Source organism: Mobula birostris, chromosome 16 (assembly GCF_030028105.1).
Source record: "Mobula birostris isolate sMobBir1 chromosome 16, sMobBir1.hap1, whole genome shotgun sequence".
NCBI lineage: Eukaryota > Metazoa > Chordata > Chondrichthyes > Myliobatiformes > Myliobatidae > Mobula > Mobula birostris.
The window spans coordinates 24,925,767-25,399,539 of NC_092385.1; the positions used below are offsets into that span (position 1 = coordinate 24,925,767).

Here is a 473,773-nt window from a genome sequence, read left to right on the forward strand (position 1 = left end):
GCTATATGCCTGTAACACTGCTGCAATAAGTTTTAATTGCACCTGCACATAGATATACTTGAATATATAGTAATGGCAACGAACTTGATTTTGGTGTACGGGTCCTACGATCTATAGAGGTGACAGCAGAAAAGCCAGATGGTGAAGGCAGCTTCATTAGCCAAAGGCAGAGAAATTTTAGCACAATTATATAAACCATTGGTTAAGCCACAAATGGAATACTGTGTGTAGCTCTGGTGACAACAGGAAGGCTGCAATTATATTGTAGAGGATACAGAGAATCAACACAATATTACCTGAAATGGAGCATTGCAAAGTCAAATTTAAGGCCATATGCAGCAAGTACATGAATATACCCATGCAATTAAAAGAACTTGCAGCTGCACCACAGGCACTAAAAATAATATAGCATTATTTACAAGAGAAAACAATTTGAAGGGGAATAAAAGCCCATTTTATTGCAAAATGACCATGGTATTGCATTACTGTAGTGATTGGTGTTGCTCTAGTTGATTCAACGGCTAACTACTTGAAGTAGCTGTTCTTGAACCTGGTGCTGTGGGACTTTTCTTCTATACCTCCTGTCCGATGGTAACTCAGAAGATGGCATGGTGCAGAGGACAGAGAACTTCCATGGATGTTACCTTGGGGCAGTGTCTCCTGTAGATACTAGCAATACTGGGGAGTGAAGTACCCATCATTTATTGGGCAGAATCTATTACTCTCTAGCTTATGTTCCTACACATTCAAATTGCCATACCAGAATACAACACACCCAGATAGGATACTTTAAACTGCAATTCATATTAAATTTGTTAAGTCAGTGACAAGCCAAATCTCTGTAACTTCCTATGATGGTGGTGCACCTTCACTGTAGTTGCATCTATGTGCTGGGCCCAGGACAGGTCAACTGATGTGACATCCAGAAATTTAAAGCTGCTCTCTCCACCATCCATCAGTTATGAGCAGACTGGATTGTTTTCCTGGGCATCTTATGAGAACTATAAATAAGGAATAGGGAACATTCCCCCTCTCCCACAGCACAAGTGTCCAATACTGGAGAACAAAGCAGATGATGTTCAGAAAGGATTGGTGGACCAACATTTTCACCCAAAGCTCATTGGAATCTGGAACATACTGCTTATCAGGATGGCGAAGGGAGACTTTCTCCAGATGAATATTTGAATACCAAGAGATTACATAACTGCTATAAATGGATTTATATAGATGGGTACATGATGGTGGACATAGTAGGCCAGAGCCTTTTGCTATGCTGCATAACCAATCTTCTACTGATTTCATTGCCCCTCTATTTTGGATTTGGGTTCCTTGCAACAGGAAATATTCTCCCCCCCCCCCCCCCCATGACTGCCTTCATAATCTAAGGTTACCACTCTAGAAATTTGTCCTGAGCAAGACACTGTTTGCTCACCTTTTATTCCTTTTAGTTCATGCTTGTAAATCCGTTACTTTCACCCTTGTTGCAATATCTTAAGATTTGCCAATTAGAATTGTGTATTGTAAGCCAAGAACAAAGTGCCATAAGGTTTAAGAATCTCTATACCAACTCAATATTTCAAATTGAATCACAATGTTTTGTTCACATTACCAAGTTAGCAATTTACATCACTAGGATTTGTAAATGTGTACTGTGACAACTTTGCTCCTCCACCTAATTTAGTCTAATCACCAAATGCCAAGTTTTTAAAAGAAGCATTCAAGTATCTTAGAACTAGACTTTCTATTGTGATCTTTGCTTACCCACAACGGGTTGGGTTCTGGTCCCACAGAAGTTGTACCACTCGCTTGCTAATTTTGAGCCTTGATCAAGAGGGTAAAGGATATAACCCACAAATGGCAAAGCCCAAATTCAGATGAAAATTTATGGACAGCAAATAGCAAGGATTTAATAAAATAATTAACTTCAGAAAGCACTTTAAAATGTTTTATTTTCCATATTTGTTACTATAATGACAGGTTTAGGATCTTGGTCTCTCCTTCTTGCCTTTGTACAGAGCCAACAAAGATACATTGGCTACTTTAACCACCTTGAAGCGGACACCAGGAATATCACCAACTGCGTGCCCCTTACGACCAAAACCAGCAACCAGAACTTCATCGTTTTCCTAAAGGAGAGAATTCCAACAATTAAATAGTTCAAAACATTCACTAATTAGAAAATATTCAAGGAAGAGGCTATTACAATAGTTCTTCACATTTATACCATGTTGCTTTTATCACCCAAAGCACAAGAGTCGCCATCTCCAGTTTCCATCTTACCCTTAAATTCACTGGGTCCATTTCTGGCACTTCCCTCCCCTTTCTTGATTTTTGTCTCCATCTCTGAAGACAACTGTCTGACATGTTTTATAAACCTACAAATTCCTACAAATATCTTGACAATACTTCTTCCCACCCTATCTCCTGTAAATATACCACCTCCCCATGGAATGCGTGGGTTTTCCCGGCTGCTCTGGTTTTCTTCCACAGTCCAAAGATGTACAGGGTAGGTTAACTGGACATTGTAAATTGTCCCACGATTAGATTGAGAGTTAATTGGGGATGTTGGGATGGTGTGCTCAAAGGGCCAGAAGGGCGTGCTCCGCGCTAAATAAATACTATTCCCTTTTGTCAGTAACACACACAAAATGCTGGAGCAACTCGGGCCAGGTGCCATCTACAGAAAAGAGTAAACAGTCAACGTGTTGGGCCGAGACACTTCTACAGGACTGGAAAGGAAGGGGAAGATGGGTGGGTGGGGGCAGCAGAATTTCTCCAGAGGCCAACCATTTTAAATTCCTATCCCCACTCCCTCAACATGCCAGTCTTTGGTCTCCTCTTCTGCCATGATGATGACACTCATGATGGAAGAGGAACACCAACACCACAGATTTCATCTGGTTAGCCTCCAACCTGATGGCATGAACATCAATTTCTCCTTCCAGTAATTTTTTCCCTTCCCCCTCTTCTATTCCTATCTCTGAACTTCTCCTCACCACCTACCACCTCCCCTGGTACCCCCCCCCACCCTTCCCCTTCTCCCATAGTCCACACTCCTTTCCTAGTCCTTCCAGCTAGTCCTCTGTGCCCTCCCTCCACCTTTTTATTCCGGTGTCTTCCACCTTCTTATCCAATCCTGAAAAAGGATCTCGGCCCAAAATGCTGATTGTCTATTTATTTCTATGGATGCTGCCTGATCCCAGTTTCCCCAGATATTTAAATTGTGCTCAGTAGAATGACTGTTAAGAGTGCAATTTTTTTTTGTAATACAAGCTTCTTGAATTTATTCGATGTGCATACTATGGAAAAAGCAAGATTTAATGCTCAACCTAATTGCCTTAAGCAGATGGTGATGAAACTTCCCTGAACCACTGCAGGTAATCTAGTTAAGTTACTCCCTCAAGGCTGTTGGAAAGTATTTCAACAAGCAAAGATAAATTAAAATTAAACTTCTTCCACGTTAAAGTGATTTGCAGATTGGATGTGAATCTAAATGCTCTTCTTGTCCTCCCTGTGGGCAAAGCCAAATGATTTTGACACATGACATAAGGCACACAATTTTATATGAGCAAGAGGTATATGAATGGATGTTATTCAAAGGGAATAGGGAATGGGAAGCTGGTATAAGGCAGCCACAGCTTTACAATCTGAACAGAAAACATGAGACAGGTGGCACAGTACAGTGGTGAGCACAATTGCTTTACAGTGCCAGTAATCACAGCTTTCTGCCAGTCTGTAAGGAGTTTGTACATTCTCCCCATGACCAAATGGACATCCTATGAGTGCTCCTCCCATATTCCAATGATGTACGGTAAGTTGTGGGCATGTTATGTTGGCACGAGAAGTGTGGTGGCACTTGCAGACTGCCCCCAGCACATCACATACCATGATGCAAACATTTTTCATTGTTTTAATGTACGTGACAAATAAAGCTCATCTTTAAAAACTTGCTCTAAAGAGCACATAGCCAATTTGTTGCAAACTTTATACACATACACTAGCTCCAAGTAATATCACGTCTGAACCTATTATTTTAGACTTCAGCATTTAACAGAAATCCATTACACCCCATGCAGTACAAGCTTGTGGAATCACGAATGGCTGTGGCTCGGAAGGCAATTCGTCAATTGGGTACACACTTCTACCAAGAAACCCTTCCCCATCCTTTCTCCATACTTGCAATTTTTTCTTCACCCTGCATTTATACACATGAAAAGATTCTGTAATTCTCTTCATTTCTCTATTTTATACCTTTGTCCTCTAATCCTCAACCCCTCCAAAGACAAACAACTCTCACAAAATGTTGGAGGAACTCAGCAGGCCAGGCAGCATCAATGGAAAAAAGTACAGTTGACGTTTTGGGCTGAAACCCTTCAGCAGGACCCCCAAAAGCAAGTTTCCTACCAGCAATTCTGTTCAAACCCCTAACCATTTCATATTTCTACCATTTCCCTCAACCTTACATTTAAAAACAGAAATCCTAGCTTGTCATCTGCCCTAGCAACCCAAGACCCTCATCCCAGGAACCATTCTCATAATTTTTTTTCTGAATCCTCTAAGGGCAGCATAACTTGCCCACACATACAGGCTCTAGCTGAATAAGGCCTTTAAAGGTTGAGCACAATTTTATCTTTCCTTCATAGGTAAAGCTCAGAATCTGAATGGCCATTAATCCCTTTCTCAATGAGTATTATAGTACTCATAATTATTGGTTAATTTTTCTTAATTACTTACATTAGATTTTGTTTTAAACATGTCAGTTAAAATACTGCAGGAAACTAATCATATCAACAGACTAGATGAGGAACAGAGGTAACAACTCCATGTTGGGGAGGGAAATTAGAAGAAAACTATGATCAGCACGTCGCTGTCATTGCCACAATGCACATGGAGATATGTTGCATGTCCAACACTCCATGAGATTACAATAGTTTAGCAGTAAAGTAGAAAATAAAGAAAACAGTCAATGTAAAGATTACATAAAAATATTGAACATTCTAATTTAAAAACAAGCCCAATTATTTCTTATAATTAATTGACCAAGCTCACTGGCAAGTGAGGGATATTATAGAGATTGAAGTGATATGTCCGTCACAGTTCAAGGATACAATTTGAATTTGTGGAAGTATTCCATTCAATTAGATAATTTTGCTATCAGCCACTTTGCAAGCAGGCCACCAATAAGGCAAAAATGCATAGTGTATAGAGCTAAGAAAGTTTTGTGCTGAAGACAAAGGCTCAACTAGTGGTGCTACTGCCTCAAAGCAGAATACCTAGGTTCAGTCCCAACCTCAAGTGCTGTTCACGTGGAGCTACCCTGTTCTCCCTGGCGGGTTTCCTCCAATATCTATATAGGTCAACTGGCTGTCAAAAATCGTCTTTAGTTTGTAAATGGGTGGTAGAATTTGGTAAGAGTTTGAAGAGAATGTGGGAGGGGAAAAGGATTAAGGTAGCAGATTAAAGAATTAGTGGCTGATGGTCAGTGAGGATTTAATAGGCTGAAGGCCTGTTCCTATGCTGTATCTGTATCTGACTGTGATATGTCAGTTATAAAAGGCATCATGCTGTAAGCACTTCAACATGCAGGTTACAGTATTGGTAATTAACCCAATCAACTATAATCTCATTACCTTGAAACTGATGGTTACAAGGGAATAATATTATTTATGCCAGTCAACACGTTGATTTAAAAGGCAATAACTATACAGGATACAAATTGCAAGCTCCCTGCCATTAGTTCAGTAGGTGTCACCATAAATGTAATTAATTCATTTGTAACTACCTAATAGCAATGCAATGGGTAATGAACCAAGCATAAAGCCACTTTAAAGCCACTTTTCTTCCCATTACATCTGAGCGCCATATATGACATTCCACAAACTATAGCCTGTTTCCACAAAAGCAATTATATACTTTGACAATATTTTCTGCAGTGCTATCTGCAGATTTCAAATGAAAAATCTGCCAAGTGAGAAGTGTTTTCTTTTTAAAGGCCCCTTGAAGCAAATATCTTTTTTCACATTCTGTTGGCTTTAAATTCAACGCCAAATCTCATGGTATTATCTTTTATTAAGTGTTCAATGTGGTCATCACCTTTCTAAAGGCTAACATTCAAAAAGCCGTAAATAAAGCTCCAGGATTTTGACCCAGTGATGATAAAGAACCAATTGACAGAATGGTAACAATGGATGGTGAAATTTCAAACCATTTTAAGGTATCATCTATTAATCTTGCAGGTTTTGCAGTTCTTGAATGCTTAGTTGAAAAATATAAATTAGAATGAAAGCCACAAGATAAAAATTACGGGATACAGAAAAACTGGAAAAGGCAAAATAGAACTCACATCATTGTTTTAAAATTTAAAAAAAGAAATCAAGTTTTTCACTCTATCTTTCTCATTTTTATTGTGCCGGGGGGGGGGGCCTGTTATGTTTTTGTACATTTTTTGTGTTGAAGGGGGGACTTGGGTGTTGATGTGCCTGATTCGATTTTTTGCGCAGCAGGGGGGATTTTGGCACTGATGTGCCTGTTCTGTTTTTGTTTGTTTTTTGGTGGTTTGGGGGTTGATGATTGTGCTGCCTTTCTTTTCTTTCTTGGCTACACAGGAAAGAATAATTTCATACTTGCGTACTTTGATAATAAAACCAACCTTTTGAAGTTTCACAGAAACTGCTTCATTTTCCACTTATAAAATTAATTCAGTTCTGAATTAATAAGAACAATAAACATGAATAGCTACCTCTATGAAATTCAAGCAACCATCATTTGGAACAAAAGCTGTAATTTTCTTGCCATTCTTAATAAGTTGTACTCGGACACACTTTCTGATAGCAGAATTGGGCTGCTTGGCCTCAACGCCACTGTAAGAGAACAGAATGAGTTATTTTCTACATTTCCACACTAAGCTCACTTATTTCATTGTCCCCTCCAAGAACGGCAAAATCTCTTGGTACATTTTACTTAAAAATAAAACACAAACTGGCATGTAGTTTTCACTGTACATGGTGGCCCTTACAAACAACTGAGTAAACTACTAGACCTAGTTGAGTTGTACCGAAGTATTTTATACTTTCATTTATAAGTCCCAGTCAAAAGAGTACTCCAAGCACTTAGCAAGAGATTAATCATCTAACAATTCATTTTAAGATGTTAAGAAAAATATGTAGTACACAGCTGCCTCAAAAGGGTGCTACCTTTAGCTATAATAGTTCCTCCATCTAAAAATACTTACACTTTTTCCAAGACTATTCCTTTAGCATGGGATGCACCTCCAAATGGGTTGGCCTTTAAAGCTGTGCCCAAGTGGGCTTTCTTGTACTGCTTGTCATGCCATTTCTGATCACGACGAAGGTTACGCAACTTTCTAGCTGTACGTAGACCACGGCACTTACCTAAAATCAAAGGTATACAATCAGATGTGAACCACAATAAATGACAGGACTCAAGGGAAAAAACCAATTGGGAAGGATTGAAATCCAACCCAGCTATTCATTTCTATACTGCCATATAACCAAAGTTTTAATTTCAGATATTCTGTAATTTCACATTTTTGTTACCTCCATATTTTATTTTGCAATTCCAACCCAGCTCTTCATTTCTATACTGGCATATGACCAAAGTTTTAATTTCAGATATTCTGTAATTTCACATTTTCGGTAACCAGATATTATTTTGCATTTTTTAAAATTATACAATGTTCAATATTTGAAATTGTTCATTTGCTTAAAATAAGAATCATGGCCGTATTACTGAGTATCACAAGTACAAGGCTAGCATTCATAAAACTATCTGGTGAACTACAGAATTGTAACATGAAAGGAACCCCAATTTCACTTAATTCTTCTAACTTCCAGTAACAACTTACCTCTACTGCCCCCTTGTTTTCCCTTTATCTCATCACCCATTCCCCTTCCTCTCCACCACCATCCTATTCTGCCCATCATCCACTCTCCCCTCTAATTCCTCTCACCCCCTTCCCTTTATTCCATATCTACAGTACTCTATCAGATTCCATCTTGTTCAGCCCCTTGTCACTCTCAGCTTCCCACATCATTCCCACTTGCAATCTCCTGCCCATCTCTCTCCCCACCAACCTGGATTCACCCTCATCACCCACCTGCAAAAGCTCCGCTCTTACTTTTTTATACTGGCTTCTCCCCTTCCTTTCTACTCCATTCCTCCACCCAAATGTCAACCACCCACAATCAATGCTGCCCACCCTGCCAAGTTTCTCCAGCATTGTGTTTATACAGGTTTGCAGTCTTGTGCCCCCATCAATTCAGTAGCATCTTTATGCAAACCAATTCAGCTCATCAGTCTCCTCTCATAGCTCCACAATTTCTTTCAGATCCTAAACAAGTTCTCCTCTATCAATCTGCCTCTAATACTACTGACAGTGGATTCCACAAATCATTCACTGCATTTTTCCCCCATTTATTCTGTTTTTGTCAGTTACTTGCATTTTATGTCAAATCCACTCCACCAATATGATTTAAAATACTCCTTTCTAAGAGCAACTGCAGCATCGCAGTAACCAACCAACCTGAAGCTCCTCATCCCGGGAAACAATTTCTTCTCTTTACTACTCCTTTCAAATCTACAAAGTATGCACCCAAAACTGAAAATATTAAGTTGCAACTCAACTAGTGTGTTACAATGCATATCACGAATTTCTTGCTGTTATTCCCCACAACCAAGGATATTTTCATGTTTCAACAATTTCAACTTTTTCTACTTTAAATGAACTATACATACACCCGCATATCCCTTGTACGCTTTTTACATTAGCTTCTCATTTTTCCTGTCGTATCCAGCTAATTACTTATATTTGAAACAAACCCAAAAAATCTTAATACTTCCTTTAAAAACCGTAGTGCAAGTAAATTGTCATACAAAATGGCGGAAGGGCCTGCATGCATTATTTCTGCTCAAATAAAAATTTATTAAGAATATCAGTGGAATTGAATAGAAAAGCTCGGTGCTGAAATTAATCCACTCAAACGAGAGCCGAACGCGAAAGTTAGAGTAGCCCTCATATGACGAAGGCGGACAGTGAGAGGACACATCTCCAAACTAGTCTACTCAACAGATTGTAAACCCCAACAATTGCTCGGATGACACCAGAAATTATCCCACATAATGTTTCTATATCTGAAATTGGAAGCTGTACTTCACGGGACGGCTTTTCCCAACATTTCACGCCCAGGGCGGGCCTCGGGCCCTGGGCCGGGATCCCGCAGCCTGACTGCGGGCGCCTCGTGTAAAACAGCTCGATGCGGCTTTGGTGACAGGATAATACTACTGCCTTGGGCTCGCTGCATTTCGCGACCGACTGTGAGCGACGACAATGTGCCGACGCGGCCGAGGCCAGTCCGGCGAGCGGACTGGGGGCACTCGGGCCGCTCACCACACTCACCCATGCTGCAGGCTCCGCCGCTCGTCCAAAAGAAAGGGCCGGCACCGCGACGCGTCTCTTACCAGCAGCAAGGACCCCGCCGGCAGCCCGCTTCCGCCTGCCGCAAAACACAAACAAAACTACCTCTTACTCAATGCTGGGCAAAACGCACACAGAAAATACGTTCATAGTTCGAATAAAAATGTTACAATCTGCAAAGTAATAGTCTTTTTGACTTTAAAAGCTGTAGAACTCTAGTCCCGCCTTTTACTGAACATAATTGGCTGATTGTGTTGATACCCATCGCTGATTGGGAACCATCGCCGTCAATCAGAGGGAATACACTCTCTTCGCTGGCAGAGTGCTTTGAATCCCATTCAGAACTCCGGGCAGTGCACCCAGCAGCGGAGCTATTTATAAATGGAAGTCTATCGCATTCAGTGCTTAATATTTTCGCTTCTCATAAAGTTTTCAATGATGAATGAAGAAACAGTGCCCGTTATAATGTGGTCAACAGCAGAGTAAGTGTATACTTTCAAGATGCAAGCTATGTAACTTGTACAAGTGATTTCCAAGTATTTTACCAACATATCTCCATAGATTTCTGACGTGTTGAGTGTAATTATTGCGGTTTACAAAGAAAACAAAATCAGTGTCATATTTTATTCTAAATGGACAGGGAATAGTAAAGTGAACATTTTATTCCACTTACGGTTTGCTGTCCAAGTGACCATATGCTGACCGGATTAACCTTTAAGAGTTTCATAAAAAGCGAGATTAATACTGTAAACGCAAAGAAACTATTTAGGTTATCAATTATTGTAATAAAGACTTTGAAAATGAATATAGATTTAATATGAAGTTCGAATCACTTATTATTTTATTATTATCTATTTTTGGAATGTTCGTTTAATTCCGTGTTTTAATCCCCTAACTAGTCCTTCTGCCTTGTCGATTCCAGGAATAGCAGTTAAATAAAACAGCAAATCCTTTAAATGCACCGGTGACAGGATCCACATCAGAACTGGTAATCCCTTGTGGGAACCATTGGGTACAGCTGGTGATTTCTAATATTTGTTCTTTTTATTTTCTGATTTTAACTCGACTTTGAATGGAAAATGGGGGCGGGGGGTGTATAGAGTATCTGCTTGCTTCTATTTTGAACGGAACTATGCAGACCTATGTACTATATTTTCTAATTACGAGTTTAATCTGGAGGCCCAGCGGGGCTGTACAGATGGGACTTGGCCGATCAGGCAGGTCATTGTGGACATGTGAGTTCTTTAATCTTGTATTAGGCATTCGGAGATGTCAGTTGTGGTTGTGAGGCAGTGGCCCGACACTCTTAGACAGAGTTGCATCTTCCAGTTCCCGATTTGACTGCGTGGCTAGCTCCTATGCTCAATACAGGAGATACAAAACGCATATTTGGTAACCCGGTAAACATATTTTTTTTTAAATTATACACCCATATCTACAGTTTAGTGGTAAGTTACCTTTCTATAATTGTCCTCGCACCAGAATATACAATGTACGCCCGTTCTATCAATTTTATTTTTATCATAATTGCTGAATAAAGTGTTTTGGCTCCTGTCGGACTATGCAATTTGTTCATAGATGGGTTTAATTCGTGGATAAATAAACACGGTAAATATTCGAACCAAAAATAATCAGGGAGTAAGACAAAAGCTGTTTCATTTATGCTTGCCCGACTACCATTTATTTCAATCACTAATCTCAATTGACCATTTCCCACATAATCCCGATAACATCCAGGATACAGAGTTTTGGTTTTAACTGAATAAAATATATTTCTGCAGCAGGACCTGAATATATCATTGTTAAAAAATAAGTTCAACCTTAATATAAATAACCGGTATATAAATGACCTGGATGAAAATGGTCAGGTCGGTAAATTTGCAGATAAGACTGTTGGTGTTGTGGATGGTGTAGAAGACTGGCAACGAACACAGAGGGATGTAGATCAATTGTAGATATGGATGGAGAAATGGCAGATGGAGTTTAACCCGATCAAATGTGAAGTATTGCACAGCTTGGTGGATCAAATGTAAAGAGACTGTACAGTGTAACGGGCAAGACGCTTAACAGTGTTAGTGAGCATGTGGATCTCCGGGTAAGGTTCATAACTCCCGGAGAATGGCTGTGAAGGTTGATAGGGTGGTTGAGAAGGCATGTGGCCTTGAGTTCAAAAGTCAGGAAGTTCTGATGTAGCGTTATAAATCTCTAGTTATATTGAGCATTGCGTACAGTCTGGTTGCCTCCTTATAGGAAGGATGTCGAGGCTTTGGAGAAGGTGCAGAAGAGGTTTACCAGGATAGTCATACTTTACTGATCCCGGGGGAAATTGGTTTTCGTTACAGTCGCACCATAAATAATAAATAGTAATAGAACCAAAAATAGTTAAACAGTAATATGTAAATTATGACAGTAAATTATGAAATAAATCCAGGACCAGCCTATTGGCTCAGGGTGTCTTTGTTCCACATCCTATTGTCAGCTCCCTTCTCGCAATTTTTCTTACATGCTTTCTAATCAGAATGGGAGCGAGTACATTTGATAATGAAGTTACTGAATTAATAACACCAAGAAGAGCTGGAATGTTATTATTGAGTATAAGAACTGGAATGTTATGATGAGGTTGTATAAGGCATTGGTGAGGCTGAATCTGGAGTATTGTGTTCAGTTTTGGTCACCAAATTACAGGAAGGATATAAATAAGATTGAAAGAGTACAGAGAAGTTTTACAAGGATGTTGCCAGGACTTGAGAAACTCAGTTACAGAGAAAGGTTGAATAGGTTAGGACTTTATTCCCTGGAGCATAGAAGAATGAGGGGAGATTTGATAGAGGTATGTAAAATTATGATGGGTATAGATAGAGCGAATGCAAGCAGGCTTTTTCCACTGAGGCAAGGGGAGAAAAAAAACCAGAGGACATGGGTTAAGGGTGAGGGGGGAAAAGTTTAAAGGGAACATTGGGGGGGGGGCTTCTTCACACAGAGAGTGGTGAGAGTATGGAATGAGCTGTCAGACGAGGTGGTAAATGCGGGTTCTTCTTTTAACATTTAAGAATAAATTGGACAGATACATGGATGGGAGGTGTATGGAGAGATATGGTCCGTGTGCAGGTCGGTGGGACTAGGCAGAAAATGGTTCGGCACAGCCAAGAAGGGCCAAAAGGCCTGTTTCTGTGCTGTAATTTCTATGGTAAACTGGAATTCGAGACATTGTGGCCGGGAGTTAACAATCTGGTTTTGACGAGCATTATTTCTGCAAGATGCACAATTAAGAATCAAAAAATCTCTATGTGACTGTTCAATCTGGGAAAGGGACAAAATATTTCGCTGTGATGTAATATCAGGAACACTGGCACTGAAACAATGTTCAAAAACAAACGAAAAAAATAAACGCACTTCTTTGGGCTGAATATTTAGCAGCTCCTTAACTGAATTTATCTTTCAGATCTAATTTGACCGTGTAAATACATAAATTGTTATTCTGTGGTAAATTAATTGACTGGCAAGCATCCTGCCACTAGATGTCGCACTGATGTCCTGGTTGAAATGCTATTTGATGACTTCAGTTAACCGGCAATTTTTCCCACCCGACTTCCCAATGCGGGACTGTAACTGTTCTATTTCCGGGTTTGATAAGAATGTGTGGTTTCCTTCAATTTTACATAGAGCCTTGTGGAAAACTGTGGAGAATGGACACAGAGAGCACAATAAAGAGGTATCAGAACTATCCTGGTATCTCAATCCTGTATTCAACAGAAGTCAGAAGAAAGTGATACTGTTCTGGCTGGACACGGTAAATGATACAAAAATTGTTAAACTGTTTTAAAGCTAGTTTAAATAAAGGAAATAAGTATCATGCTGCAATACTTTAAAGGCGCAAGAAGGTACGTGCTTATAGCCAGTCCGACTCCCAGAGCCAGAATCTTGAGGATTATATGCTGCAATATCTACCCACACCTTCTGATGCAGTTAGACCTATAGAACACTTGGCAGTCAGTTCCACAACAAACATTACGGTAGCCTTTGGGGTATATCATTAAAATATAAATGCACGAGTTTAAAAACTGAAACAAAAAAGATATCAGGTCAGGCAGTATCTGTGGAATAAGACCTGAAATATCAAACGTCTTCACCGTTTTCTGCTTTCCCTTTTCAAATAGTACTGAAATATCTCTCTGAAATCCATCTTCAAATTTCAAAACCATAAATCAAGATACTGTACTTTTTTAAAAAAAGAGATACAGCGCAGAATAGGCTCTTTGAACTGCTCCGCCAGCATCCAACACATTTAACTCTAACCTAATCAGGGGACAATTTACAATGACCAATTCACCTACCAACCGGTGGGTCTTCGTACTGTGGGAGAAAGCCCCTGCATGCCACGGGGAAGACGTCCTTACGGAGGACGCCGGCATTGAACTCCAACGCCCCAGCTGTAACGGCGTCGCGCTAAAACCTCTACACTACAGCGGCGCCCGTATTTACCTACATAATTCAGCAAATGTGTTCGAGGTGATACACCATCTTCCCAAGGCCAAATGTTCCCAGCCTTCAGAGTCTTTCTTCTCACCTCAAGCAGCAAAGTCAGGTTACTCTTTTATAATAGCGCTCAGATGTGTACATTGTGCTTCAGATGGGCTAAGACTTTAGTTACATCTGTAATTATTTAATGTGATAGTTTTTCTGCTCCCCAAGATACAATATACTTCCAAATTCTTGATTTCAGTAAAAATCGGAAACAATACCAATGAATGTAGACACACATATTGAATTTATAACGGCTTCAATATAATTCAATATGTTTAAAAAAACAAAGATGTCACAATGGGGCGTTGGGAACGGACCCAAATGCAAGACACAGACACTGAAGTGCAAGGAACAGGACTTGACCAGAGTAGGGAAGTGACGGGATTCAGACCGGGAGCAGGGACAAGAACGCAGAGTTGGGCTAGGGAAGGCAGGACCAGGACTAGGAACCATGGACTAGGAGACAAGGCTTGGACTCTGAGCCCAAGACTGGACAAGGACCCAGAACCTGGGTCTTGCCTCTGGCTCAGACCCCAGAACCAGGCAAGGACATAACATGGCTTCAGGACAGGATGTGGCTGGGGTCTAGAGGCCTGAGCTTGGAGACAGGCTGGGGTCTTTGCTCTTGAGGCTTGAGGCTGGGGACTTCAGGCTTGTGTTCTTGGAGCTTGGCTTGGGATCCTGGAGGCTAGTGTTCTTGGAGCTTAGAGACAGACTGGGAACCAAACATCAATGTAGGGCTGGGACTTATCCTTCAACAAGCCAGGACTCATCTTTAACATGACACTAACATGAGACAGGACACAACATAGACATAGAGCCAGGACTTATCCTAAGACAAGCCAGGACTCAACTTCATCTCCACACCAAGGTGGGACAGGTTCCTCCATCAGGTAACAGCAGAACAGCCAGACTTACTCAACAGAGGCAAGGACAAGACAGATCGCCCCACAGGGCAACAGCAAAACAGCCTGGCTTACCCCACAGAAGCAAGGACAAGAAGAGACAAACACCAGAGAACAACAGAGTTCCATCTCTGCTCCAGGGAAGCTCTGAGTCTCAGTTCAGCCAGAAACCTCAGCTGGCTACAGAAGCAGCCGGATCCCTACCTAGCTCAGAGTAGCTGGCAACCACTCAGATGGCCCAGGAAACAGCCAAATCCATACCACAAAGACAGTTCCAACTACCAACAGCAAGGCTCCATGAAGCAATGGTTCTCCAACATGGCCTGAAGGTGACAAGTGGCCACACTAGCCTTCCACCAGTAGGTTACTCCCAGGGGAACTGATGAGACAGACCAGCAGCTCACACTCAACCCCAAGGCTACTTGTATTCCAAGCCCCAAGATGGGAATCAGGTGCCTATGCTTAACTCAACCAAACGAGGGACAGCTGGAAGACCCAGAGTACTGAGTCCACAGGCCGGACCGTGAACCAGAATGCGGACTTCACGGACTGGATCATGACAAAAGATTATACACTTAGCCTCATTAGTACAAACTTAAACATTGAAGAACACGCTATTTTAATCACAAACAAGAAAAAAATCTACAGATGCTGGAAAGCCGGCATTTTGTGTGTGTACAATATTTTAATGTTGATTTTAATAATTTGATCAATATTACGCTGTAATGAAATAATAAATGTAATATAAAATATTTCTACAAAATTCCAACAATTATAATTTTGAACTAGGAATGGGATGTGTTCCACTAATTCCCACCTTATGCTTCCCTGTGACAATGCAGATGCGTTTTGAAATTAGAAAACAAAAACAGAGAACACATCTAATTCCCAGTGCTACGTACAAACACGAGCTGTCAGTAGGTAAACCAACAGTTAATTTCATGAAAGACTGGGCACAAAGGAATAAGCATATTTCTTACTTGAAAATACCTTTACAACAGTCAACCTTTTTGAAATATGAAATCATATAATCCTGTGAAAAGGTGTTAGAAACATAGAAACATAGAAAATAGGTGCAGGAGTAGGCCATTCAGCCCTTCGAGCCTGCACCGCCATACAGTATGATCATGGCTGATCATCCAACTCAGAACCCTGTACCTGCCTTCCCCCAATACCCCCTGATCCCTTTAGCCACAAGGGCCATATCTAACTCCCTCTTAAATATAGCCAATGAACTGGCCTCAACTGTTTCCTGTGGCAGAGGATTCCACAGATTCACCACTCTCGTGTTGGGTGCCTAAGACTTTTGCACAGTGCTGTCTTTGTCAATATCGAGCAGAGAGCAAGTTTGTAAATCTGGCAGGAGCAAAGGATGTTGGGAATGGCGGAGGGGTATGGGACAGGTGGCAGAGAAGCCGTGCCAGGGCAGGGAGTGAAGTGGAGGAAGACACACCCCGCCCTGAGACCCCAGTTCATAAGGCCATAAGACAAAGGAACAGAATTAGGCCATTCAGCCCATCGAGTCCACTCTGCCATTTCATCACCGCTGATCCCAGAACCCATTCAACCCCATACACCTGCCCTCTCACCATATCCCTTGATGCCCCGATCAATCTGTAATCTATTATGATCACTTGCTCCTTGGGGTTCTTTTACTTTAAGCTTTCTAATCAATTCTGGTTCATTGTACAACACCCACAGTCAATGTCTTTTGATTCCAAATGATTGGTTATTTGATCATTACAGAATGTCTCTCTGATGCTTCCTGCCCCCGCCCTCTTCCCCTCACCTTTTTCCCAACCATGATTCCCCCCTTCTCACTCTCTGTCCACAATAGAGACCCATAGAGAATCGGGTTTATCATCACTCACATATGTCATGAAATTTGTCTTTTTTATATATACATCTAAGAATTTTGCACAAAACTTCGTATCTAACTTTCTAATTCAAAGGTGCTTTTTGGTGTTGTCAGTTGTGGACTTGTGTGTTAAAACATGTATGTCATTCTACACCTGGTATCCAAAGTAATCAAGTTATATTGTAATAACTGATTTAATATTTATCAACTAAATGATTCATTCAAAGTGCACATTTTGCACCAAATTATGAACACCGAGTTAATTGCTTATGTTCAAAAAGAAATGAAAATCTATGTTCTATTTCAACATTTCAACCTTGTATTTTCAGCTGAACACCAACGATATTATGAATTCTGATGCCAGTTTGGCCCACACATTTTCTAACATTCAGGTATGATAGATCCTATTTCATGATCATATTATCAAATTTACTTGGTTTATTTATTACAACAAAGCATGAAGTGATCAAGATTTTTTTTAGGTAATATGTTTTCATCTCTGGACCTGAAAGGAAAGATTAAATTGTGAATAATATTCAGAGCTTAACGAATAACTCAGAAATTAATTTTATTACTGCTTTTATAAGGACCAATTTATTGGGAAATGTGGAATTTATTTTTTAGTACTGATTAAATGCACAATGAGTAATATACTGGCCATAATTCATAAGCTTTGAATTCACAATATTGAATGTCTTCCACTGTAGCTAAGCAGAGAATAATTAACTAGAATGTAATGCTTATTTCCTTTCCACTTCCCCAAACTTCTCATTGAATTTTTTTTGGTTAAATTTATTCTTGAGGTATGCCCCTTGCATGGTGGTGGTGAATCACTCCTAAAAGTACTAAACTGCTCCCAATAAAGGCCCTTCTACAATGGGAGTGTTGCAGGACTAAGACCTGATGATGAAGTAACTACGTCAATGACATTATATATCTGAATCAGGATGGTGGTCCATCTGCAGCCCTTTAGCCTTCTCTGCTGTAGGTCACAGGTCTGGAAGGTGCTGTCGGATCAGCCCAGATGAATAACTAGACATCTTTGTAGAGCACAGCCCCAATGGCGCATTGCTGATGAAGGAATGAATAATTAGTGTGGTTTATGAGAAACCAATTATTGCACCAGTTGGTCCTGTAAACTGTTGAAAGTACTTGAGTGTTATTGGATTTTCATTCATTCAGGCACGTGGAAAGTGTTCTACCATGCTCCTTCCTGTGTCTGTGATATCGTTGTTCCCCTCCGCGCCTTGTGGCGCATCAGGTGGCAAGTTTGCCGTTTCTTTAGCATTTTGTCTTTTTTTACGAGGCCGAGTTGGTAGCTTGAAGAGTAACCCAGCACAGATGGAAAGTGTGCAAGGATCCGGCCAGATTCAAACCCAGGACTCGTCTCGAAGTCTGGTGCTGATGCCACTACACCCCCAGCTGGCTTCCTGTATCTTATAAATAATGAAAATGGGGAGATGACTGATTTTGCGCAGCCTCTGATTTGCTCTGGCTGACTAAGTTACTGCTTATTGTAGACTCCCAGGATGTTGATAGTGGGAATCGAAGCAATGGTTTGCCCATCGAAGTCCAACTGCGGATGGTAATTGCCTAGATATTTTATGGCATGATTGTCACTTGTCTCTTACCAATCTGTACCTGACTGCCATGTGCTAAGTTTTCTGAGGAGTTGCGAATGTAATAGGACGGTGAACAACATGCCATTTCTGATCTTAAGGATGAAAGAATGGGCGAAAGGAAGGTCTGTAAAGATGGTTGCCCCTTGGACACTGCACCAAAGTACTCCTGCAGTTATGTCTGGACAAGATTGTGGTCAAATAGTTACATACAGGCTATACCCAGGTTACAAACACCTTGCTCACAGAAGCCTGCACATATAAATGAGCTCTATTCAAATGATCAAATGCAGAGTTCCAACATATATACATATATTCATTTCTATGAACCGCAGAACTAGCTTCCCCTCTCTCTCCACTTTTAATAATTATTCTTTCTTAACAATCGTATGTGTTTTTGGTGCCATTCATTAAAATACAGTTGAGGTATGGTTATATTGGGTGATTTCTACATATTTTCTGACTATTTCTGCTGAGAGTGCCAGGAGAAGTTTTCACAGTTTGCCTTGCGTACTCAATTTTGAGTGACAATTCCTAGTTTTCCTAAGTTATTACGTGGTCTCTGTGGCATCTGTCATTTGAAAAGTATGAGGAAATTCTTCAGCCAGTTAGATAGAAGTATCTGCACTGAAACTTGCACAGTGCAATATTTTTCAACAGGAATTATAAATTATATCTAAATTATTATACATATCTTTTAACCAACATATACGATTAAGGATGATAGATAGATAAATAAATAAATAATGAAGTGTTAAAAAAACTTAACTTTTACAGTTTAAAAGATCTCCCAATGTTAATTTTCCAGAGTCCTGAATAAGGGTCTCGACCCAAAACATCAACTGTTTATTCCCCTCCGCAGACGCTGCCTGACCTGCTGAGTTCCCCTGGCACTCTGTGTCTGTTGCTCAAGATTTCCAGCATCTGTAGAATCTCTTGTTTGGGTATGAGGATTGTTAGCCAAAGACTCTAGGTTACAAGATCAATGGTAATATATTCAAGAAGTATCTACAATTACATACAAAAGTAATTAAAAAATGATTGTCAATAAAGAAACGATATAACTTTATAAATTCAAGCTCATTTTTTTGTTTGTAGAATATTCTGGATTCTGCTCCATCTTCGATTGTCCTACCAGCCGTAAGCCAGCGTTGGACGTATCGGCTCCCTGAATACATGCACGAGAAGCTTGGAGGATATTCAGTATATGTAAATCAATTACCATTTTGGAATCCAGAAATGAACGGCACTAAACCGTTATTACTAATAGTGAAATTACCGTTAACGTACAGGTAATGTAAATTTCTAAATGCACAATGGGCATGAGTTGGGTTAGAACTAAATGAAATGAGTTTACAGTATTTTGATTCTTCCTGTGCTGCAACAATTTTCTTCCCTCTGGTCTTGAAGATGACAACTGAAGCTTCAGCACTATTTCACATCTACTTATAGCAAGTGAACCAACTGCAATGATTTTGCATCCTGTCGTACACTGGTAGCTCTGGATTTTGACAGGGGTTTATCTTTAACCCTCTTCTATTTCTCATAAATGTGCAGCATTATCCAAGGACGTGACATGTACACTGTTGGTGCTGAGAACTACCTCTCTGTAATTCCTGATTTACCATGTTGCTTGTCTGGAATCCATTCCTTGATTGCCAGAAGTTTCCTCACAACGGGCAAAGCATCCACTGTCCCGAGTCACGGCTGAGTGCCGGGGTGACCACACAGGCAATGCTGCCCCTTCCCCCCCCAACCCTGTCTTCCACCCCCACCCCATCTCCCCAGTCCAGTGACAATGAGCTGATTAGTGACAGTGGCTGACAAGTTCAGGAGATTGGCATCAGATTCGTTGGCAATCTTTGTTCAATGTCTAGACGACACCCCATTCCCCCACCTCCCCCAGAGAGAAAATGTATTTTGAATCTTCTGAAACAGTAATTTGAAACTTTTATCTGGTAGAATGCTAAGCGATGTTAACATTGGGGAAAATTAAAGCTGTTTTACCCATTGTTTTCCTCCCTCTGATCATTTCCAGCCGGATACTGAACCATATTGCTTGCGGTTTGATATCCAATTTGATTCTGAAGTCAGCTTCCTCTCTATCACCAGGGCCCCCGACTCCCACCTCCATAACTTCACCTCTCATATACGATCAGAATCACAATTATTTTCACTGGCATTAGCTCATGAAAGTTGTTTTGGGCTAGCAGTACAGAGCAGACATATTGAATTACTGTAAGTTATAGTAATAGATTGCTAGATAGATAGTTAGTGCAAAACAGGAATAGTGAGGTAGTATTTAGGGGATCATGGACCATTCAGAACTCGAATGGCTGAGGGGAAGAAGCTGATCCTAAAACACTGAGTGTGGGTCTGCAGGCTCACAGATGATATGTCCTGGGTGGTGAAGGTCCTTAATGATGGATGCTGCCTCTTGAGGCACTGCCTTCTAAAGATAGCCTTGTTGGAGGGGAGGCTTGTGCTTGTGTTAGAGGTGGCTGAGTCTATAACATCTGAAGTCTTATGATCCTGTGCATTGGCATCTCTGTGCCAAACGGTGATGCAACCAGTTAGAATGCTCTCCACAGTACATCTGTAGGAATTTACTAGAGTCTTTAGGGACATCCCAAATCTCCTCAAACTCCCAGTTCAGTATAGCCACCTCTTCAGCATGGTTGTATCCTCTAAGATGTTGATGCCCAGGTACTGTACTTGAAGTTATTCGCCCTTTCTATGGCTGAACCCTCAATGAGTGTGTGTTCTCTCTATGTCCCCTTCCTGAAGTCCACAATCAGTTGCTGACGTTGAGTGCAAAGTTGTTGATATGACGCCACTGGACTAGCCTGTCGGCATTATCAGTCTTTAAAGTCAGCACAGTTGAGATTGCAGACAACCCAGCGAGGGAATGTAGCAGAAGTCTCCATTGTCCGGCGAAGCTGAGAAACCGAGTTTGCCAAAGTGGGTTGCCAGTAAAACCGAAACAGGGGGCACTGAGACCCTCTCTCCCTACCATCCTCTTGACTATTGTACAATCCCTGGAAAGTAAAATTGAAGACCTCAGAGAAAGATCAGGGACATCAGGGATTGCTGTGTACTCTGCTTCACTGAGACACAGTTCATTCCGGACACAGTATTCTAGCCCAAGGGTTTCACATTTCACTACATAGACCGGAGGGCAGAAGTTACAGCTTCTGTCTCAATCCAATCGTAGAGACAGTGTACTGGAAACTTCTGTTACAAGATTAATGAGCACACAAACTGGTGATTCCAGATATAGATTTTTATCACTCTTTGTCGATAGAGCATGTTCTTACATTGTTTATTTTGAAGTAATTAATTTTCTTGTCTCTAATTATCAAATTTGGGATAATAGGTGTTAAATTTATATAATTGTTTATACTGATTAAACACAATATTCTTCTTCCAGATCTGCAGTGACAGCAGATATCAAAGTCCTAGCCGATGATGGTAAGCTTTCTAATGAAAGGTGAACAACCCAAAATATTCACATTGCTTTCTCACTTTAGCCTGTAGCAGAGCAGCTCATAATTTCACAGTGTTTAGCATTTACTTCAGGTGTCCAGTCTATTGCTTTTGTAAGCTTTTATTTGTTTGATAATTTAATGCTATTAAAATTGTAGACAGAAAAATTATCCAATAATTTTTGGCAACCAGATAGCCAAATAGCAGGGTGCATTATTGGTGTACAACGATTGAAAATGTCCAAAACGTTAATAATTGCCTTTCTTTTAGCATACTTGCTTTATGTTTGTTTTATATAGAATCAGCTGAATTCTATAGATAAAGCAAACACTTTCCACCTCTTTTCAGAAATAGAAACTTTTTAGATTAAGATGGCCAGAGAACTGATATTTTAAAATATTCAGAAATTTACTAAAAAAGAAGCCATGGTTCGAATTTTTCCCTTTAATTTTTCCACATATAATCTTTTCTCTCTTTCCTGAAGGCATCAAATGCTCGCTGAGACACAATGTTAATGGGCTGGCTTTGGTGGTATGACAGTAGGTGCTGCTGAATCACTTCCCCAAGGTGTAGACATCAGGGCACAACCTACTCCTGTCTGGTTTGGAATTCAAAGTTTTGGCTGTGGCTTGGTGGGAGTTGTAATTGACCTGGAGTGCTCAGTCCTCGTTTGGTAATGTTGTCAGTTATTGGAGGTCTGATCAGTTATACAGCAGAGTATAGAAATAGACCAGATACAACTTTATAACACATTTGGAATTAGATCATCCTCTTCATATAAAAATGGACTGGGTTGTGCACATTATTACCCATAAATGCATTCATCTCCTGCTCCCCCTCACCCCACCTCACTGCATGACCCCCACTATTCATTAACCTTTCTCAGTTCTCCTCATTGTGGCTATTCCATGAAGCGGAGTGGTCTGCAAGTAGCCAATGGGACTTAGACAACACATCCTGATGCCCTACTCTACACTGCCTTGGTAGCCTTCACTGCTCACTGCTCTTAAAGGGCTTTTCAAATGTTTCTAATGATAATCAGAAACATTTAAAAAAGAGTTGAAATATACTTAAATAATTAAAATGTCTTTAAAAACAAACAAAAGCAAAAATATTAATAAATGATTATTTCAAAGTTAATTTATTATCAAAGTGTATGTCACCATATACAACCCTGATTCATTTTCATGCCTGCATACTCAGTAAGTCCAATAGTCATAATAGAATCAGTGAAAGACCATAGCAGACAACTAGAATGCAAAAGATAACAAAATGTGCAAATGCAAAAAGAAAGAAAAGAAGGAAATATTAATAATAAATAAATAAACAATAAATATCAAGAACATGAGATGAGTAGTCCTTGAAAGTGAGTCCATAGCTTGTGGGAATAGTTCAGTGATGGGGTAAGTGAAGTTGAGTGAAGTTATCCATTTTGGTTCAAGAGCCTGATGGTTAAGGGTAATAACTGTTCCTGAACCTGGTGGTGTGAGTCCAGAGACTCCTGCAGCTTCTCCCTGATGGCAACAGTGAGAAGAGAGCATGCCCTGGGTGGTGGATGCGGGTTTCTTGCGACAATGCTCAGTGTAGATGTGCTGAATAGTGGGGAGGGCTTTACCCGTGATGGACTGGGCCATATCCACTACTTTTGGCAGGATTTTTTGTTCAGGGGTATTAGTATTTCCGTACCAGTCTGTGATGCAGCCAGTTTAATATCCCAAAAAAATTTGACTGATGCAAATTAAATAAGAACATTAATACAAATTAGTAAAAATATAAACAATAATCATTGATCTTCAGTTATCTTTTCTATCTTTGTTATCCTCTGTGGCCCTGTTACATGCAACAGCCATGACTGACACAAAGCTCAGGGTCTCTCAATTGATTCTCTCAATTTAACTTATGCTTTTTGTGTTCAGTCCTGGACTCAGTGCTGAAACCTGGAGTTTCAATCTGCAGGTGTGGAGGTCAGGAATGCGCTGGCCCAGGCAATGGTGTTCTCCTATGGAGCTACCGTTTGGTGATCTGGGAGAATAGTCATATGATTATTAACGTAATTTTAAAAATGCAATTAATCATTTGCGTCCCTCCTTAACAGCGAGGCAGGAATTGAAGCAGAATAACACAGCAGTTAAGGACAAGGACATTGGAGAGGAACTCATCTTTACCCTTTTCCCTTAGCTATTGTATCTCAAACTGCTCTAAAGAGGTAGAATGAATTACATATAAAAATTATGAATATGATCACTAAAGATATGTAGTCTAATTGTGGTAATGTGGTAGGTCATATCAGAAAAAAGCATATTCTGTTTTTAGTCATATAATTTAAAATTTGCTTTATTTTTAAACAGACGTTATTAAACTGGTCGTCAATACTTTCAAAACAAATGAGGTCCCTTATACAGCTATTTTCATGGCTGGCTGGAGTTCCAAGGTATAAAATATTTAACCCACTACCCCTTTCTTCTTTTCCAAATGTTTGTTTATAATTATGTGTTCTTAAAATTTCTGATGTTCATTATAGTCTGCATGTCTGTTTATGCCTGTGGTTCACATGCTGTTACAAATAGCTGAGCTCAGAACTCCTCATCTACCCGTCCAGTAGGAGAATGGGGAGAGGAAAGATACCTAATTCTCTAGTCTGCTTCTTCGTGCCTCCTTATAGTTAGTCTTTGAGCCCACTGGCCCAAAACAGGACCAGAATCAGGTTTATTATCACCGCCTTATATGATATGAAATTTGTTTTTTCAGCAGCAGTACTGTGCAAAGACATTTTTTTTTATAAATTACAAACTATATAAAGAATGTAACTAAAGTAATAATGAGGTAGTGTTCATGGACCGTTCAGAATTAGAGGGGAAGAAGCTGTTTCTGAATTATTGAGTGAGGGTCTTCAGGCTCATGTAACTCCTCCCTGATGGTAGTAACAAGAAGAGGACTTATCCCACTTGGTGAATAAACTGTTACTCAACTCAATCACCAAGAAACTATGGAAGCGAAGGCAAGGGTGGTGGGGTGGGGGGGCTGCGGGTGGTGTTGGTGGGGTGGCCGGTGAAGAGAGAGTTAGCAAATCTGTCACTGAACAATTTGCAAGTGTTAAAAGTTGTGTGCTTACAAAGCACAAACCCACATTTTAGAACAGATGAGGATGATCACCAGGTTGCAGATTAGAACAGTTGCAATATCATAGGAAAAATCCAAAGACGAGGCATTTCTGTTGCCCATTTTAGAAGCCTGAGAATGTTGTATCTTCTAGTGATTTGCAACAATCTTTTAAAACTACAGATATTAGAAGTAAAACCACTATCCAACTATTTGGAAGTCCTAATAGCTCGGCATCTAGCTCACTAATAATGTTTGCCATACTCCCTTTGCTCTTATCAGGGGCTGATTCCCACACTCACTTTCAGGGCCCTGGTTGTTAACTTCCTCTAACACACCATTTCTTGTGTTCCAGGTGGCACATTGGAGTCCCAGTTCCTACCCTCCCTTTCCACTTGCCAGAGCCTTGGTTCTTCCAATCCCTTTTACACAATGGGACCATGGTTCCTCTCTTCCCTTTCTATCCCCCATGCAACAGTTCCCCGCCCCCCAACACACTCAAGCCCACATTTCCTGCTCCTTCCTTCCACCCCACAGAACAGGGCCTCAGTTCACACATATCTGTGCAAACAACAGGGTCTCTGCTTCCATACTCCCTTTCAACTCATCTTGTTCACTGGAAAATCCATTGTCCTACTGTGTATAATATTTTTAAAAAGTGAATTAGAAGTCTTGAAGTATTAATAAAAGTAACATCCAGAAAATCTGCCAATCTGGCATCGCCGAAATCACCAAATGTGCCGGATTATCAGCTTTATACCAGCGTAGAGTGTCAATCTGATCTTTGAAGGTCTTGCCCCTGCTTAAATTGATAGCAAAATGTTAGTATTCTTAACCTCACATAATGAAATTAATTTGCTTCTCTGAGACATAAATCATTACAGTGCTTAGTCTCCTGGACAACATTTTTTCGATGAAGACATTAACAAATATTTATCTGCTGACTGCCATCTAGTTGTATGCAGCATGTGCTTCCTTTGATTTAACATGACAGAGAAATATTGGTAATTTCAATATTGTGTTGAAATGTCCACCTAATTCTATGCAATGTGTAATGTATGTCGTCAGTAGTGGATAAGGTGCATTGAAATTTTGAGAATCTAATACCTCTGTTATGAAACCTCAAACAGTATTTACTTTGGCGGTGAAAAGGCCACAGTAGAGTTTCTCTCAGACAGTTTGTCCAACATCCACGGGACTTGTATCCATATCAATATTTGTGCAGTCTTTACCATATATTTAATAAATTATCTCTAGCAGTTTTAAACCTTGAACTCTTTTGTTGAAACAATGAACAAGTTTAATTCAATAGTGATTTTAATATCTATTGCTGGAAATTAAGTTCAGAAATCACTATTTTATAGGTGGCTGGACATTCTTTCAGTGATGTCATGAGCTTTGGTAGGAAGCTTCTGCAAATCCCAAATTGGAACCAGTACTCACCAATAAATGTTACAGATGGTGAAAAAACATGCATTCTCTTCACTGCCAAAAAGATAACAATTAGATTTGGAGACCAGCCAGAGATCGATTTGACTAACAAAACATTTGGGAACACTGCTAAAGTTAATACAAGGAATTCAACATGTTCTGCAGATCATGCCACGTAAGATGTGATAAGTTACACTTTACCTTTGGCAACTTGCACTGAATTAAGAATGTTTTCCTAGACATTAAACCTTTTTAAACATATGGTTATAGAGACACTTAACACCTTATTATGATATCTGATCACAGAGGTTTTAATAATATGAATGAAGAAAGATAATTTTATTTTTATTGACATAATGGTTTAAATAGTCATGGTAGTTCTTGGTACAGGCATGAAATTGCCTATTGCTCAGTTTTTGAGTATATAATTGTAATTGCCTGAAAAATCATTTTACCTCTTTATCTTAGAATGTTATAAATTATTAATTTTCAGATTTCCATACTGATTTGATTATAAGGGTTTTCTGAAGCAATATATTTTCTTTTATGAATTTCTTATTTACATCTAAATTTTATTCTATAGATCTTGGCAAGTTGTGAAATTTGTCAAACTTTCAGGCTGTGAGATATTGCAAATGTAAATCAATTTGCAATATCTCACAGTCTGAAAGTTTGACAACAGAATACTTAGATTTGAAATGGAAAATAAACATGATCGCTAGCGAGATCTAGTTTTGGCATTGTATGCAATCCAGGAGATTTGGATAACGATTAGTTTTATTTTAAAAGCTAGTGAGCTTTTAAAAGTAGTTTAAAAGAATGAGAATTATTACGTCCAACTTATGATAGAAAACTTTTTGTTCTGAGGCAGCAGTACAGGACAAAAACACAAAAATCTATAAATTACAAAAATAAATAGTGCAAAGAAGATTAATGAGGGAACACTCATGGACCTTTAAGAACTCTGATAGCAGAAGGAAAGAAGCTGTTCCTAAATTGTTGAGTGTGGGTCTTCAGGATCGTGTACCTTCTCCTTGATGGTGCTAATGGGAAGAGGGCATGTCCTGAGTGCTGAGGGCCCTTAGGGATGGATGCTGCCTTCCCGAGGCACCACCTCTTGAAGATATTCTCAACAGTGGGGAGGATTGTGACTATGATGGAGCTGGCCAAGACCATAAACCCTCTGCAGCTTCTTGTGATCTTGTGCATTGGAGCCTCCATACAGGCCGTGATGCAGCTCTCCACCGTACATCTAAGAGGTTTTGGTGACATACCAAATCTCCTCAAATTCCAAACAAATTCGAGCCACCATTGCACCTTCTTCGTGATTGCATCATGTGTTGGGCCCAGGAACTTACAACTGACCCCTCAGCGAAGAGTGGTGTGTGTTTTCCCAAATTCTCCTTCCCGAAGTCCTTAATCAATTCTTTGTTCTTGCTGATGTTGAGCACAAGATTGTTGCTGTGACACCACTCAACCAGATGTTCTATCTCCCTCCTGTAGTCATTGCCATCTAAGATTCCACCAACAGTGGTATCTTCGGTGAATTTGCAGATAGCACTTGAACTATGAATAATTTGAAAGCACGCACAGCTGTAACAAATCAAGCTGATTCATTCTATTTGAATAAAGATTGGAAAATTGGATGCAAAGACTGATGGGAGAGCTAAGTAGTGAAAGGAATACCTGGTGTTTTATTGCTTGATATTGATAACAAATGCAAATCATGGAAAATGTCACATTATTTACCTAAATTAATTAACTTAATAATTATTTACAACATCTAATCAGTATTCCAAAGCTATCAGTAAATATCATGTTGTTCAATTTTATGCACCCAGGCTTTTACTGAATTATGGTGATGTTGGAAAACTGAAGCGACTTGTTATCAGGTATGTATATTACTTGAAGCATAATACTCTTAGATTTGTTTCAGAATCAAATGAATTTAGGCTGAAATTAACATATTATATTATTCAGTGTACTATCATTTTGTTTCAATTAACATGTCATAAAACTAATTTTAAGGTAGCATGCATATGTGTAAAATAAACAGAGTTGTGGAAAGATGCCTTTTTGCTCAATCCATGTTACTGATAATGAATTTAGAAGGATCTATTGCAATAATGTTCTGTAAATTACCTTAGTCCAAATTACATTTCAAGGATTTTTTTTAGCACTTTGGACACCCAGCGACTCATCAGGATATGATAAATGGGAATGGAAGAATTAGATAAGAGGACATATAAACATACATATTTAAACAAATTAGTAATAATTGCATTTATAGAGTTTTTCTCTTGGTCATTGTAAAGTGGATCTATGTTTATTTTGTCATAATGTTTACTCTATCAGTATGAATGGTGCCGGGGTACAAGGAAAGTACATTTGACTCTTAGATGTATATTCACTTCTGACACAAGAAAGTACTTCTGCATTTGCTGGAAATGAATGGATTTCCCTATAGTGCAAACACGAGGAAATCTGCAGACGCTGGAAATTCAAGCAACACACATCAAAGTGTCTGGGTAGCCTCCAACCTGATGGCATGAACATTGACTTCTCTAACTTCCGCTAATGCCCCACCTCCCCCTCGTACCCCATCTGTTATTCATTTATATACACACATTCTTTTTCTCTCTCTTTTTTCTCCCTCTGTCCCTCTCACTATACCCCTTGCCCATCCTCTGGGTTTTCCCCCCTCCCCCTTTTCTTTCTCCCTAGGCCTCCTGACCCATGATCCTCTCATATCCCTTTTGCCAATCAACTGTCCAGCTCTTGGCTCCATCCCTCCCCCTCCTGTCTTCTCCTATCATTTTGGATCTACCCCTCCCCTCCCACTTTCAAATCTCTTACTAGCTCTTCTTTCAGTTAGTCCTGATGAAGGGTCTCGGCCCAAAATGTCGACTGTACCTCTTCCAAGAGATGCTGCCTGGCCTGCTGCGTTCACCAGCAACTTTGATGTGTGTTGCTTCCCTATAGTGCATGTGAATTTGATTTTGAAATGACTCACATCTTACCTGATGTTTTTTGGAAAGTGAGTGATTAAAGCCATATTATAAATGCCATGACATATTTCAGTTATCCATATCTAATTACATATAGTATACTATAAATAATCACACAATGACCCTTATCATGCTCAACAATTTCTTCCTCTTCCTTCTTTTAAAGTTAGCTCTGTTGAGTTCTACAAATGTAGATCATGGTCCACATTCTCACATAAGTTGCCATTGTTCATAGATATGCTTGATAGTGAATATTGGTGATAACTTAAGGAAATACTGTTGATGCTTTCGTGTATCTGCTACATAGCCTGCTGGAGAAAAAACATTACCACTTTTCCCTTTATAACTTCAAAGGACTGGATTCAATTGCTGAGATCATCTAAATTAGCTCCTAAAACTAACAATCAACCCTAGGACATTCCAAATCCACATGGGTCAGTTACTGGCTAGAATTTACTGGTGGAATTGGTGGGGTGGATGTACGCCACCACCATAGGGGAAAAAATTCGATATAACATTGCATTAGGTTAGTGTATTTGACTTATCCTGACTGAATCTGTTTAGATGAAATAAATAAAACTGACTTGAATATGTAAATGTTACCATTTTTCTTTCTTTTTCTTTTTCAATATTTTTATTGATTTTGATTTCTATACATAGAAGAATACAGAGTTCAAGAGAATACATGTTATAAAACAAAAAACAAAATATAATAATACCAGATACAGTATATTGAATCACATTAACGAACTCCTTACTCTATATTCATATGGATTAAATTAGTTCGTATATTAGAATACCGTATAAACAATTTTATTAAGAAAAATAAAAGATCTACACCCACTACCAAAGCTGAAGCTGTTTGGAAAAAAAAAGAAAAAAGAAACTTATCAGATAATAAAATATACTATTAACCAACTTCTGTACTTTAACAAAGAGTCAAAGATTGTAAAAATAATTAAAAACGGCCTCCACAAATTTTGAAAATCTTGGTTAGATTCAGAAATTGAACAACGAATCTTTTCCAAATTTAGGCATGCCATAACATCCTGTAACCACTGAGCACGATTAGGCGGAACAGCATCCTTCCATTTAAACAAAAGCGCCTTCCTAGCCATAAGAGAGATAAAAGCCAGAATGTGCAAATCAGATGTCTTTAAAATGATATCTTTCCTTCCAACAATACCAAATAGGGCAGTCAAAGGATTAGGCTTAAAATTTACTTTAAAGAGTACAGAAAAACACATTGTATATTAAAGAGAAGTGGGAGAAAGAAGCGGGGTTGGTACTTTCAGAGGAGGCTTGGGGGAAAATATGCAGCTTTCAATGGTCCTCGACTAATTCTTTGACTTGGAGAGAACATTGTTGGAAAAATATTATAAGATACTTCAAGACCCCATATCAGGAAAAATATAAAGATACAAACGTGACGTGTTGGAGAAGGTGCGGCTCCAAGGAGGCAAATCATTTTCATATTTTCTGGGATTGCCCTAAATTAAGTATATATTGGGAAGGTATTCATAGAACATTAGTTAAGGTACTTAGGTCCCAGATACCTCTGAACTTTGAGACGCTCTATTTGGGGTATGTATTGTTTCTTGAACAGAAGGAAGATATAAAGTTGCTGCAGGTCCTCTTAGCGGCAAGTAAGAAATCAATCACTAGAAAGTGGCTAAATCCAATACCACCCACATTAGAAGATTGGCACGAAATTATCTTGGAAATATTTAAAATGGAAAAGTTGACTTACTCCCTGAGAATTCAAAAAGAAAAATTTTATCAAATCTGGAATAAATGGATTGAATATATAACCCCAATGCGAGCAGACTTTAGATGACTCTCCTAATGATTTATACTGCTCTTCTCATCAACACAGTAATATTGCTAACGTAAGCACCCCTAGTCTAAATGTTTACTGTTTTTGTTTTCTTCTGGAAAATACAGAATTAATACAAGTAAAGGAAAAGATTTGGGAAAGGGATAAAAAATGATAAAATTAAGTAAATAAGTACATAGGGAGTGGATAATTATGTCTGGGGGCAGGAGTAAGCATGAACAAGTTAGGATATAAACACCTACAAAGGTTGTTACATAGGCTTACATACAACATTTTGGACCAGTAGAAATGGTCCAGAAGAGATATATGGAAACTATTATTACTATTTTTCTTAACAACTAATACCATTACTTAGCCTAATAGATTAGTATTACCACTGTACATAATTACTATTTGTGTCTAATTTCCTTTTATATCATCTCAATGTGTACTTAAGAATGTATAAATAATTATAGTTTTATACATATAAAAGAAGGAAAAGGTTATATGTGTGAAAAAAGTACATGATACTTGTGAATTCCTTATCCAAATAAAAATAAAATTAAAAAAAAAAGAGTACAGAAAAAGTTTGAATTATTTCCTTCCAATATTTTCCAAGACTTGGGCAAGTCCAAAACATATGAATAAATGAAGCTTCTCCATTGTTACACCTATCACAATAGAGAGATGTATCTCTATAAAAACGAGATAATTTATCCTTGGTCATATAAGCCCCATGAACCACTTTAAATTGTAGGAGAGAATGACAAGCACATAGCGATGAGGTATTAACCAATTTAAAAATCTCATTCCAAGTTTCTTCAGAATTTGAGGTCTGTAAATCTTGTTCCCAAAGATTTTTATTCTTGTCTAAAGAATCATTTCTCATTCCCAACAACATATCATAAATATTGGATATTGAACCGTTATAGAATGGTTTCATATTAAGAATTTCATCTAATACATTCTTATCAGGTCTATTAGGAAATGCATATAATTGAGATCGCAGAAAATCTCTAATTTGTAAGTACCAAAAAAAATGGGTTTTTGGTAAACTATATTTAGTTGACAATTGTTCAAATGAAGAAAGACTTCCTCCTACAAACAGATCCCGGAAACATCTAATGACCAATCCTTCCCAATGCTTAAAGACTACATCAGTCATAGAAAGCTTAAAAAAATAATTTAAAAAAATGGGACCAGAAAGGGAGAATCTCAATAAACAAAGTGTTTTCTAAATTGTATCCAAATCCTTAAAAGTATGTTTGACAACCACATTTTCAGTTATCTTACTTAAGGATAAAGGAAATGAAGATCCCAGTAGGGAGATAATAGAAAATTTATGGAGTTAGCTTCTAAAGAAACCCACCCAGACAGTCCTTGTGGTTAATATAGTATAACCAAAACGTGAGATTCCATATATTAGCTGCCCAGTAATAAAACCTAAAATTTGGTAAGGCTAAACCTCCATTTTTTTTTAACTTTCTGGAGATGGACTTTATTCAGTCGAGGACGTTTATTTTTCCATATGTAGGAGAAAAAAAGGATTTAGGAATAAGAATGGATAATGCCTGAAAGAGGTATATAAATTTAGTTAAAACATTCATTTTAATAGAATTAATTCAGCCAATCAATGATAACGACCAATTTGATAATGTTCTTTTTATATAATTTAATAAAGTAAGAAAATTTTCTTTAAATAAGCATTTATAATTCTTAGTAATTTTTACACCCAAATAAGTGAATTGGTTTCTTACGATTTTAAAAGGAAGGTTAATATCAGTTAATGGCAAATTATTCAAAGGAAAAAGTTCACTCTGTGTAGGTTCAGGTTGTATCCAGAAATTTGACTAAAACAAGATAGTAAAGAAAGCACAGAAGGTAATGAAGTTTCGACATTAGAAATGTAAAGCAATAAATCATCCGCATAAAGTGAAACTTACCAGTGATATCGTTAGATTTTTGAAAAGCAATAGCTAAAGGTTCTAAAGCCAGGTCAAAGAGCAAAGGACTCAAAGGGCAACCTTGTCTGGTTCCACGTTGACGTTTGAATGGTTTAGAATTCTGAGAATTAGTAAGAACCCGAGCAAAATGGGATAAATACAGTAGTTTAATCCATTGAATAAAGTTGGACCAAAAATTAAATTTTTCTAAAATTTTAAATAAATAATGCCATTCAACCCGATCAAAAGCCTTCTCAGTGTCTAAGGATATCACACACTCCAATAATTCCTTAGAAGGAGAATAAATAACATTTAATAATCGACAAATATTAAAATGAGAATATCGATTTTTAATAAAGCCAGTCCGATTGTCAGAACTGACAGATGGTAAGATATTTTCCATCCTACGGGCCAGAACTTTAGATAAAATTTTAGCATCAACATTAAGTAAAGAAATTGGTCTATATGAAAAACATTTAGTTGGACTCTTAATCTTTTTAAGGATAAGCGAAATAGAAGCTTCATAAAAGGATTGCGGTAACCTACTTAACTTAAAAGAATTTGAAAAAACTGAACATAAATGGGGTATGAGCAAAGAAGAAAAAGGCTTATAAAATTCTCCAGAAAATCCATCAGGACCTGGACCTTTCCCTGAATGCAACAAACGTACAGCTTCGGCTATTTCTTCGTGAGAAATACATTGATCCAACTGTTTTCGGTCATCAACAGAAAGCGTAGGGATATTTATTTGGTCTAAAAAGTTATCCATTACAGTATTATCTTTAAGAAGATCAGAGCTATAAAGTTTTGAATAATATTGTCTAAAAGTATCATTTATTTCTAAATGATCAGTTGTCCTAATACTGTTAGCTTTATAAATTTCTTTAACCTGTCATTTAGCACTAGAAGGTTTGATTTGGTTAGCCAATAATTTACCTGTTTTATCCCCATGGATATAAAATTGGCTTTTATCCTTTAAAAGTTGAGTTTCAATAGGGTATGTTAATAAAAATCATATTTAGCTTTAATTTCAGCCCATCTTTTATATACAGCAGGATCTGAATGTTACCATTTTTAAGGTATAATTCTTCAATTTTGATGTAACAGTTTGCATCAAAGAAACAATGGTATTTTCCATAACTAACATGACTATTAATTGCACCAGTTACACTGATTACTCAATCCTATTAATGCTGCGGATATTAATTAAATTAATATTCCAAATTATGTCATCTTGTCCTAAACTCTGGTCTTTCTGTTACCTACTCACAGGTTTATAATGAAAAGTACTTATCATAGGATCTCTCTTCAGAACTGGTTTAGCCTGGATTTTGTGCAGATCTTCTACGACAATGCATTACAAGCATCTTTTAATGCAAGTGAAATCTACGCTCCAGTTACTAATTCATACCACTGTCACTATATCAGTAGTCTGCAGAAATATGAAGCATTGCTGGTACCCAGAACCAGGGACAATGCCACAGGGTCTTGGCATATCACCTTCGTGCAGCTTCAGGTAATAGTTAATCAGCAAAGTCCTTCAGTAATGGAAATCCATGACAGACTTTCTTCAAAAACTCTCAAGATGTCTGGACATATTGGCTCCGTCCACCACAACAGACAGGATCTCCCGGTTGCCACCCACTTCAACTCTGCTTCCCACTCCCATTCAGATATGTCCATACATGGCCTCCTCTACTGCCATGATGAGGCTAAACTCAGGTTGGAGGAGCAACACCTCATATACCGTCTAGGTAGTCTCCAGCCCCTTGGTATGAACATAGAATTCTCCAACTTCTGGTAATTCCCTCCTCCTCCCTTCCCCTATCCCTATGTCACTCTGCCCCTCCCCCAGCTGCCTATCACCTCCCCTATGGTTCCGCCTCCTTCTACTACCCATTGTGTTTTCCCCTATTCCACCTTCACCTTTCCTACCTATCACCTCCCTGCCTCCCCTCCCCCACTCCTTTATCTTTCCCCTTACTGGTTTTTCACCTGGTACCTACCAGCCTTCTCCTTCCCACCCTCCCCCACCTTCTTTATAGGGCCCCTACCCCTTCCCTCTTCAGTCCTGACGAAGGGTTCCGGCCTGAAACGTCAACTCATAATTTCCATGGATGCTGCTCAACCCGCTGAGTTCCTCCAGCGTGTTGTGAGTGTTCCTCAAAGATACTGTTTTCTATGTAGCCGTATCATTTATCCTTGTCCTCTCCAACTTTTGAAACTCAGTGCCGCCATTATCTCCAGAATGCTCTACTCTCTTTCTTGGCCTTTTCTTTCTTTATTATCCATAATTTTCATTACATCTCCAGTAATTTCATCAGCAAAAATTGATTTCCCCATAAATCTCTTACCTCCCGATCTATAGTAGTTTCTTCTCATGAAGGCTTTCAATTCAAAATTCATATCATCATGTATAAATTATCCATTTGTCTTGTATACAGGCATTTTATTTACTGCTCTTTAGAGCTGAATATTAAAAAAACCTTCTTAAATGCTAACATGTTCAGTATTTCTAAATGAATTCAGTACTTATGAATGTGCTGGCTGATTATCTACTTTCTGAACTTTACATGGAGAACAAATGGTAGAGCTGGAGTTTGCTGTGATTCCCTGCCCTCTAACATACAAGCCCATCTTTTAAAGGGGTATTTTAAAGCTTTTGAGTAAGAAGAAATGCAAGAATTTGTTAATTTGTTACTTTAAAATATCTTGTGTTTTTAGTAATTTTTTAAAAGTAAGAGTGAAATAAGTTTAAAATAACAAAAAAAAAAGAAATACTAAATTTTTAACTGTCAGAAAATCTTGACAACTTTGACGGCTGACTTTACACCCACGAAAGAACAGGCAAATGCTCTGGGCGGAGCTACAGTCTAACATAGAAATTTTGTAGATAATTTCAGTTTCAAAGGTACATTTAATGTCAGAGAAATGTATACAATATACATACTGAAATGCTTTTTCTTCGCAACCATCCACAAAAACAGAGGAGTGCCCCCAAAGGATAAATGAGTTAAATGTTAGAACCCCAAAGTACGTTGTTCCACATATGAAAAAATTTATTGATGGTAACATATAAAAGTTTAGTGTAGAATCAATAATTTATAGTAAGTGTAACAGCATAAAAATAATTCTCTTTTCTTTCTGTTATCTCTGCAGATTCAAGGATTTAATATTAACGCAGGACAGTTTGCCTCTGCCCGAGACTGTGTCTCCTTCTTCACCCCTGCTGTCCTGATGGGGCTTGTAACTTCTCTCATACTCGTGCTGGTCCTTGCTTATACAGGGTATATGTTGGTCCACTTAAAACGAATGGGAGAGTACAATGAATCTAAAAACACCGTATACAACCCTACACCGGAAGAAGCTGATTTTGAAGAATAATTACCAGTGCAATTACTGCATAGAATGTTAAGTATCTTGCGTTAACATTAGATAAAACAAAATTGAGCAATTTTTCAACAACAAGAGGAGTTCAAGCTCCCCACCAAATATTTTAGCTTTCTATCTTGACATCTTTGCAGTGGGCCGGACCAGTCATGAAGGAAATGTTCACCTTAAATTGGGAGACGTTTTAACATTTGTCTGCATGCTGGTTAATCCTTCATTGTATTTCTAATTGTCCTGACACCTATAAGGAACTTTCATTGACGAGGGTAGTGAAAAGTCATGAAAAATTCAAAATAAAGTTTTGTAAGTGTATTTTAGCCATTTCTTCTCCAATAAGCCTTCAGTTAATTGATTTTATATTTATTCTCACCCCACCAATGAATTTCCAAAAACAGTTACTCTGAAGAAAATTAAGCTCTGTGGAGGGACCCTAGGTACATCAGAAAATAACACACACAAAAGTTGCTGGTGAACGCAGCAGGCCAGGCAGCATCTATAGGAAGAGGTACAGTCGACGTTTCGGGCCGAGACCCTTCGTCAGGACCAGCAACATTGTTCACCAGCAACTTTTATGGGTGTTGCTTGAAATTCCAGCATCTGCAGATTTCCTCGTGTTTACACCAGAAAATGTCATTTTTTGAAAGCAAGTCTCCAGATGGAAATTAAAGCCAAATAACCCTGTCTATTTGTTTACTCTGTAGTCTGAACAAATAATGCTCAATAGTAAACAGCACAGCCTGGGAATCAGGCATCAAAGTTTTATGACTTATTACCATTTTAGATGCAGCATTGCTATTGATTACTTTGAGTACAGTCCCACTTTCTCAAGAAGCAGACTGAAATAATAGCTTTCAATGGAAACGTAGATGCTTTGATGGGTACGTACTTGAAAAGATATTCATATGAGAAGCAAATGACGATGTTAGACAATCAGAAGACTGCTACAACAGAAAGCTTGTTCCTATCGATGTATTGTTTCTCTTTAGAAAAACTTTTTTTTTGGCTGTACAGCTTTAAACTCTTAATTTATCCCGTAACTAGTCTGTTTATTTTTTTAATTTGCTGTATTTATTTTATTTAGTGGTACAATGTGGATGGAGTAGGCCCTGCCTGCCCTTTGATCCACGTAACCCCAGCAACCCTTGACAAACTTGATTAACCTTAACTCCTAATCACGGGACAATTTACAATGACTAATTAATCTACCCAGGATGTCTTTAGGTTGTGAGAGTAAACAACAAGACCCAAAGAAGGGTGGTTTCCCTTAACTTTTGATTGGCCTGTTTGTTTAATTTTATGTATTTTATTAATTTATTTTCTTCCTCTTTATTCAGCCCAGTAGTTTGGAAAGGATTAGTTTGTAGCCTAGGCTGCAAAGGGGAGGGGGGGGGTTGATATTGAAGGAGGGGGTGGGAGACTGTGGAATACTCCAGAAGTAAGGGTAGCCAAAAAAGGGGTGCATCAAATGAAAGACCCGATGTAATGGGGGACAACAAATTGAGGAAAATGGGTGACTTGGAGGAATTTATAGTTCTGTATAAAATTAAAGGTCAGAAGGAAGGGGAAGGAGGATTTTTAGAGCCCTTAATCCCTTGAATGTGGCAGCAGCATTAGAGAACCAAATAGGTAAAGGATTCCAGGCCAAGATTTTGTCTAATGGATTGCTGAAAATTTGTTGCAAAGATGTTGACCAATATAGCAGTGCTAAAACGTTGGGAAAATTGGTTGTGAAAGTGGAGTGTATCACTTCGAAAGAAAGGAAGGGTGTTAGTGGGGTAGTGTATGGTATTTGGTCTGGCATGACTGAAAAGGAAATTTTGGACAATATTAAAGGTGGTCAAGTGATTGAAGCCAAATCATTAAAATTGAGAGAAGGAGGTGATTAGGATTCTCCTGTCCTACTGGTTTCTGCAGGTGATGTTCTTCCAACTAGAGTCTATCTTGGGAGCATGTCTTATCAAGTTAGAGAATATATTAGACCTCCCTTGCGCTGTTATAATTGCCAGAGATTTGGACATGTTGCTGGTTCATGTCTTGGTAAAAGAAGATGTGTGAAATGTGGAGAGGATCATAATAGTAAAGCATGTAAGGCAGTGGCGCCCAAAAGCAGTAACTGTGGAGGGGACTATGTAGCGGCGTTCAGAGGATGTGAGTATTTTATCAAGGCAAAGCAGATTCAGGTTGTTAGTAACCAACAAAAAAGTATCATATGCTGACGCAGTAAAGAAAGTTGATAGAGAGCAAAGGATAAGTAAAGAAAAGATTGGAACGAGGGGGAGTCAGCACGTTCCGTGTTCTCCAACTATGGTTCCTTCAGACATGTTGCTGATGACTAAAGTCTTTTTTTGCGTTTGTTGTTGATGTACTGGTCGGGGCTAAAACTACAACCAAGAGGTCAGATATGATAAAAGTAGTTATTGGAGCTGCAGAGAGATTCCTTGATATGAAACAGGTTTTACTGGAAAAATTACATGAGTATATGACAGACAAAAAATCACTGAATACTTCCCAGTTGTCAGGGTCAGAGAGTATGGAGAAGCTTTATGTGGATGAAGAGGCCAATAATTAGTATTTGGATGTTTTTAATATTACAATGGAATGCAAGAAGTTTAATTGCAAATGGTCAAGAATTAAAATGATTTGTTGGAACTTTTAAAGATAAGCCTGATTTGATCTGTATACAGGAGGTATGGTTAAAGCCTCATTTAGATTTTGTGATCCCTGGATATGATAGTTTGAGAGCTGACAGAATGGGTAAATCTGGTGGAGGGTGTGCAACTTTCATAAAAACAGGACTTCAGTTTAGAAGATTTGATTTTAAATCTAATCTTGAATTTGTGGCTGTGGAGGTTTGGAGTTCACCGGTCAAATAACTTTGATTAACTTTTATAATCCATGTAATATGATGATGTTATCAGATTTTGATGAAATTATGAATAAGGTAAGATCCCCAGTAATCTGGGTTGGAGACTTCAATGCCCATAATCCTATATGGGGTAGTGAAAGTAAAGATAGTAATGGAGCGGTAATAGAGGAGTTTCAAGATAAATACAACATGGTACTGCTAAATGACTGAAGGCCTACAAGATTTAATATTGTAAAGAATACTTGTAGTCACTTAGCCTTCTCAATCACTTCCTCAAACTTAGCCAGGGTCGGGGAATGGGATGTTATGGACAGATACACACTAGGAAGTGATTACTATCCTATATTATGTAGATTTAGTAGAAATTTGATAGTAGAAGTCGAGGAGAGGTCTGCTAGGTATAATTTTTCTTTCGCCCATTGGGATGAGTACCAGGAAAAAGCTGTGGATATAATAGAAGAGATTGATAGCGAGGGCTCCATAGATGATTGGAATGAATCCCTCTGTTCTATAATTCATAAAGTTGCTCAGTTGACTATTCCACTACGGAATGTTTCTAAGGCTTGAGCATTAGTTCCGTGGTGGAATAAAAATTGTGACATAGCAGTAAGAAACAGAAATAGAGCTTATAAGAAATTAAGAAAGTTAGATAATGTTATGAAGTATAAAAAGGAAAGAGCAGTAGCAAGGAGAGTAATTAAAAATGCAAAGAGGGATAGTTGGAGAAGATTTTGTGGAACCCTGGGCCCTGAGACACCTATAAAGCAGCTATGGATGATGATTCACAAAATATCAGGGATGTATAGAAAACCATCTATCCCAGCTTTGCTGCAAGGAGATATTGAAGCTGTAACCAATAAGGAAAAGGCTGATATGTTTGTAGAGGTGTTCCAAGTGTTACATGGTTCTGGAGAGCCAGGTGATTTGAGAAAGGAAATTATGTTAAAGGAAAGTTGGAAATTGGATAGGCATTTGGATGATAATAGCTCCATATATTTGTTTTTCTCCCTTCAGGAATTGCAGGAAGCTGTCCAATCAGGTTCAAACACTTCTCCTGGTAGGGATGGACTGTGTTATGAATTGCTTAAGCATTTATATGACTCTGTATTAATAGGAATGTTAGCTTTGTTTAATTCAGTATGGAAAGAAGGAAAATTACCAGTAGAATGGAAGCATGTGGTGGTAGTTCCAGTTTTAAAATCAGGTAAAGCTGCATTTAGTCCTAGTTCGTATTGGCCTATAGCTTTAACATCAGTGCTTTGTAAAACTATGGGACAAATGGTCACCAACAAACCTGTTTAATTTTTAGAAAATAAGGGACATTTTTCTGCCTATCAAAATGGTTTTAGAACTGGAAGATCAACAATGGAATCCGTTGCCCTTTTAGATCATGATATTTAAAAAGCATTTCAAAATAGAGAAATAATGGTAAGTGTATTTCTAGATATTAAAAGAGCATATGACTCACTATGGAAGGATGGTTTATTAATTAAACTCTATGATGCGGGAATTAGAGGTAGAATCTTTAACTGGATCAAGGATTTTCTTAAGGAAAGGACAATTCAAGTAAGAACAGGCGGAACAAGCTCCAAGTCAGTTAAAATAGGTAATGGTACCCCTCAAGGAAGTGTCATTAGTCCAGTTCTTTTTAATGTCATGATAAACGATATCTTTGATCAGGTAGGGCCAGGATTTGGCAAATCGTTGCTTGCAGACGATGGTGCAATCTGGAAGAGAGGAAGAAACATCAAGAATATATTAAAGCGGGTACAAAAGGCTTTAAGATCAGTTGAAAACTGGGCTAATAAATGTGGTTTCAGGATTTCTGCTTCTAAGTCCAAATATATGATTTTTGGCTTTGGAAGAAAGATTCCTGATTGTGAATTGTGTCTATATGATTCTGTATTAGAAAAAGTCAAGGTATTCAAGTTTTTAGGTGTCTAGTTTGATGGACTTACTTGGAGGGTTCATTTAGATAGAACAATTGGAAAGTGTGAGAAAGTTTTAAATGTTATGATAAGTATTGCTGGATGTGATTGGGGAGTAGGGCGGGAACTATGTACTTAATATATCTAGCTATGATTAGATGAGTTATTGATTATGGTTGTATTGCTTATGGTTCCGCTGCTACGGCAGAGCTTGAAAAATTAGATTTCGTGCAGTTGGACTCTGTTGTGGAGCTTTTAGAACAACATCAGTCCCTGCATTATGTGTGGAGATGGGAGAAGTGCCTCTACATTTAAGATGAGTTCAGTTGGGCCTGCAGTATTGGCCAAAACTAAATGGCTTCAATCACAGCTGTCCATCAAAATGTCTTTTGCAGGGGAAGTCGGAGCGCCAAAGTAAAATTAAAAGATACCCATCTTTAGATTTGGTTAATAACTGGGCTGTGAAATTGAAACTGACTGAGGAAGACATAGCTGACCAAATTTGCTTGCCACCTGTCCCTTTTTGGCTCTTTCCAGAACCAGAAGTAGACCTATTCCTCCTTTTTCAGCTTCAAGGAAGCAGAGCAATTTCAACAGCGTCGATCATAAATGAATATTTAAATAATAAATGGAGATCTTATCTGAAGATTTTTACTGATGGCTCAGTGGACCCAGAGAGCAGTAAGGCAGGATTTGGGATGTACATGTGTCAACTTGGAGTTAAGATTGGTCACCGGGTTTCAGATGGTGTTTCTGTCTTTGCAACAGAATTATTCGCAATCCTCTGGGCCTTATAGTAGACAGAAGACTCTTGACCATGCAGGGTTATCATCTATTTGGATTCTGCTGCTGCCTTAGAGGCTATAAAAGGGAGTAAATCAAAAGCTCGCCCTGACATAGTTATTGAGATTCTCTTAGTGTTGTTTAGAGTAGAGAAGATGGGCTGTGCAGTTAGATTTTCATGGATACCTGGGCATGCTGGGGTGGAGGGAAATGAAATTGTGGATGGCATTGCAAAGTCTTCCTTACAGAGCAGGCAAGTAGAAATTAGAGTTCCCCTAGGCAGAGCAGAATTGAGAAGTAGGATTAAAAAAGGTATAGAGAAGAAGTGGCAGGACGATTGGAAAAATGAATTAAGGGAAGGCATTTCTTTTCTAGTCACCCACTAGTTAAAAAGGTCTCAGACTGTTACTTTTTAAATCGTAGAGATATGGTGAAATTAACAAGACTTAGGTTGGGGCATTGCAGGCTGAACTATTATTTAAATAGGAAAACATCCCACTGGATTATGTGACTGTGGTAGTCCACAGACAGTTCAGCATGTTTTGCTGAGTTGTAATCGATATAAAATTGAAAGAAGCATATTGTTCAAGAGGCTGTCTGACTTAAATGTATTTTGTTTTTCTACTAAATCCTTGTTTGGCCACCATCTGATTGAAGAGTTTATTATTCAGTTTATACGTGCCACTAGCTTATATTTGAGAATTTGAGTTTCTTGAAATTCTATAATTAATTATACATCCTGCGGAGGGCAGTACAGTAATATGCCTAGATACATTAAACTGCCAGAAGAAGACCACCCAAAGAAAACCCATGCATTCCACTGGGAGGACGTACAGAGCTTATTTTTACCAGCATCAGAATTGAACTCCAAACTCCAGAACGGTCGAGCTGTAACAACATCACGTTAACTGCTATGCTTCCATGGTGTTTAGTAATATCATACGCAGTTCCTCATATTTAATAATAGAAAACAAAAATATTTTCTGAACTGTGATTTGCCTATATTGTTGTAAGTGACTTTAAACTGATTCTATTTCTGAAGGGTTCAGTAACTCAATCTTTGTAGATTTATTTTGGTATTTTAAAGTGTAATTTGTCTCCATTATTTTAACTTTCCACAAGCGGTTTTATGTTCTTCAGTATAACAACTTCGTTTCTATAACTCAGGATGCATGTAACCCTGATAAATGTAAATGCAGATTGGATGAACTGAAAATAAAACAATGAAATTCTAACATTTCACACATCGCAAATGAATTTGCAGGTCACATATATTTATGGAGATATAGCAAGTACATTTGTTTTATACTTTATTGAAGCATTAATTTATTGCCAAAATTGCAAAAACATGTAATAGTGTGTATACACCATGAATTCTACAAATTTGAATTTAGTTTACATTAATATAACATACTCTTTTGGATAACTGTTGCTTCCTTCAGTAATAGAATAAGGTAAGCACTTTGAGGACAATATTTAGGCAGGGAATCACACCATACCTTAAGAATTCTAGATAGGGAAGGAGTACTTCACTCACTTGCAGCTTTATTTCTTTAGCCTATTGAGAATCTTGGTCCTCCGAGGCAGGAGTGTAGTGCCATGGATGGCTCAGCGGCACAGAAAGGAAGTGTGAGAGAAGAAGGGGTATCAACTGTTCCTTTAACCACAGAGATGACCTCAGGTTGGTATATTGCCCCCTGGGTGCCAGGATTTAGGATACAACTGCAAAGTATTCTGAAAGGAGAGTGAAGAAGCAGATGATGTGCTCCACAGTTGCAAATGAAGGGATGAAGTCCTGAAAGAAGATTTAGTGAGCAAAGGAAGATTTTAAAAAGTAGAACTACAAAGGTGGCATTCCCAGAATGACTCCCAGTGCCATGTTAACAACCCAGAGACAGGAGATAAAGAGCATCTCCTATCTGGAATGATTAGTTCTGGAGCTGCTCCGGCCTATGGTTAGGCCACACTTAGATCCCCTACCAGCCCCGACTAGGAGTTGAGGATGCCATCGTCTACCTGCTGAACTGTGTCTACGCCCACCTGGACAAGCCAGCGAGCACTGTGAGGGTCATGTTTTTTGACTTCTCCAGTGCGTTCAACACCATCCGCCCTGCTCTGCTGGGGGAGAAGCTGACAGCGATGCAGGTGGATGCTTTCCTGGTGTCATGGATTCTTGATTACCTGACTGGCAGACCACAGTACATGTGCTTCCAACACTGTGTGTCCCACAGAGTGATCAGCAGCACTGGGGCTCCACAGGGGACTGTCTTGTCTCCCTTTCTCTTCACCATTTACACCTAGGACTTCAACTACTGCACAGAGTCTTGTCATCTTCAGAAGTTTTCTGATGACTCTGCCATAGTTGGATGCATCAACAAGGGAGATGAGGCTGAGTACAGGGCTACGGTAGGAAACTTTGTCACATGGTGTGAGCAGAATTATCTGCAGCTTAATATGAAAAAGACTAAGGAGCTGGTGGTAGACCTGAGGAGAGCTAAGGTACCGGTGACCCCTGTTTCCATCCAGGGGATCAGTATGGACATGGTGGAGGATTACAAATACCTGGGGATACGAATTGACAATAAACTGGACTGGTCAAAGAACGCTGAGGCTGTCTACAAGAAGGGTCAGAGCCGTCTCTATTTCCTGAGGAGACTGAGGTCCTTTAACATCTGTCGGACGATGCTGAGGATGTACTACGAGTCTGTGGTGGTCAGTGCGATCATGTTTGCTGTTGTGTGCTGGGGCAGCAGGCTGAGGGTAGCAGACACCAACAGAATCAACAAACTCATTCATAAGGCCAGTGATGCTGTGGGGATGGAACTGGACTCTCTGACGGTGGTGTCTGAGAAGAGGATGCTATCCAAGTTGCATGCCAGCTTGGACAATGTCTCCCATCCACTACATAATGTACTGGTTGGGCACAGGAGTACATTCAGCCAGAGACTCATTCCACCAAGATGCAACACAGAGCGTCATAGGAAGTTATTCCTGCCTGTGGCCATCATACTTTACAACTCCTCCCTTGGAGGGTCAGACACCCCAAGCCAATAGGCTGGTCCTGGACTTATTTCCTGGCATAATTTACATATTACAATTCAACTATTTATGGTTTTATTACTATTTAATTATTTATGGTGCAACTGTAACAAAAATCAGTTTCCCCCGGATCAATAAAGTATGACTATGACTATGAGTATGTGACTACAGAGACAGTACAGGAAGGGGCACTTCAGAGTTTTGAGATGTCGGGACTGTGTGGCTGGTGGATCCTATATACGTTAGACAGGTATCCTTGTAGGGGCTTAGTTACTCTTTTTGGGAGAGTTTAAACTAGCTTAGTAGGCATTGAGAACTGAGTTGGTTCAGAGGAGAAAGAAACAAAACTGGAAGTGTAAGTTACAAGAGTAATGAGCAAAATAAATATGTGGTAGAAAGAAAACTAACTTGCAGTGATGGTAGGTGTATGGAAATTGTTAACAGGCTAAATTTAATGGCAGTTTATTCAAAAGCACATTGCTTCTGCAACAAAATTGATGAATTAGTGACAGAGAGCTGTAATTGGGTGTGATCTAATTGTCATTACAGAAACATGGCTTCAGAGTGAATATGAAAATAATTTTTTACTAATCCACAGGGAGTTCTTCCATGAGTGGATAAATGGGAGCCAATGGACTTTTGGTAGCAGGAGCATCAAGCAAGTTGGAAGGCAGAGAATGCCTCACCATAATTTCATATAGAAATTATGTTGGAATGACAGTAAGATTTTAAGTACAATTTTTGTCAATAGTAGATTCCAGTTAACTGGAACACTTCGGGACCAGTACATTTTGGCCCAATTAGGCATCTGCCCCAATTAGCCAAAATTTTATGGAAATAAAAAAGACAAACTATCATTTAACTGAGTAACAAATTATGTATTTAAATGAAATAGTTTTCGAGCGAGGAATTCATCCAGTGTAGGCTGCTGTGTATGAGGTATCCAGGGAGGCGTAGCATCTCTGGTGAAGGGGCCTGTAGCATCCATTCACCCACCTTTGGTCCCCACTGGACACTCAGCTCTCACCTGTGGCTGCGGTGAACTGGGTGGATGAGATCCAAAGGTCAAGAAGGCACTTCTGTAACGCTTCATGGAGAGCGAAGGACATGGTAAGACACAGAAAAAGTCATGGTTATCCACTGCAAACAAGGAAAGCCCCAGTTCGTGACAACAACTCGTACCACTGGACCCAGACTTCCAAGGTCGAGAGTGTTGAACTATCCCAGTACAAGGACTTTTCCACTTTTAAAACTCTCCTACGTGTCTCACTGTCATCGCTTATTTCTCACCAGCTAGCAGTGACAAAAATCAGTTTTAAACACAAACACATGCAAGTGATGCTATTTTAAAAAAAGCTGTTCGCTTTGAGCACAGTGTAGGAGATCGCTGCTGTTTTCTCGAATAGTTTTTGCTGTTTAAGAGTTGTCCCAAATAAATGGCTGCCCCAACTAACCGATGGATCAATTAACCAGAATCCACTGTATTTGCAAAGAGGGGGTGCGCAGTGAAACTCCACCGGTTCCTGAGATGGGAGATTTGTCATATGAGGGGGGATTCATCAGGCCAGGCCTCTCCTCCCTGGAGTTGAAAAAGAATGAGAGGTGGCACACTGTACTATGGATCAGCAAGCAGATCTACTCGCAGTCCAACTCATGATCTTTCAAAACTTTATCTATCTTCACCTTAAATACTTCTAATGATATAGCTTGCCTAACACCAAAGGGTACAGAATTCAGGAGATTATCAGAATCAGAATCGGGTTTAATATCACCGGCATAGGTCATGAAATTTGTTAACCCTGTAGCAGCAGTACAATGCAATACGTGATAATACAGAGAAAAAAACTGAATTATCATGAAGTATATATAGAGTTACATTAAATAGTACAAAAATAGAAATAAAATATAGTGAGGTAGTGTTCATGGGTTCAATGTCCATTCAGAAATCGGATGGCAGAGGGGAATCATTGAGTGTATCTTGTTTTAAATAACTGGTCCCTTATTTATGCCCCTTCGTCCAGACCCTCTCACTAATGGAAACATGTTAACATCTACTCAGACATGCCCCTCATTCTTCTGAATTCCAAAGGACACAGACCCAAACTTTACTGTTTGGACACTTGGCATAGTGGAGAGGGGCTCGGGAGTCGGCAGCGTCGCCCAGCTCCGGCAGTGCCGCCCCTTCGCAGCAGAGATGCGCGTCGCCAGCTGCCGCTTCCATTGAACCGCGCAGTTTATCTGCCATCGGGCCCGAGCCGGCGCCGACTTTCTCTCCGCAGCCTGGGAGAAGAGCGGGGCCGGCTCATTCATGCCCGCTCTGCTGGGCAGCGTCCTCCACCTACTGCAGCATTCGTGCTCGGCGGGGCTCCGTGCGGCGGCCTCCTGGGCGCCGGGTGCAGCGATGCAGACGGCCGTGGTCCGCTGCGTCCCGGGCGAGGCTAAAATGACCATCTCGTTCGAGCTGAACGGCGGGCACCGACGGCTGGCGCGGGAGCAGAGCGAGTGCCTGCGGGCCGCGCTCGCTCGCATCGCGCACAACGTGCTGAAGGCACAAAGCAAGCCCAGGAAAGGGCGGAAGGCGGCGGAGCAGGCCCAGGCCCCGGCCCAGGCCCCAGATGTAAGTCTGTACCTGGATGAGCAGGCCGTGCCCGACGACACGAGGAACGCCGAGGCCTGGCAGGACGGTGCGGAGCTGCGTGTGGGGGAAGCGCGGTACCGGGTGCAGCGAAACCCGCCGACACTAACTCGCCTCGAGTTACCCGCTTCGATCCTGGCCGGCTTCCCGGTCTGCCCGCAGGTTCAGATCGAATTCGGCCAGCCGGCCGAGTCGCGCTTCGAGTGGCTGAGGGAGGTTGCGGGGTCGGGGTCCGGCACCGGCAGCTGGGAGTCGGCGGCGAGCGGCAGGGTCTTCATCCCCGACAACGGCCTCGTCGGCTCGAAGCTGAAGCTGCGCTGCCGCCCGGGCGACGGCAGCAGGTTCGGGCCGGCGGCCGAGCTGCAGAGCGCGGGCGCCGTGGAGGCCGGCCCGGGAGTCTGCACCTTCGACAGCCGCCACTCGTTCACTCGCGAAGCGGTGTCCGGAGCGCAGCACCGGGTGGTTTCCTACAACATCCTGGCGGATGTGTACGCGAAGACCGAGCTGTCCAAAACCACCCTGTACCCCTACTGCGCGCCGTACGCTCTCCACGCCGACTACAGGCAGAACTTGATCAAGAAGGAGCTCAGCGGCTACCACGCCGACATCCTCTGTCTGCAGGAGGTGGACAAGCACGTCTTCTACGACAGCCTGTCGCCGGCCCTGGACGCTTTCGGTTTTCACGGATTGTTTCGGATCAAGGAGAAGCAGCACGAAGGTCTCGCCACCTTCTTCAGAGCCTCCAAGTACCGACTGCTAAGTCAACATGATGTGACTTTTAGTGAGGCTCTGGCTTCGGATCCCTTGCACACCGATCTTCTACAAAAGATTTCTGCAAACCCCACCATCAAGGAGAAGGTGCTGCAAAGATCAACCGCCTTACAGGTACTAAAATGTTTTTTTTTACCACAGTATTTCAACCCTGTCTACATCAGCTACTATAGCAAAATGCTGGAAAACCCCCTCAGGTCCAACATCTCTGGAATAAATAGCTGATGTTTCATTTTTAAACCATGACGGACGGCGGGTTTTCGACCCATTTCACGGATGATACCTGACCGCCGAGTATTTCCAGTATTTTCTTTGTCTGTTTAAGATTTCCTACATCACAATCTTTTTTTCTCAAAAAGTACAGTTGTGGAAACTAAATCATTGATGATTAAGGGGGTAAAGTTGAGGATTTGAGAATTGAGGGCTCTGGAGAATTAGGAGACCAGAAATGCCCAGATCATTATGAGAGGTGCTGAGGGGTCAAGTAGAGCTCCTATTTTCTTCAGACCTGCCACTCTGGCAGGAGCTATTTCATTGTGCCAGTTTATCCATCTCTGTCGTATTTTCTGTTGATGAGTTTTTTTTTACAGCAGTGATTTGAGATGTCCTTTTCTTTAACCATAATTGACTGGTGGGATCGCAAACACTTCTACTTTTACCAATCTTCTTCCAGCAGAACAAAGAAAAAAGTTCTCCAAATACGCTTCTTCTTCCCAGCTGGTATACGGAATATTCTTGATCATTTCCTTCATCTTCAATAAAATTCCACCAGCAAAAGCCACATCTTCCCTTCCCTTTTTGAAATAAGATGTCCTCTCTGACTGTCTAGTTAGATTTTAGCCGCACTGATCACTCCCTCTCTCAGTCTCTGAAGTGCCTACAGGGGATGCAGCACCTGCCCTTTTATCTTGTCCCTTCCTGCCACCACGTCATTCCATGTGAAGTAGCAATTCATTTGCACTTCTTCCAAATTAATGCATTTTATTTTATGTCACCCAATCTGCATTTGATTACTTCAACGTGGTGTCCTCTGCATTGGAGAAAATGCAGGCTGGGTGATGGCTTTGCGAAACAGCTCCTTTCATTCCCAAGGGGGACCTTAAGCATCCAGGTCTCTGTCACTTTAATTATTTTCCCACACCCATTCTGGCCTCAGGTTTCACCCTCTTCTACTGTTCCAATGAATGCAAACTCAAGGAACAGCACCTCATCTTCAGTCAAAACACATTGTAGTTCTTGTGTGTGAATTCAATCATTTCAGGTAACCAGCCTTTCCTGTTTGTGAAAATAGACCTATGGTCATCCACCTGTTACATTATCTCTTTTGACTATCGATGCTACCTGACTTGCTGAATATTTCCTTTTTTATTTTGATCTCCAATAACTGCTATATTCTGTATTTATTACCTTTTCTCTATCCCATTCTCTGCAACTTAAAACACCCTAGTTTCGCACTTTCCCAGTCTAATGAAGGAAAATTGATTCAAAATGTTATGTTTTTCTCTCCATAGATAAGGTCTGATCTAATAAGACCATAAGGCATAGGAGCAGAATTAGGCCATTCAGCCCGTCGATTCTGCTCTGCTATTTCATCATGGCTGATTTTTATTACTCTCAACCACATTCACCCACATACTCCCTGTAACTTTGATGCCCTAACTAATAAGACCATAAGACACAGGAGCAGAATTAGGCCTTTGGCCCATCGAGTTTGCTCTGCTTGCAAAGTATCTCTCATATCTTTTGTTTTTATTTCAGCTCAGCTCTGTTGCTTTAGAGAGCCCAGTTTTGAATACATTCCAGTAACAATTTCTTTGGGAATAAATATCAGAATATTCTACTTGAGGTGATATTTGAAAGGAGATATTTGTTAACTTAAATAATGCTAATTTGACAAAATGGGAAGTTGGTGGCTAAACAGAATAATTGATGGAATAATTAAGTGACAGCTTAGTACAAGATCTGATCAATGTTTATTTGAGAACCTTAGAAGACTACTATTGTTTTGAAAAACTTTATGATAGCTGAAAAGTCGTCATATATTTTGCTATGTTTGCATATTGGATAGTTCAGAATGTACATTATTTTTACTCAGGTTTCTGTACTTCAGTATCTTGAAGATTCATCAAGGAAAGTGTGTATTGCTAATACTCATCTTTACTGGCACCCAAAAGGTAAATTTTATATTTGTAGTGATATATTCTTAGTACTTTTACACCCTCCGCTTATTCTATATGTCACACTTCTCCATTAAGGAATATTCAACTTACTTAATTTTGAGGGTGATTTACAGCTGCATGTTCAACAAATTTTACAAATCTCCTATTTGTAGTTGCTACTTTTTATCTTCAATTTTTAATAGAACTTAAATGATACCAGACTAATCACACAAACCAACATAGGTCTTGTTTGGAACAGGGGCAGAAAATACTTAAATCAGTATGTTGAACTGTTTCTGTAAGGAAAGGAAAGTACATGTAAAACTCTGATCATCTGCCATCTGACTATTGGCTTTGTCATCTGTCACATCAGGAGACATTTACCATGTTCTGTGAACACTCATCGAAGCTGCTGTTTCCACACTGCCCATTTGTAGATCATGAAAAGTGCATGTGAGAAATTGAAAGCAGCAGCCACATTAAGAATACTTATATTTTATGTGAACCCAAATGAAAAACAATCACAATTTAATCTTGCCATCATATGGTTAATTAAAATTTATCATTATCCCTACCTCTGAGTTGGGGGTTATATAAAATACCCCCAAACCCTCAAAACCACGGAGATTCACAATCTATATCTTGTGATTTGGTTTGGGGCTAAATGTGAGATTTCCAAATTTGAAGATGATGTGAAGTTAGTTATGACATGAAAATAAAATTAAAAGTGATTAAGTTTACGTCCTGGTATAGCAGGCATTTATGGAGGTAAATGGTATTTTGATTCTTATTAGGTACAATTCCAGTCATCTTAGCTGTAAAACCAGTATGTTTCTGTAGCGCCCTGGTGAAGATTTTTTTCTGCTATGTTGTAGGTATTTCATTATAGCAGTTCTGCAAGAGCAGTCTGTTCTGCTTTCAGTATGTTTGGGTTTGATTTAAAGGGGCTATGTTGTTCAATTTAGGAATGAGGATGGTGGAACTGGGAGAGGGTTCTAGAGAATGCTGGGTGGAGAGGTATTTGTGTCAAGCACTGGTGTGGGTCGAGGTCTTTTTGGCAGGAGCTGGGAGAAGACAGGAGGAAGATGGCTGAGGATGCTGTCCCTGTTGCACAGGGTGCTTTGTGCTTCAGGGAGGAAGGACCAATATTCCCGTGGGGGAGCCCCTTTGTTTGAGATGGATTTCAAGTTACAGTCAGAAGGTAGAGTGTGCTTTCACGCAGACCGTGGGTCCAGCGCTTGAGTTAAAGGCAACATCAAGATAAGCTCCAATTTATGTGGGCATTTGGACAGAGTTAACTGTTATGGGCCCTTTTAATTTTTTTCTCTTCTTTTTCCTACTAACTGTTCGATAAAGCAGTCATTTGTAAATATACTTTGTTTATTATTGTATGCAGTGTCTGATCTGTTATTTCTTGCCAACGGCTAATTGCATGAGGGCAGTATTTACACAATATTCAAACAGATCGAGGTTCGGGTGGTCGAGACATCCCAACTTCCCAGCTTCCCAAGTCATACTGACCCTAGATATATGGAGTTTGAGAAATGTGGTTTTCTGACTGCTGAGTTCAGTGGCTATTAATGAGGGGCTAACGAGCCGCATCTCTAGAGATGCCCGGTAAAGAAGGACTTCATTTCTTTCAGAAGGCATGCAGTGAAGGTTCACCATTCTGGTTTCTGTAATGTAAGCAATAATTTTTAGACCATGTTTCTATTTTTAGAGGGTTCAATAGGTGTTTCTCTGGCAAAGACATGCATAATTTGGAGGTCAAACTCTTAAAATGTACATTGGATCACTTAGACTGAAATGAAGAGAAATTTTCTTAGAGAGTGGTGAATCCTAGGCATTCTCTGTCATGAAGGGTTATGGAAGTTTTGTCAATGATAGATTCAAAGCCAATTATATATTAAGCAATGCATATAGGGATAGTGCAATAAAATGGTGTTAACATTGAAGATCAGCCATAATCTTATTGAATGGAAGAGCAGGCTGAGGAACATCTATGCAGGCATTCCTGGTTGAGGTTTTATTTCCTGCCTGATGTTTGCAACTGGAAATTGATAATGAATATCAACCAGGGCTTAATAAAAGAAAATTGAACTCAGCTTTGTTAATCTTTGTAAGAGCACTTGTTAGTGTATTTGAATTTACACGGGTGGGTATGGTGCTGGACTGTTGTGACAGACCTTAAATTACAGTTTATTAAAACTAAGATGGGTTACTTTAATTACTGACCTTAAAACTTCAGTAGAACTTTTGGTTCTCCAAGAATTTATAATACTGGCATGATGACTAGAGTGGTTGCTGTACAAAAATATTAATGTGGTTGTTTGATATTCACATAATTCTTCAAAATTTCCTGAATGTTAAAGCAGTTGTTCAGTTATTCAGTTAGAGGACAAAAAGGGAAAGGTTGCTCATATATCTGTAATTTGCAGATAAGAATCTATTTTAATTAACATTTTAACAATTTTTTTAGTCCGAGCTATGAGAATTGATCTAAGGTTTCTTGCACTATTTTTCAGGAGGGCACATTCGTCTTATTCAGATAGCAATCGCGTTTCGTCATCTGCATCAAATTACTTCAGAGATGTATCCTAATGCACCAATAATCTTTTGTGGTGACTTTAATAGTATCCCGAATTCAGGATTGTATGAATTTGTTACCAAGGGAAGCATTTCTGCAGATCACCAAGACTGGTCTTCAAATGGTGAAGAGGAACAATGCCAGATGTCTCTTACTCACTCCTTTGAACTTAGAAGTGCCTGTGGAGAACCTGCTTACACAAATTATGTAGGTGGCTTTCAAGGCTGTTTGGACTATATTTTTATGGATGGAAACACGTTTGAAGTTGCTCAGGTGATTCCTTTTCCAACTCATGAGGAAATCACCTGCCATTTGGCCCTGCCAAGTGTTTCACATCCATCAGATCACATTGCACTTGTCTGTGATCTTCAGTGGAAATGAACAGTGCCCTCTTGTCAGTTAGTTTACTAATGGTAAATAACACTGTGTGAATTTACAAAGGGTATAACTTGACAAAATAAACAAGTGTATAAGCATCTTTGGAGATGGTGAATGAATATGAGATTTTGTTTAACAAGACACTGCAATAAATGGAGATCAGAATAATCCAAAATAATAATGTAAAAAATAGAATCAAGCATGGTAACCAGTTGTCTGGCAGGATTTGTAATGTCTGCAAAGGCTCATGTTTTATGGAAAAGAAAGTGTTATATGCATTAAGTTAGGGACAGAAGCTATTTGTAGGTAACAAATTAAGCAAATCAAAATCCCAAGATATTTTTAACAACCAAGCTATCCAGCTGTATTATCTGGCTTTATTTTCTAGAAAATGTATGGAATTTCCATCTAAATAAATACCAAACTGCAAAATCACTCCACTATCTGGCTGCAGTTTGCACTGTGATACAACACAAGCTTAGTTATAAATGCAGATAATGTATACACATGTGCGAACTACCAAATTAAGATTCAAAATGTCAAAGTGAAAATACACCTTAATTAACATGCATTTCCAAGTTCATAGTGCTTTAAAAATAGTGTAACACACAAAAAATGCTGGAGGAAATCAGCTGGTCAGGAAGCATTTATGGAATGGAATAAACGTGTGGTTTGCAAAGACCATCTCAATTTTTGGACATTCACTATTTAACAAGGTTTATGTTCCCAGTTTGTGTTTAGATATTAGAATATCAAAGAAACAACAATGGGTGGCTATCAATGAAAGTAACATGGCTGACTTATTCTAAGTAAATGTGTTATTTGAGCACATGTAAAACAAAAGTTCTTTTTTTCAAATTTGTAATGATTGTTAATCAAGTGAGAAAAGTACATATACTGATTATCACTAGAGAGAATACATTTGATATGTGATAGCTGCAAATCATTTTGGGTGAGATACAGAAAATGAGCAAACACTTTGCCAATTTAGTTGGGGACAAACAGAATGACAGCTTTTTCATCAACTGGTTTTGATAGAATATTTTTCCATTGCTTTTGTGTTGTACTTTCCTTATAATCCATTTTTCCCACCCAGGCTCCTGCCACCCTCATAAACAGGGTGTATTTCCTCTTCACTTATCCAAATGTTTGTCTAGCTCCCCTTTGAATGCATTTGTCCAATTCACTTAAATAACAAGTTGTATATTTTGAGTTCTATTATTTCTTATTTACTAGTTGACAGTATATCAGTGCCATTGCAACCACATTAAGAAATGGAAGTTCACCCAAGGAACATGGTAGATTATAATAAACAAATCTAATTATATAGTGACTCTTAATTATTTATTTGGATTGGGGTTTTGGTATAACATGTTAGTGCAAGTTTCCTAATGCAAGCACAGCAATTTTATGTTACCGATTGTAAAACTTGGAGGGGGGAAAGGCATGGGGCTGTGGGGCAACAGCTACATCTTGGCTGTTAGCATACTAGTCCAGTCCAGCTTACTTATTTTGATGTGAATTAATTTTCATTTTATTACATTAGATATTTAATTTTTTCTACTCCAAGCACCTCCCATTCTCATTGAACTTTTATCAGTGTGTTTAGGTCATGTGAAGAGAAAATATTTTTAATCTTTTTATTCTGGCATCACCGTTTCATTCCAGTCCTGAAGAGTCTCAGTCTGAAACATCAACTATTTATTCATTTCCATAGATGTTGCCTGACCTGAATTTCTCCAGCATTTTGTGTGGCTATGGATTTCTAACATCTGTGAGATTTTTAATGCTCCACACGGAAGTCTCTTCAAGGGGTGCCTACCCTAAAGTTTAAATCTTTTCTTTGATGGGAGTTCAGTGAGACCCCTCTGATTTCTGCAGCCCTATGACTCTTCAACCACTTACTCATCCAGACTCAGGCGGAAAAAAATTCCCCCTTCATCTCTTTTCCCCACTGTCTTCTTACCTCTTCTAAACAGCAATTGGATAGAATACATTTAAAAAATTATGTAACTTGTGATGCTACATGCAAATTAAAACAAGTAGTTTTCAAAAGTAGGAAATAGTAGGAGACATTAGGAGAGAAACATAGCCCTGAATTAACAGTAGTCATTTTTATTTTAATATTTTTTCGCCAGCAGTCTGACCAGTTATATTTCAAACTACCACTCAAATTATCTCTTGCTGTTTGTCTGGAAACAAAACAAACATTTTTATAAATGCCTTGAAAACAACTTGAGCAATCAGTGCCCACCCTCAAGTTTAAATTGCACAAAATAAATATCTGAATCAATTACCAATGTTGTATAAACCTTTATTTTATGAGATTTAAAATCAATACATTACATAGACAACTTTCATTATCTGAAAGTTGATTTTCCAGTTTTAGGAAGACTTGCCCATCCAAGGTCAACCATACCAACATTAACTATATTACACTGAATAACACCACACACTAGTAACAGTAACACGCAACATTTTAAAAGTTACAACTTTCAATACAATTGAACTTCAGTGTATAGAAATGCCAACACGAAAGAAAGAATGCTTAAGAACTTGATTTTTGTTGTTTAATAATGTTTACACCACAGTTGAATACACAGCTTGCTTATTAAAGAAACTGAATCTGTACCATTAAATAGGAAGAACTGAGGACAGATGTGAAACTGGTTATATTGCCAAAAACAAGTATCTACAAGACTATTTAAACCCATAATCTTGTATTAAACTAGCCAGTATCACAAATATTATAATACAAAGACCTTTGGAGTTGTTTCAACAGAACATAAGTGGGTTGTTCTGGCCATAATATTAGAATCAACGAGAGTATAAAGTCAAAGCAATGTCTGTGCAATCAGTGAATTAGGTAAATATTATTTTCCAGATTCCAAAATTTGTATCCATCTCTTTACTCAAATCTATTCAGGAAGCACATCCAATATTATTAAAATGGTAAGTAACTGGTGACCATTTTCACAATACAACTACAATTTTTTCAGCAGATTGTTTTAGAATGACCTGATGTATTACAGAACTTCATAAAAAGGTAAAGTAAAAAAGTTCATTAGGTAAGTGGACTTAATGTTAATTTCTTAAAGATAGTACAGAAGTTATGGTCAAGTTCATTTCAACTAGGAAATAAATTGGAAGAAATGTATTTTCCCCACAGTGAGTTAACTATAAACTATCTGTTTAAACTTCCATTTTATGAAACCTACCACAAATGCTGGCAACAATGAAGAGTTCAAAATCAAGCTGTGTTGCCCAAAAAAGCTCCAGAAACCACAATACTTGAGTTGAAAACTCGATGACAACTCAAGGTAAAGTAACCAAACATTTTCTGTTAACTAAAACATACAATTGTCAAACTAAGTTGTAGCAGCAGGCCTAGGATTTTGAAAGTTCATTTGTCAACCAGTCAAGCCCTTCAAACAAGCCGGCTCCATCTGTGGCGCAAGTAGCTTGAACGTACCACTATTCCAAACAGAAAAATATAGTATTAGACAAAGTAATAAACAAGCAACACTTTCAACTATGTTTGTAAAATAGAATCAAGCTAAAATACCTTTTACATAAAAGGTATTTTATATTTTCAGTTTTAAGCACAAGACTCACTGGAAGATAACTTCATCCACTGAGGAATGGGGGATCATTAAACTTGCAGCACTCAGGGCAAAATATTTTACAGATTATATATTCTTAATGTGCCATACTTCTGGCCCCAAAACACTAAAGCCAATATATCCAATAACACCTTCACAATTACTCTCAACACCAGACTTCCACAAGGCTTTGTCCTTAGCCCCATACCTTCATGTCTGTGGCTAAATTCCACTCCAACCCATATACAAATTTGGTGATTACACTACTAGAGTGGGTCAGATCTAAAACTATGCCAAGATGGAGTACAGGAAAAAGACAAGCCAGCCCAGTAGCATGGTGTCAAGACAGAAACCTTTCCCTCTGTGTCAGAAAAGGAGTTGTCACTGACTTCAGAAAGAAGGGTGGAGTACATACACCCTCTCTATATCAATGGTGCAGAAGTGGAGATGGTTCAGAGCTTCAAGTTCCCAGCTGCAAATATAATCAACGTTTTTTTTCTGGTCAAACCATGTAGACACTATGACTAAGAAAGTACACCAATGTCTCTGCTTCCCTCCAAGGCTAAGGAAATTTGACACATCTTTATAAATGCGCTTTGAAAGCATCCAGTTTGGATGCATCACAGCTTAGTATGGTAAATGTTTTACTCGATTCTGCAAGAAACTGTGGAGCTGTGAATGCAGTCATGTAAGCCAACCTCCACTACACTATCTACTGCTTTGCAAAAACAGCTAACATAATCAAAGATCCTTGCTGTTCCAGTAATTTTGTCTTCTTCCTCTTTGAGCAGAAGATACAAATTTTTGACAGTACGTACCATGAGACCCAAGGACAGCTTCTATTCCACTGTTATCAAACTCCTGAATGGACATCTCATACAATAAAAAATAAACTTAATCTCCCAATCTATCTTAATGTGGCCCTTGCACTTTGTCATCTTGTACTCTATAACTGCAATACTGTACTATATTCTCCATTGCTTTCCTTTTACTACCTTGATTTAACTATGTGTGGCATGTTCTGTCTGGATGGCACACAAAACAAAGCTTTTCACTGTATCTCGGTACATGTAATAAATCGATACTAGGTAAAGTCCTTTAGAACCTTCAGAAATAGACTATACTACTTCATATTTCCAGTGTTTACATCTTTAAAGAAATTGTGGCCCTTGTGAATTTTCTTCCAACTTTTCCTAAGGATGTTAATAAGATAGGCCGTGCGAGATTTGTGGCCCCTTAAACCCAAAGATAAAGTTTCTTTGCCATTAACATTAATGCAAAGGTTAATGTACAAAATGTACATGAGACATCTGGATCAGAAAACCTCTAGGTAACAACGTTATATTGAAAATTTTCATCTAGTGATTTATCACTATTGTCATAGTGAGGGATTAAAGACATTTCAGTGCTGTAGAGCCCAAATTCTCTATTTATAAATTCATTCATTGGGCAAGTATCAATTAAGGAAACAAAGACCTTAAGTTCAATAACACCTACAGCACATATATTGTAAATACTAAAAAACATTGTAAATACTAAAAAAACTAAGTTAATGACACTACTAATGTTAACAATGCTACAACTCTATATAGATTTCTTACAACTCTGTTACGAAAGGTCTGTAGTCCTAATTTTTCTGTAACTTCATTGACGGACAAGGCATTTGGCAAGTCTTGTTTATTGGCAAATACCAATAAAACTGCATCTCTTAATTCATCTTCTTGAAGCTGGAATAAAACACATTAGTTAATTTGATACACAAGTAAAAGATATACAGCATGATCAATATAACTGAGTTTACTTTTGATAGTTGGCCAGGTGCCGATTTAAACTCAGCATCAACAGTTCCAGTTCAAGGCCAACCCAAGTATTTGACTACTATTTTTGAAGATGCTCAAGGAATGTTAAAAATACAAAATGAATATATTTGTGTAAGATTCAGTATCATTTAATAATCTAATTTTTATCAACCACACCAAACGACAAAATGATAAAGAACTAGACAGAGTCTTGGGATTGAGCTGCACAATGCATGTAGGATTGCCACAAGTGGTGACACCAGCTTTGAACTTAAATTACTATTCAACTGCAACAAATGTTTTGGAAGTTAATTCACCGTAGATCTGTAACTGAGTCACCTGTAGTACACAGATCACTTTCTGAATGGCTTTAAAATTAATACAAGTTTGAGAACCATATATCCCTTTCGGACAGCTTCATAATTTGCTCAACTCCACTTCCCTGCCCAATCCCCATAATCCTGAATTTCTCATGCAGTCTAAAAAAAAATTTCCTCAACTTAATTAGATGTAAAGACCCCACATCTTGGAAGATCACTAGGCAGAGAATGCAAAAGTTCACAAGCTTCCACCACATGAATTTCCTGTTCATCTCAGACCTTAACCTGAGACTATGTTCCTAGCCACCTCTAGCAGAGGAAACATTTCACAGCACCTTCTCTGTCAAGCATGCTTAGAATTTTGTATGTTTCTGCAAGATCACTGCTCTCTTCGAAACTGAGCACAGCCCCATTCTTACCCATATATCAATACCCCCAACCCAGCAGTTAACACTGTCTCATAGTCAAAAGTTATTTAGGTATCTAATTGTGTTATGCTTTTCTATCACTTCCTTAAAAATAGATTCAAACAATTTCCTAACATCCGCTGTTAGATTTACTGGTTTGAGGAACAGTTTTTTCTTCATCCTTTCTTGAATGATACTGATACATTTGCTGTTTCCTAATGAATTCTTAATCTGCATGGCCTCAAAATGCTCACAACTCAATTGTCTATATAAATATCTATATATAAATCAATAGGGATATAACAATCTATCTGCAAGAAAGGAGCATTTACTCAAAATATTGACAATGTATCAAATACAAAGTAATAGATACATACCATTTTTCGGAGTTCATCTGTTGCTTCTGGCATTCTCTCCCTATCATTGCTATCTACCACAAAAATAAGACCCTGTCATAAGAAATAAAGTTTTGTATTTGAGATTTACTTTAAAAGGCAGAGAATAAGAATTCAAAGAAATTATATTCACAGAAATCATTGTAGTTATGAATTAAAACTTGTTTTTCTTTATAGAAAAACTGTTAAATTAACTTTTTAATAAATACAAAACTACAATTGAATTTACATGCATGTTGTTTGTCATTATTTATATGCCAGAGTAGGTCCCTAATCTAATGCATATTTATCAACTCTTGTGCTGCAAAGGAATTGAGAAATCCCAATGCAAATAAGCATCAAATATTGACTTAAAGAAAAAGTAACATTAAGAGCATCACAGATTACTTCACATGAACAATTCTAAAAGTTCTCCTCTATAGTTAAGCTTTTATTTGTTATGAACTGGAGTCACTTCATGTACGCAATTATCAGATTTTCTACAACTGTTTTCTAGTCTTTTGAATACCTCAGAAATAAAATTAACACTAAATGAGCCCTCCTAGTCTATAATGGAATTATTGAATACCCAAGTGTTTTATGCTATGAACTTAAAAATGTAATACATAAAGGGCACCAGTAGACATTATTGTTGATTGCCTTAATTGCAGCAGTGTCTTTAGTGTCATTAGAAGCATAATTGTTACAAGAGTTGAGATCCGAGGAAAGGTTTGGTTTCTCAACAGTACATAGGTAAGAGCAATCAGTAATAGTTATGACTGGTTAAAAATCAGACTGCAAATTATAAGCACCTATAGAGCATAAAAATATGGTTTCTGAACAGCAAGACTCTAAACAAATATAACATGCTAGATTTAGCTGAACTGCTCCTAGTCTAAAACCAGCCTGCATCTTCCTAGAGATGCTCTAGGAGATGCTGCCTGGCCTGCTGCGTTCACCAGCAACTTTGATGTGTGTTACTTGAATTTCCAGCATCTGCAGAATTCCTCGTGTCTGCATTAACCAAAACAGGTTTCCATCACACACTTTGAAAGAGGTTGTACATCAGCAGCATATTTGTCAGTGCACTGAGGAAACACTGCTTCCAAAATGGCCCTAAAAACTTTAGTCAGGCACTAACCCCTCAGCCCCAACCTTGTCACCAGTGAAAATTGCAAAATTACACCACAAGGTAAAAGATCAGCCAAAATCTCATTGCATAGCAGAGCAGATTAGAAGCTTACATTCTTATGCTCTTGTGAGTCAGTTCATCAAAAATAAAAGCTTTTTTTTGGTGGTATAAAGAACGAGTTTAAACAGATCTGTATAGCTATCCGTCATAAATATTTTGTGGTATGTGACGTGTTAAGGTGTTGAGTTCTATTAGGTGATGAACTACCTGTGTGTTCTGGAAATAGTGCCTCCATAATGGTCTAATTTTGTCTTGGCCACCAACATCCCACACAGTGAAATTTGTCTTGTTATATTCAACAGTTTCCACATTAAATCCTAAAAAAAAGGAAACAATTAGAGTTTTACAAAATACAAGAATATTAACTTTAAAAACTTTAATTTTTAATTAACTAGCTTGCAATAACTGCACTAAAAATCTTAATTTACTTACAATCAATTAGTTATGACCTTGCACTTGCATTGAATATCTGTTTCTTTGGTAATTGAAAATATTAGTCAAGAAAATAAACTCCTGAACAAAATATTCTTCCTTTCAGAAATTGCATTAACCCTGCTACTTAGCTTATTAAAAGGCATCACTTTAAATTTTGTACTCATATTGTTTCTGCCAATTAAATTTTCTCCAATTTAAGTTGCTTTCAGCTTGATAACTTTCTTAGATAATTTTAGTAAGATCTTTGATTTACACATGGTGGTGCAATCTACGAATGGTCAAAATAACTAGAGCTGGAAACATACACCTGTATGCTAAAAGTAGATGTCATTTAAGAACTAAACTGCTATGTTGCAGGCAATTTGTAAATTATCTTTCATATTAAATTATTGTCCATTGATCCACTGTATGCTGTTGACATGAAATATATGAAAGAGCCAGCTAATGGCCTCTGGAGGTCAGAAAATAACAAATATTTGACATTTTACTTCACTAATGTACACAATACTGAGTGCAGGGGCAGAGCCAAGTTATATTGAGCTGATGCACTTCATCTCCATTTTACTCAGTGTTCATCATTTTAAATATTTAAACATGTTAGGTGTCTTTTTAATTAAAAGAAAATACTTAATCTTTTCTCTCAACTATTAAATGCCTCTGATAATAAAAGGTATTTTAAAAAAGTGAAAAAAGCTCTTTGACAGTAGGGTGTTGTCAAAGGGCCACTTGAATGTTACAGAGCCAGTGGAACATCAGGATTCACTTCTCAAGCATAGTTACTATTCACAGACAATTCGACTTGGTGGACTAGGCACAATTAAGCACAGTTTTGAACAGTAGCCAATCGCTGTTGAGAAGATGCAGCTCATTCAGGTTGCCAATTAGGTACATAAAGCATCGATTTGCAGCAGCTTGGTGTTTGAACAGCAGCCAATCAGCATTGACTGGCAAGAACAAATAAAACTAAGGCAAGTGCGAGTGCTGGAGTTGACAGTGTTATTTGAAGATTTAGCTCTTTGAGGCTTCAGCAAGGAGAGGCTTGAGTGAGAGAAGGTGAAAAAGATGTAGGTAGATATTCCCCCCCCACCCCCAGTTTATTTATTGTTGCCTTCTTTATATTTGCAGTTAGAACAGTAGGACTGGACAGGATAGCTGTATTGCCCCTTGTGTGGGATATGGGAAGGCAGGGAGAACTCCAGTGTCCCTGATGACTTCACCTGCGAGGAGTGCATCCAGTTGCATCTTCGAACACTATGTTAAGGAACTGGATGAACTCTGAATCATTCAGGATGCTGAGAGGGTGTTGGATAGGATATATAGAGAAGTAGTTACACCCAAGGTGCAGGACACAGGAAACAGTGACAGTCAGGAAGGGGAAAGGGATTAAACAGCCAGTGCAGAGTATCCCTGTGACTAACCCCCTCAACAACAGGTAGGGGGGTAGGGGGGTAGGAAGACCTAGCAGAGGAAAGTCACAGTGGTGTGTCTGGCTCTGTGACTCAAAAGTGAAAGGGGGAGAAGAGACAAGCTGTGGAGATAGGGGATTTGTTAGTTAGGGTAACAGAAAGATGGTTCTGTGGACAAGAATGAGATTTGTGGATGGTACAATGCCTAAACAAAGTATTCACCCCCCTCGTAAGTTTTTATGTTTTATTGTTTTGCAACTTTCAATTACAGTGGAGTCGATTTGGCTTTTTTGACACCGAACAACAGAAAAAGACTTCCATTTCAAAGTGAAAACAGATATCTACCAAGTAATCTAAATTAATTACAAATATAAAACAAAAATAATTGATTGCATAAGTATTCACCCCCTTCAGGTCAGCATTTAGTAGATGCACCTTTGGCAGCAATCAGTGCATAGGTGTGCTCAAGCAGCTTGATAACTGTTCAAGCTCTGTCAGGTTGCATGGGGATTGTGAGTGAACAGTCCTTTTCCAAGGCCAGCCACAAATTCTCAATTGGATTGAGGTCTGGACTCTGACTTGGTCACTCTAGGACATTAACTTTGTTGTTTTTAAGCCATTCCTGTGCAGCTTTGGCTTTATGCTTGGGGTCATTGTTCTGCAAGAAAACAAATCTTCTCCCAAGTCACAGTTCCCTTGCAGACAGCATCAGGTTTTCCTCCAGGATTTCTCTGTATTTTCTCCATTCATTTTACCCTCTACCTTCACAAGCCTTTCAGGGCCTGCTGCAGTGAAGCATCCCCACAGCATAAGGCAGCCACTGCCATGCTTCATGGCAAGTACGGTGTGTTTCTCATGAGGTGTTTGGCTTATGCCAAACATAATGTTTAGTCTGATGGCTTAAAAGCTCAATTTTGGTTTAATCAGACCAGCTTACTTCAGAGTCTCCCACATGCTTCTGGTAAGCTCTAGCCAAGATATCATATGAGCTTTTTTTTTTGCCAACAGTGGCTTTCTCTTTGCCACTCGCCCATAAAGCTGCGACTGGTGAAGCACCCGAGCAACAGCTTTATGTGCAGTCTCTCCCATCTCAGCCACTGAAGCTTGTAACTCCTCCAGAGTTGTCATAGGTCTCTTGCAGGCCTTCCTTCTTGCACAGTCACTCAGGTTCTAAGGACAGCCTGCTTCAGGCAGACATACAGCTGAGCCATGTTCTATCCATTGCTTGATGACTGACCACTGTACTCCAAGGGATGTTCAGAGACTTGAAAATTCTCTCGTATCCATCTCCTTGTGCTTTTCAATAACCTTTTCCCAGATTTGCTTGGAGTGTTCTTTTGCCTTCATGGTGTAGTTTTAGTCAGGATACTGACTCATCAGTAGTTGGACCTTCTAGATGCAGGTGTACTTTTACTACAACCAGTTGAAACACCTCAACTGCACACAGGCCTCCAAAAGCAGATCCCATTTAACTAATTATGTGACTTCTGAAACCAATTGGGTGTACTTTTACTACAACCAATTGAAGCACCTTAACTGCACACAGGCCTCCAAAAGCAGATCTCATTTAACTAATTATGTGACTTCTGAAACTAATTGGGTGTACTTTTACTACAACCAATTGAAACACCTTAACTGCACACAGGCCTCCAAAAGCAGATTTTATTTAACTAATTATGTGACTTCTGAAACCAATTGGGTGCACCAGTGATGATTTGGTGCATCATAGTAAAGAGGGGTGAATACTTATACAATCAATCTTTTGTGTTTTATATTTGTAATTAATTTAGATCGCTTTTCACTTTGACACGAAAGAGTCCTTCTGTTGATCAATATTAAAAAAGCCAAACAGAATTCACTGTGACTCAATGTTGTAAAATAATAAAACATGAAAACTTCCAAGGGGGTGAATACTTTTTATAGGCACTGTTTGTTGCCTCACAGGTGCTAGGGTCTGGGACATCTTGGATCGAGTCCTCAGTATTCTTACGTAGGATGGTGAACAGTCATGGCCCATGTAGCTACCAAAGACAAAGGTAGGAAGAATGATGAGGTTCTGCAAAGTGAGTTCAGGGAGTCAAGTGCCAACTTAAAGGACAGGACCTCCAGGGTTGTGATCTCAGTATTGCTATCCATGCTACATACTAGTGAGGCCAGAAATACGAAGATCATACAGTTTAACATGTGTCTAAGGAATTGGTGTAGGAGTGCATAAGATTTTTGGATAATTGGGCTCTCTTCCAGGGAAGGTGAGACCTGTACAGGAAGGATGGTTTGACCCTGAACTGGAGAGGGACGAATATCCTAACAGAAAGGTTTGCTAGTGCTGTGGGGGTGGGGTTAAACTAAAGTCGCAGGGGGAATGGGAATCAGAGGGCCAGAAATGATAGTGAAGAGGTTGCAGAGACATTTTTTTGTTAAGACCTCAAAGTCAGAAATCAAAAGGTTGAGCAAGGTGCGACTAATGTTCCGAGCTGTGTATACTTCAATGATAGTAGTTTTGTAGGAAAGGCAGATGAGCTCAGGGCATTGATCATCACAAGGAATTATAATATTATAGCCATTAGTGAGATGGTTGCAGGAGGGGCAGGACTGGCAGCTCAATATTCTGGAGTTGCATTGTTTTAGACACAACAGAACAAGAGGGATTGAAGGTGGCATTAATAGTCAGTGAAAATGTCACTGCAGTGCTTAGTCAGGACAGACTGGAGAACTTATCTAGTCAAGCTTTACAGGAACTGATAAAAAAACGTATGACCATGTTACCGACCATATGACCCGAAACGTCGACTGTACCTGTTCCTAGAGATGCTGCCTGGCCTGCTGTGTTCACCAGCAACTTTTATGTGTATGACCGTGTTAACGGGGCTATATTATAGACCATCCAGTCTGCGGGACTTACAGAATGAAATTTGCAATGAGATCGCAGACTTGCAAGAAACATAAGCTTATTTTATTAGGTGATTTTAATTTTCCACATATTGACTGGGTCTCCCATACTGTAAAAGGTCTACATAGAACAGAGTTTGTCAAATGTGTTCAGGAAAGTTTCCTTAATAACTACATAGAAGTCCCAACAAGTGCGTGATACTTGATCTACTATTAGGGAATGAGACAGGGCAGGTGACAGAAGTTTGTCTAAGTGAAACACTTTGCATCTAGTGATCACATCAGTTTAAAAGTAAATATGCAAACACATAGGTCTGGTCTTCGGGCTGAGACTCTAAATGGAGGAAAGGCCAATTTTGATGGTATCAGAAAGGATCTGGCAAGTGTGGATTGGGACAGGCTGTTTTCTGGCAAAAGTGTACTTGGTTAATGGGAGGCCTTCAAAAATGACATTTTGAGTGTACAAAACTTGTATGTGTCTCTCAGAATAAAAAGGTAAAGATAATAGGTTTAGGGAACCCTGGGTTTCAAGAGATATTGAGGCCCTGGTTAAGAAAAGAAAAAAGGAGGTGAATAGCAAGTATAAGCAGATAGGAAAAAAAATAAAGAGCTTATGGAGTATAAGAAATGCAAGAGAACACTTAAAAAATTAGGAGGGCCAAAAGGCGGCGTGAGGTTGCTCTAGCAGACAAGGTGAAGGAGTATCTTAAGGGAGTCTATAGGTACGTTAAGAGCAAAAGGATTGCAAGGGACAAAATTGGTCCTCTGGAAGATCAGACCAGAATGGTAATCTATGTCTGCAGCCAAAAGAGATTTGAGGGGGGGGGGGAAGAGAGAGGGGAGGTTGATCTTAAATGGAATTTTTGCATCTGTATTTCCTCTGGAGACAGACAGAGTCTATAGAAGAGAGGCAAATCAAGAGCAATGTCAGAGACCTTACACAGATTACAGAGGTGTTTGCTGTCTCGAGGCAAATTAGGGTGGATAAATCCCCAGGGCATGATAAGGTGTTCCCTCAGACCCCGTGGGAGGCAAGTGCAGAAAAAGCAGGGGCCCTGTGAGAGAAAATTAAAACCACCCTTAGTGACAGGTGAGGTGCCAGAGGATAGCTAATGTGGCTCCACTGTTTTAAGAAAGGCTCTAAAAATAAACCAGAAAATTATATGGCCGGTGATCCAACATCAGTAGTGGGAAAGTTAACCGGATATGAGTATTTGGATAGACAGGCACCGATTAGGGATAGTCAGCATGGTTTTGTGCATAGTAGGTTGTGTCTAACCAATCTGACAGATGTTTTTTTGACTAAGTTACCAGGAAAGTCAATGAAGGCAAGATAGTGGATGTTGACTATGTGAATTTCAGCAAGGCATTCGATAAGGTCCTGCAAGGCAGGCATGTCAAGAAGGTTTAGTCACTTGGCATTCAAGATGAGGCAGTAGATTGGATCAGACATTAGATTTGTGGGAGAAGCCAGAAGGTGGTTGTAGATGGTTACCTCTCTGACTGGAGGCCTGGGACCAGTCGACTGCTGCAGGGATCAGGGTTGGGACCATTGTTATTTGTCATCTGTATCAATGATCTGGATGATAATGTGGTTAAATATATCAGCAAGTTTGCGGATGACACCAAGATTTGGGGTGCAATGAACAGTGAGGAAGACTATCAGAGCTTACAGTGGGATCTGAACCAGATGGAAAAATGGCAGGTGGAATTCAAGCAACACACATCAAAGTTGCTGGTGAACGCAGCAGGCCAGGCAGCATCTCTAGGAAGAGGTACAGTCGACGATTCAGGCCGAGACCCTTCATCAGGACTAACTGAAGGAAGAGTTAGTAAGAGATTTGAAAGTGGGAGGGGGAGGGGGAGGGGGAGGGGGAGATCCAAAATGATAGGAGGGGGAGGGATGGAGCCAAGAGCTGGACAGGTGATTGGCAAAAGGATCATGGGACAGGAGGCCCAGGGAGAAAGACAAGGGGGGGGAAACCCAGTGGATGGGCAAGGGGTATAGTCAGAGGGACAGAGGGAGAAGAAGGAGAGTGAGAGAAAGAATGTGTGTATAAAAATAAATAACGGATGGGGTACAAGGGGGAGGTGGGGTATTAGCAGAAGTCAGAGAAGTCAATGTTCATGCCATCAGGTTGGAGGCTACCCAGACGGAATATAAGGTGTTGTTCCTCCAACCTGAGTGAGGCTTCATCTTTACAGTAGAAGAGGCCGTGGATAGACATGTCAGAATGGGAATGGGATGTGGAATTAAAATGTGTGGCCACTGGGAGATCCTGCTTTCTCTGGCGGACAGAGCATAGGTGTTCAGCAAAGCGGTCTCCCAGTCTGCGTCAGGTCTCGCCAATATACAGAAGGCCACATCGGGAGCACCGGACGCAGTATATCACCCCAGCCGACTCACAGGTGAAGTGTCGCCTCACCTGGAAGGACTGTCTTGGGGCCCTGAATGGTGGTAAGGGAGGAAGTGTAAGGGCATGTGTAGCACTTGTTCCGCTTACAAGGATAAGTGCCAGGAGGGAGATCAGTGGGGAGGGATGGGGGGGACGAATGGACAAGGGAGTCACGTAGGGAGCGATCCCTGTGGAAAGCAGAGAGGCGGGGAGGGAAAGATGTGCTTAGTGGTGGGATCCCGTTGGAGGTGGCGGAAGTTACAGAGAATAATATGTTGGACCTGGAGGCTGGTGGGGTGGTAGGTGAGGACCAGGGGAACCCTATTCCTAGTGGGGTGGCGGGAGGATGGAGTGAGAGCAGATGTGCGTGAAATGGGGGAGATGCGTTTGAGAGCAGAATTGATGGTGGAGGAAGGGAAGCCCCTTTCTTTAAAAAAGGAGGACATCTCCCTTGTCCTGGAATGAAAAGCCTCATCCTGAGAGCAGATGCAGCGGAGACGGAGGAATTGCGAGAAGGGGATGGCATTTTTGCAAGAGACAGGGTGAGAAGAGGAATAGTCTAGATAGCTGTGAGAGTCAGTAGGCTTATAGTAGACATCAGTGGATAAGCTGTCTCCAGAGATAGAGACAGAAAGATCTAGAAAGGGGAGGGAGGTGTTGGAAATGGACCAGGTAAACTTGAGGGCAGGGTGAAAGTTGGAGGCAAAGTTAATAAGGTCAACGAGCTCAGCATTCGTGCAGGAAGCAGCGCCAATGCAGTCGTCAATGTAGCGAAGGAAAAGTGGGGGACAGATACCAGAATAGGTACAGAACATAGGTTGTTCACCAGAATTCAATGGAGACAAATGCAAGGTGCTGCACTTCAGTAGGATCAAAGGATCAAACAGGGTAGTTGAATGGTAGGGCACTGAGGAGTGTGGTAGAAAAGCAGGATCTGGGAATACAGGTCCATAATTCATTGAAAGTGGCAGCACAGGTGACAGGGTTGTAAAGAAAGCTTTTGGGACAAGGCCTTCATAAATCATAGTACTGAGAACAGGAGATGGGCTGTTATGTTGAAGTTGTATAAGATGCTGGTGAGGTCTAATTTGAAATATTGTGTGCAGTTTTGATCACCTATTCAAGTCAATTCAAGAAATAAAATCAATTCAATTCTATCTATAGGAAAGATGTAAGCAAGGTTGAAAGAGCACAGAGAAAATTTACAAGGATGTTACCGGAACATGAGGATCTGAGTTATAAGGAAAGATTGAATAGGTTAGAACTTTATTCCTTGGAACAAAATAGATTGAGGGGAGATTTGATAGAGGAAACAAAATTATGAAGGGTATAGATAGAGTAAATGCAAGCAGGCTTTTTCCACTGAGGTTGGGTGGGACTACAAATAGAGGTCATGGGTTAAGGGTGAAAGGTGAAAAGTCTAAGGGGAACATGAGGGGAAACATCTTTACTCAGAGGGTTGAGGGAGTGTTGAGTGAGCTGCCAGTGTAAGTGGTGCACGTAAGCTCGATTTCAACACTTAAAGGAAGTTTGGATAGGTACATGGAAGAAAGGTCTGTGGTCCGGGTGCAGGTTGATGCAAGTAGACAGTTGAAATGGTTTGGCAGGGACTAGATGGGCCAAAGGGTCTGTTTCTGTGCTGCACTTTTCTATGACGATGACAATAGCAAGGAAACAATTTAAACTGCAGAACTGCAAAAATGTGTGGCTGCGGGAGGAGCCAGAGGAGGATGCAGTGATATCAAGCAGTTCATGCACATCATTTCATTATTGATAGTCTGCTAAGTAATTTTTTGTTCACTGCCAAGTAGTATTGTAAAACAAAATTAAACACATCCAATATTACATAAAGCACTTGCCACGTCTCATATAAACAATGAACTGTGACAGAAATATTATTCCTGTCAATGGGCAAATCCCAACTATTCTCCAAACCTTCAGGACTGGACTCACATTTGCCACTTCTACCTACCAATACCAAATACGCTGTGGACATGATGTCAATCTCAAAGTACTTCAGATTAAAAACATCACAATCTCAGATTATTATCTACAGATTAATGTGTCAATACTGCTGAATTTTCAGACGTCTGACACATTCATCAAAAACCTAAATCTTGCAGAAATTTCCAAAAATGTATAATGGATCTCGATTGATAATGATAAAAGTTGTACAGAAGGAAACAGATGGCAAAGCATGGAGACTGCAAATGAAACTATCCATAATATTCAAAAGAAAATTTAATTGATTTTTTTTTTACAAATAGCTGAATGACAGTCTCAACCAACATTCCTGTATAATTCGCACTTACCAATAGTTGGAATTGTTGTTACAATTTCCCCTAGTTTCAGTCTGTACAAGATGGTTGTTTTGCCAGCAGCATCCAAACCAACTAGAACAAAAAAAAAACATTTTGACATTTCAAAAACAACACTGACCATGACAAATTTGGGTTTCTGCACAGACAAGAGAGAGAAAATAGGTTAAGTGAATGAGAGAAAACATGGTATACAAGATGGAAAAAAGTGAGGCAACATACTTTAAAAAAAACAATGGTGTGAGGTTGAAAGATATACATCGTATTTAAATTAAAAAATAAACACTGCCCAAATTTGGATGTAATTCAAGACCAGTCTTTATTAGGAATGACTCAATCCAACAACTTCATGTGACCATCAGTAAAGACAATACGAGTCCATTCTCAGGATAAAATCTGGCTTGCTGACAGACGCAGGTCTAGTATTCTTTCATTAACCTCACTCTTGAATAAGCTACAAAAAGTTTAAATTTACTAATTTGTTGCACAAGATGATTGTTAACAGTTTAATACAAATTAACTTACCACTATAAATTCAGACGGGAGCTCTAACTTATTGTGGCTGAAGACGCATGAGATTGTAAACAAATAGCACTTAGTTTTGATTCCATGTGGTTGACGTTGCTATCTGTGGTAGCACACTTATTTTACCAAATGTTCAATGAATATTCAGTTCAACCCTTCCCAAACAAGCATTATTAAGTTTTTAATTGCAGGGTTGTACATCAAATGCCGTCTACTCCCAAAATGCTCCGAGTGCATCATGGCTAAACTGGCCCAGCTCAATTAGAGTCAGTGAAAGGCAGTCATGTCAGGAAGTGCCTACAGCTTGAGCAAGAAGGGAGGGCAAATACAGGTGTCAATTTCAAAACTGACTCAGTATCAGAAGCTAAACCTGGATAGGAAACGTTGTCTAGAAATGAAGAGTTCTACGTCCAATGTCTAGTTTCAGTTTTCCTCAAGAGCGGGTTGCGATATCCAATAAGTTTCAGGGTATGTTTTGCAAATTTAAATTTAAAATTTGCTTCAACACTATGCATCCTAAGGGAAGTCTGCAAAGGAATTCAAGTGAAGTCATCAGTAAGAGAACAAAGGGCACACCTTGCTTTAGATGCTGAAGTACTTTCTCAGATGTCTGCTTTCCTTTTTGCCATAAGCAGGGAACATTCAGCAAATATCCCCCCAAATCAGGGAGCATTAACACTTTAATTTTACTTAATGGAGTGACAACGGGGTGAACAAGGGCACCCACCTAAATATGACTGGCTTTGTGGCATGGACTCGATAGGCCAAATGGCCTCTTGTTGAAATAGTGGTAGGGGTAATAGAAAAGTAACGTGGGCATTTAAGATTATTCCCTGTAGCAAGGCTAAATGGCAAATACGAGGAAATCTGCAGATGCTGGAATTTCAAGCAACACGCAAAGTTGCTAGTGAACACAGCAGGCCAGGTAGCATCTCTAGGAAGAGGTACAGTCGACGTTTCGGGCCGAGACCCTTCGTCAGGTCGAAAATGGTTTGATTTTCAATGCGTAGTTTGAAGAAATTAAGAGTTATTAAAGACACGTAGGATGGATACACAAAATAGAGGGGGAAGGGAGAGTTGGAGACTACAAAAAGACATGTATTATTTTACAGTGCAGTGACCCTCGGCCTGAGTTCTCTAGTGCTTACACAATGTAAGCGCTGAAAAATATCCACTACCAGCTGACATTAAACGCAGCAATCTCACGACTGCAGAATAATGCCTGTTTCTGGGCGCTTCTCTGAAAAACAATACTAATCATCATTGCAAAGTCCGTGCAATGAGCGCAGAAGCGACACCATCTCGAGTGTTTAAATGGGCTCCTCTGACACAGAAGTGTCGGCTTGGTTTACACCCTTCCAAAACAGGTTTCGCCCGACCCACGAAACTCTTTTGACAGCAGGTAAAGCCGGGAAATGAAAGGAGAGGTAACGGCATCTAACAAGAAGCGGGGTTTCAGCAATTCCCACTCCGTCTCTTACCAGGCGTTCCCGTGCCTTCGGGAACCGGCACTCGGTCAGGGGAAGCAGGAGGATCCCCCCGCCCCGAGCCCCGAGCCGCCTTCCTACCCCCTCTCGCCCAGAGGAGGAGGAGGTGGGTGGCGGGCAGACTGCCGAAACACCGGGCAGCAGCTGCGGAACAACCCCGAGGGGCCGTGCGCTGAACAATGGGAGCCGACACGGAACGGACGGACGGACAGGCGGCGCGAAGGCCGGTAGCTCACCCATTAGTATCCGGACTTGCCTCTTGCCGAAGAGGTCCTTCACCAGCTGGGACAGACTGAGACCCATGGCTGCATCCACCGGCCGCCGCTCGCGCTCTGCCACGTCACAGCCGCCGCCGCTCCGGCACGGGCTGCATGACGTCACGGCCGCCGCTCACTCCGCCATCCCGGAAGTTACCGGCTCTTTCACAAGGTGTAGCCGATGCTGTGGATAATTTAACGGCTAAATTTGACATTTTTTTATTTTGGGAGTGTTTTGTGCGTTTTAGTTCTATTCACATGGCCTTTCCTTTTTTTTTGCTTTACCGATTCATCTCCCCGTGATTGTTACGGTCACTTTTCTGCTTAGAAAGGTGAAAAAGGATTGAAATGATCTTACCTTAATACGGTAATACATTTACTTTGTGCCATTTGGTCAACTTTCTAACGTAATAGCCCGGCTAGCTCAGTCGGTAGAGCATGGGACTCTTAATCCCAGGGTCGTGGGTTCGAGCCCCACGTTGGGCGTTAATTTTCAGAGATTTTAGGTGTTGGGAAAATTCTGGAGTCAAGCATCTATAAAAAGAGGGATATGGTGAGACCCCAGGATAACACAAGCCCCTTGTCTCCTACGTTACAGATACGTTACCTTGGTGCCATAACATCAACTGCTATATTCTTTCTCTCAAGCCTTCACATTATTCCCAGTGGTTAGAAATAACAATAACACTCCAGTAGGGGCTTAACCAGTAATTTGTAGATATTTATAATTTCCTTGCTTTTGTATTGTGTGTATCTAAACTTCAAAGCCATAGATATAATCTGCCTTTGAGTTAGGTATATAAAGCTGGAGCATTTGAAATTGTACTGTTTGGACGTAATTTCTGCTTACCAAAATGCATCACTAACATTTCCACACACTAGATTTCTTCTGCCAGCTGACTGCCTTTTTTTTTATTGATTCATGGCTGGCAGGCAAGGTCAGCATTTTTTCACCACCCCTAATTTAATCTGAGCTACGTTCTTAGTCCAATTAATGAAGATCTCCTAAAGTATATTATGGAGTTCTAAAACATTGGATTAGAAAGGATAAAGGAACCGAGGCAAAATTGTAAATCATAATAGTGTGTGACAGGGAATGGAAATAATAGGAGCTGGCAGTGTATATTTGTGCAAAACCATCTTAACCCATTTTTAGCTCCTTGATATTTCTGTCCAACATGATTCTGAACCACTCTTTGTTCCAACAGTATATATCTTTTCCATCACCAATGTTTACCTTGAATATCCTCTAGAATTATTCACTGTGATGTATTTTCCTCTTAGTTTAATAAGAAGTACCGTGAGTTACTAGAGAGACCAGGATAGATGTTACCAGGATAGAGTGGGTGAGGTGACTAAAGGCTCGGGAGAAAATTCTAATCTGAGATGGATTTATAGAAGGAAAAGACCACTTGGATATTTTCATGGGGAGACTAGTGACAAGGGTGACTTATTACTGGGCTTCACTGGAGAGGAAGTCTAAGGAAATGGGGACCACAGGGGTAGAGATGTAGGGAGGGCTAGATGAGGATGGATTGATGGATTTTGAGGGTTAGAGCATGACAACAGAGGGATGTGAGAGTTAACCAGGATGGATTCATTAGGACACAGTACTTTCTAGTGCGTTAGATTCACATGAAATGATATTGACTGTAATAAGATTCACTGTGTGGGATGGTTCATCTTGCTGTGTGGGATGGGAGTAGGTTGTGGAGATTGGGATGGTGTTCTAGATTATCATGTGATGGATTAATTCAATATTGAGTTGTGCCAAGATAGCTTTTCAAGCTGCAATCTTGCTGGGCAGTTGAAAGGGATATTGTGTTGGATGGACTTAACAGTAGATACAGTATTGGGACCACTACTTTTCACATTGCTTGTCAGTGATTTAGATAATGTAATTGTTGGCTTTGTGGCAAAGTTTGTGGATGATACAAAGATAGGTGGAGGGGTAGATAGTGCTGATGTAGCAAGACTTAGACAAATTGGACGAATGGGCAAAAAGGTGGTAGAATGGAATACACGGCTGGGAAATGTACGATAATATATTTTGGTAAAAGGAATAGTGTGGACTATTATTTAGATGGGGAGAAGGTTCATTTCCAGGTTGAGTCTGTGGTAAAGAAGGCAAATGCAATGTTGTCATTTATTTAAAGGGGAATAGAATATAGAAGCAAGGAGATAATGCTAAGGCTTTATAACACACCAGTCAGGCCGCAGTTAGAGCATTGTCAACAGTTTTGGGCCCCATATCTCAGAAACGATATGTTGTTATTGGAGAGAGTCCAGAGGAGGTTCACAAGGATGATTCCAGGAATGAAAGGGTTAACATATGAGGAACGTTTAGCAGCCTTAGGCCTGTACCCACTGGAACTTAGAAGAATGTGGGGGTGGGATCTCATTGAAACCTACCGAATATTGAAAGGACTAGATAGTGCGGATGTGGGGGGAATGTTTCCTATGGTGGGGGTATCCAGAACTACAGGGCACAGCCTCAAAATTGAGGGGCGACCTTTCAGAACAGAGGTAAGGAGGAATTTTTTTAGCCAGAGCATAGCAAATCTGTGGAATGTTCTGCCACAGACTGCAGTGGAGGCCAAGTCCATGGGTACATTTAAAGCGGAAGTTGATGGTTTCCTGATTGGTCAGGGCATCAAAGGATATGGCAAGAAGGCAGGTGTATGGGGTTGAGTGGAATCTGAGATCAGCCATGATGGAATGGTGGAGCAGACTCAATGGGCTGAATGGCCTAACTCTGCTCCTGTGCTTATGGTCTTCTACAGTTAATTTAAGTGGAGACATAGGTAGGTACTTTACACTGAGATTAATTTGGTGAAGAGCTGTTCTGCAATTTATTTGCAGCAAGGGGGACTTAAAAATGCAAAAGAAAATTGCAAACTGGACATGAAATTTCAGCTGGACTCACACTAAACAAAAATATTAGTTAATGAAATGTGAGGCTAGGCAATGTTTTTCAAAGGACTAATAAAACAAAAACCAAAATTAAACGTGAAATAAATTGATAAAGCATATTAAAAGGCTTATAATGAACTAGTAACTTGTGAATAGGCTTACTGAATTTTAATTTATCTGTGAACTACCCATGTGCAACCTTTTGATAATAAATGTTAAAATTCTTGCCGAAGGGTTTTGGCCTGAAATGTTGACTGTGCTTTTTCCATAGAAGCTGCCTAGCCTGCTGAGCTCCTCCAGCATTTTGTGTGTTGCTTGGATTTCCAGAATCTGCAGATTTTCTCATTTCCAAAAGCTTAACGAGGTCTTGAAATTAATATTACATTATTTCATCTAAAATTGACTCAGCAACATGCTGTCAAAGCAATGCATTTCATTGTTAAGAATTATGTACATAGAATTCTGATGACGTCCTGAAACTCAACATAAAATGCTGCGGTAAGATTTGGGATCAATTATTCAACAGTAACTGCCAATTCATTGCATCCTGTTGTGGAACAATTGAAACCAAGATAAGGAATTTAGAGACTGGAAGACCATCTATTCTGGTACACAGTATTTCTCAATATTTGGGTTTTGAGTCACTTTGATGTTGAGGACAGGGGAAAAAAGGTACAGTTTTGCCCTCAAATAAAATATTGAGATGTTTATCTCATTCCATGTATGAAATAACTGCCTTAGTTTCTAGCGCATTGTAATAACTGCACTGGCAGTAAGTGTTTTAAATTCCTTGAGAAGTTGCAAAATAATAAGGCTTCTTTATTTAAAGACAAAGGTATAACTTGGTTCTTTCCATAATAGTAAAACAAAATCATAAAGGAAAAACACACATGCTACTAGGAATATGTTTGCACTCTTCCACTGAGTTATGTTTACACAAGTTGTGTTCTTCCAAAATAAATGACCAGGCGACTGAGTTATGGCATGTGCTTATTAAATAGCAAGCACTTTAATAGTTTTACACAAAAAGTATACAGTATATTAGATAGAAAACTTAACTGCAAGAGAGATGGGAAATCAAATGTAACCTCTCCAGCAGGAAATGCAAAATATGGAAGTCTATGATAAGATAAATTGAGCTGAAAGAATACACTTGGATGGTAATTGAGGTAGTTGGCAGCATTCACTTTTCTAGGTTATTGATCCATAATTTTGGATTTATAATATAATGCACACACACCCATATTTGTGGATGAATCCTTTGGATATATGCAAACCAAAGTCTTGGTTTCTAGATGTGAATATTGAAAAATATTCTGAAAGAACAGCAGATAATTTTGTGCTCATGATTCTTCCATAAAAACAGCTGCTATTCAAATATTGTGTTGTTGTTTCTACAATATTTGACGGTGCAGAATAATAGTATGTATTTGCTAATGCACTATTATGATACGCCATGAAGGTATTTATAAGATTCTCATACTTGGTATTTCAAGGGAGAGCAAATCCAGGTTTCGATTATTTATCAACAAAACAAGCAAAATGTATTAAAAATAGTGCAAAGTTTATTAGAAATTTCGTAGAGTTGACTTAATGCTTTGGTAAAAACAAAGCTTGGTCATTTTGATGTTGACCAAAGCATGCTTGTGAATATCCTGATTTCATTCTTAAAAGTTAAACCTCATTTAAATACAAATACTCATAATTCTACAAATTAGTAATTTCTTTTATATGAGAATAGACATTTATATAAAAGTGTAAGTAAATTAAAATATGTATTTGAGCAAATAACCAGTGCTGGCCTTTGCACAGATTTTATATGAATACATAGTCTGCATTACAAATATTAGTAGTAAAACTTCCCTCCATTATTATACACTGGGAGTACAATACAGACACCAAGCTTATTACTTGGCACCACATTGTGAAACATGATTGTTAAAATAATCAGAAGCATTTTAAACACATACACACTCAGTTTAAACAGTGATTTGTTAGTTTGTTCTACTTCATCGCTATCCCATGCATTACACCCATCCTGATGAATCTTATGAAGAAGCTATATTCTTCATTCCACTTGTTCTTTCCACTTCCCACAGTTATTTTTCTTCCCACGTTATCTTCAGTACTATCTGGAATGTGTATTTGTGCTTGTTCTAGTTAAATGCCTTTAAGAGGAAGCATACAAAGATCATGTTGTGCCATTTTTTAGCAGGATGCTTTGCAAGTCTTCCGGCAGTGATAAAATTATTGCTTCAGTGTGCATTTGCAATTTCTTCAATGTGTCTTGTTTCACAGGAAGGTGATGTTGCTTGGCTTGGAGCTTAATGGAGAGAATGTGTATTAAGAAAATCTCAGTATTCCATACTCATATAACATAACACATTTCAATAATGAAACATATAAGTACAAAATATTTCATGGGAGCAATTAATTTCCTGTTATATGGTGTTATCAATTATTCCATCTTAACAGTTCTTTCATAATTATTTTGTGTGTGATTTTAGTTCTTCCTGCTTTCATTTCCAAATATAGAGCTACATGTTTTGTAATCAAACTGAAAAACAGTGGCATAGAGGCTGGTTTGTGCAGCAACTGTTCCATGGTCAGAAACAAAAAAAAAGAAAAATCAGTCATTTATAAAATATTCATTGACAGGAATATAAGCATTAATTATGCTAGCACTTCTTTCCTAGGCCTAATTGCTTTTGAGAAGGTTGTGGTGACCAGTGTTTTGAACTGGTGAAGCTACTTGTACAATAGTATAGAGTGATGGTTTCAGAATTTAGAATCAATGATGACGGAGAAACAGCAACATATTCAAAACCAGCATGGTCTGACACTTTCAGAAGAACTTGCAGGAGGTGGTATTCCTGCACACTTGATTATAGTAGGGGAATAGTGGCTGCTGTTGGAGTAGCTCAGAGAATACCTGCAGTAAACATGTAACGGTATAACTGGCAGGAGAGCAAACCAGTGTTGGAGGGAATTAACTTTATAGGGTGGGTGGCCAATTAAGTGGTTTAATGGTGTTGTCGGAGATGCTCACATCTTGTCAATTGGAGGGTAATTTGTCACACTCCTATTTTATGGAACGTAGACACTGGAAAGGGTAGTCATTTGCCACAAGTCACTGACCTGAGTATTTATATCAGAGTATTTATATCAAAGTCACTGATCAGAGTATTTATATGACAGTTCCAATTAAGATTCTGATGGTGGGTATTCAGCAATGATGTCCTTGGAAGGATAGACAGTTAACTTGCTTATGTCGGAGATGGCCATTGTCTAGCATCTTTATGGTATGAGTTACTTGCTACACCAGCACAGCTTTAGATGCAAATCAAAAACTCTAGATGATGGAAATCTGAAATAACTTAGCCTGGAGAATTGAAAATCATCCCCACTTCTGGCCTGGTGATGGAAGGAAGTAACTGTATGTATCTAATCATATGCTGCTTTCAGTTCTAGGTTACTACCGCCTACTTTAGAAATCTAGTGAATATAAAGCCACTTCCATCAAAGCAAGACCCTCGTGTTCTTCAGGATAAAAGCCTTCAAGCTACAGCTCATTGCTATGCATTCACACAAGCCTCCAGAATTTACTGCAGTCTCTTTTTGACCTATGAATTTTGGCCAAAGCTATTACCTGAAAGCTCCTGATGACACATTTCGGTCATTACTTTTGCTCAGTTTGTTCCTGAATGAACACAATTGCTTGACCACACTATCTTTATCATTAAAGCATCATCAGGGATGCATCTCACCCTAACCATGGACTTTTTACTCTCCTCCCATCCGGTAGGTGCTACAGGAGCCTCCGCTCCCGCACCAGCAGGCACAAGGAAGAGCTTCTTCCCTGAGGCTGTGACACTGCTGAACCTCTCATCACAGCGCTAAACAGTATTGCATCTGTATTGTACTGTCTCAGTACTTTTATATTTGTGTGCTGTAGCACTTTATTTATTCGCAGTTATTTTGTAAATAACACTATTTGCATTTCTGGTCAGATGCTAAATGCATTTCATTGGCTTTGTATCTATACTCGGCACAATGACAATAAAGTTAAATCTAATCTAATCTTTGTTTGTCAGCTAATGGTGACAGGAAATTTAGAGGTCATGACTGACAAGGCTAGCTTCTTGCATTTAACACCACTTTATAATCCCCATTTGCAAGATGTTTGATTTGTGTTGTTCTGTATATATGGTCAGACCTGTTCTTTGTATTGATGAGTAACATTTTCATTTAAATTCCATTTTAAATGCAGAAATTTCACATGAAAGTTTGAGAAAAACTACACAAATACAGCAGTTGGTATAGATATTTTGGATTTGGTGAAGGCCTGATCGGTATATGCCAAGCTCAGGAATGCAATACACTTGCCACACACAATAAACTACAAAGTCTGACTGTAACATCGACGAAGATTTTTGAAATTAAAACAGAAAATGCTGGAAACACTGAGAGGGTCAGGCAGTATTTGTGGGAAGATAAACCGAGTTACAATTTCAGATCAAATATGCTCGTCACAACTGCGTTGCAGATTTCTTTCCCCCACTTTTATTGATTTGATATCTACTGTCGGATGCCTTACACAGATTACGTATCTTAATTTGCCACTGTAAATTGCCCTTAGTGTGAAGCCAAATGAAATTCTGGGAGGGGAGCTGATGGAATTGAGGAAAATTAATTGGGATTAGAGTCATGGGTAATCGATGAATGTTTGACAGTGAGCAAATGGTCTGTTTCCACACTGTATTTCTCTCTGACTATGACTCTAAAGCATTACCTGTCTCAAGTGGAACAATTAAATATGGAAATCAGTATTCTGTAAACAAATAAATGTCAAATTGACACGTTATGTAATTTTAATGAAGACTACACAATGCCACAGGCACGGAAAAAGATTGTGCTTGAGACTGAGTGTCACAGAGCAGTAGATGTGATTCTACAGCACATAAAAATAACTTGCACCTCCTAAAGTCAACATCTGCTCAGTGTGAAAGGAGCCCAACTATGATTAAAAAGTTGTTTTACCCAAGCCCCTATCAGTACACACCAATCATTACACTGCAAATTTAAAATATATTTTATCACAAACATTTACTTCACGTGAATAGGTTGCACCTGCATTTTTCATACCATTCTTAAAGTGGAGTATTTGCTTATTTTTTTCACCTGATACATTTATTTATCACTGTAAATACACAATGTTCTCTTATCAGTATGTTATGGATCGACATTACTTCTAAACTGAAATTCCGTAAAATTGGTCTTTAAATAAAAAATGGCATCAAAATTTACTTACTAATTTCTCTTTCAATTTTAGTACTAAATCCACTACCTCAACTTCAGTATGCTTCTGAATCCAGATCAGTAAATCCTAGGAAGGAACAGGTCATATTCAAATTAATCTGAAGACATGATTTAAGGCGCCTCATGAACCATCGGAATATCCAGTAACAAGGATAGATACTGGTTTTGCTTAGAAATCAGGGATCAGCAACGGACATAATCTACTCTCTTCAAGATCTGTGCTGGCACTTCCTGATCAACTGAACATTTTCAGATGGTTGGCCAGTCTGTCCCGAGCAACAGCCTGCCCTGGTCCAACTACCAGTGCCTCTACTTAAGACCACAAAATATACTCTAAGAGCAGAATTAGGCACTTGGCCCATCGAGTCTGCTCCACTGTTTAATCATGGCTCAAGGCTGCTTTATTCTCACTCTCAAGCCCATTCTCCTGTCTTCTCCCCATAACCTTTCACACCGTTCCTAATCAAGTATCCATCAACCTCCACAATCAATGAACTGGCCTCCACAGCCGTCTGTGCCAACGAATTCCACAGATTAACCACCCTCTGGCTAAAGAAATTCCTCATCTCTGTCCTAAAGAGCCGTCCTTCTATTCTGAGGCTGTGCCCTCTGGTCCTAGACTCTTCTACTTTTGGAAACGTCCTTAGGAGGCTGAAGAATTTTCACATGTCCCTCTGACCCTCATCAATTTTTATTGATGCGCCATTGAAAACATCCTATCCAGATGCATCACAACTTTGCAGGGCTAATACTCTGCCTGTGGCTGCAAGAAACTTCAGACAGTTGTGATCACAGCTCAACACATCACAAAAACCAGTCTTCCCTCCGTGGACTCTGTTTGCACTTCTCACTGCCTCAGTAAAGTAATCAGCATAGTCAAAGAATTCCCTTTCACCCCCCCCTCCACACACACACGAGCCAAATCAGACAGAAGATATGAAAGCCCAAAAAACCAGGCTCCAGGACACCTTCTATCCCACTGTTCCAAGATTATTGATCAGTTCCCCAGTATGCAAGATGGATTCTTGACCTCATAATCTTACCTCGTTATGACCTTGCACCTAATGACTACTTGCACTGCACTTGTTAATAAACTGATGTGTATGAATGGATTTGCATACTGACCCTCAGTAAACATGATCGTCATAAACCCATTTATCAATTCACACTCCTCTTTCCTAACATTAAAAAATGGCTGACTGGTCTATAATTTCAGTTTACCTCCCACTTTTCTTTAACAGATGAACAACCTACTGTACAACAGAACAAAGTATTGTTACAAAGCACAAAACATAGACTACATTTTATTCCCTTTACTTACTGCATCACATAAGGCCTCTAGGTGCAAAGCCTCCAGTTTCTGTGTCATTTCCTTCCACCTTGACCGGAACCAACCATCAAAATTTGGTGATTTCAGGAATTGCCTTAATTGAATAAGAAACAAATGTAAAGAGAACAATAGAGCACTGGATGAATATTGCTGTAGACAGTGGACATTTTTGAGTTTTATTTTGTCAATCATAAAGTTAACAGGAAAAGTAAACCCTTGATTCTGTTTGGGAAATGGCCTGTTAGGATGAGCACCTTGAGTGACGTCATTATTGACAAATAACAACACAAAATTTGTTTTTCGTGGCCCACGTTCCTTAATACCTAAATTTAAAATTATCATTTGGGCTGGCACCAACCATAATGATGAGAGTCCAAACTTCTAGTTGCTATAGGATGTACAAGAAGGCCAGAGTCGCCTCTACTTCCTGAAGAGACTGGGGTCCTTTGGAGTATGCAGGCCTCTCCTTCACATGTTCTACCAGTTTGTTGCCACCAGTACAGTCTTCTACGTGGTGGTGTGCTGGGGCAATGGCATCAACACGAGTGATGCCAACAGGCTCAGTAAACTGATTAGAAAGGCTGCCTCTGTTATAGGATTCAAACTGGACATACTGGGGGCTGTGGTAGAACAAAGGACCCTACAGAAAATCCTGGCAATTCTGGACAATGTTACTCACCCTCCGCATGCAACCTTGGCTGAATAGAGGACTACTTTTAGTAACAGACTAAGACAACTGCGCTGCTCCAAAAAGCACTATATTAGATCATTCTTACCCTTGGCCGTTAGGTCTTATAATGACTCAAACTATAACCGGGGAGGTGATGATCTCTCTCCTGTTAAGAATTCTCTTCTAATATTTATATCTGTGCACTTGTAAAGCTACGGTGACACTGTAATTTCCTTTGGGATCAATAAAGTATCTATCTATTATTTCTAACTTCATCCCTGACAAGCCTGGCTCTATCAACCCATAGAAATTATTCGGTTGACACATCAACCCACAGAAATAATTCCATTCTATCTGCCCTATCAGTATCCCCAATACTTCTAAAAACTTTGATTTATTCACCCTTCAATTTCCAACATATAATTCCAAGTTTATATAATCCCTCCTTATAATTTCATACTTGGTGTCCAGTATCATTCCAGGAAACCCCTGCCACATTTCCTTAAAACTACAGCAGCTAGCTTTCATTATCAAATTATATTTGTTATTTTCAAAACAAAGATATGTGCTGCCTTTGATTATTGATATTCTTTTTCACTTATATTCAATTTGATGAATCTATTAATATCTCCAAAGTGACTAAGTTTTAACAGATATGAACTACTGTTAACAAATCCCTGCTGGCACTTTCTGGTAAGCTGAATATTTCCAAGTGGCTAATTGTTACACCCTTATCTATAGACTTTCATTTCCTGACAACGATTGTTTGGCTAACTGGTTTATAATTCCTTGGTTTTTTTTTCAACTCAATTCAAAAATTACATGCATAGTTTCTCTAAAGTTAAGAATGGTTTCTGAATTGAAAGAATTTGGGAAGAGTATGGTCCTTTACTCCAACTTGCTTCCTGTAAAACCCCAGAAAGGAACCAGTGAGAATTTGTCACTATTAATTCCTTGGCACGTCCGGGATGCTATTCCTTTACTACAAACAGTGACACACAGTAATTACTGAACTTCTGAGGAAGGGTGTTTTCCCTGAAAATGAAACCAATTTCTCTTTCTACAAATGCCATCCGACTGGCTGTGTTCTTCCAGCAATTGTAGGCAGCCATCAATCCTGGGGGATCATGGGTTTGCGCCTCTGGTGGACTGTGTCCTCTCCAGGGCAGGAAGATTTGAAGAACCGCCTGTTTCCTATGCAGTGGGTTTCCCCTCTCCACGTGACTGATGTGGTCCAAGGGAAGGGCAAGCACCGATACAGCTGGGCACCAGTGTTGTCGCAGAGGTTGCCAGAGTGAAGTTGCAGAGGATTTCTTCCTCGGTGTTTACTCCTAAAGCCTTTCTCATGGGTGGGTATGGTTTAAAATCAGAGTTTTCCTTCTCTAGCAATACTACTTATTAAACAATTATCAATTTGACAGGCACTCAATTCTAATAGAATTGTAAAATAATTTGGGTATTATGGGTACTTGCAAGCATCTTCCTGAGGTCCTGCTACTCTGCTAATTGAGACTTTGGCACTGCCAGACTGTTAGGCTTTCTGGACTATTGGATGTTAAACTTCTAATATGTTGCACACTAATGTAAGTTTTTCAGTGACCCGGATGAGTCCAAAGGGAGAACAGTAACCAGGACCCCACTGACTGTAAGTGGAGTGCATGAAACAGCAGACGAGTCAGATGTTGATCACTTGGAATTTTGGAATAATCAGATTAAGGGTTATTGAAGTTTTGCCATACACATTTAGAATCTTATCTCTTCTTTAATGTTCCCGAATTTTCAGGATCTATACTGATCTGAGAATGAAATTCATTTAGCCAACAATGCATTTTTAACACCACAGGTAGCATGAACGTGCTCAGCGAATGGGATTTAAAAAATCATAACATTTTTCTTGAAACGTGATCTGTAAATTCAATGGGGGATGGGTGTTGTGGGAAGAAATGGACTGAAGGATTACTTTATGAAGATTTTATCTTTTGATTTGGAATCACCTCAACTATATACAAACATTTTACACATTAGAACACAATCAAATGCTCAAACACTGAAGTGTTGTATTCCCATTCAAATAAGAGTAAAATATTAAGCAATTAGAGCACCCACAGATAACAAATATTCAAAGTCACAAGCTACTAAATTTGGTAATGAGAAATACATAAATATTGATACAACTTGAAGGGTAGAGAGGAAAAGTGATTGGAGTGAAGTAGGCACAGAAGGAAACTGGTTGAAGATGTTGACCAAAGTCTCTGGCAGTATACTTGCAGGGATATCTTAATTTAAAAATATATTTTTAATTTTTAAAAATTATTTTACATGTTAATAATTATTCTAATTACATAATAACATTTACAAAAACCTTAATAAAATTCCACTTGATTTTGAATAAACGACAAATCATTTTTGTGAGGCATTGCAAGAACACAAGAGATAAAAGCAAAGTAGAATACTTAGTTCCGAGAGTCTGCTCCATCATCCAACATCGTGGATTTCGCCAGTGTGAAAAGAATCTGTGGATTTCAGCCTCGACTAGGCATCCACAGCTCTTCCGGAGAAAGAATATAAATTATATACAAAACTTTGCACAGAGGTTTCTGTTCATCACTGTCCTAAATAAACCATTCATCTTGAGATCATGTTTTCAAATTCTGGATTACAGTTTCATGGTATCTATCCTATCAATTCCTTCTCAAAACTTGATGCTTCAATGAGTTTCTTTTTCATTCTTCAAAACACTAGTGAGTACAGGCCAATTATAATTCCATCCTGCAGCGTCTCTACATATCACTGGATTGAATCTAAAATACTAAGGCACGCTTAACTTGCAGGTATGGAAGCCAAAATCTTACCCGGCACATTGAATGAAACCTTTGTGAATTCAGTCAAATTAATCCACAAGTTCCCCTTTATCTTCCCTACGTTATCTCTCAATATTCGTTAATGCCTGTTATCTACTGTATTTAACGTCCATTACAGCTTCTCATCATTATCTCAATAGGACACACGTTAGACATTGTACTCTTTTCTCCTTACTTGTTGCATAGAATATTACAATTATGTTTATGCTTTTTGCTAATTTCCTCTCAAGCCATTTTCTCTGAGAACTGTTTATTTTTTGCTGCTTCTCAAAACTTTTCCAAAACGCAGTTTTACCATGATTTTTTGCAACATCTTAAAAGCATTTTCTTTTAGTTAATTATCCCGAACTTCCTTATTGCTGATGAATAGATCATATTTCCAGTAAGGTTTTTATTTCTCAATTGAATATGTACTTCTTTAAATAATGTACTTCATTATTTCTCTACTCTTTTAATCAGTGATTCCCAGTACACCTTAGTCAATACAGCCTTCATACTTGCATATCTCACTTTATAAGAGTTCTAAAGTCTAGTTTCTGAATGATGTTTTTTTGAACTGCAAAAAGATGTTTTCTGTGAAGAAGTCCCTTATTTTAAAGTTATTATTTTCCCATCTCAGTTTACAGATAAAATTCAAGACTGCTTGTTGTAGAGGTCCACGGTCCAATCATTTATGAACAATGCATATTTTAAGTTTCAATCTGAAACCAAACTTCCCTGCTTTGGACTTTTTTTTTTTAAAACCATATCCATTCAATAGTTCATTGTGCATGGATCCTTTTGAGTGCCTTTCAAGGCTTTCCCTTGCAGCTCAGGGTTTGATCCCTCTAATGTAACGTGATTAATGAAGCAAAGATATAGTATTACATATTTTCCATCATATTTTAAAAGGTTTGTTGGATTTTCTCTTAAATATTTCATTCTCCATCATTTTTATGTTTCCCATTTGATTAGGACTTATATTAATTTTATCTGAATACTGATACTGAATTTATCTCTTACTAACTCTTCCTTCAGTTAGTCCTGACGAAGGGTCTCGGCCTGAAACGTCGACTGTACCTCTTCCTAGAGATGCTGCCTGGCCTGCTGCGTTCACCAGCAACTTTGATGTGTGTTGTTCATAGCCACATATTTGCTTTTGTTGAATACCTTATTATCTGTTTCATTAGTCAACTAATTCACGGGGTTGTTCTCTTATTTTACACTTTCAAACACTAATTTTAAAGGCATGGTTACAAAAACATCTTAAATTTTTTAGTGTGTACTGCAAGTTGATCAGTCACTACCTACCTGTAAAGACCTATCCAATCTCCCTTCAACTTGGAGGTGAGTTGAGGTCCTGCTTTTTCCAGTGTTTTCATGAACTCTTCTTCACTGAATGGCTTTAACTGTGGAGGACTCTGAATCAGGCATTAAATAAAAATGAAAATCACAAGTTATAAAGACATGAATAAAAATGAATGATTTTCTGAAGAAGTTTAAAAATCCTCACTTACTTTCCATGGTGAAATACTCTTTTGTAAAGGCATCAAACTGGCTACATATCGTTCCTGAAACAAAATTTGTATAATTCATAGTGAGAAAATACTTAACTAGTTCAAACAATTTCCTCAAAATTATTTTCTTCCTCATGCACTGTATTACATCCAAGTAGACTTAAACCAATTTCTCTAAAATGTGGATTATTTAACTTCAGAACAATGTGGAAATAATCTGGATTAATCACTTACAGAACCCACAGTGACCAACAAATTAAATTTTCTTTTCAAAACTACATTAAAAGGATTAAAATAAAACGGATTTCAAAACAAAAGTTTTTCTTTACCCCAACGTTTTGAATGAAATATTTGACACATGTCTGTGGTGACACTGAAGACTGCAGATGCTGGAATCTGGAGCGAAAAAAAACTAAAAGTGTAAGAGGAACTCAGTGGGTCAGGCAACATTTGTGAAGAGAAAAGGCCAGTCGATATTTCACATTGAGAATGCAAAATGCCAACTGGCTATTTCTTTCCAAAGATGCTGTCAGACTCCGAGTTCCTCCATCATTATGTTTCTTGTTGCATATCTGCGGTGGTCAGCCTTTTAAAATACAGTAACACCAAAATTATTTCCTTGTTTGTTCATCCAGGACTTTTAGTTATTTGATGAATAGATTAAATAGCTATAAAGTTCCAGCTCTGCGAGTGAGGAAAGGAGGTATATTAAATGCAATTTCAAACAATTTAAATTAGGCTTCAATGTTTTTAATGGTTCAAAAAATGTGAACATTTACTGTTCACGCTGACACACGGAGGAATGCTTGTTTTGCTAAGCCACTGTAAGAGCTATTGTCAATGCCACAAGAAGTGCAGAACAGAATACCAGTTAACTGGGGGAAAAAAGTGAAAATACGGACCAGTTGCAAACAAAAGAATTGCACAGCTAGGACAGCTGCTGCCTCACAGCACCAGAGACCCAGGTTCAATCCTGATCTTTTACACTGTCCGGCCGGAGTTTGTCTACTCTCCTTGTGACCATGTAGGAATCCTCTGTGTTCCTTCCTGCCTTAAAATGGTAATTGTAAATTGTTCCTAGTGTCTAGGAAAGTGGTAGAATCTTGAGGGAGTTTGTGAGTATGTGGAGAAAATAGAGTGGGATTAATGTGCTCATGGGTGACTGATGGTTAGTGTAAACTTGCAGGCAGTGAGGCCTGTTCCCTGCTGTATGACTGGCTCTAAAAGGACTCGGGTACTCTGACATTAACTTGATTAAAAGAGTACCAGTGAGAAAGATTATGCAGGTCAAATATTTTCAGTCAGATTTACTTATCACATGTATATCAAAGCATACAATGAAACATGTTTGCATTAACAACCAACACAGCTGAGGATGTGCTCGGGGCAACCTGGAAGTGTCACTGCACATTCCAGTGCTAACATAGCATGCCCACAATGCTCGGCAGAACAACATAGAACACAGAACACAACAAGCAACAAAACAAGCCCCTTTCCTCCCTCCCACCCACACAGTGATGGTCCTCCAATTCCAGAACAGGCCTCTAGGCTTCAGCCATTGGGCTATGACTTCCAATGGACCTATGGACTTCAGTCTTCAGTATCGAGCCCCGGACTAGCTGATAATGGGACCCTGCAGCTCGAACTCTGAGCACACTGACTGACTGGCCCTTGTGCCTCCTGCTCTCATGGACAAGCACCAATCTGGGACGACCGACAACAACGAAAGTCCTTCTTCCCAACGTCCACATTGCTGGCCTTGACTGCGGAGCAGAGGTCCCGATTCCAGATGTCTTTCGTCACCCATCCATATCGCTGGCCTTTGAACACGGACTGGAGGCCTGACCTCTAACTCCTCCACATCTATCTACCCAAATCACAGTCCCTAAACCCTAATCTGACCCCTAACTCTCCTCTATGTCCCCAAATCCATCCCTACAAACTAAAAAAAAAACTAAGTCTGTGTCACGATCTCGATAGAGACTGCAACTTGGTGTCATCTTTAAGTATGGTTTGTATGAAGTATATACACATAAACATATGAACATTATGAAAGTAGGTGCTGGCAGTCTTGAAAAGCATTGAGGTGGTGAAATCCCTGAGGCCTGACTGTGTGGGAAGCAAGGGAACAAAGGCTGGACCTTGGCAAAGATTTCATCAGCCACGGGTAAGGTACTGGAAGACTGGAGTGTGGCTAATGTTTAATTAAGCAGGACTGCAAAAACAAGCTAAGGGAGCCTGACATCCATAGTGGGTAAGTTATTGGGCAGATTCTGAGAAACAGGATCCATCTGCATTTAGGCAAGGACTCATTAGGGATAGTCAACATAGTTTTGTAAATGGAAAATTGTTTCTCAAATTTGATTGAGATCCTTGAAGAAGTGACCAAGAGGATTGCTGTGACCAGGGTGATAGACGTTGCCTATGTGGTCATTTGCAAGGCCTGGAGAGTGCTATGGAGCAGAGAGAGCCAGGGGGAGAAGTACATAGGTTCCTGCAAGTGGTGATGCACGTAGATAATGTGGTGAAGGTAGCAAATAGCTTGTCTGCCTTCACTGGTCTGTGCATTGAGTAAAAGACATCGGTGAGATTTGATTTGGAATGTTATGTGCACTTCTGGCTGCCATGTTGTAGCAAAAATGTGACCCAGTTAGAGAGGATGCAGAAAAGACTCACAAGGATGTTGCCAGGACTGGAAGATTTGAGTTACAAGGAGAAACTAGTTAGGCTGGGACTATTTTTCCTGGTGTGAAGGAGTTTGAGAGATGACCTTATAAGGTTTATAAAATCTTGAGTCACAGACTCCCTCCCACCCTCCACCTCCAGAAGGCAGGGAACTTTAAAACTAGATGGCAAAGATTTAAAGAGAGAAGGGAAAGTTCTAAAGGGGGCTATTAAGTTTATCAACACAGAGGATGGTGGTACATGGGATGAGCTGCTAAAGGTTAGTGGTAGAGGCAGGTACAATTACCACATTTCAAAGGCATTTGGATAAACACATGGATAGAACAGGTTCAAGGAAGGTGGCACAAACGCAGGCAAATGGCACTAGTTCAGACAGGCTCCTTGGTCTGCACGGATAAGTTGGGCCAAAGGGCCCGTATTTGTACGGTACAACTCCTGACATTTTGAAAGCCATTTTCAACTAAGTTAACTTACTAGTGGAATGATGAAGCTTTGAGTCAGTTCCAAGAAGTAACGTCTAAGAATTACACTTTGAGCTTCTGAAGGACGCTTTTGTTGTATCCCCTGTAGGGAGACAAATATATTGTGGTTTACAAGGATATGCAGATTTCCATTTCAAAACAGAATCGCAAATTTTGTCAACATAGTTTATTGATTTAAAAAGTGAATTACTTACACCTCCTGAGATAACAAAACAATTTTAAAGGCACATCCGAGACTATATAATTTAGGGAATATCTAGGTAAGAAATGTTTATGTGGATAATGCAAAAAATATCTTTTATTATTACTTGAGAGTACTTGTACCAGACTTTTAAAATCATATTTCATATACACTGTTTCTGAATATGGTCTTTCACATCTACGTTTTTAGGATGTGCACGATAACTAGAAATGTAAAGTGATAGCGAAGTGAGCTGGTACTTCAAAACTGGAATGGAATCCAGGTCATTTTATGTGGAAGAAATTTTCTTCCTAATATAAAAAAGATTGTGCATAATTGTACATCTAGGCAACCTCAATGAAATTCATAACATCAACTTCTTTAAAAATATGACATCAGGCTAATGTTTACACTGCAGCTGCAGGGACTGAAAAAGTCATTGACAGCAGTTACTGTGGACATTGTTCTGGAATGTAGGAGCATTTACTGAGGCATTGCAAAGGGAATTACTCATCCTCTGTGACTGTGCACCATACAACAGCTCATGAAAAGTTACTAAGAAAAGTGACTGATTATTCACCATTTAAAGCCTACCTTCTGCAGTTGTTTTATTATATCCTCATCTCTGCTCAGATATGTTTTATAGGAAGTGTACACACCTGCAGAAAAAATATACAATATTGATATCAGAACTGTTATCTTGTCTGTATAAGATGATAACATGACTAGTAACAGTCAGTAATCAATTAGCCAATGAAGAATTGTGTGAACAAATTGCAAGTGCGAGTGTTCTGAACTGGCATCTAGCAAATCTCACCTGATCTTTCCTTGTCACACCCAGTCCATGAGCACAGACTTCCAGGCATGAGTAACTCCAAATGTTCAGCAAACAGAGAATTTTAAACCTGTCTATTATCAAATTCTCACATCACTCACAGATTCTGGAATAAACTAGTGTGTTAGCAATGCTACTAATATTTCAGACATTTAAATAAAGTATTAAATCAATATTGAAATATTAAAATTTAAAAACAGCAGATTCTGAAAATGTGCAACAAAAAAATTGCTTTAAGTCATCAGGTCAGGCAGAAGCTGTAGAGTGAGAAAGAAAGTCAATGTTTCAATATTAACTGTTTCTCTTCACAATGTGCTACCTGATCTCTGAGTATTGCCAGCACTTCATTTTTATGATTAAATATATATCTACATTTGTAATAGCACCGCTTGCCTAACTTTCCTCATTCACACTCAATAGTTGGTGGAAAGGTAAATATGATTTGGCACATGAAAACACTCTAGCTTTTATTTTCCTCATTACCTCCCCTTTCCAGTATACCTGACAGGGTGGCTCACTATATTAACCAAGAGCAGGATGAAATTCAGCAGCTTAAATTGGCAAAACTCCTCAACAATATTGAAAGCCAAGTGAGAAATGAATGATTTCTGCCTGGTGTTTCTGGGACTAAATTTTCAAATTTGATCTCATTTGCACTTATGCTCAAGATACTGGAAAATACAAGTTCTTCAATGCAAATCCACAGGCAAAGACAATGTTATAGGAAGTGACGGCTCGTTATCTCCAATTTGCTGATAACTGTTCTCAAGAAATCACAATCGCATCTAAAATGGAACAGCATTTTGCCTGCACTTACTGTGTTCGGTCTTCTATTCAACATCAAGAATTGGTGAACCACATACACCAGAAAAGTCTTACCTAGAGGCCATCATCCCAGTGAGCTTCTAAACCTTCCAGTTAGAGGACAGAGGTCAACTACCCTAGCAGCAAACAGTCATTGGTAGCTCAAATTTGATGAGATAAATGCCAGACTTGGCAAAGCAACAGTATCCTTCAGCAGCTCACATGCAAGTGTATAATACTTTGAGTGACATTGGCAAGGTCTTTTATCACAGGTTTTAGAAATCAAGAACTAGAGGAAAAAGTTTTAAATAAAGTCATTAGGGAGGTAATAGATTTGACATTGTGGCCCCTGCCCATACCCCACATGAGTCATCTGTTGTCAGTCCCCAACCAACACATATTCCACTCTCCCCTCCTACCCCTCCTCACAGTCCCCCACCCTGCTCTCAGGACTATACCCCTTCCCCACACGAAACCACCACGGTGGGCTTCACAGCTGAACAGGGGAGAAGACAGCTGAAACGTCTCAACCCAAGCAAGGCTGCAGGACCGGATGGTGTCAGTACCAGGGTGCTCAAAGCCTGTGCCCCTCAGCTATGTGGAGTACTTCACCATGTCTTCAACCTGGGCCTGAGGCTCCTGAGGGTTCCTGTGCTGTGGAAGACGTCCTGCCTCGTCCCTGTGCCGAAGACGCCACGCCCCAGCGGTCTCAATGACTACGGAGCGGTGGCATTGTCCTCCCACATCATGAAGACCATGGAGAGACTTGTTCTGGAGCTGCTCCAGCCTATGGTCAGGCCACACTTAGATCCCCTCCAGTTCACCTACCAGCCCCGACTAGGAGTTGAGGATACCATCGTCTATCTGCTGAACCGTGTCTACGCCCACCTGGACAAGCCAGCGAGCACTGTGAGGGTCATGTTTTTTGACTTCTCCAGTGTGTTCAACACCATCCGCCCTGCTCTGCTGGGGGAGAAGCTGACAGCGATGCAGGTGGATGCTCCCCTGGTGTCATGGATTCTTGATTACCTGACTGGCAGACCACAGTACGTGTGCTTGCAACACTGTGTGTACGACAGAGTGATCAACAGCACTGGGGCTCCACAGGGGACTGCCTTGTCTCCCTTTCTCTTCACCATTTACACCTCGGACGTCAACTACTGCACAGAGTCTTGTCATCTTCAGAAGTTTTCTGATGACTCTGCCATAGTTAGATGCATCAGCAAGGGAGATGAGGCTGAGTACAGGGCTACGGTAGGAAACTTTGTCACATGGTGTGAGCAGAATTATCTGCAGCTTAATGTGAAAAAGACTAAGGAGCTGGTGGTAGACCTGAGGAGACCTAAGGTACCGGTGACCCCTGTTTCCATCCAGGGGGTCAGTGTGGACATGGTGGAGGATTACAGACACCTGGGGATACGAATTGACAATAAACTGGACTGGTCAAAGAACACTGAGGCTGTCTACAAGAAGGGTCAGGGCTGTCTCTCTTTCCTGAGGAGACTGAGGTCCTTTAACATCTGCTGGACGATGCTGAGGATGTTCTACGAGTCTGTAGTGGCCAGTGCGATCATGTTTGCTGTTGTGTGCTGGGGCAGCAGGTTGAGGGTAGCAGACACCAACAGAATCAACAAGCTCATTCGTAAGGCCAGTGATGTTGTGGGGATGGAACTGGACTCTCCGACGGTGGTGTCTGAAAAGAGGATGCTGTCCAAGTTGCATGCCATCTTGGACAATGTCTCCCATCCACTACATAATGTACTGGGTGGGCACAGGAGTACATTCAGCCAGAGACTCATTCCACCGAGATGCAACACAGAGCGTCATAGGAAGTCATTCCTGCCTGTGGCCATCAAACTTTACAACTCCTCCCTTGGAGGGTCAGACACCCTGAGCCAATAGGCTGGTCCTGGACTTATTTCCTGGCATAATTTACATATTACTATTTAACTATTTATGGTTTTATTACTATTATTTATGGTGCAACTGTAACGAAAACCATTTCCCCCCAGGATCAATAAAGCATGACTATGACTAATAGGAAGACGTGAGGCAACGTTTTTGCTCTGTGTTCAGTATATAGAATAAATATAGGTGGCACGGTGGTGTAGTGGTTAGCACAATGCTTTACCGTACAGCCGGTCCAGGATCAATTCTCACCTCCGCTTGTAAGGATTTTGTACATTCTCCCCGTGATCGCATGGGTTTCTCCCCACAGTCCAAAGGCATACTGGTTGGTAGGTTGAAGGGCTGGAAGGGCCTATTCCATGCAGTATCTCAATTAAAAAAAACTCCAGAGGAAGTGGTTGAGGCAAGTGCATTAACAGTAATTTACTGGCCCTAGGGCAAGTCCATGGACAGGAAAGGCTTTGAGGAAAATGGACTGGTTTAGATGGGAATCTTGGTCAGCATCAGCCAGTTGGGCTGAAGGGTCTGCTTCAATGCTGTACATAGAGTGATGAGTCATCAAACAAAACTGTTGAGTTGCTAGCCCTGAGAAATGCATTAACAATAATTATATTTATGACATTCAATTAATCCTATATCTTATGATTTTATATTTATGACATTATTATAAAAGACGAAATACTTTCTTGTTAGCAGCCTGAGATAAATGATAAGGGTACAATAACAAGAGAAGGCCCTGCGCAAAAGGGTCGTTCATGAACAGACATCTCAATCTCGCAGATAAAGTGGGAAAACCATGTGATCAGAATTACCAAAGAAAACCTTATATGGGGAAGTTGAGGGAGAGAGCAGGAGAACTTTCAAGTCATCCTTGAAGTGTTCCAACACTGATCAAGAATCTTGGGGAGACCTTGTTCATAATTTCTCCTTGTGTAACTTCATAAAATTGGATCCATAGACGACGAGCAAAGGACAACTTAAGCTGAAGCTGCAAACATACCCCAACTGCAGCATGTCCACTGTAAATTATGCAACCCAAAGTAGATTCCCTTGGTCAGAATGCAAGGACAGATGGCAGCACAAACTGGCCTGCTAGGTCACTCATGCTCACAAGCATTCTGAAACAGCATCTAATGATCCGTGGCAAGTGATCTCGCAATGCACCAGATCAAAGCTCTGCAATCCGGTACATCTATTTATGAATGGCTGTAAACAATTAAGCAGCATATGGAAGGAACAGACTTCAAAAATACCCCACCACAGAGTGCAACATGTCAATGGAAAGAGGCCAAAACCACATACACCCAGAAGAACCAAAAAGATGATTCACGTCAGCTTTCTCGTGAGATCCCCATCAATACAGGGATCTCCCAGCAGCTAATTCAGTTCACTCCACCTGATTTCAAAGAACAGGTAAAGGTACTTGATACAGAAAAGGCTGGGGGACCAGACAACATCCCAGGTTAAGACCCAAGACCTACTACTAAGCTTAAGCACTACTAAGACTTGCACCCTAAAACAAGCTGCATCTCCAGTCAACTGTTCCAGTGCAGTTACAACACTGGTAGCTACATCACAATGTGCAAAATTGCCAGATTATTTCCAATTCACAAGTGTGAGCTGCCTGCAAAACATTGACGTATATCACGAGCTTGATGACTTCACTCACAACTGTGAACTCATTCCACAACGTATAGCCTCCATTTCAAGGACCCTACAACCCAAGTTCTCAGAATTATTTTGTTTCTTTGCACAATTAGTCCTCTTTTTTGCACACCGTCTTTATGTATAGTTTTTCATAAACTCCACCGTATTTCTTTGTTTCCTGTAAATACCTGCAAGGAAATGAATCTAAAGGTAGTATATGGTAACATATATGTACTTTGATAATAAATCTATTTTGACTTTGACAAATAGGAAATTATTATTTGTGTAATTGTGGCCTAGTCTATGTTTAATTATTGACAAAGTGGTAGAAGACACGGTTGATGAAGCTATCAGCAGTATTTGCATCAAGGCAGTATTTAAGGGAGTGTGACATCAAGGAATTCTGGTAAAACATCTCAGTGGTTGGAGTCATGCATCACACGAAGGACAGTTGTGGTTGTCATAGTCAGGATATCACGGCAGAAGTGTCTCAGGGAAGCGCCTTCAGATCAATCAGCTGTTTCATTAATGAACTTTGTTCCACAATATCAATGGAGGCAGAGGGAATGTTCAGTGATGACTGTAATGTTCAACACCATTAGCAACCTCTCATTACATGAACATGCAGCAAGACCTAAACATGGGCTTACACATAGCAAGTGAGATTCATGACACAGAGTGCCGGGTAATATTTATTTCCCAGAAGAGAGAATCAAATCATCATAATCTGTGGCATTACAAAGATCCCAAAGATCACTATTGATCAGAAACTCATCTCAGCTAGCAACTGAAATACCATGGCGACAAAAGCAAGTCAGAGAAAGTAAAATACGTCAAGAGACTCAATTCCTGACAACGTAATGTATTTCCATTACCTTCAGACCACAAGAGTGTGATTAAGTATTCTTCACTTGCTTGGACAAGAGCAGTCCGAATACCTCAAAATGACTAAGTTTCCATTAACCCTGCTGACACTCACTCCAAGCACTTCTGCTACACAGTGGCTTGAAAGTGCACCACACACATAATGAAGTGCAATATTTCACACAGGGCTATGCAGGTAGTACTCTCCAGTCCCGCCAAAGTACCAAGCTCTGCAGGCACGTGAGTACAGCACCACCTGCAGGTTCCCTACTACTACTCATACTCATCACTGGGCCTTCATTGTCACTGGGTCTAAAACCTGGAATTTCATGCTTGAACTGTCAACTTGAAGCACTGTATTCCTACTGGTGAAAGTACTTTCACAATGCTCTTAATCACCACCCACAAGGGCAAGTAAGAATGGGCAATAAATGTCAGCACTGCAAGTAACTCCCAGATTCCATAAACCAGACTACAATGTCACTACCATTTTTAAACTTGGAGCACGAATGACCAAACAAGTAATTGAGTTAACAATTGGTAACTCTCTAAACAAGTCAATGATATATAGTACCTGGCTTGGAATCCAAAGTCTTAAGATTTTTCAATTTCTTCACTTTGACCTGTTTTGGAACATCACCTACAACAGAAAGAAGATCAGATTAGTTCTATCAAGGGAATGGAAAGGTAATAAAGGGATGGTGAAAAGAAAGGAAGGGAAAATAGATTTAAAATAACATAAGAACATCCATTTTGTTTTCATCAAATACATTAAACTTTGACGCAGCAGCTCATGCACTTATCTTTTAAAGTTTTAATTCCAATTAGAAAGTGGAACATATTTAAACTGATAATAAATCATCTTTATTGCATTCTGTAACTGTGCTAATTGATTTTTGTTGAGTGAAAACTGGAAAGCTGAGAAGAAAGCACACCTGCATTCTGAAATGGAGCCTTTTTAAAACAGAACTATCTGGCTCAGATATACAGAGTGAGAATACTTAGTTCTGAATACTGGATAACTTATGAGAAAAAAACAAGTGGAAAACAGACTATATAGGATGTATGTACACAAAATTATTGGTCTCACCAAAATCATAAAATATAAAAAGCTATACTATGGGTATTGATCAGAAAGTTTTGCAACTTGTGAGAAAGGTGCCTCAGGCTGGGAGGTAATAGGTGAAATGCTGAAGGTGATGGAATCCGATAGGAGAGAAAGGTAGAGTATGGAATAAAGGGAAAAATATCAAGAGGGGAACTAGTGGGAGGTTGATGGGCAGAAGGAGAGGGTGGGGAGGGGAAGAGATATGGTGAAGGGAGCCAGATGGATCTGCAAGAGGAAAAAAGGGGAAAGGGACAGAGGGGGAACAGGTACCAAAAACTGGAGAATCCAACATTCATTCCGTCAGGCTGGAGACTACCAAAGCAGAATATGAAATGCCATTCCTCTAATTTGGGTTTAGCCCCGACTTGCAGTAGAGGAAGCAGAAGGCAGACATATTGGTGTGGAAATGTAAAGGAGAATTAAAAGAAAATAATTCAAGATAAAGAAAATTCAAGATTGTTTAATGTTATTTCTTGTATTCAAGTGTAAAGGAGAACAAAATAATTGTTACCCCAGATCTGATGCAGCACAAGAATAATAAAAACACAATAAATGTAAGTGCATAAGGTAGCTTATATACACAGATTGTATGTCCGTATGTGATGCTAGACTGAGCATATGTGATTGACAGGAAATAATAGAGCAGTGATGGAGTTAGTGGGTGATCAGCTTTACTGCACGGGGAAAGTAACTGGTTTCGAGTCTAGTGATTCTGGTGTGGATATTACATCGTCTCCTCTCTGATGGGAGTGGGACAAACAGATCATGAACAGGGTGGCTGGGATCCTTCATACTGCTAATGGCACTTTTGGCAACCACTATGGCAAAATAGTTAGCAACTGAGAGATCCAAACAACCATGGCAGATGGAGCAAAGTTACTCAGTGAAACAATCACCCAATCTGTGTTCAATTTCATTGGTGTAGAGGATGTGTCAACTGAAGGCTAGTTATTTCTCTATTTGGCAGCAGCGAGGAAGAAAAAGAACAAAAAACCTTTGAATATGGAACAGGTGAAAAAGAAGTCTATTTCATATCAGGCATAGCTCACAATCTTCTGATGGATAATTTAGACATGTCAGACACATGAAACAATTTAATTAGCTACCTATCAAGTTGGATGTATAAAATTCAATCCACTGGCTATGTAAAAAGCTGGCAATGGTTCAGTTGTTAAAAATAACATATTGACCAGAAGAGTAAAAAAATGGTGTAAGGAAAAATTAAATTTTAAAAAATAAACTGCTTAAAATTTAAAGGTAATGTTATTGAGGTTATTAATGAAAATGACATCTTAATTGAGATTGGCAAAGTTAAAATATCCCACCAAGCTTACCTGCTGGCTTCATGTCACCTATTCGGATAATGTGAGGCCAGTGTTGCAAAGTTTTGGCAAAGAAAGGGTTAGTCACTCCAAGAATAACAGATGGTCTATGTAAAGAGAAGAGCAAACAATAGAACAGAATTTTAATTAATTAAAAGCATTGGTATGCAACTTATTGGCATTGAACATTCATGCATTCAAATATTTATGTGGAAACTGAATAATAAAATTCACTCACGGGGCCTGTGTTCGCGTAGTGTATTCTTTGAATTCACTGTCATGGATAGTAAAGTATGGCCTGAAATCGCTACAGTATTTCAATGGGGAAACACAGCTATGAATATCAAAAGAGGAGATCATTAAGTAATCTCTCAGAAGAAAACTATTAGCATTGTGCAGAAGACAATTGAGATCACAACACTGTTGATCATTGCTGGAGAACTCTCTTAACCAAAGCAACTTGAGGCAGATCTAAATTAAATGTTTCTGCAGTATTTAAAAATAAAAAAAAAACTCCATTTGTCACTAATCTGAAGCCTCCAACTTTCTTCATCTATTGGAACGTAAAGAGTAAATATGCTAATGTGTGTGTTACTTTTGCACACTAATGTTACACTTTTAGATTGGCTGTTGTGTTCTGAACATAATAAACAAAGTAAAATACATTTGCAATTAAAACTGAAATAACAGAAAATGCTGAAGACATTCATCAGATTAAGCCTATTTATACTTCTGCGTACGGGCTACGCCGTAGGCCTGGTTTATACTTCTGCATAGCTCTACGCCGTAGCGAGCATGCGTTGTTGTGTCTGCGTCGCTCTGCAATTCACCGCTAAAATGCTAATTGGCGGTGGGGTTTCTGTGCCACTGTGTTGAGTTTCTTGGTGAGAGACATGGACGAGGAAATTTTCAAATATTTTCAGATGTCGGCAGGTAGATTTGACAGTTTGGTCCATCGTCTCCAACCATTTATTTTGCATCAGTGTACAGACATGGCGGAGAAAAGCAACCGGAAATGTGTAGGAGGAAATGCGATGCTACCAAGCGGACCAATCACAGATGTTGCGGTCTGAGTCGCCGCGATGCGTGTGTTACTTTTTTGGGGAGGTGCACATCATGCTGCGGCGTAGGGTCCGGCATAGAGTACGCGGTACCTATGGCGTAGATTTGACGCAGAAGTATAAATCAGGCTTTAGGCAGCATTTGTAAAATGAAAAACACACTTAGTGTTTCAGGTCTGAGACCCTTTTTCAGAATCTGGAAAAGAGATAAAGGAAATTAACGGAAAAGCTGGGGGTGGGGGGGGGGCGGGAGAATAAAAGTGACAAGGGATGTTATGATAAATTCAAACGGGTTAACATGCCAGTTAGAGACAGATTATGCTTTTTGGCTTGTGTTATGCGTTGCTAACAACAGGACTGTGGGATATGCTTAGTAGGTTAGGTTGTACTAAAGGAAAGGAAAAACTGAGCTAAAGATCACAGAGGGATAATTGTCAGAAATGGCCAATTCTGCTACAGACAGAAAGAGCAAGTTGATAAAAAGTTGGAGAATTTGATATGGAGTATGGAAGGCTGTGATGTGTCCAGATGGAAGACAAGTGCCATTTTCAAAGCTTGCATAGCACCTTAACATACAAACTTTTTGTGCATGGGGCACTGACAGTTAGGAGTTGAAGGAAAAAGTAGAAAGGTGACAGGCAACTGTACTTACTGCCCGTTATGTCGCTGGCATTTAGGGCAGCAGTGGAGGTCCCTCATCTCTGTCTGTCCTCGGTTATCTTTTCTATTGTGCCCCAAGATCAGCGTTCAGAGCATCCTTTTATGTGCCAGTAGCTTCCTCCCAGTGTTCACTACTGTCAGTCATGCAAGGCCTGGGGCCTGGGTGGAGACTCAGGAATACCGTTGCACACAGATATAGAATTCTTCATTGTTGTTTCTGTAACAAATTTTTGACCAGTCAGGGTTGTGAGCCCTGAGCTGAACCTCTGAACACGGAGGACCAGTGGACCACTCTTGGTCCAGCCTCTACCCTTTGACCTATTTGGCATGGGTGACCCCACCAAGAGCCAAAGCACAAGGCTCTGACTCCAGCCAACATAGCCCTCCAGGTCATTGAGGCACATAAGCCTCCAAATCCTATGACAAGGTTGTGGTCCTCTTGGAGGACACACAACTGGAAGACCGCTGACTTGTTTTCTCTTTCCTAGTTCTGAATAAGAGTTTCCGATCTGAAATGTTAACCATTTCCTTTTCCACTGATGTTCCCTGATCTTCTGAGAGTTTCCAACATTTTTGATTTTTATTCTGTATCAATTATTCTTTGGAGGAGCAGATTTAAGTTATTTTAGAAGCTTCAATCTGTATTTTTGAATGAAATTAATAACCATTTTATGTCTAGAACTTGCAAAAAGAAGTTCTGAAAGTTTTTCCTAATTTTACAAAAACAGCTTCTTAAATATGCTCAATTGTGTTCAGCTTCAGAGGCATAAAAGGCATGCATTATTCCATTCGCCACCAACACCCTGCAAATACTCTCATACAATCCACAAATCCTAAGTTACCAATTTCCCAAGTTAAAATACATAACAGAAACTATTTTAGCTTTAATTTTCACTTTGCTGATGTATGCACATGAACTACGAAGAACTTCTTGTGAAAGAAGCAGATTTATAGTATTGTCACTGTAGCATAGTGACAATACTATAACATAGAAAAACCTACGGCACAATACAGGCCCTTCGGCCCACAAAATTGCGACTGGAACTATATGTTGTGATTTAAGATTAGAATCAAATTAAAATCTCACTTGCGAGGTTGGTTATGACTAGACTGAACTCCTGCCTCAGCAAGGACCTGGACCCATTGCAATTTGCCAATTGCCACAATAGATCAAAGGCAGATGCAATCTCAATGACTCTCCACACGGCTTTAGACCACCTAGACAACGCAAAACCTACGTCAGGATGCTGTTCATCGACTATAGCTCAGCATTTAATACCATCATTCCCACAGTCCTGATTGAGAAGTTGCAGAACCTGGGCCTTTGTACCTCCCTCTGCAATTGGATCCTTGACTTCCAAACTGGAAGACAACCGACCGTGCAAATTGGTGATAACATATCCTTCTGGCCAACGATCAACACTGGGGTGTATGCTTAGCCGACTGCTCTACTCTCTGTACACACATGACCGTGTGGCTAGGCATAGCTCAAATACCATCTATAAATTTGCTGACAATACAACCATTGTTGGTAGAATCTCAGGTGGTGACGAGAGGGCGTACAGGAGTGAGATATTTCAACTAGTGGAATGGTGTCACAGCAACAACCTGGCACTCAACGTCAGTAAGATGAAAGAGCTGATTGTGGACTTTAGGAAGGGTAAGACAAAGGAACACATACTAATCCTCATACAGGGATCAGAAGTGGAGAGAGTGAGCAGCTTCAAGTTCCTGGGTGTCAAGATCTCTGAGGATCTAACCTGGTCCCAACATATCGATGTAGTTATAAAGAAGGCGAGATAGCAGCTGTACTTTATTAGGAGTTTGAAGAGATTTGGCATGTCAACAAATACACTCGAAAACTTCTATAGTTGTACTGTGGAGAGCATTCTAACAGGCTGCATCACTGTCTGGTATGGAGGGGCTACTGCACAGGACCAAAAGAAGCTGCAGAAGGTTGTAAATTTAGTTCGCTCTATCTTGGGCACTAGCACACAAAGTGCCCAGGACATCTTTAGGGAGCGGTGTCTCAGAAAGGCAGTGTCCATTATTAAGGACCTCCAGCACCCAGGGCATGCCCTTTTCTCACTGTTACCACCAGGTAAGAGGTAAGAAGCCTGAAGGGACACACTCAGCGATTCAGGAACAGCTTCTTCCCCTCTGCCATCCGATTCCTAAATGGATATTGAAGCTTTGGACACTACCTCACTTTTTTAAAAAACATACAGTATTTCTGTTTTTGCACATTTTTAAAACATACAGTATTTCTGTTTTTGCACATTTTTAAAATTTATTCAATATATATAATTGATTTACTTGTTTATTTATTATGTTTTTTTCTCTCAGCTCGATTATGTTTTGCATTGATAGATAAATTGCTGCCGCTAAGTTAACACATTTCATGTCACATGCTGGTGATAATAAACCTGATTCTGATTCTTAATATTAAGCACATTGCTGCAGGTGGTTATTAATATTTATAATATCTTCATGTACTCCACACATTAACAAGTGCTAGGAATTAATAAATTTTGACTGAAGGCTCTTAAAATTGTTTTTTTTTTCCAAAACAGAGTGTTGCAATATTACATGTGTAATGCTCTGTCAGAAGTAATGCAAAATGTTTATTAGAATGATTGTGGCTGAAACGGAAAAACAGCATATTACAGTGAAAAACTGATCTTTAATCTCCAAGATTTATTTACAAAATTTGTTACTTTACCAAACCAAGGCCAGAACCGTTTCAGATGACTCAGCAGGTGATGGTGCCATGACAACAAGAGGCTCCCCAAGTAGCACAAGCTCCCAAAGCATCTGAATGTGGAAAAATATTGGACAAAAACACCTGCAAATGAAGAAGATATATAATAATGTTTGATATTAATCTTCTGATGAAACTTCCAGCTTGATCCAAAGGGGGAGGCATAGTAGTGTAGCAGGTGGTGTTGCTGCCTCACAGATCCAGGGACTTGGGCTGGATCCTGATCTTAGTTACTGTGTGTGGTTTGCACATTCTTCACATGACCACCTGGGCTTTCTCCCACATCCCAAAAGTGTGTTGTTGAGTTAATTGACTGATGTAAATGGCTCCTTGCTATGGGCAAATGGCAAGAGGATCAAAGAGGAGTTTATAGACATTTGAAAGAATGAATTAAAAGGCTACAGGGGAGTAGGAGGAAGCAGCTCATGAGCTTGTTTTGTTGGGAACCAACAAGACCCCAAAGAGAAAATGGCCCGTGTCTAAGCAAAAAAAGGGTAGGTGGGCCAAACAAGGGAAGTTGGAAGAAAGTGACAAGATATCTTGGTTGAATAAAAATAATGAAATTGGAGAGAAAGTTTCCCTGTTTCATTGACATATACTTCATGCAGTTATTGCAAGAGAACTGCTGTAAAATACAAGAAACAATTTAATCAAATATTGGGAACACAGGAAAAAGAATGATAGAAGGGAAAAAAATCACTCGTTTGTTTCTCCCAGAAACAGACATACTAACTGTAATTTGAAACATAATCCTAGCTGAAATCAGTTAAGTCAACAAATTTAAGGAAACAAACCTTCATTTACATTGCTCAATACCATACCAAATGTATTTTTCTTGGGAGTTTGCAATGGTTTTAGCCATCACTTTTCCTCCCCCACCACCTCATTCTTCAGTCTTTAGCTCCTACTGGGTTTAATGAAAGACTACTTCCAAACAATGAGATTTTGGGACATCAGGTTTGATAAAATCTTAAAACCAAATATTATTTCCCAAATTAAATGTTGACTGGAGACATAAGAGACTGTGGTTGCTTGAATCTGAAGAAACAAACTATCTGCTGGACGAACTCAGTAGGTCAAGCAGCATCCACGGGGGAAAGGAACTATCCACATTACGGGTTGAGACCCTGTATCAGGACTGAGAACAGAGAGGTGACATGGCGATTAGAAACAAGGGAAAGGGGAAGAGTATTGAGAAATGAGAAAGGGAACTGAAGTGATTAGTGGACTGAGGAGGGGTGGAGCTGGGTGACAGCTGCAGCTGAATAATAGATAAATGTAGACGACACAGAAGAGCACATGAGAGAGGAGAGCAGGACCTGGAGGAAGCTGTACGGTAGGTGGAACCAGAACCATACAGGGAGGCATTCGAGAGTTCGAGATTGGGGTGGGGAAGAAGCCCATGAATGAACTGTGTGGATGGAACCAGGAAGGAGAGGGGTTTGAAGGTAGAAGGAGAAGGAAGAAGGTAGTGGAACAGGGGCAAAGAACCCACCAGAGGGGAGGTTCACTTGAAGTTAAACTCAATTGTTCATGCCACTGGGTAACCACCCTCTCCACCTCCCCAACCCCCCCGCATTCCATCTCCAACCTGGATACGAATGGCATAATAATCAGTAGGATTATATTCTTTTTTTTTGCAGATATCAGTCTCAACTAATGACTAACAGGTGCAAAGCTATATATATGGGATACTCTTAATGAGCAGAGTTCTGAAGATAATTCATTTGTCATTTTGATTATAAAATATAAACAAAGAGTGCTTTTCATTGGGGTTGTTCTCAGTGATCAAACTCTGTACTATTTACATTACCTGAACAAATCTACTTCATGGATTGTGGGAAGTGCAAAAGAGACCTGTGATTCCGTCTGAAAGAATAAAAAAAGTACTGTCAGTATAATTCATTGCATACTGCAAATTTGTACAATTATGGTGAGCTAACCGGGTCTGAACATACTCAATAATTGATCACTGATTTATAAAAAAAAAGGACATACAGTTTCAGTGAAATGCTTAATTCTTCCAAAGAAAACTGATTTATTTGAACAACATTTTTCTTGGAGTAACATGTTCCACAAACAGTAAACTTCTCTATGTCTTTACAATTCTTTTTCAGAAGTCATTGTAGTTCGAATCTCATCCACCACAAACAGATTTATCAATGAAATTCATTGATGCAGACATTTACATCAACAGAGCTGTCACAGTGATTGTTATTTATCCGTCCTCATGTTTCTATAAAAATACTGATTTAGTTGCCTTGTTGCACTCTTGCTCCCCTGACCTGAAACATCTCATGATTAAGTACCAACCATTCTCCTCCATGTTCCTCACTGCAGTTTACATACTGCCAAAAGCCAACCTTAATGAGACACTTGAGATATTGAATGCTGCCATCGCCAAACGAGAAGCCCACCCCAATGAACTTCAAATCATAGTCAGTGACTCCAACCAAACTTGTTTGAAGAAATCTTGGCCTAATTATCATCAGCATATAACCTGCAGCACCAGAGGTCTCAACACACTTGCCACTGTTATACTACAATGAGGAATGACTACCATTTTATCCTGGACAGCACTTCAGGAAGTCTTGGCTGTTCTTTTCCTACCTGCATACAGGAAGAGGCTAAAGAGCAAGGCTCCAAAGATAAGAAAAACAAAGAGGGGTCATGGGACCCAGAGGAGTAGCTACAGGATTGCTTTGAGTCGGGGGACTCGGGTGTGTTCAAGGACTCATCAAAGGATTTAAATGAAATACCAAGGTTGTCATGGACTTTATAAAAACAGTCACAGATGAATGTGTCCCCACAAAATCATTCACAGTCTTCCCAAACCCGAAGCCCTGGATTAACTATAAGATTCACAATCTGCTGAGGGCTAGATCAATGGCACACAGATCTGGCGACCAAGTAAAATACAAAAGGTCCAGGTACCATCTCCGGAAAGCTATCTCACATGCGGTGACAATTCCAGACCATACCAGAATCACAGAAAGATGCTCAACAGCTGTGGCGGGGCTTGAATACTTTTCCCTTCTACAAAGTGAAACCAAGCAACATAGGTGACAAAAGGCTTCAAACCCAGATAAGCTCAATGCCTTCTATACTCACTTTGACTGTCAAACTCCCACAGCCCATTATGAGCCTTTGATTTCAGTGTCTGAGGCCAACAAGAGAGCATCCTTCAGGAGGGTGAACACACAGAAAGCATCTGGCCCAGATGGGGCACTTGGCTGAGTATTGAATATCTGTGCTGATCAACTGGCTGGAATGTTCACTAATATCTTTAACCTCTCAATTCAGCAGTCTGAGATACTCACCTGCTTCAATTGTACTGGTGCCCACAAAAAATGTGGTAACCTGCCTCAATGACTATTGTTCAGTAGCACTTACGTTCACAATGATGAAGTGCTTTGAGAGGTTGGTGATGAAACATATCTGCTGCCTGGGAAGCGACTTGGATCTGTTCCAATTTGCTGACCGTCTCAACAGGTCCACAGCAGACGCCATTCCATTGGCTCTTCACTCACCTCTGGAACATCTGGACAGCAAAGGTGCATACATCAAGATGCTCCTTATTGATCACAACTCAGCATTCAATACCATCATCCCCTCAAAGCTAATCAATAAGCTTCAAGACCTTGGCCTCAATACCTCCTTGTGCAGTAGGATCCTTGATTTCCTCACTTGCAGAGCCCTGTCAATTTGGATTGTCAAAAACATCTCCGCAATCTCCACCAGCACAGATGCACCACAAGGCTGTGTGCTTAGACTCCTGCTCTACTTGCTTTATACTTATGACTGTGCGGCTAAGCACAGCTCCAATGCCATACTTAAATTTGCTGCCAACGCCGCTGTTGTAGGTCGAATCAAAGGTGGTGACAAATCAGCATACAGGAAGAGTGGTGTCACAACAGTAACAACTTCTCACTGAAAGTCAGCAACACCAAGGAACTGATTATTGACTTAAAGGGGAGGAAACTGGAAGTCCATGAGCCAGTCCTCATCGCGGGATGAGAGGTGGAGAGGGCCAGCAACTTTGAATTCCTTGGTGTTATCATTCCAGAGGACCTGTCCTGAGCCCAGCATGTAAGAGCCATTATGAAGAAAGAATGCCAGCACCTCTACTTCCTCACAAATTTGCGAAGATTCGGCATAACGTCTAAAACTCTGACAAACTTCTATAGATGTGTCATGGAGAGTATATTGTCTATCATGGGTAAAGCTCTTCCAACTATTGAGCACACCTATACGGAGTGCTGTGGTAGGAAGACAGCATCTATCATCAAGGACTTCCCACAATTCAGGCCATGCTCAATGCTGCCATTAAGAGGAAGGTACAGGAGCCTCAGGACGCACACCAGCAGATTCAGTAAGTATTACCCCTCAACCATCAGACTCTTGAACCAGAAGGATTTACTTCCCTCACCCCAACACTGAACTGTTCCCACAACTTATGGGTTCACTTTCAAGAATTCTGCAATTCATTTTCTCAATATTTCTTCTTAATTTTTATTATTATTTTCTTTTGTATTTGCAGAGTTTGTTGCATTTTGCACATTGCTCTGTCCTGTTGGGTGTGCTCTTTTATCGATTCTAGTGTGTTTCTTAGATTTACTGTGTATCCCCGCAAGAAAATGAACCTCAAGGTTGTATGTGGTGACATATGTGTGCTTTGGTAATAAATTTACTATGTACTTTAGGATATGAACTTAGTTTAATCTAAAATCAATGAAAGATAAAAGTCCTGTCAGTCTGAACACATGCTATAATAGAATTAACCCTGCTGACATTCTGTGCCTTCTTAATTTGATGTAAATTTTATATGAGGGGTTACAATTACTGTGTACAAATAACAAAATGTAATACTTATTGGATTCAATTAATTTCCCAAAGCTGTTTGACTAATTCCAATTCCTGCCTATGTTTACTGAAGTACAGTATGTGAAATGGGGAAGTAGTTCAGATGCTACTACAAGTTGTGTCAGGGTGTAAGAGAAGTAAGAAAACTGATCAGGTTTTCTACTCTTTTACATGGTCCAATGGCTCCAAATGGAAATTTGTGGACATGGCAACCAAGACAACAACAGATGCATGGTTCTGATATCCCTCAAGTTTTGAATAGCTTGGTAACAAATGTACAAAATGCTGGGATACAACATGTGTGTAAAATTATACCTCAAAGTATCAAAGGGGTAGAAACTGGCAGAGTAGCCCAACCTACATAGATATTCATACTCGTTGTAAGTACACGAAACCACTCTCTATAAATACCAAAGATGTCAAGGCTGAAATGAAATGGGGAACCTAAAGATTTAACATCTGTTTAGGAACAGCTTGGTGAAATTTGTCATGGATGAGTGAGAATTCTTATACAATTTTTATTGTGACCATCATATCCAAGAAAACAAAGTGATGCAGAAAACAATTAACAAATGAATCACAAAGTGCACGTTTCAATTCTAATACAGCAAAAGAAAAGGCAGTAGGAAATGGTTTCAAATCTTATCGAGAAGTTCCAGGGTCACCAAAAGGTGCTAATGGCGTATTTAAATGTATGATCACTATACATTAAGAACTGAAAGTACTGCAGGCCTCTCCCACCAGTGACTTGCTCGCTGGCAGAGGAAATGAAGGAGTTGTGCATTGTGCTGCTGCCTGAGTCAAAGGCATGCAGTCTAATAGCGAGAGACCATCTTGGTGCTTGCTTTTCTTGTGATCGCAAGATCCTTTTGGACATTGTTAACGTGGTATGCCGCAAGTTTGATTCTCTGATTTGTTGGCGGTGAGAAGGGGCGGTTGGCGGAGGAGCTGTGTGGCCTTGGTTGCAGCAAGGCATAGGCCTCAAGCCACGGTGTTGCGTGCTTACAACCGCCAGGATAGAGGCGGAAGACAAGCTCTGTTGTGGTTGACTGCAGGTCTCGGCAGCATTCAGTGGACTCAGGGCCTCAAGCTGTGGTGTTTGCCTGTTTACAGCCACCAGGAGAGAAGTGTCAGAGCCGGTGCGCTCCACTGGGGGGCAGTGTGGCACAACATCCAGGCAGCAGTCGGTGTTGCCCTGCCAGTGTTTGCTCAGCAGAAGACAAGCTCTGTCATGGTCATCAGCAGATTTCTGCAGCATTAGATGGCTCTGGACTCTTTAATTGTGTGGCTGTACCTTTCTATCTTGCACATGCTATGTGTGCTTTGTGCTATGTGTGACTGATGGTACTGTGTTTTGCACCACGGCCCTGGAGTAACACTGTCTCGTATGGCTGTATTCATGAGTATTCATGTATGGTTGAATGACAATTAAGCTTGAATTGAATTAAGTTGAATTGAGAAAAATGAAAGGTGGCAAAAACTGGCCAGAGTTTAACCATCCAAAGTACATCAAAATACTGTAATTATGTGATGCTGCTTCAAGTGCAACTATTTATGCAACTGTAAATATTGCAGATAGCCTACTCATCTCTTTTAAAAAGAAGTCACATCAAGGAAAGTTCCCAGTTGCAAAGAATGGTCATTCTTTGTAAGTACTTATAATAAAAAAACTATAGCAATACTCAAAAATACATACTTTTCACAAATGACCCTTACCTCTTCTCCAGATTGTATAATTTGTGTTGCACCAGGTTTGTCTTGCTTAGTAGGGATCCTAACCTATTATACGTTGGACAAAAACAGAATTCCTTGGTGATTGGATTGTAAGACTACATAACTTAGTTTATAATGATCTGGATTTCCCTGCAGAACTAGCAACAATTCCCTTTAATTCTCATGAAACTTACAACGTGAGTGAACGTGGATGACCAGAACCTCCCAAGATGAGCTCATTAGTAACTTATTAATTAAATGAATACTTTGCAGCAAATTAAAGGATTTTATAGTTGGAGGATTTAGTGAAGGGGAAGGTCTCCATAATAATTAAGAAAAGGTATTAACGACTTTACAGGCTTAAGGGTGACTAATTTCCTGGCTGCTTTGGGAGGTAAGAGAAGAGATTGCTGGGACTTTTGTCCGAGATTTTTATATCTTTGCTGGCCACAAGCAAAATACCAGATGCTTGGAGGGTGGCAAATGTGGTCTAAAGGCAGCTTGGTAAAACATGCTATTACAGACTTGTGAGCCAAACATCAGTAATAAGGACAGGATAAATTATGGATGTAATGCTGAGGCTTTAAAAGACACTGGAAAAAACATGTTAAAAAACATCAGCCCACATTTGGAATGTTGTGAGCAGTTTGGGCGCCTTAGCTATGAAAGGATGTGCTGGTATTGAAGCGGGTCTAGAGGAGAATGAAAGAGTTAACACCTAAGAGAATGGTGGAACTCATTGTTGACAGCATTTAAGTATCCAGACAAGCACTTGAATTGCCAGGGCATAGAAGATTATGGGCCAAATGCTAGAAGTTTCGATAAATATGGTTGGGCACCCATTATTTGACGTGTATGGGGTATGCCAATTGGTCTAATTTCACATTATATGGCTCTATAACTATGAGAAATTTCTCTTTTCAGGATGTGGTAGCTCTTTGGGATTTTCAGCACTAGAGACAGGGGAGGTAGATTCATCAAATATATTTAAAGTAGCAGTTGATCAACATTTATACAATTAGTAAGTCAAAGAGTATGAGAAGAATTGAATTGAATTGACTTTATTAATTACATCCTTCATATACATGAGAAGTAAATATCTTTATGTTATGTCTCCGTCTAAATGTGCAATGTGCAACTTATAGTAATTTATAATAGGAAAGTGAATTTGCAGCCATGATCATACTGAATGGCAGAACAGATTCAAAAAGTCAAGTGACCTCTTATTTCCTATACTCCTTTCTAGGTAGCCATATCAATCACCACATCATAGGAACCAGACACAATAAGCTGATTGAGGCTTTAACAATATTCTAAATGACGACATCTTATTCAATATTAGAATACTTGAGAAATAACAGATAACTACAGTATTTTTTATTTATAGGCTTGCCATAGCTGTTGTGAAAATTCACAAAGGCAAAAAATAATCTTTCTCAAACTATAGTTGAGCACTATACATAAAAACATTAATCACTATATGTAAAAGCATTACATATGTAAAAACAATCCACATTTATATCAAAACATTTAGAAAATTTATAGGACCTGAGTGTGTCCCATTTATCAACATAAACTTATAGACCATACCATTAATAAGAGTAAGTTGTGAAAAACAATAGCCTTGGTAATGATCCCAATGAAGTGCTTTGAGAAGACAGTTATGGATTGCAGTAAATCCCATCTTGCTGCTGTATTGGACCCTTTCCAGTTCACTTATTGCTCAAATTGGTCCACTGATGCTGTAGCCTCTGCACTCCATTCCCTAACTATTCCACCTGGAAAACGGTGTGCCATACACCAGGAAGCTGTGGGGGAGCATCTCTCACCACAGTCTCCTCAGGAGGTGGAGACGCTGCTGTGCTTTCTTCGTGGTGTGGAGGGATCAAGTGAGATGTACGTACAATGAGGAGTGGTCAGCTTGCATCTTCTTAAAATCCACAAGCAGCTCTTTGGTTTTGTCAACGTTGAGACTCAAGCTGTGCTTGCACCATTCTACCAGCTGCTCTATCTGCTCTCTGTAAGTCAGCTTGTCATTATTGCTGACGAGGCCAACTAGTGCTGTGTCATCAATGAATTAGATGATTCCGTTTGAACTGAATCTAGTAATGCTGTCACGCGCCAGTAGCACGAACAGCAGCAGACTGAGCACACTGTACATACACAGCTCCTCCAAGGAGGGGGTTGTCAGCACCAGGTTTCTAGGAGTGCATGTAACCGGTGATCTCACCTGATCCCTCCACACCACCAAGAAAGCACAGTGCCAGTTTTCAGCGTGATGGAGCTGGAGACATTTCTGCCGATGTGGACTGATTGTGGCCTTCCTGTCAGGAAGCCCAGGATGGAGTTACAGAAAGAGGTGATGAGACCCAAACAACAGGAATTCTGCAGATGCTGGAAATTCAAGCAACACACATCAAAGTTGCTGGTGAACGCAGCAGACCAGGCAGCATCTGTAGGAAGAGGCGCAGTCGACGTTTCAGGCTGAGACCCTTCGTCAGGACTAACTGAAGGAAGAGTGAGTAAGGGATTTGAAAGTTGGAGGGGGAGGGGGAGATCCAAAATGATAGGAGAAGACAGGAGGAGGAGGGATGGAGCCAAGAGCTGGACAGGTGATTGGCAAAAGGGGATATGAGAGGATATGAGACCCAAAGATGATCTGTATTATCTAATCATGATACAATCATACCTGAGATTGTAATTTCCAATCATCATTTTGAATTAGCAGTACAGTAACCTACTCCGGTCCACAAGAACAATTTTTAACTAGAATGGGTCCTTCATACATGCAGGGAAGTAATTCGCTGAGTACATCCTTCATTCTCTTCAAGATTGTCAACAGTTGAAAACAAATCAGATTAGATTTGTTTTCGCTCCTCTTTTTATGTTCCTCCTTCTATCTATATATTGACTGAAGACAACATAATGGAATTTACCAAAAAAAGGGAAGTAGTTGACAACATCTATAGTTGAGGGGTTAATTACAGTATTTATCCATTGACATTAGCACTGTTCATACTCACAACAAAGTCAAAAATACTTACAGATGAGACTATTACGAATTTAAATACCCATCAGAAGCTGAACAATTTAATTGAATTGGAGCCCTTATGAAATTTCACTTAATATTTATGGAACTAATCCATGCTTAATGCTAAATAGTTTGCGAAAAAGTACCTTTATAACAATCCCCATTGTGGGAAGATTTAATGTTCTTCCTGGGATAGGCGCAGGCCAATGATCCAGATCATGGCAAGCTGGAAAAAAAGCGAAGTTATATTATTGGTTTATCATTGTAACAGAGGTTGCATCCACATTTCAATATTAATAGTACAAAACAAAATGATATATTACTGTATTAGACCAAATGCAGATATGTTTCCGTTTATTGTTAATTACCAGTTGCAAAAATAGATTGTTCTTGCCAAACCACTTGTCCAATACATGCCACTATCATAATTAACAAGTGTGTTGACAATGTGAATCCTTATGGGAGATATTCTGGATAGTTGGCATTTGGGGACAGTGAAAGCATAGAATAAAATTTCTTGAATTTAGATGCAGGATCAAAGGATGTAATTTATGGGAAATCAGGTATTTTCCATCAGGAGTGAAAGGAAGTTAAGCCATGAGCACCATTCTCCTGAATCTCCCGGAAACCATTGACAGAGAAATGAAAACATGAGGAAATCTGCAGATGGTGGAAATTCAAGCAACACACACAAAAAATGCTGGTGAACGCAGCAGGCCAGGCAGCATCTATAGGAAGAGGTACTGTCGATGTTTCGGGCTGAGACCTTTCGTCAGGACTCACGAACGAGTCCTGACGAAGGGTCTCAGCCCGAAACGTCGACTGTACCTCTTCCTATAGATGTTGCCTGGCCTGCTGCGTTCACCAGCATTTTTTGTGTGATGACAGAGAAATGACCAGTGTTTGGTACTGAATTGTGGAGAATGCAAAAAGAGAACGCGTTTTTCTTCCTTTTAAGCCAATTTACTCTTATAGTATTGTGTCCATTTACTCTTACAGTATTGTGTTTCTTATGCTCCAAGCAGATACTGATTAGACTAAGCCTAATACAACAATAATACATTTTATTAATTATCAGTGGAGCACTTGGCTGCTTTAGCTCTGGAAATTGCTCAGTTTGCTATACCAGCTGATTCACTGTCAAGATGTTCCTAAAACATCATGTTATTAAATTTTATTTGGCTCATTATCAATTTTTAATGGCACCTCAGTGAACTGCAGATATCCCACCCTGCAAAAACTCATTTCAGGGAGGTAGCACCATCAATCTGCAGGAGACTTCTGGGAGAGGTGGGATGTCTGCAATAGAGTAGCTCCTTAGCAGCTGGCCAGCTAGTTTAAATAACGTTAGCTATGCTAGTGAACGAATGACAACTGTTAAACTCACCTCAACATGTCTTTTACAGTCTTAACCCACCATGGGCAATAGAAAAGCCATTGTTGCAAACAGTGCTCTCATTATTTTGACCTCTATTATGCAGGGGTACACTTTAGTGTAGTCTGGGGTAACGTACGTTTTTTTTTGAACACTCTCATTATTTTGACCTCTATTATGCAGGGGTACACTTTAGTGTAGTCTGGGGTAACGTACGTTTTATTTTTTTTTGAACACTCTGCAATGGCGCGCTCTCGCTCGCGTTCTCTCTCTCTCGTGGTCACTCACGCGCTCTCAAGCGCTCTCGCTTGCTTTCTCTCTCGCTCGCCTTCGCTCTCGCTTGCTTTCCCTCTCGCACTCTCTCTTGCTTTTCTCTCGCTCACTCAAAAAAATTGATTTCCGTGATATTGTATATAATTTGCGGGCATCAGGGAGCCACTATTAATATGCGGGAGACTCCCAGAAGTTCCGGGAGAAGTGGGATGTCTGGAACTGCCTTTGGATATTTTACTGCGCTGACTACATGGTAATCAAAATAAACTTCCCTATTTTGTTGTAGTATTTTTTTCACCAGTTCTGCTCCTCTGTGAATTAACTAGTTTACAAGTCATTGCTACATACAGTAATAGGTAAAACTAACTGAGCAGCTCAGCAAGCTTATCCCCAGATATATTGCAATGTGTAAACAAATCACAATTCTCACCAGCTTCCAGAAAAGGCTCATTTTTGTCAAAATATTCTGGTGCAATGAACTTCAACAGGAAATGGAAAAAGTTAACATATGGAAGTTTACTGATCAGAACTAGTGACTGCAAGAGAGAGAGAGAAAAAAACATTGTTAGTGAAAATAGATCATTGTGTTTTCTCCAAAACTTTAAAATGTAGATAAAAGTATACATTAATTTTCAAATTAACATTCAAGTTAGTAAATACAAAAATGCACAGTATTCTTGGGTCAAGTGTCATCTGTGTTAATGCTCTGCACACCAACCAGCCTCCAGGAGGTATGCAAGAATCACTTTTAAATACAAGGCCCAAAAAGGAAGCAATCCATTTTCTTAAAATGCAATCTTCCTTAAACAAACAACAATAAAAATAATGTTTATTTAATTGCATTAGACATTTTTAAAAAATCATTAAAGTATTACTAAAAAACTACGCCTTGAGAAATGGAATGTAAAACCTGCTCTGTAACTCCCTAACTTGTCACAGCTTGCAGTGAGAAACCACCTACATTCAGAATCAGAATCAAAGTCAGGTTTAGTATCACTGGCATATGTCATGAAATTTGTTGTTTTGAGGCAACAGTGCATTGCAATACATAATTTAAAAAACTATAAATTACATTAATAAATAAATATATATGTATAAAATTGAGTAAAGAGTGACATAGTGTTCATGGGTTCATTGTCCATTCAGAAATCTGATGGCGAAGAGGAAGAAGCTGTTCCTGAAAGGCTGAGCATCTGTCTTCAGGGTCCTGTACCTCCTCGATGGTAGCAGGGAGACGAGGGCATGTCCTGGGTGATGGGGGATCCTTAATGATGGATGCCACCTTCTTGAGGCATCGCCTTTTGAAGGTGTCCTCCATGCTGGGGTGGCCAGTGCCCATGATGGAGTGGCTGTGGTTATAACTTTCTACAGCTTCTTACGATCAATAATAGAAAGAACATTTTCAATTAGCAGCATGGGCTAGGCATTGGTTGAAAAAGAAAACAAAGAATGGAACTAGTATGGATACAGAGGGATTGGATTTTGGGCCAATGCACATGGCTTTGAAAAAAATATTCAGCTCCCACAACTATTTTCCATTTTACCGACTCACTTTCTAAATTTTAAATATATTGAAGTAGGATTTTTGAGCTAATCTACAGAACATTGTGTGTCATGTCAAATCAAAAACTTACCAAAAATTTACTAAAAATTAAAAACCAAAATTGTGAGGCTGAAAAAAATTAATTCCCCTTATAATTACCATGCTAACTTTCTTCAGGTGCAATACTGTATATTACTTTACCAACTCAACCAACTTGTTGACATAGAAAATTGGAACATCATCCGAATAAACAAACCCTCTCTCTGTAAGACTCAACAGTATAGTAGATTTTCAACAGACCAAACTAAAATGAAGACAAAAGAGCATTCAAGCTAAGTCAGGGAAATGATAATAGAGAAGTGCAAATCTGGGGAAGTGTACAAAGCCATCTCAAAGACACTGACCGTACTTCAGAACTCAGTGCAGTCCATTGTGAAAAAGTGAAAAAAATATGAAACCACAGCCATACTGCCTAGGTCAAGTCGACCATCTAAACTTAGTCACCCGAATGGCACTTTTAAGAGAGGCTACTGTGACACCAGTCACTCTGACTGAGCTGCAGAAGTCAGTGGCTGCAAATAGAGATGCTGTTCATAACTCCACAATCTCGAAGGCCTTGCACATAAATGGTATTTACGTAAGAATGACAAGGAAGAAGCCCTGGCTAAAAACATATCCTTGTCTGTAAAGACTTTGCAAAGTGTCACTTAGAAGATATTATAAAGATGTGGAAGAAGGTCTTGTGGTCAGATGACACTAAAGTGGAACTTTTTGGCCTCAACGCTAACTAGTACATGAGGTGTAAATCTAACATTGCACATCAGGCGTGTAACACCATCCCTACTGTAAAGTATGGTGGAGGTAGCATTATGCTATGGGGATGCTTTCAGCAGCAGGGACTGTAAATCTGGTCAGGATTGATGGGAAGATGAATGCTGATAAATACAGAGAGAGCCTAGATAAAAACCTAATAGCCTCTGCCAGAAAGCTTAAACTGGGGAGAAAGTTTGTCTTTCAGCAGGACATCAACCCAAAACATACTGCCAGAGCAACTATGGAGTCACTTCAAATGAAAAATATAGATGTCTTTGAGTGACTCAGTCAGAGTCATGACCTTAACCTGATTGAACAGGAAAGGAACAACCCGTTCAGTCCACGTCTTTGCCGATCAGGTTAATCACACCTGCTTACCTATGATCCGTAACCTTCTATTGTTCATGCATGTTCGTGTGTCTCTTTCTGCCTCTTAAAAATTACTACTGTACTGGCATGCACCAGCTCCCTTGGCAGCATCACTTGAAAACGAAAATGCCTTGCAAATCTCCTCCCCCCATTTTAAAGCAAAAGCAGCTATCACTTGACGCTTGAATAAGAAAGGAAGATTTGTTTTATTCACATGTACATCAGAACAGACAGTGAAATGGTTTGTTTTGCGTCACCGACCATTCCGAGGATGTGCAAGTGTCACCACGCTTCCAGTGGCAACATAGCAGCAAACCCATAACTTACTAGCCCTAATCATATGTGCGAGGAAACCGACACAGTCATGGGGAGAACACAGAAGCTCCTTACAGACAGCAGCAGGAACTGGATCCCAATTGCTGATCACTGATGCTGTAGCAATTTCACTAACTGCTATGCTATCATGCTCTCCTCTCATAATTTTGTACACTTCTATCAGATATACTTCTACGGGTGGCAGGGTGGTGATACGTCTCTACCAAAGGAGGTGTAAGATGCTCCTTCCCTCTGCTAGCCTGTAGGTTGCCCTTGGGCAAGGTGCACCACCTGCTTAGCAACACCCCCCCCCCCCCCCCCCCCGATCGTGGTCAAGGAAGCAGGTAGTCGACGGTCGTATGATCAGCTGGTGCACAGCACAAGTCTTGAGTATGTGACCACTGATACCAGGCAGACAATCTCTGAAGAGCTTTGATAGTGGCTGGTGACACCCGTCTTGTAAAGACACTGCCCAGGAGAATGTAATGGCAATCCATTTCTGTTGAAAAATTTGCCAAGAACAATCATGGCCAAAGACCATAATTGCCCACGTCATATGACATGGCACATAGTGATGATGATGATGATGATGATTATCAGGTCAGCCTTCAACCTCTGATACTCCTGTGACGAGAGTACACATAGATTAAGATGTTAACTGTCCTGTGCTGGCACCAGTGGGATCAGCAGTTGGTCTGCCACCTGTCCTCAGGAGAAAGGGAGATAAGGAAAACAATGGAGCAGCATTTGGAGATGTTAATGAAGGGACGGGAGAGTTTAACGGAAGGAGAGCTGTCAAGATCGACTCCCCTTTGAACCCTGAGCTGTTTTGAAGTGATGGACAGGCGATACCCCAGCAGGGGGATAAAAAAGGGACAGGTTCGCTAAGGCAACACACACGACACCACGAGGTAACGAGACCCTGGAAGCGGTGCGTCTCCCACAAGTCGGTGGGAGTTTTTGGAGGGCTGGTCGCGGGACCAAGCCATAGATGCACAGGGTTGAAAGGTACAATCGACGGGAACCGGGTGTGTGTCCGCCCTTGCCTGGGTGCCAGGTTCACCGCAGAGAAACGATCGTATCTGGAAACGGAGGGGTCACAGTCGGTGACCTCAGAAGACATTACAAAGGGCTCGCCCGAAAGCTGACTGCGAAGAATATCGAAGGTCTGTGTGGAAGCCGTTTGAATATTCATTCCTTTTTGCTCTCTCTCTCCTTCCCCCCACTGTCCATCGCCACGGCAGTGATTACTGTGAACTGAACTGAACTCAGTTGAACTGAACTTTGCGTCACTTTGAAACTGGTCATTTACCCCTAGACGACGATAGAGTTTGATTGATCCTGTTATCCTAATTCTGTGTACATGTGTGTTTATCATTGCTGAACTGTTGCATTTATTATCCTTTTGATTAGAGTACTACGTTGCTTGTTTCTTTAATAAAACTTTCTTAGCTCCAGTAATCCAGACTCCAACTGAGTGATCCATTTCTGCTGGTTTGGCAACCCAGTTACGGGGTACGTAACACTCCACAGAAATTAGTCCAAGTTTGTGAAACTTTTCCCTTTAGCTAATACTTTCTGATCCAGATGATATCCTAGTGTATCTTTTCTGCACCTTTTCCAAAGACTCCACAGCCTTCCTATCATGTAGCAATTTGAACTGTACACAATACTCCAAATGTGGTCTAACCAAAGTTTTATACAACTGCCAGATTACTTGCCAAATGTTATATGTCGTGCCCTGAATGATAAGATAAACATGCCATATGCTTTCTTTACCACCCTATTTATTGTGTTGTCACTCTCAGGAAACTAGGAACTTGTACCCCAAGAGTTCTCTGTATATTATAACTTCTAATGGTCCTGCCATTTACTGTTTACTTTACTCTTGCATTTGTCCTCTCAAGATTCATCACTTCACATTTGTCTGGATTTAACACCATCTATTACTTCTCCACCCAAATCTCCAACTGACATATATCTGCTATGTCCTTTGACAGCCGCTCTTGACATCCATAACTCCACCAATTCTTGTACCTTCAGTAAACTTACTATTCAGTCCAGCTAAATTTTTGCCCAGATCATTCAAAAACAGCTGGTGTTTCAGTACTGATCCATGTGGAACACCACTGGTCACATACCTCCAGTCAGAACAGCGTCTCACCACCATTACCCTCGGTCTTTTATGACCAAGTCAATTCTGGATCCATTTTATCACTTTGTTGTTGAACCCATATGGCAATCTTCTGAACCAGCCTACTATGAAGGACCTTGTCAAATGTGTTACTGAAACACAAGAGAACATCTTCTGCCCTATCCTCAATCACTTTTGTTATTTCCTCAATAAGTCAATCAAATTTGTGAGACAGAACCTCCCCCACATAAACCCATCTTGACTATTCCTTGTGAGACCAGGCTTTTCCAACTGTAAATAAATCTTGCCCTTATGAATCTATCCAATAACTTCACTGCTAATGATTCAACAGCCTCTAAATTCCATGATTTGTCTCCATTGCTCTCATTAGAAAAAGGATAAACATTGGCTATTCACCAGTCTTCTGGGACCTCGCCTGTGGTTAAATACAGTAGAGATCTCTGACAAGGCCTTAGCAATCTTTCTCTTGGTTCCCCAAGTATAATGGTATAGATTCTATCAAGAACGTGGGATTTATCCACCTTTGTTATTTTTCAAGGCACCTTCCCCTCCTTAATATTGCCATGCTCTAGAATATCAACACACCCTTTCCTAGTCTCAACATCCAGGTAATGTTACAGCTCTATAAAACCACACTTAAAATATTGAGGTCTGTTCTGACCATCTCGTTATAAAAAGGATGTGGAACCTTTAGAGAAGGAGCAGATGAGATTTACTATGATGCTGCCTGGACAAAGATGGGTTGAGTGACATAAGGGCTCTTTAGAGTGAAGGAGGATGACAGGTGACTTGATGGAAGTGTACAAGATGATATGAGGCTCAGATAGAGTGGATAGTTAGAGTCATTTGCCCCAGGTGGAAATGGCTAATACCAGGGGGCATAATTTTAAGGTGATTAGAGGGAAGTATAGGCAGGATGTCAGAGGTAGTTTTTTTTTAAAACACAGAGTGGTGGGTGCATGAAATGCCCTGCCAGGGATGGTGGTTAAGGCAGATATATTATGGCCATTTAAGAAAAACTCTCAGATAGGCACTGGATGATAGAAAAAAAATGGAGGGTTATGTAGGAGGGAAGAGTTAGAGTGATCTTAGAGCAGGTTAAGAGGTCGACACAAGATTGTGAGCCGAAGAGTCTGCATTGTGCTATAATCCTCTAATTTCCATCACCCGCGGCCTCTGCTTGATGCAAGGACCTCATAATGAATTTCACTCACTTCTTCTGGATCCACACATAAATTGCTTCCTTTGTCCCTGAGTGCACCTACTCTTTGCCAAACAGCCTTCTTGCTCCTAATATACATACAAGATGCCTTAGAATTCTCCTTAATCCTACTTGCCAAGGATACGTCATGGCCCTTTCCATATTTTGTCTAAGTTCTTTTCTGCTTTCTTTATATTCTGCCAAGGGTTTTTGTCCGATTTCAGCTTCTATTCTTTGTGCCAAATGCAGAATATCTCTTGTCTTATGTGGTTTCCAAACCCTGTCAGGCTCATCTTTCATCCTCACAGGAATAAACTTGTTCTGAAATCTAATCAACTGGACTTTAAAAGAATCCCACATGTTAGAAGTCCATAACTACTTCCCCCATTTCTGCCAAATATGGTTGTAATTATCCTCCCCCAATTTAGCACTTTCACCTGAGGAACATTCCTTATTCATAACTCTCTTGAACCTTGTAGAATTATGTTCACTGTTCATAAAGATGCTCCCCCAATTGAAGCTCCAATCACCTGGCTAGGTTTATTCCCCAGTGTAGGGTACAGACCCATCCTTAGTTGGACTAGCTGCATACTGTTTCAAAAACCCTCCTGGATGGACCTTATAAATTCTGACTCACCAAAGCACCTGGTACTAAGAGTACTCCTGTCAAATGTTGGTTAGATTAAAATCACCCACTATAATAATCCTGCTTTTTAAAAAATATATACATCTTTCCATCATCTGCCTAGATATCTGTTCCTCCAGTTCTCATTAGTTATTGGAAAGCCTATGATATAACCTCATCACAGTGATTTTAGCTTTCTCATTCCTGTGGCTTTCTTACCAAAAAAAAAGTGAATATACATGCCATAGAGAGAGCATAACAAAGAGCTACCAAATTTGTTCCTGGCATGGCATGTTTTATATACAGGGAGAATCTGAGTAGGCTAGGATTGCATTTTTTTTTACTTAGAGGAGCAATAGGTGATCTCAGTGAAACATACAAAATTCTCAAAGCTTGACAAGGTGGATGAATTGGGGATTTTACGCTGACTGAGGTGTACAGAACCATGAGACACATACTGTATATCAAAAGAAAAAAAAATCAGGAAAACAAAAACTTTTAAGACTGAGGGGAAGAGAAATTTCTACATTCAGGAGGCAGTGAATCATAGGAATTCTCTACTATGAAGTACTGTGAAGGCAAGCTCAATAAAGATAAAGCTATCAGTGTTCACTCCAACCAGATGATCAGCACAGGTCTTCAGTACTTGGCCAGGTACCCTGTCTGGGTCAGATGCTTTCCGTCGGTTCACCCTCTTGAAGGATGCTCTCACTTCAACCTCAATAACTGAAATCACAGGGTCATTGAGGTCTGTGGCAGTTTGTGAGGGTGCTGCATGTTCTGTCAGTCAAACTGAGCAAAATGGCATACAGCTCATCTGGGAGCAAAATCTTGTTGTCACATATATTGCTTAGTTTTACTATGTAGGAGGTGATGCATTCAATCCTTGCCACAGCTATCAGGTATCCTTCCAGTATGGTCTGGAATTGCCATGTGCGATGGCTTTCCGGAGGACGTATTTTACTTGGTCGCCAGATCCAAACATTACTGATCTGGCCCTTAGCAGATTGCAGATCTTTTGATTCATCTATCCAGGGCTTCTGGTTGGGGAAGATTCTAAATGATTTTGTGGGGACACACTTGTCCACGACTGACTTTATAAAGTCTGTGATAACTATGGCATATTCGTCCATATCCTCTGAGTCCTTGAACATGGTCCAATCCACTAACTCGAATTGTAAACTCAACTCCACACATGGTAAATTTTCACCCTCTTGCTTAAGAAGCATCTATCCACCTATTTGTGAAAATATCATTTCTGCTTCTATTACCCTATATAAAGGCACTCAATTCTCATCAGAAAAACTTTTAGTTTTATACATTGACTCCTTCAATATATTCATCCACAAGAGGAAACATTTCCTCCAAAGTCACCTCCTCAGGATCTGCACTGGGAAATGAATGCCGACTCCGTGACCTTTTTGAAGAATACCTCTATTCAGGCCATCCAGGTGAGTCTGAGCTTCTGGTTGCCCACCTTTTTAATTCTTTATCATACTCCCACTGTCAGCATACTGATTTTGACCTTTTACACCGTTCCAACAAATATCACTGTGCACTCAAAAACAGCACATAATTTTCCAACCTAGCAGAGCTTTCTGGACTCAAAAATAATTTGCAATTTCAGAAAATTAACCATTAGTGTTTTGTTTCTCAGACAGAAAGCATAAGAGTCCACTAACCATTCCCACCAAACCCCTAACCCCAACTTCTCTTTTAGTATTCCAGATTTCATTCTTGTATGTATACTTCCACGTATTCCTTTCCTAACGTCCTTTTGCCAATACCACAGATTACTGGTGCCATCCAATTACTCCCAACCTCCATCCAATCACAGTCGTCCTTTCTCATTCCACCTGGCTCCCCACTCCAGTCCTTTTACCTGCAACCTAAAACTTGTCTCAGTTCTAACATTTCCCAGATCTGGTGAAAGTACAGTAACCTGAAATCTATCTGGCTTGTTAAGTATTTTCAACATTTTCTGTTCTGATTTCCGATTTCCAGCAACTGTGGTATTTTGATTTTGGTTTGTTTTTAATCTGATCCATATGGTGAAACAGCTTGTTGTAGTTTGAATGCCACCCTGACATTTTGAGAGGATATAAAAAATTATTTGAGCTTTACTTAATAGTGGCGATTTTTATCTGGACACGTGCATAGATAGAAAATATTTGAGTCAAACAAAGCAAAATGGGACTAGCTCAACGAGACAACTTAGTATGGACGAGTTGGGCTAAAGGGCCTGTTTCTGCACTGCTTAACTATGTGTTAAGAGTAACACCTCCTATAAGGCTTTTACTTTGGCTCCAGCAGGACACCTGGTTCCCCTGGCATTCAGGAAATCACTCTCATTGAATCTAATATTCTCTTCCTGCTTCTGGAAACTACCATCTCTTCCATTGTGGCCAGACTGTATATCGCGATTGTCTGGTTGCTATAGCAATGTTTCTTAAAAGGGCCAAGACCTTAATCAGATAGGTGCATAACATATAGCTAGGAACAGAGTTCAATTCAGTGTGGTCCCGTTGGAAAGTATTTAGGTCTGATTTCAGTGCACTTTTATGTTTGAGCAACCATAATGCTGTTTCAAATATCTTTTTTTTACCACTTTCACAATTGTCATGTAGCAGTGGGCCTAAATAGTTACTATAGCTAGATGCAGTCACAGTTTAGCTCACAAAAAAAAGAGGTGAAACCCTATATCTAGTCACATGTCTCTCATCTGTGTATCTTTAGTTTGGAGTATTTTCTTTTCTGGCATGAAATTAAGGTGACTCTAATACCAAGGCAATGCTGAATGGTAAATGGTTCAATGCAATATTTTGATAAGTTGATGTTCCAAAAAATTATCGAAACAAAATCTTTAGAATAACTGGGTTAAAGTTAGGGAGTGCCATTCTCCTAGAGCACTTACTATTAATACATTTATTATTACGAAGAATTATAATTAAGAACAGAACTGTACATTGCCAGACACCAATAATGCAACCTGCAAGCTAGACTTGCTCCCCAAATATATGAAGAGCAGATAAAAGTATCGCTCATACTATTCATTAAATATTGAACATCAGTTTGGCATATTAGTGGCACTCTAATATGAGTCGTCCAGCACCTGACATGTAGTTCAGGTTAATACCTAAGTACAAAGCTGACAAACATAGGTAAAACTTCAAATCAAATTCCAGCTTTCGATTTGAATATTAATCTTACCTCTGACAAATATTTCGGCAACTATTATTTTGTTGATTTGAATGAAAATTGCATTTACCTTTTGAAAGTAACCTCTTTTTAAGGATTTGTCACGAACTTGTCTAAAGTAAACATATCCATAGTAATGTGCAGAATCTTTCTGTTAAAATAAAGAAAGACAAGAATGAGGAAGTAGAACAGATGAAAACACTTCTCCAAACATAATTTATTTCAGTTAAATGAATAAGTAATAGCTGTTTATTTGTCTTCTTATGAATAGTCCTGCTGGGCCATTGACACTTCTGGAGAATTAAACAAAACAATTGTTCCAAGGCTTCCTTTCCCCACCCCCTTTTTCCATCATTCAGCAAATAAGTCAAAATACAACATTTTTGAGAACGATCATCAATTAAATGTTGTTCTGAATAAGTTCATTTTTTGCGATCATAGAAGCATCTTATCTTGATTTTGTTCCCCTTTGATTTAATTAAGTTATGCTTCTTATTGGGAATGGGCTCCGATTGGGTAGATTGGTAAATTACTGCTGATACCAATGATACCCTTGCAGAAGAACTCTGCAGTACTCTGCAAGCTAGAATACAATTTCCACCTTTTAAACATTTAACCAACTAGAAAGACAGCAAAGCAACATTGTAAAGCTGCAAGACAGACTTCCAAAATTAGTGCAATAGATGTTGCAGGGTAGAGAGGACTGGGAATTAAATATCGAAGGATATCAGATAATACGAAAGGAAAGGCAGAAAGGCAAGGGAGGTGGGGTTGCGCTCTTAATTAAAGATGAAATCAGGGTGATAGTGAGAGATGATATAAGATCTAAGGAGCAGAATGTTGAATCCATCCGGGTAGAGATTAGGAATAGTAACTGGAAAAAGATCACTGCATGGGAGTTGTCTATCAGCCACTGGATAATAATATTACAGTGGCACAAGCAATAAACAGAGAAATATCTGAGGCATGTAAGAATGGAACAGCAGTTATAATGGGGAACTTTAACTTGCACATAGATTGGGTGAATCAAGTTGGTCAAAGCAGTCTTGAGGAGGACTTCATAGAATGCATCCGTGATGGCTTTCTTGAACAGCATGTTACTGAACCTACAAGGGAACGTGCTATCTTAGATCTGGTCCTGTACAATGAGACAGATAAAATTAGTGATCTTGTAGTTAGGAATCTTCTTGGTAAAAGTGATCACAGTATGATTGAATTTCTCATACAAACGGACAAAGTCAGCATGGATTTGTGAAAGGAAAATCATGTCTGATGAACCTTACAGAATTTTTTGAGGATGTAACTAGTAGAGTGGATAGGGGAGAACCAGTAGATGTGGTACATTTGGATCTTCAAAAGGCTTTTGACAAGGTCCCACACAGGAGATTAGTGTGCAAACTTAAAGCACAGGGTATTGGGTGTATGGTATTGATGTGGATAGAGAATTGGTTGGCAGACAGGAAGCAAAGAGTGGGAATAAACGGGACCTTTTCAGAATGGCAGGCAGTGACTAGTGGGGTACCGCAAGGCTCAGTGCTGGAACCCCAGCTGTTTACAATATATATTTATGATTTAGATAAGGGAATTAATTGCAGCATCTCCAAGTTTGCGGATGACACGAAGCTGGGCGGCAGTGTTAGCTGTGAGGAGGATGCTAAGAGGATGCAGGGTGACTTGGATAGGTTAGGTGAGTGGGCAAATTCATGGCAGATGCAATTTAATGTGAGGTTATCCACTTTGGTGGCAAGAACAGGAAAACAGATTATCTGAATGGTGGCCGATTAGGAAAAGGGGAGGTGCAACGAGACCTGGGTGTCATTGTACACCAGTCATTGAAAGTGGGCATGCAGGTACAGCAGGTGGTGAAAAAGGCAAATGGTAGGCTGGCATTCATAGCAAGAGGACTTGAGTATAGGAACAGGGAGGTACTACTGCAGGTGTACAAGGCCTTGGTGAGACCACACCTGGAGTGTGCAGTTTTGGTCCCCTAATCTGATGAAAGACATTCTTGCCATAGAGGGAGTACAAAAAAGGTTCACCAGATTGATTCCTGGGATGGCAGGACTCTCATATGATGAAAGACTGGATCAACTAGGTTCATACTTTCTGGAATTTAGAAGTTTGGCGGGGGGGGGGATCTTATTGAAACACATACAATTCTAAGGGGATTGGACAGGCTAGATGCAGGAAGATTGTTCCCGATGCTGGGGAAATCCAGAACGAGGGGTCACAGTTTAAGGATAAAGGGGAAGCCTTTCAGGACCAAGATGAGGAAAAACTTCTTCACACAGAGAGTGGTGAATCTGCGGAATTCTCTGCCACAGGAAACAGTTGAGGCCAGTTCATTGGCTATATTTAAGAGGGAGTTAGATATGGCCCTTGTGGCTAAAGGGATCAGTGGGTATGGAGAGAAAGCAGGTACAGGGTTCTGAGTTGGATGATCAGCCATGGTCATACTGAATGGCGGTGCAGGCCCAAAGGGCCGAATGGCCTACTCCTGCACCTATTTTCTATGTTTTTAAATGGAGGGTGCAATCTAAAATCAGTGTATTATGCCCAAACAATGGAGACAACAATGGGATGGGGGAGGATTTGGCTAGTGTAAACTGGGAACACAGGCTATATGGTGGGACAGTTGAGGAACAGCGGAAGACTTTCAAAGAGATTTTTCACGGTGTTCAACAAAAGTATATTCCAGTTACAAGCAAGGACAGTAAGGGTGGGGAGTGCCAGCCTTTGATAACTAAGGAAATAAAATAAGGCATCAAACTAAAAGCTCATGCATACAAAGTCGCCAAGAGTAGTGGGAAACTGGAAAACTGGGAAAACTTTAAAAAGCAACAAAGTACCACTAAGCGAGCAATAAAGAAAGGGAAGCTAGATTATGAAAATAAACTAACACAACATATAAAAATGGAGAGTAAAAGTTTTTATAATTATAGAAAGTGGAAAAGGGTGGCGAAAGTGAATATAGGTGGAGGATGAGAAGGGCGAATTGTTATTGGGTAATGAGGAAATGGCCGAGACTTTGAATGACTATTTTGGGTTGGTCTTCACGATGGAGGACATATCTAACATGCCAAAGAGAGATGTTATAGATGCGATGGGAGGTAAGGACCTCAATACAACAGCTACCACTAAAGAGCTCGTGCTGAGCAAACTTGTAGGTGTGAAGACAGATAAGTCCCCAGCCCTGATGGAATGCAACCCAGGGTACTGAAAGAAATAGAAGAAGTTATAGTAGGCGCTTTGGTGATGATTTACCAAAATTCTCTAGACTCTGGGCAGGTCCTGGTGGATTAGAAGATGGCAGCATAGATTCAGCAAAGGCAGGTCCTGTTTGATAAACTTCACTAGAGTTCTTTGAGGATATAATGAGCGCAGTGGATAGAGGGGAACAGATGAACATTATTCACTTGGATTTCCAGAAGGCGTTCGATAAGGTGCCACATAAAAGATTTATCCATAAGATAAGGATGCATAGAGTTGAGGGTGATAGAGCATGGATAGAGGATTGGCTAACAAATAGAAAGCCGAGAGTTAGGATACATGAGTGTTACTCTAGTTGGCAATCAGTGGTGAGCGGTGTACTGCAGGGGTCGGTGCTGGGCCTGCAACTGTTCACAATATATATTAACAATCTGGAAGAGGGGACCGAGTGTTGTGTATCTAAGTTTGCTAATGAAACTACATTGAGTGGAAAAGCAAATTGTGCAGAAGATATGGAGTCTGCAGAGAGATATGGATAGGTTAAGTGAGTGGGCAAAGGTCCGGCAGATGGAGTACAATGTTAGTAAATGTGAGCACTTTGGAAGGGAAAATGAAAGAGCAGATTATTATTTAAATGGTAAGAAATTGCAGCATGCTGCTGTGCAGAGGAACTTGGGAGTGCTTGTGCATGAATCACAAAAGGTTGGTTTGCAGGTGCAGCAGGCTATCGAAGGAAAACGGAATATTGGCCTTCATTGCTAGAGGGATTGAATTTAAGAACTGGGAGGTTATGCTGCAACTGTACAGGGTACTGGTGAGGCTGCACCTGGAGTATTGTGTGCAGTTCTGGTCTCCTCACTTGAAGAAGGATATACTGGCTTTGGAAGCTGTGTAGAGGAGGTTCACTATGTTGATTCCAGAAATGAGGGGGTTAGACTATGAGGAGAGATTGGGTCGCCTGGGACTGTACTCACTGGAATAAGAGATCTTATAGAAACATATAAAATTATGAAAGGGGTAGATAAGATAAAGGTAGGAAAGTTGTTTCCACTGGTAGGTGAGACTGGAACTAGGGGGATATAGCCTCAAGATTCGGGGGAGTAGATTTAGGACAAAGATGAGAAGGAACTGGTTTTCCCAGACAGCGGTGAATCTGTGGAATTCTCTGCCCAATGAAGCAGTGGAGTCTACCACAGTAAATATAGTTAAGACAAGGCTGGATAGACTTTTGCACAGAAAGTGAATTAAGGGTTATGGGGAAAAGGAAGGTAGGTGGAGATGAGTCCATGGCCAGATCAGGCATGATCTTATTGAATGGCAGAGCAGCCTCAATGGGCCAGATCGTCTACTCTTGCTCCTATTTCTTATGATGTGTAATGTATTCATTTACGCTCTTTGCCTTCATTAATCCAGAATGGAATGGGGACAAACAGGTTGTGTCATTCACATAAACTCTGTTTTCAATTTCCCCATATGCTTTGCATCATCTTACTTCTCAAAAATTCCCATTTGAGTGATTAATAGGATGATGAAGAAATTATTCAACTTTCAACACCTTCACTCCAGTACCATGGTTGCTAAAACTGGCATTGAGCAACAGCATGCAGATAATACTCCTGCATGTTCAAATCAAGGACAGCCTTCAAATGATATTTCACTCTTTCCACAGAGAGTACAAAAAGATGGACCTTCTGCAGCAAATGCCTGGAAGACACAGATCTGCCTACGATGCTCAGTAGAGCACCTTAACAATTAAGATCCGGGAAGAGACCCTAGACAAAGTGGATTACTTCCCATTTCTCAGTGCCTTCAGCTGCCTGAGGAAAACAGCATTGATGGAAATGAGCATTTAATGAACATAACCTCAAAACCTCCACCCTCTTTTATAGTGTTTTGAGGTAGACATACGACACAGGAGCAGAATTAGGCTATTTGGCCTGTCGAATCTACACCATTCCATCATGGCTGACATATTATCCCTCTCAATCCCACTCTCCTGCCTTCTCCCTGTAACCTTTAATGTCTTTATAGATCAAGAACCAATTAACCTCTGCTTTAAATATACCCAATGAATTGGCCTCTGCAGGTGCCTTTTGCAATGAATTCCTCAGATTCACCACCCTCTAGCTAAAGGAATTCTTCCTCATCTCTGAATCCTTCTACTCTGAGTGTGTGGCCTCTGGTCCTAGACTCTCCCACAAAAGGAAACATCCTCTCCTCAGTACCTAGGTTATAACACAAGTACCTCAAAGCATGATGCAGTATTAATCTTGCTGTATCTAAAATTTTCCAAATCTAACAGCAGGATGGCAAACTAATGTCAGTGCGCCTTGCCAACTAATGTTCAAAGAATCACTGAGTACGGAGTGTCTTGCTTGAAAGATCAGAAGCAACACGTCAAAGGATTAGACTTAGTCTGAACTATAACTGTGGATATCAATTTACATATTACAAGGCTCCTCTGAGATTCAGTTTTGGTTCCAAAAACATATCTTGATTAAAATCAAATCAAATCATAAGGAATTATTTAACATATCATGTCAAAGCATGCTGTGCCACCACCACATGCTCTAAAGTAACTTTCTTTTCAGCCTTTTCCAATTTTTGACTTGTCAAGTTTATTAAATGACAAAACATCATTTTGGGGTTATCATTAATTGACATTAAAACTTATTTATGTGCAACAAATGAAATGTCACTCAACCAAATATTTCAACAATTAATTAAAATTGGACACCATAAACAAAATAGTACTTTATAGTGCAAGCAAAAATCCCCTGGAAAATTCCCGTATAATATATGAATAGGATATGTGAAGTGTCACGAGATAAAGAAGAAGCCTTCAGAATCACAGTTTTGGATAATGTAATATGATGAACAGAAGAAATCTTGTCGTCATTCCACAAATAATAATTGAGTGTTTTTATCCATATTTCAGTTTTCAAAGATTAGATACATAAAATTCAACATATTGAAAGCTAATAGTTTAGCTGGCCACATAAATGGCTTGCATAGATGCAACTCTAATTTTGACACTTAATAAAATTCACTTACAAATAAAAAAAAGTTAGCATCTGAATCTTAAACCCTGTCAATTTGAACATCTTGATCTTTTTCTTGCTATTGTTATGAACTTGGGCCAGTTAACAGATACAGGCAGATATCTAGAAGTTACCAAAAATCTGCTGTATCCTTTGAATTTCAAAGTTCAAAGTAAAATCTATTATCAGAGTACATACATGTCACCACATACAACCCTGAGATTCTTTTTCTGTGGGCAGACTTAGCAAATCTACAGAACAGTAACTGTAAACAAGATCAATAAACAATAAACTGTGCAAATGCAGATATAAATAAATAGCAATAAATGAGTGTAATTATCCCCTTTTGTTCAAATGCCTGATGGTTGAGGGATTAGTAATTGTTCTTGAACCTGGTGGTGCGAGCCCCGAGCCACTTGTACCTTCTACCTGATGGCAGCAGTGAGAAAAGAGCATGGCCTGGGTGGCGAGGGTCTTTGATGATGGATGCTGCTTTTCTACAGCAACGTTTCATGTAAAAGTGCTCAATGATTGGGAGGGTTTTACCCGTGAAAGGCACCATCTGGTGGAAACCTCTTTTCTAACAGCTTTTAAGTTATGTTTTGGGTTTTGGCTTCTTCTCATAACTCTAGAAGAAACCGTGTATCTGGGTACAGTCTGAGAATGTGTAATATGAAGTGAATGGTTTTAATGCAATTGCTGCTCACGGCCTACAAAATCAAGAACAAAGTTTCAACTTCCACTTACATACATATTAGCTATTGAACAATTGTCAAGATGACATTCTGCCTTTTAATTGTAGACTGTAGTAAAGTGTATTAGTCTGATAGTTGGGGCAGCACAGTATCGTAGCTGTTGCAATGTTATTACAGTGCTAGAGACCTGGGTTCAATTCCTGCTGCTGCCTTTAAGAGTTTGTATGTTCTCCCTGTGACCACGTGACTTCTCTCCAGCTGCTCCGCTTACCTCCCGCATTCCAAAGGTTCACAGATTGGCAGGTTCTTTGTCACGTGTGCGTAATTGGGATTAGGCTGAAATAGCTGGGCAGCGCAGATCGTTGGGCTAGAAGGGTCTATTACTGCTCTGTATCTCTAAATAAAACAAATTCAGAATGTTGCAATATCCAGATAAGGAAAATATGACGTATTCAGTGTAGGGAGAGGGTAAACAGCAAGTCAATGTTTTTTCTCCTAGCAGAACTGTCTCCTTATTCTCAGAAGAACTTCACCCTTGACAGACTAATATACTGTTGAAGTACAAACAGTTTTCAATAGGTTTCAATGGGTACATGTCAGGAAAATGTATACAGTATACATCCTGAGATTCTTTTTCTTCGCAAACATCCACGAAAACAGAGGAGTGCCCCAAAGAATGGATGACGGTTAAGCATTAGAACCCCAAAGCCCCCCCTGCTTCCCCTCCCACTCACAAGCACCAGCAACAAGGCAATGACCCACCCCCACCAGCAAAATGCCTTAAACCAAAATACCCTGCTGCTGTTTGAGGATTAACATCAAGTGAATCTTGAAGTTTCATCAACTACATTGTTTACTACTGTGAAACCTACCGGAAAAAATGTAAAATTTTTCTGTTTAAAAACATCGGTAGTGGTTGGGGGAATTGTGAGCTTCTAGCTCCCTAACTGTATGAAAGTTCAGGAATTCTGCACAAGTATGCATGAATGTGAAGTCTGAACTTCATCAGAATCATAAGTTAAAGCACAGAATGGGCCATTCAGCATTCCGAGGCTCTATTGGCAAATCCTGCAAATTCTTTCAAATACTTAGCATGCTTATGAACATTGCTCCAGGAATGATAAAGTACTCAGTTTGCATATCAGCCATGCTCTCTGAGATTTAGAGATTTTCGTTTTCTATTCTGATTCTCAGATCTCCACATACAACACTTTTCTTGTTCACATACCTTTAGGGTATTTGTGCATTCCCTTAAATTTGTTGCTACCCTTACCTCATACTTTCTCTTTGCCTCTCTATTTTCTGTTTTACTGCACCACCAATTTTCTGGAAATCACCTACATTAACAACTTGGCAATTGTCAGGGGCTTTTTTATGTTGCTCCATCTTACTTTTGATCATAGATGGAGATCTGGCATGAGTTTCCTTTCTTCCTGTGATATCACACTTCCACTGCAAGAGAAATACCTTCATTTAAAGTTTCTTTATTTTCAATTACAAGTTTCCCTGTTGAACCGTGTTTCCAATTTACCTGGTCAAGTGTGTTCTCATTTCACTGACACTAGATTTTCTCCAGTTGGATACTTCTACCTTTGAATCACCTTCTTCTATAGCAATTCCAAACTTTATGATATGATCATCTCAACATTAACTTTAGATTTTAATTTTAAGTTTCAGCAAAGATTGATTTGGCACAAAATCACCACTAGAATCATACTCAATGTGCCAACAATTAGAGCTTGCAAGTTTCACAGGCCGTGAAGCCACCATTAATACAACGGTGTGAGAATTACCATAAATGAACTTGGAGAGAGGAATGTATACTATGCTGTGAAAGTATATGAAGGTTATCAAAACAACGACAACATGAGAGGCTTTTCAAGTTAGGAAGGACAGTTACAACATAAAAGTACCTGAAGGGCTTTCTCTGAATGGAGGAAGCAAGATGATGCAAACGATATCCATGGACAGAAGAACAAAAGGAAGTACTCAGTTGCACACTGTAGCAGTAAGATGGGCAAGCCATAAGACCATAAGATATAAGAGCAGAAGTAGGCCATTCAGCCCATCGAGTCTGCTCTGCCATTCAATTGTGGGCTGATACAATTCTTCCAGTCATCCCCACTCCCCCGCCTTCTCCCCATATCCTTTGATGCCCTGGCTAATTAAGAACCTATCTACCTCTGCTTTAAATGCACCCAATGACTTGGCTTCCATAGCTGCTCGTGGCAACAAATTCTACAGATTTACCACCCTCTGACTATACTTTATACTTTATTGTTGCCAAACAATTGATACTAGAGCATACAATCATCACAGCGATATTTGATTCTGCGCTTCGCACTCCCTGGAGTACAAATCTATAGTAAATATTAAAAATTTAAATTATAAATCATAAATCGAAAATAGAAAAGGGAAAGTAAGGTAGTGCAAAAAAAACCGAAAGGCAGGTCCGGATATTTGGAGGGTACGGCCCAGATCCGGGTCAGGATCCGTTCAGCAGTCTTATCACAGTCAGAAAGAAGCTGTTCCCAAATCTGGCTGTACGAGTCTTCAAACTCCTGAGTCTTCTCCCAGAAGGAAGAGGGACGAAAAGTGTGTTGGCTGGATGGGTCGTATCCTTGATTATCCTGGCAGCACTGTTCCAACAACGTGTGGTGTAAAGTGAGTCCAAGGATGGAAGACTGGTTTGTGTGATGTGCTGGGCTGTGTTCATGATCTTCTGCAGCTTCTTCCGGTCTTGGACAGGACAACTTCCATACCAGGTTGTGATGCACGCTTGAAGAATGCTTTCTACAGTGCATCTATAAAAATTAGTGTGGGTTTTAGGGGGCAGGCCAAATTTCTTTAGCTTTCTCAGGAAGTAAAGGCACTGGTGGGCGTTCTCGGCAGTGGATTCTGCTTGGTTGGACCAAGTCAGGTCACTTGTGATATTGACCCCGAGGAACTTAAAAGCTTTTGACCTGTTCCACTTGCGCACCAGCGATGTAAATGGGGTCGTGTGGTCCGCTACTCCTTCTGAAGTCAACAGCCAATTCCTTCGTCTTACTGACATTGAGGGATAGGTTATTGTCTTCGCACCATGCCACCAGGCCAGGTTCTTAATTTCCTCTCTGTACTCATACTCATCATTACCCGAGATATGGCCTACAATTGTGGTGTCATCAGCAAACTTATATATTGAGTTTGATGGAAACTTGGCTACACAATCTTGGGTGTACAGTGAGTACAGCAGGGGGCTGAGTACACAGCCTTGTGGAGCACCGATGCTCAGAGTGATTGTAGAGGAGAGCTTGTCCCCTATTTTTACAGCCTGGGTCCTGTCTGTGAGGAAGTTGAAGATCCAGCTGCAGATCTGAGCGCTAAGGCCTAGGTTCCAGAGCTTAGGAATCAGTTTATTTGGAATGACGGTAATCCAAATTACTAAAGTAATTTCTCCGCATCTCTGTTCTAAATGGATGTCCTTCAATTCTGAAGTCATGCCCTCTTGTCCTAAAAAACTTGGAAAAACTTCCAAAAGCAGTAGGTGGAAGCTGATTTTTAGAGAAACGAGTAAGAAGGCAGAATTGGCATGAATGCTCAGTTTGGAATGAGTTAGTTTTTGAGGGGTACAGCTCAGGGAACTGTTACAGAAAAAAAAAAGTCCAGCCTAGAGGGATCAAAATAATAAGCAGCATATAAACACGTGATTGTGGAGATGTTGGAAGTAGCGTGTAGAACTTATGAAAAATTTGAGATTGTATAAGGATTTCGTATTATCGAATTCTCCCCAAATTGGGAAGCATTCAGTGTACATCAGACATTTCCCCAAAAGGAATGCATTGTGAGTGGAACCCAAGTGAACCCAGATTGTATTCTCCACAGAACAACACGGTTATCTATATACTACTAAAACTCTCATGTTCTGTCTGTTTGTGCCCTCCAATTAGCACAAACGGTGCATTACAGCGGCTCTTTTTTTGGCTGTCAAATTAAAATGCACTAAGTTACAGAATGCAGGCAAAGCTCACGGTTATATATTCGTATAAAATTGCTCATTCGCCAAAATCAACAGGCTCCCTTTTAACCCAAGAGCCGATCCGCCATCATGGAAATCGGGACATGACAGCCGCACGGCCAGCCTCAGCAGCGACACCTACCGGAGCAAAAGGTCTGCTAAGAAATAGCAGCTCTATTTCGAGGGGTCACATTCTGCTAATCACCGTCAGCATGTGCAGGATTGGGACAGATCTAACTGCCACCCATCAATACGAGATAATTAAATCTTATTGTAATGACGTACTTCAAGACACCACAAAACCCTTTGCTGCAGTTAAAGAACAGTGGTGACTATATCACGACCATTTAGGAGACCGCCAACCACATCATCAAGAATAATCAGCATCCTTTGGTGTTACTGCTTCGTATCTTCTATGCAGCATTAGGGTAAAAAAAAATCGTCAGCCTAATTATGCCACGTGGAAAGGGAAGGGGGACATTATGGTCAAAAGGTCACGCCAAATGTCGTCAGGAAGCGGCAAGGAGAGGGAGAGAACAAGAATTGGATGAGGCCAGGGCCGCACGACTCCAGGATCAGGGTCAAGACAAAAAAAGATGAGAGAAGAAGAGACAGAGGGAGAGGCATGCACGTCTCCAGGATCAGAGACAAACAACAAACAGCAGAAGAGATGAAGAGACAGGGGACAGGGGGTGTAAGGGCTGCATGTCTCCAGAATGACAAAAATAGGCACAGGAGGAGAGAGGAAGAGACAAAGGAGCTGAGAAATGCATGTCTCCAGGATCAGAGACAAAGAACAAACAGCAGAAGAGATGAAGAGACGGGGGGATGAAAGGACTGTACGTCTCCAGAATGACAACGAAGGGCACAAGGGTGGCAGATAAACCAGAAATGATACCATCAAAAGTGTCCTTCGTTAAACGAGGAGGAGCTATATTTGCTTTGCTATGCATCGTTCTCCTTTAATAAACTGAGGTTTTCTACTTCAGTTTCCAAAGCAAAGTGATACCAATAGCATTCAGGAAAATTTAATGTTCATTCTGGTCACATCAGACTGCACTACCCTTCTCTCAAAGGGTACCCCAACGGGTCACCTCATTGTCTAGTTACATTACAAAATGCAGAAAAAAACTTGGCAGGTCAGGCAGCTTCTTTGAAGGTAAATGGACAGTCAATGTTTCCTTCATTTGATCTTAACTCAAAATATCAACTGTCCATTTCCCTCCACAGATAAAGTCTGACCTGCTAAGCTCCATTAGTATTTCATGTGTTGCTCAAGATTCAAGTATCTGTAGTCTTGTAGCTCCAGCACAGTTATTACCTCCATCATAACATGCAACACAATTTGAGCCAGAGTGATTCCGCAAAGATTTGGCAGCTACCAATTATTGTAATGTGCTTTCCTTCATTTCATATTTAATTTTTGTTTAAAAAACATTGAACAATCAACAACCAAAATACAAACGTATATAAAGTACGGTAACTGGAAATATTTCTAACCTTCAAGTAAACTGGAGCATCTCTGTCATACAGGCAGTCAAGGGAGTTCCTTTTGTTAGTCGACTGACGAATTCTGAAACAAAATTGCGTATCTCCAAGGCAACCTATAAAAAATAAATGTAAACAGATTTATTGTTTTCCCTCTACAATGCTAGCAATTTCCAAAAAAAAACAGCATTCTGTAATAGAGGGATTTGAACAAAAAAATATTTTATAAGGTAGTGTTAGTGGCATTGAAATTTTCTGCTGAGTGAATATGAATCTAATTGTGATGAGAAACCTGATGTGTAAATAAGTACACCAATTTAACCAATAAGATCACGGTGGAATCTATTGAATTTTCTGCCACAGTAAGCATTTCTGATCATTAAATATATTCAGTGAATTAGATATAATTCTAATAGACGCCAATGAATATGGGAAGAAAACAGGACCAGGGAATTGAATTTGAATTTCAGCTATTATCATATTGAATGGTGCAGTTGGCTTGAAGAGACGAATAGTCGACACTTGCCCAATTTCTGTGTTTCCGTTATTGAGGGACATCTGGCTTACTCATGCAGGATCTCTTAGGGAATGAGGCAGGGCAAGTAACTGAAGTGGCTGTCAGGGAGCACTTTGGGTCTTATGACTATGATTCTATTATATTTAAGAAAGTGATGGAAAAGGATAAGATAGATCCACAGGTTCGGGTTCTAAACTGAAGCAGAACTAATTTCAGGGGAATTAGACAGGATCTGGCAGAGGTCAACTGAGTGAATCTGTTTGAAGGGAAAGGAACGAATGACAAAGTGGGAGGCTTTTCAGAGTATCCAGGAGCAGAATGTTCCTGTTATACTGAAGAGCAAATCCGGCAAGTTTAGGGAACTTTGGCTGGCGAGAGATACTGAGGCTCTAGTTAAGAAAAAATGACTATACATTGAATTTGGAAACCAGAATTGTGCAAATCATTTTTGACTATAAAAAGCTTAAGAATACTCTCAAGAGGGAAGTCAGGAGGCCAGAGAGAGGAGATGAGATGGATCTGGCAGATAAGGTTAACTAAAACCCTAGAAGTTCTATGTAAAAGTGTGGTTAGGAAGAGAATAGATCCTTGTGGAGATGGGTGGGATTTTTCAACAAATATTTCTCCATGATGTTTACTGAATTGAAAGTCGTGGTTACTCAAGAGATGAGCAAGACTACTGGAGAGGTGTCAGGATATTCACATTGGAAGGGAGGGCGCATTTGCAGGCATAAGTGCATTAATATGGATTAATTCCCAAGGCCTAACCAAGAGCATTGTCAGACTTTGTGGGAGGCTACTGGAAAAAATGCAGAGGCCCCTATGGAGATATTTGCTTCATTGTTAGCCATCAGTGAAGTTCCTGAAGACTGGAAGGTGGTCATGAAGGGTAGAAAAGAAAAGCCAGGCCAGTCGGCTGAACATTAGTAGTAGGGAAGTTATTGGATGGAATGCTAAGAAACCGGATCTGCCAGCATTTGGGTAGACAGGGTCCGATTAGGAGGAATTGGCATGGCTTTGTGCATGGGAAGTCATGCCTGAAGAACCTTTCAGAGTTTTTGAAGAAGCAACCTAAAAGGAAGATAAGGGTAAGGCAATGGATGTTATCTACTTGGATTACTTGGATGTTATCTACTTAGCAAGGCCTTCCAGGCCGGCCTGAAAGGTCAGGTCTCACAGAATTTAGGGCAGCTGGCTCGGTGGATTCAACATTGTTTCAGAGGTAGAAAGCAGAGAGCGGTGGTTGAAGGTTGCTTCTAGGATTGGAGGCTGCTGATTAGTGGTGTGCCACAAGGGTTGGTGTTGGGACTCTTGTTATTTGTTACTTATATAAATAAACTGGATGAGAATAATCAGCCAGTTTGTGGATAACATTAGATTAGAAGTTGATAGTGAATGTTATCATTACAAGAGGATCTTGATCAGTTCAAGAAATCGGCTGAGAAGTGGCAACTGGATTTCAAATCAGATAAACGCGCGGTGATATATTTTGGAAAGTCAAACCAGTGCAGGACTTGTACTATTAATAGCACAGCACTAGGGAGTACAACAGAAACAAAGTTCCAAGTAACTTTTATTATCAAAGTACATATATGTCACCATATACAACCCTGAGGTTCATTTTCTTGTGAGCATACTCAACAATTGTATAGAATAGTAACTGTAACAGAATCAATGAAATACTGCGCAACCAGGGTGTTCAACCAGAGTGCAGATGACAGCAAACTGTGCAAATGCAAAAAGAAACAATAATATAAATAAATAAGCAATAAATATTGAGAACATGAGATGAAGAGAATTGTGAGTAAAACTGCAAAGTTTATTTAAAGTGACATCACAGGTGGTGAAAAAGGCATGTAGCATGCTAGCCTCCATCAGTATAGGAGTTGAAACATTATACTGCAGTTGTACAAGTTGCTGGTGAGGTTGCAGTTGGAATACCAGGTACTGTTTTCACCTCCTTGCTATAGGAAAGATATGGTTAAACTGGAAAGAGTGCAGAAAGGACACGAGGATGCTGCCTAGAAAGGGTCTTAGGGGGAGGTTAGCCAAGCTAGATCTTTATCCATTGAGTGTAGAATGATGGGTGACCTTAGAGAAATGTTTAAAATTACAAGTGGCATAGATAAGATGGACAGCAGCAGCCTTTTCTCCCAGGGTAAGGGAGTCCAAAACCAGGGGAAATTAGCTTAGGGTGAGAGAGGATGGATTTTAAAGGAACCTGAGGGGCAACTTTTTCCATGCAAAGGGCGGTGGGTATATGGAACAAGTTGTTAGAAGTGGTTGAGGTGGGTACAATAGTATCATCTAAGAAGGAGCCACAGTGGTGTAGTGGTTTGGGGCAGAGTTCAGATTTCAATTCAAGTGTCCTCTGTAAGAAGTTTGTATCTTCTTCACATGAGTGCATGGGTTTCCTCCAGGTGCTGTGGTTTCCTCCCATAGTCCAAAGATATGCTGGTCAGTAGGTTAACTGGTCATTGTAAATTGTCCTGTGATTAGGCTAGGGTTAAATAGGTGGGTTGCTGGGTGGTGCAGCTTGTTGGGCTGGAAGAGCCTGTTCTGCACTCTATCTCTAAAATTTTTAAAAAGCACTCGGATAGATACTTGTAGGGACAGGCCTTAGAGAGATATGGGATTAAGGTAAGAAATTGGGACTAGCTGGGTGAGCCCCATGGGAAGCATGGACTTATTGGGCAGAAACAACTGAATCAGTTCAGCATTGCTCTAAGGCTCCCTGCTTCTAATTTTGATATTCTTCTGTTCTAATATTGATGATTTAGTAAATACTCCAAGTATACCAGAGCTCTTATCATTCTTCAATTCACAAATGTTCTAATTTCAAGTGTAGTTCCCCACAGTATTAACCAAATAACATGTTCAGTCATGACTGAAATGTTGCTCATTTAACTCAATAAAACAATTCCATTCAGACATTACAAAACTGTTTACATTTATTTATCCCATGCCAACTATTATAAGTTAATATCCTGTGATCAAGTATTTCAACATCTTGCACTCTGCAAGCTGTTGCAAGTCAGATTTAATGCAATGTTTGAGACAAATACACAAATTCTTACATAGCGAGTCATAAACCTGCCCAGACCCAAAGCAAAAATCACAAAACCATTTAAATTAAAATATTGTGTCTTCCCTTTCTTGTTGATCTCACATTCAAGAAAGGGGAATCTTGGCAAGTTTCTCCCCCATGTGTGGTTAAAATAACACTGAAAGATGTACTTGTACATTAGCCATATACAGCATATATAGAACTTTAGATCACAGAAATGGAGACCAACCATTTCTTGAACCCAACAATTTGCAGTTCTTCAACTATTCAGCCCCATAAATAGGGACCAATCTGCACACCACACTATACTCAACCCTAGTAGAGCCTCACAGATATATACTAGGTACCACACTGAACCTCATCACTTGATCAGCCACATAAATACCGTGGTGATACAAGAAACTGCAGATGCTGGGATCTGGATTAAAAAAAAACAAGTCACTGGAGGAACTCTGTGGGTCAGGCAGCATCTATGAGGGCAAAAGGACAGACAACGACTCAAAAATGTAAGGAAGAAACAGCCAGAATAAAGAGGCAAAAGCTCACAAGCAACTGGAGAATCCAGTTGAGGAGGGGGTTGATAGGCAGGTCGGGGAAGGAGGGGTGGGAGATGATGAATGGAGACAATATTATAGAATCAGATAAGAAAAGAAGGCAATGAGTCAAACCAGATAAGAAAGGGGTGGTGGCAAAATGGGAACAGTGGGAGCAGGGGAAGGGATTGGGACAAATTTGATAGTGTCTGTGGGTACCAGGCAGATGGAACCATGCAGGGGAGGGGAAGAAACTAGATAACAAAATGTCTGGAGGAGGTGAATAGCTTTGGAAAGAATTGGGTGTATTAGAGGACCTGAGTAGATCAGTAGGAGAGAGAAAGGAATAGAGGGGGTGCAGGTTATCTGAAATTGGAGAATTCAAATAGTTATACAGACTACCTAGATGTTGTTCCTCTAGTCTGTGTTTTGTCTCACCCTGGCAGCAGAGACAGCCAGGGACAGATAGGTCAGTATGGGAATGAGCAAAGGACAAGAAATGGCTTGCAACTGGTAGCTCAAGATGGCCAATGCAAGACTATTGTAGCTCACGAACAGTCTTAAGAGGCTGCTCACTTTCCAATATCGCAAGGACCTTCTGCTCAACAAGGCACATATTAGAATCCTCTACTTGCCAGGATGAGCACCTCACTAACAACTCTACTATCCACAACAAAACAAGTTGCTCCAATGGCATCTCATCAAACACTATAAACTTTCAATTCTTCCACCACCATTATATACAGTGGTTGCAACAGGCATCATCTATGAGATGCAATGGCAATATTCACTCAGCGAGCACCTCCAAAACCCTTAATTTAGTCAATTAAGACAAACAAGGACATTGGGTGCATGAGAACACCAATACTCACAAGTTCACACCCTAGTTGCCTACTATCCTAACATTGGAATCATTGCTACTCCTTCATCAATGGACCCAATACCTGTGCAGCAGCAGCGTGGGATTACTTCCACCAGTACCACCGCAGCACTTTAGGGCAGTACCTCACATTACCTTTTCAAGAACAAAAAAGGAATTAACAATAAAAATGGCCTTGCTGGCAATGCTCACATCCCAATAAACGAATATGCAAGAAAGAATGCAATAATATCAAAAAATATTCTAGGGAAGTTTCCTGATATAATGAACCATGTGTCCATTGTTGTTTAAAAAAGACAGATATACTGTTCAATATCAAACTTAAGTGATGCCAGGTAACAAACAACCTCACAAATCATTTGGACCACATGGACAACAGCAATACCGATGTAAGGCTGCTGTTTATTAATACAGCACAGTAATTAACACAAACATCTCTTCAGTACTTATCAAACAGCTTCAAAACCTGAGCCTTTGTACCTCCTTCTACATTGGATCCTTGACTTAGAACATAGAACAGTATAGCACAGTACAGGCCCCTTGGCCCATAATGTCGTGCTGACCCTTAAACCCTGCCTCCCATATAACCCTCCACCTTAAATTCCTCCATATACCTGTTTAGTAGTCTCCTTTTAAGTACAGTCAATGTGGATTGGTAATTACATCTCCTCTTCACTGACAATCAGAATCCGGTTTAATATCACTGGCATATATTGTGAAATTTGTTAACTTAGTGGCAATATACAGAAAAAATAAGTAATACATGTATATTAAATAGTTAAATTAAAAATTGTGCAAAAACAGAAATAATACATAAAAAAAGTGAGGTAGTGTTCATGGGTTCAATGTCCATTTAGTAATCAGATGACAGAGGATGTACCATGGTTCGAAGGAACACTGTTTCATTTGGTTGTATATGTACAGTCAGATGACAATAAACAATGCACAATGTTTTAGAAACAGCTTCTTCCCCTCCATCATCAGATTTCTGAACAGTCCATAAACCAGTGAACACTACCTCACTATTCTTCCTTTGCACAACTTATTTTATTCTAATTGTCACTTATAGTTTTGCTGCCACAAAAAAAATTTCATGACATATGTTAATGATTATAAACCTGATTCTGATTCTAAAGGATAAATACAAGTTCTGTTGCCACACAGCAAAATAAATCTGCATTATGACATTTTCACAATAATCTCTTAATTTATAATTAAAACAGTAAGCAGAAGATGCTGTAAATTAAAGTCTTATTATTATGGAGAACTGAAACTACGTTAACACGAATAGTATTGACTCTGGAATAAAAATGCTTTTTGTCAGCAACTCTACCTGGAGAGTGTTAAAGCTTTCATTCAGTTTTTTGCTGGCATCAAGATATGATCTTACGGGCCATTTTCAAACAACATTCATCTTGGTTTAAATAAATAATTTTCTGTGTCAGTTTCTCCTCTTTTTCAAGTCAGTGATTCCATGGGGATCTGTAAGCAGTTCACATCCATTTTTGTTGTGAATGCCTGGATTGTCCTGGCACATTGTTCATATTTACTGCAATGCTGAAATCTTCTGCCAATCCCCAGATAACGATCGGCAGTGAAAGCTTTTCAAGATATGCAATAAAACCAGAGGAAAATAAATAATGTTGGTCACGTATAATTGGAATAAGTATTAAGAGTATCCATAAGAAAAAGCAGGGATACTTACACATTACCCAATTGCATACAAATATTTAATATAAACACTGTATGAGAATATAATTGCCTAGTAGTTCATCCTTGGTTGGGTTCTCTTTATAGTGGCTCCAACATATTGCGTTCAGTCATTAATAAACGAGATATGAATTTCCTAGCAAGAAATTAGTATTTAATGATATTTAAAGTTGCTTCAGAAAAATAGAACGTAAAACAATTGGCTACTAATGTAGGGTGCTGAAGTGCACGAGGAGATTTCAGTATCTAACAGGATTCCAGGCTTTTCGGGCTGTCTGGAACACACCTCAATGATTAGCCATTTGATCCATGAGGCAAAGCAGAAAAAGGGTGACCTAACAGTTGTCTGGTTAGACCTCGCGAACGCCTACGGGTCTATTCTACATGACCTCATCCTAGAAGGACTCGACCACTACTACATCCCAGTGGCTATTCGGGACATGATCACCTGCTATCTGGGAGGATTCAAACACAGACTTACATCAGCCCATTTCACAACTAGTTGGCAGGACCTCCAGAAGGGGATTCCAACAGGGTGCACCATCTCCCCCATCCTATTTATTATGGGAATGAACCAGCAGCAGAAGATGTAACATGCGGCCCAACACTGGAGTCGGACATTGTTCAGCCGGCTCTACGAGGGTTCATGGACGACATCATTATAACAACTGTGTCACATGTCCAAGCAAGATGGGTATTGGAAACCCTGGGTAATGTAACCACTTGGGCGAGGATGTCCCTCAAGGCCAAGAAGTCCAGGTGCATGGTGATCAGAAAGGGCAAAGTTACTAGCAAGTTTAGCCTCCAGGTTCAAGGTGAGGTCATCGCTTCCATCGAAGATAACCCGATAAAATGCTTGGGGAAGTGGTTTAATGTGTCACTGACAGATGGGGCCAACATCACCAATGCTGTGAAGCAGACAGACGAATGGCTGAAGAAGATCGACAAATCCGGACTTCTGGGTAAATTCAAGACCTGGGTGTACCAATACGGCATTCTGCCCAGGCTTCTCTGGCTCTTCACACTTTATGAGTTCCCCATGACTGCTGTAGAGGGCATCGAGAGGAAAACCAACAAGCACCTGCGGAGATGGTTGGGAGTTCCCCCAAGCTTCTCTTCAGTGGGCCTCTAGATTCGTTCTGGGCAACTGCAGCTTCCTCTGTCATCTGTTGTGGACGAATTCAAGCTGGCAAAATGCAGAGCCTTATTAAGCTTGGCAGATTCCAATGATATCTTGGTAAAGCAAGCAGGCGGTCTAACCAAATCTGGGCGCAAGTGGGCAGCCAACACAGCTGAAGATACGAGATATCATCGGCAACCCCTGCATCGGGCGGCAAGGCCTCGGCTCAGTTCACTTCCAGAAGTGGGGAAACACAAGCAGAAGGAACAGGCGAGACATGATACAGGCAGAAGTACGGATCCGTGAGAAAGAGAAGCGGATTTCAAAAGCAGTGGAACAAGGGTCCCAGGGTGCCTGGACAAAATGGGATCTGCCTAAGCGCAAGATCTCATGGGCAAAGTTATGGAGACTGAAGCCCTTCCGTATTTCCTTCCTCTTGTGATCTGTGTATGACACCCTTCCTGTACTGTAAGCTCTGCGATCAAAAGGGGACACTGGCTCATATACAGTCCAGGTGTAAAACAGCTCTAACTCAAGGATGGTATAGGTGGCGCCACGATAAGGTGCTTCTGGCTCTTGCTGACACACTAGAGCGGTAGAGATGCAAGAAGAGGACGGCTGGCACAGATTTAAGGAAGGTCATCACCTTCATCAAAGAGGGAGTCAGGCCTTTCGTAACCAAACAACCGAAGTCCAATCTGCTGCTAACGGCCAGGTCCTGGGAGATGAGGGTCGATGTGGGAAGGAGGCTGCAGTTCCCGGATGTGGTGCACACAACCCTACGCCCAAACATTGTACTGTGGTCAACCGAAGACAAGAAAATAATTCTGGTTGAGCTGGCTGTGCCGTGGGAGGAGGGATGGGAAGAAGCCCACGAGAGAAAGGCCTTTAAGTACTAGCCCTACGTGCAGGAGTGTAAAGACAAGATACGGCAGGCATGGTTGTTCCCTGTGGAGGTCAGCTGCAGAGGTTTCCCAGCCAAATCAGCATGGCAGTTGTCAGATCTGGGCCTAGACAAAAGGAGCAAAAAACAAGCAGCTTGTAGGATGGGGGAAGAGGCAGAATGAGCCTCTTGTTGGATTTGGAGTAGGCGAGAGAAGGGAAGCTGGAAGCCAGGAGCAGATGGGAAGTGATTTGGCCACCACTGCCGGCCCAACAACTGGAGAGTGTTGTGCTTAAGGGTCGAAACACTCGGTGAAGGTTGGGAACCACCTGATGAGATCTACTCCTGGCTGAAGGCTGAATGCACCCTAACAGGTGTTTGTAACAAGTAAGCCCTACAAACTTCTACAGATGTTTTGTTAAAAGTATCGTATAAGCTCAGGTAAGAACTTACTAGACGTAATTTTTAATTTGACACCTTTTCATAATGGTTCAATATCTAATATTTATGGTATGTTACTGGAGACGAGGAATGATCCTTTAGACAAAGTTAAGAATCTCTGGGAACAAGATTTACAGACATTAATATCTGAGGAAACTTGGAATGAAATCTTTAAACTGGTTAATACTTCATCGCTATGTGCTCGCCATTCCCTCATACAATTTAAGGTGGTACAAAGTGTCCATATCACTAAAGATAACCTATCTCGTTTTTACTCGAATATATCTCCCTATTGTGACAGATGTAATAATGGAGGAGCTTCAGTAATTCATATGTTTTTGGACTTGTCCGTGTCTTGAAAAATATTGGAAGGAAGTTTTTCAAACTTTTTCTTTACTTTTCAAAGATAATTTTAAGCCTAATCCTCTGATGGCTCTATTCGGTATTGTTGCAGGACAAGATGTCAAGCCATCTCATTTACATATTTTGGCCTTTAGCTCTCTTACAGCTTGGAGGGCGCTTTTGTCTAAATGGAAAGATGTATTTCCTCCTACTTATGCTCAATGGTTATGCGACGTTATGTCATGCTTAGATTTAGAGAAGATTTGTTGTTCAATTTCTGAATCTCGTCAAGACTTTCAAACATTGTGGGGACCCTTTCTGAATTACTTTCAAAACTTTAAAAACTCTCAATTCGTTGTTGAAATTCAGATGTTGGCTATTATTAATTTTTTATTATACAAGAAGGTATTTTACCTTTTTTCTCCTTAATAAACAGCTTCGGTCTTGGTAGGGGTTAGACTCTTTCTGTAATAAATTAGTATATTTCAATATAACTATTGACCAACTTACATGAATACGGGGTAATGAGATTGTTATTATGAATAGATATAATGTAATTGGTAGTTTTTAAAAAATCTTTTTTTGACCTTTTACATACACTTTCTTGTACTCTGTATTCTTCTATGTAGAAACTAATAAAAATATTGAAAAGAAAAGTATCCTGACTGGTTGCATTATGGTCTGCTGTGGCAATCTGAATGTAAGAAGCTGCAGACAGTAGTGGATTTTGCCCAACGCATCATGGCCACATCTCTCCCCACCATTGATAGTATTTACAGGAGGCTTTGCCTCAAGGCAGTATCTATCATCAAAGATCCCCACCATTTGAGTCATGCCACCTTTTTGCCATCTGGCAGGAGGAACAAAAACCTGAAGATGGACTCCAATAGGTTCAAGAACAGCTAATTCCTTTCAAGCAACCCACACAAAATGTTACAGGACATCAGCATGTCAAGCAGCATCTATGGAAATGAATAAGCAGGCAACATTTTGGGCCAAGGCCCTTCATCACGACTGGCATGGAAGGGGGAAGATGCCAGAATAAGAAAATGAGGGGAGGATAAGGACGATAAGCTGGAAGGTGATAGGCGTAGCCAGGTGGGTGGAGAAGGGTGGGATGAAGTAAGAAGCTGGGAGGTAATAGGTGGAAAAGGCAAAGGGCTAGAGAAGAAGGAATCTGATAGGAGAGGATAGTGAAACATGGGAGAAAGGGAAGGAGGGGCATCAGAGGGAGGTCATAGGCAGGTGAAGAGAAGAGGCCAGACTGGGGATTTGGAGAAGAGGGAAGTTGGAGGGGGGGAAAAAAAAAGACCTGAAGTTGGAGAAACCAATGTTCATGCCATCAGGTTGGATGCTTACTAGACAGACTGAGGTGCTGCTCCATCAAACCTCATCATGGTAGAAGGGATGGCCATGGACTGACATGATGGAATGGGGATAGGGATAGGAATTGGAATTAAAATGGCTGGCCACCAGGAAAATCCCCTTTTTACAGATGAAACAGAGGTGCTCAACAAAGCGCTCCCCCAATCTACATCAGGTCTCACCAATGGGAGCACCAGATACAGCAGATAGCACCAACAGATTCACAGCTGAAGTATTGCCCCACCTGGGGTCCTGAATGGAGGTGAGGGAGGAGGTGAATGGGCAGGTGTAGCACTTTGGCCATTTGTAGGGATAAGTGCCAGGAGAGAGATTAGTGGGGAGGGACGAATGCACTAAAATACACAGTTTCTTTTGTTCTAATTGTGTTTACTTGTAAATATTGTGTATAATTCATGTTTGTCTTTCATGCGAATACTGCATTATATGATGCTATGTGTCTGTGACGCTGTTGTAGGTTTTTCATTGACTCTTTGCATACATGTGGAACATATTAAGAGTATAGCACCTGAACAGCCCCCTTAGCACACAATGTTGGAACACACAAATTAAATGAGTAATCAAATGCCTAACTAAACTAATCCCTTTTACCTACACAATATTAATATCCTGCCATTTCCTGCCTATCAAAGAAACTCTTGAACCTCCTTCCCATCATATTTGCCTCTAATACCACCTTGGGCAGCACATTCCAGGCATCCACTACTGTGGGAGAAAAACATGCCCCAAACATCTGCTTTGAAATTACCCTCTCTTCCCACATTAATTGCATTCCCTCTGGTATTAGATATGTCAACCTTGGGGGAAAAATACTGGCTGTCTACTCAAATCTACACCTCTCTTAATCTTATAAAATCCAATCAGATGTCCCCTCGGTCTTCACAGCACCAGAGAAGTCAGCCCAAGATTGTCCAACCTTTCCTTCCAGCACATGCCATCTATTCCAGGCAGTATCCCAGTTAAGCCTCTTCTGCATCCTCTCCAAAGGCCCAACATCCCTCTTGTCATTGGGTAAACAGAATTGAATGCAATACTCCAGATGTGGGCTAACTTAAGTTCCAGAAAGCTGCAAAAGAACTTCCTAACTCTTGTACTCAATTCCTCGACTAATAAAGGCAAATGCCTTCATATCACTGTCAATCTATGTCGGCATATTCAGGGAGCTAACCACATGGACCCCGAGTTCCTCTGTTCATCAACACTATTTAGGATCTTGTCATTAACAGTATACTGTCGATTTGCATTTGATTTCCCAAAATGCAGCACTTCACATTTGGCCAGGTTAATCTCTGGTAGTTGTGCATATGACAATAAATTCAGCTATGACTTTGAAGACAGCACAGCACAGGAAAAGACCCTGTAGCTGATGGTGCCCATCATTGCTGACCATGATGCCAATTGAATCTAATCCCATCTGCTTGTACATGAGCTATATCCCTCCAAATCCTGCCTTTTTATGCACTTGTCTAAAATGCCTTTTGCTATTACACCACTGTTTCCACCACTTCCCATGGTGACACATTCTTGGCACCTATCACTCACTATGTGAAGAAAAACTTCCCTCATAAGTCTCTTATACGTTTTTCCTCTCTCTCACCATAAAGCTATGCCCTCTAATATTTCCACCATGGAAGGAAGACTATTTATATCACCCATTTTTTTCCAAGTTGCAAAACCATGCATAGTTTTTAAAATAAAAATGTTCAGGTTTCTACCTTAAATGCACTTAAGTCCAATCTTTAGTTTCTGATAGAAACACAAAAAGTTGGTTAAATACTGTACTCTTTTTCTTGTTCACTGTTACTGAAAATTCTTCAAATGCTCAGCCAGATTACTAACACCAATTTCACTGTTTAGCAGGAATTTCACTGAGCTGATCCTGCTTTGTAATGTCAGAAAAGAGGAAGCCCACACAAATCCTATTCAACTCTTTGGTGGACTTTGAGTTCAGCAGCAAAGGCCATTTTCAGATGCTTATCACAAAATCCAAAGACGCTTCAATTGCCTTCTTATTGCCTGGCCCAAAATTGATATTTCACTTAAGCCTAAGTCCTATTAAGTTCAGATATAAACTCACCTTTACCTCAAGGGTTTTACTTTCTACAAGTCTTAGGCCAAAAATATCATTTTTGACTGTTTGTTTTTGTTTGTAAACTTATTAACCCAAAACATTTCCATCAATATGCAGTCAGCTTGTACCTCCACTTTCTTTTCAGTCCTAACTAAGCACAGTAACTTAATTTATTCACAGAAACTGACTGTTGTTTTTTTTAAAAAAATAACAAACTGCATTTCAAATCAAAATGTTTATCTTGTTGATATTCCTTTAAAATGTTGCCAAGTTTGCCACCCATCTTGGTAACTTCTGCACATTGCAACAACACTCCCTATGGGTTTATTATCCATTACACTGACATACACAGTAAACAGAAGTCATAACTAAACACTGTGGAATACCATTAGTCACAAGCTATCACTGGAAAGTATTCCCACAACTCATTATTTGTTTATGTCTCCAAACGGTCTTCCCTCAGCCACGTGGTGTCTTGTCAAAAGCCATCCTAAAAGTCCACTAAAATTTCTCTTATTTCGTCGCTCCTCAGAAAAAAATGTTCTGAGTCTTTTCTTCGTGAAGTTTATACTGGCTACAGTTAGCTATATTCTACTTAAATATGTAGCAAATTAATATTTTCCTGACTAACTAGCATTTAATCATCTCAATCACATATGCTTCTTGGTTTTCCATTTCCCCAACAGCAGTCTTTAACAAGTATACGGTAGTTAGCAAGTATTCATTCAATGTTTTGTCCCTTCTGAGGATGCTACCTAACTTAACATGGTATTTCTTTCTACTGATATATGTGCAAAATCCATACATACTTTTGAATTCTGTGGCTCTTCTTGTCCTCTTAGTTCCTATTAATTAATTTTAGATGTGACATAGCCACAACATCCAATAGGCAACTTCTCTTTTCAAGAAAAGGTTACATAACTATTTTTGAAATAAAAAACATTTTCCCATCACTTCAGTTCATTCATCATCAGCTCAGCTAGCTCCATTTTTAAAATCTGTCCTTATCCAATGTCCTAGTGTGTTAAACTATCTTCTATGTTCTTATCTAAATCTTAGACAAAACGTTTACATGCATTTAGATGACAAACCTGATATATTTTGTTAATCATAAAAGGATCTAGCTTCTGCCCTTGTAGGTCCACAAACAAGCTGCATCAACAAGGTATCTTTCACACAAATTCCATTCTGTTTCCCCCAATAACTACCCTACTGTTCCAATTAAAACAATCAAAACATCTGAATAATAATTATTTGTTTATCTTTTTTATTTTTACATTCCAATAAAAATAATTTTAAAAGGGTCACACCCATTATAGACAGTATTTTGACCTTGACATTTTAGGGAAGCATATATTAGTTTGCTGAATAAATAGATAGTGCAATTACCTGAATTAGAGTCTGGGAAGGATAAATAACAAATGCTTGTTTTCTGTAAAAGAAAGGAATACAATTTATAACATTACTATACTGATTCTAAAAAGGTAAAATCAGTTTGGAGTTATTTCTGCACTAACCTCTTTGTCTGATAATTTTGCATGAGGAGGATATATTACCTAGGAAGAAACATATAAATGATGTTAACATCTTTTACACAATATACTGAAGTTGCCACAATGCAACAAGTTCCAGTTATCTTATCCTACCCGAGGCAGGTAGTTTATGAAGGCAAAGACTCACTTTCAATAATTTAAAGGGAATATGTTCTAAGTTAATAATTAACTTCTTATGAAAAATTGAGGAATAACAAAAATTTTGAGTGCTTTCTCTAATACTTAACATCCAGAAGATGGGCAGCACAGCAGTCTACCAGTGTATCACATGATTGTTTACAGGTATGGCTAACGTTAATACGACTAATTTAGACAGGTATTTGAAGGATGTGCAAAACTGACAGATAGGCCTGGATTTTGTGATCAGGGACAAAAGTATATGACAGCAATTCGTATTTAAAATGCAATTTGCCATCACTTGAAACTTTGTGGCATCCTCTACAAAGTACAGGACTACATGACACATCAAAAATTTGCAACCGAATATACTGAAGAATCCTAACTGAATCACCCAGATCCTAAATGAGCTTATGAAGGGTAAAATATTTAATTGAACCAAAACAAAATAGAAGGAAAACTGGTAGTAAGAAATAAGGTAAAGAAAAATAAAAAGCCACTAGTCAGAATCATGCCGATTATCTCTGACATGTTGTTGTGCCAGTACTATTGTGCAAAGTATTACTATAAGTTAAAATAAATTAAAAAGTGAAAAAGAGGGATAGTAAGGTAGTATATTCACAAACACGAGAAAATCTGCAGAAGCTGGAAATCCAAGGCAACACACACAAAATGCTAGAGGAACTCAGCAAGCCAGGCAGTATCAATGGAAAGGAACAAACAGTCGATGTTTCGGGCCGAGACCCTTCATCTGGATAGTGTTAGTGTTCATGGACCATTCGGAAATATGACACTGACACACGGGATCTTGCAGCTGCTGAACGCTTTTCACTGCTGACCGTTCACTAAGGACTGGTGCGTAATCTCCCGACTTCCCCTTCTCAGAGTCTGCAATCAAATCCCTCATCTTGCAGGCTTTGAGTGCAAGGTTGTTGGTGCAACACCACTCAGCCAGCGGATTCATCTCACTCCTGTTCACTTGCTTGACATTTTCTGTGATTCTCCCAACAACAGCGAATTTATAGAAGGCATTTGGTCAGTGACAAGCCACACAGTCATGAATGTAGACAGAGTAGAGCAGTGAGCTAAGCTCACATCCTTGAGTTGTTGTTGATTATCAGTGAGGAGGCTATGTTATTAGCAATCTGCACTGATAGTGGTTTCCCGATGAGGAAGTTAAGGATCCAGTTGCAGAGAGAGGTACAGAAGCCCAGGTTCTGAGACTTGTTGATGAGCACTGAGGGGACAAAGCTTTTCAATGCTGAGCTGCAAATGATAAGCAGTAACCAGATGTACTGTACGTATTGCTGTTATCCAGATGCTCCAAAGCCGACCGGAGAGCCAGTAAGATTGCATCTGCTGTAGATCTGATGTTGTGGTAGGCAAATTGCAGTGTGTACAGGTCCCTGCTCAGACGAGAGTTATTTCTAGCCTTTTCCAGCCTCTCATGGCACTTTATCACAGTAGGTGAGGGTGCCACTGGGTGATAGTCACTGAAGCAGCCCACCCTGAACTTTTTGGGTACCAGTATGATTGATGTCTTTCAGAAGCAGGTGAGAATGTCTAACCACAGCAGTAAGAGGTTGGAGATGTCCTTGTGCATGCCAGCCAGTGACATTTACATTTTCATTTTACATCAAGAGGGTTCACACTCTTGAAGGATGTTCTGATGTCATAGAGACAGAGAACAGAAACAGGCCTTCAGCCCGTCTGTCCCATGCTGATCAAGATTGCCATCAAAGCGAGTTCCATTTGGCCAAGCTTCACACATAACCCTCTAAACCTTTCCTCTGTCCATGTGTATTTTAATTGTTGTTAATGTATCTGCCTCAACTATTTCTATTGGCAAGTCATTCCATATACTGACCACTCAGGAAAAAATTAATTGCCCCTTGGGTTTGCAAAGAAAGCACGGCAGTACCTCAACTTCCTCAGGAGTCTGCAGTGATTCGGCATGTCATCAAAAACCTTGGCAAACTTCAATAGATATGTGGTGGAAAGTGTGCTGACTGGCTGCATTACAGCCTGGTGTGGGAACACCAATGCCTTTGAACCGAAAATCCTACGAAAGGTAGTGGATTCGGCCCAGTATATCATGGTTAAAGCCATCCCAACCATCGAGCACATCTACATGAAATGTTGCCATAGAAACACAGCATGCACCTTCAAAGATCCTCACCACCCAGGCCATGCCCTTTTCTTGCTGCTGCCATCAGGTAGAAGGCACAAGAGCCTCAGGACTCGCACCACCAGGTTCAAGAACAGTTACCACCTCTCAACCATCAGGCTCGTGAACAAAAGGGGGAAGCTACACTTATTCTACTTCTGGTGTTCTCACAACCAATGGTCTCACTTTAAGGATTCTTTTACTTGTTACTTCATGCTCATAATTTATTGCTATTTATTTATATATTTGCATTTGCACAGTATATTTTTCATTGATCCATTTATAGTTACTGTTCTGTAGATTTGCTGAGTATGCCCGCAGGAAAAAGAACCTTAGGGTTGTATGTGGTGACATGTGTGCACCCTGATAATAAATTTTACTTTGAAATTTTGATTTATTTATTATTATTTCTTTATTTGCACAGTTTGTTATCTTTTGGACACTGGTTGAACACCCAAGTTGATGTGGTCTTTCATTGATCCTATTATGGTTATTATTCTATCATAGATTTATTATGTCCACAAGAAACTGAATCTCGGGGTTTGTATGAGGTGACATAAATGTACTTTGATATTAAACTTACTTTGAACATTGAATCGTCAGGAAACAGTCAGTTTAGGACCCACCTTTTGCCACTTGTTAGGTAGGAGGTGGAAGGGTATGCTACCAACCTAGGTTTCAAGTTGTATTTATTACATTTTATAACAGGGACAGTACAAATCAGAATTTGCACAATGAAATCATAACTGCAAAAAAATTTGACTTTAAGAGGGCTGGAATATTGACAATGATCAGATTCTTTCTGACTGTGACATGCCCCTACAAGTCGACTATCAGCAACTAATCTCAACTAAACTTTAAAATCTCAAACAGTAATTGAACTATTAGACTCCATGCTAACAAAGATTAATTTTTAATCCAGATCAGTAAGGTAGCAGGTAAATTACTAGACAGTTTGCTATTACATAAGGTAAAGATTGCACTGGTTAATTACATTAATGTTAAAAGTAGTACTGAGAAATCAATTATATCCATCAAAATGAACAGGCAGTAACCAAGTTTGATGTTATCAACTGAAAACCAGCACTCCCAACTGCTCAGCGTCATTTTTTAAGTATCTGAAGCAATGATCCTTAATATCCTTTCTCTGAGGCATCGATTATCCATTAAATTACCACCCAAGGAGTGGTAGAACAAACTATTTATGCAATTAACTGTCATAAGATCAAATGTCTAAAAAAAAAGGCTTTTAATTAGATAAGCTCAATGTTTTGTCCAAAACATTTTGACTTGATGTTATAAAAATAAAAGCCTGTTCATATTTTCCTTTCAAACGTTTATTTCTTAACAAACTAGTCGCTCAAATACGATTACAGATTCGTTCTTTTACACACAAACGGTTCCCTGAGCTGCACGTATTACATACTTAAAACTATATTCGTTAGAAGAAATTCAACTTGCTTACAAAATGCGCAATTCCCTTAATGCAGTTAAGAAGCAATACATAAAATCCAAACAGGGCAATCAGCACAAATCTCATGCTTTGGAAATTGGAGATTGCCAATAAGAGCAAACAAAAGCCCTTTGATAGTACGTAAAATACGAAACAACTATGTTTGGTTACATGTAAATGCTTTTTTGTTTTTAACTAAACTACTCCGATAAATAAATTCCCAAATTATTTGAGTTTTGAACCCATCACAAATGTACCTTTTTTCATAAATGCGAGTGGGCTCTTTAACAAACAAAAACATGGCCTTGTAACAAAGAATGAAGCGCCATCTGTTACACGTTCTCACGCAAGACTTGATATCAAAAGAGCCCGGTTTAGAAACACGAAACTCTCCACACGGATCGCCAAAAGTGGCGATGTACAGCGCCGAGTTCCTGCAAACAAACTATTTTTTCTGCGATTAACAGCAACTCACTTCAACAGCCTGCCCCAGCTCCAGGTCAAACCCTACGACACAGATGCAGTGAACCCAGGCACTGAACCTATCCCAGGGCAAAAACGGAGACCTGTCGGGATCACACAGGTAATCTTTGTCAAGGACACCACCGTCCAAGAGGTCCTCCAAGTCATCTCCATCACCTGTCAGACCCCGCAGAGCCATTTTCCTACACAATTGGGAAAATCCAGTCCGGTCCGAGGGGACCAGCGTCGCTCCGGCGCGATGACGCACTTACATGCGTCTTACGCGTGACGTCATTCAAGGCGTACGAATATTTTTGCTCTTGCTCTCAACTTTGATTTCCTGAGTGAGGATGGCACCTCACATTTAGAAACGCTTACATGCATTCCAATGACGTAATAATAATGCGCAACGCTCTGAATATCGGAATGACGGCGGCATTTCAGATCTCCTATTTCGATGCACTTGCACATCAGAACGCCCTCATCGAATACCTCTCGTGCATTGGTTCAATCAGACATACATCCCGCCTTCTCGTTCCTGATTGGCGTTACCCGCGTTAAAAAAAGATCACGTTTTTCTTCCCGTGGCTTTGATTGGTTGATTTTCCACGTCAATCGACGGGCCGGCTCTCATCGATTTCCCACCGAGCAGTGGCGTCAATCGAGACCCTCCTCATCGCCCTGATTCTGATTGGCCACCGCTTTGCCCGGTTCCAGGCCGCCATTGGCTGGACGAGATGCTCATCAGGGGGAGCCGGCGCTTCCGCCATCAAGTTGTTGCCTATGCGGTGAAGCTATGGAGGCTCGAGTGAGTTGGGGAGGACGTGTTACAGGCTCGGGCTCGGCGGAGAGCAAACATACATGCGAAGAATAGTTCCTGTTCCGTCTCACATCTGTAGCGGCCGCAGGTGTTGGGCGAGCGCGCCCGCCTCAGCGACGGCTTGTTTGCCGAAGGCGCGGTTTTCCCCTCCTCTGTGGATTGGTACTGGCTCGGCTCCCGGTGTGCGATCGAAAGGATTTGTTTTGATTTCGGGTCACAAGTTCACGACTTTGGACTCGGCGATCGGGATTGATTCGAGCCTGAGGCCTAGCCGTGGAGCCCGCTTCCTTCGCATTTTGCCGGGGAAGGTCTCACAAAGAGAGGTGCTTCCAGCCGTCTCTCCGCAGTGACCGTCGAGGGCTGCCTCCGTTTGCCCGCTGGAGGGCTGACGATGTGCGAGTTGCTGCTGTGAGACCAGCCTTTCCAACGTGTTCTCGGGGGAGTGACTCAAATGCAGCGGTAACCTTGTCCCGCTAACTGGAGCAAAAACACTATTTCTGACTGCACACCGACCGTTTTCACCGCAGTTTGCTGTGCTTATCATTCTCGTCTTTGGTTAATAAGTTTTTTATTTATTTATTTTTACCGTTTTAAAAGCTAAATGACGGTAAATAAACTCCGACCCGATGGAATAATCGTACGGATCTGCAAGCAAGGACAGGAGATGCGTCGAATTGCTGCTGATTTATTGAAATGGATGTATTAATTGATGAAAGATGAATCTCTCGTTTTGTACAGAAATCATTCGTGGATGTTGTGTGTAAATATTTGCACCTATATATATAAATCCGGGTTGTTTATCATTTCTAATCCTAAACGATATTGTCACTCTGGATCAGGAAGTGGCTCAAGGCGAGTTTCCTCTCTTCACATTAACTGAGGCTCGTCACCAGTCCCATATGCCTCCAGCACTAGCCATCTTCACCTGTCGGCCCAACTCTCACCCCTTTCAGGAACGCCATGTCTACCTGGACGAACCTGTCAAAATCGGTCGGTCGGTGGCACGCTGCAGACCAGCCCAGAATAACGCCACTTTCGACTGCAAAGTGCTTTCCCGAAACCATGCTCTTATCTGGTTCGACCGCAAAACGGGCAAGGTAAGGATTAAACACTTCTTCCGCGTTGAAGTGGAAAACGTGAATTACTTGCAAGTCGTTCGCTGATTTACTGAGGTTGGGTGGCATTTTTCACATTTCCTTGTGCTAAACGCTGCATTCAGTAAAAAAAAATGGTGCATTTAACGTGAGAGCTTGTGACTTAGCTGACTGATTTTGACTAAAATGTGATCAGTAAAATTTGACAAATGGGGAAGTTTCTGAAGATTATAACTATAACTAAAATATCAAGACTGCAAGTTTTTTGAGTATTTTTGACTGCTCGTTTTCCTGTCACACTGTAGATTACCACTAGGTTTAGAAATTAAGTTTAGATTTCCCCCTCTCTTGTGCAGACCACGAGTTTTTGATTGAGTGCCTCCAGCGTACCATTTTCCATTAGTTTCTAAAAGGATAGCTAAGAAAAAAAGTCAGTATTATAGATATTAGTAATTTCAAAGAAATCTAGAAAATGCTATGAATTCAAAGCGTGTCAGGCAGTGAACTGAGTTGTTGTTTTTGTCAATTATCTTTTCCACAGAAATAGTTCAGGTAAAAAAAATCATCGAAATAAAAGTTAACTCTGTTTCTAGTACTGCCAGAAAGAAAGATAAAGTCTGGCCTGTTGAGTGTTTCCAACATCTCCCTGTTTTTAACTTGCATGTCAGTGTATTGAAAGGGTCATTGTTTTTACTTTAAACACAATAACATCACAGTTATGACCACTACATTTGCATTTCTTTTCCTTAAAATTTTCTTTAATTTTATCAACAATTGTTACCCCTTACACCCTCCCCATCTGTAGAAAAAAACTATTTAAGTAATGGGTTGTGCTTCATTTACAAACTTTACAATATAGGTCAGTCAGCTTAAAAGTGACAGTTGAGACCCTTTTAGAAACAGTAAATTAGATGGAATTTACAGTGACTTGGGTAAGTATGGACTAATGATTGTCAGGATAGATTAATGGATGAATTATGATTAACTCGGTTATACTTCGTGACGTAACAACAGAAAGAATGACACCAAGGTTTTTTTCTACACTTGCAAAATTTTTTTTAACAAGTAACAAAAAAAACAGTAGTAGAAGACTTTGCTCCTTTTCTACCATTTTAGTTAGATCATGCCTGATCTTGAGCCACGGATCAACCTTCCTGCCCAAATGTTTCCCCCGAATTGTGACCAAAACTCTGATTCTGGTCTTGAATATACTCAAGTGACTAGATGCTCCCAGAAGGCTACTGTTAACTCATTGCACAGGCTCAATTTAAAAAAAAGCAATCTTGTCCCATACAGTTAGGATATCTTATCCTGAGCTTTGAGTACTTTACATGATCTACATTGCAATAGAACTTTTTTTACAATCAATGAAGTTTAATGTTTTTGCTACCCTTTCAGACAGGGACTAGCATCTCTTTGGTGGAAAGGGAGAGATGCAAGTCCCTATTTGACAGGGTAGGAAAAACAATTTTTTTTTTCCTATTTATATGCTCTAATGATTAGAGGGAACAAGTTGTTTCCTCCAATCATTAGAGCATAAAACATATGACATAGAAGTAGTGGTAGGCCATTTGGCAAGTTGGTTGGGTCTGCACCATCTTTCAATAAAGTTATGGCTGATCTACCTCTTGTCCATTTTCTTGCCATGTTCCCATGTTTAATTCCTTTAAACTCCAAAAATCTATTGATCTTCATTTTGCATTTTCTTCTTTGGGTAACGGGAACAGCACTCCAGGTGTGATCTCAATCAGGTCTTGTGTAATTGTAGTAAGATGTCTTTACCTGGGTGCATGAATCCTTTTGCAGTAAAGGCTGGTATGCTGTTTGCTTCCTCAATTTCCTACTGCACCAGCATGTTAACTCTCAGTGACTTGTGACTGAGGTTATTTGGGTACCTTTGCTCAGTGTTTCCCAACATGTCACCATTTTAAAAAAAAAACAGCATCTCTGTTTTTCTAACAAAAACTGCCTCGCCTTAATCCTTTATATCACTAAGAGCCACTATGCATCCTCATTACTGTCCCACTATGCTCGAGGTTTGAGACGTCAGCAAAATTCAAAATGTTCCATTCAGTTATAGATTTTGAAGATTTGTGGCCCAGCAACGGATTTCTGTGGTAACTCACTAGTTACAGTCTGTGAACCTGAAATGGAGCCATTTTTTTTTTCAATTCTTTGTTTATATCTGTTAACCCTAGTGTGTTATCCCTTGGTAGTTCACCAAATTTATCTGTGGGGTCCTATTAAAAATCTGCTGAAAATCCAAACACACCACATCCACTATTAGACTTTTTATATCTCAAATAGTAAGCTATGAGGAACATGGTAGAATTTTGAAATTGACAGACTTTTGGACATTCGATTAAACAGTGAGGAAAATGGTGTATCTACAAAGGATCGCACACAAAATGCTGGGGGAATTCAGCAGGCCAGGCAGCATTTGTGAAAGAGTAAACAGTTGATATTTTGGGCCGAGACCCATCTTCAGACTGGAAAGGAAGGGGAGAAGTCAGAATAACAGGGTGGAGGGAGGGGAGGAAGTAGTATAAAGTGGCAGGTGATAGGTGAAACTGGGAGCCCAAAACGTCAACTGTTTACTCTTTTCCACAGATGCTGCCTGCCCTGCTGAGTTCCTCCAGCATTTTGTGTGTGTTGCTTTGGATTACATCTGCAGATTTTCTTGTGTTTGTGTATTCTACAAAGGATATTGACCAGTGGAATGGGCAGAAATGTAATAGTTTAGAATTCAAATTCACTTGAAAAAACAGGTGTGATGCATTTTGTTAAGAATGAGAAAAGACCACCCATACTAAATTATGTATGAGAGTGGAGAGAACAGGAAAGTGAGGTTTATTAAAAAAAATCTCTGGAAGAGGCAGGACAAAATGGTCGATAAAATATGAAAGATCACTGACTTTAAACAATTGGAACATAATATTCATGTTAATAAGTTATGCTGGAACTAACTATGTATAACCCTAGTTCTGTAATGCTGGGGAAGTGTATCCAATTCTCCAGTACACTTTAGGAAGGATGAAGACTTTGGAGAAGATACAAAAAAGATTTACTGCAGGATGTTGGGGGCGGTGAGATTTAATATGAAAACTTGTTTACAGGAGAGAGATGTTAAAAAGAGTTTTGATAGATTTCTTTAACATTACGAATAGGGTAGTTAAAATAAATACAGAGTGACAGTTTCCAATTGCTGTATTTGATAATAGGAAGATTTAATAAGATTGAGTATACTGGAGCAATGGTTATGTTACCGGACTAGTAACCCAGATGCCTGGACGCACAGTCTAGAGCCCAGTTCACAGTTGCTCTTGACAGCTTTGGAATTTTTTAAAAACCTAAAGATGTCATTAGTAATGATGACCATAAAAATTATTGAATTATTGCAATAACCCATCTGGTTCACGAACCACCTTCAGGAGATAAGTTTTGCCATCTTTACCGAGTTTGACCTCAATGTGACTCCAGAATTATGGCAGTGTGGTCGATTCTTAAATGTGCTCTGAAATGCCCAAGGAAGAGATTTTGTCGTTACATAAAACCACTGTGCTAAAGCAGAAAAAAGAATGAAACCAGACAAACCACTCATCTCAAATTAAAACACCACTTTTTTACAGTCCCAACACAGATGACTTTGCATTTCCTCTTCTGAAACATCTATAAACCAGTATGTAAAAGATACCAAGCCATTGCCCTTGCAGGTTGTATTGTGCAACTAATGTGCCAGACAATCTGTGAATGTGTCTGTAACAACAGAGAGGAGGAAGAGGGGGCAGTTTGGGAGGAGTCAGAATTGATGACAAACCTCATGAGGTTTCATGGCATTAGTGTAAGTGTCCACAGAAATCCTGATTTAGTTTTGGAGGATACACTGGGAGGCGGGAAGAGGGGAACAAGGATTGAACATTCACATCGGCTGCATTAATGTGCACTATCACACATTGCTTGGTAACACCATATTGACTAAGATGGCTGAGTCTTGAAGGACACAAGTTCCAGAATGGGTCTGCAGCAGGTAGTGAGTGAGTCAATATAAAGGATAACCTAACTTGGGTTTGTCCTTGCCAATTTCCCTGTGGCAGGTGCATTTGTCTGTGATGTCTTTGATATCAACATAGAACTGTGAAGTGCAGTATAGGCCCTTTACCTCATAATTTTGTGCTAATCTTTTAACTTATTTCACGATCAATTGAAGCATTCCCTCCCACATGTCATCCATTTGCCTAAGAGACCCTAATATATCTGTCTTTATCAACACCCCAGCTGTGTGATCTGTGCACTTGCCACTCTTTGTAATTTAAAAAAAATAGGACCCAACTCTGACATCCTCCCCATACTTTCTTCCAGTCACCGTAAAAGTATGTCTTGCTAGCCATTGTCCCCTTGGGGTAAAAGGCATTGGCAACACACTGTCTATGCCTCTTATCATTTTATGCACTTCTATTAATTTGTTTCTCATCATTTGATTTTAACATAATCTCCTTGAGTGCTCTGGTGATGTATAGCACTATAATCATACATGGAAACTGACATGCAATAAATTTGGTATTTGAATACTAGTTTCCCTGAGATACTGTAGCCCTTCACTGGTAGTAGAACTGTACTCCCATCTGGAATGTCCTTTACCATCACAGTCAAGTTAGGATATCAACTCTGTTTAATGAGCAGCTCCATGCAAACCTAGGAATTGTATGGTAGCCTGTTGAAGCATAAGTACGTGTTTGATAACTGGCAATAAAGTGTAACAAAGTTGATTGTGAATATTGCATCCTAGCTATCTAGGTACACAAGTCTGGGCAGTACGATATGGAGAACAAGCTGTTGCTCATGTAGCAAGCTCCCCCTCTCCATGCATCTGATGGACTCAAAGGAATGACAGAGACTGATGCAGTTTGGTACCAGCAATGTCGCAGGAGTTGCAAGTTAGCATTGAACTTGGTGTTGAACTGCTTAAGGGACTCCAGCTCCAGAATTTTTCCTCGGGGTTTACTCCTGAAGTCTCCCCTTGAGTGGGTATAGTCGCAAGGCAGTGGAGGCTTGAGATCAGAGTTTTCCTTCTGGAGCTGCCAACCACGGCTGACAAGCTCCATCTGCCCAAAGCGACTTTTTTTTTTAGGTGCCAGTAACTGGTTTTAAGGCAAAGGATGCCATAAAGCTAATGGATCCCACAATCAATTGATCAGATACAAAACTTCGCATTTCTGCAGCTATTGTGAATAGTTGTGAATAACTAAACCAAGTTGGGGGCTCCAGAGTATTTCCATCTCCAATACATTAGTGCTAAGAGTAATGCTGAATCATAGCAGACACTTCTCCCATCCAGCAAACTGGCTCATTCAAAAGCTCCCTTCTGAAAAGTGCTGTAGGGCTATTGAAATAAAATCTTCACCCCATCTTAAAAGTTTCCTCCCTCGGGCAGTTAATCTGATCAACCATTCTAGTTAGCCCTCCATCCCCTCGATCTATTACCTTAGTCACTGCACTGTAGGTGCTTTAAACTACTTTTTAATAATATGCTGGTATATATGCACATTTTATTCCATGTGTAGTTTAATCTAAGTTCTTTAATATATCTTTATCTTTTATAATTATTGATTTTTTTTGTTGCATGTCACGTCAACGCACTGCAGCAAATTCCTAATACGTGTAAATTTATATAGTGAATAAAGTTGATCCTTGATCCTAAAGCACTTTCAGCAAAATTTAGCCAGAGGTGTGGAGTCCTTCTTAATCTTACTGAGATCCCCATAATTATTTTTCAGCCAATTCTTTTCATTCTGCAAGATGGTAGGAAATAGCTGACAGCATGGAATATAGTAAAGCATATGGGATCAAGCAGTGTCCTCAGTTCAGTGCTGAGGGCTTCCACTCTTAAGCCAGCCAAGCTGTTTCAGTGCAGTTTCAGTACTGAGGAATTAGCCAGGTATATACTGTACATATAAAGCTAGACATGCTTAGGTCGATTAACTACTATCCAACCAGTTCAGAGTTAATGGTAGCAGTTGTGGAAGTTCTTGTTTACAGTGCTGTCAAGTGACATCACTTACTAGTAGGCTGCTTGGACAGGATACTCTACTCCATCCCTCATGGCAGACTTGGTAGAAAAGCTGACCATAGGGCAGAATTCCAGGGAAGAGGTGAGAGGAACTACGCCTCCATCAGGGCAGCAATTGAATGATTATGGCAGCAAGATAAAGCTGAAGTCAATTACTTTCAAAGGGTTGATGGGAATGGCTGTTGGAGATTGATCATCTTAGCAGAAGATGTGACTGAAGAAGTTCCTCGGATCAGTGTCTCTGGCTTAACTTTCTTTGGCTGTTCACTCACTGACCTTCTAAAGAAGCAAACGTCCTCATATTCAGTTCTGTTGATAAGTACTTGGCAAATAAAGCATCTGCACTGGTGTGCAGCAGGACCAACACAATAGAGATTTGTGCTGATAAATGGCAATTAAGGTAAGTGCCAGGCGATGACCATCTCCAACAAGTGTAAGTCTAATATGCTTGTATTCAGTGGCAAAGCTATGGCTAAATCTCCCAGCATCAATATTCATAGTTCACAGTTGATCCAAAATTGACCAATATCAGTCACACATATATACTGTGGCTGCCAGAGCAGATCGGAGGCTGCATACCCCACAGAGAAGGATTGCAAATAAATTCAGCAATCCAACCATGTACAACTGAGATTGTGAATATGATGGAATCCTCTCTATTTGTTTGTATGGGTGTAACTTCAAGAACAAGCAAGATAAAGCTCCTTGCTTGATTTGCACTCGCACCATTTGTGTAAATGGTTTACAGTGATTACCATCAACAAAATATGCTGAAATTATATGCCTAGATTATAAACAATCTCAACAACCAACAAAGACAAGTACTTCAGCTGCATGGAATTATCACAAACTGCAGGATCTTCTCCATGTCATGGGAATATTTGCTCTTCTACATCTCAGCATGTTATAAATTCTGGAATACCTCTCCAAGAGAGTTGTGGGAATATTTTCACTCAAAGGAAATTTGTTTATCATTGTCATGTGACTAGATAGAGTACAATGCGATTTTATGCCTGCTGTCCAGACAGGTCATTTCCATACATAAATTCAAAAAGGAAAATCTGGATTAAGAGTATACTGTAACAGTTACAGAGAAAATGCAGTGTAGGTGGTTGAAGTACAAGGGCCATGGCAAGGTAGGTTGAGAGATGAGGAGTTCATCTTCACAGTACAACATGTCTGTTCAAAGTCTGCCTTGAGCTTGGTGATACATATTCTCAAACATGATACTAAAGGAGGAGCCGTAGTCAATAAATTGGAGTTGTTGTATGTATTTATTATCCAGGGTTCAAGAAAATGACTCACCATAATCTTTAAAGACATCTGCAGATAGGCAATTAATAACAAGTCAGTGTTAATCACTTTCTTTAGGTAACAAATTCAGAATGCACTTAGTGTAGTCAATGCAATTCACTAATTGCATTCATAAAAAGAGGTTAGAAAAAATGAATGAAAAATGTTGCAATGATGATGGGAGTGAAAATAAACTCACTTCCTAGCTCTCTTTTGTCCACCTTTTTATTTTCTCCTGGCCTTGTTCATTTGCTCTCATGCCTCTTCTTGTCACCCTTTTCTCACACTGCCCTGAATCTCATTGCCAACAGCCTCTTGCCATGTACTTGCTTTACTATGCTTCACATTATGAATGGTTGAGGAAAGGAGGTACAATTATTAAGTAAGAGTGGAAGACATATGACAGCAACTCATCCTAGAACTTAGGCCCCTGCTTTGTTGGGTTTTGCTATTGATAGCTCTCCATCAAAATAAAAACAGGCTAGTTATGTATTAATTGGTGTGTTGAAGCATGGTCTAAATATGAATCTTGCAGATAGTCTGATATGTGCAAGACTGAATGTTTAAATGTTCATGAGAAATCAGAAAATCGGATGATTCATCATTTTTATAAAAGCAATATAGAGCCATATAAAATACATTGTAAACTACTAGAATGCAGTGTTCCTTCCCCACTTTAAAGTGGTAAAATTTCCGCTATAATACTGAGTTTATACAGTTAAGTCATAACTTTGTCAAGTAATTTTACAGAGGGGTCTGTACATTGCAAATAGATGGCATATTTGCTATTATGACCCTTGAATGACTGGTATTGCAAGAAATCTGATAAATAATAAATAAAATACATCAGTGAAGCATATGTTGTATGTAATATTTTTAAAAAATCGTGGTTGTAAAACTTTTTTTCCCGAGGAAATCGATGTTGGCCACCTTATCCTGATATTGAATCTCAAAGGAATTTCATTCATAATTCCAAATAACAAACTGGCTGATACAGTATCATAGTGGTTAGCACAACGCTTCACAGTATAACCAATCCCCACTGCTGCCTGTAAGGAGTTTGTACGCTCCCCTTGTGTTTCCTCTGGGTGCTGCAGTTTCCTCCCACAGTCCAAAGACATACCAGTTGGTAGGTTAGTTGGTCATTGTAAATTGTCCTGTGATAAGGCTAGGATTAAATGGGGTTTCTGGGTGGTGTGGTTCAAAGGGCTAGAAGGGCCTATTCTGCATTGTTTCTCAATAAATAAAATAAAACTTAGTGGATCAGGATAAAGAAACTCCAACTGAACTGTTGCCTCCAGCGATTTGTTCTCGATCAGTTTGAAACTGAAAATGTTGATGTCCGAGAGGTTCTAAGTATAATGATTATTTTTCACACGTCTGAAGTTAAGAACAAAATAATTTCAGAAACAAATTGTACAATGTGTTTAACATATATTTCCAGTAATAGAATCAGAGCTACTTAAAACAAATATCATTTCAGGAAATCCATTTAATTCCCAAACTTTTATTATGCCATGGACCCCTACCATTAGCTGAGGGGACTGTGGACCCCGTTTGGGACCCCCTGATTTACTTTGATAATGAGAATGCTGTCAAGATAGTTTTTGTATCATAGGTGACCATGCTTAAACAAAGAGGAAATTAATAGTATTACACGGCAGCTCAGTGAGACCGTGTAAAATAAAAGCACTTTATTCACATTAATGAAAATTCCTCTTGCATATGAGAAAGGGTTATTTCATCATTATAATATTTTGCAATTAACACTGAAAATATTCAACATTGGATAAGGTGGACTATTATGAGTTAGTCAATGGTATGAATAATCAGGAATGGCCAAGTGAGAGTAGTGTAATGGTATTTAGTATATACAGGTGTCCCCCACTTTTCGGATGTTCGCTTTACGAAACCTCGCTGTTACAAAAGACCTACATTAGTTATCTGTTTTCGCTAACAGAAGGTGTTTTCACTGTTACGATAAAAGGCAGCGCGTGCCCCGAGCAGCCAAGCTCCTCCCCCAGAACTGCATTCTAGTCGGCATTGCTTAAACATGTGCCTGTAAGCAGCTGTAAGCAAGATGAGTTCTAAGGTATCGGAAAAGCCTGAAAGAGCTCATGAGGGTGTTACACTTAGCGTAAAACTAGACATAATTTAACGTTTCGAGATAGAAGAAGGTGACCTGCCTGCCCTGATGGAAACAGACGATGATGAGATGACACCCCAGTGTCCCACCATCCCAGTGGTCCCAACCCCCGGGCCGCAGACTGATACATTGCTGCGGCGAATGCAGCGGTAGCCGGGACGCACCCAGCACATCGTTAAGATAAAAGCCGAAATAAATAAGCTAATTAATTAGGTGCCACCTGGCTCGTAAATGTTGGTCCAGATCAGAGGCGATTGCCGATTGCGTCACCTCTGATGTGGGCCAACATTTACGTGCCGGGCGGCACCTAATTAAATAGCTTGTTTATTTTGGTTTTTTTCTTAACGATGTGCTGGGTGCGTCCCGGCCACCGCTGCCTTCTCCGCAGATCGGTATAGGTTTGCTGCCCGGAGGTTGGGGACCACTGCACCACCCCAACCTCCGACGACTCAACCTAACACACCATCATCAGTGTGCTCAGCGCTTCCTTCCCGATTCCCATTAGTGATACTACACTGTACATACATTATTTCTACTTTATGTAGGCTGTGTATTTTTATGTGTTATTTGGTATGATTTGGCAGCTTCATAGCTTAAAGGTTACTGGAGAGAGTGTTTCTGCCGAGAGCGCTTGTGCCGTGTTTCTGCCGAGAGCGCTTGCGTGAGATTTTCACTACTGTGGACAGTGCGGCAACGATTGTAGAGAAGTATTTCTACTTTATTTATCATATCATTCCTGCTTTTACTTTCTGTTACTGTTGTTTTTGGTTTTATGTGTTACTTGGTATGATTTGGTAGGTTATTTTTTTGGGTCTGCGAACGCTCACAAGTTTTTCCCCATATTAGTAAATGGTAATTGCTTCTTCACTTTACGACATTCCGGTTTACGGACCGTTTCATAGGAACACTCTACCTTCGGATGGCGGGGGAAACCTGTACCCTAGCAAGAAGTGTATATTATTAAGAAATGTAAACATTATCTACTGTTGAGTAAGAGTAGCTTGGCTTACTCTGACTGAAATTTCAACCACTTTGGCAGAAGTTTACTGCATCTGAGATTTGCATAAGTTGGACAAACAAAATATCGTGAATATTTGAAGTCTGAAATAAGAACAAAAAATGCTGGAAGTGTTTAGCTAAGCAGGCAGCATCTTTGGAGAGAGAACATAAATTAAATCGCTTCATTTCATGACAAATGGTGGTTCCAAATGAATCCACTGGCATTTATCCATTTCAATATCGGCAAATCTGGAATTTCTGTGCGTGGAACAGCCACATTTACTGAATGACAGATGGTGTCATTGTTGGTCATTGTTGAAATTCTGATGCATTTATGTGTCAAGTTCCTTCTCCAACCTGGCACATGATCTGAGTCCCATTGGATTTAGAGATCTCAGTGTTGAACTTATCTGCAGTTTGCTTTAAATAGTTTTTAATTCTAGGTGGCATTCAATTAGTGGATTAACTCAACCTCAAAACACTGAGCTCTTTCAGTTACAAATCAATTGGAATGAACAATGAAAAATAAGGGTTGCAAATGTATTATTCTCCAATGAGCTGTAATCGAATGAACAGTAGCCTTTTATAGGTATTGCTATTGTTGGCGGGTTATTAGTGTGGATGCAAATAGGTGGGATTAGTCTGGATGCAAGTAGGTAGAAGATCAGACTGACGTGAACTAGATGGGCTGAAGGGCTTATTTCTGTGCTGTAATGCCCTATGACACATATTTTGTTGCTAACAATGGGGGGGAATAGCCCACTGTGCAAACTAGGAAGTTTAATTTGCAATATTCCAGGCATAGTCTTGTACAGAAAGCTAAGCAAATTAAATGAATGAAAGAGGAAAGAAAGAAAGCAAGCATTTTTTTTTTCTCTAGCATAATTAAGGTATGAGCAAATATTATTCTAAACATGTAAAATTGAACATTCAAGGACTTGAAGCATATTTTGCAGCAATTAGGATTAGTCAAAGTTAGATTTATTATCAGAGTACACATTTGTCACTACTTGTAACCCTGAGATTCTTTTTCTGCAGGCATACTTGGCAAATCTATAGAACAGTAACTGTAAACAGGATCAATAGACAACAAACTGCGCAAATGCAGATGTAAATAAAGAGCAATAAATAATAAGCATGAAATAACAAGAGTCCTTAAAATGAGACCATTGGTTGTGGGAACACATGAAGCAGGACGAGTGTTGTTATCCCCTTTTGCTCAAGAGCTTGATGGTTGAGGGGTAGTAACTGTTCTTGAACATGGTGGCGTGAGTCCTGAGGCATCTCTACTTTCTATTTGATGGCAGCAACAAGAAAACAGCATGGCCTGGGTGGTGAGGATCTTTGATGATGGATGCTGCTTTTCTACGGCACCATTTCATATAGATGTGCTCAATGGTTGGGAGGTATTTACCTGTGATGTACTGGGCCGTTGGAACCAAACGGCGGCGGTAAAAAAAAATCCATAACACCAGAACTCCAGAGAAACTTAGAAGCAACAGAAATGTGGTTTCTCAGAAGAATGCTGAAAATATCATATAGAGATAGGGTAACTAATGAGACAGTCTTCCAACGTGCCCATACAAAAAGATCTTTAATGAGAGGAAACTTAAATTCCTGGGCCATGTCATCGGAAAGTGAGAAATAGAATGCCTTACATTACAAGGCTGTATGCCTGGGAAACGCGGAAGAGGAAGGCAAAGAAGAAAATATATGGACACTGTGAAAGAACTAACAGATCTAAGTGTGCGAGATATCATTGACGCTGCATGGGATCGTTCGATGTGGAAAGCCAAGATCGCCCAAGCGTGTAATGCGCAAGGCACACGAAGAAGTAGTAGTACTGGGTCGAATCCACTACCCTTTGTCGGATTTTCCACTCAAAGCATTGGTGTTCCCATACTAGGCTGTCAAGCAGCCAGTCAGCACACTATCCACCACACATCTATAGAACATGCCGAATCTTCACACACTCCTGAGGAAGTAGAGGTGCTGTCGTGCTTTCTTTGCAATTATATTTATATGGTATGTCTAGGACAGGACCTGTGAGATAGTGACACCCAGGGAATTAAAGTTACTGAGCCTCTCCACCTCTGATCCTCCGATGATTGCTGGCTTATGGATTCTGGTTTCCCTCTCCTGAAGTCTACAATCAGTTCTTTGGTCTTTTTGATATTGAGTGAGAGGTTGTTGTTATTACACCACTCAGCCAAATTTTCAATCTCCCTTCTGTATGCTGATTCATTGCCACCTTTGATATAGCCCACACAGTGGTGTCAACAGCAAGCTTGTACATGGTGTTATTTAGCCGCACATTCATAGGTGTAAAGCGAGTAGAGCAGGGGGCTAAGTGCATATCCCTATGGTGCACCTGTGCTGATGGAGATTGTAGAGATGTTTTTGCCAATCCTGATGACTAGGGTCTGCAACGGTCCAGGATTGAATTGCAAGAGGGGTATTGAGGCTCAAGTCTTAGAGTTTACTGATTAGTTTTGAAAGGATGATGGTATTAATTGCGGAGCTGTAATTGATAATGAACATTCTGATGTATGCATCTTTCCTGTCCAGATGCTCCAGGGTTGTGCGAAGAGCCAATGAGTGGGCATCTGTTGTAGACCATCTTATTTTCAAAAGGAATATCATTTGCATTCACTACTCCAGAGAAAGTAACCTGAATGTGTCCAACCTCTATAGCACATGCCTTCCAATTCAGGCAACATCCGAGTAAATCTCCTTTCCACATCCTTCTTGTAATAGAATGACCACAATTGGATGCAGTATTCCAGATACGGCTTAACCAGAGCTTTCCTGACTCTTGAACTCAGTGGCTTGACTAACTGAGTGTTCCATCTGCCTTCTTTACTCTAAACACTTTCAGAGTTATGGATTTGAATCCTGAGTTCACTGTACATCAATATTATGTGGGTAAAACATATGGCAAGACCCTTATCCACTCTTTTTGGAACTTTGAACAATAGTGTGGAATGAAAATGCTCAGGAGATCAATAAGCTCTTAATTCCTGTACAGGACTTTTACGTGGTCAATGAAATATTTTCAATTTTAATTAATTGTGCAAATTAAAGTTGAACAATTGCAATTCTATTTTAATGTTTTACTCTCTCAAGTGTAAAGAATTAGTGTGTCTTCTTTGTTATTTAAGAGTAGGCATTCAAGTTCCTAAAGGTAGAAACAATCTCACTGAAGGTACTCTGAACTGATTTTATATGCAAAAGCTTTATTGACAACAAAAGGATTTAAGCTATACAGTACAAATTTACTGGGGGTGGGGATCTTAAGTAGGTTTAATGCTGCTGTATATTGGCGAGACCCGACACAGACTGGGAGACCGCTTTGCTGAACATCTACGCTCTGTCCGCCAGAGAAAGCAGGATCTCCCAGTGGCCACACATTTTAATTCCACGTCCCATTCCCATTCTGACATGTCTATCCATGGCCTCCTCTACTGTAAAGATGAAGCCACACTCAGGTTGGAGGAACAACACCTTATATTCCGTCTGGGTAGCCTCCAACCTGATGGCATGAACATCGACTTCTCTAACTTCCGCTAAGGCCCCACCTCCCCCTCGTACCCCATCTGTTACTTATTTTTATGCACACATTCTTTCTCTCACTCTCCTTTTTCTCCCTCTGTCCCTCTGAATATACCTCTTGCCCATCCTCTGGGTCCCCCCCCCCCACTTGTTTTTTTTATTCCCGGACCTCCTGTCCCATGATCCTCTCGTATCCCCTTTTTGCCAATCACCTGTCCAGCTCTTGGCTCTGTCCCTCCCCCTCCTGTCTTCTCCTATCATTTTGGATCTCCCCCTCCCCCTCCCCCTCCTACTTTCAAATCCCTTACTCACTCTTCCTTCAGTTAGTCCTGATGAAGGGTCTCGGCCTGAAACATCGACTGCATCTCTTCCTACAGATGCTGCCTGGCCTGCTGCGTTCACCAGCAACTTTGATGTGTGTTGCTTAATGCTGCTGTGGGTTGATTTAAAGAAAATTTTGAATAATTAAGTAGATTAAATTATTAAGTTGCATTTGTTTGCAACACCAGTCAAGCAGTTTAGAATTTCTCAGGGGCTGAATTTCTTTTTGACGCTTTTGGATATGTGTTTGCTATTTATCACATTATCATTAGGTATATGAGTGAGACTTCTGATATGCAGAACATAAAATCAAGAATAAGCTAATGGTTTTATTTAATTTGGTTAAAAGTGCCTCTGTCAGTTATTTTCTTTAAGCCAATTTTAACATTTGTAGGCCATATTTATGTAGCAGTTGTTGAGGTAGCAAAAATAATTTGCATGTGCTTTTGAACTAATGTTCTTAATTTCCATCACATGTTCTCAGATAAAAATCTATATTAGAAACTAAGAAGGTGGTTTGGGAGGGGCCCAAGAGGTATTTATGGAAGGCCTGGAAAATGTGTACGGCTGGCTCTCCTTATCCGCGTGTTCTGCATGCACAAATTCAACCAACCGCGAATCGAGAAAACCCGGAAGTGTTCTTCCAGCACTTGCTGTTTGAGCATGTACAGACTTTTCTTTTCTTGTCATTATTCTCTAAACAATGCAGTATAACAACTATTTTACATAGTATTTACATTGTATTAGGTATTATAAGTAATCTAGAGTTGATTTAAAGTATACAGGAGGATGTGCATAGGATATCGTGGATCTGGATTGAAAAAAACCGGAAGTTCTCTTACTAAGTAAGCTGCAACAGGTACATCTGGTATTATTTAGCGTCAGTTAGTCAAACGTTTGTCTTAGTTTATAGGATATATTTTACCTTGCTATGCATATAAAACTTAAAGAAACGTATGTTTCAGTGCTGGGTGATTCAGTGACAGACCGCTCCCGAGCGTGCTCTCCATCCATGTGCGGTTGATGTGGAGGATCAAAAACCCAAAACCCAATAATTAAACCACTGTGTTGCTTAGTAATAATTGTAGCTTTCATCGGGGCAGGGCCTTTCTCACTTTACCCTTTAAAATTCCTATCATTGACCGACTGTAACCTAACGCTTTTCCAATGACCGATGGCGTTTCACCTCTTTCCGATTGATTTATTATTCCCACTTTATTTTCAATTGTGATTGTGATTATTTTCGTGAACAGAAACACAGTGGATTCAGAGCTCCACCACCGGGTCCTAATGTCTACCGCATTGAGACAGGTTAAATAAGGTCTGCGGTTCCGCTGGGTCCTAAGGTCCACATCATTGAGACAGGTTGAATAAGGAACTTGAGCATCTGCGTTTTTTGGTATCTGCGCGGGGTCCCAGAACCAATCCCTTGTGGATAAGGAGGGCGACTGTATAGGGAAGCAACAGAGTTTAAAAGGTTGAAGTTGAAGAACTTTGCAGTGGAATATTAAATGACTAGGTGCTGAAATTTGAAAGTATTAATTTCAAAATGGGACAGTAGATGTGAGTAAAACTGAGAGTTTTGACAAACTGTATAAAAAGGAATTTGAAATCCCATGGTTTTTGAATTTCTGCTGAAGTTTACCCTGGAGGTTCCTTGAGATTTCTTTCCTCCCCTTTCTATATACCCTAGAGCCCTAAAGCTTCCTGTTGTACTCTTTTATTGTAACTAAACTTGTCTCCTTCAGTATGTAATAGGAATCGAAGTTAATTGCTTCTAGAGAGTTTTAATCTTGTTACACTGTGCTTTTGCCTCTTCTAATTTTATGATCTACGTTTGGTTTTGACAATGGAAAAAGCAAATGCAGTTTGGGCAATCACTTTGCAGGACATATCCTTTCAATTCTCTAAAGTGATGATGAACCTCTCATTACTTGTCACTTTATTTCTGTTTTAGTCCCACTCTGAACTCTGTAGTTTTCCTCATATGCTGTTCTGATGAAGCTTACCATGGGCTCGAGTCGCTGCACCTCATCTTAAGTCTTAAGGACTTGACAATAAATTCAACAATTTCAGATAACCATCTTTTCCTGTTTTTGTCAGAACTGGTTATTTCTGATAAAAGGTCATAATTCTAAAATATCAACACTTTTTCACTCATCAGTTGAATATTTCCTGTATTCAGTTTTTTAAAAAATGCAGATTTCCAGTATTTTCAAATTTACCACTCTAGTATTCTGTGTCTCATAGGTCAAGATTGTTTTTTTCCTTTTTTCCCTACCTTCTGTTTACATCTCCAGGCAGATCATTTACACTATGACTAACAATCCTTTATAACCTGGTCTTAGCCACTCATACCTCTGTGCATTCAGTCCTTTTTCTCTTTGTTGCTGCCTTCCCGCAGTCCTTCCCATAGGTAACCCTGCCACTTCCTTTCCCCTGCAACTTGAAGCATGTTTGATTTCTAATTTTCCTCAGTTCTGGTGAAGGGTTCTTTCAAAACAGTCATACTTTCTCTTCCCACAAATACTGGTCAGTCTGCTGAGTGTTTTTCCAATTCTATCTTTAAAATGTATTCTTTGGTTCCTTTTCCAGATTTTGGATATCTCAGAGTAACTCAGCCTATAATGGCTTTTGAAATCAAAGTTTTCTTTTCTGAAAATATTGTTCTCATGTGAAAGTGCTGCCAACTGAGCCAAACTTCTTTTTGGGAGACAGCGGAATCTTGGATTTTAGCTCTTTAAATAGCACATCAGCTTTATGTGAATAAATTTGTGATTTGCTTACTTTTTGTCACTGTAGTAGAGTGGGCTTTTCTCAGTCGAGGATCAGAATCCGGTTTATTGTCAATGATGTGTCATGGAAGTTGTTATTTTGTGACAACGGTACATTGTAAGATAGAACATTACTATAACTTGTGGTTTGTAACTCCAAAACATTAAACTAATTGTAAGAAAAAGACAGGAGCCCAAGAGAATGGGTCTGTTTTAGTTTCACTTTAAGTGAGGTACATACATATACCATAACATACTTTTGCATATAACCTTCAGGGAATTATATAAACAACAAAAAATGCTTAATTGAACAACATATTTGTAATTACTCAAATATTACTGAAATATTAAATACAGAACATTCCTTCCTACTTAGCTATAAACTCTAACTCAATATAGAATGCATCTCAACGTGTGTGTGTGTGTGTCTGTCTGTCTGTCTTCTAATTGTGTCCTCCAAGAAACTGCCCATCTCTGTATTCAAAGATTCAAAAAACTTTATTGTCATTCTAACCATACATCAGCTCTGCAGGGCAGAATGAGACAGCGTTTCTCAGGGGCAGTGCAATCATAACATAACAAACGCAACACTAAATAATAAACATAACAATAAATAGTAAAACACAACAGCCACATGTCAGTTAAAATCAGTTATAAGTGTCCAGTGCAAGTTAAAAGTGTCCAAAGCAGAGTCAGGTGGAGCAGCTATTTAGCAGTCTGACTGCCTGTGGGAGGAAGCCGTTTAGTAGCCTTGTGGTTTTAGTTTTGATGCTCCTGTAACGTTTGCCTGATGACAGAAGAACAAACAGTTCATGGAGAGGGTGTGAGGGGTCTTTAATGATGTACCATGTCTTCTGGAGGCATCGACTCTGAAAGAGGTCTTGGACAGAAGGTAGGGAGACCCCAATAACCTTCTCTGCTCCCCTAACCACCCTCTGCAAGGCTTTTTTGTCGACAGCACTGCAGCTGGAGTACCAGGTTGTGATGCAAAAGGTCAGCACACTCTCAGCCACGCCTCTGTAGAATGTAGTTAAGATGTTAGTGGGGAGTGATGCTTGTTTAAGCTTCCTCAGAAAGTGCAATCTCTGCTGGGCCCGTTTCACAGTCCCAGTGGTGTTCCTGGACCAGGTGAGATTGTCCGAGATCTGCACCCCAAGGAACTTGATGTTTTCCACTCTCTCCACTGTGGAGCTGCTGATGCTAAGGGGTGTGTGCTCATGCTGCTGCTGTTAGTGTAGTACCTTCTGTAGATTGAAAATGGACACTAATGGTTAATGGTCAGCAACAAGGGTAAACTGTCTCCCATACAAGTACTGGGTGAAACATTTTACACCCCAAACCACACACAAGGCCTCTGTCAATCTGCATAATTTTTCTCTGCAGCAGTTAGTGAACGTGATGTAAAGACTGGGGCCATAGACTGTTCTTCCATTACTCATAACATATGACATAACTGCACCTATAAGGCGAGGCATCACAGGCAAGCTTCATTGGGTGATGTGGATCATAATGTGTGAGTACAGTGTCTGACATCACCATATCCTTCTCCTTTTTGAAAGCCACCTCACACTGCTTTGTCCATTACCATTTCCTCCCAGTCTGTAATAATGAGTTCAAGGGGTGGAGCACAGAAGCCAGGTTGGCAGGAAGCTGTTTTAATAATTGACAAATCCTAAAAAGGGCCACAACTGTGGCATGTCATTTGGTCTTAGGACATCCAACAGTGCATGAATTTTCTCAGCACACTTGTGTAAACTGTTTGTCAATAGTGTGACCACAGTAAGTGATGCTTGGTTTAGAGAATTCACACTTGTGTTGTGCACTGAGACCGATATTTTCTCATCTTTTTAACACTGTCTTGAGATTTTGGAGGTGTTTCTTGTCATCCTCACCGGTAACAATGATGTCATCCAGGTGACACTTAGTTCATGAGTGCAGTCTTGCAGCAACTGGTCCATAGCTTTCAGCCAGAGTGCAGAAGCAGATGCTAATCCCAACATAAACCTATTATAGTGATAAAGCCCTTTGTGAGTGTTTATGGTGAGAAACTCTTTGGACTCTTCTTCCATCTCCGTCTGCAGGTAGGCCTCAGCTAAAGTTCACTTTGCTGAGTGTTTCCCTCCAGAAAGGTTTGCAAAGATGTCCTATATCCTGGGCAGACAGTATTGATCACCACAGATCCTAAGAGATCTGTCCTCCTTGGCTACTGGGATGGACCGGTGGCGTCCATGGACTCCACTCAACCTTGGGAAAAATTCTTTCAGCCTCCATGTGATCTAGCTCACTGACTACCTCAACACTGATAGAATAAGGAAAGGGACAGGCTTTGTAAAACGCAAACAACAGGAATTCTGCAGATGCTGGAAATTCAAGCAATACACATGAAGGTTGCTGGTGAACGCAGCAGGCCAGGCAGCATCTCTAGGAGGAGGTGCAGTCGACGTTTCAGGCCGAGACCCTTCGTCAGGATTAACGAAGGGTCCTGTTAGTTAGTTAGTCCTGACGAAGGGTCTCGGCCTGAAACGTCGACTGCACCTCTTCCTAGAGATGCTGCCTGGCCTGCTGCGTTCACCAGCAACTTTTATGTGTGAGGCTTTGTAAAACTTGGCTATGACATTTTTATTTACTATTTTACCCTTGATATGTTTGAGTTTTCCAATCTCATCCTTGAACACTGCTGTGGCATCAACCAGTACCTTTCTTAATTCACTTTCATTTGACTCCATTGCAGTAGATGTGGCATGCAAATTGTGGATGAATCTCCAATCAAGTTGTTTTCTCAGCCAATCATGATCCCACCATGCTGTCCCTCCTATTTTTTTTTACCACATACAAGCCCAAAATGACTTGATGATTGTTGTATTTCACTGTTCTGAATGTCATTCCCACAGGATTGATCTTTTTCCCAGTATAAGATCTTAGTTGGATATCTGGAGTTCAGTATCTTTGAAATGCCATTCAAACTCATTTTGTGGAATGACTGAAACAGCCAAGCCGGTGTCCAATTCCATTTTAATTAATTTGCATTTCACTTGTATAAGCCTTATTGATTGTCTGTTGTTGGTTTTCAAATTTTAAATCTCAAGACTACTCAGTCCTGTGCCCTTATTGTCACTATTGGATTTTTCATCAACAGCATACAAATTAGTGCTCCATTTGAAACTGCAACTTGTTTATCTTTTTCTTTTCCCTGTGCAGTCCGTTTATTTTTGTCTGCTTGACATGCTCTTCGTATATGTCCTGCTTTGTTGCATCTCCTACAGGTTTTAGCTTTAAGCCTCCATTGGTCCTGTGTATATGAGCCCCTGCCATAATAGTAACAAAATTTGTTCGGCCAGGCAAGTTCCTGTTTAGTCATAGCAATTTTGTTCACGCTTACTTTTATCCCTGACTAACTCAATTGTATCTTTGCCTGCTGTTTCCATTGATACAACAACTTCAACTGCTCTTTCAAATGTGACTTGTGCTTTAGGTAGAACTGACAGTCCACAGACAATTTCTTCAATTCAGCTATGTATGCTGAAATGTACTCCCCTTCCTTATGATTCTGCTTTGAAAACTAAATGGTTCTGCAATCAACAATGGTTTAGGTTAAACTTCTAAGCAAACTGTATGCTTTTAAACCCAATGCACTCAGCAAAGCTGGTTCTAGTTTCTCATTAAGCCAATGAAATAGCCAGCAATACTGCTCAATTTGGTCAGTATACAAAATCCAGTTATCTCTTGTGCAATCCACCATGTCAAACTTTCCGATGTAGCAAGCAGTTTCTCCCTTTTTTTTTTATTCATGATTATCACCTGCTATTCACTGTTTAGGAATTTGTCCATTTTCTTTTTTTTAACTCTAACGTCTAGCTGTGCTTCAGCAAATTGGTAATAAATCTCAAGTTTGTTTAAAACTTCCTTGTTGTCACTGTTGTGTTCTGTAATGTTTTATTCCAGTTTAAGATGGCGCCAGTAAAGCACAGCGATGTGTTGCTGGCAGCAAACAAAACTACTCATTACTTTATTACTAACACTTTTTTGAAATGATCATTGCAATCAATAGCCTATTGGAATTAAGCTTTTGAACTGCCTGTACGACCTGGCATTTTTGTGGTGTGACTGAAGTGTAGAAAGGCAGGATGATTGCAGTGTGGCATGTACAGGTCAAATCAAGTTGGTGGGCCCCAGGCCCGAGAATGAGGTAACTATCTGCTCTTTGGCTGATTTGAGTGCCAGGCCACATTGGAAAGGTCAGGTACGGGCCAAATCACGGAGGGTCCTAGGCCCGAGACCATATCAGAGCAACAGGGCCTAGGACCGAGCGCAAGGAATGATCTGTTGTTTAGCTGATTGAAGTGTTGGGCCATATTGAAAAGGTCAAGGTGTCTGGGCCGGAAGCGAGGAACAGGCTGCGGTTCGGCTCACTGCGCAGTGAGGATTACTTATCTCTGTGCTGAGCTGAGGCAGTGGCCTGCAACTGTAATAAAAAATGAAATTGTGTTAAAAAGGAATAGTGAGGTAGCATTCATTGGTACAAGGACTGTTTAGAAAGGTGTTGGTGGAGGGAAAGAAGCTGTTCCTAAAACATCTTCAGGTTTCTGTACCCTCCCTGATGTTAGTAATGAGAGGAGAGCATGCCAGGGTGGTGAGGGCCATTAATGATGGAAGCTGTCCTTTTGAACATAGATGGATGGTAGGCTTGTGCCTGTAATGGAACTGACCAATTCTTTAACGCACCTTTCGATGTTGTTTTTCAGCCTTCATAGCAGGCAATGATGCAACCAGCCAGAATGTTCTTAGAGAAGCGTGGAAAACCTACAGCACAATACAGGCCCTTTGGCCTACAAAGGTGGGCTGAACATGTCCCTCCCTTAGAACTACCTAGGCTTTACCCATAGTCCTCTATTTTTTTAAGATCCATGTAGCCATCCAGGAGTCTCTTAAAAGACCCTATGATTTCCGCCTCCACCGCCACCGGCAGCCCATTCCACACACTCACCACTCTCTGCGTAAAAAAACTTATCCCTGACATTTCTTCTGTACCTACTTCCAAGCACCTTAAAACTGTGCCCTCTCGTGCTAACCATTTCAGCTCTGGGGAAAAGCCTCTGACTATCCACATGATCAATGCCTCTCATCATCTTATATACCTCCATCAGGTCACCCCTCATCCTCCGTTGCTCCAAGGAGAAAAGGCCAAGTTCACTCAACCTATTCTCATAAGACATGCTTCCCAATCCAGGCAACATCGTTGTAAATCATCTCTGCACCCTTTCTATGGTTTCCACGTCCTTCCTGCAGTGGGGTGACCAGAATTAAGCACATTACTTGAAGCAAGTGGGGTCTGACTAGAGTCCGAAATAGCTGCAACATTATCTCTTGGCTCTTAAACTCAATCCCACAATTGATGAAGGCCAATGATTAGATGATTAGATTGCACCGTATGCCTTCTTAACCACAGAGTCAACCTACGCAGCAGCTTTGAGTGTCCTATGGACTCGGACCCCAAGATCCCTCTGATCCTCCATACTGCCAAGAGTGTCACCATTAATGCTATATTCTGCTTAATATTTGACCTACCAAAATGAACCACCTCACACTTATCTGGGTTGAACTCCATCTGCCACTTCTCAGCCCAGTTTTGCATCCTATCAGTGTCCCGTTGTAACCTCTGACAGCCCTCCACACTATCCACAACACCTCCAACCTTTGTGTCATCAGCAAATTTACTAACCCATCCTTCCACTTCCTCATCCAGGTCATTTATAAAAATCACAAAGAGCAAGGGTCCCAGAACAGATCCCTGAGGCACACCACTGGTCACCGGCCTCCATGCAGAACATCTGTAGAAAATGCAAAATCTTCTCAAACTAATGAAGTATAGCCATTATCGTGCCTTCATGATTGCATCAATATGTTGGGCACAAGATAGATTCTCTGAGATGTGACCCCCTGCAACTTGAAGCTGCTCATCCTTTCCACTGCTGACCCCTCAATGAGGTCTGACATCCTGTTCCTTCGTCTTGCTAACATTGAATGCAAGGTTGTCGTTGAGACACTACTGAACCAGCTGATCTTTTTCCCTCCTGTGCGCTGCCTCATCACCATCTGAGACTTTACCAATACTGGAGGTATCATCAGCAAATTTATAAATGGTGCAACAACCTGGCAGTCATCGTCAGTAAGACGAAAGAGCTGATTGTGGATTTCAGAAAGGCTAATACGAAGGAAAACATACCAGTCCTCATAGAGGGATCAGAAGTGGAGAGAGTGAGCAGCTTCAAGTTCCTGGGTGTCAAGATCTCCGGGGATCTAACTTGGTTCCAACATATCGGTGTAGTTATAAAGAAGGCAAGGCAGCGACTATACTTCATTAGGAGTTTGAAGACATTTGGTATGTCAACAAAGACACTCAAAAACTTCTATAGTTGTACCATGGAGAGCATTCTGACAGGCTGCATCACTGTCTGTTATGGAGGGGCTACTGCACAGGAGCGAAAGAAGCTGCAGAAGGTTGTAAATCTAGTCAGCACCATCTTGGGTACTGGCCTACAAAGTACCCAGGACATCTTCAAGGAGTGGTGTCTTAAAAAGGCAGCGTCCATTATTAAGGACCTCCAGCACCAAGGGCTTGCCCTTTTCTCACTGTTACTATCAAGTAGGAGGTACAGAAGCCTGAAGGCACTCACTCAGCGATTCAGGAACAGCTTCTTCCCCTCTGTCATCCAATTCCTAAATGGACATTGAACCTTTGGATGCTACCTCACTTTTTTTTAATAGACAGTATTTCTGTTTTTGCATATTAAAACAAAATCTATTCAATATATGTAATTGATTTACTTATTATTATTTTTCCTTTTTTCTCTGTGCTAGATTATGTATTGTATTGAACTACTGCTGCTGCTAAGTTAACAAATTCCACGTCACTTGCCAGTGATAATAAACCTGATTCTGACTCTAACCAAGTGAAAATTTAAACTGATACTATTTTTTAGCCTATTAATGGCTCTACGATTTTCCCTCTGTTTGTTTTACATCAACCTTTAAGAAAGACGTTATTTTCAATTATTCTCTTCAATCTTGGAGCATGGACACGGAGCATTCTTATTCTTATTACTTGTGCGACTATGTATTAATATTGTTGACCTGTACAACTGAACTCAGTTTTGTGTTTACCTAATTCAACTTAGTGCATCAAACAGCACCGGTGGAGGCAACGGATCATCAGCATTTTGGGTCAAGACTCTGCACCATATTTTAAGAGTTTTTGGGATTTACTAGAATATTCTTTCTGACTAAGTATCTCCATAATGGGCCCAGAGACTGATTTCTTGGTGCCAACAAGGCTAATTTTCTCTCCCATTAATGTGTCACTTTACATGAATTAGGGATCTGGAAAAAAAGAAATTTTGATGTTGTTCAGTGTGTCCCATTGCCATACCACTGGCTACAAATACCAGTAAAGATCATCAACATTTCTGTACAAACTGCAGATTCTTAACTACTGAAAAACAATTTCTGTAGCCAAAAGCAATTTACTTTAATTGGATTGTGCTCCTCTAAAGGAAAATGATTTTTGAGAGCAACAAAAAGTCATTGTGAAAGGATCATTGTAGTAATCAAATTAAGTGAGCCACTGGGTGTCTACTAGTATAGGCTCTCTCCAAGTAACAAATGGCCAACACGGACATCAGATACTGAAGAATAAATGTGAGACCAGTAGAATGGATGGAGATGGAGTTGCCAGTTTCTGTGAGGCTGCAGACACCTTTTGCTGGACAGGAACGTAATTTTTTGTGCGTTCTCTTTTCCTAATATCACTCTCCAGCCAGCACCCTAACCTGCACATTTGGGTCCTAAGTCTACTGAGCAGAGCTGGGAATTGAGTAGACTTGCTTGGTGAGTTAGTGAGTTGGTGGCTGCTTTTCCTATGCCTCATCACTTTGCTGTCAAAACTGTTTTGTTAATCCCCCTCATCTGTTTTTTGTTCATTTTCTGCTTTATGAAAACAATCCTGTCATAACCTAGGGACTGCCTAGTCAAGGCTCAGCAGCAGGGCAGTTGCTTCAGTTAAATCTAAATGAAGAAATAGTGAGAGGGAAGAAAGTTGAGTGTTTTGTTGTTTTCTAAATGCCAGTTATTACGAAAGCAGTTTTACTGGTCACATCAGTAATAGAAGCTAGTTGTTTATCTTTTCCAGGACTTCTCTGAAAGTTATTTGGCTGCTGTGTTCTCACAAGCAGAAGTGATTATTTTCTACTCCTTCAAATGAGCTAATCTCAACCCCTTAAAGACAGGTCAAGAAAATGCAAACCGAATCCATTCAAATGACCCATAATTATAAACTGGTTGTGTTAGGATAAATCTCCTAGCAGAAAAGTGAAGATTACAAATGTAGCAAGGGCCAAAATCTGATATCTATTATGCTAGAAGTATGTGGGTGCCATTGAATCTAAATATACAGTGGATTATAGAGGGGCTTGATGCATAGAAATGTATTCACTGGTCACACCCAGTCAAACTAGAAAAACAGAAAAGGTGCATCTGTCACATTTTGTGCTGTGAGGCACTTGTTAACTTTGGTGTGTTGTGCGTTGTACAACATACAGGCAAACCCTGTTGGTTTCCATTCTTAAAAAAAAAATCAACGTTTGATCTTTACAGTTTTATTTTTTATCTTTTGAATTTACTGTGAATTCACTATTTTTTTGATAGAAAGTTGAGTAAGCAATCACCAATGCTGTAGCTTATAGAAAGGATGCAGGAAATGATTTTGATATAGATTATGAAAAGGAGTTTAGAAGACCTGGATCTGTAATATAAATAGTACAGGTAATGATTGATAGATTTAGGGCATTTATTTATATAAAAGGAACTACTATTTCTTTGATAATATTGCAGTCATTGTGAAGCTATCAAGTATACAGTTAATCAGATATTAATATGCATTTACTTCTATTCAAATAAATTTGTGAGGTTAATTAGACTTGCAGTCTTCTTAAATCTATTATGTGGGTTATGTGTGCACTCCCTGAGGTGTTTTTTTTAAGTCATGGATTTAGAATGGAAAATACCAATGAAAGCTTGACATTGCAGTTATACCCATTTCCCTTGACATATTTATTGTATTAATGTAAACAGTGTATGGTGGAAATATAAAATGTAGAAGATTAAATCAGAAAGGAAATTGTATGTCAACACATTTTCTGACCGGTTTTAAACAACATGATGAAATGGGGATTTTTTTTTTGGATTTGCATGGCTGACAGAATAACTATCTGCCACAAGAGATGGTTTACTAACCTCCTTTAACAACAGCAACATATGGCTAAGCATCCCACCACCATCATCATCATGAAAGGTAACTATTCAGTAGAAATTCCTTTTCCATGGCAATTACACAGATCAGGGATTGATGATTTTGTGAACTAGGTGTTAGATCTCATTCCACAGACATCTCAATACAATGATAGAATTTTCTGTTTGTTGAAGGGGAGCATATTAATAATATATGGATCAGTATCTTCTTGGTTAAAATGGTTTACTTAATTGGCGGATTGCCTACTTTTTGCAGTAATCTGTGTAGGCAGACAATGATGAAATTTATCACCACCTCCTTTGTGATAGCAGTCTTTTGATAACAGTTGAAAATAAAGAACTAAAACCTGGTATAAAGCAACAGTGATCTTTGCCGCTTTTTATGCTTCTGTAACATGGACTTCCTACAGGTACCTCAAAGCACTGGAGAAGTAATATCAGCACTTTATTTGCAACAACTTCTTAATCTGCTGAAGGGATAAGTGGCCCAATGTAGGCACTCTACGTAGGTGCTTAAAATGTGTCTTTCGATATGACCATTCAGCTCTGAACTCTGAGGAAGAAATTATCAGGAGGACAAAAGAAATGTTTGCAAAGCCTCTAGGAGGGGAAAAATAGCATTATGACCATCTTGTGGGAATTCTTGGTCTCTGAACACAGCCAAAAGAGAAGCAGTATTTGCGTTGGTGTTGAGAACCTTCAGTCTGTGGGGTCATGTGGAATGCAGGTGAAAAAGAGCAGGAGTGTTTCACTTCTCATGCTGCTGTCCCCCTGCCTCATCATGCACCATTTTCCTAACTTGGATCCCACAAGGGCCTTATTGGCTGCCTCAGAGTTCACAGCACTGCAGTGGAAATAAGTCATTCTTGACTCAGAAGGAGATGGAAGACGGGTGGAATCCAAATGGTCCAGAGAGTATTAATGCTTGCATATTTATCATAACCTTGTAATAACAATTGAATATTTAACTGATATAGTAATGAAAGGGGAGAATTGGAGGTACAGATGTCCAAGGAGGTATTTAACAAAAAAGAAGCAGAAATTGCTAGGAATACTCAGCAGGTCAAGCTACATCTGTGAAGGGGGAATTAGTAAGCATTTCAGCTTGATGACCTTACTTCAGAACTGCTGACCTCCTGAGTATTTTCAGCTGCTTCTGGCTTCATTTCAGATTTGTAGCATCTGCAGGTTTTTTTTGCTTTTTAATACCTAACAAGGTGGGGGAATTGAACGATAATATTAGATTGAAGCTTACCAGATTTCAGGATATGAACTGGGTTTGGTAGTTTTCTTAATGTTCTTTGAGATAGTTGCTTAGACTTGAATGAGGTTTGTATATGAAGGTATTTTTATGTCGTTACTTTTTAAAAGAGACATATCAATATTTAGCTTTAAGTAACCAAGTAATACAAGTCTTTGCTTTTTGGAGGTATTTGTGAATCTGTAACCATACCACGATAAAGTGTTTGCTCATCTGGTCCTTGATACAGTTATTTTCAGTATGTTGTATATCCTGTGTATGTTTGGATTCTTCATTTTGCTTGAGAGGATGTTTTTTGTTTAAATTAATTGTCAGTCTGAAATATTTTTACAAGGATTATTGAAGTTGAAATGCACTATAACCATGTTTCTTGGTTGCTAACAAACAAAATTTGGACTGCATGATGTTACTGTTAGTGAGTGACCTGTTAAATATTTACGCTACACAGTCAGTTACATTTCTTGGATTACTTCTGTCCTTAAAACAAATGAACTAAATTTCTGCTGGCCAAGAATAAACTTGCAACCTATTATCACCTGGAATGTACTTTGTTTATTAAATAATTTTAGTATATAATTTTGATTCAGTAATCATTTAAAATTATTGATGTGCTTATTTGCACATTATATTTGGAGAGACTATATTCCTAATAATCTTCCATTTTTTAAATCCATAAATGGTGTGCAATATGACATTTTTATTTCAAATTTATATTGAATATTTTGTAACATTGAATATTTAAGTCAACATTTTCATCACAATAATTTCAATTACCTAAATTTAGCATGATAACATCAATTATTATTATTTGCAGTGAGCCCTCTGGCATTCAGTTCAGGGAGTTTTAATACAGCATCCAGGCACTTTGTATAGAATAACTAGAATGCTTTAAACTGTAGTTGCTCCCTGTGGAGCCTTTTCTGTGGCTGCACCTAACTTTATCAAATCCCTTAGCACATAACCTTGCACTTTAGAGCATGCCATTTGACTGCACTCATTCATGGTAATGCTTTGCACTGAAAAACCACCAAATTTCAGGCAAACCAGAAGGCAACTTCAACTGACTTTTTTACTTGCAAGGATCGCAATCGTTAGTTGTGCGAGACCTCAGTTTAAGCCTGAGCCCCATGTTGTCTGTGGAATTTGCATGTTTTCCCTGTGTCCACGTGAAGTCCTACCATATATTGTACTATAGATACTTTGAGGGGTTAGTGGCTGTGGTGAGTCATGTCAAGGGCCTTTCTCATCAACTGTTCATTTGAAAGTTATTATGATGAGGTATTCTGCTTCAAGAACCATATGATGGTGCGAACCATCTGCTTTTCCTACAGGGATTTGAAGGAACTTCATGCAGACCACTGCTAAATTGATTTATTTGTGATCAAAAAATTTTCTGAGGGATAGGTGTGTGGCATGGTCTGCTCATCCTTTACAACACTGGGAACAGGTTCTGTCTTTCAGCTCCAGATAAGCTGTGAGGTCTTGAGTTGCTGTTACAGTGTAACTGCACAGTATGGGCCATACCTGCTCCATGAATAACAGCAGCAAGAACACCTAATGACCAATCTCTCTGTGATCAAAGTGCAAAGTTGTTGCCAGAATATTAATCCCTATCCCTATCCATGCACTCCACTATTCTTGTCATACGCAAGGTGCAAAGGATAAGTTAGACTGGCCAGTAAAGGATACGGCTTCATTTTTACTACAATTCACTCTAACCCCTGAGGCCAATTCACCTGGTTGCAGATGCACATCAATCTGTGGACTGTCTGAGCAGAAAATCTGTCATCCTTGTATAGGAAGCTCTGAGGGGCTCCCCTGCCTGGAGCCGTTGTCTTCTATTTTAGGCTCCCATTTTTCCGAATGAGCTTGGCAAGACAATGTAACACTTGAGATAGAAGAAGGATTTAGTTTAGCTCAACTCCAGATTTGATTGTGGAAACTTTTCGTTTTTCACTCTTTGATTGCATTACAGATATGTGTAGGGAGGTTGTATGCAAATGCAGTTTCCTTCATTTTGGAATGCAAAACCATCACATGAATAAGCAATATTTTGCCAAAGTCTTAATTCTGGTCCAAGTTGACCATACAAGTGTCCACTATCTTCTGTAATTGAAATCATCTGATTAGTGTAAGGCTGTCACAGTTCTTTTTGCTAGGTATAAAGTAAGTCTGATATAAGTGAATCACTCTGCTCAGAAGGGATGTGACTCAGTTGGTGATGATTTAAAGCGGCATCTTATAATCCATATTAAAGGTAGTGAGATGGGTTGCTGATTTATTACTTTCTCCCCCAACCCTGTTTATGGAAGATAATGGCAATTGCCACAAAGACTGGTAGGTGTTAGGTGGAATTAGATGAGGCAGAGATAAACTTACAGGATTATTTGCCTAAAAGGAATTGTTATCATTATTTGTTTGTATGAAGTTAATGATTTATTCAGCGTCTCCTAGTTGCTGTCATTTAAAGCCTCTGAAATAGAAAGCTTGTCATAGAAGGATTGAAGATCATCATTCTTACTCAGCATTTGCGGACAGAACTGAACCTTACTCTCCCTTGAGTGAATTATAATCTGGCTTGTGAACTGGTCATTATTCGCTAAGGCTGAATTGGTTTGTGAACATGGCTTGGCAGGAGTTTTGTGTGAGAAACCTACCTTTTACGATGATTGTTCAGATATTGTTCCTGCTGCATGTATAGGTTTCCCCTGCTATCCGGAAGTAGAACGTTCCTATGAAACCTTTCGTAAGCTGAAATGGCGTAAAGCGAAGAAGCAATTACCGTTAATTTATATGGGAAAAATTTTTGAGTGTTCCCAGACCCAAAAAAACCCTACCAAATCATACCAAATAACACATAAAACCTAAAATAACACTAACATAGTAAAAGCAGGAATGATATGATAAATACGCAGCTTATATAAAGTAGATATATATGTACGGTGTAGTTTCACTTACCTGAATCGGGAAGACAGCGAGCACACTGGAAGGTTCACGCATTTTTCTATCATACAGTTCTTTGTAAGCACTCAAAACATCCTGCAAACCTGTCCTAAACCTACGTGCCCTTTCTAAATTAAATTCATACTTTTCTGCAATCATTGCAGCACTGTCAATTGTAGCGAAGGTCTCACGCAGTTCAAAGCTGTGGTGTGCGTGCCGCCTCTATAACGGCTCACTGCAAAACAAAAGCTGAATGCTATTTTTGCTTTTCACCACTCTCGCTGCTCGGGGTGCGCGCTGCCTCTATAACGACTGGCTGCAGAACAAACGCTGAACGCTATTTTCGCTTTTCACTTTTTCTCAAAGTGAAAATCCTCTCGCATTTCTTTCGGTTAGTGAAAGCAGGTACTAATGTATGCCTTTCGTAAAAACGAAGTGGCGTAAAGCGAACTTTCAAAAAGCGGGGGATACCTGCATAGTTGCAAGAAAAAGTTTGTGAACCCTTTGCAATTACTTGGTTTTCTGCATTAATTACTCATGAAAAGTGGTCTGATCTTCATCTAAGTCACAATAATAGACTGAATCTGCCTAAACTAATAAAACACAAACAATTGTACTTTGCAATACTGAGTACACCATTTAAACAATCACTGTTTGGGTTTAAAAAAGTATGTGAACTTCTGGGGTAATGCCTTCTACAAAAGCTTTTTGAAGTCAGGTATTTCTATCAATGAGATGAGATTGGATTTGTGGCTGCAGCAGCCTCCTGCCCTCTATATTAAAAAAAAAATGTGCAAAGTCAGGTTACTGACAGAGCCTGCTCTTCTTAAGAAAGATCTGTTTATGTGTGCCATGCTTTGATCAAAACAACTTTCAGAGGACTTTAGAAGAAGAATCGTAGAGATGCATGAAGCTGGAAAAAGCATTTCTAAAAACCTGAGTGTTCATTAGTACACAGTAAGAGAAATTGTCTACAAATGGAGGAAATTCAGTATTGTTGTTACTTTGCCAAGGATTGGGCATCTTGCAAAGATCACACCAAAAGCAGTAAAGGAGGTGAAAAAGAACCCAACGGTAAGCACAAAAGACCTGCAGAAAACTCTAGAACTTGCTGAAGTTTCTGTTCATGTGTCCATTATATAAAAAAAATCACTGAACAAGAATGGTGTTCACGGAAGGACATCACTGCTCTCCAAAGAACAAAATTTCTGCACACCTCAAGTTTGCAAAAGACTACTTGGATGTTCCACAGCACTTCTGGGACAATGTTCTGTGGACAGATGAGACAAAAGTTGAACTTTATGGCAGAAATACACAGGAAAAAGGGCACTGCACAGCAACACCAAAGTCTCATCCCAAGTGTGAAGCATGGTGGAAGGAGCATCATGGTTTGGGCTGCTTTGCAGCCTCAGGGCCTGGAGAGCTTGCATTGATGAAGCAACAATGAATTCAAAATTGTATCAAGACATTTTACAAGAGAATGTCAGGGTAGTGGTCTGTTGCCTGAAGCTTAGTAGAAGTTAGATGACGCAACAAGACAATGATCTGAAACAGAAGATTAAATCAACAATAGAATGGTTTAAAAAGAAGAAAATTTGTGTTTTGGAATGGCCAAGTCTAGACCTTAACCCAATTGAGATGCTGTACCATGACCTGAAGAGGACAGTTCATGCAAGATACCCCAGAAATATGGATGAACTGAAACAGTTTTATATGGAGGAATGGTCTAAAATTCCTCCTCATCATTGTGGAAGTCTGACCAGCAGCTACAGGAAACTTGCTATAAAGTGGAGAGAGTTTAAAGTTCCTGGGTGTCAAGATTCTGAAGACCTAACCTGGTCCCAATATATCAATGCAGTTATAAAGGCGGCAAGGCAACAACTATACTTAATTAGGAGTTTGAAGAGATTTGATATGTCAACAAATACACTCAAAAACTTCCAGAGATGTACTGTGGACAGTTTGCATCATTGTCTGGTATGGGGACCTACTGCACAGGACCGAAAGAAGCTGCAGAGGGTTGTAAATTTAGTCAGCTCCATCTTGGTACTAGCCTACAAAATATCCAGCACATCTTGAAGGAGTGGTATCTCAGAAAGGCAGCGTCCATTATTAAGGTCCTCCAGCATCCAGGGCAAGTCCTTTTCTCATTGAGTGTGTGCCTTCAGGCTTCTATACCTCCTACCTGATGGTAACAGTGATTCAGGAACAGCTATTTCCCCTCTGTCATGCGATTCCTAAATGGACATTGAACACTACCTCACTTTTTGAATATATATTATTTCTGTTTTTTGCACAATTTTACATCTATTCAATATATGTATACTGTAATTGATTTACTTATTTATTATCATTTATTTTTTCCTTCTATTTCATGTATTGCATTGAACTGCTGCTGAGTTAACAAATTTCACAACATCTGGTGATAATAAACCTGATTATGTGTCTGAAATGTTTGTGGAGGTTATTGCTGCTAAAGGAGGTTCTACCAGTTATTAAATACAAGAGTTTACATACTTCGTTTCAGCCTAGACTATGCTGATTAAACAATGTGTTCAGTAAATACATGAAAATTGCAATTGCTTTTGTGTTATTAATGTAGGCAGATTGTTTGCCTATTATTGTGACATAGTAAGATCAGACCACATTTTATGAGTAATTAATGCAGACAACTAGGTAGTTGCAAAGGGTTCACAAACTTTTTCCAGCAACTATACATCTGTAGTAATTGATGATTTCCCAGTCCTTTTTCTGAGATAATAGGATTTATTTACCTTTGCTCTGTTAACAAATTGGAAAATAAAAGGATTGAATAATTCACTGTACATTTTACTAAAATTGTAAAGGTAAAAAGAAATAGAAACAGGATTAAGCTTTAAGGCATTCTCCACCATTCCTCCCTTGTCCACTTTTCTTATTGACATTGCATCTCCTCCAATCCCAGATTCATCTGTTTCTACAGCTGACCCTGTAAATCCCTGGACATAAAATTAATGAATAAATCTCTTATCATGTTTATGCTTTCAACATTATTTTCACACATTGGTTAAATGGCAAAGCAAGATCGCACAGACACATGCTGCCCAGAAAATTGCTTTGCTGAGTATAACTTCAAAATGATATAATTGACATATTGGAATTCATTAAAATTTGATCATCATCAAAATGGCTAATACATAGCAGAATCTGATACAATTCAGAAACAAAATTAATCAGATATCATATCCATGTTTCATTGCTGCATAGTTTAATTCTTCTAAAATAATGTTTTGTTTTGGCAGTCTGAGGTACCTGTCTGCTTCAAGCAGGCTTCAATTATACTGGTACCTAAGGAGAATATGGTAACTTGCCTCAACGGCTATCGTCCAGTAGCATTTACATCCACAGTGATGAAGTGTTTTGAGAGGTTGGTGTTGAAGCATACCGACTCCTGCCTGAGAAGCAACTTGGGTCTATTCTAGTTTGCCGACTGTCACAACAGGTCCAAAGCAGATGTCAGCTCACTGGCTCGCTATTTAACCCTGGAACATCTGGACGGCAAATGTGCATACATTAGGATGTTCTTTATCAACTACAGCTTAGTGTTCAATACCATCAACCTCTCCGAACTAAACAATAGCTCCAAGACCTTGTGTGCAATTGGATTCTTGCATTTCTCACTTGCAGACCTCAGTCAGTCTGGTTTGGCAACGTCTCCATCAACACAGGTGCACTGCAGGGCTGTGTACTCAGTCCCCTACTCTACTTGCTTACACTTACGACTGTGTGGCTGAGCACAGTTCCAATGCCATATTCAACTTTGCTGACGACACTGCTGTCGTTGACTGAATTCAAGGTGGTGATGAATCAGTATATAGAAGGGAGATTGAAAATCTGGTTGATTGGTGCTATAACAACAACCTCTTATTCAATGTTAGCAATAGCAGGGAGCTGATTATTGACTTCAGGAGGAGGAAATAGGAGCTCCATGATCCAGTCCACATTGGAGAATGAGAGGTGGAGGGTCAGCAACTTTAAATTTCGCTGTGTTATTATTTCAGAGGACCTGTCCTGGCTCTAGCATGCAATTACCTAGAAAGCACGGCAACAGCTCTACTTTCTTAGAAGTTTGCGAAGATACAGCATGATATCTAAAACTTTGGCATGCTTCTATAGATGTGTGGAGGAGAGTATATTGACTGGCTGCGTCACAGCCTGGTATGGAAACACTAATGTCCTTGAACAGAAAATTCTACAAAAAGTAGTGGATATTGTCCGTCCATCAGAGGTAAAGCCCTCCCTACCGTTTAACACATCTATGCAAAATGTTATCACAGGAAAGCAACATCCATCATCAGGGACTCCCACCACTCGGGATATGCTCTCGTCTCACTGCTGCTATCAGGGAGAAGGTATAGGAGCCTCAAGACTCGTACCACCAGGTTCAGGAATAGTTACAAACCCCTCAACCATTAGGGTCTTGAACTGAAGGAGATAATTTCACTCAACTCACTTGCCCCATCATTGAAATGTTTCCACAACCTATGGACTCACTTTCAAGGACTCTTCATTGTTCTCAATATTTGTTGCTTATTTACTTATTATTATTTCTTTCTTTTTGTATTTGCATAGTTTGTTGTCTTTTGGATACTGGTTGAACACCCAAGTTGTTGTGGTCTTTCATGGATTAGACCATAAGACAAAGGAGCAGAAGTCAGCCATTCGGCCCATCAAGTGTGCTCCGCCATTTTATCATGAGCTGATCCATTCCGCCATTTTATCATGAGCTGATCCATTCGCCCATTTAGTCCCACTCCCCCGCCTTCTCACCATAACCTTTGATGCCCTGGCTGCTCAGATACCTATCAATCTCTGCCTTAAATACACCCAATGACTTGGCCTCCACTGCCGCCCGTGGCAACAAATTCCATAGATTCACCACCCTCTGGCTAAAAAAATTTCTTCACATCTCTGTTCTGAATGGGTGCCCTTCAATCCTTAAGACATGCTGTCTCGTACTAGACCCCCCCATCATGGGAAACAACTTTGCCACATCCACTCTGTCCATGCCTTTCAACATTCTAAGTGTTTCTATGAGGTCCCCCCTCATTCTTCTAAACTCCAAGGAATACAGTCCAAGAGCGGACAAATGTTCCTCATACGTTAACCCTCTCATTCCTAGAATCATCCTAGTCAATCTTCTCTGTACTCTCTCCAACGTCAGCACATCCTTTCTTAAATAAGAACCCCAAAACTGCCCACAGTACTCCAAGTGAGGTCTTACCAGTGCCTTATAGAGCCGCAACATCATGTCTCTGCTCCTATACTCTATTCCTCTAGAAATGAATGCCAACATTGCATTTGCCTTCTTCACCACCGACTCAACCTGGAGGTTAACCTTAAGGGTATCCTGCATGAGGACTCTCAAGTCCCGTTGCATCTCAGAACTTTGAATTCTCTCCCCATTTAAATAATAATCTGCCCGTTTATTTCTTCTGCCAAAGTGCATAACCATACACTTTCCAATATTGTATTTCATTTGCCACTTCTTTGCCCATTCTTCCAATCTATCCAAGTCTCTCTGAAGATTCTCTGTTTCCTCAGCACTACTGGCCCCTCCACCTATCTTTGTATCATCAGCAAACTTAGCCACAAAGCCATCTATTCCATAATCCAAATCGTTGATGTACAACTTAAAAAGAAGCAGCCCCTACACAGACCCTTGTGGAACCCCACTGATAACCGGCAGCCAACCAGAATAGGATTCCTTTATTCCCACTCTCTGTTTCCTGCCAGTCAGCCAACACCCTATCCACGTATGTAACTTTCCCGTAATTCCATGGGCTCTTATCTTGTTAAGCAGCCTCATGTGTGGCACCTTGTCAAAGGCCTTCTGAAAATCCAAATGTACAACATCCACTGCATCTCCCTTGTCTAGCCCACTTGTAATTTCCTCAAAAAATTGTAATAGGTTTGTCAGGCAGGATTTTCCTTTAAGGAAACCATGCTGAGTTCTACCTATCTTGTCATATGCCTCCAGGTGCTCCGTAACTTCATCCTTGACAATTGACTGCAACAACTTCCCAACCACAGGTCTATAATTTCCTTTTTGCTTCCTTGCCCCCTTCTTAAATAGCGGAGTGACATTTGCAATCTTCCCAGTCCTCTGCAACCATGCCAGAATCTATCGACTTTTGAAAGATCATTGCTAATGCCTCCGCAATCTCCACAGCTACTTCCTTCAGAACACAAGCGTGCATTCCATCTGGTCTGGGAGATTTATCTACCCTTAGACTATTCAGCTTCCTGAGTACTTTCTCTGTCGTAATTGTGACTGCGCACACTTCTCTTCCCTGCCACCCTTGAGTGTCCGGTATACTCCTGATGTCTTCCTCAGTGAAGACTGATACAAAATATTCGTTCAGTTCCTCTGCAATCTCCTTATCTCCCATTACAATTTCTCCAGCATCATTTTCTATCGGTCCTATATCTACTCTCACCTGTCTTTTACTCTTTATATACTTGAAAAAGCTTTTAGTATCCCCTTTGATATTATTTACTAGCTTCCTTTCATAGTTCATCTTCTCCCTCTTAATGACCTTCTTAGTTTCCTTTTGTAAGCTTTTTAAAACTTCCCAATCCTCTGCCTTCCCTCTAATTTTTGCTTCCTTGTATGCCCTCTCCTTTGCTTTAACTTTGGCTTTGACTTCTCTTGTCAGCCACTGTTGCATCCTTTTTCCATTTGAAAATTTCTTCTTTTTTGGAATATATCTGTCTTGCACCTTCCTCACTTCTCACATAAACTCCAACCACTGCTGCTCGGCCGTCCTTCCTGCTAGTGTCCCTTTCCAGTCAGCTTTGGCCAGTTCCTCTCTCATGCCACTGTAATTTCCTTTACTCCATTGAAATACCGACACATCGGATTTCGGCTTCTCTTTGTCAGATTTCACAGTGAACTCAACCATGTTATGATCGCTGCCTCCTAAGGGTTCCTTCACCTCAATCTCTCTAATCACCTCAAGTTCATTACATGATACCCAATCCAGTACAGCCGATCCCCTAGTGGGCTCAACAACAAGCTGTTCTAAAAAGCCATCTCGCCAACATTCTACAAATTCTCTCTCTTGAGGTCCAGTGCCAACCTGATTTTCCCAATCCACTGGCATGTTAAAATCCCCCACAATTATCATAACACTGCCCTTCTGACAAGCCTTTTCTATTTCCTGTTGTAATTTGTAGTCCACATCACTGCAGCTGTTTGGAGACCTATAAATAACTGCCATCAGCGTGCTTTTACCCCTGTGATTTCTTAGCTCAACACCTTCCGATCCTATATCGCCTCTTTCTAATGATTTAATATCATTTCTTACCAATAAGGCCATGCCTCCCCCTCTGCCTACCTTCCAATCCTTCCGATACACCGTGTATCCTTGGACATTCAGCTCCCAGAGACATGCATCTTTTAGCCACATCTCAGTGATGGCCACAATGTCATACCTGCCATCTGTAGCTGTACGACAAGATCATCCACCGTATTCCTTATGCTGCGTGCATTTAAGTATAACACCTTAAGACCAGTATTTGGTACTTTTTGCTTTGATTTCACTGCAACTTTATTGCACTGCAACTCATCCCAATGGCTACAAATTTGCCCCATCACCTGCCTGTCTTTCCTGTCATCTTTACTGCTCACTGTCTTAGATTTATTTCTGTTTTCCCCTTCCTCCGCTCTGTCATTCCGGTTCCCATCCCCCTGCCAAATTAGTTTAAACCCTCCCTAACAGCTCTATTAAACTTTCCCACCAGAATATTGGTTCCCTTCGGGTTCAGGTGTAACCTGTCCTTTTTGAACAGGTGATATTTCCCCCCAGAAGAGATCCCAATTATCTAAGAATCTGAAGCCCTGCCCCCTGCACCAATCTCTCAGACACGCATTCATCTGCCTGATCCTACTATTCTTGCCCTCCCTAGCACGTGGCACAGGTAGCAATCCCGAGATTACTACCCTGGAGGTCCTGCTTCTCAGCTTCCTTCCTAACTCCCAGTAATCTCTCTTCAGGACCTCCTCCCTTCTCCTATCTGTCATTGGTACCAACATGTACCAAGACAACTGGCTGCTCGCCCTCTCCCTTCAGAATATTCTGGACCCGATTGGAGACATCCCGTACCCTGGCACCTGGGAGGCAACACACCATGTGGGTATCTCTATCAGGCTCACAGAATCTCCTGTCTGTTCCCCTGACTATGGAATCCCCTATGACTATCACATTCCTCTTCTCCCTCCTTCCCTCCTGCACAACAGCGCCAGGCTCAGTGCCAGAGACCCGGTCACTGTGGGCGTCCCCTGTCAGGTCATCTCCCTCAACAGCATCCAGAATAAGATACTTGTTGCAGAGGGGGACAGCCACAGGGGTGCTGTCCACTATCCGGGCATTTTCCTTCCCTCTCCTGACAGTCACCCAGTTTTTTGACCCTGTAGCCTTGGGATGACTACCTCCCTGTAGCTCCTGTCTATCACCTCTTCACTTTCCCTAATAAGCAGTACGTCATTAAGCTGCAGCTCCAGATCCCTAACACAGTCTCTGAGGAGCTGTATCTCTGTGCACCTGGCGCAGATGTGGAGGGAGGCTGGGGGTCTCCCAGGATTCCCACATCTGACACCCTGAACAAAGCACTAACCCTGCAGGCATGCTATCTAATTCAACAGGAATGAAACAGGAAAAATTAGTCTACTTACCCACTTACCTCACCAAACAGACGAACTTTTTAAACCGTTAGCTCGTACCGTTAGCTGTGTGAGCTCTGCTGTTCCTGCCTGTCCAGACCGATTCGCCAAGGGGGAAAGAAAGAGTTGGTGCCTAGCTTTCGCCTCTTCCCATTACTGCCGAAGTCCGTTGAAGCCAAAGCCCTACACTCTGCTACCAGTCACTCCGCTGCCCGCTGTACAGGGTGGTCTCCTTTTTAAACTCTCCGCGCTGTCCTGTCTACATCATGTGCCTGCACAGTCTCTTCCTCCTTGCACTCGAAGAAGTTTTTTTATTACGGATTATTGAAGATGGGACCCGCTGTCGGGGTTTCATGACCAGCTGCTTTTCGGTATGCCAAGGATATAACCTGGAAGACTAGCACGCCTTTAGGGTGCTGGATTTTTGTGGCTCTGGAGATGGGCGGACTTGGTTGGTGCCGCTGCCTGGTCTGTCATGGGAGACAGAAGATCGAAAGCTGTAGGCTGGCTGTGTGCCCAGGGGCACTTTCTTTTATTAGGGAGTGAGAGAGAGCCTGGTATGTCATATTACCGGGTGAATGAGTGGTCTTTGGGTACTGCAAGTCTCTGTCTTTATCTAATCTTTGCTGCACGCTTGAGTGCTTGGTAGGGGTGCCGATGCTTTTTTTTGCTGGTGGGGGAGGGGTCATTGCTCTGCTGCTTACGCGTAGGAGGGGGAGCTGGAGGGGCTTTGGAGTTCTCACATTTAACTGTCATTCTTTGGGGTACTGTTTTCGTGGATGTTTGCGAAGAAAAAGAATTTCAGGATGTACATTGTATACACTTCTCTAACATTAAATATACTTACTGAACTATTGAAACCTATTGAGTATGGCTACAAGAAAATGGATCACAGGGTTGTATATGGTGACGTATATATACTTTGATAATAAATTTACTTCGAACTTTGAACTTTCAAACTTCAGAATACAGCAGGGGTCCCCAACCCTTTTTGCACCGCGGACCGGCCGACTGGGGGTGGGGGGGGGGTGGAGGGTGTTCAAGTAGGGTTAAACTCACCTCAACATGTCTTTTACAGTTAGGGTTGCCAACTTTCTTACTCCCAAATAAGGGACAAAAGTAGCAGTCAAATACGGGACAGTGTTTACCCTGAGAAAGACTACCATGACCATGAAGCCTTGCGCGGGCACCTGTGTGCGCATATGTGACGTGCGCATGCGCATACGCATACGTGCCGATTTTTTTTTTCCCCCACGAATCGGTTTTGATTTGATCTTCCCAACTACACTGTACATACATTATTTCTACTTTATATAGGCTGTGTATTTATCATATCATTCTTGTTTTTACTATATGTTAGTGTTATTTTAGGTTTTATGTGTTATTTGGAATGATTTGGTAGGTTATTTTTTGGGTCTGGGAATGCTCAAAAATTTTCCCATATAAATTAATGGTAATTGCTTCTGCGCTTTACGTCATTTCGGCACGAAAGGTTTCATAGGAATGCTCTACCTTAGCGGGGGAAATTTGGGACAAGGGCGGTCCCGTATAGGACTAACCAATTTAGCCCAATATACGGGATGTCCCAGCAATACGGGACAGTTGGCAACCTTATTTTCAAGTTAACAGTGCATGACAGGGAATGAGGAAAGGTGCAGCTACCTCGCGGCCGGGTAGCACATGCTTTGTGGCCCGATGGTTGGGGACCGCTGGAATACAGCACATATTGAACTTACTGTTATTGCACAAATGCACCACTGGGGCAAACTGGAGAACAGTGTTCAAGAGTGCATATTGAAATAGATTCTGAATGTAGGTGATCTTCCTCTATAAACAGATTTTATCCTTTAAGCCTGCTAGATAATAAGTTGTCCTGATACAATAAAGAAATGACAATGAATGGAAAATTAATGATCGTGAGGATGCATTTTGTTTGCTGAGCTTCATATCATCATTTTAACTGAAAAGTTACAGTAATTTTGCTCTGTTCTTGAATTATTCAGTGTCATAAGTTGCAATCAAATTCCTGGCAAGTTTTAGAATATAATTTGATAGAAAATGCACATTTTTTTAAAATGTAGGTTCTAATGTGGCCACTTTATAACTTGGTGGATAGGTCATGCAATGACCATATTGTCAGCCTGCCTTACAATTAGAGGTTCATTTATTGCTCTTGACTGATGAATATGATGAAGAACACATTTGGATACATTGAGCTAGAAAGCTGCATTCCTGAGTTTTCTTTTCAATGATGTATTAAATTGTTCTTGCTTGGGTAGCTTTATGCCCATATCTAATTGTGACAAGATGGAAGTCATGGTTTGGAGCAATTATTTATCATGAAAATCATGTAATCAAATCTAAATTGGAAATCTCACCTGATACTCGTAATGGCCACACTAATCTCAGAATGAAATGATATCCTGTCACTTGGTGTGCACATCATTAATGGCAATGCCAGGCTATTGATGAAACCTATAGTCTTTTGGGGTATGTTTTGCATTGATCAATTACATAACACTTGTGAATTTGGCACTGGGGTAAATGCAAGGCCAATATTTCAAAGGCATTTCCTTGGGGATTGTGCAGAAGCTGAGAATTCTGCAGCAAAACTGAAGAGAGAGCTGGAAGTCCAGATTCATGAGATGCTGTTGTTTATGAAAGTGGTTTCATGTGAAATACATGCAAAGATTTCAAGAGAACATTCTCAAAATGTGCAGCTTGTCTCACCAGATGTTTTACAAGTGAATGAGATAAATAATCTAGGGAGATACTGGGATTCACCTGAAGTTATACATTAGCCTCCAAATTAGCAGAGGTAGCTATTGACCTCTGCTAATTCTCTTGATGTTGAACGTGCTCAACACCATCTCAGACAAAGCAGTCATAGCATTGTACATCACAGAAATAGGTCCTTCAGCTCACCATAATCTTCTTCCTCAACTGCATTAATTCCAATTGTCCACATTACCTTCATGTGATTATAGGCCTTTCCTGTATGGTGCCTGTCTAAAAGTCTGTCCAACTACATCCAGTTCCACCTCTTCTTCAGGCAGCACATTCCCAATGTTAACTAGTCTGTGTCTTTATTTTTTAAAAAAAAGATATCCCCTTCAAAACTCCTTTTTTTTCATGCCCTCTTATTTTTAATAAGTCTGTCATAGGAAAAATATTCTGACTTACCCCATGTATACCATCTTATAATTTTATATGCCTGCTTGACTGATACCCAATTCAGCACTAAGCTTTAACTCCCTCCATCTCCAGCATGTAGTAACTGCAATGTGTACCAAGTTCAAGCTTCCTGAACTCCAGACCTCTGTCATGAGGAACAACGAGGATAGCGGGGCATCATCATCAACAGAAAGTTGACCTCCTGTTTGCGCTCTTATCATAACTTGAAAATATATCATAGTTGCATCGAGTTCTGCAAACCCACTGTTCAATAGCACTAGAGTACCTTTATTTGAAGGATTGCAGGAGTTCAATGGGCAGCATGCCATCACCTTCTTGAGCAATTCCAGATTGGCTAGAAACACAGGTCTTGACTGTGATGCTCAAATCTCCCAAAAAAGGAAAATATAATGATCAGGTACAGAAGGGCAAACAATAGCTGGGTTGTTTACATTTAGTGACTGAAGTCTGACTCAACTTGTGCTGCAGTAACAATAGTGCAGCAGTATTGTTGCAAGGGATTTAAAATAAAGCTACATAACTTGAATGATATAATTTATTTAAGCCATGATTTCAGTGCTGTGTATTTTGTGATGCTGAGATACATCCTAGGATGCGCTGGGGTACATCATCAATGACGTAACTTGACATCATTGGCTGTTTCAGGTCTTTCAACAACAGACACTCCCAGCCAAGATTGATCAGGCCCTGGCTTGTGTCTCAGCAGCATTGGTCCATGGGTTGCAGCTCTCGATTCATAGCCATCTGGAGGCTTGCTCAGCAGTCTCTGAGGCGGCCCTGATGGCTGTTTCTTTGTGACTCTCTCCTTGTCTTAATGACAAGGAGAGAGTAGGTTCTTGCTATCACTAAACTGAATTTGGTTTTATTGCAAAAATATTTGATTAAAGTTCAAAGTGAATTTATTATCGAAGTACCTGTATGTTAACATTTACCACCTTGAGGTTCATTTTCTTGTAGTCATTCACCGACATAGAATAGAGAAATACAATAGAATCTATGAAAAACTACACAAGACTATCAAACTGTGCAGATAATCAAGCAAACAAATAAATAAAACTGAGAATATGAGTTGTAGAGTCCTTGAACTCAAATATTAAGAGGTTGTATAAAAAGTGTTTATATAGATTTGGGAGTTGGTGGGGGAGGGAAGGGATGGAATTTGCAGATGCTGGAAACCTGAAATAAAACCTGAGTTAGCCCAATTTTCCAGTATTTATCCCTCTCACTTTTAAACTCCTCTGTCCCAGCAGAGAGAGGCTGTGACCACCCACCTTGTCTATTATCTTCATGGTTTTATAAACTTTTGCAAGGACATTCCTCAGCCTTCTTTCCTCTTTTGTCCCAGCCTATCTAGTCTGCTTTTGTAATTTAAGCCATCCAGTACAGGCAACATCCCTTCGAGCCTTTCCTGTATACTCTCTAGCTCAGTCATGGACAGAACTTTAAAAGAAGACTCCATTCTCACCAACATCATATACAGCTGTAAGATGACATCCTTGATCTCAAAGCCCAGTGCAATGAAGGTGTGTGCTATATGCTGCTTTCACCTTGTTCACCCTTGTACTTGTACCCGCACGTCTCTTTGTTACACACTACTCTGCAGGGCCCTGACATTTACTATGCAAGCACTGTCCTGGTCTAACTTCCAAAGTGCATCACTTTGCACCTGTCCAAGTTAAATTCCACTTGTAATTGCTAAGTCCGCTTTCTCTGTTGAACCATATAGTGCTGTATCTCAGACAACCTTCTCCACTGTCCACCACTCCACCATCTTCAAATTTACTAATCATGCTACCTACATCCTTATCAATACAATTTGTATGTAACAAACAGCAGTAACAAACATTTGTTACTGCTCCAACACCATACTTGATGTGGAGTATAGCACATGGTTTCTTTAGAGCTAAGGAATCGCTATTCTGAACCCACATCTAGTCTGACCTGGTACTGGGTCTGAAATCGAAATGAGCCATGTAGAGTAGGAGACAAGGGGTAAGAAAGGTGTTCGTGTTACCATTTATTGAATGCCATCATGAAGGATTTTCCTGCAATATATATTATTCTAACAGATCCATAGTTCTCTTTTTGAGCCTCCTTAGTCATCCATGTCACCTGACAATTATCACTTTCCAAACTGTTGGGACTATTCTAGAACTGTCTATGTAGTTGCTTTTCAAATCCTGGAATGCCTAAAATGAGAAGTGGGCCATCCAGATTCTCTAGCGTGCCTCACCGCTCATCAAGAATGATCTCCATCCCCATATTCCTTGATTTCCTTATTGCTCATTCAAAAGAGGTCTCCACAGTTATCCTGGTTGGAGAGTGCTAAAGATACACCATTCTCTGGATGGGCAGGAGTGAGGCTGTAAGAGGTATTCCCTACTCGGTCATAAAAGGCTTACTCCTTTATTGCCCAACTTTATGTGCCCTGGTCCTAGGTTCCACAATCAGGGGAAATCATCCTTTCATCTAGCCTGATTAGCTTTTCAAGAATGATGTAAGTATCGATGATGTCTATTCTTTCTTCAAAGCTTTAAAGAATATAATCTTGGTCTATTCAGTTTCTCTTTTGTATTACAAATTGGCCATCCTTTGAGCCAGTCTACACAATCACAAAAAGATAGGGGCAGGAGTAGGCCAATTGGCCCCTGAACACTGCCCGTAGATTCGGTGTGACTATGGCTGATACACTGTATATCAGCCTTAGCCCCTCTTTTGTTTTGGTTTTCCATCATCTCCAATTCCTCGATCTTTCAAATATTTATCTATTTCCACTTTAGATGAATCTAATGCTCTGGCCTCCACCTCTCTCAGGAGCAGGGTATTCCAGATGCTTAACACCCTCCAAGAAAAGAAGAAATTCTATTGAATTTTTAATTTTTCTGCTGTATTCTCTCGATGGCATGTGCATTGTTTCATGTGTTAAGAGTCTGAGGTGATCCAGTATACTCTACACGTGATCTCACCAAGACTAAATGCAGTTACATTTCCTTACCCCAATAATCAAACCTCTCATAATAAAAGCTAATGTTTGCTGTACAATCACTTGTGTATCAGCACAGCTAGGTCCATTTGACCAGTAGCTGGTCTAGGGGATTATTCAGGTTTTAGCTCCCATAGTTTTTTTCCAATGTATTCTTGTAGTGATTATTTACATTGAGATTCTCTCAGCCTTTAGTCCCTTGGGCCCACTAATTTTCTGCTGCATTTATCATGCAAAATATTTACTGAATACCTGTGCCATTCCTTTATTCTCCAGAATAATTTCACATGCCTTTTTGATATTTACTTTCTCTTTAAACAGTTATGGACATTTATACAATCTTTCATAATTAATGCTTTTTACTAATTTCATAAAAGAGTCATAGAGAAGTACATTATAGAAACAAGCCCTTCAGCCCACCTAGACCATGCTAAACCATTTAAAGTGCTTACTCCCATTGACCTGCACCATAGGCTTCCATACCCCTACTATCCATGTGCTTATCCAAGCTTTGCTTAAGCATTGAAATCAAGCTCGCATGCACCACTTGTGCTGGCAGCTCATTCCACACACTCATGACCCTCTGAGTGAAGAAGTTTCCCCTCATGTTTCCCTTAAACTTTTGAACTTTCACCCTTAACCTGTGACCTCTGTTTATAGTCCAACCCAATCTCAGTGAAATTTGCTTGAATTTACCCTATCTATACCCCCCATAATCTAGATTCTCTTTGGATATTTTATCCAGATTCTCTTTAGATATTTTTTCATTAATTTTTACTTCTATCTGTAATTTTGCCAAGAGTGAAATGTTATTTAAAATTTGTGATTGTTGTTTAATTCTTGATTTGAATTCTTGAATAGTTTCATATGCTGAATATTCTTTGAATGGTTTGATGTGCTGAATATGGAGTATCTTCTAGAAATTGACCCCTGGCAGCAAACAACTTTAGAAAATGGGGAAGTCTAATCCATAGGGACTGGTTGTTTTTTTTTAAATGGAGGGGGGTGAAAAATGTCAGTGTTCAGACCTGATCATACTTGTGCATGAATCACTGAAATTTCTAGATTTTAAAATGTGGATTTGAGTACAAGAGGCAAAACATCTTACTGAAGCTATTTAGGATTCTAGTGAGAATAACTGGAATGTTGTGCAGGGTCTAATTTCCCTTACACTTGTGACATGGAGTGTAATGAATGTTGATCTGCTTGGTTCCTGTGACTGAAGGCATTGTGCTGTGAGGAACTATTAAGCAAACATGGACCTGGGTTTTTGTGGAATTAAGAAGAATGAGAAGTGATCTCACTGAAACATACTAAATTCTTAGGGGGAGTTGACAAGGTAGATGTAAGGATGATGTTTCTCCCAAGTCTAGAACCAATTATCACAATCTAAAAAACAAAAGGAAAGTTGACGAGGGTAAAGCGATGGATGTTGTCTATATGGACTTCAGTAAGGCCTTTGACAAGATTCCACACGGAAGGTTAGTTAGGAAGGTTCAATTGTTAGGCATTAATATCGAAGTAGTAAAATGGATTCAGCAGTGGCTGGATGGGAGACATCGGAGAGTAGTGGTGGATAACTGTGTGTCAGATTGGAGTACGGTGTCTAGCGGTGTGCCTCAGGGATCTGTACTGGGTCCAGTGTTGTTTGTCATATATATTAATGATCTGGATGATGGGGTGGTAAATTGGATTAGTAAGTATGCAGATGATATTAAGATAGGTGGAGTTGTGAATAATGAAGTAGGTTTTCAAAGCTTGCAGAGAGATTTAGGCCAGTTAGAAGAGTGGGCTGAAAGACGGCTGATGGAGTTTAATGCTGAAAAATATGAGGTGCTACATTTTGGTAGGACTAATCAAAATAGGACATGCATGGTAAATGGTAGGGCATTGAAGAATGCTGTAGAACAGAGGGATCTAGGAATAATGGTGCATAGTTCCTTGAAGGTGGAATCTCATGTGGATAGAGTGGTGAAGAAAGCTTTTGGTATGCTGGCCTTTACTAATCATAGCATTGAGTATAGGAGTTGGAATGTAATGTTGAAATTGTATAAGGCATTGGTGAGGCCAGTTTTGGAGTATTGTGTACAGTTCTGGTCAATTGTCTATAATTATAGGAAAGATGTCAATAAAATTGAGAGAGTACAGAGGAGATTTACTAGAATGTTACCTGGGTTTCATCTCCTAAGTTACAGAGAAAGGTTGAACAAGTTAGGTCTTTATTCTTTGGCGTGTAGAAGGTTGAGGGGGGACTTGATAGAGGTGTTTAAAATTATGAGGGGGATTGATAGAGTTGACGTGGATAGGCTTTTTCCATTGAGAATCGGAGAGATTCAAACAAGAGGACATGAGTTGAGAGTTAAAGGGCAAAAGTTTAGGTGTAACATGAGGGGGAACTTCTTTACTCAGAGAGTGGTAGCTGTGTGGAACACGCTTCCAGCAGAAGTGGTTGAGGCAGGTTTGATGTTGTCGTTTAAAGTTAAATTGGATAGCTATATAGACAGGAAAGGAATGGAGGGTTTTGGGCTGAGTGCAGATCGGTGGGACTAGGTGAGAGTAAGAGTTCGGCACCGACGAGAAGGGCCAAGATGGCCTGTTTCCGTGCTGTAATTGTTATATGGTTAAAAGGAGTTGTCATACATGGCAGAGATCAGAATAAACTTTTTCATCTGTAAGGTAATCTTTGGAAATCACTTTCCAACTGAGAGATCATTTGTTTTTTTTATTATTAAGGGAATCATGGAGTTATTGACACTGTGAAAAAGGGTAAGTCATAAACTTATTGAATAGTAGAACAGGTGTAAGGCCCAATTTGCTACTTCTACTTCTATTTCTTGTGTTTTTATGACTACAACCTGTGATACATAGGACAAGCTCTTCTTGTTAGATGTTTTATAAATGCACAAGTATACTTGATGATTAGTTCCAACCCATCCCCAGCCCTCCTGTATGTTTTGTTCCATATAATTCTTTTATTTTCAAAGTTGTTGACTCGACTTCACCTTGTAATTCTGTATGAAGAAAAGTAACTATTTTTAGAAGGTTCTGAGCAGCTGTTCTCAGCATAACTTGCAACTGTTGCCCACGCACAGTCCCTTATAAATATACTTATGGTCAGAAGACCTACAGTGCCTGACATTGACATATAAGATATAATCTTCATCTTTTGGTTGTCTTGCAAGGTACCAAGTTTCATTGACTGCTTTTCCGTTTTTCTTCTATGAAATGTACTTTCCGATTCACTTCTTTCTCATTATCTCAAAATGCCTGCCCCTTTAAAATCTCTGTCTCACTCACTCACTCACATATTGGGACTACTTTCAACGGCCCTCCGGAGTTCTCAAGTTCCCACCAGGCCCTTCCCACCTCACCTTTCCTAATGTCCACATCTCACCAATTGCATGTGATCACATACTGACCCTAGTTTCATGCTTCTGAACACACTCCTAATCTTTTTAACCACTTTGCCCTCCTGGTCAACTTTTTTGCCTCTTCATCTTTGTCCCTCTTGGGCAAGCTATTGAATATATTTGTCCTCCATGAAACCTGCTTCCTTTTCATTTATCATGTAAATTGAACCTTACAGTAAAATGTGTTGTTTGCATTAACAACCACCTTGCCCAAGGATGTGCCAGGGGCAGCCCGCCAATATTGCCAACATAGCGTGCCCACAATGTTCAGAACAGCACAGGCAGCAAAACCAACAAAACAAAACGTGAGAAGACACCAACAGTAAAGTAGACCCCTTTCCCAACCTCCCTCCCTCCTAAATACCCACTCACACGTACGTACAAGCCTCCAACACCAGGACAAACTGCCTTTGGTCCTCCAGTCCTTGCCATTGCACTTTCATTCTGACGATGTTGGGCCTCCAGTCTCCAGTCAAGCTGGCCCAGGGACTTTGAACTTCGTGCCTCTGCTTCTGAACTCACTGACTTCCTTCTGCATCCTTCGGGCTTCTACCTCCAGACTTGCTAAACTCCGGGATTGGACTTTCAACTTCACCCTCTGAGCTTAGCTGACATTTGGGTATCGACCACAGGGCTCACTGATCACTGGTTTGTCCTTTGGGCCTTGACATTCAGACTTTGACCCTGGTGACCTGGGGTGGGGGGGGGGTGTGGGTGCGGCCCCTAGTGACTCCTGCCTCCAACCCGGGGCTCACTGACCTTGGGATTACTGGTTTCCTTAGCACCTGCTGATCTGACCTCCAGGATTGCTGATGTTTGACTACAGAGCGCTCTGACCTGGACTCCGAACACTGGCTCCTTCCCCAACTCTTTATATACTGCCCCAGATCTAACTCCCCCTAATCTCTGTCCCTGAACCCGAAAATGACCCCTATAATTCCCTACATTGTCCCAAAGACCATCACTATAAACTTAAAAAATCAACTGTCTGAGGCACAACAATGGTGGACATTGCAGGTCAGTGCTATCTTGTATCTTCTAGTATCTAATATCCTCTAGACACTTCTACCTGCCTCTCCCCCGGCACCTGAGGTGATTACCTTCCCCTCATGCATTCTGGGGTGATTACCTGTTGCGTCTATGGTATTTTCCCTTTTGTTGTCCCGATGCATCACTTTTCCGGGCTTCGAAATCGAGACTCTTTGCAACCAGCCCCTCCCCCCATGTCCCTTTGTTTCATTCAGGACCGTATCATGGCCCCTTTAGGAGTCCAACTGCTTGAACCTTCCCTCCAAGGACCATCCTGGTGAAACTACTGCTCATTTGACCCATGCCCCACCCGTAATATAATTCTGACTGGTCCTTGCCTCTCTCTGATCTTGGTGCACTCTGTACTTGATATCTGTACTCTTGATTATTTGTTAGCGCTTAATGACATAGTTAACTACCATGTAATTGCTCTGGTACTGAAAAGTCATTAATATAAGCAGATTTTAAAATTTCAGAGAATCTTATATTAAAAAAAACTGTTGAATTTGTCCTCTCTCAATCATTCCTCTTTTTTTCAATATATTAAACTTGGTTCACTTGGGTTCTTGATTGGATGCCTTTGCTGTGTTGTTGTGCTTTCAGATTGTCTGCAGAGGGGGGAAAAAATATCAGAGCTTAAGAGGTTAGATATCCCTTGCAGCAAATTCTGACTTCATCGCTAATAGAAATTCCTGGCAATGAATTGGGATGGGTATTTGAGAGAAAAAACATTTCTCACATTGAAGGAAAATGAATGCAGAAGCTGCTAATTTTGGTACAGCGCAAACCACATGACAAATCTACAATTATTAGTTTCACACAAGCTTGAGTAGTTGCGGAAGTAATGATTAACGCTCAATCTGCCAGGTTTAAACACAGTTTCTTCTCTTTGGGATGAAAATAGGATATGCTTTTATGGATACTGTAATTATGTTTAGAATGTCTGTATATATCCCGAAAAAAAACAGGTTTTTATTTTCTCACAATTGCTGCTGAAAAGAGGTAAATGTATAGACTTCTCAGTACTTAATCATACTTCATACTTTATTGTCACCAAACAATTGGTACTTGAATGTACAATCATCACAGCGATATTTGATTCTGTGCTTCACACTCCCTGGATTACAAATATTAAATATTAAAAATAGTTAAAATTAGTAAATATTAAAAATTTAAATTATAAATCAGGAATAGAAAATAGAAAAATGGGAAGTAAGGTAGTACAGAAAAACAGAGAGGCAGGTCCGGATATTTGGAGGGTACGACGCAGATCCGGGTCAGGATCCGTTCGGCAGTCTTATCACAGTTGGAAAGAAGCTGTTCCTAAATCTGGCCGTACGAGTCTTCAAGCTCCTGAACCTTCTCCCGGAGGGAAGAAGGACGAAAAGTGTGCTGGCTGGGTGGATCGTGTCCTTGATTATCCTGGCAGCACTGCTCCGACAGCGTGCGGTGTGAAGTGAGTCCAAGGACGGAATATTGGTTTGTGTGATGTGCTGCGCCGTGTTCACGATCCTCTGCAGCTTCTTTCGGTCTTGGACAGGACAACTTCCATACCAGGTTGTGATGCACCCTAGAAGAATGCTTTCTACGGTGCATCTATAAAAATTAATGAGGGTTTTAGGGGACAGGCCAAATTTCTTTAGTTTTCTCAGGAAATAAAGGCGCTGGTGGGCCTTCTTGGCAGTGAACTCTGCTTGGTTGGACCAAGTCAGGTCATTTGTGATATTGACCCCGAGGAACTTAAAGCTTTTGACCTGTTCCACTTGCGCACCATCGATGTAAATTGGGTCGTGCGGTCCGCTACTCCTTCTGAAGTCGACAACCAATTCCTTCGTCTTGCTGACGTTAAAGGATAGGTTATTGTCTTCGCACCATGCCACCAGGTTCTTAATGTTCTCTCTGTACTCAAACTCATCATTACCCGAGATACGGCCATAGTGGTTTCTTATTTGAAAATTGCCTTTATTTTGCAAGATACTTTTATACAGGTTTTTGTACATGGTTTATTGCTTTCTGTTTGAATTAGAATGTGATTTAATATACCGTTAAACATTTTGAACGAGAGTCTTCAATTAGTGTATATTGCCACTAATTTGCTCTGTTACACCAGGTATTCATTTTATGTGAAACTATCAATGCCAATTCACTCTCTTTATATGTATTGCTGGCACATGGGAATCATTTTTTTTTACTGTTGGAACATTGTGCGGGTTTCAGTCAATTCAATAAAAGCAATTTATATTTGTATTAAATTCCTTTTATTCCACTTGTCATATCTATCTGCCATTATCCAAAGTAATACAACTCAGTACATTTTGTTTGTTAGTTGCACTACAGGAAACAAACACCCACAATGTGTACCAAACATAGTGATAATTATCTGATCATCTTTGCAGTTTGTTTATAAATAAAACTTTTAAGGCAACCATCTTTATTTCAATGATTCCTCTAAGCACTGCACATTAAATACCTGGCAGGTGCCATTTCATTGGTCCTTCACTCAGCGTGGAACACCTGGTCAATGAAGATACATACATTAGGATGCTCTTCAGCGACTATAGCTCGTCATTCATTACTATCATGCCCCCAAATCTAATCACTAAGCTCGACCTGGGCCTCAGTACCACCTTGTGCAACTGTTCTTGACTTCCTTACTTGCAGGCCCTTATTAGTACGGATTGGTAACACAATCTCCTCCACAATCACCATCGGTACAGATGCACCAAAAGACTGTGTGCTTAGCCCTCTGCTCTACATGTCTTATACCTATGATTGTCTAGCTAAATACAGCTCCAATGCCATATGTAAGCCTGTCGATGCAACCACTGTTGTGGGCCAATTTGCCTTTAAATATTTCAACTTTTACCCTATAGAGCCTCTAGTTCTAGTCTCACCCAATCTGAGGTGAAAAAGCCTGCGTGCATTCATCCTGTCTATGCCCCTTCTAATTTTGTATACTGCAATAAGGTCTCCCCTCCTCCTGCACTCTGTGAAGTAAAGTCATAACCTATTTTGTGTATCCCTGCAACTTAGGTTCTTAAGTCCTGGCAACGACCATATACATTTTCTCTGTGCTTTACGTGCTCTCATGTAGACAGCATCCACTGCTATCCCTTCATCAACCTTCTTGGTAACCTCGAAAATCTCTATAAAATTAGTTAGACATGCACAAAGTCACGTTCATCAAACCTAATCAGGTTGCTTCTATCCAAATACTTTTATATCCAGTCCCTTAGAATACCTTCCACAACTGATGTCAGGCCTATAATTTCCTATCTTATTCTCCGAGCCTTTCTTAACAGAACATTAGCCATCTCCAACCTTCTGTTTTAATAACATTGTAAATATTTCTTTCATGGCTCCTTGAATCTCTGCACGTCACCACAAGGTCTAAGGGAACACCTTGTCTGGTCCTGGGGATTTATCTAACTGAATTTTCCTCACGCAAGCCTCTTCTCTAAAGTAATCCAGATGTAGTCCATGAACTTGCTGCTCTTTCTCCTCAGTTCTTTAGACTCTGTCTGTCTTCCAAGTAAATACAGATGTAAAAATTCATTTAAGATCTTCTCCATCTCTTTGGACTACATGCTAATCTGAAAGAGGCCCAATCCTTTTGCTCTTGATATAGCTATAGAAGTCTTTGGGATTCTGTTTCACGTTTATCTGCCAGTTCATCCTTATGTCCACTTTGCCCTGCTGTTTTCCCCCTTAAGTGTTCTCTTGTATTCTTATACCTGATAACTGCCTCCTTTTTCTTTACCGGGGCCTCAATATCCCTCAATAACCTGGCTTTCTTAAATCTGTTAGCCTTGCCTTTTATTCTAACAGGAACATACAAATTCTGCACTCTCAATATTTCACTTTTGAATGCCTTCCACTAACCAAACATTTTTTTGCTAGAAAATGACATATCCCAATCCATGCTTGTCAAATGCCTTCTGATGCCATCAAGATTGGCCTTCCTTCAGTTTAACCCGGGGACCAGTCCTATCCTTCTTCATAGTTATCTTGAAATTAATGGAATTATGAAATCCACAGTTTTTCCCTATATTCACTTCTGTCATTTGCCTTGTCTCATTCCCAAAGAGGAGATAGAGTAATGTGCTCACTCTAGTTGGAACATCTACATACTGATTAAGGAAACTTTTCTGAACAGGTTTGATAAACTCTATCCTATCTAGTCCTTTTATAGAATGGGAGTCAGGCTGGTGAAAAGCTCAACCTGCTGTTTTGTTGTACTTTATCATTTCACATAATGGAATTATAACCTGAGAATGGGAATTCCAGGAGAGAGAGAGAGAGAGACAGAGCCTGCTTTATTTTATGAATATTTGTTGCAGATTCCAAAAACAAGTATTTTTAATTTAGAAATATGTATTTTAAAAAAGTTGTCAGATTGGAATTAGAATTTGTTTATTTACATGTATTAAGGAGCAGTGAAAAGCATGTCCTATGTACCATTGATACAGGTCAGTTCACTGCAGTTAGTAGAAGGTAAAGCAATAACAGAATACATTATAAAGTCTAACTGGTACAAAGAGGCCAAATGTCAATTTTAAGTGTCAATTGAACACTGATATTCTGTAACACTTAGTTGGATGATAACAGAGGTTTTTACAAGAATCTTTTATTATACATTGCAGCAAACAGCTGCAGCAGTAAGCAAAATATCACAAATGCAAAACTGAACAGACTCCAAAAAAACACCGCTATACTTTAACTGATATTAAATGAGCTCGTTCCAACCTTTCTGTAGATTGCATTTTTCTTTGCTGTGAAGGCTAAGAAAAAAATCTAATGGTGTTTGCAAGCAATTTTTTTTTACAGCAAGCTTGAGGTGCAATAGGTTTCAATGAATTTAATGCCAATTCATAAAGCAGGCCTTTTTAAATGTTGGAAATTAAGATAAAATTTTGGTAGCCAGTTTTTTTTGGAAGAAAAAGATGTGTAGTGTAACCCAATGTGAGTCCAGTGTACTTAATTAAGGATTATTGATGGTCTAGGCCATTTTGTTTATTTTCCATTTGGGCTGAAAAGTGACCTTTGGAACCTCATCTTGGGCATCAAGAAGGCAAAGACCTCCTATGCACCAAAAATACAGGAATGTCTGTCCAATAACAATCACTGGCATATGTGACTAGGCATCAAAGGCCTTATAGACTATGCAAGGAAAAACAGTGTTAACTGTATCAGTGATGCTTCACTCCTCAACCTTCTAAGTAACTTTTATGCATGCTTTTAGGCATGCAATACAACACTCTGCCCTTTCCAGGTGAGAAGTCGCTAACTGTAACAGCAGCAAACGTGAGAAGATCCTGCAGTAAACCCCTATAAGGCTGTCAGCCCAGGCAACATCCCAGCACGAGTACTTGGAGTGCACACTAGCTCACTGATGTCTTCATGAGCATCTTCAACACTTCCTTCACCCAGGCTGCTGAACCCACTTGCTTTAGATCAGCCACCATCATCTCTGTACCAAAGAACTCTACACCTTCAGAACTAAATGACTAATGTACCGTGGCACTGATGTCAATCATCATGAAGTGCTTTGAATGGCTGGTAAGAGCACACATCAACAACTCCATTCCTGCCACACTGGCCACTGGCCAAACACCCAAGTAATCACATTGTCAAGTTCACCGATGACATGATGTGGTGTCCTTCCATGAACCCTACAGAGAGGAGGTAGAAGAGCTCAAGGCCTGGTGCCAGGCAAATAATCTCTTCCTCAGTGTCAACAAGAGAAAGGAGATCGTTATCAACTTCAGGAGAACATGCACCTCTTGCACCCCTCTTTTCATCAGGTCCACGAACTCGCTGCTCTTTCTGCTCAATTCTGTAGACTTGGCTGTCACCTTAGTAACAGTGAGTGGTTTCAAACACCTTGGAGAGCACATCTCGCACAACCTCATGTTCTCAGAACATATCCTATACAATCAAGAAAACTCACCAACGCCTCTACTTTCTGAGGAGGCTGAAGAGAGATGGATTACGCACATCATTATTCACATCATTCTGTAGATGCACAGAACAGAGCATCCTAACGTGCAGCAGAAACTGAACTGGGGCAGACAGGGAGGCTCTACAATGGGTAGTATTAACTGCCCAACACATCACTGGCACCAACCTACCCACATATACATATAGTCTACATATAGTCCTGACGAAGGGTCTCGGCCTGAAACGTCGACTGTACCTCTTCCTAGAGATGCTGCCTGACCTGCTGCGTTCACCAGCAACTTTGATGTGTGTTGCTTGAATTTCCAGCATCTGCAGAATTCCTGTTGTTCACATCTACATATATACAGGGCATACAGTTGCAAGAAGAAGTTCGTGTGCCCTTTGCAATTATCAAGTTTTCTGCACTAATTACACATAAAATGTCTGATCTTCATCCAAGTCACAATAAAAGACAAACATAACCTGCCTAAGCTAATAGCACATAAACAATTGTACTTCACATGTCTCTATTGAACATATTGTTTAATCATTCACAGTGCAGGTTGGAAAAAGTATGTGAACTCTTGTATTTAATAACTGGTAGAACCTCCTTTAGCAGCAATAATCTCCACCAAACATTCTTGTAGCTGCTGATCAGATTTGCACAGTGGCGAGGAGAAATTTTAGACCATTCCTCCGTATAAAACTTTTTCAGTTCATCAGTATTTCTGGGATACCTTGCATTGAACAATCCTCTTCAGGTTATGCCACAGCATCTCAATTGGTTGAAGATCTGGATTCTGACTTGGCCATTCTAAAACACAAGTTTTCTTCCTTGTGAACCATTCTGTTGTTGAATTACTCCTCGATTAAGCTTCTGGTGACAGACTGCTACGCTGATGTTTTCCTGTAAAATGTCTTGATACAATTTTGAATTTATTCTTCCCTGAACAATTGCAAGCTGCCCAGGCCCTGAGGCAGCAAAGCAACCCTAAACCAAGATGCTCCTTCCAGCATGCTTCACAGTTGGGATGAGGTTTTGGTGTTGGTGTGTAGTGCCCTTTTTCCTATGCACTTCTGCTAAAAAGCTCAACTTTTGTCTCATCTCTCCACAGAGCATCGTCCCAGAAGTGTTGTGGAACATCTCAGTGGTTTTTTTAACAACCTTGAGATGTGTAGCAATGTTTTTTTTGGAGAGCAGTGGTTTACTCTGTGGTACCCTTCCATGAACAATATTCTTGTTCTGTATTTTTCTTACAGTGGACACATAAACAGACACTTAACATGTTCTAGAGATTTCTGTGGGTCTTTTGCTGTTACCCTTGGGTTCTTTTTCGGGTTGTTCAGCATTGCTTAATGTATTCTTGGTGTGATCTTTGAAGGGCACCCACTCCTTGGGAGAGTAGCAACAGTACTGAAATTCCTCCGTTCATAGATCAGTTTCTCTTTTTGTGGACTGATGAACACTCAGGTCTTTAGAAATGCTTTTGTAGCCTTTTCCAGATTCATTCATCTCTTTTCTTATTCTAAGGTCTTCTGAAAGTTGTTTTGATCAAGAAAGCATGCTGTACAGAAACAACAGGAATTCTGCAGATGCTGGAAATTCAAGCAACACACATAAAAGTTGCTGGTGAACGCAGCAGGCCAGGCAGCATCTCTAGGAAGAGGTGCAGTCGACGTTTCAGGCCGAGACCCTTCATCAAGACAGATAACAGTACAGAAACAGATCTTTTTTGAGAAGAGCAGGCTCCATCAGTAACTGGACTTCGTGTGTCTTTTTTTTGTATAGGGTAGGGTATCTCTACAACTCGCATCTCCAATCTCATTTCATTGAGTGGAACACCTGACTCCAAATAGCTTTTGTAGTAGGCATTACTCCAGAGGTTCACATACTTTTTTGAACCCAAACAGTGATTGTTTAAATGATGTACTCAGTATTGATGAGAAGTAGTACAATTATTTTGTGTATTATTAGTTTAGGCAGATTGTGTCTATTGTGACTTAGATAAAGATCAGACCACTTTCATGAGGAACTAATACACAAAGCCAATTAACTGCAAAGGGTTCACAAACTTTCCTTCAACTGTATATACAGTAAGGGAAAAAAGCCTGCATTATAATGAAGGATCCCACCTTCTCTGCATATGCACTGTTTGTCCCACTCCCATCAGGAAGGAGACTATGTGCTATTCATGACAGGAGCACCAGACTTAAAAATAGTTCCTTTCTCCAAGTAGTAAGGTTGATCAACATCTCCACCCACTAACCCACCTCACCACTCTACTTTGTCGTTTCCTGTCAGATTCACCTTATGTACAGGCATTCCTGTACTTGGCATCACTTTGCATATATTCAGTACTGTGCAAAAATCTTGGGGGTGTCTAGACTCTTGCACGGAACTGTATTCGTCAATATGGAGCAGAGATAGAGTTTGTAAATCTGGCAGGAGCAAAGGATGTTGGGAATGGCGAGGGTGGAGTGCTGCATGAGGGGTATGGGACAGTTGGCAGAAGATGAGTGCTGGGGCCCTGAGACACCTGGCAAAGTCATTTGATTCTAAACAATTGGTTTATTGATCATTACAGAATGTATCTCTGGTGCTTCCTGGTCCCTCCCATCTCCCTTCCCCTTTTCCCAACCATGATTCCCTTCTCCCTGCCCCCTTCCCATTCTCAGTCCACAATAGAGACCCATATTTGAATCAGATTTATCATCACTCACATGTTATGCAATTTATTTTATTTTTGCAGCAGCAATACAGTGCAATGCAAAAAATTGCTATAGTACCATGCACCCTCGCTCTGTGCTTAAGTACTGTACAGTCAATGTATATATGATACATATTGTGCATTTTTCATTCTTGTGTTCTTTATCTTGGTGTGTTTAATTTTGTGATGTACTTTTGTTCTCCTTTACACTGGTATACTGGAAATGACATTAAACAGTCTTAAATCTTGGAATAACAATTGTATTTTGTAGTAATGTCAAAGCAAATTCTATAATTTAAGGAAGAAAGTTTCCTGGTTACCAAATCATCAACACTTGCTACTTTGAAATTTTAGAAGTTTTTTAGATTAATTTAAATATGAAGGTAACTTTGGCATCGTTATTACTCTTCATGGCAGAAAAAGTGGACAACATTTTGAGCTTCCCAAATCAGGATTCTGCTTCATAATTTTAAGGCGTTGAATGCTAATTACAGGAAAATTGTGCCATGCACTTGCATTTATCAGAAGAGCTCCTAAATTGGATTAATGTTATTGCCAAAAATTCTCAATTTATTCTCATTGTGTAAGAATGTCGTAGAATTAAGAGAACTGTTATTACATTCTACCTTTGATCTAGTTTTAAATTTCATTTATTCATTCTTTGAGGTATGAGCCTCACTGACAAGGATAATATTTATTTCCAATCCCTAAATGCCTTCGAGATGCCATTTCTATCTACTCTGGCTAAAATTACATTACTTGCCCAGCGTGCAGTTTGTAACTAATTTACACTATATCTATTGATAGTTCAGCTTTTGTTTGTGAGGTTATCAGTTCAGTTATAGAAACAATACTTAAACCTCCTTCATGTTGACTTCTACCTCTTTCATTTAATTCATCATATTGTGAAGTGAAGCAGTTCTCAAACCTGTTTTCAGAGCCTGTCCTGTCTGGTATTGATATATAGTTGGATGATGAATCACTGTACTTTGCCATTGAATAGAAAAATGTAGGTATGCTATGAGTGGCTCTTAACAGCTTTGAACATGAGAAAGAGAGCCCAAGCACTTTGCATGTAGCCTTGTCACAAGTTAGTAACAATTGTAGCCTTGATGCTAATTGCTGTTAGTGTAGTGCGATATTTCTCAGCCAAGATGCAGATACAGCTTGGCAAGGATGCTCGTCCTTCGACGTAGTCATTTCTTCTGACTCCTGAAAGCTGATACTGCTTTTTGGCTTTTTATATCTGAATATGTATTTTTTAAATGAAAATTCAAGCAAATTGTTAAACACTGAAGTTTCTGGCTTTGTAAGAAAATTGGGAACTCATTTTTGAACTAATAACATACATCTGTGTATTTTTTACTTTCAGTGCTTTGATTCTTGAAGCCACATATTTTGTTTCTATGGATACAGGCCAGACTTGTATAAAGCAAATATAGTTCAACCAAAGCCCTGAAGAGTCTCAGCAACACTTTGTATATTCCAAGTCTTTACAACAAAGTCTAATACACTGTTTGTTCTACCTTCTTGTTTCTTTTCTATGTCACATGAAATAAACATGAGGAGCCTTCTGTATACTATTATCTCATTTAAAAGAAAAAAACTCCATTACTATTCTCACCAGAGTGCACAACTTTATGTGTCCAATTGCTAGACACTTTCTTAACCTGGTTGCATTCCCCTGCAGACTTGGACTTTCACTATCTATAAATTTGAATGGACCTAAATGCTACTTCCAGATAGAACAACTATTTACTTTTACTGTACTTAAATTACATACATTTAGGCTACTAATTTGTAGGAAATTTTTGGTCTTCAAGTGCTTCCTGAGCTTCTGGTTGCTTGCCACTTTAATTCTGTATCCTTCCCAAGTTATTTTACTGAAACTAGATGAGAAATAGTGCTTCATATTACCAAAAGGTGTACAGATGGTACTTTTGTATTTGTATTACGTGTTGTGAGTGAATTGTGAGTAGCATGTGATTTGGTTTGTTGGAAGAATTCCCCCTAGTGGTTTCTGGAAGTTGATACTGGGAGGATTATTCAGAATTATTTCAGAGGTCATTGGCTGATTGCTGAAATAATTGCCAATGTGTATGTCAGGGCATTCAAGGAGAAAAATGGTCATAGTTGTCTGTCCATTGAAGAGTTTGTTACTGCTGGTAGGGCCATAATGTAACTCCCTCAATTATTATGGCCAGCTGCAATTTCCTAATTTCTTTCAGTGACAATTTTTGTACAACTGAAATAGGTTTAATCATAAAAAATAATGCTCATCTGCCATCTGTGAATGATCAGATTTAAAATAATTGAATATGGCTTTTCAGATTATTGTGGAAGCTGAGCAGAACCATTTTTCTGCCTCCATTGGTGAATGCAAATAAGATTTCATTGAAATTTGAAAGAGCTTAAGCATTACTATTGTTGGCTTAAAACAACTTTTAGAACCACCTTGAAGAACCGTAAGCTGTAATGAGCAGCAAACTAATTGGTTTCTTTATGGGAAATGGTCACTTTTATATATGGGGTTGGCTTCCAAGATATCAGATTGGTCAAACTTCATTTCTTGTGAAAACTTGTGCAGGAAATGTTTCAAACCTTTACACAATTATTTTGCACCGATTGGGCACAGATAGAAGAAACTCTTCAAAGTTTGGGCTGTAATTTCTGATTTCTCAATCTTGTCTACTGTGCCTCACAGGCTCACTTCAACCGTTGGAACAAGCAAAAAAAGACATGCAATGGATTCCAGTTAATTGGGCCGCTGCTTATTTAAGACACTATGCCACTTAAATGGGACAGAGACTGATGCCAAGCAATTTCTAACTAGCATCAGTGGTGTGTACTTGTGTGGCCTTTTAGCCCTACACAGTACTTTGAGTGAACATTTTTAAAAATAGCATCAGTTGTATATGTGTGTAATATGTTATCCATTTGGGCCGACAGTACCATTCAAAAAGCAAACTTTTTAAAAAGTTTGATGTCAAACAAAAATTCATGCCCTCGCCAAGATGTAGGAAGGCAATGAAGTCAGATTATTATCCATTATCTGCACTTGGTGTCTATGCTGTCCCATTTAAGTGGCATAGTGTCTTAAATAAGCAGCTGCCCAATTAACCGATGGCCCAATTAACTGGAATCCATTGTATATCTTTTTTTTTGCTTGTTCCAGCAGTTGAAGTGAGCCTGTGAGGCACAGTAGAGAAGATTGAAAAATCAGGAATTAAGATATTTATAGTCAATCAGAAGAACATGGCAGTGTGCACTGGAAAAATTCCTTCATTGGTAACTTAAGAACTAATACACATTTTTATATTACTGTATTAGTAGTGTTCTAATTTGTTCTGCATTTCATTTAAATACACAATTTGTTACTCATTTAAACAGTAGCTTGTCTTTTTTATAGCTTTTAAAATATTTTCACAAACTTCGACTAATTGGAGCAACTGCTTAATTGGGCCAAAATGTACTGGTCCCAATGTGTCCCAATAAACTGAAGTCCACTGTACTCCTCGATTTGTATTGGAAAAAGGCAGTTATTTCCACATACATATGCTGTCAGCAGAATTGCTGCATTCTACAAGAATCTGGAAATGCATGCTCGCAGTTTATGTTTCAAGATTTTACTTTTGTAGAATTTTCATTTGCATAATTACTTTGTTTAGAATAGAGTTTTGAACTAGTAGTCGTATATTGCTGAGTTTCCTCAATAATATGTGATCTCCCACACTTGACTTAAACTTTTTTGATGATATTATCAGCAGCATGGCTAACATTGATATAATTAATGAAATTAAATAGAATCTTGAATTGCAGCCTGATAATTTTTGGAATTAAGTGTATATTTAATAAAGAGAATGTTATGCAGTGTAGTACATCCTAATGCAAATGTATGATGATAGCTGATACATATACAGGTAATATAGTGAAACTTTGTTGCTGAAATGTCAAACTTGATTATAACTCATATATAGCTTTGTATTTTGGGCCGTGACAAGTATATTTAATACTAAAGGTGAATGAACTATTCTGTGACTAGCATATGCAACATAATAGAAATCACTAAAAGACTAATTTAACTTTTTCTTCAGTTCTATTTACAGGACACTAAAAGTAGTAATGGTACGTTTATTAATAGTCAAAGATTAAGTCGAGGATCAGAGGAAAGCCCACCATGTGAACTCCTGTCGGGGGACATCATTCAGTTTGGTGTAGATGTGACTGAAAATACTAGGAAAGGTAAGGGTACAAATCCGATATTTTTGCACATCTGCCCAATAAATTTATATCCCCACACAAAATAGGTTTTCTAGAGCTACTTTCACATTATGTGCTGCTTATTGCAAATGTTATTCTGCTTTACTGTGGTTTATAGGTGCCTGTTTTTGTTTCAAGTTGCAATAGTTCTTGTTACTGGTATTTTCTACCTCATTACACCACCGTTCTGTATATTTCTAAATACATTATTCTTGATTTTTAACTGGATAATTAGTATATACTATATACTATGTTGGCTGTCTCACTTTTCACTTTTATAGACATTACAGAAGAAACCAGAGCTATAAATGAGTATTCTGTAATTATGCTTGAATGACGGTCTTTGGATATGATCAATTATATAGATGCAGAACTGCTCTGAGATCATGGACTAGTTACCTGATAATCTAAAAGTGCTCTGTGTAGTTTGGTTATGCATAAAAGTAAAGACACTACATTTTCTTTGTTACTGTTGTTAACTCCTTTTGGATAAAATGCCAGTGTTTCTGGTACATCACCAATGGAAAGAACTTAATAGTGTCTTTAGTCCCAGTCACATAGATCATACTGTACCAGAGCACTGCAGTCTTAACCTGTCAGATTTAACATTAGTTGGAAGCTTGTGGCTGAAGGTTAAAAAGAAATCCTAAAATATGCAATGAAACATTGAAGTTATAACTCATTGATGTTTTATTAAATCCTAAGATTAATTATAATTTTGGTTGTTATTTGTGGCTAGGGAAAAAAGATTTCTTGTTCTATGCATTTCCTAACAAGAATAACTGATAAAAATTGATTGTTTTAACCTTGTTTGTACAGCAGCAAATTGGGATTTAAAGCTAAAGTGTTTTCTATTATTAATAGCCCATTGGCAATCAACAACTGTTTAGAACTACTATTTCTGGATGTCCTAACATTTTAATCTAGATACTACAAAATCCCTGAGTATCAAAAGGCCGAAAAAAAAGTAAACTTCGGATGTGTAAGAATCTAATTGGGAAAATTGATTGATAAAACTCATAGTCAAATTAGCCATTGCTTTATTTGTACAATACTTTGGTAACCATCCCCCACCCCCCAAGACTTTAGAAACCTAATCAGTCAAAGTTGTAAACATCAGAAATTAAAATATTATGAATGAGTTTTCAGGAGAATGTCAAAGAAACAAAGGGAGGTGAAGAAGTTAAGGAATGATTTTGCCAACTGACTATTCAATCATCTGTACTGGGATGGAAGAAGAGAGGATATTTGCCAGTTTAGGTTGGCTGACTCGGAGGCGAGGGTTGTCGGGAGGTGAAGTGGAGATGGGAGTGGGGATGCTTAAGTCATATGATAGTTGAAGTCTTTTAGAGCTGGTGGAGGTACTGGGGTGGACTGAGGCCATAAAATGTAAGCATGTGAATTTAAAAATTAGTTGTTAAGAATCAGCATAGGTTAGTGATTCTGAATTAGAGAAAACAAAACCGGCTGACAAGGGCAGAAAAAGAACTCCTAGGTGCTCATCGTTAATATGGTGTGTAGCCTTATTATCATCCAAGTCTTTGAAGAGTCTGTTCATAGTGCTGCTTAAAATCTTAACTGCATGATAGTCTAGCCTGCTGTATGTGGAGGATCATATTTAAACACTTTTAAAAAGGTCCCATCAAAGCTTTTTTTTAAATGCTCTTTTTTCAGTTTGGGAGGCTACCGTGATATCTCTGATATAATTCACATTGGATGAAGTTGCCTAGTTGCTGTTGTACATTTTGTAGATCAATGTGCTGTTGTTGGAAGAAGTTAATATTAATAATGACATATGTAGTGTAAGTGAGGAGAGCTATTTTGTCCTAGATGGTCTCAGGTTATTAGAGTGTTATTGAACCTGTGTTTAACTATATATGTTATCCACTTATTGCAGTATATCCAGATTCTGACCTGGTCTTGTAGTTGCATTATTTATGTATCTTGTCCTGTTAAGTTATCGTGGTCAGTGGTAACCCCTGGTTTATTAATGGTGAGGATTTGGTAATGATTATACCACTGATCTCAGTCATCAAGTGTAAATGTTGGATGGTCACTTGATTATGGTCATTTGTGGAACCCATTTTTTACTTGCCACATTTTACCCCATCCTTAGGGCTTGCTGTGTGCAGTCTTATGCTCCTTCATTTTCTGAGGAGTTGTGTATAGAATTGGAGATGAATTGTACAGTCAGCAATGATTCCACTTGTAGAAGTGGTATCTGAAGGGCACTTTCAACAGTGTCCTAGGGCTGGTTATTGCCCCCCAACAAGAACAACAATATTCTTTTGTGTTAATAATATCTCTGCCAAACCAAAAAAGATAATGCTGATTATCCTTCAAGTTAACAGTACAAATCTCTTTGAGTAATGACACTTTAATTGTTCGTTAACTTTTTTTAATGTGCTTTGTTCATTTTCTTCCACTACTCAGTCAGGTCATGAGTTCCAGACGTCCTCTACTGTTTGGATACAAAAGATTATTTCTCAATTCCCTTTTAATGCCTTGTCATAATATCTTAAAACTACATCCCCAATCTGAAAGATCATCAAACTGAAAAATTAACTCTGCTTTTTTTTAAATATAAAAAAGTTGTTTTACATGCTGAGTATTCTCAGTATATTCTGTTTTCATTGGCCATTATAACTTTGCCATTTTAACTTAATTTTCATTGATAAGTTACACGAACAGTGACATGAGTGACCCTCTGCATTGACTGCAGTTAACTGCAGGATGAACAACCATGAGAGAAAGGTAGTGTGTCTGTACTATAAGTTGCAAATAGACACAAAATACACTTCAGAACTATGTTTGCCGTAATACTGAGGCCACCTGTGTAGTCTTCCCTGTTGCGTACTAGGTCTATGCTCTCAGTCTGCCTGGTAGAACTTAAGTTTGTTGGTATCTTAAGATTTCCTGCAGGGGCACATTAGGAAAGGCTGGCACGATAGTGTAGCAGTTAGCCTAACGCTGTTACAGCGCCAGTGATCCAGATGCATTTCTGCCATTATGTAGTCTACATGGGTTTCCTCCAGATGCTCTGGTTTCCTCCTACATTCTAAAGACATTTGGGTTAATTGATTAATTGGTCCCATGAGTTGTAATTGGGCAGAGGCTCATTGGGTTGGAAGGACATGTTACAGTGCTTTATCTCTAAACAAAAATAAACTAAAATTTGAAGTGTTTCACTAGTGATTTTTAACTGTGCTTCATTGCACCATTTCCTTAACATCCATTATTCAGATTGAACTAGAGTAATGACTTTGCATCTGATTCAGTGTAAGTTGATCTTGAAGCTCCTTTTCTGTGCATCATTTGAACAATTTGTTCCAAGTGGCAGTCACTATTCTGTATGTTTCCGTGCATCCATCACTTTGTACTTTACAACCTCTTGTCTCCGGTGTTCACCTGTGTATGTCATGCTTTGAATTCGTGAACAAGTGAATTTTAAATCCTTGATCTTTCTGCAAATTAGTTTATGAATCTTGACCTAATTTCAAATCATCCAACTAACTTTTTAAAGTCCCCCTATCCTTACATTCTCGGGAATACCCTGTGGTTCTCCAATTAGGTCATCTGCAAATTCCCTCTGTTAAAAATACTATACCAACTCAGTCCTTTTATTTCAAATCGTTCATAAAACCCACTTTTTAGCCAAGATTTTAGTCTCGTTTGATAACATCCATCTGATTTCAGCAACATGTCACCTTCAATCTATAAAGTACGTGGGGTAGATTTTTTTTTTGTTGTCCTTCAATTTTTCCTCTTCGCCCCACCCCTTGCTCAAAATCTAGCTGCTTTGCTGTCATGACAGGAAGGGAAAAAAATGACAAGTCTTTGTAGCTAATGCAATAGAGTGAAGAGGAAACTGGTGTTACTTAATTTCAAAATTGTGTTAACTGCAAATGTCTGTACAAGGAAAAAGCAACTTCATTGTCAATTTTATGAAGCTGCAATATAAAAGAAATTTCTTAACTAGACTATTTCATGCTCTCAGATTTTACCTTATACATTCAGTTTGATGTACTGTATTGAATATTTTAATGTTTGTTTACAGTTACACATGGGTGCATAGTATCTACTGTCAAGTTGTTTATGCCAGATGGTATGGAAGGCCGGCGACGATCTGAGTAAGTATACTTACAGCTATATGTGACAATGTACATTACCACAAGTTACTACATTTTTCAACATCTGCACTGTTTAAGCCTTCATTATTTATCACTTAAACTGAAAGGAAAGAGCAAACAGAATAGATTAAGTGCATTTGCACCTATTGTTTTAACAGAAATGTTTTTTAGCTTTTATATTACTTCTACCTTTTCTAGTGTCTGAAGTATTTTGCTGTCTGCTTTTTTTTCTTGAAATAATGTTTATGATAACTAATGCTAATATTTATATATTTTTAATTTCTAAGTATGTTGTTGACTATCCAAAGCAATGTTATTTAATGGCATATGCTTCCTGTTTTTGGGGAAGTAATACATTTGAACATTCTCTGCAAATAGTTGCCTCCAAATCCGAGTGATGATTCTTTTTTAATTGAAGAGATGGGGGAAAGAAATACTTAATTTTTTTTGAGGAAATTGTATTTAGTAATATAAAACCATATGTAAAATTAATAGATTAAGAGCTAGTCGTCAGCATTGATGTTGCATCATCATAATTGTTTAATGTTCTATTTTCAATCATTTGTTTTTATAAATGTGAGGTAAAAAACAAGTTTCTAATAGGGTAGGTCAACTTAAGTTTCAGATGATTAAATTGCTGAGACTTAACATTTAATTAAGTATCCCATTCTTATAATTTAAATGAGTAAATGTGTATTTATTTGATGTTTACATCTAGCTAGGTGATTCAACCAGTTAAAATGCTCTCCACAGTAATACGTAGACATTTGTTAGAGCCTTTGACAGACCAAATCTCCTCAAACTCTTAATGAAATATAGCCGCTAGTGTGCCGCCTTTTAATAGTATCAATATGTTCAGCTTAGGATAGGTCTTCACAGATGTTAACACCCAGGAACTGCTCACCATTTACACTGCTGACCCCTCGATGAGGATTGGTATGTGTTCCCTCAGCTTCCCCTTCCTGAAGTATCGTAGGAAAGGCAGATAAGTTTAGGGCATGGATCAACACTTGGAAATATGATATTGTAGCCATTAGTGAGACTTGGTTGCAGGAGGGGCAGGACTGGGAGGTCATTATTCTGGGCTCCATTGTTTTAGATGTGACAGAACAGGAGGAATTAAAGGAGGAGGGGTGGCATTACTAGCCAAGGAAGTGTTCAGTCAGGACAGACTGGAGAACTCATCTCGTGATTCATTATGGATGGAACCGTTTAATAGGAAAGGTATGACCACGTTAATGGGGCTATATTACAGACCACCCAACAGTCCGAGAGATTTAGAGGAACAAATTTATAGAGAGATCGCAGACTGTTGCGAGAAGCATAAGGTTGTTATAGAAGGTGATTTTTAACTTTCCACATATTGACTGGGACTCCCATACTGTAATAGGACTAGATGAGATGTAGTTTGTGAAATGTGTTCAAAAGTTTTCTTAATCAGTACATCGAAGTCCCAAAGAGAGAGTGTGTGATAATTGATCTGCTATTTGAGAATGATATAGGGCAGGTGAAAGAAGTTGCTGTAGGTGAACACTTTGCATCTAGTGATCACAGTGCCATTAGTTTCAAAATAATTATGCAAAAAATAGGTCTGGTCCACAGGTTGAGGTTCTAAATTGGGCTTAGAAGGCCAATTTTGATGGTATAAGGAAGGTTTAGACGAGTGTGGATTGGGACAGGCTTTTCTCTGACAAAGTTGTACTTGGTAAGTGTGAGACCTTCAAAAGTGAACTTTTTAGAGTACAAAGTTTGTGCCTGTCAGAATGAAAGGTAGCGAAATCAGGTGTTAGGAGCCTTGATTTTCAAGAGATATTGAGGTTGTGGTTACAAAACAAAAAGGAGAGGTATTGCAGATATAGGCAGATAGGAACAAATGAGGTGCTTAGATCTAAGCAATTAGGTCTAAGAAATACAAGAAAACACTTAAGAAAAAAATCAGGAGGGCTAAAAAGTGGCATGAGGTTGCCTTGGCAGACAAGGTGAAGGAGAATCCTAAGGGGTTCTACAGATAAGTTAAGAACAAAACATTGCAAGGAACAAATTGGTCCTCTGAAATATCAGAATGGTAATCCAGGTGTGGAGCCAAAAGAGATGGAGGAGACCTTGAATGGATTTTTTACACCGTATTTACTCAGGATACGGACGTAGACCCTATAGATATAAGGCAAAACAGCATCAATTTCATTGACACTATACAAATTACAGAAGAGGAGGTGCTTGCTGCCTTGAGGCAAATTAGGGTGGATAAATCCCCATGGCCTGACAGGTGTTCCCTTGGACCCTTTGGGAGGCAAGTGCAGAAATTGCTGGGGCCCTAGCAGATATTTAAATCATCCTTAGCAACAGGTGAGGTGAGGGATAGCCAATGTTGTTCCACTGATTAAGAAAGACTGTATAAATAAAAGTATAGGCTGATGAGCCTAACATCAGTAGTGGGAAAGTTATTGGAAGGTATTTTAAGGAACTGGATACAGTATATGAGTATTTTAATAGACATTACTAAGAATAGTTAGCATGGCTTTGTGTGTGGTAGAGCATGTTTTTCAAGGAGGCTACCAGGAAAGTGGATGAAGGCAAGGCAGTGGATGTTGTCTACATGGGCAAGGCATTTGACAAGGACCTTCATGGGAGGTTGGTCATGAAGGTTTAGTTGCTCAGCATTCAAAATGAGGGAGTGAATTGGATTAGACATTGGCTTTGTCGGAGAAGCCAGAGAGTGGTGATGGAGGGATGCCTGTCTGACTGGAGGCCTTTGACTAGTGGTGTGCCACAGGGAACAGTGCTGGTCTGTTGTTGTCATTTATATCAATGATCTAGATGATAATGTGGTTAAATGGATCAGTAAATTTGCGGATGACACCAAGATCAGGAGCATATTGGACAGCAAAGAAGATTGTCATGGCGTGCCGCAGGACCTGGCCCAGATGGAAAAATAGGTTGAAGAATAGCAGATGGAATTTAATGCCTGTTTCTGTACTGTACTTTTCTATGACTCTTAGTCCACAATCAATTCCATGGTTTTATTAACATTGAGTCCAAGGTTGTTTTTGAAACACCACTCACCATTCACACTGTCTCACTCCTGAATGCCTCCTTGTCACCATCTGAGACTCTGCTGATAACAATTATGTCATCAACAAATTTATAGATGGCATTCATGCTGTGCTTAGCCACACAGACATGAGTATACAGAGAGTAAAGCAGCAGGCCATGCATGCATCCGTGATGTATGCTGGTGTGAGGAGGAGAAGATGCTATTTCCAATCCTCACTGACTGTGATTTCCCGATGAGCAAGTCAAGGATCTAGTTGCAGAGGAAGATACAGAGGCCCAGGTTTTGAAGTTTGTTGCTAGGACAGAGGGAATGATGGTGTTGAGCGCTGAGCTGTAGTCAATAAACAGCAGCCTGACATAGGTATTGCTGTTGCCTAGGTGATCCAAGGCTGAATGGAGAGCAGGTGAGATTGCATCCACTGTCAACTATTGTGATGGTAGGCAAATTGCAGTGAGTCCAGGCCATTCCTTAGGTAGGAGTTAATTCTAGTGAAAGCACTTAATCAGAGTAGTTGTGAATGCAATAGTGCTTTAGTTGTTGAGACAGGTTACCCTGCTCTTGTATGATTGCTGCTTTTTTGAAGCGAGTGGGAGCCTCTGACTACAGCAGTGAGAGATTTAAGATGTCCCTTGAACACTCCAGCCAGTTAATTGGTACAGATTTTCAGTGCCCTACCAGGTATATCACTGGGGCCTGGCACCTTTGGAGGTTCACCCTTTTTGAAAGATGCTATGATATTGGCTTCTGAGATAGTTATCATAGGATCGCCAGATGTTTCAGAGATTTGCATCGGTGTAGTTTTTGTCTCCCTTTCAAACAGTACATAAAAAGCATTGAGTTCACCTAGGACTGAAGCATCACAGCCATTCATATGACTAGGTTTTGCCTTGTAGAAGTAATGGTCTGCAAACCCTGCCAGTGCTGAAGTGCATCCGATCCATCTCTTAACTTCGGTAGAAATTGCTTTATCACTCTTAGGAAAGACTTCCATAGGTCATTCCTGTATATTTTTTGAGGCGTTCTGGATCACTGGTGTTGAATGCCACATCAAACTGCAAATCTCACTGCTCATTCATGGCTTCTTGTTTGGGTATGTCCATTATGTTCTCAGTGGCACATACTCATTCACATAGGTCTTGATGAAATCGGTCAAATTGATGAAATGAATAGGTCTTGACAACTGTGGCATATTAATTCAGATCCAAAAATAAATCCCTGAATATTGTCCAGTCCTCGGATTCAAAGCAGTCCTGTAAGCGCTTCTGCATCTTCCTTGACCGGACCTTCATGGTCCTTACCTCTGGTGCTGCGGTCCTCAATCTCTGCTGGGAGTAGAAGTACAGCAGGTGATCGTACTTGCCGAAGTGCAGGTGTGGATTGCCACGCTAAGTGTCCTTGATGATTGTGTAACAGCCATCAGGAATGTATTGTGTTAAGCATGATAACCAGTCATTTTTATATGTCAGAGCTTCCTGACTCAGCTAAGAACTGAAGATAATATACTTAATTAGTTTAATCAGTTTTCTTCCATGTGCAATCGCAATTGTATTTGAAATTTCCACAGTATGTCAGCAATTGTATGTAACATTCGACTTTTGAACTGCTGTATATTATAACTGTGCCATTGTGAACTTTAATGTAATTTCTACATTATAATTCAAGGTCCTTTGTGCTAGAAGTCTAAAATTCAATATTGAAATGGATGAAACAGTTTAAGAGTATAAATTGAAAATTTTGTCTAAGCTTCTGATCAGCTTCACTTATAGTCTTTGACAGCTTCAGAATTGTTAGATGACTATTACCAATAATTTTGTTTCTGATTTAGAATACAATCTTTTCTTCACTTTCTATGTTTTTAGCCAAGTGAGGTAGCTCCTTAACTTCCTTGTTCTTGAACTTGATTTTAATGCTGAGTTCGTTTTTAAAACGTAAATAATGCAGATACTAGTGAGGGCTGATATCTGTGGAGAGTGAGATATGGTGTATCAGATATGGTGTACAGATACAATGGTGTTTAAACAGGTGCAGGCATAGTGAAAGTGAGAGATAGTTATACTCTGTAACAGTTTAAAAAGGTGGTTCACACTAGTGCTAGTCAAGACCTGGTTGAAGGTCATAAAGAAACTTAATTAAAGAGACTGTAGTCAGCTCAACTTTGTGTCAAGCATTTGTTCATTTTTATGTGTCAGAATGCGAAATAGAGGATGGAGGAATAAGCGTTAGAGGCTAGCGGGTCTTGTGGACAAGGCAAGAAGCTTGGACCTGATGGTCCAAACTGAAGATACAGTTTTCATAATTTTATAAAATGTCAATTCAAAATAAATTTATTATCAGAGTACCTACTTTATATGTCACTGCATACTATACTGAGATGAATTTTCTTGCAGGTATTTACAGAAAAATAAAGAAATACAATATAAGTTATGAAAAAATATACATAAAGACTGACAAACATTAGATTCAGGCCATCATTAGACAGAAGAATTGTTTCTGCAGTTTGAAAAATGTTAACTCTCACATTCGTTCAGAAAGAAGTAGCAAATGTCAGTTTAAGCAACCCTTCCGGCCTGAAACGTGGACCGATCTTTTCCACAGATGCTGCCCGACCTGCTGAGTTCCTCCAGTGTGTTGTGAGTGTTGCTTTGACCCCAGCATCTGCAGATTATTTTCTGTTTAAATGTCAGTTTTAACTTCTGCACTATTCCCAAAAGAAGTTTAAATTTTTTTTTAACAGGTCTGAAGGTTGAGTAAGATTCTAAAACGCTATTCCAGTTCTCCCAATATCCTGATCTCCTTTTTTTCCCTTTTTAGTTGTTCTATAAGAATAAAGATGTTCTCTTCTCTTAGTTCCTCTATGATATGCAGTTTTTAGTAGAAGCCATTATGATCCTTTGCTAAATGCAATTCTGTTACTTATTGCTTTTGGGTTCAAATCCACTCAGACAAACCTATGCTGTAATGATTGCAAGGTAGTGAAGCTTTAAAGTATTTCTGGAAATAATCAAAATAATATGTATGATGCATGCAGATTTTAGTTTTTTGGACAGCACAATTCATTGTGAGAATAACAGTATTAATCAACCTTGTGCTTTTTAGCAAAAGGAATCTGCCATTTTGTTACTGTTTCTACTGTAAAGCAATGATATACACAGCAAAAAATGTCTAATTGTATTTCTTTAAAGGATTTGTTGCAGGCCAACTTCAACAGGAACAAATCATTCTCATGCAAATATCATTTACCAACTTCAACTTGAGATGCACATTTGCAGGAATTGTTCAGTGATAATTAACTTTTCCGTCACCTCTTGATTTCAGGTGTATCCATTCTATACTCTTTGCTACCAAGGAGAAATAAAAGTCAATTTGGTATTGAAGATATTTTCACTTTTTTTTTTATCTTACATGGTGCATTTTGTCTCCTAGTGTTATCCAAGCTCCTCTCCCACTTCCTATTGAAAAGGTGAGTGGCTTGTTTATAGTTTAATTATTTATTTCTAAATGAAAGAAATGACTCAGCTTTTTCTTTGACATATAGGCATATACCAAATAGAGATATGAGATTCAGTATTAATAACATCAGTATTAAGTTAAAACATGTTATTAAGCCTGTCGTGGATTTAAGAAATTCCTTTCTGTTTTTAAAAAAAAGTGAGCTGGTGTTATTAAATTGGATTCTTTTAATGCCAGTAGTTTGCTTAACATAAAATTATCTTAATATTTATTTTATTATGAACGTCTTAGAAAGAGTACTTCCTGAGAGCAGTTTTGCAATAAAATCACAGAAAATGTCTTTCTAGGGGAGTTACTTTCTGTCAAGTTCAGTTTTGAACAGCCTGCTAATCTTAGTCACACTTTATACTTCTCTGCATGATCTGTAACTTCAATGACAGAATGGCCTGGATTTTCAGGAAGATTTTGGCAGTTCCCTGCATAACTGTTGACATTATCCCTTTATACGTTTTGGGAATTCTGCATGAACATGCAAGTCCTGAATTTTTTAGCTTGGTTTTTAGACTCTCCAGCATCAAAGCCGAAGGTTGCTATTGTTCCTCACCATTTACCATGGGGAAATTTCAAACACGTGCATCTTATCTCGATTAACACAGGGACTGCTATTGATTTCAGGGACCAGAATATGTACTGTTTAATTTAGATCTATGTTTTATTTAAATATTTAAAAGGTGATTCTGTTGCTTTAAGTATTAATATTTTTTTAAAAAGCTTGAGTATAAATTCAGGGCTATTATTAACTATAGAAGCAAGCAAAGAAGCAATTTTCATATTTGAATGTGCTAGCAAAACAAAAAAAAAGTAAAGCAGTTCTAGGACATATAACCCTTCAAGTCTACTCTGCTGTTTATTAAAATCATGATGATCTTTAGCATTAGATTTGCATTCCTACCCTCTCTATATATGTCTGTATTCCCATGATGTCCAAAAATTTCCTGATGTCAGTCTTGAATGTGCTCAGCAGCTGAGTATTCACAACTGAAGGGTATACAATTGCAAATTACAAGCCTTATCTAAGAAATGTTTTCTCCACAGCCCTTCAACTTAAGTTTATGGCTTCTCGTTTGGAGAGGATTCTTTGGGATAGGATTTATGAACATTTGGAAAGCTATAGATTTTTGGGAACAGTCAACATGGCTATGTGTAGAGCAAGTCAGGTCTTGATAAGTTAATAGTTTTAGAAGAATGTGATGAAATTCATCGATGCAGGTAGAGTCATGGATGTTGTTTACATGGATTGTAGTAAGGCTTTTGACCGGGTCCCTCACAGTAGACCTATCCAGAAGATTAAGATGCAAGAGAACCACAATGAACGTTTGGAAGCTGTTTAGATTCAGAATTGTCTTACCCATATAAGATAAGAGGGTAATGGTTGATAACCCTTATTCTGGCTAGAGGTTTCTGACTCTTCCAGAAGGTCTGTACTGGAACTTCTGCTGTTTGCGATACATCTAAGTGACTTGGATAAAAAAAGTTGTTGGGTGCATTAGTAAGTTTGTAGACAACACAGAGTCTTGGCTTTGTGGATATTGCAGAAGGATACAGCAGGGTCAGTTGCAGATACGAGAGGAGAAATGCAGATGGAGTTTAATCTGGCCAAGTGTGAGATATTACACTTCGGAAGTTAAAATGTAAAGGGGCAGTATACTGTTAATAGCAAAACCCCTAGCAGCATTGAGGGATGTACCAAGAGATCTTGGGGTCTAAGGCCTTAGCTCTCTGAAGGGGACTGCATAGGTTGATAGGATGTTAAAGAAGGCAAATGACATGTTTGCATTTACTGGTCAAGACATGGACTTCAAGAGTCAGGAAGTTATGTATGTTGCAGCATTATAAAACTCTGGTTAGGTTCCATTTAGAGCATTGTGTTCTATTTTGTTTGCTTATTTTAGGAAGGCTGTGGAGACTTGGAGAGGGTGCAGAAGGTGTTTACCAGGATGCTGCTTGGATTAAAGAGCATGTGGTATAAGGAGAGTTTGGTCAAACCTGGGTTCTTTTTACCTGCAGCAGTAGAGGCTCAGAGGCGACCTGATAGAGGTTGATAGGGTTGTGAAAGGCATGGATAGACGGTGGTGTCTATTACCCAGGGTCAAAATGTCTAATACTGTAGGGCATGCATTTAAGATGAGAGGGGGTAGGGAGAGGCGTGGGACAAGTTTTTTTTACATGGAGAATAGTGAGTGCCTGGAATGTATTGGAACAGTGTGGGTGGAGGCAAATATGATAGAGCTGTTTAAGAGGCTCTTAGATTGGCACATGAATTTGCAGAGAATAGAGAGAGAGGGACTTTGGGTAGGCAGAAAGGATTAGTTTAATTAGTTCAGCCATCACGAGTCAAAGAACCTGTTTCTGTGCCGTATGTTTTATGTTTTATTTCTGTACTACTGGCAGTGAAAGAATTCTGTCAAGTCTCTAATGATCTTGTTTCAATAAGATGGCTTATCATTCTTCTAAACTCTAGAGAATATGGGTCCATTTGATTCAGGCCCTCTTAGGATCTCAGTAATCATTTTAGTGAACTATTTCCTTGGATTTCCCTTGGGTAGATAGCCATTACTCGAGTTACCTTCTTGTTGGAACTGTTTAGATTTTATTCATAACTGAATTGTTAGCATTTTCAACTCTTTTCTCAGAGAGGTAGTAGACTTGTGTCCTATTACAGAAACTTGAGCATAAAACCTAGTGCATGGTCTGAGATGCTGTTGTCCAGTACAGTTGTAAAACAATGATTAGGAAGTAAGAGTTATCATCTGGTCATGAGTTATCTCTCACTGAACATTGCTTAACTCATTACTGCTTTTTGTTAAAGTTTGTTTTGCACAAATTGTCTTTTAATTCCGGCATGACTCCTTTAAAAGTATTTCATCATGTCAAGAAGGAAGGTCAAGACCTTGATGCAAGATCTTACATTTCCACATGGGTTTACCTGCAATCATAGAGAGGATGCTCATATCAGCCATTGCTCTCTGGTTTGGTGCAGCATCCCCTCACAATGTATGAAAATTACAACAAACTATCAGCTCAGCAGAAAAGGTGATTGGCTGAAGCCTACCATTGCTTCGGGTATGTGTCAAGGACAAAGAAGTGGGCAGGAACTGTCATTGTGGACACAACCCACCCAGCCAACTCCCTTTTCCAAATGCTGTCTTCTGGAAAGCACGAATGGGCTATTAAAACAAAAACTTCACTCTGTCTTAAAAGTTTCTTCCCACAGGCAGTTTATCTAATCAAGCATTTAAGTTAGCCCCTTCACCACCCACCTGTTGTCTGTTACCTCAGTCTCTGCACTATACTGTAAATACTTTAAACCACTTCTTATAATGCTTCTTACATTGTAAATATATGCTGCTATTTATGCACAGTTTATTCCATATCTATACTTCAATCTCCAACTTTATTTTTTTTATATAATTCTTTATTCTTTGTGATTGTTAACTGTTTATTGTTGCATGTCATGGCAGCATACTACAGCAAATTCCTAATGCATGTAAATATGTATGGTAAATAAATTTGATCCTTAATCCTGATGCTCCAACCTCTTTGTAAGTCCAGGTCAGTGAATCATTACAAAACAGAAAATGTTGTAAAAACTCAGCAAGGTCTGTAGCATTTGTGGAAAGAGAAACAGTCAATGCCAAGGCTCAATGACCTTTTGCAATTTCTGACTTGCTGAGTTTTTGACCATTTTCTATTTTGTTTCAGGTTTCCACCATCTGTATTTTCTGTTGATTTTCATCTAATACATTATTCCTTTCCTCCAATTGTTGGATCTGGATGTTAACTTCAAATCATTTGTGTACAAGGAGCCCAAGAATTTAGTAGTTCCTGAACTCAAAGGTGATGAAATTTAAAAAGGAAGTTGCATATGTCACAGTCCAATGTAAGAAAAGTTGACTTGTAAAAATAGATCGAGAGAAGTTAAGGGATTAATAGAGCAGCAGGGTGTACATCAGTACAGTAATATTGTATTTTATACTCCAGATCATGGCACCTTATGCACCCACCATATCTTCTACCCACCATAATTCATGATGGATAATGTCAATATAAGTCAGTGATACCAAGGTTGTTTCACTAGTTTTACGAGCTAACTGCAATGTACAGCATCTGCTGCTATCCAAGAAACATTACCTATAAGTCCTAAAGTGCATGTAAAGCCACAATTCGGTTGTCTCCTGGTTTGCAGAAACAATAATTACAATTTGTGCATTCATGCCCGTTGCATTTTTTCTTCAGAATACTTGCATTTATGTCATTAGGTAAATGATTTTTAGGAAGATTTTCTGTAAAAATGTGTTCTGGAAAACCCATTTTGTATGTCTCATCTCAGTGGAGAAGGTTAATTTTTAACTCTTAATTGCAGAGCAACCTGTTGCAGAGTGAGACTAATTGAATTCCTCTATTTGTCAAAATATGCATGATATCTAGATTGGCCTCATTGTATGCCAGGACAAGGCTATAAATGACTTAAGTGCTGAAGTACATTTTGCTTCAAACATTTGAGAAAAAGAAGTAATTAATATATTTTTGTAACATGTTGGGTGACCATTGCTTTAATACTTTGCGTCTTTTCAGGCATGGGTGTTTCTGAAGGGGCCTACCATTGAATGGACAGAACATGTTTTAATTTCCACTTGAATTAGGTTGAGCTACATGGCTGAGAGTTTTGCCCAAATTTAGAAATTAATGAAATAAGAAAAAATTTCAACGTTTATTCTGTTTCCCCTTGAAGTCTCAAGTAGTTATTAAGACCCGCAACTGCTACCTTGGCTGAGATAAACCGATGATAGAGACTAAAGATTGAAACTGGGCTTTGTGTTCCATTCTGTATAATAACATACAGAAGTTTTTCCTGAGGGTGGTCTTCGTACAAGTATTGAGCAGTAAATATTCTGCCCAGTCCATATTTTATATTTATTTGATCACTTGATTGTGAATGGAAAGCAAAAAAAATGTTTCTTTTGTACTTAAATGTGAATTTCATTTTACTGAAGTATTGAAAAATATCAACAAATGTGCCAACAGATGTTAATTTCATATAGAACCTTAAATTCTTAAACATCACTTCAAAATCTGCTCTAAGAAGGTGGTAGTTTTCATATTGCCATTCATGAACTGTTCATTGATCCTCTCACAACATTGTCAAAAAAGAATTGATAATAAATACTCAGGAATTTAAGCAAAATGTAAACAAGACTGAAAGAGTACTGAGAAAATTTACAAGAATGTTGTCAGGTCTGGAGGACCTGAGTTGTAAGGAAAGATTGAATAGGTTAGGACTGTATTCCTTAGAATATAGAAGATTGAGGACATTGATAGAGGTATACAGAATTCTGAGGGGTATAGATAGGGTAAATGCAAACAGGCTTTTTCCACTGAGGTTAGGTGGGACTACAACCAGAGGTCGTGGCTTAAGGGTGAAAGGTGAGAAATTTAAGGGGAACATGAAGGGAAACTTCTTCACTCAGAGGGTGGTGAGAGTGTGGAATGAGCTGCCAGCACAAGTGGTGCATGCTAGCTTGATTCAATGTTTAAGAGAACTTTGGGTAGGTACACGGATAGTAGGGCTATAGTCCCTGTGCAGGTTGATGGGAGTAGGTAGGTTATGATTAGATGGGCTGAGGGCCTGTTTCTGTGCTGTGCCTCTCTATGACTCTAAAATCAACACAGCTAACATTTTAGCCTCAATGTTAAACATGTTTCTTTCTCCATAGTTGCTGTATAACTGCTAAATATTTTATACAGTTTCTGTTTTGCAATTTCACCATCTGTAGTGTTTTGCTTTTAATCAAAATGTGAGATTCCATTCTGAAAATCATTTTTTTAAAGTTTCTTCACACTCCTTTGAAAGAGTTTACGTTGAACAAGTGTCTCCTTTACTTCCCAGGTAGCTGCTAATTCTCCCAGTATGTATTCTCAGGAACTATTCCAGCTCTCACAGTATTTACAGGTAAATCCCACCAGTGGCTGCCGCTCTTTGGTATTCTATCAAATTACCTTATTTGATTTTATCCTGTTGAGTCATCAACTTATTTACATTTAATTCCAATGATTTATTATACACCTTTGTTGTATTTAGTTGTGTAACTAATGGAGATGTTATTGTATATTAGTTTAATGTTTGGGAGAGATGCAAGGAAGGAACGCGATAAGTAATAGGAATTTTAAATTTGTATTAATAAAATGAAGAGAATGTTAAGCTAATGCTTTGGGCAATGTGGCTGGACAAATAGTGATTATTGACTATGAAACTGGAGGAGGGCTTCAAAATAATCTGAAGGATATATGCAGGAAGCAAACATAACTTGTTTGCATTGTCAACCAGAACAATGCAGAAGGAGAGCACAATGTGACGCTATTTAGATAGACATAGTATTTTGCAAACCTAGTCCTATTAAGCCAGATGAGAATAATATTCACTTGAGATGAACTTGACTATTGAAAGGCTGAAAATAGTGGCTGAATAAATGAAATGCAATAAAACCTCTGAGGGATGGGATTAGCAATTAGGATCAAAAAATTAATTTTGGATTTTCCAGGTGAAGGTTGTGAAAAGGTTGTAGAATGTTCAGAACATAGAAAATAGATTTATAATGCAAAATTTAATTTTTCTGTGGGATGAAATGGACTGACCTGAAAAAAACTCATCCTTCCCCTCTATCCCCACCCCCTCTTCAACCCCCCCTTCACGACCCCTCTCCCCCGACCCTTTCTCTCCGCCCTCCCCCAGCCCCCCTCTCTCTCCGCCCTCCCCCAGCACCCCCTCTCTCTGCCCTCCCCCCCGGCCCCCCCCCTCCACCCTCCCCCCTCCCCGCCCTCCCCCCTCCCCGGCCCCCCCCCCTCTCTCCGCCCACTCCCGGCCCCCTCTCTCCGCCCACTCCCGGCCCCCCCTCTCTCCGCCCACTCCCGGCCCCCCCTCTCTCCGCCCACTCCCGGCCCCCCCTCTCTCCGCCCACTCCCGGCCCCCCTCTCTCCGCCCTCCCCCCGGCCCCCCCGCCCTCCCCCTGGCCCCCCCTCTCTCCACCCTCCCCCGGCACCCCCTCTCTCCGCCCACGGCCTCCTCCCCAACTCTCCTCTCCCCTTACACTCCTCTTTCCCCTTCCCTCCCCTCCCTCTATCTATCATATTCTGGTTAATTTTAATTATCAACATTTTACAGTATACTACTGTATTAAAACATTGCTGATACTTTTTTCCTAATGTCAGGAGGCCTTGCACCGAGAACAGATGTTGGAACAGAAATTAGCCACCCTTCAACGGCTTCTTGCTAATACTCAAGAGGCATCAGACAGTAGCTGGCAGGTACTTTCAGGCTGTTCTCGCTACGTAAATCTAATTTTTAGAATGTGGTTTGATCACTGTCAAAGCAAGAACTTCAGTTTTGATGAAGGGCTAGTCATAAATGAGATTCAATTGAGCACAAAAAATTTTCAAAGTGTCGCACAACTAAAACATCTGACTATTCCACAGCTTTCAAGTGTAATTTAAGGCAATTATCCTCTCAATATTGGAATTGATTGCTTCAGATTGTGGAACTGCCACCAGCAATCATAGCAGTTGCGAAGGGGAATCATGTTTGAATAAGGTTCAGTGATTTATAAAAAAAATACCCTTTTCCACATTAAACTTAAATATTGTGTTATCAGTAAAGACTAAAATATAAATGATTGCTTTTTATTATCTAAAAAAACAGATAAAAATTAGAATGTAAAGAGTTTTATTTGCTTTCCTGTGTCATTGCGCTAAGCATTTCAGGACATCAGGACATTATCCATAGTTGATAGTCTGAATTGGAATAGATTATTTTGCTGTATTTATCCTGTTCTCATCAGTCGGAACCAGAGAATTGATTAATATTCAGCAAGATCCTTGGGTAACTTGCACCGAAGTTATTTTTTTCCCCATGTGATTTTGTGATGCTATTTCAGGCTTTAATAGATGAAGACAGGTTACTATCAAGGCTAGAAGTAATGGGCAACCAGCTGCAAGCTTATTCAAAAGTAAGTAATATCATTCTTCATTTGCCTCAATACACATATATCTGAAATGGATGGCTGTGGTTGTAAAGCAAGACTCAAAATTATCTTTAATTACATGTTAAGGATAAAGTGGGATTTCAAAAGGTCTTCAAACTTATAAAATTCCCTGAACACTGGTCTGTAAATATATTGATTATTATGATTAAGGGAATTAAGTGTTGTAGGAAAATGCATTAAGTGACTAAGTGCTATTAATTTACATAATACTGTTCTGTCAAAGTTGAGTTTATTGTCATATCCGCAAGTACATGTATGCACAGATGGAATGAAAGCAGCATGTCTGGCATATCATCAAATAAACAACACTCACAAGGAAAGCAAATTAAACATAAATGATAAACAATTCTTACAAGAGCAAAATATTTAGAACAAAGAAAGTCCATAAGTCCATTTTGGTTGCTAAGTTATCAGAGTGTTACTAAATTGTAATGATGATTAGGATTTTGCCAGTTGGTTCAAGAACCAAATTAATTCAACACTTTTAAAAAAAAGTAGTAGCACCACATTTGGAAATTAAGGATATAAAACGAAACAAAGAATATTAGCTTGAAATAACTTCACAAGTTCAAAGAATTAAATGGCTAGGTAATTACTATTTTTATATAATCTGGGAAACCAAGTTGCTAATTAGGAAAAACTGTGACAAAAATAAATAAAAGAATTTTATTTGTTGATACTCTGTTACCTATTTTAGCTGCTTCTTGATTTTTCATTCTGATTTAGTCTTTTTGAAATAATGTGCTTTATTTGGTTTGATTCAGTTTATATTTTCAATTACATTTGGAAAAGGTCAAATACAAGAATGACAAGTGTCGTCCTATATCCAATGGCTATATGCAAATTGTGGAATCACTGATCATGTAAAGAGTAAAATCTAAAATATCATGTGTTTTTAAAAATTTGTTTAACAAAAAATGTGCTTTGCATGTGTGGTTATGCTTTTGATCATTCAACACCCTGAAGTAAAGTTTCCCACTGCAAAAACAATACATTAACAAGTTACTTAGAAACATAGAAAACCTACAGCACAATACAGGCCGTTTGGCCCACAATGCTTTGCCGAACATGTACTTACTTTAGAAATTACCTAGGGTTACCCATAGCACTCTATTTTTCTAAGCTCCATGTACCTATCCAGGAGTCTCTTAAAAGACCCTATTGTGTCTTGAAGGAAAGAAAACAACTTCATTAACATTTGACTCATACGAATATAGCGTACAGAAGTTCTATCCGAGGCATAGTAGGAAATAATTTTGGATAGTGTAGATCACTCTGATATTTAATTTATATAAAGTAAATTACACAAAAGGATTGAAGGTTAGGTTCATCAGGCTCCTTTATGATTTGTATTTGTTTATTTTAAATGAGGCCACCTCATGGTTTCCTTGCAGTTAGGCATCATATTGTGTATCTGCACCACAGGCAAACCAATCTCTTGGATTTGGTAGCTCATACAATCTGTCACTGGAAATCCATTAAAAAATATAGCAGTACAACACTTGCTTCAATCATACAATCAAGTCATATGTACATTGAAACATACAGTGAAATCCATCATCTGTGTCAATTACCAACATAGTCTGAGGATTGTGCTGGGAGTAGCTCACAAGTGTTACATTTCCAGTGTTACGCTTCCACTTCCACCACACTTCCAGCTCCAACGCAGCATGCCCACAACCAACTAACCCTAACCTATACATCTTTGGAATGTGGAAGGAAAGTGGAGCACCTGGAGGAAAACCATGCGGTTATGTGGAGAACATACAAACTCCTTACATACTGCGGTGGCAATTGAACCTTGATTACTGCTCATTGGCACTGTAAAGTGTTGCACTAGTTGCTACGTTGCTCTTCATATCATCTTTAACAAATTTATCAGAGCACTTTATAAATGTAACGGGTGAATAGCGAGAAATCATTTGATGTGATTTATCTGGATTTCCAGGAGGATTTCAATAAGATACCACCTGTAAAGTTACTTTATATTGAATACCACCACCAATAAACAGAAATGTACCCTACAATGCTCTAAAGGTATTGCCATGCATAACCAAACACATTAGAATGTTTAACTACCTATAAAGGAATTGTATTAGCCAACTGTCTTCAGTTGAATGCATTGATACCAACAAGCAGTGATTGTTTATGGAGATAAATCTTGTGATTTCAAAACCAAGGACTGCCATCTATGTGAGCAGTGCGCGGGGAGCCACTTCACACATGCTGTCTGGAAACTGATCACCAAATGTATACTAGCAAGGAATGGTTCCTCATTGTGAACAAGTGCATAGATGTATCCGTTTCTGAAGGTTTGAGATGGGTGCTGGGACCAACTTCATGTATATGCATATTCGTTGATAATGAAGACGACAATGGGATAGAATTCTACTAAGTCAAATCCAATTTAGGGAAGAATGTCTGTGCAGATTACCCACTGCATTTTCATGAATTCTATTTTGGATGCTTCTTGGAGTACAATGGATTATGGAATACTGTCAACAAAATAGTTGGAACCACTAATTGTAACTTCTGATATTTTACATTCAAATTTCATTTTGTAGAAATTGTAAAATTGCCTGTAGTTTTCAGTGAAATCTGGGCAAATGAATTCTAAATTTGGGAAAAGGCAAGTTAAAAATGGTTATCAATAATTGGTATTATTACAAAGGAACAGAGCGGCCCAGTAGCATAGTGGTTAGCACTTTACAGTACCAGTGACCCAGGTTCAATTCCTGCTGCTGTCCGTAAGGAGTTTGTATGTTTTCCCTGTGACCATGTAGGTTTCCTTCGGGTGCTCCAGTTTCCTCCCACAGTCCAAAGGCGTACTGATTGGTAGATAAATTGGTCATTGTAAATCATCCTGTAATTAGACTAGGGATAAATTGAGAGTTGCTAGACAATGGGGCTCGTTGAGCTGGAAGGACCTATTCCACACTGTATCTCAACAAATACATAAATTGAAAAATATTGCCCTTACCAAAACATTAACCAATTACATCAAGAAATGATTGCATCACCACCTATAAATTCCTGAACCCCAGGACTAAAATCTTACAATACCTCCAGGACGAGAGGAAAAAAGATTTACTGATAGTTTGATTTCCTAGAAGAAATCAGTTAATGTTCAATTCATGTGAATAAAAATATTTTTAAAACATAAATTCTTAGTGTTTAATTGAAATAATTATTTTTAACACCCCATGTATTTGTTGGATCAGCCAAATTCAATATTCACTTGGCAACATTTCAATATACGCAATGCTTGATTAAGGATGGATAAAAGTTAAGATCTTATTAACATTATAATATCTCATGCAACTGAATTTTAAACTACACAATTGCCTTCTCTGTGTGTACCCAACAGAACCAAACTGAAGATGGCATAAGGAAAGAGTTGGTGACGTTACAAGAAGATAAACATAGCTACGAGACAACAGCCAAAGAGTCCTTGAGGCGGGTCCTTCAGGAGAAAATAGAAGTAGTCAGAAAGCTGTCAGAGGTGGAGGTAATTACATTGATAAATGATTCTTATGATTTTTAAAAGGAGGAGTTGCTTCTTTGAAAAGATCTTTGGACATATTATCTTGAAATACTGGATCTTGTCCACCAAGATAACTCCACAATATTGTTTAAAACTGCTGTTTGGTGATATTTCATAGACATCTTGGGCTCAGATTTATCAATACAACATTGCCAGGTCTTACTGGAACTATGGATATGAAATACTTCTCCCCTTAAGAAGTAGGTGCACAACAATTAACTGTCAATTTCTTTAATTTCTTAAAAATAGTTGTAAGAATACCTTGGAAAATAGTTTATTTTTGGATAATATTCTTCTCAGAATGCATATGGCCAAGACATTTCTACCATGGTCAATGCCATGATTGTTTGTTGTATAATAATTAGACTTTTAAATGCTGAGTACCTTTTGAAAGAGATTGTTTGTGAATGGAGGGTATTAAGCACACAAACAGAATTGTGTCCAGATCAGCCATGATCCATCTCATTGAATGACAGCATGGCTTCAGGGGACTAAATAGCACCCTGCTGTTTCTGTGCTTTTGAACTAACCAGCTAATTGGCTTAGTTTTAGACTATTTTGCAGCAATTAGCTGAAGTTTCATAGAAATAGTTAAAAAGGTATAAAAAGACTAACCACCATTTAACTAAATGAAATACAAAGAACAAATTAGAACATTATCGATGCTACTACAGTACTATAAAACTGTGTAATAGTTCTTCATAGTTATCGACAGAGCAATTCATCCACTGTGTGCTGGCATGTTCTCTTGACTGACTGTAAATGAACAAAATCAGCGCAAATACCTAATGTAGATAATGGACTGCCTTCATGCAATGCTATCAACAATTGTGCCCTCCAAATCTTCATTTTCTTTGTAACATTCAAGATGATTGTCAATACCTTCAAATTCTTCGTAGTTTCTAACTTGGTGAAATAGTGAAATAATTTAATTTTCACTTCCAGCCGTTTCTGGTATCTCCAAGCCTGAATACTTGAAACTGCAGTGAGCAAAACAATTTTGAGTTGTCTAATTTCTCACCAACTATCAGTGACAAAATTCATTGCTTTTTGAACACAAGCCCACACAACTGACACTACTTCAGAATTGTTCACTCGAAGCATAGTGTTGTGTATACTGGGTATACAAGTGCACGCATCTGACAACTAATTAGAAACTGTTAAGCAGCAGTCTCCTGCCCCAATTAAATTGGATAATATCCCAAGTAAACAAAGGGAATCCCGGCTATTCTCTCGATTTGTTCTTGTCCTTTAAGAGTCGTCCCAAATAAACAGCTGCCCTGATTACCAATGGCCCATGTAATCGAAATCTACAGTACTTCAAACTTTACTAATTAAAGAAAAAATGAGAGACCAAAATTACCTTGCTATTTTCATCCGGCATAGTGAATGTTCTGCCCTTGGTTTATTTTTGGTAAGTGCAGAGAAAAGAGGTCAATGTGAACCATATCTAATCCTGTAAAGGAGAAATTAATGCTAAATCTAAGCCATGCATGTCTGTTGCACTGATGGAGTTTAAGGTGAAAGCGGATACTGCTTGGATCTGAAATTATTTCACAAATAATGCTATATATAATGTGTGTAATATGTAGTTTTTTTATTTCATTGTACAGCGAAGTCTGAGTAACACGGAGGATGAATGCACCCATTTGAAGGAAATGAACGATAGAACACAGGAAGAACTAAGAGAACTGGCCAATAAATACAATGGAGCTGTAAATGAAATAAAAGAATTTGCAGACAAATTAAAGGTGAGATTGAATATTTACATTCTTTAGTTAACTGAAATTTTAAACCAGTTTTTCCCTCTTATACTGGGAAATTTTAAAATTACTTTTAGGAGGAGCCTTCACGTAGAAGGAAGATATTCCAAAATTGACTTTCAAGGTCCCTGTAATTTGGATTGTGCATGACAATGGACTTGGGTGCATACAGAAAATATTAATATTTTCTTTTGTAAGATGTGCAGCTGGCAGATGCATTGCAATGTTAGAATGAAAGAATGATTGCTATTAAGAGCAAGAAGAAATTGCTAAAGGATGCTGTGCCTTTTGATCGTAAAAAAAGCAGTTGTGGATATTGTTAGTTAAGCTATTCTTATACTTTTTAAAATCTTTTTTCTATATCTAATTAGATCTTCAGGTTGACTAGTCTGTGATCAGTTGTTGAACTGAAACAGGGGTAAAGTTGAGTAAGAAGAATTTTGGAGTACCAAGAACTTAAGATTCCGTTTCAGTGCAGGAAGATAGAAGGAGGAAACAATTTGGGGGCAAAAAGCACTGTGAAAAACTGATATAGCTGATTTAAATATGCTTAAAATGTTCAGAATGATAAGCAAATTCTAAGGAAATTGTCTACCAGAAAGATAAATAAGACTATTAAATAAGATACAAGTAAAACCATTAAGTGAGAGGCAATAAGGAAGTGTTAATTTTGATGATATCGATCTGAAGTGTAATGGCATGCTGTGCCTACTATTTCCCCTGTAGTTTTGTGCTAAAAATGAAAAAAGATTACTTTAATTGGCCTATTAGCAAACGAGCTAAATTCAGTTTAGGTGGAAAATGTTACTTGGAATTGATTATTAAATAACACTGTCAAATGTAGAAATTGTTGATGCTTTGAAAAACAGTAATCAGATTATTTATTTTTAATGAATTTAACATGTAATTTTTGCCCGTGAGCAGCAAGCAGAAGGGAGACAAGAGGAGATTGAACAAAAGGGCCTGTCTGAGAGAAAGGAGCTGCAGCACAGAATAGCTGAAATGGAAGAGAAAGAACAGGCACTCCAGGCTCGGATTGAAGCTCTGCAGGCTGACAATGACTTCACCAATGAAAGACTTACGGCTCTACAAAGTAAGTTGAACTTGCAAATCCTCATTGCTCAAAGGAAAATTATAAGAGATTAATAAACTTTTTATTTGGGTAATATATAGCAATTTTTGTTATTATTACTGAAAAATATATTCCAACAGCTCAGTTGAACTTGGCTGAGCTGCTGTTTCTCCTTCTTCATCGTCTTCAGCCACACAGTATATACATTGTGTTCCATTTAACAACTTTACTTTTTCCTTCTTGTGCTCTTGAAAATAGCTAACTACAACATGTATACTACAGATTTTCTAAATGTGCTGACTTTTTTCCAGTTAATAAATTCAATTTCTGTCTTGTTTTCTCTTTGTGTTCATGTCTGTTCGTGAGATAAAATAAGTAATTTCTGATCTTGGTCCCTGACAGCGAGTGCTTTCTTGATCTTCTTAAAGCTAGCTAGTTCGAATTTGATAAAGTATTCTTTCTTAAAATAAGTTGATAAATTATGCATTGTTCATTCAGACATTGTCCTAATAGTAATGTCACTAGTTGTTGCAAATACAGTAGCAATAATAAGGATTTGTATTGTTAATTGATTTATTTCCAATTTATCCAAAATGTTTAATGTGTATGAAGTATTTAAACTTCTGAATATAATTGTAATTAAGTCTAAATTCTACTGTTTTCTTTTCAATGCAGTACGATTGGAACAACTTCAGGAGAAAAATATGAAGGAACACAACAGTATAGGTGAGTTTAATAAAAATGATTGAAGTATGTTTTTCGATGCAGGTAATATCAGAATTTTGGGCGATCTATAATGCTTTGAAGTTCATGTCATGCCTTTTGATTCAAACATCAAGAAAAATTCCTTCAGTAGTGATTCAGTTTATGAAATCTTTTGCTATATGTTGATACAGAAAAATTCTTCTGTTGTTTCCAAAAATGTCATCAGTAATACTTAATAAGCACAGGTTGCTGTTAAGACTGCATCTAACAAAACCAGGAAAATTGATTTGATTTCCCTAATCTGTGAAAATATTCACAGCTCTTATATCCATGATAATCACTGCTATGTAGGTAAATTTATATCCGATTGTACTGCAATTGACCAATTCAGCATAATTATTGCATTGTCTTTATTCTGTATCTGAAGTATTGGAACTATAACTAGCTAAGTAAGCAGCAGGGAGAACTGAAGTAATGTGATATATTTTACTATATCAAAGGCTGCAGGTAGGTTGAAAAGAATGAGAAGAGCACCATAGTCATTGTTACTTATTGCTCCACTTTGGACTATTTTCATGGTGTCTCTTGTGGTTCAAGCATTATCTTTGTGAGAATGACGAGCATAAATTTGGGAGATGCTAACTTGTTCAGATACTTTAGAGAGAGAGAGAGGAATGTGGAAGTGCAGACAACATCCTCCGATGTTCCTGTCAGAATGTTGACAGATTTCTTAAAACATTCAGGCAGTCACAAATTCATGGCAATTGCCTTTGAGAATTATAGTTTTCAATATTAAGTCATTATGTTCGCTTGCAGTAATTTCCCCATCACTAATGATAAATCAACAGGTATGTAGTGTTAAAGTATTTCAGCTTTTCAACTGAAGAGCTAGTTAGTGCAAATGGCAGAGAGTCAATTTTTTTGAACCATTGTGATCTCTTGTGACCTGTACAAGAAGGACAGGTTGTACTTGAGCCACAATATACTTGCAGGAAAATTTGCTAGTGTTACACATGAAGGTTTAAACTAGTTCACAGTGAGAGAGGAGGGGGTGGCGGTAAATGGTGCAACTCAAGTCAAGGAATAAAGCAGTAGAAGGAAAGGAAATTCAGTAAACTGGTCCACCAGGGTCACACTAAAGGCACAGAAAGGCAGACAGATGAGGCAGATAAACTCAGGGCGTGGATTGGCTCTGAGGACTGTGAATTTTATAGCCATGACAGAAACATGTCTGAGAGATGAGTAGGCTTTTTGATAAGAGCAGGCGTAATATCAGTACTTAAAGATAATGTTCTTGAGGGAATCGTCCAATGATGCTATATGGGTAGAAAGAAGAAGAGGACGGTCACTTCAGTAGGACTATATTTCGTTGTCCTTAGTACTCAGTGAGAACTTGAGGAACAGGTGTGCAGAGGATTTGCTCATAGTTGTAAGAATCACAGGGATGTATTAATGGGAGATTATAATTTCCCCAGAATTGATTGAGTCACCCAGAGTGTTACCTGGATAGGATGGAATTTGTGAAATATGTCCAGAAAATGTTCCTGAGACAGTGTACGAAGGGCTCTACTCAGGAAAAGTTCAAATTAAATTTATTATCAAAGTACATGTACAGTATGTCACCATATACAACCCTGTGATCCACAAAAAAGAGAAAATCTGCAGTTGCTGGAAATCAGAATAATAAACACAAAATGCTGGAGGAACACAGCAGGCCAGGCAGCATCTATGGAAAAGAGTAAACAGTTGACATTTTGGGCCAGGGTGCTTCATATAGGACTGGAAAGAAAGATGAGAAATCAGGGTAAGAAGGTGGGGGGAGGAGAGGAAGAGGTTCAAAGTAGTAGGTGATAGGTGAAACTGAGAGAGGGGGAGGGATGAAGTAAAGCACTGGGAAGTTGATTGGTGAAAGAGATAAAGGGCTGGAGAAGGGGGAATCTGATAGATAAGGACAGAAAGCCATGGAAGAAAGAGAAGGGGGTTGAGCATCAGAGGGATGTGATGGGTGGGCAAAGAGATAAGGTGAGAGAGGGAAATGGGAATGGTGAAGGAGGAATGGGGGCATTACAGGAAGTTAGAGAAATCGATGTTCATGCCATTAGGTTGGAGGAGTTCAGTGACTCCCTCTCTCATTGCTCCCCCTCTGATCTCTGCTGCCCTCCCAACTCTTTGACCATGTGCTTACCCAGATCCACCACCACAGCCACATATCCTTCCTGGGAACATGTCTTTGCTGCCATCTTGTGCCATATGGTCTGTCAGCCCAAGGCCTCCTGTACTGCTGCGATGTGGCCACGCTCAGGTTGGAGGAACAACACCTTATTTTCTGTCTGGGTGACAAAATGATAGACAAAATAATACTAATGAATAAATAAGCAATAAATATCTAGAGCATGAAATGAAGAGTCCTTGAAAGTGAGTCCATAGGTTGTGGGAATTGTTGAGTGATGGAACAAGTGAAGTTGAGTGAAGTTATCCCCTCTAGTTCAAAAGCTTGCTGGTTGAGGGTTAATAACTGTTCCTGAACTTGGTGGTGTGGGTTCTGAGACTCCTGTACCTCCTTTCTGTTGGCAGCAGCGAGAACATGGTCTGGATGGGGGGGGGGGGGTGTACCTTTGATGATGGGTGCTGTTTTTCTACGACAGTGCTCCTTGTAGATAGTTCAGTGGTGAGGAGTGCTTTACCTCTGAATGACTGGGCTCTATCCACTTCGTTTTGTAGACTTTTCCATTCAGGGGCATGGGTGTTTCCATACCAGGCTGGGGTGCAACTAGTCAGTATACTCTCCACTGCTCATCTATAGAGATCTGTTAAAGTTTTAGATCACATGGCAAATCTTAGCAAACTACAAAGAAAGTACTGCTATGCTTTCTTTGTAATGGCACTTGTGTGCTGGACCCAGGACATCCTCTGAAATTATAATGTTGAAAAATTTAAAGTTGTTGTTTATCTCCACCTCCAATCCTATGATGAGGACTGGCTCATGAACCTCTGGTTTCCTCCTGCTGCAGTCAATAATCAGCTCCTTGGCCTTGCTGACATTGAGTGACAGGTTGTTGTTATTACACCACTCAGCTAGATTTTCAAACTCCCTCCTTTATGCTGATCGGTCACCACTTGATTTGGCCTATGACAATAGTGTCATCAGCAAACCTGAATATGCCATTGGAGCTGTGCTTAGCCACACAGTTATAAGTGTAAAGCAAGTAGAGCAGGGGGGGTAAGCACACAGCATTGTGGTGTACCTGTGCTGATGGTGATAGTGGAGGAAATGTTGCCATTCTGAACTGGCTGGGGCAGCAAGTGAGGAAATTGAAGATCATTTTAGACAATAGACAATAGGTGCAGGAGTAGGCCATTCGGCCCTTCGAGCCAGCACCACCATTCACTGTGATCATAGCTCATCACCCACAATCAGTACCCCGTTCCTGCCTTCTCCCCATATCCCTTGACTCTACTATCTTTAAGAGCTCTATCTAACTCTTTCTTGAAAACATCCAGAGAATTGGCCTCCACTGCCTTCTGAGGCAGAACATTCCACAGATCCACAGCTCTCTGGGTGAAAAAGTTTTTCCTCAACTCCATTCTAAATGGCCTACCCCTTATTTTTAAACTGTGGCCTCTGGTTCTGGACTCCCCCAACATCGGGAACATGTTTCCTGCCTTGAGCGTGTCCAATCCCTTAATAATCTTATATGTTTCAATCAGATCCCTTCTCATCCTTCTAAATTCCAGTGTATACAAGCCCAGTCGCTCCAATCTTTCAACATATGACAGTCCCACCATCCTGGGAATTAACCTCGTGAACCTACACTGCACTCCCTCAATAGCTAGAATGTTCTTCCTCAAATTTGGAGACCAAAACTCACACAATACTCCAGGTGTGGTCTCACCAGGGCCCTGTACAACTACAGAAGGACTTCTTTGCTCCTATACACAACTCCCCTTGTTATGAAGGCCAACATGCCATTAGCTTTCTTCACTGCCTGCTGGACCTGCATGCTTATTTTCAGTGACTGATGAACACCTAAATCTTGTTGTACTTCCCCTTTTCCTAACTTGACACCATTCAGATCCAGTTGCACAAGGAAGTATTGAGGCAAAGATTTTGCAGCTTATTGATTAGTTTTGAAAAGATGATAGTGTTGAATGGTGAGTTGTCGTCAATAACTAGCATCCTGAAGTGTGCATCTTTGCTGTCCAGATATTCCAGGTTTGAATGAAGAACCAGTGAAATGGCATCTGCTGTTGACCTCTTGTGATAGTAGGCAAATTGGAGTAGATCGTGTCACTCCTCAGAAGGAGTTGATATGTTCCATCACCACCCTCTGAAAGCACTTCATCACAGTGCAAGTAAGTGCTACTGGATGCTAGTCATTGAGGCAGGTTACCATGTTTTCCTTGGGCACCTGTAAAACTGAAGTCTGCTTGAAGTAAGTGGGATCCTCAGTCTACCAAGGTGAGATGTTAAAGGTATGAGCGAGCACTCCAGCCAGTTGATCAGCATAGGTCTTCAGTACTTGGCCAGGTACCCCATCTGGGTTAGATGCTTTCTGTGGGTTTACCCTCCTGAAGGATGCTCTCACATCAGCCTCACAGGGAGTTTGTGAAGGTGCCTCCATGTTTTGTCAGTCAAAGTGAGTATAAAAGGCATTGATTTCACATAGATGACAACAAGGTTTCATTCCTATGTCCTTGATTTTACTTTGTCGGAGGTGATATGCTTCAAGCCCTGCCACAGCTGTCGAGCATCCTCCTGTGATTCCACTTAGGTCTAGAATTGCCACTTTGCCTGTGAGATGGCTTTCCATAGGTTGTACCTGGACTTGTACTTTACTTGGTTGCCAGGCCTGAAGTCCACTGATTTGGACCTCAGCAGACTGGGGTAACCTTGGTTCATCAATTGAATATTGAAAGGCCTAGATAGAGTGAATGTCGAGAGGATGTTTCCTACAGTGGGAGAGTCTAGGACGAGAGGGTCATCTATTTAGAACAGATGAGGAAAAATTTCTTTAGCCAGAGAGTGGTGAATCTGGAATTCATTAAAGGCAGGAGAATAGGGTTGATAGAGATAATAAATCAGTCATGATGGAATGGTCGAACAGACTCAAAAGGCCACATGACCTAATTCTGCTCTTATGTCTTATGATCTTATTATATTAGTTTTAAGGTAGTGATCGAAGAGGATAGGATGGGCCCACAGGTTAGCAGGGCTAATTTTATGGGAATTAGTCAGGATCGAGCAGAGGTTGATTGAGTGTGCCTGTTTCAAAGGAAAGGAATTGATAGCAAACGGGATGCTTTTAAGTGTATGATATCAAGTGTTAAGGTGCAGCATGTTCCTGTGATGGTGAAGAATAAACCTAGCGAGTTTAAGGAACATTGGCTGACAAGAGATATTGAGGCTCTAGTCAGGGAAAAGAAAGAAGCAGACATTGGGTTTCAGAGATCAGAAATGAGTGAATCTCTTGATGAATTATAAAAAGACTAAGAATACTCTTGGGGGGGGGGAGTCGAGAGGTCAAAGAGACGAATCTCAGGATGGAAGCTGGTGATTAGTGGTGTGCCACAGGGGATGGTGTTGGGACCCTTGTTATTTATGTAGTTGATTTGGATGCAAATACTCAATAAGTTTACAAATGACATAAATTTAGGAGAAATTATTGATGTTTTAGAAGGTTATCATAGGTTACAAAGGGACGTTGATTATTTAAGGAAGTGGGTTGAGTAGTAGCAAATACATTTCTGAACAGACAAATGTTACATGATGCATTTTGGAAAGTCAAACTGCAGTAGGACTGAATAGTGGGCTCTATGAAGTGTCATGAAACAGAGAGACTTAAGGAGTGGCAGAGATAGGATGGATGGTAGCTTTCTTTTCTCCCCAGACGGGAGAGACCAAAACTAGAGGGCACAGATTTAGGGTGAGAGGAGACAGATATTAAAGGCACCTAAGGGACAACAATTTCATGTGGAGGGTGATGAGTATAGGGAATGAGCTGCTGATAGAAATGTTTGAGGCAGGTGCAAAAATATAATTTAAAAGGTACTTGGATAGGTACATGAAGGAGCGGGACTTAGAGGGATATGGGCCGAACGCAGGGAATTGGGGCTAGCAGGGTGCGCACTGTAGCTGACATGGGTACACTTGTGTTGGTGTTGTTTTGCTCTATGACATCTCATGGGAAAAGAGAATAACATTCAAAATAAAAAGCTGTTTATCCAAATGCAGAACATATTTATGTCAAGACAAACTAATTAGTGACAAAGCCAGCTACTGAATATTCAAGTGCACATAGCATTTTTTTTCAAAAGTAGGCAGAATGGCGTAGGTTCTCTGATATTAATAGATTACACTAGGACAGTAATGAGAAACTGTCTTTGCTCTAAAAACAAATAAGTAAATTAAATCCATGTGGAACCAACAAAATAATAAGTATATAAGCTCGATTGGAGTGGCCAACATTCTCTAACAGTGAAACAATTGGAAGTGGTAAAGATTATGCAGTAAACATGACCTTGCCAAGTAAGTTGGGAAATGCCGTCTTCAAAGGAAATTTAATATCAAAGTACATAGGTATCATGATGTACGACCCTGAGATTCATTTTATTGTGGGCATACTCAATAAATCCATAATAGAATAATAACCATAGTAGAATCAATGAAAGACCACACCAACTTGGGTGTTTGACCAGTGTGCAAAAGGGAGTAAATTGTGCAAATACAAAAAGAAATAAAGAATAATAATAAAGAAATAAGCAATAAATGTTGAGAACATGAGATGAAGAGTCCTTGAAACTGAATCCATAGGTTGTGGGAACAGTTCTGTGGTGGGACAGTGAAGTTAACCCCTTTGGTTCAAGAGCCTAATGATTGAGGGGTTGTAATTGTTCCTGAACCTGGTGGTGTGAGTCCTGAGGCTCCTGTACCTTCTTCCTGATAGGAACAGTGAGAAGAGAGCATGCCCTGGGTGGTGGGGTTCCCTGATGATGGATGCTGGTTTCCTGTGAGAGTGTTTCATTTAGATGTGCTCAATGGTGGGGAGAGCTTTTCCCGTGATGAACTGGTCCATATCCACTACTTTCTGTAGGATTTTCTGTTCTACGGTATTGGCTGCATCACAACCTGGTATGGAAGCACCAATCAATATACCCTCCACTCCACATCGATAGCAGTTTGTGAAAGTTTTAGATGTCATGCCGAATCTTTGCAAACTCCTAAGGAAGTATAGGTGCTGCCATGCTTTCCTCATAATTGCACTTGCGTGCTGTGCCCAGGACAGGGCTTCCAAACTCCTAACACTAATGAATTTTAAAGTTGCTGAAGCCTGATTGATGGGATGCTCTTGTCACTGGTTTCTAGAACAATATATTGCAGACTCAACAAACGAGAAAGCTAAACTGGAGCTATTCATTTGTAGTAATACTGAGTTAACTAGTTAAGTGGGGAGGGGGGAGTTTCTTTTGGGAAAGAGGGAACATTAGTGATAGAATTTTATTTTGAGTTTGAGAGAAACAAATTTTAGTGGCATAAATTTGGATTAAAGTAATTATACTGCATATTTTGTAATAGGAGACAAGCTAATAAATATGACAAGTTATGCAGATGCTGGAAATGCAAAGCAGTACACACAAAATACTGGAAGAACTCAGCAGATCAGAGAGCTTCTATGGAACTGAATAAATAGTCGACATTTTGGGCCCAGACCCTTCTTCTGGACTGGAAAGGAAGGAAGAAGATGCAGAATAAAATGTGAGGGGAAGGGGAAGGGAAGTAAGATAGCTAGAAGGTGAAGCCAGGCGGGTAGGAAAGATAAATGGCTGGAGAGTACAGTGACCAACAAGAAAATGTCAGAGATTTTAAACAAGAATTTTGTGTTACTCTTCACAGACATTATTAAAAACATATCAGAAATAGTGGATAATCCCTGGAGAAAAGGGATTGAGGATTGATTATCTGCCATAGTAGGGATTAAAAAGTTATTTTGTTGTTGTTAAATGGTAACTAGTGGAGTACGTCAGGGTTTGGTGCCAGAGTCTCAGTTCAATGTTTTCTATGTTAATAATGAAGTGGCAGAGTACAGGGTATTTGGTATTGCCAGCAATGCAAAGATAAATGAACTTAAAAGTTGTACCTGGTATTTTTCTCCTTTTTCTTTCCTGTAAGCACATTCAAAGTGTTATTTAACTCCTGCAATTTTCCTTACTTTCCATTACAGCCTAACTTGCAAGTACCGCATAATAAGCCTCATTATACATTGCAGCCTACATTTTCCAAACCTAAGTAAATTCTTCCATGATTAACTATGATGTATATTTTTCACGTATTTATTCATAACTCTATTTTTGCACTTTTCTGCTTGGTTTCCATATTGCCTTGCCTCTTGGCTTGTTAGTATCCCTTTGTTGTCGTCCACTGTTACTAAAACTCCATAAGCGGAGCTTCTGCCTTTTACTGTGTATTCAGGTTCTAACATGGAGTAGGTGCTATTTTGAGCATTTCCTATGTTTGTTTGTAAATTTACCCATTCATGCTTATTGTGGTCATTTTGTTTGAACTGTGCTACTTCAGCAAGTCATTCTGAAACTAATACTTAACATACTTGCTGCTTATGATCCTATTAGTGTTGCAGAATTACCTGAAAGTCAGCTTGCCAGCAGAGGGTGCTGTGAGCTCACTGCTACTGTAATAATGCATAAGAGCAGTAATTCCTAAAGATAGTTAGAAAGGCTTGACTGAAGAACATTTGGAAAGGTTTAGAAACTTAAGATATTGTTAATATACTTATAACTTTTTATCTGTTTGCTCTAGTTCCATTTAAACATACTCACCCATATTTGTTATCACCCAATACCACCTCACGTAACCTTGCTATTTTCTTTCATCACAGACTGGATCATCTACGACAACTACTGTTTTGTTTTTCACCACATCCCCTTTCTCCTTTCCTTGTTCCTTCCTTTTGTTTCATCCACAAGATAAAAGGTCCCACCCAATTCACCTGCCCTGCCAAATTTCCTGTTGCACTGTTTATTGTAATATTTCTCAATCACCTTTGAGCTTCATTAAAACCATCATGGCTGCTGTCTTGGAGTAACCCTCATCTTCCCTTCCTCAAGTCCAAGGAATGCAGCCTAATAGTATATGGTAGAAGACTGGGTTTGCTGTTCACCATCAGATCCACCTGGAACACAGAAATTACTGTCAAGCTCTGCTTTCACCTTTCTAAACTACTCATTGTTTTAAGATATTTCTAAATGCAAAGGTAATAAATATTTTCTACTGTAGGTTGTGTTCCTGATGTAATTTACCTTCACCTGCAAGAGGCTTATGGGTGATATTAGTACCAAAATCAGAATCATTTAGTTACCTATCTTTGCCACTTTTCATCATTCCCCATGCTGATCAAGTATGAATGTTTCCCTCCCCTTAGCCTTTTGTCAAGCCCTCACCCTGATCCTGCATCATTTTATAATCCGTTTACGAACAAGAGAAAATCTACAGATGCTGGAAATCGGAGCAACACCCAAGAATGCTGGAGGAACTCAGCAGGCCAGGCAGCATCTATGGAAGAGTACAGTCGAAGTTTCGGGCCTAAACGACATTCTGTGTGTGTTGCACTGCAAGAGAAACTGGTTACAAAGTCCCATTTCTGTGTTCTTACTCTATTACCCACTATCACCCCTAACTTTTCACCATCTATTTTGTTCACAATCCTTGCATTGAACACACAAAGTTTTTAGCCAAAAACCTTCCAGATAAAAGCTGGAAGTTACTATTTCCTACAACTCTTACAGTGCCCTCAGCTACTGCATACACTTATTTCCATAGATGCTGCCTGGCCTGCTGAGTTCCTCCAGCATTTTCAAGCAAGACAAGGTCTGCAGATGCTGGAAATCTGAGGAACACACACAAAGTGCTTGGAGGATGGCCATCTGTTTCTTTCACCAATCAACTTCCCAGCTGTTTTCTTCATCCTTTCCCCTCCAGGTTTCACCTATCACCTGGTGTTTCTCTCTCTCCTGCCCCCCAACCTTTTAAATCTGCTCCTCAGCTTTTTTCTCTAGTCCTGCCAAATGATTTCGGCGCAAAACATCGACTGTACTTTTTTTTCCATAGATGCTGCCTCTCCTGCTGAGTTCCTCCAGCATTTTGTGTGTGTTACAATCCATTTGCCATTTTCCCTTTATGCTGTTTCTGAACTCAGCTTGAGCTTGACCATGCTACCCCTCCTGAAGCCTCAGTCCTATTCCTATCAACTGTTGATCATCGTTTCTTTTCCTAGCCCCCTAAGGAAGATGGTATTGTTGACAATGCTGTTGGTGAGAAACATAAGGTGGACTAGAAGAGCTTCGATAGGTGCTTCAAATATAAAATATATAAAGGAAAAGGCTGATAATAGGAAAATTTCAGTTATTTACAGAGGCACAACATTTATAATGGAGAATAAGGAAGTGCAGAAACAAACTTTTTGTGCCTGTCTTCAGAGAAGGTACAAATAACAAATGCCAGTGATATTAGGGAATTACAGGTCTGTGAAAATTATTAAAATCGGTATCACTAAAACAAAATGTACCAAAAAAGTTGATGAAATAGAAAACAAATAAATCTCAAGGATCCACTGATATACGTCCTAAAGTATTGATAGTAATAGCTTTAGAGGTGGTGGATGGATGATGATTATACGATGTTACAACTTATTACTTTGGAGATAATTTATAGGCATGTAGTGAGAGGTGGTTAATAGACAAAAAGGAAAGAGTAACACACACAAAATGCTTGAGGAACTCATCAGGTCAGACATCATCTATGAAATCCCCTGGGCCTGATGGTCTACATCCCAGGGTACTTAAGCAGGTGGCTCTAGAAATCGTGGACGCATTGGTAATCATTTTCCAATATTCTATAGATTCAGGATCAGTTCCTGTGGATTGGAGGGTAGCTAATGTTATCCTACTTTTTAAGAAAGGAGGGAGAGAGAAAACAGAGAATTATAGAGCAGTTAGCTTGACATCAGTGGTGGGGAAGATGCTGGAGTCAATTATAAAAGATGAAATAACGGCACATTTGGATAGCAGTAACAGGATTGGTCCGAGTCAGCAAGGATTTATGAAGGGGAAATCGTGCTTGACTAATCTTCTGGAATTTTTTGAGGATGTAACCATGAACAAGGGAAAGCCAGTGGATATAGTGTACCTGGACTTTCAGAAAGCCTTTGTTAAGGTCCCACAGAGGAGATTAGTGGGCAAAATTGGAGCACATGGTATTGGTGGTAGGGTACTGACATGGATAGAAAATTGGTTGGCAGACAGGAAACAAAGAGTAGGGATTAACGGGTCCCTTTCAGAATGGTGGGTTACCGCAAGGCTTGGTGCTGGGACCGCAGCTATTTACAATATACATTAATGATTTAGATGAAGGGATTAAAAGTAACATTAGCAAATTTGCAGATGACGCAAAGCTGGGTGGCAGTGTGAAATGTGAGGAGGATGTTATGAGAATGCAGGGTGACTTGGACAGGTTGGGTGAGTGGGCAAATGCAGTTTAACGTGGATAAATGTGAGGTTATCCACTTTGGTGGCAAGAACAGGAAGGCAGATTATCTGAATGGTGTCAAGTTAGGAAAAGGGGAAGTACAACAAGATCTAGGTGTTCATCAGTCACTGAAAGTAAGCATGCAGGTCCAGCAGGCAGTGAAGAAAGCTAATGGCATGTTGGCCTTCATAACAAGGGGAGTTGTGTATAGGAGCAAAGAAGTCCTTCTGTAGTTGTACAGGGCCCTGGTGAGACCACACCTGGAGTATTGTGTGAGTTTTGGTCTCCAAATTTGAGGAAGAACATTCTAGCTATTGAGGGAGTGCAGTGTAGGTTCACGAGGTTAATTCCCAGGATGGTGGGACTGTCATATGTTGAAAGATTGGAGCGACTGGGCTTGTATACACTGGAATTTAGAAGGATGAGAAGGGATCTGATTGAAACATATAAGATTATTAAGGGATTGGACACGCTCAAGGCAGGAAACATGTTCCCGATGTTGGGGGAGTCCAGAACCAGAGGCCACAGTTTAAAAATAAGGGGTAGGCCATTTAGAATGGAGTTGAGGAAAAACTTTTTCACCCAGAGAGCTGTGGATCTGTGGAATGTTCTGCCTCAGAAGGCAGTGGAGGCCAATTCTCTGGATGTTTTCAAGAAAGAGTTAGATAGAGCTCTTAAAGATAGTAGAGTCAAGGGATATGGGGAGAAGGCAGGAACAGGGTACTGATTGTGGGTGATGAGCTATGATCACAGTGAATGGTGGTGCTGGCTCGAAGGGCCGAATGGCCTACTCCTGCACCTATTGTCTATTGTCTAAAATGAATAAACAGTCAACATTTTGGGTTGAGAAAGGTATCCCATTTGGATTGGAAAGGAAGGGGGACGACACCAGAATAAAAAGGTGGGGGGAAGGGAAGAAGGACTAGCTAGAAGGTGATAGCTGAAGCCAGGTGGTTGGGAAGGTAAAAGGCTGGAGAAGAAGGAATCTGATATGAGTGGACCAAAGGAAAGATGAAATAAGGCAAGAAGCGATGACAGGCAAGTGAGGAGAAGAGGTAAGAGGCCAAGTGCAGAATGAAAGAAGAGGGAAGGGGAGGGTAACAGAAAAAAAGTTACCAGGAAGAGAAATCGATGTTCATGCCATCAGTTCAGAAACTACCTAGTCGGGAAACTACCTAGACTGAGAGTGGCCTCATTGTGACAGAAGAGGAGGTACATGTCAGTACTGAAATGGGGATAGGAATTAAAATGGTTGGCCCTGGGAAATTCTGCTTTTGGTGGATGGAGTGAAGGTGCTCCTCAAAGCAGTCCCCTAGTTTATGTCGGGTCTCACCAAAGTAGAGAAGGCCATGTAAGTGTAGTGAGGAGTAGTCAGCCTGGACCTTCCTAAGGACCACTGTTGTCTCTTTGGTCTTGTCTATGATGAAACTCAAGTTGTTGTGCTCGCAGCATTCTACCAGACACACTATCTCGTCTCTGTAAATTGTCTCATCGTCATTGTCGATAAAGTCAGCCACTGTTGTGTCATTAGCAAACTTGATGATTCAGTTTGAATTGGACCTAGCAGTGCAGCCATGAGTATGCGGCCCTGTGGCATTTGTGCTCAGTGAAATAATTTAGAGATGTTGCTGCCAACACGGACTGACTGTGGTCTTTCTGTCAAGAAGTCCAAGGTCCATTTACGGAGGGAAGTGTTGAAACCCAACAAGGACAGTGTACTCATCAGCTTTTCAGGGATGATGATATTAATCTCCAAGCTGAAGTTGATAAAGCTGGCGTATGAGGGATTGGATGAAGTGGAGTGTAGAGGCTATGGTATTATATCAGTGGACAATTTGAGTGATAAGGGAACTGGAAAGGGTCCAGTGTGGCAGAAAGTTGGGATTTCATGCGATCCATAATCAGCTGCTCAAAGCAATTCATTGATCTTGAGGTCAGTGTCACTGGGCAGTAGTTGTTGAGGTAGGTTACTGTCGCCCTCAGGTTGGAGGACATTTCATCTGGGTAGCCTCCAATCTGATGGCATGAGCATCAATTCCTCCAACTTACTGTAATTTCAAGTCAAGTCACTTTTTATTGTCATTTCAACCATAACTGTTGGTACAGAACATAGTGAAAATGAGACAACATTTTCCAGGACCATGGTGCTACATGAAACAATACAAAACTATACTGAACTTTGTAAGAAAGAACACAAAAACTACACTAGACTACAGACCTACCCAGGACTGCTTAAAGTGCACAAAACAGTGCAGGCACTACAATAAATAATAATAAATAATAAACAAGACAGTAGGCACAGTAGAGGGTACAGTAGGTTGATGTCAAGCCAGGCTCTGGGTATTAAGGAGTCTGATGGCTTGGGGGAAGAAACTGTTGCACAGTCTGGTCGTGAGGGCCCGAATGCTTCGGTGCCTTTTTCCAGATGGCAGGAGGGAGAAGAGTTTATATGAAGGGTGCCTGGGGTCCTTCATAATGCTGTTTTCTTTGCGGATGCAGCGTGTGGTATAAATGTCTGTGATGGCGGGAAGAGAGGCCCCGATGATCTTCTCAGCTGACCTCACTACCCGCTGCTGGGTCTTGCGATCCGAGATGATGCAATTTCCAAACCAGGTCGTGATGCAGCTGCTCAGGATGCTCTCTATACAACCTCTGTAGAATGTGGTGAGGATGGGGGGTGGGCGATGGACTTTTCTCAGCCTTCGCAGAAAGTAGAGACGTTGCTGGGCTTTCCTTGTTATGGAGCTGGTGTTCAGGGATCAGGTGACATTCTGCGCCAGGTGAACACCAAGAAACTTGGTGCTGTTTACGATCTCTAAGGAGGAGTCGTCGATATTCAGCGGAGAGTGTTCTCTCCGTGTCCTCCTGAAGTCAACAACCATCTCTTTTGTTTTGTTCACATTCAGAGACAAGTTGTTGGCTCTGCACCAGTCCGTTAGCTGCTGCACTTCCTCTCTGTATGCTGACTCATCGTTCTTGCTGATGAGACCCACCATGGTCGTGTCATCGGCGAACTTGATGATGTGGTTCGAGCTGTGTGTTGCAGCACAGTTGTGGGTCAGCAGAGTGAACAGCAGTGGACTGAGTGCACAGCCCTGGGGTCCCCTGTGCTCAGTGTGATGGTGTCGGAGCTGCTGCTTCCAATCTGGACTGTCTGAGGTCTCCCAGTCAGGAAGTCTAGGATCCAGTTGCAGAGGGAGGTGTTCAGCCCCATAGGCTCAGCTTTCCAATCAGTTTCTGAGGAATGATTGTGTTGAATGCCGAACTGAAGTCTATGAACAGCGTTCGAACATGCGTGTCTTTTTTGTCCAGGTGGGTTAAGGCCAGGTGGAGGGTGATGGCAATGACATCGTCTGTTGAACAGTTGGGACGGTACACGAACTGCAGGGGGTCCAGTGAGGTCTTCACCTCTTCTCTTTTTCCATTTCTCACCTGTCCTTCACCTCTCTCTGGTTCCCCTCCTTCCCTTTCTTCTATGGTTCACTATCTTCTTCTCAGTTCTTTCCCTCGCCCCCGCTACCCACCTTCCCCCTCACCTCATCACATCTATCACCTGCCAGCTTGTACTCCCACCCCTTAGCCTCAGAATAGGAATAAGCCACCTTCTTGCTTCTGCCCCTTTCCATTCCAGTCTTAATGAAGGGTCTCTGATTGGAACTTGCAGAGTTCTTCCAACATTTTGTGTCTGTTGTTCTATTAAGTAGTTTTCTAGTCAGAGTTTGGTTAGGCTGGAAGTTTCTTTCCCTATAGGCTGTTAATAAGAGAAACGAAGCATCATCTTAAAAAGTAAATTCAACTTCTTTAACTATCCAGATTGAAATTGAATTTGTATTCTCAGAATGACTAGTCTCTGCATAATCAGAATACAAAATAATACAAGTACAGGTAGCATGGTAGTGTAACTTTTAATTGTAACTCTTTACAGCACCAGTGACCCAGGTTCAGTTCCTCCTGCTGTCTGTAAGAGGTTCTTCCCAGAACTCTGCGGGTGCTCCGGTTTCCTCCCACCATCCAAAGATGTGCGGGTTAGCAGGTTAATTGGTCACATGGGTGTCATTGGGCAGCACAGTCTCGTTGAACTGAATGGGCCTGTTACTGTGCTGTATCTCTCAATAAAAAGCAACTTATAATCTAGTGGCTGCACAGCTCATTGCATAACCCAAATCATAGAATTTTACAGTACAGAAAGAGATCATTTAGCTTTTTGTCACCATACTAGAATTTGTAAACAACTGTTCTATTGATTCTACTCCCTTCCTCCTTCCCACATTTGTTTTCTTTCCATTTATCCTATTTCACTTAGAAAGGTACTATTGAGACTGCTCAACTTTGCCGCAATATAATAACTAATTTCTTACTGTGTTAAGATTTTCAGCAGAGTGCAGATGCAATTCTAAAAACTTGGCTTTACCTTATCTTTAAAATGTGTGTATTAACGTTCAGTTGTGAATGGTGTAGATTCTCTAAGTCGTTCAGCTTCAGTTTTGTATGCTATTTTCCAAAATCCCATATTATATATCTGCATTTAAGTTGCACGTGGAATTCTAGAATTAATTAATAGCAAGTGCTATATGCAGTGAATCATTCAGCATGTGTAAGGAAAACAGTTAATGCTTTAGATTGATGACTTTGCATGAGAACCAACCAGATGTAACGAAATTTGTTTTTACTGAATTTCTGAACTTTTTTTATTCTTGAAGTCCAAATTTGATTCTGTTTATCTTGCTTCTTTCTGCCTTTTGATAAATTTTAAATAGTTTTGAATTGTATTATGAGTAAAATGGTATTTCATTTCTGCTTTAAGCACCCAGGAAAAGATCTTTTGATAACAGTAATGGAAAAAGTATTTAAACATATTACCGATCTCTTGACAAACAGGAGAAAATCTCCAGATGTTGGAAATCCAAGCAATACACACAAAATGCCGGAGGAGCTCAGCAGGCCAGGCAGCATCAATGGAAAAGAGTACGATTGAGGTTTTGGGCTGAGACCCTTCAGCAGGACCAGAGAGAAAAAAAAACATCCCTTGCCCTTCAGGTTTCACCTATCACCTTGTGTTTCTTTATCCTCTCCCCCCACCTTTTAAATCTACTCATCAGCTTTTTTTTCTCCAGTCCTGCCGAAGGGTCTTGGCCCAAAATGGCCCTGCTGGGTTCTTCCAGTATTTTGTGTGTGTTACTGAACTCTTGAACACATTGAACAAGGCAAGTTTGAAACTTGTTCTAATTTTTTTCTTATATTGAAAAGAAATAACATAAAAACTAAGATGCAGTTAGGTTTTATTCTGGACATTTTTATCATTTCTCTTTGAACTTCAGCCAGTGTTTAATGACAAAAATTGTGGATTTGCCCTTTTGAATGTAAGCCTTACAATGCCATTAGATATAGTTATTAAAATGATAGTTTGTTTCATGATGTTGCTGTAAAACAACCACTCATTATTAGAACTAAAGTGAATTTTTTGTTTTGGTAACAATAGGAATCCAAGTTGATGACTTATTATCTAAAATTAATGGAAGCACAGATAAAGGTAGTGTACCAATGCAACTTTTCAGAAACTATTAATGAAAATTGAAAAATTTACTGATCTTGTTATTGATATGAGTGAAATTTAATTTTTAAAATGTAGTCAGTTTTGTCTTCATTGAAGAAAGAAAGTGAAGTACAGGAGATTGGAACACTATTATTTCAGAGATTTACTGTTTGCTTGGACTAAGTCTAGGTATACAATGATCTCTTACATCATATAACCTTAACACCTGTGACCTGCAACACAATTCTCAGAGTAATGCACACCATAGAATTTTTATTTTCTTTGTAAGCTTTGTGCTATTTCAATAACCAAATATAAAATGTGATTTGATTTGTACTTTGGATCCTGGGACAGCTAGATTGAGATTTTCACTTTAATTTTGTAAAGATCCCTTTCAGCCTTCAAAAAGAGGAGTTTTCATCCCATTTTGGTTGAGTTTTAATTCTAGGTCTGATATTTTACAAATACTCTAAAACAGCAATCTGCTTTTATTCTTTGGCTATATTGTCTTTATGATAGACGTAAAGCATTTTATTCAGATGAGTATTAGATGCTGAGATACATCCTAGGATACAAGATAAGTGCTCTAAGAACTGCAAGAGTCTTTTATGAAGTAATTTAAGAATTTAAGCTATTGTGTAATCATTTATTTAAGGTCTGCATTGACTATACCAGTGGTGCAGTTTCAGGTAGTTGCAGACAAAATGAAGAGGTGGTTTAAAATCAAAATGGCCATCTTTTCAGTCAAAAAATACATTTATGTAAGGGTGAGACTGTTAAGTCTTCAACTCTTAACATTACTTTGTCAATTGTAGGTAAGGTGTGTGAATTTAGTATGCACCTCCACCTAAAAGTGGATTTTTGCTGATGCTTTATACACTCTATATTCATAGTTTTATGAATCTCATTGGATATTGTCAGACAAAAATTATCTGTTTACGTTATTGATTCTATGAAGGCAGTCATTCACATTTGCTCGGCGAGAAACTTTATCCAGGTACTTAATGGAAGTACTTGGATATACTTTCATTAAATACTTTATCCATTTGTGTGAGGTTCTGAATTGTGTGTGTCACTTAATGGAAGATTCTTTCTTTCTAATAGAGCACTTTCTACTAAAGAGTGGAGGGGACTGCTCTGAGCTATTCCAACAGTTCATTGAGTGCAAGAGTGAGTACATGAATGATTTACACTGTTGAGATAAGGTTCTCAGAAAAATTCACAGCATTGATTATGATTAGCTGCAGTTCAAGATAACAGAATAAATCCATAATTTCAAGAATAATTTGAAACTAGAAGCTTATATTTTAAATTGTAATTTTATTGAGGATACTTATTTTTCCTGCAATTGGTTTATGTTGTTGAAGTTGTGTGATGTTGCCCTCAGTTGTGCACTATAAGCAACAAAAATCATAAATTGGTAAACTTAACAGTGAAGTTGTTAAGATTTTTGAGTTCATTTATATTTTGTTAATTTCTGATGGTTGATGACTAATAGTTGAGGCACTAAAGTATCATAGTTGATAGCGGATGCTATTACATCTCAGGGCTTGGAGTTCAATTCCGGCGCCATCTGTAAGAAGTTTTTGTGTATTTCCCATAAGTATGTGGGTTTCCTCCGGGTGCCCCAGTTTCCTCCCACATTCCAAATACATATCAGCTCGGAGGCTGATTGGTTATTGTAAATTGCCCTGAGATTAGCCTAAGTTTAAATAAGTGGGTTGCTGGGTGTTTCAGCTTGTTGGGCCGGAGGGGTCAGCTCCACGCTGTATCTCTAAATAAAATGACCTCCTCTAACATTTCACTGATTGGATTGTACAAATTCTGACCATGCCAGTAATGTATCGTAAGGATTGTTTATGATGATGATTTCTAATTCTACAACAGCACACAATTATTAAAATGCTCACAAAGTTGAATGCTTAATGAGCTTGCCTTCTCCTCAAGGTGATTTATGCTAGAGTATGGTGCCATGTGGTTAGGGTTGTCCTTCACAAACTTTCCAAGGCATTTATATTTACTGTCTGATTCTGGGCAGTGAATGTCAAGGGGCTGTTTGATCACAGTCATTGCGTCTTTTACATATCGCAGATACTGTAAGTAGTGAAATGCCTGATTATTCTGAATCATAAGCCAGAATGAAGCAATCATTGTCTGCTGTTAAAATATTTAAAATGAATACCTTGGAAGTATTTAAATCATTTGTTTCTTACAGAATGTGAATGGGTTTTTGAATTTTTTTTTCCTGGTGGTCAGTTGCAAGTTAGATCATGAACTTTAAAAAACTATATTACCTATACACCAAGCTATTTTAACCTATGAAGCAAAGGTTTGCCTTGTCACCAAAAAACTCCTTTTCCTATTGTAAGTCTATATATTTATTTTTAGTTGTGAATACCATAATAACTTTGACATTAAAGTTACACAAAGGAGTAAAAAATCACTTTTCATTTTTGATCACCCCTCTTTCTCTATAATCAATTTGTAATTGGAGGTGGAGAGGATATTGGGCATCTCCTTGCTGACCATCAATTCAGGTGCATCTCTTTGGGTCTATCCGGTTAATAACGATGTTTTAATGCGATTGAACAAACTATTGCTACTTAAAACTGAAGGAAATAATTCTGACTGTGGCCGATGCAGTATTCTCGCAAGGTGGCCTTGGGGAAAACGAGGCTACTGTTCTGGGCTATTAGTGCATTTAAAAAACCGAGGTTTTTGACTCCCAATACTGACTATCTTGCTGGCAAACGTACAGTCTCTGGTAAATAAAATTGAAGATCTCAGAGTGATATTAGGGCTGCTTGCATCCTCCCGCCCCCCACAGAATTCTAGTTAACTCCTTCTATACTGGACGCAGCAATTCAGATTGACGGGTTCACTATACACCACCAGGATAGGAGTGTTGAGTCTTTCAAAAGCAGAGGAGGAAGTGTGTGCTTCATGACTAACTCTTGGTGCACAAATGTGTCAGTGATGTCCCAATCCTGCTCACTAGACCTGGAATACCTCGCAATGAAGTGTCGTCCATTTTACCTACTTTGGGAGATTTCAGCAATTGTTTTGGTATTGGTGTACATTCCACTTCAGGCCAATGTCAAGCAGGCTCTAGACATTCTGAACGATGTGATCAACAGGCATGAAACAACACACACCTGATGCCTTCCCCATCATTCTGGGGGATTTTAACCAGTCAAGCTTCAAAAATCACTAATCATCATCAACAAATCACTTATAGTAGCAGAGGAAACAACACACTGGACCACTGTTACACCACATTTAAAAGTGCTTACCATGCTATTCCATGGCCGCTCTTTGGAAAGCCTGATCACCTGGCTATACTTCTACTCCCTGAGTATAGGCAGAGGCAGAAGACTGCAGCACCAGTTGTGAAGAGCATGATGGTATGGACAAGGGAAGCACAGGACTACTTTGAATCAGTGGACTGTATTCAGGGATTCATTTTCAAATCTGTATGAGTATGCCACAGTTGTTGCTGGCTTCATTAAATCCTGTGTGGATGAGTGTGTGCCTGCGAAAAACTAAACATTCCCAAACCAAAAGCTGAGGGTGAACCAGGAAGTTCATTGTATTTAAGTCTGGCGACCTGGGTCTGTACAAGAAAACCAAGTACGACTTGCAGAGGGCAATTTCAAAAGCCAAGAAAATTATTCTGAGTGGTTGGAGGCAACATTGGACGCATGTCAACTCTGGCAAGACTTGCAGGCCAATACTTCCTACAAAGTGAAACCCAACAGCACGAATGACAGTGATGCTTCACTACCAGACGAGCTCAATGCCTTCGATGCCCACTTTGACAGGGAGAATATAACTATAGTTGTGAGGATCTCTGCTGCATCCGGTGACCCTGTGATCTCTGTCTTGGAGGCCGGCGTGAGGCTGTCTTTCAGGAGAATGAATCCTCACAAGGCGGCAGGCCCCGACAGTGTACCTGGTAAGTCTCTGAAAATTTGTGCCAACCAACTGGTGGGTACTTTCAAAGACATTTTCAATCTCTCACTGCTAACGGTCAGAAGTTCTCACCTGCTTCAAAAAGGCACCAGTTCCCAAGAAGAGCAGGGTGAGCTGCCTTAACTACTATCACCAGTAGTAGTCACATCTAGAGTGATGAAATGCTTTGAGAAGTTGGTCATGGCTAGATCTACTCCTTTCTCAGCAAGAACCTGGACCCACTACAATTTGCCTATCACCACAGTATATCTGCGGTAGGCGCAATCTCAATGGCTCTTCACTCAGCCTTAGGTCACCTGGACAATACAAACACCTGTGTCAGGATGCTGTTCATTGACTATAGCTCAGCATTTAATATCATCATTCCTTCAGTCCTGATAGAAAAGCTACAGAACCTGGGCCTCTGTACCTCCCTCTGCAATTGGATCCTTGACTTCCTAACTGGAAGACCACAATCTGTGCAGATTGGAATAACATCTCCTTCTCACTGACAACCAACCCTGATGCACCTTAAGGATTTGTGCTTAGCCCATTGCTCTACTCTCTTTATACCCATGACTTTGTGGCTAGGCATAGCTCAAATGCCATCTATAAATTTGCTGATGATGCAACCATTGTTGGCAGTATCCCAGGTGGAAATGAGAGGGCTTACAAGGGTGAGATATAGCAGCTCATTGAGTTGTGTCGCAGCAACAACCTTGCACTCAAATGTCAGTAAGACCAAAGAGCTGATTGTGGACTTCAGAAAGAATAAGGCGAGGGACGAGGGACCAAGAACCAATCCTCGTAGAGGGATCAGAAGTGGAGAGAATGAGAAGTTTCAAGTTCCTGGGAGTTAGTATCTTTGAGGATCAAACCTGGTCCCAAAATATCAATGTAACTATAAAGAAGACAAGGCAGTGGCTATATTTCATTAGAAGTATGAGGAGATTTAGTTTATCACCTAAAATACTGGAAAACTTCGACAGATGTACCATGGAAAGCAGTCTGACAGGCTGCATCACCATCTGATATGAGAGGGGACTACTGCACAGATTGAAGGAAGCTACAGAAAGTTGTAAAATTAGTATATCGTGGGAACTAACATCCCTAATATCCAAGACATCTTCAAGCAGTGGTGCCTTGAAAAGGTTGCGTCCATTATTAAGGACCCCCATCACCCAGGACATGCCCTGTTCTCATTGTTACCATGAGGAAGGAGGTATGGAAGCCTGAAGGTACACACTCAGCAACTCAATGACAGCTTCTTCCCTTCTGCCTTCTGATGTCTAAATGGACATTTAACCAATGAACACTACCCCACTTTTTTTTATTATTTTTGTTTTTGCACTACTATTTGTAAAATTAACTTTTTAATATGCACATATATACTTACTGTTATTTATTTATTTATTCATTCATTCATTCTATATTGCTGCTAAGTTAACAAATTTCAGGACATATGCTGGTGATACTAAACCTGATTCTGATTCTCAGGGATGTGTGCTCAGCCCACTGCTCTACTCTCTGTACTCTTGTGTCAGTGCTTAAACGCAGTTTAAACGCCATTTGCAGATGACACCACTGTTGTTCGTAAAATATGAGATGGTGACAATAAGACGTACAAGAGTGAGATAGATCAGCTGGTTGAGTGGTGACACACCTCAACATGGTATTCAATGTCAGCAAGACCAGGGAATTAATTGTGGACTTCAGGGGAAGTTAGGAGACCTCATTGAGTGGTTGATGATAGAAAAGGTGGTGAGCAGCTTCAAGTTCCTGAGTGTCAGCATCTGAGTCTGTCCTGAGCCCAACACATTGATGCAATCACTACGAAGCCACACAATTTGCTGTACTTTGTTAGGAGCATGAGAAACTTTGCTATGTCACCAAAACTCTTTGGCTGGTTGCATCACAGCCTGCTATGAAAAACTTATTGCACAGGATTGTAAAAGGCTGTAGAGGGTTGTAGATTCAGCCAGTGGGCACAACCCTCCTCATCATCAAGGACATAAAGAGGTAATCAAGGACATCCAGAGGACCCTTGCCATCTGGGACATGCTCTCTTCTCATTACTACTGTCAGGGAGAAAGTACAGGAGACTCACACTCAATGATTCAGGAACAACTTCTTCGCCTCTGTCATCAGATTTCTGAATGGTTATCGAACCCATGAGCACTACTTTATTAGTTCTCTGTTTTACACTACTGCAAATGAATAAATTTCACATCATATAAGACAGTGATAATCTGATTTTGATTCTGACCTGAGTTCATTTCTGGTTACAAATGCTATAACGGGGTATTATGTACCCATCTTAGATTCTTGTCGGGTGTCTGATTTGCAAATAAAATGTCATTCCCGTTGAAACATCTTTGAAGAAAATTGTTTGATCTTGTGGCACTCGTTAAAATAAAATGTTGGTTTCTTTTTAGTTTTGGAAGAATATAACATTTGCAGATGATTACACTCATCTACTGAGCAGCTTGATACAGTATTTTGACTAAAAATTAAAACCATCAACTGTCATACAAACCATTAATCGTATCCTACAGAAATGAAGAATATCACAAAACAAAATAGAATCATTTGGTTCATTAACTGATTTATTTGTATTACTACATTTCTCCTCTCCTATTGTTCTCCACGCACTTTCTTTTGCAAGCAGCACTCTTTTTGAAGAGTTTATGGGCGTTCCTTCATTATTTTGCAGCAATAACTTCAATATTGTGATCACCTTCTGTGTAAATTCACACAAATCACCCTTTTGGTTCACTTTGCTTTGATCTTGTGTCCCCTTGCACCAAACAACCAGTTTTATTACTCTCTCATTTGTCTTTCTTGACACAAGTGAAAAATCAAATCTGTTGACTCTAGTCCCAGTTAATGTTCACTCTATATTGGACTAAATTAGATTAGTTGAAGAAAAAAATACTGGAATGCCCACACCACAAGTATCAGCTAACTGAAGTCTGTTTCAGTTTGAATGTTCTTGTCTTTCAGCATATAAGACCATTTCCTTCCTTTATGGTATTGTCTATTAATGCTGTTGCCTCTGAAGAACATGCACCTGCATGCCAGGTTCCCTCTGCTGTTAAAATATTACATTGTCTTTACTTCTGCACATTCTTTATTCCAATGTATATTGAGCTGCAGCGTGCTCAGAATAGAGATTGTCATATTCATATATGCAATCCCTGTACCTACACTTAACTTTTACAACCTATCTATTCCTATTAAAGAATGATGGCCCAGGCTGCACTGCTGTATTGATACCCAGGGGTATCAATACAGAGGATTTTGACAACAGAAGAGGTGAGGCAGGGCAGGTTAAGAAATGTCACATGAATAGAATTAGACAATGATGATCGGGATAGGTGGTTGGAAATTCAAAGTTGGATATGAGCTATTGTCAGTAAATCAAATAAAAGAGTCCCCAGACAACAGGTATAGACTTTCCTGTATTGCATTTGGGTGATTTTTTTTTCTCTTGCTCTTCAAGTGTTGGTCTTTTATTTTTATTTTTATTCCTTTGTTTTTCTTTAATTGGGTTCTTTCGAGTTTCTTGCTTTGTGGCTACCTGTGAGCAAAGAAATCTCAAGGTTGTATAATTAATACAGTCTTTGATAATAAATATATTTGAAACTTGAACAGAAAGGAGGTTGTGAGACAGGTGGGTATGTTCAGTGCACATTTAGAAATTAGCATAATGTTTTTGATGGATGAAAAACTGTCGGAATTCAAGGGTTGATCTCTGACAGGAAGAGAAGTCAGTGCAGGTGATTGCCTAGCTCATACCAGATAGATAAGAATGGAATTTGCTGTGTACGCTCAGCCGGTTGGAACGAAAGTAAGTACATTAGTTGAACAGGAGAAGATGCTCATTGGTGCAACATAATAGACTGGTCCTTCACAGTGTGGTGCTAGTGCAAGAAAAAGACTTTAACCTATTTATTTCATATAGGATTGGATTGGACACATGCTTCCTCTCTCTCAAGACCCCTTTGCTACAGAAACAATGCATCTGCATAAAGTTTGGTTGGGTTTGAATATGATATACTATGACTTGAATCTAGCTATCAGAACTTATCCAATGAATGAGCAAAAACAGTAAGAGATACTGAGGTCTTTTTCATAGTAGTTTTATAATCGCAGTTCAGCCTGTAGTGGTCCAAGAAGCAGTCGGTTCTGACTTCAGCCAGGTTGCTTGCCTGTTAAACAACACCTCATGGTTGTTACCATGGTCTTGTGGTTCCATTGCACTTTCAGTCTGTTCATTCATGCCTACCATGTACTGTATGTCCTCAGAGTATCTGAAGTTAACGGCTCCTTCTTTGTAGTAGTAGAATTGTTTAGACTTTTTAAAATATGATTAACTTTCCTATTTCTGGAAACGGCTGTGCTTTAAAAAATTATTTGACTCAAAAGGGAATTTTTGCTCTGATTGTTCAGGCAGCAAAGAAGTGTTTAGTGCTTAGCTCTAGTGTAACCCCATAACAGGCAGCAAGTTGTAGTTTAAAAACACAAACACGAGGAGATCTGCAGATGCTGGAATTTCAAGCAACACACATAAAAGTTGCTGGTGAATGCAGCAGGCCAGGCAAGCATCTCTAGGAAGAGGTACAGTCGACATTTCAGGCCGAGACCCTTCGTCAGGACTAACTGAAAGAAGAGCTAGTAAGAGATTAAAGAGAGGGAGGGATGGAGCCAAGAGCTGGACGGATGATTGGCAAAAGGGATATGAGAGGATCATGGGATAAAGCCACACTCAGGTTGGAGGAACAACACCTTATATTCCTTCTGGGTAGCCTCCAACCTGATGGCATGAACGTTGACCTCAAACTTCCGCTAATGCCCCACCTCCCCCCGTACCCCATCCGTTATTTATTTATATACACACATTCTTTTTCTCTCCTTTTTCTCCCTCTGTCCCCCTCACTATACCCCTTGCCCATCCTCTGGTTCCCCCCCACTTTCTTTCTCCCTAGGCCTCCTGTCCCATGATCCTCTCATATCCCTTTTGCCAATCATCTGTCCAGCTCCGGGCTCCATCCCTCCCCCTCCTGTCTTCTATCATTTCGGATCTCCCCCTTCCCCTTTCAAATCTCTTACTAGCTCTGCTTTCAGTTAGTCCTGACGAAGGGTCTCGGCCGGAAACATCGACTGTACCTCTTTCTAGAGATGCTGCCTGGCCTGCTGCGTTCACCAGCAACTTTGATGTGTGTTGCAGCAAGCTGTAGTTGACTTATAATGGGTCTGTTGAGAGGCTGGAATCCAAGGCATCTATCAGAAGCATATGACAAACTGGGCTTTACACTCAATATCTGCTGGACAAAGGTCCTCTACCAACCTGTCCTCATGCATTGTTGCCTGCTGATAAAAGTTTATGATGGGGCCCTAGAAAATGTCAGCCATAGTTCAGGAGCCATTTCCCAATGAAGAAGGTAATTGGTCTTTAGTGGGCCAACCTAGGAGCTGACTGAGGAGCATTAGAATGTCATCTTGTACTGACCTCACAAGCTACAGCCTACACATCAAGGCACTGAAAAAATACTACCAGTGCTATGTTTACAATATCATCCTAAGGACAATGACCACTCCCAAGCCAACATCTCCAGTAATAAGACGCCATTTACACTCAGCTTGCTCTGTTACTCTGACCATGTTTGCATGCTTGACGCCAAAATAGATGCTCTATTCTGAACTGTGATTTAAGAAGCAACCACTAATAGCTTGATGAAAGTGTTATCAAAGCCACCTTGGTGAGGGAGAAGTAATGACTCTACTGACTGCTTAAAATCCCTGTCCAATGACCACGAAGTGGAGAAGGAGTATTCACAATGGTATTGAGAACCTTGAATCTGTGCAGTGGGACCACATAGAAGCCCAGCTGTAATACATTCCACCCACCGCTTCATCACACTAGGCAGTTTCTGCAGCATCAATGGCTTTGTCGGTGGATACCACAACAGCTTCATCAACTACCTCAGAAACCATAGGACCAGTGTGGAAGAAGGTCATCATCAATCCCACTGACTAAGAACAATAAGGGGCTTAGATTATGAAAGTAGAATTTGCAACTTTGCGTTTTTTATCGCATTGCTATAAAAGTAATACAAAATATGGCCTGAGGTGGAAAACCAGTTAAGAAAATCAAAATCCAGAGCTTCTTAAGAAATATTAAGCATGTTTTTTGGACTTAAGTGAGAGTGCATGACAAATTTTTCCAAAGAGCATTCATTTATCTTTGAATTCATAAATAGGTAGCAATATAGAACTACTCAGCAGAATATTGTACTTCCTATAAAACTCTCCATATGGAACATCATGTACAGTTTTTAGTGAGGGAAAAGAACATTCAGCTAAACGATTAGTTTTAATGAAGTATGAAGGCCTATCTATATATAAAAATTAAAGTCCAGCTCAGGCAGGGCTGCTTCTCATTTTTTTTCATAACCAACTCACATACTTCCATAAATATAGCAATCTTATTTGTAGAATTATACAATTCTTTGTGAAAATACTAAGCAAATCATCCTGCCCTGCTTAAAGTAATGACCTTGGCCAGCAGACTTAACCCATACATGAATATCTACACTATATGGAAGACCTACCCCACACAGCTGTGTAGGAGTTACATAGCCACCCTATATTAGTTTTGTTTTTAATTTGAAATATTTTATCATAATAAATATGACAAGTTGATTAAGTACATTAATTTAATTTAAAATCGAAATATTCAATGTGAAATAACTGTTAGCTGTAGTGTGCCTTAAATGGTGTTCCATGACTTGTTGCATGTCAAAGCCATTAGTCATTAACTGCAAAGAAAGCAAAGTACATCATCATTTAATTGCCTGTTAACTTGGGCTGTAACATGTAATCAACTCTTAATAATCTTGAATTTACAATCTTTTCAATTTATAATGACTCAGTTTTCCTTAAGTTATATGCCAGTGTAAATAGTCCCAGTTAGATGTACAACAATAAAACTCTTATCAGCACATTACTTTTTTTCCAAAATAACTATTTCCTTGACTTTCCTGCACCCCACAAAGAGCTTACAAAATACCAGTTACAATACAATTCCTTGCTTTGCAGAACACTTCTCTCCACTAGACTGTTCATTTTATTTTCCTGAACTGTGAATTTCCAGATTTGTTTAAAATACAACTAGGAAATAAGCAACAGAAGAAGAGTTAAAGAATGATTTGGAAGGAGTATTTGGAATGTTCCAGAGTTGAGAGGGAAGAAGAGAAATACTCTGTTCGTATACTTGTGTAGCTATTGACCAAAAAAGGAGTGTTTGAGAAGCAAAGATAAACTTGGTGTATTGTGGGCTGGTTCTTGTCACAAAGTAATCAACTTTTGAGAAAAAAATGTTTCCTGAAAAATTTCACATTGCTGTAATCTTAAAATAGCAAGGGAGAATGGCACTGGGGGAGAAAAGCCTTAATAGGTAAAACATGTTGCACAAGTTGAAGAAGTGGAAAGTTAAAACAAAATTTTCCAGATCTTAGTATATGTTGTAAAGGTAAACTTTTTCGGTGTTAAAAATTCCACGTGTTTAAAAGAAAGAAGTGAAGGTGATTATGCTGCATATCTACACTGGATATTAAATAAAATTACATTTGAGAAATTATTTATAAATAACACAAATAATATTTAATTTCAACTTTGCCCGAATAAGTTGAAGATAAGAAACAATGTAGGCAATGTCTTGGTATATATTACATAGAGAATGAATGCACTCATTAAATATTTAAAGAGTTTCATCTGCTATATACATGACAAAATACGCTTGCATCATGTACAGTTAGGATTAGAAATTGTTAGTTATGTCTATTGGTCTACAGTGGTGCTTTATTTGCAGATATAATTGTGCTGTTTTGAAAGTAGTAAGTCTTAAAATTTTAATTTGTAACTACAGTGGATTCTGGTTAACAGGGACACATCAAGACCAGTATATTTTGGCCCTGTTAAGTGGCTATTCCAATTAGCCACAGTTTCATGGAAATAGTTCAAAGGGTATTAAAAAAAAGACAAACTACTAATTAACTCAGTAACAAATTATGTACTTAAATGAAATACAAAACAAGTTAGAACACTATTATTACTACTACAGCTCTATAAGACACTGTATTAGTTCCTTATATTTATTAATGGAAGAAGTATGCTGCCATGTTCGTTTGATTGACCTTGAATGAACAAAATCAGCGTAGATATCAAGTGTAGATAATCGACTGCCTTCAAACAACTTTCAATAATTGAATCCTCCAAATCATCATTTTCATTGTAACATTCAAGATGAATGTTAATACCTTCGTAATTCCTAACTTTCTGAAGTAGTGAAATTGTTTCATTTTCACTCCCAGCCATTTCTGGTATCTCCAAACCTGAATACTTGAAACCACAGTGAGCAAAACAGTTCTTAATTTTCTTATTTAATTGTCAGTAATATATCAGTTTACTGGTTATTTATCGCCAACTATCAGTGACAAAAATTGCTGCTTTTTTAACATAAGCACATGCACTGACACCATTTAAAAACTGTTCACTCTAATGGGCATGCAAGTCCACATATCTGACACAGGTTAGAAACTGTTCGGCAACAGTCTTGTATCCCAATCAAGTAACATAGTGTCCCAAATAAACTAAGGGAATTCTGTTTTTTTTTCTCAATTAGGGTTAGTTCTTTAAGAGTTGTCCCAATTAAGCGGCTGCCCTGAGTAACCATTGGCACAATTTACTGGAATCTACTGTATTTAAGAAGCTTATGTTCCATGTAGCTTTTCCCATGCTTTCTCAAGGGCCGTTTAATGAGGAAGTCAAGCCTGTTGCATCTGAACACAAGGGTATTGTTAGCAATAGAGAGCAGTAGTCACTTGTGAGTTTCAGTTTCAATTGCAATAGCGCAGGAAAGTTGAGCCATTTGTAACAATAAGTCTAATATAATCCTTCACATGTTTTGGATTAAATCTGGTACAGGCAAGTCTGAGATAGATACTTCCACTTGAACCATTTGAGAAGTGTTAAAATTTTAATCAGACTGTGAAGGGCATTCTGAGAGCTGTTACTGAATGCCAACAGATCTTGAAACATGCACAAAGACTTAATTATTTGCTTTGGTTCTTTTGCAAGTTGTCGTATGTTAATACAGGATGAATAAAGCAATTGTTATCTGTTAATAGAGGAATAAGTACAGGATGAATACAGGTTATATTTGAAAGAACTCAGTATATGGAATAAGGTAGTTAAATTTGTAGTGTAGTTAGAGATTGGCAAGTATGACATTGTGGCCATCACTAGTCATCACAAGACAAGACAATGGAGCAGAAGTAGGCCATTCGGCCCATCGAGTCTGCTCGCAACTAATCATGGCTAAAAGGTGATCATAGCTGGGAGGTTAACATCCAAGGATACACCTTGTATTGAAAGGATAGGCAGGTAGGCAGAGGGGTTCAGGTGGCTGTGTTGGTAAAAAAAAAAAAGGAAGAAATCAAATCCTTAAAAAGAGGTGATTTAGGATTGGAAGATGGAGCGTTCTTGTGGTTAGAGTTAAGAAACTGCAAGGGTAAAAAGACCCTGACGAGAGTTGTATTCAGGCCCCCGAACAGTTGCCAGGATGTGGGATATAAATTTCAATGGGAAATAGAAAAGGCAATGTTGCAGTAATGGGGGATTTCAATGTGCATTGGGGAAAACAGGTTGCTGGTGGAACAAGATGAATTTGTAAAATGCCTATGAGATGGCTTTTTACAGCAGCTTGTGGTGGTCCACTAGGGGGAAATTAATTCTGGATTGGTACAGTTGAGGTTTTGAGCCGAAACATCGACTATACTTTTTTCCATGGATGCTACCTGACCTATTGAGTTCCTCCAGCATTTTGTGCATGTTGCTCAGATTTCCAGAATTGCAGATTTTCTGTTGTCTGGATTGGGTGTTGTGTAATGAACCAGATTTGATTAGGGAACTTAAGATAAAGGAACCCCGAGGTGAAAGTGATAAAATTCACATTGTAGTAAGAGAGGGAGAAAATAAAGTCATATGTATTACAGTGAAGTAAAGGAATTACAGAGGCATGAGAGAGGAGCTGGCTAAAGCTGATGGGCAGGGGACACCATCAGTAATAATGGCGGAGCAGCGATGGCTGGAATTTCTGGGTCAGTTCAGAAGGTTCAGGGTAGATACATTCCAAAGAAAAAGAAGATTTCTAAAAGGAAGATGTGGCAGAAAAGGGAAGGCAAAGATAGCATACAAGCAAAAGAGAGGCATATAATATTGTAAATATTAGTGGAAAGTCAGGGAAGCTTTTAAAAACCAATAGTAGACAACTAAAAAAACCATATGACAAAGGAGCAGAAGTCGACCATTTGGCCCATCAAGTCTGCTTCGCCATTTTATCATGAGCTGATCCGTTCTCCCATTTAGTCCCACTCCCCTGCCTTCTCACCATAACCTTTGATGCCCTGGCTACTCAGATACTTATCAATCTCTGCCTTAAATACACCCAATGACTTGGCCTCCACTGCCGCCCGTGGCAACAAATTCCATAGATTCACCACCCTCTGGCTAAAAAAATTTCTTTCCATCTCTGTTCTGAATGGGTGCCCTTCAATCTTAAGACATGCCCTCTTGTACTCGACTTCCCCATCATGGGAAACAGCTTTGCCACATCCACTCTGTCCATGCCTTTCAACATTCGAAATGTTCTTATGAGGTCCCCCCTCATTCTTCTAAACTCCAAGGAATGCAGTCCAAGAGCGGACAAACATTCCTCATATGTTAACCATCTCATTCCCGGAATCATTCTAGTGAATCTTCTCTGTACCCTCTCCAATGTCAGCACATCCTTTCTTAAATAAGAAGCCCAAAACTGCCCATAGTACTCCAGGTGAGGTCTTACCAGTGCCTTATAGAGCCTCAACATTACATCCCCGCTCCTATACTCTATTCCTCTAGAAATGAATGCCAACATTGCATTTGCCTTCTTTACCACCGACTCAACCTGAAGGTTAACCTTAAGGGTATCCTGCAGGAGGACTCCCAAGTCCTGTTGCATCTCAGAACTTTGAATTCTCTCCCCATTTAAATAATAATCTGCCCGTTTATTTCTTCTGCCAAAGTGCATAGCCATACACTTTCCAACATTGTATTTCATTTGTCACTTCTTTGCCCATTCTTCCAATCTATCCAAGTGTCTCTGCAGACTCTCTGTTTCCTCAACACTACCGGCCCCTCCACCTATCTTCGTATCATCAGCAAACTTAGCCACAAAGCCATCTATTCCATAATCCAAATCGTTGATGTACAACGTAAAAAGAAGCGGTCCCAACACGGACCCCTGTGGAACACCACTGGTAACTGGCAGCCAACCAGAATAGGATCCCTTAATTCCCACTCTTGGTTTCCTGCCAATCAGCCAACGCCCTATCCACGTGTGTAACTTTCCCGTAATTCCATGGGCTCTTGTTAAGCAGCCTCGTGTGGCACCTTGTCAAAGGAACAATGAGAAGAAAGATGATATACGAGGGTAAGCTAACCAGTAATATCAACAAGGATACCAAAAGTTCTTACAGATATACAAAGATTAAAAGAGCAGTGAGAATGGATTTTGGACCACTGGAAAGTGATGCTGGAGGGGTAATAATGGGGGGCAAAGAAATGGCAGACAAACTGAATAAGTATCTTGCACCAGTCTTCACTGTGGAAGGCATGAGCAATATGCCAGAGATTCAGGAGTGTCAGGGGACAGAAGTCAGTGTAGTTGCTATTACTAAAGAGAAGGTGCTTGGGAAGCTGATAGATCAGAAGGTAGATAAGTCACCTGGACCATATGAACTGCACCCTGGGGTTCTGAAAGAGATAGTTGAAGAGATTGTGGAGGCATTAGTAATGATCTTTCAAGAATCACTGGATTTTGGAATGATTCCAGGAGAATGGAAAATTGCAAATATCATTCCACTCTTTAAGAAGGGATGGAGGCAGAAGAAGGGAAATTATAGGCCAGTTAGATGGCCAGGAAGATGTTGGAGGGCATTATTAAGGATGAGGTTTATGGGTACTTGGAAGTGCATGATAAAGTAGGCCAAAGTCAGCCTTAAGGTTTCCTTCTGGGGAAATCTTGCCTGACAATTCTTTTGGAATTCTTTGAGGAAATAGAAGGGAGGATAGAAAAAAGAGAGTCAGTGGATGTAGTTTTGGATTTTCTGAAGGCCTTGCACAAGGTGACGCACATGAAGCTATGTAACAAATAAGAGCCCATAGTATTACTGGAAATATACTAACATAGATAAAATTGTCTGACTGGCATGAGGCAAAGAGTGGGTGTAAAGGGTCCATTCTGGCTGGCTGCAGGTGATTAGTGGCGTTCTGCAGGGGTTGGTATTGAGACCGCTTCTCTTCATGTTATATGTCAATCATTTGGGTGATGGAATTGATGACTTTGTGGCCAAGTTTGCAGATGATACAAAGGTAGATGGAGGGGCAAGTCATTTTGAGGAAGTAAGTGAGGAAGTATAGAATATAGTGCAGGGAAGTGTATGGTCATGCACTTTGGTAGTACAAGGAATAAAGGTGTAGACTTTTTTTCTAACCTGGGAGAAAATCCAAATCAGAGGTACATATGGACTTGCAACTCCTTGTGCAGGATTCCTTAAAGGTTAACCTGCAGGTTGATTCAGTGGTAAGTAAGGCAAGTGGAATGTTAGCATTGGAAAGGGTTAGAATATAAAAGAAAGGATGCAGTGCTGAGGATTTATAAGGCATTGGTCAGCCCGCACTGGGAGTATTGTGAGCAGTTTTGAGCCCCTTATCTAAGAAAACTCTTTTCCTATGTGTATGTTTGTTGTCCAAAATTTGTTTACCCATCTAGTCTTGCCAATTATAAAACAATAAAAATGTTTTTTAGAAGTTTCAGAATAATCCAAGTTCCTTTTTTATGCACATTGTAACTCCCTTCACAGTCTCAGACCATCCCAAATCCATACGCAAAGAGGTTTTTTCACGAAGGTTCGGTGGTACTGCAGGAAATGCAGTGTCCAGTTTTGCAGATAACAAAGATCCACAGCCAGCAGTGATTAAATGTTAACCAAAAGACAGCAGATGCTGGCAATCAGCAATAAAAATTGAAAATTAAAACGTTGGAAACATCAGTAAATGCAGCACAATATGTGAAGTAAGAAATGGATAGAGTTTCAGGTCAAAGACTTTGTTCTTTTCTTGAACTCTAGTGCATGGATTTTTTTACATTTACCTGATATGGCAAATATGGGCTTCACCTTCATATCTTGTCCAAAAGGTGCCAGCTCAGATTTACCTCAATACTGCAATAAAATGTCAGCCTGAGTAATGCACTGAACCCCTTGGCTTGTGGGCTTTTGAACACACAATCTTCTAACCCAAGGACAAAAAGATAGGATGCAAGGTCAGCAGAATTAATGAGAGATCTGGATGGTGTACTTTTATCAAAACATGCTTTCAATAGCGGTAGTATGATACTACAGTCTTGGAAGGTACTTTTCCAACTTATCCATAACAACTAAGACTGTGATTTCTGGACACTGGAGAACTAGAAGGTATGTCTCTTTGGAGAAAGTTTGTTGGTTTCCAAAAGGTGGAATAACAGTGTAAAATTGGCAAACCCTGGGGCCATTCACTAGGAGAGTATTGTGCTTTATACCCAACAAATGGTTTCCTCTAGCCTAAAAGACTAAAAGACTTGAGGTGGATGGGTGGGGGCGGGGGGGGGCACAAAACCTTTGGTACGAGTTCACGAGATTGTAGATAGATATGTAGATAGAATAAGAGAGAAAGAATGTGACTGGAACTTGGAAGAGCATTTTTAAGGATGAATTTCTCTGAAATTGAAAGTAGTTATGGGAAAGGATAGTGATGGGCCAGGAATAAAGATCTTAAATTGGAGAAAGACCAATTTCAATGAAATAACTGAGAACCTAGCAAAAGTGAAATGGGAGCATTTACTCCCAGGTAATTCTACATTAACACAGTTTGAAGCATTCTAAGAAGAAGTAGCCAACAGTGCAGGGTAACATCTTAGCTTTGGCTTTCACCTTCACAGGAACGAGTTGTCAAGAGATATCAAGGGTTAGATAAAGAGTGAAAAGGAACCATATGGTGGGTCTAGAGAACTAAAGACTTAGGGGTGGTCATGTCAAGAGTTCAAAAGGTACTTTATAATAGCAATATCTCGAAGACAAATGATGGTTGGTTCTTCGCTTGTGAAGATCAGGAGGGAAGAAGTGTCCTCAGGAGTGATGCCAAATAGCAACACGTAAAAGACATTTGGAATAAGGAAACAGTATGTATAAGCCAAACATGGGCAGATGGGATTTGCCATGAACGACTTGGGCTGAATTACTCTATGATTCTACCCAGTATAGGTTGGAGCTTCAGAGGGACACTAGGAAGGCAAAAAAGGTCACAATATATCATTGGTTGATAGGATTAAGATAAATCCAAAGATATTTCATATAATAAAGTAGTAGTGCGAGTAATGCAATAAGTTAAGGACAAAACAATAACCAGGGAAGTATAAGGCTTATTAAGAATAAGGGACAATCTATGTGTTTGCCAGAAGGTATAGGTAAGGACCTGTATGAATACTTTTCATTGTCATAAAGAAGACAGTAATTAGAGGATTCAATGAAGGCAAAGGTGAAATTCAGTTCAAGTTTCCATTAATGATTATAGACCTGTATGCCTAACATTAGAAGGGAAGTTACAGTATACACCTGCATTATGGAGGCAATTCATTCCTAGAAAACTGCATATATTACAATTCTGCATAAAGCAAACCCCCTTTTCCTCATTGAAACCCATGTTATAAGTGGAGCTATGTTCCCCCAGGAAGTTTTTCTCTCAACAATGACCCAAATGTGCACAGTCTGCAGGTGTAGGAATTCTGATTGTATTGAAACACAGTGGAGAAAGGGTTGCTGTTTTAATTAAAATGGAAATGGGTGTTATATTGTTTGATTTAAAACAGGAGTCCCCAACCTGGGGCCCACGGACTCCTCAGTTAATGGTAAGAACTGTGGCATAAGTAAGGTTGGAAATCCCTGGATTGAAGTATCATAGTACAAGTATCAATATGAGAGGTGGTTGTAAGAATACTGAACTCCCTGCCACCACGTGTGAATCTGATCATGCAGTTTCATCATGTATGAGGCACCAGTAGTGTTATACTATTTACATTTTAACTTGTATGTCCATCTTATTATTAGTTAATTTATTTGTGGTATTATTATTTATGTGTCGTGTGTGAGTTATACGTAATGTGTTGTGCACCTTGATCTGGAGGAATATTGTTTTGTTTGGTGCTATATGTGTGTACAGCTGAATGACAATAAACTGAACTTGAACTTGCCTTGTTAGTTTCCAAAGTAACTCCCTTAAGTGGTCTACCCCTGCGAACTGGCAGTTGCAATTGCTGTTGTCAGTTAAATTAGTTCTCTGTTGGGAAAATTTCTGAAGGACAGGATTGATGATTGTTTCATAAGGCTGGCGCTAATCAAAGGTTTCAAAGGTACATTTACTGTCAGAAATGTATACAATATACATCCTGATTTTTTTTTCTTTGCAACCATCCACGAAAACAGAGGAGTGCCCCAAAGAATGAATAACAGTTAAATGTTAGAACCCCAAACCCCCCCCCCGCTCCCCCCTCCCACGCATAAGCAGCAGCAAAGCAATGATTCCCCCACCCCCCAACCAGCAAAAAAATCATGGGCGTCCCCCACTGAGCATTCAAGCGTGCAGCAAAGCGTCAATAAAGACAGACTTGCAGTACCCCAAAGACTACTCGTTCACCCGGTAATTGGACATACCACAGGCTCTCTCTCTCCCTAATAAGGGAAAAAGAGGTGTCCCCGTTTCACAGTGTGAGGGGAACAACGTGCTGATTTATGATGTTAAAAGTCTGTTACGTTGCTTTTTCCGAGCTCTTTGCTTCTGGGCACGCAGCCAGCGGCCATCTTGCTGCTTTCAATCTTCTGTCTCCCACGACACGTGGAGGCACCAACCTCGAATCCCCCCGCCTCCAGAGCCACAAAATCCTGGAACCCTGAAGGCACGCTAGTCTTCTAGGCCACGTCCTTGATACATTGAATAGTGGCTGGTTGTGAGACCCATAGAGCGGGTCCCATTCCCGCAAAGAACCGAAGTCAACGTGTAACTCCAGGTCAGGGTCTTCAAAAGAACCCTGAAAGGGAAAAATAGAGATATTAAAGATGGAAATAGAGCCGTTTCCGAAGATGCAAGCAAAGGAGTCGTCGTTTGGTGCCATCACCCTCCTAAGCTCCACCCCTTATCAGAGATAGCCATTGTAGTTTTGTCAAGGGCATATACTTGCTGACCAATCCAACTGAATTTCTTTTGAAGAGATAATGTTGTAGTGATGAGGGCAGTGAAGAGGGATGTGGCTACGTGAATTTCATAATACCTTTGTCAAGGTCCCACATGGACTGACTCAAACAGTTAGAACCCATGGGATCCTGGGAATTTGGCTTGACAATAGGAACCAGAGGATGATGCTAGAGATTTGCTTGTATGATTTGGTGATTCATGACATTATTCCTGTGACCCTTGTTTGTAATGTATGTGAATTGTTTGGATGTGTAAGAGGCATGTGTAGCTGGCACTAGGATTGGTGGAGTTGTTGATAGTGTGGAGGGATCATATGGACGTGTTGGGGAAATGGGCTTGAGAAATTATAGATGGAGTTTAATTTGGATGTGCAGTTGATACATTTTGGGAGCACCTGATGTCCCTACCATGAGTTGTAGGGTTATAGGGAGTATGGACAAACAGAGAGACCACAGTGTACCAGTCCAAAGATCCTTGAAGATGCCAGCCAAGATAGTTAATGTGGCTAAGAAGCCATGTAGGATCTTAGCCTTCATTTGTTGGTGCAATGAATACAAGAGCAGGGAAGTTATACCCCAACTTAATAAAGCATGACTCAGACCACAGCCAGAGTACTGTATGCAGGTTCTGATCTTCATATTATATAGAGCAATAAAACACTGGAAAGGCCGTTTGGCCCACAATGGTCAGCAGTGGAGAGGATGAGCAGCTTCAGGGTCCTGGGTGTCAACATATCAGAGGAACTAACCCAACAAAATGATGCAACCACGAAGAAGGCATGCCAGCAACTGTACTTCATCAGAAGTTTGAGAAGATGTCAAAGGCATGGACATTGTTGAAAGGCATGGACAGAGTGGATGTGGCAAAGTTGTTTCCCATGATGGGGGAGTCTAGTAGGAGAGGGCATGACTTAAGGATTGAAGGTCCATTCAGAACAGAGATGGAAAGAGATTTTTTTAGCCAGAGGGTGGTGAATCTATGGAATTTGTTGCCATGGGAAGCAGTGGAGGCCAAGTCATTGGGTGTATTTAAGGCAGAGATTGATAGGTATCTGAGTAGCCAGGGCATCAATGGTTATGGTGAGAAGGCGGGAGAGTGGCACTAAATGGGAGAATGGATCAGCTCATGATAAAATGGTGGAGCAGACTCGATGGGCCAAATGGTCAGCTTCTGCTCCTTTGTCTTATGGCGTATGTCTCTAAAAGACTAGCAAATTTTTGACTGGTTACACCTCTGCCTGATAGAAAGCTCCAATGCAGAGGATCAGAAAAAGCTGCAATGGGACAGCTCCATCATGGGCCTCAAGAAGTCAGCATCTATCATTACAGACCCTGAAGAAATATTCAGTGTTTTAGGAACAACTTCCCCCCCTTCCCCCCCCCCACATATTTCACTGTCTTGCTGCTGTAAAACAACAAATTTCATGGCGTATGTTAGTGATAATAAGTCTGATTCTGAGGAGACTTGCTGAAAGGAAAGCTGAATAATTGTATAAGTGGTATAGACTGGCACCTGAGCTTGGATTAAGTATGTTTAGGACTTGATGCTTTCAATTTTAACACTCAGTCAGTTCTAAAGAAGAAAAGTACATTACATCTTAAGTTTGTGACAGATATCTACTTCTCTGAATCTCACACAAAGATGAAATGTTAACCAGATTTGTCCCATATTTATGAATTCCAATTAATACTTGAATTACATCTGGACTAGCTGAAGTGATCAATGACCCGAAACCTTTGCTTTGGATTAATATCGGGGTAAATTGCCATGTAGATAAGGAGCAATTTTCCAGAGCCTTTGATGCTTGCAACTCAATCTTCAACTGTTTTGCAAATGAAAAAGATCAAGAGGTACTCAGAATCTGTGCAAAACATCCTCACTGCCCCTCTTCAAATCCAGATGTTGTAGATTTACCGCAGTGGCCAGAATTAGCCAGCACTTTATTGCTGCTGTTGGCAACGTTTATAGCTTGTGCAAATGTGGGCCATTTCTCTTCTGATTTATGTCAACAACGACTGCGGCAAAAAGGCATTAGTGTCTGCAGATTGAATTCAGACATGTGCGCTATGACTTGCAACAATGGATTTTTTTCTTGAAACTTAAGTGTGGGTGTCTGAATTTCAACCATAGTGTTTGTTAATAGTTAAGACAGCAGAACTCAGAATTTAACTAACTTCAGCTGATTTTTAAACTCTTGGCAGTTCTCAATCTAATATTACAGCAATTAAAATTCAAATCTGTGCATGAGCTAACTGTAAAGGATGTGGGTTTGACCACTTTGTAGTACTATTATGTGCCATTCTAGGTCTCCCAATTCAGGGTACAAATTGTTGAATGACAAATATAGACTGAAAACTTATCAAAATTGTACCAGAAGTTTGAGGTTGTGATCATAAAGATAAATACTCAGATTTGTTATGTTTTCAGTTGAACAGGTTAGTTTAGTCAGTCATCTAAATGAAATTTGTAAACTAATTCAGATGTTTTGAGAGATCATCCCAAGGTCAATGAATCCATTGTTGTGATTGTGGTCTTAGAAGAACGCAGAAACTTAGAAGACTTACTTAAGCACAAGAGTGATAAAAACATGAAATACTTCAATACTTGAGACTAATATTTCATGATTACTTAAAATAATAAATATCTGAAATAGTATGGATGGGTGTGAAAACAAGTCTAGATTTGGTTGGTTTGTGAAAATACTGTCATTTGCTCAAACTTATGTGGTTGAATTGTCTTCAGTTTAAATATTTAAACAATGTGTCTACATGCTGCAATCTCAGTGATCCTAATAAAATTGATTGCAATATAAATCATTATCAAAATTAGTAGATCCATTTTAAGATGAACCTTCAAACAAGTTTCCTTTTACAGAAGGAGATTAAAAAGACCATTGGTGAGAACACAGTGTGTTATAGTACCTGTTTAAACTCTTTGCTTATGATCGATTGGATTATTTTTTGCACTCATGCATTGCCCCTTTTAGCATCATATAATATTTATCTCTCTTTTAAGCAGCCACCCTTATAGCAGGAGACCATCATACCAATGTCAAGGAAGAAGCTAAGATGTTGAAAGGTTTGTCATATTTAGTGACTTTCAAAGTGAGTCAATTGCTGACAGCACTTTAACTTCATTTTGTATTGAGGTTTGCATTATTTTTCTACAAATAATATGAAATTCACAGAAATGTACAGTAATAGTGACATACAGAATAAGGAACAAACTGGTGGAAAGAGGAGCCGGGGGGCTTGGGGTTCTAATGTGGTGACAAAGGTGAGACTGTTAACTTGAAATTGGAAGTTGACACCTTTGCAATGTAGACTACTCAGGCGGAATAGGATGTGTTGATCCTCAAGTTCACGTTGGCTTCACCGTGGCAGTAGAAGAGGCCCAGGATAGTGGACATAGGAGGGAAAAGTGAAGTGTTGTGCAACTTGAAGCTCAGAATGGCTATTGCGGAAAAGTGTAGGGGCTCTGTGATTTGGTCAAGTAGACGAGATTGAGTGGGTGCACATGAATCTATTCCTCACCTTACGCTGCTGTTTAGATCTCTGAATGGTGATGAGAGAGGAGGTGAATGGACAAGTGTTACACCTCCTGCAGTTGCAGGGAAAAGTGCCGGGGTCAGGGAGGGGTGAATAGAGAGGAATGAGTAGACCAGGATGTCATAAAGGGAGTGGTCCTGATGGATAGCGGAAAGGAATGGGCATGAGAAGATGTGGCTGGTGGTGGAGCCTCGATGCAGCTGGCATAACCCATTACTCAGCACATCTTCTACCTGCCCCTTTCCACCTTCGTTAGGGACCACTGTATCCCTCCCCACCCACCCTTTCATGACCTCTTGCACTTTACCCTGCACTGCAGCAAGTGCAAGACTTGTCTCTACAGCTCTACCCTCACCATCTTCCAGGTGAGGTAAAATTCACTTCACCTCCTCCAACTTCATCTACTGCAATCCCACTCCCAACGTGACATCCCCTACATAGACAACACCAGATGCAGACAAGACAGCCAGTGCACAAAACACCTGCATTCTGTCTGCTGTGCCATTTCAATTTCACTTTCCCTTCCCATTCCCACACCAACTTATCCATAATTTGCCTATGCACCTGCTTGGGGGCAGTCTCATGCAAAAAAAAGAAAGTAAGCAGACTACCACCTGGGTAGTCTGCAACCCAATGGAATCAATTCTGAATAATCTGTACCTCCTATAAAACTGGCTGTTTCTCTCTGTCTCTCTCACTCACTGTGTCTCTGTCATTCTCTTTCTCTCTCCCCCTCGCTTACCCTCTTGCTCTCTCTACCTCTGTCTCATCCTTTTTCTCTGCTCTCTTTGTCTCTCTCTTGCTCTCGTGCTCTATCTCTCCCCCACCCTTTCTTTCTCTCCCCCTCCCTTTTTCTCTCCCCCTCCCTTTTTCTCTCCCCCTCCCTTTTTCTCTCCCCCTCCCTTTTTCTCTCCCCCTCCCTTTTTCTCTCCCCCTCCCTTTTTCTCTCCCCCTCCCTTTTTCTCTCCCCCTCCCTTTTTCTCTCCCCCTCCCTTTTTCTCCCCCCTCCCTTTTTCTCTCCCCCCTCCCTTTTTCTCTCCCCCTCCCTTTTTCTCTCCCCCTCCCTTTTTCTCTCCCCCCTCCCTTTTTCTCTCCCCCCTCCCTTTTTCTCTCCCCCCTCCCTTTTTCTCTCCCCCTCCCTTTTTCTCTCCCCCCTCCCTTTTTCTCTCCCCCCTCCCTTTTTCTCTCCCCCCTCCCTTTTTCTCTCCCCCCTCCCTTCCTCTCTCTCCCCCTCCCTTCCTCTCTCTCCCCCTCCCTTCCTCTCTCTCCCCCTCCCTTCCTCTCTCTCCCCCTCCCTTCCTCTCTCTCCCCCTCCCTTCCTCTCTCTCCCCCTCCCTTCCTCTCTCTCCCCCTCCCTTCCTCTCTCTCCCCCTCCCTTCCTCTCTCTCCCCCTCCCTTCCTCTCTCTCCCCCTCCCTTCCTCTCTCTCCCCCTCCCTTCCTCTCTCTCCCCCTCCCTTCCTCTCTCTCCCCCTCCCTTCCTCTCTCTCCCCCTCCCTTCCTCTCTCTCCCCCCTCCCTTCCTCTCTCTCCCCCCTCCCTTCCTCTCTCTCCCCCCTCCCTTCCTCTCTCTCCCCCCTCCCTTCCTCTCTCTCCCCCCTCCCTTCCTCTCTCTCCCCTCCCTTCCTCTCTCTCCCCCTCCCTTCCTCTCTCTCCCCCTCCCTTCCTCTCTCTCCCCCCTCCCTTCCTCTCTCTCCCCCTCCCTTCCTCTCTCTCCCCCTCCCTTCCTCTCTCTCCCCCTCCCTTCCTCTCTCTCCCCCTCCCTTCCTCTCTCTCCCCCTCCCTTCCTCTCTCTCCCCCTCCCTTCCTCTCTCTCCCCTCCCTTCCTCTCTCTCCCCCTCCCTTCCTCTCTCTCCCCCTCCCTTCCTCTCTCTCCCCCTCCCTTCCTCTCTCTCCCCCTCCCTTCCTCTCTCTCCCCCTCCCTTCCTCTCTCTCCCCCTCCCTTCCTCTCTCTCCCCCTCCCTTCCTCTCTCTCCCCCTCCCTTCCTCTCTCTCCCCCTCCCTTCCTCTCTCTCCCCCCTCCCTTCCTCTCTCTCCCCCCTCCCTTCCTCTCTCTCCCCCCTCCCTTCCTCTCTCTCCCCCCTCCCTTCCTCTCTCTCCCCCCTCCCTTCCTCTCTCTCCCCCCTCCCTTCCTCTCTCTCCCCCCTCCCTTCCTCTCTCTCCCCCCTCCCTTCCTCTCTCTCCCCCCTCCCTTCCTCTCTCTCCCCCTCCCTTCCTCTCTCTCCCCCCTCCCTTCCTCTCTCTCCCCCCTCCCTTCCTCTCTCTCCCCCTCCCTTCCTCTCTCTTCCCCCTCCCTTCCTCTCTCTTCCCCCTCCCTTCCTCTCTCTTCCCCCTCCCTTCCTCTCTCTTCCCCCTCCCTTCCTCTCTCTTCCCCCTCCCTTCCTCTCTCTTCCCCCTCCCTTCCTCTCTCTTCCCCCTCCCTTCCCCTCTCTCCCCCTCCCTTCCCCTCTCTCCCCCTCCCTTCCCCTCTCTCCCCCTCCCTTCCCCTCTCTCCCCCTCCCTTCCCCTCTCTCCCCCTCCCTTCCCCTCTCTCTCCCTCCCTCCCTCTCTCTCCCCCCCTCCCTTCCTCTCTCCCCCCCTCCCTTCCTCTCTCTCCCCCTCCCTTCCTCTCTCTCCCCCCCTCCCTTCCTCTCTCTCCCCCCCTCCCTTCCTCTCCTCTCCCCCCTCTTCCTCTTCCCCCTCCCTCTCCCCCCTCTTCCTCTTCCCCCTCTCCCTCTTCCCCCTCTCTCTCCCTCCCTCTTCCCCTTCCCCTTCCCCTTCCCTCCCTTTCTCTCCTCTCTGTTATTCTTCTGTTCCCTTTCCCACTCCAGTTTTCCCCACCTTCCTATTTACTTCTGCCTCTCTCCCCTGATGGTTCTCATTATCAGCATCATTACTTATCACATACCAGCACTTGCTGCCTTTCTCTTCCTGCTCATGACCATCCAGCATCTGTCTCCAATTTCACCCTTACCACTCAACCCCCCCCCCACTCCCCCTGTGATTCCACTTTCGTCTTGTCTGCCTTCTTCTGTCATGTCACCCCACTGCCCCTCCCCGCTAATCCCAACATCAGACCAACAATCGTGTCTGTCCTCATTATCACCAGGCCCCCTCTCCCCCTCTCCTCTTTATACTGGCTGTTTCCACTCTCCACTCTCAGTCTGGTTTCACCCCATAACATGGACATTGTTTTCACCCATAGAATTGCTCAGCTCACAGAGTTTCTCCAGCAGACTGTTTATGGGGCAGTAAGGATTCTAACCAGTTGGAATTAAAAAAGACTAAAACCCCTGTTAATTTGTCTGAACAGTCCCAGGTTTATTTCTCTGTTGTTTTTCTAATAGTTGAAATATTGTCTTAATCAAGAATTTTAAAAGTTTATTTGTATATTTGCCATTATTTTGGATGGCAACTATTCTGGTATTAGTTCTTAATTTGTGTTTTACTCTGCTGGATGCATATCTTATTTCTTTAAATTCAATCCCTAATGTTCTGTACTGCAATAAACCATTTCTATTCCCTTGATCATTTTCACACCCTTCAGGAAGATCATATCTCAGTTACCTTCCCCTGACAACTGAAGTTCTTCTAGTCGTCATCATAATTCCCATCATTGACACCTGGAGTTGGTTGTAGTTTAACCACAGAGTTTGCAGAGAGATAAAGGGGAAATAATACTTACTGGTCACTTGTCTGTGTCTGGTCGGTGCAAATTAGGTTCTATGATAAGAAAACTAATTTGATCAAAGTCAAGTCTGGATATCAAAGGGAATGGTACTTGCAATATCTCTTGGAGGTAGAGGCTAGTTTTCAAGGACTGAAGGTTTGATAGTGGTTTTAAAGAAGTGTGAAGAGAGTAGTTTTGAAAGTAGGCAGGCTGCACCAGCAGAAGGAGAGAGAACTATTTACAATATACATATGCAAGCATTGGTGTCAGGAAGGGCATTCTGAAAGACAGCAGTGTGTGCAGATTGTGTGTGTCTCATGAACAAGAAAAACACAAGCATTGCCATTCGAAACCAATGGGCTGCCTTCAGAGTTAGGGCAGATTTGAAGGAAAGGTTAGCTTTGTGTCTGAGGAGGAAGATGAGAGCAGTTCAAGTAGCTAAAAGATAGCTAGGCATATGGCCTTGATCATTGTGACAAGGAACTACAAAAGCTCCTTGCCTGTTTTTGGATCTGTCAATACTGTAGCTGAGGTTAGTCGTGAGCAGAATGAATGTATTTTGGTGGTTGTAGACAATAAAAGGATGAATAGTTTTGGTAGGACGTTGAAAGACTCAGTAGCATACATAATATGGTCCATTAAACTGGTAAAATGCAAAACCTTTTGGGGCTTCAGGGGTTTTTTCCCCCTTCATTTTGCTTTGAAGGGATTGTTATTTGTGCCGAGGCTGATTGATGGTGTTTATGGCACTAGATGTCAAAATATCATAGCAGTCTAAATGAACATTGTTGCAGTTTATAAAAACCAGTGCATTAGAGGCTTGTCTTGACTCCAATATATATTTCAAAGATTTTGAATCTGATGGTGCTTTCCCCAGGATGAAAGAAATATGTTGATCATACAATTTTTAAAATTTACATGAGAATTATGACTTTTAGCTAGATTTTGTTGCTGCAATAAAATGAAACTTGTTACCCTCCTTTATGATTGAAGAAATGTTGCAAAATATTTATTTTGTTCCCAATACGATGTTGAATATTGTATGATAAAATAATATTTTTCTGCTATAGTTTGTTAAATATTGTGCATAAACATGAATTAGATTTTTTCAAGAAACTAAAGAATAATTGCTTCCTGGACTCTATATTTTTATATAAATCTATTATATGTGACATTTGAGAATCTCTATCCGGGACATTTATCACACCATCCTCATCCAGCTACGCCACTTCATCAAATTTGTGAAATATGGTTTACCTTTAACGATTTCCAGTTACTGCAGGATATAATGTAAAAATTGGACACTAAAATGTGTCCAATTGGAAAATACATTTGTATCATAAATGCAGACTAACCACTACAGACTCAAATAAAAGTGCACAGAAATTGTTAAGAATGAGATACTATAATTTCCTTTCCTTATTAGGATATAATGTGGTAACAATTGAGCTGCATAATGTTTAAATAGTCATATCATATACTTAGCTGTGGCTTGTTAGTATATTTATAGAAACATTACAAGCTTCCAAAGCATTTTAGGTATTGCTGAAGCTGTCACTGGTTGTACTCATACACTTGAATGGATATTTTGGGGATCAGTGAAAGTAAGAAAGTCTCTGCCTAAATTGTTGAAATGCTTGTTTGCAAAACACCAGGATCATATATCCTAGTAATACCAGAAGCGATATGGTATGTCATTACAGTGCTTTATTTTTGGTATCATGAGTAGTGCTTGTCTATGAAGTCATTTGTTCCATATAATTTGTATTTAGTTCAACAACTTGGGTGCAAGCAGTGTGGAAACAGGGGTAGAGTGCAGGATCATGGACAGAGGACAAAATATTTTGTCCTCTCCACCACCACCCCAGTCCACACATTCCAGGCACGTATGTGTTTAAAAAAAACAAACAAACTTGCCCTGCACTTCCCCTTTGAACTCCAACTCTCCCCCTCTCACCTTAAAGACATGCCCTCTTCGATTAGACATTCTGACCTGCGGGGGTGGGGAGGGGAGGAAGGTACCAGCTGTCTACTCTATCTATGCCTCTTTATAGTTCTCTAACTTCTATTAGTTGTCCTCTCAACCTCGACTGCTCTGAAAAACAAAAACAACTCCAGTTTGTCCAGCCTCTCCTTATAACACTTGCCTTGTAGTGGTAAACCTTTTCAGTGCCTTCTCCAAAGCCTCCACATCCTACTGATAATGATCTGACCTGAGTTGAACACACATTCCCAGATTCAGAATAATCAGAGTTTTATAAAGCTGAATCTTGAACTCAGTACCTGAACTAATAAAGACAAACATGCCATATGTATTCATTACCACCTTCTCAACTTGTGTGGTCACTTATAGGGAGCTATGGACTTGGACTCCAAGATTTTTCTATACATCAATGCTCAAGGATCACTTAAAGTGCAACCTCACACATCCTGACCAAACTTCCTTTTTTTTTGCCTGCATCTGCAAATGATTCATATCCAAAAAGCACAAATCTTTTTGTCATCTGCAAGCTTCATCCAATTCATTTATAAACACTTCCCTAAGTTGAAGAACTATCTTTAGGTGGAACTTGGTGCAAATCAGGGTTTTGGTAAAGCTGGAAAAACTAATTGGACATATTCAAGCAGTAGTAGTAGGAAATATCTAATTGGGTTTAGTTCTAGAACAGGAAGTTTGAAACCGTCAATCCATTTTGTGTAGGGATGAAGTTATCTTTAGGATTATGATCTATAGCAGATGCATCCAAATTTGGTTCATAGTAACTCCTGAATAAGGCCACTGAGGTATTATGCCAGACCCCTTCTGTGTGTTTGTGCCTACCATGCTTGAAAATACCAGCAACAATCACAAATCTTGGACTTTCTGCTCTGACATGAAAATGGCTTTCCAGATCCAAAAATATGACCACCTTGAGCGAGCAGATTTGGAGTCCAGATTCATTGTTTGACTGATTATATGAATGGTCGATCTTCTGAGTAACTGAATGAATGAAATAGATGGATAAGCCTGGAACTTTTTTATTATACACATGTCTTAATATGTCAGATTCAAGTAAAGGCTCTTGTTGTAAAACTGGAACATAGTATTTTATAATAAGGAGCCACCTAAGTAATGAAAATGTATTCTTTTTGTTAAAAAAGATCTTCTATGGTAACTAACACAAAATTCATCATTTTATCTAAGAATGCTTCCCAGATTGATTTGGAATTCCAGTTGGATTAAGAAGGTGGCATTTATTTTCTTCATTGTTGTTCTTTAGTTCTTTCTAAAACCACAAATTCTACCCAGAAGAAAGTAAAACAGGACAGTTAGTTCTTCACCTTCAGGCAGTACTTTCCAGTACAAGCACATGGAAGCACTAACAGCACTGAGTTCTTCTACCCCTCCCCCCCCCATCCCCCCCATGACAAACTGTCCTGACTTAGAAATCCATCGCTATTCCTTCGACACTCTCTGGGTCAGAGTTCCAGACTGAGTGTGGCAATATCAATAGCCACCTTTTTAAAAGCAGTTAAGGATGGGCAGTAAGTACTTGGTTTGTCAGCAAAGTCAACATTCAGAGAATGTTTTTTTTAAAGTATTTACACACTTTCATTTTTGTGCTTCTCCAAAGTCTCCACTCTTATGCTTGCTTTCGTCCATGCATTCGTAGCCAGAACATGACAGTGTAGCATTTGTATACAAGCTGCCAATTTATTTTGTAAACTAAATGTGAAAACTGGTTCTACATAGAAATGATGTTGTGTTATGGATTCACTTAGTAATTTCTGATCTGTTCCGTCATTCTCAGGGGGCCAGAATGTTTGCATTAAAGCTTTGCTTTTAAAAGTCAAGCCTTTGACATGGCCACTTTATACATAAAAATTGATCTTAGATGATAAAGCAGAAATTGAAAGTCATTGGGAGACAGGTTGTAAGGAGGAAAACAGAATTTAGAGATCATGGGAAAGTTATGTATACTTTAACATTAACAATCAAGTGTAAAGTAACGCCTCTGTGCGATGTACAGGACAGAATATGCTTCAAAGCCCAACCACTGGATGCTGGTGTTTATGCTTCACTTCCCTGTTTCTCCTAACTCCTCCAGCATAGCCTCTGTTCAATCTCCTTAGATGTTATTTTCTTAAAAAATCTTGTGGCATGATTTTACAATTTTCATCATATTCCTTTGAATTCCTTCTTTGTTGACTGTCTTCTGAACAAGCACATTTACACTACTATTTCTGAGTACATTATTTCATAACTCACCATTTTACCCTTTTCAAGAGAAAATAAACTTTGTTATTCATCCTGTTTTGAGTTGTTTAATTTTGCTTCTGTAGTACTTCATCTCATTTGAACTCAATCCATTATGTCTAATGGCAAGCATTACTGTAGGTGGTCCGCCAGATGTGGTTCAGAATCAGGTTTAATATCACCAGCATATATCATGAAATTTGTTGCCTTTGTGGCTGCAATGCATAATAATAGAGGAAAAAACTGAATTACAGTAGGTATATATACTGTATATTAAATAGTTAAATAAATAGTACAAAAATAAAAATTTAAAAAAGTAGTGAAGTACAGTACTTTTCATAGGTTCAGTGTCCATTTAAAAATCGGATGTCAGTGGAGAAGAAGCTGTTCCTGAATTGTTGAGTGTGTGCCTTCAGGCTTCTGTACCTCCTTTCTGATGGTAGTAATGAGAACAAGGCATGACCTGGGTGATGGGGGTCCTTCATGATGGATTCCACCTTTCTTGAGGCATTGCTCCATGAAGATGTCCTGGATAGTACGGAGGCTAGTGCCTATGGTGGAGCTGACTATGTTTACAACTCTGTGAAGCTTATTTTGATCCTGTGCAGTAGCCAGCCACCCACCCCCCGTACCAGACATTGATGCAGCCAGTTAAAATGTTCTCCACAGTACGTCTGTGGAAATTTATGGTGACTACCAAATTTCCTCCAGCTCCTATTGTGCCTTCTTTGTAGCTGCATTGATATGTTGGATCCAGGATAGATCCTCAGAGATATTGATACCCAGGAACTTGAAATTGCTCACTCTTTCTGCTTCTGATCCCTCTATGAGGACTGGAGTACGTTTTCTCATCTTGCCCTTTCCGAAGTCCACAATCTGGTCTTATTGACGTTGAGTGCAAGGTTCTTGCTGCCACACCACTCAACAAGCGAATATATCCCACTCCTGTACGTCGTCTTGTCACCATCTGAAATTCTACCAACAATAGGTTGTGTCATCAGCAAACTTATAGATGTCTAACCACACAGTCAGGAGTATAGAGAGAGTAGAGTAGTCGACTAAGCACACATCCCTGAGTTGCGCCAGTGTTGATTGTCAGCGAGGTGGCAATGTTATTTTCCATCCGCATGCATTGTGGTCTTCCGATTAGGAAGTCAAGGATGCAGTTGCAGAGGGTGGTACAAAGGCTCAGATTTTGGAGCTTTTCGATCAGAACTGTAGGGTTGATTGGATTAAATGCTGAGCTATAGTCATTAAACTGCACCCTGACATAGGTGTTAGTATTGTCCAGGTGACCCAAGGCTGCATGAAGAGCCAATGTGATAGCATTTGCTGTAGACCTATTGTGGACGTAGGCAAATTGCAGTGGGTCCTTGCTGAGACTGGAGTTATTCTAGCCAGAACCAACCTCTTAAGCACTTCATGACTGTAGATGTGAGTGCTACTGGGTGTTAGTAGTTAAACCTGCTCACCCTGCTTTTCTTGGGAACTGGTATGATTGTTGCCATTTTGAAGCAGGTGGGAACCTCCAACTGTATCACTGAGAGACTGAAAATGTCTTTGAACACATCTGCCAGTTGGTAGGCACAAGTTTTCATTGGGGCCTGTCACCTTGCGAGAGTTCACCTACTTGAAAGATAGTCTAATGTCGGCCTCCTAGACAGAGATCGTAGGATCACCGGATGCCATAACTCAATACTTTCAGCTTTTTTGTCTGTCTTGAAATAAATACTACTGTTTGATTTTCTTTCATGTTCCTATTTTCCGACCAACTTTTTGTTATTACCTATTTAATAATTGTGCTTTTGATCCAAAATGTCAATCCTTCACATAATTGTGAATAACAAGTAGTCCCAGAGAGGATCCTTGTAGGATGATCTTCACCACTCTGAACAGAGTTAAGATAATTCAGTGCAGAGGAGACCATTCCTACCTGGCTATCTGTTCTGCTACTTGTTCCATGATTATACATACTCTAATTTTATTCACTTATCTATTATCCTACCACTGGACCCAGACTTCAAAGGTCGAGAGAGTGGAACTGACCCATTTCCACTTTAAAAACTCTGATGCACAGGTCTCCTATCATTGTTGGATACGATGGACAACCAACACACATCATGAAACAACTTTAGGCAATTACATCTACTGAATTAACCTTGGATTATCTATGTCTTACTTCTTCAAAGAATTGTAAGGAATATACTTCTAAATGTGTCAGTGCAAGGTCATTCCCCATATTGTGTTTTGAATAGCATAAATTTCCTTCAAGTATGCTAAAAATAAGTTTCTAATTTTAATGTTCATCACTATAATACATGTTGCATGTATTCCTGTTTTCTTCCTTCATAAGGATTTGTATTTTATCCTTCCCACTGTTAAACTTCTGAACATGTTCTAGATCTCTTTAAATTTAGGTACAGAAGCCAATCCTCTAGATCTATGTTTTTTTGGAAAATTATTGAATATAAATACTGGCATCAGTGCTATTTAATTTTTTTTTAATACACTGTCACAATCTGCACTGACTGGGGATTTTACCTTGGTTTACTTAATTCCCGGGTTCATTTCCCACTGCTGTCTGTAAGGAGTTTGAACATTCTTATTGTGACTGTGTGGGTTTCCTTTGGGTGCTCAAGTTTATTATACCACATTCCAAAGGTGTATGGGTTATAGATAGTAAGTTGTGGGCAAGTTGTGATGGTGCCAGAGTCATGGTGAGCTACCTCCAGTACAACCACTGACTGTGTTGGTTATTGATGCAAAAGACACATTCCACTGTATGTTTCGATGTACATATGACAAATAAATCTAATCTTTAAATGCTTATTTAGATGTGTTAATATAATTTCTGTCATTGTGTCCATTTGATCAGCCATTCCAACAGATATTAAGGCGAATTATTTAATGTTTCTTACTTTTCTCAGTTACAGCTGTCATTTTACCTATTTGTATTTCCATTGCTATCATGAATTTCTCTGTATTTATTTTCATTGCCCTCAGTTTTGTTTATGACTTTAATCATCCAAGATGTCTCCTTGGCATTTAGTTTCTTCATTTTTTATGGGTATATTTTTTTCCAGGAAGCACTCCCCTTTGCTAAGAAGTGGCATGATGGTGCAGCTGCCCTAGGGACTTAAGTTTGACCCTGTCCATAGGTGCTGCCGTTTGTGGTATTTGCATATTCTCTTTGTGATCACATTGGTTTTTTCCCCCATTTCTCAAAGTCATGTTGGTAAGGTAATTGGCTGTTGTAATTATCCTTTGGTTAGGATTAATGGCAGAAATAAGTAAAGGAGAGTTAGTGGACTTTTAGAAATAGTAATTTGCAGGGGTAAGTGGAAATAAAGCGAGAGGAAATGGGACCGATGAGAGTACTTCCCCAATTACACAGCATGGACCTTCCTTCTGTATCATAACAAGCGTAAGATCTGTTACACATTGCTGTAGTCCTATATGGTTCATTTTACCTTCTTATTCCCTCAGATTCAACTCTTAGCAAAATTCTTTTGAGTGACATTGACTTGTCTGAAAGTGCATTATATTATGATCCCTGTTTCCTAAATATTCTCCGAACTGATCATACCCACTCTAGTTCATTCTGCTGTTTCAAGCTTCTTACTGGATCAAATGGGAAACTTACCAACTATAGGAACTTCTTTCTGAGGAAATAACTTATGGAGTATTTTAAATCTTCCATGATTATTAGTCTTTAAGCTTTATTAATTTACTTAAATTATTTGCAAATTTCTTCTTTCATGGCTTTCTGCTATGAGGTGGCCTGCTCACTGCCCTATGAGAGTGGTTTGATCCTCAGTTACTGTTTACATTTTTTAATCCATTCAAGGGACGTGGAATTTTTAGGCTGAGCCAGCATTTAATTGCCTTTGAAAGGTGGTGCTGACCTGCCTTCTTGAAGTGTTGTAGTCCTTGAAGTGTTCAGGATTCCCACGATACTGCTAGAGCGAAGGTTCCAGGGTTTTGACCCAGTGGCGGTAAAGAAAAGGTGAAATATTTACAAGTCAGAATGATGTGTGTGTTGGAGTGCAATTTCCAGATAGTGGTGTTCCCATGCTTTTGCTGCCTGTGTCCTTGTGGCTGATGGAGGTTGTGGTTTTAGATGATATTGTCTAAGGAAACTTCATCTGTTCCTGAAGTGCATTGTATAAATGGTGCAAACTGCTGCTTTGCTGCATTGGAGTGGAATGAGGAAATAATTGTGGATGGGGTATATATCAAGTAAGTTGTTATGTCCTTTATGGCATAAACCTCCTTGAGTTTGGTTGAAGCTGCATTTATCCAGCAAAGTGGAAAGTATGCCATTACACTCCTGATTTAAGACTTGTCAATGGAGAACTGACTTTGGGGAGTTAGGAGGTGAGTTAACCATTGCAGGATTCCTAGCCTTTGACACGATCTTGGAGTGACATTGTGATATGGCTACTCCGCTTCAGTTTGTCACCCCCAGGATATTGATACCACAGGATGTCAGAGGGTGATGGCTGTATTTTCTGTAGTTGGAGAGTGTCATTGTCTGTCATTTGTGTGACATAAATGTTACTTGCCACCTATCAATACAAGCTTGGATATGGTCCATATCTTCGTCCATGTGGAGGTGAGCTGTTTCATTATCTGAGTTATTGTGCTGGTGCTGAATATTATAAAACTGTCAATGAACTTCCCTACCACTGATCTTATAATTGATTGGGCCTTGGACATCACCCTGAGGAACTCCCGCAGAAATATCCTGTGGCTGAGATGAATGATCTTTAACCATCACAACTGTCTTTCCTTGTACTGGGTATGATTCCAGATAGTGGTAGGTTTTCCCACCAGGGCTCCTGGATGTTGCTCTTGACCAAGTGCTGCATTGATGTCAAGGGCAGTTAAATTTCAATTCACCACTGGAGTTCAGTCTCTGATGTTAATGTCCATATCTGGATTAAGGCTGTAATGAAGACAAGAGCTGAATGACTTTGGTGGAACCCAAATGCAATTTCAGTGAGCAAGCTGCTGTGAAGCTACTGTCACTTTATCCCTCCCATCCCTTTGCTAATGATCAAGAGTACATTAATGGGGCGTAATCTGGCCAGGTTGGATTGTGCTGCTGCTTGTGGACAGAACATAACCTGGCAATTTTCCACATTGAGGGAAGATGCAAGTGTTGTAGCTGTACTGGAACAGCTTAACCAAGAGCATGGCAAATTCTGGAGTGCAAGTTTTCCGCTCTGTTGCTGGAATATTATCTGTATACATAGAGATTCTATTTTTGACTCCTAACAGCCAAACCAGAATTTATCTACTGCCATTAGTTTCTTTTTCCTCCTTATCTTTTTTCAAGTATGTGAGTCCTGCAATGTTTAATTGATCTTTCTCTCGCCATATCTCAGTAGTTCCTACTTTACTTGATTCGTTATAACATATAATTGTGTCAAGTTCCTGAATGAGGGTCAGCACAACAATGTGGGCCGAAGGGCCTGTACTATGTTCTATGTTTATATGCTATGGGCATTTCCGCACAGACGGTTTAACCCATTTTTGAAAACAGTTCATTTTAATTTATACTCTTAAAGCCCTATAACTACATCCAGGTATTTTCTGTGCTGCTTTAGTTCACACTGATCCACAAGTCCCTTTTGTTAATTTATTTTAGGAGTAACTCTGATCATTTAAAAGGTGAAAATGACCAAGGTCAAAGGTTTTACCATAAATGTTTAAGTTGCAAAGTTAATTTTTATCTAAAAGAGCTTAAGTTGTAAAGTTTCTTTTTTTAATTTGAAAGAGTTTACTGCTTGTAAAATAAATGCTATAGACGGAAATAAGAACTAGGAATCTTGGCCACTGAGCATACTATAGATCCTATTAAATCAGTTGTTTCATATTTTAAACCTTCATGGAAAGAAGCTTAAGAAAATTTATTTAGCATCACAACATGGAGATTCTGAAGGCTTTCAGAAAACAATGCATCACGAAGCTGAATATTCTTTACCTGAGATGGCCACTTATCAAAATTATGTTAAGAACAACTAGCTCTGCATCTTCAGCCAGTTGGCAAGCAATCAATCTCCTCTACCAAACAAAAGCATAGCTATTTTAGCCAGGCAGCTGTGCACTTACTTGAAGCGTCAGCTTGATAATGTGACCATTTGTGGAAGATGAGAGAGGCTGTCAGCATTTTGTGAATATGTGGAAGTGCTCATTTTATCTTTTAGAGACTTTTTTTTAAAGTTGAAATCTAGATTTCATCCAGAAATCATATAAAAGGTATGGTTTCAGTTGTGTTTTTCCAATTTAACTACCAGTCATTAAATGGTAGAGAAACAAATCACTTAGCTTTCTGAACAAAGTTTTGTGTGACCCTATGCTTATAGTGGACTATTCTGTCTACTCAGAAAATCAGCTGGAAGCGAAGGAATCTGATATGTCTGACACACTCAGCCCAAGTAAGGACCGGAGCAGCGACGACACTACAGGTAATTTTGCTTAAAGATTGAAGCTCTTTTTTTAAAAAAGCTGCTATTTTTTGTTTGAATTGTATCAAATTAAATTTGAAAACTAAACTCCTTGAGCTGTGTAATCTAATTAATTGTTTTTATAATTATGGTATCCTAATTTTGTTAACCTTTAATTAAAAAGAACTCTTAGAAGAGTCAGTGAACAGAAATTTTCTGAATTGAAATGAAAAATATTTTACTATTACAGTTTAAGTTTCACTCTGCTTATCTTTCATTTTGATGAGAATTTAATTTTGCATCTAAATGTATACATTGGACTGTTAGTAAATTTGGACTATTCTGTTTATTGATTTCAGTTCTGTTTGCTTTAAACATCTTTCTTTGAATAGTTCATCACAGCATCACAGAGACTCTTAACGGTTACAGAAAGTTTGTTTTTAGCTACAGTACCTGAACTTCATCCTTTATTTCCTACAGAATTTTAGATAACGTTCATTATTTAAATTGCATTGTTTAAAGCAGGCAATTAATATTAAATATTTTACATATTAATGAAAAACTCAATCTTCATCAAGTTTTTGTAATGTCCAACAAATTTCTCTCTGCTTTTTGTCTTAACTGAATTTTAAATGACTCAGATAATGGCTGTGACAAATCAGCATTTGCAGATTTTATTTGCCAAATGTCTTGTAAAGTTTACACTGCTTTTGGAGGAAGGGGTACTGGTTTTAGTCATTTCATTACCTAATAAATGCATTTGATCTGTAGTTCTTTTGGGAGCTGTCTGCCTTCACTGTGAAGAACTATCTACCACTGCTGTTGTTGCATAAATTTAAACTTGTATCTTTAAAACTAAAAACAGATTGCCAAATGGATGAACAGGAACTGAATGAATCTCTAACTAAGGTTTCATTATTGAAAGGTAAGAACTATATGTTTTGGGGGTGGGCTGGGGTGAGGTTTTTTTGTGTCTTAAGAAATGCACATGGTCGTATAATTTTTTCATCCTAAAATGCCTTTTTACATTCAGTACATTCATAGTTATCCAATAAATTTTACTTATGTTTATTTTAAATCACCATGATTTTAATTCCTTTCTTTTCAGTTAAGAATTTAATATTTCTATAGCTTTAAGATCTTAGTTACCAGCTTCCACATGTCAAAATTTTGATTCTCCTAAGGCAAAGCTTTACTTATAAAAACAAAGATTTTGTTGGTTAATGATTGAGTTCTAATACAAAGCATGGCTGTAAGTGTAACAGAATGCTTTGGGTGGATTACTAATTATTTGTATCTTTCCTGCATTTTACATATTTTAGGAGCATGGATATATTAACTTACTTTCCACCCTCACCCTTGATGTACTAGTTGCAAACTCAAACTATGCATACGTAGGAAATGTTAATTTGCACTCAGCTTGATCTGCCCTTGTTTGGTCTGCTTTTTGTACTGATGCAGATCTTCAAGTGACATCTAGTGTTCAGGATGAGAACTTATCATATTCTCTGACAGAACTGTACTTTCCACTTAGTGGTTTGGTCACTCAACAGCATTTTTTGAGATGCAAAGTGATTATTTATAATCTTCGGTGTAACTTGTTCAAACTCTATAAACGTGGCCTTATGGAGCAGCATTGGCACGAATGGGGGCGGGGGTGGTGAAACATCTTTCTGCACTGGAAAGCAGCTGAGTGGTATTTATGAAATAAAACATTGTTTCATTTGAAAGATCCCAATATCATTTTCTCAGAACGAAGCACATTTGTATGAAAAGTACGGAGTATTGTTAAGGCAGATACTCTGCTAAGTTGCAATCTATTTTTACGGTGTTCTGGAAATTACAGAATACCCAACAGTGACGTATTCTGGGTGGTGCAAGTTTAGCCAGTGACAGAAGTCTGCTTGCCTTCTGACTATATATAGACTTCTACAGTGCAATTTACATATAAACATTGCATGGCAATTCTCAGCTGATTGACTTTGCATAACAAAGTATTTTGTTAAAAACAATCGCAAGCTTAGTTTTGCTGGTGTTTTGAATATTATGATATAACTTAGCAGTTTATTTTGTTATCTAAAGATTCAGTCATCAGAAGAAACAATAATATAGCTATCTGTGTTTCAGTGTGTTCTACTTAGATTTTTGGGTTTTAATTAAATAAGAATTTCTTTTATTTTTGTAAAGATTGACTACTGAAACTGATGCATTGTAGCAAATGTTATTTTTAAGAAGCCACTAGGAATAATGACATTTTAAAAGGGCAACTACCATTATAAGTACTTTATTGGTGAAAATTTTACTGCAAAAGAATAAGATGAGATATTTGTTCTACAGCTTAATTCCATTTACATTGATAAGCATCAATAACCGATACAGGACATGGATGAAAACAAAATACATCTCCGGTTTAGTGTAATGAAATCTAAAGTGATAATTATAAGTTGTTTTCCTAGCCTCAGTAATACAGAACAAGTGCTTTTGTTTAACTGCTGTTCCCTTATTTCCTTTATTCATCTTGCTGAAATATCGTGAAACACATGCACTTACTACATTAAATGCTACATCCAATATGTTACTGTTTGGAAGGCAAATAATGAGCTGTTTGTGTTTTTGTTCTAAAATGCTAAAACATCACTAATTGATGTGTAAATTGTGATTATTTGTATTAAGCAATCCTACTGGTTTCTAACTACTGGGGTTTTTTCAGTTCTTTGGGAGTCTACGAAGTATTTTTATTTCAATGCACAAAGCAATGAATATTTGATGGCTTTGTTCCAGTAGATGCATTTGGGGTAATTGATTTAAAGAAAAGTTCCACCTGGTAATTCCACCACAAACCTGTCCCAGGTAAAACTTCCTCCAGTAATAAAGGTCCATGCTGGGATTTTGGAAAGCAGGATTTACTTCCCAAATCTCAGGAACCACATCTCCCTAAATACAAGCATAGGTGTCAAAATTTACCATCACCTTCAATGTAGTATCACTGCCTTTGGTCATCATGAGGGGAAAAGTGTGTGAAGAGCTAGATATCAAACCTGTGCATAAGCTCATGATCTACTGTCAGTAGTGATCCCCGTTCTGCACTTCCTTCAGCAAGTGCTTCAAAGCATTGCAAAGGTCCATCACTGCTTTCCCCTAGTCGTAGGAGCAGAGAGCACCCCAGTATATAAAGAGGTGCCCCACCTCCCCAAGCTACCCACCCACCTGTCCCATCAAGCACCTCTAGTTGAAAGAGTCTGTGTGCTGCTTTGGCCTTGTTGACTGCTTAAGAACCTAAAAAACTAGAAGGGAAATGAGTCATCCTTGACCTGTTAATAAAGCCTAGGGAGAAATTGAAAACCTGTATGTACTTAAAATACAGTTTATTAAATAGATTTCCATTAGTGTTTCATAGACTTTTGTTCCACCTATAATTCAATAAAATGATTCTTAAAAGGAATTGCTAAAAGAGGGTAATGATCTTCTCTCTTCTTCTATCCTCACTCTGGCCTCTTACCTCTTCCCACCTGCCTATCACTCCTAACCCCCCCTGTGTCCCTCCAAATATCCTTTCTCTCATGATCCACTCTTGCCTCCTATCAACTTCCTTCTTCTTCAGCCCTTTACCTTTTCCACCCACCTGGCTTCACCTATCACCTTCTAGCTGGTCCCATCCATCCACTGGAGACTTCCCCCTTTCTTTCCAGTCCTGAAGAAGGGTCGGTCTGAAACGTCAACTGGTTATTCATTTCCATAGATGCTGCCTGAACTGCTGAGTTCCTCCAGCACTTTGTGTGTTGCTAATGATCATTCAATATTTTTCTAATTTTTGTAATGATAATATAAAACAAAATTATTGTATAGCTGTTCATTAATAAGATTGATTATCATATAAGTAGTATTCTTACATAAAACAATACTGTTAATTCAAATAGTGAGGTTAATCCAAATTTTACGTGTGATAAGTAGCAAGTTGACAAATGTTTCCTAAAACCTTCACATGCAGATTTAGACCATACATCTCCATTGAGATGTATACTTTTGGAACTTAATAGTTTGTAATGGTTACCTTGAAAAGTCAATAATTGGATGAAAGTTGTCTCCAATTTTTCAACAATTTTAATTCTAGATTTTTTTTGCTTTGATTAAATTAGATAAATGACTGCTATTACATTATAGAAGCATCTGTGCAATGCACTTACAAAATCAATTTACGGAATTATACTATTTATTATGCTGTAAAACTGCAGATTGCTGATGCACACAGAAGCAAATAATTAACAGAATCTTCTACTAATGTTACCTTTTCAAATGATTGAGGTTCCTCCATCAACCCTTGTAATAAAATGAATGTTACCAAGGACAACTGTGGGATAAATATGTTCATGAGGCACCTCCAGTGCAGCAGCAATATTCTTTGAAAAGTGAACAAGAAAGGCACAGTGCAGTTTTCACTCTGTAATGCGCTGGAGTATTGATGTAGTTTTCAGCTGGAATCCTCAGATAGAATGTGCATCCTTCAGACATTTAATTGTGTATTAAACACTTGAGCACTTTGCTATTTAAACTTTTAATATTAGGAATTAGGGGGTAAGTTCTCCCAAGTCGAAGAAGCACCAAGAAGGCCTGTGATCATGCAATCTTTTTGCTGATGCTATTTGGAGAAGAGCTATTGGCCAGATAGAAGATGCCCACAAACTTTGTCAAACTTACTGTGATGTTTTTGTTGCAGCACTTGTCATTCATTGTAAATTTTGTTGTCAGAGTGTCATTGCCAACTCCTACCACTGGGTAGCATTGAGTAGCAGTTTCAAAAAGATTTCTGAAATTTGCAGTTATCATTTTATTCTGCCTTTTTCCCCATTTTTAGTGCTTGAAGTTTTAATCATTGGGTTTTCAGCCCTCCTTTTATTAGCAGGCTGTAAATTTTGCTATTTTTGTTGTTTTCAACTTGTATCATTACTTTCAATGATATTGTGATGGATTTTTTTTGTATTTCATGATGTTAGGATATTTTTATGTCTTATTGTTTCAGAAGATCCAGATAAACCCTTTCAAAATTGTACAAATTTTTATTCTCTTGTCCAGAATCTTGTGAGATATATTATTATTGTACAAACTACCATTTCTTATGTCTAGCAGAAGATTGAAAATCAGTATTTTAGTCCAAGATAAATTTGCTTTCACTCTTTCCATCCAAGAGCCTTATTAGTTGAGGATTATCTTATCACCACAGGTTAAAACTGAAATTCTTGCATATTTCTTATTTTCCAAGTAAAAGGTTTTTAAGTAACACTAATTTCCTATGAACCTCAACTGTATCCTTTTGTTTCAAGTAATTCACGATTTCTGATCATTTCATATAGAACTGGCTGCTCATTGTTTCATATTCTCCAAATCTCTTTGAATGATTGACAAATGACTCCATCAAAATGAGTATCTCGCTCTGAATTAAGAATCCTGTTTACTAAGTAAGTTAACTCAAACAAAAACAAATAACAGATGCACCGGATTAAAAAGGTTTACGTGTGAAAACTATTCCAAGCATTGCTTTAATACCATTCAAATAAGACCAGCGTCCTTAACCTTAAACTTATAAAATAAAAGACATTCTAAATGTTCCTTTGGGTTCCTATCCGAGGTTCATCTGATGAAGCAGAGATACAATGAAGATTCCCAGTGCAGGTAACAGTTATATCCAGAGACAGTTTTAAGATTTGAGGCCAAATATTGGAAGGGTATCCTTCATAATTGAACACAATTTAACTTGCAGCTGCTAAATAAATTCAGTTCTCACATATGTTCCCTCATCAGCTCTATTTAAAGCTAATAACAAGGACCTCTACTGAGAATGATTTAGTCCTTGAAGGAAGCAAGAATGAAGGAAAAAAAGCTGTGGGACATTCTTCCCAAGACTGCATATGATTCTCCTAGGATTTCTTTCCTTCTCCCAAACTACAGATTGGTGGTTTAATTTGCTGCTGTCCTGAGAGTGGGTGGGTGGTTAAAGAATCGGGGAGGAGTTGAAGGGCTTGTGCAAAAGAGCAAGTTACCAGAAAATCGGTTTCATGGGATTGCTCTGAGATCCAGCATAGACTTCTTGGGCTAAATAACCTCCTCCTACATTATGAGAAGTACACGAAGTGAGAGTTGTTGTGTTTGTAATGGAAGTTGTTGGGCTGCTGTTTCCCTAAGTGTTGATAATGGAATTTTAAAAACAATAGAAAATTACCATGTGAATGTTAAGCAGGAGTAAAATTTATCAGCAAATTTATTTAAATTCTTGTGAGGTAACGAATGCCTAGTGCAGTCCCATTTCCCCATGAATCTTCCCTGTAAACTATTTTCCCTACATTCCTGTTCACTGCACTCAGAATCTACAACTTGCCTACACACTCAGTCAATTTGAAGTGGGCAGTTCATCTACCAAATTGCAGTCACCTGTGAGCCGCTGGTGAAACCTGCCCATTTTGTGTGCCACAGTTCTGAGGAGACACCAGATTGCGTAGAGGGCAAGAGAAGTTAGCAGGGGCTTTTGGCAGTTTCTGTGTACCACAGTTCCCGAGCACATGTAGGATTGCACTTAATTAGGCACTTGGCAAGGACCAATAAAAGTAAATTAAGTATAAACAACGTGGCCTTTGTGTGAGTGGGCCAGTGTTGAAGTGGAGAGTTGAGACTTTGCTGTGGAGAAGCGTAGGCTATAGGTAATTTTTTTTTCATTACTTATTACTTGCTTTCGAATTTAGAGTGGTGGGGATGCCAGACCGGACTCTGGGATGCGCCTCTTGAGGGATTTGGGAAGGCAGGGAGACCTCCAGGTTCTCTGACAACTACACCTGCAAGAAATGCATCCAGCTGCAGTTTCTAACAGACCGTGGTAAAGTGTTGGAGCTGCAACTGGATGTAATGTGAATCATTTGGGAGGCTGAAGGGAGACAGGACATATAGGAAGGTAGTTACACCCAAGCTGCAGGATACAGGTAACTGGGTGACTGTCAGGAGGGGAAAAGGAGATAGGCAACCAGGGTGGAGTACCCTGTAGCCATTCCCCTCAACACCGTGCCTTGGATACTGCTGGGGGTGGAGGGGTGACCTAGCAGAGGAAAGCCACAGTGGTCAGGTCTCTGGCACTGGGTAGCTTCTGTGGCTCAGAAGGGAAGCTAGTGCTGCACAGGGTGGATGGTTTAATAGGAACCAGAGCACCAGAACACATGGTGGAGTGGTTGTAGAGGAAGATATCAGGAATCAAAAGGTTGCGCACAGTGGAACTATTGTTCTGAGTTGTGTATACGTCAAAGCAGTGAGTATTGTAGGAAAGGTGGATGAGCTTAGGACATGGATCAGCCTGTGGAATTATGACATTGCAGCCAGCCATCAGTGAGACTTGGTTGCAGGAGGGGCAGAACTGCAGCTCAGTCTTCCAGGGTTCTGTTGGCTTAGACATACTGGTGGGGTAGCATTACTAATCAGGGAAAATGTTGCAGCAGTGCCCAATCAGGACAGACTAGAGATTTCGTCTAATGAGGCTTTATGGGTAGAACTGAGGAATAAGAAAGATATGATCTTGTTAATGTGATTATATTTTAGACCACAGGATTTAGAGGAGCAAATGTGTATGGAGTTTGCAGACTGTTGCAAGGAAGATAAAGGTTGTGATAGTAGGTGATTTTAACTTGCCACATATTGACTAGTACTCCCATACTGTAAAAAGTCTGCATGAGAAAGAGTTTGTCAGATGTGTTCAGTTTAATTTCCTTAATCATTAACATAGAACATAGAAAACCTACAGCACAATACAGGCCCTTCGGTCCTCAAAGTTGTGCTGAACATGTCCCTACCTTAGAAATTACTAGGCTTACCTATAGCCCTCTATTTTTCTGAGCTCCATGTACCTATCCAAAAGTCTCTTAAAAGACCCTATCGTATCTGCCTCCACCACTGATGTTGACAGCCCATTCCACACACTCATTACGCTCTGAGTGAAAAACTTACCCCTGACATCTCCTCTGTATCTACTCCCTAGCACCTTAAACCTGCGTCCTCTTGTGGCAACCATTTCAACCCTGGGAAAAAGCCTCCGACTATCCACATGATGAATGCCTCTCATCATCTGATACATCTCTTATCAGGTCACCTCTCATCCTCCGTTGCTCCAAGGAGAAAAGGCCGAGTTCACTCAACATAGAAGTCCCAGTGAGAGAGTGTGTGATACTAGATCTCCTGTTAGGGAATGAAACAGGGCAGGCGACATATGTTTGTGTAGGGAAACACTTTGCATCCAGTGATCACAATGCCATTAGTTTCAAACTAAGTATTGAAAAAGATAGATCTGGTCCTCGGGTTAAGATTCTAAATTGGAGAAAGTCCAATTTTGATGGTATCAGAAAGTATGGGTTGGGATAGGTCGTTTTCTGGCAAAGATGCACACACTAAGTGGGAGGCTTCAAAAGTGAAATTTTGAGAGTACAAAGTTTGTATATTCCTGTCAGAATAAGAGGCAAGGATAACAGGTTGAAGGAACCTTGGTTTTCAAGACATACTGTGGCCCTGGTTAAGAAAAAAAAGAGGTAGATGGCAGGTATAGGCAGGTCAGAACAAATAAGGTACTTGAATAGTGTTAGAAATGCAAGAGAACACTTAAGAAAAAAATAGGAGGGCTAAAAAAAGACTTGAGGTTGCTCTAGCAGACAAGTTAAATGAGAAACCTAAGGGCTTCTACAGATATTTTAAGGGCAAAAGGATAACAAGGGACAACATTGAACCCCTGGAAGATTAGACTGGTAATCTTAAATGGATATTTTGCATCTGTATTTACTTGGAAGATGGACACAGTGTCACAGGTAGATAGGGTCATACATAAAGATTTTGGCACCTTGTCCTTCATAAATCATTGTACAGAATATAGGAGTTGAGATGTTATGTTGAAATTGTACAAGACATTGGTGAGGCCCAATGTGGTGTATTGTATGCAGTTTTGGTCACCAACCTACAGGAAAGATGTATGTAATTAAGATTGAAAGATTGCAAAGAAAATTGACAAGGATGTTGCTGGTTTTCGAGGACCCTAGTTATAGGGAGAGGTGGAATAGGTTGGCACTTTATTCTCTGGAGTGCAGAAGATTGAGGGGTACACATTCATGAGGGTAGAGGTAAGGTAAATGCAAGTAGGCTTTTTCCACTGAGGTTGGGTGAGACTACAGCCAAAGATCATAGGTTAAGGGTGAAAGGTGAGAAGTTCAAGGGAAACATGAGGGGGATCTTCTTTACTCAGAGGGTGGTTAGAGTGTGGAATGAGCTGCCAATGCAAGTGGTTGATGGGGGATTGATTTCAACTTTTAAGAAAAATTTGGATAGGTACATGGATGATAGGGGTATGGAAGGCTATAATGCAGGTGTAGTCAATGGGACTAGGCAGGTTAACGGTTCAGCACAGCACAGAATAGATGGGTGAAGGGCCAGTTTCTGTGACTCTATTAAACCATTTAACTAAACTGATGTCCATCTTCCAGTAGATGACATTACAATTGCTTAACAAAATAAAAGAAAAAGAATATTCCTCTTTTACAGACACTTATAAAATGCAAAGGTTATGTTTTCTATTCTTAGAGCAATTTATTGAAACAACACATTTGCGGTTCTCTACACTGCCAAAGATTCAATATTCATATTTGTACTTAATTGAAGGCTAAGTAATTTGCAAAGCAGATACAAATTTAGCATTTTAAAGAAGACATTTAGTGGCTACCTAACAAAAGTACTGAATATGGTGCTGCAGTTTCACTCTAGGTGTATAAGTATTCTATTAATTTATTTCCATATCTTTCCCAAAAGTGAAAACATCTGAAGATAGGGCTGCTTGGCTCACATACTAAACTATTAAATAGCTGCAGCCAGACCTCTTTTTATTTGTGTCTATGTGCATTTTTGCTCCGTCTTGCCTGTCTCAGAATGTAGTAAACAGTATTGTTTTAGAACTTTTCAATCAATACAAAAATGGTGGTTGATAATTGTGCATTCAAGTCCTGTTTTGTTTCTCAATTTTGTATTGTGAAGTGTATTTTGATATGTGTAATTCAAGATCAAGGGCAGTCCAAAAATTGGCAATGTTTTCAATCCCAACAACATGAAATTCATATTAGTTCCTATATGGAATGAACTTAAAATAAATTAAGGTAGAGGAATACATGAGGCAAACATCAAAAAAGCAGACCCTCTTAAAAACACTGAAGTGGCTACAAAAAGCCAAACACTTGAATTTTTTTGTATTGTATTCTTTGTTGTTGTTCATCCAAAAAGATGATACTGTACAGTATGTCTTTAATGAACAATTTGAAGAATTTAAATTAATTATGGGAAATATATATATTTTTGAAAATTCTGCACAGATTCCCCTTTTAAAAGATTTGACCCAGCACTTTGAAGGATAGGGCTTTCATGTTGGCTTCTGGTTCATTCTCACATAGCTTTTCTTGCTTTTCTGTGTTCTATGTTTGCTGGCTTCTGTTTCATCTGCACTGTTCTTCTACTTCTCTTCTGCTTCACCCACCGCAGACCTATTGGCAGAGGCGAGGGCCTCCAGCAGAAAACATGAAAGTGAGCTGGATCATCTCAAGTGTAAGTACAGGGTGTGTTCATTTGATGGCTGGCAGAGTTGAGCCTCCATTGATGTGGCAATTGCTGATGGCCAGTTTCTGATTTCCATTTCTTCTCACTCCTTTGATTTCTAAACATCAAACAGGTCACGAATGTTATACCAACTTTCTCATGGAGTATGACAAGATTTCTGACATCAATTTTTTTTTTACACATTAGAATTTATTTATGATATCAAAATTTGTCTTTTGAGCCAGAAAAAATTCCATTTCGATTTTGGATGATATCAAGTATGAGGTGAAAGTGTTGGTAAATTAATTGTGTATGTTTGAGAAATATCTTTAAAAATTTTGTCCTAGGACCGGCACATTAGTTGCCTTAAAGCGTATAAATACTGTTTCATGTTTTAAAAAGTAACAAAGTTTGAAGCTACCATATGAAACTGGAGTTCTGTAGTTCAGCTGTATTGCTGTACTCTGGCTTTATCCTTCAAGCCACCTGTGGTGCTATTTCCATTATTTGGTTTGGCAATAAAACTTGTTTGTATGGTATTTTACTACTTGTGGTTAGCAGACTGTTTTGGAACCAGGCAGAAGCAAGCAATATGCGACGTCTCTTTTCTCAGAGTACCTAGGTTGTAAGTGAAACACTTTGGCAGTTGTATTCAGGTTCTCTGGCAGCACTGACAACTGCAGATGCTGGAAATCTGGAGAAGACACAAAATGCTGGAGGAACTCATTGGGTTGGAGCATCTGTTGAGGGAAATGGACAGTTGATGTTTCAGTTCTGATGAAGGGTCCTGACCTGTTCCCCTCCATAGATGCTGTCTGCTGTGATATTTTAACAAAAATTCACTATCTTCACTTGGATCTTGATAAATAATTTTTCCTCTGTCATATTTTCTTTGATCTTTTCTCTGATAGAGGATCAGAGAATTACAAATCCTCTTCTCTATGAACAGGATCTGTAATTGGTCGTACATTTTGGGTCTTAATAAATCTGCTAGCGTATTCTTCAGTACTTACATCCCTTCTGTGACAGACGTGATGATCTTATCTTCTTTTGATTATCTTGTTGTTTGTCTTGGCAGCAGGTAAAATGGACATATCATCTTCCAGATTTATTTTCCGAAACCCAATCGAACGTGTCTCCAGATACCATTATAATTTATTTTATTTATTTTTATATATTTAGAGATACAGCACAGTAACAGGCCCTTCTGGCCCAATGAGCCTGTGATGCCCAGTTGCACCCATGTGATAATTAACCTGCTGACTCATCAGTAAATCTCTAGAATGTGGGAGGAAACTGGAGCACATGGAAGAAACCCGTGCAGTACTGGGGAGAATGTGGAAAACTGTTACAGGCAGCAGCGGAATTGAACCTGGCTCACTGCCACTGTAATAGTGTTATGCTAACTGCTGCACTACCATGGTGTGATTGAGGGCATTGCTGCATGTCCTAAAGTTTTTAGCGATAGCCTCTTTACATAGCTGAGTTAGATTAGGCTCTGACAGGTATGCAGACTGTTTCTTTGTGCTCAGCAACATCTGGAATGTCTACTGTCTGACTAATGTTAGCATGGTAGGTAAGTCATCAGATATGTACAACAGTAGCATTTAAAAAGCACTTGGATAGGTACATGGAGAGGTGAGCCTTAGATGTGGGCTGGGCAGGAAATTGGGTCTAGGTGGATGGGCATTGTGGACGACATGTACTGGATGGGCCAAAGGGCCTGTGTCCAAATTGTATTGCCCTTTGACTCTGTCTCTATGATCCACTGAACTCCTCTAACATTTTCTGTGGAACACTGTTGGGCAGTGTTTTGGTGATCTTATTGTGATTGACCAATTCAGCTGATGGGAGCAATACATGGAGTTGCCCAACAGGTGTCAATATAAATGTAAAATCAGTTCTCTATTGGTGGTGGTAGTTGTACATTGTGTCCAACGATAACTGGAAACTTGTGCGGGAAAGGTTTTAAAGTGGAAAAGCCATTGTACTGGGGCAGTTCTACTCTCAACCTCAGAAGTCCGGGTCCAGTTGTTACGAACAACTTTCACAAACTGGGGTGGTCTTGTTTGCAATGGATGACCATGACATCTTCTATGCCTTGTCATGCCCTTCGCTCTCCACGGAGTGTTGCAGTACTGCCTTCCTAGCCATTGGATCTTACCGTAGATTTCATCTACCTAGTGCTGTAATTGACTTTGCATGCTAGGATAGACATGTTGCTGTGTCACCAGGGTATGAGGCCGCTGGCTACCTTCACCTGGTTTAGCCTACCTGTTGAGGCAGTGTACTAGGTTGTGGCCACTGTCACATGCAAACAACTATTAAAGCAATCTAAAGAACTGATCCTAATACCTATCTTCTTCCTCATTGTTCTCTTTTATTTCTCTGTTTCAATATGTTTTTGCCTTAAGAATGTGATATCTGCATTATCTGTTCTTTATCACAGAATTCCAATGACAGATCATTCCATAAAACCTCTGCTTAAAGTAGCTTCTCCAAGTGTCTCTCATTAATACTGTGACTATTTGAATTTGAGTTTTTTTTAAATTCCTATCTTCCTTGCAAGCAATCTAGTTGAGGCAATAGCCAAAGAGATGATTGAAATCAATAGCTCTTCAACAGAATTTGCTAATTGGAGGTTTCAGCTCTTTTAAGAAAACAAAATGAGACATGCGGCCTCAGAGATGACACTGAGGCAGCAGGTGGTTGTGAGAGTCAATGGTGAGGACGAGGCAAGCATTGTCAGCACGCACACACCTGGAACCTCGGAAAGATATTGCCGGGGTGAACGTTGAAAGATAGAGAGTGCCGAGAATGGATTGGTAATGAACTTCAGAGATAAAAGTGTTTGAAAGCTAAAAGTACTCAATGAAGAAGACTGATTATGATCATGCAGGAAAATTGAGCTCAAATACTGGCTTTTGAGTGACACTGTTAATATTTAGAAGCGGTGAAACATGTTCCATTATAGATTTGTATCCACAGAAATTTAGATTGAGCTTGCTCATGATCTTTGAAGTGTAGTCTCTAATTTCATCAACACTCCTGAACAAATAGCTCCTATTCACAGACTTGAAAAGGCAGTGTAGCATATCTCTGACTTCTCTTACTAATGTTTCATTCCTTGATCTGCTTTACGGGTCAGCAGGACATGAGATTACCTTGAATTATGCAGTACTGTACTGATATAATTTTCCTCTTTTACTTTTTAAGTCTATTTCTTGATTTCCTTTTCAAGTAAATCCACTACTGAGTTATAAAAAATCCAGTATAGTACATTGACAGACCAGTGTGTTGTATTAAGACATCATACATGACATAATAGGTACTTGCATTTAAGCATCCATTGTGCAATTGAGACAGCAGAAACTCTGGCCTTTTACTCCAGAATTCAGAAGCAACTGAAGCAAAAACCATTATCAGACTTCCAGTGAGTTTGGGGGCAAACAGGCACTACCTGCTATCATTGACAGTAAAATCTAACTGCCTATAAAATCCAGTTATATGCAACAATTTGAGATCTGTGTATTGACATCTCCAATTTTCTCAATAGGGAACTACTTCTTACAAAATGAAGTTCCAACTGAGATTTTGAAGAAATAAAACAAGTGATAAGTACCGTAACAAGTGAAAATTGTTCAAGTTGTTACATGAACTTAACAGTTGTAATTAGGCCAGATGGGAATAGTGGATCAAATGGGTTCAGTGACGTTGAGTCGGTATGAAGAAATGGAAAATCATTATTCCAGTCTCAGCACTATGAATTGTTTACTTGTAACATCCCTCTTTTTTTAATCGGTCAGTCTGTAATCTTTTTGGGTTTTTTTCAGAACCAAATATTTGCTAAATGTGTTTATCTCAATTGACTTTTAGTCAAGATAACCTCTATGTCTTCTGTCTCTTGCAAACAATCTGACCTCAATTCAACCCCAAATCACAAATCAAAGTTTATACTGTACCTTACAGACGTTTTTTGAGAATATATATGCATGTTATGGGTAGCAGCATAACTCAAGCAATATCAGGTGACTAATTTGTATTTAATTGTATATGTTTCCCCTTTCCAAAGTAAATATGTCGTAAGTTCATAAGTGAGCTCAGTTTTTTTAGGTTATCCTCGACTAGTTCTTCAACTATTAATGTCTTTACTGTTGGCAGTTAAATTCCAGTGGCCATCAAAATATTAAGTTTATTCATTTATGAAGGTATGTACGTTTAAAAGCTACTTATTGCAATGGTGATATTTGTTGTTATAACCACATAGTTTGTTTTGAAGTTTTGTTGTGTACTCTTCTGTTTTTTAAAACAAGGATTACTTTCTTTGCCAAGTACTTGAACCTAATGAGCTTGAAATTCCTGCCAACAGAAAAAAAATCGTATATATTTCATTGGTTTAATGAAGAGCTGTGTAGTCTCTCTGTAAGATTAACTATAACAACTTATCTTTGATTGCTTCCATTTCAGACAATCTTTGTTGGAATGTTTTAACTTATTATAACATTTCCAAACCAAATGTCCAAAAGCCTATTTTAAATTCACAAGCAGATAGAAAATATGTTGGATATTCAGATTTTAAAATGAAAATCAGATGGAAAGACATCAGCAACATATGCATTTTGTTTTGTAATGAATGAAATGCTTCCAAGCTATTTTAGCTGTTTTGCAAATGGCGCGTGGTTTAACAAATATATTAAACTGCTTAGAACCACTTGTAGAAGAAAACCAATTCATCATAAGCCTGTCACTTTTAGACTGCCTTCCTTTAAAGCAAATACAGAAGGTACTGCAGTTGCTGGAAATCTAGAGCAATACCCACAATGTGCTGGAAGAGCACATTCATAGATATATAGGTGCTACCTGACCTGCTGAGATCTTCCAGCACATTGTGTATAATGCCTTCCTTTAAAAGTTGTGCAACTTTCTGTTAGACAGCATGGTCAAGCAAGGTGATCCTCTACAACATCAATGTCTCTTTTTGACTGCACGACTCCACCAGTTGGAGTTTACTTCCATTCTGACTGCCAACTGTGTTCTACCACAGTTGTCAACCCAGTATCTAGACTCAACATTCAAACGCAGGGCAAAGAGCATGCTTAAATATTTGAAATTTTAAGGGAATTATTACAAGGAATATTTTTCATTCTTGGGAAAATAAAAATGAGCCCACTGCACTACTTGAAATGCAGGTAAATTTTCAGGGTGTCCCAGTAAAACTTGAGACCTGAACGATAACACGCAAAACATACTTGTTTGTAAAATCAGTTTCGTATAAATTTGTTTGTACTAAGTGCATTTTAAAATTCATTAGTACAAGTAATTTAGGTGCCCATATTACAAATGTTTGTATTTTGGAGATTCAAGTTTTCCTGTTCTCCCTTTTATAACATTTAGTCCAGCTGCCGTCATCAAATGAATCTGTGCATCACCAGTCTTTGCTCCATTGCCTCTGGTTTTTATCTTTCAAAGTCCCTGTCTATCCCCAGTACTTCCAACCTGCAAGGAAATCTTAATAGAATTGTACTGGACTTTGGTGAGACTACATGTGAGATAATGTGTAATTTTGGTCTCAATGTTAAGAAAAGCTATCCTTCCTGGGAATTGAATTGACTTTATATCTTACATCCTTCACATACGTGAGTCGTAAAAATCTTTGCACTACGTCTCCATCTAAATGTGCAATGTGCAATCATAGTAATTTATAATAAATAGAACAGTCAATGTAACATAGAAATACACTCAGATCAGCGTGAGTTAATCAGTCTGATGGCCTGGTGGAAGGAGCTATCCCAGAGCCTGTTGGTCCTGGCTTTCATGCTGCAGTACCGCTTCCTGGATGGTAGCAGCTGGAGTAGATTGTGGTTGGGGTGACTCGGGTCCCCAATGATCCTTTGGGCTCTTTTCTCACACCTGCCTTTGTAAATGTCCTGAATCATGGGAAGTTCACAACTACAGTTGCGCTAGGCTGTCCACACAACTATCTGCAGTATCCTGCAACTAAGGGAGGTACTGTTCCCACACCAGGCAGTGATGCAGCCAGTCAGGATGCTCTCAATTGTGCCCCTGCGGAAAGTTCTTAGGATTTGAGGGCCCATACCTAACTTCCTCAACCGTCTGAGGTGAAAGAGGTGCTGTTGTGCCTTTTTCATCACAGCTGATGTGTACAGACCATGTGAGGTCCCCGATGATGTGGATGCCGAGGAGCTTAAAGCTGTTTACCCTCTTAACCCCAGATCCATTGATGTCAATAGGGGCTAGCCCGTCTCCATTCCTCCTGTAATCCACAACCAGCTCCTTTGTTTTTGCGACATTGAGGGAGAGGTTGTTTTCCTGACACCACTGTGTCAGAGAGATAATTTCTTCCCTGTAGGCCACTTCGTTATTGTTTGAGATTAGGACAATCAATGTAGTGTCATTGGCAAATTTAATTAGCAGATTGGAAGCTGTGGGTGGCGACACAGGCATGGGTGTACAGGGAGTAAAGGAGGGGACTTGGTGCACAGCCCTGAGGAGCTCCTGCGTTGAGAGTCAGAGGAGTGGAGGTGAGGGAGCCCACTCTTACCACCTGCCGGCGATCTGACGGGAAGACCAGGGTCCAGCTGCACAAGGCTGAGGTCTCTGAGCTTCCAAGATTTTAAGGATTAAGTATAAGATGTCTATAAGGATTTTTAGCAGATTTTTTTTTACAGTCTGTTGCTTTTCGACATGCAAACATCACTGTTGACAATATAACTTAAGAAACCAAGCAAATCGAAGCCAAGTGGTGTAGGTGCTGATGCATTTTTAACAGCCTTTGAAATTCTTGGAATTTCAGGCAACTTAGGGAAGAAAAGACTTTAGAGTTAACATTTCATAGTTTCATAATAATTCAGTGCTGAAATAGACAATATCATTTTAATTGATAACTCAAAGCTCAAAGTACATCTATTATCAAGGTATGTGTACAGTATGCAACCTTGAGATTTCATCTTCTTGTCGGCAGCCATAAAACAAAGAAATACAATAGAATCCATTTAAAGAAAAAACTCACACAAGACAATCAAACTTGCAAAAAATAGAACGAATCATGTAAACAACAAAATGCAAACAAGTAACACAGAATATTAAACATCAAACCACAGAATCCCCAAAAGTGGGTCCACAGCCACAAGCCGCTTAGACAAGTGAAGCCAGTCCAGGAGCTGATAGCCACAGCCACAGCCATAGATCCTGTTCCTCACCAAAGCGCCTCGATCAAATGGCACAAATAGTAAAACACATTCAGCACTATGGACATTAAACGTCAAACCACAGCTGAAAGTGAGTCCACATCCACAAGCCACCAAGGCAATTGAACCTTGCAGCATGGAACCTACACCTCCTGCAACGGTGAGAGGGAGAGCGGTCAAACGCAGGCAAAAGGGCACTAAACACCCGCTCATCTTCATCAATTGTAATCTTGCTCAAAGCTTCAATCAGCACGAAGTAGTGGGGCATTCTGCCTTTAGGAATCAACATAGCCACTCGCAGGGACAGCCGTAGTTGCACTCCACGTGGAATCCCCCAGGAGATCGCAGAAGTGCCAGCTCATTCAGCCAGCCAAACAATACATTCTTAAAAGGGAAATTACAGGCTCCAATTGGTTGTAGTTCAGAAGGTTTATCTAGAAGTAGTTTTGTAAGCTGTCAGCAAGATGTAGCCATTGGTCACCGGTGCTATCTTGCCAGATTATAATTATTTGAATTGATTAGTATTAGAGTTTTGCCCAATGGAGCACTAATCATATTTATAAGTCAAACAATCAAAAATGTACCTATTTTACAAATGAAATAAAGGAAGTATCTTTTGTGCTAACTACTGAGAAAAAGGTATGATGGGAAGAAATGTCCTTTACCAGCATTACTTAACCTCAGAGTACAAGTATGTCTTTCTACTGATAATACCATGGTGCACAGTGAGTGTTGCACTATTGTCATTTAGATGCTTGCCAATTTTAAAATTTTACAAGTATTATGTAAACATTATTCGTGAACTGTATTTTTAAGAAAGATTGGTTAAGGTTTTACTATGCACTTAAATATTCTGGCACGTGTTTGGATTGTGAATAAATTTACTAATAAATTTACTAATTTGGCCAATGAGTAGGAATAGACAACAACACCTCTGCCAGAATTATTTTCAACACTGACACCTCACAAGGCTGTGGCCTCATCCCCTTACCCTGCTTTCTGTGCAGTCACTAACTCCATGTACAAGTTTGCAAATGCTACCATTGTAGTGGGCAGTATCTCAAATAATGACTCGTCAGTGTAAAGGGAGGAGATAGAGAGCCTAGTGACATGGTGTCGTGACAACAACCTTTCCTTCAACGTCATCAGAACAAGAGCTGGTCATTGATTTTAGCACAGTGTACATCAACATTGCAGAGGTGGAGAGTTTCAAGTTCCAAGGGGTGGGCTGTGCTGGTCCAACCACGTGGATGCTACTGCCAAGAAATCTCACCAGCATCTGTTCTCTCGGGCAGTAAAAAGAATTTGGCATGTCCCCTTTGACCCTCACTTATTTCTATTGATACACCTATCTGGATACATCACAGCTTGGTATGGCAACTGTTCTGCCCATGACTGCAAGAAACTGCAGGGAGCTATGGACAGACCTTAGCACATCACAAAACCAACCTCCTCTCCACAGACTCTGTCTATATACTTCTCATTGTCATTGGTATTGATAAAACAGTCTGCATATTCAAAGATTCCACCTGCTCCAGACATATACTCATTTCTCCCCCCTCCTTCCCCGTTGAGCAGAAGGTACAAAAGCCTGAAAGCATGTATCACCAGGCTCAAAAACAACTTCTGCCCCATTGATATAAAACTATTGAATGTTTCCCCAGTAGGATAAAATGGATTCTTGACTTCATAATCTACCTCATTGTGACTTTGCACATTATTGTCTACCTGCACTGAATCTTCTTTGACTGTACCACTTTACTCTGCACTCTGTAGTCGTATTACCTCATTGCACTATTGTAATGATTTGATTTGTGTATAAGATAAGTTTTTCACTGTATCTTGGTACATACCTAGAACAGTAATAAGACAATTTACTGAATAATCAAAATGGATTTCAAATCAAAGTGCAGATAATGACAGTGTCAGAAAAATGGTAAAAAGGAATAACTAAATAAGAATATATATGAAAACTGACCGGTGTTTAACTGATGTTGACAGGTGGTAGTACGAAAGAGGCAGCAGCAAATATTAGGAACCTGAGAAATTCCAGGATAAGAGTACAGTCGTTGCAAAAAGGACACTTCTACAGAAGTTTAACCTCCAAATATTTGGATGAATCATGGGCAATTGAAAAGCGACCTCAGAGTAAACTGCAGAGTTGCAAACTTAGCTCCATCATGAGCACTAGCCTCTGAAGTATCCAGGACATCTTCAAGGAGCGATTCCTCAGAAGGTGGCATCCATCATTAAGGGCCATCACCCAGGCCATGCCTTGTTCTCATTGCACGACCTGGGTGGTGGCAGAATGAGCTAAAAAAGCATGACTTATGCCAGTGGTATTAAATCTGATTGAGATTCAGCCAGATAATGGAAGATAGGTCAATTTAGGAGCATTTGGTGTTGCATTAAGTTTTGGAAGTTTGAATTTTATAAAGGCAGACAAGAGAAAATTGGAAAGCTTTACTCAATGTGGATTTGACTTTTCGTACTTATAAGAATGAATTAATCACAGAGAAAAGTAACAAGTACTGGAAGTAAAAAGTTAGGATGAATAGAATGGAAATTTGAAATAAAAATAGATGCTGAGGTTTCATTGTTAAGTTTCATGCATGACAGCAGTAAAGACTGTTAGAAGACATTTTAGCAAAAAGATGATTGCAGTCTAGAGACTAAAAATTTTGTTTACTTTGAGGCATTAAGATAAACAATATTCTGTTGTAAATTTTCAAAGCACACTTCAGAATCAGCATACAGTTTATTGTCACTGATTTAATAATATAAAACTTTTGTTTACAGTAACAATATAGTATAGAGACATAAGATTGCTATAAATTACAAAATAGTGCAAAACAAAGTAGAGTTCATAGGTTCATGGACAGTTCAGAAATCTGATTGCAGAGGGGAAGAAACTGTTCCAAAATCATTGTGCGCGGGTCATACTATCAGCGTGAAGACTTAAAGTGCTCTTTTAAACTAGAGAACTTTTATTTCTTTGAGCTGAGCAGATTTTCTGTTACACACAGCCAATATTGTTCATTTCTGTGCACTTAAGGTAGTTATCACCTGCTGATCTAGATTTTGACACTAAATATTCAGATTTTGACTAATTTTGAAAATGGGCCTCAGTGTTGACAAATTATGCATTTTCAGATGAACTGCGACGTGCCCATGCGGAAACTGGAGATTCTGAGCAAGAGATACAGCAACTGCAACAGGAGCTGAAGGGAGCACAGGATTTTGCCAGAACCAGCAAACAAAAGTGTCTTGAAGTACAAGGTGAACTCTATATTTGTGGTGAACTCTATATTTGTGTTTTTCTTCAATGAACAGTGGCTTCCTTGAAAACAAGTACAGTGGATCATATTAACAGGGACACATCGGGACAGTGTATTTTAGCCGAGTTAAGCAGCTGCCCCAATGCCTGAGGTTTCAAAGAAATTGTTATAAAGGTATATGAATTACAAAACTACCATTTAACTGAGTAACAATTAGGTATTTAAATGAAATACAGCACAAATTAGAACACTATCAATACTACTACAGTACTATAAAACTGTATGCTAGTTCCTAATAGTTATCGACAGAGGAATTCATCCAGCGTACGCTGACGTGTAGGGTAATTGTGACAGCTAGTCTCAAAAATTGTTGTGGCATCTTGCAAGGAGCTGAAATTTTTAAAAGGCAAAACAAAAACCAAAATTGTCAAAAATCACTGTTTTTAAATTTGCGTACGTCTGTCCAAATGGATGACATAACACAAGCACATACGACTAATCTGAAGGTAGATAAGTCACCTGGACCAGATGGTGTACACCCCAGGGTCTTGAAAGAGGTAGCTGAAGAGATTATGGAGGCAGTAGTAATGATCTTTCAAGAATCACTAGATTCTGGAATGGTTCCAGAAGACTTGCAAATTCCAAACGTCACTCCATTCTTCAAGAAGGGAGGGAAGCAGAAGAAAGGAATCTAAGTCCAGTTAGTCTGACTTCAGTGGTTGGGAAGATGTTGGAGTCGATTATTAAGGATAAAGTCTCAGGGTGCTCAGAGGCACATGGTAAAATAGGCTGTAGTCAGTATGGTTTCCTCAAGGGAAAGTCTTGCCTAACAAATCTGTTGGAATTCTTTGAAGAAATAGCAAGCAGGGTAGACAAAGGAGAATCGGTTAATATTGTGTACTTGGATTTTCAGAAATCTTTTGACATGGTACCATACATGAAGCTGCTTAACAACCTACGAGCCCATAGTATTACAGGAAAGATACTAGCATAGATATAGGAGTTGCTGATTGGCAGGAGACAAAGAGTGAGAGCCTTTTCTAGCTGGTTGCTGGTGACTCGTGGGGTTCCACAGGGGGTCTGTGTTGGGACCGATTCTTTTTATGTTATATGTCAATGATTTGGATGATGCAACACACACAAAATGCCGGAGGAAGTCAGCAAACCAGCCAGCATCTATGGCGGTTTCAGCCTGAAACGTTGACTGTACTTCTTTCCCATGAATGCTGCATGGCCTGCTGAGTTCCTCCAGCATTTTGTGTGTGTTGCTCAGATTTCCGGCATCTGCAGATTTTCTCTTGTTTGTGGATGATGCAATTGATGGCTTTGTTGCAAAGTTTGCAGAAATATAAAGATAATTGGAGGGGCAGGTAGTTTTGAGGAAGTAGAGGGGGTGCAGAAGGACTTGGACAGATTAGGAGAATGGGTAAGTAAATGGCAGATGGAATATAATGTCAGGAAGTGTATGGTCATGCACTTCAGTAGAAAAAATGAAATGCTTGACTATTTTCTTAATGGAGAGAAAATACAAAAAGCTGACGCACAAGGAACTTGGGAGTGCTTGTGTGGGATTCCCTTAAGGTTAATTTGCAGGTTGAGTTTGGTGAGGAAGGCAAATGCATTCATTTCAAGAGGACTAGAATATAAAAGCAAGGATGTAATGTTGAAACTTTATAAAGCACTAGTGAGGCCTCATTTGGAGTATTGTGAGCAAGTTTGGGCTCCTATCTTAGAAAGGATGTACTGAAACTGGAGAGGGTTCAAAGGATGTTCACGAAAATGATTCCAGGATTGAATGGGTTGTCATATGAAGAGCATCTGATGGTTCTGGGCCTGTATCACTAGACTCAGAAGAACCTCGTTGAAACTTTTCGAATGATGAAAGGCCTTGGTAGAGTGGATATGGAGAGGCTGTTTGCTATGGTGGGAGAGTCTAAGAATAGAGGGGTGTCCTTCTTAGAACAGAGATGAGGAGGAATTTCTTTAGTCAGAGTCTGGTGAATCTGGAATTCTTTGCCACAGGCAGCTGTGGAGTCCAAGTCTTTACGTATATTTAGGGCAGAGGTTGATAGATTCTTGATTGGTCAGGGGATGAAGAGATACGGAGAGAAGGCAGGAGATTGGGACTGAAAGAAAAATGGGATCAGCCATGATGAAATGGCAGTGCAGATTCAATGGGCCAAATGGCCTAATTCTGCTCCTATCTCATAGATGCTATTTTAAAAACTATTCTCTCTAAGCACAGTGTAGTGTCTAACAGCCGCACAAATATACACAACTGATGCTAGTTAGAAACTGTTTAGCAATAGTCTACTGTTCCAATTAAGTGTTTCCAAATGAAGGAAGGGAACCCCAGCTATTTTCTCTCAATTAGTTCTTTAAGAGGCTGTCCCAAATAAGCAGCTGCCCTGATTAACCGACGGCCCAATTAACTGAAGTCCACTGTATCGTAATTTTTAGACCAGGCTGAGTGAAGCAGTGTCAAGAAGTTATTTAGTTTACTTGCATCAATGTTTACTAATTTGAAGTAAGACTGCCTTTTTCAATGTTTCGAATAAAACAAATTAAGCACTTGTTTACGGGAATTTGGGCATTGGGAGAAATCTACTGTTCTTTGCCATAAACAGTTTTCATTTAGGTGTATTTAAAAGTTTTATTTTTTTTAAGTTTAACAATTTTTGTTAAGCTATTTGAAAAAATAAAGTATGTCATTAAGTCAGTATGATTGTTTTATTTTTCTACTTTCACTCATTTCCTGCACATTCTTAATGATTTGTGAGCAACGAATGAGAAAAGGTAGAAATCAAAATCTGACTTCAGAAATTAAGTGACAATCATTTTATTTATTTCAGAGGTACTAATTAAAGTAATAAGCTACAGAAAAAAATCTAAAACCACTTTAATATTCATTACAAAACCAAACTACTCATTCCAGAGGGTGAGAGGTTCCCACCAACTGTTGCTTGAATTAAGTAGTTGAAATATTAAAATATGCTGTTTTATTGAAAGCAGTGAATATTGGTCAAGGCAAACTGAGATATTCCCTTTGTAACCTCTACCTTTCCCACTTCCCTGCAAATGGAAACATGTTTTATTTCTCGCTGCTACTTGTCTTGATGAAAGGATGTTGCTCTGAAATATTATTCCCATTTTTCTCAGCACCAAAGCTGCCTAATGTGCAATTTCTGCTTTTCTTTACAATTTCCAAAATTTGCAGATTTTTATTTCTTTCGCTGTGAGTCCATATGTTGTGGGAACAGTTCAGTGATAGGGCAAGTGAAGTTATCCCCTGTGGTTCAGGAGCCTGAAAGTTGAGGGTTAATAACTGTTCCTGAACTTGGTGGTGTAGATCCTGAGGCCCCTGTGCCACCTTCCTGATGGCAGCAGTGAGCATATTTAAACACTTAATGATTAAAGATTAGCTTTATTTATCATATGTATGTTAAAATATACAGTGAAATTCATTGTTTGCATCAACAACCAACACAATCCAATGATGTGCTGAGCGCAGCTGTAAGTATCATCGTGCTTCCAGTACCAACATAGCATGCCCACAATTTACTAACCCTAACCCGTACATCTTTTGGAATGTGGGAGGAAACAGAAGTACCCGGAGGAAACCCACGCAGTCACAGGGAGAACGTACAAAGCAATGAAAATTGAACCCCAATCTTCAAATAGCTGGCACTGCAAAGTGTTACATTAACCACTGAGCTACCATGCCACCCCTCTGCAAGAATATACTTGCCTTTAAACAGCTAATCGAAATAGTAGGATCATGGAATCTGAGATAAGGTTTTGTCCACAATTGGTAACAGAATCATGTTGAATCGGTGTACTTAATTTCTACTGTTCTGCAAATGAAGCTTTTGGCTTGGTAGTGTAAATACAGTGCAATGGTATGGAACTTCAGTCAATTAGCTCTTCTAACAGCCAATGTGATTTGCTAGAGTAACGGAGATCAAAGCTAAACTTTGTCCTTTGTTTAAAATTTCTCAATGCTAAATAATTAAACTCTTGGGTTCTTTCGTAGGTAAAAATTGCTACATTATAATTAGCAATTGAAATTACCCATGGATTACCTTCAGTTAAAGTGTAAGAATGTGCAATTGCAAAACTACTTCAACTAAAACTATTTATGTGGTTTATTTTGCATTGTATTCATTAAGCTTCATTTTCATTACAGCTTTGTATTATCTGCTGTTTTCATCTTTAGTTCTTCTCCAAAGTCATTCCTGTGCATTCTGTTGCAGCTTTCTCTTTCCTAAATGATAATATATCCTGATCATTTCTACTAATTGGATTATTGGATTCAGGTTGCCTCATGTAAAAACAATTCTACTGAAAGCAATGCTTCAAAAAGTGCGCTGTCAAACATAAAGTTTATCATGTACTTTGTCTCCTTACAGCACTTCTTGAAGAGGAAAGAAAGGCAAGTAAACAACAGGCAGAACTGTCAGCTAGGCAAATCCAAGCATTGCAAGGTATAAATTCACTCAAAGCTGTTTATGTTGAATTCACAAATCCATATTTATATTACCTGCTTTTTAGTTTGGGCAAATTCTGTCAGATCACTTTCAGTAATGTCCTATTTCTTCATATAAGATTCCCGTTTACTAATAATGCTATACATAAACCGTATTTAACAGTAGGAAAGATTGTACATCATGATACCTAGGAGGTCAAAGTTAAAATATTTTTAATAGAATTTAAAATCAATCTAAAGACTTCAATAATTAAAAACTTTTGAAATTTAAAGCATAATAAATAAGTTTTTCTAGTACAGTATTTCAAACAAAGTGTGCATTTGCTTGCCACATTTCTTCATTCAAGCAAAAATAATTTTTATCTTCTATGTGTAGCTCAGCTCGATGATTTACAGAAGGATATTGAGATACTTCGAGAGGAGAAAGAGATGGAAATTATCAAGGCTCGTGATCAATTGGCAAGTACCCATGAAGAGATTATGGCTTTGCGACAGACAGCAGTGGAAGCAGCAACAGGGCGTGAAACTGATATTGCCATTCTCCAAGGGGAGTTGCTCAAGGTGCACACTGAGCTTGAGAAATGGAGGCAAACTGCCTCAGAGTATGAATCAGAAATCTTAAATCTTCAAACCAAGCTCCAGCTTCAGACCCAACAGCAAATGGATAAACAAAAAGGGGAAGCAATCCAATTACAAGGTGAGGGGAATGATACTTCATATGTAACCATGACCTTCATAAAATATTTTGGTGTTCACCATCTAGTTGTAAGCAATAAACACAATTAATCGAAGCAGAAATGTGTTGTTTCAACCCTCAAGCTTTCTCTGCCATTCTGTTACCCATTTGATCCTAAAGTTTCTTCCTTTCTCACTGTCACGCTTGAAAAAAACAGACTGAGCACAGCCCCATGATATTTCATAAATTACAGTTCAGTCCTAACTGATGCTTTACATGCCTATGTTGAGAATTTACTCTATGGGCCATTTGCTCTGCCAGTCCCTCCCATAATCTTTAATTTTCCAATATTACATCTCATTCTTCTAAAGCTTGGCACAATATAGTGAACCTCTTCATGTGCTATACCCTTCCATGTGCAAATAATGATTTCTTTATTAATTATGAACTCTAAATGCATAGATTAGAATTGGCTGTGATGGTATACCATTGATTTCACATGTAGTAGATAAAATGTGTTAATTATGCTGCTGTAATGTATAGTATTTAATTTTGTTAAATTATTGGAAGAAAACAAATTAACTGATGTTTTTGTTTCCGTAACTAATCCATTGATTTAAAATCACATTGTACTACATTGTCATCAGTAGAGTAACTTATTAATGACCATTCTCAGAACACAGCAACAGGAGCAAATCATTCAGCTTCTAAAAAATTTCCAGCATTCACTTAAATTTAAATTGATCTGTTTACCAATTCCATTTCCTTCACCTTTGTTCCAATCTCTAACTCTATTTCTTCTTCCTAATTTTCAGTTGATACAATATCCACAACATTATGAGTTAGTAAATTCCAAATGTCTTCTATCTTTACATTGCAAATGTAACCCCTGATTTCACTTCACTGCTGCCTAATCTAAATTTTGTATTATGTTACATTATTCTAGATACCTTTCATCTGATAGGAGAAGATATGCATTTGCATATTGTCTCTCTTAGCCATGGGGTATATTAGAATGCACTGCAGTGAATAAAGTACCTTTGAAATGATTTCACATTACTAACATAAATGATGGCAGCCATTTTGCAGCATTCTGCCTGAAAGAGCAGTATCTAAATTTTTAAGCAATTGTGTTTTAAGGGATAAATACGGTGCCTTGTAACAGTATTCAGCCCCGACCCTTCGTTTACATAAATTAATATTGAATCAAGGATTTTGATCAATTTTAATGAGAATTTTTATTTGTGAGTCACGTTCTCCTTTTTTATCCCACAGCAGAGCCCAAAAATACAGGGAAAATCTTAAAGCATGAAAAACTAAAAATTCAAAACCTGAAATATCGGCAGTTCAAAAGTATTCATCCCCATTTGCTCAGTACTTAATTGAACCATCTCTCGCAGCTATTACAGCCAGTAGTCTTTTTGGATAAGTCTCTATTAGCTTTGCACAATGTGATGGAGCATTCCTCCTTGCAAAATAGCTCAAGCTATGCCAGGTTAGTTAGGGAGCAGCAGTAGACAGCAGTTTAGAAGTCTTTCAAGAGATGGTCGATTGGGTTAAGTTCAGGGCTCTGGACCACTCAAAGACCAGATTTCTTCATTTGAAGCCACTCTGTGGTTGCTCTGGCAATGTACTTTGAGTCATTCTCCTACTGAAAGATGAATATCCTCTCCAGTTTAAGCTTTCTGGCAGAAACTATCATTTTTATTCAGGATTTCTCTGTATTTAGCAACGTTCATCTTCCCATCAATCTTAACCATATTTCCAGTCCCTTCTGCTGAAAAGCATCCCTATTGCATGATGCTACTTCTACCATACTTTACAGAAGGGATGATGTTACCTGGCTGATGCACGGTATTAGATTATCACCACACATACTGCTTAGCGTTGAGGCCAAAATGTTCTATTTTAGTCTCATCCGACCACAATACCTTCTTCCACATTTTTACAGCATCTTCTAAGTAGCACTTTGCAAAGCCTTTACAAACAAGGATGTGGTTTTTTTTAAGCCAGCATTTTTACCTTGCCACTGTTCCATAAATACCGTTTACGTGCAAGGCCTTAGAGATTGTGGAGCCATGAACTTCATCTCCAGTTGCAGTACTGACCTCTGCAGCTCACTCAAGGTGACTGTTGGCTTCACAGCAGCCTGACCTAGTCAGTGGGGCTGTGGGTTCACGTTTTTTTCCACTTTTTCCAGGATGTACTGCACACAGCTCTGAGGTATATTCAATGCCTTTGAGGTGGTCTTGTACACTTCCCCAAATTTGTGCTTCTGTATAATCATTTCCCTGATTTGCCTTGAATGCTCTTTTCCCTTCACTTTGGTTTGGTCTTTTGAAAATCTACCACACTGTTGGATCTTACAAAGAAAGGGGAAATTTCTTCAGAGCAAATTGGGTGAGTTGGTAAAATAATAATATCTTGCACCTGAGGAAAGTTAGCATAGTGATTACAAAGGCGATGTGTACTTCTTCAGCCTCACAAGTTTGGTTTTTAACTTTTAGTAAATTGTTAACGTAAATGGTTTTGGAATTTTTCTTCTGATTTGACATGATGCACAATGTTTTGAAGATTAGTTCAAAAAATCCCACTTCAATATATTTTAAGTTTAGAAAATGAAACAATAAATTGTGGAAGTAGTTGTGGGGGCTGAATACTTTTTCAAGCCACTGTATTGACAAGAATACCAGGAACAGTGCCCTTGCTTCTCTTCAAATAGGCCATGAGATAATTAATATCCAAACAATTGGATTAGTGAGATATTCTTCTAATGTCGCAGTTACAAATGAATTGAATTGACTTTATTCCTTACATCCTTCACATACATGAACATCTTTACGTTACGTCTCCATCTAAGTGTGAAATTTATAGTAATTTATAATAAATAGTATGTACAACAGGACAGTCAATCTCAGATAGAAATACAGTTGTGAATTAAACAAGCAACACGCATCAAAGTTGCTGGTGAACGCAGCAGGCCAGGCAGCATCTCTAGGAAGAAGTACAGTCGATGTTTCGGGCCGAGACCCTTCGTCAGGACGAAGGGCCTCGGCCCAAAACGTCGACTGTACCTCTTCCTAGAGATGCTACCTGGCCTGCTGCGTTCACCAGCGACTTTGATGTGTGTTGCTTGAATTTCCAGCATCTGCAGAATTCCTCGTGTTTGTGAATTTAACAGTCTGATGGCCTGGTGGAAGAAGCTGTCCCGGAGCCTGTTGGTTCTGGCTTTTACGCTGCGGTACCATTTCCCAGATGATAGCGGCTGAAAAAGTTTGTGGTTGGGGTGACTCCGGTCCCCAATGATCCTTCGGGCCCCTTTTACACACCTGTCTTTGTAAATGTCCTGAATAGAGGGAAGTTCATATCTACAGATGCGCTGGGCTGTCCGCACCACTCTTTGCAGAGTACTGCGAGTGAGGGAAGTACAGTTCCCATACCAGGCAGTGATGCAACCAGTCTGGATGCCCTATAAAAAGTCCTTAGGCTTTAGAGGCCCATACCAAACTTCTTCGACCGTCTGAGCTGAAAGAGGCAGTGTTGTGCCTTTTTCACCACACAGCCAGTATGTGCAGACCATGTGAGATCCTCGGTGATGTTTATGCTGAGGAACTTAAAGTTGTTCACCCTCTCAACCCCAGGTCCATTGATGTCTATAGGGACTAGCCTGTCTCCATTCCTCCTGCAGGCCACAACCAGCTCCTTATTTTTTGCGACATTGAGGGAGAGGTTGGAATTGAGTATCTCCAAAAGTGCAGTTCTTTAGTACTACACTGAAAATGTTGGCCAAGATGTTTTCAATGCATAGAGGGGAACTTGAACTCAAAATATTTTGACTTGGGAGTGTGAAACATTGACACCTGAACCCAAAATATTCTGACTTGGAAGTGTGAAAGGTTGACGTTGTGTCACAGATGTTTTGGCAAAACTGGGTTTACAATAAAATAGAGACTGGAATGGGCTATTGTGGTCCTCAAGATGACCCAGCCTTTCAGTGTGATCAAAGTTGATCTGCACAGGCCACCTCTGTTCTGTGCCAATGCTCCTTAATCCTGATCATTCTAAAATGTGTCTATTAAATACCCTAGTGATCTATTCTCTAGAGCCCTCTGTGGTTAGGAATTTCAGAGGCTCAGCACCTACTGCAAGAAAGAACTTTTAGCATAGTGGTTGGCATAATGCTGTTACAGCATTGGCTCCATTCCAATGTTACCTGGAAGGAGTTAGTACATTCTTTTCATGACTGCATGGATTTCCTCCAACATTTCAAAGACATACGGGTTCATAGGTTAATTGGCTACAAGAGGTGTAATTGGGTGGCACAATCTAGTTGGGTTTCGTTCAACCCTCAATATTCCAAACTCTCAAAGAAATCTTATGCATCTTGCCTTTCTATTTTAAATGCAAATTGTTATTGGTACTGTATGTTTGAGTATTCAGTTTTGGTCACCTTGCTCTTGGAAGGATGTTCACTACTACTATGTTCAGCAGAACAACACCAGCAAAAACAAAATGAAACTGGCCATCTTGGGAGGTCAATCGCCCTCATTGTTCCTACCTGCACTCACTTCCAACTCCAGGACTCATCACACCAGGGGCAAGAGGGTCACTAGCCCTTCTCCACAGGGCCCGCTGACCTGACATCTGTCCATGCTAGCCTTCGACTATGAAGCACTTCAACCCAGACTCTGATGCTGACTTCATTAACTGCCCCTGGCATCTAACTGTCCCTCATTCCCTGTCCCTAAACCCTAATCTGTCCCCAAAACCATCCCAACAAACCTAAAATCTTTGACCCACAACCTTGACAGACATCGCATCTTGACTGGAATGACATTAAGCTGGAAAGGGCGCAAAAGAGATTTACAAGGATAGTGCCAGGACTTGAAGGACTTGAGTTATGGGAGAGAGGTTGAGTAGGTCGAGATTGTTTTCATCGGAGTGTAGGAGAAAGAGTGATGATTTTTAGGAGTGGGACCCATTAGTTAATGGTAGGGGTCCATGGCATAAAAAAGGTTTGGAACTGCTGCTTTAGAGGTATATAAAATTATAAGCAGCACAGATAGGTTCAATGTATGCAGTCTTTTTCCCAGGGTTTGAGAATCAAGAACTAGAAGACAGGTTGAAGATAAGAGGGGAGAAGTTTATATGAATCTGAAGGGCAACTTTTAAACCTAGAAGGGTGGTCAATAAATGGAATGAGCTGCTAGAAAAGGTGTTTAAGGCGGGTACATTAACAAAATTTAGAAGGTTCTTGGACAAATGCATGGTTAAGAGAAACTTAGAGGAATATTGTCCAAATGCAGGAAAATGACATCAGTTTAAATGGAAATTTTGGTCTAAATGTACCATTTGGGCTGAAAGGCTGTATTGTTCTATGACTTAAGTTTTAAATCCACTCTTTGATATTTTCAGATTTTTCCCCTTTCTGTTCATTGTAAAAATTAATACAACACTCTAATTTTGAAGGCCTGTTATTTCTTTATTATTTGCTATTTCCTTCCTGCCCCTCCTTCTTTACTTCTCTTTTCTCTGTTTATCTGTTAGAAAAATGTGCCTTTATATATTTTCACATTTGTTCTTTTTATTGTTTTATTTATCGGCTTTATTGCTTTATAGCTCTCCCAGAATGCTGAATTGTCACTTGCCTTGCGTACGTAAGTTTGTTACCTGCTCTTGGCCAATGAATTAATGGATTTAAAAGATAAGAAAATTATTTATTAAATCTGTTGATTAATTAGTTCTTGAGACATTACTATTCAATCACAGAGTTGATTGAAACGAATAACTTCCCATTGCTAATAAGGATTTTCTTTGCAATAAGCAATACAAGTACAGGCAACAATTGGGACATTTCTCAGGCTACTTTCCTTTGCTTGTATATGTGGCTTGAAGAAACAAAAGCTGATCTTAATTATCAAGTAATTTCACTGATTAAGGAAAGTTATGCCCCTAAATCACAAACAATTGATTCAGCGTTGCATTTTTTGTCCTTTTTTAGTCAGAAGTAACTTCTGTAGTTTTATTGCAAACTCCCCAGTGGCAGTTTATGCCAGAAATTACATCATCTGCTTTTTCACTCTCTGAACTACCAGCAGCTCAAGAATGCCTATCATGTGGTTCCACCCAATAGAAGTTGTGAAAGCATAGAAAATATTTGGTGAAGCAAGAGCTCAGCACTTGGTGAAACATAGCAAAAGCGGCTCATAAAATGTGAAGAGTAAGCAGACTTTGAAGCTAAATTCCTGTACATTTAATTGAAAATTATCCAGCAAGAACTCTTCACGTCAGAGCCAAAAAATCTAACATTGATGAAATTCCTACTTTTAGAAGTGTAGTTTATTGAACTGGAGCATAACCTTTTCCAATACACACATTACAACTGAAACCACTTAAAGGATTTCACAAAATACGAACAAACTATAACCAATTTAAGACTATACAACTTAACATGCAGTTTTTGCAACGTTCTTTATCTCTGCAGCATTTATACAAGAAATATGCCTATTTCATCATTCTTGCTTCAGTATCCCACCTCCTTAGAATGCTATCCTACTCAGATATTATAACTCCTAATGAATTCTTTCATATATTTTTACATATTCTTTGTTCTTTCATGAGAACAAACTAAACTGAAAAATAGAAGCAGGAGCAGACTGCCTGGCTGATCATAGAGCTCAGTACCATTTCACTGTTCTGCCCAATGTCCCTTAATTTCCTTAATATAGTACCAAATCTATCAACTTCTGTTCTGAGTAACCATCACTGCAAAGATTGACCATTCTCAACATGAAGCAATTTTTCACTTCCTCCATCCTAAATGGCCAACTCATGTCCTGGGAATTTGACCAGCGTGGCTCCAGGGTGTTATATATGTGGAAAATATAGCCTGCCAACCAAAGAAAGATCCATTTATTCATAGTCTCTTCTTTCTGCCTGATAACCAATTCTCAGTCTGTTATCAGTATACTACCCCAAAATTTGTTTATTTTATCAAAAAACTTTGTGAGAATCCAAATAGACTACATCAAAGGAGGCGGAGGGTGACCGTATAGAGTAGGGCTTCCCAACTTTTTTTATGCCATTAAGCAAGGGGCCCATGGTCCTCAGTTGGGAACCCCTGTTACAGAAGTTTATAAAATCACAAGGGACATGGACACAGTCTTTTTCCCATGTAGGGGAGTCTAAATCTAGAGGGCATAGATTAATAGTAAGAGGGGAAAGAATTAAAGAGGTCCTGAGCAATATTCCCTCTAATTTTTAGCAGTCAGTGTACGCAAAAATCTTATGTTGTGCAAATTTTTTTCCTGTGACAGAAGTATGTGTTTATGTAGGTTTACAAAATATTTGACAGAACTGCACAGAATAACAACAAAATAACATACATATTTAAGTCACTCAGTTATTTTTTTCTCTCTCCTGTCTTTGGCATTTACCCATTCTTTGTAAACTCTATCTAGACTAAGAACTTCCATCCATTTGACAGCTGAAACAATAGAAGCATCAAACGCCTGCAACTGAACTATTCTGCCAAAAAACATTTTATAAACAGTACAATCTTTAGATCTAAATTTGAAGTACAGAATGAGACATTTGTTGACAGATATGTCTGTGGTTTCATCTACTGCTGACGTGTGAAAATCTGCTGATGCTATTTCTTCAAACATGTCTTTCTGAACAATATAGTTGATAGTCTCCAGAAATTCAAACACATAATTCTTGCTTCGCCAGCTGTCTGGGAGTTGAACATACTTTTCCATATGTTCATTAATGTGTTGAACTGAATGTAAAGAGTTATTCATTTTAACAGCTAACAACACACTGCAGATAAGAATTTTGATCTCCTCTGGGTTTGATCGTTTTCGCTCTTGCTCATCTGCACTCAACCATAACATGCATAGCACTCCTGTAACGGGTAATGACAGGTTCTGTTGCCTGAGCTTTTGTACACCATCCAAATGCAAGTTACTTGCCAAATGACACTTCAAAAAGTCAAGTTTCCAAATATCATCCCACTTCTTTCCACTAGTAAATTCTCCAGCAACTTTCACATCATGACAATACAAACAGATAACTCCAGTTTCCGAATCATACATAAATATTTCTCGTAGCTGAATGTTCATGACCTCATGAGCTTTCAGTGTAGCAATTTCTACTATTTTGTTAAGCCATTCCGCTTCAAGCAAATTTGCAGTTCTTTTGCGCTCCCCCCCTCGCTTCTTTTGAGTTTGACATAGTGAATCAATTTTTTTTCAATAAGAACTTAGTAAGCTATCTACAGGATTTGAAACAGATCTTTGTAGACTTCACGATATGAACACTGTCTGCCAAGGATGGCTGCCACCATGATGCAGCTGTACAAACCGGAACAGGAAGGTGAGGTGACGTAAATTAGTGACGTGCATTGTGGTATTTGAAAAACGGACTAACTGGTTAATGGAAACATTCAGCTAAAAGATTATTTTCAATAAGTATAATTATTAATTACTACATTATTTTAGGTAACTAACCTTTTGTGTGCACATTAATTTCCTTTGTGCGCTGGTTGAAAAACATGTGTGCGCGCACACACGCGCACAGCTTGGAGGGAACATAGGTCCTGAGGGACACGTTTCTATTCAGAGTTGTGGGTATATGGAACAAGCCACCAGAAGAAGTGGTAGAAGCAGATAAAATTATGAGGCATTTGGACAGTTTCATGGACAGGAAATGTTTTGAGGGATGTGGACAGATGGGACTACCTTGTGAAGGCACCTTAGCAAGGACCGAAACATTGACCGTCCACTTCCCGCCATACATGCTGCCTGACCTGCTGAGTTCCTCCCGCATTTGTCCTATATCTGTGCTGTATGATTCTATGGCATCCCCTCCCCCAATCCATGCTACTAGTCAAATATGATTTCCTATTTATATATCCACGTTGACTCAACTGTTTTGTTATTCTTTTCAAGGTGTTTTGTTACTGAATCTTCAATATTTGACAGGATATGAAAGTGAATTGTAACAATTGCAGATGAAATAATCTACTTTTAGATGTACATTAAGTAAAAGAGGAAGCAACTAATCTTAAATTTTAGTTATTAGTCTTCTATGAAGCAGCCCAGATAAACAAACTACTTATTTTTGCACAGATCCATAAAAATATGTTGGAAGAAATAAGTTGTTCTTGCTGATCAATTAAATAAAAGCTTCCATGTATTTCACAGCTTTCATGCCCTCATTACATCCCTGATAACTAGGTAAATACCATCACACTCAGATACTACAAAGTGTAATGAGAAATTACTGCTTAATGAGTGCTGTTTGAAAGAATACATTTCTGGGAAAATTGCCTCTTTCTTCATTCACTTAAAGCAAAATCAAAGTATTTTTAATCATTTAGGATAAAAATTATATTCTGTCTTCAAGTAAGATATATCATTATTGCTATCTATTGGGGCCTGCAACTATGTTATTCCTGAACTAAATGGGTCTGGCAAGACTGAGGATTGGATATTTAGACTCCTCACTGCTTCTGGGGAAACTACAGTGGTCTATCATTATTTTACAGCAAAATTTAGCAAAGGGATAAGACTAAAATAATTGCTTGTGTGATAGGTACTGTTTCATAGTTTACATTTTCCCCACAATAAAATGATCACGGACAGTTATGTACAGGTGGAGTATATATTTTTTCCCTTAATCCCTGCCATGTATTTTTGTGTTAACTTGGTATAATGAGGTCCGTGAGTTGAGGACTCTACAACTCAAGTTCTCAGTATTTACTATTTATTATTATTACTATGATTATTTTGCATTTGCACAGTCTGTCTTCTAGTTGTTTGTCAGTCTTTGTGTTTAGTTTTTCATTGATTCTATTGTATTTCATTATTCTACTGTGAATGCCTGAAAGAAAATGAATCTCAGGGTAGTATATGGAGACATTTATGTACTATGATAAAAAAATGTACTTTTAACTTTTAACAACATGAAAACTCAAACTTAAGAGGCAAGTCCTGCTTGTCATCCAAACCAGTCACGGAGCTGGCTTGCAGCTTTTAAATTAGGCCCACCCAGCTTTTTCCTCAGTGTTAAAGTGGCTCAGTTCCACAGGTCAGGACAGTCAGGTATAAGATGTCCATTATAGTTCTCCGAATGTTGTTGCATTTTAAGAAAAGGGGAAGAAAATTTTAAGCACTCACAGTGACTGCTCAACAGTGTAGGCAGATACTTAAGCAATAGTTAAGTTTCCCATTCACTTGTTATCTTAAACTGTCAGAATTCTTGCAAAGTAGGAGGTAACTTGTTTAAGGATAATGTATATGAAAGAAAGATGTATGATGATAAAGTCATGATTGGTTAGAGTTTTCAGAAAAGTAATTCTATGTGACAGCAAATTTCCATAATAAATTAGCCATTCATTAAGTTATCCATTAAACCTAAGTGTTTTCATTTTATGTTATCCATGAAACCTAAGTTTTTTTTTCATTTTTCATTTCATTTGTAAGTGTTACCATTTAAGGTCTTAATAGAATTGACATGGTTGTAAAGTCAGCTGGGTCACAGGATTTATTAAACATTACAGGATAGGGTGGATTAAACTCAACAGGCATACTCCGAATCATCATCACATGAAAATGAGTGTGAGAAAGTTTAGAGGTTCAAATTCTTGCCAAAATTCTTGTGCAGTGAGGAATTTCTTTTTCATTTTGGCCTCTCCTGTCTCATGAATTTTTAAAAATCTAATCAAATATGGTATTTTTCCATGTTTTGGACGTGTGACTGTCCTGCACATGTTTTATGTGAAAGACCCACAATCTATTAATGTCTTTTATTTCTGCTACTGTCAGCATTCTCCCGCAGGACCAGAACATTTTTGCTGCTTGTATCTTGTTTTCAATATGTCCACCAAAAAAAATATGATGTCACTACTAACCAATTAAACCTAGAATTTTGTGGAAGGGAGAACATACTGTTCAAGTGAAAGAATGCCATCAGTGTGTATATGTTTGGCAAACATTTAGTCTTCATTCTAAGACTGTTTATACATGACAAAACTATTTATGTTTAACCTTAATATTGCAAATGTGGAAATTGCACTTAAATGAAGTGACATCATCTAGTAATTATTTATTAATTTTGAGCTTTCATTCATTTTGCAGAGAAATTACTTTAGTCAGAGGGTGGTAAATCTGTGGAATTTGTTGCCACAAGAGGCAGTGGAGGCCAAGTCACTGGGTGTAATTAAGGCAGGGATAGATAGGTTCTTGATTAGCCAGGGCATGGGGAGAAGGCAGGGGAGTGGAGATGATTGGAAGAATTGGATCAGCCCATGATTGAATGGCGGAGAAGACTCGATGGGCCGAATGGCCTGCTTCTGCTTATGGTCTTATGGTCTTATGGTTTTAGAGTTTAAACTACTAAGTTGTATTTTTTTGTAACCTGTGGAGTATTTCAAATCCCCTGTGTTAATACTTTATCAAAAGTTAATTATTGATAAGTATTGCAAAATACATATTTTAATTCCAGCTTTGGAATCAAGTCTCTGATGGTAGAACTGCTTCTTCAGTGGTATTATGTGACTTGCGGTTTAAAATGGCAGGGTGCCGGACATAGTTCCAAACATCAAAATTCCTGTGTCATAAGCACCATAACAACAACTGAACTACCATAAGTAGAAACATTCACTTTTATGTTTCATGTTTTTTGGATGTGACATGGCACACAGGTGGTATTATTTTAAAAATATGCTGACATGAGTGTAAAAACAAATGGAGTAACAACAAATCTTCACTTCATACTGCTAGGATTTATGTATGCATCCACCAGTGTTCTACTTTACTTTCTTCCAAGAACATTCTCACCCATATACTGAAGTAACCATTTAACTTGTAATTATTGTCAATAATGCTTTAAGGAAATATAAAATTGTAGAAATTGTGGAACCTAGTGAGAACAGAGTTTTCATTTGCTAAATACATGTTTGTTACTGAGTTTTGAGGTGCTGCCATGCTGCTTCAGTCTTTTTTCAATTTTGTTCCTGGCAGGTAAACTGGATGAATTGCAAAAGCAGAGCAGTACTCTGCAGAATGATTGTGATTCACTTAGACACGAAAAGGTTACTCTTCTGGAAAAATTGCAACAATATGAGGAAGAACTCCAATGGCAAGTTCCTATAATAATTGTTTGTGTTTTTACGACTGGAAGCGCTGTGTGTTTTTGTTTTAATATTTCCATTATTGATTTGGTTCTAATGAAGCATCTTTTCATATTGGACTTTTAAATTTACTTACATTCTTTCTCATTTATTACTCACCCAGATAATGAGAAATAAAATAACTGAATTTAACATTTCAGTTTAGATCATTAATTGATCCAATTTCTAAAATGTAACCATGGATCATGATTTTTAAAACTGTTTAGAATGCTTTTCAATACACCTCTTATATTTTCTGATCATGAAATAAGTTTGACTACGATTTTGCTGTGTTGCAGCTGTAAGTCCACAACATTCCAGACTCAAAAAAGCTATCTTTTGGTGCTGAGGTGGCTACCAATAGCATGGAAATTATTGATCAGTAATCCCAACCCTTCACATAATCTGCTGTTAATTGTGAAATGGGGTCGCGGGAAGATACAGTCCTAAAATAACAACACAAATGAAAGGAATGCTATCATAAAGGAACACACACGAAACTCAGCAGGTTCATAAGGAAATATTTTTAGAGTATCTTCTAAACATGAAATATGTTTTTATTCACAGGTGATCTAAAATTGACTGAAGATATCAGCAAAATATCTTCATTTATTCCTGACATTTGTTCAGTAGACTTCAGTAACAAAGTTATCAATAAATTCATCAGTAATTTTAGGTATACACACTATTCTCTGCAACCTGCAGCATGAGTCCAGGAGTATATTGAATGGACTTTATTTCTTACATCCTTCACATACATGAGGAGTAAAAATCTTTACGTTACTTCTTCATTTGAATGTGCAATGCGCAATTTATAGTAACTTGTAATAAATAGTGTACAAAGGACAGTCAGTATAGCATAGAAATACAAGTGTATCAGTGTGAATTAATCAGTCTGATGGCCTGGTGGAAGAAGCTGTCCCGGAGCCTGTTGGTCCTGGATGGTAGCCGCTGGAACAGTTTGTGGTTGGGGTGATTCTGGTCCCCAATGATCCTTCAGGCCCTTTTTACACACCTGTCTCTGTAAATGTCCTGAATAGAGGGAAGTGCACATCTACAGATATATCACTGGCTGATGCTAGGTTAGGGTATATCTTTGGGCTGAAGTAGAAGAGAAAGGATCCAGTTGGGATGGATAACTAAAGGGCAGACTGTAATAGGATATGAGTGCAAGTAAAATACGGTTAGAGAGCAATAGCTAAGCTTCAACATTAAAGGCTCTTTATCAGATTGAACAGAGCAAAACTGGGTAACTTAATGTATGGGCAGAAATTTAAAATAAATATCTTGTAGCCGTTAGAGAATTGTAGTGGTAAGTTGGCCAAGACTTGAAATGGAATATTCCTGAGTATAATATTACAGTACAGGTTTCCCTCGCTATCCGAAAGTAGAGCGTTCCTGTGAAACCTTTCGTAAGCCGAAATGGCGTAAAGCGAAGAAGCAATTACCATTAATTTATATGGGAAAAATTTTTGAGCATTCACAGACCCAAAAAATAACCCAACAAATCATGCACAAGATAAATCGAGATAAAGCACAGATACTCACAGACACAGTTCAAAGCTATGGCAGTTTGATGCTGAGTGTAGTTCCCAGGGAAGGAGCTTGGCAGCGCCACTCTCGCTGCTCGGGGTGCGCGCTGCCTCTGTAACGGCTCGCTGCAAAACAAACGCTGAATGCTATTTTCGCTTTTCACCTTTTTTCGTAAAATAGAAAATCCTCTTCAGATTTCTTTCGGTTAGCGAAAACAGGTACTAGTGTAGGTCTTTCATAAAAGCGAAGTGGCATAAAGCGAACTTTCGAAAAGCGGGGGATACCTGTATTGGCAAAATGGAAAAGGTGACGGGGTAACTAATAATTAGGACGTTAATGAGAAATGATCTTGACTCAGGAGCTCAGGAAATAGAATCAGTCTGTTGGAAGTAAAAGAGTAGCAATGCTATTGGACAAAATGTTAATCAAGAAATACTGGGTGTTTATAGCAGTGATGATACAATTATTATAGGAGACGTTAAGTTTCATATAGACTGGACTTGTGAATTTCACATAAATAATTTAGATTTCATTACGGAGCTTAAGGTAAGGAACCCTTAGGAGACAGTATTCATAATATGATACAAATCAGCTTGCAGTTTTAGAGGGAGAAGTCTGATATATCCATACTGCAGTGCAGTAAAGGGAATTAGAGAGGCATGAGAGAGGAGCTGGACAAAGTTAACTGGAATGGGACACTAGCAGGGATGACAGCAGAACAGCAGTGGCTGGATTTTCTGGGAACAGTTCAAAGGTGCGGGATAGATATATCCCAAAGATGAAGAAAAATTCTGAAGGGAAGATGACACAACTGTTTAAGAGAACTTTGGATAGGTACATGGATGGGAGGGGTATGGAGGGCAGGTTGATGGGACGAGGCACAGTAATGGTTGGGCATGGATTAGAAGGCCAAAGGGTCTGTTCCGGTGCTGTAATTTTCTATGTTCTATGACTTTCCTAATCTGAGAAAATTCAAAAATTAGAAGTGCAAAGGCTCTTGGGAACCCTCGTGCAGAATTCCCTAAAGATTGACTTACGGGTTGAGTTGGTTGTAATGAAGGCAAATGTAATGATAGCATTCATTTCAAGAGGACTAGAATGTATTAAGGATGAGATTTTGGAGTACTTGGAGGCGCATGATAAAGTAAGCCAAAATCAGCATAGTTTTCTTAAGGGGAAATCTTGCCTGACAAATTTGTTGGAATTCTTTGAGGAAATAACCATCAGGATAGTCAAAGGAGAGTCAGTGGATGTTGTTTATTTGGATTTTCAGAAGGCCTTTGACAAGGTGCCACATATGAAGTTACTTAACAAGATATGAACCCATGGTATTAATTAGCGATACTAGCAGAGATAAAAGATTGGCTGACTGGCAAGAGGCATAAAATGGGAATAAAGAGGGCCTATTCTGGTTGGCTGTGGGTGTCTTTTGGTATTCCGTAGGGGTTGGAATGGTATTGGGACTGTTTTGTTTCATGTTCTATGTCAGTGATTTAAATTATGAAATTGATGGCTTTGTGGCCAAATTTGCAGATGGTACAAAGATGGGTGAAGGGACAGATATTGTGGAGGAAGTAGGGAGTCTGCAGAAGTACATGAACAGATTAGGAGAATGGGAAAGAAGTGATAGGTGGTGTATAGTGTAGGGAAGTGTAAGGTCTTGCACTTTGGTAGAAGGAATAAAGGCATAGACTATTTTCTCAACGGGAAGAAAACTCACAATTCAGAGATGCAAGAGGGTTTGGGAGTCATTGTGCAGGATTCCCTAAAGGTCAACCTGTAGGTAGAGTCTGTGGTAAGGAAGGCAAATGTAATGTTAGCATTCATTTTGAGAGGACTAGAATATAAGAGTAAGGATGTAATGCTGAGGCTTTAAATAGCATTGCTCAGACTGCACTTGGAGAATTGTGAGCAGTTTTGGGCCCCTATCTAGGAAAAGGTATGCTGACATTGGAGAGGGTCCAGAGGAAGTTCACGAGAATGATTCCAGGAATGAAAGTGTTAATGTATGAGGAGCATCTGATGGCCCTGGGCCTGTCTTTACTGGAGTTTAGAAAACTGAGGGGTGATCTCATTGAAACCTATTGAATATTCAAGGGTCTAGATAAAGTGCATGTTTCTTCTGGTGGAAGAGTCTAGGACCAGAGGTCAGAGCCTCAGAATAGAAAGATGTTCATTTAGAACAGAGATGACGAGGGATTTGTATAGCCAGAGGGTAATGGATCTGAGGAATTCATTGCCACAGATGGCTGTGGATGTTAAGACTTTGAGTATATTTAATGGGTTCTTTATTAGTCAAGGCGTCTAATAAATTCTCCACTGGGGCAGAGAGATCCATAACACTGCAGAACATCAGACTAGGGCCAAAACTACGATTTTAAACCTAGATAAAGTTGGTTGCATAGATGGCCAACAAGAGGGGTTACTAATAGTAATAGACTGATGGAGAGGGATTCTTCATCGTGTTGCAAAAATTAATCGTAAACTTGATAAATGGATAGAAGTTAAAAACCAACAAAGGTTAACAAAAATGATATGGTGTAGAAAAATAAATATAAATAAGCTAATGAGAATTCAGGAATGTTTTAACACTATATAAATTAGGGAAGTGGCTCAAGTAATATTGGTCTCTTAGAAATTAGGTAAGAGACTCATTCATGAGAAATAAAGAAATGACATAAAATGAAATATTTTGCGTCTCTTCACAATAGCAGGTACAGAAATTTTATCAATAATAAGAGGAAATCCCAAGACAGAGGGAGAAGAACTAAAGACAGAAAAGAGTGCTAATGTGAAATTGTTAAATTCAGTGTTGAATTCCAAGGGCTGCAATATGCCTTGAGAGAAGGTGAGGTGCATTCCTTGATCTTGCAAAGGAGTTGAAGGTTGAAGACAGGTATCCATTCCATTTCCTTGAGATTAATCTTTTTGGCTCAGATACTCCCTGTCACAGTAGCAACTACCCCTATTAATGGAGGACTGATTAAATGCTGGGAAGCAAATGGGGAGAGAGCAAAAGGATAAAATTAATTAGAGAATGCTTCGAAATGTTGGATAGCCTTGATTACTACTGTTCTGTCAACAACCAATGAAGGTAGTTCTGAAAGCATGTATAATAATTCAGCCAGGGATGTATCTTTGTTATAAATGGGTTATACCTGAAAAAGTGAAAAGTAATGTTTTGTTACAGTGCCCAGCAGCAGAGCGTGAAGTTGACCAATGATGTATGTGGATTAGAAACTTCTCGGAAAGAGCTGCAACTCCAGATGGGATCTTTGAAGGAGCAACGTGTACAGGAGACAAACGAACTGAGATCACAGCTTGCACAGGCTGAAAAAGAGACACAGAAATTTCAGCAGCAGGTAACTTAATAGATTTAGAACTTTTTTTTTGTTCTTTATGTGTTATCAATGATCTAAATATTGATCATTGGTTTCCTGTGCTGCTTGTTTCAGTCAAATTTGCACTGATAAGGAAAACTACTCTAGTAGAGCTACTATCTCACAACACCAGAGACCCAAGTTCAGTCCTGACCCTGGTCGCTGTCTGTGTGGAATTTGCATAATTTCCTTGGGATTGTGTTGGTTTCCACTGAGTACTCCATTTTCCTTCCACTTCATGAAGCCATGTGGGTCGGTAGATTAATTGGTCGGTGTAAATTGCTTCTGGTGTGTAGGTGAGTGGTAGAATCTTGGGGGAGCTGGGGAGAATTGGGGTTCATGTAGGATTAGTGTGAAAACGGTGGTTAATGATCAGTGAAAACTCAGTGGCCACAGGGCCAGATTCCATGCTGTATCTCTCTTTGACTCTGATATTGGTATAAATAAGAAAAATAACCAGATATCCTCATTGAGAACATTTGGAAAGTGGTACCTCCTGTATATCTGGAGGGAGCTCTATTAAAATTTAGCTGAAAGGACAGCACAGGTAGAGCAACTGCCTCATAGCTCCAGTGACCTGAGTTTGATTCTGATCTTCAGTACTGTCTGTGCTGTGTAGGCATTTTCTCCCTGTGACTTTATGTCTTTTCTCCTATTAGAAATAGCCCAGGTTTTGTGTTGCCTGGCAGAGCGTCCTGCTCATATTGTAAGAGCGTCCTGTCTTGCCGTGAAACAAAATCTGTCGTTTGGAATCGTGTTTGACTAAGCTGCCATCTTGTGCTAAAATGACAGAAGTTAGGTACAGAGGTAATGGGGTGTTAAGTCATTCCAAATGTAGTTAGATCTTTACTGCTGACAGAAGCCTCAAATCCTTATCCAATAATGGCTCTGTATGAAAGATTCAGTGTTTGTTAACTTCCTCTAGTGGTCCAATGAATACTTATTTCGTGTCTATAAAAACTACTAACTTAGAGATACAGAGAAAGTTGTATGCTCAATAATACAATAAGCCCACACAAAGTAAAACCATCTTAGAAAGATATGAAAATTTCAGCAAGATTCCTTTTGAATGTAGGATTGAATGAATTTCAGTTGCATTCAAACATATACTATATGTACTATATACTGTTACAGTATATTGGTGCTGAGTAAATTTAAATTTTGCATTTTTTTCAAACATTCTTTGTGGAAAAATTAATTGTGTATTTTAATTCACAGTATGTTCTAATTCAAGGTTAGAATGCCAGGTATGCACAAAATAATATTCAATAAGAACACAAAACATAAACCACTTAATTAAATCTTTTTCTCAATTCATTATTGCTAATGGACTAAGTTGTTCGGAATCCAGATTGAGTGCAAATTACTTTTTCCTTCCTCCTGAGTCTCATGCACTGAAGATAAGAAAAACAGCAGACCTCCAACACATTCCTCAAGTGGCATTCTTTTTATGTGGTCCTAGATGGTGTTAATTATTCACATCTTATTGCAACAGAGTTGATGCCAGCTCTTTCAGCAATACCATTAATCCCTTTCCCCTACTTAAGATATTTTGTCATGATTGGTAACTATGGACATTTAGTTGCATTGCACATAAAGCACTAAGCTGCATAAACCAGGAGCCAATGCAGGAAAGTAGGAGAATACCAATAAGTAATGGGGAAGATACCGAGAAAACTGTTGCTACTCCACCCTGAAAATGACCTGATCATGGCACAAGAGGAGGCCATGGACCAACATGTCAGAATGGGAATAGGAATCACAATCCTCTCACCGGACTCGTATACAAACTCAACTCATTAGCTGCTCTGCTGGCAGCCACATGACTCAGCAGTGAGAAGGCCACTTTTCGTAAACGATATACACCTAGAGTAGGTATGATTTGGAATTCAGCCAAACAGGAATGTTGTTCCAGTTAAAGAAACCTCGATTTGAGAGGATGCTGTGTAAATACTGCCCTTATACAATTATCGATTGGCAAGAAATAACAGATCGTACACCATATAAAATTATAAAGAAGTATATTCACCAATTTCAGTTTTATCGTACAGTTAGTAAGAGAAAGAAAAGCAATAAGAGGGCCCATTACAGTTAAACATGTTTAAATGTCTACATGATCATTGAAGCTCATCTCTTCCAAAGCTAGATACAACAGTTACTCACGGCGCGAAACCTACAGTCTACATGAAGCACCCACCACAGTCTGAACTTCCCTTGAAGTCCATCATGAACGAACCAGCTCCCTTGCAGGTGTATTGGCCCTCCTCCTTGGATCCATTCAACTGCACAAAACATTTCTTGCAACTCTCCTTTCCACGACATTCTGTGGCATACTCCTTTTGTCCCGCTCCACAGCTCCTGCCAAAAAGACCCCAAACCAGACAAATGTCCATCACAAATCTCTCTCCGCACCACCCTCTCTAGAAGTTTCTCCAGATCCCACCATCCTCATTGGCTGACAGCATTCCAAAGTTGAACAGCAGGGCTTCTTGCCTTTAGCCAAAACCAAAACATTCTACCAGCAGGACACACTGTTTTTTGCAAAAAAGCTGTTAAGATGAAATACCTACAGCATAGCAATAGGAATCTTAACCAGGACATTACAGAATTAAAATTGTTGGCTCTCCACCCTGCAGTTCCATCTGGGTAGCCTCCAACCTAATGGCATAAAAATTAATTTATCTTTCTGTTAAAATTTGTTTCCCTCTTCCTTCCCTTTTCTTTTATTCTCCTTCTGGCCTCTTACCTCTTCTCATCTGCATATCACCTCCTCCTCCTTTCCTTTCTCCCATGGTCTATTCTCCTCTCCTATCAGATTCCTTCCTCTTCAGCCCTTTACCTTTTCCACCCACCTGGCTTCACCTGTCACTTGCTATCCTCTTTCCCTTCCCTGCACCTTTTTATTCTGGGGTCTCTCCCCTTCCTTTCCAGTCCTGAAGAAGGATCTCAGCCCAAAACGTCAACTGTTTATTCCGTTCCATAGACGCTGCCTGACCTACTGAGTTCCTCCAGCAGTTTGTGTGTGTTGCTTTGGATTTCAAGCATCTGCAGAATTTCTTGTGTTTAGACATGATCACTAAAATCATGGCATATTTTAAAAACAGCGTTTCCTTGTAATTGTAGTAATTATAGTGTTTGTGAAATTCTTCTGTGATTTATTTATGTTATAGTATGAAACAAATCAGACCATGTATATGGAACTGAAAGAAAAGCTAGAAAGAGCTCAGAAGGAGAATGAGTCCATCACAGAAGAACTTGAAAGTTATAAGGAAAATCTAAAATTGTTGCAACAGAAGGGAAACAATGTAAGTATTATAATCCCTTTTCTCTGCCTAGATTTCTGGAATGTTTTTACACATCTAGTTTCTTGAGTTTTGTTGTTATTTGAACTAATACACATTAAAGGATGCTTGTTAAGCATGATAAATCAATCCACGTACTATTTCCAGTCACTGCTGTATAAAATATTGCACATTATAGCTTATATTTAATCAGTTTCATTAAATAAAATCCTTCAATCTTTTCATGCCAAAATGATCAAATTGGTGTTGAAATTGTCTTTATGACTCATTAGGTAGATATTTTTTCCATGATATGCTAATTAGCTGTATAGGGCTCAATTTTCGACCTAAATTGAGTTGAGATAATGGTTGTCAAAGTTCATTCTTTTGCTGAGGGGCATCTACATTCATCTTTATTTTACCTTTTAACCTATTCTATTCTTAACTATTTGTGTTCTGCATCAATTTTTTTCACCAAATAATAATCAATTTCCAAATTTAAACTGAGAAAATAAAAGTGAACTGAAAACCTATTCTCTACTATTGAGCTAAACCAAGAGAAGTATCAGCTAGGGAGGTTATCAGTGATTCCTGGCTGCCATGGTAACTTGTAAGTAATATAAATAAAGATTAGAACAAAATAAAGTGGGGAGGAAATGCCTGTTGGCTGACTCTTTATTTTCATATGTGTTTATACTTGTTGTCTGGAGTAAAGCAGCTTTTATAATCTTGTACCATGAGTATCTTGAATCAGCAAGGCAGCATGTTCTCCAGCACCATGAAAACATTCCCACACATAGGGAACTCACTTGTTGCTCCATACGTGGCAGAACTTGTACTAAATTGGTATGATCACCAGCAACTTTGATGTGTTGCCTGAATTTCCAGCATCTGCAGAATTCCTGTTGTTTGCTGTCATGTTATTGACTTGTTTAAATTAAGTCAGCGTTTCAGCTACCTGTTGTACTCTTAACATTTCATTAAGACAACCTGCATTTTTCATGCTTAGATCAGTTGTTATGAATATGATCGGTCGGAAAGTAGGGTAGCAAGTAAATCAGAGTCAGTGAAGGATAAAATAGGGACTTGGAATAGTTTTTCTGATTGTGAGACAGAAAATATTGAAATTAATCATTAGTTTCTGTTGGTGATTGTGGGATTGATTTTATTTTGGAGGAAGTTCCCGTACCAGCTTGCCCAATAAATTTCTGCTTATCAGCAATATCAGAAGGCAACTACCATTTTAACCTTCAGTTGGGATAGGTGTGCAGAGTCAAACTTCTGTTCATTACATATATGCGATCACTTCTCAAAACTGTCTGCTGTGCACTGACCCGTGCATCACCTGAGAACCTTGTGGAATTTTCCATTTGGGATGTCATGTCAGCGTCAATAAAATGTTGAATTTTGAAGGTTTTTGGATTTGGGAATTTTGGATAAGAGGTACTCGACCTGTAGCTGATTGAAGATTAAAAACTGTTAAAATTTTAAAATCATTTCTATTCAAATTCCACTTAATTATAATTTTAAAAGTCAGGAAATGTTTTTCATCAACCAAAATATATATCCAGGACAACATAAGCTAAGGAATTTGGAGCTAAGCCTAAACTGAAGAAAAAATGATGAAATATTTTGCAGCACATTGTTTTGCAGTGGATTTTCAAACCCATCTGAGAGTTGTGTTTTCTTACACTGTACATCACTTTGGCACAGTAAAGTTTATATCCCACCTATATGTTCCCTGAAATTCTCCACTGTGCATTCTGCTGCTTCGCACACAGTGACTGTGAATATCCCTTCCCTCCCTCAGCCTTCCACCATATTGCAACCTATCCCTGCTCTAGGCGTCGCCCTAATCCTGGCTTTCCTGTACTGGTGGTCCGGTTACCTATGGTAGATCAAGGTACACAGCTACAATTTTTGTCTGTGTGTTCCCCTAGTAATTTGTATCCCTTCACAAAATGCATGAACAGTTTGTATGCATCTTTTACTTGCTGATATGTATCTTGCAGGGTCTTAATTTGTGTTAACTGTGCTTTATTTACTTAATTCTTACATTGTAAAGTATAAAGTTTGTGTTTTGTTACCTGTTCTCCAATGTTTTGCTCTAACATGCCACTAATGCCAGTCTAGCATGTCTGTTATCTGCCAAATATGGAATAGTTTTGTAGTGTTTTTACTGGAAGATCGTAATGGTGCAGCAGATTGGGATAACACTTGATTTAAGTATTTCTCGATTTATTAGTCCATATTTCAGTGTGTTTCTAATAAGCATTCAGATGAGCAAAATTATCTCATGTCTGAATATTTAAGAAAAGCTGGAGAAATACAGATGGAAGAGTGGAGTGCAGTGGATGTATCTTTAAGGTTAAACAGGACAAAACAGGACACTTTTCCATAAATCTTGGCTAATGAGTCTTTAGATCAGCTACAAAATGTGAATATGTAATCATGCTCTGAGCATTATGAATTATTGTCTCATTTAAAATATTGTTACTAATGATCAAAGTCACTTTATGAAAAAAAATTGGTAATGAAGAGTGATTTGCACACATCTTAAGGTCAGAGATGTGCATCTACACTGAACATAAACTTGTTTTACCCCAAACTGCTCCTTTATCCATTCAGAAAATTATGGTCCATGGAAGGTAAACTTGACATGTGTTTCAATTACTATTTTCAGGGAAGATTTTTCAAGTGGATGCCGGTGATGGCAGTGCTGGTTGCTGTGACAGTCGTAGTGTTATACCCAGCGTTGAACAGGGCCTCGCCCTGAACCTGCAAAATATGTCTACTACAGAATGTCTCCCTAATGACATTGGCTTTCTTTCACCACAGGGGCAAGCAGATCTGTTTCCATCCTTTTTACCTCTAACAAAACACAGCTGTTTCAAAGTACAACAGTAGGGTCTTTGCTTGAACTGTACAAAATGTAACTGTATATAGAGAGAATAAAAATCATGACTGGATTCTACTCTAGATAATGTTTTATTTGCAGTTTTCCATTATTTTAAAAAGGATAGAATTGTGGTGGCCTAAACAAGGCTTCTTGGTACCAAAATTTAAAGAAATGTGGCATTCAATTTGGTTTAATTTCTGAGTTCTACTGTTTCCTTTAGCCATTGTGGTACAATTCCACCTGCTGATGCACATAGGCCCAAAGAGAAATTACTATGTGGTGGTGAAGTTTGAATCATCTACGATGCTGTTTAAACTCCTGTTGAGTTTCAAAAATTAAATGTAATGCCTGGAAGACTTGCCTTTCATGGAATTTCAATGTATCCCAACATTTCCTAAACCTCCTGTTCACTAAAAAGTGTGAAGAAACAGTAGTAACTTGCATTATATTATTGATTACCATCATAATTGATGTTTAATCCAGTGAAGGTAAGTGGACCACAGACCCTTCTACAGCACCATCCATGCTCCTCTGTGCATCAGTTGGTGGGAAGCTCTGTATCACTGAGTTTAAAAAAAAAATGTTTGTTTGTTCTCCCTAGGAATGGGGATATCTGTGTTAGAGACTGAATGAAATATTTCTGATGCACAGGAGTGAGGTTTATGCTTCAAATGTTAGCCATGACTGGGACTCAAATCTGCAGTCATAAAGCAGTGTAATGCTACTGCCTTAATCACTACATTCCCAGGACGAACCTTCAGCTGTCTTTCTGACAGCTGATATGTTCATTATAGGAGTCACACCAGCAAGCACTTTGTTTTGAAGCAAGTCACAGGAGAAAAATGGATTATCATCTTAATTTTTTCATGAATCTTAGCCAGTTGGATATTGCCTTATTTTAAAACTAATTCAACCACAGAATGTCAGTGTAGTTGTACAATGTAACTACAAATATTGGTACAAGACTCAGTAGTCAATCAAATGAAAAAGAACACTTTAAAATACAGCTTGTTTAAAATATTCTTGACAATAAAAATAGATTTTCAAGAACGTTGACAAATCTGCTATATAATTTATCTTAAGCACGTTGAGGGTGAGTGTAGGGTTTATTAGGTGTCCCTTTCACCTTGGGAAATTTCTTTTGTTTATATGGTTGTGGGGCAAAGAAACACTTGTCTGTGTGGAAACAAGCAAATTTGCTCTAAAGTTGTTAGTCTGAGGAAGTGTTTAAATTACTATTAAGTTATGGTATTCCACCTCAACTGCACATACATGTACACACACACACTCATGCCAGTGGTTCTTGGTACCTCCTGTACATAGGTTGTTTGCAAATATTGTTCTGATATGCTGAATTGCAGAAATGAATTTTTTAAAGTTAAATAATTGTTTTAAATCTATTTTGTAAAAAAGGTTGAAAAGTAAAGTAGAATTTCTGGAGTACAAATTAAAGTATTTGCACTAACATATGTGATGTGCATGATTTAATAAAATAAAGTTTGCTCTCCTTTGTGCATTTGAATTTATTGTTAAGATACAGTACATAGTTATATAGCTGTTAAAAATGTCTTACAGTATGCAATGGCCTATCTTGTATTCTTGCATAGAATGTGAGTATTATTATAATGGACAGCACTTAATCGCTAATTCTAACTCTCCTTCAGAAATAGATGGTGAATTCCTTCTAGTAAAGTTGTGTTTCATGTGTTTGACCCAGTGATGGTGAAATACTGAAGATATATTTTCAAGCCAGAATGATGTGTGACTTGGGGGAGAAATGCAACAGTAATTTCTCCTCTGTGCTTGATTTTATAAGTGGTAGAGGTTGTAGATACGGAAGGTACAATTCAAAGAAGCCTTGGTAAGTTGCGCAGTTGGTACACTAAGGGCTTATTCCATGAGTTGCTGCCAGTCAAGAAGGCTGCTTTTTCCTGAGTATGCCAAATTTCTTCAAAGTTGTTTGATCTGGACTCATTCAACCAAATAAAAAGGGAGTATTATAATTCTGACTTCTGATTTTTGGAGAAGGTTTTGGAAACAAAAAGGTGCTCGAGTCTTTTGTTTCATCATACCCATCTGTGTATCAGGTCCTGCTTAAGCCTCTTTATTAGTGCTGATCCAGAATCATAACTGAGGGGATTTTGATAATGATAATCTTATTGAACATCAGTAGGATGTCCTGAAGTTGGTCATTGGCTTGCAGTTGTGTGCTTCAAATGTTGCGTATCTGTCCATGGTTAAATATTGTATAGGTCTTCCTGCATGAGGGAGTGGATGGCTAAGCGCTATGCAAGTATCATCCACCTTCTGACCTTACAGAGCATGGAAGATGATTAGTGGATCAATCCAACAACAAAGATAGAATTTTGTGGAAATGTTCAGCATTGACCAGAAACTCTTCTCTTTTCACATATGCTGCCAAACCTTCTAAATATTTCCAGCATTTTCTGTTTTTATTTCAGATTTCTATCCTCTTTAATATTTTGCTTTTGATTCAATATACAACAATTAGATCTGGGACTCCTTCGTGAGGAACTCTTACAACTGGGAACAATAACAATTGCAACCTTCCATCTTCATGCTGACTATGACTGTTAATTCATGGAGGAGAGCAAGGAAAAGGAAATTATACAATATCATGGGATAGAATTTCTGGGTGTTGTGTTTGCTCAAAATCGACCAAACCAACTCAAAAGAGAGAACCTATTTAGAACATAAATTATGTACAAGTAAAATTTATATTTCATCTTTTGTACTGCGTTAAAAACATCAATCAAAAGATTATCCTTGCCCATAGAATTGACTATCTCGGCTAATTTGTTTATTTAATAAATTATTTGAAGAGATAGATAAAAGCTATGTTACTGAGAAGGGAGGATCTATTTATTAAGGAATAGGTAGGCACTCAAAACACTACGGACTAACATAAATTGTTGATGGTGTCAGCATGAATGGAGTACTGAAATGGCATTGGAAACTGATAATCTGAGGTTGACATTGGTAGGAATGAAGTATTCGCATGTAAGAAATTGTATGTTTCATGCAATTGTCACTATCTACATGCAGTAGTATTACAATTTAACTTGAGACATTAAATTAACAAATAATACCCTACGTTTAAACATTTTACAGTTTATCAATACCTTCACACTTCATGGGAAGTTGAGGCATTTTCTCTTGTTCTGCCTAAGTGAGAGGGAGGAAAAATACTAAAACAGTTCACAATCAGTTTGATATCTGTTCTATTAAAGTAGCTAAGGAAGTGTGGGAGTGAAATGCGGTTGAAACATTTAACTGCTAAATAGACTCATATGCCTATCACACAAGTACTGTTTGTGCCAACTCTGGTAATTATAACTGCAAGGGAATTTCTACAATGATCTGGCATCAATGGATTTTATGAATTTTTTATGATTGTTTGCATGTGTAACAAAGGCTAATAGATTTATATTAAATGTAAGACTTTGGTATTCAATTTTGATAATTACCAGAACTTAGTGTTCATTTCTAATGGAATATATGAGGGGTGATCAATAAGTTTGTGGTCTAAGGTAGAAAGAGTCGATTTTAGAAAACCTAGCGCATTTATTTTTCAACATAGTCCCCTCCTACATTTACACACTTAGTCCGGTGGTCGTGGAGCATATGAATCTTGGACCTCCAGCAAGTGTCCACAATAATAACTCATCTGCCTCTACCTTAGGCCACGAACTTATCAATCACCCCTGATGAGTTATTAACTTCAAACTTTCTGCATAATCACTCAAAGAGTTGAACCGCATGTGCATGTAACGAGAGCTGTATAACTCATCTCCTCCTACCTTAGGCCACAAGCTTATCAATTACCCCCTGCTGTTGCCACTTTCTGGAGGTCCAAGATCTGTATGCTCCACGACCGCTGGACTAAGTCTGTAAATGTAGGAGGGGACTATGTTGAAAAATAAATGTGCTCCACTAGGCTTTCTAAAATTGACTCCCTCTACCTTAGGCCACAAACTTATCAATCACCCCTCGTATGTCATATGATATCCAATGAAAAAATATAATCCAAATATTTTAACTCTTCAAATTCAATGTTTCAGTTTTAATTTACACCCTGGTTTCATTCATGACTGTAAATGGACGAAATGGCAGAATGTTCTGACGAAAGTGATGTCTTCTCGAAATACTGTTAAAATAATGCTCTATTTCTTGTTCTGATATTCCAAAATCCATATTCTCACAAAGTGCGTTCCATTCTGTTTCACTGTCAAGAACCTCTTCTCCTTCCTGTGGCACAAAGACATTGGAATAGGTGGATGGTGGCCTTCGCTGAGTATATTCAGTAACAGCTAAATCCATGTGTTCAAGGTTCAAAAGGTCCTGTTCTGTCCAGAAAACTGCTGATGGGTGGCTCGGAGATGCTTCGGCTCTCGGTGTTGAGGTAGTTTGTTCTTCCAAAACATGATCCAAACAGGTACAACTTTTGCAAAGATATAGAAAAATATTTAAGGAATACAAACATCAACAAATACCTGGAACGATGTTTTCAATATCAATGACCCATTTGTTATGTATGTTAAATGCTTATTCAAATATAAAGTTACAATACTAGGTATGATATACTCTTGAAATATCGATATTCTTGGAAACACTGAAATTAATCCTACCACTTTAATAAAACAGAATAAACTTTAAATACATGTTATAACTCTGCAGCCAAGTATTGGGATAAATCGTGCTCAGTGATCCTATGTGAAGATTGCACTACACTATTGCCAAAGCATCTCTAGCTCACTGAAAATTTACTATTTAGGTGAGGATTCTCATTCCTTAAGCTATTATTTTTTTCTTTGTATATCCAGTTTTTACTTTCTTATCCTACGTTTCATTTTCCCTCTTTTTTTTGTACCTGATCTAACATTCTTCTAACACTATTGCATTTCCTGTTTCAGAAAATGTTCCATTCATTTAACAATCCTTCAATCTGACTTGTGGGTCACAGTGCAGGTAGCAAAAGCTGCATATGTTGAAAGACTGAAATTAAAATAAATACTTAATACGTCAGGCAGCGCCTGCAGAAATAGAAACAGATTTAACGTTTCAAGTGAGAGATTCTATTCCTCTTTTTGCAGATACTGTCTGCCCTGATGGGTGCTTCCATCTTTTTCTACTTTTATTTTGCTACATCTAGTCCAGTCCACCCAGATTGCAATGCCATTTACTTTGAATAAATCCAGTGCACAATCTTGCAGCAGATAAATGAACAGAGGCAAGTCTAATTCATGGTCAATGTAATTTATTAACAGCCTTTATGGAATTCTCCCCTAATGTTTTGCTTTCATTTAAAAGTGCTGGTAAATATTTTAAATGGGAAGTGTTTATAATTAGTGGCCTGGTGTGTAGACTAGGTCGTGCTGCAATAAGAATTCCTGTGTTAATTTGTTCAGAGGTGTAACCTTACAAGGCAGAGTTGGTGCTGGACTGGTCCTAAGGTTTCTAAATCCTTTCTAAAGCACATTGTAAATATGTAGAGAAAGATCTACTGTCACTAATAATCAATTTTAAATGTTAAATTACAGTTTTAGGGATTTTGTGGAAATCAAACCAGCTGAAGTACCTTCTAAAAAGGGTATAGGTTTGTGTTATGTACAGTGTCTACCTTAAAAATCAGTTTGCATAATTTAGAGAGCTATGGATTACTTAGTGAAATAATGAAGATGAGGAAACTATGAAATAATTCCAAGACAGCCAATGCTCATGCAGGAAAAACAGAATATTTAGGAACTAGTAAAGCCAGTCTAGAGATACAGTTCTTCCAGATAGCATTCACAGACAAATAATCTTGAGCAATCAAGTTGGTGTAATTTGCATGAATGTTAGTAAAGCTATTGATAATTGTACCAAAACTGCTGATAAGTTGTATATCATAAATCCACAATTTTATATCCAGGTTCCCACTGTATCTTAATATATTTAAATTAAAATATATTGCATTCACAATGACCATAGGATTGATGTCAATGCCACAAAATTTCTGTGCTGTGCCGATGGTTTTTGGGGACACCTGGTGAAGGAAGCTGTTGAAATAAAACCAGAGGAAAAGAATTTTAACAAAGATGAAGGCCTTGCTTTCAGTTGAAAGGACTAGATAGGGTGGATATGGAGAGGATGTTTTCTATAGTGGGGGTATCCAGAACTAGAGGGCACAGCCTCAAAATTGAGGGGTGACCTTTTGGAATGGAGGTAAGGAGGAATTTTTTTTAGCCAGAGAGTAGTGAATCTGTGGAATGCTGTGCCACAGACTGCAGTAAAGGCCAAGTCCATGGTTGTATTTAAGATGGAGGTTGATAGTTTCCTGATCAGACAGGGCATCAAAGGATATAGCAAGGCAGATGCATGGGGTTGAGTGGGATCTGGGATCACTCATACTGAAATGACAGAGTAGACTCGATGGGCTGAACGGCCTAATTCTGCTCCTTTGTCTTAAGGTCCAAGTAAGAACTGGAATTCGATTTTAAACGAGATGTGACAGTTAAACCCGATTGGATCAGGACTAACCACTCAGGAGAGATGGACAACAGGGGTCAGTCTGTCTACCTATATGCACACGCACACACCCACCCACCACCGGACCAAACGTACCCAGGTCTCTTCCCTGATGAAAACATCCATTAAAATCAATACCTTTACCTGGCTGGAAGCCCGAGAAGAGGTTATTCTTTTAAATACTTATTCTCAGAAACAAAACCACAACCTCCTTTCTCCATACCTCCACAGTCTTACCATCTGATGCTCCCATGCCTGTTTTCTCTTTTCTCCCTTCCTCAGACCTTATCTGTGTTTTAAACCATTTCACCTAAAACCTTCCAAAGGTTTTGCCATCCTTTCATAATCTACAATATTGCTGACATCCCTAAACCCTTCCAATGTCACTGCCATTTTTAAACTCCAAAATAAGTAGCAGGAAACTTGTGATTGACGAAACGAGGTCAACTACAATGTACAGGAATCATGTAATACTAGAGATGGAAATGTTGTCCAGAGGACAATGAATATTCCAGTAGCAGCTGTTAATACTGATTAATGCATTAAACAGTTTCCAACATAGAAATGAGCAATAGATTTAAATAAATATGCAATGTGTTACCAAAGCAGCACAGAAATGGATATGTATGTATATTTGGTCAAGTCAAGATACAGTATATGAATTCTGTGTTTGGAGTAGCTAATATATCTCAGGGAGTAGACAATAAACATTGGCTAAGTCAGTAATTCCCCATTTCCTTAAAGATACAAAACTGTGTGCCTTATTTGAAAACTTAAGAAAAACAAGACCAAACATGAAAAATCAGAAGTGTAAATGACGTCCACATAAGATATGTGATTGGGTGCAAATAAGATGTTGCTTCAAAACCAAAAAAAAAGCTAACAAAGAAAACAGTAAGTTGGGAACTATTTCGAAAAAGCTGAAAATTAAAGACCTCTCGGCCAATTCAAGTTAAAGCTCCACTAGATAACATTTTTAATATTTACTTCATGTAGAGTACTTTCATCTGGGAAAGAAAAGTCTCAGGTTTTGGCTAATACTTTTAGTATAGTGTGTGGTCTGTAAAAAAAAAACATGAACAATTAGGGAAAACATATTTTGCACCCTCATTTATTAAAAGACTAACCTAAGGGAGCCATTGATCATTGCTGGATAATTAGAAAAATGAGAAATATGCTGGTTGCCATGACGACATGCTATTTTGCTTCTTCTCCTACGTATTTCTATTGGCGTCTTTTCCCTTTCTGATTTGGCATTCTGTTCCTCCAAGAGAGCATTCAACTTTCTAAGGAAGAGGAAAAAGGGCCTTTAGTAGAAAATGATGCAGTCTACATTCAAAAACACTCATTCTCTGGTTAATGTGCAGGTATTATTTTGGTGTGCTATGTAAATACAATCACAATTCCCTCTTTCTATAAACAAAGCACTGTTTTACATTGTATAAGAATAATAAACCCTTTAAAAACTGATACCTTTGAAGACATGAGAAAACAGTTGGCATCTATTGAGAGATGAATTGACAATTCAAGTGATACTTCTGTTTGGAACAGAATGTTAAAAATGGAACAAAGGAGTGGGAGTGTGATATGCAAATTCTCATCTTGTGCAGAGCAAAGTTGATCGCATCAGTGTCTCATCTCAATATAGAGGAAATGCTATACAGTATTAGTTTAAACTCACAACTTTCTACAGATGTACCTTGGAGAACATTCTAACAGGTTGGAATCTAACACCATCTGGTATGGAGGGGCCTCTGCACAGGATCGGAAAAACAGCACAAAGTTGTAGACCATGCCAGCTCCGTCATGGGCACTAGTCTCCCCGGCATCCGAAAATAGGAAGCATTCATCATTAAGGACCCCTTCACTCGAGGACATGCCCTTTTCTCATTGTTACCATCCAGGAGGAGGAACAGGTTTCTGAAGACACTCAACATTTCAGGAACAGCTTCTTCTCCTCCACCATCAGATTCTGAATTGTTATGTGACCACGGTTTCGTTTACTGTGGGTGTCACTTTAAAACGCCTGGATGAGGCAGGACTATGATGTCAGTACAGCAAGCTGCGACAGACCGCTGGGACTTTCAGAGGAGAGACAGAGTGTGGAAGATTTGGACAGCAGGCTGCTGGCAGTAGTTTGTTGCAGCAATGGGTAAAGTCTGATACTTTCCCATGCCCTGAGAATTGGGTTGATCAACAGCACCTAGTGCACAATGGATATGTGACTGTCACTTCGTATGATCCATACATGGGTTTTGTTGGGAGTAAATAAAGGTTCTGAACTTAAAGAAGGGTAACTTTGAAGGTATGAGACGTGAATTAGCTAAGATAGACTGGCAAATGACACAAAGGGTTGACAGTGGATATGCAATGGCAAGCATTTAAAGATCGCATGGATGAACTACAACAATTGTTCATCCCAGTTTGGCAAAAGAATAAATCAGGAAAGGTAGTGCACCCGTGTCTGACAAGGGAAATTAGGGATAGTATCAATTCCAAAGAAAAAGCATACAAATTAGCCAGAAAAAGTGGCTCACCTGAGGACTGGGAGAAATTCAGAGTCCAGCAGAGGAGGACAAAGGGCTTAATTAGGAAAGGGAAAAAAGATTATGAGAGAAAACTGGCAGGGAACATAAAAACTGACTGTAAAAGCTTTTATAGATATGTGAAAAGAAGAGGATTGGTTAAGACAGATGTAGGTCCCCTATAGACAGAAACAGGTGAATTCATTATGGGGAGCAAGGACGTGGTAGACCAATTGAATAACTACTTTGGTTCTGTCTTCACTAAGGGGGGCATAAATAATCTTCCAGAAATAGTAGGGGACAGAGGGTCCAGTGAGATGGAGGAACTGAGGGAAATACATGTTAGTAGGGAAGTGGTGTTAGGTAAATTGAAGAGATTAAAGGCAGATAAATCCCCAGGGCCAGATGGTCTGCATCCCAGAGTGCTTAAGGAAGTAGCCTAAGAAATAGTGGATGCATTAGTGATAATTTTTCAAAACTCTTTAGATTCTGGACTAGTTCCTGAGGATTGGAGGGTGGCTAATGTAATCCCGCTTTTTAAAAAGGAGGGAGAGAGAAACCGGGGAATTATAGACCGGTTAGCCTAACATCGGTGGTGGAGAAAATGCTAGAGTCAGTTATCAAAGATGTGATAACAGCACATTTGGAAAGTGGTGAAATCATCGGACAAAGTCAGCATGGATTTGTGAAAGGAAAATCATGTCTGACGAATCTCATAGAATTTTTTGAGGATGTAACTAGTAGAGTGGATAGGGGAGAACCAGTGGATGTGGTATATTTGGATTTTCAAAGGGCTTTTGACAAGGTCCCACACAGGAGATTAGTGTGCAAACTTAATGCACACAGTATTGGAGGTATGGTATTGATATGGATAGAGAATTGGTTGGCAGACAGGAAGCAAAGTGTGGGAATAAACGGGACCTTTTCAGAATGGCAGGCAGTGACTAGTGGGGTACCGCAAGTCTCAGTGCTGGGACCCCAGCTGTTTACAATATATATTAATGACTTAGATGAGGGAATTAAATGCAGCATCTCCAAGTTTGCGGATGACACGAAGCTGGGCGGCAGTGTTAGCTGTGAGGAGGATGCAAGGTGACTTGGATAGGTTAGGTAAGTGGGCAAATTCATGGCAGATGCAATTTAATGTGGATAAATGTGAGGTTATCCACTTTGGTGGCAAAAACAGGAAAACAGATTATTATCTGAATGGTGGCCGATTAGGAAAAGGGGAAGTGCAACGAGACCTGGGTGTCATTATACACCAGTCATTGAAAGTGGGCATGCAGGTACAGCAGGCGGTGAAAAAGGCGAATGGTATGCTGGCATTCATAGCAAGAGGATTCAAGTACAGGAGCAGAGAGGTACTACTGCAGTTGTACAAGGCCTTGGCGAGACCACACTTGGAGTATTGTGTGCAGTTTTAGTCCCCTAATCTGAGGAAAGACATCCTTGCCATGGAGGGAGTACAAAGAAGGTTCACCAGATTGATTCCTGGGATGGCAGGACTTTCATATGATGAAAGACTGGATCGACTAAGCTTATACTCGTTGGAATTTAGAAGATTGAGGGGGGATCTTATTGATACGTATAAAATCCTGAAGGGATTGGACAGGCTAGATGCAGGAAGATTGTTCCTGATGTTGGGGAAGTCCAGAACGAGAGGTCACAGTTTGACGATAAAGGGGAAGCCTTTTAGGACTGAGATGAGGAAAAACTTCTTCACACAGAGAGTGATGAATCTGTGGAATTCTCTGCCACAGGAAACAGTTGAGGCTAGTTCATTGGCTATATTTAAGAGGGAGTTAGATATGGCCCTTGTGGCTAAAGGGATCAGGGGGTATGGAGGGAAGACTGGTACAGGGTTCTGAGTTGGATGATCAGCCATGATCATACTGAATGGCGGTGCAGGCTCGAAGGGCCAAATGACCTACTCCTGCACCTATTTTCTATGTTTCCACCCTGTGGCGACCACCTTTGTTAACCTTTACATGGTTTCAGGTATGTTATGTGGTAACCACTTATGCCAAGGAATATTCCGTGACTGTCACCTTGTGATATTTCTACGTGGATTTCGGGATGACTCGACGGATAAGATCTTTGGCGACTGTTAACTTCGTTTTCCCAGCATGGAACCTGTGGAATTCTTTGTAAGCGCCCTCTCTCTACATCTTAATGTGGATTTACAAGTTTCTCCCCTCACTTATTCTGTGGATTACTCAACCTTTCTAGTTTGCCATCTTAAGACTTTAAGGACTTTTCCTAAGCTTGACAGTTTGGAAGCCACACACATACATAACACTGTTAACATGTTTATTTCATTTAATTTTCTATATTTTTGAGTAGATACTAATAAATATAATGGTTTTAACATTAAAACCTGACTCAATTTGTGATCTATTGCAGCTGGTACGTAACAGAATGGACAATGAGCCCATGGACACAACCTCAGTATTTTTCCTCTTTTTGAACTAATTGTTCAATTTTCTATTTTTATATACTTTTTGTAATTTATAGTTTTTATCATTATGTATTGCAATGTACTGCTGTCGCAAAACAACAAGTTTTGAAACATGCCAGTGATATTAAATCTGATTCTGAATCTGAGGAGATACTTTCTGTCTCATAATTGTTGTCTCATCCAGTAGAATATTTTGAAGTCTAGGTATTAGTGTGGTCAAAGAGAATGGCCAAATGTTGAATTTCCTTTGCACAGCAAGATTCCAGAGAGGTAGTAAGTGGAATGGCAGAGAATGAAGGTGTCACACAAGAAACAGCCCATGGAGGAATTAGGGGAAATGGTCAGATTGAAAGATAATCTGGTAAGTATGGACTTTGGGCACCTAAAAGGTTAGAGAGAATAATTCTGTGAAGAGAGGGCTAGAAGTTTACACATAATTAGTTCTTAGTTTCACTTTGTGAGGGCAGACCTCCGATAATACATTTCACATGCTGCTAATGATAGAGTAGGAAGAAAAGAACAAAGAGTGTAGGTATAAATAATTCACTTGACAAGTTGAAATAAGACAATATATAAACCATTGAAAGATACAGAATTGGTAGATTCTGGACAACGGAATGAAATTCTCCAGGTGTGCTGACAAGGTCACCTATGTGATGGTATAATAGGAAAGGACACAAAGGTGAGAGCAGGGCATGTTTTACAGAAAGGCAGGCTAACTTTAAGTCTGGACTTTGAGGGTGAGCTCGAGGTGGTGTATGAAGAATGTTTAGTGAACTATCTAAGGGAAAAGAAAAGATCTTGCCGGTTGTCCTGGTGTAGGATAAAGTAAAACAAAGATATTCCCTGTACTGAGGTGTGCACAGAGTGCTGGTGGCTTTGCAGTAGTCATGCTGTTAATATGCTCTTCTGCATCTTATTGAACTGCAAAGTTTAATTCACTAGCTCACAGACAGCAGTTTGATTAAAAGAACAGTTTCCAACACAGATTGTTTTTCTGAATTTATCATCAGTAAACTTAGTAGTAATTTAAATAACTAAACCTGCAAGACCTAAATGACGTTGCCGCCCTATCCTGTAAAAATCCTCTGCTCTTACCCTGTCTAACCAGAGGGTGCATCAATTGTTAAACACCACTAGGGGTAGCTATTTATGATGCCATGAACACCTTGTCTCTATAGACTCAAAACAAGTTCAACTTCTGAACTTTCTTACAAGCTCCCTTAGATACAACTAGTGCTCTGAAACAATGTATGATGACCTGAGAATTACTGTCTTACCTTCTTTTGTTGCAGTCAAAGAGAACAAATCCACCTGCAGCTCCATATCCCAATAAGCACAGAAAAGGCCACACTATGGAGTTCACCGCTATGCCCCATGTCAGCTGTAAGATTCATATTGTCAATGATATAACACCAAGAAGGAAATCGAGAGGGAAAGTAATTAATAGCATTTGTTCACAATTATTTAACATTCCAGCAGTTTTACCAGAGCTTTTAGTTTTATTTGTATAAGTAGGATTGTGTGCATATTGTAATCCGCTATTTACAGATTTCCATCCACTTTCTTCTGTGAAAATACTCTTTTGGAGACCTTTAAGAACAAGCTCTTGCCAGTCCAACTGCAGTTACATACACATATCTAATGTTCATATTGATGGACTGTCAATAGATTTTATATTGAAAGCTTGCACATTGTGGTTTTGAGCCCATTGCCAATATAAATTTCCTTTTGTTCTTACATCATTTCCTATGTGTTTTCCCTCTATTGTTTTACTGTGTCCTTGGCCACAGACTCTATGCTTGCATAGCAATAAAAGTATTTATGCCTTTGGCTTCCTATACAAAGTTGTATTTCCCGAACATCTGTTTTCATGTGAAAGAATTACTGATGAAATCCAATGTACTTTCTTGTATTTTACCACATAAAAACCATGTGAGGAATTTTTTCTGAGGTTAGTTTTGAGATCAATGGCAATTTTGAACATGGGGCTTCAATGTATTTGTTTCTATCCAGCCTACCTCCCTTTTCCGGATCACTTCGTGTGGCTTTGTGGGATTGTAGAAGCATGGAAAGGTGGTGTTTATCTAAAATGGAATGAGACAAGTAATACCAGTCAAAAACTCTAAGAGTTTATACAAAATGACTCTTAACTTCAGATCATCATTCACATATTGTACAATAAATAGTACCAACTTTCTTAAAGTTTGTGTATTTGTATTTATATCAGTTAGAAAGTAAAGGAGTTACAGTAACACTCACAACACGCTGGAGGAACTCAGCAGGTCAGGCAGCATCTGTGGAAATGGTCAGTCAACGTCTCGGTTAACTCCTGAAACGTTAACTGATCGTTTCCACGAATGCTGCCCGACTTGCTGAGTTCCTCCAGCGTGTTGTGAGTGTTGCTTTGACCCCAGCATCTGCAGGGTATTTCATGTAAAGGAGTTACAGTATTTTTTAAAAATATATTAAAAAGGTGATAGGCCAAATTTAGACTATGCTTACTAAGGTGAAATGGAATGAACAAATGCCTTTTATGAGGAGGCAAATCATAAACAAGTAATAAAAGGGGGAGGGTGGTTGATTAGGGACCTCATAGGAAATCTATTCACAGAGAGGTACTAAGTGAGCACTTTGCATCCGTCTTTACCAAGGAAGACAATTCGGCTGAAGTTGCCGTAAAGGTAGAAGTACTAGGTAGGCAAATAATTCATTTAAGAAAAGGAAGCACCAGAAAATGCCAGAGGTCTTCTTGGCATGTATCCAAGTCAATATGGACTAAAAATTCCAGAGGTAATTGCCAGAGTTTTCCAGTCTTCCTGTGACATGGAGTTAGTACCAGAGGATCAGGGAAATGCAAATGTTATCTACTTTTCTCAAAACAAGTTGTAAAGGTAAAACTAGCAGCAACAATTTAGTTAGCCTGATTTTGAGGTGAGATGATTGCTGGAAACAATAATTCTGGCAAAGTGAATAGCCATATGGAGAAATGGGGGAGTTGTAGACATGCAGGCAGACAAAGTAGATGGTTAAGGATCTAAATGAATACTTTACATAGGTATTCACCAAGGAGAAGGACATGGGTGATGGTAAGAACAGGGAGGGGTATGTTGCTGTTAAAAAGTAAGAGTTAAGTGTCTTGAAAAATAGTCCCCAGAACTTGAATGAATCTATCCCCGGATACCAAGGGAGGGAGACAATGGAAGATTGCTGAGGCCTTGACAGTGATCTTTGAATCCTCTTTAGCCACAGGAGAGATCCCAAAAGAATGAAGAATAGCCAATGTTGTTCCTTTGAGAAAGGCATAAAGTCAGTAAACTACAGACTGGTGAGCCAAGTGATGTCAGTCATAGTGAAGTCATTGGAGAAGATTCTTAGAAACAATGTTTATTCACATTTGGAAAAGCATGGACATCAGGGATCATCTGCACGGCTTTATGTGGGGAAGGTCCTGTCTCACGAACTTGATTTAGAGCTTTTTGAGGAAGTGGCAGTGAATGTTATCTACATGAATTTAAGTAAAGTATTTTTATTTATTTGTTTGTTTGTTGGGGTACAGTGCAGAATTGGCCCTTTCAGCCACGTCTCCTGGCAACCCTCGATTTAACCCTAGCCTAACCATGAGACAATTTACAAAGACCAATTGACTGACCAACTGGTATGTCTTTGGACTGAGGGAGGAGAAACTGGAGCACCTGGATGAATCCCACGTGGTCACAGGGAGAACGTACAAACTCCTTACAGGCAGCTTGATGAATTGAACCAGGGTCGCCTGTACTGTAAAGCCTTGCGTTAACCGCAATGATAGCATGCTACGTATGACTTGTTCTGGTACTGCTATACGATCTGTCTTAGCTTGGATTGTTTTTATTCGAGTATCAGAGGCTGGGGAGTGAACTGATAGAAGTATATAACTTTATGTGAAGCATGGATAGGGTAGACATAGATACTGTCTTGATGTAGGGTATTGGCCCACGATATCGACTATTTATTACTTTCCATAGCTGCCGTCTGACCTGCAGTTCCTCCAGCACTCTGGATTTCCAGCACCTGCAGAATCTCTTGTGTTTACAGGTAGGGTAGATAGTGAAAATCTGGCTTTTAGGTTCAAAATGTCAAATACCAGAGGACACAGCTTTAAAGTGAAGGAGATGCAAGTTAATGTTTTCTTACACTGTGAATGGTAGTTGCCTGGAATGCACTGCCAGAGGAAGATAGTTAGTAGACAGGCTGATCAAAAGGAGAGCAAATTAACCTTAACAGAGCACGTGAAGTGATGGGAGGAGGGAAGAATGAGGAGTCTAGACAAATTGATTAAAGTGAATATGCATTGGTCAATGCATCAAGACCTTGAGGACATGGGGTAAGGAGGCTGGTGCAGAACCAAGGGTGTCGTGGGGATTTTCTTTTTATATAGCATGTAGACATAAACTGCTAAATGGATCAGCATGACCAGAGTCAGAGAGGCATTGGTAAGTAATTGAAGGAAAGCAATTCATAGGGCTTTGGGGGTATATTTTGAGAGACTTTCCAGAGACTTTGAACTTTTTTTTACCGTGCCCATGGGCTGTTCTTCATCAAGTTACGGTATTGCTTGACCTGTTGTAACTATATGTTATAATTTTTTGTTGTCAGTTTTTCAGTCTTGGTCTGTCTTGTGTTTCTGTGATATCACACCGGAGGAACATTGTATCATTTCTTAATGCATGCATTACTAAATGACAATAAAAGAGGACTGCGTGTCCTCATAATCTAATAATCTAATATTTTTCTATTAAAATGGAGGGTTATGTAGGAGGGAAAGGTTAGATTGATCTTAGAGTAAGTTAAAAGGTCAACACAAGATTGTGGGCCGAAGGAACTGTACTGTTCTGTAAAGTTCTATGTTCTATAACGAGCTGGATTGTTCTTTCAAACAGATGCAATGAGTCTGAACAGCCGTGTACCTGTATCTGTTCTTAATGACCCCAAAACACTTAATGCATGAATCGGTTTTTCAATCCATGAAGTTGATTTATTTGAGAAATAAGGTGGAAAAAAAAGCAATGCGCAAGGGTGAAAATATCACTTATGCCGGGTAATTCAAAGCTGCAAGATGGAAGACCTATTTATTCAGCCTTATTGACACTGATGTGAAAATCACTTCACATCACAGAGTCTCCAGCAAAGCCTCAGCTGGTTAACGAAATTGTTTACTCAGTTACAAATATTTAGAACTTGCCTAGTTTGTATAAGTTCAACAGGAATACACGGGTATTACCGTTACCTTCTGTACTGAGAGGCACAAGTAAATGGACAGAGCTTCCCACCATCACAAGTTTGATGCGAGTATGTGTACATTTTGATAGGGACTAACTCAGGGTTAACTGTGATACCAGCAAGCTTTCTGCCAAAATTGCACAGGGAGAAGGGCTACTACAGGGTGCGGCCCTCACACCACCATATCACAGCAATGAAAAGGCAGAACTTTCTACCTAGTGGATAGGCAAAATAGTTGATGTAGTAGCTTGTACACTTTAAAGGCTAATTGTGAAAATTGTTTCCATTTGAAGTCAATGGAATTAAATTTCAGGAGCAGAATTCAGCATGTGCAAGCATTGACTCAGGATGAATTTCCAGTCCAAAGTGTCTACAAGCAAGAACAATGTAGGATAATGAAATGGCGACAATAAAAAAATGAAATAAGACCTTGCCCTGGATTTTACACGGATGTATCCTCACATATCTGGGAACATGCCAAAGGTTCCACTTGAAAGTGTTTGCAACGCTTTTCACAGATGCACTCTAAAATTGGACATCACGAAGTCCAGCATGGAAACACATTTGTGGGAATTCCTCACCATTTGCACTGGGGAATCTTGTCAAACAACCTGAGCTAAATCACAACTGGCAAGGGATACTTCATTACAAATTTCAGTGAGAGGATCTGAGGGAAGATTTTTAAGAATTTTAATTGTTTGTGGTGATGTGTAAGTTTGTCCTCCGTGCTTTTGGTCCATTTTATATTTTAATAGTTTCAGTTGTTTCTAGCAGTTTTATTTGAAACATTCCATCTTTTGCAGTTTTGATGAGATGAGGCTTAACCAACTGTCAAAGCTTTCTCAATGGTTCTGCAAGTGAAGCTGCTCCTGATGAATGAATTTGCATACCAAAACATCCTGTCACCTTTCCATTGTGTTGTCATGGCAACTCTCTACAAGGTCCTGTTGGGGGGACAGTAAGAGTTGATTGCAGCCATTGTCTGTAAGTCTGTGATGGCTCACTGCTTGACTGCATGTTCTTGCCCCATACTTTTCATGAAATATTTTCAACTGAGACACAAAAACGGATAGAAAATGGAACTGAATGATGTAAAATGTCAATCACACACAAATCACAGTAAGAAATTACATTCAAGTCTACTTCAATGTCCTTTCATGAGGATCATTTTGACAGACATTACCTGGCCAAATTGGTGATGATATTCTGTTACACAAGCAAGCCTATCATAGTCTTCTCGCCAGCCCTGACAGTCCAGTAATCGATCAGCAAAAACACCATGACGACCAAAAGTGAAAGAGCACTACAGGAATGAAATTGCTCATTTAGACTCGAATTATAACTATCAGCAATTATCTACATTTTACAGTTCCTTTTCATAATTCCTTCCCAAAATACTGGAGAGAAGATTCTTTGAACACACCCGTTACAATTTGCCTTTTTCATTTAATACTTGGAGAATTATATTCCTCCAGTCTGACACCCGTGGCCTCTCCCTGCCACAGACAATTTCGGATGTGTGGCCCTTCACCCCTTCCTCCCAACCTTCCCCATCCTACTTCCTAAATATAGTCTGTGGCCTCTCTCCCCTTAAGGCCAATGTTAGACTGCAACGCGTGACCCTGCCCTATCCACGCCCACAACCTTACTGGCACGCCCACTAACTGGTGCTGTGCCTTTGTTCCATTTAAGACTCAACCACCCTTCACATTTCGTGGCTCTTTAACATTGTCTCCAAAAATATACAAATATTTTCCCACCACTACACTGCAAACATTGTCTAAGAAATGTTAAACTCTGCCTTCAATCTGCTCTTCCCATCATTGTAACTTGGAACTACTTTTCTTTATTTGAAACGGCCTTGCTCCTACCATGGAAAAGGCAATTATCTTAACAATGTTTCCATTGTGAAACAGCAAATCCTTTGTAATCATTGCATCCTTCACCAGCTATAAACTCTCCATTTAACACAATTTTTCTGGTCCTTGGACAGTCTAGGACAATTTCCATTGAGAAGAGAAGGTTGAAGGACGATCTAATTGAAGTGGAAAAGATGCGGAGAGGTCTTGAGATACTGGGTGGTAGGAAGCTGTTCCCAATGTGGAAAGGTTGAGAACGACAAGTCACAGGTACAAACTAAAGGAGAAGAGAATTAACGTGAAACCAGGTAAAATGTTTTAAGGCAGTGGTTGGAATCTGGCATTACACAGTTTGCACAATAATGCAGGCAGGTTCCATTGTGGCTTTAAAAAGGAAATTAGAGAGGAAAAAATGTGCAAGACAGCACAAAGTTGGGGTGTGAAGGTGGGTCCAGCCAGCTGTCTGGTAGAGAGCCATTGTAGACTTGGTGGGTTAAATAGGCTCCTTTTGCACCGTAACCAACCTACGATTCTGTTAATCTTTCTTCCTGTGTCATAACTGTTCATCAACACAGTTTTGCACCTATTTACAGTGGGTAATCTGCTATTGTTCCTTAAAGGCACATACCTCTTAGCCCACCACATGATAATTCTCAGCCTCACGCCACTAAATGGTGCGTTTCTGTCCATCTCCCTGGCCCACCAGCTATATGCTTCTTCATCCAATTTTCTTGTGTTTAAAACTAGAAGCTAATTTTTTTAAATCAACTTTCAGTACATAAGACCATAAGACAAAGGAGCAGAAGTAGGCCATTCGGCCCATCGAGTCTGCTCTGCCATTTTATCATGAGCTGATCCATTTTATCCTACTTAGTCCCACTGCCCCGACTTCTCACCATAACCTTTGATACCCTGGCTACTCAGATACCTATCAATCTCTGCCTTAAATACACCCAATGACTTGGCCTCCACTGCTGCCCATGGCAACAAATTCCATAGATTCATCACCCTCTGACTAAAAAAATTTTTTCGCATTTCTGTTCTGAAAGGGCGCCCTTCAATCCTGAAGTCATGCCCTGATTAATTAGGACTTGATTAATTTTCTTCCTGCCCAGTTTCAAACCTCAGTACAAAACTCAGCTACAGGAGATTTTCTCTTTCCTCAGGAATAATCGGGCTGATTTTGACCCTACACATTTCCCCCTCGCCCATTACAGGACCTGGATTAGTGCCATGCATAGCTTTCTCCTCAACAATTATTTTTGCATCCACTTTAAAAATGGTTAGGCCATATCATTCCAGAAACTGACCTATGACCTTTAACTCCCTGACATCACTGACTCCATCCCCATTTCCCTGCGTTCTTATTTCCTCTTGCTTGGCCTTTAACACGGTTGTTAGCAATGTGAAAGTCTTTATATACCACACGAGAATAGACTGATCCTTTTAACTGTCTGAATGAAATAAGTCTTTACCTTAGAAAGATTAAACATACTTCCATATTTTCTAACTTACTGTTTAGACAGATCTGGGTATTTGGCTGAATGGGTGGGACTTGTACTTAAAGGTATCACTATTTTAGTCATTTACACATTTTAATACATTAACTACTAATCTTTAAATGGTTTTTGAAATTCAGCACGAGAACCATTTATAGGATCGCGCCGAGGATGAAACATTTTATTCTGAGATCTGCTGCTATGTAACTCGATGAATGTGACTTTCAGTTCACTTTGAGATAGATAATTGAAATCAGGTTTTGTATCCTGCTGCACACCACCCCTCTGAACCAATTGCCTTGGTTTTGTTCTTCGCCCCAGGCAAAAACTTCCAGTGACACAAGGAACTTTATGTGGCTAATAGGCTGTAAACTTGCTGACTCTGGAATCTGGTTAGGAGTTAATACTAGAGCTGGACTACATTTGGGAGGCTTTTTCTACCACACTACTGACAGAACTTGAAGCTGCCAAGAACTTAGGTGCTTCTATTTTCATTGTTTTCATATTCCTTTGAGCAGTGCTGAGAAGATTATTCTTTTATTCTTCCTACCTGCTGACAATTCACCAAAGCTTGTTCATTCTCCATGATCACAGCACCTCCCCTTGAACCATCAGACAGCTGAACGGTAACCTAGTAACAGCAAAAAAATCTTGCAGTTAAACAGGAAAAAGATATCTTTCAGAATCTTTCCTTTCTATATTTTCCAGAAATGCAGTTGTGCTCTGATTCAGAGAAAACAAATGAGCTATTTAATCATCAATGCACTTTCTTCTAAAACACAATTGTATAACCTTAGTTAATTTGGATAAATGCTTTCTTCAATTACAGGAGCTATTTTAACTCCCCAAATTAGTTGGCTTTGCGCAGAGGCATTTAAGCTATTTCAAACAATGCACTGACTGGCTTCTTGCTGACCAACTAGATTTAATTTTGCTTTACAGAGAAGATTCCAGGCAGTAGGATCACATTGTTTCTTCTCTGAATGAAGTCACTACTTTCTTTGACTTAACGCAAGAAACACTAGCAGGATTTGAAATTTGGTCCCCTGTGCGCATTCTGCTGTTTACAAAGATCATGGCTGAGCTTTTGCTCAGTGTCCTGACTTTACTATAATAATGCTGTAATATCTAGAAATCTACCTTTTTTTTTGACTTGAGTCACTCTCAGCTACCTTGGTCAGAAAGTTCCAAAGATTGAATATTCTCTTGAAGAATGTGTTTCTTCTCCTTGCAGTCCTTTTACTGTGACCTCCGGTTCCAGATGCCCCATCAAGGTGAGACATCAACTGCACATCTCCCCAGAGAAGCCCCAGTAGAATTTTACCTGCCTCCTGAGATCATCTCAAGGGAGACCAGGCACAGGCTGCTTGTAGGGTAAACCCACCATCCCACAAAGCAAGCTTTGTTGCATTCCCTTCATACCAGTGTGGAGAACCGAGCTGTGTCCAATTTTTCAGGAGCACCTTGCTGCATCCCTATATAATTGGAGCGAGATGTCTCCACTCTTGTATTCAAAATCTCTTCCAATGAAGACCGACATGCAGTCTGAATTTCCAAAAGCTTACTGTAAACAACTATCAATGTACAAGGATAGCCAGATCCCTCTAAACACAAACACCTTTCAATCCCTGACAATTAAGAAAATATACTTCAGCTATCTATTTTTCCATAAGGCTATAAGACATAGGAGCAAAACCTGGCCATTCAGCCTATCGAGGCAACTCTGCCATTCTATGCCATTGTGGCCGTGAGAAGGACACCTGCATGGTCTGTTGCCTCCCGGGGGCCAGGGTCCAGGATGTCTCTGACTGGGTGCACAACATCCTGGTACAAGAGGGAAAGCAACCAGAAGTCGTGGTACATGTAGGGACCAACGACATAGGCAGGAAGAGGGATGAGGTCCTGAAGTGTGAGTTTCGGGAACTAGGCAGAAGGCTGGAGAACAGGACCTCAAGGGTGGCGTTCTCAGGATTGCTGCCAGTGCTACGTGACAGTGATGGTAAGAATTGGAGGAGATGGCAGTTGAATGCGTGGCTGAGAAGTTGGTGCAGGGAGCAGGGTTTTAGATTTTTGGATCATTGGGATCTCTTCTGGGGAAGGTGGGACCTGTACAGATTGGATGGGTTGCACCTGAACTCGAGGGGGAGCAATATCTTTGCAGGTAGGTTTGCTAGCATGGTTCAGGAGGGTTTAAACTAATTTGCAAGGGGGATGGGACCCAGAGCGATAGAGCAGTGAAAGAAGTACATGGAGTAAAGCCAGATCTAACATATAGAGAGGCTTTGAGGAAAGAGAAGCAGAGTAAACCGTGTAAAGACAGTAAGGTAGAAGGGCTGAAGTGTGTGTGTACCTCAATGCAAGAGGCATCAGGAACAAAAGTGATGAACTGAGATCTTGGATACTTACATGGAATTATGATGTAGTGGCCATTATAAGGACTTGGCTGGCACCAGGGCAGAAATGGATTCTCAATATTCCTGGATTTCAGTGCTTTAAAAGGGATAGAGAGGGTGGAAAAAGGGGAGGAGGGGTGGCATTACTGGACAAGGATACTATTACAGCTACAGAAAGGGTGGGTAATGTAGCAGGATCCTCTTTTGAGTCAGTCTGGGTGGAAGTCAGGAACAGGAAGGGAGCAGTTACTCTATTGGGGGTATTCTATAGGCCCCCTGGTAGCAGCAGAGATACAGAGGAGCAGATTGGGAGGCAGATTTTGGAAAGGTGCAAAAATAACAGGGTTGTTATCATGGGTGACTTTAACTTCCCTAATATTGATTGGCACCTGATTAGTTCCAAGGGTTTAGATGGGGCAGAGTTTGTTAAGTGTGTCCAGGACAGATTCCTGTCACAGTAAGTGGACAGGCCGACTAGGGGGAATGCCATACTAGATCTAGTACTAGGTAATGAATCGGGTCAGGTCACAGATCTCTCAGTGGGTAAGCATCTGGGGAACAGTGACCACTGCTCCCTGGCCTTTAGCATTATCAAGGAAAAGGACAGAATCAGAGAGGACAGGAACATTTTTAATTGGGGAAGGGCAAATTATGAGGCTATAAGGCTAGAACTTGCAGGTGTGAATTGGGATGATGTTTTTGCAGGGAAAAGTACTATGGACATGTGGTTGATGTTTAGAGATCTCTTGCAGGATGTTAGGGATAAATTTGTCCTGGTGAGGAAGATAAAGAATGGTAGGGTGAAGGAACCATGGGTGGCAAGTGAGGTGGAAAATCTAGTCAGGTGGAAGAAGGCAGCATACATGAGGTTTAGGAAGCAGGGATCAGATGGGTCTATTGAGGAATATAGGGAAGCAAGAAAGGAGCTTAAGAAGGGACTGAGAAGAGCAAGAAGGGGGCATGAGAAGGCCTTGGCGAGTAGGGTAAAGGAAAACCCCAAGGCATTCTTCAATTATGTGAAGAAAAAAAGGATGACAGGAGTGAAAGTAGGACCGATTAGAGATAAAGGTGGGAAGATGTGCCTGGAGGCTGTGGAAGTGAGCAAGGTCTTCAATGAATACTTCTCTTCAGTGTTCACCAATGAGAGGGAACTTGATGATGGTGAGGACAATATGAGTGAGGTTGATGTTCTGGAGCATGTTGATATTAAGGGAGAGGAGGTATTGGAGTTGTTAAAATACATTAGGATGGATAAGTCCCCGGGGCCTGACGGAATATTCCCCAGCCTGCTTCACGAGGTGAGGGAAGAGATTGCTGAGCCTCTGGCTAAGATCTTTATGTCCTCGTTGTCCACGGGAATGGTACTGGAGGATTGGAGGGAGGTGAATGTTGTCCCCTTGTTCAAAAAAGGTAGTAGGGATAGTCCGGGTAATTACAGACCAGTGAGCCTTACGTCTGTGGTGAGAAAGCTGTTGGAAAAGATTCTCAGAGATAGGATCTCTGGGCATTTAGGGAACCATGGTCTGATCAGTATGCCTTTGTGAAGGGCAGATCGTGTCTAACAAGCCTGATAGAGTTCTTTGAGGAGGTGACCAGGCATATAGATGAGGGTAGTGCAGTGGATGTGATCTATATGGATTTTAGTAAGGCATTTGACAAGGTTCCACATGGTAGACTTATTCCGAAAGTCAGAAAGCATGGGATCCAGGGAAGTTTGGCCAGGCAGATTCAGAATTGGCTTGCCTGCAGAAGGCAGAGGGTCGTGGTGGAGGGAGTACATTCAGATTGGAGGATTGTGACTAGTGGTGTCCCACAAGGATCCGTTCTGGGACCCCTACTTTTCATGATTCTTATTAACGACCTGGATGTGGGGGGTAGAAGGGTGGGTTGGCAAGTTTGCAGACAACACAAAGGTTGGTGGTGTTGTAGATAGTGTAGAGGATTGTCAAAGATTGCAGAGAGACATTGACAGGATGCAGAAGTGGGCTGAGAAGTGGCAGATGGAGTTCAACCCGGAGAAGTGTGAGGTGGTACACCTTGGAAGGACAAACTTCAAGGCAGAGTACAAAGTAAATGGCAGGATACTTGGTAGTGTGGAGGAGCAGAGGGATCTGGGGGTACATGTGCACAGATTCCTGAAAGTTGCCTCACATGTGGATAGGGTAGTTAAGAAAGCTTATGGGGTGTTAGTTTTTATAAGTCGAGGGATAGAGTTTAAGAGTCGCAATGTAATGATGCAGCTCTATAAAACTCTAGTTAGGCCACACTTGGAGTACTGTGTCCAGTTCTGGTTGCCTCACTATAGGAAGAACGTGGAAGCATTGGAAAGGGTACAGAGGAGATATACCAGGATGCTGCCTGGTTTAGAGAGTATGCATTATGATCAGAGATTAAGGGAGTTAGGGCTTTATTCTTTGGAGAGAAGGAGGATGAGAAGAGACATGATAGAGGTGTACAAGGTAATAAGAGGAATAGGTAGAGTGGATAGCTAGCGCCTCTTCCCCAGGGCGCCACTGCTCAATACAAGAGGACATGGCTTTAAGGTAAGGAGTGGGAAGTTCAAGGGGGATATTAGAGGAAGGTAGCCTTAAGGGATTCCAATATTTTCCACACAATTGATGTCAGATTTTGCGTTTTAATACTGTTAAGCATTAATTGAGTAGAATGTATACTCTCCTCTTGTACATCGGTACTTTTGCAGTCATACAGGACAAATGGCAAGTGGCATGAAAACAGGCCACTGTACTTGAGCAGTCCGTGCCAATGTTTATATCATAACATCCATCTATCTGTCCTCATCTAAATCTATCCCATCTCCCTTATACATATCCAAACTCCCCTTAAGTATCCATTCCATCTACTTCAGCCTCTTTCTGTGGTAACAAATTCTACATCTCACCACCCTCTGGGTAAACATGTTGCTGTGAAATCCTCCTTGAATTTCCCAGTGGTTGTTGGAACTTGATCGCCAGTGGTTATACTCTTCTTCACAGTAGGCATATCCTCTCTGCGCCACTTCCATTAATTCAATATTTCAGTCTTCTTTTCTCAAAAGTAAGTGCTCATCCTTGCATTTCTGGTGTTATCCCTGTAGACTCTGCACCATTTGTAATACCTTACTCTGTGATGACAATCAGAATTGTAGGCATTACTAAGTGTGGTTTAACCAACGCTTGATAAAAGTTTAGCAGACCTTCCAAACTTTTCAACTTTGTCTCTCTGAAATAGATGCTAGAACTTGAATTTGTTTTATTTTCATGGCCTTCCTAACTTGCGCAGTAGCTTTTAATGAGGTGTATTTGATTACTAAAATTCCCTTGTTACGTGATCCCAACCAGACTTGAACCATCCAAGTACAGTAATATGGACTCTCTTTATTCTTCTCAGCAAAATGTACTCTTTCTTCTATATTGAACTATTTTATATTTCAGTAAGAATAAAATGGCAAGGTTAAAAGGCACTGTTAAATACGTCAGTATAAACATTCGGTCTATGTAAGGCTGTACTGAGTTTCAATTGGCACTTGTTATTCTCACCTTGATCTGAAGACAAGGAGAAAATACGTCTCCGTCACAGCTGCAGCTGCCTTGGCGCTTCATCCCGGTTTCAAGCACAGTACAATTTCCAGCAGTGAAATTTAAAACTGATGTTGAGAATAAATAAAGACTGTTAAGCCACAGTATATTCGTCATCTTATCACAAGACACTCTTTTTAGCAGAAGGATGGCATGTTAAGATTTAAAGTAAATCTTCCGTGACAGATTTGCTGGCAGAGTGGCCCAGGATTGGATAATTCCCAGTTGGAGGTTACAGCACATCCTCTTGTTTAATGGGTACAGGCTGCAGGACTTGTGCACTCTCTGGACGCCAACAGGGCAGTGCACGTTTCCACAGATTTCTCAGCTGTTGGGCTGCAGTTCTATCACTGAACTGGTGCCAGGTTAAACCTGCTCAAGTACAGCAAGCCCCAGTGAAATCAATGGAAGAAAGGCATGTGAAGCTTTTATCTGATTTAATTAATAGATTACTTACTGTAATGTAATGTAGTGTTTGTTAGTATATATTTGGGCAACTCCCCTAATTTATAATTTTAAATTCATTCTTTTCAAAAATGTTATTTCATTTTTGACAGATCCTGATTAGTTGCAAATGTTTGTTCTTGTCAAAGATATTCACAAACATTTAATTTATGCAGGTTTGACCTCTGGTGAACTAGGTGACTGTTTTCAATGTTGTCAAAACTCTTTGTGTTACCACAAGTGGCCATTTGCACTGTGAAAGGCCCTGGGCTCCCTGCACTTTACTAGGAGCCTGGCTCCCATTGTAAAACTGGGATCGAACGTGAAGAAACCCCTTAATTCAGGGCACTGGTGATCTCAAGACAGAACAGGTTACCCTTTGGTGACCTCCCATATAGCTGCTACCCTCATGTAGTAGTTTAGTCCCCATCCCTATTCTCCAATACTTTCTCCATATTCTTTCTCCCTATTTTCTGTTCTCTCTTCTTGACCATCTCCAGAGCTCTTTCCAAAAGTGAATCCCTTCCACATTTATCCTCGGAAGCAGGCCACTCCTTATCCTTTCAAATCCCCTTGTCCTTTCAGTCTGACCTCCCTGCCATCCCCTAAATGAAATGTAACCAAGTGGATCCACAACATTGCTGTCTTAGTCACCCCTCTGCTATCATTAAATCAGGTTGGATTACTGTAGAATACTAATGGGGCATTAACGTAATTTTAGGATTACCCATACAATCAGGTTTTACCTCTGCTGAAATCCTTGTTCTATTACAAACCATTATGAACATCTACTTCAGGTTGTATACTGTATACATTCTGTGATACTAAATTGAACCGTTGCATTACATTTGGTAGCATACAACTTTCATTTTTAATTATAAAAAAAGTCTACAGTCTTACCTTTATAAAAGGGCTTTAATATATAAACTCCAAATAAAGCTAAAAGCAACAGAAGTATCAGAATCACAGGAGCCATGAAAATTAGTGGGCACTTTAGTCTGTCAGCAATTTGTTCACGTTTGAGATCCTCGGCAGATATGTTTCTTCTTCTCTGTGCCCTCCGCCGCGCTTTCTCAATTCTGGACTGCCCAAAGACTGATGACTGCCTGGTTCTGTTTCCTTCCTCCTCATTGGTGTTGCTTGGGCAGATTGAGCTGGGGAACTGGAAACTAGTGACAAACATCATGAGAGTAACTTGAAATGACTAACAGTACTTCATTTGAAAATGGTTTCTGGCATACAGTTTTCAGTCAAAATCTTGTGTCTTGATCAAGTGAAGGTTGTTCATCTGATTTCTTGTATCAAGGTTGTGTCATCTTCAAATTGCCACAAACAATTGAAAGAAACCTGGAAAGAAAACAAAATAATTTTTAAAAAAGCATGCATGATATCTACAGTCAGACAACTTAGGAACAAATGCTACAATATCAAATGCAAGATTATTTAGAAAAAGTTGTTCTCTGACAAGTTCTGCTGGAGCCTTGGTTCGAATGCCTTCGCTGCCTGACTCACCAGCGAGATGTTTTAAAGAGGTTTCGCACAGTGGCTAAAAATTAAACTCACCAGAATAACTGAAGTTTTTGTCCATAATACGCTGGGTGCATTTGTCAAAATCTGCTCAATAACCTCCTGAAAAGCAAAAAAAAAACTATAGATGCTGGAAACCTGGAATAAAATGCTGGAAATACTCAGCAGGTCAGGCAGCAACTACGGAGGGAAAAGCAGAATTAATGTCTCAGGTCAAAGCGCCTTCGTCAGAACCCTGAAATGTCAACAACCTGAAGCAATACCATTGTTCTGTCCACAGCTTTTGCCTGTTGAATATGGTCAGCGTTATCCAATTTTATATACAATTCTATGATCCTGAAAACAAATGATTATAAACGTGGAATTTCATTTCAGCTGTGGAGATATTAAAATGTATATTTTTACATTTATCTTTTTCCCTTGATTCCAATCTATTTTCTTTTTTTTTCTTCATTCTTTCTACTTTTGAATTCACCATGTTAATCTTCACTTTCCTTCATTGCTTATGCTGATTCATGGTCATCTAGTATGAATGGTTAATGAAATACGTGGTTACTTTTCTTGTTCCTTCATGTCTGAGAAACTACGCTTCTCTTACTGGAATGATTGGCATGGAAAAAATAGACACACAAGAGTAAACCTAATTAATGTCAGAAATGGGTAGCTTCATATCCACAGTTAATTAAACCACATCAGGTGTGAACAAGGGTAGCTCTTCTGGTGATCTAGTGACTCTGTTGTGTGCCTCAATTGACAAGACTTCCTTCACAAAGAAATTTTCACAAAAGGATATTGGAACTGGTTTACCTGCGGCATGGAAAATATTAGCTTTCAATAAAGGATTTTAAGCCAACTTTTAAGACAATAATGAGTGGAACAAATTAGCCAAATGCAAATGAATTAGCCGAGGTAATTTAAGGTTTGACAGGCACAACAGCTGTTAGATGGAATCGGACGAGTGATATGCTTTCCATTCCAAATCTTATATACACATGCACATTGTTGTACTCAATTTATCTGCACACCAAAGCACTTTAGCACATTGGGCAATTATGTTATAGTTTCAATCCTTAGGGGGAACTACGGTCATAAAACGGTGCATTTCCTGTATGCTTATGCTATTTCTGTCACTGTGTTGACAATACTGCACTTGACTGTCAGAATTAATTACTTTTTAAACAATGTTAATTGTAAGAACACAAGAACTCAGTGCAAGGATATCTGAAAGAACAGTGTTTGGGTGACTCCTTAACTTTAAATGTGTTTGTGTAGAGTATGACCCCAGATACTTGAGATATTACATAAAATTACAACATTGGGGTTTATCCTCACATCTCAGAAGATCAGTAAATGTTTACCTTTTCTCCAGAATGACCCAGTATTACATTGCAGAGACTGACCATTCCCTCTGGCACAGACATGGGGGCCATAACACCTCCATATAAATTTCAGTGAATCTAAGAAAAGGGACATTTTTAAAAAATTCAGCTTGTGAGTCAGCAGGTTCGTGGCATTGTAATGTGTAATATTCTGAGATGTGCTCTCAGTTTCCAAACAGCCATTTTCTGGACAACATTTTTGCTTCAAATGCTTTCCACCATTACAAACCGCAAGTCAACCACGTGATAGATGCTCACCACTTGGCCAGACAGGTGCGGAATCAACTTCCTGTGCAACATTCAAGTAAAGGCAGCACACATAATTCCTGCCCGTGTCAAAGAATACAAGACTCAATATCTAGCCCTTCCATTTTTGAACAACTGCACTGCAGCAGTGCATAAACGTTATTTTTAATGGAACTTCTTTTACCTGGGCCTCAGTGGTTTCTTGTTGGGGGGAGAAAAATTCCACCTTCAGGACCATCAAATTGACTGTACGGCACTGTCACCATAAAAATTAGATGTTTTCAGAGATCAGTCTGCTCAAAGCTGCTCATTAAGGTGCAGCAAGCCACCAAATCTTCAGAATTGTATTTACCCCAGTCACCCGCTGGAGTAAATGCACAACAGTTACTACCCAGGGCAGTGGTGGCGAAACTATGGCACGTAAAAAAAATTGTTGGCAGGTGACATGCAGTGTCACTCTTTGATTCTTTAAACCGCACACACAATAAAAAGATACATAATAATTTTTTACAGCTCGAGAGCAGTGAGATGTTGTCACTTTTGCAGGAACGCATGACCTTAATGAAAGGTTTTGAAATCATCCTAGACATGGTGTACACATCAGTATTTGGATAGTAAGTGGTTGGGCCACCTGACATTGGCTTCACTCAGCTTATGTTTTTTATCTTCTGTCATTTATGAGTGAATGCTGGATGTTCAGTAATAATAGTGGTAAGTACCGTATGGCATTTGTGACACATTATTTCCAGTAATGAACTTGGTTAAGTCTAATTACAGGAGTAGATTTACCGATAAACTAGTGTTTTGTGCATAACTCTCAAAACAACCAAGCACAAGTTGCATATAAAATAGTTGTCATTGTTAGTGCAGCAACAAAAGTCTCACTGAGAATAAAGGGTACTTACTTCCCTTTCTTTGATCTTTGATGAATATGCATCCAACCTTATAATTTTACTTCACTTTTGTTATCTAATATGTAACAATACTATTTAGAAATTGTTATTTTTCCATTGTATTTTTGGCCAAAAGGTCTCAGCCCAAAACATCAATTGTTCACTCTTTTCCATAGATGCTGCCTGACCTGCTGAGTTCTTCCCGCATCTGCAGATTTTCTTCTGTTTAAAATTTATATTTGCCAGTTTGAGTTGTATTTCTCTCGCAATACGAAGTGATTTCCCCAGATTCACCCTTTCCTTACTGCATACTGACCAGGTGAGTCAGATTCCTCAAAAACCCACCTGCTAGTTCTCAAGTTGCACACCATCCAGGATATGAAATATACATCACTGATCCTTCCTGATCACAGGGTCTCAATGCAAGAGCTTCCTTCCTAGAGCATTAAGAAAGTACCTTCAACACAGTGGGTCAAGAAGGCAGCTGACTCACAGCTTCGCAAGGGCATTTAGGAGTAGGCATTAACTTCTGAGTGACAAATTAATGATGCAAATGAATTTTTAAAAATCGAAGAAGGGATCTATCTAATGTGCACAGTGCTTAACTTTGTGTCCTGTGGCTCAGTCACATTTCTCAGCATTAAAATTAGCATTTTTGGGCGCAACTTTGAAACATGGGAGAAAGCCTCTTCCTTACCTTCATGTGCGTGAACTGCAGCATGTTTAAGAAAAATTACAGGAGCACAATTCCCCTTTAATCTGATCCATAATGGTGTCCTGAAATGCATTAGTTATAAAGGAAGCAAAAAATGTCTTTGTACAGCTTCAGAGGTACTGTAACTAGTAACATATTTTAAATCACTGTAACAAAAAAAAATCTAAAGTATCAGAAAAATGAATATGTTTTCTACTGCTCCTGAACTGTTGCTTTAATTTTTTACCTGTTTTGTATCAGTATAATACAGGGCATTCTGTTACTCAACTTTACATTGTGGTAACAGAACTATTAATATGAGCCAAAATGTTTTCATACTTGGGGATTTATAGACAGTGAGGCACTTCTACATCAGAATAGTCGGTACACCTGCTCGTTAATGCAAATATCTAATCAGCCAATCACATGGCAGCAACTCTATGCCTAAAAGCCTGCAGACACGGTCAAGAGGTTCAGTTGTTCTGACCAAGCATCAGAATGGGGAAGAAATGTGATTTAAGTGACTTTGATCACGGAATGATTGTTGGTGCCAGGCAGTGTGATTTGAGTATCTCAGAAACTGCTGATCTCCTGGGGTTTTCATGCACAACAATCTCTAAAGTTTACAAAGAATAGTGCGAAGACCAAGAAAAAATCCAGTGAGCAGTCAGTGGTGGCTCTGTGGGCAAAATGCCCTGTGAATGAGAGAGGTCGGAGGAGATTGGCCAGACTGGTTCAAGCTGACAGGAAGACAACAGAAATGAAAATAGCCACATGTTACAGCAGTGGTGTGCAGAAAAGCCGTGGATGGACTATAGAAGCAGAAGACCACGAACGTGCACACGGTGTCCACTTTATTAGGTACAGGTGGTAGTTAATAAAATGGCCTCTGAGTATATGTACACACTTGTATCTTGCTCCTTGTCCGGCCTTATCTCCTGCAAGAATAGGTTTCGAGGTCCAGACACACAGAATTCATGATGATTTGTTGACCAGAGTTTTCCATTGCTAGAGGACCATTACTTTAACCCATGTGGGCAGCTGATCATTGTTGAAGTTCATACTTGCAGCTCAGTGTAGCTTCTGGCAATGGGATTTGGGGGATGTTCAATGCTGAATACCATTTTCCTTTGCTCTTCCTGGCAAAGCAGTGGTATTTCATAATTGAATGAGTACTGCGTCTGGCACCAACTGAGTAAATAAATTAAACATTTAATATTTAGATCATTTTGAAATCATTTTTAGCTAACATCATCCTGAAGGAAGAGACATTTTCGAGAGTTTTGTTCCAGTAATACAATGCTTTCTTTAGTGCCCCCTCCAACAAAAAAAATTCAAGCTGGCAGATGTTAGGTGAAGCCAGGTGAGATGGAAGGTAGATGGGTGGGGGGTGGTGGTGGAGTGCGAAGCTGGGGGGTAATAGCTGGAAGAGGTAAAGGGATAAAGAAGAAGGAATCTGAAGGAAAGGAGAGTGGGCTGTGGGAGAAAGGGAAGGAGGAAGGGCCCCAAAAGGAGTGAGGTAATCAGCACATACCCTTCTCCAATCCTAGGCACCCAAATTAACAAAGTTATCACCCCAGTGAATGAGTCAGCAGGAAAGCAAACACAGAGCCATCGTCAACTGAAGAACATCTGTAACTGCAGAGCACAAAGCAAAGATATCTGTTGTCCGTGACTCCCAGCTGTTGTCTGCAACTTGGCTCCAACCCTATAACAGCATGGTGCGATGCTGACCTCAGAAGATCATCCTGTAGAAGTGGCTTAAACGACGGTCATCCTCCCAATTACCTCATGTAGCACAAACTACACTCCAGCAGCTGCTAGACAAGGCCAGGCACTGATTCTCTCAGTACTTGACTGCAGAGTTAAACCCGGCCCTAACATCTCCCTTGCCTCTAAAAATTTGAAGTGTATTTTAAGAATGTTTGTCATTCTTATCTGACACGCCACTGAAATGTCTTCCTTATCTTTATATTTTTCTTGTATTCAATTTCCCCACAAGCTCTACCCTACATTCATTTGCATCCTCAGTGGAGCCAACATTAAAGAAAGTCGTTGAAAGATTTAGTGCCAGCTATTCAACTGTATGTCTGAAATTGAATAACAACAAAGAGCATTGTTCAGAGATTAGACCACTGTGTCCTTGGGCAGAGTTTAATTGTTATTTTGATACAAAAAAATGACATTTATTTATAATCTTAACTGATATGAATTCCCTTCCATTTTCTAAGACAAATATTCTGATAAATATGTGCTTGAGAAATAAAGCAATTAGAAAATAATGAGGTTATAGAGACATAATATTTCAATTGTCTTCCAATTGTAAGGTGCAGCTATTACCTGTATGATAATAAATAATCACTGCTATTTTTAAAGGCTAATTGCCTAATTATTTTACAAACAAGAGAAAACCTGCAAATGCTGGAAATCTGAGCAACACACACAAAATGCTGGAGGAACTCAGCAGGCCAGGCAGCATCTATGGAAAAGAGTACAGTCGATGTTTCCGGCTGAAACGTTGACTGTACTTTTTTCCAAAGATGCTGCCTGGCCTGCTGAGTTCCTCCAGCATTTTGTGTGTGTGACCTAATTATTTTTCAAGTTTACACAAAAAAAAGTGAAGTCTTATAATCTAATACATTGCCTTCATGTGAATAAAATGTCTTATGTTTTACTTGGACTAATGAGCAGGAAGGTTGTATCATTCTCTCTTCCCAGTGCAGATTGTTCGAAATGCAACATGCCAATGGTTTCTGATCAGCAGGTCACTGAATCACAGGGTGGAGTTAGACAGCCACAGTCCTTAGTCATTTTGGAGCTGGACCTTGTTGGTTTTGGCATGAATGGCAAATTGTATTGAAAACAAAACTTACAATACGACAGCTTATACTCCATAGATACTGTCTCTAGTCAGTTGAAAAGTGGTTTTCTCTTACACAATTATGGATGAGGACATTGCTGACAAAGCTGAGCTTTATGCTCTCTCCCCTTACGTTGAAAAGTCTTTTCAACGCACTTCCTGAAGAAGATATTCTAAAGGTACGTGCCAGGATTGAAACCTATTGAACACAATTTAAAACATTTACTGCAGGGTCCCATAAGAAATCCAGAGTAACGCACACAAAATGCTGGAGGAACTCAGCAGATCAGGTAGCATCTACGGAGAGGAATAAAGAGTCAACATTTGGGATGAGGCCCTTTCAGCCCAAAATATCAACTCAATTCGTCTCCATAGATGCTGCCTGACCTGCAGTGTGTGTGTGTGTGTGTGTGTGTGTGTGTGACTATGTCAGGGTCTCTCTTGAATGTTGCACTATATGGCTCATTATTCAATCTTTTCAAGGTAAATATAACACTACCTTCAAGATGCAATGTTGCACTCTTGCCGCTGCAAGCCAGACTCCATTGAGTGATTTGATTTTAGCTCAACTAATGTAAAACCTTATGGTACTAAAATACTTGGTATGTGGGGTGAGGAAGTCATGTGCCCTCGATCAGTGACTGAAAATGAGCGTAAACTCTAAGGATCATCCCATGCAATCTGTCACTTCCTAGAAGCATTAAAGAGGAATCAAAGAACAAGACTTGTCACAAAATTGATTAGCTAAACATAACCTATAAGAGTCAGACTAGAAACTTATAGCCTCAAGAATAAAAAAAAAGAAAACAACTTAGTTGCTCTCTGCCCTTCATAGGTCTCATAGTGTCTCACAGACAATGAGTTATTTACAAATGTAGTCACTATGGTTATGTAACCAAGTTAAGGCAGTCAATTTATAAAATTCACGCAGTTAAAAAAGCAAATCTGATCAGTTTGGGTACATTAGATTAACTATCATGATCACCTTCAAGTATTTCCCCAGGATTCTGAACTAACAAAGGAATCGTACTTTAATAATTAATTTAAAACATTGATTTTCCCAAGACAGTCAGAAACACAGTGAAATATCAGCCTTCTGCAAGACTTTCTGACACCTTCCAATGTAGAAAGAGACTCATTTTTGAAGGAATCCAAGCTCAATTGTTCAGCTAAAATGTTCCCTCATGAATACCTCAGCTGGGAATGCAGCCATTTTCCAATTATGGCAAGGCAACTATTTGCTGCTGAATTGAAATTCCCAATATTGTTACAGGTGAAGAAAGCTTTACAGTTTAGCTTCCATCTACAAAAGTTCCATGCTTTCCAATATTAGTTCTTTCTTTAAAGGTTCCAGAGTTTCTGCATCTTTTGCTTTCCCTTAATATTTTTGCCTACTTCTAGGATGCTTGGGTCTCTTTTGGTTCTATCCTTAGCTCATTTGGCACCATTATGGAAATGACACCACAACAGATTAAATTACTATATGTAATCCAAAAACCTGGATAAATAATCTGGAGATGTGTTCAAATCCCTTCACATTGGAATTTAAGAGTTCAAATCCCATTACAGCTGTTGGGATAGTTAAGTACAGTCAATTAAGTTATCTGTAACACAAAGCCAACAATTATGACTTGTAATAAAATCCCACCAGCATCATTAAAATCCTCGAGGAAAGGAAACCTTATGTCCTTAACTACTTAGGTCTATATCTGACCCAAGACCAAAAGGAATGTGGCTGGCTGATAAATGCTCTCACGAATGACTTACATAGTAAATCACTCAATCAAGGAGAAAAAAAAAGACGGTGAAATATTAAGAGTGAAAGAAAAACTGGCAGTAAATGCGAGTCCTGGCAGTGAGACTGGTGCCCTATGAGTAAATGTTTAAAACCCAGGGATTGCATAGGTCATTCCGTTATTTTCTCCTGGGTTTTACAAAGAGCTCTGGTATCTCTAGATTAGGTTGGGAGGGGACCAACTTGGGTCCATCATCCTCCTGCTCTTGGTAAAGTGAGTCCAGCTGGAAATTGTGTAAATGAAAAGGAGCAGGCACGGATTCAAGCAGTATAATCCACTGCCAAGCTGCCTGTCACCACTGTAAGGCTGATTACATAACCAGAGTGCCTGCGCTGATGAAAACATGTCATTTCAGGACCAAGGAAGAAAAGTTTCCAGTATAGTAAATCCCTTCTGAAACCACTTTGAAGATTTGAGCTCTGGACACACGTCCTCAGTTGTATTAACCGTGCTGTTCTCAGTGAATATGTAACGATCGGTCACCCCGATCAGCGCAGAAGCTGTTAGTTCCACAATTCATACAGAGACCGGTGATCAACAGCCTTTTGCAACTGTAATTAAGATTGTTATATCAATTCCTAAAGAAAAAATACGAGCTTTTCTACCTTGCCTGCTCTGTGTTAGATATTCCATTTCCTTGGTTGAATGTCTGTACTCCCAATGCAGCACATTAAGTTTTACTTTCTCGCAGTCTGGCCGAACATCAAATATACTAGCCATCCGTTTTGTTTTCATTCCCAATATTCACCATATTGTATTTAGCTTTTCCTACACACATTCGATGTTTTCTTTCATAAACTTTATCTATCAGTGAAGATAATATTGATCTTCTGTATTCAAGTTATCTATGTGATTCAGAAAGAGAGAGAGAAACGAACAATAGAGCCAACCCTTGTGCTAGTCTCCTAATCTGTTCACTTTCTTAGAGATACAGAACCATAGAAAAGTACAGTACAGTAATGGACCCTTCAGCCCATCTAGTCTATGCTAAACCATTTAAACTGTCTTTTCCCATCAACCTGCACAGAAACCATGGTCCACCATACCACTACCATCCACGTATCTATCCAAACTTCTCTTAAATGCTCGAATCGAGCTCACATACACCACTTGCTCTGACTGCTCATTCCACACTCTTACAGCCCTCTGAGTGAAGAAGTTTCCCCTCATGTTCCCCTTAAACTTTTCACTTTTTTACCCCTGACCTCCAAATGTAGTCCCACCCAACCTTAGTGGAAAAAGCCTGCTTGTATTTACCCTATCAAAATCCCTCAAAATTTTGTATATCTCTATCAAATCTCCCCTCAATCTTCTACATTCCAAGAATAAAGCCCTAATCTATTCAATCTTTCCATACAGCTCAGATCTTCCAGACCCAGCAATATCCTTGTAAATTTTCTCTGTACTCTTTCAAACTGTTTTGCACTTTTCCTGTAGGTAGGTGACCAAAACTGGACACAATACTCCAAATTAGGCCTCACCAATGTCTTACACAATTTCAACATTACATCCCAACTTCTGTACCCAATACATTGATTTATGAAGGCCAATATGCTAAAAGCTTTCTTTATCAACCCGTGACACCACTTTCGACAAATTATGGACCTGTATATCCCAGATCCCTTTATTCTACCACACCCCTCAGTGCCCTACCATTTACTGCGTAAGACTTACCTGGTTGGTCCTACCAAAATGCAATCCATCGCACTTGTCTGCATTAAATTCCATCTGCCATTTTTAAGTCTATTTTTCCAGCTGGTCCAGATCTGCTGCAAGCCACGATACCCTTCCTTGCTATCCGCTACACCCCTGATCTTGGTGTCATCTGCAAATTTGCTGAACCAGTTCACTACATTATCAGCCAGATCATTGAAAGAGATGCCAAACAACAATGGATCCAGCACTGATCCCTGTGGTACACCACCAGGCCTCCATTCAGACAGCCAACCCTCTATCACAACTCTCTGGCTTCTCCCACAAAGCCAATGTCTAACCCAATTTACTCCCTCATTTTGAATGCTGAACAACTGAACCTTTTTGACCAACCCCGCCCCCCCCCAGGTGGGATCTGGTCAAATGACTTGCTAAAGTCCATGTAGACAACATTCACTTACTTGCCTTCATCAACTTTACTGGAACCTAACTAGCTTGAAAATCTTTGTAAGATTGTTAGACATGACCTGCCATGCACAAAGCCATGCTGACTATCCTTAATCAGTCCATATCCATCATATATCCAGTCCCTAAGAATAACTTCCAATAACTTTCCCACTACTATAAGACTCACATATATCAGGCTCACATGCCTATAATTTCCTGGTTTATTTTTAGATCCTTTCTTAAACAGCAGAACAACGCTGGCTATCCTCCAATCCCCGGCACCTCAGTGGATAATTTAAATACCTCTGCTAGGGCCCCAGCAATTTCTGCACTTGCCTCCCAAAGGGTCCAAGGGAACACCTGTCAGACCATGGGGATTTATCCACCCTGCTTTGCCTCAAGACAGCAAACACCTCCTCTTCTGTAATCTGTGTAGACTCCATGAAGTTGATGTCATTTTGCCTTACTTCTAAGTACCCTTTGTCAATCTCCTGAGTAAATACAGATGCAAGAAAAATGCATTTAAGATCTCCCCCATCTTTTTTGGCTCCACACATATAACCATATAACCATATAACAATTACAGCATGGAAACAGGTCATCTCGGCCCTTCTAGTCTGTGCCAAACTCTTACCCTATCCTAGTCCCACCGACCTGCACTCAGCCCATAACCCTCCATTCCTTTCCTGTCCATATATCTATCCAATTTAATTTTAAACAACAACATAGAACCTGCCTCAACCACTTCTGCTGGAAGCTCATTACACACAGCTACCACTCTCTGAGTAAAGAAGTTCCCCCTCATATTACCCCTAAACTTTTGTCCTCTAATTCTCAACCCATATCCTCTTGATATAGATTACATAGATTACTATTCTGAATTCCAGGGGACCAATTTTGTCCATTGCAATCTTTTTGCTCTAAATATATCTGTTGAATCCCTTAGGATTCTCTTTCACCTTGTCTGCTAGAGCAACCTCATGCTGCCTTTTAGCCTTCTTGATTTCTTTCTTAAGTGTTCTCTTGCATTTCTTATACCGCACAAGCACCTCATTTGTTCCTACCTGCCTATACCTGCAATGCACCTCCTATTTTTCTTAACCAGGGTCTCAATATCTCTTGAAAACCAAGGTTCCCTACACCTGTTATCTGTACCTTTTATTCTGACAGGCACATACAAGTCTTGTACTCTCAAAATTTCACCTTTGAAGGACTCCCACTTACCAAGTACGTTTTTGTTAGAAAACAGCCTGTCCCAATACACACTTGCCAGATCCTTTCTGATACCATCAAAATTGGCCTTTCTCCAATTTAGAACCACAACCGATGGACTAGACCTATCTTTTTGCATAATTACTTTGAAACTAATGGCATTGTGATCACTAGATGCAAAGTTTCTCCTACACAAACTTCTGTCGCCTGCCCTGGCTCATTCCCTAATAGCAGATCAAGTATCACACACTCTCTCATTGGGACATCTACATACTGTTTAAGAAAAGTTTCCTGAACATATTTGACAAAACTCTATCCCATCTAGTCATTTTACATTATGGGAGTCCCACTCAGTATGTGGAAAGTTAAAATCACCAACTATATCAACCTTACGATTCTTGCAACAGTCTGCGATCTCTCCACAAATTTGTTCCTCTAGATCGCTCAGGTTGTTGGGTGGTCTGTGATGTAGCCCCATTAATGTGGTTGCACCTTTAACCACACCTCACTAGATGTATTCTCCAATCTCTGCTGAATGAGAGCTGCTATGACATTTCCCTTAACCAGCAACACCCCACCTTAATCCCTCCCACTCTGTCTAAAACAACAGAACCCCAGAAAATTCAGCCACCAGTCCTACCCCTCCTGCAACCAAGTTTCACTAATGGCTACAATATGATCAGTCCCAGTGTTAAGCTCTGAGCTCATCCACCTTTCCTACGATACTTCTTGCATTGAAATCTATGCAGCTCAGGACATTAGTCGCACCATGCTCAACCTTTTGATTCTTGAGGTCTTAACAACATCCGTCTCTACAATACCATCTGTTCCAGCACCCCGGTTCTCACCCCACTGCAATTCTAATTTAAACAGCAACCCCCCCCCCCACCCCCACCCCCACCATGCAGCCCTAGCAAACCTTCCCGCTAGGACATTAGTCCCACTCCAGTTCAGATCATCTCCCCTGTACAGGTCCCACATTCCCTGGAAGAGAGCCCAATGATCCAAAATTCTTATGCATTCCCTCCTACACCAGCTCCTTGGCCATATGTTAAACACTTTGGTCTTCCTATTTCTGGCCTCATTAGCACATGGCACGGGTAGCAATCCTGAGATCACAACCCTGGAGGTCCCGTCCTTTATCCTAGCACCTAATTCCCTGAACTCACTTTGCAGAGCCTCGTCACTCTTCCTACCTATGTCATTGGTACCTACATGGGCCATGACCTTTGGCCATTAACCCTTTCACTTAGGAATGCTGAGGACTCGATCCGAGGTATCCCAGACCCTGGCATTCAGGAGTCAACATACCATCTGGGAATCTCGTTCTCGTCCACAGAACCAACTTTCTGTTCCCCTAATTAACAAATCCCCTATCAAAAACAGCTACCTCTTCTTCCACCCACCCCGCCTTCCTTTCTGAGTCACAGAGCTGGGCTCGGTGCCAGAGACCTGACCATTATGATATTCCTCTGCTAGGTCACCCCTCCCCAACAGTATCCAAAGTGGACTTGTTGTTGAGGGGGATGGCCACAGGGGTACTCTGCACTGGCTGTTTAACTCCTTTCTCCTTCCTAACTGTCACCCAGTTTCCTGTGTCCTGCACCTTGGATGTAACTACCTCTCTATATATCCGATCTATCACCCCTTTAACCTCCTGAATGATCCAGAGTTCATCCAGTTCCAGCTCCAGCTTCTTAATGCAGAGTGTTAGAAGCTGCAGCTGGATGCACTTCTCGCAGTTGTAGTTGTCAGGGACAATGGGGGTCTCCTTGCCTTCCCACATCCCAAAAGAGAAGCGTTTCACTATCCTGCCTGGCAGCTCCACTGTTCCTAACTCAGCACTATAACCATATAACAATTACAGTATGGAAACAGGCCATCTCGGCCCTTCTAGTCTGTGCCGAACTCTTACTCTCACCTAGTCCCACCAACCTGCACTCAGCCCATAACCCTCTGTTCCTTTCCTGTCCATATAGCTGTCCAATTTAACTTTAAACAACAACATCGAACCTGCCTCAACCACTTCTGCTGGAAGTTCGTTCCACACAGCTACCACTCTCTGAGTAAGGAAGTTCCCCCTCATGTTACCCCAAAACTTTTGCCCTTTAACTCTCAGCTCATGTCCTCTTGTTTGAATCCCCCCCCACTCTCAATGGAAAAAGCCTATCCACGTCAACTCTATCTACCCCCCTCATAATTTTAGATACCTCTATCAAGTTCCCCCTCAACTTTCTACACTCCAAAGAATAAAGACCTACCTTGTTCAACCTTTCTCTGTAACTTAGGTGACGAAACCCAGGTAACATTCTAGTAAATCATTTCTATAAAGAAGGAAAACCAATAAACTATGTGTGAGAAAAATAACTCTCCCTACTGCTTTGTTTTTGCCTTCTATAACTGAAGCCCTGAAGAGCTGAAGTCTCAAAAACCCCACACTAACTCTGACCACTCCAAAGATGGCTGCTCCACTGGCCCCTGCCTTACCTTACTTTGTTCTTGTCAATCAATTCTAGGCGCTGCTCACAACATGCTGGAGGAACTCAGCAGGTTGGGCAGCATCCGTGGAAACGATCAGTCAATGTTTCGGGCCGGAACCCTTCGTCAGGACTCCTAAGCGCTGATTGGCTGCCATTAAAAGCACCAAACTACCACGAGTTGCTGGTTTTCCTATTCAATCAGTGAACCTGAGTAAACTATGTCATAACAAGCTTTTCCAGTCCTAACCACTTCAAAGATTTCACTTCTTTTTCTTTAAGCTTAAAGGGAGTCTCTGAGACCTTTACCAACCGTTTTATTTAAAAGAATTTTTGGGAACCACTGAGTCCCAGTATTTAGTTACTTTCTTCACAGAAGTGTCTCTCTTACAATATAATATTATTTTGTACAGGGATGCGTTTGGCTGTAAAATCTATAATTTTCTATTTCACTGAACTCACTTCACTTGCCTACAAAATCTCCAGGTAAGTGTTGGTATAAGATGCAACATTATTACATATTTAAGCTGAATCCTGAACTACAGTACAAGTGATGAATATATTTCATTTTATTTCTGCAACAATATTACATAGTCAACCTAACTTGCTCTTCCAATAAGTTTAGGCACATTGCGTAAAGAAATTATGCTCCAAATTGGTAAAGGCTTTAATCTCACAGAATTAACTGTTAAATTCCAGTCATCATATTTCGAGGGATTTTTTCTGCTGACTGAAGTCTTCCATGAAAGAAATCCTTCTAGTTTTCCATTATCACTTTATAATTTCATCAAGTAAACCATGCTGAGATTGCCCTGGTAGTAATAATAGTAAAGAATGTCTAAGCAGAACAGATTTTCTTTTTCTCAGATCAGTTTTGATAATTCTTGCAAGAGCTACAGAAAGTCCAGTCCATCGCAGGAAAAGCCTCCCCACCATTGAGTACATCTATATGGAGAGCCCCCATGAGAAAGCAGCATCTTTCATCAAAGGCCCCCACCATCCAGCCCATCTCACTGGTGCCATTGGGAAGAAAATACTAAAACTTTAGGTCAAACAACACCAGGTTCAGGAACAGTTACTACCTTACAACCACCGGCTCCAGAACTGACATAGATAACTTCACTCACCACTGCTCTGAACTGATTCTGCAACCTACAGACTCACTTTCAAGTCTCTTTACAACTCTTGTTCTCAGCATGATTTCTTTATTTGCAGTTTGCCTTCTTTTGCACATTGATTGTCTGTCAGTCTTTGTTTTTATAGTCTTTTTTTTGTAAATTCTATTGAATTTTTTATTTCCCTGCAATAAAATGAATGTCAAGATAGTGTTTGGTAAAGTATACGTAACTTTGATAATAAATTAACTTTGCATTTAAAAATTACTTTGAATTATTGTATGTAAGGCTGCAGCACTCGTTTTTTCCTGAACACTCCTTTTTCCTGTTCCATATTTGTTGATGCCTTCAAGAGTCAATCCAGTTCTTAATGATCCTTCCACGATGCACTTGATTATAGCCACACCAGCCTCAAATTGCATTTGGAGTAAGCTATACTTCCTGCCTAAAGTAATCTTTTGCTGGGATTGCATAAACAAAGGAACCAGATTGTTCAACACATAAACACAGGCATACCTTAAATGGCCTAGATGATCATTCTCTTGATCTTTAACTATCCTGCTTCTGATTCCAATTTTGTAAACTGCAATTCAAATGATTTTCATAACTCTCTTTCACAATCTAGCTCTTGACCTGAAGAGAGCCAATGTATTGTTTGATGTTTTGACACTTGAGATGAGCTAGGTTTTCTCATTTCTCTGAAGACACAATTCTCCATGTACAGCACTATGTGCAGTAGTGTGGTATAGTTGAGTAATTTATGTACTTACAAATATTGAAAGACATTACAAAAACAGAAATTCTGGAAACACAGAAGGTCAGGCAGCATCTGTGTTTACCATCATAAGTCAAGATTTTTTCTTCCTGGCCCACTATTTTTGTGACAAATGATGAATGTTTCATTACAAACAGAAAATATGTTGTGGGTAACACACACAAAATGCTGGAGGAACTCAGCAGGCCAGGCAGCATCTATGGAAAAAAGTACAGTCCACTTTTCAGGCTAAAACCCTTCGGCAGAACTGACTACTTGGTCTGCTGAGTTCCTCCAGCATTTTGTGTGCACAGCTTGGATTTCCAGATCTGCAGATGCTCTCCTGTTTGAAGATGTTGTGGGTAGTGTTCTCCAATATATCGATAGAAAACATATCCTGTTTGCTGGCATGGTTTTTGAGAGCAGAAAAATAATACATAATTTTAATTTTGAATCACTTGATTCAAAATGTAAATATCAAAGAAATTTCAAAAGTCATCTTCTTATAAAGACCTTAAAATTCTATTGCTATTATTGTACTATTTATACTGTTATTAATTCATTTTGACAAGAAAGCTTAATAATTACTCTTCACAATCACAGATAATCAGTTTATTACTCCCCATCTTCTGATTTACTGCTCAGTGTTTAATGTTTTCCTCTATTTTACCATGTGTATAACATTATTCAGGTGACAGGGTGGAGATACATCTCTACCAATGGAAGTGTACAATGCTCCTTCCCTCCACTAACCTGCAGGTCATCCTTGGGCAAGGTGTAGCCCAAGGTACAGGACCTGTTTAGACCCCTGATCAGAGTCACATGAAGCCAGGGGAGCAGGTGGCAGCCGGTCGTATCAGCAGCAGGTGCACATCACAAGTTTTGGTTATGCAACCACTGACACCAGGCAGACAATCTCCAAAGACTATTGACAATGGCTGGGGCCACCCAACTTGCAAAGACGCTGCCCAGAAGAAGAAAATGGCAAACCACTTCTGTAGAAAGATTTGCCAAGAACAATCATGGTCATGGAAAGACCATGATTGCCCATGTCATATGACACAGCACATAATGAACAAATGATAACAATGAACGAATATTATACCAATATTACATGCAATAATTTCTGGACACCAGAATTGCAAAGCTGTAACAGAAAACAACAATCTCTTCATTTTAGTTAGGCTCAATATAATAGCTCCCAGCCCAGGTTAGTGGTCCAATTCCCTTGTCAGCCCGCACCGGGGTGCTGTGGGTAGTGCAGTTGATTTACAGCCCCAATGACCAGGGTTCAGTTTTGGCTGCAGTGCTGTCTGGGTGGAGTTTTGCATGTTCTCTCTGTGGCTAACTGGCTTTTTCTCTGGTGCTCTATTTTACTCCACATTCCAAAGCCATGGTGGCTGTTTGGTTAATTGGGTGAGAGACTAGGTTAGAGACACAAATGGACAGTGTTACTGACAGGTCTCTGGGCCAGCATGAACCCTTCAGGCAGAAAGGTGTTGCCATGCCAAAAGGAAATGTGAAAATATGAAAAATAATCAGATATTGTTTGAACATTTAAAGTATGAACATATGTATACAAACGAGTACACAAAGTGATGTGTTTTGGGGAGAAAAATTACAAGAATAATAAATCTGTGCAAAAACATGTTCAGCTTCAAGACCTACTAACCCAAGTCTGCCAGCTTTTGCCTCAGAGTGAGTCCGTTCACCAAGCGAGTAACAACTACCCCACCGCCTGAAATGGAGTGAACGTTCGGAGGAAAGGTTTGATTTTTAAAGTCAGTAGTTAAGTTAATTTCCTCCCGAGAGCGGATAGTTTTGCTGATCCAGTGCCATCGCCCACAGTATTGGTTAAACGACCTGAGCAATATCCCCTTAATATTTGGACATATAAAATATAATTGCTAAATGTCTTAAATCCCAGGCGGAAACAAAAAACCTCCGGCACTCCAGTGCTGAAGACTCTCTGACCCCAGATTGCAAAGCGTCGAATCAGACACGTTGCAAAGCCTGGCGCACCTGCATTTTGCATGTGCCAGTGGTATTTGAAACTCTAGCACTACACTCCCATAACACGGAAACTGGCCATTCGGCCCCTCGAGCTGGGAACACTCTTCCATATTAATCCCAACGCGTCCTGGGCGGGAGTCACTGGGAACCCAGATCTGAGGAAAGATTCCTGGCCGATGCCGGTTGCCTTCGACGATCAATACACGACCGTTCCACAACCCGACTGAATCCTGCGGTCTGGACTCTACCATACAAACATACCTACTCACCGATTTATCGCCGACCCTGCGGTGTGGCCCTGGGGGCGAGCGGGTGATCTCGGTGTCTGGCAGTACCCGGGGCCGGGGCTGGGGCCGTTGCCGCGTCGGGGCGAGCGGCAGTGGGCAGCCGCCAGGGAAGCCGCTCTGTCTCCGGGGCGGGAGGGCTTCCCAATGAACAGTAAAGGCAGAGTCAACGATGCGAAACTTTTGGGTAGATGCGATAAAGCCAAGCAGCTCCAGGCTGCAGTCTAATGGAGTGTAATTAACGTGGGAAGGTCCCAATGGGAGAGTTGCTGCTTTGCCGGCGTGTGCATCGCAGTTCCCTAAGAGCTGTTGCCACTGCAGTTACTTTGCCTTTATCAGCGCGGCGAGAGGAGAGTGGAATGCACTTTTAATGAAGTTCCGTAGGAGAGAGATTTTGGAGCCGGAATCCATATTCGGTGTTAACAGGATATTAAATACTGTATTGTGAAAAAAACATGTGTGTTGATGACTGGAATTCAGCCAGTTATCAGTCTTGATAATAGTTATTACTAAAGGTGTTTTTTTTTTGTTTAACATCACCAGTCATCCCGTAAGCACATAGCACATTCCCCAATACGAGTGTATCCCAGGGCGCAGACTGGGTTGTTGAACGGAAACCCTTTCAGAATACAGAAGTATTTCTGGGACAGGGAGTCCAGACATGTGCCCCACCTTTCCTCCCAAAGGAGCTTGGAGTCTTACTGGACAAGAAGTTCTGTAAGTATTCTTTGGTGACTCAAGGGCATGACCTGCTTTCCTCAAAGAGGGGATCACTCCTGGCCCTGGTGGATTTGAAGCCCCTTCTCATCAGTAAGGCTGGAATCTAGTTCCTTCGGGTGCTATGGCTTCAAGGAAGCTTCCACACTGGATGTACACGCAGACCACCAGGCAATGGTCACCAGTCTCTCAGAGAAAGTTAAAGGTAGATTGTCTTGCAACTTCCAAGTCTGGACAGTTCTGCAGAACCTAATGTCCATCCCTGGCAATAGATCTTTGACGACTGGTCCATTGCTGCCAGCAGGAATCCTGAGAGATAAGGAAGCCCAGTCTAAACTCTGCTTCAATGCCTTTAGAGAGAAAAAAATGTGACTTGCAAACACTTTTGAGCTGTGTTGGAATCATCTCTCTCTTAAGGTCGACCAGTTAAACTGATCGACAGCAGAATGCATACACAGTGCACACTGCAGCTACACAATACCCGAAACTGAACGTAGAGGAGCGACTGACAGAGGTACAGCATTGCTGTACTGGTAACCCAGGCTCAGTCCTGGACCATGGTGCTGTCTGTGTGGAGTTTGCACATTCTCCCTGTGACCGCAAAGATTTTCTCCAGGTTCTCTAAGAGGTGCAGGTTTGCAGGCTCATTGGCCACTATGTGAACTGAGGGGCAGAAACTTTGGAAAGAGTTTATAGGAAGGATGGGAGAATGTAATGGGTTCAGGTAGGATTAGTGTAAAAAAAATGGGTGATAGTTTGTGTGGAATTGGAGGAACAAAGGGCCTGGTTCTGTTTTTAAAGACGCAAACAACAGGAATTCTGCAGATGCTGGAAATTCAAGCAACACACATCAAAGTTGCTGGTGAATGCAGCAGGCCAGGCAGCATCTCTAGGAAGAGGTACAGACAACATTTCAGGCTGAGACCCTTCGTCAGGACTACCTGAAGGAAGAGTTAGTAAGAGATTTGAAAGTGGGAGGGGGAGGGGGAGATCCAAAATGATCAAGACCAGAGCCGGGTGTCCATGAAGCAGAGGAGGGTTGAAGATGGAAGAAGGAGTCATCAGTGGGGGTGGAAGAGCCCTTGCCGAAGAAGTAGGCTCAGAGACGGAGACGGTGGAAGAAGGGTTCGCATCATGGCGAACACGGAATTCGCTGAGGTGTGGGTGAAGAGGGACAAAGGTGAGGCCGTTACTGAGGACAGAGCATTCTGCCTCCAACAGTTGAAGGTCGGAGGGGATGGTAAAGACCCGGCATGGATGAGAGCTGGGATCAGAGGGGGGAGGTTGGACACTGGGGGTGTCAGTGGAGAGGGGAGGGTTGGGGTGAGAGTAAGATGGAGCCTCTGAGTACCCAGGAGCTGATGATGGGATCGGAGGGAGATGGGATTGCAGAGTATTGGTGGGGGAAGGAGAAACGGGAGTCACGATAGCAGCACATAAAGACCCGGCCTGGAGTTCAAGGCTGGAGTCGCAGTTGGTGGTTGCGCAATCGCTTTGAAGGTGTCCATGGTCGTTGCTGGAGTCCGGGTTTTGAATATGCCCTGAGGTGTTGGAGCCGGCGAGATCAATGGCGGAGGCACTCTGAAGTTCATGCCTGCTAGTTTCAGGGCCAGCAGGCTCCGGGGTCCGCAGATGTAGGATCTTGCGATCTTTGCCTAACATGACAAAGTCAAAAAAACGGCGATTGCAGGCATGGATCCGACGGAGGATGAAATAACGGGTAGGACCATTACAGGCGGCGAAGAAAGTGTCCCGAAGGTGTGGAAGGGTCTGGGATAGGGACACCAAGTACCTCCTCATGGCGGAGAGAGTCGCCTTCAGAGCTTGACGGGAGAAGCGACGAGAGGCAGAGTCAATAAAATGTGAGTACCTGGGATCCTCAGAAGGTCCAAATTAAGAGGCTTGGAAACGAATCCTAAAGCCAACTGGAGTAAGTTGGCAACGGAGGCACGTTCCAAGAAAGGATATATGGCTGTGATAGCGAGTCTGAGTCAAAGTGTGGTCGAAAAGTTGAAGAGCCGAAGAAATTACAGATGGGGAGCAGTGAGAGATGGTTTCACTGAACTCCCGTCGAAGAGAGGATCTAAACTTCTTCGGTGTATGCATCACCGGAAGAGGCTTCGCAGTAGTGAAGTTAAAAACACAAACAACAGGAATTCTGCAGATGCTGAAAATTCAAGCAACACACATCAAAGTTGCTGGTGGACGCAGCAGGACAGGCAGCATCTCTAGGAAGAGGTACAGTCGACGTTTCAGGCCAAGACCCTTCGTCAGAACTCACTGAAGGAAAAATTAGTAAGAGATTTGAAAGTGGGAGGGGGAGGGGGAGATCCAAAATACTTTGATGTGTGTTGCCTGGTTCTGTGCTGTGTGACTAAATAAAAAGAAGGAATTCTTTTGCTGTCCAACAAGACTTACAATAGACTTAAAAAGATCCACCAGCTGAAAGTGGGCCATGAAAAATGGCAACAGGTTTGTCTTTAATAAACCTGCCTTGAAGTGACCATGCCACATTAAAATAATTTTCACTGAGTTCATATCAGAGGTTTTGGGTGCTTCTAACAATTTGGCTTTTACTGTGAAGGAGTTGTAATGTAAAAAGTAGGAAGGTTTAAGGCTGATGCTGGGGTGAAACAGGTGAGATGAGCAATGGCACAGGTATGCACATCAAAGCTTACCAAGGCAGCATTTGTAGAAGGAGAAACAATGCTTTGGGTTGACGGCCTTTTAGCAGCTGTATTTTATCCAATTCCGGTTTACATGTCCACTGGGGAGAAAGATGGAAATGTGATAGTACTGAAGACAATGGCTCGGAACCTTGGCTTACAAAAACCCATTAATCTTAAATTTGAAATAGCTTGTTAGGAACAGTTTCAGATTTCCCACTGCTCTTTTTTATGAACCTGAGATTATTCATAAAACCCATGGCACACTGGTTCAGATGACGACCTTGTTGTAAACACCTCACCCAAAGTCTGCATGTCAGAAGCATGAAGCATAGCTATAGGCACTTATTGTGATTAAGACTAATAGGTTTTTGTGAGTCCAAGACATTATCTGATATTCATCAGGGAGTGTAGAGAAGTTAAGGTACAGGACAGTGTGAGCTAATTGACTGGGCATGAGGACATACACCTGTTCTTCTGACACGATTGTCATGCTATGTACAATTGAAAACTCCAGCAGCTAGAAACATCTGAAATGTGAAAAGAGAATGTTGGAAATGATGGAAAAGGCAGAACCTGGGGAGAGAGAGAAACTTTTCAGCAGACAGCATGTTGTGCAGGTCACAGCAATTTTCCTTCTATCAGTATTTGAGAAAACTCTGGTGCTCACGAAATGAATAACCTATGTACATTTATACTTTAGCTAAAAATGTCTGCTTCGGCAACAAATTAAATGTGTTAATATCCACAGTGCTCCACGACGATGTTTATGCTAGCGAGTTTTGAACACTGGTTTCAGAATTAAATGAAAAAAGGAATAATAAAGCAATCTTCAGTATCACTGGGCATTCCAAATTGCTTTACACACTGAAGGGCATTCAATGTTGCCTTGTCAAGTCAAATCAAATCAGGTTCAATTATCATTCAAACCATACATGGATACAGTCAAACGAGACAGCGTTCCTCTGGGGCCAAAGTACAAAAACATACACGCAGTTCAAAGTAATGAGAGAGAAAAAGATCTTATATCCATCCCACAATATGAGAAAGTAAGAATCTTTGCACTCTGACTCCATTGCAGTGTACAGACATGTGAATTTGTAAGTCTAATGGCTTGTAGAAAGAAGCTGTCCGGTAGCCTGATGGTTCTGGCTTTAATGCTGTGATACCATTTGCCAGACGGAAGCAGCTGAAACAGTTTATGGGGTGACTGGTGTCCCCGGTGATCTTCCAGGCCTTCTTTACGCACCTGCTATTCTAAATGTCCTCAGTGGAGGGAAGATCACATCCACAGATGCGCTGGGCACACAAGAAAATACATGTCCTGAGCGACAAGTCCTGCAAATTGATCACAAGCAAGAGAAAATCTGCAGATGCTGGAAATCCAAGCAACACACACAAAATGCTGGAGGAACTCAGCAGGCCAGGTAGCATCTATGGAAAAATGTACAGGTCCCAGCAGTCCAACCTGTAATTCCACCCATGCAACACAGGAGGGCAGCACTAACAGGAGAGGCCACCCCCAAGTGAGCACAAACACCACAATATTGTAAGAAACCCATCTGCCCCTTAACTCCCATGATCAGAGTGATAATGAACAGACGATCCATCTTTTGGTAATGTTGACTTAGCTGCAAATATTGATTCAGACATCAGAAATAATGTCACTGACTAACTTTGGAGTTGTACTGTAGGAAGTTCTACATTGACCTGAGAGAACAAATAGCTTTTGCTTCTCATTCATATCTTTGGACAACAGTCCACACAGGTATCTGACCATACTTGTACAAGAGTGTCAAGCTAGAGTGTTGAGTATGTCTCTAGAGTGGGACATGAACTCAACCTTCTGATTCAAACATGAGTGTGTTGTTAACCGAGTCACACCTGGCACATAAAACTGGAATGGATTAAACATTGGAGAGGGTCCAGAGAAGGTGGGAGTGGGGGTTGGAATGCAGTGGTTAACATATGAAGGGTGTTGGATGCCTCAGAGCCAGTACTCACTGGAGTTTAGAAGAATGAGGGGGATCTCTTTGAAACCTATCGAATATTGAAAGGCCTAGATAGAGTGGGTGTGAGCAGTATGCTTCCTACAGTGGGCAAATCTAACACCAGTGGGCACAGCCTCAGAATACAAGGATGTCCTTTTTGAACAGAGATGAGGAAGGATTTCTTTAGACCTGATGGTGATGAATTTATGGAATTCATTGCCACAGACAGATATGGAGGCTGTTGTGTATTTAATATTTCATTAATATTTGAATAATATCCTAAATACATTGCTTTATTAAGCATTCCTAGTTCATTTAAATCATTCATTATGAGTTATGTTTCCATCATTCCACAAAATGAGTAGCATTTGCACCTGCACTCTGGCAAAGAGCTGTGCATCAGGCGATGCAAGGCTACCCACCACTTTGTGTTACTTGGATGGCATCATTGTTACTAGTAAGGATGACATGGAACATCTGCAAAATCTCAAGAGAGTGTTAAAAAGATTAGTGGATTATGAACTTGGAGTATGAATTCTTTAAACCAAGCATCACTTACTGTGGTCACACTATTGACTCACAAGGATTACACAAGTGTGCATAGAAAATTCAAGCGGTGGTGGATGCCCCAAGACCAAAGGAGATGTCACCATTGCACTTCATTTTAGGATTTATCAATTACTGTAACAAGTTCCTACCAAACCTGGCTACTGTGCTCCACCTCTTGAACTCATTACTACAGATTGGGAAGAAGTAGCAATGGACAGAGCAGTGTGAGGTGGCTTTCAAAAAGGAGAAGGATATGGTGATCTCAGACACAGTACTCACACATTATGATCCACATCATCGAGTGAACCTGCCTGTGATGCCTCACCTTATGGTATAGGTGCAATATTGTCAAATGTTATGAATAATGGAAGAGAACGCCCCATAGTCTCTGCAGTGCGTTCCAAGAATGCTGCAGAGAAAAATTAAACCAGATTGGCAGAGGAGCCTTGAGTCTGGTTTGGGGTATAAAATGTTTCAACCAGTACTTGTATGGGAGAGAGTTCACCCTCGTTACTAATCATGAACCACTAGTGCCCATTTTCAATCCAGAGAAGGGTGTTCCACTGACAGCAGCAGCATGAATACAGGGATGGGCTGTTTCTTGGAGGACACAATTACAAGATCAAATTCAAGAGGACAATTAGTCATGGAAATATTGATGGCTTGTCCTGTTTACTCATGGAAAAGGAAATATTCTGAAATGTTTACAAAAGGGGAAGCTCCTCTTGACAAATTTTCCCTAATGCAAATTTAAAGTTTCCCTTTATGGCAGAGATGATCCAGAGGGAGACCAGAAAGGACCGCACACTGTCTCAGGTCTGGACCATGGCTGGAATGTGTAGCAGAAACTCCAGTTCTCCAATTGGGAAGAACTTGCCCTTGACGGAGGAGGGGTTTGAGAGTTGTCATACCATTCAAGCTGAGAGCTTAACTGTTGGAGGAGCTACGTGCTGGCCATCTTGGTGTGGTCAAAGTGAAAACATTGGCTTGAAGTTTTATCTGATGGCTTGGGATAGATCAGAAGATCGAGCAGCTTCCCGTGCACTGTTCGGGATTCCAGCACATCCAGAAGAAAGGTGCCCAGAGCTGTGAGAACCACCTTCTGCAGTCTCAGTGTCAACTCCTACAACCTCCACAGAGGAGACACCAGAATCTGAGATTGTTTCACAGCCACAAATCTCACCTACCAAACAGAGTGACCCCAGCTTGTCAGGAAAGACATTTTGCCACAAGGGTATGAAATACTCTGCAGTAATTAAATCTTTAGGCCTGAATGGGACGATTTAAATTTTACTATGCTGTGTCTATGGTAGTAGTTGTATTATATAGTGTACTGTATGTATCTATATACATCCACACATATAAGTGTATGAATATATATATACACACACACACACACACACACACACACACGTGGGGTGATTGATAAGTTTGTGGCCTAAGATAGAAAGAGTCAATTTTAGAAAACATAGCACATTTATTTTTCCTACATTTACACACTTAGTCCAGCGGTCATGGAGCATACAGATCCTTTCTTTGTAGAAGTCGGCATCTTGGACCTCCAGAGAGTGGTCCACAGCAGGGATGATTGATAAGTTCGTGGCCTAAGGTAGAAGGAGATGAGTTATTAACTTCAAACTTTCTGCACTTTCACTCAAAGAGTTGAACTGCATGTGCATGTAACGAGAGCTGTATAACTCATCTCTTTCTACCTTAGGGCACAAACTTATCAATCAATCACCCCTGGTGTGTGTGTGTATGCGTATGTGTGTGTATATATATATTCCTTTTATGTCGGTAGTCCGTGGTTTCCCATGATGACCAAAACCTGGGCGGAAGGAGCCATATAGTGAAAAAGTTTTTGCACCAGGGCATTTCCACCTCTCTCAGCCTCAAACATTTTGGTCCAATGGAATGAAATGTCATCACAACTGGAGACTTCCTCACTGCATTGACTAGCCATGACGCCTTCTGTGCCTTATCATGCCTTTTGCTCTCCATGAAGCATTGCAGTACCACCTTCTTGGCCTTTGGATCTTGCAGCTGATCTCAACCACCCAGTCCGCTGGAGCTGGCTTCACAGGCTGGAGTAGGCCTATCCCTGTCTCACCAGGGTAGGAGATTCCCAGCTCCCCTCACCTGGCTTAGCCCACCTGTTGAGTAGGTGTATTATGCTGTCGCATGCAAACAGTTACTTGGGGCCACAGGTGAGAGCTGAGTGCCAGGTGGGGATCAAAGGTGGACAGAGGATGACAAGCCCACCACCAGAGAGGCTACCCCTCTCTGGACAGCCCAATACACCCCTTATGGATGGTGTGTATGTGTATTTTTCCCTCAATCTCGGGAACTCTACCAGAGGTTTGGGAGCTTGAGGATTTAGGCTGCGTGACCTTGACTTCACTAGAAGAGAGATCAAGTCAACCAGCAGGGCTGTAGCTGAGGCAGCAGAGGAAGGATCAGCATGGGTGTGGACCAAGTATGTCCGGAGGGGCAGTTAGTCAGACAGTGTATACATATCTTGCAAACCCTTCAGTAGTTGCATAGTCACCTGAAAAGCAGACTATCTGTTGGATGGAAGTGACCAACAACTCTGACAGAGGCAGATGCCAAGTTTTTTGGTGCTTTAGCACTGCTGGCCCACCACCTTGAGGGAGTCTTGAACATAAGCGGGCCGAAACTCCTGAAGACAGGTGGCAGATCAATTGATGATCTCACTGGTGATAGCACAGGACAGTTAACATCTTAGTCCACGTGTATTTTGTAACCCAGTATCCTTGCTGTTCCTAGTAGTGCGCTCTTCTGGCCCGAGATCTCAGATGTTGTTCCCAGGATTTGTTGGAGCCATTCTCCCAGTCCAGGTGTCACAGCTCTGAGTGCTCCTATCACCACCAGGATTACTCTGACTTTAACCCTTCTATCTGCTCTTTCAAGCCCTAGTATTTCTCCAGCTTCTCATATCCTTTCTTCCTGATGTTACTGTCATTCGGGATTTCCACATCTTTTACTATAGCTTTCTTCTGTTCTTTGTCCAGTATCACTATGCCTGGTGGGTTGACCAGTACCTGCTTATCAGTCTGTATTTGGAAGTCCCACAGGATCTTAGTTCTGTCATTCTCCACTACCCTCTTGGGTCTTTCCCATTTGAACTTGGGAGTGTGCAACCCATACTCAATGCAGATGTTCCTGTACACAATTCCTGCAACTTGGTTGTGCTGTTCAGTGTATGCTGTCCCTGCCTGAATCTTCAGCTACCATGTACTGGATGGTTTCAGTGGATTCCTTGCAGCGTCTGCATCTTGGGTCTTGTCTGGTGTGATAGACCCCTGCTTCTATCGCTATTGTGCTCAGCACCTGTTCTTGTGCCGCCATGAGCAGCACCTTCGTGCTGCCCCTCAGCTCTGCCATTTCCAGCCATTGGTAGGACTTTCTTATGTCAGCCGTCTCTGATATCCGGCGATGGTACATCCCCTGCAGTGGCTTGTCCTGCCATGGTGTCTGGGCCTCTGGCTCTGCTTCACCCTCTTCCATTTCCATGCCCCCTGCCTGCTGTCTGAGAGATTCCCCAGAAGGTCATCCTGACGTACTCTTGGATGTTTCGCATTTCATTAAGGAGCGGAGCTAAGTAGTTATGGCACCCAATGGTGACTCCTTTGCTTGCATCTTTGAAAGCAGTTCTATTTCCATCCTTAATATCTCTATTTTTCCCTTTCAGGGTTCTTTTGAAGACCCTGACCTGGAGTTACACATTGACTACGGTTCTTTGCGGGAATGGGACACGCTTTTGGGGTTCCATAATTGGCAGCTATTCAGCATGCCAAAGTCTCGGCCTAAGATTTTGGCACGGTTTCAGAAGCCTAGGATCTCGAACAACTGGAGATGGGCGAATCAGGGCTGGTGTTGCCACAGGAGATCCGTGTGTCGTTGGAGGAGTCAGAACATCTGCTATGTGCCTGGGGACCCGGGATCTTTGCAATCTCCAGGCACAGAGCTCGAAAAAACTGATGTAACGGACTTTTAACATCATAAACCAGCGAGTTGCTTGTTGTGTCTCCCCGCTCATTGGAAAATGGAGTCACCTCCTTTTCCCTTATTAGAAGAGAGAGAGCCTGCAGCAAATCAAATTATCCAGTGAACAATGTAGTCTTTGGGGTAACTGCAAGTCTGTGTCTTTGCTATTGCTTTGCTCACGCTTGGGTGCTGGTAGCAGGTGTGCTTTATTTTTGCCGGTGAGGGGAGGGGGTTACGCGCGGGAGGGGGGAGCTGGGGGGGGACTTTGGGGTTCTAATATTTAACTGTCATTCATTCTTGGGGCACTCCTTTGTTTCCGTGGATGTTTGCGAAGAAAAATCATTTCAGGATGTATATTGTATGTATTTCTCTGACAGTAAATTGTACCTTTGAACCTTTGAACCTTTGACTGTGGCTTCGACACTTCCAAGTCACCATCTTCCTTTATTTCAGCGGGTGTATGGTCAGTTGACATTGGATGTAGGGTTGAATCCTCCATGTATTGTTAGTAGTTTCTGGGTCTTGATGTCAGTGGCTCCCAGTTCGTTCCTTGGCCAGCACATTATTGCAGCTGGGTATCTGATGACTGCTAGGGTGAATGTGTTGATGGCTCTGATCTTGTTCTTCCCACTCAGCTGGCTTTTTAGCACCTGTCTCACTCTTTCAAGGAACTTGGATGTTGTAGACTTCCATGTGTCCTAATCGTGGCTTCCATGCACCTGCAGGATTCCCAGGTATTTGTGGCTGTCCTGTACATCTGGTATGTGGCCTTCAGGTAACTTGACTCCTTCAGTCTTGATGGATTTGCCTCTTTTCACTACCATCCGGCTGCATTTTTCCAGTCCAAATGACGTCCCAGTGCCTCTGCTGTACACCCTTGTCAAGTGGATGAGTGAGTCAATGTCTCTTTCATTGCTGGCAGACAGCTTGATGTTATCCATGTACAAGAGGTGGTTGATGGTCACTGCACCCTTGAACCTGTACCCATATCCACTCTCTGAGATGATCTGACTAAGGGGGGGTCAAGCCTGTTCAGAACAGCAGTGGGGAGAGTGCATCACCCTGGTATATTCCACATCTGAGGGTCACTTGTGCTATTGACTTTGAGTTAACTTCTAGTATTGTCCTCCAACAGCCCTTTGGGGTCTTCCTGAAGGTCCTTAGTGTCTTGTTGACCTTGTACAGAGACAGGCTTTCCAGGATCCATGTGAGGGACACTGAGTCGTATGCTTTCTGGTAGTCGATTCAGGCAGTGGTTCAATTGGTTTGTCTGGTCTTGGAGTCTCGCTTGACTGCTTTGTCTGCCAGTAGTTGGTGCTTGGAGCCTCTGGTTGCATTACTAATCCCCCTCTGAGCAGGGCTCAGGAATTTACACACATGTTCCTTCAGCTTGGTGGCTATGATGCCTGATAGGAGCTTCCATGTTGTTGACAGGCAGGTTTAGGCCGGTAGTTTGATGGTGTTGCTCCTTTGTGAGGATCCTTCATTATGAGTACTGTCCTTCCTTGAGTTAGCTAGTCAGGATGTGAACTGCTTCGAGCAGTTGGTTGATTTGAGCTGCCAGCCGTATATGTTAGTTTCTTCAGCCAATAGACATGAATCATGTCAGGCCCTGGTGATCCCCAGGTCTTCATAGTTGCTACTCCTTGCTGGACATCTGCTGCTGTGATGGTGACTGGTTCTTCCTCTAGGAGGTTGCAGAGACATGATTCTCGGTCTATCAGCCACTGGGCATTGGTGTTATGTGATGGTTCTCTCTCCTATATACTCTTTCAGTACTCCTCAGTTGCTGCTTTGGTTGGTTCAGGTACTGGCATGTTGTTACTCTGGAACCGTGCAAATACTTTTCCTGGTTCTTTGGAGATGAGTTTATTTATTCGCTTGGCCCCTGCATCCTCTGTAGTCTGGTAGCCAGGGCTGCCAACCATTGCTTGGCAGTTTCCAAGGCTTCAGCTCTGGACATACCTCTGTGCTTCCTCGGTAGCTGAGATGAACCTTTGACCTTCACACCTTTCTGCAGCTCAGGGTGGGGGGGGGGGTGGATTATAACAGTACTCTCCATTGTATTTCATTTTGTAGTCCAGGATTGTTGCTGCTAATGTACGTATCAGGTTACTGGTCTCAGTTATGTTGGAAGTTGCAATTATGAGTAGTGATTCATTGGCTGCTTCTAGCATGTTGTCTGATGGAATTCTATCACAAAGTCTTGGAGGAGCCTAGTTCTTCGATTGACGGTCACCAGTTTAGCCATGATCTTCTCTCTGATTGAAGCAGCCTGCATTGATATGCCCTGCAGTGACGTTCGAACTTGCATATCGCCTGTACCAAGCGATGCTACTGCCTTTGCACCGTCTGTGAGTTGTGGAGGTAGCATTTGAATGTGTCTTTCTTGAGCGGCTCAGATCTGCTGTGGTGCATTGTGATTTTATGCCTTCTAATTCAAGGTGTGTTAGCAATCCTCTGTTGACAATGTTTGATCGCTGGGTAACCAGTTGGTTATTTGGTGAATGTGGACAACGATCCTCATTGTTGCCAGAGTACCCACATGCGTTTGATGTATCCTCTTTCATGTGGCTTGCTGTTGAAGCAGCATTCCATGTTGTCCAGTCTCGTCCATTTATGGTTTGTTCCAGTAGCTAATTTATCACCAGGTGGCCCCAGTTCCCCAACCATTGGCATGGACCTTGTGAATCTGTGTGACGTCCTAGCCAGAAAGACTCTTCATGTTCTTGTCACTCTCATCTAGAGGTTTTCGTGGGCAGATGTAGTGTAAGTGCCAGGGGTTCACTGGGACATGTGTGTGATAGGGCATATTCTGGAGTTAGGGTATATAGTATAGCAAATATTAATTTCATCAACAACTAATCTTCAGAATTGAATGTGGATTGTAGATTGAGTTTGAAATACACCCCTCTGAACAACAGTCTTCCTGGAGCTGCAGCACGGGGTTGATCACAAGTCAGGAAACACCCATTCACTTGATCTCTGTGTATGCATGAATGCAGCTAGAGGGAGATAATGCTGATTAACATTCATTTTGGGTGTCTGGTGATTCAAAACTGTATGTAATTCAAAGGAAGCATTGTAGATACATTGTAACAACAGAATTGTCCCACTGTTACCTTTGATCTTTACCAGGTAAAAATGTCATGTAATATTGGATCAAGGAGCCTCTTCTTCTGAGAGTGTCTCGAATATGATGCCTGCTTGTTTTTACTCAATAGAGACTTCTATATCCATTAGCTTCAGTGTCTCTCTGGTGACTTTGTTCACAGGCTCGACAATATAGTGTGTGTGTGTGTGTGTGTGTGTGTGTGTGTATGTATATAAGTTGAGATGCATTCTATAGTATATTCAGTTGGAATCTACAGCTAAGCAGGGAGGGGTGTTGTGTATTTAATATTTCAGTGATATTTGAGTAATATTGTAAATATATTGTTTGATTAAGCATTCTTTATTGTTTACATAATTCATTACAGGTTATATGTAAGAAGTATATGAATGGCACCACATCATCAGTACACGCCTCACTTAAAATATAAACAAAACTAAGGCAAGCACCTCTAGGCTGCATGTTTTTCTCTCAAATAGTTTTATGTTTTGGAGCTACAGAGGCCAAGTCTCTGGGTATATTTAAAGTGGAGGTTGATGGGTTCTTCATTCATAAGGGCATCAAAGGTGACAGAGAGAAGTTAAGAGAATGGGGTTGAGGGGGATAATAAATCAGCTCTGGTAGAATGGCAGAGCAGAATCAATGGGCCAAATGGTTTTACCATTTTTAAATCCTTATTGTCCTTATTACTTATTTATAATTCGACTACAATGATGCAGCCCTTCTGTTGTCCACAGCAAGTAGGCCCAGTGATCTTGTATTTTAATTTTGAATTTTGCATGGATAAGCAGACTAAGATTTGGAAGAACTGAAAGCAGAACCATTTAAAATGAGCATCTTGGAGTATGTCAAGCCGGTAAAATTGAAAAGTTCAAGATGGAGTTTAGTAATATTCATCTTAAAATATTATTTTAATCAATGGAAGTATTTATAAAATGTAAGTACAGAATTTGCAGTTGAGACAATAGTGAAATTGCTGGTGTACACTATTATTATGCCATAAATATTACACCAATTTTGTTTTTTGTGAATAAGTCCAACTATATACAGAAATGTCAATGTGATGTCAGTGATTCATCCGTCACCAAACTGTACTGTAATTCTAACCAAATCTATCAAGCACAATCATTTCAACTGTTGAGAAACTCTGGTACTTTTACAAAGTATTGCGAAAGCATAACTCGCTGTTGAATGAGGCCCAAACTCTTAGCAGCATACTGGCTGTAGAAAACTCTCTCGATCCAAAATCTGTAATTCCTTCTCACAAACATTTCAAGTTCCAAGTCATCAGCTTGTTCATTGAGGTAAACAAGAGGGTGGGCCATATACTGACTGTCCACTAAAGTGCTTTATCAACTGTTCTCAAAGTATAACACTGCCTTCCAAAACTACAGGTCCACAGAGGGCAGTGTACCCTGAATAACATGGACCGCATCCCATCGTGTCTGTGCTCCAGCTCAAGTTGAGCAGCGGAAGGAAAGGGTGTTTGCAGAACAAAACTTCAAACCCAGCAGAAGTCTCATATTCGGTAGGATTATAGTGATCTCTCTGTCCAGTTATATTTTGGGAAAACTGCAGCGGATACTTCAGGGCTGGAAAGACTCCACTCGTGCTCTTTACACAAAATCCGTCCTCGGCTTTGCTTGCTGCTTGGCGGCCGGGGTGGAGTCGAAGCGCTCGGCAGAGGACAGCGCTCGGTGCTTCGTGTTGGAGGGCTGGTCGGAGGCTTGAAGTTTTCAGATGGACTCAGAGTCCGCTGCGGTCTGGTGCATCCAATGGTGCGGCATCTGCAAGTTTGCGGCGCTTGGAGGTTCATGGCAGGGAGAGTTTCTCCCTTCTACCATCTGCTTGAGATGATGAGGCTATCGGAACTTTGAAACTTTTTTTTACCATGCCCATGGTCTGCTCTTTATCAAATTACCGTATTGCTTTGCACCTTGGTAACTATATGTTATAATTATGTGGTTTTGTCAGTTTTAATCTTGGTTTGTCATGTTTCTGTGATATCATTCTGGAGGAACTTTGTATCATTTTTTAATGCATGCATTTCTAAATGACAATAAACGAGGACTGAGTGTCCTCATAATCTGAAAAAAATAATCTAAAAAAATCCTCCAAATCCACTAGAAGGACAATGAAACAGATGTCAGCATGTACCCCCTGAGGTCAACTCTCCAGTACTGAGGTCCTAGTGACATTCATTGTTGGACTGGCATAGCCAGGATCTGCTTCATGAAACAGAAATGCTATTCTGAGCTCTGTCGTGGGAAGTGATGCGCAGTTGACAGAGGAAATGAATCAAGAACATACTGAAAACCTAGCTGATAAAAACTAATCTTTGACCAGTCAAAGTAGAGAAGGAACACTGGGAATGGTACAGAGAGCTTAGGGTCTGTATGCTGGGAGAAAACTGCCAGCCTACCTGTCCCATTAGACACCTCCTACCTTATGTAGGCATGACCCACATTCCGCTCATCAGTCACTGCAGAACCCTAGAGAAGCCAAATAGATTCAAGTCATCCTCAACACCAAGCGTCTGCCTGTGATGAAGGATTTTTAAAAGATGCTGAATTTGAAATATATTTTTGTTGTTAAAGTGATTGCTTACACCTAATCTCACATATAGGTTCCAGTCTTTATTCCATCTTCTTTGATGCGCCTGAAAGATATTTATAAACAGTACTTCTTCCTGAGGCGTTGTTGAGGATTGGCTGCTGGTAACATGACTAATGGCAACCAGAGATCCCATTGAACTGAGTGTAAGAGACAGGAGAAAATTTGAGCCAGAGATCAAAAGGACTTAATGGGCAACATTCTCTAAAGTTACTGACAAGTACAATTACTTTGCCTCCACACTGAGGCCAAAATACATCCTACTATTAATCTTTTACTAGTCAGCTGTTTTGTTTGCAGTACAGACTCCCAGTCGCATAGATACTTGAGTCACTTCTTTCCACAAGGACACGTAACTTAAGATTCTGCGAGAGAGGAGAGAGCTGTTGTAAATGACTAATTGTGCCGTATGAAATCTGCCTGTAACTTCGCGATTAAATGCAATCAGTACTTGTATCCTGTATGAAAAGATTTGCTGAACATTTTCCATTCTCTGGATTGCCATCATCGTGATCACTTACAAAACAGTATTACTGGTGAATAGGGTAACTGTTACTGCATTTAGCAGCCCAGCCCAACACAGGAATATCTGTACGGAAAATGAACGACTCCCGGAGGTGTCCTTAAATTGTGCGCTGTGCGTGAGAAAGTGGCTCGAGTAAAAACTATATATGAGGAAGGCCAATCTCATGTTTAAGTGTGGCCATGATAATGACATGTTTACCTAATATGGAAATATTATAAATCCAGGCAGTAAACACGAAGGAATAGAACTGTTGGATAATCAGGATGTGGTATCAACCTTCTGGAAAGAAAGCAGGGAATTTAATTATCCTGCTGAAATATATACATGAATCTTGGATTAGTTCAATAACTGAAGGTTATTATCATTCCGGTTATGATTGTTAATATGAAAGTAAACCGTGATGGATCAGAGCATGATGCCAGATGAGATAATGCTGAAATGAATTCAACATTAAACAGCACCGAGTTAGGCAGGAGGTGACCAGGGAATTCCTCACGTGGATTCTTCACCGTTCCATAGAGTTCAATATCGTTGTGATTATGTAGCAAAACTATTGCAATATCTTGCAGCGAGATTCGATTCCAGTCAAATCTACCTTATTGTTAATTAGAGTACATGGCTGAAAAAATAGCACAACACAAAAGAAACCAACCTTTGTATTGTATTATCCTCTCCAATACAAGGGCAAACCAGAACAAAATGACAGGTGTAATTCCGTCTGTAAATCTCACGTTCGTTTTATGATGTGGGAATAAACCATGGGTGATTACTTACTTACTTGGGCCCTTGGGTCCTAAGTGCAGCTTAGGCCATTGATGACCCCCCCCTCCCCCGCTTCTCCATCATCCTCTGAAGTCAATGGTATGGTTGGAGTTCATTAATGCTTCAGCAATCCATTGCACCCACTGTACATAAAATTGGCCCATACAGCTTCACCAGAGACCTGTTGGGTGGCCTTGCCCATTTCCACCTCTCAAGGCATGGAGGAAGGGTTGGATTTTGAGAGGCAATGGGCATTTAACTTTTAAATAAGCGTGGACATGAGTTGCTAAAAGAAATATCAGTTTTACTCAGCATGTAACGTTCGAAGATCAAAGTATTGCCAACATTCACATGTCACCATTTACTACCTGGAGGTTCATTTTCTTGAAGGCATTCATGGTAGAACAGAGAAATACTGCAGAATCAGTGGAGAACTACTCACAAAGACTGACAAACAGCCACTGTGCAAAAGACAAATCGTGCAAATAATAAAAAAGTAAATAAATAGAACTGAAAACTGAAGTTGTATAGTCTTCGACAGTGAGTTAGTTCAGCGTTGGGGTGAATAAAGCTGACCATGCTGGCTCAGGGAGCTGATGGGTGAAGAGTAATATCTGTTCCTGGACCTGCTGGTGTGGGACTTAAGAGTCTTGTACCCGCTTCCCAGTGGCAGCAGCAAGCAGAGCCTGGCCTGTTACAGTGAGGGTTCTTGTTGATGTTTGCTGCTTTCTTGGGGTAGCGCTCCTTGTAAATGTGCTCAATCATGTGGACGGCTTTGCCTATGTTGGGCTGAGCTGTTCCTACCACTTTCTGTGGATTTCTCCGCTTAATATGTGAAATTAACTCAGCATTTAACATATGCGTAATTTACACGGCAATTTCGGAGCCAGCAGAAGTCAACTGCTGTACTGGACCACCCAGTAGGAAATTTTTAAAAACCTGATCCCACTTTTGGATCTATTCTACATCCATTTCTGAGTTAGTTTAACAAAATGTTGAGCTGCTTTCTAACACATATAGCCAAGGTTCGTTCGTGTTTCCTATCCAGTATTCCATCGGAATGTTTCCAAACATAACTAGCAGTTGAACAGTTCGAGGTGCTGACTCTTACGCCAGAGCCTCGCACGATCAGCAATTGAACGAAGAAGGTACAGCCTTTTAGCCCGTTGCTGAGTGATGTCATCTTCTTAGGACTATCAGTCCCATGATGCTGATCACTTTCAGCTGTCTCACGCTCACACCCATTGACGGAAACCTCCTCGAGAGCAGATGTTGCCTACGGCAATTCAAGAAGGAAACTTCGCCAACAGGGCAGGAAATAGACAAATCAATTTTGTGTTGCCACAGTTATAATTACATACTATTAATTTAAAGAAAGGTGCAAATATAGTGTACCTGAATGATAGTGTGAGATTTATTTAAGAGAGTCAATTCATGTTTTTTTTGTTTGCCTGAACAGTGTTATTTAAAATGGCGGGTGTGGGAATTGGAACACTTCATGCTCATGTTATGGAGTTGTCACTCTGAGTTCAAGGATGACCCATATCTCTTGGTCAGGACTTCATTGCACATCTAGGTCAGTTAGACCAAACCCAGAAATACTTCACCTTCACGCGGTACACATGAAATGAAAGGATTTGTATTCTTCAACATTTGTATATACAGAATAATTAAATAGTATACTTTACTTGCAGTCATATTTTATTATGGAACGGCCTTCAAAATTATCCTCACATTTGTAACAATGTATTCTAACTTTTTCTCATGTGAAACTAACATTCAATTTTATATTAAAGATATGTTGATACCTAATCATATGCAACTTTTAAACTATGTTGTTCAAATTTCCAGCTTATAATGTAGCCATAGAGTCATAGAGAGGCACAGCACAGATACAGGCCCTTTGACCCATCTAGTCCATACTAAAACCATTTCAGCTGCCTACTCCCATTGACCTGCACCAGGACCGGAGCCTTCCACATCCCTACCATCTACATACCTATCCAAACTTCTCTTAAACGAGAAATCGAGCTTGCCATGGACCACATGCTGGCAGTTCATTCCACACTCTCACAGCCCTCTGAGTGAAGAAGTTTCCCCTCATGTTCCCTTTAAACCTTTCACCTTTCCTCCTTAACCGGTGAACTCTATTTGTACTCCCACCCAATCCAAATGGAAATGCCTGCTTGTATTTACCCTATCTATACCCCTCAATTTTGTACACCTCTATCAAATCTCCTCTCAGTCTCTACGGTCTAAGGAACACAGTCCTAACCTATTCAATCTTTCCTTATAACTCAGGTTCTCCAGATCCAGCAACATATTTGCAAATTTTCTCTGCACACTTTCAACCTTGTTTACATCTTTCCTGTAGGCAAGTAACCAAAACTGCACATAGTACTCGAAATTAGGCTTCACCAACGCCTTATACAACTGTAGCATAACATCCCATCTCCTGTACTTAATCCATTGATTTATGAATGCCAATTCATAAGTTTTATTTATGACTCTATCTACCCATGACACCACTTTCAATGAATTACGTACCTATATTCCCGGATCCCTTTGTTCTAGCACACTCCTCAGTGCCTTACCTTTCAATGTGTAAGACCTACCCTGGTTGATTCTACCAAAGTGCAACATGTCGGTCACACTTGTCTGCATTAAATTCCACCTGCCATTTTTCAGCTCATTTTTCCAGCTGGTCCAGATCCCTCTGCAAGCTCTTCCTCGCTGTCCACTACACCCCCAATCTTGTTGTCATCCGCAAATTTGCTGATCCAGTTAACCATATTATCATCCAGATCATTAATCTAGATGACAAACAACAATGGATCCAGCACTGATTCCTGCAACACTAGTCACAGGCCTCCAGTCAGAGAGACATCCATCCACAACCACTCTTTGGCTTCTCCCACAAAGCCAATGTCTAATCCAGTTTACTAACTCAACTTGAATTCCAAGCGACTGAACCTTCCTGACTAGCCTCCCATGTGGGACCTTCTCATATGCCTTGCTATAGTCCAGGTAGACAACATCCACTGCCTTGCCTTCATCCACGTTCCTGGTAACTTCCTTGAAAAGCTCTATAAGATTGGTTAGACATGACCTACTTTGCACCAAGACATGCTGACTATCTTTAATCAGCCCATGTCTATCCAAATACTTATATATCCGGTCCCTTAGAATACCTTCCAATAACTTTCCCATAAATTACGTCAGAATCACTAGCCTATAATTTCCTGGTTTCTGTTTAGAGCCTTTTTTAAACAGCAGAACAGCATTGGCCATCCTCCAATTCTCTGGTATCTCTCCTGTCACTAAGGATGTTTTAAGTATCCCTGCTAGGGCCCTGGAAATTTCTGCAATTGCCTCCCATAGGTTCAGATGGAATATCTTGTCAGATCCTGGGGATTTGTCCACCCTGATTTGCTTCAGGGTAGTAAATACCTCCTCCTCCATAATCTGTACAGGGTCCATGAAGTTGATGCCGCTTTGCCTCACTTCTATAGACTCTGTGTCCATCTCCCAAGTAAATACAAGTGCAAAGAATGTATTTAAGACCTTCCTCATCTGTTTTGGCTCCAGACATGGATTACCATTCTGGTCTTCCAGAGGACCAATTTTGTCCCTTGCAATCCTTTTGCTCTTAACATATCTGTAGAATCCCTTAGATTCTCCTTCAGCTTGTCTGTTAGAGCAACTTCATGACTTCTCTTAGCCCTCCTGGTTTCTTTCTTGCATTTCTTATACTGCATAAGCACCTCATTTGTTCCTACCTGCCTGTACCTGTTATGCACCTCCTGTTTTCTCTTAACCGGGGCTTCAATTTCTCTTGAAAACCAAGGGTCCCCACACATGTTAACTTAATCTTTTATTCTGACAGGCACATACAAGCTTTGTACTCTCAAAATTTCATTTTTGAAGGCCTCCCATTTACCAAGTCCACCTTGCCAGAAAACAGCCTGTCCTAATCTACACTTGCCAGATCATTTCTGATACTATCAAAATTGATTTTCTTCAATTTAGAATCTCAACCCACAGACTAGTCCTATCTCTTTGAATATTTCCTTTGAAACTAATGGGATTGTGGTCACTGGATGCAAAGTGTTCTCCTGCCCTGTCTCATTCCCTAATTGCAGATCCCGTATCATTGGCTCTCTTATTGGGACTTCTGCGTACTGACGAAGGAAACTTTCAAAACACATTTGATAAACTCAATCCCATCTAGTCCTTTTACAGTGTGGAATTCCCAGTCAATATGTGGAAAGTTAAAATCACCTCCTATAACAATCTGATGTTTCTTGCAACAGCCTGCGATGTCTTTACAAATTTGTTCCTCCAAATCCCGGGGACTGTTGGGTGGTCTGTAATATAGCCCCGTTAACATACTCATACCGTTCTTATTTTTCAGTTCCACCCATAGTCAAGTTCTCCAGTCTGTCCAGATGGAGCATTGCTGTGACATTTTCCCTGCCTAGTAACGCCAACCCTCCTCTTTTAATCACTCCCACTCTGTCGTGTCAAAAACAACGGAATCCCAGAATATTGAGCTGCCAGTCCCGCCCTTCCTGCAGCTAAGTCTCGCTAAAGGCTACTCAATAATTCCAAGTATTGATCCATTCCCTGAGCTCATCTGCCTTTCCTACGATACTTCTTGCATTGAAATATACACAGCTCAGGACATTAGTCACACAATGCTTAACCTTTCAATTCCTGACTTTGTCTGAGGTCATACCAATGTTTGCCTTCACAACCTCTCTACTATTTGTTCTGGGCACTGGTTCCCATTCACCTGCAACTCCAGTTTAAACCCCACCATGCAGCACTAACAAACTCTCAAGCTAGGATAATAGTCCTCCTCCAGTTTAAGTGCAAACCGCCGTTCTGTACAGGTCCCACCTTCTTTGGAACAGAGCCCAATGATCTAAAAATCTTATGCTCTCCCTCTTACACCAATTCCTTAGCCATGTGTTAAACTATAATCTTCCTATTTCTGGCCTCACAAGCACATGGCATGGGTAGCAATCGTGAGATGACATCTCTGGATGCGGTCCTGCCCTTTAACTTGGCACCTAACTCTCTCACAAAACACATAAAAGTTGCTGATGAATGCAGCAGGCCAGGGAGCATCTCTATGAAGAGGTACAGTCAATGTTTCGGCCCAAGACCCTTCTTCAGGACTAACTGAAAGAAGAGCTAGTAAAAGATTTGGAAGTGGGAGGGGGAGGGGGAGATCCAAAATGATAGGAGAAGAGAGGAGGGGGAGGGATGGAGCAAAGAGCTGAACAGTTGATTGGCAAAATGGATATGAGAGGATCATGGGACAGGAGGCCTAGGGAGAAAGGAAAGGGGGAGGGGGGAAAAAACCAGAAGATGGGCAAGGGGTATAGTGAGAGGGACAAAGGGAGAAAAAGGAAAGAGAGAAAAAGTATCTGTGTATATAAATAAATCACCGATAGGGTACGAGGGGGAGGTGGGGCATTAGCAGAAGTTTGAGAAGTCAATGTTCATGCCATCAGGTTGGAGGCTACCCAGACGGAATATAAGGTGTTATTCCTCCAACCTGAGTGTGGCTTCATCTTTACAGTACAGGAGGCAGTGGATAGACAAATCAGAATGGGAATGGGACGTGGAATTAAAATGTGTGGCCTAACTCTCTGAACTCACTTTGCAGAACCTCACCACTCGTCCTACCAATGTCACTGGTACCTACATGAAACATGACCGCTGGCTGTTCACTCTCCCACTTAAGAATGTTGAAACATAGAAACATAGAAAACATACAGCACAATACAGGCCCTTCGGCCCACAAAGCTGTGCCAAACATGTCCCTACCTTAGAACTATCTAGGCTTTACTCATAGCCCTCTGTTTTTCTAAGCTCCATGTAGCCATCCAGAAGCCTCTTAAAAGACCCTATCGCCAGCAGCCCATTCCACGCATTCACCACTCTCTGTGTAAAAAACTTACTCCTGACATCTCCTCTGTACCTACTTCCAAGCACCTTAAAACTATGCCCTCTCATGCTAGCTATTTCAGCCATGGGGGAAAGCTTCTGACTATCCACATGATCAATGCCTCTCATTATCTTGTACACCTCTGTCAGGTCACTTTCTCATCCTCCATCGCTCCAAGGAGAAAAGACCGAGTTCACTCAACCTATTCTCATAAGGCATAGTCCCCAATCTAAGTAACGTCCTTGTAAATCTCCTCTGCACCTTTTCCATGGTTTCCACGTCCTTCCTGTAGTGAGGCGACCAGAACCGAGCACAGTACTCCAAATGGGGTCTGACCAGGGTCCCATATAGCTGCAACATTACTTCTCAGCTCTTAAACCCAATCCCACGATTGATGAAGTCCAATGCACCGTATGCCTTCTTAACCACAGAGTCAACCTGCGTAGCAGCTTTGAGTGTCCTATGGACTCGGACCCCAAGATCCCTCTGATCCTCCACACTGCCAAGAGTCTTACCATTAATACTATATTCTGCCATCATATTTGGCCTACTAAAATGAACCACTCACACTTATCTGGGTTGAACTCCATCTGCCATTTCTCAGCCCAGTTTTACATCCTATCAATGTCCCGCTGTAACCTCTGACAGCCCCTCCACACTATCCAAAACATCCCAGACCTTTGTGTCATCAGCAAATTTACTAATCCATCCCTCCACTTCCTCATTCAGGTCATTTATAAAACCCACAAAGAGTAGGGGTCCCAGAACAGATCCCTGAGATATACCACTGGTCACTGACCTCCATGCAGAATATGACCCGTCTACAACAACTCTTTGCCTTCTGTGGGCAAGCCAGTTCTGGATCCACAAAGCAATATCCCCTTGGATCCCATGACTCCTTACTTTCTCAATAAGCCTTGGACGGAGTACCTTATCAAAATCACAAAATAATCTGCAGATGCTGGGGTCAAGGCGACATTCACAACATGCTGAAGGGACTCAGCAGGTCGGGCAGCATCTGTGGAAAAGAGCGGTCGACGTTTCAGGCCGGAACCCTTCGTCAAGACTGTAGGGGGAAGGGACAGAGGCCCTATTAAGAAGGTGGGGAGAGGGTGGGAAGGAGAAGGCTGGTAGGTTCCAGGTGAAAAACCAGTAAGGGGAAAGATAAAGGGGTGGGGGAGGGGAGGCAGGGAGGTGATAGGCAGGAAAGGTGAAGAAGGAATAGGGGAAAACACAATGGGTAGTAGAAGGAGGCGGAACCATGAGGGAAGTGATAGGCAGCTGGGGGAGGGGCAGAGTGACATAGGGATAGGGGAAGGGAGGAGGAGGGAATTACCGGAAGTTGGAGAATTCTATGTTCATACCAAGGGGCTGGAGACTACCTAGACGGTATATGAGGTGTTGCTCCTCCAACCTGAGTTTACCCTCATCATTGCAGTAGAGGAGGCCATGTATGGACATATCTGAATGGGAATATGAAGCAGAGTTGAAGTGGGTGGCTACTGGGCGATCCTGTCTGTTTTGGCAGACGGAGCAGAGGTACTCGATGAAGCGGTCCCCCAATCTGCGTCGGGTTTCACTGATGTAGAGAAGGCCACACCAGGAGCACCGGATGCAATAGATGACCCCAACAGACTCACAAGTGAAGTGTTGCCTCACTTAGAAGGACTGTTTGGGGCCCTGAATGGTGGCAAGAGAGGAGGTGTAGGGACAGGTGTAGCACTTGCGCTTACAGGGATAAGTGCCAGATGGGAGATCCGTGGGGAGGGACGTATGGACCAGGGAGTCGCGGAGGGACCAATCCCTGCGGAAAGCAGAGAGGGGTGGAGAGGGAAAGATGTGCTTAGTGGTGGGGTCCTGTTGAAGGTGTCGGAAGTTGCAGAGGATAATGTGCTGGATCCGGAGGCTGGTGGGGTGGTAGGTGAGGACAAGGGGAACTCTGTCCCTGTTGTGGTGGCAGACGGGATCTCCCAGTAGCCACCCACTTCAACTCTGCTTCCTACTTCCATTCAGATATGTCCCATACATGGCCTCCTCTACTGCCATGATGAGGCTAAACTCAGGTTGAAGGAGCAACACCTCATATACTGTCTAGGTAGTCTCCAGCCCCTTGGTATGAACATAGAATCCTCCAACTTCCAGTAATTCCCTCCCCCTATTCCTATGTCACTCTGCCCCCTCCCCCAGCTGCTTATCACCTCCCTCATGGTTCCGCCTCCTTCTACTACCCATTGTGTTTTCCCCTATTCTTTCTTCACCTTTCCTACCTATCACCTCCCTGCCTCCCCTCTCCCACCCCTTTACCTTTCCCCTTACTGGTTTTTTTACCTAGAACCTACCAGCCTTCTCCCTCCCACCCTCCCCCCACCTTCTTTATAGGGCCTCTGCCCCTTCCCCCTACAGTCCTGACGAAGGGTTCCGGCCCGAAACATCGACCGATCTTTTCCACGGATGCTGCCTGACCTGCTGAGTTCCTCCAGCGTGTTGTGAATGTACCTTATCAAATTCCTTGCTAGTCATAGTCATAGTCATAGTCATACTTTATTGATCCCGGGGGAAACTGATTTTCATTACAGTTGCACCATAAGTAATAAATAGTAATAAAACCATAAATAGTTAAATAGTAATATGTAAATTATGCCAGGAAATAAGTCCAGGACCAGCCTATTGGCTCAGGGTGTCTGACCCTCCAAGGGAGGAGTTGTAAAGTTTGATGGCCACAGGCAGGAATGACTTCCTATGACGCTCTGTGTTGCATCTCGGTGGAATGAGTCTCTGGCTGAATGTACTCCTGTGCCCAACCAGTACATTATGCAGTGGATGGGAGACATTGTCCAAGATGGCATGTAACTTGGATATCATCCTCTTTTCAGACACCACCGTCAGAGAGTCCAGTTCCATCCCCACAACATCACTGGCCTTATGAATGAGTTTGTTGATTCTGTTGGTGTCTGCTACCCTCAGCCTGCTGCCCCAGCACACAACAGCAAACATGATAGCACTGGCCACCACAGACTCTTAGAACATCCTCAGCATCATCCGGCAGATGTTAAAGGACCTCAGTCTCCTCAGGAAATAGAGATGGCTCTGACCCTTCTTGTAGACAGCCTCAGTGTTCTTTGACCAGTCCAGTTTATCGTCAATTCGTATCCCCAGGTATTTGTCATCCTCCACCATGTCCACACTGACCCCCTGGATGGAAACTGGGGTCACCGGTACCTTAGCTCTCCTCAGGTCTACCACCAGCTCCTTAGTCTTTTTCACATTAAGCTGCAGATAATTCGGTTCACAGTATGTGACTAAGTTTCCTACAGTAGCCCTGTACTCAGTCTCATCTCCCTTGCTGATGCATCCAACTATGGCAGAGTCATCAGAAAACTTCTGAAGATGACAAGACTCTGTGCAGTAGTTGAAGTCCGAGGTGTAAATGGTGAAGAGAAAGGGAGACAAGACAGTCCCCTGTGATCCCCAGTGCTGCTGATCACTCTGTGGGACACAGAGTGTTGCAAGCACATGTACTGTGGTCTGCCAGTCAGGTAATCAAGAATCCATGACACCAGGAAAGCATCCACCTGCATCGCTGTCAGCTTCCCCCCCAGCAGAGCAGGGCGGATGGTGTTGAACGCACTGGAGAAGTCAAAAAACATGACCCTCACAGTGCTCGCTGGCTTGTCCAGGTGGGCGTAGACACGGTTCAGCAGGTAGACGATGGTATCCTCAACTCCTAGTCCGGGCTGGTAGGCGAACTGGAGGGGATCTAAGTGTGGCCTGACCATAGGCCGGAGCAGCTCCAGAACAAGTCTCTCCAGGTTCTTCATGATGTGGGAGGACAATGCCATCAGTCTGTGGTCATTGAGGCTGCTGGGGCACGGCGTCTTCGGCACAGGGACGAGACAGGACATCTTCCACAGCAGAGGAACCCTCCGGAGCCTCAGGCTCAGGTTGCTAGAATCCATATATACTACAACTACGGCTCTACCTTCATCAATGTGTTTAGTCACATCCTCAAAAAATTCAGTGAGGCTCATAAGGAACAACCGGCCTTTGACAAAGCCATGCTGACTATTCCTAATCATATTATGCCTCCCAAATGTTCATAAATCCTGCCTCTCAGGATCTTCTCCATCAACTTACCAACCACTGAAGTAAGACTCATTGGCCTATAATTTCCTGGGCTATCTCTACTCCCTTTCTTGAATAAGGGAACAACATCTGCAACCCTCCAATCCTCCAGAGCCTCTGCCATCCCCATTGATGATGCAAAGATCATTGTCAGAGGGACAGCAATCTCCTCCCTCACCTCCCACAGTAGCCTAGGGTACATCTCATCTTGTCCCAGCGATTTATCCAACTTGGTACTTTCCAAAAGCTCCAGCACATCCTCTTTCTTAATATCTACATTCTCAAGCTTTTCAGTCCACTGCAAGTCATCCCTACAATCGCCAAGATCCTTTTCCATAGTGAATACTGGAGCAAAGAACTCATTAAGTACCTCCGCTATTTCCTCCGGTTCCATACACACTTTTCCACTGTCACACTTGATTGGTCCTATTCTCTCACGTCTTATCCTCTTGCTCTTCACATACTTGTTGAATGTCTTGGGCTTTTCCTTAATCCTGTCCGCCAATGCCTTCTCATGGCCCCTTCTGGCTCTCCTAATTTCATTCTTGAGCTCCTTCCTGCTAGCCTTATAATCTTCTAGATTCCTATCATTACCTAGTTTTTTGGAACCTTTCCTAAGCTCTTCTTTTCTTCTTGACTAGATTTACAACAGCCTTTGTACACCACGGATCTTGTTCTGTATCTTACTTTCCATGTCTCATTGAAACATACCTACTCAGAACCCCACACAAATAACCCCTGAACATTTGCCACATTTCTTCCGTACATTTCCCTGGGAACATCTGTTTCCAATTTATGCTTCCAAGTTCCTGCCTGATAGCCTCATATTTCCCTTTACTCCAATTAAACGTTTCCCTAACTTGTCTGTTCCTATCCCTCTCCAATGCTATGGTAAAGGAGATAGAATTTTGATCACTATCTCCAATATGCTCTCCCACTGAGAGGCCTGACACCTGACCAGGTTCATTTCCCAATACCAGATGAAGTACAGCCTCTCCTCTTGTAGGCTTACCTACAAGAAACCTTCCTGAACACACCTAACAAACTCTACCCCATCTAAACCCCTCACTGTAGGGAGATGTCAATCAATATTTGGGAAATTAAAATCTCCCACCACAACAACCCTGTTATTATTACTCCTTTCCAGAATCTGTCTCCCTATCTGCTCCTCAATGTCCCTGTTACTATTGGGTGGTATATAAAAACACCCATTAGATTTAATGACCCCTTCCTATTCCTAACTTCCACCCACAGAGACTCCGTAGACAACTCCTCCATGACTTCCTCCTTTTCTGCAGCCGTGATACCATCTCTGATCAACAGTGCCACGCTCCCACCTCTTTTGCCTCCCTCCCTGTCCTGTCTGAAACATCAAAAGCCTGGCACTTGAAGTAGCCATTCCTGCCCCTGTACCATCCTAGTCTCTGTAATGGCCACAACCTCATAGCTCCAAGTGCTGATCCACGCTCTAAGCTCATCCGCTTTATTCATAATACTCCTCGCATTAAAGTAGACACATCTCAAACCAACGGACTGAGCGCGTTCCTTCTCCATCACCCGCCTATCCTCTCTTTCACACTGTCGCTAATCTTTCTATATTTGTGAGCCAATCTCCTCTTCCTCCGTCACTTCAGTTCGGCCCCCCCCCCCCAGCAATTCTAGTTTAAACTCTCCCCAATAGCCTTAGCAAACCTTCCTGCCAGGATATTGGTCCTCCTCGGATTCAAGTGCAATCCGAGAAGTCCCGGGCCCTGGCACCCGGGAGGCCGCATACCATCTGGGAATTTCATTCTTGCTCACAGAAGCTCCTGTCCGTTCCCCCAAACTAACGAATCCCCTATCACCACAGCGTGCCGCTTCGTCCCCACTCCCCTTTCCTCTGAGTCACGGTGGCAGACTCAGTGTCAGAGACCCGACCACTCTGTTAGGTCAGCTCCCTACCCCAAACAGTATCCAAAGTGATATACTTGTATTGAGGGGGGTAGCCACAGGGGTACTCTGCACTGACAGTTTAACCCCTTTCCCTGTCCTGACTATCACCCCGTCAGCCTCCTGAATGACCTAGAGTTCATTCAATACCTGCTCACACTCCTCACCGCGGATTGATAGAAGCTGCAGCTGGATGCACTTCTCGCAGTTATAGTCCGGAACACTGGAGGAGTTCCTGCCTTCCCAAATCCCGCAAGAGGAGTATTCAGCTACCCCGGCCGACATCGCTACTGTCCTAGCTGAGCAGATATAAAGATGGGAGGGGGAAAAAAACTTAACCTCAAGCTCGTCTTTTCTTTGACGGAAGTCTCGAAGAGCTAAAGCCTTAAGATCAGAATCAGAATCAGGTTTATTATCACTGTTATGTGACGTGAAATTTGTTAATTTAGCAGCAGCAGTTCAATGCAATACATAATCTAGCACAGAGAGGAAAAATAATAATAAATAAAATAAAGCATAATAATAAATAAGTAAATCAATTACATATATTGAAAAGATTTTAAAAAGTGTACAAAAAAGAGAAATACTGTATATTTAAAAAGGTGAGGTAGTGTCCAAAGATTCAATGTCTATTTAGGAATTAGATGGCACAGGGGAAGAAGCTGTTCCTGAATCGACGAGTGTGTGCCTTCAGGCTTCTGTACCTCCTACCTATGGTAACAGTGAAAAAAGGGCATCCCTGGGTGCTGGAGGTCCTTAATAATGGGCGCTGCCTTTCTGAGACAGCGCTCCCTAAAGATGTCCTGGATATCTTGTAGACTAGTACCCAAGATGGAGCTGACTAGATTTACAACCTTCTGCAGCTTACTTCGGTCCTGTGCAGTAGCCCCTCCATACCAGACAGTGATGCAGCCTGTCAGAATGCCCTCCACCATACTCAGTGACTCTGTCCCCTCAGAGAATGGCCGCTGCGCTTTATTTTAAATTGCTCTTGCTGGTCAATCCCAAACGCCGACTGGTCGCAGGTCAAAGTTCTATTTACGCTGTCGCGACCCGCTGCTGCCCTTTTCTACTGGCGCAGAAGATCTGAGTGAAATCCTTCCCCCGTCCCCCACCCCCACGACTTCCGATGTTTCGATTGGTCGCTGGTCAAAGCTCTAATATGCAGAAGCAAAGAGAGTATCGATATACAGTACAGAGAAACATCGTTAGCAATAAAGATGAATTCTAATTAAATTCCTTATTTTTCTAGGAAAACGAAGCAAACCAAAATTCTATTAAATTGCCCCTCGTGATGTGCTAAGAGCAATGAATTTTGTAAAGTTAATAATTACATTCTGCTCAAATTGATAAATAAGTTATTAAGTATGTATAATGGTAAAAAAAAAGATGGCAATTTCGAATGAAATTCATATTGATTCTCTGTCAGACAGAAGTGCTGACACATTACACAAGTTCTTGGCAAAGTCCGCGAGTAAGCAATAGAATTGAATTTGGCATGTTCTCTTGCCACCAGGGTAAACGACATCTGTATTTCTATTGGTGATTTTTAAATGGCGCAAATAGTTCTCACTAACTTTCGCTAACATAACCATAAGATCATAAGACCATAAGTTATAGGAACAGAATTAGACCATTCGGCCCTGTTCCCCAGAGTACTAATTTCTCCTTCAGCTGTATTGTCTGGTCTCGTTTGCACTAAGCGATGGATTTGATGCAACGTGCGAGGTTGTTAACTCAATTGCGCAGCGAACGCATGAAAGATTAAGACAGGACCCCTGAACAAGTTTCTCAACTTTGGTATAGTCACGTAGGTCTGACTGAAAAAGTATAAAAGTACAGTTAATAAATTACATTCTATATATTAATATATCACTTTAATAGCATCGCTCTGTGTAAAAATAACCAATGACGAAGGAAAATAAACAGCTTATTTATGACATGTGGAGAGGAATCGCATAGAGATATATTTCCCATTTATTAAATGGAGATTATTTATCCCTTCTGGTGCCCTTTCCAATGAACGCAATAAACATGAATTTAAAACGAACAAAGGAGATTTATTTGCCATAAATAAACCATCTCACCAAAGATCAAACTTAACGTTTGCGGGTCAGCTAACATCGCCAGCGTCAGAAAGGAAACTGTCTTAAGTAAAACCAGACATGCCAATGACATAATGTTTCTCCAACAGCCATGCGTGATAGTTGGATGCATGGCCCGGGTCCTTATAATAATAAAGTTTTGTTTTAGGACTTTCTGCGGCCGCACAACAGACAGGATCAAACGCAACTGCAAATGCTGCAGTATTTAATTATTATGTTCAGTAAATGAAGTAAGGAGGTTTGTGGCCACGTAGAATAGTTTTAAACTATTACTTATTCGTTATGTACATGATAGCTCACTAATTAGGAAATAGTCTACAATCTCATTTTAAGCTAATGTGGATAAACTAATCTATTAAATCGATACATTCTTTAAAAGAGTTAAAAACTAACACAATTTTTTCAGTTGAATTAATGTTGAAGAAAATCTATAGGAAGTAGGTTTATAAGGGCTATTTGCAACTCTAAGGCGCAGAATAGTTTCTATTTTTCTTTCCCTTTCACTTTAACCAATTTGACCTTGTGTACCCCTTTAGGTGTCAACAGGTTTTCCAGTTGTTGACATGTTTCTTAAGTACAATGACCAGTGAGATCACCCAATCTGTTGGTTCTTCAATTTTCTGTAGACATTTATCTGATCCATCCGTGCTAGTTCCGGTTTAAGTTTGTCTCCAACAAACAGAACTTTCCTGCATGGATGAACAACAGGAGCCACTGCTGGTGATCACCTTTGGCCTGCGAAGCCACTACGGAAACTCTTATCACAGGTTGGGCCAGTCCTGGTGAACGGTCTCGGCATGAAACTTTGACTAGTTACTCTTTCCTGCTGAATTCCCCCAGCACTTCGTGTGTGTTGCTTTGGATTTCAAGCATCTACAGATTTTCTCATGTTAAGGAAAAGTATATAATTTTTTGAAAAGCTTATCTCTGATTGCTGCTACAAAATTATATTATTCAGTGAAGCGTGTCGTTAAACCGGCCGTGAAGCCACGAACTCTCCTGGCAACAATAATTTCAGGTTGACCTTAAAATTATCTAGGGAACAATTTATTTACCTTAATTAGTCGTTAACACAAGAGTGAAGATTTTTATGACTGTTTATATTTCAGTGGGTGCACTCTCAATACTCTCTCTCTCTCTCTCTCTCTCGCTATATATATATATATATATATATATATAAAAACACAAAACAGACATTCGTTAACACTTGCTTTCATTCCCAAACAGGATCTTTGCACAATATCCTGTGGTGTGTGAATTGCCCACCGCGATCCCGGAAGTGAATCAGAATCAGGTTTAATATCCCCGGCATATATCGTGAAATTTCTTAATCTAGCGGCAGCAGTACAATGCAATACACGATAAATATCGGGGGGGGGGGTCGATTACAGGAAGCATATATATGTATATTAAACAGTTACATTAAAAATAGTGCAAAAACAGAAATAATAAAATATGAGGTAGCGTTCATGGGTTTAATGTCCATTTAGGAATCGTGTGGAAGAGGGGAAGAAGCTGTTCCTGAATCGCTGTGTGTGTTCCTTCAGGCTTCTGTACCTCCTTCCCGATGATAACAATGAGAAGAGGGTCCTTAATAATGGACTTGTCACCACTCCTTGAAGACATCTTAGTTACTACGGAGGTTCGTACCCAAGATAGCGCTGACTAATTTTACAACTTTCTGTAGCTTCTTTCGATCCTGTGCAATAGCACCGCTCCCCCATCCCCATACCAGATTGTGATGCAGCCTGTCAGGATGCTCTCCACCGCACTTCTGTAGAAGTATTCGAGTGTTTTAGGTGATAAATCAAATCTCTCCAAAATCACAATGAAACATAGCCGCTGTCTTGCCTTCTCTATAGATGCATCGATATGTTGCGATCAGGTTAGATCCTCAGAGATAAGGACACCCAGGAACTTGAAGTTGCTCACTCGCTCCACTTCTGATCCCTCTGTGAGGATTGGTTCGTGTTCCCTCGAACTGCTCTTTCCGAAACCCCACAATCAGCCCTTTGGTCTTACTGACGTTGTTGCTGCGACACCACTCAACTAGCTGGTATATCTCGCTCCTGTACGCCCTCTCATCACCATCTGAGATTCTGCCAGCAAATTCATAGATGGCATTTGAGCTCTGCCTAGCCACACAGTCATGGTATAGAGAGAGTAGAGCAGTGGGCTAAGCACATCCCCCCCCCCCCCCGAGGTGCGCCAGTGTTGATTGTCAACAAGGAGGAGATGTTATTCCAATCCTCACAGTTTGTGGTCTTCCGGTTAGGACTCGAGAATCCAATCGCAGAGGCCCAGGTTCTGTAGCTTTTCGATCAGGATGTAGGGATGATGGTGTTAAACGCAGAGCTATAGTAACCGAAGAGCATCCTGACATAGGTGTTTATATTGTCCAGGTGTGAAGAGCCATAGACATTGCGTCTGCCGTTGGCCTATTGTGGCGAGAGGCAAATTGCCGTGGGTCCATTGCTAAGGTAGGAGTTCATTCTAGCCATGTCCAACCTCTTAAACCATTTCAACAACGTAGATGTCAGTGCTACTGGCGACAGTCGTTAAGACAGCTCACACTACTCTTCTTGGGTACTGGTAGAATAGTTGCCATCTTGAAGCAGGTGAGAACTTCTGACCATAGCAGTCAAAGACTGAAAATGTCTTTGAATATACCCGCCAGTTACTTGGCACAAGTTTTCAGAGATTTACTAGATCGGGGCCTGCCGCCTTGTGAGGATTCGCCCTCCTGAAAGACAGAGATCACAGGGTCACCGGGTGCAGCAAGGATCCTCACTGCTGTAGTTATATTCTCCCTTTCAAAGCGGGCATAAAAGGCATCGGTCTCGTCTGGTAGTGCAGTATCGATGTCGTTCACGATGTTGGATTTCGCTTTATAGGAAGTAATGTCCTGCAAACCCTGCTAGAGTTGACGTGCATCTGATGTCGCCTCCAGCTTTGCTTGGAATAGCCCTCCGCAAGTCATACCTGGTTTTCTTGTACAGGCCTGGGTCACCAGACTTAAATGCCACAGATCTAGCCCTCGGCAGACAACGAACCTGCTGGTTCATCCACAGCTTTTGGTTTGGGATTGTACAGCAAGTTTTCGTAGGCACACTCTCATCCACACAGGTTTTAATGAAGTTGGTAACAACTGCGGCATACTCACCCAGATTCAAAGATGAATCTCTGAATACAGTACAGTCCACCAAGTCAAAGCAGTCCTGCGCTTCCCTTGTCCATGCCTTCTTGGTCTTTGCTACTGGTGCTCCAGTCTTTAGTCTCTGTCTGTACTCAGGGAGTAGAAGTACAGACAGATGATGGGATTTTCAGAACTGAGCGCGTGGAATGGTAGTGTAACGGTGGTCCAGCGTGCTGCTTCCTCCGGTAATATAAGGGATTTGTTGATGTAATTATTTACTGACCTTTTCAAGCTAGCATGGTTAAAATCCCCGAAAATGATGGGGCAGGCGTCAGGGTGTGCCGTTTCAAGCAAATTGAGGTGGAGTGTGACGGTATAAGTATGAATGAGTATGAGTACGCATGTGCAGAGGAGCGAGTCGGAGCTGCAGCGCCAGCCCCAGCCTCAGCCTCAGCCTTCGGAGAACAAAGACGCCGAAATGCCGGTGATCGAGAAGGACCTGGCCGAGGACGCGCCATGGCAAAAGATACAGCAGAACACCTTCACCTGTTGGCGCAACGAGCACCTGAAGTGCGTGAACAAGCGCATCCACAACCTGCAGAGCGACTTGGCGGACGGGCTGCGGCTCATCGCCCTGCTCGAGGTCCTGAGCCAAAAGAAAATGTATCGCAAGTATCACCAGCGACCCACCTTCAGGCAAATGCAGCTGGAGAACGTGTTCGTCGCGCTCGAGTTCCTCGAAAAGGACAACATCAATGGATCTGGGGTTGAGCGGGTAAACAGCCTCAAGTTCCTCGGCATCCACATCACCGAGGACCTCACGTCGTCCCTACAGCTGTGTGGTGAAAAAGGCACAAACAGCGCCTCTTTCACCTCAAACCGTTGAGGAAGTTTGGTATGGCCCCCAAAATCCTAAGAACTTTCCACAGGGGCACAGTTGAGAGCATCCTGACTGGCTGCATCACTGCCTGGTATGGGACCCGTACCTCCCTTAATCGCAGGATTCCGCAGAGAGTGGTGCGGACAGCCCAGCGAATCTGTAGTTGTGAACTTCGCATGATTCAGGACATTTACAAGGACAGGTGTGTAAAAAGGGCCCGTAGGATCATTGGGGACCCGTGTCACCCCAACCACAAACTGTTCAGCTGCTACCATCCGGGAAACAGTACCGCAGCATAAAAGTCAGGACGAACAGACTCCGGGAGAGCTTCTTCCACCAGGCCATCAGACTGATTAACTCACGCTGATTCGAGTGTACTCTATGTTACATGGACTGTTCTATTTATTATAAATTACTATGATTGCACATTTAGAGAGAGACGTAACGTAAGGATTTTTACTCCTCACGTATGTGAAGGATGTAAGAAATAAAGTCAATTCAATGCAATAGTGCCTATCTGTGAACGCCGTTGTGCCGCGGAACTCTCTTCGCCTCTCTGCACTCTGTCAGGGCTGTACTGAAGAGTTTTTAAACTCTTGGAACTTGAAATTGCTCACTCTTTCCACTGAGAAATTTCAAGGTCCCGAGTGTTAATACTTCTGAGGATCTGACCCGGACCCAATGTATATATCACATTAATATATATATTTTATTTTTTGGAGATATATCAGATTATCCATGACTATCTCGACAAAGAAAAATATGTCAGCAATATTCCATTGCATATCTTCCCATGGTTTAATTGCACCCCCACTGGGCAAAGGGAGGCCACTGTGTCCCTCACAAATTTCTACAGACGTATGGTGCAGAGCATTCTAACTGGCTGTATCACCGTCTGGCAAGGGGGTGGGGCGTTGCTACTGCACGGGACTGAAGTCAGCTCCATCATGGCCACTAGCCTCCGTAGTATCCAAGCCATCCTCAAGGAGCAACGCCTCAAAGACGGAGTGAATCATTAAGGACCCCCATCACCCAGGTCATGCCTTGTTCTCATTGCTACCATCAGGTCCAGAAGCCTGAAGACACGCACTCAATGATTCAGGAACAGCTTCTTCCCCTCTGCCATCTGATTTCTGAATGCTCATTGAACTAACAGACACTACCTCACTACTTCTTTATTCATATTTTGCACTAGTTATTTAATTTAACTGTTATATATATATATTTACTGTAATTCACGATTTTTTTCTACTATTATGTATTGCATTGTACTGCTGCTGCAAAGACAACAAATTTCATGACACAAGAAAATCTGCAGATGCTGGAAATCCAAGCAACACACACAAAATGCTGGAGGAACTCAGCAGGCCAGGCAGCATCTTTGGAAAAGAGTAAACAGTCGATGTTTCAGGCAAGACTCTTCAGCAGGACCGTCCTGGTGAAGGGTTTTGGCCAAAAACATCAACTGTTTACTCTTTTCCAAAGATGCTGCCTGACTTGCTAAATTTCATAACATATGCCAGTGATACTAAACCTGATTCTGATCCTGAAACAGTAACACAAATACAAGTGTGTGAGTAGGCTCTATAGAAAATCAGTAAGCATCAATGAATAATCTCATGTGAAAAAGTATCGGTATTGAATATACATGTAAGAATAAAACTAGCTTCTTAGACTAATTTAAAGTAATTTTTAGGCAAATTTTTTTAAATGCTTTTATAAGTGCAAATTCTATGTGACAATAAAGAGCGTGTACTCACCAAGAAAAGTGAAGTGAATTTCCTTTCAAAGTATAAGTATCAGATATTTAGAATAGAAGCTGTGGTAGATAGTGATGCAGTGGTTGTCATGGTCCGGTCCGTGAAGTCCACATTTCAGTTCATGGTCCCGTCTATTGATCCTTATTCCAGGTTTTCTGGTTTTCCCTTGTCCTGTTGTGTGCCTTAATTGAGGCACATGATTCTCATTTTGGGCTGGCTACATAAACAGCTCCTGGGTTCAGCTTCAGTTGCTGGACTGTTCCCTCCCCTTCCCCTTCCTTCTGAAGCTTCGCCTGTGTCCTCGCCTGTAATGTCATCAGGTTCAACTGCTAGGGCAAGATCGGGGCCTTGCTGTGTCTAAATGAGGAACTTGTCCTTTGTTGTTTGGATCTGTCTCTTTGTGTCCACGCCTTCTCTAGGTAGGTCCAGCCATTTGCCACTACCTGGAGTTGGGAACCGTCTCTTTGTGTCCTCGCCTCCGCTGGGTAGGTCTGGCTGCTTTGTCGCTACCTTGAGTGGAGATCTGTATCTCAGTGTTCTGTATATGAGTTCTGGACCTACATCCCGCTCCCTAGGAGGGGTCCTGACTCTGTGTTGAGCACCGGCCCCAAGTCCTGTTCCCAAGGAGGGGTCCCTGTTCCCTCACGACCAAGGCTCTGCGTTCCTGTTCACTCACGACCATGGTTCTGCGTTTGTGTTGCCCTTAAGGCATTTATTTGACTTTGTTGGGTCTACGTTTTAAATGATTTGTTTGTGACTATTTTCTAGTTAAAGTTGAAGGTTGATAATTAAGTTACAGTATAACAAAGGTAAATTCATTGTCTTTGGTATATCGCGGCATGCGATGACGTCACCTCCGGTTTCGCCGCGTCTTGGTTCGACAAGGTGTGAAGGTGGGTGCCATTCGTGCAGCATGATCGTGAAGAGCTCCGTTTCTACCCACAAAGAAACACTATAGAAGCAACGCCGTAAGTTCATAAGAATGTATGTGAAGTAAAAATATTAACGCGGTTTCTGTTAAGGAAGCGGCGGTTGGGGCGGCGCACGTGCCGGGTTTTCAATTTCAAGCGCGGGGTGGGCTCGAGCCTGATGGCGGTTTGTCGCGACCCCCTCGCCCACTACTCGGGGCGGCTGGAGACTCTCGCTCAAAGAAGAGAGCGCGAGTGGTGTCCAGAATGAAACAGACGCTGTGTATGTTTGTGTTTTTTTATCAACAGTTTTTAGCATACGATGTTAATGTGGAAGAGTGAGCAGTAAATGGTTAACCTTACTACGACTCTGTCTTCATTGGCTCCGTTTAACTTGGTGTTTAGTCAGAGTTTCAACACACTGCAGGAGAACACTACAGCCTTCCTGTTCTCTCACGACCAAGGCTCTGCTTTCTGTCTCCCTCCACCAAGTCAAGGCTTGGTGTTCTCGTCCTGTCCATGTGCCTCGCCCAGCCCAGGAGTACCTCGCCCAGTCCTGTGCTGGGGTTCCCTGGTCCTGTCCAGGAGTCCCATGCCCAGTCCTGTTGCAACGGGACTGGGCATGTGTCTTGTCCTTGCCTGGATCCGGGGTCCGAGCCCAAGTCAAGACCCGGATTCTGGGTTCCTGTCCAGTCCCTGGCTTGGAGTCCTTGTCCAGGTTCCAAGTTCCTTGTTCCTTGTCCAGGTCCTGCTTTCCTAGTCCAGGCCCTGTATCCTAGCCTCGACCAGGGCCTGTGTCTTGTCCAGCGCCATTTCTTCCCCACTTCCCTTGCTTGCTTGACACACCTAGTCCTGTTCCTAGTACTTCAGTGTCTGTGTCTTACATTTGGGTCTGCTCCCAGTGCCCCCCCCCAAGACAGATGACCCCACTGCTGTAACTGCAACCTTCATGTCATACTTTATAAGTACAATAACACACACATGGGTCAGTGGGAGGCAAACAGAACCAGTCTCCCCCTCCAACTATCCGGACCTGCCTCTCAGTTTTTTTGCACTACCTTACTTTCCATTCTTCTATTTTCTATTTATGATTTATAATTTAAATTTTTAATATTTACTAATTTTTACTATTTTTAATATTTAATATTTGTAATCCAGGGAGTGTGAAGCGCAGAATCAAATATCACTGCGATGATTGTACGTTCTAGTATCAATTGTTTGGTGACAATACAGTATAAAGTATACTCACTGATCGGCCTTGCTGCAGACAGCCCTGTCCAATTTGCAGTTTGTGATTTGGGGCTGGGTGTGGAGAGGGGCAGGCTAGACACACACAGACTAAGCTACTTAGCTGCCTCATTTGCATCATCTAGCATATTTTCCCATTCATTTCATTCTGGGTTGCACTTAAATGACATATTCATTTCTTTTTTATTTTTGAATTTTGTAATATTTATTTAAAACTCTAAGTTTATGGCCCATTCAGAAACTTATATGGCTCCTACAAAATCTGGTGTAGTCCCCTGGGGTGGCCATATGGCCCATATTGAGAATCACTGATTTAACCAAAGAAACCAGCATTGGGTAAAACAATCCCTGTTGGGCTGGGAATGAGATGAATCATAATGTTAATTCATGGTAGCCTGTGCATGCTTAGCATTTCAGAATCAGAAATTTATTAACTTAGCAGCAGCAGTACAATGCAATACATGATAAATATAGAATAAATAAATTACAGTCAGTATGTATATGTATATTAAATAGTTAAATTGAAAGTAGTGCAAAAACAGAAAAAAATTGAGGCAGTGCTCATGGGTTCAATGTCCATTTAGAAATCAAATGGCAGAGGGGAAGAAGCTGTTCCTGAATTTATTTTGAGACTTCACTTAAGTTTTGAAAATGCAAATACACTATTGGTTCACCTGCTAATAGCTTGCAGGTCTGTCAGTACTTTTCCTTTCATAAAGATCACATTCATTGCTTGACTGTATCATAATATCCTAAATACTGTTTTCTTAGCAATGGGTTCTCATTCGTTGTAATTGCTTTCTAAAATAAGGCTTTTGTGCAAATCCATTTGTTACATGTTAGCACCCTTCTGAGTCCAGGTGGGTTCAAGGCTCAATGAAGTGAGTGTAGAAGAGCAGTACCAGGAAAGTGTTTCACTTCAGTAAAAGCATTAAGGCAGCATAATATCGTTCACCAGAACTATTCATAAAGCTGCATTGCACTTTCTGGAACAAAGGAGCCCTCCGAGTAATTGGACTAACATTCACACTACAATTGCTCAATTATTGCGTGTGGAATTGGTGACTCTTATGACCGACTCTAGTGAGAAGAATTAGGTTGGCCTGAAAGCTGCTTCAGTTCATATATGTAACAGCATATACAGCATCAAAAGATTTCACAACACATGTCAATAATAAAACTGATACTGATATGCTTCTAGCTCCTTTATAATCTTGAATTCTCATCAGGCAAAGGTGACCAACAACAATGACAAGAACAAGACCTACTCTGTTTATGTGCCAAAGGTTGCAGGCCCTCATAAGGTGAGTGCAAAAATTGTAGGTATTGTTGTGGCTCTTGATTGGAGTATTTATCTGAACTGACCTTGTTATCAGGTGGTTGTTCTGTTAATCTTGCCTTTCTGACTCTCACTCCCTCCTGCCATAGAGTCTGAAGACCACTTTGTTTTCCTTGTAGAGGCCTGATCATGATTACTTGCAAATAGTGTAGGAAGCTAAAACTGTTAGTGGTTGTCATGGTGACAGCCTATGCTTAGACTTGCCCAAATTCATAATGATTTTTGTGGTCAGAACAGTAAGAAAGTTGTAATATACTAAGAAACTGTTTTAGGAAGTAATGAATGGTCACATCTGCTTTAAAGCTGTAAGGCTAAAGGCTGAATGGTGCAGGAATTTATGCTGGAATGAGTCACAGTAACACAGCATGAAAAAGGACACTTCAGCACATTCAGTCAATGATGCAATCACTTTGTGAGATTACTTTACACTAATCCTACAATAATTCTCCATTTCTTTACAGATTACAGTTCTATTTGCTGGGCAGCACATATCTAAAAGTCCTTTTGAAGTCAACATTGATAGGGCCCATAGTATTGCCAGTAAGGTAACAGCACGAAGACCTGGCTTGGAATCTTCAGGAAATATTGCCAATAAGCCCACTCTCTTTGACATTTAAACAGCAGGTAAACTGATGTCTGAAGACAAAGGAACAAATAAGTACACGTCTCATTTACTTCCCCCATAAAGTAGTATGCTTCAACTCATCCTTTGTACTTAATTGCATTGGTCAACTTGACCATCTTGCATAAATAATACCCAAGTCAGAAGCTGGATATTATGTGTTTTGATTATGGGTGAAATGGTTTTAACCTACTTGAGTATGGTTTAATGTTATTAGGAGCATTATTAATTGAGTAAAGATTGCAAGCATCTTTAATTGCTAAATCAGTTTCTAAAATTCCTGCTTGGAATTTGGAGTTGCCGGATCATATTGAACTCGAAGGTTTCAACTGTTTAATCAACGTATGAATCCTTAAGTGATTTGGAGTGCAAGTTAAAGTACAAATATGCCATCTGTGCTTCTTGAAGGTGCTGGAGTTGGCAATGTTGAGGTGGTAATTGTGGATCCCCAAGGTCATAATGCCGAGGTGACAATTGAAGATAAGGGGAGAATACCTACCGGTGTAGTTACAGGCCCTTACACCCAGGGCATCATACAATCCGAATCGTCTTTGCTGATTCACCTATACCCAAGAGTCCATATTCTGTCAACGTTGGTGAAAGTAGGTGCATGTAAGGGGTTAATCTACTTGTGTTTGGAAAGCCACTTATACCTTACCTGCGCAGCATGAGAAATTCTACAGATGCTGGAAATTCAAGCAACACACATCAAAGTTTCGGGCCGAAACATCGACTGTACCTCTTCCTAGAGATGCTGCCTGGCCTGCTGCATTCACCAGCAACTTTGATCTACCTTACCTGCCATCGATTGGCCCATTTGAAGTACGCAGCATCTCTTTCCCATTGTTTGCATTGAGTGCTGCGGCACTAGTGTCTGGTTTCAGGTACCTCAGAGGTGTAAGAGTGGCATGTGGGGGAGGCTGAGGATCTTTTATCCCCAGAGCCAGCTTCACACTGAGGTCACGACCTGTGATAAAGAGCCATTGGTAAAGCATGCTCCAGACATAGGAGGCCCGTGCACACTCTTAGCTCAGTATGTGTTTGCTGAATATCTTTGTAGTTTGAGTAACTTGGGGGAACTTGGATATTTTGTCGAGACCTTTACTGTTTGTAAATTAGTGATTAGTGTGCATATTCATAATCAGTGTCTTCCTTATCACTCACGAAACCCGTGAAACTGCTTCATCATAATATTTGGCACTGCGAGCAGGGTTTGAATTGATTGAGTGGAAGATGAATAACTTTAGAAATTTATTTGGGACAGAAGACAGCCCCCCCGCCCCACCCCCATAAGAGCAATGCCGGGTCCTGCGGTGGATGAAAAACAGTGTGAGATTTGGGAGTCTCACCAATCTACTAATGGATTCCGGGACGCCCATAGATTGGTCAGGCCAGTTAGATTTCCACAGGGTTGAAACTGGACTCCACATCCTAACGTAACATGGTAGGATTCCCCAGGAGAAAGAATAGCTGAAGGGATGCCTTCTGGCTGTTTGCAACCATCCTAAGGCACTAGCACAAAATGATTGTGGGCCTTGAGAATGAGGTGGAGAAACTAAATCAGTGCCCTGCCACTGCTCAGCTAAGTCTGAGTTAAAGGACAATACAGAGGTAGCCTGTTGGTTAATGAAAGTAGAGCAATCCGAGTCTGCCCAGCAGGCTAACTGGCAACCAGATCCCATTAAAGTCCAAGTCTTGATGTGGCAGGCAGTGATCGTTGGGTGGATTTGGGATGTCTAGCTGGACGGTAAAAATAGGAAGAGAGGGTAGGGTGGAATCCTAGGACTGTCTCCTACGTACCCAAAACAGTACAGGCCAGGCAAGTGATCATGCAGTCCCATACCCACGATTTAAAGCCCCGAGTGAAATGGAGCACAGTACAGGGAGGCACTAAAGCCCTTTGCCAGTGGGATCTTATTACAGAATTATACAGTGATAGTGATAGCCCATGAGAAGATGTTGAACTAACCTCTGCCATTGTAGGACATCTTGTTACAGCAGCAGCTCTTCACTTGAAAGGGGTAGTGCTGTCTTCAATAGGACCAACAGTCGGTCATCCTGTAAATGCAGCCATTCAGTTGTTGCAGGGTTTGGAGTATGTGGAAGGATGTGCACGTAGCCAGGTAAGAAAGTTGGATAAGCAGATGAGGAGTGGGAGTTTCCGCATGACCCATAAGGAAATGTTTTTGGTGGTGTTCAAAGCTGGGGTCCCGGAGGAGCAGGTAAATGGGGTTCCCACTCCCACGCTCTATACAATGTGGAGGGAATACTGACAGGAGAGGGAGGTCATTGGGTTGTTAAGGGGAAGGGCCATTTTTCAAGCCCTCTCCCAACAAGGGCTCCTTTTGTCCTCCACTGGATTCCTTGCATTCCATTCAAGATTCCCTATATCTCTTGCTAAAGGCTCTGCAAAAGGCACTGGTGGAAATTTAAGGCTGACTTATACTTGTACATCAAATGTACGCTGTAGGTACCACGTATCCTACACCAAACCCTGCGCTGTAGGGTGACGTGCACCTCCCCAAAAATGTAACTCAGGCATCACGGCAATGCAGACCGCAGCAACTGTGATTGGTCCGCTTGGTAGCATCGCATTTCCTCATACGCATTCCCAGTTGCTTTTTTCCGCCATGTCTGTACACTGATGTGAAATAAATGGTTGGAGACGATGAACCAAATCGTCAAATCTACCTGCCGACATCCAAAAATATTTGAAATGCACTTCCTCGCCCATGTCTGTCACGAAGAAACTCAACACAGTGGCATAGAAACCCCACTGCCAGCTAGCGTTTTGGTGGTGAATTGCAGAGTGACACAGACACAACTACGCATGCTCGCTACAGCGTTGGGCTATACAAAAGTATATATCAGGCCTATGACGTAGCCCATACGCAAAAGTATAAATCAGCCTTTAGTGTTAGCGCCTTTGTGCCTCACTGCTATGGGGGACGGAGTCATTCAGCCTGCATCCCTCTTCTCTATAAATAGAATATGAATGGTTTGAGTGCAGGAGAAATGTTGCATGAGGTGTGGCCAAATGTCAGTTTGCTTGATTTGAATATGTGTGTGAATGAAAATTTAAGCAGCTGTGTGAATGTGTCAGGACCGCCCAGTTGTTTTCTTTTTCCCATTGTTCTTTGGGAAATGTGTTTGGTATTGCCCTGTGGGAATTGCGTTTTCTAAGTTTTTCAGTTACTTGTGAAGGTTCTAAAGGAAGAGAAGTACAAGCCTGGACTCATGTTTGTCTTGTCTGTGTTTTTAGTCTGTTACTCTATCTGTTTCCCATGAGATTGGTTTTAGGGAGAAAACCAGTTTCCATACTGGCCATGTGAAATCTGAGTTAATGCAGTAGAAATTTGGGTATCTTTATTCTGGATATGCGGTGCCCACATTTCAGAGGGAAACAGGCATTTGGGGAGCAATCCTGGAAGTTATGTTTTTTTGTGTCTAAATACCCAGTGACGAATCAGGAGTGAGTGAGTTTATGTCTTCCCTGCCTTAGAGAATAGCAAAGTGGTAGATACTGACTTGTGCTGGGAGATCATATAATACATTCTTGAGGATCACATTTGAATTTGCACACCAGACCAACATGTCAGATTGCTGGATTGTATGTGGACTTCTAACTACACCACGGAAGGGATGCCACTAGTATTGATTCTTATATCGAAAAAGACTGTAGGGGGAAATTATCCAGCTTCACAGGTTTTGGCATTCTGTTTTGGGGAAATCCGGGAGGGTGTAGTCTATTCCAGCCAACCTCGACCCATAGTATGGTAGCAGCCTTAGGGGACTTGAGCCTTAGTTATCCCAGTGGAGTAAATGTTTTAAGGGCTAGTATTTTCCTATATACCATCTCTATGACTGGAAGTTCCTGACTCTTAAAGACAGAGAAGGGAAAGTAATGTTGGTGTAGGTGGTATGATATGTACTGGTCCAGCTAGTCAGTGGGATACAGTGAGTATGAGCAGGAGCAGTATCCTGCGATGACTGCGTCTTTGCCAAATAATGCTGTGAAGGTGGGCGCTCCCTGGACACTGAATGGCACACACTAGATATGCAGTTCCTTGGCCTACCTGTGGCTCTCTCAAGAGAGTGCAGCTACTGCCGTCTGGAATATCTGGTGCCATACATATACCATCTCAGTGCCCCAGACAAGCACTGCACCCAGGCTGGTTGGCATAGTAAGAGGGCAATCACAGAGGAAGAAAGATTTTGGATGATAACCTTCCCAAGTATGATATGGCCAGACCATCCTGGGAACTGATTTTGATGGTCACAAAAGTGGCACTTGCGCTGTTACTGGTCTAGAATGCTGTACCTACGTTCTTGACAAATCGGGGAATATCACTCACTTGGCTGATGACATCTGTGGTAATTTGGAGCACAGGGAGGTTGGTGGACTTCTGGAGTACACTGGGTGGGGGGATGACTATTGGATTTGTAGTACTTTTGAGTTTTATATATAATTTCGTGGGTGTTCGAGAGGGTCATACTGGTCATGTTTTTTGAGCGGTGAATTGTCTTATGAGGGCTTAGTCTACTTGTCGGTCAAAAGCAGCTACTACTGTTCATCAACTGGCCGATTTGAAGTACGCAGCAGTTCTTTCTCATTGGTTGCCTTGGGTGCCACGGCAACGTGTCAGGTTCCAAGCACCTCAGGGGCATAAGAATAGCACAAGCGAGAGGTTTGGGATCTTTTCTTTTATTCCCAGAGCCCACTTCACACTGAGCTCATGACTAGTGCTGGAGAACCATGGGAAAGTGTGCTCCAGACTTAGGAGGCCCACTCTTAGTTAAATTTCTCTTTGTTGTATATTTAATATTGTAGTTTCTGTAACTTGGGGGGGGATTTAGATGTTTGGTCGAATCATTCACTGTTTGTAAATAAATGAATAATGTGCTTATTCATAATCAGTGTCTTCTGTCTCACTCACCAAACCTGCGAACTGCTTCCTGATAACAGTAGGCTACATGTTTACCATTTCTAATAGAATAACAGGTATCCTAGTTATAAATGTTGATAAACGGTGAGAAGTGTGCTGCCAACTTTGAAGTCTGCAGGATTGCAAATACTTCCCTTCGGAGATTGGGTAAGGTGGTTGTTTTATTTTTTTCAAACAGTGGAAGCTGAAGTATGACGAAGTGTGTAAAAACCGTGAAACAGCCAGAGAAAATGGAAGTGCTTTCCTCAGCAGAGGGATGAACTAAGCAGACTTAGATTCAGATCATTTGAAAAAGGATAGAGGGCATATGATTTTTTTTTAACCAGTAAGGAGATAGAGGCAGAGACCTGATTGATTTCTCTTCTAATTCCCATACATTGCACTCACCCCATCTTTCCACCATTGTAATAGTGATAGAGTTCCTTCGTGTCCTTACCACCCAATAGCCTTCACAACTTCTGCCATCTCCAAAGGGACCCTACCACTAAACATATCATTACCTCCCCTCACCTACCCCTGCTTTTTGCAGGGATCGCTCCCTCTGTGATTCACTTGTGCATTTGTTCCCACCCCTCCAACCCACTAATCTCCCTCCAGGCACTTATCTCTGCAAGCAGTCAAAATTCTATGCCTGCCCATACACCTTCTCCTTCACCTCCATTCAGGACCCTTTCCAGGTGAGGCAACACCTCACCCGTGAATCTGCTGGGGTCCATCCATTGTGTCCGGTGCTCCAGATGTGCCCTTCTCTACATTGGTGACACCTGGTGTAAATTAGGAGACCACTTCATTGAGCACCTCTGCTCTATCCTCCATGAGTGGGACTTCCTGGTGGCCAAACATTTTAATTCCCATTCCCATTCCCGTCCCAACATGTTGATCCATTAGGCCACCCTCGGAGTGGAGGAGCAACATCTTATATTCTGTCTGGGTACCCTCCAACCTGATGGAATGAATATCAGTTTCTCCTTTCGATGAACAAAATTGCCTCCCCCCGCCCATCCCCCACTCTGTCCTTTTACTTCTTCTCACCTATTATTACTTTCCCCTCAGTCTCCTCCTTCCCTTTCTCATATTATCTTCACTTCTCTCCCATCATATTCTTCCTTCTCCAGCCCTTGACCTTTCCTACCCACCTGGCTTCACCTATCAGCTTCCAGCCAGCCTCTTGCCCCTCCTCCCCACCTTTTCATTCAGGCAGATCACCCCCCCCCCCCCCCACCACTTCCCTCTAAGTCCTGATGAAGGGTCTCGGCTTGAAACGCCTACTATTTACTCTTTTCCATAGATTCTGCCTGACCTGCTGGCTTCCTCCAGCACTTTGTGTATGTCTCATTAATTCATAGCGCCAGGAACACAGGTGCTGCCTGCATAGAGTCTGTGCATTCTCTCCGTCTGCATGTGGGTTTTCCCTGTGTTCTCTGGATTCTTCCCAAATTCCAAAGATGCGAGGTTTGTTAGATAGTCGTGGACAAAGTTTGGTTTCAGTCTGGAGTTTACAGTATCTCTTCATGATGTTTTTTAAATGGAGCTCTGGAGCACCATTTAACTTTATATTGTACTACAATCTATTAGTTATATCTCATTTTCCTTAATTGTTTAATAGGTTTACATTACTGTATCATATTTAATTATCCTGAATAAAATTTTTGTTGGAGACAAAGGTTTTGGCAGTTAATATTGAAATGGAGTACAACCTTAAAACTAGAACTTGATTCTGAAGCTTCTACAAGTTACATCTAACACTTTATGGGAAATTATCAATGCAGTTTTTTGAGTTTGAATGCTATTACTGTCTAAAATTTACTTTGAACTTTTTGAACTTTGAAAGGATGAAATAAATTGATAAATCTGAGTATCCTATAGTGGCACAAACCTGTAGAAGCTAATAAATCAGCATCAAATAGTTGTATCAATTATGACTTTGACTTCTGGAAATAAGGTTTCAAAGGTACATTTAATGTCAGAGAAATGTATACAATATATATCCTGAAATGCTTTTTCTTTGCAACCATCCATGAAAACAGAGGAGTCCCCCCAAAGAATGAATGACAGTTAAATGTTGCACCCCCAAGTCCCCCCCCCACCCAGCTCCCCTCCCACCCGCATGTAAGCGGCAGCAAGCAACAATTAAATATATATTTATTTATGTCCTCGTTTTTTTTTCAATTTTTCAAGGGAGCTGTGTATATTTGAAGGTTTCTTTCAATGGAAGATATTGTCTTTTTTAAGAATGGTGTAATTCACTTAGTGTTTTTATGTTCCTAAGTGGACAGATGAAATAAAAGAACAAAAGGCATGTACCTAACTTTGTTTTCATCTTGATTATCTGCCAAGAAGGTGTTGAAACAAACCTTGATGGTTTGTCCAAACTTGCTATTTTTTTTGTGAGACTGAACTTCTATAAGACCATAGGTATAGGAGCAGAATTAAGCCATTTGGCCCATCAAATCTGCTCTGCCATTTCATCATGGTGGATCCATTTTCGTTTCATGTATTCCCGCTCGGTGACTGGCTGCAGACCAAATCTGAAAAACTGCCCCGAAGTTCTGCCTTTTGAATCTTGATGCAAACCTGATTGAAAAGGTAGCTCTCTTCACATACTCCTGTTCATTGTCTGGTTGCAGTCCAACCCCAGTTGATCTGTCTCTTTTGAGGCAGACCAGAAGAGGGGGAACAGAAGTTGTAAAGTGGCCTTAGTGAATGTAGCTGCGATGACATCACAATAAACTTTCTTTGTGGTGCCGGCAAATGGGGCACGTAGCAAGGAGCTGTTGGGATAGATGTGGGAGGGTAATGGAGATGGTTTGTCATAGCTGTGGCTTCTCGGGCCGTGGTTGGAGGTAGTGCCCTGAAAAGAGAGCAAAGTGTGAGAATCACTCACCAAAGCAGGCAGAATCCACAGCAGCGCCCTCTCTTTCTGATCTGACTGCTGACAAGATTATAGAGCTAGTGCAATTAGACAAACAACTGATGGCAACTCTATTGCCAATAGTAGTTATCCATGGATGTACATGAGGTTTATTAGGGGGCCAGCAATGTTCAATGTTATGGACAGGGGATTTTCAGTCATGATAACTGATCTACCCCTGCGCATGACTGGAGAGGTGATTTACATTACCAGTGCAGGAGGTGAACAATAAAGGTGGAGAGAAGTCAGCCTCAGATACTTGAGATTGAGGGAGTGCAGTGTCCTGTCGATTTCTGGGTGTGCTCTAACAGTGAAGGTACTATCCTGGGGAAAGACACACTGAGTAAGGCAGCTATGATCATGGACTCAGGAAAAGGAGAAATAACATGGACAAGACAGGGAGAGCAAACATGTGCAACCAGCATAGCAGCTAACATGGCCCACAGAGAGACAACAGCTGCAAGCAGGGAGGGGAGACAGGGCAATGTGTGGGAATCATGTCAGGAAGTCCCAAGGGTAAGGGCCAAGCACAGCCAGGAGCTGTTAGAAATAGTGCAGCTACCTGAGGAGGTAGCAGTGATTAAAGGCTCACCAGAAAGGGAATAGTAAGGAGCAGAAAGGGTACGTGTGGGCAGACATCAGTGAGAGAGGGTGGTAAAAGAACAAGAAGCAACAGAAATTACAAAGGTACTTGAAGAAACTAGAACTGCCAATTTAGTAAGATTACATAGAGATATGAAGGTCCACTGTAACAAGGGTAATACACTGAGGGATCGAACAAAGAAGCGGCAACATATTGCGGATCAGAGAGAACCAGAAGGAAAGACGATAGTTCCCCCACAGTTAGGTGACCAAGCCATGGTAAAGGAGCTGGTTGAAAAGACAGGTTTCACTCCCAGGTGGATAGAACCACAGGTGGTGCTTTGGACAAATGACACTTGTGTTGGTGTGCAGACTCAGCAAGATAGCCAGTGGAAACACTGGACTCGGGTTAAAGCATACGATTCACCTTCTTGTTGCCCCTCACAGACAGAGCGGGAGATCAGGTGTACCCGGTAGCAGTGTCATTGCAGAGAACCTAAGCGATGAACACCAGCCGGCTGCATCAGACCTAACCACATCTCGAAGCAGACCCACAGCAAACATGAAGGCAGAGGACACCGAGAGAGCATGGCAGCAATCCGTGAATAGCATGTTAAAGTGTAACTGTAACTGTACTCTGTAACCAAGGCTGGTTGCTGCAGGTAGTTGGTTAGCTCAGTATAGGAAAAACATTTGGGGAAAATTAGATGGGAAGTGGTCTAAGTTACTGCAGAGATATCAGATTCCAGAATTTCGATGGTGAACCTGAATAAGAAAGGAAAAAAGTTACACACAGCCAGACCCTTTCAGTGGTTGGGCCAGTGATCAACTGGTCTGAGTGCTACCAGGGTGAGGTCCTTGGAGCCATCCAAACAGAGACCACCCCAGCCTCTCCTGTACAGGGTCTGAGCGACCAGTCATCAAGATTCTGACTTCCTTGTGTTATGACATGAGTGTGAACTGTAGCCTGTGAGCCTGATACATTTACCTTGATGGTGCCCTGACCAGAGAGTAACCGCCATTAGCCACGGCTGAGTTTTAGCTATCTGGGAAGATAATGAAAATGTTTGATCTACAGTCGGCCATCAGGGAAGGAGGCAACACACATACAAATGACAAAGCTGTATTTTAAAGACTGTTGCTCAAATTTCTGGAACAATCTGTGCTTAGAGTCTTGTAAGTAGCCATTAGGGATAATAGCATAGATGTGGATGCACATAGGGGTATGATAGGTTATTGGGGAAGTGGTCCTGAAGTACAGGGTATTTTTACTACCCTATTTGATTGGATCCTCCGTTTAGCCTTTTCTGGAACAAATTTATTTTTTGTCCAGGAGGGCCAAGAGGCCAGATTGTTAGGGTGTATTCTGGAGTGAGGGTATATAGCAAGTATTAATTTCACCAGCAACCAGTCTTCAGATTTGAATGTGGATTGCAGATTGGATTTAAAATGCAGCCCAGAACAATTCAACCTCAGATGCCCACATGAACGTCGCTTAGAGTCAGTGGAGATTAACATTCATTTTGGGTGTGGGTGCGAAGGAGGTGTGTGACATCTGTATGTAATTCAACAGAAGCATTGTAGATGATGCAACTATGGAACTGTCCTGCTATTATCTTTGAACTTCAGCATAAAAAAGTGTCATGTAATATTGGGACGGGAGACCAGTTCCTTCAAGAGTGGCTCAATACGCCTGCTGCTCATTTTTGTTAAATAAAACCTTCTATATCCATTAGCTTCAGTGCCTCTCTGGTAACAAAGTGCAGTTACTATTGCATTGTCAGAAGCTTATCTACCCCCTTAACTGCCTTGATCAAAAATAATAATGGCCAGACAATCCACTTTTTGATAATGCTGATTTAGTTGGAAATATTGGTTCGGTCAACAGGGATAATGTCACCAAGTAACTTTGAAGTTGTGTTGTTGAAAGTTCTACATTGACCTGAGAGAGAGCAAATATCTGTTTCTTCTCATCCAAATCTCTGGGCAACAGTCCACAAAGGTTTCTGATCATACATGTACAAGAGTATCAAACTAGAATTTTGAGCATGTCTCTGGAGTGGGACATGAGCTCAACCTTGTGATTCAAAGGTGAGTGTTTTAACTGAGCCACACCTGGTGCATAAAACTCATGGATACTTCCTATAGTAGGCAAACCTAGGACCAGAGGACATGGCCTCAAAATATGTCCTTTCTGAACAGAGATGATGTGGAATTTTTTTAGCTTGATGCTGGTGAATTTGTGGAATTAATTACCACAGAGGGCTGTGGAGGATATTGTGTATTTAATATTTCAGAAATATTTGAGTGGTATTCTAAATATATTATTTGTATTTAAGCATTTTTGTTCATTTAAATAATTCAATATGGGTTATATGTAATAGCATGTGAATGACATATATCATCATGCCACCATGTCACATGTGCATGCCTCACTTAAAGTAAAAACAAAACTAAGACCTGTTGTCCTGGGCTCCTGCCTTTTTCTTGAAATTAGTTTTATGTTTTGGAGTTACAAAACATAACTGTCACAATGGGGGCGTTGGGAACGGACCCAAATGCAAGACACAGACACTGAAGTACAAGGAACAGGTCTTGACAAGAGTAGGGATGTGACAGGATACAGACAAGGAGCAGGGACAAGAATGCAGACTTGGGCTAGGACATGGACTAGACACAGGGAACGCAGACAAGGAACTATGAACTAGGAGCCTGGGCTTGGACTCTGAGCCGGAGACTGGACAAGGACCCAGGACCTGGGTCTTGCCTCAAGCTTGGACCCCAGAACTAGGCAAGGACATGACATGGCTACAGGACAGGACATGGCTGGGGTCTTGGCTCCTGAGGCTTGCAGGCTGGAGTCTTGGCTCTTGAGGCTGATAACTTGGAGGCTGGAGCTCAGAGACAGACTGGGAACTGTACATCAAGATAGAGCCGGGACTTATCCTTTGAAAAGCCGGGACTCATCTTTAACACGACACCAACATGAGACAGGATAGTACATAGACATAAAGCTGGGACTCAACTTCTTCTCCACATCAAAGTGGGACAGGACAATCCGTTGGGTAATGGCAGAATGGCCGGATTTACCCAACAGAGGCAAAGACAAGACAAGACCGATCCCCCCCGCAGGGCAACAGCAGAACAGCTTGACTTACCCCACGGAGGCAAGGACAAGAAGCAACAAACACCAAAGAGTGACAGACAGTTCCATCTCTGCATTGGGGTTGCTCCGAGTCACAGTTATGGCCAGCAACCTCGGCTAGCTACAGAAACAGCTGGATCCCTACCTAGCTTGGAATGGCTGGCAGCCACGCAGCTGGCCCGGGAAACAACCAAATCCATACCACAAAGACAGCTCTGACTACTGACAGCAAGGCTCCATGAAACAATGGTTCTCCAACACAGCCTAAAGATGGCAAGTGGCCACTCTAGCCTTCCACCAGCAGGTTGCTCCCAGGAAATCTTGACAAGATAAACCAGTGGCTCACACTTGACCCCAAGGCCACTTATATTCCAAGCCCCAAGATGGGAATCAGGTGCCTATGATTAACTCAACCAAAACAAGGGACAGTTGGAAGACCCGGAGTCCTGAGTCTACGGACCGGACCATGAACTGGAATGTGGACCTCACGGACTGGACAATAACAAACAGTGGCATGAGGAAGTTTTAAATGAACCTGAGACAACTACCCACCTGTCGAAGTGCAGCAAGACATTCAAGTTTTTAAAGAGATGCAGCAAGACATTCGAGTTTTTTTTTAAAAAAGTGCAGCATACTTTCATCACAAGAGGAGAAGACAGCTGAGTTAAAACAAAGGCAGAAAATGGACAAATTCATGGGTTCTTAAGGTGATAATAATCATAAATAAATTTAAAAAGGGAGCAGAAATGGCTGGCTACATCAGAAAGATAGAAGTGTTTGATTGCACAGTGGGTAACTAGCTGATGCAAATTTAGCAAATTGAACAGTATGTTGAAGCAAATGAAAAAGCCAATGAGAAACAAGTGCCAGTTTTGCTGAGTGCATTTGATTTAAAGGCATACAATTTGCTTAGGAAGTTAACTGCTCCAACCAAACCAGCCAAAATTAGCTTTGTTGATATCATGAGAGTAATGCAAGGACATTTAGAATTGAAACCATTGTTGATGGCAGAGGGCTTTAGGTTTCCTAAGTGGAATCAAAAGGAAGGGGAGTCCATTTCAGTGTAGGAGGCTGAGTTGAAGAAATTGTCTGAGCATTGTCAGATCAGCAATAGGCTTAATGATGCACTGAAAGATCATTTAGTTTGTGGAATCTGATACGAAAGTATTCAAAACCATCTCCTAACTGAAGCACATCTCAATTATACGTGCTGTTGAAATCACAGTATCAACAGTGGAAACAGCAGAGGTACAATTGAGTTGCAGTCAGGAATGAAAGAGAGCAGGAACAAGATTGCAACGGCTAAACAGAAACCCATCTGGCCAAACAAATAGTGTTACCATTGTGGCATGGGCTCACATACACCAGACCAATGCAGATTTAAAGGTGAAACATAGAAAATAGGTACAGGAGTAGGCCATTCGGCCCTTTGAGCCTGCACTGCCATTCAGTATGATCATAGCTGATCATCCAACTCAGAACCCTGTACCTGCCTTCTCTCCATACCCCCTGATCCCTTTAGCCACAAGGGCCATATCTAACTCCCTCTTAAATATAGCCAATGAACTGGGCAGAGTTTCTTTCCTGTGGCAGAGAATTCCACAGATTCACCACTCTCTGTGTGAAGAAGTTTTTCCTTATCTCGGTCCTAAAAGGCTTCCCCTTTATTCTCAAACTGTGACCCCTCGTTCTGGACTTCTCCAACATCGGGACCAATCTTCCTACATCTAGCCTGTCCAATCCCTTTAGAATTTTATACGTTTCAATAAGATCCTCCCTCAATCTTCTAAATTCCAGCGAGTATAAGCCTAGTTGATCCAGTCTTTCATCATATGAAAGTCCTGCCATCCCAAGAATCAATCTGGTGAACCTTCTTTGTACTCCCTCTATGGCAAGAATGTCTTTCCTCAGATTAAGGGACCAAAACTGCACACAAACATGCGGAAAATACAACAAAGTAGATGCATACAAAGAGAATGTCGGGCAGACAAAAATACATGGACAGCACAGGGATGAGAAAATGATAGAAAGTCCATTTGCAGTTTCAAAAAGAACACATCTGCATGCTATTGATAGTGATGAGAATGACACAAGACTGGGTAGCCTTGAGTTTTACAACTGGAAACTGTAATGAGGGAAGCAATATGGCTTACACCAGAAGTGTGGGGCAAATTAATTAAAATGGAAGTGGACACTAGCTCAGCTGTTTCCATCGTTCCACAAAATGAGTTTGAATGGCATTTCAAAGATACATAACTGAAGCCTGCAGATATCCAACTAAGAACTTACACTGGAGAAAAGATAACTCCTGTGGGAATGGTATTCGTAACAGAGAAGTACAACAACCACCAAGCCACATTGGGCTTGTACATGTTAAAAACAGGAGGGTCAGCATTGTGGGATCGTGAGTAGCTGAATTGACGACATCTTGATTGGAGATCCATCCACCATTTGTATGCCACATCCCCTGCAATGGAGTCAATGAAAGCAACTTTAAAAAGGTACAGGTGTAGAGGTTGAATGAAGTCTTTCCACGGTTGAGTGGGGCCATGGGCACCACCAGTGGTCCCAATAGCATTAAGAATAGGTCTGTCTGGATCTATGCCGATTTTAAGGTCATCATCAACCCAGTACTGAAGGTAGCTCATTTCCCACTACCCACAATAGAGGATACTTTTGCAAACCTTTTTGAAGGAAAATACTTCAGTAAAATGGACTTTGCTGAGGCCTACCTAGAAATGGAGATAGAAGAAGAGTCCAAAGTGTTCCTCACCATAAACACCAACAGAGGGTTTTATCACTATAATAGGCTTATTTTTGGAGTAGCTTCTGCACCTGCGCTCTGGCAGAAAGCTATGGACCAGGTGATGCAAGGCTGTCAGGCACTCTGTTACCTGGATGATGTAATTGTTACTAGGGAAGGATGATAAGGAGCATCTCCAAAATCTCAAGACAGTGTTAAAAAGATTAGAAGATTATTGTCTCGGTGTACAATGTGACACGTGAGTTCTTTAAACCAGGCATCACTTACTGTGATCACACTATTAGCACACAAGGATTACAGTGTGCTGAGAAAATTCAAACAGTGGTAGATGCCCAAGACTAAAGAGTTTGTCACAGTTGTGGTGCTTTTTAAGATTTATCAATCACCATAATAGATTTCTGCCAAATCTGGCTACTCTGCTCCACCCTTTGAACAAATTACTGCAGATTGGGAAGAAATGGCAATGGACAAAGCAGTGTGAGCTGGCCATCCAAAAGAGGAAGGAAATGGCGATGTCTGACGTTGTACTCACATATTACGATCCACATCATCCAGTGAAGCTTACTTGTGTTACCTCGTCTTATGCTATATGCATAATGTCACACGTTAGGAGTGATGGAAGTAAACATCCCATAGCCTTGGCATCACATTCGCTTACTTTTGCAGAGAAAAATTTTGTACAGATTGACAGAGAGATCTCATATCCAGAATTGAGGTGCACAAATTTCTATCTTAACCTAGCTTACACATAGCCAATGTAGAATTTGGGTTCCCCTAAAATCAATTCCATGGGAAACAAATAAAGAAATACAAACCAAACATGCAAACAAGACAAAACACAAAAATCCATGCTTGCACTATTCTTCCTTCAGAACCTTCCACAAGTAACTGCTAAGCTTAAAACAAACAGTTAATTCCCACCATTAAAAACATTTCCACATTTTCCAAAGAACCAAGAAGAAAAGCAATTGTTGGCTGGGGGCCCTCACACATTAGCACATTGATGTAACCTCTTAAAACAGCTTTTGCACTCTCACAGACACACACTCTCTGAAATGAACTCACATGTGGCCATATTTTCCACAACCAAAACATACAACCCATTCGCACTTTAAAGCATTGCAGAAAATCTCTTGTTCCTGAGGGTTAACCCGTTGCCAAAACATTCAGTCACAATCCAACAAAACTGAGGAAATGTGTTTCTCTGCAACTTTAAAACAGAGATGTAAGTTATTCATCATGCACGGGTAAACAACACTCAACAAGTTTAAAGCATGAAATCCCCACATTGACCAAAAATTCCGACATATTCGGACCTTTCTGTAACTCCCATCTCTGATATGTATCAGGATTCAAATTGAATGAACTGTTTACTATACAGCTCCGGACATAGTGAGCCACATTACCACAGCTGAAACAGCAGATTTGAGCACTGTACTGGGATGGTTGCCCCCGACAACAGCTTGCCTGATTGGGTGAAAGTGCATTCTAGCGCTGTGTTACTTCGCTCCTATAATCTCTCTGCTGGCTTCTATCCTGACCTGCATTTCCCCGCACGATACCTTGAGAGGACAAGACTTTAGTTGCCTCTGAAGTATTCCTAAAGTTAAAATCTAAGTCTACTAAGTTCTAATCATTTTCTTAAGTATCCATGCCTCAGCGTGTGTAGGGTCACTGGGATCAAACAGTTCCAACAGTTTTGCTCTTCCCAGTACTGTGCGATGCCAAGGTCCTCAGCCAGTTACTGCTCCGTCTTTGGGTCACATTTCGCCTATCCAATGTACGCTGGAGAAAACCGGGCACAACTTCGTCACAAGTGCAGTGGGGCGCTCCCCTTTTCTACTGTCTGCACTTGAGCAAAGCCTGCACCGGGTCACCTCGATTAGTCGTTGCAGCTTCTAATATAGCCTCCCGTAAATCACCAAGTGTCCCCTGGCCTTGTGCCTGTTGCTGAGTGTAACACTGAAGTTAAACACAGATGGGTTAACTTCGGTTCCTCTGCTTCATCCAAACCATGAATTATCCTGTGCTGTCGAATGCGCTGGAAAAGTTCCCGAGGATAGTCTCCCGGTCCACACTTGTGCAGTTATAGCGATAGCACTCAATTGGCCACATCAAAAGGGGTAGAATACCGTGTCTCAACCGGCACTCCTGGCTGTGATGTTTCCAGAACACTGTCCGTTACCACGGGTGCCAATGGGGCAGCGGGTGTTGATGTTCCCACTCCCTCTTGGAAAAATCCATGGGGAGGAGGGCCACTTCCCCAATCATCCTCACTGTTACAGTGCGTCCCCAATCTATCTCACCATCATCGTCAGCCCCCGCAGCAAGTGCACATATAACCCCTCTCTGGGCTGAAAGTTGAATTTGCAGCCTTTCCTTCTGTTTTATACACTCGGTGTGGTCGGCGCTGCCTTTGTTCTCAGCGGCCGATTTCTGCAGGACATTCACAGCAATCCGTAAATCCTGACAATGACTTTTCCATTCCTCTACTTCTGTACTCGCCTTTTTACACCCCTCTTCCCGTTTCTTCGTTTCTCTCGTTTTGCGTTCGTAGTCTGAAACTGAAGGTGAATCAAAGTCGCCTGACCCTGCTCCCTCAGAATTTAATTTTCTTTTCTTTCTCTGCCCACCTCTCCCCCACACTCACACAATTCCTCTGCCAGTTTCTGTTTTTCTCTCTTCCCTTCAATTATATCTTCCCCATACATCATATTATAATGGCTTTTTAATCTCTTGTATTTTCTTTGATTTCATATCACTAACTGTTTTCCACAATACATCCCCCAGGGTCCTTGACCCTCGACCCTCAATCTTTCCTATCCAATCCTCATAATTCGGCCATTTTCTTAATATATAACTATGAAAGTAATCTGTTCAATCTTCCAACCCTCCTGGGTTCTTCTGTCCTTTTCCTGTTTTAATATCCTAATCTCGTGGATAGTTCAGCTCAGAGCTAGGGTCCCAGACCTCTATTCATTTTTTCAGAGCCAACCCAGGGACGCCAAAATACGTTGACTGTTCATCAACGGAACCAGATTAGGAAACTTAATACAGTACATAACGTTTAATTATTCAAAGCTCGCACTTTATTGTCTCTGCACAAACAACAACATAACTATGTTGACTTAGAGCATGAATTTTACTGTTCCCTTTGTCCAATTATTCATTCAGATCACTTTTCCAGTTGATAACTCTGGAATAGGGGATCTCTGTCTAGGAATGACAGACAATCATTCCTTTCTTCTCCCAGCTGCTGGTGTGGGGGCTGTTCCTTGCCATTGTGACTTGTCTAGAAAGGGTTATTGCTGATAGTGCAATTGAAGTGTCCACTTTATATTCATCCCATCTCAATTCAAATGTAGCATTCCAGTATCAGTGGATATATATATCATCAGATTGGCCCTTAACACCTATTTATTGGCTCTGGTTCAGGGCTACAACCTGCATAGTTCTATGGTCTCTACCCTCAGCCTCTTGTCTTTGTTCCTTTCAACTCTAATCTCAACCGCTGAGATTAAGTGACCCAGACACTGAGTCTAACAATATTTCAGATTGCCTCTGGTAGGTCTGCGGCTTTATATTAAATAGCTACTTCTTTGAGAATAGTCTCAGGTTTAGCAGGTCATTACCTGAAGCTCCTCGTGTCCACATTCAATTACTCTGATTAGATTATCCCAGAACAAGAATCAGTTCAGGGTCTACAAAATGGTGGGCCTGTGGAGAGGACTGCAAGCCTCCATTCCACTGTCCTTGACCCATTTCTGTTCAATGTTTTATTCCATATTTTAAATCCACCATGGCCAAGAACACTGCTCAACAGAGCTCAGAATAGCACGTCTGTTTCATGAAGCAGGTCCTGGCTATGCCAGTCCAACAATGAATGTCACTAGAACCTTGATGCTGGAGAAGTTGACCTCAGAGGGTACATACTGACATTGGTTTCATTGTCCTTCTCATGGATTTGGAGAGCACAAGAAGAGTCTTTCCAGAGCCTTTCCTACCCTGAAGTGTCTGCCACAGGTTTCCCAAAACATGAGAGGACAAGGATCACCGCAACCCAACCAAATACGAGACTTCTGCTGGGTTTGAGACAATCACCCTTTCCTTCCGCTGCTCAACTTGTGCTGGAGCACAGACACGATGGGATGCGGTCCATGTTATTCAGGGTCTGCTGCCCTCTGTGGACCTGTAATTTTGGAAGGCAGTGTTATACATTGAGAACTGTTGATGAAGCACTTTAGTGGACAGTCAGCATATGGCCCATCCTCTTGTTTGCGTCAATGAACAAGCTGATGACTTGGAATTTGAAATGTTTGTGTGAAGGAATTAGAGATTTTGGATCGAGAGAGTTTTCTACAGCCAATATGCTGCTAAAAGTTTGGGCCTCATTCAACAGTGAGTTATGCTTTCGCAATACTTTGTATAAATACCAGAGTTTCTCAACAGTTCCAATGTTTGTGCTTGATAGATTTGGTTAGAATTACAGTACAGTTTGGTGACGGATGAATCACTGACATCACATTGACATTTCTGTATATAATTGGACTTATTCACAAAAACCAAAATTGGTGTAATATTTATGGCATAATGATAGTGTACACCAGCAATTTTGCTATTGTCTGAACTGCAAAATCTGTATGTGTTTTATAAACACTTTCATTGACTAAAATGATATTTTAAGATGAACATTACTCAACTGCATCTGGAATTCTTCTATGTTAGCATCTTGGGATACTCTGAGATACTCTTTTTTTAATGGTTCAATACAAGTCAAAAATTAAAATGCTACATTACTGGGCCTGCTTACTGTAGACAACAGAAGAACTGCATCATTGTAGTTGAATTATAAATAAGGACATTTGTTAGATTTAAAGATGATAAGACCATTTGGCCTATTGATTCTGCTCCGCCATTCTACCGGAAGTGATTTGTTATCCCCCTCAACCCCATTTTCTTACTTTCTCCTCATAACCATTGATGTCGTTACTTATCAAGAACCTATCAACCTCCACTTCAAATATACCCAGTGACATAAAACAATTTGAAAGAAAAACATGGAGCCAGGAGGTGTATGTCTTAGTTTTGTTAATATTTTAAGTGAGACGTTTACTGATGTTGTGGTTACATAATTCCATTGTTGTGGGATGTTCTCATCAGTCCAGGCCTTGGTGGTGTACTGGTAGAGGGTGTGCATACACATGTACCCTCCATTCTTCAGTAACTCAGCAGGGATATTGTCAGTGCCAGGGGACTTGTTGTTCTTAAGGGATTGAACAGCTGATAGAACCTCCTGGAAGGTTGGTGGTAGACTGAGGTTGTGGATAGGAGGAAGTTCAGGCAGTTCATCCAGGATGGTGGGGTCTGCATCAGAGTCCTGATTAAGCAGGGTGTTAAAATGCTCAGCCCACCTCAGCAGAATGGTATTCTGATTCTTCAGAAGTGTTAGACCATCTGCTGTTTTCACGGGAGTAAGGCATCAATTTATTGGGCCGTAGATGGTTTTGACAGCATTGTAAAAATTATGCATGTCATTATTATCGGCAAAGGATTGGATTTCATGTGCCTTTTCAGTCTACCACTCATTTTGTAGAGTGACAAGGCCATCTGCGGCAATAGTAGGGGCATATCACTCCTTTCTGTTGCTGAAAGGTCCTGGCTAAGGTGATGCTTCAGAGACTCATTAGCAACATCACCGAGTCAATGCTGCCTGAATCATAGTGTGGATTTAGGAAGAACAGGAGCACGATCGACATGATCTTTACAGCCCGGCAGCTTCAGGAAAAGTGCTGGGAGCAACATCAGGACCTGTTAATGGCCTTTGTCGACCTTTCCAAAGCATTCGACACTGTGCAAAGAGAGCTCTTCTGGGATGTCCTCCGTAGGTTTGGCTGTCCCAATAAATTTGTTAACATCCTCCGCCAGTTCCACGATGGGATGACTGCTCGGGTGACCATAGGAGGGCAAGAGTCCGAGCCTTTCCTTGTACACACAGGGGTGAGGCAGGGCTGTGTACTAGTGTCAGTGCTCTTTATCATCTTCCTCTTGTGTGTTACCAAGCTTCTCCACAACGAGATTGAAGACAGCAGCGGTGTGGCAGTGGACGTCAGATTAGATGGCAACCTCTTTGACATCAGGAGGCTCCACGCAACCACCAGACTCCATAGAGAGCGGGTCCTGGAGCTGTAGTATGCAGACAACTGTGCTCTCGTGGCCCATTGAAGCACCTTCAATAACTCCAAAAGACTGAAGTTGGGTAAAATACTGAAAGGCTTTTATTCGTTGTACAATACAACCTCCATGCTGAGTGTCAGCTCCCGGACTGAGGGGGAGGGGCACGGCGAAATCACCTTTATTCATGAATCTGTGGGAGGAGCCACAGGGGCAGTCAGCAGAGGGGTGTGTCCAGACAGTTAACCCAGTTACAACATATATATGGTTTACCACATTCACCCCTCCTTTTTTTTTAAAAAGAGTCCCGTGGGGTGTCCCACTGACAATATTTAAAACAAGTATATTTACAGGTCAAGTTTATCAGGCGGTCGAGTCTGTCACTGTGATCTATGTAGCACCGGTGGTGACTGCACCGGCGACGGCAGTTGTGCTGGCTCCGGCCTGACTTGAGGTGTCAGCGCGTTAGGCGTTGTTAATCCCTCGTGTGTGTGCGTCGCGCCCGGTATGGGAGTGTTGTGTGGTGTCTGTGTAGGGTTTGGGGTGCGCGGTGTCTCGTGGGTACATACATCGGTGGGTATGGGGTCAATAGTCACCACGGAGTGTTTAGGGTAGGGGCCCGGTGCTCCTGCGGGTGCCAGGTCGCAAATGGAGACCGTGCCCTCCCGTCCATCAGGTACAAAGGCATACTGGGGGTTCGCATGAAGTAAGTGAACCCTCTGAACCATTGGGGAGTATTTATTGCTCCTCGCATGTTTCCGGAGCAGCACTGGCCCCGGGGACGTCAGCTAAGTTGGTAGGGTGGTCCCAGTGGTCGATTTTCTGGGAAAAGAAAACAGCCGCTCATGAGGGGTGGCATTGGTGGCTGTGCATAACAGGGAGCGGATGGAGTGGAGTGCCTCGGGAAGGACCTCCTGCCAGCGGGAGACCGGCAGTCCCTTTGACCTGAGGGCTAAGAGTGTGGCTTTCCACACTGTGCCTTTCTCCCTCTCTACCTGTCCATTCCTCCGGGGATTATAGCTTGTGGTCCTACTAGTTGCAATTCCCCTAGCCAGTAGGTATTGGCGCAGCTCGTCACTCATAAACGAGGACCCTCTGTCACTGTGGATATAGCATGGGTATCTGAACAGAGTGAAGAGCTTGCGCAGGGCTTTTATAACTGACGTGGTAGTGGTGTCGAGGCAGGGGAACCAGGAGTACTCGTCGATAACGTTAAGAAAGTACACACTGCGGTCGGTGGAGGGAAGGGGGCCCTTAAAGTTAACACTCAGTCGCTCGAAGGGGCGGGTGGTCTTGATGAGTTGTGCCTTTTCAGGTTGGTAGAATTGTGGTTTGCACTCTGCGCAGACTTGGCAGTCCCTGGTCATCGTCCTGATCTCCTCAAGGGAGTAAGGCAGGTTCCGGGCTTTCACGAAGTGGAAAAGCCGGGTGGCAAAGATCTACATGTAGGGCGTATAGCCGGTCGATCTGCACGCTGGTGCATGCTCCCCGGGATAGGGCATCGGGGGGCTCATTGAGCTTCCCAGGCCTGTATATGATGTCATAGTTGTAGGTGGAGAGTTCGATTCTCCACCTCAGGATTTTATCATTTTTGATTTTGCCCCGCTGTTTGTTTTTCAACATGAATGCGACTGAGCGCTGCTCAGTTAGCAGGGTGAACCTTTTGCTGGCGAGATAGTGCCTCCAGTGCGTAATAGCTTCCACTATGGCCTGGACCTCTTTCTCCACCGCGGAGTGCCGAATTTCAGGGCCTTGAAGAGTATGGGAGAAGAACACCACCGGTCTTCCCGCCTGGTTGAGGGTAGCAGCCAGCGCAAAGTTGGAGGCAGCACTCTCTACTTGGAAGGGAATGGCCTCATCCACCGCATGCATTGCTGCTTTGGCAATGTCCCCTCTTACGCGGCTGAAGGCCACGCGGGCCTCAGCTGAGAGGGGGAACGTGGTGGACTTGACCAGGGGGCGGCCTTGTCTGCGTAGTTGGAGACCCATTGGGCGTAATATGAAAAGAAGCCCAGGCACCTTTTGAGGGCTCTTGAGGGTATTGGGAAGAGGAAGTTCCAACAGGGGGCGCATACAGTCGGGGTCAGGGCCAATGACTCCATTCTCCATGACACACCCAAGGATAGCAAGTCAGGTGGTCCCGAATACATACTTGTCCTTGTTATAGGTGAGATTGAAAGCTTTGGCCGCTTGGAGAAATTTTTGGAGGTTATTGTCGTGATCCTGCCAGTTGTGACCGCAGATGGTGATGTTATCCAGATATGGGAACGTGGCCTTCAGTTGGCACTGGTCCACCATCCGGTCCATTGCCCCCTGGAAGACAGATACACCTTTCGTGACACCGAAGGGGACGCGCAGGAATTGATAAAGCCTGCCGTCCGCCTCAAAGGCGGTGTAAGGGCAGTCCTCCCGGCGGATGGGGAGCTGATGGTCAGCAGATTTTAGGTCTATGGTTGAGTACACCTTGTACTGTGCTATCTGATTGACCATATCCGCGATGCGGGGTAGAGGGTACGTGTCGAGCTGCGTGAACCTATTGATGGTCTGGCTATAGTCCACGACCATCCTATTCTTCTCCCCATTCCGAACAACGACCACCTGCGCCCTCCAAGGACTTGTGCTTGCCTCAGTGACCCCCTCCCTGAGCAGCCGCTGCACCTCCAACTTAATGAAGGCTCTGTCCCCTGCGCTGTACCTCCTGCTTTTAGTTGCCCCTGGTTTACAGTCGGGGGTCAGGTTGGCGAACAGCGGTGGGGGAGGGATGTTGAGGGTGGAGAGGCCGCGAGTGGCGTTGGTAGTGCGGCAGTTGGCATGGTGTTGGTTGGGATGTGCGGGTCGGTGTGTGTGTGTGGTCAGTAGTGGGGTATGTGACGTATCCCTAAAAAACTGGGGATTTACGACAGTAATTGGTGGGAGGGGCCCATCATACTTCATTGTCACGCTTTTCAGGTGGCTCTGGAAGTCGAGCCCCAATAGCACAGGGGCATACTGTTGAGGCATGACCAGTAACATAAAGCCTCGATATTCTGTGCCCTGCACCACTACTGTCGCTACGCAACCCCCCCCCCCCCCCCCGGATGTCTGTTGTATGCGATCCGGAAGCCATGGTGACCCTCTGACTTACCGGCTGTATCAGGAGTCCGCAATGCTGCACCGTGTCCGGGTGGATAAAACTCTCCGTGATGCCTGTGTCAAACAGGCAGCTTGTCCTGCGCCCCTCCACCAGGATGTCCATCATTGACCTTGCAAGCTGGTGGGGAGCGCTTTGGTCAAGCGTCACAGAAGCCAGGTTTGAGTTGCTGCCTTGGTCCGGCGTGGTGGGGTGCCCCGTGAACACCCGTTGGTCGTAGGCAGTGGGAGGTGGCACCGACCAAGATGGCCACCCCCATGTCTCGTACGTGGTGGCGGTGTGCAGGGAAGATGGTGGCAGGCAAAATGGCGACCCCCATGTTTCACGGTTTGGACTTACAGACCTTGGTGAAGTGTCCCTTCTTTCCGCAGCTGGAGCAGGTAGCTTGACGGGCCACGCAGTGCTTCTGGGGGTGCTTCTCAAGTCCACAGAAGTAGCACTTCGTGGACTCGCGACTGGCAGCAGCTGAGGTCGATTCGCCGGTGGGTTGCGGGGTCTGCGGCGTCCATAAGGCTATTGGGGGATCGCGTGCCTGGAGAACCTCAGAGTTGTGCAGAGCAGCCTCCAGTGTGTCGGCCAGCTCGATCGCCGAACATAAGGTAAGGTCAGCTTTTTCCAACAGCCGCTGGCGCACATACACTGACCTGGTCCCCGTGACGAAGGCGTCTCTCACTAGGAGCTCTGCATGCTGTGCTGCCGTCAGCTCCTGGCAACTGCAGGCTCGCACGAGTGTCTGTAGGGCTCCCCAGGCCACTGTTGCCGTGTCACTAAGCGTTGCTGCACATAGACCCTGTTTACCGGCCGCAGGTATTGTCCTTTGAGGGCGCTCATCGCGCCGTCGTAGCTCGGCTGGTCTCTGATCAGCGAATAGACCCGTGGACTGACCCTAGAGAGTAGAACTCCGTGCTTCGCTACAGGGTCGGTCGCTTCAATCTCCTCTAGATACGCTTCGAAGCAGGCCAACCAGAGTTCGAAAGCGTTTCCAGCTTCAGGCATTTGCGGATCGAGGTCTAACTTGTCGGGTCTCAGAGCGTGTTCCGTGCTTTAAAATTTACAGCGAATAAAATTGAAGCACCTTCAATAACTCTAAAAGACTGAAGTTGGGTAAAATACTGAAAGGCTTTTATTCGCTGTACACTACGACCTCCATGCTGAGTGTCTGCCCCCAGACTGAGGGGGAGGGGCACGGCAAAATCACCTTTATTCGGGGGTCTGTGGGAGGAGCCACAGGGGCAGTCAGCAGAGGGGTGTGTCCAGACAGTTAACCCAGTTACAACATATATATATATATATATATGGTTTACCACACCCATACTCCGGAGGATCTTCAAACTGTCCTTGCTGTGGCGGTGAGAGCATACAGCAGGGTAGGACTGACTGTCAATACCACCAAGAAAGAAGTGGTTTGCCAATGGAGTACCAGTGTCCCACCCACTCTACCTGCCTTCACTGTTGGTGATGAAAAGCTGTCAGTAGTGCCATCTTTCAAATATCTGGGGAGCATCTCTCTGAGGATAGCGGCATTGACAAAGACATCCAGAACCACATTAAACAGGCATCAGCTGCCTTTGGGAGACTTCGGCGTAGAGTCTTTCAGAACGGGAGCCTTCATCCCTCTACAAAGGTCGCCATATACCAATCGGTCTGTGTCAACACCCTCCTTTGTAACCGTGAAGCTTGGGTAACCTACAGCCATCACATCAAGTCCTTGGAGTGCTTCCACATAAGCTGCCTCCAGCGCATCCTGGGAATTACCTGGTGTGAGCGGGTGCTTCACACTGAAATACTTGTAAAGACCAACTGCGGGAGTATTGGGGCCTTGATCACCCAGCGTCAGCTGCAGTGGCTGGGGCACATGATAAGGGTGCCCCCATGTTGGCTACCCCACAGAATGGTATACGGCCAGCTACATCATGGTCGACGCCCAGCTGGAAGACCGAAGAAGCGCTTTAAGGATAAGATGAAGAATGCTTTAAGGAAGTGCAAGGTCAGATCTGAGGATCTGGAGGATGTTGCTGCTGACCGTACCACTTGGCAACAGCTGTGTAGGGATGGGGTTCGTATTCTGGAGATGGAAGAACAACCAGAAGACAGTAGAAGAGAGCCAGGAGAAATGCGGCCATGGTTGCCACCACTACCACATATACATGTCCCACCTGCAACAGAGCTTGTGGGCCCAGGATAGGACTGTATAGTCATCAAAGATCTCATCGTTAATGGAGTGGACGTCGTCATCAGATTTCGATGGACAGCTGAAGAGAAGAGAGGTGGCACAATAACGTATGTCATTCAAGTACTTCATTCATGTAACCCATAATGAATTATGTAAACAACTAGGAATGCTTAATCAAACAATATATTTACAATATTACTCAAATGTTACTGAAATATTAAATACACAACACTCCTCCCAGCTTAGCTATAAACTCCAACTCACACACACACACTATACAAGGAAATGAGACTGATGTTAGTTGATTTTTGTGGTTGAATAATGGTAATATGGGAGTGCCAGGATAATATGGGAGTGGGAAGTCATGTTTTTGGGTCCTCCTTCAGGGCAAAAAAAGCACTCAGAACTCAAGTACAACTTTATTGCGAATTCAGTGGTGCTCTTGATGTGGAAACAAATCAGAAACAAGACCATGGATTATCATGTGTCCCAGTTAACTCAATCCCAGTGGTTCTGGAGCTCTAAGATTTTCCATATATACTTACTCCATGGTGGGAATGAAACCACAACCATTACATTGCCAACTGTTGCTAGTCCTTTGTGTAATGAGGTTTGGATGTACAAAGGGAGCAGATTTGGTTCTTGTCATCAGAAAGGAGAATACTGGGGTTGTCCAGAGGATTTAATTAAGAATGGGTTCACAGATTGTGGGTTTGTTACTTATGATTATGCTCTGAAATCCTAAAACTTTGCTTGGTGAATGATACTTATTACGTTGCTACTTCAAGTATACCTTACAAGAAGGAACCTTTAAGTTGCAATTTGCAGTTTTTACTGCTTTGGGGGACTTAGTTTTGACTTGGCAAGCCTGGCCCAAATCTTTTGCAAAACCACCTATTCATCTGGCATATATATTAACAATGATACTGCTGAGGGCTGACTTGGATATGTACCTACTGCTTTTCCACCTATATTTTATTTTACAGCAGAGTGCGATAGAGTTAATTACAATAATGATGCTATTATTAGACAATGGGAGGAATCATACAATTCTATTAAAGGTCATTGGGGTTTAGCTCATGATGTTTTGCAGAATCCATTCCTTTTGAAGTGAAGTTTGGAAGTGGGGGTTTAACTTTAATGTACACCCTTCGATGTGTACTTCACATGCTATTATTGTTTTGCCCTTTGTTCTAATGGTTATGCAATGTATTTTCCCTGGTGTTTTTTTATGGTAACTTTAATAACTTAAGTGTTTGCATGCCACATGCTATTCTAAATCTCTTTTTGATGGTTTTGTTTGTTTTCCTACCATGACGCTGTGTTTAAGTATTATTGTTTGTTGTTAGATGCCTTGAGACATGGTAGGAAATCAGGTACAGTTTTATCAGGCAACACATCAAAGTTGCTGGTGAACGCAGCAGGCCAGGCAGCATCTCTAGGAAGAGGTACAGCTGACGTTTCAGGCCGAGACCCTTCGTCAGGACTAACTAAAGGAAGAGCTAGTAAGAGATTTGAAAGTGGGAGGGGGAGGGGAAAATCCAAAATGATAGGAGAAGGCAGGAGGGGGAGGGATGGAGCGAAGAGCTGGACCGTTGATTGGCAAAAGGGATATGAGAGGATCGTGGGACAGGAGGCCTAGGGAGAAAGAAAAGGGGGGGGGAAGCCAGAGGATGGGCAAGGGGTATAGTGAGGGGGACAGAGGGAGAAGAAGGAGAGAGAGAAAAAGAATGTGTGTATATAAATAAATAATGGATGGGGTACGAGGGGGAGGTGGGGCATTAACGGAAGTTAGAGAAGTCAATGGTCATGCCATCAGGTTAGAGGCTACCCAGACAGAATATAAGGTGTTGTTCCTCCAGCCTGAGTGTGGCTTCATCTTTACAGTAGAGGAGGCCGTCCAACCTGATGGCATGAACATTGACTTCTCAAACTTCCGCTAATGCCCCACCTCCCTCAAGAGAATCATCATCGCAAGGAAGATCCCCCACACCAGGAGCTGGGAGAAGGAAGGATCGATCGTCTCCCCAACAGAGATACCCTATTTCAGAGTTTTCAATTGGAAAAGTAGGTCTGAGTGAATATTGGTACAAAGGGAACAGTAGAATTCATTCTCTAAGCTGCTGGCCTGGAATGAACTTACAGTTACGTTGTTTGGGCAGAGACAATAAGGTGCAAGCTTCAATTAATTAAAAGTTGCCTTGTGAGTTTTCTAACCTGGTTCCATTGACGACTGGTCAACAGAGTGATGGCCAGTTGACAGAGGAAATTATTGAAGAACATACTGACAATCTCTCTGATAAAAATTAATCTAAATTGGTCAAAGTAGAGAAGGAGCATTGGGAATGGTATGGAGAGTCATAGTCATAGTCATACTTTATTGATCCCGGGGGAAATTGGTTTACGTTACAGTTGCACCATAAATAATAAATAGTAATAAAACCATAAATAGTTAAATAGTAATATGTAAATTATGCCAGGAAATATGTCCAGGACCAGCCTATTGGCTCAGCGTGTCTGACCCTCCAAGGGAGGAGTTGTAAAGTTTGATGGCCACAGGCAGGAATGACTTCCTATGATGCTCTGTATTGCATCTTGGTGGAATGAGTCTCTGGCTGAATGTACTTCTGTGCCCAACCAGTATATTATGTAGTGGATGGGAGACATTGTCCAAGATGGCATGCAACTTGGACAGCATCCTCTTTTCAGACACCACCGTCAGAGAGTCCAGTTCCATCCCCACAACATCACTGGCCTTACGAATGAGTTTGTTGATTCTGTTGGTGTCTGCTACCCTCAGCCTGCTGCCCCAGCACATAACAGCAAACATGATCTCACTGGCCACCACAGACTCATAGAACATCCTTAGCATCGTCCAGTAGATGCTAAAGGACCTCAGTCTCCTCAGGAAATAGAGACGGCTCTGACCCTTCTTGTAGACAGCCTCAGTATTCTTTTACCAGTCCAGTTTATTGTCAATTCGTATCCCCAGGTATTTGTAGTCCTCCACCATGTCCACACTGACCCCCTGGATGGAAACTGGGGTCACCGGTACCTTAGCCCTCCTCAGGTCTACCACCAACTCCTTAGTCTTTTTCACATTAAACTGCAGATAATTCTGCTCACAGCACGTGACAAAGTTTTCTACAGTAGCCTTGTACTCAGCCTCATCTCCCTTGCTGATGCATCCAACTATGGCAGAGTCATCAGAAAACTTCTGAAGATGACAAGACTCTGTGCAATAGTTGAAGTCTGAGGTGTAAATGGTGAAGAGAAAGGGAGACAAGACAGTCCCCTGTGGAGCCCCAGTGCTGCTGATCACTCTGTCGGACACACAGTGTTGCAAGCACATGTACTGTAGTCTGCCAGTCAGGTAATCAAGAATCCATGACACCAGGGAAGCATCCACCTGCATTGCTGTCAGCTTCTCCCCCAGCAGAGCAGGGTGGATGGTGTTGAACACACTGGAGAAGTCAAAAAATTGACCCTCACAGTGCTCGCTGGCTTGTCCAGGTGGGCGTAGACACGGTTCAGCATGTAGCCGATGGCATCCTCAACTCCTAGTCGGGGCTGGTAGGGGATCTTAGTGTGGCCTGACCGACCATAGGCCGGAGCAGCTCCAGAACAAGTCTCTCCAGGTTCTTCATGATGTGGGAGGTCAATGCCACCGGTCTGTAGTCATTGAGGCCGCTGGGGCACGGCGTCTTCGGCATAGGGACGAGGCAGGATGTCTTCCACAGCACAGGAACCCTCTGGAGCCTCAGGCTCAGGTTGAATACATGGCGAAGTACTCCACATAGCTGAGGGGCACAGGCTTTGAGCACCCTAGTACTGACACCATCCGGTCCTGCAGCCTTGCTTGGGTTGCGACGTTTCAGCTGTCTTCTTACATGTTCAGCTGTGAAGCCCACCGTGGTAGTTTCGTGTGGGGAAGGGGTATAGTCATGACAGCAGAATGGGGGACTGTGAGGAGGGGTAGGAGAGAGAGTGGAATATGTGTTGGTTGGGGGCCGACAACAGATGGCTCATGTGGAGGATGGGCAGGGGCCAAAATGTGAAATCTGTTAAAGAACAGGTTAAGTTCGTTGGCCCTGTCCACACTGCCTTCAGCTCCTGTGTTGCTAGTTTGCCAGAACCCAGTGATGGTCCTCATCCCCCTCCAGACCTCTCTCATGTTGTTCTGCTGGAGTTTCCACTCAAGCTTCCTCCTGTACCTGTCTTTAGCCTCCCTGATCCAGAGCTTCGATTCTGTAGGCTGGGAGCAAACTACCAGCCTATCTGTCCATTCTAAGCAGATCCCACATGCGCATCATCAGCCACTGTAGAACCCAGAGAAGCCAAATAGATTCAAGTCATCCTTAATGCCGTGTCTGCCGATGAAGAAACACGGTTTTTAAAAGATACTGAAATCGAAATACATTTTTGTTATTAAAATGATTGCTTACACCTAATCTCATATATAGGTTCCAGTCTTTATTCCATCTTCTTTGATGCGCCTGAAAGATATTTATAAATAGTACTTCTTCCTGAGGCGTTGTTGAGGATTGGCTGCTGGTAACATGACTAATGGCAACCAGAGATCCCATTGAACTGAGTGTAAGAGACAGGAGAAAATTTGAGCCAGAGATCAAAAGGACTTCATGGGCAACATTCTCTAAGGTTACTGACAAGTACAATTACTTTGCCTCCACACTGAGGCCAAAATACATCCTACTATTAACCTTTTAATAGTCAGCTGTTTTGTTTGCAGTACAGACTCCCAGTCGCATAAGATACTTGAGTCACTTCTTTCCACACGTAACTTCAGAATCTGCGAGAGAGAGAGCTGTTGTAAATGACTAACTGTACTATATGAAATCCGCCTGTAACTTAGCGATTAAATGCAATCAGTACTTGTATCCTGTATGAAAGGATTTGCTGAACATTTTCCATTCTCTGGATTGCCATCACCGTGAACACTTACAGAACAGTATTACTGGTGAATAGGGTAACTGTTCCTGCACTTAGCAGCCCAGCCCAGCACAGGAATATCTGTACGGAAAATGAACGACTCCCGGGGGTGTCCTTAAGTTGAGCGCTGTGCGTGAGAAAATGCCTCGAGTAAAAACTCTACATGAAGAAGGCCAATCTCATGTTTAAGTTTGGCCATAATAATGACATGTTTAATTAATATGGAAATATTATAAATCCAGGCGGTAAACACGAAGGAATAGAACTGTTGGATAATCAGCCTTCTGGAAAGAAAGCCGGGAATTTAATTATCCTGCTGAAATATATACACGAATCCTGGATTAGTTCAATAACTGAAGGCTATTATCATTCCCGTTATGATTGTTAGTATGAAAGTAAACCGTGCTGGATCAGATCATGATGCCGGATGAGATAACGCTGAAATGAATTCAACATTAAACAGCACCGAGTTAGGCAGGAGGTAACCAGGGAATTCCTCACCGTTCCATAGAGTTCAATATCTTTGTGATTATGTAGCAAAACGATTGCAATATCTTGCAGCGAGATTCGATTCCAGTCAAATCTACCTTATTTTTAATTGCTGACTACATAGCTGAAAAAATAGCACAACACCAAAGGAACCAACCTTTGTAAAATGGCTGATCAAAATAACAGGTGTAAATCTGTCTGGAAGTCGCACATTCGTAATAAAATAATGAGCATTTAATTCTTTGAATAAGCGTGGACAAGAGTTGCTAAAAGAATTATCAGCTTTACTCAGCGTGTAACATTCAAAGTTCAAAGTAAAGGTACTGCCAACGTTCGTTTATGTCACCATTTACTACCTGGGGGTTCATTTTCTTGCAGGCATTCACGGTAGAACAAAGAAATACTGTAGAATCAGTGGAGAACTACTCACAAAGACTGGCAAACAGCCACTGTGCAAAAGACAAATCGTGCAAATAATAAAAAAGTAAATAAATAAAACTGAGAACCGAAGTTGCATAGTCTTCGACAGTGAGTTAGTTCAGCGTTGAGGTGGATAAAGCTGACCACGCTGGCTCAGGGAGAAGAGTAATATCTGTTCCTGGGCCTGCTGGTGTGGGGCTTAAGAGTCTTGTACCCGCTTCCCAGTGGCAGCAACGAGCAGACCCTGGCCTGTTACAGTGAGAGTCCTTGTTGATGTTTGCTGCTTTCTTGGGGTAGCGCTCCTTGTAAATGTGCTCAATCATGTGGACGGCTTTGCCAATGTTGGGCTGGGCTGTTCCTAGCACTTATTGTAGACTTCTCCGCTTAATATGTGAAATTAACTCAATATTTAACATATGTGTAATTTACACGGAAATTTCGGAGCCAGTAGAAGTCAGCTGCTGTACTGGACCACCCGGGAGGAAATTTTTAGAAATCTGATCTCACTTTTGGATCTATTCTACATCCGTTTCTGAGTTAGTTTAACAAAATGTTGAGCTGCTTTCTAACACATATAGCCAAGGTTCGCTCGGGTTTCGTATCCAGTATTCCATCGGAATGTTTCCAAACATAACTAGCAGTTGAACAGTTCGAGGTGCTGACTCTTACACCAGAGCCTCGCACGATCAGCAATTGAACGAAGAAGGTACAGCCTTTTAGCCCGTTGCTGAGTGATGTCATCTTCTTAGGACTACCAGTCCCATGATGCTGATCACTTTCAGCTGTCTCATGCTCACACCCATTGACGGAAACCTCCTCGAGAGCAGATGTTGCCCACGGCAATTCAAGAAGGAAACTTCGCCAGCAGGGCAGGAAATAGACAAATCAATTTGTGTTGCCACAGTTATAATTACATACTATTAATTTAAAGAATGGTGCAAATATAGTGCACCTGAATGATAGTGTGAGTTCTATTTAAGAGAGTCAATTCATGTTTTTTTGTTTGCCTGAACAGTGTTATTTAAAAAGGCAGGTGTGGGAATTGGAACATTCCACGCTCATGTTATGGGCTTGTCATTCTGAGTTCAAAGATGACCCATATCGCTTGGTCAGGACTTTATTGCACATCTAGCTGAGTTAGACCAAACCCAGAAATACTTCACGCTGTACACGTGAAATGAATGGAATTGCATTCTTCAACATTATCACATACAAAATAATTAAATAGAATACTTGCAGTCACATTTTATTCTGCACGGGCCTTCAAAAATATCGTGATATTTGTAACAGCGTATTCTAACTAATTTTTTATGTGAAACTAACATTCAAATATATGATAATAAAGGTTTGTTGATACCTAATCGTACTTAAGTTTTGAGATGTGTCGTTCACATTTCAAGCATCACACTTGTAATATGCAGAAGCGAAGGGAGTAAGGCTATACAGAGAAACATCGTTAGCAATAAAGGTGAATTCTTATTAAATTCCTTATCTTTCGAAAAAAAACGAAGCAAACCAAAATTATTTTTAAATTACTCCCCGCGACGTAGTAAGAGCTAACATTGAACTTTGTAAAGTCAATAATTATATCTCGATCAAGTTGATCAATAAGTGTGTATAATGGTAAGAAAGATGACAATTTCAAATAAAATTCATACTGATTCTCTTTCAGACAGAAGTGTTGACACATGACACGAGTTCTTGGCAAAGTCCGCGAGTAAGCAATAGACTTGAATTTCGCATGTTCTCTTGCAACCAGGGTAAATAACATCTGTATTTCTATTGGTATTTTAAATGGTGCAAATAGTTTCACTCTCTTTCTCTAACACATCCGAATATCCCACTAATGTTCCCTCTTTCCCAGGGTACTAATCTTTCCTTCAGCTGTATTGTCTGGTCTCGTTTGCACTAAACGATGGATTTAATGCAACCAACATCAGTACGCGCGAGGTAGTTAATTCAATTACGCAGCTAACGCATGAGAGGTTAGGATACCTGACCAAGTTTCTCCACTTTGTCTGGTATAGTCACTTAGGTTTGACTGAAAAAGTATAAAAGTACAGTTAATAAATTATATTCTATTTATTAATATATCACTTTAATAGCATCGGTCTGTGTAAAAATAACCAATGACGAAGGAAAATAAACAGCTTATTTATGACATGTGGAGAGGAATCGCATAGAGATATATTTCCCATTTATTAAATGGAGATTATTTATGCCTTCTAGTGCCCTTTCCAATGAACGCAATAAACATGAATTTAAAACGAACAAAGGAGATTTATTTGCCATAAATAAACCATCTCACCAAAGATCAAACTTAACGTTTGCGGGTCAACTAACATCGCCGGCGTCAGAAAGGAAACTGTCTTAATTAAAACCAGGCATGTCAATGACATAATGTTTCTCCAAAAGCCATGCGTGATAGTTGGATGCATGGCCCGTGTCCTTATAATAATAAAGTTTTGTTCTAGGACTTCCTGCGGCCGCACAACAGACAGGATCAAACGCAACTGCGAATGTTGCAGCATATAATTATTATGGTCAGTAAATGAAATAAGGACGTTTGTGACCACGTAGAATAGTTTTAAAACTATTATTAATTGTGTCCATGATAGCTCACTAATGAGGAAATAGTCTACAATCTCATTTTAAACTGGTGCAGATAAACAAATCTGTTAAATAGATATATTCTATAAAAGGGGTAAGAAAGTTTGTTTATAAGGACTGCTTGCAATTCTGAGGCACAGAATAGATTTTATTTCGTCTAAAATATTTTAGTTTAGTAAATTGAGGCAGTGATAAATATTTCTGTATCTGCAAAACGTCATGCGATGTTAGTTTTAACTGAAGAACTGGCTCCTTTTCCTATTATTGGATGCTAGTATAATTAAAGATTCAATACAGATCTTGCTCGGCGGAGTTTAATTTAACTTATTACTGTAGAACTGTAATCATGCGAACACACTCGCGTATGAGGCTCCGGAGTCGGTGGCCGCACGGTTACTAGCGAAGTCTACTCGGTTCCTCAAACTGTGCTGACTGCATGATTTTTGATTCCTCTTGCTGTATGTGAAGTGCCCCTTCCTCATGGCTTTTCCCGGAGCTGCCAGATCCCGCAGAGCACATGCTGGGACAGGGGGCCTCGACCTCGGGGCTCTCACATTGCCAGCAAGAATTACATGATCGGCCAGCTCAACTCCACCGCTTGCATTCTGACCGCTGTTTTACAGTCCCTGGAACATCGGCGCTGAATCGCCTC

At 40.5% G+C, this 473,773-nt stretch overlaps 7 protein-coding genes, 1 long non-coding RNA gene and 1 other non-coding gene across 28 annotated transcripts; 4 read left to right on the forward strand and 5 right to left on the reverse strand.

Annotated features, from left to right (window-relative positions):
- Positions 1–1,931: 1,931 nt before the first annotated feature.
- rps23 (ribosomal protein S23) lies at positions 1,932–9,513 on the reverse strand. The gene is made up of 4 exons (XM_072280432.1): positions 9,416–9,513; positions 7,232–7,391; positions 6,740–6,860; positions 1,932–2,126 (listed from the first exon to the last, which is right to left on the reverse strand). Exons 1-4 carry the CDS (start codon positions 9,417–9,419, stop codon positions 1,980–1,982), a joined length of 432 nt encoding a protein of 143 aa, XP_072136533.1. The 5' UTR covers positions 9,420–9,513; the 3' UTR covers positions 1,932–1,979.
- Positions 9,514–13,750: 4,237 nt separating this feature from the next.
- On the forward strand, positions 13,751–36,830 carry atp6ap1la (ATPase H+ transporting accessory protein 1 like a). The gene is made up of 9 exons (XM_072281017.1): positions 13,751–13,942; positions 17,050–17,112; positions 19,438–19,631; positions 21,770–21,810; positions 24,174–24,256; positions 26,289–26,530; positions 28,197–28,247; positions 34,395–34,638; positions 36,282–36,830. Exons 1-9 carry the CDS (start codon positions 13,751–13,753, stop codon positions 36,504–36,506), a joined length of 1,335 nt encoding a protein of 444 aa, XP_072137118.1. The 3' UTR covers positions 36,507–36,830.
- A 10,460-nt stretch (positions 36,831–47,290) lies between these two features.
- Positions 47,291–55,948, forward strand: pde12 (phosphodiesterase 12). Its single transcript, XM_072280433.1, has 3 exons — positions 47,291–48,648; positions 50,630–50,708; positions 53,219–55,948. Exons 1-3 carry the CDS (start codon positions 47,437–47,439, stop codon positions 53,659–53,661), a joined length of 1,734 nt encoding a protein of 577 aa, XP_072136534.1. The 5' UTR covers positions 47,291–47,436; the 3' UTR covers positions 53,662–55,948.
- Positions 55,949–55,956: 8 nt separating this feature from the next.
- Positions 55,957–73,156, reverse strand: LOC140211053 (ADP-ribosylation factor 4-like). The gene is made up of 6 exons (XM_072280434.1): positions 73,045–73,156; positions 70,791–70,871; positions 61,560–61,669; positions 60,164–60,235; positions 58,862–58,987; positions 55,957–57,132 (listed from the first exon to the last, which is right to left on the reverse strand). Exons 1-6 carry the CDS (start codon positions 73,109–73,111, stop codon positions 57,046–57,048), a joined length of 543 nt encoding a protein of 180 aa, XP_072136535.1. The 5' UTR covers positions 73,112–73,156; the 3' UTR covers positions 55,957–57,045.
- A 322-nt stretch (positions 73,157–73,478) lies between these two features.
- Positions 73,479–73,551, forward strand: trnak-cuu (transfer RNA lysine (anticodon CUU)). Its single transcript has one exon. It is a non-coding gene; the product is annotated as a tRNA-Lys (tRNA).
- A 3,974-nt stretch (positions 73,552–77,525) lies between these two features.
- dennd6aa (DENN/MADD domain containing 6Aa) lies at positions 77,526–156,849 on the reverse strand. 2 transcript variants are annotated; one of them, XM_072280448.1, is made up of 20 exons: positions 156,590–156,848; positions 152,342–152,380; positions 152,214–152,256; positions 137,890–137,993; positions 125,517–125,597; positions 115,658–115,763; positions 113,726–113,805; positions 110,552–110,614; positions 105,786–105,841; positions 103,934–104,056; positions 99,729–99,824; positions 99,503–99,597; positions 97,635–97,700; positions 91,597–91,661; positions 90,814–90,903; positions 87,655–87,708; positions 87,449–87,558; positions 82,619–82,721; positions 81,290–81,364; positions 77,526–78,301 (listed from the first exon to the last, which is right to left on the reverse strand). In XM_072280448.1, the coding sequence occupies exons 1-20, from the start codon at positions 156,773–156,775 to the stop codon at positions 78,170–78,172; spliced, it is 1,767 nt and encodes a 588-aa protein (XP_072136549.1). In that variant the 5' UTR covers positions 156,776–156,848; the 3' UTR covers positions 77,526–78,169. The 2 variants fall into 2 exon arrangements, with proteins under 2 accessions (XP_072136549.1, XP_072136550.1); XM_072280449.1 differs by lacking the exon at positions 81,290–81,364 and having other exon boundaries at positions 156,590–156,849.
- A 494-nt stretch (positions 156,850–157,343) lies between these two features.
- On the forward strand, positions 157,344–353,495 carry slmapa (sarcolemma associated protein a). Of its 13 annotated transcripts, XM_072280437.1 has the most exons (25): positions 157,344–158,493; positions 221,213–221,360; positions 225,436–225,508; positions 231,987–232,023; positions 237,961–238,023; positions 239,280–239,375; positions 240,002–240,073; positions 243,477–243,617; positions 245,267–245,404; positions 246,341–246,509; positions 247,164–247,214; positions 264,209–264,259; positions 265,367–265,432; positions 287,615–287,677; positions 302,423–302,503; positions 303,348–303,407; positions 313,019–313,081; positions 323,434–323,559; positions 327,968–328,042; positions 328,421–328,741; positions 340,747–340,864; positions 345,619–345,790; positions 348,979–349,113; positions 350,900–350,992; positions 351,773–351,953. In XM_072280437.1, exons 1-24 carry the CDS (start codon positions 158,296–158,298, stop codon positions 350,984–350,986), a joined length of 2,604 nt encoding a protein of 867 aa, XP_072136538.1. In that variant the 5' UTR covers positions 157,344–158,295; the 3' UTR covers positions 350,987–350,992; positions 351,773–351,953. The 13 variants fall into 13 exon arrangements, with proteins under 13 accessions (XP_072136538.1, XP_072136536.1, XP_072136537.1 ...); XM_072280435.1 differs by lacking the exon at positions 350,900–350,992 and having other exon boundaries at positions 351,773–353,495; XM_072280436.1 differs by lacking the exon at positions 350,900–350,992 and having other exon boundaries at positions 287,618–287,677; positions 351,773–353,495.
- Positions 353,496–355,593: 2,098 nt separating this feature from the next.
- On the reverse strand, positions 355,594–398,470 carry LOC140211058 (uncharacterized). Of its 7 annotated transcripts, XM_072280451.1 has the most exons (11): positions 397,864–398,469; positions 381,414–381,512; positions 380,092–380,157; positions 379,429–379,875; positions 378,046–378,152; positions 372,667–372,747; positions 369,942–370,061; positions 365,521–365,586; positions 364,780–364,883; positions 359,644–359,802; positions 355,597–356,450 (listed from the first exon to the last, which is right to left on the reverse strand). In XM_072280451.1, the coding sequence occupies exons 4-11, from the start codon at positions 379,712–379,714 to the stop codon at positions 356,078–356,080; spliced, it is 1,296 nt and encodes a 431-aa protein (XP_072136552.1). In that variant the 5' UTR covers positions 379,715–379,875; positions 380,092–380,157; positions 381,414–381,512; positions 397,864–398,469; the 3' UTR covers positions 355,597–356,077. The 7 variants fall into 7 exon arrangements, with proteins under 7 accessions (XP_072136558.1, XP_072136557.1, XP_072136552.1 ...); XM_072280452.1 differs by lacking the exon at positions 381,414–381,512; XM_072280454.1 differs by lacking the exon at positions 380,092–380,157.
- A 47,430-nt stretch (positions 398,471–445,900) lies between these two features.
- LOC140210849 (uncharacterized) lies at positions 445,901–457,347 on the reverse strand. Its single transcript, XR_011889309.1, has 3 exons — positions 456,811–457,347; positions 452,704–452,881; positions 445,901–446,627 (listed from the first exon to the last, which is right to left on the reverse strand). It is a non-coding gene; the product is annotated as an uncharacterized lncRNA (long non-coding RNA).
- Positions 457,348–473,773: the final 16,426 nt, after the last annotated feature.

Bases quoted from the DNA above. Each gene is read 5' to 3' on its own strand.
- pde12 (XM_072280433.1), top strand. From the start codon at position 47,437: ATGCCCGCTCTGCTGGGCAGCGTCCTCCACCTACTGCAGCATTCGTGC. The intron at 48,649-50,629 runs GTACTAAAATGT...ATTTTTACTCAG, and splicing joins AAAGATCAACCGCCTTACAG to GTTTCTGTACTTCAGTATCT. The intron at 50,709-53,218 runs GTAAATTTTATA...ACTATTTTTCAG, and splicing joins TCTTTACTGGCACCCAAAAG to GAGGGCACATTCGTCTTATT.
- rps23 (XM_072280432.1), bottom strand. The intron at 6,861-7,231 runs GTAAGTATTTTT...GTTCTCTTACAG, and splicing joins GGAATAGTCTTGGAAAAAGT to TGGCGTTGAGGCCAAGCAGC. The intron at 2,127-6,739 runs GTAGCTATTCAT...TCTCTCCTTTAG, and splicing joins GTTGCTTGAATTTCATAGAG to GAAAACGATGAAGTTCTGGT.
- LOC140211058 (XM_072280450.1), bottom strand. From the start codon at position 379,714: ATGATGTTTGTCACTAGTTTCCAGTTCCCCAGCTCAATCTGCCCAAGC. The intron at 372,748-378,045 runs GTGAGAATAACA...TGCTGTTACTAG, and splicing joins CTCCTTGTCTTCAGATCAAG to GTTACCGTTCAGCTGTCTGA. The intron at 356,451-359,643 runs GTTAGTCTTTTA...TCTTTGCAAAAG, and splicing joins ATGATCAATGGCTCCCTTAG to TTGTACCTGTTTGGATCATG.
- atp6ap1la (XM_072281017.1), top strand. From the start codon at position 13,751: ATGACCAATTCACCTACCAACCGGTGGGTCTTCGTACTGTGGGAGAAA. The intron at 17,113-19,437 runs GTATGATAGATC...TTTTGTTTGTAG, and splicing joins ACACATTTTCTAACATTCAG to AATATTCTGGATTCTGCTCC. The intron at 34,639-36,281 runs GTAATAGTTAAT...TTATCTCTGCAG, and splicing joins TCACCTTCGTGCAGCTTCAG to ATTCAAGGATTTAATATTAA.
- LOC140211053 (XM_072280434.1), bottom strand. From the start codon at position 73,111: ATGGGTCTCAGTCTGTCCCAGCTGGTGAAGGACCTCTTCGGCAAGAGG. The intron at 70,872-73,044 runs GTGAGCTACCGG...TTTTTGTTCTAG, and splicing joins GCAAGTCCGGATACTAATGG to TTGGTTTGGATGCTGCTGGC. The intron at 61,670-70,790 runs GTAAGTGCGAAT...CCTTTTTTTTAG, and splicing joins AACAACAATTCCAACTATTG to GATTTAATGTGGAAACTGTT.
- slmapa (XM_072280435.1), top strand. From the start codon at position 158,296: ATGCCTCCAGCACTAGCCATCTTCACCTGTCGGCCCAACTCTCACCCC. The intron at 302,504-303,347 runs GTAATTTTGCTT...AACTAAAAACAG, and splicing joins GAGCAGCGACGACACTACAG to ATTGCCAAATGGATGAACAG. The intron at 303,408-313,018 runs GTAAGAACTATA...CACCCACCGCAG, and splicing joins TAAGGTTTCATTATTGAAAG to ACCTATTGGCAGAGGCGAGG.
- dennd6aa (XM_072280448.1), bottom strand. From the start codon at position 156,775: ATGGCTCTGCGGGGTCTGACAGGTGATGGAGATGACTTGGAGGACCTC. The intron at 110,615-113,725 runs GTACTTTTTCGC...AACGTATAATAG, and splicing joins CAATGGGGATTGTTATAAAG to GTTAGGATCCCTACTAAGCA. The intron at 81,365-82,618 runs GTAAGTAAAGGG...GTTCCTTCCTAG, and splicing joins TAGAGGCCTTATGTGATGCA to GATTTACTGATCTGGATTCA.